The 419,090-nt window shown below is 41.3% G+C and overlaps 35 protein-coding genes and 1 non-coding gene across 56 annotated transcripts in view; 16 read left to right on the forward strand and 20 right to left on the reverse strand.

The window, feature by feature from the left end:
• galnt1 (UDP-N-acetyl-alpha-D-galactosamine:polypeptide N-acetylgalactosaminyltransferase 1) overlaps window positions 1-21,808 on the forward strand; it is a 36,215-nt gene extending 14,407 nt beyond the window's left edge. For both annotated transcript variants that reach the window (XM_054621502.1, XM_054621501.1), the window contains exons 2-14: window positions 333-445; window positions 7,548-7,687; window positions 7,795-7,963; window positions 11,884-12,050; window positions 12,884-13,011; window positions 13,120-13,199; window positions 13,631-13,801; window positions 15,722-15,839; window positions 16,128-16,308; window positions 17,180-17,319; window positions 17,543-17,641; window positions 18,607-18,741; window positions 19,537-21,808. In XM_054621502.1, coding sequence (XP_054477477.1) covers window positions 7,549-7,687; window positions 7,795-7,963; window positions 11,884-12,050; window positions 12,884-13,011; window positions 13,120-13,199; window positions 13,631-13,801; window positions 15,722-15,839; window positions 16,128-16,308; window positions 17,180-17,319; window positions 17,543-17,641; window positions 18,607-18,741; window positions 19,537-19,683 — 1,674 coding nt within the window. In that variant the 5' untranslated portion in view covers window positions 333-445; window position 7,548 and the 3' untranslated portion in view covers window positions 19,684-21,808. The remainder of the gene's footprint in view (window positions 1-332; window positions 446-7,547; window positions 7,688-7,794; window positions 7,964-11,883; window positions 12,051-12,883; window positions 13,012-13,119; window positions 13,200-13,630; window positions 13,802-15,721; window positions 15,840-16,127; window positions 16,309-17,179; window positions 17,320-17,542; window positions 17,642-18,606; window positions 18,742-19,536) is intronic.
• Window positions 21,809-25,804: 3,996 nt separating this feature from the next.
• On the reverse strand, window positions 25,805-39,190 carry tmem245 (transmembrane protein 245). Of its 2 annotated transcripts, XM_054622227.1 has the most exons (18): window positions 38,487-39,190; window positions 36,840-36,957; window positions 36,116-36,211; window positions 35,249-35,356; window positions 34,502-34,705; window positions 34,249-34,418; window positions 32,905-32,928; window positions 30,682-30,786; window positions 30,507-30,589; window positions 30,320-30,410; window positions 30,103-30,201; window positions 29,879-30,010; window positions 29,425-29,547; window positions 28,681-28,826; window positions 28,490-28,590; window positions 28,210-28,384; window positions 27,170-27,364; window positions 25,805-27,077 (listed from the first exon to the last, which is right to left on the reverse strand). In XM_054622227.1, the coding sequence occupies exons 1-18, from the start codon at window positions 39,084-39,086 to the stop codon at window positions 27,029-27,031; spliced, it is 2,619 nt and encodes an 872-aa protein (XP_054478202.1). In that variant the 5' UTR covers window positions 39,087-39,190; the 3' UTR covers window positions 25,805-27,028. The 2 variants fall into 2 exon arrangements, with proteins under 2 accessions (XP_054478202.1, XP_054478203.1); XM_054622228.1 differs by lacking the exon at window positions 32,905-32,928.
• Window positions 39,191-40,506: 1,316 nt separating this feature from the next.
• On the reverse strand, window positions 40,507-44,943 carry LOC129109867 (DOMON domain-containing protein FRRS1L). Its single transcript, XM_054622013.1, has 5 exons — window positions 44,313-44,943; window positions 43,785-43,869; window positions 43,372-43,510; window positions 41,913-42,159; window positions 40,507-41,817 (listed from the first exon to the last, which is right to left on the reverse strand). Exons 1-5 carry the CDS (start codon window positions 44,515-44,517, stop codon window positions 41,645-41,647), a joined length of 849 nt encoding a protein of 282 aa, XP_054477988.1. The 5' UTR covers window positions 44,518-44,943; the 3' UTR covers window positions 40,507-41,644.
• A 12,243-nt stretch (window positions 44,944-57,186) lies between these two features.
• Window positions 57,187-58,426, forward strand: LOC129109623 (phospholipase A and acyltransferase 1-like). The gene is made up of 2 exons (XM_054621729.1): window positions 57,187-57,547; window positions 57,653-58,426. The coding sequence occupies exons 1-2, from the start codon at window positions 57,254-57,256 to the stop codon at window positions 57,737-57,739; spliced, it is 381 nt and encodes a 126-aa protein (XP_054477704.1). The 5' UTR covers window positions 57,187-57,253; the 3' UTR covers window positions 57,740-58,426.
• Window positions 57,989-62,986, reverse strand: alg2 (ALG2 alpha-1,3/1,6-mannosyltransferase). 2 transcript variants are annotated; one of them, XM_054621727.1, is made up of 5 exons: window positions 62,763-62,986; window positions 62,082-62,253; window positions 61,841-61,978; window positions 61,029-61,196; window positions 57,989-59,551 (listed from the first exon to the last, which is right to left on the reverse strand). In XM_054621727.1, exons 1-5 carry the CDS (start codon window positions 62,858-62,860, stop codon window positions 58,811-58,813), a joined length of 1,317 nt encoding a protein of 438 aa, XP_054477702.1. In that variant the 5' UTR covers window positions 62,861-62,986; the 3' UTR covers window positions 57,989-58,810. The 2 variants fall into 2 exon arrangements, with proteins under 2 accessions (XP_054477702.1, XP_054477703.1); XM_054621728.1 differs by having other exon boundaries at window positions 62,782-62,852.
• Window positions 62,987-63,214: 228 nt separating this feature from the next.
• Window positions 63,215-66,550, forward strand: sec61b (SEC61 translocon subunit beta). Its single transcript, XM_054621962.1, has 4 exons — window positions 63,215-63,367; window positions 63,885-63,982; window positions 65,084-65,188; window positions 66,004-66,550. The coding sequence occupies exons 1-4, from the start codon at window positions 63,365-63,367 to the stop codon at window positions 66,089-66,091; spliced, it is 294 nt and encodes a 97-aa protein (XP_054477937.1). The 5' UTR covers window positions 63,215-63,364; the 3' UTR covers window positions 66,092-66,550.
• A 55,972-nt stretch (window positions 66,551-122,522) lies between these two features.
• On the forward strand, window positions 122,523-144,470 carry nr4a3 (nuclear receptor subfamily 4, group A, member 3). Its single transcript, XM_054621517.1, has 8 exons — window positions 122,523-122,621; window positions 125,716-125,886; window positions 130,374-131,206; window positions 135,908-136,037; window positions 136,850-137,013; window positions 137,126-137,325; window positions 140,608-140,786; window positions 142,633-144,470. Exons 3-8 carry the CDS (start codon window positions 130,376-130,378, stop codon window positions 142,893-142,895), a joined length of 1,767 nt encoding a protein of 588 aa, XP_054477492.1. The 5' UTR covers window positions 122,523-122,621; window positions 125,716-125,886; window positions 130,374-130,375; the 3' UTR covers window positions 142,896-144,470.
• Window positions 144,471-147,386: 2,916 nt separating this feature from the next.
• Window positions 147,387-157,225, forward strand: stx17 (syntaxin 17). Its single transcript, XM_054621742.1, has 7 exons — window positions 147,387-147,554; window positions 148,282-148,490; window positions 148,595-148,660; window positions 150,547-150,873; window positions 151,637-151,687; window positions 154,226-154,312; window positions 156,155-157,225. The coding sequence occupies exons 2-7, from the start codon at window positions 148,368-148,370 to the stop codon at window positions 156,395-156,397; spliced, it is 897 nt and encodes a 298-aa protein (XP_054477717.1). The 5' UTR covers window positions 147,387-147,554; window positions 148,282-148,367; the 3' UTR covers window positions 156,398-157,225.
• Window positions 157,226-157,292: 67 nt separating this feature from the next.
• On the reverse strand, window positions 157,293-168,434 carry erp44 (endoplasmic reticulum protein 44). The gene is made up of 11 exons (XM_054621741.1): window positions 168,261-168,434; window positions 165,763-165,835; window positions 164,544-164,583; window positions 164,095-164,210; window positions 163,038-163,222; window positions 162,748-162,863; window positions 162,488-162,662; window positions 162,134-162,245; window positions 161,891-162,032; window positions 159,553-159,655; window positions 157,293-159,456 (listed from the first exon to the last, which is right to left on the reverse strand). Exons 1-11 carry the CDS (start codon window positions 168,318-168,320, stop codon window positions 159,346-159,348), a joined length of 1,233 nt encoding a protein of 410 aa, XP_054477716.1. The 5' UTR covers window positions 168,321-168,434; the 3' UTR covers window positions 157,293-159,345.
• Window positions 168,435-168,573: 139 nt separating this feature from the next.
• On the forward strand, window positions 168,574-188,786 carry invs (inversin). Of its 2 annotated transcripts, none has more exons than XM_054621437.1 (19): window positions 168,574-168,657; window positions 169,179-169,292; window positions 175,084-175,183; window positions 175,911-176,077; window positions 177,445-177,618; window positions 178,220-178,387; window positions 178,611-178,791; window positions 179,785-179,894; window positions 180,055-180,226; window positions 181,075-181,230; window positions 181,365-181,486; window positions 182,051-182,158; window positions 182,245-182,351; window positions 182,435-182,644; window positions 183,520-183,731; window positions 183,866-184,448; window positions 185,031-185,182; window positions 187,994-188,080; window positions 188,162-188,786. In XM_054621437.1, exons 2-19 carry the CDS (start codon window positions 169,290-169,292, stop codon window positions 188,275-188,277), a joined length of 2,928 nt encoding a protein of 975 aa, XP_054477412.1. In that variant the 5' UTR covers window positions 168,574-168,657; window positions 169,179-169,289; the 3' UTR covers window positions 188,278-188,786. The 2 variants fall into 2 exon arrangements, with proteins under 2 accessions (XP_054477412.1, XP_054477413.1); XM_054621438.1 differs by having other exon boundaries at window positions 175,914-176,077.
• Window positions 185,912-185,983, reverse strand: trnat-ugu (transfer RNA threonine (anticodon UGU)). The gene has a single exon. It is a non-coding gene; the product is annotated as a tRNA-Thr (tRNA).
• A 70-nt stretch (window positions 188,787-188,856) lies between the features above and the next one.
• On the reverse strand, window positions 188,857-198,183 carry tex10 (testis expressed 10). Of its 2 annotated transcripts, none has more exons than XM_054621440.1 (16): window positions 198,122-198,183; window positions 197,275-197,478; window positions 196,994-197,181; window positions 196,558-196,884; window positions 196,253-196,465; window positions 195,849-196,101; window positions 195,648-195,760; window positions 195,300-195,547; window positions 194,896-195,031; window positions 194,081-194,250; window positions 192,882-193,059; window positions 191,699-191,921; window positions 190,144-190,224; window positions 189,846-190,030; window positions 189,481-189,691; window positions 188,857-189,363 (listed from the first exon to the last, which is right to left on the reverse strand). In XM_054621440.1, exons 2-16 carry the CDS (start codon window positions 197,455-197,457, stop codon window positions 189,241-189,243), a joined length of 2,832 nt encoding a protein of 943 aa, XP_054477415.1. In that variant the 5' UTR covers window positions 197,458-197,478; window positions 198,122-198,183; the 3' UTR covers window positions 188,857-189,240. The 2 variants fall into 2 exon arrangements, with proteins under 2 accessions (XP_054477415.1, XP_054477414.1); XM_054621439.1 differs by lacking the exon at window positions 198,122-198,183 and adding an exon at window positions 197,777-198,069.
• Window positions 198,184-198,406: 223 nt separating this feature from the next.
• si:ch211-197h24.6 (uncharacterized) lies at window positions 198,407-204,059 on the forward strand. Of its 2 annotated transcripts, XM_054622395.1 has the most exons (12): window positions 198,407-198,509; window positions 198,802-198,892; window positions 200,283-200,313; window positions 201,309-201,386; window positions 201,491-201,630; window positions 201,737-201,862; window positions 202,281-202,326; window positions 202,426-202,491; window positions 202,583-202,986; window positions 203,098-203,202; window positions 203,422-203,524; window positions 203,719-204,059. In XM_054622395.1, exons 2-12 carry the CDS (start codon window positions 198,818-198,820, stop codon window positions 203,760-203,762), a joined length of 1,218 nt encoding a protein of 405 aa, XP_054478370.1. In that variant the 5' UTR covers window positions 198,407-198,509; window positions 198,802-198,817; the 3' UTR covers window positions 203,763-204,059. The 2 variants fall into 2 exon arrangements, with proteins under 2 accessions (XP_054478370.1, XP_054478371.1); XM_054622396.1 differs by lacking the exons at window positions 198,407-198,509; window positions 200,283-200,313 and having other exon boundaries at window positions 198,804-198,892.
• A 343-nt stretch (window positions 204,060-204,402) lies between these two features.
• On the reverse strand, window positions 204,403-206,650 carry rbm12ba (RNA binding motif protein 12Ba). The gene is made up of 2 exons (XM_054622394.1): window positions 206,500-206,650; window positions 204,403-206,315 (listed from the first exon to the last, which is right to left on the reverse strand). The coding sequence occupies exon 2, from the start codon at window positions 206,285-206,287 to the stop codon at window positions 204,617-204,619; it is 1,671 nt and encodes a 556-aa protein (XP_054478369.1). The 5' UTR covers window positions 206,288-206,315; window positions 206,500-206,650; the 3' UTR covers window positions 204,403-204,616.
• Window positions 206,651-208,270: 1,620 nt separating this feature from the next.
• On the forward strand, window positions 208,271-217,341 carry tmem67 (transmembrane protein 67). Its single transcript, XM_054621561.1, has 28 exons — window positions 208,271-208,494; window positions 210,260-210,348; window positions 210,489-210,579; window positions 210,722-210,821; window positions 211,593-211,656; window positions 211,767-211,838; window positions 211,931-211,993; window positions 212,295-212,449; window positions 212,563-212,671; window positions 212,797-212,883; window positions 213,167-213,232; window positions 213,350-213,503; window positions 213,581-213,701; window positions 213,803-213,908; window positions 214,157-214,213; window positions 214,363-214,461; window positions 214,553-214,651; window positions 214,941-215,027; window positions 215,141-215,240; window positions 215,339-215,478; window positions 215,582-215,722; window positions 215,839-215,919; window positions 216,006-216,122; window positions 216,221-216,337; window positions 216,453-216,560; window positions 216,728-216,830; window positions 216,937-217,079; window positions 217,162-217,341. The coding sequence occupies exons 1-28, from the start codon at window positions 208,290-208,292 to the stop codon at window positions 217,240-217,242; spliced, it is 2,955 nt and encodes a 984-aa protein (XP_054477536.1). The 5' UTR covers window positions 208,271-208,289; the 3' UTR covers window positions 217,243-217,341.
• Window positions 217,342-218,464: 1,123 nt separating this feature from the next.
• On the forward strand, window positions 218,465-225,786 carry pdp1 (pyruvate dehydrogenase phosphatase catalytic subunit 1). The gene is made up of 9 exons (XM_054621496.1): window positions 218,465-218,567; window positions 220,447-220,716; window positions 220,809-220,976; window positions 221,524-221,735; window positions 222,088-222,169; window positions 222,914-223,008; window positions 223,095-223,263; window positions 223,344-223,562; window positions 223,855-225,786. Exons 2-9 carry the CDS (start codon window positions 220,480-220,482, stop codon window positions 224,233-224,235), a joined length of 1,563 nt encoding a protein of 520 aa, XP_054477471.1. The 5' UTR covers window positions 218,465-218,567; window positions 220,447-220,479; the 3' UTR covers window positions 224,236-225,786.
• A 2,935-nt stretch (window positions 225,787-228,721) lies between these two features.
• Window positions 228,722-239,936, reverse strand: cdh17 (cadherin 17, LI cadherin (liver-intestine)). The gene is made up of 19 exons (XM_054621519.1): window positions 239,889-239,936; window positions 238,200-238,256; window positions 237,581-237,676; window positions 236,796-236,933; window positions 236,552-236,687; window positions 236,182-236,340; window positions 235,730-235,882; window positions 235,106-235,311; window positions 234,841-234,972; window positions 234,584-234,734; window positions 233,355-233,564; window positions 233,197-233,273; window positions 232,927-233,115; window positions 232,136-232,380; window positions 231,036-231,166; window positions 230,547-230,771; window positions 230,323-230,433; window positions 229,626-229,742; window positions 228,722-229,490 (listed from the first exon to the last, which is right to left on the reverse strand). The coding sequence occupies exons 2-19, from the start codon at window positions 238,245-238,247 to the stop codon at window positions 229,399-229,401; spliced, it is 2,616 nt and encodes an 871-aa protein (XP_054477494.1). The 5' UTR covers window positions 238,248-238,256; window positions 239,889-239,936; the 3' UTR covers window positions 228,722-229,398.
• A 1,553-nt stretch (window positions 239,937-241,489) lies between these two features.
• Window positions 241,490-243,700, reverse strand: gem (GTP binding protein overexpressed in skeletal muscle). The gene is made up of 4 exons (XM_054622151.1): window positions 243,108-243,700; window positions 242,723-242,799; window positions 242,413-242,617; window positions 241,490-242,309 (listed from the first exon to the last, which is right to left on the reverse strand). The coding sequence occupies exons 1-4, from the start codon at window positions 243,460-243,462 to the stop codon at window positions 242,026-242,028; spliced, it is 921 nt and encodes a 306-aa protein (XP_054478126.1). The 5' UTR covers window positions 243,463-243,700; the 3' UTR covers window positions 241,490-242,025.
• A 6,212-nt stretch (window positions 243,701-249,912) lies between these two features.
• On the reverse strand, window positions 249,913-262,207 carry rad54b (RAD54 homolog B). The gene is made up of 16 exons (XM_054621316.1): window positions 262,099-262,207; window positions 261,411-261,589; window positions 260,834-261,029; window positions 255,038-255,250; window positions 254,255-254,554; window positions 253,965-254,127; window positions 253,602-253,827; window positions 253,146-253,232; window positions 252,921-253,041; window positions 252,646-252,785; window positions 252,279-252,569; window positions 251,919-252,082; window positions 251,577-251,838; window positions 250,698-250,764; window positions 250,408-250,605; window positions 249,913-250,321 (listed from the first exon to the last, which is right to left on the reverse strand). The coding sequence occupies exons 2-16, from the start codon at window positions 261,555-261,557 to the stop codon at window positions 250,101-250,103; spliced, it is 2,796 nt and encodes a 931-aa protein (XP_054477291.1). The 5' UTR covers window positions 261,558-261,589; window positions 262,099-262,207; the 3' UTR covers window positions 249,913-250,100.
• Window positions 255,629-258,297, reverse strand: LOC129109286 (fibrinogen silencer-binding protein). The gene is made up of 2 exons (XM_054621317.1): window positions 257,891-258,297; window positions 255,629-257,044 (listed from the first exon to the last, which is right to left on the reverse strand). The coding sequence occupies exons 1-2, from the start codon at window positions 258,295-258,297 to the stop codon at window positions 256,489-256,491; spliced, it is 963 nt and encodes a 320-aa protein (XP_054477292.1). The 3' UTR covers window positions 255,629-256,488.
• Window positions 262,208-263,743: 1,536 nt separating the features above from the next.
• On the forward strand, window positions 263,744-266,565 carry rnf41l (ring finger protein 41, like). The gene is made up of 5 exons (XM_054620856.1): window positions 263,744-263,949; window positions 264,086-264,225; window positions 265,239-265,401; window positions 265,528-265,648; window positions 266,161-266,565. Exons 1-5 carry the CDS (start codon window positions 263,744-263,746, stop codon window positions 266,563-266,565), a joined length of 1,035 nt encoding a protein of 344 aa, XP_054476831.1.
• Window positions 266,566-267,104: 539 nt separating this feature from the next.
• virma (vir like m6A methyltransferase associated) lies at window positions 267,105-282,008 on the reverse strand. The gene is made up of 27 exons (XM_054621967.1): window positions 281,902-282,008; window positions 281,313-281,425; window positions 279,958-280,044; window positions 278,771-278,819; window positions 278,527-278,689; window positions 278,255-278,374; window positions 277,221-277,436; window positions 275,936-276,666; window positions 275,422-275,559; window positions 275,106-275,332; window positions 274,494-275,021; window positions 274,245-274,399; window positions 274,064-274,146; window positions 273,311-273,404; window positions 272,836-273,224; window positions 272,576-272,731; window positions 272,240-272,475; window positions 271,908-272,157; window positions 271,595-271,812; window positions 271,332-271,464; window positions 270,905-271,045; window positions 270,667-270,821; window positions 270,273-270,369; window positions 269,639-269,802; window positions 269,171-269,520; window positions 268,151-268,297; window positions 267,105-268,042 (listed from the first exon to the last, which is right to left on the reverse strand). The coding sequence occupies exons 1-27, from the start codon at window positions 281,962-281,964 to the stop codon at window positions 267,831-267,833; spliced, it is 5,415 nt and encodes a 1,804-aa protein (XP_054477942.1). The 5' UTR covers window positions 281,965-282,008; the 3' UTR covers window positions 267,105-267,830.
• Window positions 282,009-283,062: 1,054 nt separating this feature from the next.
• esrp1 (epithelial splicing regulatory protein 1) lies at window positions 283,063-294,258 on the forward strand. 3 transcript variants are annotated; one of them, XM_054621491.1, is made up of 16 exons: window positions 283,063-283,417; window positions 283,833-283,982; window positions 284,105-284,221; window positions 284,591-284,702; window positions 285,212-285,355; window positions 285,883-285,937; window positions 286,037-286,147; window positions 286,272-286,404; window positions 286,559-286,601; window positions 286,938-287,257; window positions 289,307-289,531; window positions 289,624-289,876; window positions 291,111-291,291; window positions 292,288-292,429; window positions 292,920-293,042; window positions 294,111-294,196. In XM_054621491.1, exons 1-15 carry the CDS (start codon window positions 283,286-283,288, stop codon window positions 293,019-293,021), a joined length of 2,220 nt encoding a protein of 739 aa, XP_054477466.1. In that variant the 5' UTR covers window positions 283,063-283,285; the 3' UTR covers window positions 293,022-293,042; window positions 294,111-294,196. The 3 variants fall into 3 exon arrangements, with proteins under 3 accessions (XP_054477466.1, XP_054477464.1, XP_054477465.1); XM_054621489.1 differs by lacking the exon at window positions 292,920-293,042 and having other exon boundaries at window positions 294,111-294,258; XM_054621490.1 differs by lacking the exon at window positions 292,920-293,042 and having other exon boundaries at window positions 289,624-289,864; window positions 294,111-294,258.
• Window positions 294,259-298,018: 3,760 nt separating this feature from the next.
• On the reverse strand, window positions 298,019-314,803 carry epb41l4b (erythrocyte membrane protein band 4.1 like 4B). Its single transcript, XM_054621248.1, has 23 exons — window positions 313,900-314,803; window positions 311,598-311,702; window positions 311,468-311,510; window positions 310,727-310,805; window positions 310,439-310,483; window positions 308,852-308,904; window positions 308,447-308,567; window positions 307,684-307,771; window positions 307,509-307,597; window positions 307,126-307,195; window positions 306,844-307,013; window positions 305,877-305,986; window positions 305,280-305,313; window positions 304,931-304,964; window positions 304,709-304,812; window positions 302,479-302,618; window positions 300,102-300,223; window positions 299,904-300,017; window positions 299,754-299,809; window positions 299,505-299,657; window positions 299,183-299,303; window positions 298,830-298,963; window positions 298,019-298,107 (listed from the first exon to the last, which is right to left on the reverse strand). The coding sequence occupies exons 1-23, from the start codon at window positions 314,182-314,184 to the stop codon at window positions 298,044-298,046; spliced, it is 2,334 nt and encodes a 777-aa protein (XP_054477223.1). The 5' UTR covers window positions 314,185-314,803; the 3' UTR covers window positions 298,019-298,043.
• Window positions 314,804-315,869: 1,066 nt separating this feature from the next.
• On the reverse strand, window positions 315,870-329,544 carry ptpn3 (protein tyrosine phosphatase non-receptor type 3). 2 transcript variants are annotated; one of them, XM_054621274.1, is made up of 27 exons: window positions 329,420-329,544; window positions 328,656-328,721; window positions 327,958-328,099; window positions 326,809-326,943; window positions 326,604-326,646; window positions 326,344-326,425; window positions 326,136-326,180; window positions 325,994-326,046; window positions 325,691-325,808; window positions 325,512-325,599; window positions 325,330-325,418; window positions 325,183-325,246; window positions 324,600-324,802; window positions 324,391-324,516; window positions 324,083-324,244; window positions 323,391-323,472; window positions 323,224-323,301; window positions 323,019-323,075; window positions 322,221-322,377; window positions 321,922-322,094; window positions 321,545-321,635; window positions 321,277-321,338; window positions 321,039-321,185; window positions 320,218-320,346; window positions 318,899-319,044; window positions 318,678-318,813; window positions 315,870-316,544 (listed from the first exon to the last, which is right to left on the reverse strand). In XM_054621274.1, exons 3-27 carry the CDS (start codon window positions 328,024-328,026, stop codon window positions 316,470-316,472), a joined length of 2,610 nt encoding a protein of 869 aa, XP_054477249.1. In that variant the 5' UTR covers window positions 328,027-328,099; window positions 328,656-328,721; window positions 329,420-329,544; the 3' UTR covers window positions 315,870-316,469. The 2 variants fall into 2 exon arrangements, with proteins under 2 accessions (XP_054477249.1, XP_054477250.1); XM_054621275.1 differs by lacking the exon at window positions 328,656-328,721.
• Window positions 329,545-334,088: 4,544 nt separating this feature from the next.
• sgk2b (serum/glucocorticoid regulated kinase 2b) lies at window positions 334,089-337,393 on the forward strand. Of its 2 annotated transcripts, XM_054621354.1 has the most exons (12): window positions 334,089-334,324; window positions 334,586-334,661; window positions 334,792-334,861; window positions 334,969-334,994; window positions 335,290-335,347; window positions 335,439-335,522; window positions 335,618-335,749; window positions 336,001-336,113; window positions 336,411-336,630; window positions 336,718-336,873; window positions 336,960-337,049; window positions 337,145-337,393. In XM_054621354.1, exons 1-12 carry the CDS (start codon window positions 334,258-334,260, stop codon window positions 337,280-337,282), a joined length of 1,230 nt encoding a protein of 409 aa, XP_054477329.1. In that variant the 5' UTR covers window positions 334,089-334,257; the 3' UTR covers window positions 337,283-337,393. The 2 variants fall into 2 exon arrangements, with proteins under 2 accessions (XP_054477329.1, XP_054477330.1); XM_054621355.1 differs by lacking the exon at window positions 337,145-337,393 and having other exon boundaries at window positions 336,718-336,856; window positions 336,960-337,047.
• A 175-nt stretch (window positions 337,394-337,568) lies between these two features.
• Window positions 337,569-339,395, reverse strand: LOC129110193 (transmembrane protein 244-like). Of its 2 annotated transcripts, XM_054622383.1 has the most exons (6): window positions 339,275-339,310; window positions 338,984-339,069; window positions 338,531-338,604; window positions 338,315-338,440; window positions 338,195-338,239; window positions 337,625-338,091 (listed from the first exon to the last, which is right to left on the reverse strand). In XM_054622383.1, the coding sequence occupies exons 1-6, from the start codon at window positions 339,305-339,307 to the stop codon at window positions 337,997-337,999; spliced, it is 459 nt and encodes a 152-aa protein (XP_054478358.1). In that variant the 5' UTR covers window positions 339,308-339,310; the 3' UTR covers window positions 337,625-337,996. The 2 variants fall into 2 exon arrangements, with proteins under 2 accessions (XP_054478357.1, XP_054478358.1); XM_054622382.1 differs by lacking the exon at window positions 338,984-339,069 and having other exon boundaries at window positions 337,569-338,091; window positions 339,275-339,395.
• A 1,753-nt stretch (window positions 339,396-341,148) lies between these two features.
• l3mbtl1b (L3MBTL histone methyl-lysine binding protein 1b) lies at window positions 341,149-350,559 on the forward strand. Its single transcript, XM_054621196.1, has 21 exons — window positions 341,149-341,169; window positions 342,144-342,278; window positions 342,630-342,819; window positions 342,932-343,275; window positions 343,421-343,472; window positions 343,897-343,991; window positions 344,105-344,209; window positions 344,299-344,434; window positions 344,518-344,609; window positions 344,715-344,866; window positions 345,207-345,310; window positions 345,667-345,741; window positions 345,839-345,960; window positions 346,042-346,156; window positions 346,493-346,592; window positions 347,146-347,337; window positions 348,177-348,278; window positions 348,383-348,447; window positions 348,547-348,725; window positions 348,964-349,026; window positions 350,038-350,559. The coding sequence occupies exons 2-21, from the start codon at window positions 342,168-342,170 to the stop codon at window positions 350,164-350,166; spliced, it is 2,523 nt and encodes an 840-aa protein (XP_054477171.1). The 5' UTR covers window positions 341,149-341,169; window positions 342,144-342,167; the 3' UTR covers window positions 350,167-350,559.
• A 3,128-nt stretch (window positions 350,560-353,687) lies between these two features.
• Window positions 353,688-360,840, forward strand: LOC129109752 (uncharacterized). Its single transcript, XM_054621877.1, has 4 exons — window positions 353,688-353,763; window positions 354,655-358,498; window positions 360,477-360,638; window positions 360,781-360,840. Exon 2 carries the CDS (start codon window positions 354,669-354,671, stop codon window positions 355,458-355,460), a length of 792 nt encoding a protein of 263 aa, XP_054477852.1. The 5' UTR covers window positions 353,688-353,763; window positions 354,655-354,668; the 3' UTR covers window positions 355,461-358,498; window positions 360,477-360,638; window positions 360,781-360,840.
• Window positions 360,841-361,189: 349 nt separating this feature from the next.
• Window positions 361,190-371,142, reverse strand: msh5 (mutS homolog 5). Its single transcript, XM_054621313.1, has 25 exons — window positions 371,059-371,142; window positions 370,845-370,968; window positions 370,609-370,689; window positions 370,254-370,307; window positions 370,004-370,125; window positions 369,689-369,798; window positions 369,367-369,402; window positions 368,996-369,078; window positions 368,850-368,895; window positions 367,905-368,043; window positions 367,746-367,808; window positions 367,521-367,649; window positions 367,322-367,394; window positions 367,062-367,171; window positions 366,837-366,917; window positions 366,640-366,727; window positions 366,470-366,537; window positions 365,644-365,762; window positions 365,303-365,429; window positions 364,489-364,638; window positions 364,124-364,198; window positions 362,285-362,431; window positions 361,853-361,990; window positions 361,628-361,701; window positions 361,190-361,531 (listed from the first exon to the last, which is right to left on the reverse strand). The coding sequence occupies exons 1-25, from the start codon at window positions 371,140-371,142 to the stop codon at window positions 361,411-361,413; spliced, it is 2,442 nt and encodes an 813-aa protein (XP_054477288.1). The 3' UTR covers window positions 361,190-361,410.
• Window positions 371,143-372,198: 1,056 nt separating this feature from the next.
• On the reverse strand, window positions 372,199-374,345 carry si:ch1073-228j22.2 (SPRY domain-containing SOCS box protein 4). 2 transcript variants are annotated; one of them, XM_054622373.1, is made up of 3 exons: window positions 374,252-374,345; window positions 372,607-373,401; window positions 372,199-372,503 (listed from the first exon to the last, which is right to left on the reverse strand). In XM_054622373.1, exons 2-3 carry the CDS (start codon window positions 373,349-373,351, stop codon window positions 372,373-372,375), a joined length of 876 nt encoding a protein of 291 aa, XP_054478348.1. In that variant the 5' UTR covers window positions 373,352-373,401; window positions 374,252-374,345; the 3' UTR covers window positions 372,199-372,372. The 2 variants fall into 2 exon arrangements, with proteins under 2 accessions (XP_054478348.1, XP_054478349.1); XM_054622374.1 differs by having other exon boundaries at window positions 372,411-372,503; window positions 372,600-373,401.
• Window positions 374,346-376,345: 2,000 nt separating this feature from the next.
• Window positions 376,346-380,689, reverse strand: LOC129109390 (DLA class II histocompatibility antigen, DR-1 beta chain-like). Its single transcript, XM_054621450.1, has 5 exons — window positions 380,572-380,689; window positions 380,104-380,364; window positions 378,331-378,612; window positions 378,075-378,185; window positions 376,346-377,681 (listed from the first exon to the last, which is right to left on the reverse strand). Exons 1-5 carry the CDS (start codon window positions 380,627-380,629, stop codon window positions 377,656-377,658), a joined length of 738 nt encoding a protein of 245 aa, XP_054477425.1. The 5' UTR covers window positions 380,630-380,689; the 3' UTR covers window positions 376,346-377,655.
• A 2,090-nt stretch (window positions 380,690-382,779) lies between these two features.
• Window positions 382,780-387,430, reverse strand: LOC129110247 (H-2 class II histocompatibility antigen, A-U alpha chain-like). 7 transcript variants are annotated; one of them, XM_054622434.1, is made up of 7 exons: window positions 386,054-386,195; window positions 385,781-385,884; window positions 384,803-384,873; window positions 384,295-384,390; window positions 383,873-384,136; window positions 383,513-383,794; window positions 382,780-383,404 (listed from the first exon to the last, which is right to left on the reverse strand). In XM_054622434.1, exons 4-7 carry the CDS (start codon window positions 384,371-384,373, stop codon window positions 383,283-383,285), a joined length of 747 nt encoding a protein of 248 aa, XP_054478409.1. In that variant the 5' UTR covers window positions 384,374-384,390; window positions 384,803-384,873; window positions 385,781-385,884; window positions 386,054-386,195; the 3' UTR covers window positions 382,780-383,282. The 7 variants fall into 7 exon arrangements, with proteins under 7 accessions (XP_054478409.1, XP_054478406.1, XP_054478411.1 ...); XM_054622431.1 differs by having other exon boundaries at window positions 384,295-384,540; XM_054622436.1 differs by lacking the exon at window positions 386,054-386,195 and adding an exon at window positions 387,414-387,430 and having other exon boundaries at window positions 384,295-384,873.
• fam171a1 (family with sequence similarity 171 member A1) lies at window positions 386,362-406,553 on the forward strand. 2 transcript variants are annotated; one of them, XM_054622429.1, is made up of 10 exons: window positions 386,362-386,404; window positions 387,075-387,538; window positions 393,479-393,706; window positions 394,373-394,465; window positions 397,022-397,180; window positions 397,776-397,952; window positions 400,989-401,105; window positions 401,403-401,517; window positions 401,995-402,112; window positions 402,397-406,553. In XM_054622429.1, exons 2-10 carry the CDS (start codon window positions 387,424-387,426, stop codon window positions 403,951-403,953), a joined length of 2,679 nt encoding a protein of 892 aa, XP_054478404.1. In that variant the 5' UTR covers window positions 386,362-386,404; window positions 387,075-387,423; the 3' UTR covers window positions 403,954-406,553. The 2 variants fall into 2 exon arrangements, with proteins under 2 accessions (XP_054478404.1, XP_054478405.1); XM_054622430.1 differs by lacking the exon at window positions 386,362-386,404 and having other exon boundaries at window positions 387,074-387,538.
• A 1,563-nt stretch (window positions 406,554-408,116) lies between these two features.
• On the forward strand, window positions 408,117-416,420 carry nmt2 (N-myristoyltransferase 2). The gene is made up of 12 exons (XM_054622487.1): window positions 408,117-408,308; window positions 408,733-408,850; window positions 410,065-410,206; window positions 410,843-410,961; window positions 411,319-411,410; window positions 411,539-411,655; window positions 411,761-411,931; window positions 412,061-412,169; window positions 412,271-412,441; window positions 412,535-412,702; window positions 412,848-412,985; window positions 413,607-416,420. The coding sequence occupies exons 1-12, from the start codon at window positions 408,196-408,198 to the stop codon at window positions 413,625-413,627; spliced, it is 1,479 nt and encodes a 492-aa protein (XP_054478462.1). The 5' UTR covers window positions 408,117-408,195; the 3' UTR covers window positions 413,628-416,420.
• Window positions 416,421-416,536: 116 nt separating this feature from the next.
• Window positions 416,537-418,822, reverse strand: rpp38 (ribonuclease P/MRP 38 subunit). Of its 2 annotated transcripts, none has more exons than XM_054622489.1 (2): window positions 418,733-418,822; window positions 416,537-418,057 (listed from the first exon to the last, which is right to left on the reverse strand). In XM_054622489.1, exon 2 carries the CDS (start codon window positions 418,048-418,050, stop codon window positions 417,247-417,249), a length of 804 nt encoding a protein of 267 aa, XP_054478464.1. In that variant the 5' UTR covers window positions 418,051-418,057; window positions 418,733-418,822; the 3' UTR covers window positions 416,537-417,246. The 2 variants fall into 2 exon arrangements, with proteins under 2 accessions (XP_054478464.1, XP_054478463.1); XM_054622488.1 differs by having other exon boundaries at window positions 416,537-418,078; window positions 418,733-418,820.
• Between the last annotated feature and the right edge of the window lie 268 nt (window positions 418,823-419,090).

The raw sequence follows: 419,090 nt of genomic DNA on the forward strand, positions 1-419,090 counted from the left end.
CTCTGACTGTGTGATTGTGTGTGAGAGAGATAGGCGTATGTTTTAAGGCTGAGTGAGTCTTCCTGTGGTTGCTCTGTGGTTTTGTGCCCACGAGGTGTGACAGAAATACGCTCGCTCTATTTCCAAAACCGTTTCACCGCAGTTCCAAAATGAATGTACGATACCTCGGATTTTCAAAGAGTTGAATGAAAAGGAAGACAAAAGATGTTCGATTGTTTCCTGACTTAGTTTATGGATTTCAAGATCAAACAAGAATTTTTGCATCACTACATATTATGCATGCTGCTCTCAAACAGTGTTTTTATTCTGTGTCTGTTTCTCTCTTGTTCAAGGAGCATGTTTGAGTGACTAGCGAAGGAGGAAGTGGGATCTCTCACGCTCCGCCCCCTGTGCTGGTGGAGCAACCTGCACATCTGACCAGAGACCGCTATAGTCACTTTGACAGGTATGAGTTTATGAATGGTTTAAGCTTCAGCCAACTTTACAATGCATATTTGTACAGACTAAGGATTAAAATACCAAAATACATACATACAGAGAAGACAATTATTGAAAACACAATTAATATAAAACAGCAGATATATCAGAAGTGTGTCATTCAAGAGTCTAATATGAACTGTTGTACCTGCTACTACAGCTCACTCCACCATCTCAACCTTCTATTTATGAGTTAAGCTTTTAATATTGTTGATTTTCCTAAAATAAATTGTTTATGCATTATTATAACTATCTCTGTATCCTGTACACTACGGTTATTGTGGTATTATGCTGGGGATTACTCCTTTCTACAGAATCTTCCATGCTGTTAAAATGATTTAACAGCTCACTTTAAAACCTTTTCTGTCAAAACTAAATGGTCAGTGGCGACATAAGTGTTTATGTTAAGATGTAGATGTTCTTTGATTCCCAAAGGTTTATTGCATGGGCGATATACTAGGTGCTGTTAATACTGCAGCTGTATTTTTAAGATTAAGATGTTGTATAAAAAAAAACAAATCCATAGTGGTGATTAACTGTCTATCTTGGGGTCTCTGATGCAGTCATGGCTGTTGGACTGTGCTATTCAGGCATGTTCTTTTAGATTCCCTTTCGTCTTCCAGTACAGTGTTTTGTGTGTGGATACATAGGTTTGAGTGTTCTCTAAAGTTTCCACAACAAATACTGTTTATGGTATTTGTGTAGTTCAAGAGAAATAAAGATTTTGTGTAGTACATTGGTCAAAGTCGATGACATAAAAACCCAATGGTTAGGGGTTCAACTTCCAAAGTATCATCAATTCAAAACATGTCTAAGGATTCCTTGTTGTTAATGCTCGCAGTTATTACATAATCTAAAAAGAGTGAAATAGAATTCGGGGCAGTTTCATCAACTGGGTAAATAAAGCTATCTACCTAAGCATAAGATCATATTTGTTACTTTCCGACGCAAGATGGTGACGATAACGGCTCCTGATTTAGCCTGTTGTGGATTTAGCCTGTCTCCTCCGGTGCAGCAGTGTGTTTGACTGCTCTGGGGAAAGTTATGCTGGAGTTGTTGCTTTAATCCAGTTTTTCTAATTGGATAATTCACCTACAAAGAAAAGAAGAAATAGCTTTGTGTGAGTGTGTTGTCGAGCGAGATAGAGAGCTACTGTGAAAGCACTTGGAGCAGAGAAGAAATCGAATTACAAGCTTTTTTAAATAAAATGATGTGCAGCAGTGTAAGAGGTGAAACATTTTGTCAGCAAACTGTTTGAAGGTTAATTCACACTCCTTCGCTAACAACCGCATCATTTAGACAAGTAGCCATTGGAATTAACAACCTGGATTTAGTGTAACAGTTACTTTGTGGCATACAATTAACAGAAAAAGACATTAAATGGTTAATCGTAATTGTATAACAATTAATCGTCAACAAATATGTCCTAATTGCGTCAGCCCTAGTGTTGTTCACATTTGTGTGCTTGGATTACGACTGATTGGTTTAAAATCCAATGTTTCATATTAATTAATGTATGTATTATGATATATTATAGTTTGATAAGGCAAATTAACAGCAGAATAACAACACCAGGCTGCTGAACAAAACCATTAATAATGAACGAAGCGGTCAAATCCACATTATCCTTTTAGCAATGTTTATATCTGGTTATTGAATGTTTCCCTGTAATCAAGTGGAATAGTTGTTTAAAATAAGATTATTTGTGATTTCCAGAAACTAAATTGAGATTTAGTGATATTGCTCTTACTTGCTCATGATGCTGTAAAAAGGTTAAGCCAAAGCCGCAAAATATTAAGGTTGCATTGGAACAAATTCCCGTTAGGAAAGTAAAAGCATGTGCAAGTGCAAAATCTTTTACACTTTTATTTTTTAAATTCAGAAAAATCTACTTAGACAGTAGAAGATGTTGATAGTGATCTTAACACCAATTAACACACAGCCTGTGATGGTGTGATGATTGTGTAAATAGCTGACGATGCTCTTTTTCTTCAAATTTGTCAATCAGTGTCATTAAAGCCTCCACTCTGTGCGATATGAGTTGTTAAAAGAGCAATTAGAGCACACAGGCGTCACACAGACCAGGAATGTGTGATGCTGTGGTTTGTGAGCTCTTATGTCTGTTGTAATTTATATATTTTGATATATGTGCTGTCTGACTGCCTGTGTGTCTTTGGTTTTCTGGTACTGTAAAGCCAGGCAGCTGCGCTCTCTCCAACCATCAAGGGAACAACCCCTGTGACAATAACGTATATTGATTTTGGCTGAAAATACCAGAGTGATTAGAGATTGAATAGTTTAATTCCACTTTGTGCCGGTGCCAAGCTTTGCATTGGTAATCTATTTCAGCCGGGACTTTAATGCTGCCATGGGCAGTTCTGTCTGCTTCACTCTTTGCCTTATTTACACTGAGATTTTAAACCTTTTCTGTCTCTCGCTGTCTTCCTCTCTTACAGTCCAACAAATAATTGTTGCTATGCTGCAGTATCTTTAAAAAAATATGATATATCAACCAATATTCACCTTTTTACATAAACTCATAGCACTTTTGATAAGAATCCCATGAATATTAGAATATCAATTATTTAAATATATATAGTCGATAGTCAAATATATGTATTTAAACAAAACAATTAACTCAAGATCACTCTGTAAACCTAACTTACAGTTATGAGAAATATTATAAGAAAAACTCCAACCAGTTACACTACTGTCCAGTGCACCTGTAGCCTACTTCGCTAACATCCAGCTTTAGAGCATCAGAGCATTAAACTGAATCGAGTTGCACTGCTTTGCATCGCTCTGCCGCCGTTCCGTGACAGTTACGTCACCCTTCTGTTTCTTTTCTTCTCCAGTAGTTTTGTAGCAAGGCTATTTTGAAACAAGACTGGGTTTCTAAAGTAAATAGTCTGCCATGATGTCATCCTGCATCGCTCCGTCCACAATGGCGTATAGCTTGAAAAAAAAAAAAAAAAAAAAAAATCTGAAGTGATTTTTCTAGAATTTGGTGGTATATTATATTTTTTATTTTATATTTATATGCTTATATTATATGTCCGTAATGACTCAAACGAAAAATATAATGAACATAAAGTGTAAATGAAAGGTTTCATTCCATGCAGTTCCTGGCCCAACTCGTCTTGTGATCAATAAAGTTTTAGATTACATCCTAAACAATAGCCACATAAAATAACTACTCTGCTCTTTTTCACTAAAGGTTACTGTTTGATTTCATAAAAGTGTATTAACTTTTATGAGGAGGTGGTCCTCCTTAGCTATAAAAGCACTGCGGCAAACCCGGTTATTGTGTCTATGCATTTATAAATGTGAATATACTCCTATATGTAGGAAATCTCTATCTGTGTCTACTCTCTTTCTACCTCAAAACCGATGGCAGGTCTCTCTGTCTCTCTCTCTCTGTCTCTCTCTCTCTGTCCCAGTCCTCCTCTTGCTCTCCTTCCTCTATGGGACCAGTTGTGTTCTGCAGTCAAGGTCATGACCTGAAAATGAACTGACCCCAGCCTTTTTGCCAGAAGCGGCTGTGTACCTCGTCTACTCCACAGAGAGCGATGGAAACGGCGCTTCAGACCTAATATTAGCCTGTTCCTCGCTCTGCTCCAGTTGAGAAGCATTACAACAGTTCCTTAATTCGCCGCTTGCATCCGCGTTGTCTTGGAAACTGTTGAGCTTATCAAGTCCATATGACCCAACTTGACAGCTTGTGAACTTGATTAGCATCATCTCTGGTTTCTGTTTTCTCATTGAAGATGCTTCAAACAGCAACATGCATTTGCTTGTTTATAACGAATAAAGGATTAGATTAAAAGGCATCTGGTTTCATAAAGTATAAACTAGGCAGTAGAGAGAGCAAGCAAATAAACAGTTTGTAGTTTATTATATGAATTAGCAGCACAAACTTTGAGTTGATTACTAACAGATTAATCCTCCTCTCTCATTGGCACTACCTCGTGTTTACTATCTTCCTCCCTCCCTCTTAATTTTCTTTTACACATATAAACATGAAATCCCCAGAAGGGAGGCTCTCCGCTCCCAGTCATAAATTGTGAAGCGAGTGATTCTCTCGCTTCGGAGCTTTTACAAGTAGTTGTGAGAAACTCTGGTTGTGCAATCTCTAAAGAGGGATTAAGCCCATGGAGAAGAGGAGGGCAAATGAAGAGAAACACAGAGAAGGATGTGAAGGGGGAGATTGTGTTCCTGTAGGGAAGTAGTGATGGCAACCACTCTTGAAAAGAGACGACATCACTAAGAGACGAACGTGGGGGGGGCTGGCTGAGAGCGAAATGCCCAGGATGGAGATATAAAAGAAAGATGGAGGGAATGTGATCTGTTAATGGATTAGGGAGAGAGTGTGGAGATGGAGGGATGGATATTTGTGTGTCTGTCTAATGTCATAGGGAGCCAGGCTGTTTTAAAAGAGACTTCAAAGACACTAGTGCCCCACATAAACTAAACTGACACACACACTCACACACAGAGAAGCTGGGCCCCAGGGCTGCAGTGAGCACAGAGAAGACCTGAGGTGTCCTCTGCCATGCCTGTTTAGAAATACAGTGAGTGGAGAGACACGGCTGGGAGGTGGCGAGGGGAGAGTGTGTTAAGTCAATGTACATGCATATAAATCTTCTCTGCTGCTGCTCGAAGCCCTGCTGTCTACTTCTTTCACATCCACTGTGATCAAATGGCATTCAGGGAAACCAGTTGACGTCTCTGACAGCATTTTGACACGACTTTGTGAGCAAGAATATATATGTGTTGCTTTCTGTGATGGAGTGCCTCCATGTCGGTGTCTCCTCACAAGTGCGCTATTATGTGTTTGGCATACGTACCTAGCTCTGCCTGTGCACACGGAAAGGTGAAAAGGTCCAAATCCAAGTTTCTGCTGCTATATCAGGTTGTGTCATGTTACTAGTGTGGAGGTCGTGCAAGGCCGGTACAATCCAGCAGCGTTCAGAGAGAAAGAAAGGAGAGAGATTGTAGAGCAGGGGCTGAATTTCAGGCATCCCACTGACACTGGAATTTCAAGAATTCTGAGCGGACTGATCCAAACAGTGAGACAAGCATTTTGACGAATTCTTTGAGGATATCCGGGACGATCTGTGAATGAACTTACTGTTACTTTACAGGAAAATACCAGAATGTGTTTTATAACTACCACCTTCATTTTGTTTTATGTTGGTTTTTCCACAACAGTCCTAACTTTAGTATAACACCAAACTGTCTTAGTTTTAGTTGTGGTGGGAAACCTGAAAACATTTGAAAAACTTGGTCCTAACTGGCTTACAGAAAAATATAGAGGTTATATAAAAGAGAGCTATAAAAAGTAGATGTATAAAGCAGCAATAGTGAAAGCTATAATAAGATACAGTAACATACCGTATAGCATGGCAGTTTTTTATAGCACTTGGCCATCACCCATAACTGCAGTCAATGGTGTGAACTATTGCACTAGCACTAACCTTGTCAAAACCATTGTTGCTGTAGTTGTAGTTAACTTCTCTGGGAACTAGAGATCAGAGCGTTGCATTTATCTACTGGTGGTTTCCATGCACTATTTTCTCTTTGTCAACATGAGATATAATCTTGCAATGTTACAAAACTCCTGTGAATTGTGTGACAAGCCTGACAAACGCTAAGACATTTCTCAGATTCAGTTTAGCATCTGAGAGTATTTGGCATTTTATCAAAACTGCATCAGTTGTCATGACCTTGTCACATAATAGTGCTCCTTGGTATTGACTACTTGTTGGCGCCCTGATCTCACGATTGCAAGTAGTTATTACAATTATCATGATTATAGTGATCAGCATTATGAGCATGATATTTTGCCTGGCTATACAAACATAGCTTTAACCTGGTAGAACTGGTCAAACTATTACATTGTCAGGACACTGAAACTTTTTGTCTCAACAGGCAAAAAGTCTGGAAAAAAAACAAAAAACTAGTGCAGACACATTCCCACTCTTGTTTTCTGCTGTGGACAGCACTTTGTGCTACCAGAATCCTATCAGGAGGAATTAGGAAATGCTGCTCTGCAGTTCTCCATCCTCTGTGGCTGCTAAGCTAAGCTAAGCTAAGCTAACTATGCACAAACACTTTTTTTTTTTCTTCCTCCAAGGTGCACGAAAGAAATCACCATAGCCAAATTAATTTTCTCCCCTTCTGCTTGTGCTGCTCCAACCTGAGGGATCATTGAGGCAGAGAATCAGCCAAAGAGAGGAGAGATGGTGCTGGAGGAGAGAAGGAAAGGAGAGCAGGGGAATTTTAATGTGGCTGTTTCTGTCTCTTACTGCCTGCCAAAGAAAAGCAATTACTATCACAGCTCCTCTCTCTCTGCTCCGTTTGTGTGCGTGCGTGCGTGCGTGCGCGTGTGCGTGCGTGCGCGTGTGTGTGTGTGTATGCTTACCTGCAAGTGTGAGTGTCTGACTGCAATTTAGCAGACAGGGATTTGATTTGTTGCATGTATTTTGAGTGTAGATTGGCTTGTGCACTGCAGGGAGTTTGAAAAATTGTCAAAAGGCCGCCGTATTCCATTTGCTTGATACTTGATAGCAGCTAAAGCTTTTCTTAGATACCAGGAAGAATCCTATCCAAAACACAAATGTCAATGTTCACTTTGCTTATAATGGTGCCAGACACAAAACTAACCTATAAACTTTGGCAAACGCTCTAATAGATATCCAATTTTTCTTTCCGGCCCTGCACAGTGCTAATTTTGAGGCTCTCTCTGAGTGTGAAGGTGACCATTTGGACCGCCGCTGATAAACAGCCGACAGATAAGCGCTGAGAGTCAGACAGACAGACAGGCAGGCAGAAAGACAAATGGAAGCGTTGGAAAGATACTTCAGGGTATAAATGTGGGAGGGGTGGAGGTTTAGGGAAGTGAGGAGAATGGCAGGGAGATATGAGGAGAAATAAAGCGTGATATCTGCAGCTGAGCTTTGGAAAAGCCTGAGATTGTGTGTGCAGCTCAGGACTCGCCATCTCTCCTCACCTCAGCCAGAGCCTTAACATTTCTCTCTTCCCCTTTTGTCTCCCTTTTACTTTATTAGGATGCGGAGGTTCGCTTACTGTAAGGTGGTTTTGGCCACTTCTCTGGTGTGGGTGATGCTGGACATGTTCATTCTGCTCTACTTCAGCGAGTGCAACAAGTGTGACGACAAAAAAGAGAGAGGACTACCAGGGAGACAAGGTGAGTGTATAACGCCACACATATACATGTGATTATAGAGACACACTCTCACATCCTCCAGCACACTGTGCTTGTGTGTGTGTTTAATGTGTGTGTATGTGCTGCAGATACCCTGACCAGGCCGCGGGATGGGCCCGGTGAAGGTGGAAAGCCTGTGGTGATCCCGAAGGAGAACCAGGAAAAGATGAAGGAGATGTTTAAGATCAACCAGTTCAACCTCATGGCCTCGGAGATGATTGCTCTCAATCGTACACTGCCTGACGTCCGGCTTGAAGGGTGAGCAGCCTACCTGTTGCTATTCATCTGTCCTGTTTTGTCACTTACTCTTGCTCCATAATAATAATAATAATAATCAATCCTTTATTAGTCCCACAATGGGGAAATTATTTCTCTGCATTTAACCCATCCCGGAGGAGCAGTGGGCTGCAATGAAGCGCCCGGGGAGCAACTTGGGGTTAGGTGTCTCGCTCAAGGACACCTCGGCATGTTGCCGGTAGAGGGGCTTGAACCACCAACCTTGTGGTTACGGGACAAGCGCTCTACCTCATGTGCCACAGCCGCCCCATTCATTAAGTTCCCCTTAAAATGGTTGCCACTGGCAGTCTGTTGAGGTAGTCACACTGGTGATCAGTTAGAAACCGCAAGCCAGACGTCAGTTACACAGTGAGCCACTGTAAAGGGAAGTTATGGTAATAAAGTTATGGTTATGATATATATATCTTGATACGCTCTACTTTAAATCTATGCAGTTGTCTGCACCAGCTCCTTGCAGGCAAGCTTCCGCTGAGCAGAAACTGTGCGCATGCATGGATCCCTCACTGTCCTGTTTCGAAAGGAAATGCATCACAATCGGGAGGTAATGATACAATATCCTGCTTCCCCTTTCTTATTTTGCTTCAGTAATACTAGCTATGTGCAGTTCGCAAGTCCTTCATCTCGATAATGAGGAGTTTAGTCTCACTTAAGTGTCTGTCAGTGCCCGTGGTTGCACTTTGTTCAGTCATCAGACGGGCAGAGAGAGACAGTCAGAAGAACAGACAGGTGTGCATGCAACCAGCAGCTTGGGAAGATGTGTCAAGGTTAGTTCAAGCAGGTGGAAACCAGCTCGGCCCCAAATCCCCCCTCTGCTCTTTTACGCGCTTCAGTAGTGGAACATGCATTGATCAGTAACGAAGGTTTTCTGAGCGATAGACAGAAAGACAGACTGACTGACAGACACAAGACTGACAGGCAGGGGCACATGCACACAAGACAGGCGGCAAAGAAAAAGGACACTGATCCGTGAAATGGGTTTTAGTCTTTGAGCGAGAGTTGATTACTAGGTGTGTTTTCACTCAGCCTTCTCTCCGTCTATCTGCTTTTCCAATTAGGAGATAAGACCGAGTCAATATCGAGCAAGGCAATGTGTCGGTGTGTGCAGGTACCGCGCGTGTTTGTGTGTTTGTGGATCGGCAGGTTTAGGGAAACTGTGTGAATTAATTCATCATCGCCAAACAGGTCACCATTAGCTGAAACTTTGAAGTGGAAACTCACTGATGGTTTATTTTCATTATTGTCAGCAGTGCAGTCGTTGAGTCTAAAAAAATAAGAAGAAAAAAATAGGAGAGGACAGGACATTACAGTATGTGTGTGTATATGTGTTTGGGTGGATCTACAGTATATGAAAACACTTTCCATGACCACACCTTTCAGACAACTTAAAATGTTCCCATTTTTTTAGATTCTGACTTCATCATTTTTATGAGAATGCACATATTGTATAGATGTATGTATGTATGTGTGTGTGGGTCGTAGTTTAATGTTGCAATAATGATGCAGTTAAATCAGAACCAGTCTGTACGCCCATCCCCATAATCCACTGGTTGGAGAAACGGCCTGCAACTCATTACCCTGCTTTACTGTTGCCAAAAGTTTCTCCTACAACTGTTTGGATACACAGGACTCACAACCACTCCTCAGTAATAAAAATCCACATCATGTGACATGATGCGTTCATGACATCATGTGTCAACACATGTTGTTTTGGTGGGCCCAGAGGTTTTGTTTTCCATTAGCTGCACAGTGAAGATTATGTCTGAAAAGTGTAAAGTCTTGGTTGTCCTTCAGAGAAGAGAGAAATAATGAACTGACGTGTATAAAATCAAAAGACTCTAAGGTTGTCTCTGAATCATCTTGTGTGATCATCAACCTCCCTTCCTTGCAGAGATTACCAACACACACACACACACACACACACACACACACACACACACACACACACACACACACACACACACACACACACACACACACACACACACACACACAGTTATTTAAAATGCTTCATAGGCAGCTGCAGGATGGAGAATATTCTTGAACTCCTCTCCTTTCGTCTCTGTAACATTCCTTCTGTCAGAATCAGCAGCAGAGAGAGGAAGCATTCCAGCGCTGTGGAAGATCACAAGGAGGGAGGGAGGGAGGGAGTTTTGATGAGAGATCATATTCCATTTGGCTGTTGAATCTGTCAGAGGAAGGAAGTTACAAGCTGGCTTCAGTTTTGTAATGAATAGATGACAGTTTGAGCAGCTCAATGAGCGACTTTTGACAGAAACACTTTGACTGTGAGACGGTTTAATGTCAGAGAGCTAGCAGGCAGGTGTAATTGCAGGCTGGAGTGTTTCTTGACCTACAGAGGTGTGCCTCTTTCTGCTGTGACTCTTACTTAATCTCCAGCAAAAATTGCCGTTACTTAATGTTTTGTTTTTTTGTCGGAGAGTAACATTTCTCATTCATTTGGAATTGGATTAGTCTATATTTTCTGCCATCTGTTGTGCAAATCAATCCATCCGTAATATGTGAATTATTTCCAATGAATAGAGCATGCCTATGAAGCTGTTAGTGAGATGATTATGAAAGATTTGTATGCATTAAAAAGTTGGAAAGGATGTGACAGAAATCTGTCAAGCTTTGGCAAAGCGGCGTTGTACTTTAATTCAGTGTATTGTGTGAGTGTGTGGTATTTTGTGCAGCATCTACTGTATTCTGTATAAAACTGAAATAGAACCGCCTGAAATGTCATCATCCACTCATGTAGGAACCCACAGATTGATAGATTGTCTTTCTTGCAACCCTAAAACAGTTTTTTGTGGGCCAAAGTAATAAAAGTATTTATAAGCTGCAATATGGATGCAATCTTCTGTTTCTGTGTATAATGTTTCATAGAAGTGATAAATAGTATATAATACAGCAGTAGATTATGTGGAAATTCACTTAAGAATCCTTTTTATAGTCAGATGGGAATGTTAGCGGCCCTACCACAAACCATTGAAGAACTTTTCGGGGGGAAAATAGATGAAGGCTATTGCTTCACTATGTTGGACTATCTAAGTCAAGAAGTTTAAAATCTATTCAAGATGACTTGTATACTAAAATAAAGAAAAAGCTTCATCAATGGCTGCCTGTGAGAAATAAAATCAACCTTACATTCTTAAGTTTGCTTTGTAAAGTGGTGAGGTGTTATTTAAATAAACAAACTTTGTACTTAATCGCCTTAACAATGGAAATACACCAGCGGAAATTGTGAAAAACTATTTTAATAAGTCTGTGACACTAACATCCATCTTCTCTCTCTCCTCTGTCAGACATTTTCATCCCTGTGTGCTTCTCAATACAAGAGTTTGAAGTGTGTGCTCTACACTGCTATGACAATGACTCACACTCTAATTAGCATCTCCAATCAACTGTCATCCTGCTGACCCACTATTTCTGTCTTTCTCCGTCTAAATTTGGGAATACACGCTCGGCTGCTCGCTCATTATTCTGCCTCAGTTTTCCTTGTTTGAAGTTGATAAAAATATGGTTTTGCATGAGATATACACGACGATCTGATTAATGCAGTCGTTCCATCACTGACTAATGCTGGTTCGTTGATGTTTAAGTCCCAGCCATTTCCCTCCTGTTCAGCCCTCTCTTGTGTGGACTCACTTAAGCTGCAGCTCTCTGTAGCAGTCTCTTACAATCAGACAGAGGCTGGATTGTGATGTCTCAACCACAGTGTTTTCCTCTCTTCTCACTCTGTCTCTGTCAGTTCCGTTTTGTCTGTGTTTAAAGCCTACGACTTCACTTCATGAACACGTGTTCGTCTTTGTTTAACCACATTTGTTGGGTTTCAAAGCAATTCTCACATCTCTTCTTGCTGTTTCTTTTTGTCTTTGTAGGTGTAAGAACAAGTTATACCCTGATAATCTTCCCCGTACCAGCGTGGTGATTGTATTTCACAATGAGGCGTGGAGCACACTGCTGCGAACCGTCCACTCCGTCATCGACCGATCTCCTCACACACTGCTGGAGGAGATTGTCCTGGTGGACGATGCCAGTGAGAGAGGTACACACACACACACACACACACACACACACACACACACACACACACACACACACACACACACACACACACACACACACACACCAGATAATTATTTCAGATAATTATTTCCGCTTGTTTGAGGCTTAGCCTATTTTTTTTTTCCTGCGTTACTGTGTGTGTGTGTGTGTGTGTGTGTGTGTGTGTGTGTGTGTGTGTGTGTGTGTGTGTGTGTGTGTGTGTGTGTGTGTGTGTGTGTGTGTGTGTGTGTGTGTGTGTGTGTGTGTGTGTGTGTGTGTGTGTGTGTGTGTGTGTGTGTGTGTGTGTGTGTGTGTGTGTGTGTGTGTGTGTGTGTGTGTGTGTGTGTGTGTGTGTGTGTGTGTGTGTGTGTGTGTACTGGTGCCCAACAGCCAGTCAGCATATATGGCCCGTGTGTGCCACTCCACCCTGTGCAATGCTGCTAATCCCTGTTTGGGGCAGATTAGGTCTTTAATTCGCTAGCCGCAGGGATTACACTCTGTTATTACCCTCAATCCCCCCCCCATCCGCTACCACACAGCACCATCTCACCCTATGGGACCTCAGGTTGGATGGTGCAAATCAGAGGGTGTGTGGGTGCTGGTAGGGAGGCTCTCTGCAGGTAGAAGGGATGTCGGCAGGCATGCTAAAACGCATTCATACAAGCCAAAACACAAGCACACAGTTACCTTTGTTCTCTGTTGCTACAAAAGGAATAGTTAGGAGGAGTGGCTCGTAATCCATTTTATGTTGCGCGTTTGTTTTTTTATCTGTCCTATGTGCTTGTATTTATTGGATTATTTTATTGCATATATGTGTTTATTTGTATGGTTAAGATTTCCTGAAGCGGCCGTTGGAGCAGTATGTGAGAAGGCTGGAAGTCCCTGTCAGAGTGGTTCGGATGGAACAGCGGTCTGGACTTATTCGTGCTCGCCTCAAGGGAGCGTCCCTCTCCACTGGCCAGGTGTGTGTTTGCACATGCACCTATGTGACATCCACCACCCAGTGACCTGCTCACCCTATGATTTTTGCCCCATTGGGTTTGTCTCATGTTTTCTCTCCATGTTTCTAGGTCATAACCTTTCTGGATGCTCACTGTGAATGCACAACAGGGTGGCTGGAGCCTCTGCTCGCCCGCATCAAGCAAGACAAGTAAGACACACACACACACGAATGACATACACAACTATGGCCAGCATTAAAAAAAATCAATTAACTATTGTTGAGCCTGCAGGGAGCTTGCCTGTGTTTATTTAATGCTTAATTTAGTATTCGTTGTTTACTGCTCCCTGCAAGCAGGTACTCAAGTATACACACACACACACACACACACACACACACACACACACACACACACACACACACACACACACACACACACACACACACACACACACACACACACATACCGGGTTTAAGAGGGTGTGATGAGTGAAGATGAGTGATGGGAAGGCTCAACACGGTCCATTGTGTGAATGCATTTGGTTCTGGAGGTGCCACACCTTGGAGATGAGCACTTAGCCGTGATTGATGAAAAAAAAGGCTGATGAATGTTTGTGTTGGTGTGTTTGTGTGTGCTATAGGAGAACAGTGGTGTGCCCCATTATCGACGTGATCAGCGATGATACGTTCGAGTACATGGCAGGATCCGACATGACCTACGGGGGCTTCAACTGGAAGCTCAACTTCCGCTGGTACCCTGTACCCCAGAGAGAGATGGACCGCCGCAAAGGAGACCGCACGCTGCCTGTCAGGTGGGTGATCCAGCGGGACGATCCGGGTTTAACTTTCCTTTTTGAAGCATCTTTCAGCTTGTTATTTTATGCCTACCAGCTCCAGGGCTGCTGTTGTGCAGCTGTTGGGTCAAGTGTAAAAAAGAATTTGCCTACAGGGACAGAATTTAATCATTAGGAAAATACCACATGATCATTCACCCTAACTCTGTCAGTCAGTTGTTTAAAATAATTTACAGCCTGTGAGCTTGAGCGTTGCTTACAGGCATTTACAATTGATGTGTGCGTGGTAATCCTACTTCACCATCTAATTCACCACAGCTGATTATTATAAAATGCCTTTAAGAAATACATACTGAAAGAATAGAATGAACTTTGCTGTGTAGCTTTAGTCGAGATGTTTATGTAAGATTCAGTTTAGTTTTGTTCCATGTATCGTTTCTCATGGCTCAGACCTTGGAACCAGAATCACAAACTTATTTGTGACTCATTTCTGCCTGTCTATCATCTCTTCTTCCTGCTCTTGTTTCTAAGCATGCTTGACACCATTGTTCAAGGTCACACATATAATATATCTTACTGTTTTCAGTTGTTTTTCACAGTTGTGCCAAAAAAACTAAACCATGTAGCAAGGTCATGTTAGGAAAGTAAAAAGAACTGGACTAATTATATGATGTTCATAAATCTTGTCCTGTTGAAGGAGTTCTATACTACTGAGAAGAATTGAACACTATTGCTCATGAAGAGGTTTTCAGAATGAAGCTTGGGTATCATTTAGTTCACATTTCAGCTTCTCACATATGAATTTGTTAATAAATAAATGCTAGTATAAGTACTTTGAGAGCTTCTCTTCATTAGCTACAGGCCTGCTGCTGTCACACTCTGAGGAGCCTCACAGAGCGACGATACAGAAGGAAACCTCAACAGCCAAACTGGTTGTTATAAGCTCATCATCTAACTTGTAATTTACAGTAGTGCGCAAAATCTCTGTAGCCACTTGGAAAATTTCTCTTTACAGCTTTTGGACAGAACAAAAACACAAGTTTTCAAGGTCTTAAGAAGTCTTGTTGAAAATCTTTTGAACATATTAAATTACCTTGTGTCAAGTAGGGGCTGTGATTCCTTCAAACAAAAAGATACAAAAATGACAAAACATTGCCCTGTATTTACATTTGTTGTTTGTTTTTATTGTAGCAGTGTTTATTTCAATACCACAGTCTTTTTGATAAACATGTTTTCAGCGACTCTTTGTGAGTGATAGACACTTACTGCATAGATGAATCTTTAATTAGAAATTGTTTTGAGCTACAATGTACATCTGTGTTTGTTTTCCTGTGATGTGTTTGAGTCTTCTACAATCTTGATTTAATTAATAGCTGAAGAGTTTAGAGAGCCTTGATATGTTAACAGTTAAAAGAAAAGCACACATATCTATTAAGAATATTGCCATAATTCACCACATTGTTTTATTTTTCAGTTATTGTCTGTGATTGTAAACCACATCTTTGTTGTTCAACAAGCCTGTATTTGTGTTGCTCATTATTTCCCACTCTTAGCCAAACGCTTTGCCCTGTGTGCACTCAGGATATTTTTCATCAGTGTTTGTCCGTTTGTATGTGTTTTGTGGGTTGGTACGTGAAGCAACAACAGGCAGTAAAGAAAATAACTCTGATCTACTACAAAGGAAACTGTTCTGTGAGGGGGAAAAATAGGGGCAGAGCCTTGAGGCCATTCAACACTGACAAACAACAGAGAAGTGAGCAGAAAAACAGAGAATGAAATAACAGGAAAACAGCCAAGAACCGGGTGAAAGCGGCGAAACATAGAACTCTGATGGGATCTGAAGATAGCATGTGACCTTTAGAAAGCAGGTCTTCAGTGAATTAAGTGCCACTTACCCAGCTCACTCTTAATTTACCCTGCTGTCCTGTCTTTCTCCAGGACTCCTACAATGGCAGGGGGCTTGTTCTCCATAGACAGAGATTATTTCCAGGAGATCGGCACATACGACGCAGGCATGGACATCTGGGGTGGAGAGAACCTGGAAATCTCTTTCAGAGTGAGTGAACACACCCGTAGCCAATTGACATGACCGTATTCTTCCATGCAAAGGCTGGCAACACGCATGCACATTACATTTGTAAGTTTGACTTTGTTGACTTAATCGTTGACTAGACTAATATTTTGTCAGGCGTCATCCTGGCTGGCTTTCAATCAAGCAGACTGTCACAACACAGACGGGACCAAACTGCGTCATCCATCTCCCAGCAGAGACCCTTGCAGAATGTCTATTCTACACAGTATGCTTATATGTGTGTGTTGATGCCAAATCTGTTGTGTTTCACAGATCTGGCAGTGCGGTGGGACGCTAGAGATTGTCACATGCTCTCACGTGGGCCACGTGTTCAGAAAGGCAACACCCTACACGTTCCCTGGAGGAACGGGACAGATCATCAACAAAAACAACCGACGCCTGGCCGAAGTCTGGATGGATGAATTCAAAAACTTCTTCTACATCATCTCTCCTGGTGAGTTTGTGTGTGTGCGTGTGTGTTTGCACAAATGCAAGTTTGCATACATGTGCTCATGTGTGGAGTTTAATCTCTGTGGCAGGTGAGATCTATCCATTAAACCAGGGAGAGCGTGATATTGCAGTGCAGGATGGGGGGTGGCGAGTAATTTCACGCTAAGAAGCATTTATTGACTTGCACATACACACACTCACACAAAGGGGAGTCACTAACATAGAATATAATAATAACTGGCTTGAAACTTGCTGAAAAACTCAATTACTCTATTTCTGTTCAGCAGTCTGCAGGTTCTCCACAAGAGATAGCTGTTCTTTTTGTCAAAACTAGTTCTAAACAAACAAAAAAAATGTTCCCATTTATTAGGGTGATCACATCAGATAAATCAAGCGATAATTGCGCTCGCGTGTTACACCAAACCCTGCCGACATGCAAATTTTCAGCATAAGACCAAGTAGGCAGAAACTGGGACAGTGAGATTTTAGTTTGGTTCTCTTCTCTTGTTGCAGCGTTACATTTAATAATTTTTGAGCGTTGGCTACATGTTATCTGATATTCAGTGATATTCAATGTGTTTAATATCAAATATCAATCATTGTCAATTTTTTTTAATTAAGATTAATCAATTGATTAATCGCTAATGTTACCAATGATTGATTAAGGGAAGTACTTACAATTTGCTACCCTGGTCTGGGTGCTTCAAATCATGTGTGGGCTCATTCTACTTTACCAATCACAGACTTTGAATAATGCATACATGGAAAATTGAGCCATTTAGCAGCCACTAAGCAAATACTAGACTGTATGAATGTAGCTTGGTATCATAGTTACTGACCTTCATGTTAAAATCTGTGTCTGTGTTTGTGTCCAGGTGTGACCAAAGTGGACTATGGTGACATCACATCTCGCTCGGCTCTGAGACAAAAGCTTCAATGTAAACCTTTCAGCTGGTACTTGGAGAATGTCTACCCTGACTCTCAGATCCCCAGACACTATTACTCCCTGGGAGAGGTATACTCATTCATACGCTCACACTCACACATACAGTAGCTGACTCAGTCATTTTTAGAAACTGTTATTACCGTAAGACAGACAGACACAGATGTGTCTGTGATTCACTGCCTTTAGGCTGAAAAACCAAGCAGACACAATGAATCTGAATCTGTTTGAATTAAAGGGTTTGTTTTTTATGTAATGATTTGCTTAATCTGGTTTCTGTGTGTTTTCTGCTCAGATCCGCAACGTGGAGACAAACCAGTGCCTGGACAACATGGCCCGCAAGGAGAATGAGAAAGTTGGCATATTCAACTGCCACGGCATGGGAGGCAACCAGGTATCCAAGGAAGGAAAAAAAAAAAAAAAAAAAAAAATATATATATATATATATATATATATATAGAAACAATACTGACACAAAATAATATAAAAAGTGTAAACAGTAAAACTTTTTAAAGATTATTTTGTGTTAGTATTTCTAGTTGTAAACCGCCCAGCAGGCCTACCACCCGCAAGGATAGGCATTGGAGTCAAATGTGGGATAATGGGGTACCTGAGCTGTTGCCACCAGCCTTCCAGTCCTGTATAATCAAAGTGAGAGATGTGTCCATATTCCCGACAGGCAGTCAGTAGGCGTCCGTTTTGTTTGGGAATTTCATAGGCAGGATCTAGAGGTGCAGCCGGGGGTAAGAGAGTGTTCGGTTTTGAGAAACTCAGAATTGCATATCTGCTCTTTGCAGATGATGTAGTTCTGTTGGCTCCATCAGACCATGACCTTCAGCATGCAAAGGGGCAGTTTTCAGTCGAGTGTGAAACAGTAGGCATGAAAGTCAGCACCTTGGAAGTGTGAGACCCTGGTTCTCACCAGTAAACAGTGGATAGCTCTCTTTGGGTTGGGAGTGAGTTGCTGTAAAGGAGTTCAATTATCTCGGGGTCTTGTTCACAAGTGAGGGTAAAATATAGTTTGAACCGTCATGGTGAAGAGGATGCTGGACTGGAAGGCAAAGCTCCCGATTTACCAGTCAATTTACGTTCCAACCCTCATCTAAAGTTCATGAGTTTTCGGTAGTAACTGAAAGAATGAGATTGTGGATACAACGGTCGGGTGTCTGGGCTCAAACTTAGTGATAGGGTGAGGAGCTCAGACATTCGGAGGCAGCTTAGAGTAGATCCGCTGCTCCTTACAGGAAATACTGTATGCCACAGTGATAGCACAGTCATGCCCTAGCAGTAATCATGAAAGAGAGAAGAAAAGATGGAAATAGTGTTTTGAGATCTGGAATCTGTTTGTGTGACATGCAGGTTTTCTCTTACACGGCCAATAAGGAGATCAGGACGGATGACTTGTGTCTAGACGTGTCCAAGCTAAACGGACCCGTCATGATGCTCAAGTGCCATCACCTCAAAGGCAACCAGCTCTGGGAGTACGACCCCGTGGTGAGTGGAAGATATATTATGAAAATGTACATGTTAGGGTGTATAAGAGGACATAAACAAAATGCACAGATTTACTGGGACATTAAATAAACACATATTAACATACACAGAGGGTTCTCATGCCGGTGCTGAAACAGAAATCGGTGTTGTAATTTTCACCAGAAAAGCCTGCAAGGTCATATATCCTGGAGGCTCATCAGTTTAGTTTTTTCTGTTTTAAATCAGTATAAAAAACATCAATAACATTAGTGATGAAAACAGTAAAGCAGAGAAAATGCTAAACCAATTTTCACCTCTGATCGATGTCCCAATACATCCAAAAGTTTGAGTTTCCTGCTTCAAAAAGACACTTATTGCAGTTGACAGTAAAGTTATTCTTGGGGTTAAGCACAGCTCAGAAAATACAGCCAATAATATAAAGTAAAGAGAAAAGTTACACCAACAGTTTTCAACTATTTCTTAGAAAACAAAGACTGAGGTAATAAACCCAAAACACATATTTAAACCAGCTGTCAGTTCAGTTTTTGGATATTGTTTTTCAGTTTTAGGGTGATATATATCCTTGTTGACACATAACCCAACTCAACCACAGCATGCCTCACACTGAGAGCTTAGCCAAAACTAAATTGTACCTCAAAGTCTGGGGAAAAAAAGATGGAATTTTGAAATTGAAAAAAATATATACATAAATATGAATAGGTATTTATTTACGTTCCCTTGTGAATTTAAATGAACCAATCATAAGCCTTATTTGCAATCCCTCACACACTCTCTCTGTGTTTCCCCGCTGTGCAGAAGCTGACCCTGATCCACGTCAACAGTAACCAGTGTCTGGACAAGGCCAGTGAGGAGGACAGCCAGGTGCCCAGCGTCAAAGACTGCACACACACACGCTCCCAACAGTGGCTACTGCGCAACGTCACACTACCAGAGGTCTTCTGACCACACTCGGCACACCCACAAACACACACACTCACACACACAGCGGCCCAGAGTAAGCAATCAGGGGACCAGGCGTGTTTATTGAAATCGGGCACAAGGAAAGGAAAGACTTCCCACGAGGGGATTCGGAAAGAGAGGAGGACGGATTGGACAGTACTACCTCTGCCAGAGATCAGAGGGAGGAGTGTGTTTGACCCTCCTCAGAGCGAGAAAAGAGGAAAGACTCCCTCTAGGAGACGATGGCTTTTGTTTTCCGTTTGTTTGTTGTTTTTTTAAAGCGATTTTACCGCAGAGAGTGACTCGCTCACTGGCCGTGGATACGAGACTGGCCAGTGGAGTCGAGGTTTGCACCCCCCGCTTCCCTGGACAAAGCAGTCCACCCCTCATGTCATCACCTAACGTTTACTGACTGCCTCTTATGGAGTGTGTGTGTTTGTGAATGGGTGTGTGTACTCAATGATGAATGTATGCTTTGAGAAAGGGGGCTGAATTCCTTGGTCATTTTTTTTTTGTTTTAATTTAATTTTTTAATTGATTTTAAAAATGAACTTTTATGAAGAAGGGTGCATGTATAAGTGTGTGTGGATGGATGGATGTGTGAGACTGTCGTGCGTGTGTGTGTTTGTGTCAGAGCCCCTCCTACAGTCTTGCAGCAGTGTATGTCTCCCTCTGGTGTTACTCCCTGGCATCTGATTCTGCAGACTTAAGCCTCCCCGCTGAGGAATTTCCACAGGACTGCATATAAAAAATAAAAAATAAAAAAAACGAGAGGACCCCACAAATGACCCGCGACGTCTGCCATCCGCAGAGATCTAGAAATAGGAATATTATGTTTGTGATATCTTGAGATTTTTATGTCAAGTTTTTACATGGCTATGTCTGTTTCTACAGTCCTGTGAGAGTGCCACAGAGCAGTAACCCTAGTCTGTCTGTCCGTCTCTGTTGTCTTTAAAGATGTTTAACATAGAGCGCACACACACACACACACACACACACACACACACACACACAGAGAGAGAGACACAGAGGAATCTGCATATGTAACTGATATTCACTGCCTAATGTAGTGTTAGACTATAGGGAACGCTCTCATAAGGCACTACATATTCCCACACACGTCCTGTATACAAATAGGAATAAGGCTTCACTGGCCTGATACTTTAATCCATTTTGTCATATCTTCTTCTCAATGACCTCTTAAAGAAAATACACTCCAAGGGCTTCTTTCCTCCAGTGGAGTGTGTGGTAGGATGTTTATTGTGTGTGTGTGTGTGTGTGTGTGTGTGTGAGAATGTGTGTCTAAAGCACTAATCCCTGGTCCATCAGCTCCCTGTTTACTAGGACAAACAGCTCTCAGATTCCTCGCTGGTGGACAATGGTAGACTAGAGTAGACTGACGTCAGATCAGCGTATCCCTGCGTCTGTTGTACAAAAGATCAAAAAGCTGCTTTTTTTTCTTTTAAACGGAGGCGGGTCTCTGCACTCTCTGGAGGACATATCTATAGTAGGAAAGGAAGCCTGGAAAGCGGTTGTTAAAATACCCGAGGTGTTTGAAAATGTGATTTTGGAGATTAAATCAGGGACAGAATAATAAATGGAGAGAGTTAAGATTTGAAATGTGGATTACAAAGAGCGAAACAGCAGAAGACATATCTTAATCCATAACTACATATCTGACTGGGCAAGCTCACCTGCAGTATTCCACTAGTCATATCTCAGTGAGCTAGACAGCTAAAGGGTTACGTCAGTGTGTCCTTTTCATTTCATTGAACCATCATGCTTATTTTATTGTGTTTTTTTTTGTATCACTCCTGCGACTCAGAGCAGGAGAGATGATTTCATAAAGGTTTTAACCATTTGGGCTTCCTCCAGTGGAGGAGGAGTTTACACACAGGACACTGGTTCATCTTTGTTGTGGACACGATCGTGAGAGAAGGCTGTTGGCTGATTTCATGTCTGAGCGAGTGACTGCGTGGGGAAGATGTGAAAGTTTTTATTGATTGTGAGACAGAGAGAGTGTAACGATTGATTCGATTTTTGGGGGGTGGGTTTAACTGACATGTCCAGGCTTCCACACTGAGCTGATCCAAATGTAGACAATAAAGTGAAAAAGTTTACAGAACAATATGAGGGAAATGTGGATTTCTGCTTTTGTTTGTCTGTACACACTCATAATATACACACACTGCTCACAGAAACAGTTAAGCTTTTTTTGGTAAACAAACTAAAGGTAAGCTGACATTCAGTGTTTCTCACACAGAGGCACTGTGTGTGTCCCTGAGGCCTGGCAAATGTCTTGAATGCATTTCCTTCCTCATAAATCATTTGGAAATCAGCTTGTTTGCCTCCGCGTCGGCGACGGCCATGACTGGGGGCATTATGTTTTTGAATTATACTCATGAATATGATACCTGAAGGAAATTTCTTCAAATTTGGCACAAACGTCCACATGGATAATTCTAGTTAAATAATGCATTGTTTACACAAGTGTTCACTTGCTTGCATTCTTCTTCACTGCCTTTGTTAACAAATAGCTCAATCCTTGGTGCAATATGGCTACCGACTATTAACCAGTGTTATAGTTGACATAGTCATGTGGTGTGACAATGAAAATATCATAATCTCAAGTCTTGTGGGGAAATGATACCCTTCTCTCTTTTTGTATAAACGTCAGTGCAGTGAAGGTAATCGAGTTGGGCAGCAGACTCGCTTCATGTTTTCTGAAGATTGGACTGTTCCGCCTCCTTGACTTGAGCTGCTGGATTATTCATGCATCAGGATTAGACCCACCCAGAGCCACCGTGAAGACATATTAGACAACAGTCATTTGCATATGCATCTTTAGGAAAAGATTGAGATTCTTTGCTTTGGTTTTGTGAAAGAATCTCTTAGATATTATGTTTTTGCACTACTTCAGTTTAACATTGTAGATTTAAAATCATTCTAGTTCAAATGTTGTCTCCAGTAAGGCCTAGAAAGATATATCAGGCTCTCTAATTTGAGAACTCAAATGTCAAGAAGTCAAAATTCAGAGTTCCTCTCTTTCCTCCTGATCCTCGATGAAGACTAATCTGTTGTGTACATCCGGGAAGAGTCTTCCTCTCACTCTGTTCAATCTCTACAAATGAAAAGAGTGAATCTGCCATTAATGAGATTTAGAGCTGCCTATGCTCAGGAAGAATCCACTCTGGTGTATGTGCTGCAGACTTCAGAAGAACTATGTGGGGTCTTTGATCTGAAGAAATGGGTCAAAGCCCAATCAGACTGCGGCCCGCAGAGAAACTTCCAAGAAAAGATGGAATATTGAAGCATGTTCAGAGGAACAGAGTGAATTAATAAACGTAGATGTGTGTCAATCTAATTTAGTTATTTATATACTTTATATTACTTAATATATTCATGTTCTATTCAGATTGATAAGTAATTTCAAATAAATTAATATATATATATATATAAATTGTAGATAATGTAATAACAGTAACATTATTACAATAATCAGCAGTTATTCAGTAGTAATAATATTGAGTAGTAATGCAACATTTTGTACGAATAAGCAGAACATGCAGAGTTTAAAACCAACAAATAATTAATTGTTTATGACTTAAATTAATTTATCGCTTCGACAGAACATATTAAGATGTTTCCTTCGGAAGGAGATTTTGAGGAAATTGATGTTCGACAAACTGTTTCATTAATCAAAAGATTTTACATCCCCAGCTTTTACAAGCTTCTACAAGCTGTTCAAGCCTGAACCGGAGAGACAGCCACCAGCAGCATCATCCATATGCAGCTTCACCTGAGGTTAGTAAGATTAATTATTTTATGGTCCATTTCGCATGTCATTCAATGAATTGAATTAAGTCTCTGACTGTGGAAAATGGTCTTTTTTAATTTCATTTTCATATGAGCATTCTGTATTATCAGTGTGTGAAGTCGCCTGATTCTTTAAATAAGCATCAGGTGCAGGTAGGGTGATGCCAAGTTAAGAGGCTTCACAAAGAACCCCTTTATGATATTAAACGTACCTCATATATTTCACACATCTTCCCCCTTCTCCCAAAACATTTAAAACTACACCCTCACCCAGCCTGCATTGGGTTTTTTTTTAGTTTCTACAATATAACATTAAATGTCATACATTTTCTGTTGTCCCTTAATCAGCATAGACATTGTTTAGAGATCAGAAATACTTGTGTCATCTGAAAATACTTTATACTTTATTGATAAGTTTTAGTTTATAGACATTTACATCATCCTGTGACAAAACCTCTAAAATATTACTAATCCGAAAACCATGTCTGTATTGTGTTTGTTGATTAGTTTACTGGAGACTTCAGAGATGCCTGGCTTTACCAGCAGCTGTACTGTAGCTTTCCATTGATTTGATATTTATTCCGTCCATCTGTCCAAAGCCTCGCTGAAACATTGACTATCTGTAAAGACTTCACAGAACAGAAGACACTGACTAAACTCACACAAACACAGAGGGAAGTTTTGTAACTGGTATTCATCCAGGGAAAGTTAGATTTTGGATGTATTCACACAGTTAAATCCTTCAGGCCAATAAGCCGTATCTGAAGGGGTTTGCTAGTTAAAGGGCCATTTCACAAATTAGCTTTCCTTTAGGCGGTGCTGGGGCTGTAATCACAGGCATAGTTCATAAACTGGTACCAGAATCAGAACGCTGGACTATACTAATACTCTGCACTGTGATGAAATTCTCTCGCATTTAAGCAGCAGTTAAGATGTTGGCCTACAGTGTGCTTTCCTTAGTATTATTTTTGTTTTTGATATCATTTAGTTTTTTACTTTTTTCGACATACTATAGTATGACTTTTTAATGACTTTTCAACATATTACACTCTGACTTTTTTCGCCATACTAAAATATGTTATTTTTTTTACTATTTTCGACATACTATAGTATGACTTTTTTATTACTTTTTCGAAATACTATACAATTACTTTTATAATTTTTTTGACATACTTTGTTACATGTTTGTGAATTGTTTTGACATGCTATACTCTGACTGTTTTTTCGCAATAATAAACAATGTTTTATTACGGTATGACTTTTTAATGAATTTTTCGACATACTATACTATCACTTTTAAATGACTTTTTTTTAACTTTTTTCGACATACTATACTATGAATATTTTTCACTATACTACGCTATGACTTTTTTATGAATTGACGACATTGACGACATTCTAAACTGTCTTTTTTTGACATACTATAGTATGACTTTTTTATTACTTTTTTCACATACTATATTATGACTTTTTATAATTTTTTTGACACACTTAAATTTTTTCATGACTTTTTAGACATACTATACTTTGACTTCTTGACATTAATACACTATGACTCTTTTTAACATACTATTAAAATATGTGTGTTGAAGATTTTTTTCAACACACTATTAAATCTCTCTTTTTTATGACTTTCTTTGACACGATTTGACATTTTGTGAGTTTTTGTAGACCACATATTGAGACATTTTTTGACAACTGAACGACGGGTCACATATCGGGATTTGAACCTGAGTTGCCTGGTTAAGAAACTGCTTTCATAACCACTATACCATGGTTAACATACAGTATATACCATAAGACTTTTTCGAGATACTTCACTATCACTTTTTCCTATCAAACTTATGACAGACTTTTGCCTTGTTTTTTTACATACTTTTCTAAGACTTTTTTATGACTCTTTCGACATACTATACTATGACTTTTGTGACTTTTTTGGACATGCTATACTGTGACTTTGTTCGTCATACTATACTTAGCTTTTTAATGACTTTACCAGATATTACACTATTTTTTTTTTGGTTTACTAAACTATGTTATTTTTTAATAATATAATATGACCTTTACGACTTTTATTATATCTTCTGTGACATGCTATAATATAACTCGTTTTATGACAGTTTTCTCAATGTGCTCTCAACATTTTATAACTAAGTGTCTATTTAGTGAGTCAGCAACTAATTCAGGGACACATGGAAAGTGCACACATATGACAAATTATCTTTTCCTCTTTACTTTTACTCTTCATAATAAACCTTGCTTAATCACGCAATTCATTTTCCTATATAAAGTAGTGAAAATGAGCAATAAGAATCCCCAAAAAGCTGTTACTGTTTAAACGATTATATTTATTGTGTCAGTGAATATCCGTTAATTTAAAAAACATCGCAACAGTACCCGAGTGAAAACTACAGTAATTTAGTTAAACATGAAAACTGTTGCTAAACTAAACACACATCATAGCCCCCTCAGACAGCTAACACAGTAGCCATGTATGATCAATGTGTTGCGTTACACAATTAATCTGTACAGCTTGTTCATTAACAATGCAAGGGATGTTAACTACTTCATACTCTCTGTTCAGAAAAGTCCTCTGACTTTAGTTTAAGTATAAAGTGGAGTGGATGAGGTGAGTAGAAAATATGCAGACATTTTAAATAACATTCAAGGTTTTGTGAGGTCAGAACTATGATGAAATCATGTGATGGGGTAACAGTAACCACACTCAAAAGTGCTCACAGAAATACTCAGTGAAACATGTCAATATCAAGTTATTCTGACTGACTATCTTAACATTCTTCAATATTGACAGATTCAGCTAAGCCTATTATAAATATAAACGTAAGTTGCATGTATGCGTGCAAAAAAAGTGAAACAGTGGTCCTTTTCCTCTCACTGACACGTGAATGACCTGTTAAGTTAAACTAAAAACAGTCAATAACTGCTTCTCTTGAGCCAGAGGTGAGGACTTCTATGGCAACCCTACGCTACAAACGCTACTTGAGCCTCCATAAGGAGAGAGGTAGGGAATCAAATAATGCACAACCACATACTGTAGCCTGGAACTTAGAGTGTGCAGGGTGGGAATCAGGGGCTTTGTAGATAAAATATATCATCGTACGATTCACCACAAACCGCACAGTCATTTTAGGCATCTCTTAACATTCTTAAATACAATTCAGGCACTGGAGTTCAGAAGGATTGTGCTTAGCGTCAACATCTCCGTCATTCATAATGGTAACGCCCAAAGTAATATTACTGGTCCATGTTCGGGATCAGGATGAACGCTCGCATCTGTAATTTTAAGGTCTTGAATGACAGCGGCTGGTGCCATATTGCTCAGAGAAACAGACTGGTAAGCACACAGCATCATAGGTGACCAGCTGTTACGCTGCCATCTCTTTTCGGTCGGGGCAGACGTCTGTAGAGCCGGGTGGCGCAGGATGGGGCTTCAGAGATGGGAGCGCTTCCCCGCGAGGAAACAGCCAACAGGAAGCAAGGTGACATTCCACTAGGACACACCCTCTCGCTCTCACTCACCACTCTTTTTCAGCACAGTGGGGGTGGAGTCTGTGACGGTCCTGAGAGTGACAAGCAATAATGGTAAAGTATGGTTGCATTTGTCTTCTGATTTGATCAGCTCTTTGAATGCGTTTCAGAATATAATCCTTACCTGATTGGGTTGAACTGCCAGTTGGAATGCACCGGTGTCGGCGCTGCAGAGCTGGGGCTCATCAGCATGGCACTGTAGATGTTGGCAGCAACTACCAGGATGCAGAGGAGGATTGGCCCGATGATGGCGCCCTCCAGACCCAGATAGTATGCTCCGCCTGCCACTGCCAGACCTGTCAGATACGGGTGTCCACCCCTGAGCCACGGACACAAGAAAACAGATGAACACAAAGAAATACCTAGAAAATACTCAAACTTGTGAAATTAGAAAAATAGAAATGTGTAGTGGTATTTTGTTTTTACATATTTAACCTCACATTATATCAAATATAAATCATGATGTGTATTTTTCAAAACCTTAAAGCACACAAAACATTTTTAGACTTCAGTCATATTGAAGACCTTTTTTTTGATTTTACCATTAAATGTAGACACTAATACATAGCTTTATGGCAGCTAACAATTCTTGGGGTTTTTTCTGCGTGAATACACTCTCACAGGGATACTTAATAATATAAATTATATGTGATTGGAATTCACTGGACTGTAACAAGAAAATCAACAAGGTCAAGCAATTTTACATAATATTTGTCTGTAGTTTGTTTTCCCATATATTTGTGTTTCCTCTTAACTTAAGCCTGATCCCAACTAGTCTTTTTTTGTGACACCTAATCATAACCTAACCTTAACTTAAATTAAGTCCTGACCATGTAGGGCAGCGCTACAGGAAACAGTATTCAAAGGGAAAACAGACGTGGACACAAGGCTGGGCTGCCAATACCAGCTGTCATGAGCATCATCTGGCCCACTGTCTGTTTTCATTAGGTCTATATCAAACAGCAGATCATTTCTAAAGCTGACCGAGGCAAATGGACACACTGCTTATACATTTTACCGACTGAAAGTTTTCCTTTAAAAGCAACATTTGGGTACAAACCAGGTGGTTGGATTGTTGAAATTTGTGGGACAAATGTGTCGATGCTATGTGGGGAAAATCACACAACAAATACACAAACAGGTAACAGTGTCACACATACATACCCTGATATGTCAGAGTAGATAGCTGTATCTACAAAGTACGTTGGGAGCAGATGGCAGATCAGCAGCAGCACGGCCTTGACACCTTCGCCCTGCACCAACCACAGGTCACACACTGCCGGCACTGCTGCCCAGTAGGTCCCCAGGAACGGCACCGCGCCCAGTATGGCAGCCAGAGCTTCAGGCCAAGGTAGAAAGATTTGAGGAGTGAGAAAACACTGAATGTGGTTTGGCAGGTGCAGGGAAAGTGACGATATGATCTGCTGTGAACAAGCCGACTCACCAGAAGGAATGAAGACTATGTTGATGCCAAACATGGTGTGAGTGAGCCACGTGTAGAGGCCGTAGAATCCAGCCATCTTCAGAGAGGCGTCAAAAACTCCTCTTCAAAACAAACAAACACACACAAGGTCAAAAATAATATAGTTTAGATACATGTTTAGATTGTCTTAATAGTTTTTTGTGTGTTACTACCTGATGGCCTCTTCTACAGACTGGCCTATGATATTGGAGGAGGGTCCAGGCTGGGAGAGGGGGGTCAGGCTGATCACCCATTTAACAGGTTTGTAGTATTCACCGCTGGAGCTCAACAGGTAGAAGAGAGTGGTCAGGAAAATCACCTGCGTATAAAAACAGCATAAATATGAGCAAGTTTGCTTTCGCTAAACAAATTCTGATTCAACCTGTATTAACCCTCGGAAAAACTCTTTAAGGAACAGAGTCCTCTAGGACATGTGGACCATCTATTTTACCACCAGAGCATACGTCACTAAGAATAATCATGCCCTTCACAGTTGCATCAAGGTTAATTATCTGTTGCAAACACTTCCATTAAGATGTCACTAGATGTCCAAGTGAGAATTAAAGGATGAATAAAATGATTTTAACTGCGCTATCCAGACCATGAACGAATGTTTAAAAAACATGCATAAAATTGTATGTGATGTCAACCATAAAATGTACTCACCAACAACAACAAACAAGGTTATAGTGTTTTATCCCTGATAAAGTCTGACATGCTGTATTTTAGTATTATTATATCAGCTGACATGTTTGCTACAAAAGAATAAACATGTGATCTGAAATCTGAGTGCAAGCAGTTTACCCTCAGTTAAAATGTTTTCTGGTTTTATTGCAAATGAATAACCTCACAAATAAATGTCAATAAACCAAACCCAACCTGTGTAATTTTGTGTGAGACGGTTTAGTGTTTCATACCAGACTCAGGACAAAGTTGAGCAGAGCGGTGCCGCTGTGGAACAAGACGGTGAGGAGAGTTGTTGTGGAGGAGAAGAGGAGGCCAACATTTCTACTCATTACCACCCATAAAGACTCCAGGATCTTCAAAACAAGAGGGCAACAGTAACTACACACCCCATTTAGCTTGAGTTATAAATATGTCAACGTTTTATGAACTGCATTTGTCGTAAAAGCTACAGAAGGCCAATGAGAGCCAAGCTGACACGCAACATGTTTAATCACAATCCATTCACTGATCCTCGAAAATAAAATATTCGATACAAAGCTAAAACAAATGACGTAGCACGCCCTAGTCTGTAGTCAAACTTTATTCAATTTAGTGTCACAAATGACGATGGGCCGGCAGATCCTTGAAAGCAAAATGTATGCAAATCCTCATGCAGAAGATGGTGTTATACACGGTCATACTTACAGACAGAAGAGTCTCAATATTTTCCTGCAAAAAGGAGGCGATGTCCTTCCAGTCAAGGATTTCGCCTAGCCAGCTGTTCCCTCTCTGAACCATCATCTTCTGACCCCGGTGCCGTCCAGGGTGGGTCGTGTTCTGGGAAATGCATAAAATATTTTGTGTATGATATTTTTAAAAGGATAAATCTTGTCTCCCAGACATTAAGATGTTAAATTGACTTGACTGACCTTCACAAACCAGGAGTGGTACAATCTGTCCCAGAGCTCCAAAACCTGTTTCTCAATCACAGCTGTGTTGTTCACCTTTTCCCCTAACATCTTATGCAGCTGCACAAAAAGGGAAAGATCCAACGCATAACAGGTTACTAAAGTATTCTTTTTTTTCTCTTTCATATTTTGAGTCAAAGAAATCAATGGTAAACACACAGGCAATAATTATTCTTACCTTTTGTGTTATCCATTCTCTACCGTGTTGATAAACATTAGTAGCAGCTGAGTTGAGAGCCTTCTGCACCACACGAGCCTCTGGAAGCCAACTAGAGGAGGTCGATGTAAGAGCAAGATGAGGAGAAATGACAAACTCCAAACACAAAAGCAAATGATACAAAGTAAAAAAAGAGTAACTTTCGTACTTGGCCCATTCTGGATGGTTAGACACAGTCTCATTGATGAGGTTACTGGTTACGTCGATGATGTGAACACTTTCATGGTGAACCTTGAAAGATAGAAGTTACTTTGTTGTCAAAGACAATGTCAGTGCCTTTGAAATGCAGTGAAGTAATTCAAAAGGAACAGAAACAGTAGTACCATAGCAGTGAGCAGCAGAGCCATGAGCAGGGTCCCTGTGACCAGGAGGAAGATGATGAAGATGCTGATGATTTTATCCAGAGATCGCTCCAACCACACGATCATCTACGCACATAGAGAGGACACAGACAGGAAGATATAGAAGGGGGGGGGGGGAGTATATTGAAAGTCAATATATTGAAAGAATTCTGAAGAGGTTGAAAACATACAGTGATCAGACACATGGAGAAACCTGTGTCCTTCCCATGTGAAGAAGCCATTTTGGCTCTAAAAGCTGCCCCCTTGGGCCCCTGAGAAAAGCAAGGTAGTCAACTGAGCGAGCCAGGATACCTGTACACATGCATGCACACATCCTTGCACTTTAACATGTAAACATGCAAGTGGAAAACGAAACCCGTGTGTTATTTTGAATGCATGATATTCCCGTCAGTATCTTTTATTTTAAAAATTGTTGCGAGCCTGTCCATTAGTCTTTCAAAGTTCATTCTGTTGAATGGTGTTGAAATTCTTAACTCAGGTTTCTCAATGTTCCAAAACTGCATCAACATCCAGCTTATAACAGCATCAGTCTCCATTTGTACATGTGTGTCAGTCACACAAGCCATGTGCTGATATCAAGTTACTGGATACAATGGCAAGTTACTGTTAGTGGACACCTCTCTCCCGTAAGGCCATGTCCTTCTGGTTTGTTATTATATTAATGGTGAAATTATAGGGCAGCAAATGTCCCACTGCATTTCAGCTACACAATGCGACACAGTCCTAAAGTCCAGAATAAAGCGTTTATTATTCTGGGTGAATGTTGAACTTTCTTACCATATATAAGAATGTAGCCTTACTTTACAGAACATACTTGGCAGGCTGACTGATGTAGATTGAATCCAGTACAGCAGAAAAAATGGTAAACAAAGAAATGGAAACACCACATCAGCGTGGACTTATTCTTAATCCTAAAATAGCTAATTCAGGCACATAACCACGCAAGTTAGTACTGAATGTCGAGAACCAATTAGCAAAAAATCCCCAGCACTTAATGCAACACAAGACCACTAATAAAACTTCAGAGAGGACACACAGTCAAAGTAGTTGACTAGCTGTAGTTTAAAAAAAAAAAAAAAAAAAACATTCTTACTGCAGAAAGGGACCTTAATTAGTTCATAATTAACATTTCAAACCATTCATTCAAAAAAAAAAAAGACTCAAAAACAGGGTATTTTATTCTTTGCTGCAACAATTGTGTTTTTCCATCAAGGCTTCTTATATCAGCATTCAACATTGATTTCATGTCAAAAACCTGCCATGACCATGAAAGGATTCAAGTTCCGAAATTAATTGAATCTTTAAAACAATAAGGCTAACAATAAATAATAACAAATTTTATGAAAAGACCAAAACCAACAACATGTTAGTCCATCTCTCAATACTTAAATGGATACACAGGGAACCCTTGTTAGTCAGATACATTTCTTGTTGGTTTGTTCTTATTAAAATATTGTATGCCCTGTCCTGTTAATTTCCAAAACACATCCTTTGTCCCTTAAAACTGGAGCATTTAATCTGCAACTAACAACAAACAGTGCAGGCATCATATATTAGAACAACAAAGAAAAGTAAAGCTCTTTAAAAAAGGTAAAAGTTTGCCGACATTTTCTTTTATTTAGTGCTGCTCCATATTGACAAACTGTTAGGTGTTTCCATTGTTTTGTCCTTCCCCACTCCCACCTATACAATCTTGTGTGTAATCACATCTCCCTACGGGTTCCATGGACAGTGTTTCTCCTTAATCTCTATAAAAAAACTACTGCATCATTCTTATAAGCCAACATATGTTCTGTTTCCGAAAAGCTGCCCTCAGCTCTGCCTACATCAGTCATCTCGCCATGCAGCTCATACACTCTCAAGCCAAACCTGCCAGTTAGACCACAGCAGGGAAGGTACGAACAAGGCAGAGGAACCAAAGAGTCCTACCTCCTCGGCCGTAGCTTCCTGTAAAATGGAAGCATGACCCAAGAAAAGCAGGGAGAGGACAGACATGTTGACAGGATGAAGTGGTGATGACAGTGGATGGTTAAAGCGCCAGTCAAAGCTTGTGCTCACACCTTCTCACACATCCGCACATGTATACAGGTTTGTTTCCTTATCCTTCTTCTTTCGCTTTCTCTCATGCACACCCTTTATGTGAGTCTCACTTTCTCTCAGCACTCTGCTCCTCCAAATCATTACCTGCTTGTTAAGCCAATGCCAGAGCTTGGGGAGGAGACAAAGAGACATTGGGAAGATTATTTTTTGGAAAGACCTGTGCAGCAGTCATCACATGTGACCATGCGACAAGAACACAACCTCTTTGAGTACAGGCAGTGAGGGATCAGGAAGCGAACCTTGGCAGGCAGGATTTAACTAAAGTGTTTGAGTCTGGACTGGCACAGTGGGATGCAAATCAATGGGATTATAAACACACAACATAACTACAGCCAAAAAACATCAGGAGAAAGACATCTTTTAGTGTTAAGTGTGTCACTAATGGCCCTATATTTATTATGGAGAACATGTTGGCAAACAATTGTCTTCTTATACATCCAGCAGACATGGATCAAAATTGTCATTTATTTGGAAGTATCTGGTTATTTAGCTGCTAAATGCTCCACTGTGTTCACCAGCTAGTTGTTAACTTCGTCTGTCTGCTGTTAGGTGCTGAACAGGAAGTGTACAGTACAGTGTTGGTTTGTCAGAGCTGCATGATGCATATCGAAACAGCGCTATGGGAGCAGCCAGATCAAAACAATGAGCTAACAGACATTATGGCGCTCAGTAGAACTGAGGGGAACCGCAGTCGGGTGCGAAACTTACTTTAATACATTTTTGATATAAAAGTACTGATTGGTGCAGTTTAATTGTCTGCCCTGACTAAATTGTAAAAATAAATTAGTATCTAAAAAATAAGCACAAATGTATACCATGGCGGAAAAAATTTACCAAAACATTTAAACTTTTGTTATTGTGTGCCATTTTTTACTGTGCTGTGTCCAAAATCTGAATTAATACAAAATGTTATTTTTTTGTTTTTGAAGAAGGCGATTACATATATAAAAAGATGTCCTCTCATGTACTGAAGTCCGGAGGGATAGGTGGATCAGAAAAGGCAGAATCATGACAAATGTTAAGGAAAAGATCCCAGGCAATGACAGATACGAATCTGAAGTTAGTCCTAGTTGCAAATTTACGACAATGTAGTGAACATTTGAATACCCCTACACACAAAATTGTAATTCTTGCTGAACTATTTCAATACCTACAGAATATTTAATCCTCTGATATTTAAAAAAATAAAATAAACAGTAGGTCTGACCTTCAAGGATTATTAGCCAAACAGTTCTTGATAACCACCGATGGCCCTTAAATGTGGACAGTGATGAATATACTATATCAACACAAAAAAACATACAAAAGGATGTAAAAGTGAATCAGAAAAGGTGTTTGTGCCTTGATGAGGATTTGTGAAATCAAAGAAAGAGGAAATAAGGACAGCGCCTGCACCAGTCGCACCTGGAGATCAGTCAGAGACGTTACCTTAGTGTCGATACGCAGCAGGAACTGAGCCAAGCCTTTGATTGGTCCAGGCAGCAGGGCCTCCTCTCGCTCACGTCCACGCTTCTCCAGAACCGCCCACCATGAGATGAGAGTCCGCTCTGCAAAGCCCATCAGGCCAAAGTGGACCACCAGCTTCTTGAGCACCCACACTAAAACATAAATGCAACAGTTGTCTGTGTATAGTAGTAGCAAGAAGCATGTGAAAGGGAGTGTGCATGCATGTTCTTGTTACCAGCCACAGGGATAGGCAGCAGTTGAAGGATCCAGAGGTTGAGCCAGACCTGAACCAGTACAATGGCCCAGACCAGAAAAATAAAGTAGATATCACTTGCTCTTTTGGGGCTTTTTTCATTCTGGAAGAGGCCGGATGGTAAAGAACGGAAGCCGCGAGGGAGCCCGGTATTGGAGGGAAGGGGGCCCAAAGACTGCACACCACCTTCAAAGAGATCATGTAGATTAGACAGAGGAAGCATAGAGAGGAAGAAAAAGAAAGAAGCAAAGAACATTAGTTTGTTGTTCAGATGCAAACCACTGGTGAAACTAAAGTGTCTTGAGCTGCAGTTCCTCTTATGGCTGTAGAGAATTTTGCTCCAAAAAAAAAGGTTGACTGTATCGAATTAAAAATGCAACCTCTCTTTTAAAATATCTTTTAAAAGTCATTTTCAGATAAATTCCCATGAAAGAGGATACTGCACAACCTGTCTCCTCTTTGCCTTGATCTGGGTATTCTTCTTTCTAAAATATTTTTAGATGATTTTTATATCAATGTTTTGTGCAAAATGATGGATTTCTTCAGTAAATAGCCGTGCAATAAGCAGGATAATGTACAGCGATATGGGTTTCTGCTTACCCGGTCAAGGTTCATTTCGTATTAATGACCGGCTCGCTGTACATTAATAGCCCTTACATGCTGAAGCATACACAGACTATAACAAACTGCATCTATAATATACACTGAGTTGAAAGTGAGCTCTCTTACTTGTAGTAGAGTTTTCACTTGGCTCACTTTTCATCTGAAGGTTGCTACAGGAGATTGCCATGTAAAAAGTGTTAGCAGCGAATGACAACACCTGCCCCGACAGCTCTCCTGGGGAAGAAGAGAGACAGAAAACATGAACACAAAACGGCAGAGCATGAAATAAAACATTTTTCTTGTTTGTTTGTGTTTCCTACATTGTCTAATGGTCCAAACTATCCTGATTAGGGGACAATCTGCCCACCTAAAGTTGCCTATGTTTTGGTAAAGCTGTACTAAGATACTGTATAACTTCATCTAAGCGCTGGTTGAACTTGAGGAACAGAAGAGACAAATCATGATAAGGAGATTCTTCCTTTAGGCAGTGCATCAAAGTTAATTATAAGCTGATTTGACCCCCTGACTTTAAAGCAATCGTTTGACCTTTTGGGAACTTGTTTGGTGTATTGCTGAGAGTTAGATTGAAGATCGATACCACTCTCTTGTCTGCACAGTAAATATGAAGCTACAGCCAGCAGCCAGTTAGCTTAGCTTAGCATAAAGACCATAAACAGGGGGAAACAGCTAGCCTAGCTCTGTCCAAAGGTAATGAAGTCAACCTACTGTACCAGCACCTCGTAACATTACAAATAAAGATAAGATAAGATAAGATAAGATAATCCTTTATTAGTCCCGCAGCGGAGAAATTTGCAGGCTTACAGCAGCGTAGAGTAAAGTGCACACAAGAGACATAGTAGAAGAAAAAAATAAAAATAAACACATAATTTATATTGTTAAATTCATACAAAAAACATTTACCACTACTCTTTTATACCATATTATGAATGCCCATAATGTGCTACATGTAAATGTGTGTCCATAAAACTTTACCTTTGCCAGGATCAGGTGGTTTCTCTTGTGAGCCCACGATGATGAGTATAACCACAACCACAAACATGGGCACTCTCCACGAGCCGGTCAGAGACACTAAAACAGATGCAGGCTGGTAACTATGTATTTTCTCACTATTGTGGAGAAACATGTTGCTCTTGAACTGCATAATAATTTACATTATTAGTTATTTCTTGGCAAAAAAAGTGACAGCTGAAACAAATGTATACATGTCTTGCCATCAAATAAAAAAAATATATAAAGATGAAATAATTATAGAGTTAATATTGATCATTTTGGCCACTCGTACCGTATCATTTTTATAAACGCACTTGCCAAACAGAACATTTTCTCAGATTTGCGCACAGTCGTGTGAAAAACCTCCTTGTTCTCCTATTAAGCAGAACTTCTTAATAGCTCTCAGTCACTTTTAACATTTCACGCTTGAAGGTCATCACCTCACTTCGGCACGCCTCAAGTGTGCTAAAAATACTGAAGACTTTATCATCTTACTATGCAACGCTGCACTTGGTCTGTCTAACAGACTTCACTTTTGAAAAAACCCTATTTTTCTTCCTATCCTATTTCCTATATGCTATATGCCAAGTAGGGAAAATATAAAGAAATCTACTCAGGCACAAAAAAGGAATTTGAATAAAAGTATGGAATTACAACCAACAAGTCTGAGCAGATTCCCCAGGCTGCCCCTCCTCCCCGCACTCACCAACGTAAAAGAGCAAAATGGCCCAGACAGGGAGAGCCAGAGCCCTCAGGTAGTGCTCAGTTTTGGGACTCCACTTGAAACATACCACCAACAAGTAGCCAAACACCACAGTGCACACCTGAGAGGAAAAAAGAGGATGAGTGGCAAAATAATAAAAATAAAGGCGATGTCACGGGGTACCATCAGACAAAGGTAAATGTTGTAACTTTTGCTTCATTGATTCTTTTTCACACACAGTATTGTTGCAATTTGTTCAGTGTTTATAATATACATATATACTCGGAAATAAGAGCTCAGGAACAAACCACTCCAATTTTCAGAGGTGATGTTTGTGTCAATCATTAAGTGTAATTTTTTTACGTAAATGAAGGTGACGGCACTAATGACGGAGCACAATTTAATTTGAAACTAAGACTGTGAGAATTTGAAGTTGTTTTCCTAAACTGTTGCACACTTAGAAAACATTCAAAAAGGCATTAAAGTGGTTTAACCATACTTTCTGGACTTCCCAGTCTTCTGTTAAACAACAGACAATCTGCTGCTGTTTGGTAGGAAAAGCATGAAATGTGATGCTCCAGTCTGATCTCCAGCCGGTCACAAAAGTCTTAGCTAGTTCCACTCCACACAAAGACGTCTTTCGATGTAATTTAATATAGTGTCCTCCATCCTATTTTTGGACAAGTGCCCTGTGTCAGTCTACATCAGCATTTAGAGAAAGGACAGGCTGTCTGAGGAAGAACATTTAATACAATTTGTATCAAGTGAAAGCGTAGCTGGACTCAGGCCCCTGAAGCTGTTTAGGAATAACAAGGTATTAATCGATCAGACAGTGAAACCGCAGTAAATTTGATTAGCTAGGATACAAGTTTAAGGATATTTTCCAAGAAAAATGGGTAAGCTGAATAACCCATTATGAGACGCATTCAGGGAAATGCTATTTAAACAATTTGCAGCAGTGCTTTCAATTCAGTGGTATTATTAAGCGACTATTGATAGTCCTTAATTACATTTTGTTGGGATGATAATATCACATTGTGTCATCCATTAACAATTTACCTTGTACACTTTAGTGATTAGGAGCTCATTTTAATTAAACTAGGGACACTAGTTTAAGTCGGGCTGAAAATAACAAGTATTATTACCATCTAGTCCAAATATTATTTATCAGTTAATCATTTGGTCTATGTCAGATAATAGTGAAAATGCCGATCATAAATCCAAAATAATTTACTATCAAAGAAGGCCCGGAAAAACCAGCAGATATTCAAACTGGAGAAGCTGGAACCAGGGGACTTCCAAAGTGATGAAACAAGCACACTTGTTGTGAACACTTTTTTTGTCCATCAATAAGTTATTTTAGCTTCTTGTTTTCTATGTGTGAATTTTTCAGATAAAACTGTGAATCGTATGCATAATTGTGCATTTATGTTCCAGACGGTAATATAAACAATATTGGTAAACATATCACTTTTAATAGTGTAATATAGATCTCAACAATATGGCCCAGCTCCACTGTGAGCTGTATGCTGCATTGTTTCGGGGGATCCAGCTGACAGAGCTGACCTCGCCCAGCCAGTAACATCCCCGCTGAGTGACAACAGAGGGGCTTGTTGTCATACTGGATGTTGCCATTGTCCATTCACTCACCCACACAGTGTGGAAATAATCCAGCGCGGCCCCGATGATCCCACAGATGTGCCCGAGGATCACCTGCATGCCGATGACGCTCCAGAAAAGGTAGAGGAAGTAGAGCAGCGGGGCCCCGGCCCCGATCACCAGCAGCACCGTCAGCCTCTCCAGCACCAGCCTTCCCATCGCCTCCACCCCGTAGTTTAGACACCACACGGGGATCAGCAGCGTCCCCACCACGATGGGTGTCCCGGTTTCCTGCAGGCCGCTGAGCCACGAGCGGCCGAGTTTAGCCAGGGAGTACTTGAAGGGGTGGAGGAAGGTCCCGCAGAGCACTGCCCAGAGCAGCGGGCGGAGGAAGGCCTCCAGGATGAAGTAGACCAGGACAGACGCTCCGCAGCATATCGCCACAAAGATCATCGCCCCCGTGTTGTAGAAGGCCTGTTTAATGTTTTTGTCAAACTTCAGGGAGGACGGCTGGGTCAGTAGTTGGCTCACCATCCCGACGGCCGGCTGGACGCTCTCGGAGAAAAAGACAGAGTGAGGCCGCCCGGTGAGAGGGGTCTCCGGGGGAGAGACAGCGGCAGGCTCCGGTGCAGATTCCTCCTCGTCTGCCATGTTCCCTGATTCCTCCTCCGCCGCTGTAGTGTGCCCGGAGGAGGGGGTGATTTCCTCTTCTTCTCTTGCTTCTAATGGCTGTTGGGCAGCAGCTTAAGAGTGCATTACCGCCAACCACTAATGTGGAGGGTGAACCAATGATCCACATTATCTCCAGTCCGACTACAAAACAAACAAACTAAAATTAATAAACCAAACAAAAGGAAAACAATGCTAAAAAATAAAAAAGTTAATGAATTCAATTTGAGAATATAAGAATTCTCAAATTGAATTTTCCAACATTTGTTTCCAACATTTGTCACTAGAACTTTTCTTTAGTACATGTTGACCTCTCAAATCTCTCTTAGTCCATTTTTGTATTGTTTCAAAACAATAAAAATTTCAGAATTTTCCATTATTATGCTTTCCAACAACATAAAGGGAACTGTTAAGACCAGTATGACCCTTCCTTAGTCTGGTTATAATATATATTAGTTCAAATATATAAGCCTTGTTTACATTGTTATTTATTTTATTGCTTCTGTTTTACCATGTAAAGTACCTTTTAACGCGCTATACAAATAAAATGTATTATTATTATTATTATTTTATTTTTATTTTTATAATCCTCTCCTCTTCCCTATATTGTCTACTAGATCCTGCATTCCCAAGCAATGGTTTATTTTTTTAAAGATATCTCCCTTTCCTTTCTTTATTCCATTCATCCTGCCATATCTTTTAGATTTGTCCCTCAATAACCACTTTAGCTTCTGACTTACTTATATTTACATTAATGTTATTTCTTCCACTCTTCAAAGCCCTTTTTGATGCTTTATCCACCTTCTCAGCTGCATTTGATGAATTCTGAATAGTGATTGCAGTATTCTATACAATAAATCCTTTCTAATCTTGGTGTGGATATAATATTAGATATAGATAATAATAATTATTATCTATATTCACATGAACCTATTACAAACAGTGACTAATATAACCAGTATTTTTTTAAATACTGAGGAAAGGTGTCCTGGAGGTGGCTTTTATGGTTGATAAGTGTTTTTATCTGGAATGGTTAGAATAATGACTTTACAGTTGGCTTATGGTGAAACACAATATTTTGATTATTACAAGAAAAAATATAATATATATAAATATATTATATTTTATATATATATATATATAATATAAAACCTTGATTTTATTAAATTACTAATATATGTCATTTATCTTTCAATTATTCCAAAAATGGTTATGTTGAAGGCAATACCAAAATAAAAAATAAATCAATTTTTTTTTCTTTTTTTATTCATTATCTCTATTTTTCTTTTTCTTTTTACAGTTTTTCAAATGTAAATTGGGCTAGTCACTGATCGTTACCCTGGAAGACTATTTCTACATCAGATTTTTTCACTTAGATCTAAGGTTACATGTTGCTGAAGACGCTGCATTTTCAAAATACAGATGACATGACATCAATGTCCTCAATGATATGGTCCTAAATAAGATTATAATATAATATGTTTTTTTTATTCTATTAAAAATAATCTCCTATTACCTTATACTGTTTGAATGACAGAGTTGTCTGTTCATGCACACGATCTGTACTTTCGTGTGTATTGTGTTGTTATTTCTTCACAGTTTTATTGATAATTAACACAACAATCGTAGATTATTTCAGTGAACGGTGTTTAAACATCCATCCATTGTTTGATACAGATCAAAAGGCTACAATAACAGCCTGGGGAGAAAAATTAGTCCATGTTCAAGGAACTGTTCAATCCACAGTTAGCTTCCGCTTAGTGTGTTACTGCTTGCGACTGTTACTCATTAGTAGCCTCTCTGTCTTTAAACATAGTCACAGTGTGAAAGGAAATTATGGAGTTGAGCCAAACATAAGAAAAGTTTATGAAAATCTTTTACACGGTGAACACATACTGCAGGCAGTACCTAAAACCTTGAAAACTATATTATGTGATAGGCCCTGTACTAACAACAAACAAACCATGTTTTTTGCAAGGCATGATATCCATATAAACATAACAGGGTAAAGGGACAGGAATATTTGTGCAAACGGCTGTGAGCTGCTTGTTTTCATTTTGTCCTCAGAAAACCTTTTTGTTTTAGCCAAGTTCAACATGAGAGTCTTCTCATCATCGGCGAACAGCAGGATTTTGAAATTGTTTCCAGATTTCCCAGCATGCAGTATTTCGAAGACTTGTGAGATTTATTTATTATCATGTGTAATTCTCGTATTTTTTTAAATACTTGGAAGCTATCATAAATACTGAAAATAACTGGCCTATTTATAATATAACACTACTCTCTAATCAGACCTCTTGTTTTGTACTGACAACAGTACATGACACCTCTTAGATACAGGTTTAATAATTTGTCAAGATCTTCTTCATAAGTTCAGAGTAATGCTATGATATAAGTTATATACTCTTTGTCGTGTTTCATATATCTAAAAATGTGTCTTTGCACAAAGTGCACACTTGAATGTGGCATCAGACAACTTTTTTATTGCTGCTTTTCTTCTATTCCCTCTTTTTTTCCTCTATGTGGTCTGCTGTGCTTCATTATGGCGTTCCCATCAGTAAGTAGAAGGTGAGGGCTACGATGAGCAGTAAGCAGAGGGGAGAGTTGAAGGTCTGGTAGGCCGTAGAAGGCATGAAGATGTCCTCGTACTTATAGATGCTGATCATGTGATCACTGACAGGCGGATTGTCGATGTCATGCCTCGTGATGGAACCTGTTGGAAAAGGCAAGACGATGTAAGATGAGATAAAAGATAAAAAAAGAAGAGCACAAAGACAGTTGACTTGATGCTAAAGCTTGATCAATCACCTTGTATTGCAGGTCCCCATGCAAACAGGTAAAACCATGACAGGTGTAAGTCCACAAGTGTTTCCTCTCTGGGGACATATAACGGTCGTTTAAAGCGGCAGGTCACCCGGTTGCTCTCAAAAATGCCCTCTTCGTCTCTTGCTGGGTTCCTTTTTATTTCCTTGGCCCACTGGCCGACATTGTAGAAGTGATGAATCCGTACACGTCCGTTATCGTCATGGACACAGCCCATGACATCGTCTCCTCCCTGAGGAAATAGGAAGGAATGAAAAGCTTAATTCCAAATTTCTATATATTCATCTATTGACAAAAGTTTAAATTCTGATACAAAATATAAATATATTAATTGGGACAGTTACTATTATTGCTCATGCTTGTGCAGTTAGCCCCAGTGTTTTATGCTAAAGAGCTGTCAAACAATAAGACTGGAGTTACATAAGATTATTTGGGCTCTAAAAGTAATTCTCTAAACTTTTTATGCATGTCTTTGGACTTTGGCAGGAAACGGAGAACATGAAGAAAACCAACAGCAGCATAGGAAAACATGCTAACTCTACACAGAAGAATAGCTGGAGGGTTAAAACCCAGAACTGTCTTGCTATAAGGGGACAGTGCCGATCAACGCACCACCATGCTGCCCTCCATATTCAGACAATTATTAAGTGTCAAGCCTTCATCATGAGGGCCATGCTGATTGGTACGCATGTTCAACAAAACAGTTAACAATGATGAAATAATGTAACATTTTAACAATGATGACGTTGAATAAAATGTTTTTTTTTGTTGATTTATTAGTTTTATGTTGTGTAAACACATTAAACTAATGTTTCTCAAACCTTTTGGTTTGTGACCCCCTTAAATGAAATGCTTTCTTACGACCCTCATCACAGGTGATAGCTTCAGTATCAACATGAATTGTGACCAGTTCAACCAAAGACTGACTTTTCCTTCTCAGATTGTTACATTTGAACATGTGACCCCAAAGAGTTACAGAAAGGTTCCTAATAAGTCAAATAAAAAGGGGAAAAAATGGGAGCAAAGTAAATAAAACTTTGTGTAACCTGCCTTTAAACATCTTGTAAGCACTCATATTTATCTTGGCTGCCTTAAAATTATTTCATTAAAAGTATTAACATACTGTGTGAAAAGGTTTTTACCTTCGTGCCAAACCATTTAAAAGAAAATGATGTAAACAATGGGCAATTGCATTTGGAATAAAAGCCTTCAAAGTACATGTTTGTGTCGTTAATCTGCATAGTTACTGTAAGCTCTTAAAAAGATCATCATCATCAATCATTTGCACCACATCCATGTGTTTGATTACAATTTATGGACCAAACATTTGAAGCAACATATAAAAGTAAAATAAGTTGTGCTATAAAATAAACTCAAATTCTGTATGTGTTATACTCTCCCAAACAGTTTCAACAGTCAGAGTTGTTGTTGTGCAGCTGCTCACCATTTTCTTGTCAGAGGAGAAACCTACGGCTACCCAGCCATCTGTGTCTGCACTCATCTCATACTCCACATCTGTCCCGATGCGGCGATAACTCAGAAAGTAGTCACACGTTTCTGCATCACACCCTGGCTTCCCATATCTGTACATGGACAGATAAACACGTTCACTTTGAAAGGCACTACTGACGAATAGATATCAGTTGAGTTGAATATTCAGAATATCTTGATAACGTAAGGACCAAACTGGGGCACTGTTTAGGACAATTTCACTCAGGTTTCAGATAATAAATACTACACAGTTGAGAAGTCCATGTTTAGCTCCAGCTTTAAGAAGTCAAGCCACAGCAGACAACGCAGTCTCTGGGAATACAGCTGCACCAGAGCTCTGTTCATAAAGATGTATCCTTCTCTAACCTTATGCAGCCTTTGGTAACTCCACAGTCGACGACTTTGATCTTGGCGAAGGGATCCACTGGTGGGGCGGTGGGGAACGGATAACCTGCAAAAGGCAAAATCAGCATTCTGTAAGGTTCCACACAAAAACAATTGACGTTTTGTTTTTTCAAGACAGTCAAAGGGCCAACTAGGGGGAGGCCATCTGCACAGGAGGAGGCCTGCATATGTTTGTTTGTGTGTATGTTTGTTTGTTTGTTTGTTTGTTTGTTTGTGTGTGTGTGTGTGTGTGTGTGTGTGTGTGTGTGTGGGGGGGGAGAGAGAGAGAGGGGGTGGGCAGCTACCACCGGGGAGCTGGCCTGGGTGCTGAAAGGCCTCGCACAGTGCAGGTTTGATGCAACACAAAATAAACAGCACATGCTCAGGTTCTGTTCACAGTTTCTGTTTCATTTCATGTTAAACTCGTATGTTAGAAGTGTGTCTATTGCGCATGCAGTGTAAACCAAACCCACCAACTGTGAATCGCGGTGCAATGCATTAGATACTCACCGTCATCGGACAGATATCTGGACTCAAGGAACTCGGAGGCGAAGGTGCTGTAGGAGTCCTTGTGAGGCTCCTGATGTCCCGGCTCTCCGTGCTCCCCGTGGCCGGCCCTGAGTGCTCCCTCGTCGGTGGGGCTCGGCGCGACCCCCAACCATCCGCTCTGGATCAGCAACACCAACAGCTCCACGAGCCTCCGCAGGAAAATCATGGCCCAGAATGATGTCAACAAAGATGCGATAAAAACGACTAAACCAACTTGAAATGAAATGGGATCCTCATTATTGTTTGAATTTCGGTATCTTCGCAGGTGCCCATTGCAGCGTCACCAAAATCATCCCCACATCCCAATTGCCTGTTTTGCTTTTTTTATTCGCAGGGTAGAGGGGGGATTCAGCACCGATGACCGTGTGATTAAGAGGCTAATCCAATCCTAAATGACCCTTTTTTGTAATCGTGCCACCTAATTCAGCCACACGTCCGTAATCCTCTTTGAAATCCGAATCTAGATGCCTCGCAGTGATCTTTAATCTTTGCATATTTTTCAGTCAGAGTATGGCCGGATGAATGGTTTCGCCCGGCCTCCCTCTCTTCTGCCTCCTCAGTCAATCACAGTAACATCCAATGAAGAGGCGCTACGTGCTATTATTTGGATCAATCAGTTGGGGATTAGGCCTGTGATAGAGAGGGTATTTCACACACAATCTTTCAGAGATGTGGAGTATATGGATCGTATACTATGTTAGCCTGCTGCTCAAACAGATGAGCAAAGAGCAGGAATAGGCTTAAATAAAAAAACAAAAGGCAAATTGGTTGGAAAATAAATAATTGGCATAGGATGTTACTCCCCCTATACATTGACTCTGAAGACATTAAAATGAAGTCTATAAATGATGTGTTTATCTATGAAGATTTTTCATATTCATAGTCAGTTATTTGTGCAATTACATTTACTTGAAATGTCATCTATTAAATGGGCCTACTGTCTGAATGCCACACTGCTAAATAAAAATCTTCAGCAGAAATCCTTTGTTTATGTATTTAAAAGTAGCTTTAAATATAAGAAAACTGTAATCACACTATAAAATAGCCACCATGTTTTAATTGTCAATTGTTTTGTTTAAATTATCTTAATTTCCTGCCCATTATCTCGAATGAAAAAGGAAACCTGGCCATATCCCATATGTGTATTTTTTATGCAGATCCAAATCTAGAGCAGCCTTGTTTTCACTCACTGAATGCATTATTTATTAAATATTGTGCAGCTCAGCTTTGATTATTTAGTTCACAAGGTCCCTTTGTGCTCACTCCAACTGCTGAGGAAACACCTCATACAGGTGACCCTGTAGATGTACCCACAGTACAGGTTGAATATGCATGTTTTTCAACTGAACAAGACATCAAAAAACATCATCTAACCATCCTCACTCATATCCTCGTACTGTCCACCATTCTGTCTTTTTCAGTGGTTGTACCCAGTCCTGCCACTTGATGGTGATATGAAGCCACGGTTTGAAGTTTATGTTCAGATCAGCTTGGGGAGTCTCTGCTCAGGCTGCTACCAATCCTTTTCACGTTTCACTTTCCAACTGATGTAGTGCAATATCTTGCAAATATTGGACAGCCTTAGGTTACAAATAGATGTCTCATCAACTTTCCTATTTTACATTAAGTGAAGGACAAATGACAAGCAAAGTTTTATCTACATAGTAGAATTTTTTTATTTTTTTTATCTACATAGAAAGGACTTCAGACACTCCAGTGCGCTTGTGTCTTGCTGCTGCTGATAGCCTTATAAATTATGATCATACTACTGAATCCATAGTTCAGAAATACAGGAAAAATCTGGAGAATATGTGGCATTTGTAGCCAATGATAGTTCGTACTGTGCTCCCTGTAGAAATAAATACTACAGAATTACAAATGCCTCAGATTCATGAGGACACATAAGAGTGACAGTGAAATTCATATTTTGACACTTGCTCCGTGTCCAGTCATCCGCATTCTCAAATTTCCACCAAACTTAATATGTCATGAGTCAGTCCATTTAGTCAACACCCTCAGAACTGTTAACAGAACATCTCAAATGAATTGAAATAAGCATCATCATCATAATCTATAATAACTGTAGCAAGATTATAAATAAGTGTACATAAATATTTATTTGGAATTGTAACAGATTGTGCTGACAGACAATCATATTTAATGCATCATCACACAACTTTATTAAAAAATAAAGTGCGTTTGGTCTGCTGGTTTTGCTTAAATTGATCAAATTACCTACAATGATTGAATATATAATATAAGAAGTTACTTCAATTGTTCTTTACCAGGGACAGCAGGGGATGGAGATTAGATTAAGGCTGTGAAACCTTGCTGTTAATGTCTTTATCCTGTAGGTGATGCTGGTGTGACACAATCTGGAAGAGACTAAAAGTGTAAATAGACAATGACTGTCAGAGGGATTAAAGGCTGACTAACATCCACAATCACACACACCCACACACATTCAGACACACAATATAGCAATGTAAAAACTCATTGAGTCTGATCAATAGCTTAACAAAGTTTTGAAATATTACAACACACACAACAATTTATACCTGTGGCATGTTGTCACATTTTTTCTTTGAATTTCCATATATGTTGTAGCATGTCTGCGTGCATGTGTGTGTTTTTATGTGTGAATCGACTCATACATGTAAAACATGTCGGGTTTTTTTTTTATCATACTTGCACAAATATGTTTTTGTACATACAAGTGTGTGACCTTTAACCCTTCATCTCTTCACACCGTCTCCCTCTCCAAAACCAAATCAACCTGATCAATCGCCCTCTTGTTCTCGATCCACTCAATTATCCCTCATTTATCCTCCTATTATTTCCACTCTAACACCCGACCCCCTCTCTTTCCCTCTCTCTCGCTCTCTCTGCTCTCTCTCCCTCTCTCTCGCTCTCACTCACTCTCTTTCCTTCCCAATTACAATTCTGAGTAGGGGGCAATGCTTGCTGGGTAATGAGGGACTCTGGGCATAGCAATCTTATCTTAATAGCCTTAAAGGGCCACTCATTAACACAAACACTCAGTCCGTCTCTCTCTCTCACACACGCACACACACACCTATCCCCGCACATCTGTCTTGGTACATCATGCCACAGAGAGATGGAGTGACAGAAAGAAAGAGTGAGCAAGGAACATGAAGAAGTAGGAGATAGTGAAAGAGAGAATGAGACAGGAGAGAAGAAGGGGATGGTAGGAGAGAAACGATGAGGAGAGAGCAGGGTGGGGGGGGGGGGGGGTCTAGTAAATGTCAGCGGTGTGTCTCCTGGGCAAGAGAGACGAGCTAGTGACAGGAGAACAATGGCCATTGGATCCATTCAGAAACACAGCTGCTCTGAGTGCATGCCTGGATCTGTATTCTGCTTAGCCAACAACCGGCACTTGTAAAGGCAGAGCTAAACAAATACAAGTACATAAACAATCACTAATAAAAAAAATGCATAGCTGGCACACTTCCAGGCACCCACAACTGTACGTCCGGACACACAAGGTAAGCCCTGGATGTTATGGAGGATCAGCAGCAATGTGGATGGCTTAGTCAGGGCTGTCAGACAATAACAGCTCCTGTAGACTGTAAAGACTGGCCCATCGCACAAACATCCTGCATACTCATATGTAATCTGCCACAGCTTCTTCTATTCCCTCCGTCACCTTAAACGATAAAGCTGGCGGGATTCTATATTTCTCTCATTGTCAACAAATCCTATAAAAAGGACCAAAACGAATAATGAGTTGATATAGCTTATTCCTCTGTGTCATAGAGGTTGTTGTCAAAAAATATATTAATAATACATATAAACATGTTTAAGAGTAAGTTTTTCCTTGGCCACTGTAGTCAATTCCCAAAATAATATTTCAAAGATTTAAAATGTTACTTACTTAGAAAAACTGATGCTTTTCTCTGTGCCTCAATAGTAAGGGTATTACACGAGAGGCACAAATGGGGCTATCTCACTTACTCACTATTACACCAAATGTGTATTTGTTGCCAACAAATGCACTATTCATCTCTGTTTTGTCGACTTCTGCATAAAACTACAATACTCTGGTGTCTTGACAAATTATTGAGCATTTTTTTTTATTTAACAAATTCGTTGTGACCCTTATCTATCAAGTTTTAGACTGTATTCATTAGGGAACAAATGGGTTAGTAGCTGATCGAATGGTTTAGAGAGACAGTCTTTGTATTGATGGTTTTGGTCTTAAATGGGATTTGATGAAAACAAGCAAAATGTAGAAAAACTTTAGCCTCATACTTTAATCATGGTCTGCCTCCTCTTTGCATGTATAATTCCAGCAGTTAAATATCTCACTTTTCCGAATTCCTTTTGTTCTGTAACTATTTGGTGGATTATACTGTATGTGTTGTAGAATTGCAGGTCATTTTATTCCCTTGTACAGCTGCAGTAATAAACCTGTCGGCTTTGTCTTATTTTGGCATCTAAACTCAGTGTTTGATTCCTCTCACCTCATTATCTATCGGAGAGGGGCTAGATCACTTATCGACTCACTCCTTTTTATAACGGCAAGCTATTACCTCTGTCTCTAACTGTCTCACACACACAAACAGTCATAAAGCAGGTCTGTGATCTAGCTGCAGGCCTCCCCACCCCCAGGGCTTCATTTAGGAGTTGTCAGAAATCACTTTACTCACAGAGGACAGTAAACACTATTGGCATGTTCCTCTGTCTGCAGTGCAAATGCACCTCCACCCCTCCCACCTTCACACCCACAAAGACACTAAAAAGACATGCATCCTCACTGGTGTATGCTTATTACAGTTATTGGGTAGTTCTCTGTAAGAGTGGGATATGAACAAAAGCATGTCTGTCTTAGTCTTATTTACATATGTCATTTGGTTTCTGCAGTTTGTCCATGGGGTCTCTGTGTGTACCAAACAATGAACGCTTCCATTGTGCTGATGAAATGTTTGCTTTAGAGATAAGGTGGCACAGATGAGACATCGATCAGCACTCATTAAACACCTACAACTGTGGTTACACACATTCACATGCACAAACTCAGCCCCATGACCGCGTACAACTGACAAACACAGAAAACAATATTTAAGCTCTGAATGTGTTTGATGTCATTCCAGCCTCTCATACAATGCTCTCCTGCCATGTGAGTGACTCTAAAAGCTTGTATTGACAGCTAACTTAAAATGCTTGTTGTCAGTAGACTTATCCATTAAGCTGTGACACTACTCTCTCTCTCCATATAGACACGCCGACTGGCCAGGGCCTTAAACAGTGATTATGGTGTTGGGCAGTGGGAGCTGGGGGCTGCACCGTCATTAGCCTGGTTAATCAGAGCCTTGCTCCAGGTTAAGCTCCGCAGCCTCAAGAGATAGGCTGATGAGCTGAGAGCCGTGCCCAGCCTGCAGTTCTCTGGTCTGGGCTCCAGCGGCTCCCCTGGCCCCTGCCTGCTCTAGCCAGTAATCTATAACTCTCCCCTGGAGCAGGGAGCGGAGGCCCAGCCTCCTGGACAACACTGACACACGATGCATGGTAATGAGACACACACAAAATGACACACTGTCACACACACCTGTTCACACCAACACTTCCCACTGATGCAGCTTTAGCAGTCATCGCTGAGTTTCTATGAGTTTGCTCTGCCTGGCTTCGAAGAGAAGTGTATATTTTGCTAAATAGCACTCGAAAATCAAGCGAGTCCCTCTGTGTTTTACCAGTTAGCGGTGACCTTGACTTAATGGCCGATGTGATTCGACATCTTAATGCTACCCTTGTCCATGGATCGCAATAATAACCAGCTCAGCAGAATGAATGTATAATGACCACAGGGACTGTTGAGGTTTCAAACAGAAACTACCCAAACACATACACACTCATACACAGACACATTCCCATGGGGCAACGAGGGTCTCAGCTGAACAGGGGCCCTCCAGAGGGGTGTATTTGAACCAGGCCTTCCATTGGCCAGTCTCCTCTATCTAAGCGTCCCCTGTGAGCTCATTAGCCGCAATCATAACCACTTCCCTATGTCTACTTTACATGCTTCATCCATCGCCACCCTGCTACACACAAATTACACTCTCCATCAGGATCGGATGGATAGTATACGTGTGTGTGTGTGTGTGTGTGTGTGTGTGTGTGTGTGTGTGTGTGTGTGTGTGTGTGTGTGTGTGTGTGTGTGTGTGTGTGTGTGTGTGTGTGTGTGTGTGTGTGTGTGTGTGTGTCTGTGACTGCAGGAGTGCATGTGTGTTTAAAGGACAAGGAATGTCAGAGAGCCCCGTGAGCCCTCAACATTTCCCAGTGGACTCTGCAGACCCTAGCAGAGGAGGGAAAAGTGGGCGGGGGGCGGCGTGAGAGGAGACAACCAGGGGTGAAAAGTAGAGAATGAGGTTAAGAAGTATGTTTTCAGGTGATGAAGTGGACGACCAGGTTTCAGTTCGGGGCCCCTGTACTGCTCTTTTGTGCTGTGTGACCCAGATGGGCGGTGAGGAAGAAAAAGAGTAAGGAGGGGGAGGCAGAGAGAGAGATAAAGAAAGAGGCTTTTCATTAAAAAAATGAGTGCATGCTGCAGACACAGCGAGGACCCCAGAGAACCATGGAATGGGATGAGACAACAAAGAGCCCCATCATCAGTTTAGTGAATGGATCTGTCTATCTATCCCTTTTATCTTCCGCTTTTTTTTTCAGCATCTCTTCCTCTCTTAATCAGCCTCTCATTGTGCCATTAGCTGAACCTGTAGTCTTAATCAGGGGCTTGGCACAGACATCATAGCCATCCACTGCCCTTCTCACACACCGACACACACGCGCACAAATGCTAAATAAACACATTTTAATGCGACACCAATCATGTCATCTACTCAATGAGCCCTCCTCCCCTCCCTCTTGTAGCCCACAACACAAACATAACACATGGGACGCCCGTCTCTCCCGTCCATCAGTCAGCCAACACACTGCCGCTCTAAAAATGTGTGTGTGTGTGTGTGTGTGTTGTGTGTGTGTGTGTGTGTGTGTGTGTGTGTGTGTGTGTGTGTGTGTGTGTGTGTGTGTGTGTGTTGTGTGTGTGTGTGTGTGTGTGTGTGTGTGTGTGTGTGTGTGTGTGTGTGTGTGTGTGTGTGTGCATGACTCTGGTGTGGCTCCCAAGGGGAGGGAGAACAATTTTAACTCGGTAACCTGAATCACCTCCTATCCCAAATCTTTGCTGCAGGAATATTGTACACACACACACACACACAAACACACACACACACACACACACACACACACACACACACACACACACACACACACACACACACACACACACACACACACCCTCGTATGCATGTCAGTGAGTGTGTATTGATAATGGACATTAGCATATTTATGATCATTGCCAGCTTCTTATTGTTTGCGCGCTCCATTAATCTTCATCTGCTTCCTGCCGACTGACAGCTCAATCTAACAGGCCATCACTGGGCACACACACACACACACACACACACACACACACACACATACACACACACACACACACACACATTAAGAATGCATAGTTGTACATAAAGCATACTTGCATGAACAATCGAGGCACATTGTTTCACACACGCAGAAACACACACACATTCGTGCAGACAGCGTGATTGACATTCACCCCTGTGAGTGTTATCACCGGAGGTTATCTTCCCCAGCTGTGTGGGGGTCCGCTTGGCTTTCTCCTGTGCAACGCTGTGGAGTCGCAACCGCAGGCAAGTGTGCGAGTTCCTTCTGGGCCATAGGTGGGCGATGGTACCCCTTGATCAGGGTGTACCAAGCCAGGCTCTCTCTCTGTACATTTGCCTGCACAAACACCCCATATATGCATTTTAATCTACCCTAACCCTCAAACCTCATCATTAAAGACCCCTTCCTGTGGTCACCCTACGCCAGTCCCCACCAGAACTACACCAAATGCACCCCTCAGGCCAACATCTGTCAAAAGAAACAAAGAACTGAAAAGCATGACAATCTGAAAAAAGCACCAGGTAAGAGAATTAAGTACTAACACCCAGGGTGTACATTATTGTGTGTGTGTGTGTTTAATGTGATGGCAGCATGTGTTTGTACGCGCGCAAGTGAGCGCTGGTGTAATGTGCTCTCAAATGTTAATGTGTTTGTTTAAAGCCAGTATGACTGACTGACTCACAGCTGATTAATGGCTGAATGAGTGCTGGAAGCGAGCCAAGTTCAATGGGAGGTCTGTTCTCCTGTTGCCTCTTCCTTTCGCTTCATTTTTCTCCCCCCACCTCCTCCTGCATCTCCCTGCTGCTCCAGGAAGAGCAACCAGGGCGCCAGGATATCTGTGTGCATAATAATGTTTGTGTTCAGACATATATCTGGAACATAAAGTTTGCATATGAATGAAGTAGAAAGATCACAACCAAATCTCTAAATTCATCTCTTAATTTAGGGCTTTTCAGCACGTTGACCTGTCTTAAAGGAATAGTCCAACGTTTTGGGGAATAAGCCAGATGTGAAAATCATAAAACTTTTGCGTTGATCTCATCTACTCATTTCTTTGTTGTAAATGAGAGCAGCAGTAGTTAGTATTTGGAATGTGTGATATTATCAGAAAATATTCAAAAAGCAGAATGCATGCATGTAGTCTCATTTATATTGAAACATAAAGAATAAACACTGGAAGCACACCATTGCTTTGTGCAAACATCGATAGCTATTTCATCTTATCAATAAGTTTAATATTTGTCTATCAGAACAAAGTGTTTCTCAGTTCAGATCTGTTGTTTCTTATCTGATTGCACCCCATCAATGCTGGTGGACATTTCCTCATAACTTTACATCTGAAACAAGACTCCTTACATTTTTATGGACAAACCTCCTGTGAATTAGATGATGTCTGATGTATGAAATCTATGGACTCATTTATCTCTAAGCTATAACATGGTTTAAACCACAACGAGCAGGGTGGAACAAGTCGTAATGCTTCTCTTTCCTAGGCCATAAAGATATTTTTATAGAGGCTATCTATAATATTCCACTATCAGAGATTATAGAAGTTTTATTGTGATCTCCCACAGAAAGAAGAGTTTTATGTAGCTTTAGTAAATCATTCCTTTCCTCCATGATATCAGCTCCTCATACTGTTTTACCAGTGTGAGTAAGAGTTGTGCAGTGGTAACATTTATGAGGTGTAAGCTAATATATTTGAATAGTTTATGGAAGCAGTAAAGAGTGAAATACATAATTTGCTAACATGTACCATGTAAAACACCTCTTAAAGATGAGCTGTGAATACAAATGCAGATTTCCTATTTTTTAAGCGTTTTTATTCATCATTCATGACTTGGAACTCTTCACTGCCTTCATCTAACAGTAAAACCTCTCCGGTCTCTTGTGCAAAATGGGAGACTATGTTACATTACATAGACTGAGGAATATAATCTTGTAGATACAGATTTGGCTCTTTATGCTCATTCCACTGATCACTGATTAAAACCCCTTTCTATACATCCATATATTGTATTCCCCAATTCTGTTAGTGTTCTCCTGTTCGAACTTCCATTTTTAACTTTTAGATATTTTTGCTAGATCAATCAGAGGGGACAGCAACCTAAGAATTTCATTGTACAGGACAATAAAGCTTTGAATCTTAAATCTACAATCACTTTGTACGAGTACGAAATGTTGAGGACGGGTGGTTTTAATGTTGCGTATCTTGTTATCATCTACATTTACTAATTTTTCTGTTTTTCTGTTCTCTTTTTAAGCCAACAAAAGATACTCGTGTTTTGTGGAGGCCTACCTAATACTATATCGAAATAAAATTAATGGAATAGTGTATATGTAAACAGACACAACCTCAGACACCACCCAGATGAAGACAACATAATGGAAAACACAAAATAAAACATGGTACTGTATACTGGACCATTGTCCTGGAAAAATTGAGAACAACTCAATTTCTTATACATGCCATCCAGCTTCTTGTACTAAATGGGATGGGAAAGTTTTGACAGAAATGTTTTTCTTACAATAGCCTTACTGACAATCAAAGAAAAAATACTTTATTTTAATTGAGTGTTACCCTATAATCATCCAATTCATTATATTGAAACCTGCGTAACATGCACCGTGCACTGCTTCAAACACCATCTTCATGTTGCATTATGTTTAAAGCTCATGTACATTTCTCTTTCAATGAGTCCATGACCTGGTTCATATTGATGTATTAACACTAATTGTGTTTCTCTCATCATAAGCTGCATTTAGCCCATGATTAACTCCCAATCATATGGTGTGATTAAAAGTCAGAGTAAAAATATTCCATACATATTTAATATTCTGCTAATACGGAAACCAGATCCCAAACTGCCAACAAAATAGATATATACCCATAAAACGCACACACTCTCACATACATCTTTCCTTTCCTCGCCTGAAAACACACACCTAAACATTTCGCGGCTATCTCCCCCACACCCCGGTGCTGGCTAGGTGGAATTAGAAAAACCAACCCTGCGGTCTCATTAATTAATTAAACACCATGTGCCAGTGGCACCTGGGTACCGGTTATCGCTGCCACTCAGACACACCGTGATCTCAATAACCACCCCACCACAGGGCACTGAGAGAGGGGAGGTGGTGGGTGGAAGTAAGAGGAGAGACATTGATTCTTCTCGCACAACTTTGAGGTAAAGACAGTTTCTTTAAACAGTGAGGAACGGGAAGAGACAGAAAAGAGACTTCAGACGCCATTTTTCTTTGTAGGCAGTAAAGTGGGACACATTTAGACTGATTACACTGTTTGTGGCTCTTTCCCTCCCTTATAGGCTCTGCGGGCCCTTTTTATCATCTTGCCAAGCGGGGCCCCTAAATCACTGCAGCTACGCCCTCCTCATCATCTACTCTTAATACCTCTGCATGTGGAAACACTGCAGGAACACACACACACAAACACACAGCTGCTTTTTGATTCTTGCACTAGTAGCATTTTTATATTTTTATAATTGCCTTTAAATATTCTGTGTGGTTTATTCCTTTTCTTTATGTACTAACGTTAAGTAAAACTAAAATAATTAAAACAAGGTTTTGACACAGGGGGCCTCAACATATAAATACACACAAACACACTGACACACATAGGCTCTATTTTATGATATTCCTGAGATCTTTTTAAATAATATTACAGCCACATATAGTTTTAAAACTTTCAAAATATGCAAAAAAATGTATTCTCTCAAAATGTATATTTTATATTTTTACGTCTGAAGTGTGCTCATTAAGTTGGTTTGTTATATTTTTACATGAACTCACAAAGAAGATTCCTTTACACAACCTTAACATGGCAATTCATATCTTATTTTGAAATTTAAAATGTATGTGAAGGATTATCAACAATTAATGCCCAAGCAGTGACAGATCAAATGACCAACATCTAATGTGGGTTGTTTGGGTGGGAATATGTATTTATCTATTTTTTTTTTCATTGTATTTGCTTACATCAAAAATCTTAGGATCACTAACATAAATTGACTGTGTCGTTCACTATGATATTCCAAATGCTAGACCTTGGTATCTATTTAAAATGAAACCAATGCCACCTGCACTAATTGGATCTATAGGGACAAGCAGTTTTCAGTTCTGAAAAACAAACAGCAACATCACTGTTGGTTTATTCGCGTTTCAGCTTTTGAAATTGACTCTGATGAAATGTCTGAATCAATATGAGAAGTGGGAATTGAAAACTCAATGAAGGTTAACCACATATTTTAAACAACTGAAGCAAATATCTGAATAATTAATTTGAAACTGATTGACTCAGTGTCACCATGAACCTGATATAATAACAAAGAACATATTAGATTAATAGGTAACATATTAGGCTGCCTATCATCTGGAAACAGTTACAGTCAAGGCCATCTGCCACTTATAAAGGTGTTTCAACTATTACACAACCTGGTTTCAGCGTCCAAATAATTGGATAATGCCCTTCAGTCCGTTAGTTGACTTCAGCTCACAGCAACAATGGACCTTTTGGGAAACTTGAACAGCTTTTTTTTCTCAAATGACATGGCGACAGGTGAGCCTTACCGAATATCTCCAGAAATGCTTAACCTGATACAGCAGTACCTTCATTCTTGTTAAGGTTTGAACATGTTTTTGTTTGCTGACCAGTTAAGGAGGTACATTTGCCAAAGTAAAACTATTTTGGGTAAAAAATTATTTGAAAAAAACTACATTAGCTCTAATTTAATGTAGTATTATGCGGATTGTCTGTATGTAATATACTACTGATTGTAAGTCGCTTTGGATAAAAGCGTCTGCTAAATGACTGTAATGTAATGTAAATGTAATGTCAACATGAGGAATTACACACCATAAAGTAAGAGTATGTTTTTTCCATATTGAGGTATTTTAAGATATTAATTACTGCTGCAGCTCGGCTTTGTGGTTTTTTATGTCTCACTTTTACTGTAACTTATTGTTACAGGCTGCTCTCCAAAAACGGTCAAATTATTAGATTTGACATCCATCATTTTATTCATTATAATATTTCCATTGTAAATAAAAATGTCTCAAAAATTCGAAATATAGAAAAAAAATAGAAAAAAGGACGTGTGGATACTTTGCGCTGCTCTAACTTTGCTCTTTTTTTCCCTTTAGATTGATCAGAGTGTGTCCACAGCAGAGATTGGAGACTTGATTGAGTTTGTGCATCCGTGGTCAGGATTGTCTCTTTGGGGTGTTTATATCGGAGAAGGTTGTGTTGTCCATTTTGGAGCGGGAGGTAAGACACAGAAATGCAGACTTTATTTTGAATAATGACGTTGCATACGTACAACTTAAAAAGTGTTTATCCGAAAGCTCATACATATTAAATATATTTTACTAATACACTTTCTATTTCCCTCCAACTGTGAGATGAGAACATGGTACAGAGAACCTGCCGCAGCTTCCTTCACCAATTGGCTCCAAAATCAAATGGTGATCGTGTTCTGAGGAAAACCACAATCTGCAAACAGCGCATTACGGAGATCAAAGTGCCTGCAGGAACTCGCATCAGGGTCAACAACAACAAGCACAACCTGGTTCCATCTCCACAGGAGGTGATGATGAATCGCTGGGAGACGTTTCTGCACCAGGAGTTCAACTACGACCTGGTGAACTTCAACAGTGAGCATTTTGCCACATTTGTACGATACGGCCACGCTGTGTGCAACCAGGTTGGTTCAATGGCACCTGAGTGAAAGAGATTGTGTGGTGTGATAAATATTACATATATTGCCAATCAGCCTATGTTCAAATGATTATTTACTCTTTTTATTTAGATTCCTTTTAAGAAGAACGACACACATGGGGATACAACTCAAACCCTGGAACTGATAATGCAGCAACGGATGGAGACAGAAATTTAAGATCTTCTGCTGTGCTTCTCATGAACGTCATCTGTCACACTGACTTTAATAACGAGCAAAAAATAAAACTCCTTGGCTGCAATATTGTCTGAGAATTTTTCATTTCAAAACTCAAAGAACAATCAAATCTGTTCAATGAAAAGGAAAAAAAAGGATGGCACAACATTGAAACATTGTTTCTGTGCCTCCATGCTCACCCGAAAAATCCTTAGCAAAGCCAAAAAAACTTTACCAACAAAGCAAACCAGATAAGAGTCAGAAAAGTATGTGTTTATTAAGACTTCAGGAATGTCAATAACAGCGTTTCTATACAGTAGGAGGGCTGAGGAGGCCAACGCGCAGACACATTGACCTTCTGCTATTCTCCTCGTTGATAATGATCCAGACAAAGCCACACTGCCCATCAACCAGACCTCTAATGAAGCCAAACACTCTATATCATCTGCTAATAACCTCCCAACAGCAAGAGTCATGAACAGGCCAGTGTCTTGTGAATGAGAGGAGGGGAACAAAGCTCTGGGTGGACAGGAAGAAGTGGAAAGCATCCTGTTTATCGATCTTAGACGGTGCACTGCCTGATGGCACGTGGTGGTAGCTACATTCTTCTTCTTCATCCCCCAAACACACAAAGACAAAGACTACTGAAGCAAAGCATGGAAAAAAAAAAAAAAAAAAAAAAACACACACTGGTGCAAAACATTTCACTCTAACAATCAATCCTGGTGGTACGCTCATTTGCTAGGCTCTACACATGTACAATTACACACACAACCACGTTCACTCTTGCCAGTGTGGTATTTTTCCAGAGATAGGGGAGGTAAACTCGTTACTCTTGTCTTAATTGGTATAGAGATTCCGTCCTTTTTTTCCCTCTCAGCAACCCCTCCAGGGGAATGCTGATTGATTGTCCTCTGAGTCCTCATAACCCCCCCCCCTCACATTTACACATACATTCTCTGCTAGAAGACATCCTCTTCACCTCACTGAAGACCTTCGTCATCCGCAGACAATTCACAGTTTAAAAGAGGATAATTTTTCCAACAGTCTTCTGCCTCTCCTCCAGCTTTCACTTCACTGGCTCAGCCTGACAATGTACCCGTGCAGCTGGTTTGAGAAGGCCTGAAGAGAGAATTTATCTTGAACCCTCCTTCTCCCAGCTTGTCCCATGTCCCTGCGGAGCTGCGGCTCCCTCACGAGCCTCTCCATAGCCTTAGAGAAGGCCTCTGCCGTGGGCTCACACAGGAAGCCCGTCTCCCCATCTGCCACACTCTCCAGGGGGCCCCCAGAGTTCACTGCGATAACAGGGCAGCAGCAGTACATGGACTCCACGGGAACTATCCCAAAATGTTCTCTGCTCGGGGTGTACAGCACAGCACAGCTGCCCCGCAGCAGTGCCACCTTCAGTGAATCAGAGGGGGAGCGCAGGAAAGTGACAAAGTCTTCCAAGTCGAGCTGCGCTGCTAGATCTTTCAGTTCATTGTAATGTTGAACATTCTCAGTAACTCGGTCATCGTAGCCCCCCGCCACCACCAGGTGAATACCTGCTCTCTGGCCTGGAGGAAGGCTGCTTCTCAGGTACGCAAAGGCCTTCAGAGCCAGCCCCAGATTCTTCTTTCTCTCATATCGGTTCAGAGAGAGGAACAGGCATGAGGTTCCCTCAGGGAGCAGCCCTTCCAGGCCCTGTGTTTCGCTGGACTGCTGGTCAAAGGTACGTGTGTTGAGGGAGGGATAGAGGACATCTGTCTGGACTCCTCTAAGACCACTAAAGGTCTCTTTGAAGATGCCTGCGGTGAACTGGCTGTTTACCAGAATCTAAGAGGAAGTACAGAGAGAGAGATTAGTTCATAAGGATCTCACATATATCACATATATGCACATTTTAATTCCCTATGAAATGGGTGACAGCCTGCAGTCTTTGATTATGCTGAAGTGTAGACTAAAATCGAAATGTCAGTTTCTTTTCTGTCAGGGCCCTGAGCCCTTTCAACAGCAGCGCCGAGATCAGGCTGTCTCACATTTTAAATAATCACTTTGGTTTATTCAAGCTGTAAAAATAATATACCTTGTATTTTGATTTATTATATTACACTATAGTTTTGGCAGTTGTCAAGCACCAAAGTCAGTCAGGAAGAGAGACTTCACCTCTCTTAACCTGTAAAACAACATCTGGGTGAAATAAAAGTAATTCTGAGCAAACCAACTCTGTGTTCCAAATTTTAAACATTGAGCTTTAAAAACAATGTTATTTTTCCTAGCTTTTCCCTTGAAAGCAGCATTTACCTGCGATAGCACTGGAATTCCAGTATACTGTTTATTATATTCATGATCTGAAAGATTTTTTTAGCTTTGTGAATCAGATTAAATTTGGATACATCCAAGTTTAATCTTTGCCCAATATCAGCTGGGATCGGCTCCAGCCCCCCGTGACCCTGAGCAGGAGAAGCAGTTAAAGATAAAGTATGGATGGATCGTCCTATTAGTTTTAAAAATGAATTAAGAATGCTTCTTATAAGATATGCATAGCTATGGCCCCAGTTTCTTAAATAAGCCTGACATAGGACACACTGGTCATTTTCAGACAGGTGCATAAAACTAAAACAGAACTTATTGCCAGGGCCCTTAAAACATTCAGGCCCCATCATTTACATCTTTTGAAAATCCCTTACAACAATTTTATTTTATTATTATCTTTAAACTTGATCGAATACAGTTATTGTATTTTTGTACTGTCGTTATGTGTATTTTTGTTATTGATGGCAAAGGTTGTTATTTTTTCCCACAGTGCAAAATAAATGAGCTTTTCCATCTGAATAAAATAAAACTGTTGACAATGACATATTCCTGCCCTGGTATTAGACCATCACAACCTCACAAGAAGTACTACCCTGAGCCTTCCTCGTAGCACTTATTGCACTCGTATTAGTTGTTGCACTTACTGTATTCGTATCAGTTCGCTGCACCTATTGAATTTGTATTTGTTTACTGCACTTATCCTATTCGTAGTAGTTTGTAGCACTTACTATATTCGGATTAGTCTGTTGCAATTATTGTTTTCGTAGTAACTTGCCTCTGCACTATACTTTTGCTCTGGCTTATGCTTTGAGATGCTTGTTTAAGAAAGGAGATGCACTTATGACTTCTGGTGACTAGTAGTTCTCTTGAATACCTATGTTGAATACACTTCCTGTAAGTCGCTTTGGATAAAAGCGTCTGCTAAATGACTGTAATGTAATGTAATGTAATGTAACCTGTAGAATATTACAGCCTTCAACCCTCAGCTGTAACGTACCATATCAGCCATGCCAGTGGTGCGCTCCTCCAGCCAGTCAATGGGAGCGCGATAAAGCTTCTTCAGGACCGACTTCCTCTGGGTCAGTAGCTGGTCTGGAAAGTGACAGTAAAACAAAACCTTCTTCCTGAGACGGGACAGTCGCAGCACCGGGATACACGCTGACACCTGGTGTGAAATGAAAAGAGTTTAAACAAAAATGTACATGTTTTCCCTAAAAAAATGTCTCCTTCTTGGCTAATCAGAATAAAATATGGCAGTAGGAAAAATATATATCATAGCTTAAAATGTTAAGCTATGCTATATATTCTATATTTAGTTTACAGTTCTGTCAACTCTGTGATATAAATTGACGCTAAAATTAAATCATACACTGTGTTAATCTATCCAAACAGTAATTGCACATCTTAAGACAAGAACTGCAAAAGCTATTTGTGACCTTTGTATGACATCTTTTGGATGATTGCAGTTTTATTCATTTAGGAAGTGAGGCTTCTTCTACTGAACACTGTAAGTCGATCTGAATAGGGAGTATTCTCTGTACTGTAATAATGTGCAAGAAAAGCTGAAACCAAAAGTGCATATTTGTGTGAAAGACAAAATAGTAGAAGATAAGCAAGGGACGGTCCACTTCATGGCATGGTATAGTAAAATTATAATAAAAAAAGAAAATAGTGCAACACAAAAGGGGGAACATAGAGAAAGACCACTGTTAAGAATAAAATATATTCTCTGAGCAACATAGACACTTAGAAGATAAAGAAAGGCTGGACGACTATGCGGACAAATAGTTTCTGTAGGACATGACTCACTTGGTCACAGAAGACGACATCGTACTCCACCCCGCTGAAGAAGACCAGGTAGAGAGCCACATAGATCATCCTCAGGTAGGCACACAGGGCATGCAGGTAACCAAACACCCTGGTGGGCAGCCAGTCGCCCACACATACCTGTTAGTGGAGTAATTGAAACAATGAAAAAATAAGTGTGTGTCTTCTGAATTTGACATATAATATTCTTTGTTTTTTTTGTGTAAGGCGTGTGTTAACATACCACAGGCAGTTCTGGGTCCAGGGTCTCAGAGAAGCAGTGTGTTGGGTCATAATGGGCCGTCCAAATCTGCACACTACATCCCTGAGACTTCAGAGCAACAGCAGCATCCACCACCAGTCTCTCTGCTCCACCAATACCAAGGTCTGGATGGAGAAACACCACCCGCGCCATCCTGCACATAAGAATGATTAAAGTTCAAATTGAATCTTAAATATACGTACCTACTAGAGTTAAGCACATTGTATATCTCTATATATATCATGTAGAGTGACAGATAAAGCGGTGACCACAGAAAGGCCAGTAGACAGTGCAAACATCCCAAAATCAGAAGTACAAAGGGTATAATCACAACAGCTTGAACATTTGCTTGATATTGGCAAAAGCAAACCAGATATTTGAGAATCCACTCTCTCATGCCAATAAGACTAACTTTCCAGAATTGTATTGTTAACACACGAAGTTGTCCTTGTGGTTTATTGACAATGCAATAATAACTTGTTATCCCAAGAGGCACTTCCTGTCATGACTGTTAAATAGAAAATATAACGTGAGCTGAACTTCAGACCATTGTGGCTGTCATAATGTCCCAGAGTGGCGTGCCATGAACAGAAATGACCCTTCTGATTTTGATAAATATAACTATATCTCCGCACCACTTAATTATAATACAGTCATGTTTACCTTTGGATCTCTCGACTACCTTTTTTCGAGTTCGGATGCCACAGATAATGCTCGTCTACATGTCCGTAGCCGCACAAACTTTCATGAAACTGTACCATTTGGACACCATGTTGGCTCAAATCATCAATTGCGATCAGGGCTAATCGCGACCTGGGTTTGAGCCACAATGGCGTCTGTTTCCTCGCTGTAACGGACGCGCTTCCTGTGAGACACGTCTCCTTCAGAAGCAAAGCGGACCAAAGATGTGCCTTTAAATTAAAGTACAAACACACATCTAAATTAAATGTATTAAATATGCATCTGGATTTTGAACATATTTTTAAGCAAAGTGGGCCAAAATAAGCTCTTGAAATAATTTTATATTCGTTATTTTTGTGTTGAAAGCGACCAGGCTGGTCAGGCGTCTGCTCGGTCTACTGCGCTGGTCTTGTGTTTTGCAGTCGTGTCCTTTTTAGACAAGCGTCAGCTTTGTGGGATCTCTTCTCAAGTTTTGACCAATTCACATACACATCGACTGTCATTTCATTGCCGTTCATTTGACGTGGACATCGGTTTGAAGAAGGGCTCAGGGTTTCACCTCGCATCGGGACAAATAAATCAAAATGGTAAGATACTCATCTCCATCTGAAACCGCTAACTTACCAGCTCCATGCGCCCGTTTAACGTTAGACCTATGCTAGCGTTGTGCTATCTGTTAGCTAGCTTTATTCATTTGTGGACGTGGCTCCTTTTTCAACAACTCAAACAGTCCCAAACGCACTTTTTGTGATGGCCCAGCTCCAAATGAATGAATGAATTATAATTTGTATGTTCCTGAGGACATTTGGTTATTTGGTGAACTCCATGAACAGTGTGGCCAACTAGTGAAGGCCTTTGCCATCTCTGACATACTCACACTGAATAGTTCAGAATCAAAATTTGAATTAGCTCATCAGGAATCATTGTTAAATCAGTTTATTGGAATGCTGTTGGTTATTTTTAGCTGGAAATGTTTGTGTGTGTGTGTGTGTGTGTGTGTGTGTGTGAGTGTGAGTGAGTGAGTGAGTGACAGATTTCAGGTAGAATGTCATATTGGAGCAAAATCCTGTCTATGTGTATTAATCCTGGTGTCTCCCCCCTCAGCCTGGACCAGCAGCAAGTGCAACCAATGTTGGGGCGTCTAGCCGTTCCCCCAGTAAGACAGTGGCTCCCCGTGCAGCCGGCTCCACAGTCAGACAGAGGTAAACGCATACACAATCTACCAAACTTTAACCTCTACTCTTTATCCTGTAGAAAGATGGGTGAGCGCTCCCATAAGTGCATACAGATGTGTGACAGACCTGCTGCAATGGATGCAGTAACGAAATGAATGGAGATTCTTTGACGTAGGACTCAAAGGCTCGCTGGATTGAGAACAAACAAGATGTCAATCATTTGCTACAGACTTCACATTCACTATATTTCAACCCTTTTTAAACACCTAGTTTTAGTCGGACTTGTTGGGTAGCCCTCTTGGGCACCATCAAAAAAACACCACATGAGGGAATATCTTTTGGAAAATGTAATTCATCCCTCCAGTAAAGTTCACAGACTTGGAGCAATAAAGCTGTTGTGGCATCTCGAGGTCTTGCGTACCAAGACACTTTCTACTGTTTTCTCTGTTTTGTTGATCACTGTGTCTACTTCTACCAAACTGGGAGACTTCTTTTAGATTAAACATGAGTATAACATACATGTATAAGTTATGTGGTCATCTCGCTTGCACACATTCTCTATAATTATTTGCCAGATACCCCGAGCATTGACGCCCGCCTGCTCATGTCCTCATGCTGTAAGGAGAGATTGATCATTTACAGATAGCCTTTCCCTTTATTTTTGTGTCTCCTGTGTAGATTAGAGCAGCAGATAGATGTTGTGGACTTAATCAGTGTGTAATCAGAGGCTCACTGTTACCTCTCTCATTATTACCCATGACTATCACCCTCTTCATTACCTCATTAACCTCTGTTTAATCTCATCCCATGAGTGGAGCGCCCATGAATCACTGCGCTCTTTCATCAGCAGCTACTACAGTTAGTTACATTCTGAATACAGTGTTTGTTTTTTGTTTTTTGAATGATTGTTTTTGATAAAAATGTTTGGATGAGTAAGTTATCAGATTTTCACAAAAATGTCTGTTCTAATATTCTTGTTTTCCTTTAGAGTACTTTGTAACATTGAACTTGCTCTATAGGGAGGAAAAACATATTTAATAAGAAAGCATTTAACAGTTTATGATCAGATCAGTTATCACGTAAAAACTAGGCAGTGTTGATATATTATTTTGTGTGTGTGTTCCACAGGAAAGCTACCAGCAGCGGCACACGCAGCGGTGGCAGGACCACAGGATCTGCAGGCACTGGTGGCATGTGGCGCTTCTACACAGAAGACTCGCCAGGCCTCAAAGTGTAAGTGCAGTTCATAAAAGCAGAAGACGGGGACATAAACACGAGCAAACAAATTTAGCCACTGACATTTTTAAATTCTACTCACAATCACGTACTACTTTAAGGACTTCCGGACCTTGATGTCCTTAGTGTGATATATTTTAATCAGGTGGAATGGGGCGGAATGTTTAATGGTAGGAAATTGGACAGACGTGCCTCTGTGATCAAAAAAATAATCTTTGAGCGGTGTAAGTGTGTCTCTCTCTCACACACACACACACACACATATCATTATGTGTTAGGAAAGCGCACTTTTATTAAACTCTCAACCTCATGAACTTTTATCCTGCAACATCCTCGCCCTGAATATTAGAGAAGGCGTCCTGTCTCCTGGCCATAGCTGGCTATGGTTGATCGATGTTGCTGTGGTGGTTATCGAGTGTGTCTCTCCAGCAGTCGAAGGAGGGCAGACTCGCCATACAGTTCTGTATATCGAGTGCGTGTTTGTTCCTGCGTTAGACGCTGGCCTCAAAGCTTCATTAAAGGATGCACTCTGAAAGGTCAACTCAATTACAGCCATCTGACAGGGAGAGGAGGGGGCTGCTGAGGAGATGGTTGGCATGGCAATGCTGCTACTTAGCGGTGCACCCCTCCACCCCACCCCACTCAGTCCCTCCTTCAGAGATGAGAGCGCCTCCTTGTTTACTAAGCTCATCAATAAAATCAGCCACTCCACTAAGACTGTCGCTGTGGTTGGAGTTTGAGCAAATGATGGGATTTTGTTTTGTGTTTGGGTGTTTATCTGAGTGTTGATCAGTTTCTCTTTGTTGTGACAGCGGCCCGGTGCCAGTGCTAGTGATGAGTCTGCTCTTCATTGCCTCGGTCTTCATGCTGCACATCTGGGGAAAGTACACCCGCTCTTAAACTCAACCTGATGACCTCCGACCCTGCGGCTTGACTTCTTAACAAATTGGACCTGGACCAAACAGCAAATGAACAACAACCTCACTCCTTTGGTTCCCTTCTGCACTACAACACACAACTTTTTTTTTTTTATGCGACCGATTCAGTACATGATCTTCATCTGCACGGATGTTGGTATCCACCTTGTTGCTTTTGCTCTTCCCGTGTTTTTAAGATCTGAAGGGTGAATGGGAGGAAGCCACCACTGATGTTATGTCTGTGTGTGTATGTGGCTCTCCCTCCAAGCAGTATATTCCCGCCACTGCTGCATGAAGGTTCAGTGCAGTACTCAAGGACATTGTTGTTTTCAGGCCCCAGCAAACATTTCTTCTTCTTGCCTGATTTTCATTTTTTTTTTTGTTAACAGCATTTGTACAAATGTAATTGTAATATTGTACAATTAAAAAAAAGTAAAAATCAGTGTGTGTTGAAATTTACTGATGTGCTCTGAAATAACTCTGTTTTGTGTTTGAGAAAGTTTGACACGGGGTCCCTTCAATGAGAAAAGATGTTCCTCAAACATACTTTCAGTGACAAGTGAGGTCGTATTCTCACTTTGAACCTTCTGTAACCACTACAAGACTTTTGAAAGCTCTACATTTTGCCACAAGGCATTTATGAACCTTTGTTCCAATGAAAAAACAGGATAATTAAATGAATTACAGAAATGTTAAGTGTTACAGCTCAGTGTGATTGACAGTTCACCTAACGCTTAATTGCTTTAAACACATACAAGCTACCCTCAACTTATTTGACGGACGTTTGGCCATAACTCACTTTTTAATATTTTCAGTATTAAATGGGATCAAAAACCCTGTTGTATAATCAACCTTAATTGTCTTAAATATGTCATCATATGACTAAACAAGATTACACACCACACATGCATACTAAAATAGACTTATTTGATGATGAAAAAAAGTCCAGACATGTCTTGTATATCAGCTGCTTTGAAATGAGGTCTGACTGGATGAAAGTCTTAACTTTTCACTTCAGAGGCATCATCCTCCAACATGGGCCGCCCCAAGGTTTGTCCTCACCACCCGTACTGAAGCTTTTGCTGCTGCTATTAATAATTGCAGACAGGCAAAATTAGTTTTTGAAAAGTGTCAGTTCTACCAGAAGGTATTCAAGATGCATCAGGAATTCTATGGCTTTTGTCTGATTACCTAAATACTGAATTTTACATACTAACTACTGACTGAACTTCTTCCTCTTTTTACATGGCTGTCCATTTAAATCTTGTGCGTCTAGGAAAATCGACCATAACAATAAATTGACAGTTAATACCTGCATATATCCAAAGCACAATAATACTTTCTGTGTAATCAATCTCTAAAAACATTAAATCACTAAGTTCTTATAAGAGCCAAAATAGGGATGGCCATTTGTTTTGACGTAAATCTATAAGCTTGTAAAATCAAAGTAATACTGCATTTAGGTTTTCCTGTAAAATCCCTAAAAGGCCCTGAATGTTCATCTGAATCCTGGGTGTTTTTCTGTCTTTTCCTGAGGGGGGAGCTACAGACTATTTTCTGAATAGCACTGGCTCAGAGAATATCAAGCTATAACTCCGTCCTCACTGAGGGAGGGCACGAACACATGTTCTGTGGGGTGATTTTCTTTTTTTTTACCTAGTCAAATCATCATAATACTAAGTAACATGTTTGTATCGATGGCGAATCCACGGGTCTGCGTGTGCCACTGAAAGAGAGCTGGTGCACCCCACAAATCAGATGCAGAATACATTTTTATTAACCTTACTAAAACTTTTTTATCAAAACTAATATGGTCAAATTATAATAAAAGTACTTTTTAAATGAATTAGAATTTTTTTATTTATATATATTTTTATATATATATATATATATATATATATATATATATATATATATATATATATATAAATAAATAAACACTCATGCAGAATCTGAAGCCACATTACACAAATGTTTCATAAGACTGTTGAGTTAATTCTTTCTAGATGGTAATTGGTAAATGGTAAATGTACTGTAATTGTAACGTGCTTTTCTAATCTTGCGACTTCTCAAAGTGCTTTAACACTTCATGTCATCATTCACCCATTCACACCCACTGATGACAGGGGCAGACATGCAAGGTGTCACCTGCAATTTACACAGCAATTTGGGGTCAAGTGTCTTGCCCAAGGACAAATCGACACAGACTAGCGGAGCCGGGGATCAAACCACTGATCCTCTTATTGAAGGACGACCCTGCCCTACCACGAGCCACAGTTGCCACAAAAATTACTTTTCCAAAAATGTAGATTAATTATGTGGGACATATTTTGTGTTACTTTGGTAGAAAGAAGGGTGAGACTGGAGAGGCTAGACTGTGAAGTAACACAAATCATTCAACCACAGGTGTGATTTGAACCATTGTTCCTGCAACAAAGACGACTGCTTGATTCAGAGGGTTACTCTGTACCCATTGAGCTGAGTGGAAAAAAAGTTAATGATAAGAAACCGCATCAGATTTCATTTGTCTAAATTAAGTTAAAAAGAATGACATGATCAGCATAATGCTGTGAGCTGCTGGCTGAGAGTTGTAGAAGTAGTTCTGGCCCAACATGCATCACCAGGTTACCTGTGTTGAATATAAAATCACCAGCTGGCTTGTACCTTGTGTTAAACGTAGCATTCTGATCCTGTTCATTAATTCATTCTGTTGCTATGGCTCTGCTTTCCCACAGGCTTCCAGTGTTCGTGGCAAACTCGGGCCCTACTGCCACATCAGTCTCCCTGTTGTCCCTGTCCTACACACACACACACACACACACACACACACACACACACACACACACACACACACACACACACACACACACACACACACACACACACACACACACACACATACACACACACACACACACACACACACACAGATACACTCACAAACTCTGAGGCCCAATTCGTGGTGGCACAACACGGCAGTGAGCCAGAATAATTCAACAGAACAATTAAATATGAAGGAGCTGTGGCAAAGCTGTCCCTCAGTGTTCAGGAGTCAAACAGGCCCAGGCAGCACAAGGAGCGCTCCACGCTGCTGCCTGCAACCTGTAGTTACAAACTCCTCTTGACACCGCCTATACAAGTCAAATTAGTGTTTCATCAAGGGGTAGAAATGAGGTAGATTTTTGATTTTCTTAACACGGGACCAGGGCCCTTAGTCTTTGTGTTTTGGACAGACAAACACATCAATACCACTCTTTAATTACTTTGTCTGTAAGCACTGAAAGGTTTTAGATTTTTACACTGGTGTTTCTCCAGTTTCTGCTTGTTGTTTTATGGATATGTGGAAATGTTTTTTGTTTCAGTTGATTGCAGAAACTTGGAATAAATGTTAAGTCAGCAGACGGCTAGATTTTATCCTAAGCAAGGCGGTTTGCCAACGTCTTCATCTATAGAAGTCAGTTAGTGTGCAACTTTCTTTGTTGCAAGAAAGCAAGATGAGATTTCATCAATGTGCATTTTAAGTATATATCTCTATAGTCTACATAAATGATCCTGAACATCCACGTGTGAAGTGAGGTTTGTCTCGTGGAAAAGAAAGAGCGGAGTGAAAGATGGGAGGAGAGAGAAAGAAAAGAAGAGAAGCTTTCTTCAGAGCGCTTCCTCTCTGTCTTTTTCACCAGAAAACCATATCCTGTGTAGAAACCACATGCTTTTACAAGGGATGGTCCCTTACATAGAGAGAGTTGAGTATGCACATGTGCACACACACATACACACACACTTGAGGAGACCTGTAAATAGGTCACATGTATTTTCTGTTCGAGACATGCTGCTCTGTGGTTTCACATGGAGGAAAAATAAACTGTTTAAGTCTCTCTCGCTCTTTATGGCTACGTCACTCCCTCACTCATCCATCACACACGTTTATGCTTAATGTCCCACCCTGCAGGTAAAGGCAGCTATCAGGATATCGGGTGCAGCAGAGGGCTTATATTTGGAAACTCTCCTTTCCTTTCAAAGACTGCGCAGAATATTCCTTTTTTAAATGAGTGTGAGTGCCCATTCATGCACGCACAAATGTCAAGTATGTGGGTGTGTGTTTTTGAACAGATCACATGGTTGGTAAAGCGTGGAATGAATCGTCAGGCGGTTGGAATCGATCCATGCTCACCGACCAAGTGAATCCTGAGGGATGTCCCAAAAAAATGAGGGTATGTTAAGGGGATGCAGGGACACCTGTCTCAGGATCTACACAGAGAAATTACATAAAGGCTGTACACAGGCCCATCAGAGTGATCTGTTTAACAACATATGGAGTAGTATACAGGTATCGGCAGCGGTGAAATAAGTATTCAGCTCGTTAACGTGAGTAAAAGTAGCAATAAATCCCAAAAACACTTGAATTATAGAAGAAATTATGCATTTTGAAGTAAGTATACGTACATAGAATAAAATGCGCTAATAAAGTGTGTTCTGAATGCTTATGTTTATCACTTTAAAAAGCAAGAAACAAAGTTTTCCAGAAAATAAAAATAACTACTTTTACTTTTATTGGGCTTTACATGTAAAAGTATAAAGTTGCATTTTGATTTTTTTGTAACGTTTACTTTGTTAATATTCTTTCCTATTTACTACTCCATTATCCATATGAAGTACCGCAATACTACCTAAGGAGGATCAGACTGTTAAAGGAATACATGTTTTAATCGTATACATTCTCTGTGATTTGTGTATGTGAGTGTGTGTTCATGTTGGCTTGGTCGCTGTGATCATAAGACCAGTTATAAGGCAGTGATTAGTCAGTAGCATAGCAGCCAGTTGTTGCAACACTGTGTTAGTGGACAGTGATCAGCAGGTCTGCTGAGAGGTGAGAGCTTGTTCACTGTAAAATAATCTGACTCCATATTTTGCATCCAGACCACATGGTCTCTGTTATATGAACTGTTTGGGTCACAAGGGTCGGAGGGAGCTGTGACACAGAGAGCATTTGTGAATGTGTGTGTGTGTGTGTGTGTGTGTGTGTGTGTGTGTGTGTGTGTGTGTGTGTGTGTGTGTGTGTGTGTGTGTGTGTGTGTGTGTGTGTGTGTGTGTGTGTGTGTGTGTGTGTGTGTGTGTGTGAGTGTGCGCGCCAGCTGGAGGCTCCGTGATCTTTCTGGACTCTCCCTCAGAGAGAAATAAGAGAGTCAGAGTCTGAGCCAAGTCTGATTCTGCACCTATCAGTACCTCATCTCTTGCTCCCTAATCCTCTATGTGTCACACACTTACTTTGTGCCTAATGCATGAAAGATGATCAGCGGGAAGCCCATTTACCCCACATAGAGGTGGATCTGTTATAGAAAACAGAAGACAAATAGCTACTTATATTTTGATTAAGTTCTGTTGCATCTGTCCAGGGTGCATAGTTGGAACCGTTAGTTGTAGTGAAAGAGACAGGACTGTTTATTATATATTTGTAATATTATTTAAACATATTAAGTTAGTGTCTTTATCTCCAGTATTTTTACACAACTAGCTCCATTGATGAATATACTGTTCATTGATGTCAAATATCAAATTCTAAGTTCTGAGATTAAGTATTTATACAACGTATTTCTCGACTCTGGCCATTCACAACCGAATTACCTATATTATACTCAGTCAAGTCAGTGACAGTTTTAGATATTATCCAATAAGCAGTATCTTCTGAGTTTCCATTTTTTTTAAAACAAAAAGTATCTGCTCAAAAACTAAACATCGCTTATTGTTTTGGTTCACTTCTCTAATGACGTAATCTTTTTTTTTGCAGCAGGCAAATGTCCACTGTACACTACCTGCTTGGCACCAAAAAACAGTGAGCAACTAGCTGGTGTGAAAAGTTGAGCATTCAACAGCTTAGGAGAAAGATATTTCCCTCAGGAGTTGGTAGAGACCAAAACCAGAGCTAACAGAATGTGCATAATGGACACAAACACGACTCCTCATAAATGCAACTGCTGTTCTGTGTCTGCTTGATGTATAAATAGTCAAAGTTTTGCTAACATGCTCGCCATATCAACTGAAAAGGTCAGAAATTACAACTTTTTTTCTGCTGCTCCCGGCCGGCCAAATTAATTAGTAATTGCCAAATTAAGTTGAAATAACATCAGCAACTGTGTTGGTTGAACTAATGTCAAATATACAGCTGCCAAGTCTAAATCAGGTCTCACTCAGTCACCATGTACATTTTCACATGTTTTGTGAGTTGATTTTCACAGTGCTGGAACTCACTTTCATGCCTTCTTTGGATTTATAATTGACAAAGCAAACAACTGGCTAAAATCACATATACAGGTTTATGATAGATTCATTAATACATTGAATTTTATTAGAGTGGATAAAACAGAATAGGAAGATATAATTCATAAATACAGGACATTTCGATCAGTTTTCCATCTACAGATTTGTTGTATGAAAAAGATATGCCAATACGAAAAGCATTATTTGGAAGCCTACATTTAAATGTCTTTTTTTGTATACTAATCAATTAGAACAACATATTAAGGAATCATAGTAAAGATAAATATTTCTCAACCAATGCTTGAGATCCAGTGCAATACATCGCTATAAGAACCATAAAGAGAGACATAGAAGGGAAAAAAAGAAATAAATGTATCCAAAAATCTGACAAATAAGACTAAAAGTTGTTTAAAAATAGTCAATAGACAAATAGAAATGGAAATTAAGATCTTGAAGAAGGATATGGCTCCAACCGTTGAGGTTAAAAGAACAAAGGAAAGAAAACAAATATCAAAAAGAGTTGGAAAAAAAAGAGGTGGAGCACAAGCAAGAGGTAAAACAAAGAGAGTAGAAGAGACACAAGATGCTGGAGAGAGATATGAATAACTACAGGAAGATGGAAATAAGTGGAGACAGTCGATGGTGGGAGAAAACCAAAAGACAATGAGCAGGTCTACAGTGATGATATGTGCAAAGAATTTAAAAGAATGGAACATTGTGGAGGCTCAACTAAAGACAAAGATGAGAGCTGAATATAACCTTAAAAGAGCAGAGAGAGGAAACCGACCACAGTGCGAGGGATCAGTTAAAATACAAACGAACTACAACAAGTGATTTAAACAGCAGAATATACTTAAAGTTAAACTTAACTGAGTTTATTGTCTGCATGTGTAAAGTGTGTGTGCGGGGGGGGGGTGGGGGCGGGTGGTGTTACGATAAGGAGAATCCCAGGATGGAGGCCACGCTGGCCTCTGTAACCTTTTCACACACATCCCCCATCATCGAGCCTGGCGATGCCCCGTGTGACTGCCACAGGCATGCAGGGCTAACTGGGCTGTGATGTCATAAGCATGTGTCCCCCAAGCACCCCCACTGCGAACCTCCCTGTCACTGACTGCCAGCCTGCAGCAGAGCGGATCAGACTGGACCCTCAGGGACACTCTGTGCACGGCTGGACTTATTTAAGGAGGAGGGTGGGAGTGACACTGAGTGTCTCAGGTGTCAACCTTGTGCTTTCTAATATTACAGACACTTGGTGTGTGTGTGTGTGTGTGTGTGTGTGTGTGTGTGTGTGTGTGTGTGTGTGTGTGTGTGTGTGTGTGTGTGTGTGTGTGTGTGTGTGTGTGTGTGTGTGTGTGTGTGTGTGTGTGTGTGTGTGCAAGTGTGTACTCATGTGTTTGTACGGGTGTTGTTTATGTGCAATGTATTTTTAGGTGACTGTATTTTCCACTCCTTGTGCAGCGCTCCAGGGCAGCCACAGAGGGGAGAGGTGAGGCAGATGAGTGGTGGGGGGGATCATCTTGTGTATAATAATGTTCCTCCTTAAAATAAATTAATATAGTCTGAAAGATTGTATTAGCACATGCTTCTTTGTAAATAGTAACAACATGTGTTAGATTCCTTTTCTATTAAAGCTTTAAACAATGCAGGGATAACTTGCTTTCACTGAGTCAAACATTACAAACCCACATCAGTAGCAGATATAGTCCAAACAATGACGTACACAGTTTTTCTTTTTAGGTTTTTCTTCAAGATTCAGCCGAGAGCTTTCATCTCTGAGTCACAGTTGTCATTTTCTTGGCTGGATCATCACTGATGCACTCCTAAATCAAATACTTCCTACATTACATGAAAATAATACGACACTCTGACAACTATATTCTGTTCCAAACATACTGTAGTAGTGCCTAATAAGATGAAAAAAAAAGGTATCTTTGTCTCCATGATAATGACATTGTAAGATTTATGACTTTGGCATGAATGGTATGTGTGTACATACTACAGATGAATAAATGAGGTGTGGTTAGGTGGTTCCTTTAATGGAACATTTTTCTCCATTGTTTATTAAAATATGTCATTATTAATGCCAACAACCAGATCTCTCTCTCTCTCTCTCTCTCTCTCTCTCTCTCTCTCTCTCTCTCTCTCTCTCGGCATCTTGCCAACCAGCTTGTACACTACATACAGGCATGTCGGTTTTGTGGTTTATGATTTCATAAGCTTTACACAGGATGAGCGGAAGAGTCGCTGATGAATGAGGAAGGCCGTCACATACAATGAGTGCAGCCTTCAGTCACATGTCTGATGGACAGACATGGAACATGGCACTTTTCATATAAACTAATAAATAACATTACGCAAGATTATGAATGATTTAACATCAGCTCCCTCTGCTGCAGTGTTGCCCATTCAGCTAAATGCTTTCCTAAAAGGTTGTAACAGTAAGGGAGTTTCCTCTTTATTTAAACTGGCAATAAGTGATTTGTTGGCCAACTGGGGGCAGCAGAAACAAGTTGTAAACAAAACACACAACATGGAGCAACATCAGCATTTATTAGGCCTCGAACACCAAAGTGCAAGGAACCTATTGTTCTTGTAGAGATTGTTATTGTTTTGGTGCACAATTAAAAATTTTGAGGGGTTTGGGATGCTCGACAAAAGTTGCCTGACAGGAAGTCGACCATTTTGGATTTCGTACATTAATTTTAATTTCCCAAAAACATTTAAAGATGCACAAATACTAGTAATTGTTCGATTTCATGTAGTAATTGGGCGTGACTTGCTGGCTCTATAGCGCCAATTCTAAGGCAATTTTAACTCCCTGTTAACTCTAAAACTAACTTTGTATACTTCCTACAACTTAAAAGGAAGTTGTTATTACTTCACCTTGTATTGTCAAAATTTAAATAGTTAATTGTTTGCTCACATGTTTATCATATCAACTTAAACTGAAAACAGCTCCCTTCTTCATCATCTGGAAAATCTGTCAAAAACTAAGGAACGAGCTGCAAGATGCTATAAAGTGTGGGAAGCTGCAGAGTGAAGTGTTAGTTCTCTGTGGGTTCATCACCACAGGCAGCCCCTTTCCTATTATGCATATCAATTTGATCAGTTATTGTAAAAATATTGATAAGTGAAACATTAAATATAAAAAAGCCAAAGGACAAATCAGTAAATCTAAATATCCTTATTCCATCTCAAATATGCACTTATTGCTGATAATAACAATAAAACCTTACAAACGTTTTAAAGCATGGCGTATAATGTGCTATATTCAAATGCTAGATTTGAATATAGCACATTCTTTTTCTGTTTCATGGCATGTTCATTCCATCTTAACAGGTCTGTCAGGGCAAGTTATTGCATGTGTGTAAGTGTGTGTGTGTGTGTGTGTGTGTGTGTGTGTGTGTGTGTGTGTGTGTGTGTGTGTGTGTGTGTGTGTGTTTGTGTGTGTGTTTGTGTGTGTGTGTGTGTGTGTGTGTCTGACTGCGGCAGCTGAGGGTGCATCAAGCAGTGTTCAGGGAGTGGAAACGTTTAAGGAGTGGAGACATAACATGAATCGATTTCTTGTGCATAACCCCAGCTTCAAATACAAAACCCAGCCAACTCAGCTCTGTTTGTGGACAAATTTTAGATTCTAAAGCTGCTGTGCTTGCATAATTTACATATCACAGAGGTCATCCTATAAGCGTTTCTTGCATTTTGCTGTGGGCCTGAAGTCAGATTAAGGTACGTAGATGCAAAGAATATTTGTGCAACCCCTTTTCAAACTACATTTTCATTTGTAATTCTCCTACAGCTGATCTCAGTGCTTTTCTAAACTCTCCCCCAGTGTCTTCCTGGGACTCAGCAGGCAGCAGTCACAGTCTTGGCAAACTGCCCCGACTTCCACATCCTCGAGAAAAGCGAGGTGTGCTTCTCCCCCAGTTTACGTGTTGCAAGAATTTGCATATTGGTTCAGTTTGCTCTTACAATCCAGGCACTTTTGTGCTGTATGAGCACATACCGTACTCCTAGGATGACAGCTGAGATCTCTCTCTCTCTCTCTCTCTCTCTCTCTCTCTCTCTCTCTCTCTCTCTCTCTCTCTCTCTCTCTCTCTCTCACCTGTCTACCTGCTGCAGGTCTGAGCAGGGATCTTCCTTATAATGCTCAAGTGTTTAAATCAGGGGGGTTTGGGGGCTTCTGTGTGTTTGTTCATGTGTATGTGTGATCAAACACATGTCAAAGCCCCTAGCAATAGAGAAGATAATAACATAATGACAAGCCAGACCTCCAGTAATAATTCTCCGGCAGCCTCAGGGTGAGGTGTCGGTTAGTGTGTGTGTGTGTGTGTGTGTGTGTGTGTGTGTGTGCGTGCGTGTGTGGGGGAGGGGGTATATAGGAGGTATTTCTCTTTTGTGACCTGCTTTCTCATAACCCTTTCCCTTACCCCTCGCTCTTCTTCTCTCACTCTCTCTCTCCTGCAGTGGTGGAAGAACTATTCCAATCTTTTACATACGACAAAGCACCAGCACAATACTGTAAAATACTACTAAAATAGTCCTGCATTCAAAATAATACTTAAATAAAACTATAATAATAATAATAATAATAATAATTAAGCCTTTATTAGTCCCACAATGGGGAAATTCGGTTCTCTGCATTTGACCCATCCCGGAGGAGCAGTGGGCTGCAATGAAGCGCCCGGGGAGCAATTTTGGGGTTAGGTGTCTCGCTCAAGGACACCTCGACATGTTGCCTGTAGAGGGGTTCGAATCACCAACCTTGTGGTTGTGGGTCAAGCGCTCTACCTCATGTGCCACAGCCGCCTATAGAAGTATTATCAGCAAAATTTTAAGTATCCAAAGTAAAATGCCCCCTGTACCTCATATATTGTAATGCGCCGTTTATACCGATAAGGCATAAATGTATTGTGATATATTATACAAGTTGCATTTTATTGTTGGTGCTGGTTGAGGTGGAGCTAGTTTTGATTGCGTTATATGCAGTCATAAAGTAAAGCAACTAGTAACTACAGTTAGAAAACATTTTGTTTGGGTAAAAAGTAATATTTCCTTCTGAAACGTAGAAGTATTGCGTAACATAAACTTCAAATACTCCTAAATGTACATAGTTACTTTCCACCACTGGTTACTTCCTCCTCGTCCTTTCACTGCTCAGGGCTCCTGCTTCACACTGATGTTTACTAGTTGCTTGCATAAATAAAATGATGAGAAGAAGAACAGGTAAAACAAACGAAAAATGCAGACTTGCAGATTTTTCTCACTGAGATTTGTCAGGGTGAATGACTGATGAGTGGGGACAGACAGTAAACACGAGTAAACACGACAATGGGAGCGTGTGTGTCTCTGTGTGTGTGTGTGTGTGTGTGTGTGTGTGTGTGTGTGTGTGTGTGTGTGTGTGTGTGTGTGTGTGTGTGTGTGTGTGTGTGTGTTAGCTCTGAGCATTGGACGTTAGCTGTTCTCTATGCATTATTAAGAAGCTGAAGAATACAAGGAAACACAGGAGATTGTCTTGTTTAGCAGGGAACTTGTTTTTCTCTGAGGGCGTTTCATATTGATGACTCTTTTGTGAGTCAGTGATTTGTAGCCAAACTGAAAAAACTTTGATTCAACTTCATATTTTGGGAAGTTAACAATGACCTTTTGAATACTTTCATTTAGAATGTTTTTTGCAGTTAGACAGATTAGACTGGATTTGTTGCAGACTTCCAAGGTTACACACAAATATGCGCATGTGCCAGTGTGTGTTTGCCTGGCTCTGAGGAGTGGGGGATTCAGGTCGTCGTTGGATGTCACTTCTAATATCGTCACATGGCCACTGGAGCTCTATTATTCATGAGATCAATGTTGAGTTTCAACAAGGCCTGATATAGTACAACCTTTCCTCCTGAGACTCTTCCCTCCATTTTTCCTCCTAAATATTTCTCAGAAGATTATTTTCCCTTCACAGTACTCATTTCTGCTGAGATTGAGTTGTGAACATGAAAACTGAGAGTCTTCACCTCAAGGGGATGACAGCCAGTGAGAGGCATCGTGTCAGACAACCAGTGTCAGATACCCAACAATGACCAGGGAAGTGTAAACTACAATTCATAAGCTACGTATATCTCTCCATCACTTATTTCCTGTTTTCTATATGATAAACACTCAGTAAACCGATCGATAATCCGAAAAATTCAAAACTCATGAGTCATTATTGTTGGATCACTTACAGGTGTGGTGCATTGTTGCATAACTGCGAAACGGATGCTTTGTCTGATTTTGTTGCATGACGTATCAATGTTAACATATAATTTCCATACATTTAAAGGTCTTTCAACTATAAGTTTTCTAGCTTTAAAGTGTTCTATGGCCAAAACAGTACACTGTAAGATATTTATAGTTTAACAAGTAACATTCACACTAAATTAGTTTTGAAAATATAATAATGATATTCTTCCAAATTTAAGAAAGAACTAGTGAACATCTTGCCATGGGATCACACCATCCGCATCACCAAATCTGGTGAGTGGCATAAAGTGGGCGAGTCAATGGCCCCTTCTTTATTTCCTACCCCTTACTTATGGTACCCTTAATCAGACCACACCTATCTTCAAACTCTTCATTTTGATTTCAAATGCACACCTGTGAAGCTTCATGACTGCATCTTGCACAGTTGTGACACTATCACTTTGTCAAAATCTGTCCACAGACAGAGACACCTGGCAAAGTACTCAAACCGGTAACAATCCTACATATTAGAGTAAACCCTTTCCACGGATCCTTCAACACTCAACACGCAACAGTTTCACTCGTACAAACACAAAAACATGCATATTTGTTATTCTATTCTTCTATGTGTAAAACGTGACTGGTGTGCCAGAAGCCGGAGCAACAGGGAATGGAGGACTATCCATGCATGCTGCTTTATGCCTCCAAGGTCCATCAAATATGCACAACGACCAAAGTCACTATACATAGAGGACCAAACACATATGCTCAAATCATGCACTACTACTCAACCACTGGCCTTTACTATCGACTTATACAAATATGAGCATCTGTGAGCTCCACCCGCATTGTGTGCCAGTTTTTACACACATATGGCTGGTTATAGATCCTTTTCACAGCACACATTTTTACAGAAGGAGAAGCACAGGGGTTACTAATGACATTAACGATAGCTCCGAGCCAGCATGAACAGTACCAGGACCCTGAAACTAAAGCAACTAAATGGAATTCAGCCATTGGTATGTTGGGCCTTTAAAACCATCAGCCATATAAAACATTTGCCTTAATCAAATACAGTAAAAAAAATAGCTAAGTTTCATGATTTACTAGACCAAATAACTACAGAAAGACTTAGTATGAGGTTTAGGTTAATGCAACATTTCAGCTGGTTTTCTGCTATGTGCATGCCCACCATATATGTGTTTTGAGAAATGCAAATGAAAATGGGCAACCAATGACATGAGCAGATACATTCAAGTGGTTGTTCACATTGTGTTCAACCCACATCACTTTGTACCTTTTTGCACTGAAATGCAAATGTTAGCAGTGTTATTCAGCGCAAATAGGCCATAAACTGGATCCTGCTTCTCCTTGTGTGTCCCACAACACATATAAGTGTTTAATAGAAACTCACAAAATTGTTCAACTCCAGTACCCGTAGTGTTCATAATGCCTGAGAACTACAACTCAGAGGCCCTGAGAACTACAGCTTCCACGGAGGGACGTCAATGTGTCTGCGTGTCAGTCGCCTTGGCTGTGACGTCTCTGTGGGGTTCTGGTCCGAGCTTCATGTGCGTTGAAGCCTGGACAGTGATGTCAGCACAAAGGCTGTGGTCAGTAACGTCGGGTTGAGGTTTGGGACAGTGATGAGCTGCAGCAGCTGGAAACAGACTCCCGAGGGAAAGCTGGGAAAGTGGCCACAAACTCCCCCCCGACCCCCCTCACCCTCCCAGAGGACACAGTGAGAGACCAGAGATAGGGGACGGCCCTGACTACAGCATGTTATTAGTGGATGCATTGTGATGCCGTTCTCTCTCTATGTGTCACATTGTTGTGCGTAATCACTAAAATCATCTTGTGGATGTGTGTGTGTGTGTGTGTGTGTGTGTGTGTGTGTGTGTGTGTGTGTGTGTGTGTGTGTGTGTGTGTGTGTGTGTGTGTGTGTGTGTGTGTGTGTGTGTGTGTGTGTGTGTGTGTGTGCACAGGAAGCAGTGGTGACGCTCTCACACCGCCCACCATAGATATTACAATGGAAAGCCCAAGTTTCTGAGCAACTGTCTCTGTCGTCCAACACACACATGGAAAACTACCATTGAGTTGTTCTGTTGTTGTACTGGCCAGCTGGTGGGTATATATACTAACTAACACTCAATAAAGGCTGAGTCAGGACACATTAGTCTCTGTATGTGTGTGTGTGTGTGTGTGTGTGTGTGTGTGTGTGTGTGTGTGTGTGTGTGTGTGTGTGTGTGTGTGTGTGTGTGTGTGTGTGTGTGTGTGTGTGTGTGTGTGTGTGTTTAGGGACAGTGAAGAGATGATGGCAAAGCAAAGTGGTGTACACACACTCACCTGCTTCTCTCTTGACACGCGTGAGGATAAACATCGATTTCCTTGACTGACGTTAACACCCTGTTGAGTAAACACACACCTTAACTCACACCACGGCAGCCACAGACGACAGCCCCTGCACACTCAGATGCCTATAAGCACCTCGGCCGCGTCTACAGCCGCCTGGTTAACGGCTACAGGCCCAACAAACAGCGCCAGTTCAGGGTTCAGAGCAGCTACAGCTCTCCCAAACATGCAGCCACTAACACAGCTCATACCTGTATTTTGGTTTAAAAAGCCTGGGATTGTCAACACAGTTCACTGTCATGCCCCATAGGGAAAGAAACAGAGACACAGGTCACACTAAAAATCACTCCCTGTTGTTCTTGCACTCACACTCAAGGCCAAGTCATGTCTTGAATGTTTAATTAACAATTAAGAATATATCAAGAGCAATAGCTAGGTTAGCCTGTGTGGGCGCCGCTGGGCAAAAAAAGGTCCTAAAACTCAATTTTAAGAAAGGGCTTCAAGCTAAATTAACTGTATAAATAACAAAGCAGGAAACACTTTAGTTGATACAAGTTCCCTTACAAATCTAAATGAATCATTATTCTTAATAAAGAAGAGTCTTTCCCCGAAGTTCCCTTTTCAGATTCCCCTTAACTAAAACAGATATAAAAACTCTCAATCCTTCCTCCATCTCTTAACTAAACTCTTTAAGGTAATGGGGACATGAGCACATAGTCCCAAATTCTATATATCTTGTGCATATTTTTTCTACATATACTTTTCTTATTTTCAAAATGTGTAATCTGTGTACTCTGTTTTGACCCATTTATATTTTGTATGCATATGATGTGTGCTTTAATTGATTATTATGTGTGTCTCTGTTTCACTGCTGTTCCAATTTGCATACAAATAAAGTATTTGATAACTAATATCAAAACTAAATGATGAAGACTGCCCAGTTTGTCCAGTTGGTTATTCAGCCTTAGCTGAACCACTCACACTCTTATCAATTTCAGATGTTCATTGAATCCATAACTGTAGTAAGCTAGATGCAAAACCAAGTCATGTTTTACAACTCCCATTTAAATAATTGAAAATGTTTGAATGTCTTTTAATGTCTATCATTATTGATGCATTAATGTGTAAGGAGCATTTTCCTAGTTGCAGCTATTTTACTGTTGAATGTGATCTTCATACTCTTTAAACACCCTGAGGTCAAACTAAACATAGTTAAAGTTGTTGTATTGTACAGCAATCACAGTTGTAACAACAAAGAGTTAAATCTGTTCTTTGAACAAATTAAATGTTAAATCTGGCTACCAATACTATTCCCTATAATCTATTAAACTACATCCTCACAGTTTATATTAGCTTTTTTTGTTCCCCCTGACATCAACATACGCACAACAAACCCAAAAACAGAGCCGCAGGCAGGGAGATTACAAAGTTCTGAATGTGAATACACCTTATTGAGGCAAAAAAAGAGAAGCTTTTTACTTTGAGGGAAAATAAAGTTGAAGGGCACGATAGGATTTTGTAAAAGTGTGAAGGAAACTTCATTTTAGAGGCTCCCCTCAGGCTGCGGGCTGATAAACACTCTGAACTCAGGAATTTGATGTGAAAATCTGTCTCCAGGCACAACGGAAGTTACTGCGTGCTTTCCTGAAAAAAAATGAAAATTTTGTGGTTTTTTTAATCTGCTTTCATGAACAAATGTGATCAAATGCGTAATTGGGTTTATTACTTAAGAGTGTGTGTGTGTTTGTGCGCTAAAAGACAGAAACAGAGATGCAGTGAATCAGTCCTGTGGGGGCAGTCATGATCCTATGAATGAATTCTTCCATGCACCAGAAACCTGAGAGTCAGCTGGGCTTCTTTGTTTGTGTGCGTACAACTAAAGTCAAGCCATGACAGAAACAGGGTCCATTAAATGTTTTGCTATAAACTATAAAATTGTGCTGTTTCGTAAAAAAGTGCATATCTACAGATGGGGACCATTGGTGCTAATATAACAAGCATATTGTGTCCATCACTCCCACCCACATTAGCTTTGGGCCGATAGAAACTCTGATATGATTGTGACCCGCAGCAATAAGTTGCTATCCTGTTGATTCCAAACTAACCCTTTTAATAAAATGTTTAAAAGTATATAAGTGGTATTAACAGGATTCAAAATAAAATGTGTTTCTCTTTATCACTAAAATGTACATCCATGTACAGGGTCTCCGGCCCCAAAATGTCTCAGAGCCCCTTACTTTAAGTATCCTACATTGTGTTGATAATACTGACATTCTTGAGTGACATTTTCAATACAGGAATTTCACTTGTGATGGACTATTTGTTTTATAGCAGTATTGTTAACTTTAGTTAGGTAAAGGATCAGAATACTTCCTCCAGCCCTGGTCAGGTGTGCATGTTGCTGCATATGAACGTGTGTAATCCTTAACCACATTTAAACCCCTCCACTTATCCCTGCTGTTTTGCCTGTCTTTCTGTCCTGTCTAATAGCTAAGTCAAGCCAAGACAGAAACAGGTTTAAGTTCCTCTTCTCTCCTTTCATCTTTATACCAAATAGATCTGTGAGAAACAAGGAAAGAAAGGACTGAAAGCACACTGAGTGGCAGGAAGAGAATGTCCTGGAGGTGCGAGTGTGAAGGGGTTGGGGGGCGGCTGGAGCGTGGAGAGGTTGGGTCTGTGCAGGAACATGCTAGAGGACAAGGCGTGTCCCCTTTGGCAGAAGCAGTGCAGCGTAAATCCACCGGTGCCATCTGATGCCAGTGTTTGTGACGGTGCAACAGTGTGCGGCGGACGCTGAGAAAAGATCTGGCAGCTATAAATAGGCAGTGTGTTAAAGAGGCGCGTTGTAAATATAGTGCCTTGGTGTGGTGTCACTTTACACCCCCACCACCTCCACCCCGTCTTGGTCTCAGCCCCAGCCTCTACCGGACTCTCTTAACTGTTTCATTATGCCAGAGTGCGTCATGAGCGCTGGAAAAAAAAAAATGACCTGAAAAACACAGGAAGAATGGAAGAAAGAAAGAAATGAAAGACGGGGGCTGGCAGCAGTGTAGTAATGGGACAGATTAAGCTCAAGGTGTGTGTGTGTGTGTGTGTGTGTGTGTGTGTGTGTGTGTGTGTGTGTGTGTGTGTGTGTGTGTGTGTGTGTGTGTGTGTGTGTGTGTGTGTGTGTGTGTGTGTGTGTAATGTATCGGAGGCCAGGATTCCCCGAGTCCTCCGGTGTCTGCAGGTTTGGGAAGTTTCCAAAGGACAAGAGGAGAAATGGCGAGAGGGAGGTGATCCTCTCCTCGCTTGTCTCCCTCTTCAGACTCTCATCTTCTCTCCTCACTTCCATCTCCTTGCCTAACCTCTCCTCGTCTCCGCCTCCTTTCCTTTCCCTCTTCTTTTCTTGTAACCTTCATCATCCCCTCATCATCTTTCTTCTCCTCCACCTTCATTTCCTCCTGTTTCTCTTCTGTATTCCCTTTTGACTCCTCTCCTCTTATTTCCATTCCCCTCATTTCCTCTCGTCTTGTTTCCTCTCCTCATTCTTTCTGTTCCCTCCTCGTTTCTTTTATCATCTCCTCTCATCTTTTCTTCCTTCTCTATTCTTTCCTTTCCTCTTGTTTTTTGTCCTCACATCTAGTTTGTTTCTCCTCTCCTCCTCCTTTGCCTCTCTTCTTATTCTTGCTCCTATATTCTACTCTTTTTTTCTCTCCTCTCCTTCCCCTCCCCATTTGCTTCCTCTCCTCTCTTTTCCTTTCTCCTCCTCTCCCCCTTTTTCTCATCTCATCGTGTTTCATCTTGACCATGCCTCTCCTCTCTTTTCTTTTCCTCACCATAAACCTGTTGAGAAAGTGCTTTGCTGGGTGTGGTGTGGTCACTGTGTCCACTGTGCCTTAACACTTTGTGTTTGTGTGTGTCTGTGTGTGTAGATGAATTCTACCTATCGCATATAAAATCCTTCCTATGACATCACTCAGTGACGTCCCTTGACATTCAGAAGGCCGCTAAGCCAGATTTTAAGTGCACAGTGAGAGTGTGAGTGTGTGTGTGCTTGCACATCTGGCAAAGATTTTCATGAGCTTTTTCCTCTTGGTTTCTTTTCAGTTTGAACAAGTGACTTCTTTACAAGACAAAAGTCGGATACACTTAGTCTGTCTCTCTCACACACACACGCACGCACACACACACACACACACACACACACACACACACACACACACACACACACACACACACACACACACACACACACACACACACACACACACACACACACACACACACACACACACACTATGTGACGCAACAGCCACTGGTCATGTTCCCAAGGTCCTGTTCTCAGAGCAGTCTGACTAGAGGCCTTTGTCTGCGCTCACTTTAAAAATAAAACTGGAGCAGGGTTACCACACACACACACACACATGCACATGCACACACACCATCACTCGTTCTTTGTGCATGAACTGAGCCTGACCCGAGGTGGAAAAGGAGCTCACTGCCAACTCATGATGCTGTTTAAGTAAAGTGTGTGTATGTCTATGTATGTGTCCTGCCATACTGTTTGTGCCTTGAACATGATCATACCACCTGTCATTTTACGGCTGTGCACAGAAACCTGATCCCCCACAAATTAGAGGACCCATATTAAACTTGTCAAACTCTTCATAACTTGAGGAGACTTTCTGTTCTGACAGCGTTACTTACTGACCCTCCCCAACACTCCCATTACAGTAGTGCAGCAACATCCCAGTTCAGCACCTGGGAGGAGTTTAGGATAAGAATCAATATCCAGTTTCACCATAACTTCAACCACTGACTCACCACTGTCAGCTGCACATTTCAGAACATTATTTTATAGATCTAGCATTATAAAATGATTTAAAGTAGCTTTAATTTAAACCCTAGTCCTGAATGGGATGAGTATACAACTCTATGATCCTTAAATAGATGACTTGTTTTCACCAATTACAACAGATAATCTTGAAAATACATGGTGGTCAACTGAGAGCAAGGCAGTGGCTCTAGTATTTCTTAATGCTCAGCACAGATCATTTTGGGTGTTAAAGGTGTTTTAGATAATTTAGAAAACTTGAAAGTTGCAATTTGAGAGTTAAATAGCAGGTTTTTACCCACCACCACTGGTACGCCTTCTGGCAAACTTTCATCAAAACTATGCAAATTACCCTGAAAGCACAAGTGCTTAGATTTCTATCATGGACACCCACACAGGCGTTCAAAAAAAACTACACTGTGCCATGTTTTACCAATTGAGAAACACTCGACTCAAGACACACTTAATTAGCTTTGTCTAGTAACTCCGAGATCCCTTCCCTTCTTCATTAGCTTCTACTCCAAAAACACCTCAGCCACAAATGAATCATTGCCATCCTGAAGGTTTCAAGGGTGTATGTTGAAACAAGTACAGATGATAGTGAGAGCTCTCGCAGCGGATTAGCAAAGCTTTGGCACAACAAGGCCCAAGAGATCCACATCAATGATAATAGTGGTGGCAAAAGGGAGAGCCAATTGGTAAAAAAAAAATCCCACCCTTTAATTATGCCTTTCACATTTATTTTTAATGGAATGAAACGTGTTCTTTTTTTGAATCATGCAGTTAGTGGTGCTTTTCTTCTGTTTTTCATAATAAATACAAAGTAAAATGCCTTTTTATAATTAAATGGTTAATGCAAGTTTTCACTTCAACTGTTTATCAAATAATTTGTCATTTTACACACTTTTATTTATCTATTTATTAGTTGTTGATATCCCTTTTTAATTCCATCTCTTTATCGATAAATATTAAATTGCTTTATGATTATTTGCAAGACTCTCTAGCTCCTCCAGAGCCCTCAGGTCCCTCCCTTTTGACTGAAAAATATCCCTGCCCTGGTTTCACATTATGTGCGAGTCCTAGCAGGTCAGCGGTCAGCCCACATCACAAGGCAAACCCTCCTCAGGACACTCGGACACTTTCCAAGGAGCCAGATAACCTTGAGGACCTTCAGGGGAGACACCTGCTGAATCAGGCGCTTCTACGCCACAGAGTGTGATGGAAACTGATCCACTAATATCAGCCATGTGGCTATTAGTGTCCTGTACAAACACACTGCTGTCTCTTAATACTGTAACCTGGCACACACACACGCGCTGCTCTATAAATGCACACTCACGCGGTGGCTGTCACACATACCTGATCTGGTTTCAGCTGCGCAAACCTTCCCAGCAACACATTATACAAGCGAGTAGGCCCACACATGCAGATGTACACACACACACACACACACACACACTGGTTGGCCGTGGCTCTCAGTAGTGTCCCGTTCAGCAGACACTTGAAAGGACACCCTAGAGAGGGGTCCTTTTCACAGTAATAGTGCCCGGCAGCACTTAGCATGGACCCCGTGGCTCACTCCCACTGTAGTGAAGGGGATGAGGGTTCTCAATTCCACAGCAGCCCACTCTTCTCGTCCTGCCGAGTGGGGCGAAGAAGAGTCTTTCATGGACACAGCACTCCACCGGCTGCACGCTCACGCACACTCCAAAGCACTCACTCACCCATCGTCAACCGTGGAGTGCGAGATCTCAAATTTGAGTGAACGTACAAGTGGGAATTGGCGATGAGTGTGAAATATTCCTGATTATATTCAGATGGTTCACACTCAAAGCGCTGTAACTCAGCCGCCACAACAGAACGAGCACATGAAAAAATGCCCAGCATTCACATACAGACGGGTCAGTGCTCCTTGGAACAAACTCTACGAGGCTCCAAAAGACTACTGAAGGTATTTCTGCCGTTTACATTCAGATTGTTAAGATGGAAGGCCGTCACTACGATAGCCTTCCAGAGTGATAGAATTGTTCCTCATTACATTATGAACCACTGTTTTGTTGTGGCAGCTGATAAGCGTTTAAACTCAAGGATCTGCTTTTCAAATAGATCCTATTCTATTGTCCCACATGTACCTGACACAACGGGTCCCACACCAACACGTCCGTTTGTGTTTTTTGAAGTAGGGCTGTTTTCGGTCTTAACACTTTGTACCAACACACATTGGTAAATAAAGTCTCCCATGGGTGTTCAATTTGGTTGAGATCTGGTAACTGCAAAGGCCATAATACATGATTAACATCACACACATATCCATTCTCAACAAACCATTAAAGTAACCCTCATCCCATGCATGGAAGCATCTGCAATTGTTAATGTATATATCTATATATAATCTATTCTAGTTTTTCTGGCCGATACATCAGCACACAAATCCAACTTATATGGCCAAAAGTATACATATTTTTATAAACATATGCAAATACCAATATGTATAAAAGACACCCCTGTTCACTTCCTTTTGTTTGGGACTGTATGATGTTTGCTGACCCATATAGGCTTATTTCCTTAGTTGCAGTTAAGAGAAGTGTTAGGAGATATTTTAGACAAAAGTCTTTTAAACTTCAAGGCACCTTTGGGATGACCTGGCCATACCAGCCGTTGCTGTTATAGCAGCATATTAAAGCCCATGGTTCTGGAATAAGATGTTCAACAATCGCATATGGGTGTACTGTAGTGTTTGGGTGTCCATATACTTTTGGCCATGTGCTGTGGCTGCCACCCTTATAGGAAATAAATCCTCTGCATCTCCTTCTCTCTTTACCAGCTGAGTCTGTGTTGTCTAAACACAGGGCAGTGCGGACCCTCACTTTACCCTCATCGTGGAAAAATGAACCTGAGAGCCTGTGGGTCTGACACGGACAGGCATGAGAGCAGCGTGAGGGTAAGAGGAGCTGTGGTGAACACATCTCAGCTTCACAGCACGTATTTGAGTTAAGCAAGACACTGTCTTTCAACAGGTTGTCTTTTATCCCTCCCTCTGTCTTCCTTCCTCTCATCTCTCCTAAACAGATTGCACATATTCTGTAGCCTCTGTGGTATTCCCATCTGCCTTTGCCAGCTCAGCATCACCGTTGGAATTCATTCCTCGTGGTTTGGCGGAGTCAGGACTATAGCAGCATTCCCTGCTGCTCAGTCACAACGTAAATTCAGATCATCAAAGAGGATATCTGAACATTTTGGACTGTGTGTTTCTTGGCTGAGGATCTAGACAGGATGAGCATAATACTAAGCCTTTAGGAATCAGGAAGATGGTTCCAGGGATGCCTGGAATTCCTTCCGGAAACCTTGCTGTCTGACATAGACGGTGTATTAGAGTCCAGCGTGTGTGTGTGTGTGTGTGTGTGTGTGTGTGTGTGTGTGTGTGTGTGTGTGTGTGTGTGTGTGTGTGTGTGTGTGTGTGTGTGTGTGTGTGTGTGTGTGTGTGTGTGTGTGTGTCTGTTTGAAACTGAGAGGGTGAAAGTGAGTTACAGCAAGTTTCTCCCCCTCTCGCTCTTCCTTTTGAGGCCAGAGCCGGCTGCATCTACTCACGAGACTAGAATTATGGGACAGTTATTCGGAGAAGCCTATTATGGTATGAGGACACAACATGTCTCACTCCCACACACCCAAACACACACAAACACACCCGTAGACAGTTACACCATCGCAGGTGATAGGAATCAGGCTGTTCCAGCGTTATCAGACCAGAATGTGATGCTGCTGTGGATTCCTCAGATACCTAAGTGGTCAGGTTTATTCCTCACTTTAGACGAGCGTTGCAGACAATTGCCTAATAGCAGTCCTAAATGCAATAAAACATAATCTATGATTCGGCCATTGCCTCATGAAGTCATGCAGGGGGAAAAAAGAAAATGCTTCACAGGTGAAAGGAATGCAGAGGGAAAGTGAAGAGAGGGACAGAGGCTGAATCTGTCAAAGTAGTGACACCCTTTCTGTGGCCTTGGCACCATCAGTTGAAATCCCGTTTACAGTGTGTGCACATCAGAAAAGACAAGTGTTTACACAGGAATGCACAAGGGTTTACACAGGAATGCACAAGGGTAAACGATGCCTCAAAGGATGATTCCAGTTTAGAAAAACTTCTTATTTTTGTCTAATTTCAATTTCATAGCTGTGATCAGTTTCTTTTTATTTTGATAAAAGTTTACACACCGAAGGAATTGCTGAGATCTGAGTACACAATGTCACTACATCAACAGTTGCTAAGAGAAGAAATAATTTCAGATTATCAGACTACAAACAAGCCAACAGTCAGATAATCTACACCACTTTACCTGGAAGTCAAACTGAAAGTAGTTCCTTATTGCCAAGCTGCAACCTCTTGTGCTGAGAAATGAAGCCAACGCCCAAAACTGCTGTTCCTCAAATGGTCACTTTAGGTCAATCCCAACACACCCCCATAATAAAATGCCCAACTTTAGAGCAGAATTGAACATGTTTACAATCTGGAACAAAAACGTTTTTTGGTCTCTATAGCTAATTTCCCTGTAAAGTAAATTGTGACGGTGTGTAAAGCCAAACTATATCAAAACATCCGTTCAAAAACACATCCCACACCCATGCATCTTTGCAAAAACGTTCTATTTAAATCACTTAAGAATGGTCTGGACCTGTAAAGACAAGTAGCACGCCTGTGCAAGCGTAAGAGACTGAGTCATTTAAATAGTAAGGTTCATTAGTTTGAGGTCTCATAGAAGACAGACCAACAATAGAAATATCAAAAGTGGTGCAGCAGAAGCCAAAATATCCTGATTTATATTCTGTAGTATGGGTCAAGCTTTTATTTCTACTTAACAAAGCTCCTCCAGAGACAGAGAAGACATTATACATCTGTTTTCATAGTACAAACTATGACTTGTAAACTTACCTGCATAAAATCAGTGGAGATCCCTTTGAGTACAATCTTATTATTTCTGATAGAATTAATGGCCAAACTATGAAATTAAACCTAAATTATCTGTTCACATGCAGTTTGCATCATCTGTTTGTCAGTTTGTCTGAGACAATGGTCACCGATCAGGTCCAGCAACTGATATAAACATGATCTCATAAACGGCACAGAGCCACACCTTGCGGGACGTTACAGCAGTTTAGAGGGAAAAAACTTGACACGCATATCTTACACCTCTCACACACACACACACACACACACACACACACACACACACACACACACACACACACACACACACACACACACACACACACACACACACACACACACACACACACACACACACACACACACACAGGACTCGTGAAATTAACCAAGATGTGCAATTGGGCATCATTCATCTATGCTGGGAGCAAGGGACGGCCACTCCACACACACACACACACACACACACACACACACACACACACACACACACACACACACACACACACACACACACACACACACACACACACTTGTACAATGAATGTTGGCGAACGGGCAGTCCATTTGTACAATTCTGATTTGTTTTAAATCATAATGTACCACACATGCATGCTTGTTTCCCACTGCTGGAAACTCACAGCAGAAGTGAATAGTGCCCTTGAGGGCCTTCTTTTTCCATTTTATTTTATGGCGCAGTTTTTGCCATTTTCTCCTACTCCTGGCTTTGTAGAGACAACATACCCAACTATTCTACTTCGGGCTGCATATTTGTTTTTCTTTCATCTTTCACACAGAAACCCTTCGTCACCAGTTCCCACGACTCACCTACAGTAGCCCATGAGGGACAATAGATGCATTCAAATATGAATAGCTGGCATCTCACCAAAAACTTTGGAAAAGGGTGAAAAGGATACTCCTAAATTGCTGTGCCATAAATTCACGGCCAACCCTCCAGGTCGTTTTTTTTTGCTCCGAGGCCTTCGTAAATTTCTGTTTCTGCTTCTGTCCAAGTGCAACCTCTGAATATCTCTCTATTTACTGAGTAAGTTCCCACTGTGGTGCTGCATCTTTCCTCTTAGCATCTTCTCAAACACAGACATCATCACATCAGAGAATCAAAGAACCCGATGGATCAAGACCACAGAGAAGCAGAGCTGACTGACAAGACTGTCTGATATCGAGGTCATTCTCCTAATAAGTGGGCAGTCACTTGTGATGAATGCTTTGATCTCAAAATGACTTACTGATCGTCCATTGTGTGTGTGTGTGTGTGTGTGTGTGTGTGTGTGCGTGTGTGTGTGTGTGTGTGTGTGTGTGTGTGTGTGTGTGTGTGTGTGTGTGTGTGTGTGTGTGTGTGTGTGTGTGTGTGTGTGTGTGTGTGTGTGTGTGTGTGTGTGTGTGTGTGTGTGTGTGTGTGTGTGTGTGTGTGTGTGTGTGTGTGATATCCGTCACTTGGAGGCTCCCAGCACTATTATAACGAGCATACGGTTGGCGTCACACACAGCTCATATTAACCCCATGGCTCTTTCTGTGCCTGCAAGATTGTGTGTTTGTGTCTTAGTCTTTATCTCTGCAAATGTACACACACATTTTTATGTCTCGTGCAAGGGCTAATTTAAGTGTTTTACTCCTGTTTTAAGGGCTGATTATGTTGAGTGAGTCACAGAGAGAATAAAGCAAAGTCTTTGGCTCAGAGCTACGACTTGAGTGTTGCCCCGCTCTCCTCATCTAGCCTCATCAACCATCTTTATCAAGCCCCGGACCCTTTTGTCACTGTCCTAAACTTTTGCAGTCAGTGCCCTGACAGAAGTCAGCCGTGCACTCAGAAAACTCCCTCACAATCCCAAATACGCTCAATAAGAACTATTCATGCTCCGACACTACAGGCAGTATAGGCGGTAACAGAATAAGACATTGTGCTTGCACACATTAATGCCGATGTGAGGGTGAGCCAGAGGTGAGCGAGAAACTCCTAAAAATCCCAATCCAGATTCACAGAAATTCACTGCAAAAAAAAGAAAATACCACAGCTTCACAATGAGATGTTTCAAGAGCAAAGCTTCAGTCTCTGAAGAACAGCAGTCAAACATCCTGACGATCCCACACTCCCCTCCCTGCTTGAATCCCTCTCTCCTGCTAGAACAAGATCCATGAGTGGCTCCCGCAGATATCTAACCTGGCAAGCATATGAATGTGTGTGTGTGTGTGTGTGTGTGTGTGTGTGTGTGTGTGTGTGTGTGTGTGTGTGTGTGTGTGTGTGTGTGTGTGTGTGTGTGTGTGTGTGTGTGTGTGTGTGTGTGTGCGCTCCTCGGGTTGTCCCACAGGGGATACGTGTGTCTAGTCTGTGAGTCACAGGCAGGGTCTGTGTCTGTGTAAGAGTCCATCAGAACACATCAGCATCAACATCCCCTAGTTTACCTCAGGCAGGCACACACTCAAACACACATATATATATACACACACACACACACACATTGCACATCGTGAAACCTCCCCAGGGCTATGTGCTATTCCCCCACATCCCCTCAAGCTGAAACCTCAGTTTCTCTCCTCACCTCACTTTCCACGTCAGACAGGCGGTACACTCACACTGGACAACTGCGAGCATATGCTGCTCCCCTAGTAAACACAGAGAGCTGCCCGGTACTGGACTAGATGCTTAATAACACAGACACATACACACAGTTTTCACCACATACAAACTACAGTATGCATGAGGCTACACAAAGACCATGCGAGATATTTTAACAGCAGCAATGGTTTAAATGGATGTTAACAAATGGAATAAATGTCCCACTGCAGCCCAAAGTTGTTGCATAAGAAGCTGAACATCACAGTTGACAGTAAACAATGTCCCCTTGTGACAAGCCCAGCTCTGAAAGCCTTCCAGTTAAAGGATTTGAACACAAAAGTTTGCAGCTGATTATGCACCATAGTCCTTCTAAGAAAGTGACAAATCAAATTAAAATTCAGAAACAATTAAACAATGAGTGTTTGTCCTGGTGGTTTGAAGCACACATATTTATGATTTCTTAATCTGATTTCCACAGTTGTTAAATAATGTATATGAAGACGGATAGAGTCCTAGAATCTTTGAAATAAAAATCATAAAATAAAAAAGCAATAAAAAAAATGGGGGAAAAAATGGTCCCCTAAATATGAAGAATAAACAAAACCAAAAAGATTACTTACTGGCCCACCAAACAAAAACACTTCAAATGTATCGTTATCCAGGAAGTAAAATATAACATTTTTGATATATGGTAAATATTTGAAGTTGTTTTTTAATTTCTTTGTAAGTCCATACAACTTGACAGTTTGTTGAGGAGAGCAGAGGTGACAAAGAAAGACTAGAGAGACAAAGGAAAACAGATAGAGGAGAGCATGGAGACAGAGAGGCAGACAGACAAACACAGACAGACAGACAGACAGACAGACAGACAGACAGACAGACAGACGGAAACAGGGAAAGATACAAAGAGACAGAAGCAGGAGCGTACAGACAGAGAAGCTCACTGAGTGGATAGCAGGGTTTTACTCTGAGTGCTTCAGTGAGGCTCTCTGCGCTGAGAGTCATTATCAGTCTATGACACAGATGAATGGTACATTAGCATAAGGGAGGACCTGACATGAGACATGGCAGACACGACTAACACTCCTTTTCATGACTTTCTTCAACAAAAAGTGAGCAGTGACATTTTTTCCTGCCTGCAGTGTGCATTTGCTCGTCAATGTGGCATATTCACATCAGTGTGTGACTTCAACATCCACAGCACAGTTCGTCACATGAAAAGAGCATAGGCCATTGTGCTCAATCATGCTGCCTCTGACAGCCGCTGAAACGGTATGCAGGGTGTGTGTGTTTGAGTGTGTGTGTGTGTGTGTAGAAGACAATAAAAGAGAATATAACAGCTCTGCAGAGCTTCACTGCACAGTGAGTGTTTGTTAAGAGCCTCTGTTTGGACTCACGGCCTTGTTTGGAGTGTGCCTCTTTCTGTTGTGTTGTTTGATGAAGAGTCTCTCAGAAAATACACATATGCACACACACGCACACACGCGCACACACACACAAACACTCACCACAAATGGTATCAATGGTTTTCTAGCACATGGAAAATGAATGCATGTTTGGTGGGTGAAAGCTGCATCCCATGGTCTTCCATCCGACGATTGTTCTGTGTTCCTGTTAATAATTTCCAGAGTGTATATGTCCGTGACTATTCCTGGCATGTGATTAGGAGTTTTGTTCAGACAGAGCCATGCGTAGGGGAAAGTCTCTTTACCCTGGCTAAGCTCTGGGTTTCCGGTTCTCTCTCTGCAGCTCTGCTGACTGAGTGGAAGTGGCTTCTTGGCTTCTACCTCATCTTTGTTGACTCACTGGGCAGGCCGTGTGTATGTTCATAAAAATAGCAAGGGGATCCTTTGTGCGTATGAGGTGTCCTCCTGATGCGGTGGCATAGTGCCACTTAAGTACCTTAGAGCTGGGAAACACTGGGATTGCCTGGCCTATCCATCCACTAATAATTGGATCAGCGTTTGTCCGTAGAGGCCAGGGCCGGGATGCAACTAACTAATGTCCTAATTGGATTAGTGAGTGTCGCTGTGTGTGTGCGTGTGTGTGTGTGTGTGTGTGTGTGTGTGTGTGTGTGTGTGTGTGTGTGTGTGTGTGTGTGTGTGTGTGTGTGTGTGTGTGTGCGTGTGTGTGTGTGTGTGTGTGTGTGTGTGTGTGTGTGTGTGTGTGTGTGTGTGTGTGTGTGTGTGTGTGTGTGTGTGTATGCAAAGATTCCTTTGTGTGTGTGGGCTTCCCCAGCTTACCGTGTCCCCAGTGTGTATAGTAAAGCTGCTGGAGTAAGACTTTCATGTAGCGTCACTCTCAAAGGCAGATGTATGGTCGCCGTTGTGACCCCATGACTGGCATTTTTCCCATTGCCACGGCAACACCTAACAGGAGATTTCATCACCAACACAAGCATGACGTCACTGAGTAAGAAGAGGAAAGACAAAGAGAGGAAAAGAATAATTACAAAGTTGGTAGCGAGTGTAGGGATGCATCCTATTGTGTGGGACCGCCCAAGAACCCCTGAAACAAAGTGTGTCCATTATCACTATTACATAACTCAGTTAAGTTCTACTTTGGATCACACATAAAAAAAAATACTGACAAAACCTTTTTATTAAACAGAAATAACACTAATGTATTTAGGACCCTTACAGTTTAGTCAGTCATCTCATGAGGAGGAGATCCCCAGACAACAAGGATGGAGGGATGTATTCTATTGGTTATCAGGGTGGATCAGTGGTAAGCATTTCGGTCTCATAGCGAGAAGGTCCTGGGTTCTCTGAGTGCTTTTTCACAGTCCAAAGACATGCATGTAGCAAGTTTAATTTGCTCATAGGTGGAAATTTGCATGCCCTGTGATTTTTTGCTAAAACATCAAGGGTATACCCTGCTTCTCAATCAGTGCATGTAGGGATATGACCCAACTCCATCAAACCCTGAACAGGTTTAAGCAAACGTATGTAACTTTTGCTGGACACACAAGTGACAATTTTAGGATTATGGTAAATGTCAAAACGTAGCTGTTAATGTCCGTAATACACCAAAGTCTATCTGAAGTTTGCCAACATTAGCTATATTAGCTGTATTTCGTTAATCTATCCCATCTGCCATTCTATACCTCTTCTCTTTTTTAATGTGTGTCACTAAAACCAGGCCTGGAGGTTGTAGAAGTTTCTCAACCCACAGAAGACCGTTTAAACCTTCAATTAATGTGAGATGACATTGAAAATCACCAGAAAAACCATCCTTAAAGGGTGCATTCTCAGATAACCTAGTAAAATCGTCCTTGATGATCCTGAATATATGTGTAGATTTAGCTTTGTGCCTTTTAGGACAGAATTAAGTAATTCAACACAACATGATCACACAACTTTAGTAACTGAAAGTCTACCTGCCACTGGATGCAAAGGCTGTGATTCTCATGACACAAACTCATTTCCAAAAAGGGAAAACACACCCACTCTTGTTATAATTGCTTGTGGCATCAGTATTTGTGACGTTCTTGAAGGAACAGCATGTTCTTCAGATTCAGTGCATGAGGCATTGTGGTCTATATGTGTTTGAAAGAGCTCTCTGTGTGTCTGTCCTTACATTCTCTACAATGCACAAACCAACACAGAATGATGCCGAATGGCGCTTTATATGACAGGTCTGTTGTCCAGCTTGTTTAGTGTTACTTGTGTACGCAATAATGCTAAAACTCAAAAGTCCCCCCTCGGTCACCTGAGCAATGCAACAAAGTCTGAAACTAGTTTGCGCTGTGTTTGCATGTGTGGGCGAGCGAGTGGGGGCAGGGATTCTGAATGTGCCAATCCATAAGCCCCATCGACAAAAAAACTACTGTTCCTCATCCGGAAAAAGCATTGGAGGAGAAACACTCTAACTGGATGTCCTCAGAGCAGTTCAACACTCACACACACACACACACACACACACACACACACACACACACACACACACACACACACACACACACACACACACACACACACACACACACACACACACACACACAGCAGGGAGGCGTAGATGTCAATACTGAAATTTGGAAACAGAGCCAGAGGGCTTGCTTTAAAAAAAGAAATCATAAAACTTCTTTGCACATTGTTTTAATCAAGCACAATGACATGTACTTAATCATGCATAACCAATTAACAGTAGTGATATCTGAAACACAATATTAGGTGCTGTCTGGTTTCTACTGTACATCACAATGCAGCACTGTGGCCTTTGTGTGTTTTTTAACTGAAATATTTACATCTGACTGAGGTTACAGCTAAGAGTTTTTAGCACTTCTAACAGGGCATCAGAGGAATTTTGTTTAAGGTTCAACTCACTCAGTTTACAAAAACATATTTTCTCACTTAGCCCTTGTGATGTCTGGCCATGCAGATTTTGTCAGAATGTAAGATACCCCATTGATGTATCAAAAGAACTGGATACAGGACTTCGGGATGAGGGCCATTCATTTGAATTAAAAAAAAATTACCCAGTGCATAAGCAAAAAAAAGTTTTTTCCACTCTTGGTTTGCTTCTGCATTGCGCAGCTCACTTCGCATTAGTTTCTCCCACTCGGCTCTCTGAGGATAAAAATCACTTTCCTGTACTTTTTATGAAATTAAAAATCATTATACAGAGAGGAGTACTAACCAACTTTGTTTGCAGTTTGAGGTGTCTTATCAACAGTTATACAGACGTCTCTTTTATAATGGTCCTCCATTGTGACTGGATGAGTAAAAGTCAATGTGTGCAGTAGAGAATACCAGTTAGATTATCGAGAGCTGTATTGTGTGAGCATGCATGTGCGCTCGTGTGTGTTTGTGTTTTTTAAGCGCTGTATGCCGCTTGTTATCACAGATCTTTTATGGCACGCTAATTAAAAATTCAGCTCTTCAGCTGAACCGCCCAAGAAGCAACATAACACTACAGGGGTTTCAAACATGAGGCCTCAACTTTCCGCACGTTGCATTTCATCAAAGTCACATAACAAAAGGATCGAGTGAACCTAACCATGACCCCATGTTCTCTGACACAACCTGTCATTTAAAGCCCCATCCCCTTCAAGTTCTTTCACTAATTCACACATCAATCAAACAGCTCCTCCCACACAGACCAATGCCACAAACACCCACACACATGCACTTTTTACAGTACATGAGTAATTAGGTACAGGACTGCACCTGTCCTCTGATATTATCATCCAAGAAATACATCCTCAGGCTTCACATGCTATTATCCAAAGCGTGGTGGATCCATTTAGACTATGTGAGCGTAAATGCCTTCCAGCGTGTAAGTGTACATACCAGCATGTACACATGCCTTGATGGGGTTTCACAAAAACTAAAACAATATCCTGTTAGCATTACAAAACCACCTCAGGATGCAGGAGAAGCAACCTACTAACTAACATGCGAATCACAGGGCTTATATTTCAACATTCCAATAGTGGTGTTAAATTGAGTGATAAACTAAAGGACAAAAGTGTACTTAGAAGAGAAAAGTAATGAATTAATTTATTTAAGACTAGTTGTGAAAATATATGTGAATATAAATATGAAGAGGGCTTTTATGTTTAACAAATCTCAGATTTAATATCTATCTTATGAAAATGGGTGAAAGTCAGATAAGGAAATCCTTGTGAAAATCATATTACAATTACATATTATAATACAATTTAGAGGGCAAACCTCTCCTGTTGATTGAAATATTTGGCCCAAGATGACGTTGTTTAGTGTAAATGAAGTGTCTTATTGCTGTAGGTTCTGGAAACATATATATAAAAATATATATCCCTAGTTGGGAATAGGAATGATATATTCAGAAATTGTGTTTATATTGAGTGATTAAGCAATTGCAATATGTTTTGCGATATTAGAGGGAATGATCATTTTCACATAATTCTTCACATTTATGATTATGGTGTGATTTTTGCATGGGTCTTAACCAAACAAAGTGTGTTTTGTTACTGTTGTAGAATATGATGAGCAAGCCGGGCCAGCACACATTTTACCTTAAACAAATATCTGCTAGTTGAAAATTGCAATAGGCCATACTGCAATTTAAATACAAATTTTAATTAATTGTTCAGCCATAGTTAGGAAACTAAAATCTGGATTAAAATTAATTGAAACCAGGCACACAAAAACGGGATAAAATAACCCTAACATTAAATATGCAACAGGGAAAAGCATAAGGTCAGTCTTTGTTTCTGGTCAAGTGGAGTAAGATTAGTAATTTATTGAACATATCTGTTAGTCCCCCACCATCAAGAAAGCTTACATTTCTTGATAAATGTGAGGCTGACATGTTCATATTTTGAAATATAAATGTGTTCTTTTTGGTGTGGGCTGTGTGACATCATTTGGAAAAAAACATTGAACTGTTTATCTCCCCCTTGGAAACAGGATGTTTTTATCAATGATCTGTGAAAAGAGGTCTGCTGAGACCCCTCAACACTCTGGCCCACATGAGTGCACACACATTTACACACACACAACTACTCCGACAAAAAAAAAAACCTCCTTCACAGCTACCTCAAAGACGCACAGCCTTAGCCAATGAGAGGAAGCTGGGCGATAGAGGAGGAAGTTACACTGTATGTGTTCATCATCAGCGCTGACAAAAATAGCTCTATCAGAGAGTAAACAACACATCCCATTCATAAAAAATAAAAAAAACAGCCAGCGAACGCCTACTCTTCTACCGTGCAACGAAAAGGAAAATCAAGAGATAAAGACAGAGAGAGAAACAGACAGACAAGTGCACAGAGAGACGGATCTGAACCGAGACAAACGCAAAGAGAAATGGAAATATAGCCACAGACAAAAAGAAAGCAACAAAAGAGTAGCATGAGACGTGGGGCCGCAGTTAGAGCCTGATGATGACATCACATCCTCGTCACTGCTGGTTCCACTTCTTTGGTTTGGAAAACACCAGAAACCTACGTCACGTGGTGAGACACCACTTTCCAACTATCAATCTTTCTCAGTTAGTCGGTCACACACACAATGACACATACACACACTCTCACACAAACACACACAGCCTGTGTATTTTATTGTGTATATATATATATATATATATATATATATATATATATATATATATATATACACATATATATACACACACATATATATATATATATATATATATATATATACACACACACATATATATATGTACACAATACAATACACACATATATAGACATAAAAATACACAGGCTATGATGTACAAAATCATATGATGTACATCCTGTACAGAGTAACCCTTTGTAATTCAGGACTCATGCATCCATGCGTGTTAACTGGAGCCACCAGCTGTTTCCCAGCCCACACATTGTGCCATTACACCAAACCACTTTCCACTCACAAACATACGCATAATCAAACGCACACACATCATGGTTACCACGCAATACCAGATAAGGAAATTGGTAAGCGCCGTTAAGTTGCATGCATCTATATATGTGTGTGAGTGCATCCACAGCGAGCCAGAAAGAGGAAGTGATGCAAGCTGCAATGGAAGGTACATTTTTAGAATAGAGCGGAAGTGTCCATCTAACCTCTCAGGATTAGCACATACACAAGATACACACACGCACACATAGAAGAGAAACCAAATAAAGTGCACACTTCCTTGCCACAAACACAAACAGTGGCTTACAGCGGTGCACGATGTTGGATCTGATGCAATGTTTGTGGTGTTTTAAATAAATAAATAAAACACAATCATCCCTGACAGGTAATGTTCTTCAAACAGTATGCAGATATGCAGCCAACAGAACATCTACAGCTCATAAGAAACTTTCTTTCATATGTAGGCAGACACGCCTACACACGGTATCAAATCAGTACCACCTAACCAACCAATCAGATGAAATAACTGTCTAGACTACCAGGTGATAATAAAGCTGTGTCATTGCAATACTGATGTCACATGATTGTCACAGCACTGAAGACAGAGTGGGTGTTTTCACTTCCATTTACATCACATGGTAACAGGATGAAACCAGCAAGTGAGACTCGAGTGGGCGACGTTGTCACTACCTTGATCACTGGACCACAAAGCTCTCTGTGACCAGAGGGTTCAGAGAAAACGATCCCAGTCTTACAGTTCAAATCAGGCCCACTTAATGCTGGTGTTGGAATAGGTTTCAAAACACACCGGATGCTGCCTTGGTATTCTAAAGCATTAAATGAAATAATCACAAACCCGCATATGACCCGTTTTTGGATTGGTTTCATGCTTTTCATTTTCTTTAAGATAGAAGTTCCACACTTACTACATACTATAGGTAATCCATTGCAATGCATTGTGTCCCTTTCAAAGAAAAAATTGGGGGAAGTTACAAGCAGGTACTGCTTTAAAAACTCAATTTACTCCATTAAGGAAGCTGTGACATCCTCAATTTGACATTTAGCTGCTGAAGAGCATTGTATGCACAAGTTAGATACAAATGTTATAGAAAATCAAAACTAGCACAATCAGGAAACAACAAGGAAACATAGACGTCATCTGAAATATGATATCAGTTGAATATTGTAGTTTCTTGTATTACAATGGTTGTTGTTGGCATCATGTTGGAAACTGGAGTTCCCCATAAGCGCTTGAATGCATGAACAAGTTTTCCAAATGGTTCTGTTTCGGAGTTGCATGAACACATGAGGATGACAAAACAATAAAGACAATCCCGTGTTCGTTATGATGGATCACGTTTTTCAACAACTTTCAAGTCTGTTCAGGAAGATTTTTATACTGTAATGAAATGAGTGGACCCAATTGCTGGAGATCTGTGCAAAGACATTGTGTTCAAAGTGCTGTCTCAAAGTGAACATATATGTCAAAGTCTAAATTTACACAAAAAAACCCAACATCAACCAAGTATCTCAGGCATTATCAGGCATGGAGCATCTAACAAAAACACACTAAAGTTGCATTACGCAAAGTTGAGGATCCAGTGTTGTTGGAGCTCGACCTGTACAGGTACTAGGAAGTAACAGTCAGGTAATCTGCTCTTTTTTTTTAAGGTTATTTTGGGGGCATTTTATGAGTGATTCTGATAGTGATAGTTGAGAAAGAGGGGGAAGAGAGCAGGGGGATGACATACAGCAAACAGTTTGGCTCCTCCAGTTCCATCAACGTAATGAGGGTGCAACATTAAGGTACTGTAGAGCCTCTTTAACAGACTAAAACAAAAAACACAACTAAACATACCAGTAGGAGTAAGGCGGATAGGAAAAATCTACATGTTTTCCGATGTTCTGGGTGCAGGACATCATGGCGTGGGAGAGAGAGTGGGACATGGAGGATGTTTTTGATGCAGAATTGCATTTTTCAGAACCATCTCCAACCACAACAAACAGATAAACACACACTCACACACTCACCACAAGTAGAAGGGCCAAGACCCTCGAACCCCTGCAGGTTACCTCTGGGGGGCTTAATGGACCCACTCACTCACTCACCCTGATACTTTCCTCCCCCTTTAAGCTTGTCTTCCACTACCTCTGTCCTCCCTCTCTCCTCTTTTTCCCACTCCAGTAGTGTTTCCACCCCAGTGGAAACAAGGAGGGGTGGGTGGCAGGGCCGCTCACAAGCGTCTACAGTGTACACAAGAAAATGGGTCAGATACAGGGAATGGATGAGGGGGGCTTCTATCTCGACCATTGAGCAGTGTATGTGCCGGGGGCAGGGTGTGTGAATGTGTGTGTGTGTTTGTTTAGAAGTAACTGGGGTGAGCTGGTGGTGAGAGCCCCAAGGGTGGAATCGCCTTCAGGCACATGCTGCCAGTGCTTCACTCTCAAAGACACACATGACAGCATCAATACATAACCTTATACATTTGAAAATAATTCACAATCTTTGAGATTTATATTTCGCCGTTTGTCAACCTCTCATGTCTTGCATCAGTCTGAGCCGGGTAAACAACACGCTAATTTTATCTCTTTAACAAGTCAACAAGTCTATTTTGACACTCAGTCTTAAATCTGGCGTATACGTCGTTGTGCGTGTGGGCGTCTTTGTTATGTGTGTGTGTGTGTGTGTGTGTGTGTGTGTGTGTGCAAGCGTTTGCATGACTGCATGTGTGAATGGTGTTGATGCGTAGGAGACAGTTACGTGTTTTGGCTTATAACATGGCTGTCGATGGCTTGAGTTGTCATGACGATTTTTAGTAGGACTTCACCATGGTGACCATGACTGGACACACACACAGAAGCACAATTTTAATCCAGTGCAATGGAATATTTCTTAAATAAGAGAATGACACACTTTTGTCTGTTTCACACAAAAGCGGTTCTGCCTGACCCACTAAAAAATGATTTTTGTCAAAATAGCTGCTGCTGCCACACTATCTACTTCTGATCATTTTTAAACACAGATAAAAACTGCCTTGAATATAAACCTTAAGATGTGAATTGGAGGTTCAAACTGGTCCACTTGGTTCCTTGTAATGGAGATCTGACCCAGGACCAGAAAGTCAAGCAGGATCCCATTGTATTACCACAGGTCTTGGGTCTGTGTGTCAATATATCTAGTGGATCCAAATGGGCTCGCAATCACTTTGCTTTTTTTTCAGGTCCTTCTGCTACCAGTGTTGGTGTTTCTTTTGTATTTAAGTTTGTTTGAGTCCACCACTATTGAATCGGATCTAATGATCCTCAGGTCTATTCGGATAAAGCCCGACTCTCTTAGGTCCCTTTCAGATCGGCTCTCTTTATTTTTTAAATAAATGTATGCATGTTGGGTTCATTTTGTTTTTCCTTTGGTGCATGTTGGATCAGGTCCAAAAACTTCTTCTCTGGTGTACTATTAACCCAAAAAAATTCCAAGTTATTACAACTTCGTTCTTATTGTAATTTAGACATCATTGCCATCATTCCTATTTTGTAATAATAAAAGGCTTACCAACTCAAGTTGAGAGTTAAAAAACAGACTATCTCACATGTTTCAAACTAACTCTTGACTAAGCCAAGCTTTTTTGGAAGAGAAAAATAAGGCTACAGGTGAACATCAAAGTTGTGTTTATTTTTATAATTAACTCTTGAAATGATAAAGACAACTTCAAATGACAAGGTAGCACAAAATGTAAACCATTGGTGTTTAATTTTTGCCTTTTCCAGATCACCATGATTGACTTTCAGCCTGCATGCACTTTTTTTAAAGCCTTCATCTCTGAAGCTACAGACAGCACTGGGTTAAACTTTAAAGTGCAATGTGTTCATTTGATCACACACATGCCTACATGAGTTATGGGTCATGAGTGTATCTGAAGCAGCGTAACTCGCCCCCATGTCACACATTTTTACATTGTGGCAACAGAGTACGCAAGTGTCCTACTGTAGGGAAAGAGGTCGCAGATCAGTTGACCATTTCAACCACGACTCTGTGGCACAGAGAGCGAAAGTCGCCCACATGGTATCTCCCACATACACAGGACACACTCAGACGTCAGCCAATCACACACAACAAAGCTCTGACATCATGGCTGACATGACAGCTAAGCAGGAACAGCTGTCTAGTAGTTACAGGCCACACCACAGGAGAGTGACGCAACAATGTGTGTTGGCGTGCATGTGCCGTATGAGAGTCTAGGTCAGCAGTGCGTCTGTATAGGATACACAGCACTGGTGTGGTCAGCGTGGGAGAGATGAGTCACAAGGTCAAGCTGAAGTTGCATTCCAGTGAAGGGAGAAGAAGAAAAGAGAAGTCAGAGTAAGTGAGAGCAAAGAAGTCAGAAGTCAAATAGAGAAGGAAAAGCAGACTTTACGCACAGACGGAGGCAGTTTATGTTTTAGTGATTTGGTAACACATCCTCATGTAAATAACATTTTGGACTGAGTAGCCAAAATCACAGATCTCATGAACTGTGCAATGAGGTTAAGTTCAAACAAATGGACAATGTGTTTCCATGCTTTACTGTGCTACGTGTTCATGTTGCGTACAGATAGTCGTGTGTGAATGGTCCGCTCCGCTGGGGAAAAGAGGGAATCCTGCCCAGACATTCCATGGCACAGATTCCCAAAGAGTTTCCACTACAAGTAAGACACATATTCACAGACACACACACACACACACACACACACACATGCTGCCTCTCAGGATGAATTCCTGTCTAATGTATAATGGGACACAAAATAAAAAAAAATTGAGAGGCACAGCATGGACTCTCTGACAGCAACTAACCTATTGGTATATTAGTGTCATGAAGATTGGCAGATAAGCACTCATTCAAGCAGGTTTTTGCAGTGAACTAGAACATATAATTACAGTCTGCACCCAGCATGCAAATCCCTAACAGAACACAGCTCAAAATGGGACTTCCCATTTGCGAAGTAAGGGCAGCCCCTCCGATACAGAAGAAAGAAATATGTCTGAAAAACACTACGCTGAAATAAATTCATTTCTGACTTTCAAAGTCATCACGCTTCATCAAACAAAAAACGAAAGACAGAATTGAAAACAGTCCACAAAACATTTTATTTGCATGTCAGTGGGGGGATGTCATATGACTTGCCACAAGACTTTAAGCAAATATTGCACAGTAGATAATGTAAACACACTGAAAATTATAGAAACATTCATGTATCAACTATAAGGCTACTATAAGGCTCTACAAAGAGGGTAAACTAAATTTAAAAAAAATGTAACAATCTCAACTTCACAAAGGTTGATGGGATCAACATTGAGACCTTCATAATAAAAAATAAAACAATCTATTTCAATAGAACAAACTGTCCTCTAGAGTACATGAAGCAGCCACCATCAAGCTTTAACAAAAACTACATTTCGAAGGATGAATTACAAACTCTACTTTACAGCCATGCTAGCGGCTCTGTGCGGCTGTTTAGCATAAATGCATTGAGCATTGAGAATAATGCTAACATGCTCACAATGACAATGCTAACATGTTTCATAGCTATGTATACCGTCTTCACCATCTTAGTTTATCCTGTTAGCATGATGTACATTTGCTAATTAGCACTAAACACAAAGGTATTGGACAAATTAAAATTTTGATCTGATTTGTGGCAATTGATGAAAAGTCATAGGATCACCAAAGTAATTAGGATTCATCCTGTGGGCACCATGGAAATCTGTCAAATAGTTAGTGGACCGACCGATAAAACCCATAATTGACAATATAAAGCTATTTAATACATTGTAAGTGTGTTTTGCTTGTTTTGCCTAGTTAGACAACGCCATGAGGCAGTGTGCATATGCTTCAACAGTCACAAAACAAAAAACAAGAAACAAGAAACAAAGTAAACTGACATGACATAAGCCTTTCACATCAAGTTAAACCCTGCAGCCAAGTGAAAACACAGGGTTTCTGGTTCACAAAAATTTGAAGTAAGAACAACTTTTCCCCTCTTATTTTACCACTGTCTTCCTGGCAGTGCCACAGTCTAACAGTTCCTCTTCTTCATCCAACCATCAGAACCCCCGCTCCCCATTCATCCCTCAGCTTCTCCACCACTGTCCCCACTGAGCAGAGTGGGGCAGTGGAGCATTTCCACTGCTGTGGCCAGGAGAGCTTCCAAGGCGTCACGGACACACACACTCACATACAATCACACAATTGCAGTTCCACAAGCTTTCCAGATACACACACAAAAACTTAAAGCGCCAAAAATTATATAAGTCCCAGGCATACTTTATATAAAGACCAGATAATATTCATGGGGAAAAGGAATATCTTGACTATGGAAAAGGAATCTTTGCATACACACACACACACACACACACACACACACACACACACACACACACACACACACACACACACACACACACACACACACACACACACACACACACACACACACACACACACACACACACTTAGACAGACACAATGACGGCTACTGGTCATGGTCATTGTTGAGGTAATGGCTACTGCTTACGCCACTAGTTACCTCAACTCTGTCTCTATTCCTGTCTGCTTTGAATACGATGACTCTTCCTGTTTCCTGGGTGTGTATGTATGCATGTGCATTTGTGCATGTGTGTGTGTGTGTGTGTGCGTGTGTGTGTGTGTGCATGTGTGTGCGTGTTTGTGTGGTGCTGCTACATACCTTTCTTGTCAATCCAATAATGCTGATAAGTATCCAATTATAGCAGGTGTATTTCAGGAGAAGAACAAAAATAACACGCACACAGTCGGAAATAGACCTGGGTTTTGCATATTGCAGTCCTTTCAGATGTTCGCTGGATGTTAGAATATAATTTGAATAGGAGTGCTGCTAATGATGGACGGTGAGATAAAAAGGGATCTTTCTCTAATGTCTGTATAATCATGTGCTGCCAGATGCTTTTTGAAATTACTTGTATGGTAACAAGAAAAGGGAAATTATGCAACCAAAAGATTAAAGTCTTTTTTTTAGCAAAAATAGATGTTTGTGCACTTGTGTTCATATGCGATAGTAGAAATGTGTGCGTGTGTGTGGACATAATGCCCAGCTCCCCCTCCCCTGCTCAATGTGGAAAGGGAACCAAAGCAGGGTTATGTAGCTGTGTTTCCACAGTGGAAGCCTGTTCCTGGATGGAAGCTGCAGTGGAAGTTCCCTCTCATGGAGAGAAGGAACACAAGGAGGGAAAGAGGAGAGGGGAGGAGGAAAGACAGAGCAGAAGGAAGGACTGAGTGGTGAGTTTAAAGAGAGGGCAGCAGAGAGAGGAGAGCGTACTCAGAGACAGCAAGAGAAGAACAAAGGGTAAGGGGAGAGGAGAGCGGAACAGAGACAGTGATGGTGAAGGCGTTGCGGGGGAGGAGGAGGGGGTTATTGGCATTGACTAAGTGGGTCAGTCTGAAGACATGACCTGCCGTTGACCCGAGTCTGGTCTGGAAACTGTCTGAGAGACTTCAAGAGCAGCTTCTCGGCCTTATGATGCCATGTTCAGACAAAATATGTATCTATAAAAAGTTAATCAAAGGTACCCTGTGGTGTTTTTGAACATTAATGGCGCTGTTAGCAATAATGTTCCTGTTTTGTATTTCTGGTTTCATACGCACGCACATTGGGACGTTTGTGACTCGGGACACGTTCCTGACGACAACTAAGAAGAACTAAAAATGTGTATCTGCCTGCAAGGGTTAAAAGACAAAGACAACCCACCAAGAAACAGAAGACGACGGTTTGAACTAGAGAGTGAATCAAAGAAAAAAAAATTTGTAGACGCTGTTCCAGATTTTGATATTGAACGAAGGTTGGCAGTAACGTGACAAGAAAAATAGATATTCACTAGCGAAAAGCAGGAAAGAAGAGTTACACTCACAAAAAGATTTCAGTTAAGTTAAAAAACTTTTTTTAAATGGCTTTGCAAATGTTTTATGAGGAGCAATATGCATTAATATATTTTTTAGGGTTCAAGGATACAGATGATTCCTATTAGGAATACCCTGTAGGGACTTCTAGAAAACAAACGCACCTTTGATTAATGAACAATCCATGATGATCCGTGCTGTAACCAAAAAATACCAGTTGACACGGAGTGCTTTATTTTCCATGACTGCATGGATTGAATTAAATTATCCAGCTAACAATGCGGCCACTTTACAGCAATGAAAACATGTGTATTATAATCAAAGCATGGTTTTGTCTTATTCTGGGTCAACATGTCAATCTTGTCGAAAAAGTCATAGACATTTACGGTTATTAACGCCACTACATTAAAGCCAAGCACACTGATCGGTCAATGAGAACTGTGCATTCTCTGCAGTCACAGTACAATCCAAAACAATATCATCACTCTTTTCTAATGACCCCTCAGCCACTTATTGGATGAGGATTTCAAAGCAGCACAGCAGCCAGCCGGACTGAGGCTCAAATGAAGTTATTTATCTCACAAGCACACAGCTTTCCAAACATTACACAACATTACTGAGCAAACATTTAGACAACAGAGCCCTCTCTCTAATAGAGTTAGTTAGGTGAATCACATCCGGTGAGTAAGCAGATTATTCAACAGAGAGGGAAGGGAGGAGTGCTGTCTCCCTCGTCCCTGTAACAGAGCTAAATATGCTGTCGCTCCCACTGCCACCATCACAGATAATTCACATGTACACATCAACACACCGGTGACTTGCAAAGTACAGCTCACTGTAGCTTTACTCCAATAAAGTTTACTTTCCGGCAGCTGTGTAACATCTGTGGCTCTTAAAGAAGCTTTAAAGTTTGCAGAAATAAACCTGATGATGCTATCAGCTTATCACCCTACTGAGTTGCATTATGGGAATTTTAGAATATGCCTTTTAGGAGCTTGACCCAACTAGTCAGTATACCTTGTCCTCTGCTGCGATGATTTGGACCATTGATTTTTCAACCAGTCCCCTGACTTTATGAAGGTCAAAATGTAGTGTAGCCATGACAAAAATGTAATATAATAATAATTAAGCCTTTATTAGTCACACAATGGGGAAATTATTTCTCTGCATTTAACCCATCCCGGAGGAGCAGTGGGCTGCAATGAAGCGCCCGGGGAGCAACTTGGGGTTAGGTGTCTTGCTCAAGGACACCTCGGCATGTTGCCGGTAGAGGGGTTTGAAGCACCAACCTTGTGGTTACGGGACAAGCGCTCTACCTCATGTGCCACAGCCGCCCCATGTGAGCTTGTGTCAAACGTCTAGTTGACATCTTGAATGAGCTTATAGCCATTTTGGTTCCAATGATAGCAGAATTAGTAAATATAAAATAAAATAAAAATAGAGCAGCTGATCTTAAAGACATCCCAGAGCTGAACACTTCCTCTTTTAAATAACTGCTAATGTTTTAAAACTATAACAGAAGGTTTTATCAACCAAATATTTATGACCAGGGTTCTATTCATGGCTGAATGCACTATTCCAAGTGACTTTAAGATATGGATCCCAGGATCGCAATCACACCCTATCTGGATATCAGTGCAGGCAGATTGCAGTGGGCATTACGTAGGCTATGTATCACAGAAAAAAAAGGACCTTGGTGGTCTCAGACTTGGCAGAACCTCAAGCCTCAAAAACCTCCAGCCCGGTTGACCTCATTTTTGAGGTCATTCCAGTATGTGTGTGGGGGAGACACTGGGAGCATACGCGTTCAAATTATGCAAAACCTTTATTATTATTTTTTTTTCTCCAATATAATTTCTCTTGAACTGTCATTGCACAAGCAGGTGGGCGTTTGGATGAAGACGCGCTAACAGAGAAACAGATTTGTGATTACCAATATTCCTGAAAATTATACAATCAGACGCTGGAACTCCCTCTGAAAGTCTTACATCAGCAACCAATTATGTTAACAGTTTTGGGCACTCACTCCTACACAAGGCAGCACTTCCAGTCATGGGGAGCGGCATGCGTAAATACTTGCTCTTCAGGTATGCAGTTGGCCCAACATCAGGAGATAAGTCCTGATTCACTTCTCTTACCTGCGGAAATCTTTCTTATGTAAATTTCCGGGAGTGTCTCTCACTGTGAACTAGTGGCTTCTGGGAAGATCACAATGGCACCCATGGGTGGTTTTGGGTAAATTACAAGTGCCCACGCAGTAGCCATGATATGCCATGCTCCATAAGTTAGATTCCCGTACCCAGGTAGGTATCTGTTGAGCACTGGGTTTCGATCGTGGGAAAGAGATGAAATTTAAATGTCAGATTTGAGATGCAGTGAATCATAAGAGGTGAACTTTCTAAAAGAAAAGGTCAAGGCTCAGGGGAAGCCAACTTAAATAACAAAACGAATCCTCTTGTGCAACCCATAAGATGTTATTCATTTCCGAACCGCCGCTGTTATCATGTTATAGCACGGTGACTTTTAGTGTCTCAAAAAAAAAGACGGGTAAGTAAGAAGACAAACACGGTAACCAACAAGAAACAAGCAATTAAATATTGTTTAACTGGTAATCTAAAGATTTCAGTCCAATTGTGCTCAAAGTTTAGCAGTCTGGAGTCTTTTTCAGAATTTGTAAAAACAAATTTGTGCATACCATGGAGAACCCAGTTTGTATTATTGCAAATATATAAATATTGCAATACTTTCATCAGTGGGCCATAGGCTCAATCATCAATGTGTTACCTCCTTCAGTGATAGATAGTGAAATAACAGACATTTACTCCAATGAAATTCTTCAAGAGTACACCGTTGAAAGTGACTGCATGAGGTTATTTAGGTTCAGTCCTGCATGAACTGAATAACCTGAATGAACTGAATGACCCGTCTAACCTGCTAGAGTATCCCTTAACACAGAAAACTGTATATACTGTATGACTGGGTGTTACATTTAAAATAGTATTACTATATTTATATAAGACATATATACTTTTGGGGCTGCACGGTGGTGTAGTGGTTAGCACTGTTGCCTCACAGCAAGAGGGGCCTGGGTTCAATTCCCGGGCCAGACAACCTTCTGTGTGGAGTTTGCATGTTCTCCCTGTGTCAGCGTGGGTTCTCTCCGGGTTCTCCGGCTTCCTCCCACAGTCCAAAGACATGCAGGTTAGGTTAATTGATGACTCTGAAATTGCCCATGAGTGTGAATGGTTGTCTGTCTCTATATGTCTGCCCTGTGATAGGCTGGCGACCTGTCCAGGGTGTACCCTGCCTTCGCCCATTGACAGCTGGGATCGGCTCCAGCACCCCCGCAACCCTTAACTGGATAAGCGGTTACGGAAGATGGATGGATATATACTTTTGATGTCAGGAAATAGAGAATCTAGAGAAATCTTAAAATATTTCATTATTTTAAGATTTAAAAAAAAAATCTTTATTATTGTTATTGGTTGTTCCTTTTTTGCATTAATTTTACCTGTCTCATTATTCTTGTTTGTCCGATGTTATTGATAACTCTTTCTTTATTTTTTAATATATATCGCCTCTTTCTCCCTTCCTCTCCTGCACATATCCATTTAGTTACTTACCAGCAGCTACAGCAACGTTGGTAGTGTTTTCACCTCGGCAAATATAGTGGTCACTGTAATACCGAGCCGCAACATTGCAGGATGCAGACACTGAACTTCACAGGTGTATAGGTGAGGTCAAAATCTAAGTCAAAATTTATGTTGCGAACACACATAAAAACGTTCTAGTATTATTGAAAACAATTTCCAAACGTGAAAAGCTTTATTTTTTACGTCTTACAATACTTTTCTTTTTGAGAATTTTTGAGAACATCTATCCAAAATATTTCAAGCACAGTTGAAAATATTTCAAGCTTGAAAGACCAACATCTCCTTAAATTAGACCCAAATAAGAAGTGAAACTTGTTATGTTTCTGGTTTTGACTGAAATATGTTTCACATTGTAAAGAGATACTGAAACATACTAACTAGTTATGTTACTCGAGACAACTATCACACAGTTTTTTCTTTTAAATACAGACCATCCGAGTGTTCGAATTGACATAACTTATTCATGTTTTTAATAATGATTACTTTGAGAACATTTTGTTGCGAATAGGGGGGAATATTAACTCTTCATAAAATGTTTGATTTTCTTCTTTTTACTTCCACTGCAGCCTTATTTAGTAAAAATGAGGTTTCACTGGAACATCGTAGTCAAGGTTTGATCTACAGGTGTGAAAACACATTAAAGATTAAAACCTTTAGGTCATCTGTTCATTGTTTTTCATCTCATCATTGTTTAATTTAGCAATTAAAAGTTTATTTTAAAGAAAAAGATTGAATATTTGCAACCAACATCGTGAGCAAAATCAAAATAATCTGAATGCAGTCGTTACCTGTGGATCCCCATAGGTCAACCATATTTAAACTATTACAAAGGTTAAAGGGTAAAACTGTGACACTACATTGACATATTATTTTAATCCCATCCACCCACGCCGTATAAAATACCAAAGGTTAATGAATTGAAAATGAAATGATGACACTTAGTGAGTCAACAAACAAACACACAAAGCTTTTATATCACATGAACATGCAAGCACCCACGCACACATACAACTGTGCATGCTCACAGACAGCCACAGGCGATGACATGATCAGACAGGTTCCTCCTTACAAGCTAACATTTGCTGTTCCCTCTTTTTAGGCTCAGCTGCACATACCTGAAGTTTAGAAAGCCTAAACTTATTATGTCTGATTCACAATAGACTCTGCACCGCCTTTCAAGCATTTCATTCATACACTGTGAGGAAGAGATTGAATTGAAGCTTGGTTTGTAGCATTGATAGTATTTATTAACCATTGAATAAATAATTGAAAAAAATATTTAATAAATGTCTCAATAAAAGTATTAGGAACATGGAAAATGAGTTAGATAACCCAGTGGCGCAAAATCAACCAGGCCTGAGATTTAAAACAGCTGACGATTACTTTGCAAACGTCAACATATTACTGATGCAATATCTTTAGCGAAATTGTGGTATAATGCTGCCAAAATAATTTTTGAACCTTTCTTTAATCAAGTTTCACTCAGAAGTTTCACTCTCTTCTCTTTCACACACACTCCATTAGCGTGGTTACACACTTTCACACCTTGAGCCGGCCCAGTACAACCACAGTCTGATCCGATGGACGCAGAGCAGCTAAACTGAGGGAGTTAAAGGATCAATGCCGTGCTCAAGGCCACCTCAGTGGTGGTCATGGGAAAGAGGCAAGTTTTGCTTTTTAGTTTTTCCTATTTAAGTTTCTTTCTCAAAAATAAAAACCAACAGCCCAAAGACAAAAGTGATTTAATTTACTATCATTTATAATAAAAACAAGCAACAAATCATCATGTTTGAGAAGCTATAACCAGAAAATTATTTAATTTGCTTGAAAAAATTACTTAAACCTTAGATAAATTACTAAACTAGAAACTAAAGATAGGTGTCATTTTCTTTCGAATCAACTTATTAAATGATTGCAGCTCTATGTAAAATTAATACAAAATCACTTAAAGTGTACAAGATAAGTATCCACTTTAAAATAACATGCATGAACATGAAAATTGCGCAAATCATGTATGTTATAAGTAATAATTGTAGTTTTTATCAGTATTAATTATTCACCTTTAATGACAGATTACATAAAAAACACAAATGCTGCCATTTTAAGTATTAGAGCAGAGTAGGACAAGGACAAATGATGTGACGTGAAATACCACATCAGCAAGAATATTATCACAAAAACAGTAGTAACTGTATCAGTAGCAGACGTAATGGTGGTAGTATAAGTAGTAACACATTTTTATTTTATTTTTAGCTGAATCCTCTTGCACAGACATTTTTTATTTCAGAAAGAAAATAATACAGTGTGATAATATATCATAAATACAGTATATGATGCGTGTTTCTGTTAATAAGCAAATAGAAATGAAGGAAAAGAGCTCAGGATGTCTGTATTCTCAACAGCTTTGAGCTGAAACCACTGTCCACTTCAAGTTCACGGCATAAGAAACACATCAGATACTTCAAAAAAGTATCAAAAGTGGCAGCAGGGGGGAATAGCCCAAACAAGGAAACTTTCCACCTCTGCCCACGACTGTGACTCATGCAGAAATGCAACCACTTGTTTATCTGTAAGTGTGTGTGTGTGGGTGTGTGTGTATGTATGTGTGTGTGTATATGTGTGTGCGCCTGTCTACCCGTGCACAGGCCCATGTGGTCAGTGTGTGACCCAGAGTGACATTATTCTGAGCCACAGCAAAGCGTCAAACACCAAGCACATATTTAGACCCTGTACGCAGATTAAAAGTCACAGAAAACACACACACACATTCTGCTCAAGTGTTGAATATTTGAAGGGCGACGAAGACACTGACTCAGCTACCAAAATGTCATCACTCCTTTATATGAAGTTGGCCTGAACTGCAATTATGAGCTGTCAAGCAGATACCTGGGCTGAAGGAGTGGGAGTAGAAGGATCGGAGGTGAAACTAATGGAGGTGTGCAGGGCATTCAGCCAGGGGCACAAGTGTCTCCCTAAAAGCAAGGCCCAGATGTGTTTCACTAAAGGGCAACTGTTTCTCACTCTAATCTAAATACTCGAAAACATTTACACATTTTTGCATGCAGCCAAAATTTCGAAACTTTTAAAATAGCATCCACGGTATCAATGCCGTCCCTCGCCAGCATGTTCTCTATTAAGTTTATTCATAGAATGCATGCAAATATTTGGGTGATCCTTCATCACTTGACGCACTGGTCACTGTGTCGTTTCACTTGAATCTCAGTCACGGGGAGATTCTGCTTGTTTGTTGTCTGGTGTCTCCATCTAAACACTCTTAGAGGGGGAATTCTGCAATGTTTTAACTCAAATGACAGAACCACATCACACACGCTAACACACACACATATACACTAATACATGTTCCTGTTTCTGACATCTAGAAAATGGCCTTTAAACAAATGCCTACACTAAGGTGACTCATACGCCCACTGTTCACATATTTCCACACACTATCTTACAAATCACACCCACTTAAATTCACCAGTGGTAGTTAAGTTGTAAACTTAATACCTACAGTAGTTATTTCCAATAAACTTACATAACAAGGTAGTTTCTTCCTTTTTTAATGCAAGATAACTTAAGTGACCACAGACAAAGGATCATTATTGAAACCTGGACAGATCTTGAGTACAAAAAGTCCAAAACCAGTAACACCTGGGATGCATGTGCTCAAAATGTTTCATCTTGTGCAATGACTCAATTCAGAGATTGCGCAATATAAAGATTTCATTGGGTTTAATTCCTTCAGGGAATTTTGTGTATTCATGTAGCTTTGAAAACTTCTGTGTGTGGCACACAAAGGTTCAAACATGGAAACCAAGAGGATCATGGGTTTAAAGACATGTTTATGAAATATAAAAAAAACTTTGCTTGGAATAATAATTTGTGTATGATATGTTTTTTACCCCTAAAGGTTTAATCTTCATTCCATCATTGAAAAATGCAGAATCTATGAATATGCAAAATATTTTTCATTACAAAAGTTAAACTGCTGGACAAGATGTTCAATAAAATGTATTATTATTATTATTATTATTATTATTATTATTATTATTATTATTATTATGTATGCATGTATGTACATGTCTTCATTTCAAGAGGAGCACAGAGAATACCTTTTCCCCTTTAACACATGAATATGAAAAAAGCCTTCTAGTATCAAACTCTGCACAAACAGTCAATCTGCGTCTTCCAAGTGAAGAAACAATAAGCAATGGGCCTTTAATATAATGACGTAAAAATGATTGTGTAGTTCTGCTCTGTCAGTTACACCAGGATGTCAATAAGCAAGCTTTACATTGGCACGATGTACTGATGTTCAAGGCGTTTGAGTTTATCTGAATTCAAAAGTTGCACATTTTGTGTTCACCTTCACCCACATTGGATCCTTGCTGTTAACAGTCGTTTGATTGTTTGACATGACTGACATGACTGGTATCCCCACCCATCAACAGTCCAAACCCCACAATACAACTCCTCCTGTTAATTGCAGAATTACTGTTGCTGCAGCAGCTCATTAGACATGGAACGACTTCTGTTACCTATTTGGTTGAATACTGTCTGCAACTGTCAACTATTATGCCCCCACAACATAACTGCAGACTGGCTAATAATGGAGATATCTGCTTTGTCTGCCAGTGTACCCAGACATGAAGGGTGTAGACAAGCTATCAATACAGACAATAACACTTTTTATAAAGGAGTCAAGCAAGTTTTACTGATTAGCACTATTCCACCTCTTAAGGTAAACGTTAAATAACATCAAGATATAATTCACTTATTCTTATCATTAAAATTTAATTTCTGTTCATGATGTTTCTTAACTGATGAAAAGACACACATAAGGACACAGAACCTATCTCTGAACAAGCCACCATGTCTACTCACCTGACTTCACACATGTGCACATAAGATGACGTGGACTTGACAGCTAAAATGCAGGAAATGTATATATATAAATAATATGTATATATTTCTTTGTAACTGTGCAAACTAAGGCTCCGTCTTTGAGGAGACATGTATGGATGCATGGTGGAGGCCTTGTAAAAATGCAAGTACAGCACTCATACTGCACATAAACACATGAACACATGCACAATAGACCACAAACAAAGGGGCTGGGTTTTACTCACACTGCCACACACTCTCCAAAATTTACACAAGGCTATGAATCATGCTGTTAAATTTCATTGCAGGGTAATAATAAGAGAAGTGATAAATCTGCCATCAAAACAAGCGAGGGAAACTACAGAACATTACGCACAAGCTGCTGCGCATTAGTGTTCTCTCCCTCTGTTGACACACACACACACACACACACACACACACACACACACACACACACACACACACACACACACACACACACACACACACACACACACACACACACACACACACACACACACACACACACACACACACACACACAAAAGTGTAAAAGCACATCACGATAACACCACATAATGGCCCAAAATCCCTGAGTGATATACAGTAGACCTCCTGTGTCGTGGCTCATGGAACACCTCTCTACACTCCCCTCCCCTGTCTTTGGGCACTGGTGTGATAAGGCAGTGATGGGTTGTATTACTTCACTTGGGTACTCCCGGGGGGAATCCCCCTAGTGTAGCTGTGTGCGCATGTGTGTGCACATGTGTGTGTGTGTCCACAGAAAAGGAAGAATGCAACCATTGAGCACCGTGCCATTGCGCCAGCAATCCTTGCCCCCGCACCCCCGCCCCTTCCCGTCCTCGTTTGCACTCTGACGTACAGTTGAAGCAGATTTGGTGACATGAAGATAAAAGCCTTCCTCTGTTTCTGTGCTTTCCTCTTTCTCCAGTGTCACCAGAGCACTGAGTGCTGGTGCTTTGGCCGTAGACATAGAGAGCTCATTCAAACTGACACAATCACTTTTCACTTCTGCTTTGTGATAAGCCAGAGTTCATAGTGTCTTGGTCCAGTATGCCCACCAGCAGCTCTGCACAGGAAGCCCAAAGATGCTACACCACTGTATATACTACGGCTGTGCTCTGACTACTGTCACAAGATGCCCCACGGACGAACTTTTTATGCAAAGGACTCCTCTGTATTAAATCTGATAAGTCTGACAAGCCTGCAGAGGTTTAACAGTTATATATGGAACAGCAGACATTCAACCTGTCAGTGCAATTCTTTATGGCCGGATAATTAGTTCTAGACGCAATAAGAACAGAAAGAATTCATTTGATTTGTAAAATTCAATTTGTCTGGCAGGAAATAGTGATTCCAAAGATGCACTCACCATTCATCCAAGACGTTATTTCTTTGCAGCTTTCTGTGGAACTCACCTTAAAAAAAAAAAAAAACAATAGAAATGTCAAACAAATTTCAAAGAAAAACATGGGAATTACCTAGTCTTCAGCTAGTTTTAAAAGTTCCCTTTTCTTGTTTGTAAAATTGCAAAGGTGATAGAATAAATGCAGCAGATTAAAATGAATGTTGCATGGGGACAAAAATAGAAGGTATGATGGACAAAGTGTTTGATATAAAGATTTATATTTTATAACTTGTGGAATTATCATGCAAGTTTATTTTAGGTTTATAAATCTGGTTAAAATAATGCTTAGGTTTAGCTTAAGTTTAAAATTAAGCTTGTATCAGTTATAGTAAAAGACAGGATGATTCTCCAAAGAAATATATGTAAATCAATCCAATGACAACAACAAACAACAACAACAAGAGCTGGTGTTTGTGTATATTACTGTCTGTGTGAATGAGACACATGATACTCAGCGATGGTGGACGCAGTTAATTACCCACACGTCAAATTCTATTAAAAGGACACGGTCATAATCTCTAATCACTTCCATGTCTGGCGGAATAAGAGAGCAGGTTAATCTGGATTACACGTCACCATGGTGAGGTGGTCACAGCAGAGGCAGCTGATACAATGACCAGCCAGGAAGAGAGTAGGAGAGAGAGCAGGTGAAACACAAAGACAGGGAGAAGACTGGACACACACACAAAGAAGCTGATGAGTTGTAAAGACTACTAATAAAGCCTTGTTTTATAGATACATTTCCCATTATTCATCCAGAGTACCTTACATACTCTCGCAAAACATTTCCAATAATAACAGAAATATGAAATCCCCTTTTATAAAATAAATGATCCATTTATAAGGGTTTACCCTGGATGACCCGGATTTAGCTTTAACGATGAAAAGAGGGAGAACAGCGCGGATATGTTTATTCTAATAAACCATGGGGATGGACTTAAATCAACTTAATCAACAATCACATTTATTGAAATCTGTCCTGATAAGATGGCACATGACAAATAGAGAGCTAAAAAAAAATAAAGTAATATTCACCCTGCAATTATTGCATTTTCATCCCCATCAGATGACAGAAACAATACTACATACTATTGACAACTTTTTCAGTGTGGAAATGGGATTCAAAGTGTGACATTTCAAATTGAATTCAATTACAAATGAATGCACTGTCAATCAAGGAGGGTTTTTTGTTTGTTTTCTAGCTGGGGCCTGGTGGCATGTGATCCCCATGCCCTGCAGCTGATCCTGGCATGTGGGACTGACCCCAGTGCTGCCCAGCATTAATCACCACTCACTTGTCAAGCAAGTTACAAACAAATTCAGCATGACTGTAATGTTTGGATGCCCTTCACATTACATTGCATACTTGAATGAGATAACCTGGGACAATATAGGTCATTGTATGTTTTGGTGTTCCAACCAGGGCTTCTCTCTATTACGCACACGTGCATAAGCAAATGTATGACTTTCTTAATCTTCATGCCAGGGAGTTCCAAGGTGTAACACGTGGAGAGGGAATTCCCTGAGCAGACAGGTTCAAGTTAGTCTGACATGAGTGCGTTAAGTCTGCACACTCACACAACTTCTCGCCATAAATACAAAAACGTGTTGTGCAGCATAGAGGTGTATCCTGACTGCAGTGCTTTATCCCCAGTGGCCCTCTCAGCTAAAACATATTAAAAAAAAAAAGTCTGTGCTCAGCTGGTGTGGTAGAAGCAGCGCTGCTGTGCAAAGCTTGCAAGCCATCATCACATTCACAAACCTGTTGTATGTGTCTGCTTGACGAACCGAAGCTTATACATCTTCGGGTCTACGGTCTTTTTCATTCCCCGCTTTTCCAACCTCGTCCCCGGGCAGAGAGAGAAGCTGTGAGCAGTGAGAGTTACTCTCGACTGTTGTTTTCTATCTGAGTATGACGGCTCTATCAGCTGACTGTAAAACTATGCCCTGCTGAATAACAGGTTAACACTGAGTGTGCTGATTTTAGAGCAGGGGCTCACTTCACTGTATCCTATATCGCCCAGGTCGCTTTTGCTGGATGAAAAACGGGGACACGCTGTACGGCTAAAAATACCTGTCTACGACTATATTTGGCTTGGCTGGATCACAAACGCAACGCTAAAATAGTAGGGCCCGCCCCGGGACAATGAATGGGCTCTCTGCTATCACACTCTGCCTCCGTCGGCCAGTTATTTTTAGTAACAAGGCTTGCGTCAATCACGAGCCTCAGTGCGTCAAGGCTTCCCCCGCCCCCTGGAGCTCGTCATTGGTCAGAAATAAGACGTTGACCGAAAAATACGCGCATCACGATTGGCTGATGGAAATTATTGTTCTGAGCGGCTCCGGAGGCAGAATTTTAATTTTGAGGTTGCTGAGAAGAATGGCTTCTTCCTCTCATATACCGTCGACCGGCAAAGTGTGCCTTATCTGGTTGGTAGGTGGAAGTATTGCTCAATCATTACCAAATGTATCTGCAATTATATTAAATACGATTTTAAGCAAATGGTGAGTCAAATTTACTTTAGTCATATGTTCTTTATATTGTAGAACTTTTGTTTAAGCAAAGGCAATCTAGTAAACAAAAAACATGAGGAGCAAATAAAAAGTTTAAAGCCATTTTTACAATTCAGGTAGTTTTGTTATATGCTTTCAAAGTGTGACTTCTTAGCTTTAAAAATTATCCTACTATTAGGAAGAGATCCCATTTTCTACCATGGCAACTTTGTTAATGTAAGGATTTCTCTTTGAACAGCCTGAGTGTCAATGTCTTGACAAGAATAAGGCTTGACACTGCAAAGTGATTTAAGGGCGATAACTGAGATAAGTTGATTTGTATTGGGAAAAAGTGCATTATCTAATTAGATCATTTCACTTCACATAACACAACCTGACAATGGACAAAACTACATAAAAGGTCATAAAAATAGCCAGGAAGAAACAATGACAAAGACTTATTGTGGAGTTAAGGTACATAATCTTTAATGAACATCTACACAGGCAGGCTCATTTGTCCCAGGAAGTGCAGGCGATAAGAATACTTTATATTATATAAACACATAAAAGTCCTGCATTCAAAATTAAAATACAGCGTAAAAAAAGAACTCATTATGGAAAGAAACGTTATATATATATACAAACAAACATTCATAAATAATTTGAATCTGAAAAGTATTAAATAAGTGCAAAAGTGAAATATGTAGTAAAGTAAAGATATAAAGTATAGAGTTGAATAACATTGAAATACTTACGCCTTCCTCAAAAGTATTAATGGTGACTTACATGTATTTGGGGTTTTATTTATATGATTTGATAAGTGTTTGGTGAAAGTGAACTCTTACATGTCTAACTGATTAGTTTTTAATGGTTTGTATTTGTTCAAGTTAATCTTATTATGATTTTTTTTTACTTTTACATTTACTTTTCATTATAACGCTGAGAATAGAATTTGGACTCAAGTGCCTGCCACATGCACAATGTGTCTCTGCCTTTGCAATGGTGCAAGCTCGCCCGCCGGATCCCCCTCGATTTCCTCCCCTGCAACCATCAAACCAACCGTCTCTCTTTCTCACTCTCTGTGATCCTCTCTCCGCCTCTCCCTCTCTCTCTCTCTCTCTCTCTGGCTCTAAAGCATTGCGAGCGAGGCTTATGTGTCTGGTACTGTAGGGGCGAGAGCGAGAGCTAGAGCGAGTGAGGGAGTGACGTCACCTCTCCCATGGCGTCACATTGACGTAGCGCATACCAGGCGCTCTATGTGGAGGCAGAGCCCACATAAATGCACTATTTGACTTTCTCCCCTCAGACGGCGCACATAAACAAACCCGCGTTACAACTCCACACTTTGCAAAGCACACATCAGCACTGACACACTCACGGGAACGGACGCAGACACACTCCTTATATCCGGGAGTTTTAATTTTTTAAAATTTTTCCGTTTAATGTTTTTTTCTACTTTAAGTAAGAAGAAGAAGAAGAAACTTTTTGTCGCCGATGCATCCTGATCCTGTGCAATAATAGGGCTACCTTTATATATATTTTTTCTCTCCATTATTTCGACTCTTGGTGATTATTCTGGATGGAAATGGGATACTTCATGCGAGGTTATTACCACATGTAAAGACGGAACCGCTACGGCAAACCAGTGAGTAAACTCTGAATGAATGAGTCTGATATTCTACCGCATGTAGACTACTTGTTAGATTGCCGATACACAACACATATTAACTCTCAGCTGTGTGTACGCATGTTTATAATAGGCTACCTTATTTATATATATATGTCATTTTGAATCTTTACTCTTTTATCATCATCTGTGTCTGGTCGGTCCAACTGTGTGCGTCTAACCTGTTGATATGTCAAACTCCAATACGCCGCTTATATCGTGTGTGTGTGTGTGTGTGTGTGTGTGTGTGTGTGTGTGTGTGTGTGTGTGTGTGTGTGTGTGTGTGTGTGTGTGTGTGTGTGTGTGTGTGTGTGTGGTGTCTACAAATGGCAAAAATGAAGCTGAATTTTTATTCAATTTACGCTGGAAAGGGTATCATATTCCTTCTGGTTGTCATGGGAATGAGATGCCTTTCACTCACTCACACCATGAATAGTGGAGTCAGACTCACTGATGTATCATAATGGTCTGAGTGGTGAATAGTCTAACCTACATTCAGGAGCTGAGAGAGTGGAGTGTTAAAGCTCTTTGATTTCACGCCATGTGTGGGGTTTTTTTTCCCATTTCTTTTTTCATTATGTTGGATTTTCTAAGGGGTTGTGTTGTTTATGAGTTTACGTGGCGTGTTGTGGGATACGGGTTAGTGTGTATGTACAATGTCACTGATAGGCCATGAGTACTAGAGTAGGCTAATGTTTCACAAATGAAACCTTTTACAGCAAATGTATTCTCAACCATGATTTGCTTTTAGGATTAAAGCTCCACAAACAGTCATGTAGTGTGAGCTGTCCCCCTGACTGGTGGCCAATCGCGAAGATCAGCCTTGTCACTGTGTGCTGTCTCTGTGAGGACACGGCCTCTCCTGCCATTGATCAGAGATAAAATACCCTTAGCTGTTCACCATAAAGCCACATCAAATTTCTGAAGCCCTCTGTGAAGTGTTTCCTAGAAGCATCTGATGGCAACACAGCTACTGTATCCTATAGCAGAAGTAAAGCTCAGTGATAATCGTATAATGTGTGATAAGAAACAACCACTGCTGAATTAAGGTCGTTTTCTGGAGGTTTCTTTTAATCTTTTTTTCTTTCACACACTCAGGTTTACGCACGCACGCAACCGCGCACTGGGAGACTTCTGACAGTCTCCCTCTCAGGACAGATTTACAGTACTCACATATCTCTCTGGTCTCTCCTTTATGTCCTCTCTTTTCTCTGTCTCTGTTTGCTGGAAGCCTCGCGCTGTCCAGGGTTATTGGTGCGAGGGGCTACCGGGGGCTACCGGCGCTCCGGGGCGCGTGCTTTGCAGCTCTTATGCCGTTCTCTTGGTTACCGGTGCGCGCAGGGCCAGAGCCCCACCGACCGGCTCGGCCTGAGAAGAAAGCGAGAAGGGATCCGTTTGCTCATTTAGAGAAAAAAAAAACTGACCGAATGTCTCACTTTGCCGAATTTGTTTTGTCTTTTACGTTTTTTTTAACTGAACATTTTATTTTCACTATCTTAACCCTTCACAAAGGCTGTGATAACAGAACGTTCACGCCCGGTTAAGCCTCCAACTTCATACGCTTATGAAAGAATGAGACTATGTTGGCTTATATGAAAGAGTATCTTATTTCTGAAACTGCCATAGCCAAATAGCTTTATTGGCGTAAAGTTTTGTTTTTTTCCTGCACTCAAATAGTGCCACACAGAATTTAGTAATGGCTTAAGTGTTCCAAATCAACCCTAATCAAATGAGTATTATACAGCCTGAGTTGTTTGTTTACACTGGTTCGTATTTTCTTTATTTAAACACATTTGCCGACTGTGTGAAGCTTTGCATTTTTATGAAAGTCATACGTTTCCCCCTCAGAATTGGTCTATAAGAGTTTGAAGAAAAAGTGACTATTATCTAAAAAAACCAGGTAGACGAGTTTGATTTGTTGACACAAAGATAGGAGGTGACAGCAGGCCGCAGGTGCCTGTAGCGCTGAGAGTCGGTGGAGATGCATAGTAGGAGATCGAGTGGTCTCTCGACTTGACCGTAATCCCAGAGGGTCTGTGTGTGTTGGCAGAGAGGGAGCGTGTGGATATAAGTGAGTGTGTGGCAGAAAGGGGGCGCTCTGTGCCTTGAAATCTGGCGGCCACGGTGCGCTCTGCTGCAGTGAGGGAGTTGGAGGCGCACGGCGCAGAGGAGTCCACTGGTTGGGTTTCAGGTCCGAGTCATACATGTCTAGATTTCTCTCTGCATCTGGATGAACCCTGAGCAGGCGAACACGGTGGTGATCAGATATAAGAAATTCGATGGCCTGGAGGCACTGGCAAAGACGGCTTTTATAAAAGTTGTCACTTTTCTAGGTGTGTAGCCTATTTGTAGAAGTTTTGCACAGTTTTAGCCCGGTTGAATTAGTCTTTTGTAGCGCAAAATTATTATTATAATAATAATAGAGCTCAGCGCAGTCTTCGAAACCTGTCGCCCACGTAAGTGTAAGTATTGAAATGAGCTAAAAGTCCTCAGTTGTGGTTCATAATATTCTCTTTGTAGCACAGATCCAGTGGCATACTTAATGCCAAAGTTGGTCTTTTCATTTGAATGTGCACATCTTTCTTTTACTTTGGCTTCCGAATGGATTTACATGGATGATTGCAAGGATTTACCGTTTAGGCGTTCTGGCATCTTGCTCCGATGTGCGCACAGAAGTTTGCATGCTTTTTCATCTTTCTGCTTCTTGTCATCCGATTCCTTAGATTATTTGTTTACTGTTTTTTGTTTTTTTTGCAAATAGTTTTCTTCTATTTAAGCGTAAAATCAAATTGTGGCTTATTTTCTAACATTGTAAGCAATATTTATCTGTGTTTTAAATGTTTTGAGGTGGTAAGAATGTTCTGAAGTCCGATCTCTTTGAAGAAATGTGCCAAATGAAGTTTATGAAGTAATGAAGTTCCTTATCGGAAAAATAGTAAACATCGTTTAGCCAAATGTGATACAATTTTAGAATGCTGCCTCACGATGATCACTGAGTAAAAATGACGGTACCTACCGTTTTATTCAGCGTGCTGCCACATCACTGGCGGTAACCGAGACATCTCTCCTCCAGACACAGGTTCGGAAGAGCGCGCACAGCCGAGCTCGGAGCACCGGCGACCGGACACACCCTTTGCGTCGCCCGCCGAATCCTCCCCGTTCCACAAGCCCTATCCCGGCCGCAGCCACGCCAGCCCTCAATCCCGGACACTCAGCACCATTCAGCGCGAAGCTCTTTCACCAGGTAAATGCCCCAGTCCTTCATTTACAGTTTCATCAATGCTTTTTCTTTCTTTCTTTCTTTCTTTCTTTCTTTCTTTCTTTCTTTCTTTCTTTCTTTCTTTCTTGCTTTCACTTGTCTTCACATAATCTCTTTTCTTAGCTGATGCGTAAATGCAACTGTTGTGGTTTAGGTCTGATATTGTGCTCCTATTGTGGTGTGATTGGTGTCTAGTTATGTTTTAGTGTATACTTGTCTGAAAAAAATGCACAACACACCCCGAAAAGTATATTGTCAATTGTGAAGGGTTAAATCAGAGTGTAAGTGTATAATAGGTTGCAGTTTTAGCTTCTGGTTTTAAAATTCAAAAGCAAATCCCCCAAAAAATTATGAACATTCTTGTGATCTTTTCTTCGTGCGCGAGAGTGTCATCTCATGTACCCTTGTGTATGTGAGTAATTGTGTGTCGGCTGGCAAATGTTGACTGAACTGTCATTTCATTTATTCGACAAAAAGACTTGTGAGACTAAACACACCTGAATCCAGAATCTGGGGGCGTATCACATTTGTCACATACATCGATCCTCCTTAGACAATATTTGTTGTACTGTTTCAGTCACATACATGTTTAATTTAGGCCTACTATTTTTATCCTGGTCAGATAATAATATTAAATCTTCACATACTAAAATTGCTGTCCTGAATAAATTGAAAACATGATAAAACCTTTAAGTAATAGGCTTAAATATAGATATTTAACATATAGTCAGTGGTGGTGTAAGTGTGTTTTTGTGTGGGCCTGTCTATAAAAATCACTTCACTCATTGTGTTAGGCCACTGAATTTAGTTCAATCAATTTATCTCATAACTCACTGACAAAAAAAAAATGTGTCTTTGTATTTATGTCTGCAACTTCATGTTTTTATTTGTTAGATCTATGGCATTCTGACAATGAACAAGCACGCTCAGTTATTGGAACAGCTGCAGTTTGTCCAGTTGAAATGCACACCTCGAGGTTAGAAACTGTTTCCCTTCACCTCACTTTGCTGCACCACTTGTGTCTGATTCTGCTTGGGTTGTCTGTCCTCTTGCTTGTGCGCGCGCACACACACACACACACACACACACACACACACACACACACACACACACACACACACACACACACACACACACACACACACATACCTGCTTGCATAGGCTAATAAAGACAGTCTGAGGGTAGTGTTGGAGTGTAGGTTTCCTACAAGTTAACTTTAGTGGCATGAAAATAAAGATGCTCCACGGATACAATTCTATTTGTATTGTTGGTTATGTGTGAGAGGTGCATGCTTGTGAGTGTGTGTGTGTGTGTGTGTTGTGTGTGTGTGTGTGTGTGAGAGTTACTGAGTGAAAGCTACACCCACCACCAAATGTAAAGCACCAAAGAGGATGAGATGTTTGCAGACACTAGTGGTTTTACAGGTTCTTCTAAGGATAAGGGCTCATGTTATCGGCAAAATGAGTGTATGCAGGTTCATGTTGACATCTTGGACATCATTACTGATAAAACATGTGTGTGTGTGTGTGTGTGTGTGTGTGTGTGTGTGTGTGTGTGTGTGTGTGTGTGTGTGTGTGTGTGTGTGTGTGTGTGTGTGTACCTTTATGTGTGTATGAATAAACAAGTCATCAAAAGCATCTTTCCTCACCTGATACACACAAAGACAAACATCACAATCAATACAGTTTGAAGTATCTGTCAAGTTGATGGCCTGTATATTGGCGTATATTTGTTTTACTAAATTTCTCAGCCTCTGTCTTTTTGTCTTTCGTTTCTTCTCAGGCATGTAAACTGAACATTTAAAATGATGTGTGCATTTAGCTGCTGATAAAATGATGCATTTGACAGGTGTTATAAGTCTTGAACACATGCACACAAACATACACTTAAGCCCAACACTTAAATGAGGCTTGTCCTTCTGAAATAACATAGATGGCCACAAAGTTCACCACTGTACTCTCCTCCACTCACGGTTTGATTCCTTCCTCTGATGCCTCTTATCAGTTGCAAAAGTAAATTAGGTAAAGCCCAGAAAGGTCCCCTGATGTTGTGTGTTTTTCCAAGTGGGTTGAAGAGCTGGTCACTAAAAAAAAAAAAGAATGATGTCAAGCACACGTAGGTTTAAAGCTTGACTCATATCCTCAATTAAAAAAAAATATTGCAGCTTAACGTTCCCATTGAGACATAGTGTAGGTTTGTCTGCACATGCTGTGTCTGCTATACTCAATAGTTTATTTTTAATATAAAAAGGTTTAATATTAGGCTGAGATTCTTTGAAAATAAATTTCAGGATTATTATAACCAGTTTTAAGAGGTCAGCTCTTTTGTGACCCTTTTGTCTCCTTGTTATAAGAACCACAGAAATAATAAATAAATAAATAAGAGAATGAATAAATAACTAAATCGATGAGTGTCCCTTTTTTCTTTAATTAACGCTTTGAGTCATCCTTTTCTTCTTCGAAACCCCAGAGCCAAAACGCATGCTGCCCCTCCGGAATAATTTAATTGTGTTAGAGCAGCTAAAAATAATGTGTCACTCAGTCTTCTTTCGCCATGATTAACATTCGTGCAGTGTAGGCTATTAGCCATGTATGGCCGCAAACTAAAAGTTGTAGGCTATTTTCAAATGTATTATTATTAGCCTATTAGTAGACGTTAGTTGGCCAATAAAAAAAGGGGAAAACGGAGGATGGGGGTTATTTTATTATAAAAGGATTGAAACTTCTTTTTTATGGACAACAGGAATAATTTTTTTTTTTAAAAAGCCGGTTATTTCCTGACAGAGCCTTAGTGCGTCGGTTAGATTGAGGTATTTGTGAGTGCTATAACAACAGCAGGACCCGATGTGTCCCGTATTTGACTAGACAAACATGACGTGAGTTGAACGAGGGCTATTACGGCAGAGCGCGCGCATGCTGGGCGTCAATGGGAGCTGCGCTGTGTTGACAGTTCCCTGCTCAGGAGCGACGAGCAAACACCACAAAACCCTGGCTGCGCTGACACTTATGACGGATTAGCCCACACACACACACACACACACACACACACACACACACACACACACACACACACACACACACACACACACACACACACACACACACACTCATCAGGCACGCAAACAGTTGTGGAGAGTATTACGTAAGGTTCTTGATAAGAAAATACCTTATAGTCCACGAACACACACACACACACACACACACACACACACACACACACACACACACACACACACACACACACACACACACACACACACAAATTATGAGGTGGTGGCCTGCTGCTGTGACGGAATTAAATCAAGGGGAAAAACTCAAGACATACCGACTGGCGTCTGTTGCAGTTAAAGGAAATATTTGAGTCTGTGTGTGTGTGTGTGTGTGTGTGTGTGTGTGTGTGTGTGTGTGTGTGTGTGTGTGTGTGTGTGTGTGTGTGTGTGTGTGTGTGTGTGTGTGTGTGTGTGTGTGTGTGTGTGTGTGTGTGTGTGTTTGTATATGTGTGTGTGTGTGTGTGTGTTTGTGTGTGTGTGTGTGTGTTGTGTGTGTGTGTGTGTGTGTGTGTGTGTGTGTGTGTGTGTGTGTGTGTGTGTGTGCGTGTGTGTGTGTGTATTTGCATTTGTGTGTTGGTTGTGCAGCAAGCATCTAGCACCATCATGGGGTTCCATTATTATTTAATGTTATCTCATCTGCTTTGCCATCTGACTAACCAGAGTACACCCACCCACACAACCACACACACGTGCATCACAAACCTTGGTTGCAGATACTTCAGCATTTCAGTCTGTGGAGTGGATTGGATCTTTGCTTTGACAGCTTTGCCTCAGAGTTGGGCACCAATGAACCTCAGCTCATCTAACTGAACTAACTGTGAGATAATGTGTGTGTGTGTGTGTGTGTGTGTGTGTGTGTGTGTGTGTGTGTGTGTGTGTGTGTGTGTGTGTGTGTGTGTGTGTGTGTGTGTGTGTGTGTGTGTGCATGCTCCAAATGTTTCTACTTATTCAGCGAGGTGTAAGAAGTGTTAAAGCAGGAAATTGAGCAAATGGCAGTAAATGGAAAGATTTTCATAATCCTTGAAAGGTGCATTCAGAAAACTTGTATAACATTGTGAAATCTCTGACACCTCAAGAGCTGAAAACAACTGCCTGTTCCAATAAAGCTGTGCAGAAATTGTTAGATGTGCACTGTTTAAAATTGGAACCCTGTTTAGCACCTTGCATGTGTCTGCTTTCATCCCATAGATCTACTGAAGGGCTGTTCCTATATTGTGTTCTGTGGGATATCTCCCTCTTGATGTCCTGCTTTTCTGTTTCAATCAGTGGTTAACTAATGTGTAATTTCCTCACTGGCTAGTTGTCGCCGTACAGCTGTACTAACACCCATAAAATGCTTTTGATTGAAAACTTTTTTTTAACACATGTAGTCTGATGTGCCACGCAGCTCTAACCTATGTGTGTCCTCTGTTTCCCTGGCAGACATGCCCTGTGTGCAGGCTCAGTACGGGCCCGCCCCTCCAGGCTCAGCCTACTCTGGCCAGTCCTTCAGTTACCAGGGCGACAGCTACAGCTCTGACCTCATGACCCCTGACTACACCAAGCTGGACCTGGGTGGTGGTGAGATCTCTGCCGCCGCCACCACCTCCCTACCCAGCTTCAATGTCTTTGTGGAGGGGAGCTACGAGCCCAAGTCCTCCTGCCTCTACCAGATGCCCACACACAGGCCCATCAAAAAGGAGGAGGAGAGCTATCCCACTGCTCCGCCACTGGAGGCAATGTCCTCCTCCACCATGTACTTTAAACAATCTCCCCCGTCCACCCCCACAACCCCGTCCCTGCCACCCCAGCCTGGCACCTCCTTCCTGTGGGAGGAGCACCCCCTGGCCCCTCCTTCGCACCCCCACTCTCTGGGCTCCAGCCTGGAAACGGGCCCCCTGAAGTCGCCCCGTTTTCAGCACTTCTACCAGCACTCGCCTCCCCACAGTGGCGGCAGCGTCGGCGGTTACGAGAGCCTGGGTGGAGGACTGGTTCGCACCTCCTCCTCTTCCTCCTCCTCCTCCTCCTCTGTCTCCCATCCTCACTGTCCACCCCTGGAGCAGCCCATGTACCAGCTGCACCGCGGGGCCGGGGGCAGCAGCCTCGCCTTCCGCTCCCTGGCTCTTGGGCCCTGTGGCCCACTACTAGGAGACAGCCTGCCGTCGCCTCCTCCCCGTGGCCCCCAAGGAGAGGGTACCTGTGCGGTGTGTGGGGACAATGCAGCCTGCCAGCACTACGGCGTACGCACTTGTGAGGGCTGCAAGGGCTTCTTCAAGGTAAAAACCCAAAAAGCAAGCATGTAATTTAGGAGTGCAGCTCTAAAAAAAAAGAAAGAGGCCTCATCTAAGCTTAAAACTACAACAGTGCTTATGTCCATTTATGGAGTTACTACTTTTCTTCTTTATATTTCTAAAAGTATTTAAAGTACCCACTCCTCTTGTTCCTCTGTGGCTTCAGTCCCACCAACAGACACAACCAGATAGACACACTCACATTCACAGCTAACATTCCAACTTAAAAATATCACCCAGTATCTGTGAAGTAGCTGCAAACTGACTGACGTGTTTGATTTGAAAACATGTTTATTGCGTCTGCCTCGCTCCCACTCTGCGCTCGTCTCTGCACTCTCTAAATCGTCTTTAGAGTCATCATGAAAGCACAACACACCCACAGGGGCTGTCTCTCCCGGCAACCAAGTGGGCAACTTGCGTGTATGCATAGTCTGTGTGTGTGTGTGTGTGTGTGTTGCTGTGTTTGCTTGTGTTACATGAGAACACAGGATGATAAAAACACAAATACTCTCACTCAGACAAACCATGTTATGAGTCCAGTGGAAAAGGAATCCTCCTTTAAATCTAAGTTTTCCTTTCAGTGTGTTTGTAGTGAATCAGTGGCCACGAAATTGACCACATTTCACTGACATATTACTAAGGACGATATGAGTCAGTTTGAAATTTGCTCCGTCAAATTATTCAATCTTACACTTCTCAGCTAGCTGTCTCACATCCTATGTCACCGCATACGTGCTCATACACACAACTCATAGTTAAACATCAACAAGAGACGATTTTTAGTCATACAGTTTTTATTTTATTTTCCCCGTTTCAGTCATAAAACGGAATAGACATAAAAACAAACTTCTCCAACACGTGAATGTGGTGCACTACCTCGTTCAAATAACAGCAAACTCACTTTCAGTCACTGAAGTTATTTCTTTGCACATTTTTTTTAATTATAACATTTTCTGGCACCCTTGTTAAGCATTGTATTGGCTGCATGAGACAAGAGGCAGCAAGAAGAAGGGTGCAAACACAGAGGTAATTGAATAATGCCTCTGGTAGGTGGAAATGAATTATCCTTCTTTTCAATTAGTTTCACAATTTGTTTTTATTTAGTAATTAATGAAAGCAGCGTCTGGTGGCAGCAGGCCACAGGCTGTCTGCTTGCTGCAGCGCTCAGCAGCCACACAGCCTGTCAAACCTCACTATGTTTCCTTTGCAGACACATGCAGATGCAACCAACCATGCACACACAACACATCCACACAGCAACATGTTCGTACAATACAGCAGAAACTGAAACGTTCCTTTCAAAACCTGCTCTTTTTTCATATTCATATTATCAGGCACATTACCTCCATTATCCTCATGGTTTTATTGTCCCCTAAAAATAATATTCTGATTATATTTAATTATCCCTGAATGGTTATTACACATTAAACCATGGTAGAGGCTTGCTGTAATTTGTTGTTATTTCATTAGTGCAATTTGAAGCACATGTTCACTGTGAATTAATTTTAGCTCTTAAACAAATAGTTGGTTTTTTTCCTGTATTTATTATTTTTGGCAGAATAATGTGGTCCATTCACTGGTTTACATTAATTAAGTAAACCTATTCAGAATTAGATTTTTTGGAATTAAAAAATAGATCTCAGCTGTTAGTATTATACATACATTATGCTGGAAACAAAATAATGCTATTAAAAGGTGACCTGTTTTGTGCACCAACTGTCCTAACTAGTGAGTTACTTTAGTTGTGCTTTTATCAGTCGAAACACACGAACAGCTCAGCTCATTGCACATAATTATTATTTTCCAGCGCCCGCACAGCATGCAAGTCATGAAAAGGTGGCAGTCTAGTGGTGAAAGAAGACTGAAAATCAAAATGCACAAAACTCTATTGCTTAAATGGATATAAGTTCAACATTGAATTAATTCAGGAAATGCAACCACTTAAACACCCACACAAAAACAGACATATCTATGTGTAGGGGAATTACTTTGAATCAGATTTTAAAAGTTAAGTACATTTTTTGCAATAAAGAAAACAATAAAATCCGCTCAGAGATACCTACACATAATTATTTAACTAGAAACCACCCTTTGACTTCCTCTACAGACAGAGAGAGAGAGAGAGATTGCCCCTGATTAAAGAAGCCGAGGATTGGAGGGGAAAGAGGCGACAGAGGGAGGAGAAGGGGGAGCAAAGTCCCTAAAGGCTTTTAATTTAAGCTCAGGCTATTAGCACGTTACATGTCAAGAATCTGCCTCTGCATGCCTCCATCCAGCCCCCTCAACACCCACAGCATGTGAGCTTCTGTAAGCGTGTGTGTTTGAAAATGTGCTTTCAGTGCAAATAACTAATTTTTCAACGTTTCACTTGAATTAAGTCCTTGTCCACACAAACATTATTGCCAGCCTAAAATTTCAGTTTCTGATACCAAGCAAATTTTAAATGAGTCATTTCTTGCCCTCAAAGTTACATTCAGCCACTAACATTGGAGTGAATACCAAGACAGCTGAGATGAATTGAACTAGAACAATATATAAGCCACACTCTCAGAAACACACTCTCACACACACACACACACACACACACATACACACACTATAGGCTGGCTTAAATAGGTACGCAATGTACAGAGCACAAGAAGGATCAACAGATTTGCTAACCATATTGAGATAATTTGATCTGACTATCAGGGACTAGTAAATTACAGTGTATTAGCTCTGATATGTGATGTCTCTGCTCTGAGACGCCAGTCTTGTCCCACGCTGCTTATTAGAAAGCAAGGTCACAAGAGCCACAAACACAAACACACACACACACACACACACACACACACACACACACACACACACACACACACACACACACACACACACAGAGCAGTGGAGAGGGACAGGAGACATGCCTGCTCATGAGAGCTTAATTTATCAGAACCTTAATTGATCATTTCAAATCCATGCTTTTATTAGAACCAGCTTTATCAGAAATTAGGCCCTGAGGTCACTGAGGGGAAGAACTTACCCCTCAACCAACCCCCAGGGTAAAACCAGTTTACACCACTTTCACATGAACCCACAATCCGCTGCAGAAAAAGAATCTCTTATTGCAAAGCTTGAAGAAAAAAGAATCAGCTATTCCCTTAAAATCCAAACCTCAAAATATCATCCCACACAAAAAGTAGAACTCAAGCATGTTAATTAGATTTTTGCTGATGGACCACATGTGCTGTGACGGTGTCTTTAAACTTTGTGTTGTAAAGGTGTAAATAAATGTGAGACATGCAGCTTTATGTTTAGTTCGGTCTCCCACTAAACGGATGCTATTTTCCCTAAACAACATTAATGACCATAACTAACTTATCCCCGCGCGCACGGGTCACTGACCATTGAAGGGATGAGAGGGATTCATTCAGAGCGATCTGCGATGCCATGGCAACGGCTCTCATCCGGCGCTGGCGCCCATTACGCGCCAGTTCCGCACTCGCGCCGGAGCATATGGAATAATTGGTGTGTTATTGGTCTCCCGGGGGCACGGGCATGTGTGGCGCGAGGGGTTCCTAATTGGATTTATTTGTTTTGATGTGTTTTAGAGGCGTTAGAGAAGAGGAGAAGCTGCGACACTTTCCGTGTTCCGTTTGTTTCATTTGGAGTTTGTTCTGGTGCTGTGTTCTCTGAGTGGACTACCGGAGTCACAGCACGACAGAGTATAAATGTAAACACTTTGCAAATGACGGTGTAATTATGGTGTAATTGTTATCGTATCGTATCCAAAGACGTCTGTAAAGACTCATCGGATGCCACAGAGTTACACAAGCACTGATAGTATATATATATATATATATATATATATATATATATATATATATATATATATATATATATATATATATGTGGTTTGTTTAAATTAAGAATAAATACCAAACTGCGCACTTCTCCTGCATTATCACACTGCCCTATAATTGGCGAAATGAAGAAACTGTAGCCGGTGTCTAACTGTGAACATGCCTCTGATTCTGCTGATGGGAGCCTTCATTGGGTCATTAGAGCACTCATCCTACCTGAGAGCAGTTGACTTTGTCTTTAACTCCATTCCAATTCGCACGGGATCAGCCCATTGGTGCGCGCGAGCACCGAGCGAACACGCATTCACCAGGCTACTCTGTTAATACTGTCTTTCACCCACGCGCGGGAGCTCACCCGGACCCCACGTGGCCCGTTTCTGATTTCATTTTAATAAGGTCAGTAATAATCGCGCGAGCCAGCCGAGGAGAAAACAGCTCCCACGGGGCCCATCGAGAGAGGCGCGAGGCCCCGGAGGTGCCGAGAGCTGACCCACGAGCTTCACAAACAATCTGATCACGGAGCCCTTACGGCCGCTGCCCCCCCCCCCCCCGGAGTCTCTCGGGACCCGCCTAGGCACGCAACGCGCACGGTCCCCATTGTCAACTCCAGCGCTAATAAAATTGCCCCTCCTGCAGGCGAGGCTTGTTGGAAAATTAATTTTATCTAATTATACTGATGTCAACGCCGCCTTTCAGAGCGTAATTAAAATCTGACCTGCGAGCTTCTGCTTCCATTCTTTGATGGGGAAGGGGAAAAAAACTGAAATTGAATTAAACAAATCAAATATTAGGTGCCTGATTGTGTTTGGAGGCTGATTATCGGAATGTCTGTTTCTTCTCTCTCCAGCGCACCGTGCAGAAAAACGCCAAGTATGTGTGTCTGGCCAGTAAGAACTGTCCTGTGGACAAGAGGAGACGCAACCGCTGCCAGTACTGCCGCTTTCAGAAGTGTCTGAGTGTCGGCATGGTGAAGGAAGGTAAGAGACACAAAGTGACCCACCTGGAACCCACTTTCTGAACAGACAAGCACACACACACACACACACACACACACACACACACACACACACACACACACACACACACACACACACACACACACACCATAGTGCAACACAAGTCTGACCTCCAGTTCCATGGTCATCATCATGGTGTCTGCAATCAGGGTTTAATAGGCCGGTAATGACATGGCTTGTGGCAGCATCACACACATCCATGGAACCGTAACTTTTCCTCTTTCTAGTGGAGAGACAAAGTAGAATATACATTATACCAATAAGTGCCCATCACCTTTTAAACTCTTCAACCCAGATGATTTTAAAGATTTAAAAGGGACACAAAGGTGCTAAAACATTCTCACACGTTCTCTCCATTTGTGTCATCACATCAGATATAGCTGACTGTTGCTGCACAACAACAAAATGTTTTGCTGATGTGAAGCGTGGCAGTCACACTGTCCTCATTTCTCACTTGTTTCACACATAGACAAAAGCTCTCCTGAATGCAAACAAACCTAAACACGCTTCTCTGTCTCGTTAACACACGTGCAGTCCGTAGAGCAGCTCCACTGCCATCTGCTGGCTAGTGGCCTCCTGTGTTGGGATTGTGGGAAGGTTGGAGAGCTCCTGAGAAAAAAGCCTCAGTCATAATTCTACCCCTATAAAATAGTGATGACGAGCCAGTTAGAGAATAGAAGTTCTTGTTGTGCATGTTGCATGAATTTAACCAGATTCAACCGAACAACCCCTTCATTATTGCCTGTTGTCTACTCTCCATATTTTCTTCACAGTGGTTCGTACTGATAGCTTGAAGGGGCGCAGAGGCCGTCTGCCTTCCAAACCAAAGAGCCCTCTGCAGACAGAAGCATCTCCTCCGTCTCCACCCCTCAGCTTGCTCTCTGCTCTGCTCAGGGCTTATTCCCACTGCACGCCCCGTGACCTCGACTACAGCCAGGTACCCCAACAGCCCTTTTTTCATTTTAGTCTAAGAAAATGCGTTTCAGTGAGAAATTTGTTTTGTTGATGAGTTTATTCAGTCCCTTATCTCTCTCTCTCTCTCTCCACAGTTCAGTGCTGCCGACCCTCCCTCCTCCTCCTCAGATGCCGAGCACATCCAGCTCTTCTACAGGCTGCTCACCATCTCGATGGAGACCACACGATGCTGGGCTGAACGGCTTCCCGGGTTCTCCGAGCTTCAGCGTGATGATCAGAACCTGCTCATTGACTCTGCCTTCCTGGAACTGTTTGTCCTGCGATTGGCTCACAGGTAAGAAAGGGAAGCCTGTTTGGTGCCAGAACAAAAAGATTGGAGATGACAACTTTAGCACATTTATTTTCACTTCTTAAACACGTACGTAAGTCTCCATCCATATCTGCACATCTAAAACTTCTTCCACAAGATTTTAAATACACCTACGACTTTGTCCTGAAATGAACAGTCAGTTATATCAGTCATATCCTTTACCATTACAGTACAATGTGTAACTGTGCTGGCAAAGCCGTGTGCTGCTGCTGCAGTGCATATCCAGAGTAGGAGGAGTGGAGCTGAGTAATCGCCATTTGAACCAAATTATGAATGGAGTCTTTAGCTATGACAGCAGCTACACCCACAGAGTTCCGCTCCGCTCGTCTGATATCTGACGCACAGAGAGCTCTGTGTGTGTTCTGCGGGCTAAAACTGTGCTAACATTGTGAACTGTGAATTGACAGGATCAATTCTATCTAAGAGCTAGTCAGCTGAGAAACTGAAAGGGGCTGTTATAGAAGGAAATACATATTCAATTCAGCTGACTGAAATAAAAAAAAAGGGAATCGACTTGATTTACCTCATATGTCCAGTGGTGTGTGTGTGTGTGTGTGTGTGTGTGTGTGTGTGTGTGTGTGTGTGTGTGTGTGTGTGTGTGTGTGTGTGTGTGTGTGTGTGTGTGTGTGTGTGTGTGTGAGCATGTGTGTGTCTGGCTCGTGGATACCTGTGGTGCCATTATGACGGCCTTTGCCCGTCTTTGCCTCAGAATCACCCCGGGTTACCAGCCTGTTCTCGTAAGGCATGTGGCTGGTTAAATTTATGGGGAGGACGGGGGTTGGGCTACAAGCTCATCCCTTTGTCTGCGCTGTCGTCTAGTGCAGAAAACCAACACAGTCACACAATCAAGCACACTTACTCACACACACTCACGCACACTGATGATGTAGAATCCCGACTTTCTCTCCTCCTACCAGTGCAGGTCCAGGTGCAGGGTGGGTAGAGGATGGGGGGTGGCATCACAGTCCCAGCAGGAGGGGGCTCAGGCTGGGACTTTGACTCACGCTAAATAGTGGACTCATAGGGGCCTCTATCAAAAAACACACACACACACACACATGCTCACACACACATGCTCATCTCCCCATCAGCCAAACTCCCACGGCACAGAGGAAAACACACACAAACACAGCACTGTCTTACTTTGTCTGTCTTCCGTGAGAGCAAAGGATGCGGTCCACGCTCCCATCTCATTGTTGACGCAGCCTTACATTGACCCTGTGCTGAACTCAGATGCCTTGCAGACCCCCGCGCAAGCGTATGTCTCTAGGCTTGTGAGTGTGTGTGAGTGTGAGTGTGAGTGTGTGTGCGTGTGCGTGTGTGCTCGGTGTGTGTAGAGTAAATTTGCTCCACTTTTCTGGGTCGGCATTGCCGTAAGCACCCCGTTACCAAACAGTTTCTGTGGTTATTGGTTGATTACCGTGGTGACAGTGTAGTCAGGAGTGAGTGGAATGTGTGGAAGACATCCAGCTGTGTGTGTGTGAGTGTGTGCGTGTGTGTGTGTGTGTGTGTGTGTGTGTGTGTGTGTGTGTGTGTGTGTGTGTGTGTGTGTGTGTGTGTGTGTGTGTGTGTGTGTGTGTTTGTGTGCATCTGCCTGGCTGCTTGTTTGCCAGCCCGTCTGCGTAATATTGCTCATGTGCTACTAGCAGTTCAAATAGTATTTAGTAACTCTTGGTAGTAGCTCAGTGTACCAGAGGGGGATTTACTTAATCAGGGCAATTATGACCGTATCAGCATGGACTAAACACACATTTATAGGGAGTTGGCATCATATTCTATTGTATTCCACAGTTTATGATACTTAACATAATTTAATAATTTGTAGTAAAAGATTAAAATATATTCTACCTTGCCAACATCTATCTGTCAATTCATCATTTTTTTTTTGGTCAAAAAGCCTGTTTCACAAACACAAAACCATTTTAAGAAATTCCAAATATGCACATTATTTATGCAAAACCTGATGGAAATTTGTACTATTACAATAACAATAATAATGATGCAACCATTTGGATAATTTAAAACCACTAATGTAATGGGCAGATCAGAAATACACCATCACTTTTAGACTCTATAGTTTGCATTAGACAAGCCATTTAAGGGGGAATTTAAAGGATTTGACGAAGTTCCAGGGGTCAAAATACTACGACCAATACCATAAAAAACGTAATCAGAGGTCAAGAAATTCAGCTTCTTTCCTAAGCAACAGGTGATGAGCATCTCCCATTCTGTCACTTAAAATCTCTCCCAACACCTGCATCCCTCCCTTCTTCTTGTTCAAATTCTCCCCTTTACTCTGAGTTGTTTCTCCCCTCTCCCTCCCCTCTCCACAGGTCATGGGTGAACATTTTGGCCCTTACTACTAGTTCTGATCTTATTGTGTGTATTTTTGACTGTATGATTGACTAAACTGCCGATGTTCAAGAGCATCTGTGTGCATGTGTTCTGCTGAGGGTGGGTGGAGTCCCTTTTTTAAACTGCAGTAAGGATAATTAGACATAAATGGTATTTTGTCCGCTTCTCATAACTACTAAACCAATGTTTATATGCGGGTTGTAATTTGAGGCTTCCCCTCTTTCCCCCCATCCCCCCTGTCTTTCAGTCTTTTTTTCTCTCATCTATCAGCTGTTTTCCAAGCACACACTTTCTGCTCTTGTCCTGTTTTCGTGAGATCTTCCAACAAAACACTTTTCTGGCTCTCTGAAGAAAGCCACTCTCTTCATTTAGGCACTAATAAAGGCTAGTCATAGGCCTCCCTCATTCACTGCTTGTACTCTTTCCCTCTCTGCTCGATGGTAAAGGAGTGGGATGTTGTGTGTCGTGAGTAACTGATGGCTAAGTACGCCTGAGAAGCCTTTTCATTTCCTCATTAAGGCTTTGTGTTTCCACTGCACACCACAAACCGGGCACATTAAAGCCAAAGCAGTTTACCTATCTACAAATACACACACACACAGCCCTCTGCCCTAACCCCCTCACCCCACCCTGCCAGAAGGAAACACAGGAATGTTTTAAAATGCTATAATTTGGAAAGCACAACTTAATCAGCTGCATGCCTGTGTTTGATGTGTGTCCCGTTTGTGTGTGAGTGCGCATACTGCCAGGTTTTCTCATCGTTTATTGTAATTGTTTCCTTGCCCCAGTATCTCAAGCCATATTTACAATACATGAGGGAAAATGCAGCGTTTAATTGGAAAAGAGATCTAACCAGATCTCTTCATCTGCTTTTTCCACTCTGTGTCTCAGGTCGATGCTGTCAGAGGATAAACTAGTGTTCTGTAATGGCTTGGTGCTGCACAGGTTCCAGTGTCTTCGTGGGTTTGGAGAGTGGCTGGACTCCATCCGGGACTTCTCCACCCATCTCCAGAGCCTAAACTTGGACGCCTCCGCCTTCGCCTCCCTGGCCGCCCTCGTACTGCTCACAGGTAAAAACACAAGCCAGTGACTTTCAAAACCCAAAATCACCATCAGGAGCAAATTAAATAGAAAAAGATGCAGCAGAAATGAGGTTGACAAAAAAAGCAGCCTGTTTTCAAAGTCAGCTGCCCCTCTCCATGTTCCACAAACAAACATCATACATACATTCATACAAGCTGCTCATTCTTAAATATATGGATACAAATCCACACACACCTTTCCTTTATCCAGAGCTTTGCCTGTGGGTGATTGAAAGTGACAGTGATCAGGTGGATACATCCACTAACGTCACACATACGCTCAAAGACACACATGTGCAATGCTTGTTCTAACACATCTCTGCCTGAAACAAGAACCCGATACCCGGGAGCACCTGCTGCACCTGCCACACACCTGGCCCTCTAATCAGAGTGCATGTGTGATAAATGGAGGGATAGTCAAAGCTCATTCTGCAGGCACACGTCTGAAGACGACAGAAGAGACAAGAATTTAGTGATCAGTAAAGTACATTTAAAATAGTCAATTGCAAATGTAGCCAAAGGTGACAGAGGAGGCCTCTGCAATTAAGTGTTCACATTTAATTTTTCTACACTTTCACTGCAGAGTCAGACACCATATATATAAGTGTGTAATGGGTAAAACACCCCTCCCCCCTACGCTCATCTTCCTTACCTCACCCTGCCCCCGCCACCTCCTCCTCTTCCTCCACCTTCTCTTCCTCCGTCTAAGCCCTCCAACCCCATCCTCACTCTCTGGGGGAGCACTTAACTCTGTGCCTGATCGACCAGCCCACCGTGGAGCACAGCTCTGGAATGGCGTCTGCGCTGTTCTCAGTGGCTCTCTGCCACCTCGGTAAAGCACACAGTGCACTGCCACGACAGAGCCGCCAGAGCCACCAGGCGATCGACCGCTTCAGAGTGGCCTCTGCAGAAAGGCAGTCATCGATCCCTCCCCGGGAGTTTGCTACATAGAGAAAGAATGGATAGGGAAAGAGAGGGAAGCGAGAGTGTGTGAGAGGTCTGAAAGCTGCTGTGAAAGGAAGGCTGGAGTGACTCTGTGGCAGCAAACACAGAACAAACAAAAGAGTCACATAAACAAACAATAAATAAGCTTCAGATAATGGATACCTCAAAGTGAGGCTGGTCTTAGTGACAGCCTCCCTGCAGACTGGCTTGTGTGTGTGTGTGTGTGTGTGTGTGTGTGTGTGTGTGTGTGTGTGTGTGTGTGTGTGTGTGTGTGTGTGTGTGTGTGTGTGTGTGTGTGTGTGTGTGTGTGTGTGTGTGTGTGTGTGTGTGTTTGGGGGCTGGACACCCTGTTCTCTGCAGAATGAGTTAGTGTCACATTAAGCCGGGTACGGGTGCCACAGGAGTTGCTATGGGCAGCAGTGTGTGTGTGTGTGTGTGTGTGCGAGTGTGTTTCTAATTTCATTTGGCTGCTCACAGGGCCGAATAATCAGCTAATTGTTGAGCACTTTTGTTTCTGTCAATGTCTTAAATTGCAGGGATAACTTGTGTGTTTGTGTGTGTTCAAATGTTTGAATTGGCTATATATATATATATATATATATATATATATGGTGTCTATGTGTGTGAGTGTTGGTGTGTGTGTACACAGTGTACAGGGGGCTTATTAGGTTAGCCTTCGTATTGATCCGTAGTGAGTGAGATAAGTTAAGGCCTGTTAAGCACATTAGCTATACCGGCTAATGAGGTGGAATTCAATATAAAAGAAGATGTAGCTAACGCTCTGTCAGCCTAATGAGCTCAGATGTATGATTGTTTTTTTTTTTCAACGGATGCAATTTTTGCTAATTAAGGTGTTCTTTTCCTAATGTCTCTGTCTGTCCATCAACAGAGCAAGTCCCAGGTCTGAAGGACTCAAAGCGGGTTGAGGAGCTGCAGAACAGAGTGATATGTTGTCTCAGAGACCACCTGGGTGGCAGCCTTGCTTCCTCCTCATCCAAGGCCGCGCCCCCTCTGAGTCGTATTCTGGGTTTAAGGGCGGAGCTCCGTTCTCAGAGGACCCAGGGCCTTCAACGAATCTTCTACCTGAAGCTGGAGGACCTGGTACAGCCCCCTCCTTTGATTGACAGGTTCCTGGACACTCTGCCCTACTGACGGCCGGGCTGATCACACGGAGAAATAACCCACGTCACGTTCTGTTCAGGCCCCCCACCCCTCAAGAAGCACGCACACACATTCAGAGAGACTCTCACTCCACTCTGACTGATGCAGAGCAGAGAGCCAATCAAATGCTTTTCACTCAACAAGACAACCAACTTAACACTTTTCACCAGATTTAAAGACAATTACTCAAATGCTTTACCACTTTTTATTTGATCCTCCTGTTTTTCTCATGTGGGGGAGGATGACAAGGCTGAGATGGACAACAGAAAAATGACTTTTTACTGTCCTCTCGCCGTCTGGTTGGAAACTCATCCAGCAAAAAAAGAAAGAAGGTTTATGAGTACTGTTTATCTGTGTTTTGGCGTGACTCATCCAGTATGATTACTTCTTTTAGTAGATATCGAACGGGTGGTGTCACTGTGTTCGAATGTTTTCATAGCTGAAGATGTCCCAGTGAAACACAAGTCGCTGTGTGTTCTACATCCTCCTGCTGAAAGAAGGAAGGGGGCGTTTTCATACTGAAAATGTGCTGAAATGTCAGAGGTCAGACAGCGTAAGCGTAGACACAGATATTTCATAAACACAAGGAAGTGGCTGTTGAGTTGGGCTCTTGATTCCAAGTGCAATTTCTTAAGTGCTATCTCACCACAAAACAAAGAGGTGGAGAAGTAATGGTTTAATTTCAAACTCTAAATTATTTTAATACAAATACTTGTCCTCTACTGTCAGTAGCTGAACGAAAGAGAGACAGTCCATGCCTGGCTTTAGACAGCAGAGGAGATACTGTGCACTAACGATTGATGACTGAGTCACCCAGACTTGAACTTGCTCTAGTATGTTTTTTTTAATTAACTCATTTTTAAATCATAGGTCGAGTAGAAGTATGGACAATGAACATGGACAGAAATTATTGGCTTTTGAAGCACTTACACCCCGACAAGGGCTAGAAGCACAGACACACACCCTACCTGCTTCCCTGGAGGACGGGGGGAGTCGGGAAGAGGAGGGTGCTCGACAGATAGCTGTATGTCCAAGGGTGAAACATTCCGCAGTCATGCCCTTTTTCTATTTGTTTCTATTGTGGAGGCCGTGTGAGAGTGTGGAGGACATGGTTGCATACTGTCTTTGTGTGTACGCTTAGAGAAGCCAGGATCATATGCATGGTGTGTTATAAGCTGTCAAGAGCTGCCATAGCCTGTCAAAACGGCTCGACCTGTGTTTGTGTCTCAGACTGTGGCTCTATGGGGATCTCCCAGGGCCTCCACCACCCACTCACACTCACGGCAGCAGTTTGAAATATGAAAAAAGCAAATTATATAGATATAAATATAAATATATATATATATACAAAACTAATATTTTGAAGTGTTTTTAGCTTTTTCAAATATTGTGGTACGAGTTGTGCATTGTTTTTGAAGAAGAGAAACAAAAAAGAAAAAAAGTTGCTGTTTTTCAATGTCCCTCTTTGGTTTGAGTTTCCTGTTTGATTATTTTTTTTCTTTCTCTTTGGTTCACTGGATTTTCTGTTCAGCACTTTGAAATCATAAACTAGTTCTGATTATTCTGCCTGACTGCGTCCTGTGTTTTGATTTTGTATTTAATCATATGACTTTCACACAAAATGCAAAAAAAATGCAAACATGGAAGTGTTTCAAGACTTTTTAAAAGTAAACAAAAGGCCAAAATTGAGCTGATTGTATTCTGAATACGAGTGTCTGTCTGGTCAGACACAAAAGCCTCTTGACAGGTAAAAGGCCTGCCTCTCCCCCAAGGGACCCTTGGGCTTTCACAGAGAGTAGAGGGGGATTAGGAGAGTGAGAAGGGGGAGGAAGAGGGAAGCGGGGACAGCTTCATGTTAGCATGAGGTCCAGATCAGCCTCCAGCCTCGTTAAACACCATCGATCGCCACGGTGACATTTCCCAGCACATGCCATCTATACTGTCACTGCCATCACTCACTCGTCCTCCTGTGCAACAGCACCAGAACTAACACACACACACACACACACACACACACACACACACACACACACACACACACACACACACACACACACACACACACACACACACACTTTGTCTCTCAGACAGCCAGGTGATTGATAGTAACTGTGGTAGTGAAATTGTGAACAGCTCCTCTAACTCTGGGGTGGGGGGGGGGGGCACCAGAGTAAAGTTCAGAGTGAGTATTCAAGTGTGTGGTGCACCATTTTTGTCTTGCTCCACTTCAAATCTATGATGTGACACCACAAAACATACATTTCCCAAGACATTTGTCCCTACCTAATTTTTCCCTACCTAATAAATACAATTCTAGAATTTTTAGGAACTAAAAACCTTAAACGCTTTTAAATAACAAGCAGGAAGCACACTCAAACATTATTTGTCTGTGTTTCGTGTCCGACAAGAATCTGTCGCTCCTGTCTTGAATCGTGAAGTCTATGTGTTTTTACTCAGCAAGCACAAAAAGACCATCCACACTAGTTATGCAGTGGTGTGAGTGTGGTTGTGTGCACTTGTGTGCTGTGTGTGTGCAAATGAATATCCTATATCTACGATGGCGACATCTCTGAGTGACAAGTAAATAAACACAAGCACGAAGCCGAGAGCTTTGCTTGAAGCTTGAAACACACGCTCAAGCTTGCAAGTGAGCACACAGAAACACATACACACAGTGAGCTGTCAGTCTTGTGGCCAATCGATCAGTTCTGACAGATAGCAGATACCCCCAGAGTCTTAATTAGAGGTCCCATTAGAACATACACACACACACACACACACACACACACACACACAAATACATATGCACATGCACACACAAATGCAACTTTTATCCTAATCCATTTAGAAATGTAAAATGACCCCTTTACGACTGATGATATCAAAATGTGTTCATGTGAAAAGAGACCTGCAGGTTTATAAAAACATACAGTAGGTTGTGATCTGAATGGGTCCTTTTCATAGAGGATATGTGGTGTAAACAATAATATGAATGACGACTGAATTCCATTTAGGTGCTTCAGTTACAGGGTCCTGGTTTTGTGCATGCTGGCTCACTGTCACACTGTCACGGCTCGATGGAACACTTGAATAAAGCAAAGGCACCTTTAATGTTAGTAACACCTGTGCTTTTCCTGCAAGTCAAGATGTCCGCTGTGAAAAAGGTCCATATCCACTGAGCCATCAGGATGTGCCGATCACAAAAACAGTAAGATGCAGGAGGTAAGAAGTGAACGGAGCTCCCTGCTGGCCTTCTCTCCTGCTGTCAAACTTCCTGGATTAGACTGAAACGAATGGCACCTGAGTCCTCCTGAGCCTCACAGACACACACACACACACACACACACACACACACACACACACACACACACACACACACACACACACACTGACACCCACACACAAGGGCAAACACATGTATCAAAACATTTTTGATGATGTGCTATTTAGACTTTCACTGTCAGCATTGTTCTTTCCCCTCAGTCTGTGACTCTGGGAGTCCCCTGGAAGTGGACAGACAGACACACAAATACACGAACACACGCATGCACAACCTGTGTATGACACCAGGGAAATCCCCTGTAGATGGGTACTGTGGGTTTTTACTGTGGCCCCTTGCATGGAGCAACCGCTGAGGGAAGAGTGTGTGGGGGGTTGGCTTAAATGTCAAAGGTAAAAGGTACCGGAGAAGAGCAGTGGAAACATGCAATAGACCCACTCAAAAAGGCTGATCTCAGAACAGTGGAGGGGGAACCCCAATTCTCTCTCTCCGTCTTTCTCCCAAACAGAACACAGACAAAAACATCACACTTAATGTTTATTTCCACAGGATTGGTGCTATCAACTGTGAAAAGCTAAATGGAAATGGCAATCAATAAAAAACTTTTGCTAATACTTAAAATGAAATAAAATCACCCATCACTGTCCTGTAACCTTTATCCGTTAATTACAACAGATCTGTGTTATTCAGTGATGTTGGGTCTGGAGCTGTGATCTGAATGGACTTTATGATATAAATGTGAATTTTGAAATGTGACTCTGATTGTCATGAGTAATTGTGTCACATTTTGAAGGTCACACATTATAATTTATGTTGCCACACATAGTAACCCTACAGTCATTTAAAGAACTACCTTTTACCCCACAGCATAGCTGTAGCCAGGATCTGGGGAATTTTGTCTAAGAAACTTTCTTTTTTTCCCCCTGTAACTTAAACTCCCTTCATTATGATGAAAATGTTGTAATTATGATGTAGAACACTGTCCAAGGAGTTTATAGTGATTCCAGACCTCGATTTATTTATTTAAAATGCTGCACCTTCCTAATTCAAAACAACACGATCAAATATAATCAATAAGAGAATACACACTTTCTTTATTTCGGCAATAATTCACCGACTTGTTGTAGGTGGGACAGTCACGGAGAACAGTGAGGAGGAACACAATGTGCTGTGGGTGCTGGTTGAGGTCGGAACCTATTCGTAGACGCACTGGGAAGAGAGTTGTTTACAAACAACAAATGTGTCAGAAAAACACGAAATCATTGCGGAAAATTTGCAAATGTGGCACATCGATAATTGAATCAACAACATAGAGGATCATAACAGTCTTTTAGGAATATAAATTACATCCTCGAGTGATATTTTCAGTGGTAAGTGTCGCCGTATGCACTTTCAGATTCGTTTATCTGGCTGACAGTCGTCGTCAGACTGGTGTTTCAAGCTTGTCTGGCTCAATCAGTGTGTTAGCTAAATGTAATAAGGCTTTAACATAACGTTGCCAGCTGTTGCCAAACTGTATGTGTGAAAGTTTCAAACCAGGTGTTAAAAAGAAAACCTGAGGAAATATTTCCAGTTATCTCACACTTAAGTTACCTGTTTCCTACTTGTGACATCAACAACAGAACAATATAGTGGGGTTCACAATAACCTTAGGAAAAGATTGCCTGAAAAGCTTAGTAGATATTGGTATCAGCTTCTAATATACATCAATTAACCCTCACTGACTAAACAGCAGGTTTATCATAAATCACTATTATAAACATTTACATGACACAGTGTTTTGTGGTCTATGGTTGCAACAAAAGATTATATTTTATTATTACCATTATTGATAAATCTGTCAACTATTTTCAATAAACTGATTGACAGTTGTGAGTTACAGTTCCCCAGTTATGTTTCTGCATTGAATTTATACTGTCAGTGTATCATGCAAGTTATACTTCAGTTACTCTTTTCACTGACGGATGTTGGCAAGAAAGAAAGGATTAGTCTTAAGGAGGTGCCAATTTTAGATGTGTGGGCATACTCGCATGTGTCACATAGTTTATTCATTTGATTTACGTATTTATTAAAATCATACTCTGCTGGTTTTTACAGTGTCTGCGGGGGCAGTGAGATAAAGCTGAGCAGGTGCAGTGTCTAAGTTACAAAGAGGTGTTGGCTGTGGGCAGGCAGCAGGACACATGGCAGAGGAAGGCAACAAGCTGACACTGAGGCGCCTGGAGGCACCGATCCACAAGTTCATTAAAGTTGCTCTACCCACGGACCTGGAGAGGCTGCAGAAACACCACAACAACATACTGAAGGTGACAGCTTAAATCTGGCCGGACACATGATCGCACTCTCACATCCACACTCTTAATAGCGGTCCACAGATGGATAACAGATAGTTTTTCCTTCATTTTCACAGTACCAACAAAGCCAGCAATGGGACCGGCTTCATCTGGAACATATCAATGCCAGCAGAACTGTTCAGGTATAAGATAACACTCTGTAAACTAAAGCATCTTTGTTTGTGTGTTATATTAAGTCAGAGCTTGGTAGACATGTGAAAGTCAGCATTGATTGGATGATGATTTGACTCAATGTCTCTCAGAATTCCTGAACAAGCATGATCCTGCAACTGTATAGTACATTTTTGTCTTAAATTGTCTGGAAACTTAGGAGCTCAGTTCTGGAGAAACTTGGCATTTCCTGATTTGTGGTGGTCAGTTTTCCAGTTTGAAGATCTAAAGTGAAAACTAGTGGCAAAACACAGAGTGGTGTCTTTATCCAGTTAAGGAGAGGACTGTCCAATGTTTTACAGTCTTCTTGAACTGATGCATGACGAGAGAAACAGAACCCTGCCACACCATAATGATCAAAGTAAATATTGCTTTGTTTTGGATCATCAGAAAAACAGCAGTTTGAAAAAAAACATCTCAACATTCTCACTCAACACAAGCTCCAAAGTACTTGCTGTTCCCCCACATATGACCCCTTCTTATTATGTGAACAGAACTCCCCTCTAAAGTCACATGATAACAACTAAAACCATCGCCATGACAACTGAGCCACTCGATTTGATGAGGAGGGCAAGATGTGGTTGAAGGCAACAGAATAAATCAGTCAAATCCGTTAATATAGAACTAGCTTGCCAGAAAAAACATATACATACATATGAAATACATAAAAAGACTGAATCGGTTGTTAATAACTAAATTTACTTTCTGTATAGAAATTCACTCTTAAAAATCAGGGCAAGAAAAGAGCTGTTTCCAAACCTCAAATGGACCATCCCTTGTGTGTGTGTAAGTATTTGCGGCCTTGTTCACATGGTGGGTGTGAAATGTCTCAGAGGATGTTGTTGCCTGGAAGCCACCATGTCTCAGAAGGTGAAATAACTCCAAACAGGCACAACCCATCCTCTCACCATTACCCTGCAAACTCCAGGGACACACACAGAGTGCTTTACCATGTCTTCATGGTGTTAATCCAGAGTAGGGGTTAGTCTACTCTGCCTCAGATGTGTGTGCATGTGTGCTTATATTCCATAGCATAGATAGATAGAATATCCACTACTGAGGATGTGTTTTGTTGGTCTGTCCGTGTGTTTGAGCCTCGTACACTCACGGTTAATTTGCAGGCTGACAGGTGTCTGCCCTGACTGTCTCTGTGTTAATTAGTGTGTTTTTCAGTTTTATGCACACAAGGACGAGTGTATGCATGTATGTTTATTCATGTTGTGTAATTAGCAGAATGTGTTATCGGCAGCGTGTTGACCCCCTGAGCCCCGGTCGGGCTGCGACCTGGAGGCCTGATGGCTGGGGTGTAATCCTCCTGTCACCCTCGGGGCACGGTGGGATGACGGGCCTTGTGGTCCCCCGCCTCATATCTGAACCCTATTAAGTCCACACCCTAACACACGCACACGCATTTCCCACCACTTGAACAGTTTATTGGGATGCTGATCCTTTCAGCATGAGCACTTCTTTCCAACTGGTGCAACTGGCAAAATGAACAAGAACTATTATTATTTTCTGAAGATTTAAAAGTTATGTTTTGAATTGTTTATTCATTTTATAGTTAAGGATGATTTATATATTATTTCTTCCTGTATGAATTGTTTACTTGTATTTTGATGTGGTTGCATAAATGAATATTATTTGGACGGCTTTTTTAACTTGTGTGTCTTGACTCATCAGTATCTTGTGTGTTATTGCAGTGAGTGCTAGATGTTACCATAGGTTTTCTTGTCCCTGGTCTGTCAGTGTGCTTTAATCAAGTCAAGCTTCCCAGTACGGTACATATTTATTCATTCTTTTTCTGTCCCTCTCCGAAAATGTTCAGACATCCCACTGCTTCTCTTCTGTCTCACTGCAGCAGTTGAGAGCTAATGTCAGAGAGATGGAGAAGCTGTGCTCACGGGTTCGTGCCGAAGACGCTGACGCTCTGGAAGCGCTTGTCAGGCCAGTCAGAGATCGGGCGTCAGCCGCCGCACGAGACTTCCTGCTTTTGCACTCTAACCCCGTGCCTCAGCCTGCGCCAGCAACACCACCTGCCGCTCAGCCATCCAGCTGTGTGTCCAGCAGTTGCCACGCTGATGACAATATGTGCGAGCAGCCAGTGTTTAGCAGGCAAATTCAGCTATATCTTCCAGAAATCCCCGCGGATGAGAGTGCAGCTGAGTCCTGGGACAACCTGGAAGAGGTATGAGGGCTTTGATACATGAGTTTGAGGTGTGCGTGTTTTCTGGGTATGCAAACAAATAGAACTTTAAGCATCATGAAATGTTTAACTGTAGTAAACAGCAAAACTATGCCCTGAAATCTTGACTAAAAGTAGCAAATCTGATATTTTGCAATATTGATGATTCTTAACTGTGTTTGTTTGGTTGGTTGGTTTTTTTATTTACACTTTTTCTATCTATTTGGGCTTTGTCATAGTAACTAATAGCTGCCATTGAAAATATTTCACCTTTTAAAAATAGGTAAAGGATATGCATAGAAAGAAGGGTTTCTTAAACAACAGCTGTAGAATACTGAAAGTTATGTAAGCCAGCATGCACAATAACCCTGAAACCAAAGCAGCTAAATGGAATTCAGCCATCATTCACATTATCTAAAATTGTGCTTTTCTTGCTGTGAGATTTTAAAAGGTTTTTTGTGAAAAAGGTTGAACTAAAACCAAAGCACTAAACACAAAGTACAAGAAAGTAGTTTTCATCCTTTGGCTGTACTAAACGTTGCTATGGTTACGTGGATTATTCATGGTAATTACAAGATCATCTAATCTAATGCCGCTGACCCCTCTTACTTGCTCTACTGTGATACATACAATACACACGAATATTAACGTTCATTACTTAATGTGACTGTCAATCCAAGACACTGACAGCTTGGACGTGCTGCAGCTGTAGATTTGTGTGATAAGCATCACAACGAAATAAATGAGGTGATTTTTTCTCTCTCAGGATCTGAAGGAACTGAGTGGTTTGGTGACGGAGTTCTCTCTGCTCGTCCATGTGAGTACGAACACACAACTCTACTGTGTACTTCCTGGCTGTTACATTCGTGTTTTCTCTATCTACATGTGTGCACAGCTACCCCTGTGAAAGAAAAACAATGTGGCAGAGGCAGTTTGCCTATAGCGTTTCTAGGAAGTGGTGCGTATTTGACCTGTGTGTGCTTGTGTTGCCTGGTAAAGCTCCTCTGAGAGGAGGTTACACAGATCGGCTCAGGACTACCGCTGGGGCCCCAGAGGCCCTTCACCAAGGCAGGAGGAGAGATTGAGAAGTAGACGATGGTGAGAGGGAGGATTTGGGGGAGGACACCGGGTTGTCCACAGGGGGAGAGGTGGGGAACAATGGATACATCGGAGCAGGTGGAGAACAGACGGCTCAGATTATCACTCTATCCAGAGGGATAGAGAAAGGGAAGCAGGGAGGCCGAGCGAAAGAGAGATTAACAGTGAAAGAGAAAGAGACAGAGAGTGAAGATGTAGTTAGGGTAAAAAAACAAAAAAACAGACAGAGGCGCGGGGGGAGGAGGGGTGGGGGGGCAGAAAGAGCATAGACATGTTGTTGTGGTGTCTCAAGGGTGAAAGACGCCGTTAGGGGAGTAATATTCCAGCTCTCAGCCACAGTGGAAATACTGAATGTGAGTGTGTGGTTGTGTCTGTACATGCGTCATGTTAGTGGCTGTTCCGGTGTCTGTGTCCTACCTGTATGTTTTTTTTCTTTGTGTGTCTTCTAGGACCGCACAGTTATGTGCTTAGCTTGCAGTTGTACTGTATAAAACTGACAAATACAGTCTTAAAAATGTAATAAATTACAATTGCTTATTCAATTTGATAAGAGGCTTGAAAGAAATCCTAATTCTTTCAATATATTGGAATAAATTACTATAGCTTGCAAAACAGAGGATATTAAAATATAAAAACAAAAACAATTAAGCAAAACATATATATATATATATTTTTTTTTTTCCTAGATGAATAAAGTTTTACCAAAACTGGAATAGATTCGTACAAGCACACATCAATTAATCAAAATATTATTTTAGCACCAACTTCCATCATGGAAAATTATTTAATTTGACAGTTTGTAGACTTCATATTAGAAGTCCATGAGATCATGAGGTAATATTAGATAAAATAATTTGACAAATAAAAAATTCTTAATAGATTCTTGCCAGGGTCAATTTAATGGTGCTTAAATAAAAATCAAATTATAAAATTTTCCTCATGAGATGTGAGTATGTCCAGTTGTCATGGATTTGTAGGTGTTAAAATGTACCCTTTTTCGAGCCATAGAATGGACCTTTGAATGAGACCATTTTGCCATCTAGTGTTTTCGAAGTCAAGAATATACTTTAATTTTCACATGTTCTCTTAATTTCCAACATATTCAAAATGTGTGACCACATTATTGGAAGGAAAATAAATCCGAAAAGGTTGTGATTGTCATCTTCTTTCTTTTTTCTATTATTATAATTTTTTATTAGATATATCTTTATTAGATAATAACAGGAAACGAAGGAGGGTGAGGTGCAGTAAAGGTACCTGACCGAACTCCAAACGGGACATTCCTCACCCTCAAGCCACGGGGGCTCCCTGCTTTAGTCATTTTTTTGACTCAAACGGGGGAATTGACTGCTTTGTCCTGTTTCATATAATAGCAAACTGAATGTCTCCAGGTTTGGTCTGTAGGCCAAAGAAAACAAAACATGTGAAGATGGCTCCTTGGACTTAGGGAAATTAAAATGGGAATGTTTCACTGTTTTATCAAGAACATGATCAGCAGATGAATTAATAATGAAAATAATTGTTAGTTACAGCTCGATTATCATCTTGGTGACACTGATGCTTTTAAGGGAGAAAGAATCAGGACAGAAAATGAGAGAGAAGAAGAAGATCTAATCGGTGAATCTGAGTAGTGAGGGGTTAAACTAACCATTTCAGTCAGAACCGGTTTAACGTCTTTGAAACCATTGCAAAGAAACAGGGAGCTTGTAAAGACAAACCAAGCTGAATCTGTAGAATAACTTTTAGCGAGGATGTGAAAGAGGGAGAAAAGGTGAGGAAGAGGAGGAGGAGCAGAAAAGTGCTCTAGTTGTTGTCTGGTCACTGTGTCCATCCAGCCCTCACATGGAGAGAGACAGCTGCCTCTCTGAATATTTCATGAGATCTACACAATACCACACACACACACGCACACACTCAACATGACCCCACCCCCAGTGAAATCTCCTTTGAATAAACCTACAACGTACACACACACACACACACACACACACACACACACACACACACACACACACACACACACACACACACACACACACACACACACACACACACACACACACACACACACACACACACACACACACACACTTCACGCCCTTCCTGTGTTAACTTGTGCTGGAGAGCAGAATTTGGAGAGATAAAAGAAAACTTAATACACAACAGGTGGTAGCTCTTTGTCACATGTGTGTGTATCTGTAGGTGAATGTGCTCACTGGAGTGTGTGTGTTAATATGTGTTTGTGTGTGTGCATCAGTCCCAGCAGGAGAAGATTGACAGCATAGAGGACAACGTCAACACAGCCGCTGCCAACGTGGAGGAGGGGACCAGGAGCCTGGGGAAGGTGTGTATCCATGTGTGTGTGTGTGCGTTTGCGATTGTGTGTGTCCTGATGATCTGATGCATGTGTGTGTATGTGTGTGTTTGTGTAGTGTTTGGGAGATGGGGAGATCGATGGCACTTTGCCTCCCAGCCATTCCACAGCATTTGTCCCTATTGATCCATTCGAATAGGGAGGAAAGCTGCAATTAAGGAAATAGAGAGAGGAGAGGGATCGAGAGGAGCGGAGGAGTGATAGAGAGGTAGAATGAGAGGGGTGACAAGAGAGGGCCTGTGCGTTTGTGTGTGTGTGTGTGTGTGTGTGTGTGTGTGTGTGTGTGTAGCATTAAGGAGGGGTTTGAATGACTGTTTAATAGTTTTTCAGGAGCAGCATTCGGCCTTCCAAAATCAATTCAGTACACAACACTCTGAGTGTTACTCCGAAGGACAACTCAGTGCCCTCCTTCACACATATTACGTACTTGAAATGTTGAACTTTTTGTCTGTAATACTCAGAATGAATCACCTGTTTTTGTTCATCTACAACACACGCACACACAAACACAAGTGCAAACAGATTTCTACCCAGGTTTGTGACATTTTCTAACCGTCCAACTGTCCACGGTGTCCATGAGCATCAATACACACTGAAATAAAACCAACCAAAACTTAGGATAAAACCATCTGCTAAAGTAATGTAATTTAATAACATTAGGTTTCGTCCTAAATGAAATGGTGTGGGCATCATTCCATTCACCTGCATTGTCTTTAGAAGGCAGCAGGAATTTCAGCATGACATATCAATATAAGCCAATAAAACCAAAATTGCATAGCTGGATACCAATAAAAGGTAAGTGAGAAAAGCTTTTTTGCAACAACTCTTTAACTGTTTGAACTTCAGTCCCAACATTTATGAAATAAATGCTACAAATAATTAAATATTCCTTTGAAATTATTATTTTAAATTGAATTCACCCAATTGGTGGCGCGAACAAATGTTGCCCTCTCTGTAAGGTTTCTGGTAGATGTAGTGGGCTGCACATTAGACGGGGAGGGGTGTGGAGAGATAAAGCAGATGACAGGGGTGTCAGATGTTTTAATGTGTTTGAAAGCTTATAATCTGTCATCAGGTCAAACAGCATTATACACACACACACACACACACACACACACACACACACACACACACACACACACACACACACACACACACACACACACACACACACACACACACACACACACACACACACACACACACACACACACACACACACACACACACACACACACTTCTAACATCCTCTACAACCTGTGCCCAGAGTCCTTTTAACTCAGCTCAGATGAAATTAAAATTCCCTCAACTGCCACAGGGATGGGGGGACAAGCAATGCTCGCTTTTGAACTAGATTAATTTAATAGTGAAGTGTTAATCAAGTGTGTGTCCCGTGTGTGTGTGTGTGTGTGTGTGTGTGTGTGTGTGTGTGTGTGTGTGTGTGTGTGTGTGTGTGTGTGTGTGTGTGTGTGTGTGTGTGTGTGTGTGTGTGTGTGTGTGTGTGTGTCATTAATTGTCATCAGCAAAGAGCACCTTCCACTCTGATGATAACAGCCGAAATAACACAAAGGCCACATCTCTCTGATTTCTCCTAAATGGAGATAATGAAAACTCTTTGATGCAGAAATGGAAATGTTGATTTACATTTACACATGCAGGCTTGTTTGTGGGTCGATGTGTGATCATGAAAGGACCGACACGTCCCAACTATTGCAGACTTGCTTGAAGCCACAAAGTGCTAATGCCTCAAAAGGTACGTGTATGTGGACGTTAAATTAAACTAGAACATATCTCTTCTCCCCGTCTCTCTAGGCGGTTGGCTACAAGTTGATGGTGTTGCCGGTTGCCGGGGCGTTGCTGGGTGGTGTGTTAGGAGGCCCACTCGGTCTGCTGGCTGGGTTCAAAGTCGCAGGGGTGGCTGCTGCTCTAGGAGGGGGGGCCCTTGGGTTCGCAGGCGGCAACCTGGTCCAGAAACACCGCAAAGCGCGAGTGGATCTACAGATGAAACAACTGACGGCACCGCCACCAGAACCAGAGTCAAACAAGGACAAATGACCCAAGCGCTCTGGTTCGGCGACTCCAGTTCTGCCTGACCAATCAGAAGCACAAACTAGAACTCAGGCGGTGTTGCGATGCCTTAAAGAGACTCAACATAAAATGTCACCAGGCTCTGCTGTCAACATGTAAAAGAATTCTGCAATAACAGCTTGATGTTCGGGTGTGAATGGTTTGTCTGTGAGGACATCCGACTCAGTTTATACACACAACTGACTTTTTTCAGTTGTTTTCACTACATATTTTAGAGTTCCGCTGTGTCAGTATGACATCACATCTCTTAACTAAAATAAATCTCTGTCATCAAATAAATTAAGTTCATTTAACACCTCAACCATTCGTACAAATGGCATCACTAAAGCCTCGGTTATCATTTCCGCAAGGATGTTGCCACACTCGCTACGCTTACGGATGTATCAAGCATAAATCATGCCTTTTATAAGGACACCGTTTATTCCTCAAGCTAGCATTTATATTTCATATTATTCTTTTTCATCAGTGATTGTCATCATGCCTCAATATTCCTTTGTGCAGAAAATAATGTCACAATGTGAACAGCTGCACTACTGATGATTACAATGATATATGGAGGGAAAAAAATGTGGTTTTACATTCATTTAAAGTGTTAAAGTGGATATGCTTCAATGTTTGCATAAATTATACTGTTTATAGATACTGACCTGCTTTTGCAACGTGTGAGAGCAAAACTGCACATAAAGCGCCAAAGTGCCACTGTCCAGATCACTTCAGGGACTGGAGTGAAACAACCTGCCATGTATTGATTATAGGGATGCTGGTTTTCTGTCAAATAAAATGTTTCGTTTCAAATATGTCATTCATTTGATAAATATCACAGAGTTCAGAGAGACTTACATACAAAGCATCAGACAACACAGTATCCTGTAAAATGTTTTTTAATTTACCTTTTTCATATTTTTACTCTTCTTCCCCTCTGAGATGACTGGTTAAGAAATGGCATCACGCTCTCCCCCCTGTTGCTCTCCTGTTTGTGGGCTGATATGTCACTATGCAGGCATCTGTTGGCCTCTATGGAAGGGCAGGGACGCACAGTACAACCGTAGCAATGGTTCCCCACACTCCTAATCTGGCTTCTGCATCTGGATTATTTCACACTCAGAGGATCTAAGGGAACTGGACTTGTACCAAAACCTCAAAGACATATAAAGAGACAAAACCAGTTTTAAAAGAAGTTGTATAAAGTGGCAGACTGTAAATTTCCACCGTTCATCGAATGGGTTTTCCCCTCTTGTCTCGGCTTTGGGAAGGACGCAGTTTTTTCTCCCCCAGCATGATGACACATTAGACAACAGGTAACAACAAAAACAACAGCCATTTCTTAAATTCATAATCATTTTAAAGTACATCATTGCAAAAACATTTTTTCCTCTATTTGATTTCTGGGAGCACAACTCAGAGGTGTTATGGCAAATACTGTGCCTTTAAAAAGGTATCCAGCCCCCTTTGACTTTTAATGTTTTACAGTAGTGGAGGTAATCAGCATTTTAGCAACTGAACAGAAAAGTAAGTCGTTCAGATTTCTTGGGCACAAAAAAACAAAACCCGATTGCACAAGACTTCATGTCCTTCAAGACAATACTTAAAATAGGCACCTTTGGCAACAGTTACAGCCTTAGGTATACTTCAATAGGCCTGTAACAGTTTTACACAACTGGAAACTAATTATTTCACATTCTTCTTTTTGATCCTGTGTAGATTTGGGGTTGTAGATATAAATCTATAGCTGTACGTTTTCACCAGGATTTCTCTGTACTTTGCTGCATAAATCTAACTTTCTACAGTCACAGGCCGCCCAGGGCCGGCTTCAGAGAAGCCTCCACCCAGCATGATGCTGCCACCACCAGGCTTCATGATAGGGATGATGCGTTTTTGGTGTTTAGCCGCTTCAGGCTCGTACTAAACACAGAATTTAGTATCATGGCAAAACGTCTCATTCGCTTTGACATTACAGTAATATTTGTTGATTTTTGAGAAAAATAAAATCCTAATTACATCCACTGTGATTCAGTGTTGTAAAACAGTGACGCATAAAAAGGTCTGAGGGGGCAATACTTTTTATAAGCACTGTAAGAGACATCATAATCTATAACCATTTAGTACCAGAGAGAGAAGGGGTGCATCTCAATAGGCTGGAGTAGCTCTGTCTCTTTATCTTCTCTGTCAAGCCATGGTTTGAAATCATGTGACCCTTTCCAAGCATTTAAAATTGTATTTTTCTGTTCCTTCAGAATGTGTTTGGAGAAGATATGGAGATAAAGCTACTTCAAACAGGTATATTGTTATAAGTTACAAATGTACAAATGAATTAGACTACAGTTGGTCATATTGAGATGCAGCCATGAGGTCAGTGAGACTAAACAACAAACTTCTCCTATCAGACAGGCTGAACTGGACTACCCACAGATAAGAACCTGACAACTGGAGTGAGGGAACTGCGCTGTTATTTTTCTCTACAAAAAGCCGGGTGATGTAAAAGAAAGAAATAAAATAAAGAAAACTCTGCATTTAATTTAGACCAACAATGAGACTCCCATGTAGCACAAACATATTTACAAGCTCCAAAAAATAAATGTAAAAACACTTCTTTTGATGTCCTAATGCCCCTAACACCTGCCCACACGCGTTTTCTTCTTTACCCCCCTTCCTTTTGATCCGAAATAAAAACTGTACGTGAAAGAGTTATGAAAATATAGGTTTTTCCAACATGGTTGTGTCGTGGACTGAACTCCTCCTGTTGTTTTTTTTCCTCCTCATTCTTCCTCTACATTCTCCTCCTCTTCTCTTTATCTCTCTCTTCAGTAAGGGTGTTGGGTGTTGCTGTTCTGTCCCGCGGCCTGTCCCAACCCTAACCCCCTCCCTGACCCTGGGGCATGGCATTGAGTCACAGGATCACTGGAAGGCTGTTGAGGTCACAGCTCGTCGCGGTCCCGGCTGAGGATGGTGTAGCGAGTCTCACTGGGCGCCAGCTTCTGGAACGAGCTCTCTGGAGGGCTGCTGGCCACTTCCCCTCCCGTCTCCTCCTGAGGGTTAAAGTCAGACCAAACGGTGTTCACATGACAAAGCAAAAACAACCTTCAGTGGCTCCATACTAGTGTGTGCTGACGCTGCTGTCTGACCTGTCCTGGCGTACTGTCCGTGGGATCAGGACCATGGTGAAACTCTCGGTGTAGCTTTCCAGAGTGAAGGTCCAGCACAAACTGTCTCAGCTTGCCAGGGATACTAGAAAAAAAAAACCCACAGAAACACAGGTGCTTGTTTATGCTGCTTGTTCATTAGCATATTTGATCTATGAGCAGTTTCATCCAGAAACTATTGTATTTCTACCAAACTACACCCGCAAACTGTATCACCCCGCAGAAGGAAGCGTGCATCTACTCATGGACAAGTGGCTTGTGGCAGCGCGAGATGTAAACATTAATGTCATCCTCCTCGGCTGAGCTGTAATGTTAGCTAGCTTAGAAATGCTAGGTGAGCTAGCAGTCAAGTGTAGATGCACGCTTTCTTCGCTGCTGCGATACAGTTGGCGGGTGTAGTCTGGTTGAAAGAAAATAGATCCTACATGAAACTCAGCACAACAAGGTCTGTGGATTATCTTGAGTAAACAGGTCATGACTTCTGCCGTAGAATTATTAAAATCTACTTTTTTGGCACCACAGGCCAAGTGCCGTATAATTCCATTATGTCTAAAGGAGAGCGAACATCTCCAAGGTCGATGTCTCGGCATCTCACACTAAACCAATCTACATCGATAAATAGAACGTCAGGTAAGAGGAAGAAAAATATGTCTTTTTGATTCGTGGGTGAACTGTCCTTTTAAGTATCTTGCCAGTCAGGAGGAGCCAAGGTACTAATCACCAAAACCGCAATTAACGGACAACCTACTCTGCCTTCTGAAGTTGGTCCGTAAGGTAAAAAGGATGTGACAGTGAGGGAGATGGACGATAGCATGTCATGGTGAGAGGATGGTGTCAGGTGTTCTAATGGAGAATGTTAACCTGGACGGCCACCTCTATGTAGATCTCTAGGCAGCTGTGAGCACCAGAATTGTCCTACTACTACTAAGATGTATGTATGCCAAATTATACCAATAAAATCAAATAAATAAATAAAAGCCATGATGATGACAGTGCGACGTGAATATTAAGCTCATTTAAGTTATCTATCTTTATGCGAGTAGATTTTCGTAACACACTTGAAAATCCAAATTCATTCAGACTGAGGCATTAGGATTCTTAGGTGTTATTGCTTTTCCCCCTTATGAAGAGATTCTGTACATGACTCGTACAGCAGGGCTGGACCGCTCATGAATTTCATTAGCACAAGAAAATTATGCTTACAAGAAAATCTCATATGTGCCTTTTAAAAGCCAGTCTGTTTGACGAAGGCATTCCAACACACAAAGTTCAGCAATAAAGTTGATATGAGACAAATCGGCTTGTGGCAGCAGCAGAGGACTTCAGCCCCTGCGGACGTGTCATGAAGCAGCATTAATCCATATCAACGCTGTCCTGTGAAGTGTGCTTATTAACGACAGGTCATGAGCTGCTGTCATATCACAGAGGCAGAGCAGGTCCCCAGTCACAGATAACCACGAGTGTCAGAGCAGCATGCAGACACACACGCAAACACCCACATATATGTATGTGTATATATATATATATATATATATAAAACATACACTGTGCTAATGCAATTACAAGCTGTGTGCCACATGCAGGGTTGATGTGATGTAATTAGGTTGTGGAGGGCTGGTCAGTCCTCGGGGCTTCTGTCTATCTGATCAAACTCTGATTGGGGACTCGGGGAGGCCGAGTGGTGGGGGGCAGAATAAATAAGATTAAATTAGATTAGACTGGATTAGTTTAGCACTTATTGCACGTGCCAAATCATGTCACATTAGCTCCGGTGTCCTGGCCCATTCATAAAGGACAGATTTTAGGAGGTGTGACATTTCTCTGTTGTTGAGTGCACAGTGGATTATGGTTTGTGTGTGTGTGTGTGTGTGTGTGTGTGTGTGTGTGTGTGTCTTTGTATGTGTAATGAATGAAATGTAATGGGATTAATTTAGGAAGATCTCGTTATGAACATTTTCATATACGGTATTAGTATCAGGCAATACCTGCTCAAAAATGTCCAAAAGATTGCTGAATACATCAGACTAATTTTGACATGTGGGTGATTCATTTGTTAATTACAGCTGCATTTGTGTTAATTTTTCGCCTATATTTGGCAATTTATTTTTCCATGAAAAAAAAAATCACCAGACCCTATTTTGAAAAAACATTTTCTAAATGTTTAAAGGGAGATGCAAACTACTAAAATGTGTTGTTATTGTTTGAAATGACAACACAATTAAATAATTTATCAGACAGTGATAATATTGTGCATATTTAAGGACTATAATGCTGCACACAATCAGTTCATTTTAAAGAGAAAGTGAAAGGTGGTACTCACTTGAGGTCTTTAAAGTCGGGATAGACATACATGTGTCTGAATGAGTCTATAGCAATGACGGGACAGTCAGCAGGAGTTTTCTGTATATGGAGCAGAGGATGCCGGAACTTCTCGCAGTCGGCGTGCAGGAAGTTTATAGACCCTGAAGAGGAGACACAAATGTCATGAGCACCACTTCTGTACACAAGGCTGTTTGGCTCCGGAGAATGATATGAACAAAATGCCACACACAGACAGCCTCACCTTTCTCACTGATGAGCTGGCGAGCCACTTCATGCCGGAACTTCTCTAAACTCTCTGCGTCTTCTTTAACGTGGAATAAGATGAGGAAAGGGATTCCTTCTTCAGTCAGCTCCTGGAAAACACAAATGAAAAAAAACACACACACACAAAGTGTCAAAGACAGATGGAGTCAGGGACTTTCCATGGCTCAGCAGATGGACTACCCACACGGACTCCATAAATACCCTCCAGGCTGTTTTTTTGTGTGTATAATCCTTATGTACATCTAGATATCCAAATTTACACACCTAATATCAGATAAAAAAAGAAAAGGTCAAGCAGACAATGCTCTATTTAAAAAAGCAAGTTACAAACCTCTCCATTCTCAAAGGTGATCTCCCTGACCAGAGGCACACACTTGTCCTGGGCCCAAGCGTAGGTCAGGTCAAAATTGCCGAGTGAGCCGAGGTAGACCATGTCAGGGGCGCTCTCCCCTACAGGCTTGTAGATTATATTGTCTCCACTGAAGCGCTCGGTCTCAGATACGGCTCTATAAGAGTACAACAGATCAGAAAATTTAAAGATAAATAGAAATTGAAGAATTAAATCAAAGCCTAATAGAAAGATGATCTCACCCAAAGGCAGCCAAGAACGTGCAGTCATCACGAAGGATGTTGGCAACTTTCTCATAAGTGTGGTAGCTATCTGAGTCCCTTTTCTCGAAGTAAGCTATGATGTTTCTCTTGCTCCTCTGTTGAATAGGATAGTCATAAAAAGGTGAAAAGAAAATATATTATTATTGTTATTATGAATGTGGAAATTTGTAGACACGGTGTGTGTGTGTGTGTGTGTGTGTGTGTGTGTGTGTGTGTGTGTGTGTGTGTGTGTGTGTGTGAGTGTGTGTGAGAGTGTGTTTGCCACTCACATCCAGAGTATTGACCTCCTCCATTGAGCCTAGCTCTTTCACTGGGTCGACCTGCTGCTGGCGGATGAACTCAGCGATGGCCGCCACCGACCTCTGACCCCTGTACTCCCTCTTCATCATCATCCCATTGCGGAACAACTTCAATGTTGGATACTTGGTGATGCGGTACCGCTGGGCTATGTCCGCTACACAGCGAGGCAGGGGAGAAGTTAAGTCAAGAAGGACTAATCAATTGATGTAGAGGAGGAAGCTGAGTAAAAACACATGGGGATGGGTGGATGAGGAGCGGAGCAGTGACAGAGACGGCAGTTAAACCTCAGTCTGAAAACACTGCCTTCAGTCAGCTCTGGGCTCTGATCTCGTACATGAAAGCTGCCCCCTGCCAAGAGTAAATACTCTCTCTACACACACTGAATGAGAGCGTGTGTGTATGTGTGCGCGTGTGGCAGGTGTCAATCTCCCTGCGGGGTGTCTCTAAGCCTCCCGTCTTCACAGGAAGCAGCAGTTTTGTCATTAGTCTTCAAACAGTTTGCAGGTCATCAATAATTCTCTTTAATTTGCTTTATCTCAAAAGGCTGAGGCTGGCGGTTTATGTTTCAGTGCTTTGGTGTCCAGGGTATCTATGTGTACATATATGCATCAAATATAGTGTGTGTGCAATGTGTATGTTTGTTCCCCATAAACAACCAAAAACCAGGACCCATACATTACTAATAATTCTAATCATAATATGGACTACATATTAATCATCTTAGTAAGAAATTATTTTTAAAAATTCAGATAAAAAGGTTCAAAATCACTTAAATCAGTTCATTTGTCTTTGTTTCACATTGTTATAAAATAAATACTTGGCTTTTCATCAAATGAATAAATGGTATGGCTTTGTTAACGTGTAGCGCATTTTGTCATTATTTTCATGTTATAGGTTACAGAAATTTTTTTTTTTATCAATGAGTGTTACATGTTTAAATGTTAATTGCATCTGTACGTTGTCTGGCACTTCTCTTGACAATTTTTAAGAACATTATAAATGAATAAAAATGTAATTAACACTCACAATGTTGGTCACAGTCGACACGGGCAAACACCACCTGCTTGGTTTCAGGGAACTCCTCCCTCGCTATGTTCGATGCCTCCTCAAAAATTGGATGGAGCATCTGACTGAACCTGCACCTGTAGCGGGGCAGGAGAAGTGGAGTGAGGCCAACACAATTTCCATCATTTGAAAGTAAATTATATAGATTTTTTCAGATCCATAGGACTTAATGTTGCCGTATTTGACTATGTTGCAAATGATTTTTGCCTTTGACAGTCCATCAATGAATTAGACCAAAAGAGAATAAAACGGACACACTATGCAGTAAATCAACAAAATCTCTACTGCCGATGACAGTAATCTAATTATACCATGTGGAATTCAAAGGAGAAGTCATCATCATGAGCAAAAGTCATTTGAACATCCATGACATATAATGACGGTGGGAGAGAGAGAAAAGACACACTTACCAGTCGGCGTAAAAATTGACTAATGCCACCCCAGCATTATCTGCAAGGAAACAGGAACCAAATATAAGCCTCTGTACGTTACTAAATACACTCTTAAATGTATATTTTTTTTGTAAAACTTATTATGGTGATTAGGCTAATCAATCTTAAACCCCTTAGCTTTCTGTCGATGAAAAAAATAAAATAAACAGGAGGTTTAAAAAGGTTTAAATGGTGCCATCCATCAGTCTCTTTTGCTCTCCACATAGCATCCAATACCAAAATCTTGTCCTGTTGCCTACAGAGACCTACAGCCTAACCAAGGGGACTGAAAACATGACGTCTTTGGCAGACAAAACAAAGTTAGAAAAATGAATACCTCTTGAAGACAAGGGAAGAAAAATAGTGGATATGAATGAGTATTAAATGAATAGACACTTTGGGAAATAACCTTTGTTTCCTTGCCAAGAACTAGACACAAGGGAAAAGCATACAAGAGAATAAGCTGATTCTCCCTGTTCCCTGTCTTTATGGCAAGCTAAAGCTAAGTTGATACACTTGCCATAGCGAAGAAGGCGCGCACGCCAGAAAATGACATTATCACAGCCAGCGTGTGGGGCGGAGAACCTTCGCAAGTGTCCACAGCAAGAGGGCCAATTGGCTTTTAAATGCTTTAGAAACAGATGGTCTTAAAAATCTTCATTTGGGTTTAATTTTTGCCAGCAAAATCAAATAGTTTACAGGATATTCAACCTTTGTTTTCTTATAATGCATGTAATACTTGACTACTTTCTTTACAGGGTTTTTATAAAGGCAATAAAGCAATCCATGAATATGAGTTTACAGATAATTATAATCCCTCCTCGACATTGTGGAAGTCAGTTTATGGCTTTTTGCCAGTTACACCTACAGTCTCTGGGTGTATCTATGGGTTACACTTGTTGTCTTTTTTAATTCTTCACAGTAGATTTTGGTTGTAGGCCCTCTGACATTTCGAGAGAATAACGCAGCGCACAGCACATAGAGTATAAGCGTATCCGTAGATACTCTGCGGAGGCGCATGCTGCGGCACCAAGCGTGAGTATAAACAAAGCTTTAGTCAAAGAGCTGTTGGCTATAGCTTCATACTGAATAAACAGACATGAGAGATCATCCAATGCTCACCAAGAAAGTAAATGGGCATATTTTCTCAAAGGTCAAACTATTCATTTAGGACACTTTTGAAAGTGGGATCACTTACTTAGGACGTCATCAATGTTGCCTGAATCCAGACTGGTTATTTCTGCTTGCCCGGGAGTAGAAAGGCCCATCACCTACAGAAACAGGAAGAGAAAGACCAGCAATTAAGACATACAAACACATGCATGCTGGTTAAGACAACTGTGTGGTTGAGGGGAGAAAATGTTCTGAAGACAGTTGATTCCCAACTAAAAATTCACCGACTACAAAAACGTTTAAGTCGAGATGAAATAAAAAAATTACCTTTTAACCCTTTAAGTTGAGATCGCTGGTCATATTGTGCACACATTTAAAAATATATGCTTAAAAATGTACAAACATGAAAAATTGAATTGAATCATCTTCCTATTAAACAAAATAGGAAGTTTGCTTATGTAAGCTAGTACCAACAAATTAACCATTGATTTGTTTACACATTTTCTCTGACAACTTGCCTGTTAGAGAACATGAGCTCAGTAGAATTACACTTATTTTGTTAGGAAACTAATCCTACAGACGTCATTTTTTCTTTTATGTACATCCCTCAACAAAAAAAAAAAAAAAAAAAAGACTACGGTGAAAGTATATTGTAAAAACAGGGGATTTTTGAATAACATCTCTGATAGCAAATTTATATAAATATTTCCGTATGAAAGAGATCACCACAGAGAAATTTTAGGGGCTAAAATGACATTCACTCAAGGGTGAAATGAGGGAAAGAACAACAATGTTGTTGAGATGCTGACTGCCAAATTAGAACACAGAGATGCAAATAAAAAAGGCATTTGTATCCTGAATAAAGGTTTTTTTTTTAAAGGGCCTATGTTTAACAATGCCAACATCATGAAAGAAGCCCAAAAGAAAACTATACTATCAAAACTTTTAGTATTTTAATAAATAATATAATGGAGGCAAAAGTGCAATCCCATATGTTTCTGCATTATCATGACACCCAATGAACCTATTTAACTTTAGCCACTGTAGTAAAGACTTCTACAAAATTGAAATGCTTTAAATGTATGCCTGTACTATATCTTTATCTGCCGTTTGATCTATGCTAACTAAAGATCCTCTTCAAACAGGATATATGACGTTGGTCCTCTTCCTTGAGGCTGTGACAAACACAAATATCAATACGGATTTGAGGACAGGCAGCAACTTTTCTAACAGTAAAATAACCAGAACTTGCAGTATTACATTCTTTGTTGGATTACCCTAAACATGTAACTGAACTTTTGACACACATAAACCAATAGCCGGAGTTTAACGGTTACTGTCCTTCCCTTGGTTTAGTGTTGTTAGAGTTAGTGTTTCCTCATGTAAAATGAGGGTTAATTTCGATTTCTTTTGTCAATTATGTCTGAGATTCAATGATTAATAATCTAGTCTTCGAAATGTCAAAATAGAAAAAAAAAGAAAGGGAAAAAAAGGCCCAACATATTTGTCAGGGCCATCTGTGACATCTTAAAAAAAACAAAAGATAGATATAGATACAAAGAGCCGCAGCATATCTTCACATTGAGAAGATGTGACCAGTGACTGTTTAGCATGTATGTGTGTCTGCAATGACTCAATTATCAAAATAGTTGATGCTTATATTTCTGTTGATCGACTAATCATTTAATAGATACAATTTCAGCATTATAGAAAATATTTCCTGGTTTCCTTCTGTAAGTTAATCAGTATCAACGTTTTAAAAACAATGACTGTGTCTTTTAAACATATAGGCTGCGTGCTGACACGAAATGCAACAGTTGCTGTGGTCAGACCGACGAAGACACTTCTCTGCAACTCGGAGAGAAGTTTTAAGTTTTCATTTCAGGCCCAACATTCTCGCCAGAGCGGAACAGCCTCACTGTGTCTAGTTCCGGGTTGTCAGCCAATAAGAATGAGCCACAACAGAGGAACTCTCCAACCGGCGAGCAGCATTCAGAGAGAAGTACAGTCCTTGACAGTCAGACAGTAAACGTGTGCATCCGAACAGATAACACATATAAAGCCTGATTCACCACCACAGGCCAACGCAATGCAATAAACACAACTCATAAACTAACCATGCTAGCCTTTAGCAACCATCTCCCTGCTGTCAATACGTGGGACCAGCTAAGGCTAGCTCGAGGCTTCACTTCTCCTCAACAAAGTTATTAAGAGTCCAACATACGCCCATGTCTTGTGATTGGATTGTACAGTATGTTATATATATATAGCGTTATATATATAGGGATATTGGCTTGTAACTACAGCTACCGACCGGCTAAGTTGACATTGCAGCTGCATAACTTAATTAGTTAATGGAGCCGTTTGGTTAAACCCACTCAACAGGCCTCCTAAGTCAACCTGATACATAGCATCACCTGCAGCCGCCTTAGCCACTTCAAAAGTCCCGTCACATGCCAGAAGAGGCTCATCGCTTAGCTAGCAGCTAGCTATGCTAACAGGCAGTCCTGAGCTAGCTCCACGTTAGCATGCGCTCCTAGCCGCAGTCAACGCACGCTCCAGGGCTGAGCTACGTTTTCTTACCAGCAGCACGACTGTGACGAAGCGGATATCGAGACAGGGAGGTACGGCTAGCAGTTTCATTGTACAGTGGGGATATTGGAGGTGGTGGTGTTGAATCTTCCCAGCTCGTCTCGACGCCGCTCTGGACTGTAGCAGGAAACCGACGGCGAGCAGATCTCACGGTGACCACGGAAACGCGAGGACACTTCCTGGTATTCTCGCGTGGCTTTGTGGGTGATGTAGTTTTCGGAGCAGGGGGAAAGGCTGACCTGGCTGAGGGGCCGAACTACAATCATGGCGGCGCATTGCTTCACAGCGCTTAACGGGAGTTGTAGTGTTTTTGTTGGTGGTCCAACGGGGAGCACTGGGAAGAAAATATTTCTTAAGTTTCTCATCTGAGAGGAAAGAGAATCAAACGGTAAATATAACACCGCCGACACGTTATTATGATGTAATAGCTTTAACGTTAAGCTCAGTTCATCCACTGTCACACATGTGTTATCAGTGTTTCTTTAGCTCGCTTATGAATAACTGATTTCTTTTGAGTAGGGGGGAGTTGCATCATTATGCCTCACTTTTTGTAATACTCTGTCTGACCCATTTTCCACCATCTAGCAATGCGTTTGAAGTTATTTAGCACAGAAAGTCTTTAGATACTCTGATGCTCATCTCTGCAAAATCATTGCAAAATATCTGCACATAGTTTCCCTAAATCCAGAAAACCAATGTGTGTGTCTGATGCTTTATCAAACAGACTTCACAACTCAACAACACGTTACTTGAACTAAATATTTTCGCACCTCAGATGAGAAGATTTGGTTCACACGAATAGTATATGTCACTATGAGTACAGTAGCAGATAGATAGATGCTGGCTCTTATTGTGGGAACAGGTGGGCTGCTCTCAGTATGTGAGTGATCCTCTTCTCTCTCCCTGCAGGAGCCAGGATCAGGGCAGGTAGGGGACCTGGACGTGGAACCACACCCACAAAGGATGCTCTGAGCTGAGAAACATCTGCTGAAGTGTCCCCCCTCCCCCCTCAACGCAGCTATGGTGAGAATCCGACACACATAGAACAGCTACACATATTTAATTTAGTTTAGTTAGTTTATAAATCCCAGAAGAATTTTATTTTCTGTAGTTATCTGTTTGTCTCTCTCTCTCTCTCTCTCTCTCCTGTACCGGTTTGTAATTCCCTCTCAAGAGTAAAACCATTGACACTATGTGAACGAACCTAATTGAGTGTGCTGGAACAGCCTAATTGTTAAGGAGATTAAGGTGGAATGTTGAATTGAATCCCAGCATTAATATTTGATGGGCTAAAGCTGTCCATAGGGGGTTCACAGTGTGTGAGCAACTCACAGATGGAGTCAGAGGAAGATTTCTCTCTCTTCCTGTCTGAATATCAGGAGCGGAGAGAAAGAGGTGCACAATGTCTTTTTTTAAATTGTTATGCTGAGAAAAAAATAAGCACAAAATAAGCCTTTTAATATCCCCAAAAAATCCTATTTTAGTATTGATACTTCCATCACAATATTTGCAGTGGTATGAAAAAAACACTTGTGGAGTTGTTTATACTGTGTTTGTTGCGTTAAACTATATGGCAATGTGACTTCAAACAGGTACAATATCTATATAACCCAGTCCTTCACTATATATTAATACTAGGCTTTAGGTTTACTGATTATTTTATTAGCAGAAAATACAAATTGGTGTGAGGTTACTAATTAAATCAAAGTTTAAATCATTAATTATTACAATCTGAAGTTGTAGATTCTGATGATGGATGTGATTTATGCACTTTATCTTTCCAAGACATTTTTAAAAGGAAAACCGTTCAGACATCAAGTTCAAACCAAGTTGACAGAAATAGAGGTATTTAACAATTATTGATGTTTCAGGAAAGGCAACACTATTTTTCCTTTAAGGCATGTTACATCAAGTGATGTCCTGATAATATACTGGATTATTCATTTAGTAAATAGCTACTTAAAAAAAAAAAGAAAGATGCCTTTTACAACTTACCAGAGCCTAATAGATATGAAACAAAGAAAAATAAGCTTATCTTTACATTTAAGAAGCCTTAACCAACAACTGGCACTTTTAAAAATTAATTAATGGATTTTTTACTTTGTAGTTTGACAATTTAAGGCATCGTGTAATAATATCTACTTATCATGCTCCTGTAAAATCAGGCCTGTTGTAATACCTCACAAGAAAAACATTGACTTTGTTACCAGTTTGTGTTTTGTTTTATACTAGCTGCAAAGCAAATAAAGCTACATATGAGTACTTATTTTTAGTTTCTAACCCTACATGTGTATTTTGTGAGGTAACCTTGCTTAAAGATCACACTAAATGCTGCACACACCCACACAGCTCTCCCTGCACTTTGATTTCATCTGTCCATCCTCTCTCTACTTCTTTTCTGTTTTTTCCATCTTTTTCCATTTCGCATTGCTTTCATTGATTTTTCTGTTTGTTTTTCCAGCTGATTATGTCCCTGTACTCTGATTCGCCGGTGGGCACGTTGCTTTCTGCGCTTTAATTGGACATTTAATTAGATCACAGTTTTTAGTCCAATTAGACTCAGAGGTGTTGGTAAAGGGATACGGAGGGGTGAAGAGAAAAAAGTCCCCAAGCTGGTCTCTGTCTCCCTTCCCCCTTCTCATTCCCTCCCCTCCTCTTCTCACTCATTTTCTTCCTCTGTCTTTTTCTGTCCGCCTTGCCGTCTCCCCCCCCTCCCGAGGGCGGCTCATTAGTGATATAATGGGATGACGCAGAACACACAGCTCCCCTATCTCTTAGAGTGTCTAAAGCAGATCTTGGCCCACACACACACACACACACACACACACACACACACAGACAAACACACACACACACACACACACACACACACACACACACACACACACACACACACACACACACACACACACACACACACACACACACACAATGTGACAGAGACTGTGTCAGCTCACTATAGCAGAAGTTGTGTGATAGTTTTTCAGGTGTTTCTTTTGGAAATCTTGCTCTCTTTTTTCCGTTTGGTATAGAGGCCATGAAGGTGTAAGCAAAGGTGTTTTGAGACAGAGCCTGGGTGTTATTAATGTCTTTGATTAATCTCCAGCACCGCCTGACAGTCTGCCAGTCACAGCAGCATCGACCAGCCCATACACACATACGCACACACATACACACACGCACACCACAAACATTAACGACACGCTGGGCAGAACCTTATCGACTTGGTGGAGTGCTCCGTATGATATCACTACACCTAATGAGACTAAGATAAGCCTCATTATTAGCAGCGCTCATTTACATGCCAGTCAAATGCTGGGCTATTCTGCATCAGTTTTAGCTCCGTTATGGTTCCGCCCTCTTCCCACTTTTGTTGTCATAGTTCTCACACAGAGCACTAAGAGAGCATAAACAACACGGTGCCCCAGTGGCCCAAAACACATGGGCAAATGTAAACACACACCCAGCTGAATGTGGATATGCACACACCTGCGCTCAGGTGTAAGTCCTCAGAGGACACAAGTCAGTCTCTGTGTCCCTCGAGCGATCACACACATAACCTTCCTCTCTGACTCCCACCTACCCTCCACCTGCAGGGGAGAGATAGAGGACCAGCTTCTACTGTGTCACGTACTCTACACACTCACACATCCTACACCTCATATTTGTGTGTTCCCTCTCTATACGTGTATATATGTGTGCATGTATAGATGTGTGTGTGTGTGTGTGTGTGTGTGTGTGTGTGTGTGTGTGTGTGTGTGTGTGTGTGTGTGTGTGTGTGTGTGTGTGTGTGTGTGTGTGTGTGTGTGTGTGTGTGTGTGAACGACAGGCAGCAGGCAGGGGTGTTTTAGCCACAGGCGTCACTACCTGACCCCCATGGCTGTGAGATTGACAGCTGTGGTCCCGCCTAATTGCATTACTCTCCCAGGTGATTGGCTCACACCCTGGGGGCTCATTTGTCAGGATGCATTGTGGTAATGATGTAAATTAGCAGATCTATGTGTCACTCAGCCTTCTCGCCCCCTGCTGATTGGCTCTGCTGTGCCCCAGGGCCCGGCCCCCAGCTGAGGGAGCCAGCTCATTGGTCCTTGGGGAACCAGGAAGTCCCCTAGAAATAGGGCTTTACAGATTGGGCATCCCGGTGGGCTGATATTATCCTTCCTCCCACCTCTTTACCTGTCAGTCAAAACCCAGGGACTGATCCCTGCAGCCTATATCTCCTATCTGAGACTTGGACACACACACACACACACACACACACACACACACACACACACACACACACACACACAGAGAGACATGTTGGTGGTATAGGCACCCATAATAGCCCCATGTTGGCCAAGAGCCTAAACACACTCGGTTATAACTGTATAAGCTAAAGATACATGGATATAAAAAGTGTTTGTGTGTTTGTGTGTGTAGGTGTGTGTGCGCGTGTGTGTGTGTGTGTGTGTGTGTGTGTGTGTGTGTGTGTGTGTGTGTGGGTGGTGGGTGGGTGGGTGGGTGTCTAGAATTGAAATAAAGGCCACACGCTCAGGCTCTGTTCCCCACTGCTTTCCCAGCATGCCGTAGCTATGTCCTCTATCAAAAGCAGACACCTTCATAGTGACAGACAGCCAGAGAAACAAATAGACAAACACACTTAGCCTGTCACACTGTTGTGTGTGTGTGTGTTTGTATGTATGTAAGGAGGCAGCAGAGTGTATTACAGCACTCCTGTAGTGTTGCTGAAAGGTTTTGTGGGAGTTTCTAGATTCTTTGTTAAACTCACTGTGGTTATTTGAGGCCGAATATGAATAAAGACTAAATAATGTCAGCATCAGCATGAATCAATACTTATACAGATGCACAATCACTTGGTCTGGACCTCAGCCCGTGATCAATAGTTTACTCTGAGTTATTGTCTTCATATTAACAAGTGGAGTGCTCCCTGAGGAACACGTATGAATGGCTAAATGAGACCACTCCAAACCTCTCAACAGGACCCGGTGTTGTTTTTACACCCTCCTTTGTTTGATTTCAGACAGTGCATCGCAAAAGCCTTTTTAGACAAATTTGGATTCACTGTAGGTGTTTCCAAAACACTCAGGTCCTCATGAAACTCTAATTGCCCGCTCTTGGTGTTATGAATGTCCCTCACATAGATTAAAGTATCGACTTGTGACCCTCATGTCAGAGTTTCTGCATCCAAGATTATTCATAAATCAATTCATATTTTTTATTGTGGCACCTGGGGCTTTCATATTGACCCCAGAAATGCAGAAAAATATCAAAATAAGTTATAATCAGAATCATGATATTACTCTTTCTGAGCTGTGGCCATGTATCTCTGCTTTTTCTGCATGTGTTAGATATTAGTATTGGCAGACTGTTTGTGTGAGTGTGTGTATGTGTGTGTGTGTTTGCGTGTGCACATGCACGCGCATTACTGACTGAGTAATCATTGTAAATTAGAGATGTTTGTGGTTGATTTTAGTAAAGCCCCTGTAAATACTCTGTCTCACGGAACATAACTTCCCATGACGTTCCACATGTGCCAAACACGCTCACACACACCTTAATGTGCCGCACAACCTTCCTTTACGTGCTCTTAGACCTACTTTGCAGTAAATGCAGTAAATTAACTAACCTGTATTAAGTCCCCGCCACCACTTGACAGAGCGTGAGAAAGCAGCGAGCATGATGGGTAATTGCAATTCTGCACGCAGTGTCTACAGGAGCACACTTTATGAGGTGACTGCGAGGGGAAGAGAAGGATTGATGGATGACACCGGCGTATTCCCCTCCTCCCTTAAGATCTTTACCGAGTTTTTCTTACCGAGAGTTAAAAGTTTTCAAGACTTTGGCCGAAAACAATCAGCCTGCCTATATCAATATTTCCTATTAGTTGTACTGACTAAAACTGATAGTAGAGAATCAGATCTATTTGTGTGACCGATAATGAAAATGTCTTGGAGAAATCTCAGATTGTGGCATGAGTTTGTGCCTCCAGCGTTTATGTGTTTAGGGGCAATAATTGATTTCTGTGTTGTGCCCCGCAGGGCTTGTCCCACATCTCTAAACCCACACACACACATGCACACATGAACACACACAAATACACACACACACACACACACACACACACACACACACACACACACACACACACACACACACACACACACACACACACACAGCAAGGCATGCTGCAATATTAATGAGACATGAATAAGACATGAAGAGAGACCCCCCTCTTACACGCTCACACAGGGTCTCCCCCTCCCCAGCTGCTTCCTGTCTGCAGATTACCAAGCTTTCACTGGGCTCTGGTTAAGTGGGGCCAGGAAGAGATTTAGCCCCCTCAGCAGGAGCAGACACACATATGTATACTCACAAGCGCACACATACAAGCGTGTGCACAAACTCGCTACTGTTAGGAAACATCGGAAAAGTATCTGTTTAATTGTGTGGTTGAGGATAATAGATTTAAGTTTGCTCCTCTATCGCTGTCATCTACTGAATTAAGTTTGAACGATCAAGCATCATTGTAAATGGTGTTTGTTGATATGAGATTATTATAATAAAACATAATATTTTCTTTACATTTTTTTGTGTGTGGGGACAGGGAGTGATGTTGAAATTAGTATAAGCCACATGGCTTATTATGGCATAATGCATAATGCAAAGTGTACCTATGTCCAGTTGTGAGGTGTTTTTGGAGCTAAATCAATGGTAAGAAGCAGTCTAGACTCTGTGTTATATCACTGTATTAAACAGCTGAGTGTATGTCGCTGCAGGTTGAGCTGTGACCTTTTATATGTTTGTGTTGCAGGCCTCAGCGACGTCTAGTCCAGGACCTGCATCTCTGGGCTCGCAGGTTCATGCTGCAGCTGTCAATGGAGATAGGAGCGCTCTCCTCAAACTCATCACAGGTAGGTGATCTGTTTCTAAACATATTAAAGGTTTAATCACTACATCAACTGCATCACATAGGTAGAGCTCACAGAGCCATCAAGACACCTAATACACACAGGTTTCAAATTACATTAACAAGTTGGAATTTGTTTTCTTTATTGATTTCTATTAGGAACATTTCTTTGCTTATCCGTCATCCGTAGGAAGGTCAGAGTGCAGGGACAGCTGCAGCAGCGAGTAGGAGTAGAAATTAAAGCAGAGCAGGTGGTCAGGTCAGCATGAAAGCTGGAACGGTGGTCCATCAGCTGAAAGGATGGTCCACCATTCTGCGAAAAGTGCTGACATTACCTCGACATTCAGCCATGTTGATATTTAACCTAGAATATGCAAAAAAATGAGTCTTGCTCAGGAATACAATAGAAATGTCTGGCAAAAATATAAGTCGAGCTTAAAATGCAAATTCTCTTTCTCTGGTCCTCCAGGTTATCAGTGTTTTAGTTTTTGCCGTATGGCTTCTAGCTTCTCCAAATAAATTGAGCAAATTGGAAGTGGAACTCCTATTAAACGCAAGCAGGATAATAATGCAATTTAAGTACAAAAAGCCTTTTTAAAATAGTTTAATAAAGTATTCCATCACAAGCCACAACATTTTACTTCGTAAATTCAATGCATAATGACACAAATCTTGGTCCTCTGACTCTCTGGTTTAAACTGTGCTTTCTGTGTGTGTATGTATGTATGTAGCAGAGCCCTCGCTGCGAGACCGTGAGGACCAGTTTGGCCGGACCCCTTTGATGTACTGCGTGCTGGCTGACCGCCTGGATTGTGCAGATATTCTGCTGAAGGCCGGGGCCTCGGTCAACAAGACCGACCACAGCCAGCGCACCGCACTGCATCTTGCCGCGCAGAAGGTTTGGACATTTCCAAATACACACACAGACATACACTGGAGCACACACACAAATGTTACACTGTTACACATGTGTCAGCCCTTTTTTATGGCAGTTGACAAAGTTGACAAAGTTAATTCACAATAATTGTTAAGTGGATGTATATATAAAGATGCAATGAATACAAAGACTAAGTGTAATCTCATAGAGGTTTATTGGCAAAGAGAGAAATTGAGACCACAGCTCCAGTGGGAAGCCAGTGCCCCCTAGTGGCTGTTATTATGGCTTTAGGGCTCATGGGGGTGAATATTAACTGATTTAAAATCCTGCAACACAAAAACTGTAGCAATGAGTTTCACTTACACATAGTCTCATAAATAGATTATAATTCTGCATGGAGAAAGTCCTGTTTTACGGCATTTTGTCCAGCAAAATTTATGCACCAAGAGGAGATTAATGTTACTGTCGGTTTAATTTAAGTCTAGACTAAGGAACAGCCAGAAGAGACGATAATAATGAGACAGGTCTGTTGTCTCTTCAGGGATGTAGCTGTGGAACAGTGGGATGTGGTGCTAATAATATCTCTTTACAACTCGTTTATTTATTGGTGGCTTCTTTTATGGGAATGCACTGATACAGGATCATCACATCACTGAAGACAGGGGGGGGGGGGGGGGGGGGGGGGGTAATAGGTCTGTCCCACAGCTTGTGTGTGTGTGTGTGTGTGTGTGTGCGTGTTAGGGGATGCTAGTGATGGGAAGCCCTGTCTCTTTGACATCTGATCAATAAATGGCTGAGACGGGGAGAGAGGCCAGGGATTACCGATCTAATTGGACTGAGAATAGGGAGGGACACACACACACACACACACACACACACGAACACACGAACACACTTATAGTCTAGATGCATGCTCACACACAAGATAGATCTGTCAGACCGTGGTGTTGTGGTCACAGGACGGCAAATATACTAGACACACTCACACGCGTTCACGGTCATATACCTGTGTGGAAACTCACATCCTGTTGTCCAGCAACATCATACAGTGGCCCGGTGGTGAGACAGCCAGATAGCCGCTGTTTACTGTTTAACAGCTCAGCACAGAGGCAGGAGGAGGGAAGATGGATGACCTGCAGATTGAACCAGACACAGCTAAAAGCCTGGGTAGTGTGTGTTTGTTTGTGTGTGTGTGTGTGTGTGTGTGTGTGTGTGTGTGTGTGTGTGTGTGTGTGTGTGTGTGTGTGTGTGTGTGTGTGTGTGTGTGTGTGTGTGTGTGTGTGTGTGTGTGTGTGTGTGTGTGGAAATGTGTGTGTTAATGCTACTCGTTCATGACTTATATATATAGAATTGGTGATTTCTGAGCAAATTCTGCTTGTGTGTTGCAGGGGAATGTTCGTTTCCTGAAGCTGCTGCTGTCCAGGCGTGCTAACTGGCTGCAGAAAGATTTAGAGGAGATGACCCCGCTCCACCTTGCCACCCGAAACCCCTCCCCAAAAGCCCTCGCCCTGCTGCTCAAACACATTGGACCCGGAGAGGTTGACACGCAAGACAAGAACAAGGTAATACAGTACAGATACACACACGAACAAGTTATTGGAAGACTTTGTCTGCAGTCAGAAACCGGCCCGTCTGGGCGTCTAACCAATAACCTGCAAAGAGATAACTGACTGACTTAAAATAGTTTGTTTGAAGCTGCAGGAATTTGAGGTCATACACACATGAACACTGAGAGGCACACTCAGGCAGCAGTTAACAATTTAACAATCTGTGTCTCTGTCCTGTGTGCTGCTGATAAGACCACAAACACACAAACAGTCTCCTTTGTCTGTTGGGGCAGATGTGTGTCGACATCAGTAGTTCGTTTTCTAATAATCCAATATGCATCATCGTGTCAGATGATAGTGGTTTCAGCAAATCTCAGAATAGTTCAGTAGCCGTCATGATTATAACTATCTGAGTTATAATCTCGGCTCACTGCTGGATCTTCAATGAGAGCTTTGTGTAGCATGATGCCCTCACTCCACTTCCTGTCAAAGTAGAGTAATGTTTTTAACGTAAATGGAAACCTCAAACCTGGTGTTACAACAGCCCCCTCTGTTCCGAGCTCCATTCACCATCCGTGGCTCTTCTTTTTTATCTCTCACTGTTTTCTCTGCTCAGCAAACTGCTCTTCACTGGTCGGCGTTTTATAACAGACCAGAACACGTTCGCCTTCTGATCAAGCACGATTCCAACATCGGCATCCCAGACAGCGAGGGCAAGATCCCTCTGCACTGGGCAGCGCACAGTCAGGAGCCCAGCGCTACACAAACTGTCCGCTGTATACTGGTACACACTATTGTGCACACACACACAAACTCTAGTGAATCTACCATCATCATCCTCCATCCTCACCCGTCAGTCTGCATGTCTTTTTATTTTCTGTGTGTGTGTGTGTGTGTGTGTGTGTGTGTGTGTGTGTGTGTGTGTGTGTGTGTGTGTGTGTGTGTGTGTGTGTGTGTGTGTGTGTGTGTGTGTGTGTGTGTGTGTGTGTGTGCGCGCCTATGAGCAGGAAGCAGCTCCCACTGAATCCCTGTTGAACTGGCAGGACTATGAGGGCCGGACGCCCCTGCACTTTGCCGTTGCCGATGGTAACGAGGCAGTGGTGGAGGTGCTGACGTCTTATGAGGGCTGTAATGTGACCGCTTATGATAACCTATTCAGAACGCCGCTGCACTGGGCAGCTCTGCTCGGTGAGTGAACAAACATCCTGTATGTGACCCTCTGCAGCCTGAACGACAGCTGCACACTCACATGAAGGATTCAGGCTATGTGGAAATTGTCCCCAAAACAAAAAATCTAATTAGAAAAAATTGATGCTGGTGAACCTAATCAAAGCCAAACTGGGTTTTTAACCACATGATAACATAATGTTTTATTTGATTTTAGCCACAATAGCAGCGTGTCTCTAGGGATGAATTGTTTATCTGTGTGTTGGTCCCCCACCTGACTAAAATATCTCAACAACTAGCGGATAAATAACTATGAGATTTTAATTCATGGTCTCTAGTGGATGAATCACACTGACTTTGACGATCCCTAAACTTTTCTTCTTGTGCAAAGTGACATTAATATCAGCCTAAACTGTACTTTGTGCTAATTAGCAAACGTTAACAAACTAACACAAAAAGCTGAGCGATATGGAGAAAATCAGATATCACAATATTTTGAACTATTACCTCGATATTGGGGGTGACCATTGGTGATTTTTCACAAAATATTATTAATCAAATTTTTGATAAATATTCATCAGTAATGTTCATTTAATGACTAAGTGGGTAAATTAAAAAACAATAGAGCCGCTAGAACTCTCTAGTTAGATCAGAAAATGAGGGTTCACTTTACTGTAATACATCCTTTAAAACCACGAATGCCATATTACGAAATAAAAAAAATAGAAGACGATATCTAGTCTCATATAACAATATAAATATATTTAATGGCCCTACTTACATGCTAAAATAAGATGGTAAACATTGTAAACATTAGCTTTGGTTAGAGATTGTGTAAATATTGACGGTTGACTTATGTTGAGTCAGTGTTGAGTTATTTGTTTTTGTGTTAACAGTTTTGTAAAGTTCCTTTGTTTGAGAGTATAGTTGAGCAGTTGTTCCAGCTCCTTACTGTATATCCTTGTCTTGATCTGTTACCCACACATCCCTCTAATGTAACCATGTGTTTTTCAGGCCACGCCAGAATCGTCCACCTACTGTTGGAGAGAAACACATCGGGTACTATTCCCTCAGACAGCCAAGGAGCCACGCCTCTGCACTACGGTGCTCAGAGCAACAACGCTGTGAGTTGTATACACCTACACACAGAGCTGCGAACCTGCTGAGTCAGCATCATACAGGTTTTCAAAATACAGCAAGCTGTCTCATCCTGTATGTTCAGCATCCTTCTAAAGTCCAATAAACTAAACAAAATAAATATTGTCTTTCTGTGTGCGTCTGCAGGAGACAGTGGGTGTGTTTCTGTCCCACCCGTCTGTGAAGGATGAACCCGATCTGGAGGGGAGGACGGCCTTCATGTGGGCCGCTGGGAAGGGCAGTGATGATGTCATCTGCACCACGCTGGCCCTCACCCCTAACATCGACATCAACATGGCCGACAAGTATGGAGGCACCGGTGAGCACCTGAGAAACAAGAGGAGCAACAGAGGGGCTCCTCTACACTGCTTTGACCCACATCCCCGACTCTTCCCGCACCTCTCTGTTTTTCTCCAGGGCATGGTGACATAAACTCCCTGGTCATGACACTGTACACAAACACACAAAATGTGATCCTTGTGTGGCCTTCTGCTTAGAGTGTGGCCTTCTGCTTATTTTAGGCTAGGGGTGATGATGTCAAAGGGGTTCCCCTTAAATTGCTAGAGAGACCATGAGACTGACAGAGAGAGGGAAGTGATACTGTCAGCAAAATTGGTGTGAGCCCGCTCAATAGACTCCCACCACTGCCAGCACTGTCCTCTGACACACACACAAAAAAGCAAACCAATGCAGACACACACGACTTACTGCCACGTTCTGACCCCCGGGGCTGTTTGGACGTATTATCTCCATGGCGATAGCCCCTCTGCTCAGCCAGGCGGTCATTGTTTATGCATGCATAACATGCAACGATTGAGTCATCCTAATGAGACGGTGTGCAGGGCAGTCGAGCTGACTGGTGCCCAGATCACTTCCATACACTTGACTCTAGTCTGTGCTGTCCGGGGACTGGAGGGGGGACGACAACGACGACGACGACATGGGTACCCAACAGCCTAAGTGTATAGTGTATTGCTCCTCATTAAATTTCTCTGTCTGTTTAACCCGCCATTTACCAGACTTTAGCCACAGCCCGGAGTGGAGCTGCAGTCAAGGGTGATGCATGAACAAAGAAGAGTCAGAAAAGGGGGGAGCAGTTGCCCTGAGGGTGTTTACTGTCCAGTCCTGTTTCTTTATGTGTCTGTGTATGTCTGGGTGTTCACACAGCACTCCATGCGGCCTCCCTGTCAGGCCATGTGAGTACAGTGAAGCTTCTGTTGGAGAGGGGAGCAATGGTCGACTCTCTGGATGTGATGAAACACACGCCGCTGTTTCGGGCTTGTGAGATGGGACACAGAGATGTCATACTCACACTCATCAAAGGTTGGTTTAATCGGTACATATGTGCAAGCATCCCAATTATCTGATTTTCTGTTCCACTGTTTCCTGAGTATTCATCTTTACCACAAGTCTTTAGGTGTGTCACCTCAAACGATTTGTAAATGCAATGAATAAAGGTTCTGCACGTGTGGACCTGGTAGACGTGGATGGTCACACCGCTCTGCATTGGGCTGCTCTGGGAGGGAATGCTGAGGTCTGCCAAATACTGATGGAGAATGGGATTAGTCCCAATGTACAGGTATGAATGGACTCGCTCAAAACATAAACAAAAACCAAGTACTTTAAAACCCTCATTTACTGCATAAGAAGATCTCCAGTTTAGCAAACGCCAACATAATACAACAGTCTGTTGGAGCAATCAAGACATCAACTCATTTTAAAATCAGTTTAGTCAGAAATGATATGTTCTCAGCATCCATCTGTTGCACTTTTCCATCTGTATACTCCCACAAATACTGGCAATAAATACAACTACATATATAGTTTTTTGTTTTGTTTTAATAGACACTCACATTTGCTATGATAGACAGCTTTATCATCATGTTAACTTTGGCTACACTGTGGAGGGCTTTCTATCCATTAAACAAGGATTGCAGATTTGTTCCCCATTCATTTTGACAAAAAACTGTTGGACGACTGAAGTGGCATGTCTAGTATGAATCAATAAAAAGAAATATGGATAAATGTGGAAATGATGTATTTTTCAGCACTTCTTTAAGAGCAGTGAGTGTAAAATCAGGATCAACCTCATAATCTTAAACTACTGCATCTGACTGTTAATGATCTGACTTCTCTTGGGCAGGACCAGGCCGGACGGACTCCTCTGCAGTGCGCTGCTTATGGCGGCTACATCACCTGCATAGCTGTTCTCATGGAGAACAATGCTGATCCAAACATACAGGACAAGGAGGTAGAAATCTACTCGTACGTATGAGCTATGTTGAGCTTTTGAACATGACTATAGTTTAAATGGGTATTCTTCTTATGGGCGCACAGGGGCGGACTGCTCTCCATTGGTCGTGTAACAACGGCTACCTGGACGCTGTGAAACTGCTGCTGGGTTACAATTCCTTTCCTAATCACATGGAGCACACTGAAGAGAGGTGAGGACCCAGCCAGTCAAGAGGAAGGAACTGGAGGTGAGGAGAGGAAATTTATGAATGACACTGGTGTTTGTTTTGTGCAGGTACACCCCTCTGGACTACGCTCTGCTGGGGGGGCACAGTGAGGTGACTCAGTTCATGCTGGAGCATGGAGCTCTGTCCATAGCAGCGATCCAGGACATCGCTGCTGCCTCCATCCAGGCTGTCTACAAGGGTTACACCGTCCGCAAGGCCTTCAAGGAGAGAAAACAGCTCCTCATGAGGCATGAACAGTTACGCAAGGATGCAGCGAAGTGAGTGATGAGCACAGAAAAAATATACACACTTCCGTATTGCAGTTTATAGTATTAGCGTACCTCACTGAAGTCTTAGTTGTTGTTTCTATTCCTTTATGATGCTCGTAATTGTTGTTCGACTCTCATAAACATGGCTCTCTTAGTCACACAATACCTTTTGCGTTTCACATTTGCATGCATAGTGTTCATCACTCACTATCTGTCTCTTTCTTTTTTCTTCTCGCTCAAATAGGAACAGTCACACTCGGTCCATATCTATCTTTCTCTCTGTCATCCCTGCACACACATATGTCTTCCGGCTGTCTCTTTCTCTTCAGGCTGTCTTCTTTTGTCATTTGCTCACCGGTCTCACCTTTATTCTGTCTCACACAATACTTCTGAGCAACAAATTGTTTTAAGAGGGCAGATTAACTTCAACTTTTCTCGTTATTTCAAGCAGTTTCACTGAAGAGATGTTTTTATTATAAAGTATATAAAATATATTTCCTTCCTGATTATTAACCAAGCTGTGACCAAACTTTTTATTGCTCCACTAGTTAAAACCCATTTGAACCAGAGAGTTGCAATTTGGCCTATGGGAACCAATCAATTTTCATCGATATGTATAAACTTGATGGTGAAATAGTTCAGCTAAAATATATTTAATTTGATTATGTGTCCATTTTGGGTGGACACATAATATATAATGACATACATTAATCTAAATAAATCAGTGTCACCATGGCCCACAGTCAAATTCCTTTTAAAACAAATGTCCATACATTCAAAGGAAATCCGACATGCTTCCAGCCTTGACTTTGGCTGTTCATGTGGTTTAATTCAGACAAAACTGTTAGCCATGATATAATCCAACCGCTTTTCTTTGTGTTCAGGAAACGAGAGGAAGAACAGCGGAGGAGAAAAGCTGTGCAGCAAGTCTCTGTGGCCACTGCAGAGAAACGGAGGGTCCCCGTGGTGAGAACAGAGCAGGAAAAGCTCTCCTTAGTGAACATTATAGAGGACTTATCCATGAATGACTCAGTGGTGGAAACAAAGAAATCATCTAAAGATGAACGCACTAAGAGCAAAGAGGAGAGACTCAAAGGTACAAATGTGCAGAAATTATTAAAAATTGCTATGATTGAAGTTGTACTTTGAATTAATGCAAGATGTCATGTTGATTTTTATAAAATTACGTAAATTTATATATATATATATATATTTACTTTCTCCCACCAGCCCACAAGAGCAGATCCTCCAGAAGAAGTAAAGCAGCTGAAACACATGAGGTTCCTGATGCTTTGAACCGCCACTGTCATGTGACTGGCGACACGGTCGCTCTCCAGACCACCAGGCTGAAGGAACTTCTCTCTCCTGTCAGCTTCAGCCAGCCACCCAGCCTCCAACCTAGACCCCCCTCCACGCCCAAAGTCAGGGAACGACCTTCCTCAAACACATGCATTCCTTCCCCATGTGTTGCACCGACAGACCAAACTGACACTATTACCAGAGAATGCATCCCTCTTAAGAAGAGAGACTTTCACATGACTGTGCAGACCGCCCCGGGCAAGACTGATGCTCCAACGGCTCCACAAAAGCACAAAAACCATAAGGAGCAGACTTCAGGGAATGCCGCCGCCAAAGACGTTATTTACATTCCCTCATTAAGAAGCAGTTCATCTTTAGACCACAAAGGCCCCTTGAGAAAGACTCAGTCCGCCACACATGCACCCATCTCGACACGCACACACAGCGAACACAACAAAGAGCAGCGCAGGAGGAGGAATGAGGCTGCACGCATCATCCAGCGAGCTTGGCGAAGGTGAGTTTACGTGTGTGCGCTTGTGTTTGTACCTGGAGGGAAGTTCAGTAGCTGAAGCCTCTCCGGCCGTGGGAGATAGGCGGTGCCATGTGGTGCCCACATGTGCCCTCTCCCGTATACATGCCAACCCGTCCCCCCCCTCCCATCGGTGGTCTGGATGCCATCAACACTCGAGCAGTTAGGGAGAGAGCGTGGGAGATGGGTGAGACTAGGAGGCAGGGGACAGACAAGCTATAATCTAGAGCTTTCATACTGGTTTAACAAGAGGCTAAAAGTTCAGCCGTGCTGCTGTAATCGCTACCAGCAGCCGCTCTTTGCTGTTCTCTTGCTCTTACACACTCTGTTTCTCTTAGAGGTTGCCAGTCCGCCACAGGAGGTCCTCTGTTTCCATTCAGCTTCACAATTATATTCTGTATGTGCTGCCTATTAACTGCCTTGAATAAACTCTGTTTACTTTGTTTATGCTTCGTGAGTCTTAGTGTTAGGACTTGCCAGCTTTTAAACCTTTGAACACAGTCTGAAATGTTTTTTATTGAACACCGTGCATGTTTTTTTTGCCCTTGCATGGATGTGGGTGTGCAGGTTCCACACACGCACACGGAGAGAGGTACGGGCCCGCGAGAAGGCGGAGTCAAATGATTACAACTACGCCCTCAACAGGAAGAAGATGGATATCCAAACTCAACCATACAAACTGTCAGCGAGTAAGAGCTCAGTGCTACAAAGTATCTATGGTGAGATCTTTGTTTTTTGCCTCATACACACTCGGCACCGAAAAAAAGATGCGATGTCACGGGCCATTGATACGTGATGATATACTCTATATATGATATACTTTACTGTTAAGCAGAGCAATTACAGACCCTTTAAAGTCATGAAAGCAGTGCTGCAGTTTGTATAGCTGGTGGTGTAATAGTGTATTTATCAGAATTATGGCACACTGTTAGGAAATAGAGAAGTCATTATTCTAACACAGTGCCTCACTGTTTCTATTTACAAATTTGCAGGTAAATTGAACAAATGTGAACTCGGATTTGTGACTCCGTCAGAGCCGGCTGGAGTTGACAGAACAGGAAAAACATTCCTGAATTTGTCCGTCACATGAGCTTCAATTGAATTGAATGGGAGGAGTTGATATGCGTTTAAGGATAAGTCTGGTGATATTCAATATTTTTATTACGGACAATTTTTAATTGAAAAAACTCATGACAACGATTTCCTCTTTTCTTTGGAGACCCATTTGGAAAGATTTATCTCCTTAGTGGGAACAAATGGTCTTTGATGCCACAGACAAGTGGAATCATCAAAACATAAAACAAGTTACCAAGAAAACATATTAAGCTTTGTGTAAGGTTCAATTCATACATGATCTTTCTAAATTCTTCAATTGTACTGTAGCAGAATAAAATAATTGCTAAAAAAAACTATTTAATATAATTATTATAGAATAAAAATGAAAATTTAGGCTCCAATGAGGATTGAACTCATGACCCCTGGTTTACAAGACCAGTGCTCTGCCACTGAGCTATAGAGCCTTTGTTAATAAATGACAGTCACATTAGAATAATAAAGACAACACCCTGAGCAACTACAGTAGTGACACTGACTTGATCTACCAGTTGAAGGTGTGTCCTGAGCTATGTGATGCAGCACCAGCTCACATGACTGCAAATATAAATGAAGATCTCCAAACATTTACCTTCACTGTACTCTAGACAACTCTATGGCTAAATAAGGGAGTTCAAAAGATATGGATGTTGGAAAGCTTTTGGAGATGGACTAATGGCCGTGGCCTCAGGTATTTCCATGGGATTTATAATGAATATCGCCAGCCTTATCCTTTAAGGATCAACCAATTGTGAATCACTAGCTGTACTGCTCTCTAGGCTGAAACTTTCAGGCATTCTGTATGTCAGTGATGTCAAAGCCTGTATTGGTTAGGTTATGAGCAGCAACCCTTTGAGTTGCAACCTACAGAGAGCAGTGCAACAACAGCAGTTTTCAAACCCACTTGTGCGAAACTGTAGCTCTTGGATCACATTAAAATGTCCACATTGGAAACAGAAGAAGCTGAAAATCAGGATGGTTGTCATACCAGTGTAGAACATGCTGTCAGTGACAAACTCAGGGAACAGGAACCCATGTAAATGTCTGGGTGATGCTTCAATCTGCATACCAGGACAGTATCAGCCCGGTGTCCTGTGTGGAACCTCTGGTAGGGTTTCGTCCCGCAGACAGGCCTGACCTTCATCACACATCACCAGGTGATGATGGGAGAACGAGCAGGAACCTTGCTACGCCAAAACATACAAGCATGCACGCCGTCGCCGCTCACAGACAGACAGATAGAGAGCCCCCCTGACGTGGTTTTCCCCTCCCCTTTCTCACCTCGCCTCCCTCTCTCTCCCCTTCTCGCTCTCTGACAGTCCTGGCACTGTGAAAAGTTCAGAGCTGTCAGGGGGAATGTCAGACGACTGCGTAGAGCCATCAGCTGAACGCACACACAAACCCCGATACGGTGCCACACACACACACACACACACATTCACCAGACTCATTCTCAGACTCGCACTCCTTTTTTTTTTTTTTTCCACTGAGAAGTCAGGCATTTGACACAACTCTGGACTGGGTCACACTGCTCCGTTAATCATCATTTCTTAATTGCCTGATAATTATTTCATCTCAAATGTAGATAACAAAACTACATGTGTCACAGATTTGCTGTGTCCCAGCTTGATTGATTAGTTCATTAAATAAATGCGAAACCTCTGCACTGCAGTGTGAACATTGCATGTTAAGAGGAGACATTACTAGTGAATAGTTACTAATGGTTATAAACAAGAAAACTTCCCCAGTTCCGACATGTTTCTATGAAAAAAAATGTTATATAGATCGAAATTGATTGCTATTTACAAACCCGTCAGAATATAGAGCGGAATTAAACTGAGAAGTTTGGTTAATGGAGGTGCCACGGCTCAGACTGAGAGACTCATTTTGAGAAAACGGCCTTTGAAGATTTGTTTTGTAAAATGACATACATGTACATTTTACAGGTGAATATGGTAAAAACTGTGGGCCAATACATATCCCTATGAAACTACCCCAGTTGATTACTTACATTAAGACAATTCTTTTTTTATTACATGTTTTCGGAAATTTTATGTTTAAATATGCAAATGCATTTTGGTGAATTTGGGCGAAATCTACAAACGGAAAGAGACAAAGCAGTAATTTAAACAACTAAATGTGTAATTTTTGATGTTTCCTTTCCACTGGTCTTCAAGAAGACAATACTGAAGTAAAATAGCCCAAAATTTCATAATTTAACAGTCCATGAAAAATTGTGTTTTTGCATGTAGTGTCTCCACTTAAAACCACAATAAAATTAAGTTATTTCCACTACACAATTACAGATAAACTACCTCCTCCTTGTGTTTGTTTTTAGTCTGTGATATATACTGAATTCAAAACTCTGTGCTTAATTTTTTTTTGATAATTTACAGGATTACTTGTGACCACTAACATTTTCCTTAACTGTCCTTAAGGCAACTCTATGGCCAGACGAGGGCGTTCTCTTCGGGGCTCTCAGTCTCAGCTGCTGCTCGACATGACTTTACGCACACAGAGCCAGTGTAAGTCAACGCACATCCGCAAACATGCAAGTTTTAATAAAGTCAAAGTCTGTAAAGTAATTTTGTGTGCTTATTTTACAGTGAGTGGTATTGACTGTGTGCACCTGACTGACGCTGTAAACCAAGCCAAGCAGTACTCTTACCACCTGAGGCCACATAGCGCTGGACAGGGGACCAGAGGCCGGGGAAAACACTAAACACACACACGCACGCACGCACGCACGCGTGTGTGTGTGTGTGTTTTCTCAGCTGGCTGGCGGACTTAACTCTATAGAATTACTTTACACATTGTACGCCCAATGTGACAAGCTTTCTAAAATTAAGCCATATGACATCAGAGCCATGACCTCACGGGGTGGGGTTAAGTCTACAGAAACGGTGTGTGTAAAAGATAACCTTTCATCCATTGTGGAGGGAACACATACACACGCCATGTCCCTCGTTCTGCATCGCTCTCGCACACACACTGAGATAACCTTTCCTCCTGTTCTGGAGAATGAGGCAGTCTATCAACAGCCGGTCATACAGATAGCCCACCTGCAGCCGCGGACACACACAGTTACTCTCTACACAACAGTCTGGTCTCTAAGTGCTTTCCCTCTCAAGAGAGCGATCTATTACTTTACTATGCAGTTTGTGTTTACTTAAATATGCATTTGCACAAAAAGAATCCATTAGTTTTGTGTAATTTTAGATGTGCCTGAATGTTTTTTCAATTTTTATTGTATTATAAAGAAATATAAAGAAATGTATTAAAAATGACCCAAAACGCAGTGTACTTGGATTTAAGTTTATTTTTTGCTTTTTTCAACCTTTTTTAGTTTTTTGTATCAAAAGCCGCCAGGTGCACTGGACAACATTCGGCAACAATACTCCGAAAAGGCAAAAGGAGGACAAACAATTACCAGGCTAAGAATGAAGCAATAAAGCAGCTCAAGACATAAAAAAAAAATGGAGCTCTTAAAACAAGAATGTGGAGAATTCATTTTCACTAATAATAAACAAACATGTCTCTCGACTGTAATCCTGTCTGAAAGTTTTGTTGTATGTCTGTCATCGCTTTTGTGCTCTGTGAGTGATTTGTTTGTCAAAGTCACTGTAAGATGTTTGAGGGGGTGAACTGGGCAACACACCAGGTGGGGGTCTGGTGGGTGCGTTGGTCAGTACATGTCTCGAAGGCCCAGGTTTCCACGGCGAGCGGAGGATCCGTGAGCCACAGTGACAGTATAACAGTAGAGCAAGTCCGTCAACCATTGCTCCCTGGTCGATCCCCGGGTATACCTCTGAAACACACACAGAGAGAAAACAGCCTCCGTTAGAAGCTAACATCCTTGAGCTCTCCATCCAAATTGTAGTCTTAAAATCCATCTCTGTGAATTTCAAGTGTGAGCTGTGTTTACCGTGAGGTGCTGTATGATCTCCTGCAGCAGAGCGGCGTTGGCCAGCAGCTGGTTGTGGATTGGCGTGTGCTGCAGCAGCATCGACAGGATCTGTCCTAGCTGTGGCAGCTCTTCTTCACTCAGATCTCCAACGCGCATCGACTGCAGAACCATTCGAAGCAGGCGAGGAACTGAGCTCAGCGCTGACACACAAGCACCCCATATAGCCTCCCTGAAAATAAGACACAGGTGTTTTAAATCCCAATTGTTGTGTAGATTTATCACCTGATAATGGCAAACTGCTACTATTAAGGTCGAGATTTCACAACAACAGGCGTTCCTTTCTGAAGAGATCAGTAAAAAGGTTGAAGTCATTCAACACACACCTTTTGTGGTTGGTTTCGGCAGGTAACTCCTGTTCCATGGTGATGAGCAGAGCCAGCAGGCTGAGGCAGCACTGAGACAAGAAGCGCAGCATGGGCTCGATGGGCAGCACGGACAGGTCCAGTAATCTGGATACAGCTCTGAGCAGCCCGGCTGCCATACTGTCAGGCACCACTCCCAGCTTGGTCTAACACACATAACAGGATGATTATTCAGTACAGCAGTAAAGCACACTATGGAAATAACCATGATTGAGAAATCCTCAAAGTTATTTCCTGCTTAATGAAAACAGTTTCTTACCAGGTATTTGCAAATGCCATTTTGTAAGATGTCAAAGCACTGAGACTTTGAACCCAGAGTTTCCAGACAGTGGCAGACTTCCTGTGAATGAAACAAAGCATAAATTAATTTCAATTTTTCCATAGAATTCCTTCAGGGATAAACTGCTTACAAGTGTGATAGAGAATTCTATTTTTAGCAATGCAATGCAACCACAGGGCTTTGAGCTTTCAGTTGGAGATTTGAAAGGTTTTCTCATCGGAGTTTTGCTTTCAACTCTGCAGTGGACTATAAAAGTGTGTTTCTAAAAGATCCCACAGGAAGAACTGCACCAAGCCTTATTTTCTTAGGGCTACTGAAGCTGCGACTAAGGTTTTTAAAATGTACTATTTCTCTATCAAATAACACACGATTTATGCCAAAAACAAACATGTTTTCCTTCATATTTCTAGGGTACTTTTCTCATAGTTCTCTACATCTTCATTCACAGATGTGTAATGTCAGGTAATAAAAGCTGTTCTTTGTAGAAAAACCAATGGCAGGGTAGTGAAATAAGACAGCAGTAATGATATTACAGAGAAAAGATTTAAGAGAAAATTAAGGAAAAACATCTGTTTTAAACAGCTTTAACTTGCATTTATCAGCCAAACCACATCACTGCTGTAAGAAAGAAAGCACATTCCTACATCCCTGTCTGAATAAGGTATGTCCTTTAATTCATCGTTGCCAAAGTAGAGATTCACTAAACAGCATCTAAATTTCATTTTCACTTGGAGGGAGAAGAGAAGCTGCCACAAACTTTGAAAAATAAGGCTAAGCTTTTCCTCATTAACTTTAAATCCGAATCAAATTCTCATTAGCTTTTATCAAATCGCGTGCTGAAGTGCAGGAGTGAGTTGCGAGCCAGTGTGTGTCAGAACGGTGCACCTGTTGGCATTCTCGCCGTCATTAAAAACAATCCCGTCTCATTAGTCGAACCAGAGTTGACACAGTCCGTCCCTTAATGCCACCCCCCCTCACCACCATGCGTCCCCTCCTTCCTCCTTCCCGTCATTGGCCTGTGATTGACTCAGACAGGGAGATGAGAGAGGCAGGATCTGAGGGCTTAATTGAGGAGCTGAATTAGTGATTACAAGCCCACCCCCACTTGCTCACCCCCCCCCCCAGGGCATAGTAACGTTAACTGTAATTTCTGTGCAGAAATGTCACACTCCCATCATGCCATGGGCTCTCATTAGCATTTGTGCATATCCGCTATGCCCGATAACCACGCATCTCCAACCTGCGCAACGCGATAAAGGTTCCCCTCTCAGCCATAGTGCCACGATAAAGCTTCCACCCTCTGAGCTCTATATGAGAGACAGAGAGGGGCCAGGGGAAACTGAAAGACCACAGCTGTGTCCAGAATATCAACACTTTTCAATTTTCTAAACAATGTCTTCTCTTCCTTTAACTCAAAGTCCCTCCTAGGTTCACTTTCAAAGTTTCGTCCAAATCTTTCTGATTGGCAGCGGCCTTGGTAAAAGTTCTAATGTATGTGAGGTTTGGGGTAATTATGAATGTGCAGTGAACGCACCTCAACAACATCCCAGTGGTGTGTGAACTGCTCCAGCGCCGTGGGGTAGAGGCTGAGGGGTGAGAGAGGGGAGGGAGGCAGGGCGCTGTCGTCGCCGGCCTCCTGCAGGGAGGCGAGCTTGTCAGACGAGAATCCCGTCAGGGTGGAGAACAAGAAGCTGATGTAGTCCACGTCCTGCAGAGCCGGTTCCTGGCTCCCAACCGACCAGCCACTCAAAGACGACCTAAAGAACACAATCAGTGAACATGGTGAACTATTATCGACTATTATCCCAAAGCTATGTTCTTCTGAGTATCAAACATTTGAACAGGTTCTAATTTCTGCAACTTTTCAAAATGTTTGTTTCTTTTCGGACAATTTCAATTTAATTCAATATTATTTTGTATTGCCAAAAATCACAAAACACCTATTTGCCTAAGAGGGCTTTACAATCTGTACACATACGACATCCTCTGTCCCGGGACCATCACACCACTTCATTTCCAGATAAAAATATTCTGGTTCTACATTCTTTATCACATTTCTTATGATTATTCATGACGCCCTGTTTTGTGAGAGCATCATATTGAGGATAATAGAGCATGGAAATATAGTTCCTTGTCCCGAGGGGAGGATAGATCTGTAACAGAATGAAATGTGAGTGAATAACAAGTGTGTTTTGTGAGGCCCGGGAGGCACATGCAGACTGAACTGTCTCCTCGATACTCCATGACGACTCTGCATTCCAGCCTCCCAAAGAGCTCTTTGTATCATACCCATTGCACCCACATCCAATCTGATCTCAGCATTTCCTCCCCTCTAAATTTGTACAACACTGGCACAAGCAGAAGGCCAGACACACAAATGTTACCGGGAAAGGTAAGCTGTGGGTGTGTAACAGACTATAAAAATATCAAAACTGCTTTCATTGTCACCCGTAAGGGGAATATTTGAAATATACAGGGCATCCACATCAGCACATGTCAACAGGCCGGTAAGAAACCAGAAAACATGTCTGCGATCCATCTGTGAAAGTGCAATACTGCCATCTGAGGGTGGCAGGGTAGAGTGCTTCGAGTGTCAAACACCATTTCCTGATAAGAAGAACTGTTGGACTCCTAAACAGGAGTGTCTCCTCACACACATATGGCAATACATTCTGTTCATGTGGCTTCTACAGGTGAATAGGGTTTTTCAGGCTCACCGTAGGTGTACGATACGAATCAGAGAGGCGGTGAGGCCGGCAGAGATTCGTCCAGCGGTGCAGCAGTAGCTTAGATTGGACAGAAGAGACTGGGACATCTTGGGTAGAAAATAGAGCAGCTGCACCATTCGTTGCTGGGACTCTACTGGTAAAAGCACCATAACTCCTTCCTGTGGATCTTCACACACAGACACACACTTCACATGTAATTACATAGAGACAGCAATGCACTGCACCCTCTGGGGACAAAAGACGAAGTGCTCACAACAAAATGAAAGAGATACCCGTAAAACTAGACTGTGTTTAGATAAGATAAGATAATCCTTTATTAGTCCCGCAGCGGGGAAATTTGCAATTGTTTCAACTCGTAAAAGACAGACAGGCATAGCCACGACAGTGAGGGCTCAGATAATGTGTGTGTGGTGTTATGCCTGTCTCTGACGCACATGCTGATGTCAGAAGCCCTCAGACAAAAGGAGTCTTGTGATAGTGACTTGCTGGCTCTGCGGCAGTTTCTATCCGACCCCCTCCTCTTATGGCCCCCCTCTGTCACAAAACAGCCTAACTATCAAATCATACTCAGAGTAGTGGATATGTACGGGTCTATTACCACCTTCCATCTCTGGTTGAAGTTCAGTTTTACAAAGTTGTCTGGAGTGGGAAACATGGAGTTACACCGCCTCCTAGAGAAACTATGGTGTAACATGTGGTTCTCTCCGGTAATCTGACCATTGTGGCTGCATTCCGTGTTGTATTGAACAAATATGGTATGTATTTTTTTAATCTGCTTACTGCAGATCCCTTTAATTACTTCTAAATCCAAAGTTAGAACTGAGCTGAAATTGTTTTTAACAAGCCAGATATGGAGAATTCTCCATGACTACAACGACTTTATTTGGGTTTATTTGATTCAAATGATCAACCTTTGTCCACACCCTGATTTGTGCTGCCACATCAGGTGTTTGCCAGTCGATGGAAAACACATGATTGTCATTTCTGACCTCTGATGCAACATGTTTCAAATCACAAACATTTATGCAATAACAGTTTTCTGTCCTATGTGAGTTGGAGATGTCTGCTGTTCAGGCATGGCTGTGATGTAAATCTGATAATTATATCTAATATTAATAATTATATTTGATATCACAAAATCTATGACCATTGTCCCTTTGTTTGTCCCTCTAATTGAGTGTGCGTACCATAGAGCCTGCAGGCGTTTGTTTGCAGACTGTTGAGCAGGTCTTTGTGTCTACGAGAGGCGGCAGCCTGGATTGACAGGATAAGTCGGGCAGAGAGAGCCGGGTTACGCTGGCCCAGCAGGGACAACTGCACAGGAAGGGATGCCAACCAACGACAGAGCACCTTACTCCTTCAGAGAGACAGAGGGAGGGATCAAATACGAGTGCACATTAACCAAATGGAGCAAGAGTTAGTTAGGAATGATGTGTCTGGATATAAAAAGGCACAATGGAAGGTTTTGAATCTTAGGAATTTTCATTTGGGACTTAATGGGTCAATTGATTAACAGACAGATAATATATATGTATAGGTCTAAAAATAAATAAAGAATATTGGAACACAGTGCTCCAACAGCCCAGGGGGAAAATATATTTGCTGTCCACTTTATTTACAAGTCTCAAGCAAGGGCACGGCCCTGGATGTATTAGTTTGAGTAAGATGTTATTTCATGTAGACTATACAACACGTGATCCTCATTAACCTTCATGAATTTGGCTGGATGAACAAACTTGCTCCCTAAACAGTCACTGGTCTGTGCTTAGAACAAACAAAAGCTGAGGTTGTGAGATGTAGTCTGGCTGTGCAAGACTATCATGCAATTGTGCAAGGATATTGTTTTTTCACCTACAAGCGGGGGTTTTATTAATAAAAATCTAATTTAATATTCAAAACAGATACTCGACAACACGTATATATTGATGTGTTAGCTGTGTACAAGCATTGTAAATTCCAAGTCTGAAGACCCCACAGGTTGAAAAACAATGACTGAGGTTACCTCGCTATGTGTGGATGTCCTTGCTCTTGCAGGTAGAGCTTGCTGTAAAAAGACAGCAGCAGAGATCGTGTCTGTAGAGTGAGGTTACTCTGCTTGTAGTAGATATACACCGCTGCCAACATATCCTCTGTCACCGCTGCACAAATTCAAACGTACAAACAGATATTCATGTTAAAATTATGTTAAAAAATATCTTCTAGTTCATTAACTAGTATTTGGATACCAACCCACACTTTTGTCATAAAGAACTGAAATAAACAGTTAAATCCCTAAATCTGTAGATGTGTTTACTGTGATCTGCATTGCCTTTTTAATAACATTAATAAACTATTCAAATCTTATTGAATTTGTGGTTTTTGCAGTAGTATTAGACACACTTTCACAAAGGCGCTGCACACGCTTACTTTTGCTTCTCTGTGTGAACACCATCTTCCACACAGTACCCAGTAGCATGTGGAGCTGCCTGTAGCTCAGTTTTATGCCGCTGCCGAGAGTGTCTCGGACAAACGTCCTCAGAGGTGTCAGCCAGTCTCCATCAGTCTCTCGGCCGAGTCCTTGCCTCTGGCTGACGGACACCATAACTTGGCATAGCGTGATGTTTAGGGCCAGAGGCTCCACTGTCAATCCTGGGACGGCTGCAGTCTGCTTACTCCTAAAGGAAGGGCCGTTGGATTACAGTAGTTATAGCAAGCAAAGGTCTTCATAACAGAAGTTATGGGTAAAAAGGGTATTTAAACATTGGTATTACTTACCTTTTGAGATCAACCTTCTTTTTATGTTTTGGTGTGTCCCGAGAACCATAGGGAAAGTTTCTCATGAAGTGCTGCTTAAAATCTCCGAGGTATTCTTTGTAGAACCATGCATCCTACTCAAAGACAAGCCACATTTAGTAAACCTTTTTTACAAAAAGTACAAAAAACTACTGTGTGATGTTTTCCCTCTCCTCCTCTCACCAGTGCATCCTGGTGCTCCCGCTGTGGTGCCAGTTTTCTCAGCAGTTGCAGAATGGACAACACCTGGAACATTACTGACATGGCATCTGGGCTGAGCAGGTGAGCGCCCTCAGTCGTGTTGAAGGGACAGTCACTGGTACTGGCTTCTACCCACACTTCAAGCAGAAGAGGCACCAGTGTGGCTGCAAAGCTCTGAACAGCCTCAGATGAGTCCAGATCCTCACCCTCTGTGGGTCCAGGGTTCACCTCCAGTCTACACAGAGAGAGAATACAATAAAGAATATGATTAGGATGAAATCAAATTGTTTAAAATCAACTGAAACAAAGTTATTTATTTGTTATGTCATATGTTAATATACATCCTGTCTCTGTTTCCCAATTCTTGATGGTTACAGGAGTTGTACCTGAGTCTAAAGGTGGACTGGGGGGTTGGTTTGGCCCCAGAATGCTCATACACCTTCACTCCAACCTTGCTGTAGGTGAGTTCTTCCCAGATGAGATACAGAGGTGTAAGTCTGCCTTCTCCACTGGAGCCATATACTCCTTCAGTTGGGATAAAAATATCGCTTTCCTCCACCGCTCGTTCCTCAACTACTGCCTGCAGAAAGCGTCCAAGCCTGAAATAAAATTGACAGAAATCAAAGCGTCAGCAGTTAGAACTTTAATTTAACTAAATTCTTCAGACTCTTTGTGCACATGGTCTGCATACCTGAGGAGCACAGAGAACCGCCACTGCTGACTAGTCACAGCCCTGCTAGGGTTGACTGACAGTGCCCAGGTCCGTCCCTTAGCATCCGGGGCCTTATTGGTTTTTCCGCTGCTTTGTCTGTGAGAGATCAACTCTAGGAAGTTAGTGAGGAGTACTGCAGGCCGTGCTGCTAGCAGAGCTGGGTAGTGTTCCAGCAACACGTCCAGGACCTTCATGGCGTCCTCCTGGATGCTTGTCTCGATGTGAGTCATGGCACACGATAGGTGGGCACTGATGACCGGGTAAAATGGAGCCACTCGTTCTGCAGGAACAGACTGTGCAATGAACCTGGAACAATTTTGGAAAGTGTAGCCCGTGTTATTTAAAAAAGAAACAAAAGCAAAGTGTTTTTCATTACTGTATTGTTGTATTCCTTTATCACTGTTGCTAGGCTAACCTGAGCACACGAGTAGCTGCCACACGAACGTTGCCATCCTTGTCTGTGAAAACAGCTGCCACTTCAGAAAGCAGGCGAGACAGATGCTGCTCTAACACAGATGGGTGAAGGGACAGCAACTCTTTCAGACCCACCAAGGCACCATGTTTCACAGTGGCATTGTAATGGTGGAGCTGAGACAGGAGGTCCTGGTGCAGAATAAGGAAAGGGAGAAAAGTTTTAGTATTCCAAAAATGAATGTGTAGTGAAAGAATGTGTTTGCCGACAGGTAAAGATCTTACATTGATACCGAGGTGTCTGTGCGTGGTGTGGCCACTTGTGTCTTTCTTCAGCTGTTCAGTTAGATGAATTCCCTTTGAGCGAAAGTTGGTGTTGGTGGCATTGTCAGCTTTGGGCTTTGTCTTTCCCACCTTTAACTTGACCTTCTGGAAGTCATCCTGTCTCTTCTTCTTCTTGGACTTCATCTCTGCAGTCTATACTGCTGTCTGCAACCAGACATGCAGGAGAAATAATGAACTGAATGAGTGCATTGATTTCAGTAAAATACCATACTGACCACTGGCATGTGTTAGGCACGGACAGCTAGAGTATTCAAGATTCATTTTGTGGCACAGTCTGTACAAACTGTTAAGTGTGTATCCGTATAGTCAGACTATAGTCAGACTATAGGAGCGTTTACATCATCACATGCGGCACCTGCGTTAACGACAGCTAACTTGAGTTAGCTAGCTTGTGGCTAATTTGGTATTGGCGTCACACATGACAGTTCTTTATTTAACTTACCGATTGAAAAAAGCCTTGGCTACTACCTTGATAGGTTAACACAGCACCAAACACTCACTCGGTGAATATTAGTAAATACCAGCCCCCTGCTATTAATTATCAATACATATGAAAAGAAAATGTTCTGTTTTCAATCTCGTGTTGATGCCTCGGGTCCTCTCACTCAGTGTACCGGTGCTTACTCGTACAAGGGCTGCGGGGCTTACACTGTTAAACGTGTAACTAGGACTAGGACCCCATGGACGTTTTGAATATGAATATTTAATTAAAATGTTTGTCATTAGAATGAGTTAAAATACAAAAGTTCACCCCAAGTGGCCTTAGAAATATAAATGTGTTTAATACCGTGTTCAAATTAGCTCCAGCAAGGTACAACGGTACGCCCTGGTATACAAAACGAGCGTACTGTATAGTTGTCCTTTAAAGTGCCTGAGAAGACTTATATTTGTTTTATTCATTAATTAATAAAATAAAGAATGTAATTATGAATGGCTTGCCATAGCCATAAAATACACGCTTTAAAGTGAGTTATTTTGATTTCAATTCATTTTGAGAGTCTACCCGGAGGTAAAATAGTTAAAGTTGGTCTTTTTTAGACGGGCAGATCCACTGCTACCTATTATCTCCGAAGCGGCTTTGGGCTTGGGAATTGTTCTTTTAGCGTCACGTCTCTGTTCCTGTGCTGCCGATTGTGTGCTTCGGGATAACTCGCAGTTTGCATTAAATATCTCTGGTAAGTTACGTAAAAGTGTTTTTCTGCTTAAAAAGTGTAAATATCTGTAATCTGCAGCGTTTGGATTTGTTTAGATATTGTTCGAAACACGCGTATTGTTGTCAAGAAGCGGGTAAACTAAGGCTCGGCTGGGCCTGGCATTAAACGAAACAACGCAATTACAATGAATATGCTAGGATAACATAACATATATCATAAGTTAATAAAGACTGAGTGTCTGTCTCTACGTTCAAGCGGGGATTATTCGTCATATGAATGCTTTTGATGCGATCACCTTCTTTGACCCACACAGGAGAGAAACTGAGGAAATGGAGGCTCAAGCTTCAGTCAACCATCCTGCACCTAAAAATGGGCAGCAGTCAAATCAAAAGAGAAATGCCAGGGTAAGTGTCACAATAACATGTAAACAACTAATAACAGCACAAAAGAAATACATGTACATTACCTCACATATGTAATACTGACCGCTCATGAAGGAAACATGATTTCCTTTTGATCTATTTTTTTTCTCTTTTGGTGATATTGTACACTGTCTGGCTGTTTTGATGCCTGATGGAGAGTCAGGCGGCAGCAGTCCTTGTCACGTGGACTTGGTGCCAGCCATTGTGCTCTCATTGGTTGTTTTTGGCAATCTGGTGTATGAAGACCCTACTAAGTGGTCACAACTGTGGCCAGAGTAATCACTGTTGTGGTTTAAAGGGATTTCTTAGCACCAGTTTTGCAAAGTCCACTCTGTTGCATCCTCATGGTAAACATTTCTTCAGTGCTCTGAATCTGGTTAAAGTTCACACTTTTTCTCAGATTTCACATTTAGTTTTATGTGAGATGTGACCTGGGTTCTATGAACCAATGTCTAATGGCTACTCAGCTTTTACACCTGAGTGCTGTCACGTCCACAACCAAAGAAAACTATGTTTAGCAGCGCTTCTGGAGGGATTCTCCTAAAAATATCTTGAAGCAGTTACCTGCATTGTTACATAATGTGTAAATCAGCTGCAAAGTAGGCAATTGATGCAGTGATGACTACACATTAATGAAATTCAGTGCAAGAAATCCCACTGTTAAATTTATGAGTTTGTTGTATATAAATTAATTACATTTAACACACGGATTACAGATATTTTCCTTTTATGAGCCACATGCAGCATTTTGAATTTCCCTTGTGAAATTCATGACGGAAGGAAGAGATAAACCCAAATCCAAGCCCCAAAATATTCAAGGAGCTACCTCACTCTCCCTTTGCTCCTCCTGAAAAGGAGGTCAATGTTTAATTGTTGTTCGATCACGTGTGTTTGCTATTTTAGTCAGTCAAACTGAGATTAAGGAGGCTACCAAACTTGATGTAAGGCCATATCACACAGTGGAAAAAGAACAAAGACTTCGTTCAACATCTGAATTTCATTCTCCTGGGAAAAAGTTTAATATACCCACTGTCGACATGTTTGAATATAAAAAAATGACCCTTGATTCAGAGTATCAAAGCTTTCCTCCACTTTAACCAAGTAATTTATATGTTGCTGTTCTACATTCTCATTTAATGAGAATTTAGACTGATCAATAGACTATGTGATTCAAATTCCATTTGCATCCTTGTCTCTTTGACTGCCACTGCTTGATGCAGAGGTCATAGAGAATAAGGAAAATATTGGCTCATTGGCATATATAGCGTGGCGGACATGGACGAGGAGTTCAGTCCTCTTCTCAGTGTCATCCTGTCACTAATGCCTGTATGTGTCTCTCTCCTTCATGTGGGTTTATTCCCTCCATTGACAGAGAAAGCAGCCGCAGCATTCTGCTGATATAGGTAAGTCCCTTATACATGGTGCCAGTGCTGAGAGTTGAAGCTTGAAATCTTGATTTCACTGCTTCATGTCATAGGTGATGGTGGCATGTTCACCACTCTTTGAGACTCACACTCTCAGAAACGGTGGCTGTTGTGGTGCTATCCATAGTTTTGGTCTGTGGAAATCACCACTGCAGAAATATTCTTTCAAAAAAAATGTCCAGTATCTTGCCATATTTTTAACATTTTAGAACAATTTAAACACTTTGATGGTTTTGAGAAATATACTGAACAATCTTAGAAATGTCAACCCATTCTCCTAAGCTGTTGCTACGTTAAAGACCAGCACCATAATCTCCACTAGTCCATTGTGAAACCTACACATGGTCTTAAAGCAGTGGCACATTAAATGGTTGCTGATGAAGATTTAATGCACTTTTTGTGCTGGGATGGGGGTTTTATCCCCCCCCCACCATTGAATATTTCAACACTGCTGAATGCAGTAATCATTTTTTATTCAGATGCCTTTGCTACACTGGCTTGAGGGATAATTTGTTGTAATAAATTATTTCTGTATCCGAGTAACCTAACTTGTTTCAGATTATACAGGATTTTATTGTGTGTTTGCGCTTGGGCTGCTTCATTAGTGCGACACAGAGGTGATTCTCCTGTGGTTGGACACAGAGAGAGGCAATGCTTTATAGGAGCTGGCGTCCTGCAGCCCAGTCCAGGCCTACATTGGGGTTAGCCAAGGACTGCTGTTCCGGTTCTTCCCCCAGGCTTCAAAAGCACACATGAGTTTGGGTTTCTAATGGTTGTTCAGTTAATAAAAGAAAAGAATGCATTGGTCATCATCAGCCACTGCAGGTAGTGAAAGATCACAACACAATTTCTTCTTTACCATAAATATTACAATCACAGGTTTCTGAACTAGTATTTCGGACACAAGCCTTGTTTATCAGTTGTGAATCAATATAAAGCTTTTGATAAGTATTAACCATTATTGTTTATTGCAGTATTCTCCAAAGGGGCATCCATCCAGACCATGCCCTCTCTCAGCAAACTGTTGAAGGGAGTAACCGAGTGTGTCATTGGTAAGCGGAAGGCCTTTTTCCCCCTCACACAATTCTACTTTACCTCCTTCCTTTTCTGTATCAAAATATAGTTCCCATAATCACTGACCATCACATGTCTACAGGTCTTCAGTATGTGTGGGAGTATCGCAGCCCCAGTAAATCCGTCCCACCACACTACCAGTGCAAACTCTGTGCCGTCTCCCGCTTGCAGCATGATATGCTTGCCCACGTAAAAGGCTGGAAACACAGCTTCAGATACTTGGTGTGTATTGATGGTTTCTTAATCTGTCCCAAAGGCTTGATATTGCAAAACTATTTGTACTATTTATTTTTTATTTTTTATTATATATCCTCTGCCTTGTACACAGAAAAAGGTCCATCCTGACAAGGTCAAACATGAAGAGGAAGAGGCCATCAAAGACCCTGTTGTAAGGAAGTCCATTAAAGAAGTTTCAGCTGAGGTGGAGAAGACCGAGGGAAGGGGGCAACTCAAGGTGAGTGTGAGACCCATATCACTGCAGCAGTGGCAGATTGATCATTGGAAAATCATGTCTATGTTAAAGTACTGGTGAGAAGATGAAATAAAAAGAGCTACATCTATCATCCTGAAGCTTATTAAGAACCAAAACACTGCAGTGGTTTTTGATTCGGTGATGCAAAATATCACAACTCTTAAGTTATCACAGCATAATTTAAAACCGTTTACCTTCCATCTAAACAATTGTGAGGTGAACTGTAGAATTATGCCGTTTTTAAGAAACTTTGTTATCTAATATGTTTTATTTTGGTCGTACAATTGAATCTCAATTTTCCATTAAAGAAAAATTAGGGGAAAAGTGTGAATGTCAATTCCCCATGTTTATATTTGAGCAATCATGATTGTGGATTTGACATTGGTCTGTTCCTGTTCAGGTGATTCTGAAGGAACCCTGTGAAGTACCCGCTTTCAAAGGACTCCGTAAGTTACTCTGCTATTAGATGGTTCAGTAATAAAGGATATCTTCTTGGTTGGTAACCTTATTTGTGAATATCTCTCATGTCCTTTCCTCTCATACAGGTACTGCTGTTCCTAAATTTATGCCTCCAACAGCACCAGGGATGGGACCAAAGGGACCACCTTTTGGTGAGTTATAATATCATTGAAGCATAATGAATATTGCTTTGCATGTATACCGTTTTTCTAATCAATAACTCTGTGTATTCAAACGTCATAGGTCTCTCAGGTCCCAGGTTCTCTGACCCGAGGTTTCCAGGGGAGTTTCCTCCTCAGGGTGGGCCCCTCTCGGACTATCCAGTGGGAGACTACGGGGAGCCTGACTTCGGAGGCTTTGATTACCCGACCAGGCAAGATTCCCTCGGATCCGGTATGGATCGAAGACCTTTCCCAGATGGTATGGGTCATCGACCAGCTGGGACTGGAGATGGTTTTGGATCAGGCGGTGGAAGAGATGGCTATGGAAGGAGTGCACTCATCGAGGACAACCCAGTCAGGATGCATACTGATGGATACCGGAGTGGCTTATTGGACAGACCAGTGGACAAGCCACTGGAGAGGCCAGGCTTGATGGGAGCAGCTCCAGAAAGTAGCAGCCGCTCTAGCACACTTCTCACATACCTGGTACGCGTCTCATTCCTCAGGTTCCTACTCAACTTAACTAATGTATCAATGCTATTTTGTTCAATCTTTGTATTCAAAACATACAGCAACTTTTCAAAAATTTATTTTTAGGATACCTTCCGGATAGAGAACGAGAATGACGCACAGCTGGTGCTGAAGGTGACACAGAAACTAACAGATGTGCTGATGGAGTACAGGCTGAGGAGTGTATCGAGGGTATGCAGCTTGCTTTTACTCACACGCAGCCCTGTTCTCATATTTAAAACCAAGTGTGAAAGATAAATCATTTAATTCCATCTAGAGAGGAAAACCAGATGTGCATGTGTCCAGATTTGAGTCGTTGAATTGTCATTTGTTGATTGAAACATATAAACGTTTATCTGGCAACATGTGCATTGCGTCCTCCTAAATTTTCCGTCTTTACTTCCTCCTCAGGGTTCTAGTCTGAACAGCATGTCAATGAGCTCCACAAGCTTCTCCTCTACAACCCCAAGAATGTTCAGCAGTAGCGACCGATTCTCTTCCAGTAGTCTCCTCGGTAAGTAAGCACAAAGTCTCCAATCAACCGTTCTGTTGAATGCATCCGTGATTGATATGTAGAAGGTTGTGTATTTGTTGACTCAAAGACAAGGAAATCCCTGTTGCTCATATTTGAAATATCACGGAAGTATGTGAAGCATCTTCCTATGTTCTGGCTTTTGATTGTGTTTTTGGCATGTTGTCTCTCTGCAGGTCCATCCAGGTACTCAGATGGTCCTTCCAGGTATTACAAATGACAATCACAAGGTGTGATACCTCAATCTTCTCATCCCTCTGTCAGCCTCAGTTATGCCTGTGCAGGAGTGAAACTTTGATTCATTTTTCTTTTGTAAATGTTTATGCATTTTTTCATTTGCTTCTTAGTATTATTTTTTTTAATGTTTTTAACTTTGTTTGAATATGAGTACATTTATTACTTGGAGAGTTTTACACATAATTACTTGTGCATGTTTTCAGCAGCTTTATTTGAACTTAAGTGTATGACCATTGTTCATTCCCAAGGCCCTGTTGTATTAAAAGAAATGGAGAAATGATGTGCGTTTTGAAATCATTTCAATCCAACTATTCCTTAAAAACATGTTTAGTTCCCGTACTATAAAGAGAATAATGGGGCGGGGGGCACCAACAAGTTCCAAATGTAGTCCCAGAAGTGTTTGAGACACTTATCTACTGGTGGAGCAAGTTTCAGTGGACGCATCCCGAGATTACACTATAAAGGATATCTGTAGAATTACCCTTTGACTGTCTTGTTGAAGTCGATCCTATCCTGTTACCAAAGATTTCTGCAGAATAAAAGCGCTCAGCAGCTTCAAAGTAGATCCTGATCCAACGTCGCAGATATATAGAAGTATATCACTGGACAGTTAAGTAGGCCATACAACATTTATTTTTTTAATGCATGAAATTCTCAAGAGGTTGAGCATGATTTATAAAATAAAATAAAAATAAAAATACACTTGGGAGGAAAACTACTCAAACTGATTTGATACATCAAGCAGAATTACAGTTGGAAGATAAACTTGATGGGGAAAATAATCAGAATTCATCTTTGGCCACATTTTAGCATTAATGTTCAACTTCCTGATACATTTCATGCCAGGATGTCCGCCAACTGCTTCCAACTTATGAGAGTGAGAAGCACTTTTGTCCCCAGGAAGGTCTGACCATGGAGCCTTTGAGCCAATGCAGCGAGGTTCTGAGATTTAAACTGAACCACAGCCTGGCCAGTACCTTTGCCATCACTGTCATGTAGTAACATGATATCATCCTTCCTCACTTTGTATTTACTGAAGAGTCTTTGTATGTGGTGAACCTTTACATCTTCGGGCATGTTTCTGAGAAACAGGCGCGTCTTAGCTGTTGGGTCCAGCTTCATGCTTGGTTCTTCTTCTGGTGTCTCAAATGGATTTGAATTTCTCCTTCGATTTGGTTTGTTCTTTGTGCCGGTGTTAGGACAATGCTCAAGTCCTCTGTGATGAGTTTTGGCCATCATGTCCCACATCATTTGTTTTGTGATTGATGAGACCTCAATGGCTTCAGAGCCCACATGGCAGCCGGTGAGATTCATTGCATACTCATAATCCTCTGTGCGGTTAAATATAAGAAACGCGGTGTCTGTTCTGATGCCTTCCTCGTCAAGCAGATGCTGTACATTTTTGTGTGCAATGTTTTGACATCCAAACAATTCTTTTATTTCAGTCTTGGTCATGGTTTTGGGTATATTAGTGACCATGATGATGTACTCCATAGTTGGAGTTGTACTTCTTGGCTCTTTCTGTGATTTAGATTGCAACTGGTTGACAGATGTCCTTTTGAGCGTCAGTGTCGAAGTCTTTTTTTGTTTGTGGTTTACAGTTCCCCCAACAGGGCGTTGCTTCGGTGTCCCTCTCTCCCCGACTTCAAAAGTAGTTTCACATTCTTGCAGCGCACTGGCCCACATCTTCTCAGTCGCTCCACGTACGTCCACACAGACGGGGCCCAGGGACCGTTGGTTGAAGAGAAGAGCCGCACGGGCGTCCTGCATGTTTGCAAACTTCACAAGGCAGCCGCGGTTAAGTCCCAACTCAACATTCACCATGGCCTCCTCTACCATCAGCCCTTTGAAAAAATGGTTGATGACCTCGTCCGTAGCGGAGGCTGGCAGACCAAAGACCCTGACGTAGCCTGGCCCTGAGTCCAGAGTTTGCTTTTGTGTCCTCATTTCCTCACACACGACCGTGCCATCAGCCTTGGGAAAATCAACGCTAGGCACTGCAACATTGTTTTCACTTTGCAGGGATGAATGTAGACCTTGAAGGACAGTACAAACCCCAAGAAGAAAGGCAGTATTGGAATCAAGTGAGTGTGCATTTAAGAGTGGTAGATTTGCAATATCAGGATTAAGAGGCAGATTTGCAGTATTGGGATTAAGAGGCTGTGCATTAAAAGTTTGCACATTTAGATCAGTAGTTGATGGACGTCTCTTCACAGTAGGCTGCGTGGGGGAGGGTTTCTTCCTCTTTAACGATGACTTTAGTTTGTGCTCCATCTCTGCCATGCTGCTTATGTGTAGAGTCACCTTAGACCCTTTGAGGAATTTCCCACTGTACCGCATGGCAAGCTGGGCATTTCTCTCAGAGGTGAATGCAATAAAAGCCTCTCTGAGTCGTCCCCCCACTATGTACACTCCACCGTCAGGAATGTGAAGGCCTTCAAAGAATGTCCGTATATCTCCAGTACGTGCCTTCACATCGAGGCCTTGCAATCGCAGGATTACGGTCATTTTCCCCCCACACAAGGCCACGTGGTGTCTGAAAAGTAAGACGACAATGGTTTAAAAAAAACAAAACTAAAATAACATATTGAGGTATTACCACGAGACATCCAGGAAGGAATACACACGTGCGGCAAACCGGAGCACTGGAAGCAAGAGAGAACGCGGGAAAATGTAGAAAACAAGTTTCATGTCCCTGTGGAGTTTGCACAAATACTCACCATAGATTACAACAATTGATGCGAGCGCTTTTGTTGCTGTTACCTCAAGTTAGCCGTGACTACATGCTGAAACAGAACTTTACCTCATGCCTCTTGCTCGTGCAATGCTCTTAACCATACTTTTTGGTTTCCCCCCGTTCTCCTCTCACGCCCCTTTACGTTCTTTGGCAGTGTGTTTGACGCACATCACCGCCACCTACTGGACGGGAGTGTTTACTACAGTCAGGACAAGACGTACCTTCTGTTTCTGGCTTAATTAAAAAGTACACGACATTTAATGAGGACCCCTGCAGTAGTAATCAGTACTAGGTTAATAGCCCACACACATTAACTAATGTCTGTAGTTTGTGATAGCAATTATATCTTTATTTTCTAAACTGTTGAAACATATGAAACTTATTAGCCCCATCACACAACCCCTCTACCGGCAACATGCCGAGGTGTCCTTGAGCAAGACACCTAACCCCAAGTTGCTCCCCGGGCGCTTCATTGCAGCCCACTGCTCCTCCGGGATGGGTTAAATGCAGAGAAATAATTTCCCCATTGTGGGACTAATTGATTATTATTATTATTATTATTATTATTATTATATTTCAAGTTTAAGAAAAATGCATTTTACCCTCAAAATTTTTTGGGGTAATAAGTCCACAAATATCAAATATCTGGAAAAGAAAAGGATAGGGCCCAACATTTTCACTATAAACAGGCAAAATTATTCAACCAACAACTGACAACAATCCTCGGCGAGAAACCACTAGCCTACTATGGTAAGATGATCCCAAACACTCATTTTATTAGACACCACTCAAGCCCATTGGTTACTATTCTCTGCACAGCTTCTTCCTCACACAAAGTCAAACTGCCTTTGTTATGCTTCTCATAACCTCATCTATTATATTCCTTTGAGAAAATTAAACATATTAATTTTAAAATTATGATTGATTAATTAATTAATCTTGTTACTTACATGCTTCTCTCTATCTTGAGGGCGACGCAAACATATAACCACACTCAATCAAAAGGAAGTGAAGAAGACTGCAAACCTGTTGTTTCCTGCCAAAAGTCCCTTATGACTCATCCTTCCTGTGTAATGTAAATTGACCCAGAAGAACATAATCAGTTACTAATTATTCTACAGTCAGCCATCAAAAAAGCTATTTACCAATAAGCATGTTTTGGAACTATATGCGAATAAACTTTTGCCTTAACTTTTAATCCAAAAGTGATGCCTTTTAACAGACAGCTTTCAAATATATTCATAATGATCAATATGAATTCATAATATGAATTTTGACTAATAAAGATAACAGTTGGACTTTGTGTCTCATAAGGATGATTTACTGTGATTATATATATATATTGTTTTGATAATACCTAACATACCACAGAAATGAGTTTCTATTGTGTCTTGAAAATGCCTTCCAGTATACCTTGTTTGCACTATATCTATGCTGCTGTAATCCTGTAGATTTCCTCGCTGTGGGACTAATAAAGGATTATTTTATTTTATCTAATCTAGTTTAAAAAACATACAGTTTGGTCATCTTTTTTTAACAAATATTGAGGCAGCTGCTACAGATTACGAGTTACAGTAAAGGCTTTTTCTAAATAAATGTGATTTATTAAATAGAAACTCACAAATATCTCTAGACTCATATTTACCTTGCTTTGAAGTTGTATTCATTTACATACTTGGTTTTTTTTTTCTGAGACGCACAGCCTAATTTGGTCGTGACGTCATCACGCTAGACGAAAAGGATTGTGGGTAAAAAGGAAGCCCGTTGTTTACCATGGCGACGGGGACGCCACGGTCTTCTGTTAACAGATACAAAGTGCCTCTAACAGTGTTTCTGTTCATACACATTGGTCTCCTCCGTGGCCAGCAGTACGTCATTCCGTTTAAGGCTCCTTCAGATTGTGGCGCTGAAGACTTTTTCGATATCTCGAGTCTGTCGTGTGTGAGGTGCGGCTCAAACCAGCGACGGAGCGCAACAGGTCGGTTATCATCTTCACACGACAGCCGAGAACTGAGGAGCGGACGACGGTGTGATGACACAGAGTGTGGTCCGGCTGACTGAAAACAAATGTATTAATGTAGGCTGACAGGGAGCTGGTCAGTCCCGCACAACGCGAGGACACCACGAATAGCTAGATAGCCTTTAGCTAGGTGTAGGTGGCTAGTTAGCTTTAGCTTCGACTGTAAAGTGAGTAAAGCCACACCTGCTCCCACAGACAGGTCTGGGGAATGTGTCTTAAACTAAGATTGTAATATTAATAAGATTATATATTAAATATAATATTATATATATATATATATATATTTATATCTATATATATATATATATGTATTATATATTATTTATTATATTTATATATATATATTATATACAGTACCAGTCTAAAGTTTGGACACACCTTCTCATTCAACTACTTTGAAGAATCGAAAATATAAAACATATTCTGGTTTGTTGAGCATTTGTTTGTTTACCAAATAATTCCATATGTGTTCCTTCATAGTTTGGATGTCTTCAATATTAATCTACAATGTAGAAACAAATAAAAAATAAAAATAAAGAAAAACCATTGAATGAGAAGGTTTGTCCAAACCTTTGACTGGTACTGTATATATCACTACCATATAGAATCACATGTTCTCATATCAATGTTGGTGTGTCTATAATGATAAGGCAAAATCATGCAAAATAGTCAAACTGGTATTTAAAGCAATTGACTGGGTTTCACCTTTATGCATTAATCAACCCGAACGATTCACATTTTGAAAATGTTAATTATCGATTAAATTCCATTTGGTCTATCAAATGTCAGAACATAGTAGCATGTTTTCCCATCACATTTACACACTTCACATCAGAACATTAACAATGCTCTTAAATGTGATACGTCTTGAACAAAGAGTCCTCCTCTTCAGGTATCTTCTTAAAAATCTATAAGTTTCTCTAACCTTTACTTCTCCTGCTCATATGTTATCCACTGGAAACAAAGTACTATTCCTACATTTCTATTCTATCTATCTTCAGTGCAAATAGGTTGACTAAAGATAAGGGAAGTAGTGCAGTAGAAAGGGACATTTTCTACTGGTTGGCAGGAGTTTCTGAGGATTTCCTGTTCCCTCTGCTTTTAATAATACATGTTACTCTCAGAGTGATTTATAGCAGCTGATTATCAGGAGGGAGTTGGTGATCATCAGTACCAGCATTGTTAGGTGTTGACAGGGACTTCACTCGCCCTCACATCCTTGTAGGAGTGACAAACTCTGTTTTTCTTACTACTATTATTACTATTAAGAACAAACGTGCATCTGGGAAAGGAGGGAGAAAACGAGGGACTGGTGTCAGTAGGGCTGACGAGCAACAAGTGGAACTAATAAAGGCTGGGAAGACAATCTATGCATCCCATTATCCATAATAACATACTATTTGGTCCACCACAAAAATATTCTTTATGTCCCAATACATTGAATGTAAAATGCAGTATCCCAAAATTGCCAGGACGTTCAACCACATACAGTTGCATTTTGCAGTATGAAAGCCAGCATGCTTTTCTGATTATTCTGTTTTTGGAACACAGTTAATCACACAAGCGGGAAACAAACAAAGGCAGGAGGTAAAGCAGGAGGAGAGAACTTTAAAACTTAAACATGAAACAAACTTTACCAAAAACCTTTGAACTATGACATTACTAATACCTCCGAACTCAACACTGTACAACATCCTCTTAACTTTTCACTTGCTTTTTTCAGGACTGAGCTGCATTTGCAAGACTGGGTACCAAACTCTTACCACTGACAAGGCATCCATTACTTGTCAGCAATGTCCTGCTGACAGACCTGTACGTGCAATTCAACAATAATGTCCTTATTTTCTGTTCATATCACATTATATTGTAGATACTGCATCTCACATTCCTTACACAGTTGTTAATACCATTTGTAATAGTGTTTTGTTTTGACCAGTTCTCTCTCATTGCAGGCAGTAATTACAAATGGCTTTGGGTGTATTCGCTGTCCAGGGAGTGTCAATGATGAGGGGAAGTGCCAGTGCCCACCAGGCAATGTCCTGGGTAAGTCACCAACTACAGGACTAATTTATGAATTGCAAGAATGTTTCTAATAAACAGTGGTTAATATTGGATGTGCTTGTTGCAAATGTAACATTAGGCAATAGGATAGTTATTATGTTTTTAAAATATTGGCTGTTTTCAGTGGAAAGAGATGTCAATGGAAATCTTTTGGAAGAGGCCAGTTGTGAAGTGTGTAATGGAAACTCCCTTGCTTTGTCCGTACCAAACCAAAGTGGAGACCGGTACGTATCAATACCAAACTATGAAAACACAGATATATTCAGCTGTTTCATCCAGATTCACACTCATCAGGTTGACCATGGCATTTCAGGTCAATTCTTTTCAGAAATTACATGAATATTGAACAATAAACTGACACATTTGCACTGTTCCAACTATCTAACAATATCAATAATTGATACAGTTAACATGACATGAAATCCTCAAGATATAATGGGTTAAGTAAGTAAGTAAGTACTGTCCTGTAAAATGAATTATATTAAAACATAATAGTAAGTTTGGTAGAGCACAGCACAGTCATGCCTGTGGAATTTTAAAGGTATTTACTAGGCAGGAAGAGTCTAACACCATTGGCACCATGAAGTTGCATTATAGTAATTGTTCAATCCAGTAGTTTTGGAGCTGAGTAAAACACAGAGTATCTCGTCCTCTACTGCTTCAGTTTTGAGCATTCTTCCCCCAACTTCAGGAAACTCAATACTAAATAGCTGAAGTGCTCTTTCAATGGCTTATTTGATCTGCAGCATATCATACACAATAACTCAAACTTTGAAGGGAGTAGGATAGATTTTAAATAATGCTAAGTAAGAACTAGACCATGTCTCTCATCATTGCAACAACAGATTATATTCCTTCAATGACATATTTTCCCATTTTGTTTGTTCTGACAAATAGCTCATGTCTGCTTACTCTCTTTTAACGCCTTTAGTGAAGTGCTCTCAATGTGTGTACAGTATGTAAGTGTTGGAACAGTCTCCACAATTGTCTTTCAGGTGTGAGAGATGTCAGGCTTCCTTCATTAACACCTCCTGTGTGTGTAACCCTCCGAATGTCCTGGTAAGTTCTGCTGACCCTCAAACCCTCCTCCATACAAACCATACACACATCATTCAGTTAGAGACTCATAGAATACGTGTATCATTGATGGTTGGCATGTGATATTCCAGGCAGGAGGATTATGTTTTCCTCCAGGCATCCTCTCCACCAATGTGAATCCCAGTGTCAACTATGCTCAGTTGGTGAGTCTCATTTTCCTCTGTCACCTTCTCACTTCATTTTTGTTTATTTTAATGTATTCTGATTTGTGGTTTCTGCTCTTTTCTCCTTGCAGAAGTTCAGTGTCCAGTCTGCCTGGTTCTTGAAAAACATGTACTCCTCTTCGGCAGCCTGCCTGGTAATTCCATGTCTTATTCCATGTTTCACATTGAAAAATAACCTTTTTCTTGATCTAAAATGATAGTAAGCCAGACACATAACCATCAAAATATTTATCCTAATCGATGCCAAAATGTATCAAATGAACTTGCACATGTAATGTAAGAATGCAAAATTGGTTTATCTTCTTGTTCAAACTGCTTTAAAAAAACAAATGTAATGTGGTTTGCCATGGGATGTAGCTCAAAATTACAGTTCAGTATATATTTTATTTTGTGTGTGTTTCAGCTACTGTGCATAAACAAGTTGTGTGGTTACAGGTCTTCTCCAACCTGACGGCGTGTCAGGCTCTCGGGAACATGTGTGTGATGAACATGCACTCCTTCACTGGCGTCTCCACCGATGCCTGCGGTCTCTTTAACACCATCTTCAGATCTAGAGCTGCTTTGAGCTCAACTCAAGACATTTCCTACTGGTAATAAATGCTATCATGACATATATGTATATATTGTGCTATCTTTGCAAATTAGGAATGAAACTCTTAACATTTCATTCCCATATACTGTAATTTGGCTACTCTGTCTCCAGGAGAGTTAATCTGCCATGGCTTTACTACGGGGACGAACCGGGACTGGCCGGTCGAGTGCTTCAGACCGATCCTGTTCCCATTGGGTTCAGTTTCAGAGGAAGAAACAAGGTAAGCCATAACCTCCAATTATCATAATAAAATCATAGTTTCATGAGTCTGCAAATTGTGCAGCAATTATAATGTTACCGTAACATTTTTATTAATTTAATTTGAAAATGATTTTTGTCCTACAGAACACTGACATTAAGCTGCGTGCTGCTGTCTATAATGTCAGAGGAGAGTTCCTCAGATGGGAACAAGTAGGAGGAGGTAATCTCCAGGTAAGATGTCAGATGACTGATGACAAAATATGAAGCGTCCGAATACACAAAGGCATTGTACTTTTGTTAAAAAAATATGAAGAACAGCTTAGTTAGCACTGATAGATGGATAGGTGGTAGGGCCAAATTCCCCATTTGCCCAGTAGGCCTCCACTCTTTTGCACGTTAACAACACAAATGTATCAGTTGTGACTATATATTATTTTCATGTGGTACATACCAAGTACAAAAAATAATAGAAGGCTGGTTAATACTCCACTTTGCCTCTCTTCTGCTATTTTAGCTTTGTCCAGAAACCACCTCCAAACAGGCAGCAGCCTTCAGCTTTGGAACCGCTTACAGACAAAGTGTGAGTGTTTCTTCTTTCATTTAACTTATATATTGTGCACAAACTCTCTTACAATGCAAAGTTATAATATAAGCTGTAATGTTATGTGTGTGTTTGTGTGTGTGCGTGTATGTGTAGTGTGATCTCTCAGTAGCAGAGCTGTTGGGTACTCATCCCGAGCCGTTGTTCTATGATGTGTTTATGGATCTTGGTGGCGGAGAGAAGAGAAAACTTCTCCCCCTGCCTACGCTGGTCTATAACCAGCAATACAATGGGCGGTTCATCAACCAAGGTAACATTTTCATTCTCTGTGTGTGAATGTGTGTGTGTTTGCATTTTCTTTAATATATGTATTTTGTCCTTGTACAGAGAGCATGAAGAACTGGTACCTTTCTCGACGAATGTTTGTTGTTGACACGCTGAGTGGAAGAGAGAAGAGCATGAGTTCTCTGCCCAAAGTCATCCGTGTAGCTACCAGTGTCAAAATAAGGTGGGTTTCCAATGTGCACACCTCAATGATAAAAAAATGAATTATTAGTTATTACTGCCTTCATACGTGGTGATGTTTTTGATCAAATGTGTGTTCGGTAGGTTCCAGCTGGTTCCACGAACCCAGGAAGGACAGGTATTTCCTCCTCTAATGACTGTGACCTACAGAGACGTTCCCATTACGGATATCAACACACAAACTGTGACTGTGAGTTGACACACACACACACACACACACACACACACACACACACACACACACACACACACACACACACACACACACACACACACACACACACACACAGCTGTCGTTTTATAGCTCAAAAACTAAGTTGAAGTAAGACTGTTTTCGTAAGTAGGCTTTCTGTTAGAGAGAAAAATAAGTTGCTGGTTCGTGTATCTTAAACAAGCTTTTGATTTGTTAATGTGTTGAATTCATTCATCTGTTTCTAGACAACGTTTGCTGTGGAGTATGAGATGGATCAGAATGAGGCTCGCATTAAGACAGACGTGAGTAGAAGTATTAATGAAACATCAATTGTTAAATGGTGTAATATGACGGATAAAGGATAAGTTCTTGTATATGACGGTGCTATTCAGTGTTTATAGCACACAGTTCTACAGAATCTCCCGTGGTTCTGACATGTTTGTGTGCACAGACTGCTCTAGGTGTGATGGGTGGTATAGCCGTCCTCTACTCTCTGCTGAAGACAGTCAGCTGGAAGAGGAGGATCGCCTCGCCCCTCATTGATGTGGAGGTATTCCATCTTTAACATGTCATAATGTCAATCTCTAAGTCGGCGTAAAGTTTAGCAGTAATGCGAGTCCCTCCCTCCTTCTCTGCCTCAGACTATGGTGAAGTTTTTGTTGTTTTACGCCGGAGATCTGGCCAATGTTTTCTTTGCCGTCACTGTGGGAACTGGACTTTACTGGCTCATCTTTTACAAGGTTAGTCTGATTCCTTTGGGACTTTCATTTTTGCATCAGTATCTCTTGTCTGTAGCTTTTTCCTTTTGAATCCTTTTTTATTCAAACTTTATTTATTTTCCAAACACAAATGGTGTTTCTCTTGTCTTTGTCTTCAAACATTTTTTTCTTCTTTGCACTCTTTAGACGTTAAAGGCAAGTCGCTTTCCTCCTTTCCCTTTTTTGCCTGAACATTTATTTAAATGCATAGATTTAGTTGTGATCATCTATGGCTGCTTCCTGTGATTCATTTGTTTATGCGTCTGTTTAGGCCCAACAGTTTGTGTCTGTGCTGTTACCACTACCTGCTCAGGAGGAGCAGTTTGTGACGTACATTGGTTGTGCCTTCGCTCTCAAGGTTAGAACCTTACTTAACAGATATCAAAATGAGCAGTATTGTTTTTTAAAGATAGATACGGTGCTTCCATTAGAAAAATTTAAAAAAGTATTGTTTTGTGTATTTGCATCCAGGCAGTCCAGTTTCTGCACAAGTTGGTCCTTCAGGTGTCAATCGATGTGTTCTTTATAGACTGGGAGAGACCGAGAAGCAAAACTAGCAGAACTGTGCAAGGTACAAAAATTTTTATTTGGAGCTTATATTTTGCAGTCTTCATAAGAAGAAATTATCCAGGTTTCTTACCCCATTCACCGTACTCGCTGCTGTTTCAGCTGCTGGTGAGCAGAAACGTGACCCCTCTCCGGTCAGCATCTGGAGAACGTACTTTGTGGCCAATGAATGGAACGAGATCCAGACCATCCGCAAGATCAGCCCAACTTTTCAGATCATAGCTGTGCTCTTCTTTCTTGAGGTACATCTTACAACAAGACATGCACACTGCTCTTTTTTTGCAGCTATGTTTGCAGTTATGTCCCTTTTTTCCTCATCGCTGACATGTCACCCGTATTGTTCAGGTGCTGGGATTCTCTAACTTGGCCCTGAGGGACCCCTGGTCAACTTTACAGCGGTCCTCACAGGAATACAAGCCCTCATACAGCTTGATGCTACGCTATGGTTTGGCAGCTACGCTATGGCTCTGCATCGGACTTTTGCAGGTACGTCATGCCCCGTTGATCTCTCCCCTCTTCCTGTCTTTCTTAAGAAATTACATAAATACTGTGTACAGTGAATGTGGAGAGCTCCTTTAAAAGATAATCAATTGTCTCTACAGGTGATTTTCTTCACTGTGTTTCATGAGCACTTTGTGGAGGACAAAATCCGTCAGTTTGTAGATCTCTGCTCCATCAGTAATGTAAGTAGTTATGTGCATATTAGCCTACATTTTTAACATTTTATCTGTCAGGAATATTTCACATATGTGTACTTTTCCCAATAAAGATTTCTGTGCTGCTGTTATCGCACCGTTGTTTTGGCTACTACATTCACGGACGTTCAGTACATGGGCATGCAGATACAAACATGGAGGAAATGAACAACAATCTGAACAGAGAATCGGTAGGTTCACCAACAGACTACATGTTTTGTTAACAATTGTAGCAAATTCATGACATTGTTGATCTCAAGTTATATCTATAATCTTTTTCTGTTTCAAGGAGTCCCTGTGTGGTCAGAGAGGTCTACTTCCAAACACAGAGATCCAGACCTTTCAGGTGTCTCTCACCAACCGCCTGCGGTTGCAGTATGACAGGATACGGGAGCAGATCGGCAGGGTCTGTGCCTTCTCTGTTGTGTTATTGATTATTGATAGAGCTATTGCATATTAAACAAAGAGAAAATTGACTCCCCATTTTCAATTTAAATGGTTGCATGTCTCCTGTGATTCAGAGGCACGGACCATCCCGGCTGATAGACGCATGCTCGGCTAACCAGTTTGAGCAGAGGGCCAGAGGCTACCAGACCATGAACCACTTCCTGGGATCCATTATAGATCATGTTAGTACAAATACACATATATAGACACTCACAAGCACATAGAACCCAGCAGAGTTTGATTGTATATTCATTTATTTGTTAGATTGTAAAGTATATTTGTTCTTTCCATTGACCTGAGTATTTTGTACTGCTGAGTTTGTTCTGTTATTTTGTTTTGTTTACCTCAGGCGCACCCTGACATGGACTATATAGTGAAGGACAAGCTGATGTTTGAGAGGATCATAGGGATGGAGTTCCTTGAACCCAGTGAAAAAAGCATATTTTACAATGGTAACGTCTTCTTGGCCCAGACAGGCTGTACATTTGTGTTTGTTTATATACAAACTATGTATTTATATGATGTGTATATCATTTGTGTTTGCTCTGCCCACTGCAGATGAGGCCCACTCCTTCAGTGATGTACTGTTTTATGGCAATGAGGCCACGCTGCTGATCTTTGACACTTTGTTCTTCTGTGTCGTCGACCTGGGATCTCAGAGCTTTGTACTTGCAGCTGTGCTTACATGCGTACAGCAAATGGTCAGTACTTGGTGTATATACCTTATGTTGCCTTCACTGTGCTAAAAAGAACATGTATTGACCGCCATCTCTTTCATTACAGATATTTCGTTTGATCCGTAACACTCTGGGAAGGAAGAACCTTGTCAGCAAGACTCTGGTAGATGAGAGATTTCTGATTTAAAAATGCCCTGCTAGGTATTTGGTTGTGTCAGTCTTCTTCAGTGGCATTCCTATCAAATATGTTTACAGCTTGTGCAGCTCTTTTTTGTCCTTTTCTTTACATGTACAGTATTTTTTCTACTGTTTACATAGTTCTGTAAATACAATTTTTGTAAAGATTTCAATGTTTTTATTGATTAAAATGTTTTGATATGAAGTCTTGTTTTGAGTTTTGTTTTGAGGTCATTTTAATAAAAAAAAAAATTCTTCTCGAGATGTATTATGAAAATCATGTAATTCATGTGATTATATCAAGAAGAATCTATGTTAAGAAAAGTTAGATTGGATTTTTATATGATTCTTATCTATAATATGCATATTTATTTATGTTTTATATTAGCCAGACAACAGATATTCCTTGCTGTTCCTATTTCCTATTGTTATTGTGAGTTACATGTACTTTGATAGTGGACAGTTTGAGTGGAGTCACATTGAAACAAAAAGACGTGGCTTTGACCTTTGAGTGAGAACGCACTGAGGGAAAAATCGTCTTTCTCTGCATTTACATCTGAAAACCACAGATTATCTCTTTTTTGCCTACCTCTACATTTTTATTTCTGCAAATATGTAGGCTTCACCTATTGATGTACAGGTTACAGACAGATCTCCTATTCCTATTTGTGGCGTGTTTGCACAGCTTAGTCATTATTTGGAAACATTCCTTGAGGCTTTTGTTGCTGTTCAGAATTTGGTACAGTGCTCCTAGTAAAGAAGATGTTAGCTGTTACGATTAATTGCAATGTTTTAGCTGTTTTCAAAGTCATCTTGTCATTTAATGGGACATAGTTGGACCAAAAAAATGCTATATGATGACTAAAAATGATAAATAAGATATCAATAAGAATAAACAAGATGCTTTCACTTTTGCAGATTGCAGAGAGATGCTTTCCAGTATTTATGTCCGATTAACATTTACCTTTATCTCTTCAAATATATGTTTGTGGACTACTATAACTTGAAACTCACCTATCATATTAAAAAGTTTATTTTTATTGTTATGTTATTCATGTCCTGTAAAGTCACCTTTCTTTCATTGAAAATGACTAAAATACAGGGGAAAAGAGAAAATTAAAAAACGCAAATACATTTGAAGAGCATTAAAAGGCTTTTGTTTTTCTTTTCTTTTTTTAAATGCGTGAGGGCTTGCCATGGCGGCTGTCAGAGCTCAGCCAATCAGCGTTGACTTTGCAGCGCTGCGCTCCAGAGCGCTACAGAGCGGAGGGTCGATGGCACTGGGTCGGTGTTAAGTCATGAACTTCAGTAACTTCTTCACATCCATCGGTTAATGTGAGTCTGATTCTTTTTTTCTCTCCACTCACATGTTGACAGTTACGTCCAGAGGGCTTCCGGCTTTGCCTTTCACGACGTTACGCAGTGTGCCGATAGCTGGTGGGTGTAACCAGACATCACTAGCTACCATTAGCATGTGTCCGGCTGCTCTCCCTGGCTGACTGACGCTCTTCGTATCCACTGAAGAGCCAACGTTACAGTTATCTGTTAGTGTCATTACCGTGGCACAGTGTGGTAGCCTAATTCAGACACTGGTGTTTTAAATAGCAAGCTGCTAGCTTGGAGTTTTGTAGACTTGCTTTGCTACTTAGCTAAGGGAGGCTAGTGATGACAACTTTCTTGCAGAGCTCAGAGCTGGGACGGGCCCTCTGTGGTCTCTCTGATACACAGTTTGTGTTTGGGATGATGTTTAATAATAATAATAATAATAAACGGGTCACTGCTGCCTGTGCTGTTGCATCTTTCTCCTTAACCAGACTGACTCAAATGAGCTCTCATTAGCCGCAGATATAATTTATTTATGCAACCAGAACAGATTGTTAGAGATAATGTGTCGCAGCCTGGAGCCAGTTCACTAGGTCATGATGGTCAGACAGAGCATTTCTCAAGATCCAAATGTCAGGGGGCTGAGGTTGTTGCCAAAGCTATTCTCAGCCCTGCTGGTCTATAGTTGGAGAAGGGAGCAGAGTTGCAGCTCTAGTCAGATGCCAGTACATACTCTGGAGGGGTTGTAGCCTAATAACTCAGACCGCAGGACAAAAAAAGTGAACTGTGCTGAAACTTAAAATAAAAGTCAGCTGCTCTACTTCTGCACAATGCTCTATAGTGGATCCGTGTGAGGCTATGGCACGTCAACACCTAACAAAGTTGCAATAGTATGCCCTAGGTTTGGTAACACCGTTGGATTGGGGTGAGAATGCAAGAAGAAAAGCATTCAGTTTTCTTTTAGAAATAGACTCCGTTGCAAGTTTATTGTTATACTTATTTTGCCTAGCCTAAACTAATGCAATGTAATACAACAGTCCAGCTATAAAAATCCAACCTTCATAAAGGTTATAATGAAACTATACACAGGAGGTGTTGATTCAACAGTGTGGACATTTTTGAGGATGAAGTTTGTGGTGCTGTTGAACCTTAATTTACTATATTTAACCTACCTTCAATGGTCTAAATGGTTTGGAGACAATAATAGAAACACCTGTCAGTATAAGGCAGCACAAACCGACAGCACCACAATGATTATAATGTTGAACCTTCATGAAGGTAAGATCTTTTGCACACTGTTGTAGTGGACAGCAATCTTTTAGCTAGGTGCACCTAATAACCTGGTATCGAGGGTATGTATTACATTTGTTGTTGGTCTGTATACCCCATCTAGTATGACCTTCTTAAATTGTTCAAATACTTTTTCCAATTCCAGCCACTGATATTTACAAAAATGTAGTACCATGTACACTTCTTCCGTACTCCAGTTAGTGATGGAAGTTTGTTTCCAGAAGTTAAGGTTCCTGCAAAGTTCTCCAGTGCAGCAGGGAGATAATCTAGAACTGATTTAATGCGAATTGCCTACATGCACAATATGTGAATGGTGACCAACAGAGATGGATTTTTAGTATTCAAAAGTGTGGCGGGATGGTGGTGTTATATTGTTTAGACACCAAATTCTCACCAGTATGTGGTGATTAGGAGATACTAATGTATGTACCTGCTGTCTACCTGTCTGAACTTCTAAACCTCAGCACATATGCTCTTTCTGTTTACACAATGTTTACCTAATGGCGCTTAGAAATACTTGGTTCTCTGTAGATGAATGCCTCATGTTAAAAATACATCCAGTTGTTGCTTTATGATTTCTCTATGTCTGCCTCTTCAACAGGTTTGTGGATGTGCCTGAAGTGCACCATCAGCCATGCCTGTGACATCTCAGCTGCTCAGGGGTTGGCCCCGTGCTAAGGTCTTGGCCTCCAGTCTGTTACCATGCCAACAACACCAGGCCCAGTTAAGACCGATCAATCAAAGACCTGCTTCAAGATGGCCCTCTCATATGCACTCACGAGGTTACCAGACAACCACAGAGCTCCGCAGCTACATCCTCTCACCCCCACAGGTCAACTCTATTCTGAAAGCCAACGAGTATAGCTTCAAGGTTCGTGGGGTCATTCATGCAAACAGAAACCCATCTGATCATCTCTACATTCAAATTTGAATCTTACCCTTTTTTAAATGTTGTTGTTCCAGGTGCCGGAGTTTGATGGGAAGAATGTGTCATCAGTGATGGGTTTTGAGAGTAATCAGCTGCCGGCCAACGCTCCTATAGAAGACCGTCGAAGTGCGGCTACATGCCTGCAGACGCGAGGAATGCTGCTGGGTGTGTTTGATGGCCATGCTGGCTGTGCCTGTGCACAGGTAAAGCTGACTCTGCTTGCACATTCTACTTATAATCTAGTGATTAATATACTGTTCATTAGAGGATCCATTCTTGTAAAACTTGAAATTTCATTTTAGTTTCCTATCCAGTGATGAGCCACTCTCCTCATATCCAATCATTACTCACAATAAGCAAGAAGTTCTTTCAAATTGATTTCTTTCATTGTCAAGTGACTGTTTTGTTTGGTTAAATATGTTGAATTAGTCTGCAATCAATACATTTTCAAACATGGTGCATGTTTAAAAAGAGCCGGAAGCACCAAGACATTAAGTTTGTAAACATAATTAATCGGCTGGTTTAAGGAACAGATATATTTACTATTTTCCTAATTTTTCCTCAACTATTTTGTCATTAAAGCTTTTCCAGAAATTCAGCAATAGGAACATACCAATTAATCCTTTCTAAATTGAGTTGTTGGAACTCACACATTTCATTACAAGGTAACTTATTAAGTATTTTCCTTAGTCATTTCTATATGCCCTGTTGCGTTGACATTATTTTTCCAACTCCCCTCCTTTCTGCCAGGCGCTGAGTGAGAGGTTGTTTTACTACATAGCAGTGTCTCTGCTGCCCCACAACACACTGTGTGAGCTGGAGGCAGCGGTGGAGGCCGGCAGGGCCCTAAGTCCCATCCTGCAGTGGCACAAACACCCCAACGACTACTTCAGCAGGGAGGCTCAGACCCTCTACTTCAACAGCCTCAGGACCTACTGGCAGGAGTTAATAGATCTCACCAGGTGAGGACCGGGGAACACAGAAGATGAGAACAGCACTGTGGCCAAAATGCAGGTTTCTTCATCAACTTCAGTGAGACCGATTTGTTCTCACAACTGTTGGTGCTGTCACTTGAGGCACTGACAAAAATAAAAATAAGACAGTGCTCGAGAAAATTCATGAACTTTTCCTTACATTTCAAACTGGATTTGCTGGTTTCTTATTTCATCTTCATCTGTATCTGGTAGCAACACACCCACACCAACATTGGCCCGTCTCATGTTTTGCCAAAAGTGCTTTTGTTGCTTTATATGTTCTTGCACTCTGGCTTCCTTTCTATGTTTCACACATATTGCTCCTTTTCTCTGTTTTCAGCCCAGGTGAAATTCCAGACACCCGAGAGGCCTTGCTGAATGCCTTTAAGAGGCTGGACAATGACATTTCTCTGGAGGCTCAGGTAAGAACTGTGTGCTGTCATAACATGAAACAATGCTTCTGGTTCTTAGAAAAGGATTGTGTGTCTAAAAGGATCTTGTTTTTACGAGGAACTCAGATGTTCCCCAAAGACTCGTAAACTAGAAAATCCCAAAGCAGGTGTTTTTAGATTATTGCTGATTCGGGGCCTCATTCTGCAAACAAACATAGTGAAATCTGCCCATGGACAACACTGCATTGGTTGAGTAGTCAACGTACCAAACTCAACTCCAAAATCTAAGTCTGACTCAATTTGTCAAAACTTTTGAGACTTTATTGAATAACAGCATGTTTTTGTTCAAGGGTAAGGTGCACTGTGACAGTATGCATCACACATGTTGCATACGATTCCATTGCATGCAGTTTGTCCTCATGTGCTGTAAGCATTTATTTTTAAATAACTAGAAATCAAGCCCAAATTCAAGATAACGTTTTAAACATATGCTGCAAGCGTCAATGTTGTTACTGACTCCCGCTCATTCATATTCATGTCTGAGTCAAATTGCAAGTCATTAAACTTGTTCCTAGTGCAGGACTTGAGTGCTGCCTCACACATCAGGATACGTATTGAATATCACCTTTGCCGCATGGCAGCAGTGCAAAAAATGTGAGCATCCAAATTTAAACCTTTATGGATAAAAGAGCTCAGGTGTCATTCCCTCTCCATGTAATTCAAATCACATACCATATCCTGTTTGTGGACTCACAAGGTTATTCTGCCACGCAGGTCGGAGACCCGAATGCGTTCCTGCACTACTGGGTCCTGAGAGTGGCCTTCTCTGGAGCAACAGCCTGCGTGGCTCACATCGATGGATCAGACCTGTAAGGAGGATAAAAACATGCACACATTTTTAACTAAAGGGGGACATATCTGAGCCTTGCTTTATTCGTCTTTCTGTTCCTAAAAGGTTTATAGCCAATTCAGGAGATGCTCGGGCGGTGCTGGGGGTTCAGGAGGAGGACGGTTCATTCAGCGCTCACACACTGTCAAACGACCACAGCGCCCAGAATGAGGAAGAGGTGGCTCGGATACGAGGTGAACACCCTCCATCAGAGAGGAAGACAGTTATACGACAGGTAATACAACTTCTAATCTGCACAATGTGGTTGTTGTTGCAGCTTTTATTAAACCTTCTTTCTGTCCTCTTCTTTATCAGGACCGTTTGCTCGGCCTCCTCATGCCGTTGCGGGCATTTGGGGATGTGAAGTTCAAGTGGGGTATTGAACTGCAGAAGCGTGTGTTGGAGTCTGGACCTGATCAGCTTCATGAAAACGAGCAAACCAAGTTTATCCCTCCAAACTACCACACCCCCCCCTACCTGACCGCCGAGCCTGAGATCACGTACCACAAACTGCGGCCACAGGATCGCTTCATGGTGAGTCCTCCCCGTATTTGTTTCCAACACATAGTTTTAACTATCCCACTTTTAGGCTCATAATTGCATGTTGTTTGGCTCTGACTTTTTGACATTGGTTGAATTAAAAAGAAAACTCTGCAGCTCTGCAGACAAACTGTTTTTTTTCTCGCAGTATTTCTCAAATTGGACATGCAGTGCTTTATAATGAAACTTGACAGATCGGCATGACAACTTTTTTGAGTAACTTATCCTATCTGATGTAATAATTTAGTGTTTTCTGATTTCAACTCTCCTCTCTCTGTCCCTGCAGGTGATTGGCTCTGATGGCCTCTGGGAGACGCTCCACAGACAGGAAGTGGTCCGTATTGTCGGGGAGTATTTAACTGGGGTGCACCAGCGTCAGCCCCTCAAAGTTGGAGGCTACAAGGTCACCCTGGGACAGATGCAGGGGCTGCTCGAAGAGAGAAAGGCTCGCGATTCTTCAGCTTTCGAGGATCATAACTCAGCGACCCACCTGATGCGTCACGCGGTGGGAAACAACGAATTTGGCACGGTCGACCACGAGAGGCTGTCGAAAATGCTGTCGCTGCCCGAGGAGCTGGCTCGCATGTACCGCGATGACATCACTATTATTATCTCTCAGTTCAACCCTCATGTGATTGGAGCACAGAGGCCAGAAGGGCAGTCCTGAGTGGTACAAAAGCCATCCACTGAGGAGTACACACACTTGTGTAACAGTGTACATCTACACATAAGCACACTCTGTGGACAAACAGGCCATACTGAGAAAATATCTGTCCAGCATTCGGAAGAATTGTTATAACTTTAATTATATAAAGAATTTGTATGTTTGTATGCAGTGCTGGAGAAGATCTGGTTCCTCATGAAGGTACAAGATCTTCATTGGATTGAGGTGTCATATATGAAGTGTTATTTATGCCGCCAATATCCTCTGGTTTCATATACGTTTCTCCGCGTGGCTAATCAGACGCTGTTACAAACTGATTTTTTTGTGCCAAAAGAGTCAACCTCCTCGTCTGCTGAAAGACAGAGCAGGGTTGAAATTATCCAAAGAGGGTGAAGGTTGGGTCTTTACGAGAAAAGAGGCCGTGGTTGATGCAACCTGCTTCTCTTATATGGACTCTAACTGGGCTGTGCCATTATAACACAAACACTATCTTTCTGTGCTTTCTAGGGTTATTTGCATCCCCATTTTACAATCGATCTTACTTTCAAGGCTGCACCTGCACCTGTTACAGAGTGGACTGTTGCATCTGTATGTTCTTACTCCTTTGTGTATGCCATTGTATGATATATTCTTAGTACTGTTCAAACATACACATTTACTGCATTAACACTTTAGTCTGTGAGTATTTAGATGATGATGTTTACTCCAGCGCACCTTTTTAGGTAAAACCGTGACTGTGTTTGGTTAAGTACTGACTTTGAGCTCAAAAGTGTTTACATCCATATTGGGTTAACAATTTAGGATTCTAAATAACTAAATTAGAGTGGAGAGATAACACTGATAGTGTAGTGGTCACCATACTGTGTGGCACACCCTAATGGGCCCCAAGATACATTTCAGGGGTCACAAGATAAAAAAAATACATTACACAAAATGCATCTATTTAAATAATAACTCAAGTGAAACTATTTGAATAATTTAACGGACTTTGTTTTCATTTTAAATGGGTCACAAGCCAGAAAGGCTGGGAACCACTGAGCTAGTGATTGTTTTTATTTCAAATTTAATATGGTGGAGCACAAAATTGGATCAATATTTACAGACTGTACAGTCTAACAGGTCATGCACTGTGCACCGACACAGGTAGAAGTAATAATTAAGTTAATTCCTTCCATTTATTACACAGCACCACTTTGGTTAGTGAAAAGGGAAGATTCAAAGTCAGTATGTCTGTTACTGAACCTCTAAGCAGTCACTGTCTGGAAGTTTGTAGTTCTTTTCCAAGCATCGTGGGGTGAGAAGTTGGCATTGTTTGGGTTGGGTTTTTATGACTCTTGACAGCAAAAAAAGCAGAAGCACTCTCCTGTTGAACACCAATGACTGTGTGTAAAGCCCAAACAAATGAGCAGAATGTACTTTTTTTTTTTTTTTAAAGCTGTTTGAATATTAAATATTATTTATACAGCTCTTACACAGCTTATCTACAGTTGTATGTATAAAATTGTAACTTATGTGGGTTAAGTTTTGTATGGAACGGTTTAATAAAACACTGAATACACACCACTTGGTACTTTGCTGTGTGTTTTGGTTGACACAGGCGGTGAACACACTAGCTAACCTACAACCACCTGGAAGGTCAGCCTGTCTCAGGTTGCAGGTGTGACTGCTTTTACTGCGGCCCCGGCTGGTGAGTCAGTAGCCACATATTTGAGATACTTCACTTGTGTATTTCTGTTTTTTCCTGCTTTATACTTGCATTACACTACATTTCAGAGTTTAATTGTTCTCTTCACCCCACAGCTTTACTCAAAAATGTTTAACTGTAAATTCAGAGCATATCTTCCTTTCCCACGTGGCTCTCGACAATGGCAATGGCTCGCTGATAACAGGCTAATGGTGCAAACTATAGGAATGGTGCTCACAGTGTTCAGCTGAGGGGAAACCGGACGGTGGCGGCTACACTAACGCGGACGTCATCACCAGTAACCGCTATATAAGCGCGAGGCAGAGGGGCAAGCTCACGTGCACTAACATGCAGGTATACAGACACGCGGCCGTCCGGTAAGGCTCTGATTACAAGACACACAGAGGTGGACATTACGTCACTCATGTTATATATTTACATAGAAAATACTTGTTTGCTGCTGTATCAATGCTCTGAATGTCCTACTGAGAACCTAGACTAATTACTTGACTATCCCAACCTGTATAAAAAAAAGATTAAAAGTTTAGTTGATTCGTCAATTATGAAAAAATGAAAGACTTATTATTTATTAATTGTTGAAGTTATTTTTCAGTGAAAGAACTTCCTGCTTTTTGGTCTTAAATTACATTAAATTGAATAATTTGTTGTCACTGGAAAAAAATCCGTCAGTGGGAGTGAGTACTTTTATTTTTGCTACTTCAAGTACATTTTCTTGGTAATACTTATTGTAATGGAATATCTTTACCATTTGGTATTGCTTGTTTTATTGAATGAAGGATCTGATTACTTCCTCCACCAATGACAGTTACACTACAAGCAACACTGACACACGTGTCAGTTAACTGCCACTAGATGGTGCTGCAGTATCAGACAGTGTGAGCAGGTTTAACTATGACACATACAAGAACTGGGTAAATACATCAAACCCTAATGAAAGATTGTTGAGAACATCTTTATTTGAAAAATAATACTTTTGTTTGTTAATCAAATGTCCTGTCACAAATGGTCCCAGAGAAGAAACTTTAAGCCAACTGCTCTTGTTGATTGTCACCATGTTGACATACTGTAAGCGTCCAGAACAACTGGTGTATCTGATTTATAGGTGACATCCAGTCAGTTTACTGGAAATAAATGTAATATTTTGGTCAGTGATTATGCCTTGTTTCCGCTGCAGCAAGGATGTTTTTTTCCAGGACTAGTTCGTAAAAGCAGACCGAGTGACATTTGTTAAAGGAATTTGTTTATATGCTTGAACTTGTCCGTGGGTTAAAGACGCAGGATGTGTAATAAAAAGTCATCCCACATAAAACGTTTGTCTATGATATAAAATATTGTAACAGAGGAGAGCTCAACACCTAACAGAATTAGGATCTCCACCACTAGGGGCAGTAACAATTTGTCAGGCTGAACTCTGTTAAATCATTTGACTAATTAGTTTTTATCCATACAGAATTAATTAGCTGTTATTTAAAAAAAGTGACAAATTCTGTTAATTTCTTAAAAGCAGAATAGATCAATTCAGTCCTTGTTTGACAACATAACATTTTACAAAATACAGAAGCTGTCTTGTTTGTTACTTTGGAAATAAAAATACACATAGATCTACAAAATGTCAGTAATAAGTAAGAGGAAGGTTCACTTCTCCTGCACTAAACTTCAGTTTTGTGCTCTGTTGAACAAAAAGGGCTGTTGAGCTAATAGCAACAATTATTTATCAGAGATTTCAATGTAAAATGTAAGATTTTTTTAAGGACAAAGTAGTGAAAGATTTTCACATGTTGTAATAAAATAATAATAGAATGCAATAATGAGAATTGGGGGGGGGGGGAAATATATATATATTCACAATTGTGTGTGATGATGGCTGATATCCAGCGATGGTTGGGTCATCGATCACACCGTTTACGCTCTCAATCTTTCAACTTCTCCCACCATCTCTCCAAGATTTGTGTGTGTGTGTGTGTGTGTGTGTGTGTGTGTGTGTGTGTGTGTGTGTGTGTGTGTGTGTGTGTGTGTGTGTGTGTGTGTGTGTGTGTGTGTGTGTGTGTGTGTGTGTGTGTGTGTGTTGTTTTGGAAAGTGTTGCCGGGATACATGCGAGGAGAGAGTGCAGACATAAACACCGGAGAGGCTCCATGTTGAGTTTGTCATCATGAGGCCGTAGCTCACTCCACTCCTCTGACTCTGTTCTCTGTTTAGCTTTTGAAAAGCTGCAACACACCGTTGGATGACTCATCTCAAACACGCACACAGTGGCACACAAATATGGCACATTGACAGCAAGGATGCACGGTCATGGCAGCACATGTGAGAGCCACATTCAACTCTCAAATGCATGCGTCTGTTTTTTGTGTGCGTGTTGAGGCGTCTTTGTGCTGCATAAAAGCCCCCAATCATGCCAAATCATCCTTTGAGCACTGCTAACAATCTGCGACCTGTCTCCCACGGTCGAAGAGATGACTCAGAGCATCACTCTCTGCAGTACCTCGACTGCTCAGCGACAGACAGGCAGGGCGGAAGGAAGAAAATGACTTATTCAACAGTACTGACTAAAAGCCCAGAGTAAATGGTAGTGAGAAATATGAACAAAGAGAGCAGAGAGGATCTTATTTGTTAACAGCTGAGGTGTGAATTCATGTCTAAGATCACCTGCTGCATCACGTGTCTGCTCCGACATGTATTTTACACACATGTACTGTACACACATGTACTGTAATCACATGTACTGCGATGCACACATACCACAGAAACACACAATGATGACGTGAAAAAAAACCAAAGTGGTTCCCAGTTTCTTTTTTTATTGGGAAACATCAGTCCCTGCTCCTTACAAAACACAGTAGTTATTGTTAATTAGTTACACAGTGACGTTCTGGGTTTAAGATGTTTCTTAACGTTAAAGATATTTTCTGATGTAACACAACATTCATGCAGAAAAGAATTACCCCACAAAGGCTCTGGGCCAAAAACTAATTGAATTATGTGAGATGATTAAACTGCTAATGAAACAACCTGAGTCTGGGAGGGACCTTCAAATAAAATACGTTAACAAGCATTATATATGCATGATTAGCATGGTGACACCGTAATTAAGTATGCACAGCACTGACTAAGCAACTCTCTCTTGTCAATAAAATAATGTTATGTAAATATTTTTGAGTGTGTATGTGCACACACATCTATGTGAGAACTAATTCAACTTTTAGATCTTGAGAGTGAGGACACTGTGAAAATCAAGTCCTCACTTCTGCTGTTTTTGCCAGTAAATCTTTATTTAATAATTAGTTTTGTTTTATTTTTTATTTGGCAAGGCAAATGCAGAAACAAAAGACTGTAAATGAGCCAGAGTTAGCCTAGAGTGTGGTTTGAGGGTTGAGTTTAGAATTAGGTTCAGATTAGGCATGTAGATGTGACAGATAAAGTCCTCACGAGTATAAAAGTACAAATATGTGTGTGTGTGTGTCTACATGATGGCGTTCCTCTCTTCTTCTTCAGTCAGGGTCGTCTTATTGCCTCCTTTATTTACACGTTTGATCACGATGATGAAAACAATAACTGCAACAAGACAAAAAGAAAATGGAGTCAGTGTGGTGCAACACAAAACCAGATCAGAATGTACAGTATGATGGATGCCGGTTCATGTGTGAGTTTGTTTTTCAGGACATTTATATGAGAATTTGTCAGACTTACGGCAGAATCCCAGAGTGCCACCCAGGATCCCAATGGTGGCTCCCATCCCGTAACTGAGGCTACGTTCTTCTGGTGCCATGTAGCAGTAACCCAGCTCTGTGCAGTTACATACTCTCACTGTTACAGAGAGGAGAGAGCAACACACATATATGTCATTAAACTTTTATAAGAGACAAAAGAAGAATGTGTTAGTTAACTGACTGACAACCAATCTCTTATCTCAGCCCTTGAAATTCTGTGTAACCTGTCTTTTTCTGCTAAAAAATAATAAATGCAGGCTAAAACGAAAGCACATTTGTTCTTACTGAAGACATAAATCTTTTTAAAAAGTCACAAAATATAATTTGATATTTAAAAAAGGAGACAAAAGGGATCAGTCATTTCCTAAAACAGCTGGACACAGTATTTGTATTACACATTTTGTGCCCCAGTGAATATTTACAGCAACAAGGTGATGAATGGGACTCAAAATAAATCACAGTGCCGTTTCATTGTGATGACGAATTATATCGAACATTATAACAATGTGGCTCATTGATGGGTTTTTAATTGGGTTTTTGGACAACTATTGGTTCTATGGCACAGATGCATAAACTATATCGGGCTCTGGCTACAAAGACAACACTTAAAATCAATTTATTGCTGTTTTTTTGTATTTTCTTTTACCCATTAAGCTAAACTTGAAAAATGAACTCACCCTCAAACAACTGTGTGACTCCCATGCCTGCATTGTCTTTAATATTAATTGGGATTGAGAAGGTTTTATCTTCAGTTGGTGATTTCTTCAGGGTCAGTTTAGCTGTTGTACCTGCATGACATGAAAGGAAACAAGAACAATGTGATGATCTGATTATATACAGCTCAGTTTTACACCATCTTTTGATAAATCACTTCAGAAGTAGCTACAGTATGTCAGCGTACCGTCAATGCTTTTCAGTTCCCAGTTGGGAGATTTCTTGCCATGGGCGAACGCGAAGGTGAAGGGCTGACCGAAGGGGGCGCTGTCTGTGTCTTGGGCCTTGATGATGACAGGTTCGGGTTTCTTCACACAGATGAAGGCCTGGGTCTCCATCAGTTTGGGAACGTTGTCGTTCACATCCAGCAACCTCACAGACACGACGCGCTCAGACGACTTCGCGGGATTCTCTTCAGAGGGAAATCAGAGAGTATGAAAAAGCACGCTGATTGTTGAATAACGATAATCAATAGTCCGATTTTAAAAAAACTTTTAATGTGTTTAGAAAGTTGTCAAATCCACTTCTGTACCAACAGTTCTTTAATTAAAGACGAATATTCCTAATTTCAGACTGAAAACAAAACTTAAAAATAAAAACTGTGTGGCCTTCATAAAAATTGATCAACAACATAAAAAAACCTCTAATGAGCTATGATATGAGTCTAATATCTCACCCTTCTCAAACGCAGTGACAGTGACTTCAAAAGTCTCCAGGGTTTCTCTGTCCAGCTTGGCTTTGGTCTTGATCTCTCCTGTGGCAGCATTGATCTCCAGCCAGCCGCGAGTGTCACCGTCCATCTTAAAACTGCACAACACACCAGCAATGACACACAAAGACACACACACACACACACACACGCAGAGCAGATATTAGAAATCATCCATGACACACCAGGCTCTTAACTGAGGCCTGGGGGAATAACGGTAGTCAAAACAAAGCAATAGTCTGTTTCGGGTACATGTGATAGTCCTAACAGTATTAGTAACGTTAAAAACAAAGCCAGAGATGATCCAGCGGAACAATTCCTAAACTATGAAATCTATGTAGCTGTGTGTCCTGTTTTAAAGGACCAGTGTGTAGGATTTAATGAAATCTAGTGGTGAAATTAAAATGAGTACCCCTCCACATAGCGGGTCAGAGATTTACAGTGGCCTTCAGGTAACATAAAAACACAACAGGCCCTCTCTAGAGCCAGTGTTTGGTTTGTCTGTTCTGGGCTAATGTAGAAATGTGGCAGTGCAACATGGCTGACACCATGAAGAGGACCTGCTTCTCTATGTAAATATAAACACCTCATTCTGAGCTAACAAAAACACAACGATACTTCGTTTCAGGTGATTATACACTGAAAACATAGTTATGAATGTCATATTTGTGCCAACAAATCCTCCTAAATCCTACACAGTGTTACTTTAATTGTGTCAACATTATGTTTATTGCCTCTTTGGGCACATTCAAATTGTCTTAGATAAACTGCACCTTAAAGAATAAGGCTGTTGTTATTATATACTGTATTTCTACTGTTGTCAACAAATCCCATTAAAAAGACCAAAACCATCAATACATTAGTCAGTCTTCAACTTTCCAACTCCCTAACCTTGTCTGTGGCTCCCAGCTGAAAACCAACATCTTTACCATTGTGTTTGATTAAAAAGGTTAAGGGAGATATATCGACTTTGGGTGCACAGACAATACATGTAAGAAAGTATTTTCATGTGCTTTGGGTTTTATTTGCTTACTTTTGCCTGTGTCATCTTATTTCTGTGTGTGTACCTGATCTCTTTGCCCTCCGGATCCTTTGCCTCCACAGTGAGCAGCACTGATCCCTTGGTGGTGTTTTCAGGCACAGTCACATCCAGGATGTCCAGAGTGAACTCTGGATCCTCGTCTACGTCAGTGAGAGACACAGAGACGAAGGCTGTGGATTCGCTGCCGTACTCCAGACCAGTCATCAGCGGCTCTGGGTTACGAGCGTCAATCTGGAGCTTGTAGGTGGCAGAGGACTCAAAGTCCAGAGGCTGTTAGGAGACAAGCAGGCTGGTCAGAAAAGGCAGGAATAAAGGAAGCAAAGAATATGTTGAAGGTCACAACACAGTTGTGACTTTCGTATATTAAGATAGGCAGCAATACCTAGACAATTAGTGGACATGACCTTATTATATTATACACAAGTAGTAAGAATTTACATCCAGCAGCTATAGAATTTGAAACAGCTGTATTCGGGATGATATTTATAAATAAATATATTAAATAATAAATGTTTGATTTATAATGTTTTTGTTATTAGACTACTTTGCTTCTCAAATGTGAGACTGTCGCTTCGACAAAACAAGAATTTTATTGAGACAACACATTAAACTGAAGGGAAAACTTACACTACTTTCTGACATTTTATAGCACCTAAATGTATTAATAAAAATAAATAAAATTCAAAAATGTACCATTGGACTTAACTTTTTATGATAAAAGGGACCTTGAGCGAACAGTTAAAGATCAGAGTCAATGAGTTGTATGAAATAATCTGTGTGTTTGTGTCGGCGATGCAAAGAATGGAGATGAGGTACCTTAACTACAACCAGATGGCCGACGCCTTTACCGTCGGTTTCCACAGCAAAAACTTCATTGTCGTCTCCAGCAGTGATATGGAACTCGATAAGGGAGCTGCCGCTGTCTGGGTCATCGCTGTCCGTTGCGCTGATGCTCAGCACTGTGTGTCCCACAGGAGTGTCCTCTGATAGTGTGTGACTGCCGTACTGCATACAGATACAGAAACATGAAGAGAATCAGCCAAGCAGCATGAGATATCAGAGGCAGGAAGTGGTTCCTTTACTTACATCCATCTTCTCGAACAGAGGCATCTCGTTGTTGACGTCGATGACCTTGACGACGACCTTACATTCTGTGCTGAAAACTGTGATACAAAAAGCACTTGGAGTAAAAACAGACTCACCTCTATTTACAGGTGTGTTGAATCATACAGTTTGTGTGTTACCTTGGTCGGTGACTCTAACGTTGAGGTTATACACCTGCTGGTCTCTTCGCTGCAGCGAGCTTAATGCCTGGATTGTTCCGGAAGCATCGTCGATGGAGAAGACGTTGGGTGAGGTGGGTGGATTTTGGGACACGATGGTGTAAGTCAGCTGAGCGTTCAGTGTCCCGTCTTGATCGTCATCATGGGCCAACAGCTGTCCAATCAGGCTGCCTGGAACCACAAGAATTATAAGGTGTTCATTTTGAAGGGATCTCCAGAGGTCTCTGAGGCTTGTTATAGTGATAGTTGTTATAGTGATAGTAAATCCTTCTGTAGATGACTGCGGTGCAGAACAAGAGGTGAGTAATCACATGTTGAGACACTTTCCACAGGCATTGTGCAAAATAGCAATAATAGCAATATGTATAATTCAGAGTAAGATATTCTTAGCCTATTATTTGCTCACATCTGATGGCATCTTTCATTGGCTGCTCTTGTCAGTGTGACACTAAATTATCTGTGTCATATCATTTCTCCTTTTGTTTCTATTTCAGCCAGTTCTCTTATTATTTAACTATACATATGTTGAATCACGTGATCACTTGAGAGCTGCTCTTAAAGGTTTTTATGACACTTGACTCTACGTACAAGTAAGTCAGTATTAGCATTTTATGCTACTTTGTACTTTTACTTTGCTACATTTTCAATGGCACATATCGTACTTTTCACTAAATTTACACAGTTTAAGTTACTTGTTACTTTGCTAATTCAAAACATTAATACAAAATATAATCAACTAATGAATTACTATGTAGTCATATATTAAGTAGTTATAACTAGCCCTGCCGTTACTAGCTGCAACATTTAGGTAATTATTATCCATCTATAGTTATAAAACAATAATATAACATGTCCCATTATGCATAGTCAGCATTTTTACTTTGGGTACTTTAAGTTAATTTTAATGCTAATACTTTTGTACTTTTAATGCAGCATATTTTAAAACTTATTAGTACTTCTATCTTTTCACTCCTACCATCCATCTTTGGAGCAAACTTGAGTCTAAATCTTTGATAGATATGGACCCAGAAACACAGAAAACAGAAGAAGCAATGGAGAGATCAAATTCACAGCAAGAGAATAGAACTTTAAGAAAGATGTTGGCTGACTGAGGCATCATCCTAACCTTCAAGCACATGTAACAAGCTATGCCATGAATGTGTTATGTAATAATCACACACACATCTTACCTACAGGCTCGCCCTCCTGCACCTCAAATACACTCTCCTCATTTGCACACACTGGTGCGTTGTCATTCACATCCTCCACCAAGACTTGAATCTCCATGGGTGGATCCACCTGATTGTCATCATTATCTACTGCAAACACCACCAGGATGTACTGAAACACAAACAACACAAGTTCAAGCATAATCCCTAGAAGTAGGTTGTAGTTTTTATACGGGATAAAAGAGATATATTCAGCAAACCAAGCAGGTATTGTGTACCATGTCTTTGTCTTCTCTGTCCAGCTCCTCTGTCAGATGTATTTCTCCATCTTCTGTGATCTGGAAGGGGAATTTCAGCTCGCGTTCTTTCTGCGCTAACGTGTACACGGCGTTGGGCTCATTAGACTGGACCTGGATCCAAAAAGTGAGGAAAGAGGCCAGAGTAGGAATGTTATTTACTGGATATAGAGGAGGTAAAGTGGGTGTTTTTACTTTAACGTGTCTGCATTTGTGAGATTTGCGCAGACTTGACATCCAACCACACCTTTGCGATGACCAGAGGGTACGTTTCCTTTAAGTGCTCTTTAACTGTTATAGGTCCAGGATTGACCCATAGGTTTTGCTGCACGACAATGTGCACTCTGGTGTTCCCACTCAGCGCGGTCTGCAATGCTCCTCCCAGGTCCTGGACGCGCACAGTCAGGGTGTAGTCTGGGTCCGCCAGGGGGTCCACATTTCTCCTCCTCATTTCTGACACCACAGAGGGAAAAGAAAGTTTGCAATATCAGTCATTTTACAGGCAAGAAAAAGAAAAAGGTTGGATGGTTAAACATTAAAAAAGTAATCAGTAGATCTCTAATTTTGAAAAACTGAGTCATGGCAGCTTAACCACTCACCCCGGCTGAACTCATCAACTCGACACCCAATAAATCACACTAGCACTAATCGCTGACAGTTGTTTCTTCATTACAGTCTCTGTTTATCTACATTGACACTATTCGTCCATCATAAACACTCTAGCTTTTACACACCCCTCTAAGATTTTAGAAACATACATGTCAAAATAAACAAAAATATGTGTATGCAGTTGTATGCCACAGTTCCCACTGCAGATTAGAGGCTCTCAATTTATATGATGATATTTTATCTTGTTCTGCTGGACACAAACCTGCTCTCTCCACACAGGTGAAGAAGGGGTTATCTTCAAAGGGGATATTCTGCACTGGACAGTAGTCGTTAAACTTTGTCCTCAGAGCGTCAATGCTCTGATCTTCTCCTTTGCCATACTGGATGCCTTCTCTGGCTTTAAGTATCTGTGTCCCTGTTAAAGAACACACATACATCAAATATTGTTTAGTAGGATGTCAAACCGATCCCAGATGTAAACAGGAAAGTTCAAAGACAGTCTTTTTAACATGCTCACACACACTCAAAGTAATCAGTGATCAGCATCACGCGACACATTAAGGCAACCTGCCTCCAATCAGCGCTAATCTTGAGCACACAAAATGAGCCGTGTAATCTGGATTTACAGTGGCACTATACGGCCAGATTACAGGCAGAGATAGACAGATTATAAACATTCCCACAGACGGTGCACCTAGTTCTGACACCTATCACCTGCTTCTGTGGTGGAGATCTCTCCAGTGTCAGGGTCGATCTGGAACAGCGGGGTGTGGTGTTTGTTGGGGATCTGGCTGACCAGGCTGTAGCTCAGATGAGCGTTGGGAGTCTCTGGGTCATCCTGATCCAACGCAAACACCCGAGTAAATGGGATACCTGAAATAACAAAGAAAACTGATGTTAAAGTCTAGTCACAGTGAGATGCATGCATTGCAGGTGACGGAATTCCACACAATTACACCGAGGTGACATTAAGGCGCAAAGAAATGGGTTGGAAGAACCATGGTGCTTAAATCACATTTACTTTGGAGTAAAAGCACTGTTAGGGATGTTTTCTCTTCTTTATTTAAATATTTATAATACACACCCGCTGGATTGTTTTCTCTGACAACAGCTGTGTATTCGCTCTGGTTGAAGACTGGAGCATTGTTGTTGATGTCCAACACATTTATGGTCACATAAACTGGGCCTTCCACAACTTCCTCATCTGCCAGCGCTTCCACCTGGATATAGCCGCACACACAAACACAAGAATGCATAAATACACGTTTTGCCATATTGCTAATGTTAGATTTTTTGTGTGTTTATAAGAAGAGAGAGGACAACCCTACCATGATAATGTAATGGTCATCTCGAGACCAGTCCAGAGGCTTCTCCAGGTACAGCCACCCGTCCTTTGAAATCATAATGTCTTCCTTACCTTCTCCACTCAACCTGAAACTATTAACTCCTGGATGGGTCACCTGAAACTATAGAGTGAAAGATGGGGAGGAGGGCAAAAATACGAAGAGACAATTACAGATTAATTTAAAGCCTTTAAACACCACATTTCTTCACAGACAAAAGAAAACTAAATAAACTAGTTCAGTGGTTCTCAATCTAGGGGTCGGCCGCCTCTAAAAAGGTTACAAAATAAATCTGAGGGGTCGTGATACTTAAAGAAAATCATAACTCTGAGCAAAACATTTTATAATTTTTTTCTGAACTTTCTCTAATCTTTTTGAAGCTTTTCATTAAATATTGAAGAATGTTTCCTCTAGGATTCAAACAATAATCAAAAAAGAAACCATGTGACCATTTTACCCGGGAAAACACTCTTTGGTGAAACTGCAAACAACTCATAGACATCTGAAACATGTGACAAAGGGCCTTAAGTAAATTAAAGGAATGTTTCTCATACTGGATTTTAAAAACCTATTATGTGTTTAATGTAAAATCTCAATTTGAAAAGTGAAGTAAAAGCTACAATAATTCTCTCTGGAATGTAATGGAGTGTGTAAAGTAAATAAGTAGCCAAAATGGAAATAAGTACAAGTACCTCAAAATTGTTCTTAAGTACAATACTTGAGTCCATGGACTAAGTTATTTTCAACCAACGCTGGCATGCGTGTAATACCTGATACATGGGATATGGCACTGGTGTCCCCTCTGGCACACCTAGCTCTGTGTTCTCAAACGGGCCCTTCTTTTCCTCCAGATCCTTCCCACCAGCCTATCAGAGCAGAGAAACAGACGTCAAAGGTCACTGCATATAGTAATGGCTGAGGTAGAAATGACCCTCTAACACTCCCGCCCACATTTGCCCTTTTTTCACTTTGGCTCTGTAGCTGAATGCGTCTGGCTTTGAGGGCAGGTTTTTACAGCCCAGTTATTTATTGAACCAAAATTACATGACAAGAGTGGGAAATCTTACATCCCACTGCATGACATGGGGAGCAAAGTCGACAGACAAAGGACAAAAATTCTGTTTAGTAACAATTTTCACTGTATTTTAGTGTTTTAAATAAGTTACCAAAGGGTTTCTTGTACACATTCCTTTAACCTTCGATATTTTCTTTGTACAGGAAGCTTCAAAAGCCATACAAAAGTCTGCACACATGAACTCCCTATGCACCAAAAGTGGCCCATAAATTGTCATAATAATCATAAGCATCCTTTAACAGGTTTGATGTATTTGTGCATTGAACGAATATGTATTGAAGGACAGGGGCAACAGTTGGCAGTTTTGTACTCACGATGCTGAACAGGAGTGGGAGCAACAACAGATGCACCATGGGTGTCATGATTACAGTCTGGGAAGGAAGAGAAAGAGGAGGAGGAGACATGGGGGATATGAAATAATGGTGAAGGAGAAAGCAGGAGTTTGAAGAGGCAGAGAGGTGACATAAGAGGAGGATTTAAATTACACATTTTAATTTTACAAGGCAAAGTGTTTGCTGTGCTCTGCTGTTAGATTCACATCTCATTATTGTAGAAATAATGCAAACTGATGTAAATGATTGTTACCCAGTCCATCTGGAAACAATTAACCCCATTGTACATTACTGTCTCTATACAGCACAACGAGTTATTGATTCACGAAGACAAATAAAATCTTTCCTCTGTCCCTGTGTATCCACATATGTACATGCTAACTGTACGTGTGGCTCCACCTACACAACCAGGTGAACCTCCCACCTCAGCACACAGGAGAAAATGAAAGTCAGAGCTTACATGCAGTGCCAGACTTGAGTAAATTTTGTTAACACTGGGTGTCAATATGACGCAGGCACCCAAAGGTCAATGAGGAGTGTTTAACTTTACAGCAGTCTCAGAACAGCAGTAACAGAACAGCCTTCATTGTGTGTTTGTGTGTGTGGGTGTGGCTATTTTGTTTAAAGAGAATGATAATGAACACATTTACTGTCTCTCTGATATCCAGAAGTTGCATAATAGATTAAATGATCATTTTCATGTGTCAAAAACTTTGAGCAGCAGAATCTTCACCGTGTCTCAAAGATGTTGGAAAGCTGAATATATGTACAATACTGTTTGAGTTCAGATAACCTTGACACTGCTTTGGATAAAAGGGAAAAAATAAACCCATTCATGTCAAACAAGATTCATGTAAATATATATCAGGATTGTATTTATAGGCTCATAAATTGAAGATCTATGGACTAAAGCGCAGGAGAAAGAGAAGGGTAAAGTCTGCTGCCACAGACAAGTGAAGGTGACATTGAGTCGTGGCTAATGACCTTTTTGTAGCGCAGCACACTTTTAACGTCACTGCCCTGGTACACTCCTTATTAACAGAACATACATTTTACTTTAATTCTAATTAATTAACTTTAATGTGTATTTCTGTCTCCATGTTGACCACTACCTCTGCTGACTGGCATACTTTAGCTAACAAGCCACTGCTAGCATCCCCAATTTACAAAGATCCACATTGATTTTACTTGACTTCCAGAAAGGAAAATGTTCTGTGAATTAAATAATTAACTGTTTTTGTCCTTCAGAGGATTGATTGACAAAGTGGCAAAGCCGTATGACAAAATGATTTGGGTGTTGTAGGCCCTTTCTTTCTACTTTTAGCGCATGACTCAATGACCTTTGTCAGTCTTCATGTCAGCTAGTATGACACCAAATCTACCCTCCCATACATGTGATATCCCCCAAAAAACAGGCACTGGCAACAATCCAGGAAGTCACGACGAAGGACAGGCTGGTTGTCAGCCATGACAACACCCACTGCTAAGGCCCTGCCAAAGTCAAGTGAAGATCAGAGCACTTTTAAGACAAACTGAAGGCATTTGACAAATCAAACTCTGCCTGTTAAAACCAACAGAGGCAGTCCAGTTTGTTTCCTATTCACACGGTAAAATTAACTCCAAAGATTTAACATTTCCAAAGCTGGAGGACAGGAGAGTGAGGAGACTTACCTTGCCGGAGAGATTGAGCGAGTCACTCCTCAGACCTCAGAGTGATCTGAGATGCCCCATCCTTTTCTGGTCAAACGTTAACCAAGTGTTAACCAGCAGTGTTTTATTGGATCTAATGATTGTCTAATCACCCTGCCCCTCATGTGGAGTTAGCCAATGGGAAGTAGAACAAGAAGAACAGAACAATGGTACATACAGTACCGTAAAAGACAAATCCATTATCACTTTATATTAGCTGCTGAATTGACATACATCCTCAAACGCTTACATATTGAGTCCTGTTGGTGGGTTATAGTTGCAAAAAACAAACCAGTTGAAGTAGCCTTCCATTAGTCAAGTACTTTTAGACTGCATGTGTTTGAATTGTGAACAAGAAGAGAACAAAAGTTGGTAAAATAATGGGTTGAATTTCTATAGATTTCTGCTCTTCAGCATTTAAGTTTCTAATTTTCCCCCAGACTTTGACCTATGGACCTCTGCACTGTTTCCTGTCAGGTTTTCCATTAGTAGCAGTGCCTGATAAGGAGCTGTGCGTGTAGACAATAGGTCTTACAGATTACACTGACAATCCATTGCATCATAAGAATGCAGACCAATAGGGTCATCTTGTGTGATTCAGCTGGTCAAAGCACACATTATAAAACTGTATCAGCATGTGTGATCAAGCTTTGTCTAAACTTTTCCACCGCTAAAAAGCATATAAGTCTATGCCACAGAAAAGCCTTTGTTTTTTCTCGAGTGTTATCCTTTATCTTCACTATGACCCGACATCACAAATGGCCGGGATTATCTTTCAAACAAGCTGATGCAAACCACTCCATCAACCTCGACTGAAAGCAGTGAGCTTAACAAGCTGCTCAGAAACAAGGCAGAGATTTGTGAGAATCTGCATCAATAGAAAAAAAAAAAGGCAGTGAGTGAGTCACCATTTCACAGCACCGTTATTTAACCAGAACCGGTGACTGTAGTGTTGCCGGTTCAGCGGATGAAGCCATGAATTCAGATGGAGGGGACTCTGTTATGTAAAGCATCGGTCCATGTGTGCTGCTCTGCTCCCTTGTGAAGGATATTCTGACCAACGTGAATCAACACCATCTGCCTGCCACTGAACTTACAAAACACACTTCCTGGGCTTCTCTGAATGTTACCGTGGCAACATATTTTACTGCTTTTACGACTAAACTGAGCGTGGGATCTGGACAGGCAGTGCCTGAGCATAATGTCCGGTGTCACACTGTGACCCAAATCTCTGATCAGTCCCCGAGCAGCCAAATCACTGTGCTCAAACAGCTGACATCCATCTACAGGGGACTAAATTTGTGTCTGAAAGTGCAGCTTTAATGTCACCTGACTCATCACAGTTGTGTTCTTGTCAGCATTAGTGTGTCTCTTTTGTGTCAAAGCTGAGTCACCTTTGGTAATATCTCATTAGTGAGTTTGAGTTGACAGACAAAAGCGACATGTTTTGTTTCTCACATCGGATGAAGTCACTTTATTTCAAAGAGCAACATTGAAACATACAAGTAGCAAAATACAATACATAATCAATCTTGTATTTATTTACAGTCAGGGCAAAATACAACACTTTACAAATAAAAAGTAAAGACAGTCAAAAATAAATGTTCATCATGCAAATCATGATACTTACTCATCAATAGCTTACAATTGGTAATCATAGCACTTGGGGGAATCAACGGATGACAAATTAGGCAGGAATGAGAGCAAAATGAGGAGGAAAGAGAGAAGACATATTAATGTATCTGTTCAAAACACAAAAACATAACTTCCTACTCTCTGTTTCCATCAGTTGATTTCTGACCTCCAAAGTTTATGCCACACAGACATGACGAGTCTTTGCAACAGGAAACGTCACTTCATTAGCCGATTGTCCCGTCCATCGCAGAGGCTGAGCTCAGTCCACTTTGTCTGGTTTAGACTGCAACATGTGGATGGCAGTGCAGTGAGGTTGCAAACACCTCTCATGTCCACCAGGCTGGCTCAGTGTGAACACACGGAGGACTGAGCTTTGAGCCATCCAACTTTTAGCCCCTAAGAAGCAGCCGTTCTGATCTCCAAAACTTGTTCACCTGCTCAAAAGGTTTGGCGTACAGTTAAAAACAGGCTTTTGTCATGTTTTCTACAGCACAGAAAGATCATGACAGGACTTAGATTTCAGCCAGAACGCCACACTGGGATTGTTCTTTGCCACCACTTTGTCGAGGAAGCGTTTGGCCTTCATGGGAAGGCTCTCGCGGCGTTTGTTACAGTTTGTGTGCCTGCGACGCCTGTTGGCTTCCTTGGAGTCTCGGCGCAGACGCAGCTGTCGCACCATGCCGTGAAAAGCTTCCCAGACGTTGTGCTGCATGGCGGCTGATGTTTCGATGAACTTGCAGTCAAACACAGCTGCACAGGCCGTTCCCTCTGAAACAGAAAGGCAACGATGAGTACTTGCATATCTGAAGAAAAAACCTCTCAGAGAACATTGCTCATCACACACTAGAAGACAGGAATTGTGTCTCCTCACCGCTGACTGACACCTCTCTGCGTCGCACCAGGTCACATTTGTTCCCCACCAGGATGATCGGTGTGTGCTGCGCAGGACGGAAGTGCCGCAGGGTGATCCGGAGCTCGGAGGCTCGCAGGAATGAGGCCCGGTCTGTTACAGAGTACAGCAACAGGTACGCATCTCCTGTCTGCATGTAGTGCTCCTGAGCACAGTCGGGGTCAGTCTGCAAAGACAAACAGACTCAGTTAAATGAAGGATGTACAGTACAGTATGGACAGTGTGCCCTACTGTCATTTACACAAGTTAACGCAGATGCTTCTCATCTCACCTCTGCATCCCATGTGTCAAGCAGAGTTATAGTTGCAGGCTCTCCATCCACTTCAATTTCCTTTTCACATACTTCATCTGAAATTATAGACATAACAAGAATAAGTTAACATTTTTTAAGTCATTTTGGTGACAGCAAGGTTTATTACTATCAATATAATTATAACATTTTATTATAGGAAATAAACAAGTGCATGGTGCTCAATACTGAGTTTATTGTGCCCTTTTTTAGATTTGATCTATTCTGTCTATGAATTTATAATATACAAGTGGTGTCATTTACTAATAATGGTTTGGTTGCATTAATTTAAAATATGTTCTAAAAATAAGACAGATCTGCTTATCAGTAACATTAAAAAAAGTTTCAGTATAGTTTTTTTTCTTACCTCCACACAGCTCGCAGTCATCGCTGTCCATGCTGTCCGCTGCCCCGGCGAAAATGCTGGTGAAGGCCGTTTTGCCGACCCCGCTGGCCCCTAACAGCACCACCCGGTACGGGCTCCCGGGTTCCGCGGGCTCCCCGGCGGAGTCGGTGGAGATGACCGAGTCGGAGGACGACCAGCTTCCGCGGCTCCTGTCCAACTCCCCGGAGGCGCTGGTGCAGGACTTGGAGCGGGACATGCAAGCGGGGACCCGAGCCAGGAGGCTGTCGGTGAGCAGGTGGCTGCCCGGGTCGCAGATGCTCCAGCGGTGGAGCTCGGTCTGCAGGCGGAGGCTGTGGCGGCGCACACTGGACAGCATGGTGCCAGAGGTAAAACTAGGATGTACTTGATTAAAGGAAAGCGGCGGGATTGTTCGCAAGGTGGTGCTTTAATCTCTTTTGGGTAAAGAAAAAAACAAACAAAAACAAAAAAAGTCACCTTAAAGTCTGTCCCAGAATAATGATAAAAACGGTGAAGTGAGAGTGCTCCGGTGAGGTACTCAACAGTAAATGAGTGCACCCTCAATGAGCCTGATATTTAAAAAAAAAAAAAAAAAAAAAAAACAGACTAAACTCTTTCTAATATTGACCCGAGTTCAGATCAGACGTCAAACCTACAATAAAAAAAATTATAAAAAGTTTTAACTCGAGCATTCCAAAAACATTTGGCTGGTAAAAGGCAGAGCGACATTTACAGCTGGTGAGTTCTTCAGTCTGTGATCAGTAATCTCCATCAGAGTGGGTCCTTTATGCTCCGATGGGGTTTCCCTGAGGCTTATATTAAGAGGAAGAGGAGGAGGAGGAGGAGGAGGGTGGCGTCACACAAGTGGAGCAAGAGTGTTGACTGACGTGGTGGGCATTTTATTGTTTTGACTCATTTGCACACTGTTTAGTTTATATTTACACCAATAGGGTACTGGATTATGCAACAAAAACAAACTGACAGAATATGTGGGTGAGGTTTCCTGAAGATTACTTAAAGTTGGATTATGTTATTGAGAGAAGAAATAACACTTTTTTCCCCCTTATACAAGAACAGTTGACTTCAGAATAAACAAATCACAGCTTTACTTAACTCAATACACTAAAGTTTTGCGTTGACAGCCTTAGTTGGTCTGGTATGACCAGTATGGTGGCTAATGTTAACCGTAAAATAATAAAATATATTTTTTTATATCTTTACTTGGCTGAATTTCTCCATCACATTTATTTTAAAGCTACAGTTATTCAGAATTTATAGTAACCTATGATCAGTTTATAAAATTAAAACAAGTTATAATACCTTAAATGCTGCTCTCTGAATTAAACAAAAACTATGGCCTTGGATCCTTTTAGTCATCAAAAAGTCAAGTTTAATTAGTTGCACAACTAGGATTGTTCCCTTTTCTTTTAAAATGGGCAGATATAATATATCTAGGAGAACATAGACACTAAATAGATTAAAATGTCTATTTTCATACAAAACTTCTGATGTACAGACCGAATGTTTGATACATTTTGTGTTTAAATTACATTTGTTGAGATGTACTATTTAATTTGATTTCATGTTGATTTTTCATTTGACCTATAATTAAATACATTACAGAATATCTTGAAAGTAATTTTAAATTTTACTGACACAAAGACTCCCATGCAGACCGAGCATATAGTTTGGATCATAAAAACTCAAGGACCACGGTCAATACAGTGTATTAAAACTGAATTGGTCAATGTTAGAAAGAGCAAGAAAAAAGTACAGAGGGAACGAGAGTCCTTGACATAATGTATGAGCGTTTCTCTTTGTGGGAGAATAGTCTGCACAAGCTGCCTTATGAAACCACATTTTTGTAAAACATTCTTAATAAATTATTTTCTCTACATTTAAAAAAAAACAAAAGAAACCCACATATGACTTGACATTTTTACTTCAGACATATGGTCTTTTTAAAGAGACTCCATTCAAATTAGTGTAATTTCTTTTAGTGCAGACCAAATCAATTCAGCAAGGGTTTTTCTCTGGACTCAACATATGTGTTGCAATGTTCAGCAACATCTTATTTTGCCGCCAGCATTGATCGTTCCACCTACATTTCTAAAGAGTCAGCTGATTGCGACATGAGGCTGTCAAGAAGAATTTTGATAGAGAGGAATCGCTGAACTAGAAACAGACTTGAAACAGTTTGAAATAATGTGGATAAATGTGGATAAACATGGAATGCATCAGACATCACAGGCTGCAGAGATGGTGTTGAGGTGATATAAACAAGATTTGGGAGCATTTCTATTGCCTCTCAGTGGGGTATGATCACAGGCACCAACATGCACTAAAATCATGTGCGGCCAGCCGTCAACAAAGCAAGAAGAAGCTCCGATAACAACAAACAGAAGGAGGAGGACTTCATTCTCTGCTCAAGAACACATTACTCCACTAGATCTTCATATAGATAATAGTCGTTGCTGCTGTTTTAATTCTATGAACACCTTTTAAAGGTTTTTGAGGTGGGATTTTAATTTCAAACTAGAGCTGCAGAAATTATTTTGATAAATCAATCTTTCAAGTATTTTTTTCAAGTAAAACTGCAACATTTTCCTAACTTATAGCTTCTAATTGTTAAAATCTGCTGCGTTTTTTCATCTTATAAGACAGGAAAAATGATATCTTTAAGGTGTGGTCAAATACGAAAGCTACATGATCACCTTTTTAATTTTGTATTTTTACTGTTCTCTTTCATTAACAGAATATACAATGAATTGATAAATAATACTAATTCTAATAATAGTCCTTAGTTTTCGCTCAATTTTAACACAAGCTAAGCAGAACCTGCATCTACTTTCCATCTGCTCAAATTTGAGGCTGATTTAGTTTGTATATGAATTATTCAGTAATTTTTGTCTCTTAATTCAATTTATTTTTAAATGAGTTCTGTGCAGGTGCCAACGTGGATAACTGATCCAAGCCTCTGCTGCTGCCTGTCCAACCTGACGGATGATTAACAGACATGCCACACTACAACTTGGGCCAATAAAGAAAGCATAAATTATTTTAAAATCCTATTTCCTCCATCTTGAACTCTACCTTGACAAACAGATGCCAAATATCACGTAGCGGTACTTAGGAAGCTATTTCTATTCACAAAACTATCCTTTGCTCGGATGAATCATTTCAACACGTTCGACATATGCGTAAGCAGAAAGCGTGATTCCAGCCACAATCAGACAATCAGACACGGTCTTGTCTCATTAGCAGCAGAGTGAATAAAGGGGTCAAACACAAGACGTAAAGTGAAAGATACAAGATGTGGCTCGAAACTGATTAGTGAGTTTTACATTAAACTAGAAAACACATTTATGGATTATTTCTTAAGTGTAATTCTGTGACCGTGAGTGAAAACAATGTCTTCTAATATCTTCGGCAGTGTCAGAGAATATCGAAACACAGCTTCCCATCAAAGCTTTGAGAAGAGGCTTAGCACATAAGCAGGAGATCTCCTGCCAGCAGCACCGGCATATTGTTAACGGTTGGAAAAAAACAGTTGGTACTTTGTGAATGATCCCTCTAGCAACATACACAACCCTCCAGAGAGATCCTGCATTGCATCACTCTCAACCCACAATCATCAGATTTTTTATTTGCTAAAACACTTCTTGTTTGAGAGAAAGAGCGACCGAGAGCAGGAGAGTTATTACAGTAATTGTGGGATTATGCAGCTTTTTTTTTTGTCTGTTGTTTTTTAGGACTTCTGGATCGGGTTGTGGCCTCATCCGCGAGAACTGCTGCTGTGTATTACAGCCCTGATCTGGTCTGGCTGACAGATGATTGGGCGACATTAAATCCCTGTTAAGTGCTGGAGCAGGACCAGGATCAGGAGGAGGGGGGGGGGGGAGTTGTGCTGAGGGTTGGCAGAGTCATGGTGATGACTATTGATGGCAGCTGAGCGTGAAGTGACCTCTTTCTCTCCATCTTTAACTTGATGTAAAACATACCCTTAAGTCTAATACGGTCAGACACATTTATGTCTTCACAAAGGCCATATACTAAAAGCAAAAGATCTTAACCTTTTTTACCGAACCCATAAAAATAAATCTTTAAAAAGATGAACAAAAGACTACAACAGCTCTTTACTATGAGTAAGATCAAATATAGAAACTAGTTCTACTATTATTTGGTTGGGCTCAGTTGTTTTCAATGTAATAATCAAACCAAGTTATTGCACGCCAGTTCACCAAGCAGTGAATAAATCTTTACCAGTCACATATATAAGACTTCTCAAAGCTCCGAGCGAAAATAAAAGAAAATTCTGTAATTACACAATCAAAGCCTTGAGAGGCTTTTTTTCACAGCGCAATTGCCAAGACTGCTGTAAAGCGAGGTCAAGGTGGACAAATCCATTACAATGGACATATAGACGCACTACAACCTTCACAATTTCTGGTGTAAAGCTGTAACGCATTACTCAAAGCTATTCAGTTCACTGGGATTTACAACAAGAACGACCAATGAGTCCTCACATTTGAGAAACTGGAACCATTAAATCTGTGTCCAAGTAGAAAGCAGTAAAGAACCAAATTAAAAGGGACAACAATCGGAATGGTGTGTGGTATTTGTACACACAAATAGGTGTCATGTGTACCTCAAACCTTAATTATATTTCAATCCTATTTGAAATGACTCATCTCAGATAAGCCATTATTACTTGATCAGACCTTACGATAAGATGGTACAATGCTTTCAAGTAAATTTGGTCAACATGTTTCGTCTTCTAGACCCTCGCTCTCTAAGCCTCTATAGAGAGAGCAGAACAGAAGAGACAACAACAAAGAGTGACGCAGAAAATCATAAGAAGGGTGATCATTATCACTCATCTCCTCTGAAGGGAAAACAGTCCAGCAAACTGAGACTGAACTTGTATGTCAAAGGACAGTGAGCTGCTGAGGATATCTGAACTCTTTGTCACTAATAAATGTCTAGATTAGTGTCTTTAAACTCAACAGTATCCAGCCCGGTGCCATCAACGTTGGAGAATACAACTTGAAGCCCTAAAATACAAAAAAGTCCTGTGAAGTACTGATCCACCAGTATCCTAATATGTCCTCTAGAAATCATGTGCAGCTTAAAGCTCAATGATTCTAGGGCTGATAATCAATGAAATACGAGGATTGTGAACTCAGTGCGGGTTAATACCAGAGGCTTGGCCATCTGGCCTCTTCGGTGCATTCATATCTTCCACAGAGGTCCTGGGATCACAGGGTACAAATTTCCAGTCTGTGATTCAGTCTCTCCATCAAAACAACTGCATCTCCACTTTTCTCCAGTTCCAGCAGTGGAAAGTCATTCATTCAATCCATACGGCAAGTCTTTGAATTGTCTGTCTGGAACGCACGGCTTATAAGAGGGATAGGCAACGCGGCCAGCAGGGGCTAGTAAGAGCTTTACAGAGATCGGCAGAGATATTCAGACTCATGGACACACCAGCACATGGCCTCTGAGACTATTGGAGGAGTGATTTGGATCAATATCCCGATTGGACGAATGGCACTCGTCTACCAAACACGTGTCCAATACCAAAAGGCTGCAACACAGACATGGGATTCCTCTTCAACACAAACAGCATATCACATTGCAAAAGCCAGGCCAGGGCAGTTGCTTGGGTGACAGTTGCTATGCCACCACTGGTTTCTGTTTGAGGCTCAATCAAATCGGTTTCCTTGTCTGGAGATCTGGACTGTGTATTTTAGTAAAGACAGTCACTTTTTAGCCATGCTAGTGGCACGGCTCGAAAGAGACGTCCGTCTGTTGGTTAGTCCACCAGCTTGGTCCTGACTGAAATACCTAAACAACTATTGTAGCTGCCATCATTACTGATGTTTTCGTTTTGTTTAATAATCACAAACTGATGGGCTTCAAGAGGCCTACAAGAGACTCCACAGGCTACATGATAAATATATGCAATATATATTTGCATTCTGGCATTGGACCGGCACTAACAGTTTAAAGTCACACTGTGTACACAGAGAAACAGCAGGTGTCTGCGCACACGCACACACCTAAAAACTGTCATATGCATAAAAGGGAAAACTTAACAACCCAGAGACCCATTTATTACACAACTTGTTGCTTAACAATCACAAAGCCATAAGAATAATTACTCTGTTCACAGTATGTGTATTGTCCTAAAGCTCAGTCAATCTGACAGACGCGGGCATAAATCATATGTGAATTCAGGGCACACACGCAACTAAATAACTCCCACGCAGCAGCTTTGTGTTGAAGAGCATGAACAGACGAGTGTTATCCAAAATAACAGTTTGAACAGATCAGACAATGGTCACTATGTCAGATAAACTGTGACAGTATAGCCCAAAATTGTGGCTTAATACTATACTAGCCTTTAATCTATCAGAACATTCAGCTCCGGAGGACATGCTGCACAGACGGCCATAAACTAGATTGTTTTCTATGAATAGTTGTTTAAACAAACTCTGCATACCACCTAGGGTCTGTGACACCTAGACTTGTCTCAGAACAATATAAAGCCTCTAATACACACAGTTAATATTACTCTAGATGGATACAGGAGTAACTTTTGCAAGCTTTTCTATGGTATAAGGATCTAAAACATACAAAAACTTCCAAGCTGCCTCAATCATTGATGCATCTAAAATGGAATGGAATACCAAGGAAGGATTCTTCAGTCAATAAAAAAATGTTCAACTCATTAAAAACCTGTTTATTACACATATTCCTTTTGAATACCATTCATTTAAAGAAGTTTTGTAACAAATGTCTTTGAATAAATAAATAAAAAGCCCCAGAAGACCCAGGATCTCGGAATGTCACTTATTGCTGTTGTTGGCAGCTCTGTTGAGAGTTGTGTGTGTGTGTGTGTGTGTGTGTGTGTGTGTGTGTGTGTGTGTGTGTGTGTGTGTGTGTGTGTGTGTGAATTGTCTATAGTCTAGAGTGTAATCTAGAGGTGTTTGTCTACGGAGCTGTGTGAGAGATGGTGGTCTGGAAGGCGAAGGTGATGTGGTCTCGTGCGACATCAAGGTATGGATCTGAGAAGGTGTATGTGTCACCAGAGAAATGTCTCCACTGCATCAGCTCGGACATGCTGAGATGCTTCTGCTGGGCCACTCCTCGGTCACCTTGACGACCGAGCTGGCACGGCCTTTCAGAAACCTGCTCCTCTTCCTCTAAAACAGCTGAGAATGAAGAAAAAAAGCGAGTTGAGTCTCAGTAAAGTCAAATACTGGTGTCAGTGTGTGAAGTGCGTCGCCTATGTGCTTACGCTGGACAGAGCCGTCCATGCTACAGCTGCAGTTCAGCAGGTCGTGTGTTAGAGAGAGCGTGTCAGTCAGGCTAAAGAGATCTCGCAGTTCACTGCTGGAGAAGTTGGTGTGCTCCGCCCTTTTGCCCAGGTCCACCACCGTCCCAGAGAGCCCCTGTTTGGACACCTGTCTCTGGAATATTCGCTCCTCAATAGTGCCTGCGAGAAAGTAACACACACCCAGACATTAAAGATTCACATCAGGCTGGTTCATGACTAGTTCTATATTTTGAGAGTCTGTGTTTCCTGACCTGCAGTGAGGAGACGATAGATGTGCACAGTCTTCTTCTGTCCATCTCTCCACACTCGGGCCATTGCCTGGACGGAAATAGATGGAAAAGTTGCAGGGTAGCATTACACAAATGTGAACAGCACCATCTGGTGGATATGTATGTATACAAGTGTGAAGTAATGCGAGGGTGATTATACACCTTTAGTTCAGTTCATTTGGTCATCAAAAAAGATCCACAGTTTGTCTTCACACGGACTTTTTTTTTTACAAACCTTTTCAAACCGTTTTGGTGATGTCATCCTGTGCCATCAGTGGTTGGACCAAAGTGGTATAACAACATTTTGGTGACAGGCAGTAAGTTATGGAGCTCTTTGGGTGTATATTTATGTTTTTTTTTAGAAAGAGCAAAAAATAACAGATTATTACCATTATTTGTCAAGACTGCAACTCAACGTGTGATTTTTTTTTGTCCTAAATTGACTTCTGTAGCCTCAGCTTGGCAAGATTTTCCTTGTAAATTAGAATTGGTTCTCAATTGACTTAAGCTAAATCTTAAAAAAGAAAAAAAAGAAATAGTGTAGGACACATCACAACACACCTTGTTATAACTCCTTTTTACTCGGATTGAATATCCCCCACACTAATATGTCTGCCATCATAAAATCTGTGACAAACAAACCACCAGATCTCATCTAGAAGTGGACCCAGACAGTCTCTGTACACCTGTTACATCTACACCAAAATTCGATTGACTGCTTACACACCAGCCGAAACCAATCGAACCTCACGCACAGATGCACCTGAGTTTGTTTAACCCAAAGCAGACAGGTGTGAAAGCAAAGAAAACAGTGTTGCTGACACAAAACATTCGAGGCATGTCTGAGTGTGTGAGTCTAACCTGAATGTCATTGGCAGGGTTCCAGTCAATATCGTACAGCACCAGGTGGGAGGCCCCCACCAGATTAAGCCCAACGCCGCCTGCTTTGGAGCTCAGCAGAAACAGGAAGTTCTGAGAGTAGGGACTGTTAAAACCATCAACCAGCCGCTGTCTCTGGTTGGTGGGTGTGTGTCCATCAAGTCGGCAGAAGGTGTAGCCTGCATGTACACACAAGTCCTGGAGCAGGTCAAGCGTCTGAGTATAGTTGGACACTACGACCACCCTGCAGGGGGAACACATACTTTGTCAGTATATGTACACAAAAATACACACATGCAAATGCACACAGCCACACACACACACCTGTCTGAAGGGCTGAGTTGTCTGATGGCAGTCAGCATGTTCGACAGAACCAAAAGTTTTCCAGAGTCAGCCGTGTTAAATGCACCTGAAGAGTAGGATTCTGGGAAGAGCTCAACCAAGCCCTCGTATAAGGAGTTCTCCACTGAACCACTGTCTGCTTTTTCCTAAAAAACACAACACAGTAATCAGTTAGGACTGGTAGTAAATCTCTAGACACCTACATAAATGCAGACTGCTTTGAACACAGAATGAATGCTCAGACTAAATTCAATAAACAACAACACAAGGCAATCAAATGAAATCAATATCTAAAGGCTAGATGCAGATTTAACTCCCCTACTGCCTAATTCAGCTCTTAACCTTGGCAGAGGAGTAGAGCAGGCCAGGGTGGTTACAGAGCTTCTTCAGTGCAGTGATGCAGGCCAGGTGTGTGTGAGTTTGTGTGGAGCCCTGAAGGCAGGCTCTGAAGACTCTGTGGGAGAGGAGATGTGTGTACAGCTCTCTCTGCAGAGGGGACGATTCGCAGAACAACGTCCAGTCCAGACGAGGAGGCAGGTAGCGGTTGATGATCTCCTGCGTCCGTCTCAGGATGAACATGCCAGTCAGGCGAGAGAGCTCTGCTGCCCGCTCTTCGCCCAAAACGCTCTCCTCCTGTTGGCAGAGAGAGATTCAGATCTCAATATACAAGTTACAAGAATAGAAGCAAGAGGAAGAGAGGTAGGATTACCTCTGAGCAGGACGGCTGTCTGGAGCGTAGAATTGGCTCCTCATATACTTTTCTGTAAGCAGTGGACGACCCGAGGATCCCCGGGTTAACAAACTCTATAATAGCATAGAACTCCTGCAGGTCATTCTGTACTGGGGTGCCTTCAAAAACACAAAGACAATTTAGTATAAAAACCTGTACAAGAAGTAGATATTGTCAGCCTGAGAGCCCAAAAGATTTCCCCATCTCTTTCTATCAGACGCTTTGCATCTCGGTATTTCAGAACGAGTGTTCACCTGTTAGTATGACTCTGCGACTACAGCTCAGGCTGCTGATGGCTGAGGACGTTTTGATGCTGCTGTTCTTTAATCTGTGGCCCTCGTCACAAATCACAAGACCAAACTCTACTTTCTGAACCTGAAAGCACGAGAAAATACTTTAACAAAAAAAAAAAAAAAGATGATATATGGGGATTTATTTGTAACATGCACAATAGACAGCGAGACAGAAGGTGAGAATACCTGCTCCAAGCAGCGCAGCAGCATTTCATAGCTGATCACAAGAACGCTGTGCAGAGGGGAGATCAAGAACTGCTCTATCCGGTGGTCCTATACAAATGTCAACAAAGAATGTTTTTAATAACTTAATACAAAAACATTTTGATAAGCGAATTAATCTGATAGTTTGTCAAAGTTCTTTACAAAAAGACATAAGACTAGGAAAAGTCATTATATATCATTTTGCATTAATTATCGTATTTATTTAAGTATCATTATTACTCTTTTTTGTTAAATGTTGTGCTGAACTCTCTCAAATATAAAAAACAATGAGCTTACGAGTAATGTATTTCAAGAATAAAATTGCTTTGCTGCATGAGAATTTGAACCTGAAATCTCTTATTTAATAGAAATATTTCTACTTATGATACTTGAGCTCCTTGTAACTCCAAAAGAAAGAATTTCCCCTTCTCTCCACACCTGATCCACAGCAAAGACGCTGATCCTCTCACGGCCGAGCCACTTGTTAAACTCTGCAGCCCAGTTGTGCACTAAGCTGCCAGGTGTGACCACAAGGACACGCTTAGTGACTGGTTTCCCACCGTAGGGTCCTTGTTTGAGCAGAGTCCAGGACAGTGCGACGCTCTGGAGGGTCTTCCCCAGACCCATCTCGTCAGCCAGGATAGCCCCAAAGCGACCCACAGCTCTGAAGCACACACAGAAAAACACATCGATATGATTTATTAGGGAATCCAAACAATGGCTGTGATGGCTTTTTTCTGCCAACAGGTTCATGTCTTAGAACAAAATGTGACAAGATGTTACGGGAACAAGGGCCTATACCTCAAGCCCATGACACACTCATAGAGAAAGAGAAGGCCGTCTCTCTGGTGCGGTCGCAGCTGATTGGTCAGGAACGGGTCAATGACAACATCAACCACAGGAAGCCCAGACTTGTTGTTAGACCACTGGTGATTGGCAGAGGGACGAGGCATCACCAGTGCACCTGTAAAAGAGTGTGTAAATACAAAATGTTTGTATATCAAAAGAGGGGAGAAGTTAAGTCTTCTAACAAACCAGAAGATGCCAAAAAGGATCCAAAATATGAGAATTTGTGTTATTTGTCTACATACCTGGAGCCAGTGGGTCATGGCGAGGTCTGCAGGTCTGTTCTTCCTCCGGTTGGGATCCGGGATGATTTGCTCCACCCAATAGTGTTGGGGAGCAGAAACGTTTGGACACCAAGCTACGAGAGGGAGGCGGCGCTGCCTTTGTTTGCAGCTCCTCTTTCTCTACCTGGACCTCTTGGAAGCAACGGCCACTGGCGAAGTCCTCAGCAGATATTAACCCCATCACCTCCACCTCCTTCCCCCCGATCATCAAGGTCTCTCCCTCGGACAGGGAGGCCAACACGGACACCTTGTAGCCACTTCCTAAACAAACATGCACAAGCATAACCAATGAACTCACAACGATGATGTATATTGGGAGAAAGTATCTCAATGAGTTTGAGATGTTTGCTAGATCTACTTAAAAGGTCATAATGTGTCAGTGATCACAGCGTGTCTCTATTGCTCCAACCGGGCAAAAACAAAGGCTGCAGGTTTAAGACAAACATTGAAATCTCAGTTTAAATGAATGAACCCATTATGCAACACAAAATCATGTGTACTCAAGGTGTAGTAACTACACTCAAACATAACTGCCAGATGGGGTTACATGTGCAACAGAGCAGACTTTGATACTTATTCCCTACTACAAGACTTGCTATTAAATCATAATATAGAGTGACTTATGTTTATGATCTGCTGAACTGTCACAGGCAACATGGGCTGCAGTCACATCGCTCCTTCTCCCACCAGACTAAAATATGACAAAATCAAAACTTAAATTAAATTCTGGCTTCTCCGTCTCACCCTTTCCAATGTCCTTGCCCTCCATATCTTTCAGTGTGGCAGTGCGTCCTCTTGTAACCAGGACTGCATCGCCCTCCCAGCGCTTGTGTTTCTTCTTACTGGCTTTACACCACATCACACTGAAGTAACGCGCTCCGTCCTGACTGCAGCCCGAGCCGACAGCTCCAGTGACACAGAGTGAACTCACTGGAGGCTGAGGGTATCCGTCCACTCCTGTAACACAAAGACATAAAACATAGTGAAAGAAAAACACAAAAATATCCAATACATTTCTCACCAGCAGAGGTCACTGCTGCACCAAGTTTAAATACCAGACCCTCACATTGTAGAGGAACCCAATTAAGAAAAAAAAAAAACTGTCTTCCTCAGAGAGGCTTAAGTCATGAGTGGATGCCTGTTTGACATGTAATATACAAAAAACAGTTAATTCAAAATAGAGCAAATTAACTTACTTTTTTTTTAATAGAAAACAATTCAACATATGGACAAAGTGTAAAAGAAACTTACATCACACGTAACAAACGTTGAATTACAATCAATGTTGTAGTCACACACATTAAATAACAAATAACATCGCAAAAACAAGTCGACATATCTCTTCATTTGATCAATTCAGCACCCAGATGGAATTTAAGACTTAAACAGATTTCTCTCACTTCCTTTTAAATTCAGCAACAGGATTTGTATTAATAAGCATCTTGTGATTAAGGCCTTCGAGAGTTTGACTTGTGCTCCAATCCTGGGTGTTGGAATATTTTTCAGTTCTAAATAAATAAAAGCGTTACTTCCAAAGGAGCACTTTTTTTAAACATCTCTAGTTTAGTTACTTAGAAGTAAGTAAGACTAAGAAGAAATGCTTTTTCAGTTTCACATCTGATTTTTACAGATGCCACATTATGTGGGAATTTGCTCTACAAACAATTAAAAGAGTGCTAATAATCCCCCTGACATGATCTGTGCAGACTCTCACACTCCAGCATACTATTTCAGTTAATGCTGGTAGCTCATCTACACTATAATACATTTCCCATATATGTATATTGGTGGCAGATCTAATCAGGAGAAGCACCTTCATGGTATAAGCATGAAGGTGCATTACTACTACTATTCCCTTCCAAATAGCTGGACGTTCACATTTATATAATCTATTATGGCCAGTCACAATGTTTGTAATGTGAGCATTGACAAGGTCTGTTGTCGCTTCTGGCAATAGGAGGGATAATGATGATACATTTTAAACACTGACAGGTATAAACACAGACTGATGGCAACACAAGTGAGCCTCATCTAGACCTTCAGTGTCTGTACGAGGCACTATGTTTTTCCAAAATAAATTCAAGTTCTCAAACATGAAACTGATGAGTGTGATTGCTCCTCAGCTTCTTCTTCTTCGCACTTTAATCTCCTCAGAGCGTTTCTCTTTCTAACACAGATGTGCACGTTCATGCTCGTTATAGAGGAATTGGCAGTCCGTGTCTCAGTCGAGCGGCCTTTAGTTTCTCCACTTTGATCTTGGCTCTCAGAAGTTCTTCCTCCAGGTCCTGTTTCCTCTTCAGACCCTCCCTCTTCTCCTCCAGGTAAATGGCAACCTTCCTGTGATTGGCTAACACCATCTCGTGCTCCTCTTTGGCTAGGTGCAGAGGGCGAAACCTGTCGGGCTCGTGGTGAGGGTATATGTCATTGGGGTAGAGGTCGTGGCGTAAGGGCAGCGGCGAGGGAGAGAGGGGGATATTGACGGAGGAGGGGACGGGAGACAGGGATCCTTCAAAATCATGAACGCTGCTCAAGTCCTGGTCCCCCTCCTGCTCCTGGCCACCGTCCAGCCCTGGTTCTGTGTGTGTGGAGATGATGGGGAGGTCTGGCGGTGGTTTAACATCCTCTTCAGGGTCCAGCTGGACCACCTCATCGGGGATACTTGGGACAGCTGCTGAGTAATCCTGGAGTCCAGCCAGAGAGGAGCTGCTGCCAGGATGTTCCACAGGAGAGTTGTGCTTGCTGTATATTAATCTAAAAATGGAATGAAGGATAAAAATAGGTGAGACTGGTTCTATATTGGTGATAATGTACACTAAGTCAATCAATCAAAAGGAACGGTTGACTAAGAGTTGACAAGAGGAAATTAAATGATTCACCCAAGCAAAAATTTAAAAAAAACTATGATGGATACACCCTCACAGAAATATGATTTCCTTGCTGATTCATAGAATTATGAATAAATAAATTATTTGGCATATGGGATTCTTAAGTAGGCATTCATATTTCTTTTTTTTTAAACAACTAAAAAAACACAACCTTAAGGCTTTCTTGTCTTCTATGTACTCTCCCAAACTATAAATAAGTATATTCTGCCTTGGCCTCATTATCCTTACTTTCTTAAGCACTGAGAACATGAACCAGGATTAAAACATAAACTTTGGGGTACAATTTGTGATCTGTAATAGTCTTGTTTAAAAACTTATGTTTTACTACTTTAAAAATACTACTAATCACTGGAAACTAAATTGGCAGACTGGTCTATATAAAAACAAGAGTTGAGTATTTTCCATGTGAATGTACCTGAACAAAAGAACAAACTACTGAAGAGTAGTTGTAGCCTGGGGAAAAAAGGACAAACCGTATTTTCCTTTTCAGGCTGACTATACAAGTGTGTTATCTGATTGGGCTTTGGAGCCAAAACTTCAGCCCCGCCCCTCCCTCCTCCTCCTCCTCCTCCTCCAACTGTTGAATCAGTATTGTGACTACATACTGTTAAAGATGTATTTGCTCGTTAAACTCTCCCCTAACTGCTGCGTTATCCCTTCAGGGCTGTATTAAAATGTCTGTCTGGGCTTGTAGGTGAACATCACACTGTACCTGCGAAGTGCCTGGTCCTTTTCATGGATGGGCACGTGGTGGAACAGGTGAGGGATCATCTCCATAATTCTCCTGGTTGGCTCAGAGATGCTCGATCTGTACTCTGGCTGGGCGTGTCTCCGCTGCATCACTTCCTGCTTGGCTGACTCCTTCAGCCTTTTGTAGAGGGTCCTGAGGCCCTGAGCGGTGCGATGGGGTCTGTCCCCTCCCAATGCGTTGTATTGCTCCGCCACAGTGTCCCAGCACTTGTTCTTGTCCACGATGACCGCATGCTTGTTGGTGTGCTCCTCCAGGATACGGATGTGAGGACGGACCAGCTTCAACAGGTCCAGCTTCTCAGAGAGGGTGAAGTTGGAGGAGCGAGCTTTACCCACCATGCTGGACAGAAACACAGAGCTGGATGCCATCTTATAGCATAGCGGACGCACACAGACCGAGTCGGGCCTATGGCTGTTGCCGTTCAGTGACCACTCAGTACTAAGGCTCCTCACTCTTCCCACCTGTCTTTTTTTGTCCCTGCTGCTGGCTTTTCTTGGTCCACGGTGATAAAGCCAATGCTGGTCTTACTCCCATATATTTCCCATTTTCCTTCTATTCTTCTCATAAAATCAAACATAAACTATGTCTAACATGCGCATGGCTTCATACACTGCTCCTTAGTTCTCCCTCAGCCACGTTGCACAACAAAAACAGGCTGTGCTGCACACAATAAGAATCAGGCTTAACTAGGCCAGCCTCGTTTAGGCCCCCGCCTACCGCGGAGGGCTTTGGATGAATTCCTCCCAGCTTAGGCTGACGTAGCTAAGCCGCTTAAGCCCAGCCCGACCTACTTACAGCTCGGTCTCTCTAAACCCCAAACCAAGCACAGCACAGCACAGAGCAGAGCACAGCCTCACTGTCTCTACACTATAACACAGAGACAGCAGCAGCTCCACCGTGCTCTACACAAATGGGGGAAACAGTTTTTAAACAATGTATAACAGGTTATTAGGGTCAGGGGTCTATTTCCCTGAAGTGAGCGGCGCTCTGATATAGCGCTGGCTTAACTAACTGAGTGGGGGAGGGGTTAGCGAGCGCGCTGCGCGTGCCCGCGAAGGCACGGCGTTTAAAGGTTTTGCGCATAAAATAAACCGACATACGGGATCACAGGATAGAAAACGTGTTCAGGGCGCGCGTGGAAACCGTGCCGGGCAAACACAGAGTGAGACGCGCGTGTTTAGGCTGCCAAACAGCGGCACTAGTTGCTCTTGCAGGGGAAGCGAGCGGTGGCTCACTGATCCTGAGCACAGTCCTAATCTGCCCGGCGCTGCCGCTGCACTACCCCGCTAATTTGCATAATGCTGGACCTGCTGTCACTCAGCCTCAGCCCGCCCGGTTTAACGTGCATCGCCGGTGTGTTGTATTATTAGCCAGAGCTGCTGCGTTTTGAGAGAGGGATGTCAATTATTAAGGCGGTACACAACTGACAGAAGCGATTCTGTAGTGTTGTTAAAGTGTAGGTGATGTTTAACTGAGAATGTATGAATGAAAACATATGGAGGGAACCTGTGGGAAGGGGTTTTGTGTTTAAGCTTACAAGGATTGTGCTGAGTGAAAGCACTAAAAAAGGCATCTGAATCAAAAACCAAGAAGTCTAGCTGCACGTGCAGAATATTATACCTGAATAAGAATTCAGTTATAGGTGTTTCACCATGATGGGCATCTGAGCAGGAGATGACGGAAGAATATTTAATGACATGTTTCCATCATTTTTATATTTTCACATTACTGTCCATAAGTGGACTTAATCAACTATTGTTAGCTAATGCACATGCAGTGTGAAGCTAATTCTCCTATCTCTGGATCTGTTGCTCAACATGGAGTTCAGTGATTTGCAGACTGTTTAAGGTATTTATTATAGCAGAATATGTCAGACAACGTGTGTAATAGTGAAGTAGGTACTACAAGGTGCATTTAAGTACTACAAGTCCTATATGGGGGTCCTGGTCAATAGGTCTATATCAAAGTTATTACTATATCCACGACTAACTGCATGATGAATTTAGTATGAAAGCCAAAAACAGCAAACATGCATTATATGCATCAACACTGCTAGAACTCTTATAATATGACATGTTTTCCTATTAGTTATAGAAGGAAGACTTGCAGCTTATAAATTTCGCAGAGAAAATAAATCTTCAGTCAAATTGTGTGATATTATATATTGAGGTATTCCTTGAGCATTTTCAGTACATATTCATTGTAAATAACAGACAAGCGGTAATAAAACATGTATTAATAAATATATATACAGAAATATATATGATATGAATAAACTGAGAAACATTTGTGACTACATTACCTACATTACCTAACTGGAATTGGCCCTGGTCTTGACTAATTAAGCACCTGTATAAGCAGACACTGTTTGTTTATCTTACAGTTGATGCTTGCACTGACACGCAACCCTCCTGCATTTAACTGAGCACTAATTAGGTGTCTTGTGAAGGTCTTCTTGCTTGCCAAATGACAGAATTTACAAGCTGTTATTAAGATTTAAAGAACTAAAAAAGAAAAACATTTTCACCAATAATCTTGCCAATTTCTGGATGACTTTGAGTATCAATATGGCATCAGTGTGAGCTATAAATATGCGTTACCCTCAATCTCAGAAAATGAACTTCATAACACTATGGCCATTACAATGGCAGCTTTTGCAAAGCCAGTAATGAATATTTGAGCATATGAATGTGCTAAAGTAATTATCATGCCATGGGTTACTTTGTCATACATTTTATACATCACCTTTCTGGTTGATATTTGACTGAAAAAGCTTTGTTTGGTCCCAACGTCACAAAATAAAACTGATGTTTTTTGTGTCCAGCACTTTTACCAAAGTGGTCTCCACATAAATATTCGTGCCGATACCAGGTTTTGTCCCAGCTACACATCTTTGTGTCTTACCTGCAGGTCTGTTGTCTTCAGTGTGCTCTCCTGAGCCATTGCTGGGATGTTCGGTCTCAGCCTCATTTTCCTTACTTTCCGCTGCGCTGAGAACACGAGCCAGAGCCCTCGACAAGGCTGGAGCAGGCTGGGCAGCTTTGGGCTGAACATCATACGCCGTTTTACTCTGAGCTGGTGCTGCTAGACTTCTCTGGACCTGCAAGATGAGAAGAAGAGAAAAGACAACTCATAACCTGAGGAAGTTTGAAATGTAGATGAAGGGAACCAAAAGGTTACTGAGGGATAATAGTGTAGGTTTAAGCCTCTGTACACCCACACAAGTGTTTTTAGTTATTCTGGCTGATTAGAGCTCAGGTTGAACTGAGCTTTGACAGAAACTTATTAGGACACAAAACGTCATCTATCAATAAGAATGATAAAATAAATTTTGTTAAACAAACTGCTGACAGGAGGCTCAGGAATATATGAATATATAAATCAATAAGTCCATACACACCCACACACTCCTGAGAAGAGGTCTAATCAACAAGACTAACTTTGTGGTTATTCAGGGCTTTAAATGTTATGAAAAATGTACCTTTTCCAGTGCATTGCCTAAACCAAGTTTAGGTGTAAAGGGCTTGGATTGAGCCACAAGACAGGAAGTAGATGCTCCAGGGGCCACAAACCGGGGCTTTTTCACAGCATTACCCAAGAGCTGGCTGGGAGCTCCTGAGCGTCGCATTGTGCTACTGGCCACCCTCAATAATCTATATCCTAAAGAGAGAAAGAAATGGATAAACACAATCATTAATACTGGAAACTAATAAGCTCATATTCAGCATATTATCATGTCAATCAACTCAGAGGATCAGAAACACCCATGGACCTTTCAAAGCACATATGTGAGAGAGATGGGTGGGTGTCACTGTCTTTAAGGTTCATCCCCAGATATCTCAATGTCTTCTTTGGTCATTGTTGGTGCGTGTCTAAGCTGGTCTAAATACATTTAGACCAGCTTAGACACGAGAGAATACATAATTGATCCTGTTGACAAACATCTAATGAATACCCTTTCTAACTATCACCCTCTCTGAAAGGTTTTCTTTGACCAGATCACACCTGGGATACCGTTTACCAGACGTCACCTCCACGTTCAGCTCGAGCGGTGAGCTCCATCAGTGTTTCATGCTAACAAGCTAGCCACCTCGCTAGCGTCAAAACACTGCGAACCCGGCGGTTTAAGCGCGGCTTAAATGTCATGTTTGATAACGTGTCATACATACCCGGGTGAGCTACAAGTTAGATATGAATTTTGAGGTCACAAAATGTCACTAAAATCCCCCAAAACAAATTCGTCTGATATTATTTTTGCTTTAACTCTTGATTCAGTTCGGGTTCTCCCGCTGAATGATTTGAAGGAACGTGATTGGTTAAAAGCCCGTCAGTGGGCGTGGTCAGAAAGACTAGGGTGCGCTTGATATATACGTCAGAGTAATTTACTTTCAATATCCCCATTGAATTCTCGCACCCCGTCAATCCCTGAGTTATAAATCGAACACATCTAGTACATCACTTTGGTGACCTCACTTTACTACTTTAATAATATCAGGAGGAGAATAAAATCGTGAAACATTAAGATGTTGGTGAGGTTTTGCATAGGATTAGTAGAGATACTCCTGGTAATATTTTTTTTAATTTTTTTTTAATAAACAGTGTTGGTGAAAGTATTTTAACTCAAGTACCTGTAACACAGGTGTTATTCAAAATAATATTTATGTTAACATTCTGTTTTGTGTGTCACAGCCATGCTAGACAATACCAGGGCACTGAGCCACCTATATGGAACAGTGCCATAATCAATGTTATTAATTGCACCTGTGTTTACTCTGCAATGAAATGTAAAAATGGGTGCTGTGAAAAACCAATTAATATAAAATACTTGAACATTATTTGAGTATTTGAATGTATGCATACTTTAATTGCAGAGGGAAGTATTGCACATTTTTTCCCACTACATTTATGTGACAATATATCATATTTGAACAAAAAATGTATATGTATATGACCAATATTGCACTATGGTGCATGACCATAACTTAACTTTAACTTTTTATACACAAAGTACATTTTTCTGAAAAGTGTCACACACACACACACACGCTCTTTTATTTATTTACTCCCTTAACGGGTCTGACTTACTTCTTCCACCACTGAGATCATTGATGTTCATAGAATATGACAGGACATGGATTACTCCAGTTGTTCAGATTGCTCTTTGATTTTTGTGGTTTGACAGAATGTGTCATCTGACGTTCTGTAATCCAATCAGAGAGAGAGAGAGAGTGTAATCCATGTTAATCCCACATCCAGAGATCGGGAGAGAAACCTAGGATAGGGTGAGTCATTAACAGAGACATAAACAGTGGAACGACAGCAGAAATCTCTCAAGGCCTCAAAATCTTTAACTTTATTCCTGAGGCAGGGGGAAAAAGCTCTTCTGCAGAATGTATTTTTTTAAGTGTCTCTTCTCCTGTAATTCTGTCTCTCTGATCTGATCTGATCTCGTCTGACAGCTGCCGGCCTTTTCCCCGAGCCCTGGTTGTCAGGGATACCTCTCCATGGAGACGCATTCCCAAAGGTAGGGGAGGGCTTTCAGGGAAAGGAGACCCTCACCTTGATGGAGCAACAAGTCAAGAGAGAGGATGAAGAAGGAGAGACAATAGTAGTAGTTCAGAGGTAAGAGGGAAGGTCACCTGTGGGGGAACAAGTGAAGTGGAATTCAACTGAAGGGAAGAAGAAGAAAGAGGTCGATGAAGTTATTTTGTCAGGTAGGCGGGAGTGTTATTGTTAAAGTTACTAATCCAAAAAAGAAGAAACAAATGAGACATTTTTTCTCATGTTTGTATAATCTGTCTGTGTGGTGGTAGGATGGGCTATGATCTGGAGCGGTTTGTGGGCTATGTGAACGAGGGTCTTCTGTGCTGTGTGTGTCGAGACGTGTTGGAGCGCCCTCTCCAGGCGCCCTGCGAACACGCCTACTGCAGCGCCTGCATCAGCAGTTGGCTGGTCCATCACCACTCCTGTCCTGAGGACAGACTTCCACTTGATGTAGGCACTCTAAAACCGCTGTACAGGTCTGTCTCTGCATATGTGCGTCATTTATTATCTTTTCATTTTAAGTGTTCATTGTAAAATTTTCCAGTGGGGTCACACATGTATGCTGCTCTCTGTGCCCACCCTCATTTTCTCTGATTCTGTTTTTGATGACAGGTACATGCGTAATGACCTCAACCGCCTGCAGATACGTTGTGTGAATGCAGGGCAGGGTTGTGAGGTGGTCTGCTCCCTGGAGAGCCTGAACACACATGAGGATGAGTGCGAGTTTGCCTATATTTCCTGCTCTAACACAGGTATGAAACCGAGCTCCTGTGATGTGTCATTTGTAAAGTTTATCGGTTGTGTTTATACGGTTCTTAAATGGTTATCATTCTGGATGTGTGGTATATAAAGGTAACGTGACACCTGTGTGTGGGTGCAACAGGTGGCTCTTTTGTTGTCATGGCTACCTATCAAACTGGTGCACCTATGGGACTTAATCAGCTCCCACAGACCTCACAAAGAGTGCATTCAGGGTCAACTTTCCATCACTCTTTAATGAGCAATTTAAAACTGTGTATGTTTACAAGCATGTGCTCTTGTGCTCACAATGTGTCTGTGACCTGTCGTTGACAGGTGGAGAGTACATATGTTACCATTGTGGTAGGTATAGTTACAGGGTGTGTGCATGCAGTGTGGCCTTTTGCAGTGTTAAGTACTACAGGCATGCAGCAACATACATATTATGACTGCTATGATCTGTTTGAAGTTATTGAATTTGATCAAAGATGAGTGTAGTGAATAGTCTAACATTTTGGGTGGTCTAAATGTTCAGAGGTGGAAAAAAATTACAGCTATTCTCTTTATACCTCACTCTTTTTCCTGTACTTATATTGTTTTAAAGTATAAAGTAGATCTGTTAAGTATATACCCTGAAAAGAGTTACAGAATAGCAAAGCAGTATGTTGCGACAGAAACAGGAGCATATTCCATTAAATGTGCAATGAAGACAGACGTTTTAATTCTGTAAGGTAACCTTAGACAACTTTTCTTATGAAGACACTCAATTAAGAGGTATTGTTTTTGTAACAATAAGTAATACAGTAATAGCAAAGTCGAGTGACTGCACTTTTGCCTCCTAAACGAAATGTTTTGGTACTGTTTCCACTCGTGTGTAATACTGTGGCTTTGTTATCTAAAGCTATTTCTGCAAACCAAATTTACTTTTGTAAAAAAAAATGTTTAAAGATATAAACATCTATGTATAAATCGAGTACATGGTTGCTTCATGTGAGGCCTGCCCTCCTCTGTGCTCCTGTTCTGTCAGGTTGTTCCTTGCAGGTAGAGAGGCGGGGTTTGCAGGCTCACCTGTCCGAATGCAACTTCCGCAGCAGGGAGTGTCTCAACGGCTGCGGCCACACCCTCCTCTCCATCGACCAATCACAGCACAACTGTGTAGCAGAACTGCGCACAGAAGTGGAGATGCTCAGGTGTGTTTGTGTGTCTGTGGTTGTGAGGATTTCACCAATCTCTTCAATCCTGAACCAACAAATGATTGCTCGGTTTACATTCAATTTTTTAAATCCTAATTTTGACTCACTGAATATTTACGGCAGGGCAGAGATGCTGTGCAAGGTGGAGGAGGTGAGACGAGAGATGGAGTCCCGGTTGGACTCTCAAAGGAGACACATGGTGCAGAAAGAGTCGCAGCTGAAGAATGACATGGAGGAGCTCAAGGTGACCCGTTAGTCCTTCTCATGTATTTAACGTAAAAACAACAGGGCTGAAGTACAGACTTACTGTACCGGCACATTTAGTTGTGAGTATAGTGAGAGCTTTAGTAATACATTTAAAAAACAGAGATATGTGCTTTCTTTCTTGACTCTTATTCTGGCTATTCTATACTAAAGTATGCCAGAAATGTAAAAAATACATTACAAACAAAGCGTTGAATGTTAAAGTTGATTCAGTTGTTGTTCTAGAGCTTCATCATATCTTACTTTTATTTATATATATATATATATATATATATATATATATTATGTAAACTTTAATAGACTTTAATCATTTAAAACTTTAAAGTAGAGTTACTTTTATTGTCAGTCTCAAAGTGTTTTCAGACGCATTATCTTTTGGTAAATTTCTCTAAAGAAGAATTCCTTATAGGACCTAATTTCAGTAACATAGAAAAGTCTGTGCTGTGAACCGTGTTGACGCTTGTTCAGTGACCCGGTGTCCTCTCCCTGCAGGGTCAGTTGTCCCGAGTGATGTGTGACATGAGAGCCTTGTTAGGAGCAGAGCGTCTGAGAAGACAGGAGCTGGCAGAGGCCGAGCTGGAGAAGAGGGAACTACTGGAGCTCCTCAGAGACATGCAGCCAATCAGGAGTCAGCATCCTGTTGAACCGACATCCAGGGACCTTCATCAGGGAGCCCTGCAAACATCCGGACGGGAGTTGCACACTGAGCCGACAAGACACCAGCAGAGGGAGGCGTCTTTACTTGCCTCCAGTCTGTCACTGCATTCAGCTCAGGCATTAAATATATCTGGTCCACCTCCATCACCTCAGCTGGGAGAGGGGACGCGCAAGGGCGGGACCAGGAGCCTGACTCTAGACTGCATCAAGAGGAAGAGTCGGGAGGTGACGGTCATCTGAGTAGACTGGACTAGTGAGAGTTTAGGCAAACCAGAAAGGATTAAATCTTTATTTTTGTAACATTTGGCTAACAGTTTAATCATGAAAATATAGTGTGTACAATAAGTTTCTGGAATGAGTTTGAGATTAATTTTTATTAATTCGGTGTGTAAAGAAACTATTGAAAGAGAGAAAAAAGTGGAATGCTGTGGAATGAACCATTGGTTTTGTTTGAAATGTATTTTTGTGCTATTTCACAAACTAAAGGAATCTTTTGACTGTAGGCTTATGTAAAAGTGAATAGAACATTTATTTTGTACTCACCACAGATCTGATCTGCAAACAGATCATTGTGTAAAGTCTCTTGGATTTTGTATCCCTCAGGTTTTAATTAAAAAGAAGTTACTTCAAATTATTTTCTTGATCAAATGACTCCTGGTTTCCTCATTAGAGATCTATCTGATTCAGTATTTTCTACTTAGAAAAGGTTTGTTAAACGGTTCTTCAGTGTCCTGAAAAAACTTGGTTAACCAAGAACTTAATCTAAAATGTTGGTAATAATTCTTGACTAACAATGTGAAATCTTTGATAAATGTTGTCAGTCTAACGTATGAAAAACATAGGCATACAAATCAAAATCTTGGAGGACAGCTGGCAGAGCTTTTATGATGTAATGTCTAGTGACATTTGTGGGGAAAATCAAATTAATTTTGGCTGTAACAGTCTCCAGCATGACTAGGGGACTGCATGCAGCATTAACAATATAATCTCTGACATTAGTATGGTTACCTGGAAGTGTTGCAGTTGGCAACGGCGTGTATTTCGGGGTCAACTCATGTTGTACATTAGGCCCCTTTCTGTCTCACATACAATTTCCTTGTTAGAACTTTCAGTCATTAAACACAAGGAACTATTCCTAAATATTTTTTTGAATGGCCACTTTAGGCTGTACTGTAGTCTTTTCACACTGAACTATTTTCATGAACCTCAAAAAAGTGTCAATTTCTATGCTAAGGGTTAATAAGTGCCCTGAGGAAAGCTTGATGGAGGTAGTAATGAGTTCAATATTCATCTGGTGTTTGCTTAAAATCAAAAGTGTAGGTTTAGTTACTATGACCTTTATTCTCCGAATACAACTCATGATAACAAAACATAAAACATCAACACAGAGTCTTTACGTCATTGCGACATCATCCACCATGTTTCCATGGAGACAGTATATATATATAATATCCTCATTGGTCCATATGTTGCCTTGAGAGGCTTCAGTCAATGCCCAGGTGAATTTACCTGGTGAAGGAGCGAACATGTCTGCCCCTCCCACCTCCACTCCCTCCCCCACCACTGAATTTGCTCCCCTGAGATCCTCTCCCCCCTCCTCCGCCTCCTCCGCCTCCTCCTCCAGCGCTGCCACCGCCTCCTCCCCCGCTAAGCCAGGACAGGCCAGCGCCTCCTCTTCCCCTCGGGGCTCTGTCCCGTGGAGCCAGCCGATATGCACCTGACAAACGGAGGGAAAAAGAGACAAAAAACACGCATTTTAAGTTCAGTGTTTTGAAATTCATAGCGCAAAATCGACAAAACGTGTGTGTTGGTATGCACATCATACTTGCTGGGGGTTGTCTGGATGGCAGCGGTCCTCGTGTGAAGTTGCTCTGGCCTCCGCGTGGTTCACTGTAGGTCCCTCTGTGAGTGACAGCTGGAACTTGGCCGCTCCACGATGAACCACGGCCTCCGTCTCTGCGGGTGTAGTTACCTATAGCACCAAAATACTGGATTTAGCTACCTCTACTGGCCAATAAGTGGCTGAACTACAGCCAAATACTACTACACACCGTTTACTGCATACCAAAAGTAAAGAATCTTAACTCAAGGTTCACTAACTAGCTTTTTTCAGAGGTTTCATCACATCTCATGCTGGGTATGCCCAGTTGTCATTATATGACCTAAGACTGGATCTTTGGTCACGTGATGACAAGTGCTGTTGGATTGTTGTGTTGGGAAGTGATATGTTGACGTTGTCCGTCTCCAGCTTTGGACCTTCAACAGGTTTTTCAGGTTATTCCAGATAATGTCATATACGCTTTATGCTCTATTTGTATTATATCAAATATACCTAATTAAACAGGTGGTACGACGTGATGGCAACTAAACAAACAACATCTACTGATGAAGACTATGAGTTTGATCTAAAGGTCTGGAAAAAGTTAGTAAGAGAACCTTGAGTTGAGATTTTTTCATCAGCTTTTTAAGGTCATTAAAAACTTTAATGTAAAAAAATACACTGTATACTAATGTTAGCAGCATACGTTCTGTGAAATTATTATCCAGGCAATGAATTGTAACATTTAGTAGTAACACAAAAAGATGAATGGCATCTCTAGCACCAAAACTACCATGATTTAAAAAAAATCTTTCAAATTTCTTTGATATGCTATTGTGTAATAATAATTATCAGCATCAGAGAAAATGTGGTTTTTTTTAGTTTTTTTTTTTTTTTTTACATATAATGTATTGAAATTAGCTGAAGCTCTGAGTACTTTCACTAACCTGATCATGAACACAGGTCTTATCAAGTGAACACAAGAAACATTTAATTCAATAGTGTGGGGTGTCTGTGTGTACGTACCCGACAGCAGAACACCTTTAGGTTGTGGGGGAGTGAAAAAGCGTGTCTGGCTGTGGAAGGTGCCTCTGCCTCTGTTACCAGTGAACAGTCCTCTGGTGGGGGGTTTTGGGGAGCTCTTCGGGGGCCGTTTAGGAGGCAAAAGTCCAAGAGGAGTCGTAATGTCTTTAAACTCCGCCGCTACAAAGTCATCAACATGCATACTGGGAGGACGGGAGGTGTTCTGTTTGCGCTGGCGGAAGATATCATGGGGTCGGCAGAGATTCTGTCCAAATCCTCCTCGACCTCCACGGCCTCGAGGAGCCGCCATAATGTGGGCTCTCTTAGCCGGCTCAATGTAGTCGGATTTACCACTGCAGAGACAAGCATGAGATGGGAAACAGTCGGTTGATTAAAAAAACAAGAATAAAGATGTATCTTCTCTGCAATGAATACAGAACAAATGTGAAAAAGTAAAAACTGGAACTTTACCTTGTAATGAACGTCTCATGTTTGTGTTTGCCAAGTCTGAAGCCTTTTGGGGCCTTAGAGTCACCAGGAGAGGAGGGCTCAGACATGAATGAACGCTCCAGCTCTGCCTTCAGGTCCAGTTCTGGACAACACTCCTGAGCCAGACCCACCAGATCCACCTTCATCTGCCGCACAGACAAAGTGGCAATCACATATATAGTGTCCATTCTCATGCAGACAGACACAGGGCTTCATAACTCTACGTGATCATATGTCATAAGGTCCAATTACCATGTTTCTGTCTTTATGGGTGTGTAATTAATAGTCAAAATACATTTCAAGTCCCATTAAGGAAGCATCAAGCTTTCATTTCATAGCATTGAAGTTGAGAGAAAGAAAGATACTTAACATAAACTAATCCATAGTGAATCAGTGCCAAACGTTTGGAAATACCTCTGGTTTAAACCAGTTTTTCACACTAGTACAGTTTTTGTAGTAATGCAGTAATTATTTGGATTTTTGTAAGATTTGATAAGATTCTTGCTGCTGATACTTTGACCAAATACTGTATTTGAAGAGAAAATAAGATTATTCAACAAAAACTAATCTGAAGTCTAACTTTTGTTTTAAAGTACATGTACACATAAATCCTTACCATATCAAGATCTACTTCGATGTCATCCGTTTGGAAGGGAGAGAACCACAGAGTCTTCAGCTGCTCATCCAGAGCTTCTGATAGAATGAACACCGTCCTACAGATAAGAGGAATGATGTATATATGATCACATCAAGTTGTTTCCTCTCACTTTCAACAAAAGTGATGCGCAAAGCACATTTTATGACATCATCTGTAATAGGTTTAGTTCTAGTCTCAGATAGAGGTGCAGTGCAAATAACTTGTGTTGACAATGTTTTGTTATGAATATTGGATAATCATTCTGGCAGTACATTTCCCTGGCCTAGATTGTAAGTGATTAATGACTGAATTTACACAGATGAAGAAAAAACTATCTTCATTCATGTTATTTAGTTTCATCCGGGGGCTGTACCTGTGATTAAACTGGGCCGCGAGCGTCTCGGGTGCTGGCAGAGTGGGCTCAGTGTCAGCTGCAGGAGGTGCGTCTGGAGCCGTCTCCAGTGTCTGCCTCAGGACAATCACAGTCTCCAACATCGTCTCCAATGAATCATCTTCCTTACATAGTTTCTATAGACACAGAGTTACAGAGTTAGCAAAGGCAGCCTCACCGCTCACTTTTCAAAAACTATTCACAAGTGTTTAAACTGTACCGTAATCTGTTTCTCTAAAGTAGGGAGTGGATGGGATTCGGACCCCTCCCACTGCAGTAGAGCTTTCATCTCAGAGCCCGTTAGCAACCGTGGAGGAGCAAAGACAGACTCCTCGCCGGACCCCTGGACCTCATCTACACACTGGATAACAACACAGAGAGATTCAACGATAAAATCCAACCATCACATATTATGTTCAACTCTGCAAAAAGTCTTGCACAATTAGTTGTTTACACAAACCTCCTACTCTGCCTACGAGTTTAGACTTAAAGCACTTTTTAAGATTACTGTAAGCATGAAAACTTGGAAATATCAGCTGTTGCAAACATCAAAGTTCTAACTGCTTCCAGCAAACATTGTATAATTTCTCCAGTTTGACAGCATGTACACTCTAGGTAAAAACATACTTATAAAACCAGGTACTGACCATTGTTTCTGTGTTGAGGATCTGTCTCAGGAAGTCAAGAAGAGCTGACAGCAAATCGGCTGCATCCTTGTTGAAGGCGAACACCAATCTCTTCAACAGGGAGCCTAGACCAGTACCATACTTCTTCAGAGCTCTGAAACAAAGATTAAGTGACTAAGTTAAAGTCTTGATTGATTAAGAAGGGGACCCAACGTCTGGTAGAAAGATCAGGGGTTATAAATAAAGACCCTAGTAATGCCAAGAAACAAGAAATTGTAATTTACACTTTGAGGTGATAGAGTCCATAGTCGTGCTCGGTGAGGAATGTCAAAGTCCTGATACAGGTGAGAAGGAGTGGGACACTGCTCTCTGAATTCCCCAAAACCTCCAACGAGGCGTTGCATACCAATGGCATCATCTCACGCCCTGGAAGTGAATTGGCCAGCTGCTCAGCCTCCGACACACAGCTCTCACCAGGCGGAGAAACCACCAGAGAAATGTCCTGGTGAAGATGGAGATTCATATTGTTTAGGTGTAGTCCTTTTTTCTATAAGGACTTGTTTACATATGCGGTTTGCCTTCATATATACTGCTCACCTGGTCACACAGTGACTGTAATATTGTCCCCACTAGTTCGCTGCATTGCTGCTGCTGTAAGGAGTGGTCAGCTGGAGGAACCAACAGAGCCAGCAGCACGGGGAACAGATCGGCCAGTTGTTCATCTCCAGACACAGACCCGGACAGAAGGTGCAGTGTTGCGCTCTTACAAGCTTTCTGTGACACCAGAGTATCCATCAAAGAAAGCAGACGCAGGACCTGGCCCCAGCACACTGCTTTCCCCTCCGCCCTGCAGTTAGCACATTGCATACACTTAGAATACAATTCAGAGCTTTAAACACAAACAACGGTGTGTGGTTTTTTTCACTCACGGCTGCAGTTCCTCCTGCAGCAGCTCCAGCACCGTCTTCATGATGAGTATTGCGGTGGGAGAAGACAGGTCCGCCAGTTGAACACACATTCTCCTCAGCATGGCCAGGAGAGGAGGGCAGCTGGTGGCACACGCACACCTCAGCGCCTCAGAAAGCACTTTCCACTGCGCCCGTATGTGCATGCTCCACAGCTTCCTTGTGTTTAAGGCTACAGCCACATCTTGGATTGATATCACCTACGGAGCAAAAGGTTCATTAATGTTTATCACATTCAATCATCAGAAGGTGAAAGTAAGTGTAGGACAGATGGGTGACCGTTAGGATAAATTCAGTTACCTGAGTGCTCTGCATTGGCAGAGGAAGAGGCAGGAGCTCAGACAGCAACGTCAAACCAGAGAACAGACCTTCAGGAGCTTTCATCAGTGAGCCCAAAACCTCTTTAAGCATCAGAGACCACGTGTTACTGGCCAGAGTCTCTTCCGTATGAGTCACCTACAACAAAACCCACAAATTAACTGAGAATAATGAGTCTTTTTGCACAATATTTCTTGGCTAAACAGAACATTCCTATACTCATCATTATCTCATCCACACACCTCTTCATTAACTCCCTGCGTGAAGGTGAGCAGCACGTCAACGATGAGCGCCTGCATTTTTGTCTCCTCTCCGTCCAGGCGTCCAGATGCAGGGATGGAGCAGACTATCATGTGGAGCGACACCAACACACTGGCCACGCGAGTGTCCCTGAATTGGAAAGCTCCCCCGCGTAGCAGCTCCATCAGCATGGTGCGCAGCAATCGCAGTGTGCTGATGCATATACTGAGGATCATGCAGCGCTGCGGCGTGGGGCCCATGTGTCCGTGCACCCGCCACGGCTGCAGCAACAGGCTGCACAGCTTTTGTAAGACACGCACACACATATCCATACCCTCGCCGGAGAACAGCTGGACCCCTGCGAGACTCCACTTAAGATCTCTCTGCTGACCTGGAGACAGGAGTAAAACATTGTAAAAAAAACAGCTGTCCCTTTATCAGCTGAACTATTACAGGAATCATGTTTGGTGTCTTTACCCTCTACAGCAGGTGGGGGGCAGGCGATGTGACAAAGGACCCTGAGAGCGGTGACTAGTCCAGTTCCCTCAGCAGTCAACACATTTTCCACATTCTGAAGTCAAGAGAAGACACATGTTTAAAATGACAAATAGCTCTGTTATATGCAAAAAGAGTTAAATATGCTACACAGCAGGTATACGTTTGAGCAGTTCAGACTTGTCGGTGAAGCTCCGCATTCCAAAGAGATATACTGTATTTCTTGTGGCTTTAGGGTACAAAATGAGACTAAGAACATGTAGTTGAGTGTGTGACTTAAAGACATACTTCTTGTTTTGGGAACAGTTTTGTTGTTTATAAAGTTTGCATTCTTACATAGACTTAAGAATGAGCCAGCCTGGTTATAAGTGGTGACAACATTGTGCTGTTTCCCTCTGATAATAATAATATTGAATAAGCTCTATAAATCTCGATTAAATAAAACTAATGAACCTGTACTCCGATAGTCCCTGTGGGTATGGGTAGGAACAGTGACCATGATTCCTTCACTAAAACAATGAATGGACTCCCTGAATCAAATGTTATAGACAAATCTTTGGCTGGGGCCCAAACACGGCCAACTAAAGAGATTCAACGCTCACTGAATAAGACTGAATAAACTATTAAGACATTCTGTCGGTAATGTGGGGACAAGAAAGCTCATTCAGTTACTAAAAATGAAAATCTAGTGAGATGTGTCTTAACAGCAGTCCGCATATTGAGGGAGACCTGTACCTGTTTGACGTAGTCTATGAGTGTGGGAATGCTGCCAATCTCAAAGCGAAGTTTTTCCAGAGGCTCAAGCCATTTGCTAAGCTCTGAAGAACAAAAGGAAGAATGACACATTAATAATCAAAAAACACAAAAAGCGTCACATAACGTCATGATAGTTTCATGCAACTCTGGTAATAATTACCCTGTAACTTGGCATTGGTGTCATCAGCCTTGGCTATGGCGAGAAGAGGGGCAGCATATTGTTCCATCATCCTCAGTTCATTAGAGCTCTGCGCTACCAGTAGCACCAGCATACAGGCATAATTATATGTCACTGCTTTGCGAGCTTTGGCCTCACTTAAAGAGAGGAAGACAAACAAAAGTACTCATTAATCAATGCACAGGTGGCTGAAGTCATACAGAAAGAGACACAAGAAGAAGACAGCCGTACCCCTGTCCGTCCTTGCTGTGATGCTGGAGCAGAGTGACCAGACACGACAGGTTGTTGTCCAGGCTGAGGACGTGGGCCACGGCACTGCGACCAGTCTGTGTGAAGGTCATCAGGTAGAGCGCATGGAGCATTCCCAGCACCTCTGCATTGTCACCTTCCTCTAGCCCAACTCCTCCGTCTCCTCCTGCAGCCACATGGCTCATGAGCTCTGACACACCCTGCAGAGCATGCAGCGCCTGCATTAGCCACACGCCAAAGCCCTCTTCGCCAAACCCTGGACCCGTCACACCTCCCTCTCCCCCTGTAAAGGTGGTCTCCTCGCTCTCAGCTTCTGCCATGGATGCCAGGAGACGCAGCAGCAGGTTGGTTGGAGTGGGCTGGGCGAGGAGGAACAGCAGACCCGATTGGGTGAGCGACAGGAAGCGTAGGAGCTCTCGAACAGCTTGGGTGACCCCTAAGTGACCAGCCGCTGCAGCTGTAGACAACACCGCTGCCGTGCTCTCCAGGAAATGGCATGCATGCATATACCTGAGAAAGGAGAACATGCAATATTATGAATCCGAACTACATTCTACGTTCTATTGTGAAGGTCCTATGTGTTTGAAAGTGTACCTATAGAGTGTTGGGTATGGATCGTCCCTCTCCTGTGGTCCTGTTATTCTAGCAGTAGTAGGGAAGGCTTTCCCAGGGGGCTGCACCATGCAGTTAGGGGCCGTCTCTAGCAGGTGGTGTAACTCCTCCAAAACCCCTGCCAGCCTATCAAGCTCTGCCTCGCTCACAGGGGAGGAGCTCAGCGATGGTTCCTCCTCCATGGGGATGTCAGCATCCTCCATCTCCTCCTGAGAATGATAGTCAGTTATGATAATCCTAGATAATGTACTTAATCTTTGCAGTTAGGAACATGTGTGTGGAATGAGCGTGTGTCTACCTGCTGGGGTTCACTCCATGCTGCTGCTGCACGTTGCAGGTCGACCAGTATCTCATACATGTGGCTTTTCTGCAATATGGTGTTGCCAGCTGTTATGACCCTCACTGTTTCTTCACGCAGGAACAGCTGGACTAAACGCTATAGAAGACATACAGCTTGTCAAACACTAATAAGGCAAACATTCATCAGGTTGCTCAACTAGTCAGCGTTTTCTGTAAATGTGAAGGGTGGACAGGGCATAGTGAATCTGTGAGGCAGACTATAAAACATTGGTTCAATATATGTTGTATTTAAAAGCTTACGCTTGGATCAAATTGTAGGCTTGGTTACATTTGTTATTAGATTTTTCTGTTTGAGCAAAATTGGAATTTCAAGAATCTTCATTGCACTCTTATCATTTCTTATTCTCTAGACCTAGCATCCCTGCTAAAGAAATGTAGAAGAGAATCTGTATATAATGAAAAAGCATTGATGAAGAGAACATTTTCAAGTTTGTATACTTTGTGATGTTTACCTGATAGCCACTCTTCTCTGACTCGCCCGTATGCAGGAAAGCCTCTGCGCCAGCAGGAGCACTGGTCAGAGCCCCAAGAGCTCTCAGGATATTCAGCTTCAGTGTGGAGGAGACGTGGTCGGCTTGGACCAACTCCAGCAGCACATCCAGGGCCCCTTCACGCAGCAGCACCGAGAGGCCCTGTGGACACTCTGCGAGGTGTGATGCTAGCTTGGCACCGGCTTTCAATTGTCTGAGATTAAGGGCAATGGGTTGTGTGAGAGCAATCTCCATACTCAGAGCTTGGAGCGCCCATTTGACTAAAACTCCAACGGGTTCCTCCATCTCGCCCTCTCCTTGTTTGATTAAATAAGCCAACCCTTTAGCCAGAAGAGCAGGGGCCTGTTCCAGAGCAGTGACCCAGCGGGCGTCTCTGTCATCTCCAATACTAGCTAGTAGCTCTTTCAGCTGGGCAACGGCCTCAGCCTCCTCGCCACCTGCGGGCGCTTCAGTTCCACCAGGGTCCCTGGGTTCCTCCACACTGGCCTTTTCAAACTGGGTATCAAAGCGGGTTTTGTATGGAGGTGTAAAGTACAGCAGGGGTCTGAGTTCTCTCTCATACGGGTCATACTGGACAGGTGGGACAGATGCCAGGTCCTCAGGAGTGTAGTCCATGTCAAAGGTGGGCAGCTTGAAGCTACCATTATCCAGATCATCCTCATCGCTGGAAATCTGCTCATAGCCATCATCGCCTGAGACGAAATAGAGGGGAAATTTGACAAAAAGTAATATTTTATGGACAAAATACTTACGATTCTTCAACCATTCATAAAATATGTGTGTAAAAATGAATGAAAATGACGAGGCCAGCAACTACTACATATTTCCTTGCTCATTTACAAATTCACACAGACGAACCTACTCACACATCGCAGAATCACTCCAAACATGCCGGGTTAGTTTGACATGCAGGATGTCACTACAGCACAAGCGTCAGCCATGGCTGTGAGGATGTGTGAGGTAGACATCCACATGACAGCTTATGAGTGTTGATCATAAGCCCGCTCAGAGTAACAGAGTTCTCAGCACCCAGCGGTTGTAGATGGAGGCAGCATGCCAGAGCACACACACACTCTCAAATCGCACTCAGTCCCAAATGGACCCTGCTCCCATGGCCCCCGAGGGAGTCTGATGAGTTTGCAGTACCAAGGGGTTCAGGGCCGGGCATCCATTTGGGATTTCAGACTATCCTACTCTCACGAAATAACTCCCCTACCTTCCTCCATCTCCTCTTCCTCGTCCTCACCCTCATCTTCCTCCTCCACTTCTTCGTCCTCTTCCGGAACACTCCCCTCGGTCCGGGCATCTTCTTCCTCCTCTTGCTCCTCTTCCTCCTCCTCATCCCCTTCTTCCTCTTGTTCAGCATCTGAGTATGTCTCATCAGCAGGCAGGGACCTCTCAGGTGAGACAGCCTCCAGGTAGTCGTCGCGGCCCTCGCTTGGCTCGGCTTTGACCACGCCCACTGTAAATGTCACAAGGGAGACCGGAGGACACAGTTCACCTTCCACACCCCCAGGGCACATATGAGCATGCAAACTATACGTTATCTAGATGAGTAGAGGCCTACTTATGCAAAACAGCTTACGGGTCAAACCGGTGTTTTTGCATGTTTTAACACAACGCTTTTAATTTTCATGAATGTCAGCCATTATCCAAGGATGACAGTTGTTTGAAATATGTTTTCTAACCTGGCAGGCAGCAAACGTTTTTCATTGAGATAATCAGCATGCAGAGGCTTGCTTGGGAAATGTAACAACACAGTTAACATTATGTACCCTTTACCTGAACAAGAACACTTAGTCAGCGTTTTCAAATACACTAACAACCATAATGCCATGCAATAATGGCATACCTGAGAAAAATGTAACACAAGAACTATGTTCAGTTTCTTATTGTACTCAAATGAACTTAAACTTTGGGCAACCAGCTAATTAAACAAATAACCTTGATTATAAACCAATTCTAATGTCAAGAACACAGATTGAAGCAAATGGGATAAAACATCCAAAACAATACAAAGGTACTTGGTCATATGGTTCTAAAAATGGTTCTCTGCTGTAACAGGATAATTGTAGCTGATGGTGAAAACACTGAAGTTTATAATGACACTGACAAAGTAACTGCAGGGTGACCAATGTGGAATTAATTAAGGATAATCACTAATGAAACATTTAATTTTGAGAAGTATCAACCTGACAGATGCTTAAACTACAGCATTGTCTCTGTTAAATCCGAATCAGCAGTGGCAGATATAACGTAACAGATGTGTGCAGTTCTCACCAATCACTTGGACCGGCTCTTCATCATCATCATCCGGGGGCGGAGGCCCAGGTGGAGTACGAGGCCCTCTGGGTGCTGGTCTGGGTGGGCTACCATTGTACTGGTCATCTTTTTCCCACTCTAAAAAAAAAAAAAACCCAGAAACAAAAGATTGACATTACAGTAAGCAAATTAGGGAAAATAAGAGATAACCTGTTCATTGGATGATTCAGTTTCAGGAAATGGTTGTGAAGGCGAGAGGCACTGGGTAGTTTCTGCTTCATGATGAGCACCTTGTTTAACGATCCGCTTGGCCCCGCTTGGCTGTTGTGGGGGTGGGGGGGGCGGAGGAGGGGGTGAGGATTGGTCATGTCCATGTGAGCGCTCTGCTGTCCCGTACACTGCTATGGTCAGACTGGTGTACCAGCCACGCAGCACCAGGCCGTCTGTGTTCACCTGCATGAAAAATAGCCATTTAGTAATTCACAAATCAACAAAAAGAAATACAAATCATCTCGTTTCTGGACGACCGCTTACCTTTCCACTGGGTCTGAACACGATGGACTTGTTCTCATCATACTCCAGACTGATGGGAGAAAGCAAGACAGGGAAGATTAAAACACCAGTGCAAATATACACCAAGGGCAATTCTTCAACTTGGGAATGTTTATTCATCATCTAGGAGATTTTAGTGTTAGAAAATAGCCTGAGACTTCAATAACGTTTAGCATTAATCTGATAAATTTAGCAATACAAAGTTATGTCTTTGGTTGAACTGGTCATAACTCATTGACATATAGGGTTCCAAAATAGAAATGGCATAATTTAAAAAAAGGTCAGGAATCAAAAAGCCTGGACAATGGCACGAAACATTTAGCCAACATGATGCCAAAATAAACAGCAGGGTTTCCCTTTATTTGGAATTAAATTTGTCAGAGCTTAAGAGTTAATTTGATTTGTTTTATTTATTTAAGACATTTTAATATAATGGTGGTGTGTTCATCCAACACATCCATACTGTCTTACTTCGTACCACAAAAAGGCAAAATGCTATGAAAAATTCATCTTTAAAAAAAAAAGCAATACTGCATTATCATGGTTATCTAGATCATGTATATCCTGATTATCACCTCAGCCGACAAAAAGGATTCTCATCAAAGATTTCAGTCAAATTTGTTTTTGACATTTGGAAGATACTTAAAATAGCAACCAGACCAGTTTAAAAAAAAAAAAACGACTTCAAACTTTCCCAGCAGAGATAATAACTTGGGTGTGTCGTATTTACACTTTTCAACAACTCTTACACAATAGACGTCTCTCAATACAAGTTGACGCTCTGGTGCTACTGTGCACGCCTCTGTGATTATGAAGGTAGAATAAAAATGTTGAACTTAAACATTCTACTATCTATTACACCATGGCATAAAAGTTTTGTGTGTCACTTTCAGCTACTTTGTGGGATGAGGTTGAGTTTCTGGAGGGACCAGTTAGCCTGCATGGGAACAAAGAGATTTGAATATGGGTGGGTGCAGGCGCACACACATGCACCCACCACTCTGGTCTGAGAACAGGGCTCAGATAATGCCATGACTGGTTCTGCAGGTGAGGCAGACATCTGCATCTTTAGCACCTTTGGGACTTGACATGGGAATACAGAGACGGAGGAGAGGTTTGAAGTAATACAGAAACAAAACGAGAAGGGGGAGAGGGAAAATCCTTCTGACCTGCCCAGTCTGTGGAACGTGGAGTTGTTGGGTTTGGTGGCATTATTAAAGAACAGCTCTAACTGAAAGGCATGAGGTGACGTCTCCCTGGAAACACAGAAACACACACACATTAATGTGGCAGTCATAGCTCGGTACCCTTCTATGCAGACAACTTTTATTAAGTATTAAGTTAAACATCAACATGAGGGCAGCAACCGTTATGACAATATAGAGTCAGTGGCCACTTTATTAGGTAGACATGTACAGCTCTGCCATAAATTCTATATTTTATTCATACGGTTGAGTTATGTGGACACTGTTGTAAATGTGTAGACTAAATCGTGTGTTTATTATTGTGCTCCTATGGTTGTTGTTGTACTGGACTGCATCATATTGAGACTAGTTTAAATTGTTGTTGTCCGTACTTACATAAGAGGTGGAATATTATGAGCAGCACTTACTATGACCTCAGTGCTAAAACATATAAATAAACCAACACCTCTACGACCGTGTCAACAGAAAGCTAAAAGATATAAGTATCTTTAAAGTAGCCTTTATGGCGGACCAGTTGTATTTGTCTGCAGTAGATTGTACAGGTGTACCCAACAACTAGCACAACAAACGTGTGTAATATGAGACAACATACATTTTTATTTTTATTCAATTTGACGAATTAAGCAAAACAGGCATTATCCATAATCAGCTTCACAAGAAATTTTGACTCAGAGCATTAAGTTCATATGGTACACCTCTACACAACGTTGAATCATGACCTGATATGGTCTTAGCATTGTTGGGCACTGAGCCAATTTATTCAGTTAAATTACATCACACATACCCAACAGGCTCAGCGGGAATCAGGATCCACACAACAATGGAGCTCAGGTGTCACACTACTTTTCTACAGGTACACACACACATACAGCTCAGGTGTCTGTGGCAAACAAACTTCTCCAGAGGCCATATATCACTGGCAACGAGGTTAATGATTTCCTGCAACAAGGGATGCTCCATCCAACTGATTCTCTGTCTCAGATACCTCAAGCGTGGGTATCTGCTGATACTGAAGCTACGACACCAATGCTGTCTTTTTCCCAGATTTTAAAATACTTGATTTGTAGAAATAATATCTGTTCATTAGTCAGCAGTCCGTTAGTGGAAACACTTTTGATAACACTGAGAGATAAACTGTATTTATCGTTAATCTGTCATGTTATAAACAATACCCAACATGGATAATGAACATTATAACCCAGTCAAAGGACCGATTTATTGCAAGGTTGCTTTACTAAACTGCATTTAATTGATCTGGTTGGACCTAATAAAGTGGCAACTTACTGTTTTTATGTTTGAAATGGCAATATTGCTCTTACCCAAATGCTCTGTTGTCAGGTAGATTGCTGTGTGCTTTGATCCCTGGAGGAATGACCCGCACTTCTGTGATCAGCACCCCGCAAGGAAACCGCACCACATCCACGTTGGTTAACTGAAGTGCATTGAACATATGAATCAATACAAACATTGAGATAATGAATGTCTTCACTAACCACACAAACTAACACAAATACTACAGACACAAACTGTCGGTTTTGCTGAGGTAAAGATGGTCATGGTGAGACTTTACAGTTAGCATTAGCCACTAAGCTAAAAAGCAAACAAAACGCGTAAGTGTGCAACAAACAACAGCGGCGGGGCGTTCAATGTTAATGCAAATAAAATAACATTTAACGAACATATTTAGCACAACTGTGTTCACATTAAGTCAAACGTGTAGTGCAATTAAACCTGTGTGTCGTGTAATGTTATCCACGACACGACTGCTAACGTTAGCCATGTTGTGGTCGTTAGCTTGGAAGTTTAGCATCGAGCTTCAAAACTCCTTAATATACGAGATACGAGTTTTGCATGCAGGCAGCTCTTAGGTTGATATATGAGAGAGTGGTAATGCGTCAGATATATTACCTCTGCATTCTGGTGCTTAAACGTATCTATAAAAAGAAGCTCGGTTGTAGTGTCCCCCGCCATCGCTTTCTTGCTCGCCGTCGGGCTGAGGGAACACTTCCGGGTTAGCGAACACTTCCGGGGTATGAGCGCGAGCGCCTAAGAAATAAACACAAACAAATGAACGTAGGAGAAATGTTAGCCTGCTCGAGAGGGAAAATAAAAACAACTGTTATGTCTACGTTATATTACCTTATCACAAATGATTGTTATTTATATTATCATTAGTAATATGCCAATGGGTAATTGTATTATTGTAGTACATAGCAAAGTTTTCATTCCTTTTGTGTATTTTTATCTTGTATATTGTTGTTATTGTGTTTGTTGTTCGCTGCTGCTGGCTGGCTGAAGGCTACCAAACGAAATTTCGTTGTATCACTACAATGATAATAAAAATATCTTTATCTTTATCTTTATCTTTATCTTTAAAGTGAAGGAAAATAATAGGCTTCAGGACAACTTCTAATAATTTATGATTAATATCTTCTCATATAATTTAGTAGATTATAATAACGTGTTCATGTTTCTCAGTGAAACGAGGGGGAAAGACAGTTGCAGCTAGTGCATCATTGTCATGTGTATTTCATTGTTCACTTAATTATAGTTTTTCTAATAAAGAAATGAATTAATGAATTTCAATGAAACGTCGTAAAAGTATAACTAGGTACACTCCAAACTCCATACATTTTCCTACCTTTGTGATTTATTTTATTTTATATGGTAACACTTAATTCATGCAATATGTTTACGTGGATTTCTTTTCATTGTAATAAATACAAATTTGCTATATTTTTGTTGTGTATCCTTTTATTGTCGATATACTTAAACCTATCACCTAAAGGTATCACTACTTTTATTCCCCTTAATACGGAAAGTAACCTAACCATTTTATCCTTGATACCTTCCGTGCTCCGTACATTTGTATACAGTAAGATAGTTTTATTACTTAAATACTGAAGAGTATTATGCATAAGAATGTACCGATATCCACGATATCCTTCATGGCCTGCCACGTCCGAGTCATTAAACCACCTGAAACAGGGAGGGGGCAGGTAGAGAGTCACGTGGTTGCCCAGGTAGATGCTCTACAAAAACGAGGATCGTTCAGCCATTACTCCGCGATGGTGACTGCGGGAGGCTTCACGCAGAATTCGACAAGCGACGAAACTTGGATTTACGGACTTCACCTTTGCGCTCAGGTGTCAAAGTAAAGGTGTTTATACCTCGTGGCTCCCGCATGTGTCTACTCTCCGGCGTATCTTCATTTACTGTCCTTCAGCTCACTTTTTGCTCAGCATTAGATTAGTTTTTTTTTTTTTGGGGGGGGTGCTGTGTTTGTGTTCAGATGACGGCGCAGGTAGACTACCTGGTGGTGGTTTTCACCGCCACATCTGGCGCGAGCGGAGAGCTGCTTGGATCTGACGAAAAGGAGCTCGAGCAGTTGGTTTGGCAGCTGGTGGATGTAAAGAACGAAAAGGTAAAATGTATTAGTATACTTCATATGGCACTTACTTGTCGTTATTCTAAAGCAGGTGTTGTAGTGGTAAATAAAGGAGAGGACACGTAAACAGAACAACTCTAGTAGGAAATTGACTCAAATGCAAACTATAGGTATTTATAATCATGCTGTGACTCAGGTAAGTAAACATCTATGAGCTCAAAATATACTCTTAAGTTATTAAGTATAATTAGAGGACAAATATATTGTCCTAATGTCTAAGGTGTTTAAACCGACTCCTGCTTTTGTTGTTCTATGTGATGACATAAATGTAATAAAGGTCTTTATTACAGACATTTAATGCTAGTGTTGCAACCTGCTGCTTTCGAGTTTCTATGGAGGCTTCTGTTTCAAGACTGACGTGGTTTTGTTTTTTTCTTCTTCTCTGAACCAGTTGGGCAAGGTGAATGAGCTCCTCATTAAGCCGGACCTCTCAGACTTGACTGAGGAAAAAGAGGAGGTGGAGGAGCATGAGGAAGAGGAGAAAAGATCCCGAGCAGATAATGTCTACACAGCTACAAGTCTTGAGACAGCATTAAACTTGGTAATAACCTCAGTGAAATCACTAGAAATAAGCATTTTTATTACATAGTTAATATAACTGCTTCCTGAGGATTCATTCTTATTTTTTTTCTTTCCTAAATGTTTCACACCTGTTTTTTGCAGTTTCATTTACAACTGACAAATGAGGTGAACAGCGCGGGCGCAGGCACGTCGGTGTGTTTGTGTACAGACGGGCCCCTTCACATCCGCCAAGTGATTCACCCCGAGGCCGCAAGCAAGGTGAGTGAGCTGGATGGGTGAACGCCTCGCAGCCAGGGCGGATGTTCTCTGCTGTGCTGCAGGAACCGTCAGTGCTCTCACAGTCACAAAGGGATGTGTTGTGTCAGTTATGTGCTCCCGGTTGAATTTAATGTTACGTTGACAGAGCCTCTCATTCAAACCTGTCTAATGACATACGCCCATGCACATACTTGTGCACATTAAACGACACCTACACAATGAAGCTGCTAAAATCTTAAACCTGTGTGAAGAGTTGCACAGAGATTATTCCACTGGCTTGAGCAAACACCAATATGATGGCAATAAAAAATGGCAGCTGTCGATGGGCCTCGTGTTCACATCTGTTATCTTAACTTCTTCCCCCTCCAGAACATCCTGGTCCCAGACTGTTTCTACTCTTTCTTTGACCTTCGGAAAGAGTTCAAGAAGCACTTCCCTACATCTGACCTCAAGGCTTTGAATGCACACATCATGGCAGAGTGTATCCTTTAAAATGTCAACTGTTTACATTGGGCGTGCCAGTGAATATCTGTTAACTAATACTTAGTATGTAATGCATTTGAATGTTTAAGTGTATTTCGGACAGTTAATGGTTATTTATCTGAATGTTCAGCCTGATCTCTTGAGCATACATCGCTCAGAAACAAACACACACACACAGTATAAGTTTATAAGCCACGGGGTGTTGGCTGCAAGACTAGAGGTTTTGAAATGCAAATAGGGAAACAATGGCAGCACCTTGCTAAGCGCTCGGTGAACGAGTGTGTGTTCAGCCAACAGGACAAACCCCACACACCCACTGGAACAGGATAACTAACATCTCTGTGTGAGTTTCTCTTGCCTCCCTTTGCTTCTTTTTTGTGTCTTTTTTTTTCTCTCCATTGTCACACCCTGATACATACAAAAAACCTTTAGCTCTCTCTGCACTATTAGACTGTTTCGTTTTATTTTTTGGGCTGTTCCTTGTTTCCTTGACTTCCTGCTCCTCAGCTCTTAGTATACCTGTTGATGTGCCTGCTATGTTGGACCCCTCAGCCACACCTGATCCCTCAGCCATATTGTCTGCAGAAATAGCAGTCCAGCAGGTCCAGGTTATGGGTAGCATTGTCCTTGCCCTGCTTTCTGAGCCATTTAGTAAGTACCATATATATGATTTTACACAAAAGTGAAACATTAGGGATTTTTCAGTTAGTTTGACATAAATTAAATTAAAAAATAAAAACAGGGCAGAAAAAGTGTGTTGGTTATGAAATTATTGTTTTAGTCATTTCTCAAGCAAAAATGCAGATTATTTGATGTTCTCAGCTTCTCCAAAGTAAGGACTTGCTGCTTTATTTTGGCTTACATAATTGTAAACTGAATATATTTGGATTGTACCCTATTGGTTGGACAAAACAGGACATTTGAATATGTTGCTTTCATTTTCTGGCATTTTTCTATTTTTTCTTTTTTTTGTTCTAACTAAAACAATCACTAGATAGAGTTAATAATTGCCATCAATTCATCTACATACAAATAATTGTGATTTGCTGTTTATGTTGATTTCTCTAAAATGACCCCAAGTCTATAAATGTAATTATCAAGTACTATTATTAGTTTAAGTTATGTGGTCTGATTTGTGAACTAATTTTGGAAACTAAACTCTAATGCTTTCCCATTAGGCCACACGTTTTCTACCCATGAAAGAGTTAGTGAGAAGTTTGAGACTGGCACTTGGTAAGTAAAGTTTGCTCAAGATAAATATTCGTTTTGTTCTCTGACTCTGAAATTAACCCAGTCCACTCCTTCTGTGCTAATATCTGTGTGTGCGTGCAGCAGTAAGATGGAGAAAGTGTGTGACAACACAGTCATCAGAGCTAGAGGGTTGCCATGGCAGTCTTCTGACCAGGACATTGCTCGATTCTTTAGAGGACTCAATATTGCCAAGTATGTTCTAGCTATATTAACTATATTACTTATGAAGGATTTAAATTGATCGGTCAACATGATATATACTTAAACCGGCTGTTGACATAAGGTTTAACAAACTCTGTAACGTTGTGTTGTCTAGAGGAGGGGCTGCGCTGTGTCTTAACGCTCAGGGGAGGAGGAACGGAGAAGCTCTTGTTCGTTTTGTCAGTGAAGAACACAGAGACCTGGCGCTGCAGAGACACAAACACCACATGGGCATCAGATACATAGAGGTAACCTGTCCGAACCCTACTAGTTATTATTTAAGTGAATCAGCCACACTACCTGAACCTCATCTTATCACTTATGTCTTTTCCCTTTGGTCATTGCAGCTACACCTGAAGTGACAATATTCCTTGTTTCTGTCTTGTTCCCTTCTAATTTCAGGTTTACAAAGCAACAGGAGAGGACTTCCTGAAGATAGCAGGAGGTGAGCAGATATAACAATGTGTACTATATAGTATTTTACCTTTATCAGCTAGCAAACCTAGGCGTTAAGTTAAAATGAGGTTAGGTGTTTTGAAGCTCTTTGGTGGTGCTGCTCTGGCTTGATAGTGAATTTTCTGTTTTGAGAATAAACCCACAACATTTAAAAAAATCATTAAAAGAGAGTCAAGTTTATTCTTAACTATAGAATATGACGGTCAATGAAAAAATGCCATCAAGAGTGCTAAAGGAAGTAACACTTAATGCAGTCTTTATCTAAAGTGTGATACTTTCTATTCATATACTTGTGGTTAAATAGTTGTGTGTGTGTTTGTGCCAGGTACTTCCAATGAGGTAGCAATTTTCCTGTCCCGTGAGGACCAGATCATAGTGAGGATGCGAGGTCTTCCCTTCACCGCCACACACGAGCAGGTGCTCACCTTCTTCTCCCCGGAGGAGGGCCTCAAAGAGATGTGTCCGGTCAGCGGAGGGAAAGACGGCATCTTATTTGTTCGCTATCCAGACGGCCGGCCAACTGGCGATGCCTTTGTTTTATTTGCCTGTGAGGAACACGCCCAGTGTGCTCTGAGGAAGCACAAGGAAATCCTTGGGAGGAGATATATTGAGCTGTTCAAAAGTACGGCAGCAGAGGTCCAACAGGTACGTCAGGGTGTGCATCTGCGTGTGGGTGTGCTTGTTTGTGCAGTGTGTACTAAGCAGAGTTCATATTTGTGTGTGTGTTAATTTTTAGCGTGTAGAGAGTCCAATAATGTCACAGTGCAGGAAGAGGCAGACAGCCCAGTGGGCTTATTTGAAGCCTCTACCTTTTTGTAATATAAATATTTCCACAATATTATAGAGAACACAAGCTATGATACATAATTAGAACAGTATAAACAACAAAAAAACACAGTGTGATTGTGTCGAGATGTGTGTTTGTGTATGCGCGCATGTGGGTGCGTGCAAGAGTAACTGGGCTTGTGTTTGTTAAGGGGATATTTATTTATACACCTGTATTAATTCCTAAACAATAGAAATGCTACAAGTCTCTATGAGAGCAAAAACTATAGATTTAGTATAAAACCTAAAAGAAGGAATACATGGATGATAATACATTAGGAAAGCAATAAAAAATTAGCAATTGAATTGTCTTTTTAAACATCATAATTACGTTCCGCTAAGTCTTATCAAAAATTTACAGCTGCAAGTAATTCAGGATGAAGATCTGACAATTGATGAGTTGAGTAAGAATTAACCTGTGAATTTGCTTTAAAGTAGGTCTTGAAATGTTAAGGAATATTCACCTGAAAGTATTTTATATAAAAAAACGCATATTTGAGAAATATCAATGTTATAAATAGTAAGAATCTTAAGTTTCTGAAATACAGGAGCAGATGATATTTCTGATTCTGATCAGGTTGCAATCAAACAAAATGATTAGTGAGGGCCAACGTTTTTTGCAGAGTAGTAGGAAAAGTACTTGTCCAAACTACATTACAATATGAAAGATGGGGATAAATTATACTGTACTAAATAATAAGTAGACAGTTTGCAGTGACAAGAGTACCCTCCTTATTGTTCCAATAGATTTATTTATTTTTTACAAACCAAGTCAATATGTTCACTCCAACTCCAACTTTCATCAAAAATAATTCCCAGGAATTTTGTATATGAAACTTGAGGTATTTTAATTTTAGAAAAATCTTTAGAGTATGATTTTTTTTTTTGCCACTGTAAATAATAAAGTTAGATATGTTTATTTTCACAGATAGTTTATTTAATCATAACCATGTAGCATGGGCAATTAAACCAGCATTTGCTTCCATAATCAGTGAATTGTAATTTGAATGAGGGAGAACTAGGGTTGAGTCATGCAAACATTATCGTATAAAGGCTTTGTGAGAAATTAGACAAATCGTTAATATAAATAAGGAATAATAATGGTCCAGGAATGGACCCCTGTGGAACCCCACATATTAGTCTGGCTTTGTAGGAAAAGCAACCCTTAACACAAACAAACTATACCATATTTAAGCAACTTTTCCAATAAATTATTATGGTTAACTGTATCAAAGGCTTTTGAAAGGTCGATGAAAATACTGCAAATATTCATTATTTATTAATTAGTTATTATCAAGTTCTCCTCAGGTAGTTGTAGGAATCATTATGGGTGGGGACCTGCATAGCAAGGTGTTTCCCTAAACACAAATGTGAAACATTACTAGTCTCTTTTGTTTGTCTTCCTTAGTCTTTCTCCCTCTCTTGTGAGATAAACACATGTGGACTACATTTTTTTTATCTTTGCAAACTGATAAGCTCACAGCTCATAACCACATCTATGCAGATGCCTCTCCTCGTGATCTTATGTATGACTCCAGAAAAACAAACAAACAAGCAAGCTTCTGACTGACGTTTCAACACACATTTAAACTAGGTGGACTTGTCTTTGTTGTACACAAGTTGTGTGCTAATAGTTGGCCTATGCTGCATCGATCTAAGTGTGTATACTTTCTTGATTTTTGAATTTTTAATTATCGATAGAGAGTATGTATTAAGGTGTTTGAGTGTAGTTTTCTTTTATTTTTACAAATGACCTGGAAAAAGGGGAGGGGGAAGTCTTTCCTGAACTAGACTCGGTTTAAATCAGTTCTGTGTCCTTGACTGTTTTTGCTGCAGGCAGGGTATGTGATTTGTAACTGTGTGTTTTAGGTGTTGAACCGGTACTCATCGGCCCCTCTGATCCCAGTGGCCCCTGCCCCCCTGGTGTCAATGCTTCCCACAGTGTCTCTCCTGCCCCCTCCTGGTGGTATGCGGGACTGCCTGAGACTGAGGGGGCTGCCGTACACAGCAAGCATAGAAGACATTCTCACCTTCCTGGGCGAGTTTACACACGATATCAGACCACATGGTGTACACATGGTCCTCAACCAGCAGGTACAGGCAATAAACCGCACTGACACACCCATGGACTCGCATGCTCTCTGACACAAAGCTGCAGAGTAAAGTCTGACTGTCTCTCTTCTCAGGCTCGTCCATCAGGTGACTGCTTCATCCAGCTGACCTCGCCAGAGCGGGCTATTCAGGCCTCACAGCGGCTCCACAAGCACATTATGTCCAGCCAGCGTGGGGCCAACAGCCGCTATGTTGAGGTGTTCGCCTGCAGCGCGGAGGAGATGGGCCTGGTGCTGATGGGAGGCTCACTCTCACACACACACACACATGCACACACCCGGAGCAGGAGTGGGACAGGGCTCAGCCCGCCGCCATGTAAGTCCAGACGTAAGTGCTGCTGGGAGCTGGGGGTGCTTCGGGACTGCAGGGTAGGTGGGCTCCTGCCGTGGGGGGCAGGGTTTCTGGGTTTTTTCTCCAATCTAGTACCGTGGGAGGTAGGGGAAATTTGAATTGACCAGGAGGGTTCAAAACTGTGTTGTATGAGAGTGTGTGTTGGTCTGTGTGTGTGTGTGTGTGTGTGTGTGGTACTTCTTTGTAATTTAGTGTGATTTCAATTATCAACCTGCATGCACTGAGAAACCCCACATGTTAATGGTTTATTCTACCCTTTCACCTGTGTTCACACATTCTGATTGTAGTTCACCTTCTTCAGAGGCATGTTTGTTACTCATTCCTAATTTTACCACTGCTTGATCATAAAGATCTGACAGGGTTTGGAAAAGTGTAAGCAACACAACTAGTTTTTAATATGTCAAAACGGCTTACAACTCTCCAGCCTTGTCAGATTGGTAGTGGTGTTTGTGGGATTTAGCCTCAGTAGACCGGCGCACCTCAGGTGTGTGTGCCTCCTGTGCTTGTCCAATCAGTGGAGCTGTTGGGAAGGTGGGCAGAGCTGAACGCTGGTGCGTAGAAATTTGCTATGTTCTTCGTGTCTGTAGTCCTTCACTATAAATGTGCACTGATGTGCTCCCCTACTTTTCAAAAAGAGGACTAATGTTTGTGAATTGTTTTGATATGAAATGATCAGATATGTACACGAGTGCAAAGTTAACAACACAGGGATTCAAGGTGAGACATGTTGGTAGTGAGGACATGATAAGACGTTGTTATGCTTCTTGAGCAGAACGTGTTTGGTAGACAGCAAGTCCCTGCTCCATTATTTAACATACAAAGCCTGTGGGCACGAACATATTATTGTTATGGGGGTTCAGATGTCTCTGATAGGTCTAAAATGGTATTGCCATATATACAAATTTGATCTCTCTTCATACAAATGCAAAATTCATTCAGAATAAAGCCTTGTGCTCTGAGGGCAATGTCTAATTGACGAGCCCTTTATTTATCGAATATTTGCAAAATGAGTGCAAATATTCGATAAATAAAGGGCTCGTCAATTAGACGTGTCAGGTGCTGAGTAATGGTGGTCATTGTTTGCACGTTTGCATGAGCGCCTCTCTCAGAAACAAACAACGACCAGACTTCCCCATCTTGACTCTCTATTTCTGTTAGGTTTTGTCTTTTTGTAAGTATTTTGTCCTTCCCTCTGTTCTTTCTTCTCCAGGTTTATCTCCTCCATCCTACTCCTTCGCCCCCGCTCCACCTGTCATGTCTGCAGAGGCAGCTGCTGCCCTCTACCCTCCCATTGGTCAGGTGTTGCTGGCGCCACGGCATCTGCCACCAGGACATGCCTACTACCCCCCATCAGCCCAGCTTTATATGAACTACGCCGCCTACTATCCCAGGTAAAAAAGTATTTTATTTCTTTGGTTACAGATGAACAGAGACAGACACATGCTGTGACACAATATATACTGTTGTTTACTGTCTTTCTGCATAATTATATCATTATAAAAATGTGGTTAAAAGTTTTAAAACATAAATGAATAAATGATAAGACACATTTACCAGGATCACAGCATTAGATGTAACATGCTCCAGAATGTTGATATTTTCGTAATTACAGGATTTGGTTCAAGCAAAAGACCCAAGAAAACATTTTTTAATCATGTTTTTGCTCAAATAATGCCACCACAAAAATGTCACATACAACTTTCAAATATTCTAGCTCTAAGCGTGTCATACAGTGTTTACTTACAAGCTGTGTGCTGCTGAGTAAGAGAATAAGAAACTTAACCGGTATCGTTTACATGTTTGTTTTTCTGAACCTTCTGTTTGCATAGGTATGTTCATGGTAACTTGAAGAACACGAGTACACTTACATTTTTCAAGATTTTGTATCTAGTTACATGTTATGGATTGTTGAGCCCTTTAAAAACTCACTTCTTTGTCACTGACCTGCGATTGTATGAAACATTCCCAAATTTTTATAGTGAAATGACACAATGTCAAAAAACACTCAAAGATTTATTTGGACTGCAAAAACTACATAATTACTCTGGTTTAGTTTAATTTGTCTGCATAACCACTAAAATATACTCTGGCTCAAAGTTAAAAATGAGGAGCAGTTTTGGCTAAAATGCTTCTCGGCAAGGAGAAAGGCCGGGACAAGGTTAGTTAATGACTAAACACTGTGGTATCAGAGAACTTTCTAAACTTAAGTGACCTCTGTTTCTCCCTGGTCAGCCCTTTGTCATTGAAAAAACATATGTAGACGACGCCCAAAGTTACTCACAGTCTTGAGATATGTGTGTGCTTTGTTTGCTGAGAAACGTTCACATCATTCTTTTTTATATATTTTCACGATAACAGTCTTTTCCTTTTCTCTTGTCTTTCTCAAGCCCACCTGGCTCACCTACCACTCTAGGTTTCTTCCCCTCCCCCTCATCCCTCTCCTCCCCAGGGGGGTTGGTGCGCATGCCGGGTCTGACCTACAACGGCAACGGAGTTAAAGACCTCCTCAGTGCAATGCAGGGATACCAGGTAAGATAATTCTCTGCTAATTTACCTTAATGCTTAGTAATCTTTATCAATACAGTTAATAATACAAACAAATCCTGTTAGCTCTCCGAGTTCAGGATCCTAGTGTATTCAAATTTCCTTCTGTTGTGGGTGTGTATTGTCAGGCATCCACTGTGTTTGCCCAGAGGCCATCAAACTAGTTTATCCTGTCTACTCTCCCTGTTCTGTCACACATGCTCTGCTGCTTGCTAAGACTTGAATTGGAGGAGCTCAGGTCTTATTTAAACTCTGAGGAGTGAAGAAACCCAGGGATATGATCAGCAAGAGTTAATATTAAATTAAGAGACAAACTTGGAGTGAGAATGTGCTGTATTTTTCTCCCATTTACAAACTCCTCTTTCACTCCCATGCTGGAGTTTACAGGTCTGTGTGGCCTCTAAGGTTAGTTTCTATGGTTGCTTGTCACTCAGCTCCCTGTCTCTGTTATTCCTCCCCCTTCACCACACCACAGTATGCCCCCGAGGATGCTCTCATGCACGCCCATGGGCCTGTGCACGCTCACGACCCGACCGGGACATTGCTTACACAGCCCAAAGAATGGGTGTGTATTTAAGGTGTCTGAGGCAGGTGGCAGGTAAGGATTGGCTGAGGGCTCAGTGAGTGGGATTTAGTTTAGAAGGTGGTTGTAGCCGTGGTTTGGGTCTTGACTGGTCATCAGGGGTTACAGGTCAACACAACAGCGACATTTCCTATGTAGACAGGGAATTTTCCACTAACCACACAAGGCATCAACAATGGACACATTTTTGATCAGGTCGAGTGGTTAGGGGAAACTTCTTGGATCTTAATCATCCCTTGGGTTTGGGTTAAATTGTATTTTCTTTTATTGGCCAATACTGGCTACTACATTTCTGTCCTCTCAATAAGTTATTTATGGGCTAAAACAATAGCCAAGAGGGCTAATTGACTGTTCCCTAAGCCCCGCCTCTGTCCAATCATAGCAACCGTAACCAGGCACAGCAGGCCTGTCAAGTTTTGCATTTCTCCACATGCCATAACGGTGTTAATAGGTCTCTAATAAAAGCTGCACCCTGTATCTCACAAGACTGGATGGTAGTGTATGTTTTGTGTGTAGCCTACTGGTTTTTTTCCCCCAGTCTTTGCCAGCGTTCGGATTAAACGGTTACTCTGGTGAACAAACAAAGACAAGAGTGATGACTACAGACGATGGAACGTAAAAAAAAAAAAAATTGAATCCAAAAACACACCTGCAATCTCACAGGTGCTGCAAAATAGAACAAAACGGAGAGATTGTAACTTTTTTTCCCCCCAGGCGCTTCTTAGCAGCCCACTGCTCCTCCGGGATGGGTTAAATGCAGAGAATTGTAATTTCCCCATTGTGGGACTAATAAAGGCTTAATTATTATTATTATTATTATTATTTAAATTGTAAAGCGGCCTCAGTTATCATCGTGTTGTACAGTAACTAAGGGGGCGGGGCTTGGTGAGCGGTCAATTGGTGGTGTAGTGAAATAAAAGGTTACAACAGGTGCAGCCTTCAGGTGGCTGAGAAGGTGATGGGTAATATAAGATGCTGGTGTAAGGGTCCTGTGTTTGACGGTGTAAGGCTGGAGTAATACTCCTCTCTCTCTTCCCTCTCATCCACCTTCCTTACCCCAATTTTCTTCCTCTCCCCCTCCAGTGTCCCGCGGAGTCCATGTCTCTCCTGAGCAGCAGTCTGATGGGTCAGTCCAGCGGAGGTGATGCTTCTCTCATGTCCCTCCCCGCTCTTATGACCAAGCCGGCAGGGCCGTACCTGGACCTGACCCTGCTGTAGGGTCACAAATTTACGGCCATGTGACAATTTGATAAATGTCAAAGATTTGTAATGTATTGTTAGGTTTTTAAATAGTCTTTTAGATTTGTTATTTATATCTTTAAGAACAGAAATTAATGTATTTTATACCAAAATCATCGTGGCCTTAGCCAAAATAGCAGTTTTTGTCTTATATTGCACATTGTGTATTTTAAAAGCTTTATAGAGATTTTTTTTTAACATGTTATGATATTATAATCGCTATGATATATTTGCTAGCCAAACTAGAGAAAAAAAAATGACTTTGTGGCAAATGAGCTAAATCTTTTCCATGAGCTTCTCTGTGAAGAGTGAAAGTGTGTGCGAGTGTGTTTTAGTGTGAAAGAGATGAAAATGAGTATTATGCATGGCTGTGTTGATGTGTCTTAATACTGTTATGCAATACATTTTATATGTTTATACATGTTTGATACAGTACACAGTTATTGTATTGGAAGCTTTAGTGCATGAAGAAGTTAGTAGTACAACTTTAAGATGTTTACATAATGCCAAATATCAATGCACTGCTAATCAATAAGACTACTAATGAATATAATAGCAGTATCTTTGAGTGATAATATTTGTTACACTGTGAGCTTGTCAGAGTCTGATCCTTGCATCAGGCTTCACTTACAAAAATGTGACATCTCACAATCATTATCCCCCCCCTCTTTTCCTTCTTATGTACCCTATATGGGTCCGTTTCCATGTTGTGTAATGCCAATGTTGTCTTGCCCTTTGTTTTGGACTCGCGTATGAACAGAGGACAGTCCTAGTTCTCTGTGACTTAACCACAGGGTTGTAGTCTACAAGAAGACTTGTGTCACAAGCTCTCATGTTACTGAGTGAATCTCAGGAGCCAGAGTTATTTTCTAACATAATTTAAACAGGTTTTCCTCAGATTAGACAGCAAATATGCAGCAGTCCATCACACGTCCCTTGTCTTCTTTCCATTGCTGATGTTCGGGGATGCAATGGAGAAAACAGGTTTCCCGGCAGAAAACCCTTCCCAATTTCTCTTGTTACCTAAACCATTTGGTGAGAAGATGGAAAGTTGAAAAGGAAAGGAAATGAAGGACACCTCTGACATGTATCCTCTGAATTGAATTGCCATTTGTGCCCTGCAAAGTTGCTGTTTAGGCTCCATGTTGCTGTACACACTTCCTACAGTGGGACTTTAAACTCCTGCTTGTCCTGAGCAATGCTGAAACAACAATAAACACAACATGTGAAGTCTGCCCTCTTTCAGGTGTTTCATTTCTCTATTTCCTTCACTTTGCTGTGAACTCATTGGGCTGTCTGTACCTGGGGGTGTGTGATGGAGCACAAACACACAGGTGATGTTGTCTAATGTGGCTAAAGGCAAAACTGTGGGAACTCCCTCTCACTGTCCTCAGTGATTACATCTGCGTCTCACACACACACACACACACACACACACACACACACACACACACACACACACACACACACACACACACACACACACACACACACACACACACACACACACACACACACACCCACCATGGTAAAGACACTATTGTCACTCAGACACACTAAACACATTAGCTGAGATAATGGCCCTTTTTTAAAACAGGTTGGAAGGGGGAAGAGAGAAGGAAGGCACACAAAACCAAGCCAGAACCCCTCAGGGCAAATTTGGCATTGTGTAATACAATCTTGTGCACCCCACCCAACTTGATCCCTTTTAAACACTCACTCATTCTCCCACTGACAAAAACACTGCCTTAACCAGCATAGCAACACCATTAGTATCTTTGCAACAAAGCCCCAAATCCTTTATTGTCTCTTTAACTTTTATTACCTCCATGGTGGGGTTTGGTGTGAAATGTGTGGAATCTACTTTTGGACATGAGGTGTGATTACACAAGAATAAATAATTGTATTATTTATCTGTGTTAACCGTGACATACATGCAACAGTTTTAGCCTTGTTTAAAAATGTTAAGTTTAAGATTACAGTTACAAATTAGAGTTCAGTATATAAAACTGATTTCTAGAATATGATTGAATTCTTTATATTCCTGTCATGCACATTACATGCCCAACCTTCATGGGTTTATAAGTCATCAAATATACAGCTTTGGTCCTGGTCTTCTCTCCCAGGCTTGGCAAATAAAATCTGCTGCAAGAAAGGTTCCTTATCTGAAGCACGACTCCAGTTTTTCATAGTCCCCCTGCTGAAAGTAATCAACATAAATGGAGGTAATCTAACTAAAGAGTACATCCCTTTTGGCCAAGAAGAGTAAATTATTTTTTATCAATAAATTTGATCCTAGAATTAGGGACTGTTTGTTACTTTGGGATTGGGGGGATTTACAATTTATTTCATGATTTTCTTGCAAGGTTTAATGTAAACAAAAAGATAGTTACATCAAAATACTTGTCAAAAACAAGCCTTTTGAGGATGCCATACATGAAAATGGTAAGCACACACATATCTCAAGTTCCATTCCTCATCTCATACCAGCATCTCTCTGCTGCCCCTTGCCTTGAAGATTCATTTTCTTATATGTGCTTCACTGAGAGAAAGAACAGAGGTGCAATTACAGACTGACTCACTGTCCAATACCTGATACTGTAGGTGTGTAGAGCCCGATGGATCAGTAATGTCCTTAATAACATTCCCTCACTGGGTGGGTGAGGCCTACACATACACACTTACCACAAAGGCATGCAAGGTGAGGCTGATCCACATTCCCATGTCAGTGCAGAGACCAAAGATGCTGCAACAGAGTTGTCAAACAGATGATTTGGCCTTTATTAAGATCGAACCTTGGGCAGGAATAACATAATCAGCACATACAGTAATGTAGCAAATCACCAGCCATCTCACATGTGGTTGTGACAAAACAGGAGCTGAAATAAAGTTGTAAAGCAGCAGGGTGATGCTTAAACAAAAGCTAACACCGACAGCATGACTTATGGGACTGTTTTGCATTTTGACATGTGATGAAAACTGCATGTAAACAAATTGTGATCCACAATCTGTTCCTCACAACAACATGTAGTACAGGTTAATTGTGCTCAGATGTGACTGCAGATATGTCTCCTTCTAGTGGGCGACCTGAGATTGCAACTGCAGGACAATCTGTTCTCAACGTCTCCTTCACTGACTCACGATTTAGCTCACTTTCAGTTCACTCTGTTCAGGAAGTTTCGTAAAACTTAAATGTGACAAATTTTTTGGCATCTCAAAAATGGATATCAGACATAAGGAACGTAGCCTGCTCTGTTATCACTATATTAATAACAATGTCTATTTACATTTTGAAAAAACTGCCTCTGTAATTTAAAATTTAGAGATCAATGCCTCAACAGTCGCTGTCTGAAATACAGTTTAGGCCTGAACACGGACACAGTGTTGATGTGCTGATGACATAAAAGTTAAACATAACCCCAAAATAAGTCAGATAAATATTTAATCATGTCATACATTTATCATGCAGGCAGCACCAGTCACATCCGCAGCTTGTCTGTAATGTGTTAGTGTGTGAGTCCATTTTGTTCTATCTCACTAGATTTAACAGTTTCAGTTTGATAGATATAAAGAACCTCCCCTCTAAAATAAACAATTAAGCAAATATATAACAATTGCCTTTATGGAAATATATATTTTTAACTGCTGAATGTATTATGCAAATATACAAATGTTGATTGCAGTCAACGACTTTGCGTCCTCTGCTCCCACTCTTCTCAATAAACGCAAGGTCTGCTGCGCCTGGTAATGATGTCACAGGGGTCAAAGGTCAAGGTTTCAGAGTTCCGTCATCAGGAGGGCTCTTAGTATCTTCTCTCTGTCCAACCTCATTTCCTCTCCGCTACAAACACAGAAAGATACAAACCTTGTGTCGTTAGAAGTTTGAAGATTTAAGTTTGCACAATTGTGCCTGTTTTCATTTCATTTCCTTTAGTAGTCTGCTGAAAGATACAGCAGACTTTTATCCCTTTTCACCAGGGATACAGCCAAAAGGGCTGCATAAATATTTTTAAAACAATAAAGATGATACAAACAATATTAATAGGGTAAGACAGCTCTGCATTACAAAGGCAGAGAGATGTTACTACAGAAATAGGGAAGTCAAGTAAAAGATAAAGAAGTTGTAAAACCTTATTGGACAGTGACAGTACTGTACAAACAGTCAAATTAATTGTCAATCATTTTGATAATAGATTTCTTGATTTGGTCATTTTTTAAACCAAAAAATACAAATATTTGTGCTTTCCAGCTTCTCAAATCTGAAGATCAGATGCTGTGTCTTTCTAACACATGAAAGCAAACTGAATATATTTAGGCTTTAAACTCTTAGTCAAACAAAACAAGACATTTGTCATCTCATGCTGTGTTTTTTTTTCTTCTTTTTTTTTTTTACTTTTCTAATGTTAGAGACAAGATTATGAATAGATTAAATGAGAAAATAATCAGCTGCATTTCTTACATGGCATGCGTCTTAACCATTAGACCCCGACGCCCCACCAAATCCTTACTTCAGATCTCTGGAGGGAGATTTTAGCTAAAACATCGAGAATTGGGGTGTGTTACCTGTCGTTATGGGCAGCAAGGTAAGGGGCCAGGCGAGGAATGGAGCTATGGTAGTAAGAAGGGGAGAGATGGGGAGAGGGCGAAGGAGAGGGACAGCGTGGACTACCCAGCTCCAGTGCTGGCATATTATCCACCTGGAATAAACATCAATGTATATACACACACACAGACACACACAAACATTCCTCTGTTTAATTTCAAGTAATGCTGAGAGGCATTCGACAAACCTCCGCTCTGGATTTTTTGTGTGTGTGTGTGTGTGTGTGTGTGTGTGTGTGTGTGTGTGTGTGTGTGTGTGTGTGTGTGTGTGTGTGTGTGTGTGTGTGTGTGTGTGTGTGTGTGTGAGAGAGCACCTGTGGGTATATGGACGGCTGTATCTGTTTGTCCAATGAGCTGGTAGACCCCGACTTTCCCGCACTCTGGGAGGAGATCGCTGCAAGGGCTTCTGGGAGATTATCTTCATCTTCATGGTTACTGTGTAAGAGATAAGTTGAGAGAGACGGAATGACTTACATGAGATGAAAATTGATCTCAATACCATTTTAAAAAGCGGGGACAGTGTTGCTTTTTTGCTTCAAGTGCTCCATGGGGTATTGTTTTCCACAGTACAATGTTCCTCCTGAGAAAGCTCAAGTGCTGGTTGGGAGACAGTAATCAAAGGAGATGTGTACTCACAAGCTGAACTGTCTGACCAGTCGTTTTCTGCGGTTGGTGCTTGTGTTGGATTTGGGCTGCAGCCTCTCCGGCGTTGGGTTGAGGTCCTGCCGATGTGACGTCTTCTCTGCCGTCAGACTGGATGCAGCTGAGTCTTGGGATGAGCTCTGATACCTGAGAACCAGAGTCATCATCACATAGAGAGTTAGTCTTATATACACATGTGCAGAAACATATTCAAGCATGTAATGATAGGATGAGAGCACCGGCCTGTCATTAAAGATCTCATTTGAGTTCTTCCCTCTAGGCGTTGTTGGAGCTTCCTTCTTCATGGTGGAGGAAAAGAGGATACTGCTGTTAGTTTCACTGCACGGGAAGGAAGGCTTTGATGGTTATATGGAAGTCTGCGTCGGTACTCACCCTGAAGGCCGCCTCCATCTGGGCCTTGAGGATGTTACACTTGAGATGATCAGGCAGCATCGCCGGGGAGTTAGGGGGGTGCAAAGACTTTTCAGACAGCTGCTTTTCCTCTCCCTGGCAGGGGAACAGGAAGTAAAGAAACTTGGGATCTTATTGTGAGCAGAATTGGGGAAACAGTGTGAGGGGACAGAGTCTGACCTTGTTGTCCATGTTCACGTGCAGTGAAGGCCAGGGGGGAGATTCACTGTCTGACTCCAGAGCCTTGAGCAGAGACTGAGAGATGTCCAACTCATCTGCAGGGCAGTGAGGAGCTCGACGTTCTAATGCACAAAAAGTTTAATGAAAAAAATTAACTCTATGCTACGTAGGTTATTGTATAGACATGCTAATTATGGACACCTTTAATTCTTTAGCATGAACAGGCTCATTTGGTTACTTAGGGAATACCTGAAGAATCCAGTGTCTTAATAGTTTATCGTATACATGCATTACATTAATGATTTACATCAACAGTGGCACATTTTTATAGATGCTTTTGTACATAAACGGTAAAAATCTTTATTGTAAAGAAAGAAAAACAAACACAAGAAAATGTGTTAAAAGGGGCAGTTCACCCAAAACACAAATGTACAGTGGGTACGGAAAGTATTCAGACCCCTTTACTTTTTTCACTCTTTGTTTCATTGCAGCCATTTGCTAAAATTGAAAAAGTTCATTTTTTTTTCGCATTAATGTACACTCAGCAACCCATCTTGACAGAAAAAAACAGAAATGTAGAAATTTTTGCAAATTTATTAAAAAAGAAAAACTGAAATATCACATGGTCATAAGTATTCAGACCCTTTGCTGTGACACTCATATTTAACTCACATGCTGTCCATTTCTTCTGATCCTCCTTGAGATGGTTCTACTCCTTCATTGGAGTCCAGCTGTGTTTAATTAAACTGATTGGACTTGATTAGGAAAGGCACACACCTGTCTATATAAGACCTTACAGCTCACAGTGCATGTCAGAACAAATGAGAATCATGAGGTCGAAGGAACTGCCCAAGGAGCTCAGAGACAGAATTGTGGCAAGGCACAGATCTGGCCAAGGTTACAAAAGAATTTCTGCAGCACTCAAGGTTCCTAAGAGCACAGTGGCCTCCATAATCCTTAAATGGAAGAAGTATGGGATGACCAGAACTCTTCCTAGACCTGGCCGTCCAGCCAAACTGAGCAATCGTGGGAGAAGAGCCTTGGTGAGAGAGGTAAAGAAGAACCCAAAGATCACTGTGGCTGAGCTCCAGAGATGCAGTAGGGAGATGGGAGAAAGTTCCACAAAGTCAACTATCACTGCAGCCCTCCACCAGTCGGGGCTTTATGGCAGAGTGGCCCGACGGAAGCCTCTCCTCAGTGCAAGACATATGAAAGCCCGCATAGAGTTTGCCAAAAAACACATGGAGGACTCCCAAACTATGAGAAATAAGATTCTCTGGTCTGATGAGACCAAGATTGAACTTTTTGGCGTTAATTCTAAGCGGTATGTGTGGAGAAAACCAGGCACTGCTCATCACCTGCCCAATACAATCCCAACAGTGAAACATGGTGGTGGCAGCATCATGCTATGGGGGTGTTTTTCAGCTGCAGGGACAGGACGACTGGTTGCAATTGAAGGAAAGATGAATGCGGCCAAGTACAGAGATATCCTGGAAGAAAACCTCCTCCAGAGTGCTCAGGACCTCAGACTGGGCCGAAGGTTCACCTTCCAACAAGACAATGACCCGAAGCACACAGCTAAAATAACAAAGGAGTGGCTTCGGAACAAGTCTGTGACCATTCTTGACTGGCCCAGCCAGAGCCCTGACCTAAACCCAATTGAGCATCTCTGGAGAGACCTGAAAATGGCTGTCCACCAACGTTCACCATCCAACCTGACAGAACTGGAGAGGATCTGCAAGGAAGAATGGCAGAGGATCCCCAAATCCAGGTGTGAGAAACTTGTTGCATCATTCCCAAGAAGACTCATGGCTGTACTAGCTCAAAAGGGTGCTTCTACTCAATACTGAGCAAAGGGTCTGAATACTTATGACCATGTGATATTTGTTTGTTTTTTTTAATAAATTTGCAAAAATTTCTACATTTGTTTTTTTTCTGTCAAGATGGGTTGCTGAGTGTACATTAATGCGAAAAAAAATGAACTTTTTTGATTTTAGCAAATGGCTGCAATGAAACAAAGGGTGAAAAATTTAAAGGGGTCTGAATACTTTCCGTACCCACTGTATGTGTTAAAACGATAGTCAGCTGCCCATATGGACAATAAAAATATGTTTTGTCTTGCTATAATCATTCCCTTGGTTCATATTGGCCATGAACATTAAGAGATACCTTCAGGATGCACTTTCAGAATAAGAGACAGGGGTCAGCAGTCCTCTGTGCAAAACCATATTCCAAGGTCTTTTTAAGAGCTAAATCTATCCTCAAAGTGGGAAAGTATGTTTTCTGAGTGATTCACACAGCGATGAGAATGCAAAGAGTACCAGTGTATTGACATATCACAGATTGGAGAGCTCTCCTTCTGGCTGAGAGTACTCACTGTTCTTGGTGTGTGTGTGACAGAGCGTGTCCTGGCTGTGTGTGTGGCGGCGGTGATGGTGGTGGATCTTGCCAGAATACGAAGTCTCATTCTCTTCAATGCTGAACTGATGGTCTGAAGCAGGACCACTCAGAGGGAAACTAAAGAGGACATGTGCAATAAAAGTATTTCCTTTTCCAAAAATAATAATATTCAAATAAATCATTATTATATGAATTCTAATCATTCAAACTTTCTGACTCAACATGTTTAAGAATATTCAACAAACACTATTGTAGATGTAGAGAAAAACAGAACAAAACTTCAAAACAATTAAGGACACATCTTTGCAGATTCTTTTTTTTTTTCACAATTATAAACATGTTTTGTTTATTTGAAAAGCAGAGTAAGTCAACACACTATAACGCAAAACATTGGCCACATTTTCTGTAAACAGTTGGTTGATTCAGTAAATCAATAACCTGCTAAAAGTTTATTCAAAAACCTCTTTGAAAGCACAACACATACAGCAGGATTCTACTTCATGCTTCTTTCTCACACTGAACTATAACTATATATTTTAAAGCAGCTCGATCCCTAAACCAGCATACAGTAATGTGCTTAAATCGACCCCTTCCAACTGTTGAGAATGACCTCATTCAGAACTTGCATCACTTTATCTCACACAAATTAAATAGATATTGATAAATTAGCGTCACACGATTTCTCAGGCATGAAGACACATTTAATCGTCAAGGCAGATTTGTGATCCTGCAGTAAACATGTTGAAAGAATAAAACACCAACCACGACTACATGAAAAAGTCCACAAATAAAGCAAGGCACAAAGCTATTAAACCTGGTCCTATCCTGATTTAGGTTGTTTTAGTGCTGTTATTTAGTATATATCCAGTCCAGTGTCCAGACTGTTTCCAAAGTCGAACTATCAATGGATTTTGTCACTTTAATAAGTTTTTGGTATTCTTACTCTTACTTCAGCAGGATAATCATGCTCTAATTTTCAGAACAGTTATTTAGTGGATTTGGGATCTGTAAACAGGAAATATAACGTAACCATTAAGTCAGTGAGTTAGCTGTGAGCTAGAACTTTACATTTTGGCAAATTGGCACCATCACAAGTATTCCGTATTAGCTATCAGCACTTCCTGTTTGTGATGTTCCCATGAATATACAGACAACTATTACTGTATTACTTTGACACTGAAAAAAACTTTAAAATGTGGTGACTCTCGACAAGTTCTGGAGTTATAAGGTGCATCTCTTTTTTCTATGATTTCTAGGTGGATTAATGTCATTCGGATGTATTCTAAAAGATATGCTGTATCTCATTATCATATTATGTCTGTGTTCAGTTTTGACTTTTGAGTTATGACCCCATAAAATAAGTATTTTTGATGCGAATTGCAGCAACATTACAAGGGTGGTCAGTTTTAAAGTGCCTTCTTTGCCTCCACCAGCTGTGTGTCAGTGCCACGGCTGTTAATGCAACTGTTGACCCTGTCTATAAGCGGGCCAAGATAAAATAACTATCTTCCTGTTGCACCAGTCCCTTTCACCTCACGTCTCTGCTATTGGTCCTTTTTGTGATATCTCATGAGGGTGTACAATAAAACACATGAGGGGATGTGACAAATGGATGATGACAGAGGTGATGAGGATGATGTGGGAATTTTTCCCCGTTGAATCCATCAAAGGAGCCTTTCTTTCTGGGACACCAGTCTGTGCGATTCTCAGTGTTAAGGGTCTGGGTTGGAAACAGATTCCCAGTTCAAACAGAGGTCAAAGTGCGGTCATGACCTTATCCCTGTAAACCACACTGATCGATCCTGGGAAGGTGCCGCTGGTTCGCTCAGGGACGGGAGGATGACTGGACACGGGACTGGCGAACTGGGCAGAAGGCCTGAACGTCACAGGGAGGATCACACACACACACACGCACACGCACACGCACACGCACACACGCAAACACACATACATTCACACAGACAAAAGCATGGAGGTAGACAAGACAAACACAGACATGTGAGGTTCATGAGTGACATGAAGTGTGGTGATAAACAGATAATGTAGAACGTGAGAGGAGTGACTTGGTCTAAAAATAGAAATGTGCCGTCCAGTCAATTTCTGTTCAAGGACCCCTGAGACTTACACGCATCATCTTCTGGAAACAATTTAAAAAACAACATCTTGTAGCATCTCTAAACCCGGTTCTCTGTGTTTGGTTGTCTTACCTGTGTGGTGGTGTGTGTCCGGAGGGGTGCAGGTAAACTGGTGGTGTGAGAGCGGGATGGGGCGGGTGCCACGGCTCGTGGCCAATAGGAATGTTGTGCTGGTACTGGACAGGAGACGGATTGAAAAGACGCTGAAATTAAATGTTGTCAGAAGAGCGAAGCCAGATCAGAGGCTGCTGCTGCGTGTGTGCGTGTAAAAGTAGGTTATCTGAGGTCACTCACTGGATGAAGGCTGGGCTCAGGGCTGGCGTGAGAGCTGCAAAATATGGACAACAATCACTGATAGCAGATCATCAAACCAACTGAAAACATAACCTTCTTTATGTGTTTTTTGAGTGTTTTGACCAAGAAAAGTATCCTCACAAGGTAATGAAAGTGACGTCCATTTTACTTTCTTTTACAAAGGGCTATTTCTGTGTTAGTGTTAAGATTATCCAGGCCGTTATGTGGATTAAGGTCAAGGTTAGAGGATAAGGAATGAATGTAATAAATGGAATGTCCTCACAATTACACTAATATGAATGTGCATGTGTGTATCGTGTATATCTGTGGTTGTTGTTGTGTATTTTACCTGATATATGAAGGCTTGGCCGGGGACATGGCAGCTAACAGAGAGAAGAAAAAAAGATAAGAAGGAAATGTGACTATTTGTCCCATGATCCTGATGAATCAGAACTTTGATCTTGTAAAAGTTTTTCAGTCCAGACTCTTTGTATACATGTTGTTAATCTGATGCTCAGCTGTTACCGACACTTGAATCTTCATTAATTTTTGTATTGCAAGGCTGAATGACAATAAATAAAAGGTATGTGGAAGCACATACAGTTTTCACCTGATCATTTTTTTATGATAGACTAGAGGCTTCTAAAGCTACTGTAGCTCACAGAAGGTGGGAATATTGATGAGTACTGCAGGTGTTTTTGACAAAATAGAAGCAACCTTCTTAAGAATAAGGTACCTTTTGGATTAGCACTTAATTTTAGAATTTTTTTGAAGGGCTGAATATTTTAGAGGCTGCAGTTTTTTCTTTTTCTATTAAATAATCAAGCTTTCCTGAATTACAATGATTTTAAACAGTATGTGACCTTTACCATAACACCTGCAGGCACATAAAGGACTAAATATGTGCCGTTAGTCATTAACATTTGCATGTGCCGATAAGACTCACCTTTACCAAGTGACTGTGTGCGAGATGGGTATCTCTTGCTCGGCCTTCTCTCGAATGTGCTGGCTCTCCTCAGTCTGCCTCCATGGGTGGCCTGATACTCTGTCTTACCACTGAGACAAACACATAGAAGAGGGTGAAAAGTACAAAAGTTGTTATTTCACAGCAACCATACTGCAGTTTGACTTCAGTTCTTAAAAAGTCGGTTGTTATTGTGCCACTATCAGGAAAACTCCTCCTTAAATTGTTTAATAGGCATAGTCTTGATGAGAAAGCAGGTTAAGTAAAGAATAAATACAATGTATACAAATTAAAGTAGTTTATAAAAACACAGATACTGGATTAAATTAAATTAATAATTCAGTTTAAGAAATTCACATTATATTTCTATTTAATTGTATAATAATATAATATAATATATAGATTTTTAGCATACTCAAATACTCGTTCATTTCTTTCATTAAATTACTCTAAATTCAAATACTGGCACTCAACGAAAAGCTCCAGATACATGACATCATTGTGTTTATCACACTGATTACATTACACCCTACAGGTGTTCCTTTTTATTTTTTTTATTTTTTTTACTTCCAACAGCTGAGTTTTTAATCCATTGACTCCAATGTAAAACAGACAATGCTTTGTTTCATTGCTCCAACAAATGTTAGGAAGTGTCCTTCAAGCGGGAGAATTTGCTTTGACCATCTCTGATATTAGTCAGAAGAAAACAAACACTATGAAGGGAACATTTCAGTCGCCATAGGAACAGATCCATGTAACCATAGATACACTGTAACCATAGATACAAAGGCTCTGTTTTATGTGACACACTGTTTCCCATGTGCTGGTACTAGTGCTGGCCACAACCACCTGAGTGAGACAACTTGTATCATCCTCCTTCAATGCCGTTACAGGTAAAATGAATAAACTTTATGAGTATGAGGTAACAGGTGCGAGTCCTGAGATCTACCTGAATCTGAAGCGAGATCCAAGTCGCGTGAAGTCGCTGCGGCTGGCCTTGCCTGTGGCTGGTTGGCGTAGCCGGAAGAAGGCGTGGCTCTCCACAGCACACTTCCACAGGTGTTTACAGATCTTGGAGCTGTCAAGCTGGAAAACAAATGTGTGCTCCTGCTCCCGACCCTGAAGCCAGGAAACAAACAAATATTGGTAGCCGCCTTGTGTCTGTGTGTGTTTGCGCTTGTGATTGTTTGTATGCAAGGTGTGTGTTAAGTGTTTGTGACAAAATACAAACCTCATCATCGTCCTCCACTACAACCAACGTGAGTCGACTCTTTTTGAAATCCAGCCGAGTGATTTTGGGCCTGGATAACACACAGAGACACACACATGAACAACAAAACCAATGACTCTACATTAGTAACTCTTATTTAAGCAGGTTGAGAGGATTAGAGCAGTGGTTTACAAAAAATTGGAAACCATGGCACCTTCAACAGGTTTTTTAACACTAATATCAGGATAATTTTATATAAAATAGGTCTTTTATTTTTTAATTAAAAAAAATTACATGTGGTGGACAGATTTAGTTTCACCCTAGGCCCGTCCTGAAGACACCCTAGGGTGCAACCGCACCCACATTGGGAACCACTGGTTTAGAGATTGGTTCGATGTACTTACCAAAAGAAGAGGCCTATTTTGTTGCGGCCTTCAAATACTAAAATGCCAGTAGGAGTGAGACCCAGTGCATATTCCCCTCCGTCTCTGCCCTAAAGACACAACACACAAACCTTTAGTTGTCAAACACACCTGTAGTGAAGTGACACTTGTGAAGGTAAAATACACTCACACACACCTTGACAAAGTGCATATCTACTCCGTAAAGTTCCAGCCACTTGCATTTGTTGAGAAAAGAAATCTCTGCTTCTGACGGACTCTTTCCCCTGAGGATTTAAAATGAGAAACAATATTACGTTTTCACAATAACAATATCACTTTGTTTGTCACTTCAGTTCTGACAGCCTGAAAAAGACAACCGTCAATAATGCCACATGCTTTATGACCTCTACTGGTAATTGGTGTAAACTCAGAGTGGGTAACCCTCCGGCTGCGTCCCTGACTCAGCCTTGTGTGTAGGAATGACTGTGAACTCAGTGTGGGTTTGTCCTTGTGTGGCTCAGTCAGCTTGGTGAAGCGCAGCATATGTATATGTAATCTAATCCGAGACGGGAGCAATCAGACCGTGGCTGGGTTAAACACTGCCCAGAATCAATCAGGACCCTCCAGGGATTAATCCCTTAATCCTTCATACAAACCAGTGAGAGCGAGGCTGAGGCGGAGGGGGGATGAAATTTAGACGCCCTCATCAGTAGAAACGCTGGCACTGAAAGGCAGCAGCAGAATGTCTCCCTTTCCTGCTCAGTGCTCAGCTTTTTGCCCCAGTTGTTTCGTCCAATGAGGAGATAAACGTGCCGAGGTCACTGGACGCCCTCGAATAAGCTGCTTTGACTCAGCAAAAATGTTGTGGCAACTAGTGCAGATGTACGTGTAGAAATGTGGTTGAAAAAAAGTCCCATTTTCTACAACAAGTCCGACACTGAATTCACGATCAAACTCACCGGAGGTCCAACCACCTGCCGAAGATGTCCGCCTCCATGGGCGCGCTCTGTTTGGGAGTGAAACGAAACTCAGACACCAGCTCAGGAGAGTGCTCCAAGGGATCACAGTCTCCCATCTCACCTGGACGTGGAAGCACACAAACAGATATCAAGTATAGACGCATAAAACAAGAAATTAAGAAATATAGGTGAAGGAAACAGGAGTATGACTCTTCTCTACTTGTTACACTAGGTTTAACCATTATCACCATTATCCTGTAAATGTCTCTTGTGGCCACGATTGCCCGCTGTTCAGCAAGAATGTCATAGTCTCTCTGCATGTTCACTGATTTTCATATCACAGTGAAATTAATGGACATAAATGGCCTCCCAAAACGTGAAAAATCAAACTAAAAGTCTACTTACTTTGTAAACAAAATGCCGCCAGCTCTACTGAGACGTCATACGGACATTTCAATCTGACCAGAGAAAGAAGAGACACTGCTGATGAGATGTTTTTAGTGTAAGTGCATTCATAGCGTACATGTCATGTGTCGGATAGACATAAAAGTGTCTGAATGCCCTGTGTGTGCGTGTGTGTGTGTGTGTGTGTGTGTGTCAAGGAGAAGAGGAGCAACCCTTTTCCTAAAATAAGCAGCCCTCTGCTGTTCCTGATCTTGAGCGTTATAATAGAGCTGGACTCTTGGGATGCATGGCCCAGATAGTCAGGGGGAGGGAGAGGGGTAGCACGCAGTCTGAGTGTGTGTGTGTTTGTGCATGCAGGTTTGTGTTTGTGTGTAAGAAAGCAGGCACCACTGTATAGAAGTGCCCAAACTCTAATGTAGGTGACCCGGGTTTACACTCCGACAGGTGAGTTTGTAGAACACTACTTTTAGGAACCAGAATTCTTCACAGATGAAGAGAAATTACCTGAAAAATGACTTATATATATATATATTATTTATGCTACTATTTTTTAGGGCAAATGTTTTCTTTTGTTCACAAGGCTTTATCTGAATTTGTTTTAATCTTACTCTGTTATTTCCCTTTACAGCCAAAGCATATTTATCTTCCATTACACTCCAATAATGAGGTCAACATTTCTTACAAACACAAAGGGCCTTTTTTTTTAAAGTTGCATATTTTTCACTATTCATCAGCTTAACATTTAACCCCATTAACATAACAGTTTTCTTCTTTTGTTTACCCTCGAGTAGTTTTAAAAATGTTATAATGTTTATTGTCTCACAACATCACATATATATTATGTATCAGCTTGTTCCAGTTCTTTAATGAAGCTATGGTAATATAGTGAAATATCAAAAGCAAAGACTCTGACAGAGTGTTTTGTATGGCTCTCCATCTAATAGTAATATCAAAGAAGTCTTTGGCACAATTTGTAAACAAATTTTCTTATAGTTCATCGTCATATTTAGTATTGTTGTAAACATTTGACTCTCCATTAGAAATAAAAATAAAGTTACGTGGGCTTTGAATAAATGGTTGTATAGCATGCGTTTGTAATGACTAAACCACTGGCAGCTGCTGCTTCAGGGGTTAATTAACATATCAAACAAACATCTGGTACCTGACTTGACCTCAAAAATAACCACGATGATTGTTGAATAGTTAGAATAATTATCAGTATGTTTCCACATTTTTTATTTTATTTGGACCTGTAATTTACTTCCTATATTTATTATTTGTAAGTAATGAAGTTACTTGTTCAGGGCAACGAATCAAACACACCCGTCAGGCTGACTTCCACAATACAAAGTCCTCATCCTCTCCTGTTTGTTTCTCGACTCACTGGCCGCAAATAAACGTGTTTCCAAAAATTTGGAACCAATCCTTTCAATGTGCACAAAATGTGTTATATGATCATATGTATGTAATATATAAAATGGAGGTATATGTGTTTATGTATACATGTGTATCTCTCTCTTGATATATTACCATAATATTACTGTATTTTTTACATTTGTGTGCATTAACAGCGACAAAGGAACTTACTTGCCAGACAGAATATCTTGTCGAAGCTGCAACACGAACAGATACCTGTTGGTGTAAAAACACAATGAGTGAGAGGCTCACTGAACATAAATCAATTGATGGATCACCGGCTTTTCCTCATCTCTGACACATCATTTGTTTTAACAAGCCTCTGTCCGTTCGGCCTTGATTTGAATCTGCCCACAGCAGCAAAGTAATTAGCCCCACATCCCCTTTGGACCTCCGCACTGGGCTCCTGAGAAAACCATGTGTGTGTGTGAGTGTCTGATTTGTGTGTGAGATTTTTACCTTGTAAATTCCTCACGCAGATTATTTGGCTCTGAAGAGTAAAATTTCACTCTGAAGAACAGCCTGAATGGAGGCCCGTCTAAAAGACATAAAGAGAGAACAAAGTGTAAAAAAAATACTGAATGTGTAGGTGGGTGTTTTTGTGAGATAGAAAGAGGTAGACAGAGATAAGGTAGTAATTCAACGAAAATTAATTCAATCAAATCAAACCGTCTTATGATTTATTTTATCCGTTTTATTTCATCCATCACTGTCAGACAGGCCATGAATCTTTACTCACCCGTATTTCTTTTCAACCTACTTTATTATTTCATTCCTTTTTTACTTTAACATTGATCAGACTTTTCTTTTGAGACTGCTGAACTACAAAAGGACGGGCGAACAAGTAGGACATCGGTCTCTGCTGTACCATTCATCCCTCTGTTACAAGCTGGAGAGGTAAACAAGGGTACGGCTCCTAATGCACATGCTAATCACCATGTCAACATTGGATAATGCGCCACCTGCTCCCCACTTACCTCCTTCCACATGCACATAATGCACATTTTCCCCCACACACACACACACACACACACACACACACACACACACACACACACACACACACACACACACACACACACACACACACACACACACACACACACACACACACACACACACACACACACACACACACACACACACACACACACACACACACGTAGGCCTAATTAGAAAAACAGTCAGAGTTGAACTGACCTCGGATCTGTTTCTTTATAAGCTTGGACATATCCAGCCATTGCTAGAAGAGAGAAAAGAACAAGAAGGTGTAAATTAGTATTTATCAGCTTGTGGACGACTGCGGGAGAAGTAGGAGCTTGATACTCACGGAGACTTGCTCTGGATCCATGTACTGCAATCCAAAATAGTCTGTCTCCACCAGATCTATGTGATACATGATCTGGTTAAAAAGGTCCTGGCCTTTGGACTTGCTCTACAAAAGAAGAACAAAAGGTCAAATATTTTCAGCTGAGCTTCATGCGCGTTTATTCTTATCTCCTTTGCTGTAGTAACCTGATCTGCTCAAGATGAATTGAGCCTTAAAACTCGAGTTTCAACAACGCAGGTGGCTGCCCTCCCCGGTAATTTAGGCAAGGAAGACAATAACATGCACAAAATGAGTTAAAGTGGATGCAAAGGTGGCTGTCTGTGTATGCGTGTTGGTCAAAAAGAGAAGGACAAGCCACTGAGAGAAAGGTCTTTGCTCAGGCATTGGTTATTGCACTAATGTACAACAATTCATGAGCAGATGTTCCTCATGGCCCAACATGAAGACCTGACCCCAGTCTGACCCATAAAACACACAGTGGGGTGTGTAGAAAGATGACAGCCTTGTACTTTGGATCCTGATAACAAGTCCAAACTTCCTGGTGCGCCTATGAATGTGTGAGGAAATCAGTGGTATTAAGGGATTGGGGATAAGGGAGGAAAACAAATCACGCTGTTGCTCGTTCTGCAGCATGTAGTTTTAGAGAGGCTGATATAATTCATGGCCTCTATCACATGGGTGCACATGATGTGGCAAAACAATCTCACGCACACTTGGGTGATTATTTTACTGTTCCTGTTCCACCTTGTGTTTTGGCTGCAGTAAGCTTTAATAGGCAAGTTTCAGCTCTGTTCAGCACACCTGACATGTACAAACTTGTTCCAACACACCTTTGACTAAGCTTCCAGCTCGACGAGCCCTGTGTCATTCTGTTGTCGGAGCTGTAGCTTTTGTGTTATTGCTGTAATCTCCCACGGTCTTTAAGAGACATACTCTCTACCCTGATAACTCATTATACACCGTCCAAGCGTTTCAGAGGTGACGCATTCACGCGGCAGCTACGGTGACACACGCAACCTTCAAAATGAAAACATCTTATGAGAAGCCACTTGCGCACGAATGCCCACACACTCGCTCATCATCCCACCTACCCCTCACACACACTCGTAGCACTCGTCTGTGACACAGTCCCCTCAGTGATAAATCAGATCAGGGAGTCGGGGAATAGAAGGAGATGGATGGAGAACAGGCGGAAAAAAGGAGAAGAAAAGAGATGGAGGAGGGGGGGAGGAGGCAAAGTGTGAAAGAGTAAGACGACGAGCAAGGGAGCAGGCCACGGAGGGAGTGTAAAAGAAGATTAAGAGGGAAAATGGCACAAGGAAGGGAGTGAGGGGAGAGCGGAGATTGCTAGAGGAAGATCGGATACGAGCAAATAGACTGAGAGAGAGAGAAAAAGAACAAAGTGAAAGGAAGGAGTTGTAAAAGAGGCAAACAGGATTGGGCAGCTTCAGGTCTATCTAAGGTAGATTTCCAACAGTCAGAAATGGGGAAGTAATGTGATGAATTGGCTGATCATGACACCATCTGGAGCTGCTCCTCTCACTGTACAGGAAGAAGCACCCACACCAATAGGCTACTATCAAGGCCATCATGATACTACAGGCAGTGAAACTTTGGTAACTTTTCTGTGCTGAACTTCCAATAGACACATTGTGGACATATTGTCGATTTGAACTTCAACTACAAGTGATTTACATCCTTGATTGCTCTGTTTAGAATTGTTTAGCCTAATAAATGTCCAAAACATGACAAACTATGTTTTATATCCAGAGATGAGGTCTTCAAGTTGTTATCTTTGTTTGGCCATCAGACCAAAACTTAAAAGTATTTAATTTAAAATGATATAAACTGAGACAAAGTAGCTAATCCCTTTAGCTTGAAAAGGCAGTTGATTAATGTTCAAAATAGTTTGAGTCTCAATTTAAGTTGCATGTCTGCTAGATGAATGGGGAAATAAAAAGCAGTAATAGGGCACCATATTCACATTAACATATTATCAAACCAGGTGTGTGTTAACTTTAACTATAATAAAATGAAGTTGTGATTATTCAAATCAACCTTAGTGGGAGTTTCTCCTTATATTTTGAATAAAAAAAAAAGTTGAAAGTAAATTGACAACAGCCAGCCCTGAGTGCAGTATACTGGTTTCTCACTTTTGCAGCGAACCACCAGGAACCCCTACAGGGCGCCTAGGGGGGCCCCGGGCCGCCCTTTGACACACACTGACCTGGTCTACCACCTAGACCGTGTACTCTATTTACACACTCTGTCAGCACACCGGACAGGCTTCACAAGCACTCACAGGCAGATCCACGTTGACGTCCGAGCCGTCCAGCAGCAGCACGCGGCAGGTGATGGTGGTCCTCGCGGTCCCGGCCGCCGGGATGTGAACCGAAGCTCCCCCACTGACCACGGCCGGCGCGTGTACGACCTGCTGCTGATGGGCCAGGAGCAGGGGGTTCCCGGTCACCCCTCCTGCTCCTCCTCCTCCTCCTCCTCCTCCTTTACCGTCCCGCTCGTCCCTCTCTCGCGCCAGGAAGCGGCTCCGGGAGCGGCGGCTGAACGTCCGGCGCAGAAAGCCCATCATCTTCCTGAACAACAAGGTGAGGAGGTCGGCGTTGTTTCCGTGAAAGCTGCCCCACGCAACAGTCGGTGGAGCCGGGGTCCTGCTTCTGCCGCCGCCGCCGGCTCCTCCTCGTCCTCCCCGGGGCGAGGAGTCACTTAGCAGGCACGGAGGAGACTTCAGGGCTGCCGATCAGCGGGGGACTCCGGCCGCATACTAATGAAACTAACACAGATCGACCACCGAGGCGCCAAACCGGTCGGGTTTTTTAACCATTCGGCCCGGTGTGAACGCCGGGACTCTCTCTCTCTCTCTCTCTCTCTCCTCCCCCTGCCCTGTCCTCTCTCGTGCACCTGCCTCCTGCTTTGCTCGCTGTTGCGCACCGACTCCAAAAAAAAAAAAATACCGGAGAAAACCCGTCCGACGCCCCGCAGCGGGTGCCAAACGGGGCCGGGAGGCAGGAGAAAGTCGTGTAACCTCTGAACCGGACCCCGGTGGTTGCTGTTCCTTATCCCACCTGCGAAGCGAAACTAGTCTACCTCACAGGTAAAAGTCAACCAGCGAAACTGGACAAACAGTGTGATCTGCGCCTGCGCACAAACACCACGCAGAACAAACTTCAGTTCCTCGCGGCTGGCTGACCCATCGGTGCAGGTGAACCAGCGCCACCTGTTTGTCACAGGACCGACCGCCTGACTACGGGGATACTTTACAGCGGGTCACAAGTGGTTCCCAAGGATCCTCAAGGGTCGTATAATGATTTCCTGGAGGTCCACGAAATAATGATAATGATTTATGTCACTCTAAAATACTGAGCTCATGAGTCCAAGTCAAAACCCAAACCATTTATGAAAAAATTCTTGAATTTTTATTAATATTCATGTAGTTATCTATTCAAATATATTTTTCTGTAAAACATTTATCATTATGAACATATACTAAGCTCTATCTCATTGCCAATAATGTAATTCTGGCTACAAATAATAAATACTTTATTTATTTTTCATTCGGTAAAAACAGATCCCATTTCCACACCCAATACAAACAAACAAATAAATGGAGCAAACCAAAATAAGTGGTTTTCTTAGAAATAAATAGAAAAATAAACTATTCCATTGTGAAAAATCACAATAGCATAACTCCACCACTGAGTGTGACTCCACCTCATCCTTATATTTGTCTATACAATTATAAAACAAACTCTACACATCTGGTCGACAAAATAATGAAGGATTTTGAGCATCAGTCAGTTGCTTCTGAACATAGTTTATAAGTGAAATGATGGAATCACACTTTTTTGGTCTTAGTGGATAGTTCGTAAATTACTTACCAGCTATTCATGCATGCATTGTTCTGTAGGTAAAAATTACTACAGATGCACAAATATAACAACACTATGAATTATACAAAATCATAAACCTGCAGAGGAACTGAAATCCTTGCATATTACATGTAGTCTTTTAAAACAATATTTTGCCCTAGCCAGATACACTTTGGGCTGATTGTGATGCTGAGATAGTTTTACCGACATGCCAGCTTTAGAGAAAGTCAGCTGAAGGTTAAATGAGCAGACTACTCTTCACTTCAGTGAGCAGCTTCATTCTGCAAGGAAAACAGAGCCTTACTATTTTCAACATAAAATGATCCTCATTAAATGATCTAATTCATAGCATTCACTATCAGAACAAACGACAAAGCAGACACATGAGTATAAATCACTGTGTTTATTTAGTGTCTTAATAATTTAAGAGTGTTGAACAGTCGGGTTTGGTGGTCCTCTGGCGGATAACGTGCGGTGCTGCAACGTTGTGACCTTACAGTATCTGCTGCAGTGATCTAAAGCCCGCCTCGCTCTTCGTCTTTGTACACACAGATAAACTTCAGATTATAATGATCCTGGTCTGCCGCTGCCGCCCTGTTCGATACATGAACTGGGAGGCGTCAGTCTAAGGCACGCATAGCTTAATAAGAAGAGGCAACATTCCTGTGTGGCCTCTTGGACAGAAATTAGCAGCGCACATCAGTCTTACATCTGTCTCTATGGAGACCGCAGCCTCTACATGCTTAATGCACTATCAGCAATCACTAAGGCCGACTAGGTGTAAGATTCGTACTCTCACATTGAATCTAGGCTACACAGATCACAGACAGATGTGCCCTGAAGCTGGTTATACTCTCATTATCCAGTCTGTGTACCAGTCCCACAGGCGGTGACAGAGGTTAATCTGTTATAGCACTGTAAGTCCCTCTGTGGCAGTCGCCTGCATTGAGATGAGGCTAAGTGTGTCTGTTCTGGTCGCTGATTTGGGCTACGGTGCTGTGGATCCTTCTTGTTCCCCTTTGTAGACTCGCAGAATGGCCTTACACACAAACTGGAACTGACACTGAAACACACAAGAGACAAAGTGTTACTAAGTGTTACATAACTGTTTTTGAAAGGGTAATCTGATTATATTTTATATTTTCCTAGTCATTCAATTCCATTTAAAGTACAAGATCAACAATTAACTGATCCTACTAACAAGTATTGTCTGTGAAACCAAGAGCCTGGTAAAGCTTATGTTTCTGTCTCATAGAGCTTAACTGTTAAAACACATCAGGGAGCCAAAATCACTAACACACCAAATACGGATTAAAACGCGGTTGAAAATAGTCTCCACAAATGTATTTTTTACTGGCGTTGGAGAAACATTCCCTAAAACATCCAGCTGTGTCAGCCTTTTTTTATCAACACTTAAGAGTCTATTGCCATGCAAGCTGCTCTGTGAGGCTGTACTTTGGCACAGCCTTTGAGCTAAATGCTAACGCCGGCATGCTAACATGCTCACAATAACCAAGCTAACTTGCTGCTATTTAGCAGGTATAATGTTTACAATTATCAACAAACTTTACCAAAGTATTGAACAATTTCATATTTGATCTGATGATGGCGCTATATATAGGAGTCAGCAGATCACCAGAGTAATTAAGATTGTTCCTGAGGAGGACATAAATGCATGTGCCAAATTCGTTCTGACATTTCACTCAAAACAACAAATGTGACATTTACAGTGGCGCTAGAGGAAAAGTCAGAGAATCACAAAAGTCAGTAGTATTAGTAACCTTGAAATTGCGAAATCTGTGAGATATTTCAGACTGAACCAAAGTGGTTGACCAACCGACACTGCCATCTACACAAGCATGCTGCTGGAATTAAACTCCATCTGTTCATGAAGATTGTATGATACGATTGAAAGCTCCAGAACAGCTACTGAGTGGACCTCGTGGTGAGATTGATCTGTCAGCTGTGTATTTGTGACCCATTTTCAATGTTTTACATTGTCAGCAGGAACCAACAGGCTTGTGGCGGAGCGTAAGGAAGACAGACAGGGAAAGAAAGCTGGAAAGCATTGAGAAACACATTGTAGAATAAAGCCTCATCTTTAAACATATGGCGTCCTAATTTGAAGGTTTGTCCTCTGACTGTGCATGTTTTCCATCAGTGTCAGGGACACAAACATATGAGGGAAACCTGAGGAAACGTTCCATCAGCACAAAGACATCAGAGAAGAAGCCTCAGGGACCGGATCGCCTTTCAAAATAAGGGTTATAGTGGTGGCAGCAGTGGTCTAGAAGCAGGCTTGTCACTGGAGGGCTGCCATATTCCCAGCACTACCTCCCATCAAAGCAATGAGTAACACTTTCCTCTCCCTCGACAAACACTGCTGAGGTGCCACAGAGCAAGGCTTCCAAACTCAGCCTGCCAGCTCCTTTGCCGTCAGTATAAAACTGTGGCAGCCACGTTTCTGTGAATTAATGAAGGTTTAAGATGACTGGAACCCTGCAGTTGGCCACTTCACTGTGCACTAATTCTAGGCAGAATGGAGTGAAACCTTCTCTCCCTTAACATGGTATTTTTTAAAGAAACTCTAAGCATTCATTAGATTTTTCAATCCTCCATAAGATTCAACTCCATTAAATAAATCTTTCACAAAATCTCCGACATTTTAAACTAATTGCAGTGTGCCCTAATGAAAAAAGAAATGTTGTTTTTTAAATTAATACATGCATTTTTAAAGACTTTATTGAGGCAAGAGAAAGCGTGTGGCTAAGATGTTGGACTAACATATAAAGGAAAAAGACATCTCTCAAAGTGTGACTATCTGCAGAAGGTTCAACCCAAATCTTCTACATTATCTTTTACTTGCAGTCCTCAGTTAAGTGAGCATTTTAAAGAGCACTTCTCACAAACGATATTGTTCTCTGTGGTTAGATCCCAAATTATTTCAAGCCAGATATCCCTATAAAACAAACTAAAATAAAATGCAAGTTTAACAAGGCTTAGACCATGTAGAAGACAAATCAGCTGGGTCTTATAATCATTTAAAGATGGAATCGGCTGAGATATTTAGAAAATAAAGACAGTGAATACTAAGGACAGCTAAAACTTCTCCCAAGCGACAGGTGACCATGATTAAGAATTTAATAACGGAGAGAACAATCACTATGGAAGAAATCCTTGTTCCGTTTCTCCGTACCGTGGTCTGAATCATCATGGCTCGCTGATCTCTCACTGTTCTGACAATGTCCAGCGGGAACACCGGCCTGAACCCATCCAACAAAGTCAGAGCCGCTTCCATGGTGATCAGAACTCCTGTCCGTCCAATCCCAGCACTAAAATTCAAAACAAACAAAGCATTAAGTGTATAGCAGAGACAGGTACAGTACGTATGTGTGAGGGTGAGTGTGAGGGCGTTACCTGCAGTGTACCATTAGTGGCTCTTCACCTCTCCTCCTCTCCCTGACCGAGCTGATGAACAGCAGGAAGTCTGAAGGGTCATCGGGTACGCCGTGGTCGGGCCACGCGACATACTGCAGGTGTGTGACTGCACGCTCCTCACCCCGCTGACACACACACACACACACACACAAACGAAAAAGAAAGGTGGATAACCAGTAACCTTTGGGAAATATATCATCCACATGAGACTAACGCTGCAGCGTTACAGGCTTAAACACTCAATACACAATATTCAGCATGTGAGAAAACAAAAGCGTGTAATGGAAACACAGAGCAGGTGAGGATTCAACCACAAACCTGCACATGACCAGTAGGCGACACTGAAATCAGGAAGTGAAATAGGACATGAAAGATGAAAACAGGTGGCGAGGAGAATGGCTGAGTTTAGAGTTTATAATAGTCATGTGGCCTGTGACTCCATGCAGGGATTAACTCGCTCCGCCAGAGGAACAGATGGGCTCACACAGCAGTATCTGTGTGTGAATGTATGTGACTTCATACTTCATGCCTTCTTGAGCATTATCTGTTAGTTTACCTGGTCGGAAAAAAGCTAATTTAAATCAGATTATCTACCATTTTAAGTGTTTTAAACTTTCTTGGCTAAACCTCTCAGAAAGAGCCTGCCCACCAACACGCAGTTAATACACACCAAGGCGCACAGGCCCGCCCACACACACATACAAACCATGCCACCCATACGGAGGGGACTGTATTTTTGTTTGCTTCCCGTGGTGAACTCTGTTATGTGACATATGGCACAAACATGGTACATGTCACTGCAAACATACAAACAGAAAAGCTCTGTGTTGTGTTGATCATGCTTTGCTAAGGGTTCCTGTGGATATGGAAGCAGGTGTGAACTTCAGGGCAACTAAGGTTGCAACTAATTATTTTCCTAATTGTATTTTTGCAGACTTGTTTTTTTTATTAATTGATTGGCCTATATGAGATCAGAAAACAGTTAAAGGTTCAGTGCTCTGGCTGAAACTTTTAAAAATATATTATTTAAATTTGTATTAATATTATATTCTATTTCTGCCAATAGATCCCTCAAAATGCTATACACTGTCCATTAAAAAAAAAAAGCTCAAGCTGATGTCAAAGGTCTTGTTTTATCCAACCAAATGCCCAAAACCCCCAAATATTGAATTTACTATGATGTTAAGACAAGGAAAAGCAGCAAATTTTCACATTTGAGAAGAATAAACAAGTGATTTTGTACTTTAAAAGTAACGTAATTGATCATTTGATTATCGACTAATCATTTTCTACTGTACCTGTGTGTGTGTCAGAGTGAACTGCCGCGTCACATACGCCAGGTTACACTCCTCAGAGTGACACTTCACCTGCATTGGCCCGTAATCCTTCACTTCAGGCGGATGCGGCCAGTACTGGTGGCACTTGGTCTGCAAGTGTATGACATCACCGAGAAAATTACATTACATGTGACATGAATCATCAGTCAGGATACAGTGTACGACTGCTGCTGCATCAGCCTAGCTCTACTCTCATGAAATCAAACTCATATTCAACAGCATTGTTTGTTCAACCCGGCAGTCTGAGGAACAAAAGCAATCCATCAGGGGAAGGATGTGAACTGATTGTCAATTTGTGTGTGTGTGTCTGTGTGTGTGTTATCGTCAAGTGGAGCGAAACTCACGGCACTTGACGAGTAGCAGGAAAATGATCAATTAATATAAGCATCTGGTTACCAAGCAACAGCTGAGACAGAGACATCTTCATTCAACAAGACCTTGATACCTCGCTGCCTCTGTTTCTGTGTGAATGTGTCCTCGCTCTCAAATTGTTTCTCTTGTTGCCAATCCTGCTCACGCTTCACATTTAGCTCCTCTCTACAATTTGAAACCCTGTAATTACTCATAATTGTGGCAATTTATCATTTTTGTGAGCAAACATCACCGCTGAACATTGTAATTACAGTATCATGTAATAATGTCCTAGTAGTGCCGCAGTAATCACCGCTAATGCATCGCTGATATGAGCTGTGTAATTTCTCGTGCTTCACTTTCTGTTTTTTCATTAACATACCTGTGTCAATGTGGCTGTTTACAGTGTGAAAGTATGAACGCATGTATACCCGTCCCCGCTCTGTCAGAGTTGTTAGCATGATGATGGTGTGTATCTGTTGCTCCCAAACAGTCTGCCAAAAGTGAGTGCAGGTCTGTGGCAATGGACCCTGAGCTGCAACATAACGCAAACACACACCAGACACAGGGGGCACCACCTGCGAGACAGACAAATAAATACACACAGCACACAGAGGATTACATTAAATGTCAGACAGGGAAGAGACACTTCATATTAGTGATGCGCACCGTGATGTGGCTGGCGTTGATGTAGTCCTCTGGGCCCTGAAGCACCACTCTAGTTGCATCATCTGAAAGGAGAGCAGGGTGGCACTGCATGAGGGTCATAATAGAGCCTTAGACACACCACAGGCTCAACCAATTAAATTTTGTGAGGTGCTACAGCGGTGAGCTTTCAGAACAAGGTTAAAAAAGGCAGCACAGAGCTGTGGGTGTCGGTGGGGAGGGCGAATAGCAGGGCACAGACACACAAATAATCAGAATAAGCAGCACTTACAAGGTAAAACATCCTTATATCGGTTCTTGTCCATGTTCTCAGGGAGCCGAGCACAGTTTAGTGACAGACCAGGCTTCCTCCTGTATAAATTCTAGGAATTACAAGCATACAAACACATGCTTTGCAGTAACACACACAGAAACATACACAAACAAAAACTGCAAATTCCAGGCCGGTGACGTCATCTTTGTTTTAGATTGTCGGAAGTCTGAGTGAAGATTAGTAATCATTAATCTGACACCAAGACAGGCTCATTATGCTTAAAAATAACTGTGTTTGTGGGCCAAACTAAAGAATGCTTTTTTTGTTTGATTTGGCTTATAAGTCCATTTTTCAATACTTGTTCACTGTTTATCTCCCAACTGCATATTTAATACCTCAAAATGGAAACAGAGTGTGCCAGACTGTATTCCTCTCTCCAGCTGTCGCATCGATTCCTCCACAGTCGTGACCCGCTCTGACTGGCCAGGTGACAGCTTGTCTCCCTGTGATTGGCCGGTGAGCGTGAGGGCGGGAGGTAACTGCAGCAGGGGTGCCACCCGGCCAGGACCTGGAATGCAAGGACGGTTCAAGGCTGTGATAAATATTCATAGAAATAAGACAAACAGTGTGCACTCTTATATCACCTGCTGCTTCAGCAGTTTTGAGTCTCTGTTAAACACACACGCCCACACACCTTTACGTCTGATGAGCAGGGCCAGCTCTCTGGAGTGCGACTCTCTGCTGGCTCGTATGAACATGACAACCTGGTCATGTGTGTGTTCAGAGATGTCTCGGCCGTTGATGAGCACCAACAGGTCTCCCTCCAGGAGTTGGGGCTCACATCGACCTGCCTACAAACAACACAAAGATGAAATCTCAACACCAAACATCAATCTGTCTTTCAGTCTAGGGCTTAAAGCTAGACCGAGTTTCGGGCTGATATTACTTTATTATATTTAGAATCAGTGTATATGTCGGCAAATAAGTAAGAAGAAATTGCATTACAGAAACGCCAAACCTGGTAATTTAGAAACAGTGTCACCAGTAAATAGTTTGTCCACCAGATACCACCTATACGAAAGTTATTTCCCATTTTAAGTATCAATTAATGTGACTAAATGAATCGACTTATCGTCAAAAATAGCACCGAAATAGTGAAAAGTGTTTAAAATATCGTAGAGCCAAAGGTAACGATATTTCCGACCAACAATCCAAAACCCAAAGGTTTATCTTGACAAATGAATGACACAATTAATCCCTTATATATTTACGTATATATTGATATATATAAAACAAATACATTACCTCCTTGGTGGAGGTAATTACAAACTAATGTTTCTGGTGAGCTACCAATGAAGCGATCAATGAATTGACAAATTTTTCCTAATCATTCATCAGTCCATATTGTGTTAACATTTCATCATAATGTTATTTTGACACCACCTGGAGACACTACACCGCAAAACACAAACACACCCACGTCGGTTCTTACCGGAGAGTCGGGTTTAACGTGGGATATGGCTAGAGGCATTTTCTGGTCCACTCCACCCTAGGAGGAGTTATGGCAATTAGATGGAGCAAGAGCAGTCAAGTGACAACACAAACATAATGTGTATTAATAAATTAAAACAACGTAAAACGCTGCCTGCCACACCTGAAGGTAAGAGACACACAAAGAGTTTAAGAGAGAGACCCACTTTAACATTGAAGCCAAACTTGCCGTCATGATCGGGGGCAATACATATGAGCATCAGGTCACCGTCGCCGAGAGCACCCTGCATACACACAAGCACTCAGAATCGATGGAGACATTGATGGATATACAGCAATACACTTGTTTTGAGTTTATGGGAACATAACAGACCTTGTCGTAGTGGTGTGAGATGTGGTCACCATCCTCCTCTCCGATACTGTCGTCAATGTGTAACAAAGCCTCTGTCCCTCGGCTTTAAGAGATGAGATAAAATAAAGACATTTTTTTCTTTCTGATTTGCAGATTAACATGATTTACAGGTGTGATACAATTCTGAATAATCTTATATCATAATATTTTATTCAACTTTAATGCTTTGCCAACACATTTTTGGCCTGTTCAATTCATACTTTTTGACCAATTTTGCAATTAAAATTGCAACCTTTTTTTTTTTTTTTTATGAATAAAAGCATAAGCCCTTTTTTGTTGTTTTCATAGTATATGAACATTGATAACTTACGTACCAGTTATAACAAAATAATACAGAGTGGTGATTCCTCTCTATCAAATAAAGTCTTTGGCTGAGGATAACTACTGCAGAAAGGAGCATGCAAAAGGCGGGTGAAGATGAAAACAGCTGGAAGTTACTTTAAGTGGTTTGGCAAACTCACTGAAGTAACATTAACTAGCTAAATGTGGTGTCAACAGCTGTCACTAATGATGTTATTTAAATTGCACCAAATGCGAATGCAATGTCGGTGTAAAAATGATTAAATTTCCTTTTATATATTCATAGCCCATTTCATTTAGAGAGTTTAGGGGTGTACCTAAGAAGAAGACACATTTCTGTAACTGATACTTACTGATACGGTGAAGAGTCTCCCTCACTGTCCTTGCTGCTGCTCACAGACGCCCTGTATGTGTAGAAGACGTCCTCCCCCTCCGACATGTCCTTCATGTCATTGCTCAGTTCAACTGAGGATGGCCGAGGTTTACTGATGCCGTGGCGAACTCGAGGACTTCGCCTGCCAGAGAGACAAACAAACAAAACCAGGTGAGTGTAAGATTTTATCGATGATATAACCTGAGTTAAAAAAAGGAAAAGAAATGCTAGATTGATGTTTGACTGCAGCTGAGAACATAGAGTGGTGGTTGATCCTACAGGCCGTACCAGTTGGGGGTGTTTGGGGGCGATCTAGACGGCAGGCTCTTGGTTTCAAGCTGCTCTGATGAAATCGACCTCTGCAGGACTGGGTTCCACACCATCCCCCCCACAACACGCTGGCACACTGGACCACTGCAAATAAGAAGGGACAATAAACCTTTCAGTGTTTGTGACAAAAATATCCATGCAAATATATTTGCACAGGCAACACCCACCTGTCAGTTTTACTGTTGCCTAGCCCCAGGTGTTGTGTTATCAACTTTCTGTAGGCCTGAACCGTGCTGTTGTTGTGTTTGGGGCTCCTGACAGTCCGGTTGGAGCAGAAGAAGGAGTGATGATCCACACTGGACCTCCACAGGTTCTTACAGGTCTTGGCACAGGGCAGAACCAGAGACACCTCACAATCCTGGGTCTCCCCCTGCAATATACAGAGTAATTATTTTTTTATAATGCTTAAAATATTGGAGTTCTTTGCGACTCCAATATTCAAGGTCACATCTCTAACTTAAGATGCTCAGGTTGCATTTGTTGCCGAAATAAAAAAAACTGCTTCTTCTCACATTTTTTATGAATGATTTATATCCTGTCACACATATAAACACAAAGAGAAAACCTGCCATGTGTGGATATGAACCATCAATCAATGTTATATTCTATGTAGACCATGACAAGTGTATAAATTATAATGTCCTAAATTACAGCTCAATATTTAATGGAGTCATCAGCCAGGTTTGTAGAGCAATTAAAAGCATAATTTGTTCAGAGCTATTTGAATAAATTAGTGGCAGACGGACTCACATGTTTACGTTTCAGATGTATAAGAAAGCGTTTCCTCTTGAATGAAATCTTGATGATGTTTCCCCTAAAAGTGAAGAACGCAATTGGTTGAAGGAAAAGAAGAAATACAGGTACAAGGAACATATAATTAACTTCGTCAACACTCACCAGGGAAAGAAACTTGAGCAAATCATATTGCAGAATATTGCAACACCACTGGAGGCCAAACCCACCATCAGAGGGGCGTCATTGATGTCCTAAAAGACAACGAGGGAATGATGAAAAAAATGTCACACATGAGAAGAGTAAAGAGGAATTACATGAATATCTATTCGAGGGAATCTCTCTACCATGGCAGCATGCAGCTCCACCCCATACAGCTCCAGCGTCCGTGCTGTGTTGAGGAAACATAGCTCTGCTTCGCTCTGCTTCAGCCCCCTGGGAACACAAACACACACAGACAGAGAGTCATATACATCACCAAGAACTAGATGGTGGCAACTAGATGTAATGAAGCTGCCTGTATTACTTGTGCTGTGGATGAAGATCCTCCACTTTGGACAGGAAGTCTTCATCCTGTTCAGGAATGAAGTAGCATTTGGAGAGGTAACCAGGGAGTCGAGATGGACAGTGATCCCCCATCTCCGCTGCAGGCGATGGAAAGAGACACTGAGCATTGACACATAACCAGATGCACGCATTCACACGCTGACATCTGGGCTACTGTAAGAGAGCTGCTGCTCATTGAGAGCATCCTCAACAGGAGTAATTACTCACTCAGTTATTATTAAGTCATTAATCATTTGTTTCTGTGGAAAGAGATAAGACTTACACTGCACGGCGTAAGAGGCCAACACTACAGCTGCACTCAGCGGGCACTGCAACCTGCAATCATACTCCATGATTACAACTTGTATTAGCTAAAATCATACTGTGCATAGGGGGAAGAGCGGTTAAGTTTGTGTGTTACTAACCGTCCTTCTCTAATGTCACTCCTGATCTGGAGGAAGTACAGGTGCCTGCAGGTACCAGACAAGAGGAACTTTACAAACCCACGCATTCACTTTTATACATAATCCCACTGAAAAGGACCTTTGTGAGTCAAACTACTTCTACAGATCAATTTATAGGGACATATTACTGCTGTAAAAACACACAAAACTGAGAGGCACATATACTAACCTTGTCTGTTCATGCTGCAGAGAGTTAGGATCAGACATGAAGAATCGTACTCTGAAGTTCAGATAAAAGGGAGATGCAAGACCTGCAGAGGAACAGCATCTATCTGTAGTTGCAGGTTTACCTTAATCCTCTTCTGTTCTACACCCCCTATCTTTAAATATATTGTAACATATATATATATTTTTTTAAAACATATACTTGTCTAGAGAAATAACTCAGTAAAAACAGTGAATTCCCTGGACCCAGAAAATGACAGATACCTTTTATCTGCTTCTTCAAGGGTTTCTCGGGCTCCAACCATCTCTGAGAGAAAGAAATTCATTAAGTATAATGGCTAACTGGGGCTGAAAATAAAAAGCATTTATGTAAGCATACCCTGTGGTAATCATCGTCTAAACAGCAATCAGCGAGTGCAATACGTTACATTCCCAGCCCAAATGCTCAGCAGATGAACAGTGAGCTCACAGGAGAGTGTGTGTTGGCTGTGATTGAGGCGATGGCTGTGCTGGATTCTCTGATCTGCAGACTGAAGAGCTGCCTCTCCTCCAGGCCCAGGTGGTCGCATACTTGGTCCAACAGAATAACACCTTCATCCTGCTTCTGAGATATGGAAACAACAAATAAACATTGATATCAACCAAAACTTTGACTGACGTTTACCCGTTGCTTATTTGTAAATGTAGAAAATACAGTGCCATATGTTGCAGTCGTGCCTAATACATAGATAGGAAAATAAAAATAGTTTTTAATAAATCTGTGAGTTTGTCCGTGGTAATTTTAAATATTGAAGTTGGTTGTATATCAGACAAAAACAATTAATATTGCATATAGCCTGGTGAAAAACACTTTGTTTAACTATTTAACTCTGAGGGAAAACCCGCAGCTCAACTGCATTTTCTCCACACTTGTAGGAGCACATTCACATCACAAGAGGACCGTGTTTATTGTAAACTCTGCTGAACAGTGAGTTCTTTCAGCAGGAAACAAAATCATTCTTGATGTGCGTGTGGACACAAAATCAGGGTGAAGATCGGTTTAAATGGGCCATTCATCAGTGAAAATCTTGTAAAACACAATAAATCTTATATCAACACGAGAAACACAGGAGTCGTAAAAAAAGAGCCTAATGGAGACTTTAATATTGGAAACAACCGCAGCGTTCTCCCACTGATCACATAAAGATGCCGCACAGCTTCTGTCCTAGAAAGCAATATTTGTGATTTCCTGCATGTGTGTGTGTTAATGCTTGTCAGTGTGTGTGTGTGTGAGTATACTGTGTAAGACACGATATGCTGATGATGTTAAAGGCCCTTTTTAAGTGTGACAACCTCTGTTAGCTCCAAGAGGTGAGCGTGTCCTTCAAACCAAGGTCACAGAGTTAAACAAGAGATGTGGATCAATGGGAACATGAAAGAGTAGTCGGTCACTGTATCATACTCTGACGCTACGATCATTAGCAGAGCACAGAGACAGATTGGAATAACATATGATCTCTTCAACAACAGACAGGAAACAGTGTGTGTCTGTGTGTGTGTGTGTGTGTGTGTGTGTGTGTGTGTGTGTGTGTGTGTGTGTGTGTGTGTGTGTGTGTGTGTGTGTGTGTGTGTTACGCACGCTGACTCTGAAGGTCTCGATAGTGCCGTCCAGCAGCTGAACTAGGCAGAGCAGGTCCGGTTTTGGCATGTCTGTTACCACGGTAACTCTGCCTCCTTCTCAAGACAAAACCTCTGCCCTCAGCTTGTCACTGAATGCGGACCTGGAAACACACACGCACACACAACCACAAAAACAGTGTCAGATGTTTCCAGACTGTTGTCTTCTAATGCACCTCCCTCAGGATGACATTGTGTGATGAGTAATATATGTGCTGTATGGAGCATCGGGCTGCAGTGAGTAATGCAGTGTGAATGCGAAGGAGTGACTGTGTTTTTGTGTGTGTGTGTGTGTGTGTGTGTGTGTGTGTGTGTGTGTGTGTGTGTGTGTGTGTGTGTTTGTGTAATTCCTTATTATTTTGGCCTGGGTCTGAACATGTCCCTTCCCTCTCCCTGCTGCTCTCCCTGCTGCGTCTCTCCGCCTTACACAGGCAGCTGAATGATAAGAATGTTAAACATTTCTGAGTTGAACACGCCCATCTACACTACACTAAGACTGATCTCAGACCAGCCTCTGGGAGCAATGCACGCAGCGGGATTACAAACACACACACATACATGCACTACTAATACATGTTTAAACCCAATACCTTGCTTTGATAATACCTCAATATATATGAGTGTGTGTGCATCTTTGTGCATGCAAGTGTGTGTACGTACATGTGTCCTGTCTTGGTTTGCAGGTGAATGATTAAAGGATCCCGACCAGCCTGTCTCACACTGATTCTGAAAGGACACACAGTGTGTGAGTTAATGTTTGAACACAGTGACACACTCTGAATATATTAAAACCGAGCTGTTCCCAGCTTGGTGACTTGTTTTCCATAATGACCCTTCTCACAGGCAGGCCTCTAATGAATTTACAAGCAAATGCTCTAATTATAAAACCTCATCATGATGTAGAGACGTATGACCTCACTGGGTGTTTTGCATCTCGCGTCTATATCTGATATAATGCGGTTTGTGTCAACGTGACAGATACAGATTAGGAAATAAAAGAGTTATCTTACTTTATGTTGCTTTTAACACACATTTCTGCCATAGCTTTATCTATTCAAGTTAAAAGTGTACATTGTGGGACATAAAACACTAAGTGATGGCCCCTAGTGATTTACCAAACGTGCACATACCAACGAATAAACAGGCCCTATCTCGGTGTCTTAGGCACATATTTATATTGTCTGACTGTCCCAGTCTGTCGATAATGAACTCTGCTGTGACCTGCCTGTACTTTGAACCACAGCGCCAACAAGGAACCTGTTGACAACCTGAAAGTTTTCTACAGCTACACCCAAAAGGAGGAACACTTCACTGGCAAACTTTCCTCCAACCACAGCCGTCCTCGTAACTACAACTTGGCCAAGTGGCTGCTTTTTTTGGGAAGAGAATGTTTAAAAGACCAAAAAAAAAGAAGATATGTGTACCTCAGTCGTCCCGCTTCAGAGACGGATCATACTCCTCAGACTATCCGCTGTGAAAAGCTCGGGACGGGGCGCGTCGGAAGAGCCAGGTATAGTTAGGTAAATATCCGGGACAAGTTTCTCATCCCTGGCTGCGCTGACTCCGCGCGACCCCGCCCCTTCGCCGCGCGCGCTGCCGATTGGACGCGCGCTCTAGGGGGCGCGCGCGCAAAACATCGGAAATATGCAGGGCAACACAAACCAAAACATGACAAAAGTTTTACTCAAATCCTCCACTTAAGTTAAAGTAATAATACAACAATTACAAGAAGAGTCCTGCAATGACAATGTTATTTAAAGTATATAAGTATCGGGAAAATGTACTATCTATCTAGATAGATAGATAGATAGATAGATAGATAGATAGATAGATAAACCCTCATGGGTTTACAAGACACCAACAATACAGCTGCAGTGGACCCACATCTCATCAGGTCACATTTGATTACAAAATAACATGTTGCTTCACCGCTCCATCTTAAACAAAACATTCTGCAGAAAGTGTACAATGCAGTCACTTATTATAATTAAGCCTTTATTAGTCCCACAATGGGGAAATTCGGTTCTCTGCATTTGACCCATCCCGGAGGAGCAGTGGGCTGCAATGAAGCGCCCGGGGAGCAATTTTGGGGTTAGGTGTCTCGCTCAAGGACACCTCGGCATGTTGCCTGTAGAGGGGTTCGAACCACCGACCTTGTGGTTGTGGGTCAAGCGCTCTACCTCATGTGCCACAGCCGCCCCATATTGTACTATTATTTATAATATTGTTAGATTATTATAACTCATGCATGAATGTAAGAGCAGCATTTTATTGTTTAAATTCGTTGAGGTAGAGCAACATTTTAACTATTTTATATAAGACTGTAACAATTGATTATAATCTCAATGGATTCATCTCCATTTATGGATTGATTGTTTGTTTGAAAAAAGTCAGAAAAGACCCCGCTAAATGGCAGTATCAATTTCCCAAAATCCTAAAATGAAACCTTCATAATGCTTTTTCTGTCCAACCAACATCCAAACCTCAAAAGCATTAAGAATAAGTTATTACAACAGGCCTACCTGAAGGGAAAAGAGCAAATTCTCAAAATTGAAAATCTGGAATCATGAAATATTTGTCATTTTTGCACAAATAATCTCTAAAACAATTATCATAACAGTTGCCAATTAATTTTCTGTCTCTATAGTATAAGGTGAGAGTGAAAGAAAATATTTGAGAAGTATCTGTATTTGAACACAGTACTTGAGTAAGTGTACATTAATGATGAAATAATTATTTTTCATGCAATGTTTACACCTGATTTGATGGTATCACTCAAAGATGAAGATGTACCATATTTTCAATTTGCTCTAATTGTTCAGTGAAACACTGCAAATCCCAAAGATGTTCAATTTATGATGATTTTAAACTGGGGGAACTTGTAAATCCTCACAATTGAGATGCCGGAACCTGAGAATGTCATTGTTGCTCTCAAAGGAAAGTATTCAATATTGTCTGATCCTGCATTCCTCTCTTGGGCTTTAAATCAAGAGTAGCCATAGAGCAATGTGTAAAGGGAAAATGTGATGAGAAAAAAGCTGCTCACTGACAGGCAGGCTACAAATTCACACTCAAAAAAAAGTAAGTCTACTACAAGAAATCCCCTGCTTTCCTGTCTCCATCTACAGGAGAGAAAAAATACTGCTGTCACGTGTGTTCAATATAAAAAATGTACTGTTCATACTGAATAATACTGTGTAAAGAAACCTGCTGTATAAAACACACCCAATAACTCCTATAATCTGTAACACCCTTAAAAGACACGCTGTTGATTTAATTTATTTAATAAAAAAAAAATGCTTTAAAAAAAAGTGCTTAAAATAGAATTTAATAACAAAAAGGAAGTTGTGGAAGAAATATTCAGAACCTTTGTTTAAGTTAGTGTATAAATACTCAGGCTGTCCTGGCCAACCTGAGCAGGCAGTTGGCTGTCAATAGAGGGTCGTTAGCTTGATTAGACTCACCTTGGCCCTTGAGTGACAAATGCTGGCCCCTGTGCTCACTCCGTCTCTCCCCGGCTACAGCGGAATTCCACCATTCATTGTTACCGTTTGATTTTGCAGCTTCAACACCTTCACAGCTCACATGACACACGCATGCAGTGCTTTCATTACTGACTTTACTTATCTGCACACTCCAGTGTTTGTTTTGATCCTGTAGTTTAATACATTGTGTTGGTTTAAGTATAAAACTTGCATGGACTGCCTCCTTGTCACATTACCTGAGCCAGTACAATAATATGTTTCATATTATATTTAGTGTCTAAACAAATTATTTCCATATCCTAGACAATTTAAAGAAACAAATTGTACTGTCACTTTTTTACTTATTTTTTGCTGCTGAACCAAGTCTGAAACCAAGATGATTTGACCATTTCCAATGTCAACCACAAATATGTCCCCAGCTGACATGACTCCCAGTTCTCTGACTGTGTGTACATGACCATGAGTAAAAGACATGACAGAGACACCATTTATCTAAAAGTTAATGACGGTTAAAAGGATGTGAATGAGATTGATTCTTGAATGGAATAGTTAGGGAAGAGAGGATGAATGCTGATGGTAATGGAGCTATGGTTGAGAACAGAAGTTACATGGTGTATTAGCTGTCCTTATGCAGAAATAGTTTGTTCATCTTTCCCCTCCTGTTAGCCTTGAGGACTGAACCAGCGAGCCTGTTCGTTCTGGTGGCGTTGGCTGATCTGCTGAATCTCGGGGTGGGTTTCCTTCTCTTGTAGGAATGTTGTTAGACTGTAGAGATGAATGTGTTGGATGCCAGGAGAAGCGAAAACCAGCCCCAGCTAGTTCCAATGCCGTTGGAGTGATGTGACAAGAGGTGTCAAACTGAAGCCGGTCGGTCAGACCAGAAGAGACCAGTTCACTTTGGGGTGACAGGGGGAAGCCAGCGCTGTAACAGAGGGGGACCTCCCCCCTGCTGCTGTTCAAGGATCGGCTTTCTGCCACAGTAACGAAGACACCCTGTACCAAGTCTGAACCCAGCAGCTCCCAATTTAGAAGCAGACACCGGAACAAACTTGATGTTATTTCAGTATGTGCACTTCATGTCCCATTTATCTGATTCACAACAACCCCAGTTTCATATCCTAAATGAGTGTATTGTCTTTAACTTTTTTCCTTTACGGATGGAAAAGAGGAATCTTTGTACCTCTCCTCTCTCAAGAATCTGTTTTTGCCAGACTCAAGATAGTTCCTCTTTATTTTCAAATTTACACAATGTATGATTGTGTTGTTGATATGTTGATATAAATGTTTCCTTATGTTATTCATTCAACAACAAGATTATTTGGATTAATTGTGTCTGAATGTCTGGAGTGTATATAAACTGCTATGATATAAAACAACTAGCCATTATACATATATGTGAGATGCTACTGGGGTTTGGTCATATATCACAAGCATGAAACTTGGTTTGTGATGATGTGGAGAGGCCCTGTCCTTTCTCAGGCTTGCAGCAGCCACATGAAACAGGAAGACAGATACAGAGGTGTCATGTGCTGGAATTATGGCATGCCTTTAAACATGTAGTTTAGTTTCCATGACCCATAAACTATCCTTAGGTTCCAAAGAAAAGTGTGTGCTGCAAATCTCTGGGGTTGTGCGGTGTTGATCTTTTTCTACATGTTGGCTATCAGACACGCACATTAATTCAGTACATTAGTGTTGCCGCCCACTCACAGACTTACTGGTGGTATACATTCCTCCCTCTAATCAACTGTGAAAAATTAAGAGGCCTAAAGGAAGAAAGAATGCTCCTATGATAAAATCAATTGGGTCAGTTTACAGGCCGATACCGATACCGGTACAAGGCACTGAGCTTACTCTGCTGCCTTCACATGCTGACAACTCACTACCTTAAGACCTAAAGTATTTCCTCACTTGTTGCTTACTTTTTACTGTGTACTTGTTGACCCCCTTGGTGCTATGGATTGTACCTACTAAACATGTTCTATGCTTTGGTATTATTGATTATTTTATTATTATTAAATCTGTACTATATTGTGCATGGTATATGGCCTATTTATTTGGTGCGCCTTTCAAAAAAGACAGGCTTCATGAAGGGTTTATACATTTAATTAATGGCTTTATTATAGCTTATAATGCTTTAAAGATCCGCTACAAACCAGTGATACCAGCAGATTTAAGGTTAATGTGGTTGTTTTTCAATTTATTGTGTGCCATCAAGTCTGCAGTTATAAATGTTAGTGGGCTTAAGTCATTAATTGTCAGCAATTCATCAAATCTGCAGTTGTAAATGTTATAACATTATTAAGAAATTGATGATCTGCAGCTGTTTGCAGAACCCTAAACCTGAATCACACTCAGACTTGCCAGGTGAAAACACTGCTGCTGCAGCTGGTAATAAAAGTGGTTTTCATATTTAACTTTTATACCGTATTCATAGTTTTATTTTGTGTTTCTATTGTATCCATGACATTGATTCAGTCAATCAGAATTTAAAGCAACAACCTATGGCAAAGACATAGGACCTTAATCACTTTAAGTCGCGCATGTGCGCACGCGTCATAATTTCGACATCTCCGAGGGCCCTTTAACGCAGCATTGCCGGTGCTCCTCTGCGTCTCCTACGTCAGCGGGCTTTAAACGGAGCAGCCACACTTTGAAAGTTTGGGACAGGCGGGGAGACTGCGACTGGGAAGCACGCCTTCAAAACCAACCAAACTTTTTCCTACTCTATTTCAGTTTTTAAAAAACACCCAGTCAGTCAGTCTGTCTTTGTCCAGATGACTGTGACTCAACACCGGCCGTTGACTTATGCCAAAATGAGAGGGCTCGCGTCATATCTCTCAGGTAAGTCTTGCTCACCTGCGTTCTTTAGGTTAAGTCTGACCGCGAGCTCACGTAGTACAGTCAAAAGTAACGTTGAGCCAACGCTAGAGACCAAATTGAATATTACATTAGAAAACAGAAATGAGAATAAGATATTTTAGTAATATTTAAGTAGAAAACATTACTTATTTGTGATAATAATTGTGATAATAGTTTCATATTAACGTTACAGCTGTTGAACTCCTATATAATGGACCAGCTAATCCACTGCTTGGCTTACAGCTCTGCTCAAGGGAAAGAAAGTTGAATTCAGTGAATTCCTACACAAATGTGTTTCCAGTCAGCAATTCTGCCAACAGTAAGTACACCAAAAAAAAAAAAAAAAATCATGTTTACAACTTTTTTTAGTTTTGGTTGAAGTGGATTTTTTCTTTTTAAACTAAAAAGCCCACATGTAACTATAATTTTTTTTGACCTCCTGATTGAAGCCTGGACACCCAGAAAACCCTTCTGCGACAGAGCCGGCTGAGAAGAGAGAAGGATGAGAGAGGCACAGTGGTGAGTACAGGGTTATTTACTTTAAAGACAAAGAGGCAAAATGACAAGAGGTGAAACTAAATCTGACCTCCTGACCTTTCCTTTACCGATTTCTCCTTTCTCCTCAGAGCTCAGTGAACACAGAAACCTTACAGTAAGTTATTTTACCACCTGATGCCAAAAACTAAGTCACAATAGAAAAAAAGCCAGAGTTGTCCACTCCTCTAGGTCGAGGACATTTACCAGTGACATGGTCCCTTTGCCTAAATGTGTAGTAACAACCTTGGAATCGAAAACATATTTTTTATTTACGCATTGTTATAGCTTATTAACTGTTCTGTTCATTAATAAATCATGTATTAACCACAAATTAAGTAATCAGTGATAAACAGTTAAGGAGTATTCCTATGAACACATATCTGACAGTTTTTCTCCGTCTTGCTAACCAGGATGAAACCGTCAGATTTTGATTACCTCAAAGTTATCGGCAAAGGAAGCTTTGGAAAGGTAGGATTTTTTTTATTCTCGTACATTTTTGTATTTGTGCTTGTGAGATTTTTTTATGGGACATTTAATGACACAGCTCAAACCTGTACAGGTGCTGCTCGCTAGACATAAAAAACATGGAGGCTACTATGCTGTAAAAGTGCTGCAGAAACAGATCATTTTCAAAAGGAAAGAGGTAAACTATTTATCCATCTATCCATCCATACATATACTGTATCCACTGTAACTAATGTATCTACCTTATCTACTGCATCTGTTGTGTGTCTATAGCAGCGGCATGTGATGGTTGAGAGGAGCGTGCTGCTGAAGGGACTACAACATCCATTCCTGGTGGGGCTCCACTTCTCTTTTCAGACAATAAACGTGCTTTACTTCGTCCTGGACTACGTTAATGGCGGGGAGGTACGTGATTAATAATTACTTCTCTCTGTCAACTGTGGTATGGTGAAAAACAGGTGTGAAATGAATGACAGTCTCCCTTTGCCTGCAACTTTCAAAAGTTCAAAACAATCCAATTTTGGTATCGTATACAGTATATACCAACATTTTTTACAAATATTAAGCATAAAAACAACAGAAATAGCTACATATTTCTGAAGACTACACATACAAGTTAGTTTTAAAGATTCCCCTTCTCACCTCTTTCTTCTCAGCTTTTCTACCACCTTCAGAGGGAGGGGTCATTTCCTGAAACCAGGGCTCCTTTCTACGCTGCAGAGATGGCCATGGCCCTGGGCTACCTCCACTCTCTAGACATTGTTTACAGGTTCATACACACACACACAAATAGACAAGCCATTGCAAAGTCACTCTTTCACATTTTTCTTGGCTCACTGCTCTTTGCTCATGTTTAATTGATTCATGCAGGGAATTGAAATGAAATGTTCACTTTGATAACAGAGCTCTGCATGTTCTCAAATACCATATTAAAAGATAAACCGTAATGAAAAGTGACGTAAAACCAGAGGAAATTTAAACAAAACAACAGCAATATCAGTTAAAACACATTTTTTTTGCAGGAATCTGTAGACTAACACTTTTGTCCCATCTGTTTGTCTGCCAGAGACCTCAAACCAGAGAACATCCTGCTGGACAGTGAGGGTCATGTGATGCTGACTGACTTTGGGCTTTGTAAAGAAGGCGTTGCCATTGGTGGGATTATGCATACATTCTGTGGGACTCCGGAATACCTCGCCCCAGAGGTGCTACAAGGCCACCCATACAGTACAGCAGTGGACTGGTGGGGCCTCGGCACTGTACTGTTTGAGATGCTGTATGGACTGGTGAGTTGAGGATTTGAAGTTATCTTTTAATCCTATCCCCTTCCTCAGCATCTTCGCCTTACTCCATCTCCCTGTCCTTTCTGTCAGCCTCCATTTTACAGCCGTAGCAAAGCAGAGATGTTTGAGAACATACTTCACGCCCCTCTGAAGCTGCGTAGTGGGGGGTCTCAAGATTGTTGCTCACTCTTCGAGGGATTGCTGGAAAGAGATGTCTCCAAACGCTTAGGTGGGAGCCATGACCTTGTAAGTGCACACAAAAATAAATTCCTGAGGAGAGACAAACAATGATGCACATAACCACAGAGGGTCTAATTTCATTGTGTCGCTAGGTTGAGCTGCAGGAACATTCCTTCTTTGCATCCATCAACTGGGACGACCTCCTGGCCAAGAAAGTTAGACCTCCGTTCATCCCAAAAGTGGTAGGAGAGATTCAGGACTGAATGGAGTGCATTCAATTGTCAAAAAGCAATTGACAGTGTACTCTGGCGTTTCTTTATTCCTCTTGACTCTCCAGACTGGTCCCTGTGATATCCGCTACATTGACCCAGAGTTCACGCTACAACCAGTCCCTACCTCTGTGAATGAGCGGTGTCAGGGGGGCGGGACCAGCCAGGCCTTCCCGGGATTCTCCTTCATGAACCCAGTGGAGTAGGTGGCAGCAGAGCCGGTTTCATAACACCAATCCCTCTGGGAGCATGTTTGTTCAAATATTTATTTTTTTATGTCACAAATTATTAAATCAAAGTCTATTTTTAAAAACTTAAGCAAACTGATTCTTACACTTACACTGCATGTCTCATTGGGTACTAAAAAATAAGTTATTTTAAGCATCAGTTCATAATGTGAAATGGGCTGGTTACTATTTCACAAGTACTAGCTACCATAATGTGTCAGAAAATGGAAGAATAAACACTCAATCTGAAGCAGCTTTATTTTTTAACACTTAACATTTATCTTTAAAATATACCACAAACATGTATTGCAACTTTCCCGTTATGCTTTGCATTCGCGGCTTACAAAAGGGTTTTGAAATACTTAACAGGCTGCCTTAAAATCCTGCACAGTAACAGAGGCATTGTGCATCACAAGCAATGGACACAGAGCATCTCCTTGTGGCATTCACATAAAACCAAAGGATGCCTGTTGTCAACCCTTGAACACAAATCGGACCCAGTTCCGACTTGATGGTGAGGAAGTGGGAAGGAGTTTTTTTTCTTTCTTTTTTTTAGTGTCGAACACAAAAAGCCCATCACTGTTGAGAACTTAATGGGTGTCTCCAGGATGAGAGCATCTGGTCTGATCCTTTCTACCTCACTTCACAAGACTGTTAAGGAAACAGTTCATACTGCGAGTGGCTTCCTGTCTTTCAGTAGATGCTGAAAGATGCGTAGCTTTGGTCGCTCTGGCAGGTGAAGTAAGCTATCAGCTGACCGTTGCATATCATCAGAAACAAGCCGCTACCTGTGGAACAAAAAAAAAAAAAACATAGAGCATCAAAAATAATTGATTTAATAGAGTTAAACGCAATAATCAACAGATAAGTTACAAGTAATGTTTGTTTTACCTAAAGCCAGCCACCACTGCCACACCATGGGAAACTCCAACATAACTGCAGCATGGAAACATATCATTCAGTTTCACGATGTATGTACCCGGGAACACGTATTGTTAGATTTCTGCTCACCTAGACTGGTGATCATTACATGAAGAAGTGTGACCGTGAGGGCGTAGTCCCACACCCTCCTCCTCACAACTGCAGCAAAAAAAAGGCCGCTGCAGAAGTAGGTGAGCTCCAAGGACAGGAGGTTCACTGAGGAAGACAAACAGTGAAGAAATACAGGAAGTGAAAAAGAAGTTAACTCTCATTGTTGATCGTATTGGCTGCATTTAGGGTGCTCACCCAGGTATTTGGAGTTGGATTCAGCAGGTTCGGTTTTGAAGTCGAATGGAATCAATCCGTCAAAGTGATCCAGCCTAAATAAGAAGTCAGAACTGGATTGAATATACAATAAAAGGGTAAACTATTTTCAGAAATTGCAAGAGAGTGTGTTAAACCACTCCAAAGTTGTCTAAATAAACGGATGCTCCGGATATAGGTCACATGGTGTGGATAAAGTAACAACTGTAAATCTCACCTCTACAATCACCGCTGCAAAGGTGGATCCATAAACAAATGAACCGAGTCAAACGTAAACTGTTTGGACCCTGTTGACCCCCCCTGCACCTCCTGCTTTCTGTGCATGCATTTCACAACCTTATAAATACAAACTGCAGACTATACTTGACATTTTATTTGCCTACAGAACCAGTAGACTACATACCGCCTGCGCGCATGCGTGTGAGAGATTCTCACCTGAAGGCACCGAAGCAAACGCTCCCAATCATGTAGAACAGAGAGTAAAATATGAGCAGACACAGCAGCAGATTGGAGAGCACGGTCTGTGGGATTATAAAAGAATATATCACAATGCAGCATCTAGTTAGGATTATAATCTGTGTGGTACACAGATACAGACTTCTGGCGTAACATAGCGTGATATATTCTCCGCATTATTTAACCGCGCATGATTTCCATAATCCGTCGACCCCGACAGACTGACAGTTCACGGGGACATTACCCAGGACACGTCCACTGTCCCCTCACCTTCGAGTCCACCGCTTTGCCTTTGAATGCCATCTCATGGTTCGTTCTTGGTTGTTATATTACAAAATCATTCCAGGCTGCAGCACCGATGCACGAACCCCGTTAATCCTCTTTGAAAAGTGGGCTTCTACTGCCACCTAGCGGCGAGAAGGACGACGAACACCAGCGCCGCCGCTTCTGCCGCCGTCCACTGAACTCATCTCACCTCGTCTCAGGGCGGCCTTTGTTGACTGAAATAAACACTTTCTCTCTTTATTATACCTGTTAGCTTTACGCACCGAATACGCAGCTATTAATTAATTGGTATTTGTGTTAAAACCGGGTGTATATCATCATAATTATGGCTTAAAAACGGCCAATAAAATCAGCAGCTTTATTCTACCGGAGGAACCATAACCGCCCTATGTGGGAGGGATTGAATACAGAAATATATATTGTGGTTAAACATGAGTAGTTAAGCGATTAAACTAATACTTCAAATGAATATAAAAACACCAGGAAGGAACCACCACCCGGAGTAACCCCACTATTAAATTAAATGGATTATCTGTCACATTAAAAAGCCATAAACCATACATCCAGTGATGCCATTGTAGGTGACACCACACAGTCCGATACTCTGTCGGCTCGGATGTTGAATTTCGGCCAAATGTGAACCGACATTAGTCATTTATCGAATTAAACGCAGTGTTTTATTCAGGCTTGTTTCGGCTGAACTCAACCATCCTGTCCGACTTCATTCAGCGGGGCTGTTTTAACATTCAGCCGACATGACTGTAGATGTGTTTTTAACAGCAGAACCGGCCCAGACTCTTGTGCAGATACGCATTTGGGTCTTTTTTTTTTTTTTTTTTTTTTTTTTTTTTTTTTTTTTTTTTTAGGGGGGTAAAAAACCCAAAAAAACACATCAGTCTGGTTTATTTTACAGGCCTGCGTATTTTAATAGTACAGTTATCAACGGCTTGTACACACTGAGTACCGTGTGTTCGCATTTTTCATCCATATGAGTAGTTTTAACGGAGCGGAGACGGTTTGTCCGTTGGGCGAAAACGGCCAGTTTGACAACAGGGGGGACCAACCGCTCGCCAACGGTCAGTGAAGACACTGCGGTCCTGCGCTCCATTGAGACACAGTCGTACTTCTTCGGGGAAATACTTGTGAGCTGAGAGGGAACGTGAGCTCCAGCCTATCGGCGGTATTCGTTATATCGGCACTGAGCTGAGTTTGGGGCGTGTTATAAGTGTAAACAGGCCGAGTATTGACCACCGATAGTAAACTGAACTTTTCCGAGACCCAAAGTTGTCAGGCAGCGCATCTTGCACGCATGCGCATCCCTCTATCGGCTCTAAATAAGAGTTAAAACAGAAACGAGGTGAGTTCCACATTCTAAACGTTAATACTCGTTAATTGCCGTTTATTGCCGTTAACAGTGGCAACATTTGAAAAGGCGGCCTTCGTCTGGCTCACGAGCGTTAGTTCACATGATGTACACTCTGATTTAAAACGGAGAAAATAAATCGTTTTTTTTTTTTTTTTTTTTTTTTTTTTTTTCCCAAGTTTCTATTGAAGAAATTAATCAAGCAACATTGTTGAAGCCGGTAACAGTGGCGCGGTGTGATTGTGAGTGTTGTGTGTTATTGTGCGAAATATTGGCGTGTTGTAAAATGCGTTTTCCCGTTGTTATCAACCGGGAAACTTATTCATTACGGATTGTCCTTTAGCTGGCTGCATCCAGTCACAATGCTACGGCTAGCCGTCTAGCAGCCCCCGGTTCAGGTGAACGGAGCGGAGCTAGCTGCCTGTTAGCTTCACGGCAGCGCTAGCTAGCAGCCCGGGCTGACATTCCGTGACAAGGGGAAAGTGAAGAAAATCACTCGAGGGACGGAAAACACAAAGTCAGGAAATTACACAGCAAGCGTCTGCGTTTGTTCGACGCGTAGCACCTTTGCACCATTTGTTTAAATGGGTAACTTGAGTAATTTACATAGTTTGAACGTGTTGGTGGCCTCTTCCTAGGCTCCGCCATTTTGTACAAGACGAATGCTAATCATGGGCGCTCCTACACACACTTTATTTATGGCTGGAATAAAATTGAGGTATCATGTGCAAAGTCTAACTTAATCAAGACCCATGAGCTCGGGCTGTTGCTGACTTTTCACATGGTTGTGACCGACATGCAAACAGAAAATATCCCCTTAATTCAGTGTTTAACCTGCGTCAGGACTAAAACGTTATATCGTAATATTAGTGGGATTAAAACGCTTTTAAGTTCGGCCAGTCGGCGCAGAAATCACTGTTCTCTTTAAAAGTGATAATTCAATGACCCTCTCGCTTGTTCATAGCAAGGCAAACAGCCGGTTTTAGGAGATACTGTTAAAACAAGGAAAAGATGAAGTTGTGTGGTTAACTTCAAGTTGAGACATCTTTCCTCATGTTTGTCAATGATCCTGATGATGGTTCATCCTATTGGGACCGTTTGTGCACGGATAGCCCCGTTAGATGACCAGCAAAACAATATTATTATTGACTGTTTTGTCTGAAATCGAAGTGCATGGTGTATCCTGCAAGCCAGCACACACTCGCCATCTAGAGGCGATGTTTGGTAGTGATGTTTACTAGTGCAGGAAGACGCTGTTGTTTTGTTTTTTGTTTGTTGTTGGGAGCAAAACCATACAGAGGGGCTGTTTCACTGTAATAATCAAACATAGTCGGCACAGTAGTCGGAGAACAGTGCATTAGTTTGAATCAGAGATGTAGACTGATCCTTTCTACTCAACCCCTGTTGCATATTGGTCCTCTGTAATGTTTCTTGTTTCAGTTGTCAATATATGACAATGTCTTAAATGTGACCGTTATTGTGTCCGTGCAGGTTGGGAATATCATAGGAGTTGTAATGACCGACACTCCACCCAGTGATGGCCCCTCCCAGGGTGCTGAGTTTGATATGATGGGTGCTCTGGACTGGAAGGACGGTATTGCCACGCTGCCAGGCAGTGACATAAGGGTACGAGAGATTTTGTGTGAATGTTTGTGTGAAAGTCTCGGATCACACATAGATTTGTAAGAGCAGGGTTTTCTGTTGTGATCAATAGCCACTTCATCAATAGCCTCAAATTACCTAAAATTACCTTTTTCTTACTTTATAAAAAAAGAAAATAGTACATTTTTATTAAAACAAAAAACTTCAGGGGAGAAGAGAGAACTATTTCACACATGGTATGCCATCTATTTAATGAGTACTAAGTACATTATTTAGGAGACAAGCTGAATCAGGGGTGACTTACCACGACTACAACAATTTCTGGTGAGACACCCTGATTATCATATCCGTCTCTACCTCTCTTATGTTTTTCAGTTTCGCATGACAGAATTTGGGACGCTTGAGATCGTTACAGACTTAGAGGTCAAAGGGCAGAAGGCACAGGCTGAGACCTTGGACCCAGCTCAGTCTCACACTCCTACCCCTCCACCAGAGGGCCAATCACAGACTGGTACAGCCAAAGCTCCAGCCAATCAGAGTAAGCCAGGATCATCTCACGGTAAAGGTACGATAGCTCATCTTTAACTCTTACAACATTGTTATTGTAAAGAATGGCAGTGTTTACTTTTAATGCTCCACAGGTAAGTTCCATCCCTTCTCTTTACTTTGTCCTTCAGCCCCCGGTCCTGTGCTTCTGTCTTTAGAAGAGGGTCCCAGTACGGAGGGCCCCAGTGTGGAAGTTGGTCCCAGCGTTGAGGTTGGCTCCAGCGCAGACATGGGTCAAAATGGGGAGTTGTCAAGGTGCCGGGCCTGTGGTGGCCGCGTGGCCCGAGACGCCCTCATTCAGGGCAAATTCTGTAGCTCCATTTGTGCCCAGCCCTCCAGTGGCAGATCGTCCCCAGGGGAGGCAAGGGAGAGTCAAGCAGCTGACGGTGAGAGGCTGGGTAAACGTGTGCGCAAAAAGAGGAAGATCTATATGGATTCTGGTGATGAAGAGGAAGACAACCAAGAGGAACCAGAGGTAGTTAGCATATTTGAAGTATCAGATTCAATTTTTTAGTCTGATGATTATCTCTTCATCTTTAAGTTGAGAAAACACCAAGATCGGTGAGGAAAAAGTTGATAGTTCTGATTATTGACTCATTCTTTCATTTCACCTTTTGTAGGAAAAGGCCAAAACTACGAAAGGCAGGAGAGGTGCCAAAATTGCCAAACTGGGTATGTTAGAATGCTGCCACTGTAAATAGAATGGAGGGATGGAGACAGGTGTTTTCCTGTATCACAGTGTTCCCAATCCAATGACAATCTTCAAATGACTGACATGGTTAACTAAATTCAAGGCATTAACAGATTCACTATATACTACATCATTTAATTAAACCCCTTGCAGATTGTCCACTGATACATTAACTTTTATTTTCACATTTTTTGTATGCATTTTAAAGGTTAAATAACTTTACCATACTAAATTATCACAATTTTGTGAAAATTTGTCACGTAAATTGCGACGATCTGAATTAAAAGAATCTCAAACTGGGGAAGAGTTGTATCCTCATCTGTATGTTTGTCATGAATGTGATGGAGGTCCTCATGCACCAACCTCAGTACATAATACTTGTGTATCTTTTTGCCCAACCCTCAGCTACTGTCCCAGGCAATAAGAAACGGGCTTGGAGCTGGCCTTCTTACTTGGAAGAGGAGAGGGCCATCGCTGCTCCCGTTAAACTGTTCAAAGAGGTATTTTACCCCCATTTATACTTGCCAATTTTAGATACTTTCTTAAAAAGTATAACCAGATGGTTTTGTGTCTTTGGTCTCAGACTGTGCTGTGATGTTCATTTGTCTTGCAGCACCAGTCGCTTCCTCAAAGCAGGAACAGTTTTAAAGTGGGAATGAAGCTGGAGGGGCTGGACCCGTCTCACCCGTCCCTGTTCTGCGTGCTCACTGTTGCAGAGGTGCGTGTGCCAATAGTTGTTTGTGACTAGACCACATTGATCGTGCTCCCCGTTTGTATTAAGAATTCCATTACCCTTTTGCCTCTCAGATACAAGGCTACAGGGTGAGGCTCCACTTTGATGGTTACCCAGAATGCTACGACTTCTGGGCCAACGCCGACTCGTGGGACATGAAACCAGCCGGCTGGTGTGAGAAGAATGGACATAAGTTATTGTTGCCTAAAGGTAGTCACACACAAACACACACCAACTGACACATCTATCCATGCTTTTATAAACACATTGTCTAAGTGGGTTTGTCTTTTGAGGTTGCAAAGATGGAGAGTTTAATTGGAGCATGTATGTGAAGAACTGCAGGGGTCAGCTGGCCCCGAAACACCTTTTCAAGAGTCTCAACACAGTGAGTTTTAAGCACACACAGCCTGTATACGCTATAGCCATCCAATTGTATTTATATTAAGGGTTTATGTTTGCTAAATGTGTATGTTTATACATTTTATTTCAGTCTGTGACTCCGTCTGGATTTAGAGCCGGGATGAAGCTGGAGGCGATTGACAGGAAGAACCCGTCATTGATCTGTGTAGCAACCATTGCTGCTGTTGTTGACAACCGGCTCCTCATTCATTTTGACAACTGGGATGACACATATGATTATTGGTAAGAGCCTGGTTTAAGACTAAAGGAAGAAAGGGGTATGGTAGATATCCTCCAGTCTTCTTGGAGGATTGCGATAGCTTTAAATCCAGGCGAAGCTAGTTTAATGTCTGTAGGACGTCATCATGGTGCCTATGTACTTCAAATATGGAAAGAAATGGAAAGATAAAGAAACATATTTGACAGGTTCATGACAAGTTTGAAAATGGGACGAAAGGTCTGGACAAGATGGACAAACAAACATAACTACAGAGTTTATGCAGCTGGAACAGATCAGAAGTGAAATAGTGTAAAATTGGGCTGTTACTGTGTGCTTGTTTACTAGTAGTTGTTTTATGTCAAGGTGTGACGCTAGCAGTCCATACATCCATCCTGTGGGATACTGTGAGGAGGCTGAGCTTACTCTGACCACGCCAGCTGGTAAGACACAGACCAAGACACACGTGGGTCAGTATAAACTATTTTAATATACTGTAGGGAATGCAGAATCTAACATTATCAGAAATAATTGCTTATAAAAATGTTGATTCTGCTGATTAAATTGTTGTTCACTTGTGCCATCAATGTATTTTCTATAGAAAGTATTTTTTAACGATTGTGGTATTTCTCAAATATTGTTGCTACTGTAAGAAAGGATGATTAAACTATTATTAAGTAAATATATTGAAGCTAATTAAGTACATTAATGGTGAAATGCATGCCGTATGCTTCATGTCAGTTCCTGAGGATGTCCAGATTGTTAGGATTTTTTAATCCACAGGGTCAGAAGACTGAAACTAATGGATCTAATTCTCTGTCCTCAGAGTATAAACAACCTAAGAGCTTCTCATGGGAGAAATACCTGGAAGAGACGAGCACACAGGCTGCTCCTGCTCGCGGTGAGATTCTCACACACAGACAGATATACAAGTACACTAAGATTTATAATATGTATGATAGTAGTATAGATGTAGTTATGTGATTTTTGTTGTGCCCTGTGTTTGCAGCGACCTCCACATGGCTTCCAGATTGGGATGAAAGTGGAAGCTGTGGATAAGAGGAACCCCATGCTCATCCGTGTTGCAACAATAGCCGACACAGAGGACCACCGACTAAAGGTACGTGTCTCCTTGTCTGAATGTATTTTGACACGTTCTGTGCTCCACAGCTGTCTAATTTTTTTTTTAATGCTCACCTAGATTCATTTCGATGGCTGGAGCTCAGAATATGATTATTGGGTGGAGACAGACTGCCCTGATCTGCACCCTGTAGGCTGGTGTCAGAAAACCGGACACCCGCTACAATACCCCAACGGTAAGACACACTCTCCAACTCACAAACTCTTCCTGGCTGTCCTGCATGATGTTCAGGGAGGTCAGTCAAGGTTTTTTAGGAGAAGCATCCAAAATTGTGATTTCAACAGATGAGTCAGCACAGTTCTGCCTTCATTTAACTTCTGGAGGAATTTATAATACATTTCAAATGGAAATGGTCTTCTTGCAGTTGTTTGTTAGTTTTATGAACACTCCCTTGTGTGTGTGTGTGTGTGTGTGTGTGTGTGTGTGTGTGTGTGTGTGTGTGTGTGTGTGTGTGTGTGTGTGTGTGTGTGTGTGTGTGTGTTGTTTGTGGTTGTTTATATATATATTTCAGGCTCCAGTGATTTAGTGACTGCCCCAGGACAAGGTTGTCCTACCCCAGGATGCAACGGGGTTGGCCACATTAGAGGACCTCGCTATGGGACCCACTACACGTAAGTTTAACATACTGTTGCTCTTTCTCTGTGTTTCTCTGTGTTTTTCACTCTTTATGTTGTATAGCAGATTAAAGATTGATTTCCAAATTACTTTATTCAAAGTGAATATATTATGTATTCTTTCATTGTCATATCCTACTTATTCTGAATTAATTTTCTATCTCAGTATGTGAAAGTCAAAGTGAATAAAAAAACAACCCTTTTTATTTATTTATTATTATTTATATATTATGCTGTATCCCGTCACTGTTGCTCAAACAGCACTCGAGAGTTAAGTCTCATTTGAACAATATTTTGGGACTGTGTATGTAATGGATAGAGGAGGAGAAAAAAGAGTCTCAATGTTCTCAAACGTCAATTATACTTGTGTGGGCTGCCTGCAGTGTAAATGTGTTGCTTGTGTATGTGGGAGTTTTGAGTCTTTAAGGTGATTTCTAGCTGCTTTTTATCCCTTTTTGTTGTAGCCTGCTAAACTGCAGAGCATCAAATGTAAAATGCTGCAGCCTGTTTTATGCCGGGGTAAAGTTTATGTGTCTTTTTATGTGGGCAGTCAGGTGAGCTGTCCCTATTCGGAGATGAATCTGAACAAGGAGGGCTTGCTGCCAGACCGCCTCAGTGGAGAACGACCCCTCGCCCTCAGTGGACCTCATCCACGCGGGCGCCGCCCCGATCCTCATACAAACACCACACAGGCCTCCTCGGCGCCAGACCAGCCGGAAGGAGCTGAAGACTCCCAGAACAGGTTTGCGGCTCAAAAAAGCATGAACACGATTTAAAGGTGCAATGTGATGCCTGGCCAGATGATCCAAACAAAAATGGTGCAACATTTCACCTCTACTACGAGGTCCATACCATCTAAATATTACGTGTTTAAGTTAGTTGTTGTGCCACCAGATGGGCTGTTCGATGTACTTTTTTGGTAGTTGGTTTATTGGACTAAAACCAAAGTGGCAGACACAAGGAACAATTGGTATTTTCGTTTTGTGGTCAGTGGTTGGCACTTGGCAGCCCCGGGAGATGGACCTTCAGTCAGCGGCTGCAAGAACTAGAATTTACCCTGCACAAACTTTAGGGCCAAGAGTCCAACCTGTGTAACAGCAGCAAAGGGAAGTTTGCTGATCCAGAGTGAATTCTCCAGGTTCAGACCCCCGGATTCAGACGTTTCTGCCACTTTGGATTTAATCCAATAAACAAACTATCAAAAGGCACAAAGAGCATGGATGTATTATAGAAAAGCCCTCGTTGCAGCGCTGCTTCTTTGTTCTCTGGACTGGATGCTACAGTGACTCACTTTCACCTCTTGAGGTACAAGTGGTATTACAAGACAGGAAGGGAGGGCTGGGACTTTCTGTTTAGCAAACCCTTATTTCCGTTGATATCTCTGCAATACAATACATTGACATTCTATTTATAAGGTTAGTTAATTTTTTTTAATGTTTTAATCAAAAATCCTGGCCAGATCTTAAACATTGAATATGTTAAACGTCACTAACACCCCCAAGGGAACTCTTTTCATTTTTTATTTTTTTAATGCAACTCTATTCTTTGGTCTGTATCTGAACGGGTTGTCTGTGTTGCTAGGAAACCGTTGACAGTGGAGGCTGAGCGTTTGGTACGTAACACTCAGCCAGAGCCACCGGGTGGAGCCAGTGAGCAGAGCCACAATGGAACAAGGCCTAAACGGTACAGTCATGAAACCATCACACCCAACTGTGCTGGTGGAGATCATTGCAGAAGATGTTCTCTTGTAATAAGAGAGTGACTTCTTACTCGTATGTTTTCTTCAGGACTGCTCCAGTTCCCAAATACCTGAAAATGCACTACGTCAAAGAGGAGATTGGCGATGGTAAAGGTGCGTGTGAATGTGTGTAAAATGAGACGCGATAAAGCATGTAAATCATCACCTCACTCCCACTGACTGCTGCCTCTCCCCCTCTTCCCCTCTCCTCAGCCTCTCCCTCTCCAGACACCATCTCTCTCCAGCAGGCCCTCCACGAGTCTGTGTTCTCCCCCGGCCTCTCTGCCTCTCCCCCCCACCGGGTTGCTCTCTGCTGGGACAAACACTGCCAGCTGCTGCCCGAGGTCCTGGGGCTGACTGCCAAGAGAGTGGCCACTTGGAGCGCTGAGGAGGTCAGACATGCTTACACACTCACACTGCGCCAACACATGAGAAGCAGACATGCTCCTCGTTCACACATCCAACATGAAGGCACATAGTTGTTCAGGGAAACGGCAACTGTGCATGAATATTCAAGGAGAGCTTCTCTTTCTGCCTGTCAGTTCAATGAAGGCATACACTTTGATAATAGATAATCATTTATTGATTAAACATCTTGTGTTTGACAGCCTTGTTTTTTTTTCACATCAGGTGGCCGCTTTTGTCAAAGGACTTCCAGGGTGTAAAGAACATGCTGCTACGTTTAAAACAGAGGTAAGTACTTCATGGCTATTTAGACCTCAACCTACTGACAAACTCACAAGACTAAAGATTCAAATAGTGATTAGTTGAATTTAAGTATTGATTAAGATTATTTTTGGAATGCTTGATGAATCTTATAGTCTGAAAAATTTCAACAACAAAAAAGTCCAAGCCAATGTCTTCTAATTGTGTGCTGTTAATATATATATAATGTGTCTTTTATTAATATTTTTTTGTATCACAGAATACACGGAGTTGGCAGCAAAACACATTGAATTTATTAAGTCAGTGCCAATAAATTGACTGATTGAATTGTTATCAACAAGTCAATTTATTGGCACTGACTTAATAAGCATTTAGCAGCTAAAGAGACAGATATTTCCCTCCGGAGTTGGTGGAGACCAAAAACAGTTAAAATAGATTTAATATTGGAAATTCACCAGAAACACTACTCCAAATAAAATGGTGCAGAAATCGGTCCTTAAACCTGTAGATAGGTCATCATTCACTTCTCAAAGTCAATGGGTGTCTTGAATGGGTTTATGGTTAGATGACTGAAATAAGGTCTGTGGTTAACACAAGCCTAACAGATTCTAACATTTTGTCCTACACCATAAACACGACAGTTAATGCCCCTCCTGTGAATATTGAAGCTTTTATATGTCGCAGACTATAAAACGTCATCATGCCAACTAGTCCTCCTTCACAGCCTCGTTGCGTTTACTCATACAAACGTAGTGAAGATCGTTTATAGCCTAACGTTAGCTTTTTACGTTAAAATCATAAAAGTGGTGTTGAACAAAACATGTAAGTTTAGTAAATTTGTTTGCCACAGAGCATATTTTCTGCAATAATCTTTGTGTCGAGGTAACCAGTGTGATGCTAAATCCAGGGTTGGCCTACAAGAACAAGTCATTCCTACAGGACTCTACAAAGATCAACTTCGGTTTAAAGAATCAGAATCTATATGAGTCTGTAAAGAAAAAAGTGATATGGAGCAAATCATTTTTGTTTTCTTTTTAGCAAATAGATGGCGAGGCCTTCCTGCTGCTCACCCAAGCGGACATCGTCAAGATCCTGTCAATCAAGTTAGGTCCCGCCCTGAAGATCTACAACTCCATCCTCATGTTAAAGAACGCAGATGAAGAGTGAGACCTGACTCTAAAGACTGACGAGGAATCAGTCCCTCCTAACCGGACCCTCAGCTCCGGTTTCATCAACACTCAGCTATAAGACATTTTATTAAAATCAGCCAGAACAGGTTTCTTCTGTCGAGCTCTGCAGCGATGCAGCTAGACATCATCACAGAAAAAACGTCCGTCCCTCCCCCGACTCCCTCCTCTCTCCGTGATGGACAGTACTGATCAACCTGAGGGAGAGTTTTACATGATACCACGAGGATTCCTCGACTTATATCGTGTTTGTTTACTGAATCATTAAAAAAAAAGAACTACAGGCACCTTTAATGCTCCTTAACATTGTACAGTTTATGAATTGGATTTAGGGTCACGATTCTGTTGCATCTCCTTTTTTTTTTTTTTTTTTTTTTTTTTTTTCTTGGGCTCAGAGCAGATGGAACAAGCGTGTTTTTGCTTTGTTGCGTTTTACTTGTCAAACTTTTTTTTTTTTTTAAGCTGCAAAATACAATCGTGAGGTGGCAAGAGGTTTTTAAAATGTGAAACCTAGTGGAAAACAGAAGCACTATGTAGTTCAGCCTTTCTCCTCTAGATGGAGAAAGAGGGCCACTCCACAGGCCTGAAGGCAAAAGAGAGTTTGATTAAATCTGAGTTGGCTGGAGCTTGGATTGAATGGGGGATGGTAAAGACGTTTTTGTGTGCGTGTGTGTGTGTGCTGCAAATGTGACGAAGAGTGTTTTAGAAATGAGGATGTCATTTCCCACCAGCCTGTGTGTGGTGATCTCTGGTCAGACGATTGTTTTGTGACAAGCAGGGCTAAGGGCTAAATGTTAAATCAAGGAAACTTGCAGTCTTTTTAAGGTGGTACGAGACAACAAAACTAGCTCTGCTCTTCTTTATCCGCTTTGTTGTTTTTGGGCACGGCACATGAATATGAATGTTAAAAGAAACAGCTTTTAGTTGTTTTGTTGATATTGTTTTTGTTTGGTTCATTCATATTGTAAATAGTATACAGCTACAAAAGAACTGTCCCTAACAGAGTTTACTCCTGCTTGGTTATGCAAAAGGCTTGACGTCTGTCCGTAGAGAAGGACGATGTGACAGTGAACTGAAAAAAATACGAGCCTCAATTCATACAAAGATTTTGAGAAAAAAAAAAGAAAGAAAACAAACATTATCAGTATCTTTGTAAATCAGCGTGTACTTTCAGCGAGTTGGAATGTGTACATCGGCAACTGTTTATATGCAAACGGCTTTTATTTATGTATTCTAATTTAAAGGGTAATGGTACGCTGTTTTTTGGCTCCGAGGTAAGCTGTTTGGCTGTTTGATGGAAAGTGTGTGAATGGGTGAAAATAAATGAGATGCACACTGTCTGCTGTCCTCATTTAACCTGTTTTTGTTTACTTCTTTACAGTCATGGAAAACACATTCAGTCAAGTACTTAATTTTTTAAGGTACAGTTGTTTGACAAAACAATCACAACTCACGGTCGACCTACTAGCTTTTGTTCTGAAGCTTTTGGATGGAGTTCCCTCAGTTGATGCGTGAGCTCAGTAGCTATTAAAGTTTAATTGCAAGCACTTTAAGGACATCTTGTCTGTGTTTGTGTAAAAGTCAAGTCTCAAAGTGAGTGATGAAAAGAATAATGCATCAGCACCTACATTTTTTATGAGCTTGCCTTTTATTTGAGTATTTCCATTTTATTCTACACTTAGATTCAAAGGGATATTATACATTTGACTCTACTTTCATTATTTAGGAAGCTTACTAGTTATTCTTCAAATTAAGATTTTATCTAAATTCAGTTTTCCCACCAACATTTTTTAGCTTGTGCCTCCTGTTTCACATAAACGCTGCCTGTTTGGGACTATTTGTCAGTTTTTAGATGTGTACGAGTTTCTCAGCAGTGAGCAAAGAGTGGTTTCCCATCTAAATTTCCCAGGTGGTTCCATTTAAGTGTGAGGCCCCAAGAAGAAGTAAAATGAAACAACATTACAGGAAAAAAGTAAAGATTAGAGAAAAGTAAAAAGACTAATACTAATTTATGTAGCAGAACCTCTTTTTTCTACTGGTGTCATATGGGCCAACAGATATGACACACATAAATATACCACCAACCAGCATTAAGGTGAGGGCCAGGTGTAGCCAAAACATGTCTCCCACACAGCATACTGGCTTGTGTGTGAGTTTTGCCACTTTGCATGTGGGTTATGTTTGAGCATTGCTCAACCAGCGAGTCTGAGGGTGGCGACCACATTGCAACCAACATCCTGTTTAAAATAAAAAATGAAACATGCTGACATGAGTGCTCAGATGCTGAACTGCTGACAACAACCTAAACTGATGAAGACTGTTGCTGCCGGAAACTGAGCTGTGACTGCCAGTAGTGTCCTAGATACAGGGAGGCCAGGCCAGCGACAGATTTCACAACTTAAAAGAGGAGCCTACTACACTGATTTGGTTTTGCAAAAAAAAAAGAAATATGCAGCATAACCAGAGATATTTGTATTCCAAACATTCGTCTTCCTTGTCAAAACCCAACCCCTACATTACCCACAATGCTACTCAGTCGCTGAGGATTATGTCGGAGTTTTGGGTCTGTTCTGCTAGTAGCAACTTATATTTATCTGCGAGTGGCGAACCTCAAACCAATTATCTTGGTCAATAGGTCAATATTGAGGTCATGTTTGTTAAAAATAATACTGGAAACTCATGCGTTTGTTTAACTCAAAAATTGTGCCCTATTAATAATGGATTTTCTTGAACTTTAATGATGATTCTTACTTTAAATAAAGGCTCTCTTTCTGTCATTTTGGCTCATGTTGATTTAAACCAAGCACCATGGCTGAGACTGATTTTGGACTTTTTGTGTTTCCCACAGGATTTTGTGAGACTATTCTACCTCTGGAAACACAAAAGATGTTATGCAACTTTTATCAGTTCAGCAATAGAAATCCCCAATTATTTAAACAGACTTTTAAAAAAAAAAAATGGGGTTCCTGTTCAAGCAAAATTCAAGCACCTTCCAATTGGTTTTCATACCATACAGAATTTATGTAAACCATAATGGCTGCCTGGAATGGTAGAAAACATCTAAATGTGTGTGTGTGTGTGTGTGTGTGTGTGTGTGTGTGTGTGTGTGTGTGTGTGTGTGTGTGTGTGTGTGTGTGTGTGTGTGTGTGTGTGTGTGTGTGTGTGTGTAGAGAATACAGGATTTGTAAGGACCACATATAACCTAGTATGAAGCGTACTCAGTGAAGTGTATCATTTCATTTGACATGTTATGTATTTGCTCTACATCTCCTAGGGGGGGGGGGGGGTTGTTCTTGTCCTCCTTCAGCGTCTTCATTGTATCTTTCCCGTCCCTGCTCACACTTGATGACTGCTGATCACTAAGAATAACCGGGCTCACCGTGGGACTGGCCTGCACCAGCCACACATTCCCACGACCCGTCCTCTCCACACACACACACACACACACACACACACACACACACACACACACACACACACACACACACACACACAGAGACAGATCACAACACGGGCTGCAGAGACGCACAAGCAGCGAGGACCCGGAGAGGAAGAGCGCGGCTTTGCACCACTTTTAGTAAGACTGTATTTATTATAAAAGCTTCATTTTTTGGCTCGGCAGTGCCCGTCGTTGCGCTGCACACTGGCTCACACAGTGAAAAGAAAAAAAAAAAAAAAAAAGATGAAAAACGTCTTCATGTTTGTAGGAATGCGTTGAAAGTCTAGATTTAACACACGGAGGAGTGGGAGGAATAACGCAACTCGGGGTTATTTATTTTGATGATGCCGAGGAGCCAGTTTCTGCTTCGGATTTACGTCCAAAACAAGGCAAGTACCCAATCTGACTGTATACTGACTGCGTTAAAGTAACCGAACAGTGAACTGCAGTGGATTTCTGTAGTCAGAAACAGTGCTGTCGAGCCTCATGAATTGAAATATAACATAAAAGATGTATGCGTAAAAGCACTTATGGAAAAACAGCAATGTATCCTCTCCGTTTGCGTCCTGTTGAATCATGCTGTGTTCACTCGCCTGGGGGGGGGGGGGGGGGGGTTAATGCAATTACCATAGTTATGTGACCCTATTTTCATGACTGCAGTGAGATTGCAGAGCGGAATCATAAGGATCCTGAGAGGGAATCGGTTGTCTTTACTCTCGTGATGATGAATGAGTGTTTCGATAACAGTTCAGTCCGGGTTCAGAGAAAGCTGCTGCAGGGCAGTGTAGAGAGAGTGGAGAGTCTCTGAGTGGCTCCACAGAGACACTGGAGGGGCTGCAGGGAGGTTGGCATCTCATTAACTCAGCCACATGTCTTATTAAAGCAGCTATTTCCTGTTGTGTGCCATGCAGAGTAAACTATCTTCTCTCCAACACCGCCAGTTCTCTCCCTCTGGTGCAGCATGTAACACTTCATTTGCGTATTCCTGCTCTCAATCTGCTTTCCTGTGTCCTCTCCTTCTCTGTTCAGTCTGTAGCCAGAGGATGACAGCAACCAGTCCTGTCTGCAGCCCCGCATCCTCCCACTCTTCCCAGTCGTCACCTGTTTGCCTCCCAGCATGCTGCAGACACCTGAGGATAGACAAGGCCTTCCAGACCAAGCTGCACCTGCGCTCTGCCCCGGGTGTGTGGCTCCTGCTGGGCGCGATAGTGGTTTTGGTGGGGATGGCTGTCGTGGTGGTGGGCTACGTGTCCGCAGTTCATAAGCCCATCAAGGACACCCACATTAAAAGGATGAAGCTGGTCGGGCCCGTGGTCATGGGGTTGGGCCTGTTCATCTTCATCTGCGCCGCCACGCTGTTGTACGAGAACCGAGATCAGGAAGTCCACAGACGAGAGACACCTGATGACCTCAAGGATCTGAAGGGAGGAGACGGCTCGGAGGACTCGCAGGAGCAGCCCAGCTTCAGCTGTCAGGAGCAGTGGGAGTGTAAAGATGGGGAGCAGGGAACCTGGGCCGCTCCGACCCACGTACTCCCCCTCTCAAACCAGAACTGTTGTCCTACTCTTCCTCCATCTCACAGAAACACGCACAACATCATCAGCAGGTCTTCACAATCGCTTCCTTCGGATGCAGGAGGTAGAGATAGAGAGGAGGAGGAGGAGGAGGAGAAGGAAGGAAGGGCAACTCTGCTGGCCCAGGTTCAGCACCACCAGGAGCCAACCCCTCCCCCTCCCTCCCCCTGCCCGTCCATCTCCCACTCCTCAGTCTACTCAGACTCCTGCAACTCCAGCGAAACAAACTTCAACGTACGGACAGGCTTTCCTCAACACTGAACCTCCCACTGGTTCAACTTCTAACTGTCTCATAAAATATGCATGATGAGATTCATTTTGAAGCTTCACGTGCAGACACACACACTTAAGACAAGACATTCCTCAATAAACCGATGAAATGCTTGTTGGTATGTTTTAGTGCCTCCGAGTGGCGCAGTGGCTCTGAGTCATTGTCTGTGAAGGGTGTTTTTGTCCCACTTCGTTCTCTGACTCACCCACGTTTGGAGCTATGCTCTTTGATGTCAACTCGCCATCTTGTTGTCTTTGAACTCACCCATGCCCAAAATCCCAAAAGCCACTGCTTGTTTGACCATATTTGGATGTGAGGAGGATTGCTGAAAACTTATTAGGGGGCCATACTGGGAGATGGACACACTCACTCTCTCACACACACAAACACACACACACACATGCAGAGCGTTTACTTTCCTTGCTTGAGAGGTTTAGTTAAGAGGATGAGTACGATTAGGTCTTAAATGAGTCTTTTTCTAATCTCACACATACTGTTATCTGCTCTTTATCTGAGGAAATTGTGTCTAGGTATAAACAAGGGAAGCACACAAGGCCACACTCCTCTCATTCGACACCTACGGCCACGCTATAAATACCAGCTGCTGCTCTGTACACATCATGCATGTGTGGATTTGTGTTTCAGTGTTTTACTGTAATTCATTTTTTTTTTTTATTCACAGTGTCAGCTGTTCAGTTTTCTCTCTTCTCTCGAGCGTGGCGAAGCGAGATCTTAAAGAATTTCAATCAGATGGTGTAAAGAAAAGAGCAATGAATGAAAAAAAAAAATCAAAATCTGGTGAGGCTGTTATGAGTTATTTCTGACGCAGCTTAACTGAGAAAAAGCGGCCCTATGAGTCGTGTAACTGAAGCCTCACTCTCCCACCATCCCGACCTTTCATCTCCTCTCGCTTCATCATCTGATTCCTACGCTTTATTCAAATGCACCCGTCCTCCATCTCAATCTTTGGCTTCTGCAAAACAGAAAAATAGAGCAAAAACAACGCAGAGACAAATGTTACCGGGCCCAATTAAGCGAAAGCGAGCATGTTTGGAACAGCCTGAGAGGTAAAAGGGGGTACGATTTTAATTATCGCCAGCATTTTCTACTCCAGCCTCTAATTACACAGGGGATCAGTCTGAGGAGTTTTATAGGGGCTCTAGGACTGCAGAGTATTTCCTTGTTGTTCGGGCCCATGCTGGGATCCTGCCATCCAGATGACGACGGAGACTTAAGCATTTAGTAATATGCAACCATTCATTTCACTCGCTAGAAACAGCACCCATCTCCCTCTTACACACACACACACACACACACACACACACACACACACACACACACACACACACACACACACACACACACACACACACACACACACACACACACACACACACACACACACTCAGTTGAAGGTTTTGTGTAGGTACATTATGCCGTTTTAAGATGCTGGGTTTCAGTAGCAGGTATGAGTCGGGGAGATGTGTCTGAATCTTCACTGAATCTTGCAACAAGCTGCAAGCACCCTCCTTCGCACTTATCGCTCGGTAAAGCAGCTCGCTTTCTCTCTCTCTCACACGTACAGGAGTCCTCACTGTGAGAGATGCTCTGATGTGTTTACATTTAGAGGGAAATATCTGCATGTATGTCAGAGCTGCAACCAAAGGTTATTACGGATTATTCTGCTGATTAATGTCACAATTATTATGAAATCTTTCAGTTTATTAGGTTCACCCATCTTAATCTAATAGGGTCATATTAAAAAAACCTGCCATAAGCTATCTTCATGAAGGTTACTGTTTAAATTAAGTGTTGATTCCACTTTGTGGTCACTTTGCAGGCTGCAGTGTGTAGTAGTGTTTATACTGACAGTGTTTCTATTATTTTGTCCACCCCATTTATATCAAAGAGGGTCGACTAAAAAAAAGACACCACCATCACCACAAAGTACATCCCCCAAAATGATTATAAAGAAAAAAGTCTTTAAATTACTTTAAGCTGGTGTTTTGTAAAAAAAAAAACTACTGAGCTTACTTTCATATTAGACAGAGAAAAAACAACAATCCTCACATTGCTTATGAAAAGTTACCCCAACGATTAATCAACTAGGCATTTCAGCTCTGTCAATAGCAGGAATAGTTTGTCTCCTGGGTCTTCATATCCATGTGGCATATAGTTTGATTTACCCAGCATCGATCCTCTTTGAATCTGACATTAAACTGACCAGAGGGAATTTCCTCGTCTTTACTCTCACGCACAGCAGCACTGCAGCATCTGAGATTACACGAAATCCTTGAGGTGTACATCAGTGTTGTTACATAATTTAGCAACGCACGTTTTTTTTTTTTTTGCTGCATTGAGTATATAACTGAATCGAATCCCCCCCCTTTGAGAGCTTAATGTGTTTGTGTGTTGATACATATCTATAGAGATGGAAGGAAGGCTGTAAGCAGCTTAACCCTGCGCTGACTCAGGACACTCTGCTTCTTAAAATAGAGAGGAGCTATGATCAACATTTTTTGCTATAAAAGATTTGAGTGACTGAGGATCAACCAAGCGGAAAAAAAAAAAAGTGAGAAGCATCAGCTGGATGTAGAAATGTTTTCCACCACAAACGAGGAGTTTTAACATACGTCTACATCTGACATTCAGTACTTCATGAAAACAAAGGGATGAATTAACAGCTTGGTTTTATATGTAACATTCACATTGTATCTTCTGGTACAACAACCTAATAAACCAAATGACATTTTCTGACATTAAAGGCGATATTAAATCTTTCTTGTGGCTCGGCTACACATCCCACAACTCATGATTTTATAATTAGCTAATAATCACCTCACCCTCGTAGCAGGTGTGATCCGTACGGGACAAATAGCAGGTCAATTCCTGATCTAATCCAATTTCAGCTCCTCTTCCGGTCTCCTCAGCAGTCCTCATGGTGCAGTCAATGGAAGAAGTACCACGCTCAAAATGAAAGGACTAATATTCTGTGTTTTTGCCATCGTGGTGCTCACACCTGCTCAAGGTATGATGTTTTATAGAAGTTCAACCTCAGCAGTGTATTCTGTTATACAACTTTGTTGATACTAGAACTTTATGTTAAAAAAAATTATATTGATTTCTGTTTGATAGTTATTCATGAGCAGCAGGTTATTGTGTCTTTCAAAAAAATATGAATTATCTTCTAAACAATGTTAATTTAAAATGAATAAGGTTCCTGATTGAAATTGAAATATTAACAAGCCTATTTTATCTAATGTCCATACTGTCTAATACAACATCCCTGCAATAAAATAGGGCTTCAACTAACAATTATTTGTATTATTGATCAATCTGCTGATATTTTTCTTGATTAATCTATTAATCGTTGGTCTATAGGGAAAACATGTCAATCCCAGTTTCCCAGACTCCAAAATGACATCTTCTAATGTCTAGTTTTGTCTTTTACTCAAAAGTATTCAATTTACTACAATGTACAAGGGTGAAAAGCAGCAAATCTCCACCATTGAGAAGCTGGAATAATCACAATTTCTGCGTTTTTGCTTGAAAAATGACTCAAAAGATGAATTGATTATCAGAATAGTTGTGTATACATCGATTAAGCTGTGCAGCTCTGCAATAAGTCCTAAATCCAGGAAGGCTATCATGTTCAGATTTTGTTGAAACTGTTTAAAAATAGTGTTCAGTAGTTTTGGAGGCTGCGGTTTAATCTACCCTCACACACATTTTCACACACATGTGGTGAAGGAAATATAGAAACACAGTTCAAAAGCACCACAAGCATTATTCTTCAAAAAGTCTGTATGCTGTTCAATCAACACCTCTCCGTTAGCAAAAACATGATAACATGATCAGGAGGGAAGGATTTACTACAGGACGGTTGTATTAGACTGCACTAGATAGTTGTACTTGTAATCTGGCAACTGCAGATTTAGTAAATTTAAGCTCTCCTCATGATGAACTCAACCTCATTATCTTTTGTTTGCTTGTTCACCTGAGCTAGCACTAGCTAACAAGATGACAAGGGATAAGGCTTGTGAGCCTCACTGAAACTCACCTTATGGCTCTTGGAAAGAGATAAGCCCTTTCCAGTAGCATTGAAATCAGCAATTTGGCAACCTCCTTTGCTTTGGTAATAAACTCCAAAGCTAAACTTCTGCTGTGACATCCAAAACAACATGGATAATCACTTCAACTACAAATAGATGTTAAGTCACATTTGCTAGAGTTAGAAAACTTATTGTGCTTTGTCACATATTTAACACTGCCAATGAATCATCAATTGTAGGAAGAAGCCTCTTTGCAGTTGTGACAGAAGTTATATTATTTTGAGGGATTGTGCAGTATACTGTGCTAGGAATAATATGGGTTTGTCCCACTCGTGCACAACGCTCTGCTGCCAACTCTTTTCTATTAATTCCAGTATTTGTCTTGCTAATAAAAACACGATTCTGCCCTAAGACATGGACCACGACCTGAAAAACACAAGTCATCCACTCAAAGAAACAAATTCCAGACTGCAGCAGAATAAACAAAATATTTCTGACATTCTCAAGTATTTGGCAGAATGTGGCTCATCAGTTTGGCTTGATGTCCTTCAACAGCGCTCCAACACTTTCACACATTCAGCACCCCCTGAATAATAAATGTGTCCAACAACACATTACGTAAATGCCTCGAAATCTGAATAATTCAAAGCTTTTCATCCGTTAAGCTGTTAATACGTGAATATTCTCTGTTCTTAGCTTGTTTGTTCAACTTTTTATCCTTCAGTCTTGGTGTTTCTTGCAAGACAAGTTTACTCAATGGGACTCATCTAGTAAAAGTTTGTCAGTTTTACTCATTATAGTAACATATTTAAGATAATAAAGTCAATAATGAAGTAGATTTTGTTCAATTATCTTGTTGTGGCTTTCTCCTTTGGCAACATGTTCTGTCCAAATTCATGCCACTTAAATACGGTATCAAACTGTACTGTTTCTGTGCGTTTTTTTGGGGCTCAGGTGAGGAAGAGGAGCAACTAGAGCAGCGTATGGCGTCAGTTCGATTTGAGCAGGAGTTTCTGGAGTGTTTCCGTTGTGACCTGGGCTTCTGGGATACCTGCTATACCACCCAAACCAACTGCAGCGTCGGCGAGCGCTGCTACACGGGCCGAGGGATGGCAGGTGTGTTGGATAAGACTGTGTTTAAAATCAGTTTATATCTATTAATTTACATCCAAGCATTAGAAAGAGTGCAGAGGTTATCAGGGTAAACTTTGATTTACCTAGAGATGTTACACTGAAAACCACCGTCTTGTCTTCACAGCTGATACTCTGGACGTTAAGACTTTGGGATGTGTGAAGGCAGACGAGTGTGATGTGGAGACCACCGTGGAGCTTTTCTCCAACAACACCATCTTTGTCATGACCAAACACTGCTGCGACACTCCTTTCTGCAACTCAGCACAGAAACTTCCAATCGCCAAAGTTTTGTGTCTCGCTGTTGCTGTCCTAACTACATGGCACCTCACTGAAGCCTCAACAGGATCACAGTAAACAAGCTGCCTTTATTTATGTTTTCAAAACTAAAAGAAAAAGATTGTGAAGTGATGCTAAAAGGACTTCAACCCTATGGTGGAGAACAAAATCACCAGCTTTACATTGAACTAGAAAATACTACTTAGATAATTATGGCATAAACAAATCCATTTAGAAAGACTTTCCAACCAAAGAGCAAGTCTGTTTGTACCATATTTAACATGGTATTTCAGCTGAAAAACCCATGCAGTGTAATAAATGTTTCAGTCAAAATGTAATATAATTCCTGTCATGTATTTAGAGGTGGAGCATCAGTTTAACCCTGCCCTCTCCCAAAACTAGCGGGAAACAGTCAATAATGAACGAAGTAATGGACCACAGAGCTGCAGAAACTTGTTTGCTGTTGCAGTAGAACAGTTCAGCTGTGGTTGAGCAGCTCCCCAGCAGAGGGCAGGAGCTCCTCTTTCATGAAGTGCTGAAGGTCCAAATCATTGTCCTCCAGGTCGAGGCTCAGGAACGCCTCCACCACGGACCTGCACCTGTCGGTCAAACACATACAAAGGTATCTGTTTCACTTACGCTGCTCTCTTGTGTTGGTTTTCTTTGTCATTCTGTGTAGCTTGAGTTTGACAAACCGGGTTGCCTGCTCATCAGATGATGCTTTATCAATGCGCTTGATGAGTCTTCCCTTCCTGTACAGTTCAGACACCTGATCAGACACATACACCCACAAACAGTTAGTATATGTGAGCCTGCTTCTGCGTATCTGTTTGTGTGTGTGTGTGTGTGTGTGTGTGTGTGTGTGTGTGTGTGTGTGTGTGTGTGTGTGTGTGTGTGTGTGTGTGTGTGTGTGTGTTTACCTCCACTCCTCTCTGCACAAGGCTAGTTGGCAGGCCTGCAAGTGTAGCGATGTTGGCAGCATAGCTGGACTGGCAGATTCCTTCCTTTAGTTGGTACAGAAACACCAACTCATCCCCGTCCACTGCTGTCTCTAGAGTCTAACACACACACACACACACACACACACACACACACACACACACACACACACACACACACACACACACACACACACACACACACACACACACACATTAATACACAACCACATAAACAAAATCTCATAAACAATAAAATAAACCTCTAATGAGGTAAAGAAGTGTCTCATTAGCTAGTTGGTCATTTGGAAGTTTTCCACAGCGCGTATTTTCATGTAACCGAACTGAACATTCACAAAATGCTTCAGGCTACATTTCATCATTATGCAAGCTCAGTCAAGTATCTGTCAGTACCAGAAGAGACAGCAGGCCAGAGGAGGGTAGCAAGCCCAGCTGCAGCAAACTGTGGAAGTTAGTAGCCAACAGGACATGTGGAACATCCACCGGGGGTTTTTTCAGCCAATGAGAGATCGATGCAGCTAACAAAGAGAGTCCATCCACCTGAAGGGGAACAACAAACAGTTGGTTGTGTTTCTGAGCGAGGATGAAGCTTCTACAGGTCAAACTCTTAATACAGCTTAAGCTCTTTACACAAAACCTTGATGGCCGGAGATAGTGTTGGTGCCACGAATAAACCAATTTACATTACTGCCTGTTTTGTTGTTCTCTGGATGAAAAGGTCCACCCACAACATGTCTTCTTTCTTTGTGACTGAGCAACAGTTTTACTAAAAATAAATGTTACCTTAACTGATGCTAATGTAATGACGAATACATGTATCTATGCCCAACAACAGAAATTCTCCCTGTGAGTAATTATAGTGTATTTAAATTCTAATCATAAAAGAAAAATCAAAGTTTGCATTTTTACGTTGAAACTTTTGGCGTACAAAAAGGTTGCACATTTTCCACAAACACCTACAGGAAGGGCAAGCAACAGCAGCAGCCATTTACATCTAAAGATGTAGCATTTTTAATTTATTTCTGATAGCGTAAAGTAGAAAAATAGAAATGAGGGGAAAGACAGAGGGGTGTGACATGCAACAAAAAGAATGCAACACGGAAAGCTTTAGCCGCTTAAATGTAAACACGTGCAGTGTTACACTGTCTTACCTGTAAAGCTGTTGTTTTAATGTCATTTGGTCACACATCCAGCGGACAGTACTAATAGTACTCAGATACAACAGAAATACAGTTCAGTAAAACACCATATATTAGCTTTTGGGGATTTTGTTTTCATTAATATATATTTAACTTGCGATGACAGATTTTGTTTGGCCACATGGAGCAATGAAAACTAGTTGTGCACACAGCATCGACATGTTATCGCCTTTTAAGTGGATAGCAGTTACAGAGCACTGCAGCGTTATCATTCACTTGTTTCAGCCCACCTGGTGGATACAAGTCTATATTCACTCTCTTTTAGGTCTGGTTTCGGTCTCTACCTACTCCTGAGGGAAATAGCTGATATTTAGCTGTTTAGTCATTAGCTGAGAAATGCTTCATTATCTTCATCAGCTTGTCTCTAACCTTGTCTGTCTGCTGTTTGGTTCTGAGCAGGTAGTGTACAGTGGAATCAAAATATTGATTATGGCAGCTTTTAATATTTTTTGTTAACATCAATGAAACAGGCTAAGACAGAACAAATGTAACCCCCATTAGTAAATGTATTGTATAGTTTTCTTCTGGGCTCTGCTTCCCCAATCTGTATCACTTTTTAAGATGAATGAAATTGGTCCCTCTCCAGAGAAACCTGGTAGACAGTGATGGAGGACAGCGAACATATTGTTACTCAAAGTGAACTCTAATGTTTCTTAGTATCCAGCAGGAAATATACCCAGCTGCCAACACCAAAATACCAAATGTAAAAACAAAAGTATGTATGAACCTATATGGAAAACAGCAGTCTTTGCCTGCAGGTTGCACAAGTTTCAAAATTGCATTACTTCTCTTGCATGTATATGGTGCATATTAACAAAATTACTATCTGCTGGTCTGAACAGCTGCTGCTGTTTTCTTGCTGATAGGTGGCACATGTTGGGCTGAACCGGAGGTCTGTTCATGCTGCAGCTCTAAATTGGATAATCCTGGCTGGGATTGGTTTGAGGCGCTTCACATTGATGACACTGTGTGTCCTTGTTATGTGTATACATATGTATTTAATTCACAAAGTGCTGGAGCAAGTTTTTCTTACTGTGTTAGTTCCCTTTCCAAATTCATCGATGAGAACTAATGAGTTGCCGGTACTGCTGTTGAGAGCCTGGGCCATCTGGGAAATTGAGACACAATGTGTTATACTACATTTTGTGTTATTGTGTACGTGTGCATGTGTGTGTGTGTGTGTGTGTGTGTGTGTGTGTGTGTGTGTGTGTGTGTGTGTGTGTGTGTGTGTGTGTGTGAGTGTTATGGCTATAGGCAGTAGTTGCTCTATAAAAATGTCTTGACAGGTGGAGAGTGGGAGTGGAGCTGGAGGACAGTAGCATTGGAAGTTAACATCTTTTATTTCCTCTCCCACACACACTGACATACACACACATACAGTGGGAGTGTGTTAGCTACCTGGTTGAGGTCTATCATGAAGGTGCTGAGGCCAACAGACACAGACTCTCTGCTCTGCATGCGCGTAAACATCCCATCCACCAGACCAATCTCTGCATCCTTTGCGGGCACGTCTGAGCCAATCAGAGCCATGAATACGATCAGTCCCACCTGGAAAAGTCAAATCAGAAAAAGTCAGGGTTGGATGAAAAGTGTTGTGGTGTGAACTTAACCAAGTGGGTGGTGGAGTCACATCAGCCTAGAAAACAAAGCTCCTAATGGAGTGTAAAATGAAGACATTCTCATTAAGAAACGTTATTGTCACCCTTAATTAAAGCACTCTAAATGCTTTTTCTGATGAAATTGTGAATTACAGCTTCAGGGTTTTTTCTGATACCACTAATTAATGAGTTAGATAGTTTGGAAAGAGAAAACATAAATGTTAATTATGTCATCAGTAGTGCAGCTATAGGCGCTGAAGAAACAGATGTTGAAAGCAGATAATGTGCAATTATGCTGGGGTTTTTTAACCAGTACTCTCCCCCACTTTTCCACGCATCACTGGTCTCCTGTTTCTTGAATCTCTCTATAAGTTTTGCTGTATCACTGGGTGAAAGATTATCAATGAAAAACAAATGGCCCCACAACACCAAATCACAAACAGATTTTAAGGCAGACAGGAAACTGATACATGTACAAACTGGGTCACACAAAGAAACAGACATGCCAGCACAGTGTCACAATTACACAAAGGTAGAGTATATAAGAATCAAGACCAGAAGCAGTTTATCATGGTACCTGTTACTGAGATAATCGGATTGTATATTTTTCCCACCTGTTTGAGGTAGATGCTCTTGCCAGATGAGTTGGGGCCGGTGATGATCTTGACTCTGCCCTGCGACTCCGAGCTCTGGAAGGAGTTGGCCACAAACACAGGCGAGCACAGCTCTAACAGCGGGTGTCTAGAGAATCGTAAAATACAGTAATTTACCAGTACTGTAATGCCATGTCATATCAAATAAAACTTCAGGTTTATTTGTGTGTGTACTGTGTATGTGATAAGTATCAATGTTAGATCAGCTTAAATGACATGATACTTTCCATGGTTTTACATTACATCAAGAATTGGAATACAGTACCTGGATACTTGTTTCCATCTAGTGTGTGAGTGCCTACCTGCCCTGCGTGACTGTTATCTTCCTGTGGCTGGATAGTTTAGGTGAGGTGTAGCCGTACTCTTGAGAGGCGCTGCTCATAGCCATTAAACAGTCCAGCTCGGCAGTGAGATCCAGAACCTACACAACACACTCACATTTAACGCCCTGACTGTCCTGAACAGAGACATTTTGACCGATGAAAGAGCAGCAAGTGATCACATACTAAAAAAGACAGAAGATGTGTATTAAGTCAAATTTTGGTGGGAAATGTGAGTATTTGTAACAAACTGAGCATACAGATTAAACAACAAAGAAGTGTATTGTGTTGCAGGAGCAGTGTGATCATTTTATTTGTGTGTTTTGATACTTATGGGAATCCATTGTAACCACAGTAAGGGAGGGTGAGTGTGTGTGTTAAATTCTCAAAAGAGAAATTTGAAACCCTGCAATAAGTTTCTTTATAAAACTCATTGTTTCATCAACATTACTATAATTCCCTAGTTGCAAGAATAGCTACAATCTTTTAACAACAGCTACAATATTGTAAACACAATTATTCTCCATCTGAACTTAATAATCATCAGCCCTCAAAAATAACAATAAAATCAGCAATTGCAGCACGGCCATCTGTCATGAGACAAATATCACTTGAAAAGAACTCGTAATGGGATCAGGACCTGTTTCATAATCAATATGTTAAACCTGACGCAACCAAGAAAAATATGTTAGCTAATAAGAACAAACTCCCCTTGCGCACATTAACAACAATTACTTTCATGCACACAATCGTTTCATCGGAGTGAGAGTCATGTTTTAAACACTGGGACCTAGAAGTGCACACCAACTTTGTAAAGGGAGGTGCTCCTCTCGAGGATTGTGTTCTGCAACTGTGTCATCACTGCCGTCTCCATGTCTGAGAAACAGGAAGTGTACAATCATGAAAGCCTTTCAGTGTTACAATGTCAGGTACAAAGCTATCAGGTGAAAGTTTTCTATTAGTAAGAAGGTAAAAGACCTCTAATGACACAGTGCAGGTCTCCTAGGAGGTCGTCTAGCTCCTTGGTTCTCTGGCTGCGGTAGTGCAGACGGTCCTCTGACAGAAACTAGCCCACATGGACGCAAGGAAACAGTGTATGTGAAACATGGGCATTTGTGATTTTTAAGATCACAAACAAAACAAATAAATATATGTTGACAAGATAATACACAAACCATAAAATCAAGCCCCTCTATCTCAAAATCCTCTTTCTCCACCATGCTGGGCAGGCGAGGGACAGAGAGCAGGAATCCAATCTGTACGGAGATTTAAACAATGATAAATTGACCAGAGTTGCTCCACCAGTAATACAGTGCATTGAGGGCTCAAGCCAGATGAGATAAGAAAAATGTTATTGTTTGAAAGATCAGCAGGTAGCTGTGCCGACATGAAGCTCGGACCAGAGGGATGTAGATGACGCAGCAGGAGGGAATGCGAGCGTCCAGGTGTTCCAGCTCTCTTCTTGCTACGTCTGTCAGGAAGTCAGACAACCCCATCATCCTCCTCTTCTCTGACAGAGAGAGGGAGCATGGTTAAGACTTTAAACTAACCACCATACAACCTTATCAACACAGGCTCAAAACACACGGTGAGATTCGATCAGGTCTTTTCACTTGTAATGTGACTGTTCCGGTTTTGAGTCCAGTACGGAGACACTTACTCTCATCGATTGCTGGGTCTACGTTCGGTTTGATTGTGAAGCGGTTCTCGGCTATGCTGGATTCAAAATCCACCTACATTTTATAAAATCAAAGTTGGAGTCAGACTCATTAACAGTGAAAAACAACGGTGAACTCTGGCAACAAAAGCCAGGAGATTTCTCTGATTTTCAGATGTGTGTTAATTTGTGTGAGTCTTACAACTCGGCTGATGAGGGAGGCGATATGGTGGAGGTCATCAGAGAACCCTTCACTGATATCATGAAAGAGATGAATGGACTGAGGCAGGTGTCGCACCGTGTCCCTGATACACACCACATTGTACACTGTCTGACAAACACACACACACACACACAACATTTTTACACGCTTTGAACAGATCCTGTCTCACTGATAAGGTGTGTATGGTAAAACTGTTGCTCCAACCTTGTAGAGACTCTGCCAGTCAGACACTTTGGTGTGAGAGAGAGACATCCTGCGCAAAAGAGTCTAACACACACAAGCACACACAGACCTTCAGGCATGTAAACGGATGAATGATCACAGATGTGGAGAAAAAAAAAAGTCATGAGTCAGAGTAGTTACTGGTATGTTGCTGATGTTGCGTAGCGAGGATTGCAGGGTGCTCAGGGCGTCGGAGTTCCGAGGTGACGTGAAGAAACGTATCACTTCCTGTCTCCTGTGTAACACGGCCAGGTCCTGTGTTGGCCGCAGAAACCACTGGCTGAAAAGGAGAGGAGCCCACTGACACTTATGGTGCTTCAAAGCAAATAGCATATCTAGTAAGCTTAACATATTGTGTGGGTAACATCAAGCACATCCACCAGATTGGACCAGATGTTGTGTGTATGGAAAAAAAGAATGGTTTTGTTAAGTAAAATGGAAGAATTACATGATTGCACATTCCCACAATAATCCTAGCATGGAATTAAAATCATCATAATATGATTTGTGACAGAACCAAAACCACATGAAGCATCATTTCAGAGAAGCTGAAACATTTATCTTGTTGCCATAGATACAAGCAGTGGTATGCAAACCTGAGATAACACAATATTCTTCTTTCACTTTTGTTGCTTTGGTAGTGTTTGTTTCTAATGCTCCTAATCTCCCTAATAGTAAATTCAATTTAATATAGAAGTTAATTCTAAACAGATAGTTAAATTCATATCATTTCTATATTCAGTATAACCGTCTTTTGTACATGATGTAGAGCCTCTGTTTATTCAATTAGCTATAAACTTGCCCTGCCTATTAGAAGTAGTCATAATACTAGATGTAGTAGTGGTGGTGCTGCAGCATTACAACAAGGTATTTCACATCAAATTCCCATACTAACTGCATACATTTTGCCCAACTGTTACACAGCATGATGGGGAAGTTAAGCATAACTTGATACGGAGGACAACAGCCTTCTGAAATAAAATACTTATATTCACTTTTATAATGAGAAAAAGTCCCTTCATTATGTTTTTTAGTTGTGTGATTGGACCTTGAGTCCTTGAGTCCAATCACACAGGTGTTTCTCACCGTAGCAGTTTGGACCCAAACTTGCACCTGCAGCGGTTCAGTATCCCTGCAACACACAATATGAACATGTATTTATGTTAAACACCATCAGTTAAGACAAAGAGAGAGTTATGATGTCATTAATTTCTGCCTTCAGGGTCGCATACCATAAAGGCTCAGTCCTTCCTTTTCACCTGAATGCAGCTTGTACACTGATGGGTGGAGTTCTGATTTGAAGATCTGCAGTACACTGAAATAAATACAAAGTCCATGGCGATACATGATGATTTTCTATGTGTTTTGCCTTTGTTAAGAAAATGTAGAAAATTAGGGCAGGAGAGCAAAAGTAAAATAAAAGATCCGAGGTAAGCAAGTCTTCTTCTACAAGTAATAGTCAAATTTAAATGTACTAAACAGCTGCACTGTAGTTTTTAGTTGTGGCACAAGGAACAATAAATGAAATATTTAGGAGATCAGCGTCAGCTTTCAGGGGCATGCTTTGGATAAAGATATTTTATGTAATAGAGAACACTCTTACCTGTAGGTGTCCTGGTCAATGCAAACAACACCTTTCCTATATTGGGAAAAACAATGCACATTTCAGAGAAGCATCAAATTTCATTCATGAAAACTTCTGCATCAGAAAAGATGAACTGGTTGTAGATACTAAAGAGAAAATGTAATACTGTTAATGTACATGTAGTATGAAACACAATGCCACAAATGCATACCATTAACAGACTAAAATCTGTGAAACTGAATAAAGAGTGGTAAAAAAACCTTCCCTCATTGATAAAACTCTGTCAAGGTCCCCATTACGTGTTTGTGTGAGTGTGTGTGCAAAGCTACATGTGTCTTACAGCGTGTAGGCGTTGAACTGTAGGATAGGAACTCCAACACTGCTGTCTTCCAGCTCCACTCCCACTCTCCTCCTGTCCAGACATTTCAGCAGAGCACCCACTGCCCTCAACTACCCCAACGGATGTACACACACACACACACACACACACACACACACACACACACACACACACACACACACACACACACACACACACACACACACACACACACACACACATAACACATTAAAAATATTTTATGTTTTGAGTTTGTGATCAGCTCCTGCTAATGATAGACTGATGGATAGGAGGACGTGTAGACAGCTGGCTCACCATCAGGGGTGAGTCAAAGGAGATACAGGAAGAGAGGTAGGACAGTTTGTCTCTCTCTGAAATGGAGGCAGGAAGGAAAGGCAGATGGGCTGAAAGTAGCCTCTGCTTACCGACCTCCAGACCTGCAACATTCAAAATGGACTCAAAATCTGTTTATTATGGAAAATCATGCAAATGTAATGCAAAAAAAGGAAATTCATGAGTAAAATTGATGAGGATGTTTAGATATTCAAGGTGTGCGTCTGTTTACCAAAGTCCACATATGGGTAAGTAACAACCTCTGGTTTGTAGTCTGGGTTCAAACCTGGGATACAACACATAAATAAAAAATATTATGTTGTATGAAAGAAAATGTTTTTGTTAAAGTAGTGGTTTATGACATAATTGAGTTGCAGCAGTCTCAGTAAAAGCCTTTTAAAAGCTATGTATAATAGCCATACAATCACTTTCCTATCTTATCACACTGTCTGGCTGCAGTGTCAAGCATCCCTTATCTCACTTCATTCCCTTGACCTAGAATCTACTCTCTTAACATGTCATAACAAAATTTGTGATTTATATTTCTCCTTCCCATGCTGAGATAATGTTTGTCTCCCAGCACTCACCAAGTTGTTGCAGGAAGCGTGTCATGCAGCTTTCCTGCTTTGCACTGGTAATTATGACATGGGGACCGACCTCCTGGATGACTGGAGAGAAAACAAAGAGGAACGAGACACATACAGTGTAGTAAGGCAAGCACAGCTGTCAGTTTATAAACACCATCATGTTTAATAAAACTTAATAAAAAGATGTGAAAACCATGAAAAGACTGAAATAAGGAGAAGGGCTGTGTATTGTCTACCTCTGGCCAGCAGGTGGAGCTCATAGTTGTCAGGAGTGTCTTTCATGAAGTGTAGAGAGGAGTCCTTACTGTCATAGAAGCAGAGGCCCATCTGTCCATGCTGGGCCACAACACTCAGTAACACCTGCTCATAAACAATAAAGCATAAAGCAGTGTGCATCTGACTGCTGCAGCTATATACTACTGCGGGGGGAGTGTGTGAGTCTTAGTTTACCGCAGGAGAGTCTTCCTCCTCTTCTTCATCTCCAGTTATGCCCAGTGGACCAAAGTTTAACCCTCCTCCTCTCAGTTCTGTCATAACTAGTTAATTCTAGATATGAACAAATAAATACAATAATTCAATGCTCAGTTATTTGACTTTATAAAAAACAATTAATACATTCAACTTTAATCACCAATACATATTTATCGAGTTAGGTTAATAAATTAACCAACAAAGTTGAGCCGCCATTTAATGTTAGCTAGCTACCTAAGCTACCGTTAGCCGTTAGCTAGTTAGCCGTTAGCTAGCTAGCTAACGTTAGCTTTAGCCAAGCTAGCCAACGGTAAATACCGTTAATTAAAATTATAGCAGTTACTTACTAATAGTGACGTTAATGTTAAAACGTTAGGAGTCCGAAAAGTCTGATTTATCATTTATAAGGAGTTGATCATTAGTATATAGTATATAATATAATATTGCCACTCAGTAATTACTGATAAACTGAGTGTATACTTTAACACTGTACACTACTCGTCCCCTTCTAAAGCCTGGCTGTTTTGGGGAAAACACGATAAATACTTTAATAAAATGTTTTTCATCTATTTATTTAATTTGGCAGTTGCTGAGCCAGCAGCCTGAGTCATCTTCAATGTAACCAAACATGCTCATTTAAAGATGCAAATGAATTTGTGCAGTTTGTTATCATTGAGCAATAATTAATTAATTCTGAAATGTAATGAATTCTTTGTTGTTTTCTTGTAATTATTTAATGAATAGAATAAGCAACTGTTTCATGTCATTTAAGGCATCATCAATGTGTTTCATGTTAGTTTTATAATCAAGACCTGAGGCCCCCTCACCGTACTCTTGGTCATTTCTTAACCTGTTTGGTGTTATCATGACTCTCTTTTAGTATTTATTATAATTATTTTTAAGCCTATTCCATCATTTCCTCCACGTAAATACCAGGCAGGTTTTCAGTCATTGAAAGCAGATGTGGGTTCAAATAGGACCCTGTGCAGCTTTTTGGGAACCTTAGGATTGCTGTTACTTCATTATAATAACTTTTCCCTTGTTACTGAATGTGGTTTATGTTTTTCTCATTCTCAAAACAATTTAAACTGTACAACAGTATTAATGACATAGTTAAATTCAAATGGGAGTTATTTATTATATACACAGGGAAAGAAACAGAAATACATTTCCTTCTGGCTCACTGTATGTCTGTACATCATTTTTTATATACAAATCTATAATTTATTGGTACACTTCAGCAATTGACAAAATATTTCCTATTGTATGTGTTTGTGGATGAATAAGTGCACTTTAATGAGTAGAAAGCAGGTAGTGCTGGAGACAGGAGGGTAGAGGCAGTTTGTCCATTTGATTTTCCCTCTGTTGCCCTAAAACCTGTCGAATTGACAGTCCACATAGAGCCATCAAGGCAGGGGGATCACCTGGGAGGGATAGAGAGAGAGAGAGAAAAACTATTAGTTTTTCTGTTTTATTGAGTCATTTAGATCTAACCAAAGCAGTTCTGTGTAAAAACCTACTACTCACGCGTGGTGCCGTTCAGGTATCGTAGTCGTATGCTGGCTCCTCCTCTCACGCTGCTCACAGCAGGGAACAGCTCCACTCCACGAGGGAGGTCTTTGAAAGCAACGTCAAGAAAGCTGCCATCAACAACAAACCCCAGAGTACCTGCGTCTGCGTCCAGGACCAGCAGGATGCGCTCAGGGATGGAAAGAGGATTCTGTGCCAACTTTGTGTGTGATGAAGTGGAAGACTGTGTCCTTAAATCCTCCACAGCCTCAGTGTGGCAACTCTTCCTCGTTCCTGGGTAAGGTCCCAGACTCTTCCCATCATGCCAGAGATGATTCGTTTTGAGTTCCCAGCCCCAGGACTGCGAGTCTCTGCCAATAAGCACGTTATACCCAGAGGACTGCAGTGGGCAGCTCTGCCTGGAAATGCCCATGACGGCATGACTGCCCCTGAGCTCGGGGCTCCATAGCAACTCCCAGACATGAAGCCCACTCTTAACCCCAATGTCTGCCCTTACCCCGTCGCTGCTCAGCTCAACAGGTGAACGTGTCACTTCCTGTTTGCAGGCGGACAGCAGGAAGTGAGGAGAGCAGTGGACTGAGTTCCAGTGTGAGCGACTGTCTCCTGGAGCCACCGGAAAAGAGTTCAGAGTGACAGCAAGGCGAGAGGATGTTGGGACGGCCAGAGGAGGGAAAGCTGACGGAGAGGAGAGAGGGCTGTCGTCTGCTTTGCTGCACAGCCAAAGTGACAGTAAGATACCCATTGAGTCCAAAAACACAGGCAAGGTCACTGCTAAGTATCGTCAGAGAGGAACTGTGGAGAAGTGGACAAGAAACTAGTTTATACACGAAAAAAGTATTTACTTTCAGCTCCAGTTAGTTAAGTTTTCAATTAAAATGTGGTAAAAGTACCCTAGAAAAATAAAAATAGAAGTTTATTGTTAAATTAACCTATTAGACATAGAAGTTTGAGCTTTTATACTAAAGAGAAAGGTCTGCAACTAAAGATAATTTTCATTATTGATGAAACTATTTTTAATAAAGAAGTCTGGTGGAATAATGGAAAGTAGAAGTAAAGCAAAATAAGTTAAGTTCAGTAGTGGGAGAAGTATTCAAATCATTTACTTCAGTAAAAGTAGGATACACTTGTAAAATACTCAATTATAAGTATGCTAAACTGAAATTCAGTACTTAATTTACTTTAAGAACAATATAAAAACACCATTATTCAGGCAACATGGTCAGAGTTATAATGTATTAAATTATTGGTTAATCATAACCGATGTTTTAACGTTGTAGTTGGCCCAGGTGTTATTTATGTACTGTTTGGGGTTTAATTTACTGTTTTTGCATTAACTGTGTAAAACATTTTAATATTTTCATATAGGTTTTAAAAAATATATTGGCCAAGTTGTCAGATAAATGCAATTTCCCACTGAAATGTAGTATATTTGGAATATAAAGTAGCTTACTGCACTTACTAGGGTAGAATAAAAAAAGGTAAGATATAAGAATATGGTGTATGAGAATAATAGTGGAGCCAAGAAATAAGTAGGTTAGTAACAAAAGATATAAAGTCTCCACGTGCACACATTTAAGGTGTCTTAGTTTATTTCACCTGTAGGAGCAGGTTATTAAAAACAGACAAGTTTCTTAAATCTCACCGTCCGTTTTGCTGGATCCCTCTCTGTGGTGGTTGAACGCAGGCTGCTTGCAGACATCCTCCTACTGCGTGTTTATGGCGGTCTCTTATCAAGCATCTCCTGCGTCTTATCTCGGTAACGTAACCGCTACGCCCACTCCGGTGTTTTGGTTATGCGCTTGCTGGGACGACCTCCGACACTGGAACAACATAGTCCATCACTGCAGACTGACGCCAGACAGACCTTGACAAGGACGAGAGATCTCATGACGTGTTTGTAAACTGAAGAGAAACCCATGGCGATAACGTTGCACATCCACCGTCTTCTAATGGAGGAGATCAAGAGCTGTTATCACTTTATATCTATTTTCCACTCACATTATCTTTTTTTTGTTATCGCGTTCTGTAATGAATGTAAACAAAAATGGCAAAACACAAGAAGAGGATCAAACTCGGGCTTTTGATTAGCAAGAAGAGGAAAATACAATAGAAGCCAAATCGACTCATTATTCCAGAGTGCGCATGCGCATAAAGAGGAACGGTGTAAAGGGAGATCTAAACCCTGGTCTTCAAGAAAACATGGACTAACTGGTCCAAACTTTCTTGGGCAAATTTTAATCTATAGATTAATAGCTGTAGTTGTAGTGGTTAGAATGCATATATTCAATCATGTTTATTCTTTCTCGATTTATTTATAAATCCTATAAGCTAAATTGATGAATTTTGTGTAGTGGACCAAATTATTTTGGTAAAAAGAGAAAATTCAAATACCAGAAAACTGGTGAATGAGGCAAGTTCACCTAAATGACTTTGACAAAATGCTTAAAACCAATCTGTTTGTTAACTCTGCCCAATGTAATTATTTGATCTCAATTAGAAAGTATTTAACATGATTATATATATTTCCAATAACACAGGCATGAAACAAAGTTATGATTTATCAAATATATATAAATATATATATCGAAATGGCTGGTTTACCTAATGAAGATAATATAATGTAATGCCTAAATGGCAGTAAAAATGGTCACGGACGTTCATTTACAAATTTGGCTACATGGCTGTAGCCTTCAACCTTGTTGAGGGCTACAGCCATGACTGAGGGCTGCATTGCCCACAAGCCTGACCTACTTTCATGCAAGGAAAGTGAGTCATGTACAGCAGGTTTGTAACAGTGCATTTCGTTTTTTTTTATTGTGCTCTTTTTCGATGTTAATATGACGAAAGTTATTCATTTAAGAATATGTCTGCACACATATTGGATTTTATAAGGTCCCTTGTTACAAATCCCCACAGGCCTCTCTGACTTGAAGTGTCTGCTTTGTATTCACAACCAGTAGGACAAATTATTGAAGCAGATAGTTTTAGGCAAACTAACAGGTCAGCTGTTAACTGTAAACTACTTTAAGCTACCGTAACTCATTGGCACCATCATCCTCTGTGCAAAAATACACACTGTGTATTGAACAAAGAGTGTTCTAGCATATGCAGAATTTCCATTCCAATTATGTTGAAAAAGTTTTTTACTGGATTGTTGTCTGTCCTGTTTCTGAGTAAAGAGGCTCAGGGCAATTGTCATTAATCATATTCATTTGATTTAATTTGATCTTGTCTCTCTCCTGAGAATGTTCTTCAACTTGTTGCAGGCATCAGCCCAGCAACTGAAAAGATTAGACCCATAGTTTACAGTACTGTGTCAAATACAGTTGGCATCAGTTTAATACAAAGTGATCTAACTGTCTAACTAGATCTTATAAGGCAGGGCAAACCAAAATCATGAATGCCTGAAATATAATTGATCTATGTGATATAGGTATCTAATTATCATAATTATCTTAAAGAGATCCTCATGCCACAAAACTCCCCATTCCGGCCTGAACCAGCCATATTAGCTGCCTTTGTTACATAATGTTTTGTACTTTTTTGAACGACAATCTCAACCCAATAAGAAAGATAAAGAGAAACATCCCAAAAGATAAATGCATGTTGATTCTACACGAGGAAGCTCAACAGCACACAGATAAACAAAGCCCTTGTAGTTGAAGCACTCATGTCAGTCATTTTTTCTTATTTTATAATATGTATCAAATATCATTCAATGTCTTAATTTGTCCGTTTCATTACATCCTGTACAAAACACTTTAGTTTGGCTTTTTTTAACAACCTTTTACTGCGTTTATTTCCACAGAGCATAAACAGTACTCCCTACTGCCTGCTTCTTCTCTAGAGAATGTTGATTAAGGGAACTTCACAGACAAAATTAGTCCATTTTGAACAACCTGCACTTCCTCCTTAAATTACGCTAGTAACTGATACACCACGGATAGTTGTTGCTGCTACTGTGGATGTTCTTTTAGCACTGACAACTAACACTAGCGTTTGTTGTAATATTGAATTAGCACAGATGTGTGACCAATAGGGTTTGACTAGATAGCCCTATGCTGGCGCTCCAGTGAGGCGCAATCATTGATGGGTAATCTTGCTTGTCAACTTGAGGCAAAGTGAAGTGCTGTTCAGTTATTTCCTAAACAGAACACAGTTCCTTTTGTACTGAGTATTTTCGCTCCCTGCGTTTTGGAATCTTACTTTACATGGCTGTATACCCTGTGCAGTCCACTTCAAAGGGAACTACAAGGCGATCGGAAAGAAGCTTATGTTTATTTGATAGCAGCTGGCAGGCTGAGCCCCAGAACAAACAAACTGACCAAAATGACATTTTCATGTACAATTGTAGCTAATTACCTGTATTATGTTTTCAGATTCCAATTTTTTTCTCAAAGGAAAACAAAAGACAAGTCATTTACAGAGTAGATATGCATGATGTAGCAGACAAAAAAAAATGAGTTGGACTTAAGCAGAATATGGAACCAGGCTTATCTTTGTACTTGAGTTGATGAATATTAACAGGTTGACACTGGTCAGAAGTATATGTTATATATCTGGTATATCATATCATGGGATTAGCGCCCACCTTCTGACACCATACATTTGTATTAGCCAGAGTAATCAACATAATTTAAAATTAAACAGCTGTTCCCGCTTTGATTATCTGAACATCCAAATATGACAAGATATTATTAAACATTTTATGGAAGATATGCTCTCCTCAATTATAGTAAAGTGAACAGTTGAAAAGAAGATTTTGATTTTGACAAGATATTTTCTATTCTTTATATACTATTTCCTCAAATTTCTGTGAAAGCTTACTTTTAAGAGATTTACCCACGTAGCAAAAAGTATTCCTGCATAAACCGTACACAGCATATTAACCTTCTTAAATGCAGTTATTTTGCCCATGCAGAACTGCGTGACTCCACACCTTCTTAATTATTTGATCCTCTGCCATTTGGGTGAGATTTCCACAGTCAGATCATTTTGCATTTTGGCTTGTATTAGATGTGTTTTTAGCCAAAGTGGCAGGCTGCCTTAACTTGTTGGCACCAATACTCGGCCTAGAATAAGAAAAAGAAAAAAAAAGAAAGTCACATATAGTGGATTTTGAGTCATAATAACTTGAATTTCAGAAGTGTTGAAAACTAGAGGATTTAAAAAAAACTACAAGTTCCACATGAACTCTGATAGACGTTGGAAGTTGACTTTCATGCTAAGAGATGATGAAATAATGAATCTTTTGTGACAGAAATCCATCAAAGCAGGGATGTCTATGAGTTGGCCTTCAGCAATGTTACAGTGGCATCTAAAGCAGAATGTTCTGTTTATGGTTTTGGAGTGTTTAGATAAGGCCTCTTTATATCTACACAATCTCTTTGCCTCAGTTACTAACACTGTAGGTCTAAATAATTTGATTCCAGTCCTTTTTTGGTTAATTTCATCTTGTTGCTCACCATCATTGTTTTTCTTGTAGTAAATAAGCCCAGTTATTAAAAACACCAGCCCCAGAAGCAGCCCTGCTGTCCCGACAGCAATTTTGTTCCGCTGTGACTCAAGTGCTGGGTCTGAAACAAAAATGTTAACAAACATTACATTAGATTTCTACACTGTACATTAATAGTTATTTGAAATTGTCTACTTTAACTCTGTTGAAATGTAGATATCTCTGTTAAGTTTTATTGATAAGAACACCTTCTGTCACTCCCTTACCCCACTCATAAAGTTTGGGCTGCGTAAGGCTGGCATGCTCCACCATGCATGTGATTTTGTCTCCAGGTCTTGGTGTAAATTCCAGATATGAGTGTATCTGGTAGAGCCAACTCCCATTGGGCAGTTCTTCAGTGGACGTCACATCAGATGTCACATTCTTTCCGTTCCTCTGCCAAGTCAATCTGATTTGTTTGGGATAAAAGCCGTACCCACTGCAGACCAGCATGCCCGGATGTTTGCTGCCTGCTATATCAACTGACCTCAGCCTGACGGTGGGCTCCACTTGGTGAAAGAACACATAGACAAAACAAGTTGGCATGAAACAGCATAGCTGTCACTTATACGGTACCAATAATGCTGACAGTTTTGGTAATACCTAAGACAACAGCCCACAAATTACTGTGTATATATTTTGTTCATATGGTATTCCAAATACAAACTTACTAGTTTTCAATGGGAGGCAGAAGAAAAAAGCCTGTCTGCTCCTCCTAGGGCGGACAGGCACTATGGTTCTGTTACGGAGGAGCGATACTAAGGCTACACCCGGACTACTGGGTTTCCGTTTAAAACCGGCGTTTTAAAAAGAAAACGATCTCCGTCCACACAGGCCTTTCAGCATCGTTTTCAACTGATTTCTGTCCATACTAGCACGCTTGACAACGAGTATCACATGACAGTTCAAGTCAACTAGGCATGTGGGTGCCGGTGTAAACAGGAAGTAGATTGGTTGGTTAGTTACAGAAAATACAACAGAGTATTATAGTACTCTAATAATAAAAGGTTGTGCTTGATACTTAAGATCTTCCTCTATAAACATCCTCTATACAAGACAAAATTTGTTGAAAATGAAAACAAGTTTTTTTTAAGCTAAGTTACAAGGCTGCAGGTCTTGCTATGTCTTTTTCTCATAAACACATCAAATTTACTTAAAAATGAAAAGTTACAAATCAAAGTTTCTTAGATTATGGGCCAATAAACTTCGTCAACATGCGTTTCTCACTCGTTTCCCCTCGGTTTTGCTGTTGTTTGTTGTTAAACTCGTAGTTCTGCTGGTGGCTGAAAGTCCCTGTCGCTCTAGATAGCATTTATGCTTTTGTTCGTTTACAGTGTCTTTGTGAACTTCACAAGAGTTTTACAATCAAGTAGCAAACGTAGATGTGTATGTCATCATTTTCTAACTTCTCCAGTTCTGCCTGTCTACTACAAGTGAACCCCAGAGTTTTCAAACTTTACCAGCTTACGGTAGCGCTTTCAAAGTTCTTCATTTTCAGTTCTCTAAAACTCTGCAGTAGTGTGGACACTTAGAGTAAACATAACAAAAGATGCGTTTCAAAAGGGAAATGCATTTGTGTGGATGTAGCCTATATTGCTCTCCAGATTCGCCCACTCTGCAGGTGTAGAGAGGGAGGTCTAAAGATCGCCACTGAAATACTGCATGCTTTTTAAAGAAATTTGTTAAAATCATATATATGGTATTCGTTATACATATATATGTAATTTGTCCAATATACATCAATACAGTTAGTTACTTAATCCCATAATTATTAAATACGTATGCAGTAATTTAGAAAATACTTGCATGCACTTACTAGTTTATTTTGCCATCTTAAACACAAGGTTTTTAACCCCTTATTCCCTAAATTCTTTACTTGTATTTGTCCTGCTATAGGCCCTCAGTAATTATTTTACTGATACCACATATATACTTAATAACTACTGTTATTTGCAGGCTGTAATCTAAAGCTTTACCAGAGTTTTAATACACATAGTCACCTGTTTTAAAAAGGACATCAAAAACCAATGGGAGATGGGATTTGCATTTCTCTTCATTCTTTTTTTCTGATTCCATTATTGCAGGGCTTTTGTTGAGGCCATCTGCAACATCTCTTGCTTTCTCTGTGTAGCCGGTAAATTTTCGCAAAGTGCTGTTGTATTGTAACAGAAGCTTCTTATTGAAGTAGTACTGCTCCACATAAACAGAATCATCCAAGGAAGTAAACTGGCAGCGAAGCAAACCAAGACCAAAAAGAGCACCTGTAACATAAAGCCAACAAGTATTAGGTCATTTAGAAAGTAGCTTTTTTTCTTGTTTGCGACCTTTTCTCGCACACATTAATATGTAGCAGCTTTATTCATTTTGTTTTAGCAACTGTTTTGCTCCCTCTATCTTGTCAATGTGCTGTTATAAACAGCAACACAAATAAACCTTTACAGCTTCTATTTTAATGTTGGATTACTTACCAGCTCGGGAACATAAAAGGAGCAGAAACGGCAATGAAAAGAAGATGTGGGTACGCATGGTTATATATGAGAAAATAAAAATAAGATGAAGTGAGTTGGTGTCACGCTGAAAACATGAGGAAGTAAATTAGCAGAGTGCACAGCAACATTTATGTAAAGAGGTGTGGCAACAAGTGATTGTTGTAATCTGACACCTTCGGTCATTCACTTTTATTTTGTCCAATTTCATATGAATTATGTTTATTATTTATAACTTAATGTCAGCATTGGTCCATGAACTGACTCATTTGTATTTAATCTCGAATTGAAGCAGCTAACAGCACCTTTAGTTGTTAACTGCATACACTTTATTTTACATTACATTACAGGCATTTAGCAGACGCTTTTATCCAAAGCGACTTACAGGAAGTGTATTCAACATAGGTATTCAAGAGAACTACTAGTCACCAGAAGTCATAAGTGCATCTCCTTTCTTAAACAATCATCTTAAAGCATAAACCAGAGCAAAAGTATAGTGCAGAGGCAAAATACTACGAAAACAATAATTGCAACAGACTAATACGAATACAATAAGTGCTACAAACTACTACGAATAGGATAAGTGCAGTAAACGAATACGAATACAATAAGTGCAGCGAACTGATACGAATACAATACGTGCAACAACTAATACGAATGCAATAAGTGCTACGAGGAAGGCTCAGGGTAGTACTTCTTGAAGAGGTGAGTTTTCAGCCTGCGCCGAAAGATGGGCAGCGACTCTGCTGTCCTGACGTCAGTGGGGAGTTCATTCCACCACTGAGGGGCCAGGACAGAAAAAAGCTGTGACCGGGTCGATCGGCCGCAGGGACCTCTGAGCGACGGGGAAACCAGTCGCCCCGAGGCAGCAGAGCGAAGTGGTCGGGCGGGGGTGTAGGGCTTGACCAAGGCCTGGAGATAGGAAGGAGCTGTTCCTTTCACTGCCCTGTAGGCTAGCACCAGAGTCTGTAACTGGATGCGAGCTCTTACAGGGAGCCAGTGTAGAGAACGGAGAAGGGAAGTTGTGTGGGAGAACTTGGGGCGATTGAACACCAGACGAGCTGCAGCTTTCTGGACAAGCTCCAGAGGTCTGATGGCCGACGCCGGGGCTCCGGCAAGTAGTGAGTTGCAGTAGTCCAGGCGGGAGATGACCAGAGCTGGATGAGCACCTGCGCCGTCTCCTCGGTGAGGAAGGGGCGAATCCTCCTGATGTTGTAGAGGAGGAATCTGCAGGAGCGTGTGACCGATGCAATGTTTGCTGAGAGCGACAGTTGGTCATCCAGGGTCACACCCAGATTCCTCACAGTCCGAGTTGGCGTCACCACGGCATCATCAATGGTGATGGACAGGTCTCGGTGCGGGCAACCCTTCTCCGGGAGGAACAGTAGCTCGGTTTTGTCCAGGTTGAGCTTCAGGTGGTGTGTCGCCATCCTTTATGGATAATGGATAACACAGCACAATGAAAACTCAAACTGATATCTGAACTACCTTTGTAGGTGTCAAGAGGACACCAGTAAGCATACAAAATGTGTCATTTTTTTGCGTTTTAACATTTTGCCAGAGGTGGAAGGCGTTCACATAATGCCATTATACTACAATACAAAATACGCCAACACAAGTAAAAGATCTGCATCTAAGATGTAACTTGAGAACAAATAGGTCTTATCAGAAAACAATATTTAAATGATCAAAATTCAAAGTACTTAATATGCAGCAGAATGGCCTATATCAGAAATGTAATATTATAAATTGGATTTTCATTTTACAATCATTTTTTACACTGTTTTAGATGTGAAATTGTATCTGTTAACAGTAACCAAAGCTGCCCCTTAAAGTAGTGGAGTAAACAGTACAATATTTTGTATACATACATTTTAGGAAAATTATTACAGTCAACCATAATGTCTGATGGATATATTCTTTATTGTCATATCTTAAACAACTATATGCAGTTTATCATCGTTCATTTTTCATTACATTAAATATCGTCCTCATCCCTGTGTGCTACATGTGAAAAAGTAAGCTGGTCCGCACTAGCAACAAAAACTGAACTAGATTCTGTCATTTGTATTTATTAAGGTCTCCTGCAAAATCAGCCTCAATACATCACTTATATATACACACACACACACACACACACACACATATATATATATATATATATATATATATACACACACACACACACACACACACACACACACACAATATTCATCTATATTAAGCTTCCCGTTAGCTAGCCTTAGCCACCAAAAGCTACTGGTCATACCAGACCAAGTGAGGCGGTAGCAGCAAAATCCCTGAGTGTACATAATGGAGTAGAGGTGTGTTTGGTTGCTTATGAATTCAGCATTTCATTTTAAAGACGGGGGAATGTGTTATTTATTCCTTCAAAAGTTACATAGTCTCTCTTCAAAGTAAAATATAATCTAGCATATGTACAGTGTTTTAAGGTTTGTCCATGTGTGTGTAGAGGAAATATGTGTTTGAACAGCTTATATTTTCTACTTGAGAACTCTTCATTTAATTAATTCTTCAATGAGCTACTGCAGGCCTGATTTTTAAACCTCTCTCAAAGCAAAATCACAAATTAAAAGATGATAAATGGTGCACTCCAGAATTATTCTTTGTGTAAAATACATGTGCACCATCATCATCAATTTCAAGTGTATAATCTCTCTAAAACAGATAAATTACTGTCGACGGTGTCCCTTAACCATTAAAAATGTTCCAGCTACGACTCCCAACAAGCCCAGAGCCAGGCCAACTCCACAGTAAACATCTGGTCCAAGACTGCGATGACGGAAGTCAGGTTCTGTGAAGGAATGTAAGAAAATATGCATCAGACGCAAAAAAAGTATTTTACAACAAATCATTGTAATACTTTGATATTCATGTGGCTTCACTAGATGAAAACAATTACCCCAGATCTTTGTTTGAGGCCTGTCCAAAGCTAAGTGCTCAACAGTACAGCTGTAGATATCTCCCTCCTTTGGTGTGAACGTCAGGGTCGTGAACTGGTGGAAGGTTTGATCATTATTGGGATAATATCGACTGAGTGACACCCCCTCCGACACCAGATGGCCGTTTCTGGTCCAGCTGACTTTGATCCCAGGTGGGTAGAAATGATTCACAAAGCAGATGAGGATGTTTGCAACTCCAAACTGAACTTCATTTGAAGGGTAGAGGATGCTCTCAGGGGGGTCTTTAGTGGATGAAGGGACAATTAAAAACCTTCATCAAGTTTTTGTCAATCACATCAGAAATGTTGAGGTTAACTTACCCATTTCTTCTGGTGGATTTTTCTCCTCAGCTTTGCAGATTGCAACAAATGCTGAACATGTTTTCTTGTGTTTCCGAGCATTTTTATATACATGCAAATTCTCAAAAAGTGTGCTTGGGTCGTCTATAACAAATCTCGGCATACTGTAAACAACCTCCTCTCTGTCAAAATCCACGTATAAAACCTCCTCTGAATCAAACTCGAACTGAGATTCAGTTGTCCCATTTTCAAAGCAGCCCGCAACAACGAGAAATTCATGGGGAACTGAAAACAATAGAAATAAGGAACATTATAAATGTAATGGTAGAAACCTATAATGACAAAGATCTGCAGCAAGAGGCTTTTATTTGATCCTATCTTGGTTTCCATAAGTAGCCTATTAATGTTACTAAAAACAAGTATTACATTTTAAACTCACTTACTTTGCGAAAAGACACAGAAGCTGTTGATAATCAGGATTATGAAAGCCAAGCGCTTCATGCCTGAGCTGCAGGTCTTCATTGGTGGAGTCTCTTAGTCTGGAAAAAAATACTTTTATCTCTTGCCAAGCTTCACTTCATACGTCATATTCAGGACAAGATCATATGCAAATGTGACGTTCTCTATATTGCTCTGCTGCTATTTGAATGCACTTCACAGGAGTCAGGATTGTATGGAGCTGGTTTATTCTGCAATACATGGGACAAACACAGTTGTGAATTACTGAAAAGTTGATCCGAGTCTGTTCTACAAAGGAGAGTTCCATATTAGTGCACGTACAGGTCACGTGCTCTCCGCAGCTAAAACACGCTAAAAAATTCTTTACAAAGCAATACAACTACGAATTCCACAAGCATCTCGTTTGATAGACAAGTCAAGATAAATGCTGATATATTTTACACATCATATGAAACGTAGTTTACAGTAATTACGAACAGAGCGGCAACATACCCGCAGCGTGAGATCGTTTGTTACTGAGAGATGAGCAAAGCGCGCCGCATTTACTACAACACGAACTTCCGCTGTGGGTTTTCAAAATAAAACACATACAGTAAAACTATGGTTGCAGTCCCAGGTTTAACAGGAAAAAACAATAAACACAAGTTAATTATTTACACTGTTACACAAATAAGGAAACTCAAGGTTGAAGGAAAGTTATTAAAATAAGATAAGATAAGATAATCCTTTATTAGTCCCGCAGCGGGGAAATGTGCAGGCTTACAGCAGCGAACATGCGTCGACGTTATCACAAGTTGTTGGAAGCATTACGCTGTTATAAGACTTCCTTATTATGTAAATATTGATGGGAACAACCAGTGTAACAGGTTTAGCAGGAGAGAGATTTTCTAAATTTGGCAGCGGACATACGCAGTTCATATATGATTTTGAATCTACTGCAGTGATTCCTAACATTTTTGGCTAGTGAATTAAAATGTACTCAAAATCCTTCATCATAGATTGCATATATATTGCACATGTTATGACATGTGGTTGATTCAAATTAATAGCTTTTGGAGAAAAGAAGAAATTGTATATATATATATATATATATATATATATATATATATATATATATATATATATATATATATATATATCTCAATAGAAAAAACAATAGTGAGAAATCTAAAAAGATTTGTACAATTTTGTGAAGCAAAAATGCAGCTATTAAATGTTGGTTTGTTCTGGTTGGTTTACTGGTGTCTGCCATACATAGAGTTTTATTATTTGAAGAGTCAAAGCAAAAGAAGTAAAAACAAACAAATAAGACTCCCTTGAATGATAAAAAAAGGAAGGATCAAAGCGATAAACAAGAAATTCGAAATTTATCCAAGCTGTGTGTTCTCTTAAATTATTATGAAAAGGTACAACATTCAAACTCCAGAGTAATTAACATAATAACAACAGGTAACATGATTTCATACCTACTTTTATGGCAGTATTTCTAAATTCATCAGAACTTCTCATGTTGGTCTGCAGGTGGCGCCGGAGGTCCGTAGATGAGGGCAGGAGGAGAAAGCTGCCTGTTGGTGCTACAAACACATGAATGTCACAGGACTTTTAGGTTTTAAACAACAGAAGGGAACCAATAATTAATGCAGTTCATGTGCAAGGTTCTTGTAAATATTTTGGGGAAAATAAGAGCTAGCAAACTATAAAACATCACAAAACATTGATGGAATTATTTTAGTGTTAACACACAAGTTTCATTAATTTCAAGAAATTTCATCTTTGTAGTTTTCATTTACAGAATCATTTAAGAACTTAAAAAACAACTTATTTTGACTTAAAGTCCTTTGATTTGAAATGCGGATGATCTGATTGAAAGCAGACCCCCTTCTTGGCCTATGCCCACACAGGTGTTTTCACTTAAATGGTCTGATTTGAGTTCCACCTAAGTAGAACTCTAATCAAAAAGGTAATAGAAAACACCTGCATGGCAATGCAAGGCTTTTCATTAAATTGTTAAAGGAACATGATTAGCATACTTCCCAGCATGCATTGTTTGGGGGATGAAAAGTGTTTTGTATCCTCTAGTTGTAAAAAAACATGGTGAAAACTTGTGTGTTTTTATTACATGACAAATTGAGAAGTTGTTATAACAAATATGAATAAACCATAAATATATACAAAATGAAATAAACTGGTGAAAAATTAAAATTAAAATGAATGTAAAAAGTATGTGTCATCCATACACTGATTAGTGGTAAAGGACAAGTCAAAACGATTATAAAGCTTTATTTTTCTTCTTTTCACTCCATTAGATGTTTTTTTAACTAACAATATAATGTATTGCTGTATTTAGTTATACTTTGGACCTGGTCTGTTAACCTTTTTTTTTTTTTTTTTGCCATGTTAGTTTTGGGTTCTCATAATGTTAAAAATCAGGTGAATGGCATTTGGTGCTCTGTTTTGAAAAAAAGATCATCAGACAATGATCAACAACATCAACAATTATTATTATTATAAATTGGGCATGAAAATATAAAATGAGTGAAATAATTAGTGTTTTAATTTATTGCTGTTAATTAAACAAATACAAAATATATATATAAAGCTTTATAATATTTTTTAATTCTCCTTTTTAGTTATTTGACTAACACTATTATTTATTGACTAATTTAGTGAAATGTTTGACTACATCTCGCTCCATAACTTTGAGCCCAAAATGAGAAGAAAATACATTTGTGCTCAGATAAACTTTCCATTATTTGCCTGTTAGGTGGCGCTGGAGGTCCGCAGCTGTTCGTGGAAGAAGCCGCCTGTTGGAGCTGTTCTGGGGCATGTGGCTCAGAGGAAAGGGGGCCGTCTTCCTCTCTGACCAGTCGATGAAAAAAAAACAAAACCACCGAGCTGCACAAGGGCCGAGGGATGCACGACGGCCCAGAGGAAACACGGCGTTACAGGCGGAACACGCAGGACTGCTGATGCTGCTAAACATGGAGTACCACCGCCTTTGTGGAGTAAACCCAGTGCACGCTGATGTGGCCGCTCAGTGAGTTTGTAAAAAGCAAAAAGATTTGGCTTCTACTTTGTTTTATTTTCTATCGTTCATACTCACATCTGCAACGATGCGGGCTGCGGGCTGGAGACGAGCCGCCACCGCCGCGGTTGTACTCTGCCTCCTGGGATACCTCGTCTGCAGAGCCGACGCCAAAACCTTACCGGAGGGACCGGCCACTGAAGGTAAAGGTGCTTTAAAACACGGTCCAGTTTATCCGGCTGTTGGGGGCTAACTGTGCCGCTAGCCAGCCTGGATGCTGATGTGACCTAAACTTAGCTTTAGCAAGTTAGCTGGCTGCAGAAAGAGAGCACGGAAACTTATATGAAAGGTTTTCTATGCAGCCTGGTTGTATGCTTTTTTTCTTTTAAACAACATTTGTCAGTGTGGTGTTGTCATGTCTGTGCATACATACTTTGTAAACATGACCTCACATTGTCCAGAATCCAGTCCAGCAACTGGGATTTGTCATTTTAGCTTTTCAGAAAACTCGTCCTCTCTCTTTGTGAGTGTCTATCTGGGAAGAGAGATGACTGTGTTGGACCATAATGTGAACCAGCTTAAAGGGATTGCACTGTTTGGACTTTACATTGTGTGGAAGGAGGTTGCTGTCATGCTATTTTTAATGTGTGTTATTTGGGTTTAAGTCACTGAATGCAACCATCCACCTGGTTAAGCTGTCAAATAGGAAGTAGATGGATGCCAACAAGTTCAATCTTTACACTTCTACTAATTAAACTAATTATTTTCTCAGTCCTAGACCAAAAGCTAAAGCTTGTGAGCTGACTATTATAAAAAAATATCAAATGTTTATATTCAAGAAGTGTAAATCAGCAATATCGTCAGTCATTTTTTAAGTAAAAATGCCAAACCTTCTCTTTAGCTTTTCCAATGTGAAGATTTAATATAAAAATATTATTATTATTTAAGTATTTTCTTGACATTTTATAGATAAACCTACAAATATAATAATCAGCCTGGCTTAGTAATATATATTCCAAGCATCTCCAGTGTTTTGAGACAAAAATGCAACAAATGAAAGAAGACGAAAGAAAGCAGGCTGTTGCTATAAGGTATTGCATACATAAATTGCATTTGATGTCATGAAGTTTCTAGTGTTTGCAGATAGCAGTGTATTGCAATAGTATCCTATCACTTACAGCAGCAGACCCATTCAAAGTTTTAAAGCCCGCTTGAATCATAATAATCTGTTGGCGTCTCATTCAGTCACAACTTCAAAGCTGCCCTGTCATAGTAACTTCTGAAGTGGAGCCACATCTGTTTTATCCATCACTTTTAACTCTCACTTGCATGTAAAAGCATGCAGACATCGCACACGTTGTGTGTATTCGCTTACATTTTTTGGCTGGCCTACATTTGTTCCTCTCACCACAACTGTGTTTACTTTACAGAACAAGAACGAATGTAAACATACAGTAACTGATGCTGTAAATATGCCATGGTTTTAAAAAGTAACATGGAACACTGATTTTTCTCAAAATGATCAAGTTAGTTGCTGATATTTTATATTAATGATCAGTTCAGGAGCTTTTTGAAGCAGTTCTCCTTCAAGGCTTGTCATCAGGCATTTTCTGGATCATGAAAATTGGCTAAATTCACAACAACAAGCTCTGGTAGAGAACAAGGTCTAGTCTGTCCAGGCCTCTCTCTGCTCTCTGTTTTTTCTTTCCTTCTCACTCTCCTTCTCTGGTGTTACTTTGCCTCAGATTGACCTTCAGTTCTCCCGAGGGAGGTTATGTTCAGGTCGATACCGAGGACTTCTCCTGGTCTGTCCGGCAGACAACATGGATGAGTGGAGCCAGACGGACAATCTACCCGCAGATATAGATCTCGCTCACATTACTGCTGCCCATAATAGGCATGGCACTGCATCTCTAGCAGACAAACATTCGCTGAAGCTGGACAAGGGCTTCCAGGAAGTAGACCAATCCGATCATATTGTCACCAGCTAGCCAAGCTTGATTTTAATCATGAGATGCTGTTGTGAGTGCCAACAGCAGATCCCCTTTGGGGAAGAAACATCAGGTCATGAGAAAGCATAGTGTTGAGGGAGGGGGGTCAACAACCTCCTGCGTCAAAGAGCACAAACAGTAATGGGTTATAATAAAGTATGAGGATGGGAGTATTTACTGTAGTAAGAATAAGAGAGTCCATGTGCTCTCCAGCCAGAGACATGATAATGTAACCTAATTGCCGAGTCCCCTGCTGAGTTAATGGGATCGACCGTTGCTATCTAATCTCACTTTTAATCCAGATGAGGGGAAATAGCAGGCTGAACAGCTATTGATAGCCCTTTTCATTACTAATAGTGGCAGAGCTGAACTTCGACAGACGGGACTTTGTGTGTATGTATGCTTTTATTTTTCTGCGCTTCCACATGTTGCATGTTGTGACATGTTTTGTCATTTTCCCCCATTGTCCCTGTTGATGACTATTTTTTAATTGCATTGACCTTTTGTGTGTTCTTTTTTTGTTCACATAACATTTTTTAAAAGGCTGAGAATCAGATGTTTGTTATTTTTTCTGAATGGTAAACAACCAGCTTCAGTTCTTGTGTTTTTCTTTTTGCTGTGGTTGAATAAGTTAATACATCCAGAATCACACACAGTTTGCTGTAGCTTAAAGTTGACACGCATTGGTGTAGTTTACATATTCTCTATTCCTTAACTGCATTGCTTTTTTTGTAAATAATATATTTATGATAAACTACTAATAGAATATCTGACTATATAACTTTGCTATTTAAACAACATACCAATTTTACAAGAGCTCTTGCATTCTTGTCACATGATGTCTGTCTCCTCTCGTACTCAATCATGTGCTCTTGCTTGAGATAATGATAAATACGTTTGCAATTACGTCTTCTCAAAGTCTTGAACATATTACTGTGGTTTGTTGGAGATTTGATCTTCTCTAACCAAACCAATGCCACATTGTTGAGCATTTTCTCCAGTTGGGTGGCATTAAATCCTTGCAGAAGAAGAGGGGTTATGGAGATCAAGTAATTAAAAAAAGTGCCAGTCAACCCTCAAATGGTGGAAAACAGTCTACGAAATGTGATTAAAATATGGCATTTTATGTTGGTTTTATATATTATAATTGAGGAAGGTTACAGTCTCCTGATTGCTCCATACAGTTGTAATGTTATATCAGCCCCAATTGTTGGTCTGTTCAGTAGAAGCTTGAGTAACATTTCAATCGCAAACTAAGTTGTACTTGTTTCAGTTGCATTTGTCTTTTATTTAGTATCCAACTTTTCAACCTCAGTCAAGCAAAACAAAAAAATGTTGTGCATTTCCACTGAAGTTTTCCACTGTGCGTATTAAAAATGCACATAAAAACAGGTTCTTTATAAACAAAATAATGTCTTTTTTCAGCTGAAATCACTTGGAACTTCACTAACTTGCGATAAGTCACTCTATTGAGCTGCAATGTAGTTATGCTGGATGTTGTGGACAAGCTATCAAATCAGCCTCGTGTGCAGAAAGCATCTACTTCCCCCCCCTCCTCTGTTTGGATGAACACCAAACCCCTTCACACACCCCACGGATGCCAGCCATACCATGCATTTCTAGTTTATCACACCTCACTTTTTTGGTGCTGAAATGCTGCTCCTCCCTTTTAACTTCTGATTCATGCGGCAAACACGCATTAATTCAAATTTAAGTGGGCTGAAAGACATACACACTCACTCTGTCTTCCCCGTTTTCTCCTCGTGGGTTCATCTCTTTCTACTTGCATTCAGACACATTCAACCACCCTGCTGCTTTGGCTGCTGCTGTCTGGGATAATTGGTCTGAGATCACAGCGTTGGTCAGGCTAAACTCTTTTTGATGCTTGTTCCCTCCATATGGTTCTCAACACACTCCGATAAGGAGTCAATACAGAGAGGGACAGTTATGGAGGTGCTGGTTTAGCTGCAGAATCAAGGTATTCTGTCATTCTTCAGGCCCAACATCATCTTCTCTCCTGTGAGTCGGAGCAGAAAGGAGACTCCCAGCTTGTTTAACAATGATGTCATCACAGTAGTGATTTATTGGATGAGGATTGGGAGGGGGGACTGTTGCGTTTGTCAATCTGGAGACTCCCAGGGGAGTTCTTTTTAAAGTGAGCACAGCTGGTACCCCTAACAACATATCACTGGGAGTGGGACAGGAAGTGAGGTCATGATCTCTCAGTGAACACACACACACACACACACACACACACACACACACACACACACACACACACACACACACACACACACACACACACACACACCAATTATTAATGCAATGGGGAGATTCTGTCAGACGTCTTTTTGTTTTCTACTCCTCTAGCTGTGACAGTGCAAATGTAATAACAGAGAGGAATGAAGTGAAGGGTCAGAAAGCAGCCACAGAGCAGATCTTCACGCCAGACCTCTCAGCGTAATGATGCGTTTTGTTTGAAATTGACACGTTGCCCTGCCGAACCACCATAACTTCCACCCATGCGAAGGTATTATTTGGCGCAGCGCTCTGTTTTTAGGTGGAGCATGCTGCACTCGGGCTGAACTCTCACCAGATTTGTTAAAGTAGTTCCTCGCTGACCGCAAGATCTCTGAGTGGGGGGAGGGGGATAAGTCTAGCCAAGGGTATGTATCATGTTAGTGTGTGTGTGTGTGTGTGTGTGTGTGTGTCACGGAGGGTGGGGTTACAAGGAAGAGTTACGATGAAATTCAGTTGTAGTGAGTATGGGGGAGGTGGGCATGTTTAGGTGAGGGGAGAAACCCTTTCAGCCTTAATTGAAAGGTCATCGTGGGTCAACTAGCAGCCAATGATCAAAGAGGGTTTAGGCTGTTGTGTTTGCAAAGACAAAGAGAGAGAGATTGTGGTTTTGTGTAGAATTTAAATTATAGTGTTTTTGTACCCAGTTTGTTTTTATGGTACCTTTTGGGATATAAAACTGAAATTAAATAAAATGTTTTGTTTTCCAGCTTGTGATATAATTAACTTCACTGTTGACCTCTGTGGTGGCGTAAATAGATGTGTGCATACCTTGTTTGACAGTGGTTGAGAGCAACTAAGTACATTTACTTAAGTACTGTACAGTTTTGAGTTACATGTTCATTTCTTGAATATTTCCATTTTCTACAACTTAATACATCATTTCACATACTATTCCAGCCAGGACAGGGAAAGCCTTGGATGTATAGGAAAGACAGTTGGAACAAAAGTGACATTAAAACTAGAGGGGGGTATTTTTTGGTTGCTTAATTTAAATATCAACAATCTTTTTCCTGAATCGTTGACTCCATCCTTTAGATAAGAACATTTATTTCTATAAATAAGACTTTATTGATCCCATGGTGGTGGGAATTCATAAGCTGCTCATCAGTATATAAAAGTAATTCAAATAGACCCCACCTTATCTTCTGCAATATTAAAGTTATGTACACATGAATGCTTCAATAATTATAACCCAACGTTAACCTTTAATAACAACAACCACTGTTACAAAGTTGTTTTTTTTCGATGCATGAAACAACCGGCACTATGGCAATAGCTTGTTTATTGTTTTGCTACAGAGAGAGCAGCACAAAAGGATTTTGCAAGTTGACATGACTGTTCAGCATGTTTTATTTTAGGTCTGCATCAAAAAAAATCGAATCATTCTGAGACAGGATCTGAAGATTTAATGGATCCATTTGCACAGTGTGACATGCTGTGAACTGTTATTTTCCAGTCTATAGGCACTGCTAGTGTGAGTGTTCATCAGGAACAGTGTGTGTAAATTATTTTATTCCTCCTCATGCTTAAACAGGGTGTTTATATATACTGTTGTTTTCCCCCTCTGGACCAAGGCTTCTTTGAGAGAAGGAAATGGTCCATTGTTTTAGAGGGGAAGTACCGTTGGCAAAAGTCCAGGAAATGCCCGTCACTTTGTGATTGGCCGGGTTGTGGAACGCCGTCTCCGTGGATTGAAGTCAAAGGGCCTGGCACTGAAACAAACCCAGTGAAAGAGATTACTGTATTTGAGACGGCAGTAATTATAACACCACTGTGTTTTATGTCCGTATATCACTCCTCTCACTCAGATATACGTCTGCACAGCTCGGTAAACACTCTGTTCCTTCACAGAGGTGACTCTGAAGGTTCACCTGAGCGATGCCAGCACTCACCAGCCCCTGGGAGGAGCCACTATACAGCTCTTCGCCAACCACACTTCTGTAACCACGGAAACCTCATCACCTGACGGCAACACCTACCTACACTTTCCATACCGCCTTGGGACACCGTTGGTCGTCACCGCAACCAGACAGGGATATGTGCCAAACTCTGTGCCCTGGACTCCATCCAGATTACCTGGTAGGTGTGTGTGGGTGTGTGGGTGTGTGTGTGTGTGTGTGTGATATTTTAGGACAAATGCAAGGGGAATATTATTGAATAGCCAAATTTAGATTCAGAGTGTTAGTTTGCAGGTTATTGATCTCCATGTGTGCAGCCAGATTGATGTGTGTATGCTAGTGTGGAATAGAAATAGAGTGAGTTTATGCCAGGTGTGAGCGCTAATGCTGAGTGGAGTGCTCCATTACTAATTTATTACAATAGATGCCAAAACCCAGCAAGGGGGCTGCTTAAGCTTCCCTTTCACTGACACACACACTTACACACAAAACACACCTCCCAGGAGGAGGCAGTACAGTGTGTGTTGCAGTGGACTAGAGCGGGGGGGGCTATTATGAGCCAACGGAACGGCGGCCAATTGGATTATCACGCTTACCAGCTCTGAACAATGGAGGAGTGAAAGGAAGGAAGGAAGAGGAAAGAAGTGCAGTTTGCTGGGTCAGACTTGTGTCCTGCACAGCAGACAGGAGGGAAAGCAGGACCATTAAAAATGTATAAAGATGGTTTATTGACTTGTTATGTCTGATAGTGATCAGTAAAGTGGCCAGGTATATCGTGCAGTTTGTTTCTTATCCGTTTGTCGGTTTCGTCTGTCTGTTAATGTTCTGTGTACACTTTGTGTTCCAGTATTTTCCTCCATCAGCCTGGAACTGCTACCAGAAAGAGCTGCTACTCTGATGGTGTATGAAGATGTTGTTGAGATTGTTTCAGGCTTACAAGGTAAATGCAGGGTGTGTGTGTGTGTGTGTGTGTGTGTGTGTGTGTGTGTGTGTGTGTGTGTGTGTGTGTGTGTGTGTGTGTGTGTGTGTGTGTGTGTGTGTGTGTGTGTGTGTGTGTGTGTGTGTGTGTGTGTGTGTGTGTGTGTGTGTGTGTGTGAGGAAACCTTTTTGCCTGGGTGTATTCAGCTCATTGTTTTAATATTAAACAATCTTCACGAAAAACAAACCAACCCAGTTAAAAGTGGCAGATCTGTTAAAAAACTCGTCTCACAAAGTTTGTAAAACAGTTTCACCACATGATCAGTAGCTTTTCTGGAGCTTACGATCATATCCCACGATCTTCCTCTGCAGATGAAGTTGACCTTGAGCTTGATGATATTTGCGTGAATTCTTAAAAATGCTAAAAAAGAAATATGCAATTTTGTTATTGTTATTTGGACTATGCACCCGCTCCAAGTCTATTTGCAAGAAGAAAAATATGTTGTTTCTTAAAATCTGATTCTACAAATGTTTTTTTATTATTGATGTCTGCTTTTTTTAAAGCCATTTGATAACAAAAATATACACAAATAAATTCACATTCCTTTTTAATAAGAAATTAAAATAATGCGTCCTACCTTTACATTACATGGCCTCTTGTTGAGTCAAAATCGCCCATCCTCCATCCACACATCCACAAATATAAATCATGAGTCCGTCTTTGTCAGTCAGCCTCTTTGTTAAGGTGTGTGTAATTATATTAGATAAGACTTTTTCACTCAGGCAGAATCAATACAGCCTCTTTGTTTGCTGTATCTTTTGTGTGACTGACCGGCAAGGGACTCATTTAACATGTCAGCTGTGTTGTCTGTCTAAAAAAGAACATCACAGACTCATAAATATACAGACACCATTAACATGTAAACCTCTTAAGTACACACCGTCCACAGCACGTGTCGGAGTGGAGTGTAGTTTCTGCCGTATGTCCAACACACTTTTTGTCACGATGTTGTGAACTTGTGCACTCAGGGGAATGATAAACCTTGGCATGTGGCACGAGGAGAGAGAATAAAAGAGGGGGAAGAGGAGGAGGAGGAGGAGGAGGAGGAGGAGGAGGATGATACAGTATGCGCTGGAAAAAGGGGTTGTGGGTGGAGCAGTTGGAGAGAATAGGGGAGAAAGGGGGGGATGGGCAGAGCAGTGTCCAACAGAAGGAGGAACAGATGAGGTGAGAGGGAAAAGTGGAGGGAAAAGAGACGAGAAGAGTTGAGGAAGGGAACACACAAAGAACAGAAACGGGGTCATTTCCTTTCACAAAAACAGACTCTCAGAAAGGAAATAACACTCACACCTGAACTCCAAGACCAAGAAACATGGACTTTAAAAGATGTACATACTGCAGAGACAAATTTCATGTTCGGTACAACTAGAAACGCTGTGAACTCTCATATACAGCTGGATGTGTGCCTCACTGCTCAGGAATGTGCACTCGCTACAGTCAGACCACAATGACATCACCTTGCTGAGTCCGGCTAAATGCAATTTTTACTGTTTATGTATAATTTGTTAATGGCAGACAGAGACTGGAGGAGGAGAAATGAAAAGGCAGCTATTAATTGCACAGAAAAAATATCAGAATTAAGCATCGCACTGGCAGAGAAAGAAAGTGGATCCAGGCATTAACTCTACTGTTGTGATGCAGAGTTGCCTCCATTAAGCCTAATTTGATGGCTACATTTCGAAAAAGGCATTACGAGAAAACGAGGAGTAGAGAATTTCCTTGTAAAACATCCTGAAACAACATCATTGTGCAAGATGGACTCTTGCTGCCAGGCAAAACCTCCTGACCAAAATGTTTGTCAAATTTCATAATTGAATTAAATTCGGAAACTGAGGTAGACAAACTAATTTGAGTTTAATTCTTCCCTGTTTTCTTTACGTCTACATATTTTAATGTTTAGTTTGACTGCGGTGAACTGTACATTTGACATTATTGCAGACTGAAAAAATGCACAGCACATGCACACTGAATCATTATACACCTTTGCATTTAATACCTAAATTACATAAATGAGAATTCATTTAAATAATTATTGAATATTTACACATATCACAGCTTTCGTCTGAACGTTTAATTCTTCTGGAAATGTTTACCTTGTAAAATAATGTTGTTAATCAAAAGAGCAGTTTGTTCATTCACAAATAAAAAACGTTATGACGAACATTGAATTCATTATTTGGCTAAATGGATGTGAACAATATATCAATAAATTACAGCACCCTGGCTCACCCTCCACCGTGTCGTACGTCAGCTCAACTAGACGCTCTCCATTTATCGATCATATGGGTTGTGATTCACAGTAGAAAAACACTGGGTGTTTGCCCTGTATAACGTCAGGGCTAGTGTGTGTACGTGTCTTTCCAATATACCCATGTATCATAGCTCAACCATCAACATGCCAGAAAAATCTTTTTTAAATCTTTTTAAAATTGGTCTTAAACTGAAACTTAAAAAACACTGGATATTAATCCAACATGTTAATGTTTTCTGACGTCCCTCTGTCTGTCACTCCTCAAGGTTTCAGGCCTCAGCCAAGTGTTCATTTCCAGCGCAGAGCTCTGAGTCTTCCCTCCAACACATCTTACGCCAACTTAACCGCTCTGCTCACTGTGGCCAGCTCCCCCTCGCACATCCAGCACTTTCCCCACCTGCAGGTCCTCAGCGGCAACGGCACAGGTGAGGCTCGAACTGGGCGGATGGTAAAAGACTCGACTGTAGAGATAGGGCCCAAGGAGAGTCGGGGCACAGATGACAGAGGAGAAAGCTGATGAGAGGGTGTGGGGAGTGAAGAGAACAGAAGAAGCAGCGGTACATGAGAGAGACTTTACCCCGGAGAGGCCTCTCCATCTGACCTCCTGAAACACAATAACCCCTGTTTGTGCTCTCCGTCTAACACAAGCCTGCACGCTTTCAGGCAGGCTCATCCGAGTCTTGATGTGTGTGTTGTATGAATTTGTGTGTCCTTCAGCTTGAATACCCCTCAAAAGCTCCCCCCCTCCCCACAGCACATACCTTCTCCCTCAGGGCAACACAAGCGTGCTTGTGCTTTGTGACACTTTCCACCCTCTCAGCTATTTCCACCCGGTTTCCTTCTTTCCTGTCGTTCCCTTGTTTTCTTTCCTGTCTGTCCTTTCTCTGACGACTCTCCTTTATCTACGCCCCCCCCGCTGTCTACTCCTTTCTCTGCTTCCCCTCCTGAGCACCTTACTCCCACTCACTCGCCTTTTCACTGTATTTTTCTCTCTCTTACTCTCTTCTGCTTCTCTCACAGGGACAGATAAGAGGTTTGAGTTGACTCCTGTGGCAGCCATCTCTGTTCACTTATTGGCCAGCGACGGAGAGGAGCTGCAGGTGAATGAGCCAATCACGGTCTCAGTCCCCCTGCCGGCCGACAGTGGCCTGAAGGAAAATGATCACATCCCTGCTTGGAGATTTGACCCGCGCTTGGGTATGTACTGAGTCACAAAAAAGCTTTGCCAACTTTCTCAGCATAAAGTCTTCTCATCTACATATCTATGGTATATTCTTCCACTAAGATATTTGAAAACATCCCTTTTAAAAGTGCAGTTCTGTTATATAATAACTTCTTGGTAAATGAGGTCGACTTCCATTGTTGAATGATTTATGATTTTATCAGAAAAGAAGCATTAACACAAACCACGTGCATATCCGCACAGTGCGGCGAGGTCACAACTTTTTGTAGCTGCATGTCTGAGTGATGAATGAATTTATTCATAAGGTCATACAAAATTAGCAACATGCGGCTCCACATTAATCTGCAAATCAAAACACAACTAGTGCCACACATCACAGGACTGGCAGTGGATGTATAATCTGCTAGAGCTCAGTTAAATCTTGAACCAAACAAAGAGCTCTGCGGTGCCGGCTCCTACGGCAGAGACCCTTCAAGCCTCTCTGGACCTTTAAGCTTATTTAAGCAATCTTGTATCTGTGTTGTCAGACGTCCCGCAATGTGACACACCCAGTTCTTCTTGGACAAGCTGAGCTTAAAGACGGTGATGAGATCATCAGTTGAGTCAGTCGTGTCTGCACAACAGAACAGCCTTCTCTGTGTACATTAGGATCACATTTCCAGATCTACTGTACATTATGTTTGTGCTCTGTCAGGACCTATTAAAATTCTTCTGCTGAAACCAAATGCACTCTGGTATTTGAGCTGAAACATTTTGTCGATTAATCGCATATTAGAGAAACAGAATAGTCTATTAAACCTATTTTTTGGGCCACTTGGGGGCAAAATAAATAAGCTTTGATCCCTGTCTTAAACAAAAACCGATGTCCTAAATGTCCTCTTTATTAAACATGTTTGAGTCCTAACTGCATGTGTGATGGGACTTAATCTAAATCTACACTTAAAATGTTTGCTTAGCAAGGAACATTTTATTGAGCCAATAAATGCAAAAAAATCTGGACTCTCTTTGCTCAGTTTTAAAGATGTTAAGGCTCCGTTTAAAGTGCCCAAAGTATCAACATCCAGAGCTTATAAAAAGGGCTTTGATAAAAGAGAGAACACACACACACACACACACACACACACACACACACACTTGTAGCCTACGCACAGCCTGTAGCAGCGAGTATTGCCACAACAGAAGTCATCCCAGACCCTCTCTCTGGGCTACATCTTGTGTTCCTTAGCAACCCACCAAATAAGTAACACAACAGAAAGGCCCGGCTCCTGATTTAGTTTCTTTACTGTGTGAATGTGTATGTGCGTTTGTGTATGTATGTGTTTAACCGAGGACAGAAAACAGACACAAAGAAAGTTCTTTTGAAATCCGTCTGGTGCCTTGTTGGAGGAACACTTCAGGCTGATAAAAGCTCGCTCACAAAGAAGTTTAGTTTTGTTTACAAAGTGGGCACATGGAAGACACACTCGCACAAAAACCAGTTTGTCTTGTATAACTGACAACCACTTGTGTATTGTTACATGTTAATGGAGCGTGAGGCAAAATTATGTCATGCACAAACAGATCTAGTTCAGCAGTTTGTGTGTGTGTGTGTCATTCGTAAACAGACGCACCTTCATCCTGAGAGGAGTTTGATGATGCAAATCAGCTCCCTCAGGTGAGCAGATGACTATTTGAACAAAAAGACCCGAACGTCAGCTGTGTTGACTTTGCATGAGAAGCCAAGTAAAATACAGGCTGTATCGACATTATAAATGTGTGCAGTGTGTCTAAGCAGACGCCAGACTGTGCAGTGTATTGAATTGAGGCATGGGAACAGTCATTAAATGTAACCATTACAGGTCAGTCACACAGAGAGAGGAGTCCCCTGTGGAAACAAACGGACAACCAGGATGAATCTGGGCAGGGCTGGGCACAGGTTGTGTGTGAGTGTGTGTGAGTGTGTGTGAGTGTGTGAGTGTGTGTGTGTGTGTGTGGTGCTGAGTCACAGCCTCTCTTGTTTCTCTTTGCCTGTTTCTTGTGCCATTTCCCTCATCTCTTCTTCCATTCCATCTCTTTGTTCGCACTTGTTTCCTCTCTTTGTTATGTTTTCTTCTGCTTCCAAGCTCTTCATAGATATTTGTCTCTCTTCATTGAATATCCTCTCCTTCCCTTTTTTTGTTTCCTCCCTCCCAAAGATAGATTCAGATTCCTAACCACTTACTGTTGTATAACTGGAAATAAACAAAGAAACAAAGTGGCCCAAAGGAGGGGAAGTGTGAAGGCACACATGAATGTTTCCTCTAGAAGCAGAGTTACTGTGAGCGAATCAATGAGTGACTCTGGCTTTGTTGTGTTTTGTTTTCGGTACTGGCATTGCAGGAGCTGGTATTGTGTTTGTATTCATAGGGCCTCAGTGACATTTCAGTGAGCATGCTGCCTCCTTGTGGGAGAGTTAAGTACTACCAACACACACTTGTCTCAAAGTGCTGAAAAGAAATCTTGAAGTCTTTTCAATCCATTTTTAATGGAGTTTCTTTCAGCATCATCAGACCTGTAGCAAACATTGTCACACCTGCTGGCTACAGTAGTCAGGAAGGTCATCGTCTCATTAGTGTCAATTTTAGCAAAGGTAATCCATCTACTTTATGCTTATTTACAATGTTGTATTAATTTTGTCATTAGGAGTTTAACTTAAATACAGCTAGAAATTGCTGAAAAATGATATTATAAAAATAATTCTTTGGCCATATTGTCCTTACTGGTTTCCCATTATACTGTCATACTAAAACAGGTATTGAATTGCATTACATGTGGTATTAAAAAGGTCTTAGAAAGTCTTGAATTTAACTTCGTGAATCCTGCTGTTGATTGATCGTACTTCTGACACAGTAACACATTTTCTTTTTTAACATATACAACTCAAACTTGATAGATATGTAAACATAGGTAAGTAGAGTGCTGTTTTTGTCTATTCGAGTCATTAATGCACTCTCTGAAAAGAGACGCTATTTCTTTTACTAAATAATTGTTGGGAAATTAAATGTCGAGCCCTGTGATTTCTGTGTGTGCAGGTGCCTGGATAAAGAGCAGTTGGGGACACGTGCAGCGGGACGGCAACCAGCTCAGTCTGACCTACATCGCTCCTCAGCTGGGATATTGGGTAGCAGCCATGTCCCCAATACACTCGGGTGAGAAACTGCTTTGATACAGATTACAACACAGATTTTGTCATGACTGTTTTCGCATACTGTATGTAGAAACACCTACACACCAAATCGGGCCAAGTGTGAAGTTGGGGGGGCCAATGGCTTCCTTGTTCCCCCCTTTCTCGGACCACGCCCATCTTTGAATTCAACCTTCATTTTGATCTCAATAAGAAATAATAAGAGAAAGTGTTTTTTGTTTGTTTCACAGTTAACAGTGAGCAAAAGCTGTTTCACAAAAACAAAAAAAAGTTTCTTCATGACTTCTTGTCTGACCAACAGGTCCAATGTTTGCAAAGGACATCAGCATGTACCACACCATGTTCCTGTTGGCCATACTGGGAGGCATGGCTCTCATCCTGCTCTGCCTGCTCTGCCTCCTGTTGTACTACTGCAGGTTTGTGAAACACTTTCCACAGCAACATTAAAGCCGAGAGTGTCAGAAATAGAGTGTCAGTTCTTATGAATGATTGTGTGGACTAATTCATGCTTTATATTTTTGTCTTTGCTGTTGTTCAATGTATACCAAATATATAATACACATTATTGTCTTTATCTTTGGTTATGCCCATTTATATTGCTTGTATGACACATTTAATTTCACAAGTTATTTTTGTCTATAATCAATTTCCTTTGTCTAAGAAACATCCTTTTGCTTCCCTTCAGCATCCAGTGTCATGTCTGAAAAGAATCTGTCCTATCGCTTACATTTAGCCTCTAATTCTAAATGTACTCAAGGTCATTAAACTGCTATAGTTTTGAAAAATGAACACAATGAGCCATTTATCCAATCTTCAGTTGTGATATCGGCACCAAAATGGTCAAGATTCTTCTGATTGAAACATCATTTTTGTTGTGTCTCTGTGTTGTGCAGGCGTCGTTGTTTAAAGCCTCGAGGGTCTCACCGCAAGCTCACACTGTCCTCTGGTCTGGACGGCGCTAAGAGGGACCAAGCCACCTCCATGTCCCACCTGAACCTCATCAGCAACGAGGTCTGTCTGACTTACAGAGAACGGTTCAGTCGTTGGTCTAACATGCACTGTTGTAGTGAACATTAGAGGAAATACTTGCTCCCCGTGTCACATCTTCCTATCTGAGGGGTGACGCCTTCATCAAACTTTCCTGTGGTGGGCAGAAAAAAATATTTCTCATACTACAAAGAAACAGTGTTTCAAAAATGATGTTTTCTTTCCTTAGTTGGTGTTTGCTTCATATCTTACTTCACTTTGAGTATATTTGAAAAGTGTGTAACAGTTTTATATGTTGCACTCTTTAGGTGCAGCTGGAACTTGTTTCTACAGCGACTGAGCCCGACATGACCACGCCAATGCTGAAGCCCTCCTCATATGAGCACCAAGACAATCATCGCCAACACAGCCTAATCCATCACAGCAAACACAGTCGCTCGTCTCTCGGCAACAACAGCCACCACGGCTCGTCTCTTGGCAATCTGACGCCTCGCAGCAGAGACTACCGGCAGTCTGTGGAGACGTTCCAATTAAAGGCCGCTCTCTCATGCGGAACAGACCGAGGCTACCGTCAATCATACACCTCCGTCTGCTCGTCCAGCAATCCGATTTCAGACGCGTCGGCCAATCACTGTCAGGTGTCGGCTAACCAGCTGAGCAGTGTCGGGATTGTTGACTGCATCTCCCCTTCCTCTCCTCCTCACTCCCCCAGTAGAGGGGAGGGTTGTGAGTGCCGAGCTCCAGACTACCTTCTGTCCCGCTCTGTGGACCACCTGGAGCGTCCCAGTCCCCCAATGCTCCCCCGGCCGGGCCAGCTGCTCTGCTGCGGCTCTGTGGACCTGCTGAGTGGAGGAGAAGGCTACCCGAGGGTGCGTCCTACGCTGGTGATCCCGGCACACTACATGCGCCTGCCCGGGGAGCACCCGCTGTCCGGTCAAGCCCTCCTTCTGCAGACTGACCAGCAGAGTGACTTGGAGACCATCAAGGCTGAGCTCAATGCCTCACATTCCCAGCAGCCCCTGGGGCAATCTCCCACTGACTGCGCCCCATGTCCCACCAAGCAAGGTGACGGAGAACGGCGTGGCCTGTCAGAGTCTATGTCTATCCCAGCAGCGCTCGGGGAAACCGGTCTAGTGGAAATAAACAGTGAGGACACCTTGTTGGCTGAAAAGACTTTAATGGAGCTAAGAGGAGGGAAGCCTCTTCCTCACCCACGAGCCTGGTTTGTCTCGCTTGATGGACGCTCTAATGCTCATATTCGCCACTCCTACATTGATCTCCAGCGGGCGGGGTGCCAAGGCAACACGCCAAGCGAAGGAGGTCCGCAAGGTAAAGTCGTCGGCGGGAGGCGCGGCGGGAGGCGTGGCAACAGCAACGATGCCAGTCTGGACTCCGGCGTGGACCTGAACGAGCCAAGAGCGGGCCGCCGGGGGAGAGACGGAGGGCGGGAGGAAAGAGAGATTGACAGTTCAAAGGGCCCACCACCAGCCATGGCCTACACTCAGCTGGTGTATGTGGATGATCTGGAACGGGGAGGCAGCGAGGAGGAGTCGCCACAGTGCAGCCCACAGGACAGTAAAACGGGACCCATCCTGTCAGACACAGCAGAGGTTCAGAGGGGGGGTCAGGGCCAGGGGGATGTGGAGGAATTACAAATACAAGAGGAACCGCCCTCACTTTCCTCCTCATCCCCTGCTTCTCCTCCTCCCCTGTGTACACCAGAGGGAGAGACGTTTAGGACTGATCACGCGCTGCTGTCAGTCTCTCCCGATGACGATGCAGCACACGAGGATGGAGAGGAGGAGAAAAAGAGTCCCTGGCAGAAGAGAGAGGAGCGACCCCTGCTGGCCTTCAACATGAAATGATCCAACGATGACCACTTCAAGGATAGGACCACATCTTTTATTAATCAAATACTCACATGCCCTTTTGTACATTGCAAGTATTTTTGGTTGCTGTAATTGTTCCTCCTGTAAACACTGGCCCTTCTTAAAGCAACAAATCCACAGTCCTTTATTCTTTGCTAAAATTCAGGTTTAAGAGGCTTTAGCAGTCTGAATAAGTCAAATCAAGTCGGAATCTCCCAAGATTAGTCTTTTTAGAAAGATGGAGGACTTTGTTCATTCAAAAAGAAAATTGCAGCATTCCAGTATCAACAATGAAAGCATAAGATGTTAATAAGTACTAAGAGTGATGAAAACAAATACTCAAAATCTCTAAGACTAAAAGTGGTGAACTTCCCCAATTTGAGTCAAAAATCTAACTTATCTTAGTAACATCTCAGCACACAGACATAGTACTTATTTTTTGACTCAGTCTGACTTACACTTACTGATATCATTATCTCCAATGTCCATCATGAATAAAAGGTCCATAAACCCACTTAGAAATCCAGAACTAGTCCCCCATCTCCTATATTAAAATCACTTCAGTACGGGATTTTGCCGCTGCCAGTGTAGACGGAAGGAATAATTACAGCAACTACAATTGTTGTAGATGTGGGCATTGGATTTGGAAAAAATGTGAACCTATCCGTTAACCATGACGCCCCCCGCTGACCAGACCATAACGTGAAGGATATAAGCGTTTAAATGGAGACGTTTATTTTTTTTCTTTCTTTAATAGAGCACTGAGAAAACATTTCAGCACTGGGATCCATCTAGTCCAGAGTATGAGGGGTCGATTCAGATCCTTCATGAACATCCAAGACCACTTTATGAAATTACCACTGTTGTTCTCCATGTTGCCATCCTCACGACGCTCTACATAAACAAACCACTCATCAGGAATGATGTACACATTACCTGAGCGAGACAAATGGACGTTGGAGGCAAGAGATTTGAATATTTTATGCACAACAAATGTATGCCTTTTTTTTTTATATATATATATAGCCTTGTAATCATAAAGAGACTGTTGTAGAAACAGATAATGGGTGGTTTTCACAAATTAAAAACTACAGGAGCCTTTTTTTCTCAAGCCATATTGGCCTCAGTCCACTGACTGTAAAGAATATGCTATACTTTAAAGTTAGATTATAACCCTAATTTTTCAAGATTGTGAAGCAGCTGTGCAAAATACAGCAAGTAATTTTACTTTTTTTGCAGTCTGTTAGGAAATTAAGTCTTTCGGCATGTTTCTGCACAAGAATCAGGCTGACATAAACATGTGAATCCTGTACTTTGAATGGTTTTAAGTACGTTGCTAGAATTGAATTTAGCCCGTCAGAAAGCTGTTTGGGTGTTGACATGATCTACAGAGGGAGTGAAGTGTTTGGACTGAAGAAATTAAACCACTATCCGCACTGCAACAGATAATGTGACACACCACTATGCTGGTGGGTGAGGATGTAATACCACTACGAAACTGTAGTTCCACCCAAAATAATTGTGAGGTGTAATAATAATATGAAGGGTTTTGTAATTGTTGAACCACTGATTGACATATTTTTGCTCTTACGGCTATGCATCACTTTTATACGGCTGCTTGCCTTTTTTGTAATTTTAATCACTATGATTTCAAATTGCCAACATGAAGTATTTTACCCTAAAAATAGGCTGTTTTTATTTTATTGAATATTTTAAGGGCTTTTCTTCTTCACCCGCCTTATTGTTAGAGATACAGAAACAAACGTAACTGCTTTTACCTGAAACCAAACTATTTTTGCATGCTGTGTTTCACCTTCATTTTTTTTAACCATTTCCTGATGTTCCAAGTGCCTTTGAACAACCTGACTCAACATTGAATTTGTTGAACACCTTTCTTATTTATTTCTCACCTTCTTTTGCCTTCCATATTTTCTCCTCTACCTCAGCCCTCCCTTTCTCTCCCACTTGTGAAAGAAAGCATGCAGTAAACTTTGCTCAACACTAGCGTTTTAAAAAGCTACACTGCAGACATCTCCCAAATGCCTACCAGCTGCTGCAATCATAAAATCCTCTACAGTAATCAGCAAGGCACCAATCTGTCTTAGTAAGCAGTTCAGGATTTACAGAAAGTTGCAGTGTATTGAGGGATGGATAAAGCTAAGTGTGTGTGATTGTATGTGAAGCCAAACCGCAGGTCATTTCAGTGCATTTTCTTTTTTTTGTGTTTGTAGAGGGTGAATGTTTTTCTCAAATGATTTTATATGCGCCAGGGTGGTGGTGGTGGTATTGTTCATCTGCAATGCTGCTGGCTGTGAGTTTGTGTTGTCAGACTGTGTGCCCACGAGGGAGCGCTGACAAATAATCAACATACATCCACTCAAGGCTCTTATAGTCATACAATCATATTACAGTGTGTATAGTTCTTTCCTTTCCTCTACCTGGTCAAAATGATTTGTGAGTTGGTGTTGTGAACGGCCTCTTCTCTCTTAATATCTCACACCAACATCCAGATCTAGTGTGGAGTTACATTACAGCATCCTGAGTGTGTAACTTGGTTGCGTGCATTATATTTGAAGCCTATTATTCTGAATAAACCGCCAAACTGGAATGATTTGTGTCTGTTTCTGTGTTTTGTTTAACTGAACAGTTAAAGAAGTCTGAGAGTTTATATTTCCTAAATTCTTCATGTCATGCTATCAATAAGAATGTGGTTTTTGGCTTTTTTAGGAACCACCTCCGAGGAGAAGATTGTCAGGATTGATTGGCATTATCAGATTTTTCTATATTATTCAACAAGTGCCTTGATCTGACAATACTTTAGGATTTTTTACTAACACATATAAATAGGATAAGGTGTTATTAATATTAAAATAACCAGTTAAACTGTCCATCTCTTTAAATTAATTTTGTTGATAGTCAAATAAGATGCCTCCTTGAAGTAGTTTCTACCTTTTGTTTAAGTAACTTCTGATCCATTGTTTTATCACTATTTTATTGTGTATGTTGTACTCGTTTGTACTCCATACCATTTTAAAAAAGGTACATTGGTAATGCTATGGAGAGCGAAAAACATTTGTCTTATTGTTAATTTCCCATTATTTAAGAAAAGGTCAAATTAATATAAATTATTTTAACCAAGCTGGAATACCACCTGAGTAAAGCAAACCACCTGAGTCATGGGGCCAAGAACCCCAAGGCTGCCCAAACCTTAGGTTCACTTTATTAACTGTTTTTTGTCATTTGATTAGTATTCAAGAAGTACTACCCTGATCCTTCCACTTAGCACTTATTGTATTCATATTAGTTTTTGCCTCTGCACTATACTTTTGCTCTGGTTTATGCTCTTAGATGCTTGTTTAAGAAAGGAGATGCACTTATGACTTCTGGTGACTAGTAGTTCTCTTGAGTACCTATGTTGAATACACTTATTGTAAGTCGCTTTGGATAAAAGCGTCTGCTAAAATGACTGTAATGTAATGTAATGTATTAATTTGTTTGGGAATTTGAACCATAAAAAACAATAAGGTGATATTATCAGATATTATGACCATGTCTTGTAGATGTATTTCTAAGCTCTAACGTTATTGTTTGAATTGTGCCCGTTGCTTAATAAAGTTGGGTTGAATCAAATGACCACAGACGGACAAGGACAGGCAGAGAGCCGGCTCCCCGTTAGTAATGAGTCTATCTGGTCCTCTTGATATAGACCAGTGGTTCTCAACCTTTTTCCAGTGATGTACCCCCTGTGAAATACTTTTTTAGCCAAGTACCCCCTAACCAGCGCAAAGCATTTTTGGTTGAAAAAAAGATGTAATACTAAGGCTTAGTATTACATCTTTAATTCAACCAAAAACTAAGCGCTCTGCCATCAGTGTCTGATTTATTAAACTGGCAACACTGACGATTGCATTGTTGCATTAAATTCAGTTTATGAACTTACACTTATATTTTATTTAATATTTATTAAATAACTATTTTTAAAGGATTTTGGAATGGATGCTAATTTTAAATATATTTTTTTTAAATCTCACGTACCCCCTGGGGTACACGTACCCCCATTTGAGAACCACTGCTATAGACAGCGGTTACACTCTCCGTCTCCACGTCCAGACGCTGTTTGGCCTGCGGTCCCTCCGCTGGCCTCTAGGCGGTGCGGTTTCTACGCCGCTGTCTTTGTGTTTGCATCCCTCGCCGTTGCCCCTGATCTCTGTCATATACGGTGGCTTTTAAAACATTTTTATGATGGCGGAGGACAGTGAATCCGCGGCCAGTCAGCAGAGCCTGGAGCTGGACGACCAGGATACGTGCGGGATAGACGGGGACAACGAGGAGGAGAATGAGCACATGCAAGGGTGAGGGCGGCCTGTCCGGTGCGGTCGGGAAACGCAGTAACGGTTATCCCAGCCCGTTTGTGTATGTGCTCGCTCGGGGAACGGCTAGCGCAGTGAGCTAACGTTAGCCTACTCAAACACAGCCAGGGTGTTTGCTACAAGGCCGTCATTTCAAGCTGGTAACCCCGGGAGAAGATGCTGTAAAACCTGTACGGTGCTGTCGGTGTCGGTGTCGGTGGTGTAATGCGCGCGGCTGCCTTCTCTCCGCCACGGACTGACTGGGCGACATGATGACAGCCAACCGTTCGAACGAACCGTTAGGTAGCCAACGGTTCGTTGCTATGGTAGCTAACGTTAGCCCGCTGCTGCTGCTATGGTGGTGTGTCGCGAGCCTAAAACCAGCCCAGCCCCTGTTTGATGATGTGTGTGTTTTGTGTTCATGTAGGAGTCCGGGGGGAGACCTGGGGGCCAAGAGGAAGAAGAAGAAGCAGAAGAGGAAGAAAGAGAAGCCGAGCTCGGGGGGAGCCAAGTCCGACTCAGCTTCTGACTCTCAGGAGATAAAGGTGCGAAGATGACCCCGCTGTGATGTGCACGGACCCCTCCATGGCAAATCCTAAATCACAACCCACAACCCCCTAACCCAGTGGAGTCACCTGCCAGGCTGATGGTCGTAGGAGTAGATGAGGGGAAACACAGAAAAGTCATTTTGCACACTAGCTACCCAACCCTTTTCTTTTTGCCAGATGTGTAAATGCATCAATTAAGGTTATCCAACCTTTGTCTGGACTGTTAATGGTCTATAATAACTGTTCATTTACTGAGGTAACACTCATTTAAATATGGTAGTGGACATTACTATTCCCAGTTATGTCTTGTCCTTGTACGCATCTTATACGCCCTTATCCCACATACTTGTCAAGCTGAGTTATCAATAAAACCAAAACCATGATTTCAAACAATGTAACGCACACTGAAATGAAAGTGTAAGGCTGACAGTAGTGTCGGGGAGGAGTTCGAGTTCTTGCTCCTCTTTTTAATTTCTGCTGGTAAAATGATGAAAATCCACAGAATGGTAAAGGGATTGGCAAATGAGTGGCTGAGAGATTTTAATAAAAAACAAAAAAAGGAAAGACATCTGGATCTACTACCACACAAATGAGTTTAAACTCTGGACACTAAGGCACCGGGGACAAATTCCACAGAGTTCCAGTTTCATTCATATAATTACAGACTTCGCCAAAAAACGTGTAATCACTGCAACTTACCATGAATACATCAAATGCCTCCACTATCACAAACCTGGATATTTTTTACTAGGATGTGAATAACCTGGTTTTTCATGTTCTATGTAAACGCTATATCCAAAGAATGACCAAGTGATAAGACTTAAAGGTTTACTAGTGTGCATGTAAACATACCAACAATAATCGTGTTTGACAGGGGCATGCGCTGAACTACAGTCATTAACATGGGTGTTTTGTGAGCAGTGATGATCAGTATTTATCAGTTACCAATAGTCTGGTGTCAACAGTCAAATGTGTCTTGAACATCCCCTGTCACACACAGGGTTTGTATTTGAAAGGGTTATCCATTGCATACATGCCCTCTGTCTTTATGGCTACATTTGAAATATTATGGCTTTCAATCATCTATAGAAACTGAAACATGTTGCTGCATGTCATGTAACATATGCAGGAAAAAGTTAATTCATGTTGTCTTTGTACTTTAATCCCACTCTCTGTTCTTTTTTGTGTACATGTCCCCTCTCTACATGTAGAACCCTGGCTTGCCCATTCAGAAGCTGCAGGACATTCAAAGAGCCATGGAACTGCTGTCCTGCCAGGGTCCAGCAAAGAGCATTGATGAGGCAGCCAAGCACAAGTACCAGTTCTGGGACACCCAGCCTGTGCCGAAGCTAAGTAAGTGTCTATGTAACTGAGACAGAGTGAGCAAGGGCATTGTTTATTTGATTTTATATATCATTTATTTTAATTGTGCTGCAAAAAATTGTCCATGTCATGTTTGAATTTTTGAGCTTTTATTGAGGAAATTACTGTATTTGTTACCTCATAATCTCTCAACCATTGACTTATTATGAATTATCAGGTTGGCCAATAAATGATTACGGAAGTTGCTTAATTTGCTTCTCTAACAATGTTCTCTTGAACACTCTGCCTGTGCACCAGTGCCATCTGCTGGTTTTATTTCGTCACAGTCTGTGCTGCTCTAAGCCTGTGTCCAAAAAGCATGTCAGGTGTTAAGTTCTGTGGGGGTCCAGGCATGTTCACTGGACCTGTTTAGTGGCATTAGATTAAGCTGTTTCCATGAAAACCTATCAGCCGAAGAGCCAAGTCTGTCCAGGAGGGCTAATGCCACAGGCTTTCCTGGTCAACACCAGACCAACAGAAGCAGATTTTATCAATATAACTGTCAACAACTTAAAAAATGTACTTAAGTTACTCAGGATTAGTTTTACTTGAGCACAATGCTAAATGTACAGGTCCTTGCTAAATATGATGATTGAAAAAAAAAAAAATGTTGTATCCTTTTTACAGATGAGGTGGTGACGAGTCATGGGCCCATAGAAGCAGACAAAGAAAACATTAGACAGGAGCCATATTCCTTACCTCAAGGCTTTATGTGGGACACTCTGGATCTCAGCAATGCAGATGTAGTAAGTACTGTGTTTGTCTCAGACACTAAACTAATAATCTGCTGATTGTTTTCTTGATTAAGATGTTTGGTCTAGAAAAGGTCTGAAAATGTGAAAAATGCCCATTACAGTATTGTATAGAGCACCAGGTGACCTTGTCAGATGTGTTGTCAGATGTTTTTTTTGTCCAAACTTGAGTTTAAAATTTTATTATAATAAGAACGTGGGGAATGTTTGCCATTTTTGCTTGAATAAGTTGTTGGCAATACATTTTCTTATGGTCAACTAATTGATTAATTGACCAATCATAGCAGTTATAAAATATATATTTTTAAAGATGATACACAAAAAAGAAATTGTTTGATGTGTCTTTTTCAGCTGAAGGAGTTGTACACATTGTTAAATGAAAACTATGTGGAGGATGATGACAACATGTTCAGATTTGATTATTCACCAAACTTTCTCAAATGGTAAGCTTTCAGGTCCGATGTTGGTCTTGTTTATTACTTTTCTGATGTTTAGTCAACTGCTCACCACATATGCATTAAATAGTTATTCAGCTGTCTGCTCTCCCACTGAACGTTTCCTCTCCTCTCAGGGCTTTGCGTCCACCCGGCTGGTTACCACAGTGGCATTGTGGAGTGAGAGTGTCCTCAAATAAGAAGCTTGTTGGTTTCATCAGTGCCATCCCTGCAGATATACGCATCTATGACACGTAAGCTTTCATTACTCATCGTATACATTTGGAGCAGGGCAGGGATGTGAGACAAAAGAGACCCCTGCACTGTAATTGACATCTTCTTTTCTTCTGCTGTTCTAGACTGAAGAGGATGGTTGAAATCAACTTCCTGTGTGTTCATAAGAAGCTGCGCTCAAAGCGCGTTGCTCCAGTGCTAATCAGAGAGATCACACGGAGGGTGAACATAGAAGGAATCTTTCAGGCAGTTTACACAGCAGGAGTAGTACTGCCTAAACCTGTGTCCACATGCAGGTATGCTATGCAGTTTTTAAACATGAAACACATAGGACACAGTATCAGAAAGTCAGTAAAAACCAATACTCCTCAACTCTTTTTTCTCTTATGCTTTAGTTGTTTTGCTCTTTTCTCTGTCTGTGTCAGGTATTGGCATCGTTCTTTGAACCCCAGAAAACTTGTGGAAGTCAAATTCTCCCACCTGAGCAGGAACATGACCCTGCAAAGAACCATGAAACTCTACAGACTACCAGATGTAAACACTTAAACCTGCCAGCCCTGCACCTTTCATTACAATTCATATTAATGGCCGGAACTTATTTTCACTTTTTCCTCTTGCTCTCTTCCAACATTCAGAGCACTAAGACCCCGGGTTTGCGGCCGATGGAGAGGCATGACATCCGCCAGGTCACTGAACTGCTACAGAAATTCCTGCGACGTTTCCAGCTTGCACCTTCTATGGGAGAAGAGGAGGTGGCTCACTGGTTCTTGCCACAGGAAAACATAATTGACACATTTGTAGTAGAGGTATCCTGGAATGAGTTTCTATCCTCAAGACGCTTGTGGCCTGTCTCTTGATTCTTCTATCTGATAACGGTTGTTGTGCCTCTGTTTTCTCAGGGTGTCGGCGGTGTACTGACAGATTTCACTAGTTTCTACACTCTGCCCTCGACTGTGATGCATCACCCTCTCCATAGGAGCCTGAAGGCTGCTTACTCTTTTTACAACGTTCATACACAAACTCCACTCCTGGACTTAATGAATGATGCACTGATCCTGGCCAAGCTGGTAATGTTACACTCTATGCAGATTGTTGTAAAACACTATTAGTATTAGTACTATTAGTGTAATCATCGGTTAGAGTTAGACTTTCTTGCTACTCAGTGTTTCATCATGATATTAATTTTTTGGCTTCCTTTGTGTGTTTTAACAGAAAGGTTTTGATGTGTTCAATGCCTTGGATCTAATGGAGAATAAGGTGTTCCTGGAGAAGCTCAAGTTTGGCATAGGTGATGGAAATCTGCAGTATTACCTCTACAACTGGAAATGTCCCCCTATGGACCCTGATAAGGTCAGCAGCATGATTTGTCTGAGCGAACAATCAACAAAGTCTGGGGTTAAGATCCAATAAAAGTCGTGAAGCAGGCCCTAGATTTATTTTTGTAGATATTATTGGCAGTATAAGTTGTCTGTATTTAACATTTTTTGGAATGAACCTTGAAATGCTATTACCTCTGCAACTTAATTACTATTAATTACCTTTAATTGAATGCCTTATTATTGTTTATTTAGTTTTTAGGTGCTTTCTTTTGGGAAATTTGTCAATTAGGACCAAAATAAGTTATTACTACTACTTTGACTATTACTACTCCAGATGTTAATAAAAACTTCAATAGTTTCTGAATTGGAGGTACGGCGGCAGCCCCCAAACACCAAACCATCTATCACATTCAGTAACATCAGTAGTAGATATTAAATAACCAAAAAAACAACATCACATATTTCAGATGGAATATTCCTCAACCTCCGCTAGCGCCTCCATCTACTTTGAAAGGGCCCCGTTGCTGCATTTTAGGCTTAGCGCCGCTTTTACCAACATCTGGTGCAGCCGGCTTCAGCATCTGATTTACAAAATGTTTGCATTATTTTTGTCACAACTCAATTTAACAACAAGTTCCCCTCTGCATTTCAGGTTGGCCTCGTCCTTCAATAGCAGGTCTCTTCATGGCTGCTACACAAACACTGATCAAAATGTCGCTATCGACCTCTGGCTATTCCTTACCTGGACATACAGGTAGCCCAAGCTAGACAATGAGAACTAAAACAGTAAAACCCACCTGGAGACTGGGAGACGTTTCAAGTACATTCTCAGTTCACCCGGAGGTGGAAACTCTTAAATCATCAACATCCTGAATGTGAAGTCATGCTATGCCTGAGATACTCATACGGTACAACGCCCATGACGTGCACCCTCACATTTAATACATACCAGTTTGACATACAAGAGGATGCCTTGACAATGTGAGTTTTGTTCAGTTCTTCTTCCTCAGCAGACACCTCGTTACAAAGAATGGGGGATCTCATTTCATTTCACTGACTTTGATCTCTGTAAATGATAATCAACAAGAAAACATGACCACAGTACCAAACGATAAGTTGTTGTGTCCCCACTGCAGCTGCAGTATAAGAGGGTCTTAAAGCTATTTAAAGAGTTATTATTTACATCTCCCTCTCATATCATTGTGGTCAGATGTTTCCCTGCTGGCTGTTTTTGGGCCTCAGTAGAATTTAGAAATGCTAAGAACATGTTTCTGTGATAGCTGACGTATAAAAAAAAAGCATTTAGAAGACAAATATCTTAACTTTCCATACACAGAAACTGTCAAATAACACACATATAAAAAGGACATCTTCATGGAAGGACTCATCCAACTGGTGCATTGATATACATGTTTTTTTGTTATAATTATACGGTTACCTGTACATTTAAAGCCAGATCATATTTATTCCTGTAGTGTGAGTTTGGGGGGGCTGACCAAAGTATTTTCCTCATAGTTAGTGTAGATGTCACTGAGTTTGTTCAGATAACGTGGGTTTAAAGTGGTTTTTGATGAAGAATGTATTGCATCAATGAAGCACAATTTTTTAAGTTCCTTAACAAGCAAAAGGGTCCTTTTTTATTTTAAAGGGTCAGATTTAAAAAAGATGGGTTGCGGTACAGTCTCTGTTTTTACAAAGGATATAAGCTGTTTTCATGTTATAAAATTGTTTCTAGAGTAGATTTTTAATAGAACATCTACACCACATGTAGTTTGGTTATATTCACTGATATACTCATGCAGCTAGCTTACTTGTCCAGTAAGTAAGGCTGATAAATAGGCAAAAGTTACAGTAGCTGAAAAAAGTAAGGATGATCAGCCCAATGCATAGCAAGACAGTGAGTAACAGCATCAAAGCCTGGAAAACAACAACAAATACAAATTAAACTATAACCAGTGTGGATCTGATTTAGATTTTTTTTTTTTTAAAGATATATATATCAAAATTGTCTTAGTTTCTGTCTAGAGGCAGTTTTTTTTAGCATAAAAATGGCTTACTTACTTTGAAAAAGTAAAAAAAAAAAGAAAAAAGTTCTCAGTTAAATCTTATTTAAAGCAGCCATGGTCAGTTGTCTTTGTCAATTCAGTCATTGCCGCTCACAGAGAGAATATGAGTAGCCTGTTACAAAGCTACGAATTATGGGCCCTTAAAAAGCAGCTGATCGGACAGAAGTAAAACACTTTCTCCTGTTACTACAAATATAACCATAATTTCCCTCGCCTGCAGTAGGTTGTTAAACATGTTCTAAGTCAAACTCTCATTTAAATGAAACAAAGAGAATTTGATTATAAAATATAAAAGTGTATTGAAAATATAAATTTAACAGCATGTATTCAGAGCACAGTGGCTGAATAAACAACTATCAGTAATCGCATAAATTTGAAATTTGAGCTTTTCCTGTTTATTGAGGTACTTTGACTAATCTGGATTTTTTTTTTAAATGGTTCTGTATTTATGTCTGAAAAATATACTGTGGGTCTTTTTTTTGTGTGTCGTGCAGCTAAATGAAAATTATTTGAACAGTCCTGATATTTATAATTGTACTCAGCAAAATGTCTCAAGACATAATTCCTCTTCTTTTTCTTTCCAGTATTTCCCCAAATTTTCAATATTTGTCATTTACCAGTCAGATGAAGATCTTTGATGAAAAACTGTTGTCACGCCACTCGTTCTGTGGTGGAGCTGCTGGAGGACTCAAAAGTTAAAATGCTTTTGAATTGTTGTCTTGCTCTGAGTTTGTTACTTTGTGTTTTGATGCTCCTGTTCATGTGGCTCTGCATAACTCAAGAGGTAAAGGCTGCTGCCATTTTTGTTGTACCTTTTCTGTATTTGGTGTAATTTCCCTCGTATCCCTTTATATATTAGCAGGAAAGGACCAATCGCTTCAGGGCTCAAAGATTATTATTATTTTTTTTACTATTGAAAGGTTAAATGAGTTACATTGACAAAGACCAATGTTACCGGCATTAATTTAACACTGAAACTGGGTTATTGAGTCAACGGTGTGCCTCATGGATGTTGGTTGTGTCACAGATGTGTTGCCTGCAGCTGTTTGAATGAACTTTGAGCATGTTAGTTTTGCTACTGTGATGATTTTTAGCATTGATGTTACTAGCCACACCCTTCAGTGAGAACTCAACCCGAAGTACCTGCCTTATTTAAAAGATGTTTTGTTTTTTAATTAGGTTTTTTGGGGGGGGGGTGTACTTTTGAAACGATATACCGCTTTCTCTGAACTGAAGAAACAATATTTTTATTCAAATCCATTGTAAGCTGTGAAAAAGCTGAAGAACTTGTACCAGCATCATCTAGACATGACCCCCATGCAAATAACAATCTGTTTCAACACACACGTCGGCTATACCAGCATGGATATTTGATTGAATAAACTCACTTCAAAAAGGTCCATGAGTGCACTTCTTTTAAACATGACAGGGGAACTGGAAATACAAAGTCAGTATTTTCCCCATACGCTTATTAGGTTTTTTTAACAATAAGAACTGTCAAACTCTGGCCCAAAACTTTTTATTTGTTGGGATTTGAAATGTTTGTTATATTACGAAAGAACATGAAAAATACATTTTCTCACACATAGTTTAGTAGGTTTCATTCTGAAACACAATAACATCAATTTAATTGATTGATTTCAGTTTTTGGCTAATGAAATTTTACTTAAAAAACAAAGTCAATTTAAATGATCATACCAGTCGCCTCATAGTTTTTAAACCAATTTATTCTAAGTCATGTAAACTGCAGGACATCCTCCGAACCATAGCATACTTTCCCCCCCCTTACCCTCCATGATGCTACAGGTGTCCTTTCATTTATAAGGAGTATGAGAACAGAGAATTACTTGCTTTAAAGAGGTTGCCCGTTCTAACAAATAATGTAAAAGTAGACATGGTGTTAACTGTAAGGCTGCCACCGACAATTATATTCATAATCTATTAATCTGCTAAATTGCTATTTGCTTTGTCTATGAAGAAAAAAAAGTTCCATGTATACATGGTGATGTCTCTCTCTCTGACTTAATTGTCTTGTATGTACAACAGTCCAAAACCCCAAAGATATTCAATAAACTACCTAAAGAAAAAGCTGCAGACCATCACGTTGGAGAAGCTGAAAACAGAGAATGTAAGTGTTTCAATTCTGGTTCACTGTAATGAATTAGGGACCCATCTCAGGCAAGTTTCTTTTCATTTCTGAGCAGAGTCTCTGTTTTATTTGACTGGCTATGAGGACTTCAACTTTTTTATGTTCTTTGCAGGGTTAGCAACAATTTTTTTCACTTTGAGAGGTTGCAGAGTGACATCCTCAGAATCACTCTCATGTTTCCTTTTCTGGCCCTTCTTCTCGTCAACTTCCTCCTCGTTTTCCACGTCAACGGGGTCTTCAGGTGTTACTCCGGGTGCTGCTCCTTGTAGCCATGCAACATCTACTGAAGGCACTCTGAGTCTTATGGCCTCGACAGCGTCAGTGAACATCCCGTCCTCTTTGGAGGCACACTGTCTGAATCCCAGAGCGAGGACACTTTTCAGGCCGAGCGGCTCCGATACGCTCTGGCTCAGACGAGGCACCTGGCAGGCTGGCACACCTCTTGTTGCGCTCAGTGCTATCAGGTGATCCGTCATGTGTGGCGGCTTGACAGACTTGCACACAAGCAACAGTTTGAGCTCGTTCCTCTCCAGAGCTTTAGTGACCTCGTTGATGCCAATGGCCAGTTGCTTCCTCGCTGCCACATCTGTCCAGCCGTTTTTGGGAGAATCCTGTACCTGTGCGTCCTGGCTCACCTGGGGAACCAGTTCTGATGTGACCGCAGGTTTCTGGACTTTCTTTTTCCTCCATGGGCGAAACACTTTTACCTCTTTTTTCTCAAGACCAGTGGAGACCAGCTTGTCCTTCAGGGTTTTCAGGATGAAATGCATGTCTGCTTGTGGAAGTGGGCCCCATTTTGGAGTGAACGGTGAAGTGAAAGAGGTCTTGACTGAAATATGCTTTTTGATTTCCTTTTTAACCGACTTTCCTGCAGCGGCCATTACTCCTCTGAAATGAAGACGAGAAAACCTAAAGTAAACGAGAAACACTTTAACACATTTTGTATATTTATCTGTGATTAAGTAGAAATGTTGACATAGACATACCAAAGATATTTAAAAACTGTGTCTCTATTGTATAGTTTAGTCCACAAGAGAGCACTGACAAGTTCCACTAAAAGTACACTAATCTTCCAAATTCATAACCATCTAAAAAGTAATAAAAATAAACGAGACATTAAAAATAGTACAATCAAACAACTGGAGTCAGGAATAAAAATAAATGACGATAAAAAGGCCAAATTATACAATTATCTTCTTCTTAACTTTACTGAGCAAAGTAAATGGATTATTATCCAAAACGTTTCTGTGCAAATTCAAAGTCTTCCATCAATATCAGTCGAGACAAAATAACGAGGCTTGAACTGGGCAGTGTAAATGATAATAATAACCCATAAATAAAGAAATAATTATAATTTACAACTTATATAATATTGGGCCATTGTTTTGAGTGTTAATGTAGGTAATAACGTGCATTATTTCGAGTTGAATGACATTTCATCCTGAGGAGGAAAAAACCCAAATGTTTGATGGGCAGAGAAGTTTTTAACTGTTCTTATGAAAACATCCACATCATGACAGTCAACAACATACTTGACATAAAAGTGCCAATTAGTTCCTTTACCTGATTTTAAAAGTGGGAAAATATTAAATCGCTCCGTTCACAACATCAGGCCAACAACACGGATGGACCACAGGGCGCTGCCATTTTGTTTGAATTGAACAAACTTTATTTAAAAAACGCCTACAGCGCGAACCAGCGTCCATAGCAGTGCAGCATGCCAATGATAACGGACACAATGAAAACAGAAATTAAAAAATACAATTAATTCTTTATTTTTATTCATTATAGTACTGTTTACTTTATTATTATTTTTTAATTATTATTATTTCTTTTTTTAACAAAATATAAATTCTAATTAAAATGATTTGTTTATTTAAATCCAAACATGACCTTTGAAAATGATGTATCCTGTATTCTT

This window comes from Anoplopoma fimbria, chromosome 20, assembly GCF_027596085.1.
Source record: "Anoplopoma fimbria isolate UVic2021 breed Golden Eagle Sablefish chromosome 20, Afim_UVic_2022, whole genome shotgun sequence".
Lineage (NCBI taxonomy): Eukaryota > Metazoa > Chordata > Actinopteri > Perciformes > Anoplopomatidae > Anoplopoma > Anoplopoma fimbria.

Coding starts and splice junctions, on each gene's coding strand:
- tmem245 (XM_054622227.1), bottom strand. CDS start 39,086: ATGGCAGACGAGGAGGAATCTGCACCGGAGCCTGCCGCTGTCTCTCCC. Junction 36,958..38,486: donor ATTATTTCCACACTGTGTGG/GTGAGTGAATGG, acceptor TTTTCCTCTCAG/GTGTGCACTGTGGTGTTTGG. Junction 32,929..34,248: donor TGCTGCGTATCGACACTAAG/GTAACGTCTCTG, acceptor CTCCTCCCCAAG/CTCTGGCATTGGCTTAACAA.
- LOC129109867 (XM_054622013.1), bottom strand. CDS start 44,517: ATGATTTTCCTGCGGAGGCTCGTGGAGCTGTTGGTGTTGCTGATCCAG. Junction 43,870..44,312: donor CAGATATCTGTCCGATGACG/GTGAGTATCTAA, acceptor TGCCTTTTGCAG/GTTATCCGTTCCCCACCGCC. Junction 41,818..41,912: donor ATGGGGACCTGCAATACAAG/GTGATTGATCAA, acceptor CTTTTCCAACAG/GTTCCATCACGAGGCATGAC.
- LOC129109623 (XM_054621729.1), top strand. CDS start 57,254: ATGGTACAGAGAACCTGCCGCAGCTTCCTTCACCAATTGGCTCCAAAA. Junction 57,548..57,652: donor GCCACGCTGTGTGCAACCAG/GTTGGTTCAATG, acceptor CTTTTTATTTAG/ATTCCTTTTAAGAAGAACGA.
- alg2 (XM_054621727.1), bottom strand. CDS start 62,860: ATGGTACAGTTTCATGAAAGTTTGTGCGGCTACGGACATGTAGACGAG. Junction 61,197..61,840: donor ATGTCGTCTTCTGTGACCAA/GTGAGTCATGTC, acceptor ATTTCACACCAG/GTGTCAGCGTGTATCCCGGT. Junction 59,552..61,028: donor CCACTGGCATGGCTGATATG/GTACGTTACAGC, acceptor ACTTCCTCTTAG/ATTCTGGTAAACAGCCAGTT.
- sec61b (XM_054621962.1), top strand. Junction 63,983..65,083: donor GGCTCCACAGTCAGACAGAG/GTAAACGCATAC, acceptor TGTGTTCCACAG/GAAAGCTACCAGCAGCGGCA. Junction 65,189..66,003: donor GACTCGCCAGGCCTCAAAGT/GTAAGTGCAGTT, acceptor TTGTTGTGACAG/CGGCCCGGTGCCAGTGCTAG.
- nr4a3 (XM_054621517.1), top strand. CDS start 130,376: ATGCCCTGTGTGCAGGCTCAGTACGGGCCCGCCCCTCCAGGCTCAGCC. Junction 131,207..135,907: donor GCTGCAAGGGCTTCTTCAAG/GTAAAAACCCAA, acceptor TTCTCTCTCCAG/CGCACCGTGCAGAAAAACGC. Junction 137,014..137,125: donor GTGACCTCGACTACAGCCAG/GTACCCCAACAG, acceptor CTCTCTCCACAG/TTCAGTGCTGCCGACCCTCC.
- stx17 (XM_054621742.1), top strand. CDS start 148,368: ATGGCAGAGGAAGGCAACAAGCTGACACTGAGGCGCCTGGAGGCACCG. Junction 148,661..150,546: donor ATGCCAGCAGAACTGTTCAG/GTATAAGATAAC, acceptor GTCTCACTGCAG/CAGTTGAGAGCTAATGTCAG. Junction 151,688..154,225: donor AGTTCTCTCTGCTCGTCCAT/GTGAGTACGAAC, acceptor TGTGTGCATCAG/TCCCAGCAGGAGAAGATTGA.
- erp44 (XM_054621741.1), bottom strand. CDS start 168,320: ATGAAACTGCTAGCCGTACCTCCCTGTCTCGATATCCGCTTCGTCACA. Junction 165,836..168,260: donor TCGTCACAGTCGTGCTGCTG/GTAAGAAAACGT, acceptor CTGTTTCTGTAG/GTGATGGGCCTTTCTACTCC. Junction 162,033..162,133: donor CCAGCTCATCAGTGAGAAAG/GTGAGGCTGTCT, acceptor TCTCCTCTTCAG/GGTCTATAAACTTCCTGCAC.
- invs (XM_054621437.1), top strand. Junction 178,388..178,610: donor AAACTGTCCGCTGTATACTG/GTACACACTATT, acceptor GCCTATGAGCAG/GAAGCAGCTCCCACTGAATC. Junction 178,792..179,784: donor GCACTGGGCAGCTCTGCTCG/GTGAGTGAACAA, acceptor TGTGTTTTTCAG/GCCACGCCAGAATCGTCCAC.
- tex10 (XM_054621440.1), bottom strand. CDS start 197,457: ATGAAGTCCAAGAAGAAGAAGAGACAGGATGACTTCCAGAAGGTCAAG. Junction 196,466..196,557: donor CGGTTCTCTGTGCTCCTCAG/GTATGCAGACCA, acceptor ATTTTATTTCAG/GCTTGGACGCTTTCTGCAGG. Junction 195,548..195,647: donor AAGAAGGTTGATCTCAAAAG/GTAAGTAATACC, acceptor CCCTTCCTTTAG/GAGTAAGCAGACTGCAGCCG.
- si:ch211-197h24.6 (XM_054622395.1), top strand. CDS start 198,818: ATGGAGGCTCAAGCTTCAGTCAACCATCCTGCACCTAAAAATGGGCAG. Junction 201,387..201,490: donor AGTAACCGAGTGTGTCATTG/GTAAGCGGAAGG, acceptor ACATGTCTACAG/GTCTTCAGTATGTGTGGGAG. Junction 202,492..202,582: donor ACCAAAGGGACCACCTTTTG/GTGAGTTATAAT, acceptor CAAACGTCATAG/GTCTCTCAGGTCCCAGGTTC.
- rbm12ba (XM_054622394.1), bottom strand. CDS start 206,287: ATGACCGTAATCCTGCGATTGCAAGGCCTCGATGTGAAGGCACGTACT.
- tmem67 (XM_054621561.1), top strand. CDS start 208,290: ATGGCGACGGGGACGCCACGGTCTTCTGTTAACAGATACAAAGTGCCT. Junction 215,241..215,338: donor AACTAGCAGAACTGTGCAAG/GTACAAAAATTT, acceptor CTGCTGTTTCAG/CTGCTGGTGAGCAGAAACGT. Junction 216,831..216,936: donor AAAAAGCATATTTTACAATG/GTAACGTCTTCT, acceptor TGCCCACTGCAG/ATGAGGCCCACTCCTTCAGT.
- pdp1 (XM_054621496.1), top strand. CDS start 220,480: ATGCCTGTGACATCTCAGCTGCTCAGGGGTTGGCCCCGTGCTAAGGTC. Junction 222,170..222,913: donor ACATTTCTCTGGAGGCTCAG/GTAAGAACTGTG, acceptor TCTGCCACGCAG/GTCGGAGACCCGAATGCGTT. Junction 223,563..223,854: donor GGCCACAGGATCGCTTCATG/GTGAGTCCTCCC, acceptor CTGTCCCTGCAG/GTGATTGGCTCTGATGGCCT.
- cdh17 (XM_054621519.1), bottom strand. CDS start 238,247: ATGACACCCATGGTGCATCTGTTGTTGCTCCCACTCCTGTTCAGCATC. Junction 234,735..234,840: donor ACAGAGAAGACAAAGACATG/GTACACAATACC, acceptor TTTGTGTTTCAG/TACATCCTGGTGGTGTTTGC. Junction 233,565..234,583: donor GCAGGAGGGCGAGCCTGTAG/GTAAGATGTGTG, acceptor TTGTGGTTCCAG/GCAGCCTGATTGGACAGCTG.
- gem (XM_054622151.1), bottom strand. CDS start 243,462: ATGCTGTCCAGTGTGCGCCGCCACAGCCTCCGCCTGCAGACCGAGCTC. Junction 242,800..243,107: donor TGACTGCGAGCTGTGTGGAG/GTAAGAAAAAAA, acceptor CTATAATTTCAG/ATGAAGTATGTGAAAAGGAA. Junction 242,310..242,412: donor CAGAGAGGTGTCAGTCAGCG/GTGAGGAGACAC, acceptor TTTCTGTTTCAG/AGGGAACGGCCTGTGCAGCT.
- LOC129109286 (XM_054621317.1), bottom strand. CDS start 258,297: ATGGCATCCAGCTCTGTGTTTCTGTCCAGCATGGTGGGTAAAGCTCGC. Junction 257,045..257,890: donor AAGGACCAGGCACTTCGCAG/GTACAGTGTGAT, acceptor TTCCATTTTTAG/ATTAATATACAGCAAGCACA.
- rad54b (XM_054621316.1), bottom strand. CDS start 261,557: ATGCGACGCTCAGGAGCTCCCAGCCAGCTCTTGGGTAATGCTGTGAAA. Junction 254,555..255,037: donor GGGCAAGGACATTGGAAAGG/GTGAGACGGAGA, acceptor ATGTTTGTTTAG/GAAGTGGCTACAAGGTGTCC. Junction 250,322..250,407: donor CATGGACGGCTCTGTCCAGC/GTAAGCACATAG, acceptor CTTCATTCTCAG/CTGTTTTAGAGGAAGAGGAG.
- rnf41l (XM_054620856.1), top strand. CDS start 263,744: ATGGGCTATGATCTGGAGCGGTTTGTGGGCTATGTGAACGAGGGTCTT. Junction 264,226..265,238: donor TATTTCCTGCTCTAACACAG/GTATGAAACCGA, acceptor CTGTTCTGTCAG/GTTGTTCCTTGCAGGTAGAG. Junction 265,649..266,160: donor ATGACATGGAGGAGCTCAAG/GTGACCCGTTAG, acceptor CTCTCCCTGCAG/GGTCAGTTGTCCCGAGTGAT.
- virma (XM_054621967.1), bottom strand. CDS start 281,964: ATGGCGGGGGACACTACAACCGAGCTTCTTTTTATAGATACGTTTAAG. Junction 272,158..272,239: donor CTGCAGGAGGAACTGCAGCC/GTGAGTGAAAAA, acceptor TGCTAACTGCAG/GGCGGAGGGGAAAGCAGTGT. Junction 271,813..271,907: donor TACAGTCACTGTGTGACCAG/GTGAGCAGTATA, acceptor CATCTTCACCAG/GACATTTCTCTGGTGGTTTC.
- esrp1 (XM_054621489.1), top strand. CDS start 283,286: ATGACGGCGCAGGTAGACTACCTGGTGGTGGTTTTCACCGCCACATCT. Junction 286,148..286,271: donor AGAGGACTCAATATTGCCAA/GTATGTTCTAGC, acceptor TGTGTTGTCTAG/AGGAGGGGCTGCGCTGTGTC. Junction 286,602..286,937: donor CTTCCTGAAGATAGCAGGAG/GTGAGCAGATAT, acceptor TGTTTGTGCCAG/GTACTTCCAATGAGGTAGCA.
- epb41l4b (XM_054621248.1), bottom strand. CDS start 314,184: ATGATGGGCTTTCTGCGCCGGACGTTCAGCCGCCGCTCCCGGAGCCGC. Junction 307,772..308,446: donor GGCAGGTGGTTGGACCTCCG/GTGAGTTTGATC, acceptor TTAAATCCTCAG/GGGAAAGAGTCCGTCAGAAG. Junction 305,987..306,843: donor GGATCTCGCTTCAGATTCAG/GTAGATCTCAGG, acceptor TGTTTGTCTCAG/TGGTAAGACAGAGTATCAGG.
- ptpn3 (XM_054621275.1), bottom strand. CDS start 328,026: ATGCCAAAACCGGACCTGCTCTGCCTAGTTCAGCTGCTGGACGGCACT. Junction 324,517..324,599: donor GGCAACAGTAAAACTGACAG/GTGGGTGTTGCC, acceptor TCTTATTTGCAG/TGGTCCAGTGTGCCAGCGTG. Junction 322,095..322,220: donor CCTGCTCATCAGACGTAAAG/GTGTGTGGGCGT, acceptor CTTGCATTCCAG/GTCCTGGCCGGGTGGCACCC.
- sgk2b (XM_054621354.1), top strand. CDS start 334,258: ATGACTGTGACTCAACACCGGCCGTTGACTTATGCCAAAATGAGAGGG. Junction 334,325..334,585: donor GCTCGCGTCATATCTCTCAG/GTAAGTCTTGCT, acceptor CTTGGCTTACAG/CTCTGCTCAAGGGAAAGAAA. Junction 335,348..335,438: donor GCAAAGGAAGCTTTGGAAAG/GTAGGATTTTTT, acceptor AAACCTGTACAG/GTGCTGCTCGCTAGACATAA.
- LOC129110193 (XM_054622383.1), bottom strand. CDS start 339,307: ATGGCATTCAAAGGCAAAGCGGTGGACTCGAAG. Junction 338,441..338,530: donor ATCCAACTCCAAATACCTGG/GTGAGCACCCTA, acceptor TGTCTTCCTCAG/TGAACCTCCTGTCCTTGGAG. Junction 338,092..338,194: donor GCAGTGGTGGCTGGCTTTAG/GTAAAACAAACA, acceptor TTTGTTCCACAG/GTAGCGGCTTGTTTCTGATG.
- l3mbtl1b (XM_054621196.1), top strand. CDS start 342,168: ATGACCGACACTCCACCCAGTGATGGCCCCTCCCAGGGTGCTGAGTTT. Junction 344,867..345,206: donor GATGACACATATGATTATTG/GTAAGAGCCTGG, acceptor TTTTATGTCAAG/GTGTGACGCTAGCAGTCCAT. Junction 345,311..345,666: donor ACAGACCAAGACACACGTGG/GTCAGTATAAAC, acceptor CTCTGTCCTCAG/AGTATAAACAACCTAAGAGC.
- LOC129109752 (XM_054621877.1), top strand. CDS start 354,669: ATGACAGCAACCAGTCCTGTCTGCAGCCCCGCATCCTCCCACTCTTCC.
- msh5 (XM_054621313.1), bottom strand. CDS start 371,142: ATGACAGAACTGAGAGGAGGAGGGTTAAACTTTGGTCCACTGGGCATA. Junction 369,403..369,688: donor CAGTTCAACGCCTACACGCT/GTAAGACACATG, acceptor TTCCCAATATAG/GAAAGGTGTTGTTTGCATTG. Junction 366,728..366,836: donor TAGAGGGGCTTGATTTTATG/GTTTGTGTATTA, acceptor CATGTGGGCTAG/TTTCTGTCAGAGGACCGTCT.
- si:ch1073-228j22.2 (XM_054622373.1), bottom strand. CDS start 373,351: ATGGGTATCTTACTGTCACTTTGGCTGTGCAGCAAAGCAGACGACAGC. Junction 372,504..372,606: donor ATACCTGAACGGCACCACGC/GTGAGTAGTAGG, acceptor TATCCCTCCCAG/GTGATCCCCCTGCCTTGATG.
- LOC129109390 (XM_054621450.1), bottom strand. CDS start 380,629: ATGCGTACCCACATCTTCTTTTCATTGCCGTTTCTGCTCCTTTTATGT. Junction 380,365..380,571: donor CCTTTTATGTTCCCGAGCTG/GTAAGTAATCCA, acceptor TTTATGTTACAG/GTGCTCTTTTTGGTCTTGGT. Junction 377,682..378,074: donor CTACAAGAAAAACAATGATG/GTGAGCAACAAG, acceptor TTCTTATTCTAG/GCCGAGTATTGGTGCCAACA.
- LOC129110247 (XM_054622436.1), bottom strand. CDS start 384,373: ATGAAGACCTGCAGCTCAGGCATGAAGCGCTTGGCTTTCATAATCCTG. Junction 384,137..384,294: donor CTTCTGTGTCTTTTCGCAAA/GTAAGTGAGTTT, acceptor TATTGTTTTCAG/TTCCCCATGAATTTCTCGTT. Junction 383,405..383,512: donor GCCTCAAACAAAGATCTGGG/GTAATTGTTTTC, acceptor ATTCCTTCACAG/AACCTGACTTCCGTCATCGC.
- fam171a1 (XM_054622429.1), top strand. CDS start 387,424: ATGCGGGCTGCGGGCTGGAGACGAGCCGCCACCGCCGCGGTTGTACTC. Junction 394,466..397,021: donor GATTGTTTCAGGCTTACAAG/GTAAATGCAGGG, acceptor TCACTCCTCAAG/GTTTCAGGCCTCAGCCAAGT. Junction 402,113..402,396: donor TGAACCTCATCAGCAACGAG/GTCTGTCTGACT, acceptor TGCACTCTTTAG/GTGCAGCTGGAACTTGTTTC.
- nmt2 (XM_054622487.1), top strand. CDS start 408,196: ATGATGGCGGAGGACAGTGAATCCGCGGCCAGTCAGCAGAGCCTGGAG. Junction 408,851..410,064: donor CTGACTCTCAGGAGATAAAG/GTGCGAAGATGA, acceptor CTCTACATGTAG/AACCCTGGCTTGCCCATTCA. Junction 412,442..412,534: donor TTGACACATTTGTAGTAGAG/GTATCCTGGAAT, acceptor CTGTTTTCTCAG/GGTGTCGGCGGTGTACTGAC.
- rpp38 (XM_054622489.1), bottom strand. CDS start 418,050: ATGGCCGCTGCAGGAAAGTCGGTTAAAAAGGAAATCAAAAAGCATATT.